This window comes from Rhinatrema bivittatum, chromosome 2 (assembly GCF_901001135.1).
Source record: "Rhinatrema bivittatum chromosome 2, aRhiBiv1.1, whole genome shotgun sequence".
NCBI classification, from domain to species: domain Eukaryota; kingdom Metazoa; phylum Chordata; class Amphibia; order Gymnophiona; family Rhinatrematidae; genus Rhinatrema; species Rhinatrema bivittatum.
In genome coordinates this window covers 709829440-710406155 of record NC_042616.1, presented here as the reverse complement: position 1 = coordinate 710406155, position 576716 = coordinate 709829440, and the positions used below count along the sequence as shown (strand labels likewise).

The following is a 576716-nucleotide window of genomic DNA, read 5'->3' as shown; positions in this document are numbered from 1 at the left end:
TTTCGTTCCTGTAGTACCACGGATCAGTCCAGACTGTGGGTTGAGCCTCCTTTCCAGCAGGTGGAGACAGACCAAAACTGAAAGGATATCCTATAAGAGGACAGAGCCTATCCTGTAACCCTTCAGTATAACCAATGTCAAAGCAGAAAACAATAAAACCAGAATAGGATCAAGCAAGTAACCATAAAGCTCAAAGGAGCAACTATATAACAATAGAATGAACATGGTATAACTATACGCTCTTGCATATACTTGGTGTGTAAAACGACCAAGGCTTCCGGTGTAGTTGCTCAGTATTCTTGCACAAAAACATGAAGTATTAGAATCTGCAAACCTGCAAGAAACAAGCTTCGAGAGGACAGAAAGATAGATAGGGAAGGGCATCTGGACTGATCCGTGGTACTACAGGAACGAAAATTAACAGGTAAGAACTAATTTTCCTTTCCCTGTACGTACCTGGATCAGTCCAGACTGTGGGATGTACCAAAGCTTCCCTAAACTGGGTGGGACCGAGACAGTCCCGCTCGAAGCACTTGCCGCCCAAAAGATCCAACAATGGGAGCTTGCACATCCAGATGGTAGTGTCTAGAAAAAGTATGCAAGGACGTCCATGTGGCGGCCCTGCAAATTTCCTGTGGAGAAACGAATTGACTCTCCGCCCAAGAGGTGGCCTGAGAGCGTAGAGAATGAGCCTTGAGGCCCTCGGGGACAGGTCAACCTTGGCAAAGATAGGCCGAGGAGATGGCTTCCTTCAACCACCGCGCAATAGTGGTCTTAGAAGCTGGCTTACCCCAATTGGGACCACTCCAGAGGACGGAGATGGTCAGAGACCCGAAAGTAGTTAGTAACCTGGAGGTAGCAAAGCAGGACTCGTTTGACATCCAACCGACGGAGATCACCCCCAGTCGTACCCGCAACCTCCTCTGGGGAGAATGCTAGGAGTTCCACTGACTGGTTGACATGGAAGCTAGAAACGACTTTAGGTAGGAAAGAAGGGACCGTCTTGAGAGATACCCCAGAATCGGAGAAGCGCAAGAAAGGCTCCCGACAGGACAACACTTGAATTTCGGAGATCCGCCAAGCGGAAGAGAGAGACACCAGAAAGACAGTCTTTAGTGTAAGGTCCTTTAGCGTTGCACGATGGAGAGGTTCAAACGGGGCCGCACAGAGGGCCTGAAGGACCAGGTTAAGACTATGACGGACAAGTGGCATGAGAAGGGGGGCGAAGATGCTTAACGCCCCTCAGAAAACGAATCATGTCTGGATGAGCTGCTAGGGAATGACCTTCCACCCGACCCAGGAGAGAGCCGAGTGCGGAAACTTGAACTCGCAGAGAACTGAGGGAGAGGCCCTTGGAGAGACCCTTCTGAAGAAAAGATAAAACCACAGAGACTGGGCCGGAACGCGCTGGGATACCTGATTCCGCACAGACAGACTCAAAAACCTTCCAGATACACACGTAGGCCAGGGAAGTTGACTGTTTTCGGGCCCGTAGCAAGGTGGAAATGACCTCCTCCTTATAGCCCTTATGCCTCAGGCGTCGCCATTCAAAAGCCAGGCCGCTAGACAGAAGCGATCGGCCTGGTCGAAAAATACAGGCCTCTGCCGAAGCAGGCGTGGGAGATGAATGAGTCGGAGATGTCCGTCCGTCGCCAGGTTGATGAGATCTGCGAACCACGGCCTCCACGGCCACTCGGGTGCTACCAGAACCACGGGTCCCTGGTGCAGTTAGATTCTTCTGAGGACTTTTCCCACCAGGGACCACAGGGAGGGGGGGGGGACAACGACACACACGTACAGTAGGACGTCCGCTGGCCAAGGAAGAGCCAGAGCGTGCAAGCCCTCTGAGCCGTGTTCCCTCCAGCAGCTGAAGAACCGATTGGCCTTGGAGTTGCGCAGGGTCGCCATGAGGTCTGGGTGGGGAGGACCCCACCTGTCCACTATCAGATCCATGGCCGCCTCCGAGAGCTCCCACTCCCCCGGATCGAGAGTTTGACGGCTGAGGAAGTCGGCTTGAATATTTTCCTTGCCCGCGATGTGGGAGGCCGCCAGGCACTGTAGTTGCCGTTCCGCCCAAGAGAAGAGATGGCTGGCTTCCAGGGCCATCAGGGGACTGCGGGTGGCCCCTTGGTGATTGATGTAAGCCACTGTGGTAGAGTTGTCGGACAGGACACTTACCGCTTTGCCATGGACCAGGGGGAGAAACTCCTGGAGGGCCAGGCGGACGGCCAGGGTCTCCAACCGATTGATATGCCAACGAGTGACTCAGCGACCAGGTTCCCTGGGTGGATTGGGAGAGACAAACCGCACCCCAGCCCGACAGACTGGCGTCCGTGGTCACTATCGTCCATTGTGGCGCTTGGAGAGGCATCCCCTGGAGGAGATGAGGAAGAGACAGCCAGCCACCACAGCAAGCTGTCGACTGTAGAGTCCAAAAACGGAAGGACCATGTGAAATTGTTCCGACACTGGCTGCCAATGGGACAGCAAAGCTTTCTGTAACGGATGCATATGAGCAAAGGCCCAGGGCACGAGATCGATGGTGGAAGCCATGGATCCCAGAACCTGCAGGTAGTCCCGAGCCGTCGGGGAGGGTAGCACAATCAGGTTCTGGCTTTGCTCGATCAGCTTGAGGGCTCGTGCACGCGGTAAGAAGACCTTGCCTACTCGAGTGTCGAAGTGGGCATCCAGGAACTGTAACTCCTGGGAGGGCTGAAGATTGCTCTTGGAGAAGTTCACTATCCACCCGAGAGAAGCAAGGAGAGACAATATACGATCCACCGCCAGTTGATACGAGGCCGCCGACTTGGCCCAGATGAGCCAGTCGTCCAGGTAGGGATGAACAAGGATGCCCTCCTGGCGAAGAGCCGCCGCAACTACCACCATGACCTTGGTGAAGGTGCGAGGCGCGGTTACGAGACCGAAAGGAAGCGCCAGGAACTGGAAGTCCTGGTTGAGAACATGGAAGTGTAGGTACTTCTGGTAGTCGCGGTGAATCGGAATATGGTAGTATGCCTCTGCGAGGTCGAGTGAAGCGAGAAACTCTCCGGGGCGGACCACCACGATGACCGCTCGCAGGGTTTCCATGCAGAAATGAGGAATTTTGAGGGCCCGATTGACCCTCTTGAGGTCCAGGATCGGACAATAGGCGCCATCCTTCTTGGGAACGATGAAGTAAATAGAATACTGGCCGGCACCACGTTCCCTCTCCGGAACCGGGACCACCGCGCCCAGAGCCAGGAGTCTGGTGAGGGTTTGTTCCACCGCGTCCCTCTTGGACCGCCCGCATGGGGAAAAGAGAAAGAGGTCCGGTAGATCGCAGACAATTTCGAAGGCATACCCGTCTCTGATAATGTCGAGGACCCACTGACCCGACGTGATTTTGACCCATTCCTCGAAAAACAAGGAGAGGCGGCCGCCTAGGGAAGGGACCAAGGAACGAGTCAGCTGAACTTCATTGTGTGGCAGGCTTGGGGGTGGAGCGTGCGGTCTGGCCCTCACGAAAGGGCTGCGACCAGGACTGAGACCGGGATGAGTAATCCCTCAAGGAACCACCCCGCCCGCGCGGAGTAAAATGACGCTGGCCCCAGAAGAGAGGGCACGTTGGGCCAGGTGGATTTAGGATGGTCCTCCGGGAGCTTATGGACCTTGTTGTCCCCCAAGGCGTCCATAAGTTTCTCAAGGTCCTCACCAAAAAGCAACTTACCTTTGAAAGGCAACGTGCCTAGCCGGGCTTTGGAGGACTGATCAGCCGACCAACTGTGTAGCCAGAGGAGTCTCCGGACGGACACCGCCGAAGCCATCGCCTTCACACACACACAAGGTCGTAAAACACGTCGGCACTGTAAGGAATGACAGCTTCCAAGCGCGCAGCTTGTTCCGCCTCTGACGGCGGGAGGTCCTGGGAGGAGAGGAGTTGCTGAACCCAACTGAGTCCTGCCCGCAGCATGAGGCTGCTGCAGCAAGACGCCCAGATTCCAAGAGCCAAGACCTCGAAGATGCGTTTCATGTGCGCCTCCAGCTTACAATCCTGTCCGTCCTTAAGTGCCGATCCCTCTACCAGGATCGTGGTATGCTTGGTGACTGCCGAGACGGAGGAGTCCACAGAGGGATATTTTTTTTTTTTAACAATTCCAAACATTCCTCCGGGAGGGGATACAGCTTATCCATGGTCCGTCCCACCCGAAGTGCCGCCTCGGGATCCTCCCACTCCCTTAAAAGTAACAGGTTGAGCATGGGATGGAAGGGAAAGCCGGAAGCAGGAGCCCTCAGACCCGCGAGGACCGGGTTCATATCTTTGGGCAAGAAGGCCATCAGGTTATCCGCAGGGGACCCCTCCAACCCCAGTTCCTGGAAGACAAATGGGATGAGGGGCTCCAACTCCTCCTTGCAGAATAAACGAAGAACTCTGGGGTCATCCCCCTCCAGGGGAAGGGTGCCCTCTGGCTCCTGGATGGCGTCTGGGTCCGGAAGCACTGGATCCACCGGAGGGCCACCTCTGGGATCACCCGCACCCGAGTCGGCCCCTGGGGCTCCGCAGCCGACGGCGCGAGGGAGTTTTGGAGGGGGGGGGATCAAGAGGGGGGCCTTCTTCCTCCTCCTGCAGGCTTGCTAAATAAGATTTATGCAGGAGGATGAACTCCAGAGAAAAACAGGTCCTGGATTTCCCAGGGGGAGGGAGGGGGGGGGGTCAGGAAACCCCTCCTGGGGACCCGCAGGGCTCAAATCGGGGGGGGGGGGGGGGGGGGGGTTATTTCCAAAAAATTCAGGGCCCGCCCCCCAGCCAGCTCCAAAAACAGAGCCGCTGAAAAATCCAAGATGGCCACCGTTCACGGGCTTTGCCGACCTGGGAACCGCCTGGCCATGCCGAGGGGACTCGATCCCTGGGCTAAATTTGCTTGCCCTGCCGAGGAGGGTCTTTCCCCACCCGGCAGGCAAGCAGAGCAGAGGCCCTCTTGCGAAAATCACGAAGAGGGCTGCCCACAAGAAAGGCAGGCTGCCTGCCGCGGCATAGAAGAGTCGCTCTGAAGAAAAGTCTGAAAAAAAAATTTGATTGACAGCCTGAAGGCCCGGAGTGAAGCAGGGGGGGAAACCTGCTGACTCCTGCCTGTCTGGCTGCCGGTTCAAGGCTTCCTTAGACCAGAAAAATTAATATTGGTCTACTGCTGCAGGTAAGTTAAAAGTAGGGGAATACTTTTAACTTAATTCAAAATTTAAAACAATGAAAAATTTATTTTTTTTTAAACTGAGCGCAGCAGTCGGGTTCTAAAAACCCTCTCGGCAGCAAGGGGGGAGACGAGACCTGGACTACCAGACTCTGTCCCCACACCTGGAAGCGTACACGGACTCAGGCTATGCAGCGCACAAGGGGCAAAGCCCCCCTGAGTCCGGCAAGAGCCAGGAGACGGAGCCGTCTCCTGAAGAAAAATCAAAGGACAAAAGCCTGACTAACTTTATTAGAGAGGGACAATATCCCTAAAGAAGTATTTGCTTGATCCCGAGAAAAGAAGAAAGAAGGCTGACTACCCTAGATCAGGAGACCGAAGGGATACGTCCTGCACCTGCTGGAGACAAATACTGAAGGGTTACAGGATAGGCTCAGTCCTCATATAGGATATCCTTTCAGTTTTGGTCTGTCTCCACCTACTAGAAAGGAGGCTCAACCCACAGTCTAGACTGATCCGGGAACGTACAGGGAACAGGGGGATACTTCCCTGAATCCCAACAGGCAGGCGGCAGCGGCTTCGGGCCCTGCTGAGGGAACCAGTCCCCTGGCTGTCAGTGGTCCCGGGGGCACTGGCTAAAACCTGGCAGGGGTATCCAACCCCCTTTCGCCGGGCTCAACCCGAGAGATGGCCCTCCAGAGGAACCTGGCACCTCAGGGAGCAGAAGTCCTCAAAAAATCCTAATCAGTCAGGACTGCAGGTTTAGCACCTCTACCATCTGCTGGAGGTAGAGAAATACTGAGGGACTGCTGGTGGCACTCTCAGATACATGGCAGTACCCAAAGTTTTGTTTTCTACCTCCATCTGCTGGTAAGGATGAATAGAACCCACTTGTATGGACTGATCTGGGTATGCTCAGGAAACTGTGGATCTCTTAGTATCAGTATTTTTGTAACATACCACATATCTACAATAAATGTGAATCATACGGGCGACGGCCCGTATGACATAGTGAGAGCAAAGGTAGCGTCTGTGCCATTTTGAATATTGGCAATACGGCCCGCGTGCAGGAAGTCGCTCCTCAACCCCCGCTGGACTTTTGGCAAGTCTTGTGGGGGTCAGGAGGCCCCCCCCAAGCTGGCCAAAAGTCCCTGGGGGCACAGCAGGGGTCCAGGAGCGATCTCCTGCACTCATGACATCGGGAGCCAGGAACCAAAATGGCGCCGGCGCTACCTTTGCCCTGTCATATGATAAGGGCAAAGGGCCACCGGTGCCATTTCTATTAACAGAGAGTGGGAGATCGTGCCGGGACCCCCCCCACTGGACCCCAGGTAATTTAAAACATTTTGGAGGGGTTCAGGAGGGTGGGGGATTTGTTTTAAAGGGTCGGGGTGGGTTTTAGGGTTGTTTTGGTGTGCCGGTTTTCCCGCCCTCCCCCGATAAAACAATTTTTTAACCAAAAAAACTAAGGCGATCAGATTCCCCCCCCCCCCTCTCAGCCAAAATCGATCGTTAAGACGATCGATCACACGATTCACATCCCTACCATTTACCCTTCCTACTAATATTAGTCAATTTGAACAAGGCAAACAAGAAAAAATTCTCCCCCCCCAAATCTTCCCAATAGACCCCTCTTCCGAACACCTTACCCTGAACCTTGCAACCCAAAACCTCCTCGGTGGGATCTCCATTAAGACCCAAGAGGTGAGCCGTTTGCAGTTGGCACCCCCCTCATAATCCTGCCCAACCCAAAGAGTTTCCTAATTCCACATACCCCTTAAACTTATAGAAGCACTTTCAAAATTAGAGAGGGAAGCAGCCCCAGCTATCACCCATGTTTCCCCCACCACTTCTCATCCAAACCCAACCCCCATCCCCAAACCTCTACTATTCCACCACTTGTAACTTGAATACAGCTGGCACCAATATATCTCTAAAGTTTACAGAAAGAAAGTTAATAGAATACTGGAATTGCTTATTTTTTATGTAGACACCAAGAACCAATTCAAATTTAGCAATTGCATGCAGCTCAAGACTGTCAGTGACTCACCCTCTGGCTCCCAAATGCAACTCCTGCAGATGACTTTGCCTCTTGCTTTTTTTTGTTTTAAGTTATAAACTTTACACACAAGGAGGCTGACAGGAGACAAGGGAGGATAAGAGAGGAAACGGGCAGGGGGGTGGGGGTAGCAGGAGAATGTCCTCAGACAGAGCCAGGGAAATACAAAAACATCTTCCATCTTTTTTTTTTTTTTTTAAACTGCTCCCTCTGTCAAGCTCAGTCACCCCTATGCAACTGGGGGGAGTGTAGTGGGTTCATACTTCTGGCTGAAACCAGTGGTCTGGCCCCAGGGTCTGATTATGGATCTGACAAGCTGCTGCACCAACTAGCCCAAACCATCTGCTGGAGGCAGAAAATATTGGATTCCTGCTGCTGGAACCACCCATAAGTAGCTGTAGTGATGTCATACGGAAAACAGTGTTGTCTGCCTCCTTCTGGTGGTAGGGGGAAACAACTCCCTTGTTAAGGGTTGGACTGTTATAACAGAACAATGGCAATTGCTTTTAATTCATTACTCTGTTCTTCTATTGCTACCTTTTACTAACATCCATCATGCAAATGTGCTAACAAAAATGAAAAATAAGACTGAAAAATTATGCTACACCATATATTTGTGAGCAACAGTTCTGAAAAATAGATTACAAGTCAGGTTTTCAGCTCGCAGAAGACGTTAAAGAGCTACATATTAAAAGTCAACACATGCAAAAAAAAAAATTTCAAATAAAAGACACCTTCAAGATAAGCACTGAATGCCACCGATGACAAAAATCAAACCAACTTATTAAAAAATACTCTTAAAATATCCTGAAATTTATATCTGTTTCAGGCACACACTATATATATTTATTTATTTATTTCACCTCATGGCAGGTTGGTTATAAAACGTTAGGTATCAATGCGATTTAGTGCAAATTTAATTCAGGTAAGAAAAAAAACACCCCAAACTCTAAATTTTTGTGCTCATTTCTCTTTTACACAATTCTGACTTATTTTTGAAAGATATTTAAAAAGTGCTATAATGTGTGTAGGTATACAATGTATAAAACGGAAAATGCAAATTGAGGAAAAAATACAAATGTGAAAAACCTCAAAAACTCATTGTACATAATAGATCAGGGATTCACAAACTTGTCCTGGTAATCCCATAGCTGGTCTGTCTTTCAAGATATCCACAATGAATATGCAAGATAGATTTGCATATAATGGACCTATATGCAATTGTATCTCCTACACGTTCATTAAGGATACCCTGAAAAGCTAATTAGTTGTTGGATTGCCAGGACAAGTTTAGGAAACTCTGCTATAGATCCATTAAGAGAGAAACATCTTTCCAGGAATACATTTCATATTGCATCAATGTACAATAATACAAGTCTCCAGCTGCAAGCTTTCAATAGGAAAATTATACCATGTAAATACACATTTTCTTTATAATTCAAAATTACAGCATAGACTATTAGCATAGATCATAACCTCCAAGACATTCCGAAATCAGTCCCATTTGATTCTCTTGATTCTGTAAATGAAGGTCAAGTGCTACCACATTAGAGAGATCAAATTCAAGATCCATAATCTTTAATAAAAGAAAAAAGATCTTATATGATCTCAGCAATGTTTTGTCTTTTTTGTGCTTTGGAAGCAAACTTTTCCTGCAAAGAAAACCAAAATTTAAATGTGGGGAGAATGAATGGAAGAATTGTCGATAGCTGTGTCTTTCTAGCATATACCCCATTGCTAAAATGTACAGATAGGGAGATTACTGTAACAGCACTAAATGTATAATGGATACATTTTTGACCCCAAAAAGTTGCATTTTAACATGTGAAGATTGTGTGCAGTTCTTATTTTTTACTAGATTGTCCAAGGAATAAGTTAAAAAATGTTCAGCAAGAAGTTTTAATCATTTGACTATCTTCACAGTGAATAGAAAGATTTTCAAAATAACTTTTATAACAGTAGTAATAGCAAAGTTCTTCAGATAATTCACAAAAATTTTAAAATTGTTAAAATCCCTTTTTAAATCACTAATTCCTAAGGAAAAATTAGTGATTAAAATCTTTTAAAACTCCTATTAAACCTCTCTTCTACCATTATGAAGCTAAATTTGTGTGCTGCTGTGATATCCCTCATCAGTAGCTCCAGCAAGCATCATACTGGTGAACGTAAAGCAGTGGTATTCGTTTCCAGTCCTCAAAGCCTGCTAACAGGTTTAATTTTCAGGGTATCCCTATTCATTAGGGATACCCTGAAAACCCAACCTGTTTGTGGCCATTGAGGAGTGGTAGTAAATCCACTGGGGTAAAAAGCACTAGTGGATCATGAACTAAACAAATATTCAAGGGCAAATGTTAAAATCCCAAAGATAATGAACACAAAAAGCTGGACACCTTCATTCTAAGAAATGCCATTAGAACAAAAAGGGAAGCATACCACAAGAACAAAATCAAAAGAAAACAGCAACAGTCAAAAAGATGACAGTTGGTATTTTTAAAAAACAGAACTAGTACTACTGCTAGAAATAGTATCTGATGTTTTCTGGACTGAAGTTCATAATCCCTACTGAACAAATCTGTATAGAACATAGTTATTACTAGTAAAATACCAATTTTCACCAATACAATTTCTGGTTATAAATGTAGAAAATGTCAAAAATCAAATTCAACTTATTTGGCAAAGTATCTGCAGTTATACAAATGAGAAATTTCTAGAAATTTTTAACCATATAAAATAACCTGGTCATGAAATTAACAGTTGTCTTCAGTTTCAGGGCAGAAAATGTATTTCATTACACTTTGATAATCAAATGAATAGCGTGCAAACTATATAAAATCTAACAGGCTTTAAGGGCCTTTATTCAAAAAGGGCTTTTTCCCCATTCACTGCCTATGAGAAAAAAAACACAAAAACCCTCTATTGAAAAAGGTCCCAAGAAGGTTAAAATGTGTGTTGTTGCTGCCACTAGAGGTAATACAGAAGAATATGAATGGCATACTTTATCTCATTTTGGTATTCTGCTGTGATTATCATTTTCTTTCTAATTTCTATCTAGTGTGCCATTTCCTAAGCCCTCTAAAAGCTGTTCTTACCACAGATATGTAAAAAAGCACCATCCACACTATAGATATCAATGTTGTGCAAAGTCAAAATAGTGACATGTGTACAAAAGTTATTCTCTTCCTGTACCAGTGCTACCAGTTTTCAAGGCACTGAATGGCATAGCTATAAGCAAAATGTCTAAATCAGATGCGAAAGGCCTTATTTAATAAAGACTTTTCCCCAGAATGGAGAAGAGTCCTTTTTGAATATGGCCCAAAATTGTGCATTCCTCAAACTGTGTGAATTCAATTTCTCACAATATAATATGCGCTAACAATTTAATGTGATTAACCAAAACATATTTGGTTCATCATTCTGTTCATGCAACAGAATGTAAATGGCTCCAAGGTAGAAAGCTAAAAATATTACAACCATCAAGCCATAATGCAGTGGTATATCAAAAAACAAGTGTACACTCAAGTTTTCCTACTATCCTCATGAAAGATCTTGGCCAGAAATAAAGTACAGGAAGCTGGAAAATTATCAGATGCATCGAAGGCAGGCAAACACTTTGGCCTAAGGGCCACTTGGGGGAAGAAAGGGAAGAGGGCAGTGAGTGGTATATAATATTCCTACCTACAATATTACCTGTCCTCCCCGTCCCCCCCCCCCTCAAAAAAAGTGATCCACAGTTCCACCTACCACCCCCCAACCGGCAGAAGTTACCAAGTAACACAATTGATCCTTGTGGTTATTTTCTGACTCAGAACGTAGGGCTGCTGAGAATGAAGACATGGTGCTGACCAGAAGTAGAATGGTAGGTCCCTGATGCCTCATTGGCTTCTAGGAAAATTCATAGGACCTCCCCTGTTTCTGCTTCCTACCTGCACCATGTGGGTCACAGCAGTCCCACAATCCCAAATGGTAGAGCTAGGAAACAAGTGGCAAGTCTTGTTTGGCAGGGTAATTTAGTGACTCATGATCACAGTCAGTATCAGGTGGGGGTCTATCGGAGGTTGGACTGTGATGGAGAAGCCTAAGTCCATGTTTACAAGGTAAGGGTTAATATAAGGCAATGGAGCTTGCAGGCCAAATGTGGCCCACCCCTGAGATGCACTGTCAGTCTTTATTCCCTGCAGAAGAATGAAAAATCCATTTATCAAAAGGATTCTTACTGAGGCACACATAGCTGAAGATTGAGGCAAGTTTTATGGCTAAAATTAGAACTTTCAAAGCAATTCAAGACAGAGTATTTGAAACTCAGCCCACTATATATCAGATATCAACTTTTTAACAGACTGAAATATTGTTATGCTTAGTCACTGCTGTCATCATCATCATCATCATCATCCGATACATTGTTTGTAGGAGATTTAGGGGATGCGCTATACGAGTCCGATCTTGTGGGCTGACAAGCAGTCATTTCTCCAGTAGAAAGAAGATCATAACAGAAGTCACAAACTCGCACTGGCTTGGAAGACTGACTAGGAAGAAGAAACTTCTTTTCAGAACATGGCCCACACACAACAAAACCACACTTACGGCAGTGATGGCGACGATTAACAGGTGTAAATTTTACTTTCTGACAACGCATGCACACTGATGCCTCAGAATCAGGTACCCAGACAGCAGCATGTTCATTGCTGGGAGTTTTTCCACTTTTTGTTATCAAATCTGATACACAGTTGTTAATGTGGTTCATCCATTCTGATTTCTCTGTAGCAGTAGCAGCATACACTGCAAAAGATTTAGTTGGTGTCTTGATAAGCCATCCATTCCGCAAATCCCCCTCATCTTGAATGGAATCAATAGTAACATTTTCCAATGGAATAATGTGCTGTTTATTATACTTTTTCTTTTGAATAACAATATTACCATAAACCAGGATATCATTGAACAAAAAAAATTGTCTGGCTTTAGGCTTCTTTCTACACAGCTTTGTTAATACGCCTTCTCCAATAAGAACTCTGCCAGGAATAGCCAACGGCTGACCAGCGGTTCCAAAACAGCTTTCCACTATGCTTATACGTCGTGTATTCGCTTCACTGTTTGCCAGCCGATCAACCATTTTCATTAATGTTCTAAAAAAAAAAAAAAAGAATTTAAAAATGTTAGCGTCTTGCAAATTAAGTTCATTACCTAAAAAGCAAATGTAAGATATTCATGTGTGGAAACTTGTTCCTCATCTCATATTTACACACAACAGTAGCAATTAACACACAAGTAGTTCAAATAAATGTTTAAAGTACTATACTGCAAAACTTCCAATAGAGACATTTTTTTCAATATTTGATGTGTTCCTGTTCATTATTTAAGTGGAACATATTTTTCTCTAGTTAATGTATTTTAAACGAAACTAGAATTTAAAGGAAACCTTGTTATTAAAAAAAAGGTGACTATCAAATGCTACCATGTACACTGCATATCCAATCAGTTCTTATGTTTTCTCTGGTTATGTGGCCTGTCAATCACTATAAGAAATGTAAGTTTAAGGCAAATGAGGGTTAAATGTCTATAAGTCCATTTGCCTACATAAATTTTAAAATAGAAAAAAAAGTGTTCTGCTGTAATTTCAGAAAGGAAAAAAAAATCCCACTGGGGGGGGGGAAATCAGCAAATAAAAACGTGCACAAAGCAGTGTGAAACTTTATACTAGTTCTCAAATGTTGAACTTAAGCAAATGTCTCAACGCTTTTGCAGAAGTTTTAGATTGCACAATTTTGTCTGTGGGTTTTTTTTCTGTTGCTGAATTTGCTGAAAAATCAATTAAGCAAAAGATTGTTTCAAAATTTTGCAAACGGCTCTTTCCACTTTTTTCCTCAAAACTTTAATGTGGCCCCTACATGTGAATAATGCCTACCATGCTCTGCACAATTATTTCCTTAAAGCATTTTAAAGTGTGTCCCATGTAGGTCATAAGACAGAAGTATTTAAAAATAAAAAGTTAAATTGATTTAACACAAAGCAAAATTGCTTACCTTGTAATAGGTGTTATCCCAGGACAGCAGGATGTAGTCCTCACATATGGGTGACGTCAGTAACGGAGCCCTAGTGCGGGAAAAACGTCTGTCAAAGTTTCTAGAAACTTAATTGGCCCTGTCAGGCCACTGAGCATGCCCAGCATGCCATGATATTCCCTGCCACAGGGGTCTCACTCTAGTCTCATATGGAGCAATAAGCTTTAGCAAAATAAAATAAAAATTAACATACCCAACTCCGCGGGGTGGCGGGTGGGTTCTGTGAGGACTACATCCTGCTGTCCTGGGATAACACCTATTACAAGGTAAGCAATTTTGCTTTATCCCAGGACAAGCAGGATGCTAGTCCTCACATATGGGTGATTAGCAAACTAGAGGCAGAGTCATTTTGTAGTGAAGTAACACTGAAGCATTATCGTTGAAAATGAGTCAGCCGAAGATGACAGCAGGATGGATGTGGAAGGAGTTGGGATTAAACTGAAAATAAGTTCTTTAAGACAGATTGTCCATAGGTTGAATCTTGTCGTCCCTTCTTTGTCCAAAACAGTTATGAGCTGCAAAGGTGTGAAGAGAACTCCATGTTGCTGCTTTACAGATGTCAAGAATTGGCACTGAGCGATAAGTGTGCTACTGATGTTGACATAGCTCTTACTGAATGTGCCTTTACTCGCCCTTGGAGAGGAAGGCCTGCTTTTTCATAGCAAAACTGTATGCAATCTGCTAGCCAGTTGGATAGAGTATGTTTTCCCACTGGTTTACCCGGTTTGTTTGGATCATAGGAAACAAAAAGAGTTGATTGGATTTCCTGTGGGTTGCAGTGCGGTTTAAATAAAAAGATACTGCACGCTTACAGTCCAAGGTATGTAAGGCTGTTTCTCCTGGGTGAGAATGAGGCCTTGGGAAAAATGTGGGTAAAACTATGGATTGGTTCAAGTGGAATTCAGTAACCACCTTGGGAAGGAATTTTGGATGCGTACGGAGTACCACTCTGTCATGTAGGAATTTTGTGTAAGGTGGGTAAGTGACAAGTGCTTGTAACTCACTAACTCTTCTAGCTGATGTAATGGCTATGAGGAAGATAGTCTTCCATGTGAGAAATTTAAGATCACAGGAATCAATTGGTTCAAAGGGAGAACGCATGAGCCTTGTCAATACCAAATTCAGATCCCATTCTGTGACAGGGGGCTGAATTGGTGGTTTGAGATGAGATAAGCCTCTCATAAACCTGCTGACAAGAGGTTGTGTGGAGATCGGTGCATCTGCTATCTTGTTATGGTAAGCAGAAATTGCACTTAAGTGTACCCTTACAGATGAAATCTGGAGTCCAGATTCTGAAAGATGGTATAAGTAATTTAGCAGAGATATGGTGGGGCAGGTGAAAGGATCAATATTCTTTTGCCTGCACCACAAAGTGAATCTTTTCCATTTGGAAGAGTAGTTCTTTCGTGTGGAAGGCTTACATGAAGCTAAAAGCACTTGAGAGATATGGATTGAAAGATTGAGTGGTTGTAAGATTAAGCTTTCAACATCCAAGCTGTCAGGTTGGGATGGCGCAACCGACCCTGATCCTGAGTTATGAGATTGGGAGTTACTCCCAGGCGAATGGGGTCCCTGACTGAAAGGTCTATAAGTGTGGGAAACCAGACTTGTCGAGGCCAATATGGGGCTATGAGTATCACGGACCCCTTGTCCTGTTGTAGCTTCACTAGAGTTTTGTTTATTTATTTTTAATTTTTATATACCGACATTCTTACATTAAATGTAAATCATACCGGTTTACATAAAACAAAAACAGCAGGAAAATAATTCCATAGTCTGATACAATGAACAATTAAAACAATTTATGAGCGGTATCGGAGGATACGCATATAGAAGGCCTGAGTTCCAAGGGCGAGCAAAGGCGTCCTTGGCTGGCTGGTTCTTCTGTTTGTGTAGAGAACAGAAATTGTCCACTTTGTGATTCAGATGTGATGCAAAGAGGTCTATTATTGGTTGTCCCCAACGTGGAAATATCCTGGTTACTATGGAGGAATCCAGGGACCATTCGTGTGGCTGGAATTGACGACTGAGGCGATCTGCCAGTACATTGTGAATGCCTGCCAGGTAAGTTGCCCGGAGAAACATTGAGTGGTTGAGGGCCCAGCTCCAAATCTGCGCAGCTTCCTAACAGAGGAGATACGATCCCATACCTCCTTGCTTGATGATGTACCACATGGCTACTGTGTTATCCGTTTGGATAAGAACAGTTTTGTGTGAAAGGCAGTCCTTGACCGCATGTAGCGCATAGCTCGAAGTTCCAGAAAATTGATTTGAAATGTTGCTTCGAGTGTTGTCCAAGTCCCTTGAGTTTGGAGAGTGTCTATGTGAGCTCCCCAACCCAAGGTGGATGCATCTGTAGTTAACGTTATTTGTGGGACTGGTTGCTGGAAGGGTAGGCCCTTGCGTAAATTGTCCTTGTTCGTCCACCAAAGTAGAGATGAGCGTAGTTGGTGGGTTATTTGAATTGGAGAGGACAGTGGTTGAATGGCTTGGATCCATTGTGATCTTAAGGTCCATTGAGTAATCGTCATGGCTAACCTTGCCAGAGTGACATGAACTGTGGAAGCCATGTGGCCTAGTAAGGTTAGAAACTGATGAGCTGTTGCTTGTTTGTCTGAATGAATCGAGTTTGCCAATAGGGTTAGTGTTTCTCCACGATCCTCAGGTAGAAAGGCCTTTGCCAGGATGGTGTTGAGCTCTGCTCCTATGAATTGTAGTACATGCGACGGCGTAAGATGGGATTTCTGATAATTGAGAAGAAAACCCATGGAATGGAGTATGGTGATTGTGTGATTGAGAGAAGTTAGAGCTCCTTGTACTTCTGATGAGCTAGTCGTCGAGATATGGGAAGACATGAACACCTTGTTTGTGCAAGTGTGCTGCTATTACTGCCATGCATTTTAAGAATACTCTGGGAGCAGAGGCTAGTCCGAAAGGCAGAACTCTGTATTGGAAATGTTGGTGACCTACTATGAAGCGCAGATATTTGCGATGAGGAGGGAATATTGGAATGTGAGCGTAAGCGTCTTGGAGATCCAGAGAACAAAGCCAATCCCCTTTTTGAAGCAGTGGAAGCATGGTGCCCAGAGAAACCATCCTGAACTTTTCTTTTTGGAGAAATTTGTTGAGATTTCTGAGGTCCAGGATGGGACGTAGGCCTCCTGTTTTCTTTGGAATAAGGAAATAACGGGAGTAGAATCCTCTGCCCTGCTGAGTCCGGGGCACCGGTTCTACAGCCTGGATTTCAGAAGGGTGGATAATTCTATTTGTAGTTGAGGCATGTGATGTTTGTTGAGATGAAGCTGAGTTGGTTGAAATTCTGGGGGAATTGAGAGGAAGCTGAGTTGGTATCCTCGAGATATGATAGACAGAACCCATTGATCCGTTATTGTTATCCAATTGTTGTAAAATTTGGATAATCTGCTTCCTACTGGGAGTTCTGGTCGAGGATTTATGGAAAGGCTTAGTTCCCTGGATATAGCTTCAAAAGCCCGCAGCAGGACCTGATTGTGTAGCAGGCTGGGGGCCTAGGTGCTCTCTGCTGACGAGGCTGTGTTCTGTGTTGAGTTCTGGATTGTCTAGGCCTAGTTGTGGGAGGATAAAATAGTTTCTGACGATAATAAGGTCTTCTCATTTCCCTCCTTTGAGTTCTTCGGGTAGTATGTGTAGTGGGGTCCTGAGGAAGGGACGATAGCTGTTGTAAGGTCTCATTATATTCCCTTAATTGGGAGACCGCTTCCTGTACTTTTGTACCAAATAAATTGTCCCCTGTACAGGGAAGGTCCACCAATTTATCTTGGACCTCTGGCCTAAGTTCTGAGGCCTTAAGCCAGGCCCACCTCCTGGCACTAATACCCGAAGCTGCAACTCTTGATGCTGTTTTGAAAGAATCGTCTGCAGCTCTTACCTCTTGTTTACCAGCATCAAAAGCTTTGTTTATGGAGGTTTTGTGCAGATTCTCTATATTCTTGTGGAAGAGATGGGATAAAGTCCTCCATCTGCTTCCAGAGGTTTCTCTGGTATTGGGTGATATATAATTGATAGGCTACTATCCTGGAGTTTAGCATTGCACCCTGGAATACCTTACAACCTAGCGAATCCAGAAATCTGTTGTCCTTCCCAGGAGGATTGGAAGAGTGCACTCTTGTTCTCTTAGCTTTGTTCTGTGCAGATTCGACCACTACTGAATTATGTGACAGTTGTGATTTCTGATAGCCCGGTATGGCCTGCACTAAATATGTTGAGTCCATCCTTTTGCTGATTGAGGGAACCGAACAAGGATGTTCCCACAGTCGGTGTTGAAGCTGTAGGAGGACATCGTGTATAGGAATTGCCATAATTTGTTTAGGAGGGTCGACAAATTGCAACACCTCAAGTGTTTAGTGACGGAGATCTTGTTCTGACTAACTTAAAAGGAATAGAGTCAGCCATGTCTTGAACAAAAGCAGAGAAAGTGAGATCCTCTGGTGGGGATTGTTTCCTAGGGTGTGGCGGGGAAGGGTCAGACATGAAGGTTTCAGAAGTGTCTGATTGAGTATCACTCCATGTGTCATAGTCTGGAGTGTCTGGTAATGTCTTGCCAGTTGCAGGTAGAGGAGCCAAACCAGAGGGTCCTGGTATGGGTTCCTGAGGAGGAGAGTCCTCTTCCAGTGGATTTGAAGGCAAGGAATCCAGTAAATCTTGGTATTTCTTTTGTATTACTGAATACAGTGCTGCTTCAGATGAAACTGTATCTCCAGAAGGGAGTGGCATTGTTGGTATCGAGGATTTTGGCATAGTCGACATTCCAATCCTTGGATATGATGGAGCAGTAGTAGCGATCGGCATCAACACTTGAACCGAGGCTGCAGATAGCATCGATGTCATCTCCGAGGAAAGAGGAGGCCATAGACATCGATATCAAAGAAATGCTTGATGTTCTTTGCATCGATGTTTCTTGCGGCATCGAGAAGGGTCCTGGCTTCAGGAAGGTTCCCGGCATCGGGACGGTGCCCGGCATCGGTGCCGTCCTCGGTAGTATATCAGACATCGGCACTGGTTGTGCCGGCATCGGTGACGTCGTAGGTAAGGGAGACGTCACCGGCATCGGCGATGTCGAAAGGCAGTGTAGTCACCGGTAGGTGTTCTTTTATGGCTTGCAAGACCACTTCCTTTATAAATGATGTTAAGTCTTGCGGTATCGGAGAAGCGACTGGCACCGGTGGAGGCGGGGATGTCACTACCTGTGGTGTAACTGATTCTGCGGTAGGCCTAGTAGGCATCGAAGTGTCTGTGTGCTTAGGCCGCTTTTCGCTCAGTTCCTCGCGGGAAGATGCAGTCTGTGATGCTGAGGCATGCCGATGACTGTGTTTATGTCTATGCCTTACCTCCGTAGCCGAACGTATCGATGCAGATGGTGTAGGCGAGGATCTGTCTCCCGAACCGTCCGGTCGGTGTTTTTTTAATAGAACTTTTTTGGGAGCTCCTACCGGTGAGGAAGTCGATGGAGAAGGAATCAACTGTAGGCTGAAAAGTTGCTGTATTTTCTCTTGGCGCAATTTTCTTCCCTTGGGTGTCATCTCTTGGCATTGCTGGCAAGAGGAGATATTGTGTTGGTCACCCAAGCAGCGTACGCATTCTAGATGCGGGTCTGTAATAGACATTGTGAGATTACAAGTCGGGCATTTTTTGAATCCCGACGCCATGGTGTCACTGACGGCCATCGATGACTGAAAAAATTGAAAAGCGTTTTAACAAAAATTAACGCTATATTACTTCACCAGCCGGTGAAGAGTGAGAATGAGTGAGATCCCGTGAGGGAGAGATTAGGAAAAAATGACTTTTTCTAGTCAAAAACTGAGAGTAATCTCAGAGGGCTCCGGTGACCGTGCTGCTAACAGCAGCGCGGAAAAATGAAGACTAGAGTGAGACCCCTGTGGCAGAGAATATCATGGCATGCTGGGAATACTCAGTGGCCTCTCAGGGCCAGTCAAAAGTTTCTAGAAACTTTGACAGAAGTTTTTCCCGCACTAGGGCTCCATTACTGACGTCACCCAGGACTAGCATCCTGCTTCTCCTGGGATAATAGTGTTTCAAACATAGGTTTACAGAAAGTTATTATTGGGGCTGAAATCAGAAGCTGAGCCATTTCATTATTTTTATTTTTTTTTAAGTTTCTAGTTGAGCAGCTATGCTGAGAAAATGTAAGCAAGTTCTTAAAAATTTCATACATCCTAGTGGATAGGTTTAAAAAAATTTTTTTTTCTTCATTTGATCTAGAACAAGTAAAATGATTAGGCTCAATCTATTTTATATCTAGTATATAAAACCTAAAGTACACTTAATTTGCTTAGGAAGAAGGGGGAAAATTAATTCCCAGCTCATATATGGCTAATTTGTTCCAGCATGATTAATGTTTAAAGATTTTTTTTTTTAATATAGCTATATAGCTGGCAGTTAATGTTTAACAGTACAGATTTCTACTGAAATATCCTAAACTCTGCAGTTTCACCATTATGATCTGCCATACTGTAAAATGCAAAAGTGCTTAAAAACTACAGCTTTAAATATTCAAACAAAAAGCTATATACAAAATATCACCAAAAACTGTAAATGCACTTATAAAATGTTTACATTTTCAATAATCACACACAAATATACAAACATGAAATACAAAATGTATACAAATAAATATCCAAAATATGTTTATATTGGACCACCATATATCAAATTACCTACAGGCCATATATATCAAATATACAAAAAACAAATGCAAAAAAAGACAAACAAAAAAACAAATAAAACCCTCTAAATAAAACAAATACAGCCATGTAGATCAGAGCATGCTATCCTTTTAGCAAAAATATGGAGTCCAAAGACAATATCAGCTTCCCAATTTCTATATGATTAGAAATTCAATAGTCCAAGGAGCAATACCCGCTATCTTTTTAGCAAAAATAAAGAAGCCAACGATGCTTTCAAATGTCCAGAAAACAATAACTACTCAACATGTTTTGCCTTACTACAGGCTTCATCGGGGTAAATCTGGACAAAAAGCTCAGATGAAACAGTTACAACTCAGATGATGAATAAATCTGGACAAAAATAACTAACGGCACAGCGAATGCAACTTGGCAGTTAGGTACCCTCACCAACTTTAATACTCACACAATCTAAATGCTCGCTACAAAGAAGAAAGGCGCTGTTAATTTATGGCAAAAGTACATTTTAATATACTGTTAGGAGAATACCATGTTCATGCTAATACTCAATACAAAAGCAAGAAATAAAAAAAAGCAGATTTTTGAAAGAAAGAAAACAGGATGCAGAGAAGCAAACAATTTCAATAATATATAAAATAATAATGTTCCAAAACTCCATGCATAATGTACAAATTTCCACTCAAGTTTTACATGGTTCAATACTTGTATGATTGTATACAAACTAAAAAGGAACTAAAAAATGAAATTTCAGACCTATTAGTAAAAATTTGTAACTTATCATTAAAATCATCCATTGTACCTGAAGACTGGAGGATAGCAAATGTAACCCCAATATTTAAAAAGGGCTCCAGGGGTGATCCGGGAAACTACAGACCGGTTAGCCTGACTTCAGTGCCAGGAAAAATAGTGGAAAATGTTCTAAACATCAAAATCACAGAACATATAGAAAGACATGGTTTAATGGAACAAAGTCAGCATGGCTTTACCCAGGGCAAGTCTTGCCTCACAAATCTGCTTCACTTTTTTGAAGGAGTTAATAAACATGTGGATAAAGGTGAACCGGTAGATATAGTATACTTGGATTTTCAGAAGGCGTTTGACAAAGTTCCTCATGAGAGGCTTCTAGGAAAAGTAAAAAGTCATGGAATAGATGGCGATGTCCTTTTGTGGATTGCAAACTGGCTAAAAGACAGGAAACAGAGAGTAGGATTAAATGGGCAATTTTCTCAGTGGAAGGGAGTGGACAGTGGAGTGCCTCAGGGATCTGTATTGGGACCCTTACTGTTCAATATATTTATAAATGATCTGGAAAGAAATACGACAAGTGAGATAAACAAAGACCGAGCTTTTTCAATAGCAGGTCCATCTATTTGGAACAACATTCCTTCAAGCCTCCGACTAGAACCCTGTCTCATTACATTCAGAAAAAAACTTTAGACGTGGCTGTTCCACCAAGCCTTCGATGTTCCTCCAGACTACCCTTAGTCTTCTTTATCCACACTTGGACGTAGAAGATTAAAGTCTTACAACCATTCAAACGAAGAACTCTGGCAATTAATGATTAAAGCATCTTTTGCTTTAATCCAAATTCCTTTTGGCTATGCTTCTTAATTATTTTTTGGCCTTTAACTTCCTTCCAGCTCTTAAGCTTCCCAAGTTTTTACTCCTTGTTAAATGTAACTTTATCTTATTCTCTTCTCTTGTTAATTACTTTTATTTATTGCTTCTGTTATACCCTTGTTTTATGTAAACCGATCCGATATGGTTTATTTACTATGAAGGTCGGTATAAAAAAGTGTTAAATAAATAAATAAATAAATTTGCAGATGACACAAAATTGTTCAGAGTAGTTAAATCACAAGCAGATTGTGATAAATTGCAGGAAGACCTTGTGAGACTGGAAAATTGGGCATCCAAATGGCAGATGAAATTTAATGTGGATAAGTGCAAGGTGATGCATATAGGGAAAAATAACCCATGCTATAATTACACAATGTTGGGTTCCATATTAGGTGCTACAACCCAAGAAAGAGATCTAGGTGTCATAGTGGATAACACATTGAAATTGTCGGTACAGTGTGCTGCGGCAGTCAAAAAAGTAAACAGAATGTTGGGAATTATTAGAAAGGGAATGGTGAATAAAACGGAAAATGTCATAATACCTCTGTATCGCTCCATGTATCACGCATGCCAATGCCTTTGGCATAGAAGGTCTCCCACCCCTAGCCAGGGCAATCAATAGCATGTATGGTGCTCGATGGTGCCCACGGTCAATGGCCCTTATGGTGTTGTGGGCAGCCATGCACCTTGATGGCATCCAGGACTTTGATGGTGTCAAGGGTGACATGGCACACAATGCCAGACATGGTCTTCACATCAACGCATTAGACCATTGGCATGCTGGCAGTGGATTGCAAGGGCATGGCACTGAAGGTGCAGCTTCAACTCTGCTTGCCCAGGTTCCTACTCACCCTCTATCACAAGGTGACTGCACTACCATCACTGGCAAGTAGGAGGGGATGCTATGTTGTCCAGGGCTCTTTCCCGTGGAGAATAGTTCCTTAGAATATGGGGAGGAAGAGCTCTTCCCCCCACAGAAACTGTGCAAGCCTCAATCCCTTCACTGTCCAAACCACTGTCAATGCCGATCAAATCTGTGAAATGACATGGAACTCCTGCCCGGGTAGAACTCAGGCGAGTCCCCAGGCTCAGTGTCTACACAGATCACCCATGGACTGTGCTTTGTCAGTCCTGTAAGCAACACAAAAAGGCACAAAAATAGAAAGGGCAAGGAGAGGTCAAAGAAAATACTGCATCTGCATTTTAGTTATTTATTAAGGAATAGAATTAGACTCTGCCAGGATACACAGCAACTAAGATCCACCATGCGGCTGGCAGAAAGTTGAAAGAGAAAAAACAAAAGTGTACCATAAGGAAACAAAAAAGAAAGAAAAACAGCTGCAACTCCAGAAAAAAAAAAATTACAACAAAAACTGAGGAGAAAGCAAAGCCGAATACCCTGACCACACAGCTCCTCAGAGGAGGAGAAAAAAAAAGACTGAGGGACTCTACCTACTAGGGGGCAGGTGCTCAGTGGGGCATGTTTGAGATCAAAGTTCCAAACTAGACTCCATCTGATGATGTCACATGAGGACTGCATCCTGCTTGTCCTTGGAGAATTGTGGCATAACAGCATGCCATTGTAAAAGTGAGGGGCAAAATGGTGGTGAGGGGGGATGAGGAGGAAATTGGAGTGGGTGTGGAGTATGAATGAGGGGATCCCAGTGGGTGCAAGGGGAGTGAGGAGACTGGAGGGGTTATTGAGGTGCAAGAGGATCAAAGGGGCTTTTGGAAGGGGGATGGGGATGTGACTGGGGGAACTGCAGCTTCCTTCTTCCTCCACCCTTATTCTCAACTCTCCTTTTCTTCATTTTAATCTTCCCTCTTCCACCCCATCCTCAATATTCCCTCTCTCCACCTCCTCATCCATGATCCCATTTCTCTCTCATTCCCTTATCCTCCCTGAATCCTCCCCTCCCTCTGAATTTCCTTTATCCCTTTCTCTCTACCCCTCCTGCCCAAGACTCCTTTATTTTCATCCTTTGAGATCTCTCTTCCCATTCTTCCTCCCCAGTCCTAATCACTAAGATCCCTTTTCCTCTAATCAAGAGCCAAATAAATTTAACAGGACACAAATGTCAGAAAATTACTTTTATAAAGATTTAAAAAATTACATTTAAATTGCACATAATTGCCACAAAATTATGAAAAATCTTCCACAGAACATTGAGGTTTTGCTTATCTCCTATTGTCGCAAAGTGGCTTATCAGAGCAGAGATTTTAAAAGCTTTGTCACTGACAAAGCCAAAAATCAGTCATGTCCCATTTTAATGTTTCCTCCACAATTATCAACTTTTTTAAAACTTATACTTTTGTCACTAATAAAAATGATTCGTAATAGCAACTCAAAAAGCAGCAAACACACCTAATTAAGTTGCTCAATAACATATATACAACATGATCATTCTGTGCTTTGCCCTATTAAGTAATGTTGAGATTACTTACCTGATAATCTTCTTTTCCTTAGTGTATGCAGATGGACTCAAAACAAGTGGGTATAGTGTGCTCGTGCTAGCAGTTGGAGACGGATCTGACGTCAGCACGTGTACATATACCCCCGCAGGAAGTGCAGCAATTCAGTGATCTTCCTTGCAAAAGCTTTATGGATATATGAGTAACTGACCGATCGATTAAATGAACAGGATTACCCTGACCGATTGATAGTAGCTGGAGACCGCCAGGATTTTCAACTGGAAGGCGTCGACACCCGGCAGGGTGGATGCCCTATCATAAGAAAACATGGCTTACTGTGAGTCTGTGAATCCCCATGTATGCTGGCAGCCGGGCGGGATGATGAGTCCATTTGCATACACTAAGGAAAAGGAGATTATCAGGTAAGTAATCTCAACATTTCCTAGAGTGTAGCAGATGGACTCAAAACAAGTGGGATGTACAAAAGCTACTCCCGGACTGGGCGGGAGGCTGCCCGAGGTCCGTTCAGGATCGCCCTCGCGAATGCTGTGTCCTCCCTGGCCTGGACATCCAGACGGTAGAATCTGGAGAAGGTATGGAGGGAGGACCACGTCGCCGCTTTACATATCTCTGCAGGCGACAGCATCCTAGTTTCTGCCCAAGAAGCCGCTTGCGCTCTGGTAGAGTGAGCCTTGACCCATAAGAGGTGGTGGTTTTCCTGCGTCTACGTAGGCCGCCTTGATAACTTCTTTGATCCAGCGGGTGATAGTTGCCCGTGAGGCCGCTTCCCCTTGCTTCTTCCCGCTGTGAAGGACAAACAAGTGGTCCCGTCTTTCGTACTGCTTCTGACATTTCCAGGTATCTGCACAGTAGCCTGCCAATGTCGAGATGGCATAGTATTCGACCTTCTTCAGACTTCTTCAAACCGTCCGTGGTAGGCAAGGATATGGTTTGGTTGAGGTGGAAGTGTGAGACTACTTTGGGTAAGAAGGAAGGAACCATGCGAAAATGGATAGCCTCTGGAGTGATTCGGAGAAAAACGGATCACGGCAGGACAGTGCTTGTAGCTCTGAGACGCGGCGTGCTGAGCATACAGCCAGCAGGAACACCATCTTCAAAGTTAACAAACGGAGGGACAGGCCTCAAAGGAGTCTGAAGGCGGGACCTGCTAGAAATTCCAACACTAGGTTGAGTTCCACAGGGTTACTGGCCACTTTAGTGGCGGGCGAATGTGTTTGACTCCTTTCAGGAAACGTGAAACGTCTGGGTGTGTGGCGATACTGTTGCCATCACTCCGGGGACCGTAGCAGGATAGCGCTGCCACTTGAACCTTGATGGAGTTGAGGGACAGACCCTTCTGAAGTCCATCTTGCAGGAAATCCAAAATGATAGGGATCTTAGCGGCATGTGGATTGGTGCCGTGAGATTCGCACCAGGCTTCAAATACTCTCCAGATCCTGATATATGTTAGTGATGTGGAGAACTTGCGTGCTCGGAGAAGTGTATCTATTACTGGCCCCGAGTATCCTCGTTTCTTCTGTCTAGCCCTCTCAATGGCCAGACCATAAGAGAGAATTGAGCTGGATCCTCGTGGAGGATGGGACCTTGCCGCAGCAGGTCCCTGTGTGGAGGCAGGGATAAGGGATTCCCCGACAGTAGTCTTCTCATGTCTGCGTACCAGGGTCTTCTTGGCCAGACCGGGGCCACTAGAAGAACTAGGCCTCTGTGCCGCTGAATCTTGTGTATAATGGCGCCCAGTACGGGCCATGGCGGAAAGGCATATAGCAGGATCCCCTGGGGCCATGGCTGTACTAGGGCATCGATCCCCTGGTATAGAGGATCCCGCCTGCGGCTGAAGTATCTGGGCACCTGAGCGTTGGACCTGTCCGCTAGTAGGTCCATGCCCGGAGTCCCCCACCGATCCACAATCATCTGGAAAGCTGTGGGCGACAGCTGCCATTCCCCTGGATTTAGGCTCTCTCTGCTGAGGAAGTCTGCCGTGGCGTTGTCCTTCCCGGCGATGTGGACAGCGGAGATGTCCTGAAGATTTGCTTCCGCCCAAGTCATCAGGGGGGCTATTTCTAGGGATACCTGTTGGCTTCTGGTTCCGCCCTGTCAGTTGATGTATGCCACCGTGGTGGCGTTGTCCGGCATCACTCTGACCGCTTTGTTTCGAAGTCTGTGGGCAAATTGCAGGCACGCTAGCCTGACTGCCCGTGCCTCTAGTCAGTTGATGTTCCACCCCGACTCTTCTCTGTTCCACCGCCCTTGGGCGGTGAGTTCTTCGCAATGTGCTCCCCAGCCGGTCAGGCTGGCATCTGTCATGAGCAGGGTCCAGGTTGGGGAGGACATTCTGGACCCCCGGCTCATGTGGCTGGGCTGCAACCACCACTGTAGCTGATTCCGCACCCTGGCGGGTAGAGGTAGGTGTACGGTGTAGTTCTGTGATCGTGGGCTCCACCGAGATAGGAGGGTGCGTTGTAATGGTCTCATATGAGCCCGCGCCCATGGTATCACCTCCAGGGTGGATGCCATAAGGCCGAGGACCTGTAGGTAATCCCAAGCTGTGGGCCGGGTGGCGCTCAGCAGGGCCTGCAGACTATTCCGGAGCTTTGATCTTCTCTTGGAGGTCAGGTTGACCTGGTCTGCCTGGGTGTCGAATCGGACTCCTAGGTATTCCAGCGACTGAGAAGGCTGTAGGGAACTCTTGTTCAAGTTTACCACCCATCTTAGGCTTTCCAGAAGAGCTATAACTCTGTTGGTTGCCTGGTAGCTCTCCTCCAGAGACTTCGCCCTGATCAGCCAATCGTCCAGGTAGGGATGGACGAGAATCCCTTCCTTCCTGAGGGACGCCGCCACTACTACTATGACCTTGGTAAAGGTCCGCGGCGCGGTGGCTAACCCGAAGGGTAAAGCTCGGAACTGGAAGTGTTTTCAGGACTTGGAAGCGTAAGTAGCGCTGGTGATCCGATGAATTGGGATATGCAAGTAGGCTTCCAACAGATCTAGGGATGTGAGAAACTCCCCTGGCTGTACTGAATTTTTGACAGATCGCAGAGCTTCCATGCGAAAGCTGGGCACCCGGAGGTGTCTGACTGACTTGAGGTCCAGGATGGGCCTGAAAGTGCCCTCCTTCTTGGGTACTATGAAATAAATGGAATAATGCCCAGAATTTATCTCCCCTGCAGGCACTGGGATTATGGCTTTTAGGGATAGGAGCCTCCGCAAGGTAACTTCTAGTGCCGTCCTCTTGAGGGGTGAACAAGGAGATTCCACAAACTTGTCCGGCGGGAGCCGAAGAAAGTCCAGGTAGTACCTCTTCTCGGATGATGGCGAGGACCCACTGGTCCGAGGTAATTGCGACCCACATGCGGTAGAAGAGGGTTAGCCTGCACCTTATGGCTGCTACCCCCAGATGGGTCGGCTGATTGTCATTGTGGGGTACGGCCGGGACCTGAACCCGAGCCGGTTCCTCTCTTGTTGTGCTTAGTCCGAAAGGACTGGTTCCGGGCCTGCGAACGAGGTGCTTGGTAGCGAGTCCTGTAAGGGTTGAAGCGCTGAGAGGTTCTACCTCTGGATGGTCTAGGAAAAGGGCACTGCCTCCTCCTTGGCCTGTCTTCTGGTAGACGGGGTAATGGAGAGGCGCCCCATTTATTGGCCAGTTTCTAGAGGTCGCTGCCGAACAGGAGGGATCCCTCAAAGGGCATTCTCGTGAGACGTGTCTTGGAAGAGGAGTCGGCCGACCAATTACGTAGCCAGAGCTGCCTCCTGGCTGCCACTGAGGATGACACTCCCTTGGCCACCGTACGGACTAGGTCGGAGGCTGCGTCAGTGAGGAACGAGAGAGCTGATTCCATCTCTTCTCCCGGGGTGTTAGAATTTGGAAAAACGCTCAGCGAGCGTGAGGTAGCTCCAAACTGCTTTGGAGACGAAAATTACTGAATTGCTGCACTTCCTGCGGGGGTATATATACACGTGCTGACGTCAGATCCGTCTCCAACTGCTAGCACGAGCACACTATACCCACTTGTTTTGAGTCCATCTGCTACACACTAGGAAATAATGGGTTATTGTTCTGCTCAATCTGGCTTTCAGAAAACATTTTAAATTGTACTTTTGTGTTTCAAGAGCTAATACCACTCTAAACCTGTCAATCATGGTGTTCCTAGTCATTTGAGGGCTTATATTTTGAAGAATTTGATACAAAAATAAAAAGTTACTCAATTATATTTAATGCTGAAACTCTTGATGTAAAAAGGCAGAGAGTGTACCACAATTAGTATCTGCTGCTAAAAAGATCAGTCATTATCTGATATGCACTCAAACACAAATCACTACAATCTAATTATAATACAGAGGAAAGCTGCCCCACACCTTCATCACTGGTATGAAACTGCGATGGCACCAGCTGGGTGCATGTGCCTTGGAGGCCTCAGAATGCTGAAGCACCAGAATGAGCCACAGCCTTCAGCTATGAAGCATCCTGCAACCCAGAACAGGGAGAGTTGCCCCCAATCGGGCCAATACAGTAAACCACGCGGGCGAGCACCCCTCTCCTGCCACACGCACAGGCCACTCTCCTGTGCGCGCGATTCAGTAACAATTTATTTAAATTAGGGCCTGCTGTAAAAAGAGGCGCTAGGGATGGCAGCAGAATGGTACATTTCATGGGATCTCCCCATCCTTGGATATGTTTAAGTACTAGTAGTTTATAAAAGTTTACTACTATTCTCATTTTTTAAATAAATGTTTAAACTGAACAAAAATGTGTTTACCCCTCACCTGTAGTTTTAAATTTCAAATAACGCTATAATTTTACATAATTATCCACAGCTTCCTCAAAATTATAACTAGACCAAATTTAAAAACCTACTAATAACCTTTATTGAAAGGCTACAGTTGATCAAAAAATTAAGACCGAATGAACAGATAAAGTTCGGACATGGCGACAGCATGAAAAAAAAAAATAGAATACGTACATCTGAAAATACCTGGATTATGATAAAATGCAAATAAATTTGAGCAATAAAGCTAACACTGCCTTGAGACAGGAAGATTTAAAAAAAAAAAAAACAAAAAAAAAAAAAAAACCCACAGCATGCAAACAAAAAAGGAACTGTAGACAGTGAAAGTGTGTTCTGTTCCCTTGAATTCAAACTAAATAGCCTTTCAAAATTGAGAAAAAAGTTACCATAAAGCAAATTTGTTTACATAAACTGGGTTATCTGCAGACACCAGGATGAAAGAGAAGGAGAGGGATGCCGACGATCTGCATCCCATTTGGGCAGAAAAGCATCTGGAGGGAGATCTGAGCTTGCTTTGAAGAATGGAGCAAAAATTAATCTATTTTTCTTTTGTCTTCTCATGCGAACAGACCGGATGAACCCAGAGGTCAAATAATCTATCTGCCACACTTTAGTCCAGAGACCACTCGTAGGAATAAATAATTCTCCTGAAACAATCTACCAGTGTGTTGAGAGATTCTGGAGAGATGAGTTGCTTGGAGAAAAGCTCTGATTGCAAGCCTTCTCCAAAATTTTTAAAGATTCCTGGCAGAGGGTTCAGGAACTTGTGCCTTTTTGTTTACATACAATATTACCACTTGGTTGGTTGTTTGGATCAGAATTCTCTTTTCCAGAAGGAGATGCGAGAATTCTCTCAACACAAGATGAATGTTTTTTAGTGCCAAGAAGTTGATTAGGTAAAGACATTTCATCGCCAACCTGATCCCCTGATTTTTGAAGGAGCCTGTGTGCATACTCCACCCCCCCAGTGGATGCATCCAGCACTAGCATTACCTGATGAGGAAGAGTTTGATGGGCAGCACCAATCTCCAGAAGTTATGGATCTACCCATCAAAGAAGGGATGCTTTCATCTCTATGGTAACCTTCATGGGGTTGGACAAGGGCTGGAGCAGCTAATCCCATTGGGCATGGAAGCCCAAATGGAGAATCATTGGGGATTGCATATGCCGCTGGTGCCAGGGGTCCAAGGACATGCAGAATTGCCTGGTTAGGACTTATTCTCACCCAGGGAGAAAGAGAATGGGTGCCTGAAGGGTGCGAGACAGAGAGAGAAAGAGACAGACTCCCCAAAAAATTGGATGGAAGGAGAGGCCATGGCTCATCCCTGTTCTAAGCAATAGTTCACAAATTATTCATAATCATTTGGAATAGCAGAATTTTTCTTCTTTGGATGTAAAATTGTTGCCTAGTCTAAATTGTTCTTGTGGACGATTAAACAGAGTGTAAAAGGGAGGAATACTACTATTTTATAGTAAGAAGTATGTGCCACCTGAAATTCTTGTCTAGGTTTGGTGCCTTGTGCATAATTCTTTTCTTGGATATTAAATTCTGTGAAAACCAAGGAACCTTGTTTGTGAACAGATTTCCAGTAATGACAGATCGCAACAATACCAATAGCTTTTAATAAAGTATTATTAAAAGATTGTACCAAAACTTCTGTATCATAATTAAATTGTATTTGCTAGAAAAGACCATTGAAAGAAACAGTTCTAAGTCAACTGGACCTCGAATATTCTTATTTAACCTGTGATGTGTTTCTAATTGTTGAATAAATAACTGATTAAAGGAAAATGTAAACAAAAAATGGTCAGACCACAGAACAGGAATAAAATTTAGACTGGATACGCTTTTGCTATTTATCCACGCATCAGGTACCCACAATAAATCCAAGATGTTGCCTGCCTTATGAGCAGGGACAGTGACAGATTCAAAAAGAGCAGACAAGGAGGGAAAAAAATTCTTCATTCAGAGATTTAGATGTATTGCCACAATAGACATTAAAATCCCGAATAATTATTAAATTGGAATGCTTAAGATAAATTGAAGAGATGTAGTCTAAGATAATCAATAGATCGATATTTTCCGGCCCATGACGACGATAAAGAAAACAAAAAAAAACTCACGAGTTGATTTTAACTACTAATGATTAACTCCCATATCCCACAATATAAGGTAAAAGTAACCGGAACAGAACAGATTTAAAAATTAAGACCACACCAACCTCCTCTTATCAGCTGAAAGCTAGTGAAAGTAGAAATAACCAGTAAACAGAAATCTTTATCTGGGTACAGCCTTCGGACAAGATTGGTCCGAGTATTAGTGTTGGATCTGAGCCTGCCTGCAGAATCAGATGCAAGACCCCACAATAGATAGCCACATGTAAAAGCAAGTTTGCTTACCGTAAACGGTGTTTCCGTAGATAGCAGGATGAATTAGCCATGCTGTCAGGGGAACTGTCCATCAGGGCCCAGGAGGCAGAGCTTAAGAAGCAGAGTGTAGAGTTTCGACACTCTGCGGCTGCGCGTGTGTTCCCGCGCGGGAAGAATCAGTTCTCCTCAGTCTGTGATTAAGCTTGATGTAGTTAATGTAGTACGACTACCAGGGAGGTGGGAGGGTCAGCATAGCTAATTCATCCTGCTATCTACGGAAACACCGTTTACGGTAAGCAAACTTGCTTTTTCCCGTCGATAGCAGGGCTGAATTAGCCATGCTGTCATGGGAGTCCCAAGCTCCCGATCACGCTGTTGGTTGTTTGTCGCGTGATTATAGGAGTGTGGTAGTCTGTTATTATTTAGGTAACGCATGCAGAATCGCCTGACCCAGTGTTGCATCTGTTGCTGACTGCTTGTCTATGCAGTAATGAGAAGTGAAGGTATGTAGAGAAGACCATGTGGCCGCTTTACAAATGTCTACTGGGTTGATGTTCTTAAGATGAGCTATATATGTGGCCATTGCCCGAACTTGATGCGCTCGTGGAAGCGACTGGAGTGGGGATTTTCCCTTGTTGTGACCATACTGTATGCATTGAACAATCCAGCTTGAAATTGTTCTTTTGGCCACGGGTAGTCCCGGGGCTCTTGGGTTGAATGAAACAAATAATTGGGAGACTCTGCTCGTATCATGAGTTCGTCGTTTATAGTAAGCCAATGCTCTCTTACAGTCCAATGTGTGTAGCAAGCGTTCTCTATCGTTTGCATGAGGCTTTGGAAAAAAGATGGGTAGTTCTATGGATTGATTGAGATGGAATGCCGAAATTACTTTTGGAAGGAAGGTAGGGTGCGTTCGTAGGATCACCTTATGATGATGGAATTGTAGATATGGTTCGTAATGTACGAGCGCTTGTAATTCACTTACTCTACGTGCCGATGTTATTGCTACTAACAACACTACCTTCCAGGTAAGATATTTAATATGTGCAGATTCCATCGGTTCGAATGGTGGAAGCATTAGCTGCTCCAGAACGATATTAAGGTTCCATGGAACTGGTGGTTTTGCTGTCGGCGGACGAAGGTGCAATAATCCCTTGATGAATCTGGATAACAAAGGGTGTTCAGCAATGGAATGGTTATCTACTGGTCGGTGATAAGCTGCAATTGCACTTAGGTGCACCCTGATGGAGGAGGTCGCTAACCCGTCATCATACAGGGCACGCAGATAGTCAAGTAAAAGAATTGGTGAGCAGTCCATGGGTGGAATTCCTTTTTGAATACACCAGTTGGAGTATCGTCTCCATTTGAAGGAATAGTTGCGTCTAGTGGATGGTTTCCGTGATGCAATAAGCACTACTTGTGCCACAGATGATATGCCTTGTGCTGTTAATAATGTCCGCTCAATCTCCATGCCGTCAGGTGAAGCGAGGAGTGGAGAGGGGAAATTAACATTCCTCCGTTCTGATGGAGAAGGTCTGCCCGGTCTGGAAGACGTATCGGGTCGGTTATTGACAGTCGCAAGAGATAGCTGTACCATGGTTGTCTCGGCCAGGCTGGGGCCACCAGGATTAGTTGACTGTTGTCCAAAATGCATTTCTGCAGCGTCTTGGTTATTAGTGGAATTGGTGGAAAGGCATATAGAAGATCTGCTGTCCACGGAAGTAGGAATGCATCCTGGGCAAGGCGTGATGAGCTGGGGCGAATGGAGCAAAACTGCGGTAGTTGGGCGTTCTCTTCCGTTGCGAAAAGATCTATCGTCAGGGTCCCCCAGCGCTGAAAGATCTGTTGAGCCACGTCTGGGTTGAGTGACCATTCGTGGGGATGGAAAATGCGGCTCAATCTGTCTGCTCTGTCGTTCGCTAATCCTGGCAGATAGGTTGCTTGAAGATGGATTGAATGCCGGAGTGCATGGTGAAAGATTTGAAGAGTTTCCCTGCAAAGGGTCCATGAACCGGACCCGCCTTGCTTGTTTATATAAAACATTGCCACCTGGTTGTCGGTGTAAATCATTACTCTTCGTCCTCTTAATTGTTGTTGAAAGGTTCTCAGTGCATTGCGTATTGCTCTGAGCTCTAGTAGATTGATTTGGAGACATTGTTCCGATGGCATCCATAGACCCTGAGTTTCCAAGAGGTCTAAATGTGCTCCCCATCCCGTCCGAGATGCATCCGTTGTGAGGACTGCATTGTGTGGCGGGGGATTGAATAGGGCTCCCTTTGTCAAGGTGTGGTCTAGGAGCCACCATTCTATGTCTTTCTTCATTTGCATCGTGAGTGTGACTCGGTTCTGCAATGGTTGTATGTGTTGTTTCCATTGCCTTTTTAGACCCCATTGAAGCCGTCTCATGTGCAGTTTCGTGTTTGGTACTATAAAGTTCGCTGCTGCCATGTGTCCCAAGACTATTAGTATCTGTCGAGCTGACGGGTGTCTTGTTGTCTTCAGTGATTGAAGGAGATACCGAATTGTTATCTGCCTGTCCTGTGGAAGGAAAGCTCTTGTGCGAAGAGTGTCCAGGCGAGCTCCAATGAAGTGGAGTATCTGAGTAGGTTGTAAGTTGGATTTGGGGTAATTTATAAGTAATCCCAAAGTTTGAAGGCAGTTGATTGCAATCTTGAGATGATGCATTAGCAATGTCGGGTCCGAAGCTACCAGTAACCAATCGTCCAGGTAGGGAAATACTGTCAGACCTTTCAGTCTGAGGTGGGCCACCACCACTATCATACACTTGGTGAAAACTCGGGGTGCTGCCGAGAGACCGAAAGGAAGCACCTTGTATTGGTAGTGCTGGTTGTTGTGTAAAAAACAGAGGTACCGCCAAGAGGATCTGTGGATTGGAATGTGTGTGTACGCCTCCTTGAGGTCTATGGAGCACATCCAGTCCTTGGGTTGCAATAGTGGAAGAATGGATTTCAACGAAACCATTTTGAACTTTTCTCGAACTATCCATTTGTTCAATTCCCTGAGGTCCAAGATAGGGTGGTTGCCTCCCGATTTCTTTGGAATTAGGAAATAGGGGGAGTAAAACCCTTTGTTCCATTCCTTTGGGGGAACATATCTGATCGCCCTTTGCTGGTAGAGGTGCGCGATCTCCTGAGTGAGCTGAGGTTGAGGTGTTTGAGAACCTCGCTGCGCTAGATGCGGAACTGGGGGATTGTTGATGAACTGAAGCTGATAGCCATTCTTCACTATTTCGAGTACCCACTGGTCCGTTGTTATCGATTCCCAGGCAGGAAAGCGGGCTGTGATTCTGCCTGGGGGTGCTGTTGAGGGAGGTGGTGGTGGCCTGATGCTTAAAAAGATTGCGAAGGCTTAACCGCAGGTGTTGCCTGTTGTTGCGGTTGTTGTCTTTGTGACCTCGGTTTACCTCTCCGCTGTTGCTGTTGAGGAGTTTGTGTTTGTTGCCTTTGGTATGTTGGGTAAGGCTGCGTTCTGAAAGGCTGGTAATTCCTATAAGGACGTCGAGAGAAAGATTGGCGACGAGACGTTTGATAGTACTTCCTTGAAGGAGTTGGCGTGGTTATCGATTGGACCGCCAGCGCTTGTTCTTTCAATTTGCTTACGGTATCATGGAAACGGTCACCAAACAAATTGTCTCCCATGCAGGGAAGATTGGCTAGTCGATCATGTAGATCATCTCGAATCGAGCTAGCTTTTAGCCACGCCAGTCTGCGCGCTGCTATTGCAGTAGCTGATGCTCTTGATGAATTCTCGAAGCCTTCATAGATTGCTCTCAGCAAATGTCTGGAGCATTCTTCCATGTCAAGAATAGGGGAAGGAATGTCATTTCCAGCGGTGAGAAACATTCCTTTTGTCGCCTGAACACATTCATACATGTATTGGACCATGTAGAATTGATGGTGACAAATGCGTGAAGTTAGCATCGCATTTTGATAAACTCGTTTGGCGAAATCGTCCAAGCATTTATTGTCTTTACCCGGTGGGTTAGAGGCGTGTGTTCTTGCCTTCTTGGCTCTTTGTAAAGCTGACTCTACGACTAAAGAGTCGTGTGGCAATTGGGTATTGGAGTACGCTGAAGTTTTCTGTAACTTAAACTTTACGTCCATTTTCCTTGAGACTGCTGGAATCCCGAAGGGCGTCTCCCACGATTTCTGCAGTACCTTGTGCAGCATACTATGGGGGGGCAAAGATGTAGGCTCCCCTGGTGTGTCAAATATTTTTAACAACCCTAAGGTTTCCTCTCTGGGTTCCGGCAGCTTTTGAACTTCCACCTTCAATATGGAGCCCATCTTTTCAACGAATTTGGGGTAGGAGAGATCTTCCGGGGGAGAATATGGCTCCGCTGGTTTTTCGGGCGGGTCTGAAGGGTATCCAGTAGATGAGGAAGGGGAGGAGTGCGATGATAAAGACACATCCTGTGAGATCTGAGAGTGAACCGGGGACGGCGGCTGTGTATGCACTGGCTCAGACCTTGGTAATGGATCCACCGGCCCTTCTAGTGCGGTGTCTGCCGGTTTTGATGGGGCAGAGTTGTCTTCTGGTGGTAAGACAAAAGAGGTCTGCAGTGTCTCAAAAAATCCCGCTAGGGAATGCGAGAGATCCCAGAATGCCTTTTGGGTATGTTGCGGCATCTTGCGTCGCTTGTGAGGAGATAGTGGGAGTTCCGGTCCCGATTCGTCCTTCCGAGGAGATGATTTAGAACGTCTTCTCTCGGTATCAGTGAAACTTCTACGAGAGGAGTGTCTAGTCGAAGACCTAGGTGGTGTACGAGAGGAGGATGATGATGTAATTTGAATAGTACGTCTCTCTAACGGTGTCAATTGTCCTCTAGATTTTGAGGAAGAGGATTGTAGTGAACTACTTCTTGTATGGTCCGAGGAGTAATGTCGTCTGTGCCGCTTGGTATGTGCAGAGGACGATGAGGATGACCTATGGCGCGAGACTCTCGTCTGGGAAGTCTCGCTATCTGCAGTAACATCTTTTCCCGAACGAGAAGGTCTAGCTGGAGTGCGACTGCTATCGTCCGAGGACTTTCGGGAATGTCGTGATCTTTCCCGTCTTTTGCAGGGCTTCGTTCCCGACGCCGGTTTCGGCGCCGATTGCGCCTGTACTATCGGCTCCGGATTTGTATCTCCCGGCTCCGATATTGGTTCCGACGGCGCCGGTTTACTCGGCGCCGGTTTACTCAGCCCTGGTCTCGGCTCCAACGGCTACGGTTTCCTCGGCTCCGACGGCGCCGGTTTTCTTGGCCCCGGATGCGGATCCGAGTGCGCCGGCTTACCCGATCCCGGGTTCGGCTCCGACGGTGCCGGTTGTTTATGGCTCCGTGTTTGCTCCAACGGTGCCGGTCCGCGATCCTTCGGCGCCGGTTGCACCGTTGTATGTGCCGGCTTCGATGAACTCTGTGTCTTAGAGGAGAGTCTTCTAGCCTGCTCCGGCCTAGTATGGCCCGTCGAGCTGCGGCGTTTTTCGGCTCCACGATGACTCTTGGAAGTGGAACGCCTAAGAAAACCAGATCCCTGGTTATCTTCTCTCCTTCGCTTACCTCCGGTCCCGGAGGTTTGTTGATCCCATGAAGATGATCTTCTCTTTTGAGGAGGCGTCCGTACTCCCGTACTGGGGGAGGAGCAGATGGTCGACGGTCGATTAGTTAATTTTAGCTCCATCATCCGGTAGGCCCGATGACGCCGTGCTCTCGGGGACATCCTTCGACAAAAATGACAAATATCTTGATCGTGGTCCGGTCCCAGGCAGCGGTAGCAGCGATCATGTCCGTCTGTGACTGACATGATCTTACCGCAGGGACAAGGTTTGAAACCGGACTGTTTTTTAGACATTTTGAAAAAGTTTGTGAGGAGAAAAAAGCTCCGCTGCGCTCCTGCGCGCGGAAAAAAACAGACTGAGGAGAACTGATTCTTCCCACGCGGGAACACACGCGCAGCCGCAGAGTGTCGAAACTCTACACTCTGCTTCTTAAGCTCCGCCTCCTGGGCCCTGATGGACAGTTCCCCTGACAGCATGGCTAATTCAGCCCTATCGACGGGAAAAGAAAAAAAAAATTTCAAAATTTCATAGATAGCCACAGCTATCAAGTCCCTTGTTCAGAGTGCCAAAAATGTTAAAGCTTCCTCTGTGCTTATGGCCAGGGACACAAGAACACTTACTCAGTAAAAGTATAATGTATTTTTTATTAGTCAATATAAGTGTTCTCGGGAGATGCTGGGTACTGGGTGCCCTTCGTCTTACAATCTGACCAGCATCTCCCTGGATACAGGAAGTGATCCTTCTTTTATAGGTAACATTCAAATAGAGGAAAAGGATAGAAGGTTCTGGAGACTTGCATGACTGCCCAAAGAATCATTTACATAAGTTGTGATGTCAAATGCATGATTAAATCATCCCTAACTATCCCTGATTGGCTTCCCAGGATGTGTAGCCCATTTCCCATGACTTTCTTTGTTCTGGTTAAACTCTTACTGGTCAAGACAATCAATACGTCTGTAACTGTGTGGATTACAAACTCCTGAGAATAGTGCCTGAAGCTCCCCTGTGGTGACTCTATGAATAGACATCACCTGTCTGGTGCCAGCTTGCCTCCACAGATATCCAGGGACATTCTGTAAGTCACTCAGAGTCCATTCAGCCCAGGCAGGCCAAAGACACGCAGAGGCCTCTGGGAATTTCCTTCTCCATTTTGGTCTTCTGTGTTCAGGCATACTTCTCATTGGTTAAAAGACTGTTTAAGGACACCCTGGTCCTGGAGGAGGAAAGTAGCAAGACGGCTGTCCTTAAAGAGGCCTTTAATGGATGTGCAAGTCCAGCTGCTTTTCTCGGTGGGCCTCCATTAAAGGCGTTTATGGACGCCCAAGTCCTGAATGTCAGTTGGCGGTCCGTTAAAGGCCAACAACCACGCTTTGCACAGATATACAAGACTTGGCGACCGTGATCTCCTCTATCCAAGGCCAAACTCCTGGACCACTGGAGGAAAGGAGCTGGACTTGGGCATCAATAGGCCTCTTTATGGATGCTTGTCCTGCTCCTTTCCTCCTCCAGGACCAGGGCATCCATTTACCCACAACCATCATGAAAAGGCAAAAAATATAATCTAAAAAATCATAATGAACAAAGCTGTGCACATAGGAAAAACAAAACAAGCAGAAAGCAAACACCTCTTACCTTTTCAAAATGAAGAAAATAAAGCAAGTCTATCTCCTGCCTACAACTGTGAATCCTAGGAATTCCAGGCACCAGTTCACACCAGTCTGTATCAGGTACAGGTCCAGTTTGAACTGAGCACAAAAGTATGGTTTAATGCCCAGCAGCGATTTATATAGCTGCAAGCAGGATTAGAACTCACATCCTGATGTCACGGTGGACGAGAAGTTTATTTCAAAATATTAAATTTATAATAAAATTTTCTTGTATTACAGTTCATATGCCCTTTTGACAGATTATACACGTCCACATATCGCACATGTGATGTGTTATGGACGTCAGATGCAATACAATGGGTAGCACTATGGATTTTTTTTTTTTTTTTAAATGATACGCATTTGAGCCCTTTCATTTGTTTCATTTGAATACTGCATCCAGAGCCCAGATCGTATGTGCGCGCGTTAAAAAAAAACCAAAAACGTGCATCCATCATGGACGCACATTTTTTACAAGCATTTTATTGCAGCGGCCCCTTTGTGCAACCTCAAAATCTTATCTACCGAAAGGACTTGCAAACTAAATATTGTTGCTTTACCTTAGCAAGCTACTTCTGCAGAGCAACTCCATGTTCTTACTCTGACTCCTCCCATGCTAAACAGCTAATTGAGTAGCAGCTCGCCACCATTAACAGCCTGACTGAAGCAGTGGCAGATTGCTTCATGCTGTATGTCCAACACTCATAACTGCTGTTCCAGAAGAAGTGTTGCTGCCATAGTCTAGAACAAAGGTGCCAGTTGTGAAAGGTAGGCCATAATTTGCCCATCTATGCTATAGCAGTAGAGCATATTCACTCTTCTGGAAACTAAGAGCGTGTTCATAATTGAAATCATTATCTGTGAGAATTTGCAAGCCAGCCTCAAAATATGTAAAGATTTCAGATGTTTGCTATGTTGGGTTGGAGCTTCTACCTATTTTCCTTTGCAGTTTACTCTTGTTCTAACAGTATCGGGTCCTTATTGGATAAATTTTCTCCATGTAACCGCACCAGCTCAACCACATCTGATTCTAAGTCTTCAAATCCAACTTCATTTCTAAAGATTACTATGCCTTGTTGGCAAGATTCTTCCTGGGACAGTAGCACTTTGCTGCAGGGAAAAAAAAAGTCAAGGACCAATCCTGGTAAATTTTCAAGTCATCTACACCTTTGCGTTGGAACACCAGATGACAGGTAAATTATTTCTGCATGGTCTTTCCTTGCCCTTAGATTTTCAGAATATAATAGCAGCAGGGTTTTCAACTGAAAGTCACCTGCAGCATATCTCCCAGGAGAAGTGTCGGGCAATCTTATGGCAGCTTTAAATCTCAACACAGACTTTCCTTCCTTAGCAACAAGGTTCAGTCAAGCATTCATGTACAAAAAAAGGCCAATTTCATCAACTACAGGAGAAAAAAAAAAAGCCAGCTGAACTGGGGTCTGGTCCACTGAAGGCCTGGAGTTCTGCCCCTGAGCCACAGGGTGGGTCTCTTCACTTACAGTCAAGTAAACTGAGAAGTCTTGTATACCTTTCAACCCAGACCTACAATCCTACCACCGAGGAATCAGATTGGTCCTCAGTGGTTCACTGCTAGGCTTATGAGGTAAGGAGGCAGCACCGTGGGTTAATCTGAAAAGAGGGAATGGAACATCTATTTATACTAGGTAACAAACAGACCATCACAGAGGAGATGGATAGAGATGTAATGAAGTGCTGCTGCTAGGGGATTTTAATCTTCCAGATGTTGACTGGATCATCCCATATGCAGTATTTTCTAGAAGCAGGGAGATAATGGATTCTCTGCAAGGAGGAGAACTGTTCTGTCAACTGGTAACAGAACCCACATGGGAGGGGGCAATACTGGCTGGTGCTTACCAAACGGGGACAGTATTTCTGATGTTGTGGTGGATGATCATCTGGGAACCAGTGACCACCAGATTCAATATTAGTTCAATATTAAGATGCAAGAGATGAAGGTTCATTGAGGGTCCTAGACTTCAGGAAAACTAACCTTCCCAAAATTGGGGGGGGGGGGGGCACCTCAAAGGAGTCATTAACTGGATGGGAAAAATCTAGGGGAAGTAGAAGGGCAGTGGGCAAAAAACTAAAAGGAAATATCATAAAGGACAACTAATCTTTTTGTTAAGAATGTAAATAAAGAGAAGAAGAGGAAAGACCTATGGTTTTCTAAAGAAGTAGTTGAAACGGTAAGGAAAAAGGTTAGCATTCATAAACTACAAGAGATCACAGAGGAAGACAGACAATATCTGGAAAAATTAAGAGAAGCTGGGAAAATAGGAATGCAAAAAGAAGAAGAAAAAAACTAGCAAATACGGTAAAATGGGGGAACAAGACTTTTTTTTAAAGATATGTTGGTGATAGAATCAAGTGCAAAAGTGGCAGTGTGAGACTCAAACGTGAATGGGAGGAATATGTAGAAGCTTATGAGGAAAAAGCAAAATTGCTTAATAAATATTTCTGTTCAGTGTTCACTGTGAAAGGGCCTGCAGGACCACATAAAACAAACACAAATAAGATTGAAAGCGAGATAAACCTCAATCTATTCTCAGAACAGTGTTAGGGAGGAACTAAATTTAAAGTAGATAAGGAAATGGGCTGGATGAGGGTACTAATGGAACTTAAAGATATCCTGGCAATTCTGCTGGCTGACCTTTTCAATGCTTCTTTAGAGTCTTAAGTAGTTCCAGATGACTGGAAAAGGGCAGACATAATTCTTATTCATAAAAAGTGGAAGTAAGAAGGTGGAGGCTGGGAACTACAAGCCAATTAGTTTGACCTCTGATGAGCACTACTAATGGAATCACTTAAAACAGTAGTGCAATTTTTGGAATCCAATGGATTGCATGGTTTTACCAGAGATTATATCTTGGCAGATGAATCTGATCAATTTGTTTGACTGAGTGACCAAAGAGTTGGTTCAAGAAAGAGCGCTAGATGTAGTGTACTTCGATTTCAGCAAGGCTTTTGACATGGTTCCGCACAGAAGACATAAATAAATTGTGCACCCTTGATATGGAGTGACTGACTGGGTGGTGACAGAGTAGTGGAAAATGGAGTTCTCTCTGAGGAAGGAGTTGTTACCAGTGGTGTTCCTCAGGGATTGGTCCTTGGACTGGTTCTTTAACATTTTTGTGAGCAACATAACGGAAGGGTTATCAGGAAAGATTTGTCTTTTTGCTGCTGATACCAAACAGGGCCAGGAAGGAGTAGAAAACATGAGGCGGAATCTAATGAAGTTCGAGAATGGTCTAAGACTGGCAACTAAGATTTAATGCTAAAAATGGAGAAATTACTTACCTGATAATTTCGTTTTCCTTAGTGTAGACAGGTGGACTCAGGACCAACGGGTATAGTGTACTCATGCTAGCAGTTGGAGACGGATCAGATTTCAATCTGACGTCAGCACCTAGTACATATACCCCTGCAGGAAGTGCAGAAGCTCAGTATTCTTCCTTGCAAAGCATTATGGATATATGTGTGACTGACTGATTAACTTAATGAGTTTAACTCTGATAACTTTGTTGCAATGTTAAAAATTTGATTAATTTTGATTACCGTATTTTTTGCTCCATAAGACGCACCTAGGATTCAGAGGGGGAAAATAAAAAAAAATAAAAAAATTTGTGCTAAACCGGCTCTGCGTCTGGGCGTCTTATGGAGCAAATTAGGGGAGTGCATAGCTTTTTTTTTTTTCTCCCCATTTTGTTTTCGGGTCTGGGGAAGGCCATTTCGGTCCACTCCCCAGATCAGAAAACTTTTCTTTCTCTGGTAATCCCTCCCCCCCCCCCAAAAAAAAAACCCCCATCCCAACCCTTTAAATTAACAACCCCCACCCTCCTGACCCCCCCCCAAGACCTGCCAAACGTCCCTGGTGGTCCAGCGGGGGTCTGGGCGCGATCTCCTCGGCTTCGGCCGTCGGCTGCCAGTAAACAAAATGGCGCCGACGGCCCTTTGCCCTCTTCATGTCACTGAGACCGACCCATAGCAGCGGTCGGTCCCAGTGACATAGTGAGGGCAAAGGGCCGTCGGCGCCATTTTGTTTACTGGCAGCCGCCGGCCCAAGCCCAGGAGATCGCGCCCGGACCCCCGCTGGACCACCAGGGATGTTTGGCAGGTCTTGGGGGGTCAGGAGGGTGGGGGGGTTGTTAGATTTTTAGTTTTTGTTTTTTTATATTTGCTCCATAAGACGCACATACATTTTCCCCCCACTTTTGGGGGAAAAAAGTGCATCTTATGGAGCGAAAAATACGGTAACTTGAATTGGTTGATTGACTATAGCTGGAGACAGCCAGTGTCCTCAACCGGAAAGCGTCGACACCCGGCAGGGTGGATGCCCTATGTAAAGGAAGACATGGCTTACCTTGATTCGATGAACCATCATGTATAACGGCAGCAGTTATACAGGTAAGTAATTTCTCCATTTCCTAGCGTGTAGCAGATGGTCTCAGGACCAATGGGATGTATAAAAGCTACTCCCGAACTGGGTGGGAGGCTGCCCGAGGTCCGCTTAGGATTGCTCTTGCAAATGCTGTGTCCTCCCGGGCCTGAACATCCAGACAGTAGAATCTGGAGAAGGTGTGGATGGAGGACCACGTTGCCGCTCTGCAGATCTCGGCAGGCGACAGCATTCTAGTTTCTGCCCAGGAGACTGCCTGCGCTCTGGTGGAGTGGGCCTTGACCTGTAGAGGTGGTGGTTTTCCCACTTCTATGTAGGCCGCCTTGATGACTTCAAGCCAACGCGCAATGGTTGCTCGTGAGGCCGCTTCCCCTTGCTTCTTCCCACTGTGAAGGACGAACAGGTGGTCCGTCTTTCGTACTGGTTCCGACATTTCCAGGTATCTGGATAGCAGTCTGCCGATGTTGAGATGGTGTAGGGATCGGCCTTCTTCCAACTTCTTCAAACCTTCCATCGTTGGTAATGATATGGTTTGGTTGAGGTGGAAGTGTGATACCACTTTGGGTAGGAAGGAAGGGACCGTGCGTAGATGGATGGTCCCTGGGGTGATTCTGAGGAATGTATCCCGGCAGGACAGAGCTTGTAGCTCAGAGATGCGGCGGGCCAAGCATACGGCCAGCAAGAACACCATCTTAAGGGTTAGTAGACGGAGAGACAGGCCTTGGAGGGGTCTGAACGCGGGTCCCGCTAGGAATTCCAGAACTAGGTTGAGGTTCCACAGGGGCACTGGCCACTTCAGTGGTGGGCAAATGTGTTTGACCCCTTTCAGGAATCAAGAAACATCTGGGTGCGCGGCAATGCTGTTGCCCTTGCTCCTGGAACCGTAGCATGACAGCGCTGCCACCTGAACCTTGATTGAGTTGAGGGACAGGCCCTTCTGAAGTCCATTCTGTAAGAATTCCAAGATTATGGGAACTTTAGCGGAGTGTGGTTTGGTGCTGTGATCTTCGCACCAGGCTTCAAATACTCTCCAGATTCTTATGTACGTTAGCGATGTGGAGAATTTGCATGCTCGGAGGAGGGTATCTATTACTGTCCCCGAATATCCCCTCTTCCTCAGTCGGGCCCTCTCAATGGCCAGACCGTAAGAGAGAATTGAGCTGGATCCTCATGGAGGATGGGGCCTTGTTGAAGTAGGTCCCTGTGTGGGGGCAGGGGTAGAGGATCCCCTGCCAGTAGTCTTCTCATGTCTGCGTACCAGGGTCTTCTTGGCCAGTCCGGGGCCACTAGAAGAAGAACTAGGCCTCTGTGTCGCCGAATCTTGTGAATGATTGCGCCCAGCAGGGGCCATGGGGGAAAGGTGTATAGCAGGGTCCCCGGAGGCCAGGTCTGTACCAGGGCATCGATCCCTTGTGACTGAGGGTCTCGCCTGCGGCTGAAGTATCTGGGTACTTGAGCGTTGGATCTGTTCGCTAGCAGGTCCATGTCCGGCATCCCCCACCGATCCACTATCATCTTGAAGGCTGTGGATGACAGCTTCCATTCTCCCGGGTTTAGGCTTTCTCTGCTGAGGAAGTCTGCCGTGGTGTTGTCCTTCCCGGCGATGTGGACGGCGGAGATGTCCTGGAGATTTGCTTCCGCCCAGGTCATCAGGGGGGCTATTTCTAAGGATACCTGTTGGCTTCTGGTTCCGCCCTGCCGGTTGATGTATGCCACTGTGGTGGCGTTGTCCGACACTCTGACCGCTTTGTTTCGGAGTCTGTGGGCAAATCTCAGGCAGGTTAACCTGACTGCCCGTGCCTCTAGTCGGTTGATGTTCCACCCCGACTTGTCTTTGTTCCACCGCCCTTGGGCGGTTAGCTCTTCGCAGTGTGCTCCCCATCCACTTAGACTGGCATCTGTGGTAAGCAGGGTCCAGGTTGGGGAGGATATTCTTGATCCCCGGCTCATGTGGTTGGACTGTAGCCACCACCGTAGCTGGGTCCAAACTCTGGTCGGTAGGGGTAGATGTACGGTGTAGTTCTGTGATCGTGGACTCCACCGAGATAGGAGTGAGCACTGCAAGGGTCTCATGTGAGCTCGCGCCCATGGTACCACTTCCAACGTGGATGCCATTAGACCGAGGACTTGTAGATAATCCCAAGCTGTGGGCCGGGTGGCGCTCAGCAGGGTCTGGAGTCAGTTCCGCAGCTTTGATCTCCTCATGGGGGTCAGGCTGACCTTGTCCTCCTTGGTGTCGAATCGGACTCCTAGGTATTCCAGCGACTGCGATGGTTGTAGGAACTCTTGTTTGTGTTGACTACCCATCCTAGGCTTTCCAGTAGAGTTATGACTCTGTTGGTTGCTCGGTGGCTCTCCTCCGGTGATTTTGCCCTGATCAGCCAATCGTCCAGGAAGGGATGGACGAGGATTCCTTCCTGAGTGTCGCCTTGGTAAAGGTCCGCGGTGCGGTGGCTAACCCGAAAGGTAGTGCCCGGAATTGATAGTGTTGATTCAGGACCTTGAAGCGTAAGTAGCGCTGGTATTCCTGATGGATTGGAATGTGCAAGTAGGCCTCCGACAGGTCCAGGGATGTGAGGAACTTTCCTGGCTGTATTGCCCGTATGACTGACCGCAGGGTTTCCATGCGAAATCTTGGGACCCTTAGGTGTTGGTTGACTGACTTGAGGTCCAGTATGGGCCTGAAGGTGCCCTCTTTCTTGGGTACGATGAAGTAAATGGAGTAATGTCCAGAATTTACCTCCCGTGCAGGCACTGGGGTTATGGCCTTTAGGGTCAGGAGTCTGGTTAGTGTAGCTTCCACTGCCACCCTCTTGAGGGGGTCGTGGCAGGGAGATTCCACGAACTTGTCCGGAGGGGTTCGAAGGAAGTCCAGGTAGTACCCTTCTCGGATGATGGCTAGGACCCACTTGTCCGAAGTTCTCTCGACCCATCTGCGGTAGAATAGGGTTAAGTCTGCCCCCTATGGCTTCTTCCCTTGGATGGGTCGGCTGATTCTCATTGTGGGGTGCGGCTGGGACCTGGACCCGAGCCGGTTCCCCTCTTGCTGTGTCTGCTCCGAAAGGACTGGTTTCTGGTCGGAGGACGGGGTGCTTGGTAGCTATTCCTGTAAGTGTTGAAGCGTTGTGAGCTTCTGCCTCTGGATGGCCTGGGAAAGGGACGCTGGTTTCTCTTTGTCTTGTCTTCTGGCAGACAAGGTAATGGAGAGTCGCCCCATTTGTTAGCCAGTTTCTCTATTTCACTGCCAAACAGGAGGGATCCCTTGAAGGACATTCTTGTGAGGCATGTCTTGGTGGAGGCGTCTGCCGACCAATTTCGCAGCCAGAGTTGTCTCCTGGCTGCCACTGAGGAAGACACTCCCCTGGCTGCTATGCGTACTAGATTGGAGGCAGCGTCAGTGGACAGTTCCATTTCTTCTCCCGGGGTGTTGTTCCTGGCTTGAGATAAAACGAACGTGTCACCACAGTGTAGCAGGTCGCAATTTGTAGGGACATAGCTGCCACCTCAAAGGCTTGTTTCAGTATGGCTTCCAGGCGCCGGTCATGTGCATCCTTGAGGGCCGCCCCTCCCTCCACTGGTATGGTGGTGCGCTTAGCAACTGCACAAACTATGGCGTCCACTTTGGGGCACACTAGCAGCTCCTTGGTTGCTGGGTCCAGGGGGGTACATGGTGTATAAGGCTCGACCCCCTTTGAATGAGGATGCCGGCGCATTCCACTCCAGGTCGATTAGCTGTTGTGCCGCCTGTAGGAGGGGAAAATGGTGGGCCGTCTGTCGAAGGCCCTCTAGCAGGGGGTTCATTCTAGGTTCCCCCGTGGTGTCTTGGCCCGGGATAGCGAGTTCTGATAGGCATTGAGATACCAGGTCCGGAAGATCCTCCTTTGCGAAGAAGCGTCTCATGGTTCGATGTGGCTCTGTCCCCGAGGGAAGTTCTCCCTCCTCGAGGGGCTCGACTTCTTCCTCTGAGTAATCCGTGTCCCCGTAGGTGGGGCTTCTGGGTGGTGGGAGCCTGTGCCTAGGCCTCGAGGGTCCTGGGGCATGAGGGTCTTCCGGTGCGTATGGATCCGCTCGGGATTCAGACTGCATCCTGACGAAGGCGTGAATCCCTTTAAATAATTCCACCCAGGAGAGTAATGCAGGTTTTAAGTTGAGGGGCGCCAGGTCTCTGGGGGTCCCCGTCTGAGGGATGGTCTCACTGGGGCCTGCTAGGTCTGGGCTGTTCCCTGAGGAGCTAGCACTGAATCTTGGGTGAGACTGGCCCTGGCCTGGAGCTCCCAGGGCCTCCTCACATTGGGCGCATAGGGCGTCTGTTTTCTCGCTCTGTGCGGCTCTGAGGTGGCATGCTGAACAGAGGCCTAGAGCTTTTATGCCTGATTCTGGAGGTACCGCTTCTGTGGACGCATGGGCTCTTATGCGATCCATTGCGTCAGATATAGATATGCGCCTGTGCGCTCCCAGCCGTAAATACGCGCTTTGTAGTGTGCGCGAAGCTTATGCGCAGAGGATTCTTAATGTGCGCCTATAATGCGTGCCCAATTATCGGCGCCTATAATACGCGCCCAATTATCGGCGCCTAGCTTAAATATGCGCCCAACTATTTTCGGGCGCCTATAATACGCACCCGTTAACTTGTGCGCTTAGCTTTATTTGAGAGCTCAATCGGGCGGAGGGCGGCGAACAAGGCCAAGATGGCGACGGCAAGCAAGATGGCGACCTCCTTGGAGGGTCTCCACGTGGGCAGACCCTGTTAATCCTCGATCTTCGGAGACTGGTCAGTAAAGATGTACGCCTTACCTTGTCTTCGGCACTTCCCGGTTGCGACCCGGGCGGTCTCCGGCTGCGGGGGGGGTGAGGGTGATTACCTTCACCGCTGCGCTTGAGGAAGTGCACCCGCCGCCTCTAAGCCGCGCCCGAACTCGTCTTGCTCAGGGGCTAAGTCCTCGCCGCGAATCGGCTCCGGACCGAGGCTGCCTCTATGCCGCGGCCGAGCCCTTCTCACTCAGGGGCTGGGTCCCTGCCGCGATTCGGCCACTGGACAGAGGCTCTTACCTCCGAGGGACCACGGAAATCACCTCGGGAAACTCAACTGGGGGAGGGACCCGAGGGTATCACCGCAGGAGTGCGGGGCTCGTCTTCAGGTAGGATTTTTCTTTAAAATTTGGTAGAACGCTCAGCGAGCGTGAAGATAGCTCCTAACTGCTTTGGAGACGGAAAATACTGAGCTTCTGCACTTCCTGCAGGGGTATATGTACTAGGTGCTGACGTCAGATTGAAATCTGATCTGTCTCCAACTGCTAGCACGAGTACACTATACCCGTTGGTCCTGAGTCCATCTGCTACACGCTAGGAAAACACAGAGTAATGCATTTAGAATGCAAAGACCCAAGGGAAAACATAGCAATGGAGGTGAAATTCTTCTAAACACAAAGGAGGAGCAGTAATTGTACCTGATGATCTTAAGGTGGCCAGATGGATAGAGGGATGGTAAGACAGAAAGATGCTTGGCTGTATAGGGAGAAGAAGGGTCAGCAGAGAAGGAGAGATTATATTGCCCTGGTGAGACCTCTCTTGGAATACTGTGCACAATTCTGGAGAGCACACTTTCAAAAGGATATAAACAGGATGGAGTCTGTCCAGGGGTGGCTACTAAAATGGTCAGTGGTCTTCATTCTAAAGCATACAGTGATAGACTTAAAGATCTTAACACATATATCTAGAGGAAAGGCAAGATATGATAGAGACATTCAAATATCCGAACACCACACCACAATATTAAAAGAACTTCATTGGCTGCCGGTCAAATACAGGGTCCAGCATAAAATCTAATCACTAATTCACAAAACCCTCTACAATGAAAAAGCTGAATGGCTAACCTCTTCAATTCACTTCCACACCCCCTCAAGCATCACCAGATCAACTGAACAGGGATGCTACCAATTCCTTCCCCCAAAATTGCCCACCTAAATAATGTAAGAGAAAGAACTCTCTCTATTGCTGGACCCCTACTATGGAACTCTATTCCGTAGGAATTACGATTACAAGCTGACATAAAATCATTTATTATTGAGCTCAAAAATTCACTTTATTTCATATATATATTAGGCACTGCTTATATTTATATTTATTGCTACGTTAAATAGTTATACTTCTTATATAAAATATTATATCTCTTTATTTATTACCAGTTAAAATATTATTACTTTATTTAGCACTATGTTAAATTGTCAACCAGTTATACTGTTCCATATGTTATACGGTTCCATGTAAAGCTCCGCTCTTTGTTGAGCAGTTCTTCGTTGTATGTAAACCGGAGTGATTTGTAGTCCCTACAAGAACTTCGGTATATAAAAATTAAAAATAAATAAATAAATTTAAAAAGGGGATTAAAACTTGGCTTTTTAAACAAGCCTACCAAGAGCTGTTAGTATAATATACATTACCTTATTATAAAATCAGAAGTGTGAGATAGTTATGCTATCTCTACCCTAACTATACTACTTCTCTAATTGTTTAAATTTTGATTATTTAGCCTACTATTTAGTTTGCTATGTTAATTATTTATATTATGAAACAATGTATTTACTTCCTTTCTTCTTTGGAAATGCAAATAATTTTAAATGATTATTTGCTAACTACTGTAAACCGATTTGATATGCTTGCATGAAAAGTCTGTATATAAGAATTATTAAATAAATAAATCTCAAATGTTTCTATACACAGGTGAGCCTTTTTAAAAATGGAAAGAAAACTCTAGAATGAGGGGTCATGACATGAGGTTGAAAGGGGATGGACTCAGGAGTAATATTAGGAAATATTTATTTACAGAGAGTGTGGAACAGCCTCCCAGTGGCAGTGGTGGTGACAAAAACAGTATCTGAATTCAAGAAAGCATGGGATAACTACAGGAATTTCTAAGGCAATGTTTCCCAACATTTTTCAGCCCAAGACATGCTTACATAAGCAAAAAAAAAAAAAATTGTGGCACATCAGAACCCGCCCCCTCATCCTCCCAACTCTCCACAACACACCTCATTGGCCCCAGCACATTATTAATTGGGGCCTCCAATTGCCACCAGTAGCAGGGCTGGTACAAGGATCTGCAGACCAATGTAACACCCCCTCCCCCCAATATTGTTGAAAGTGCCCTTCTTACAATGCAGAGATAGATAGATATATATCTACTACACAAGGGAGCCCGGACCGACGTGCCGCAAATGCGCAGTAGAGAGCAGCTCTACTGCGCATGCGGGCACATCGGCCAGAGCAGAGCGTGGCCCCCCCCCCCCAAAAAAAATGGCGCCTGCTCCTTAGGAGCAGGAGTGGCGGCAGGAGCAGGAGCGGCGGCAAGCAGGAGCGGCGGCGAGCGCACGAGGGAGGGAGGGAGGAGTAATAGCGGCGGCGACGCACACGAGGGAGGTACACCCCCGTCTGCCGGTTGTGGATCAGCTGAAAGGGGAGGGAGGAGGAGAGAGTGAGCTGAGGGGAGGGGGGAGGGAGAATAGAGTGAGGTGGAGGGAGGAGAGGGAGAATAGTGGGGAGGTGAGAGGGAGGAGAGAGTGAGGTGGGGGGAGGTGAGAGGGAGGAGAGAGTGAGGTGGGGGGAGGTGAGAGGGAGGTGGGAGGTGAGAGGAAGGAGGGGAGGAGAGAGTGAGGTGGGGGGAGGGAGTGGGAAGGAAATAGACCAAAAATTTTTTTTTAAATGAAGCCCGTTGTTACATATACACACACATATATACATATACACACATACACACACACACACACATTCCTGGGGAAATTCTGCGCAAATTTTTTTTTTTAATTCTGCAAACTTTATATTGGTCAAATACATGACAGTCTGTAAGAAATTACATTTTAAATTAATACAGAACAAAGTTATTACTTAAAAGATGCAGAATTTCCCTAGAAGTTCATTGTAAGTATCCCTTCCACTCACTTTCCCTACTCCCCTGGCCACTTTACCCTCTCAGGCCCCAAATCTTCCACCTCCCAGTATTTCTCCCCTCCACCTCTAGGCTCAACCCCTTCCACTCTTATCTCCACTCCCAGAGTTTGACCCCTCTTCTCAGTACTGCCCCTTCACACAGGATCCCTCTGTCACAAACAAGCACCCTCACATATAAACAATCCCTTTTTAACACACACACACACCAGCTCCCAATTACTCAAGCACATGCACACTCCTTCATGATCTTCTCACTCTTGCTCCCTCTCTCTGGCATTCACATTCAAGTACCCCCCAAGAATGCTCCCGCTCTCCCCCCTTCCAAGCACCCCCACGCATACTCTCTCTCCCCCCCCCCCAAGCACCTTCATACATGCTCTCTCTCTCACCCCCACATACACCCTCTCACTGGGGCCTTCATCTTTGCCGCGAGTGGGACGAGCTCCACTTGCGGCACGCCGGGGCCTCCTCCATCTTTGCCAACTCTGTGCAAGTTCTGCACTCCGCAGTAGTGCAGAATCCCCCCAGGACTAACAGTCATTCTCCCTCTTATAGTGCTCTCTCTACCTAGCAGCCCAGACACTTTCCTACAGCCTCCCTTACCTCCAGGCCACATGGTACTCAGCAGCAGTGCACATGTGCGCCTACATCTGCGAGTAAAGGTCTATGGCAGTGGTTTTTGTGCCTCACTCCAGGACACATTTTAAAAGACGAGTTGCATGATGAGCCTTGAAGCCGTGGCACACCGGTTGGGAAATGCTGCTGTAAGGAAGTGATGAGAATTATAATGCTAAACTGATTGGACAGATGGGCAAACAGGATGAGCCATATGGTCTTTTTCTGCTGACATGTTTGTGTGTTTCTCGCATACAGATTAGATTCAGTTTTTATTGCAACTGCTGAAAAACTTGTCAATTTTGGACACTTAGTTTTAATAAGCAACAGTTAGCTGACAAGATTAGACCATGAAACAAATTTTCATACAGTTCAATTTAGATCCAGTATGCCCCCTTAGCCATCCTATCAGTATACCTCAAAGCTTTGACACATTTTCATGAACTACTTTCATGCCAGATTCCGGAACATGGTTTATAATGCAACAACTGCACAAAATAAAGAACTTGTGCAATCCTGAACAGTTAGCAAAATCTTGCATTATACTGTGTTATACCTTCCTTAAAATGGGATAAAGCATCATCTTTCAGCCTCCTGCAATTCTAGATGGGAAGAACTTTGCTCACTGGTCCAGCCTTGTGGCTCCAGCTATAGTGCTGCATGGCAGATCTAGGTTAGAATTTACATTCACCAGGGGCAGACTGGGCTTAGGTGCATCATAGAAGTGGTAGGCTTAAACCCATGGAATGAGGGGAAACAGCTGTTAGTGTGGCAGCCCTTTAAGGCCAATGAATGGTGTCAAAGGTCCCTCCAGCCATGAAGTCCCACTATGTATATGTTCTTGGGGGGAGGGGGAGAAAAAGAGTATGAAAATAGTACATTTCAAAAAATACTCACTAGCCAGATGAAAACAAGTACGGTAGCATTTTCTTGACAATTCGTAAAAATAGCAATGAAAACAAAAGGCTGATACAATCAAGTCCTTGTATTTCCTTCACAATTCTGTCAGACCATAATTTTAAGATTCTAAATTACAATCAAGAAAATTGCACCTATGCTCTAATATTCAGATAATGGATGGTGTTTTCACTTGATTAGGACTCTACAATTATCACCACCCATGGAATTTTACAAGGGCACCAAGATATCCTATAAACTAGTTAATCCAGTCTGGATAATGTGATATCCTTGCCTTTTTAAGAATTAGGTAAAGATTTTCAGAGATGTTTATTTTTCACTGATACTATCTACCTTGAATTCTTGTCTCCTTAATTATATTTTTTTTCATAAAAGCTTCTTCATTCTATAATGCAAGTTCCATTAAAACGCAAAGCTTACTAGAACCATCATCTGTTACCCTGCAATATAGAAATGGAGCCTAAAAAGGTCAGGGATCAGTAACAGCAGATAATACAATGAAAATACAGGTAGAACAAAAATACACAAGATAGAGGACATGATACTTAACACTAAAATAATGCAAAAATTCAGATTTAACCTATAATTCATGCAAAAGCCCAAATAATCCACAATGCTTTCATAAGAGTACATTACGGGAGAACATACCCATATACATTTCTGTGCAATTATGAAGTTCAATCTGGTATGACGGCAGTCTTTGCAAACAAACAAAAACAGAAAACCAAAGTGTAAGAATGCCTGGCTGAAACTAAATACAAGTTTGGACGCCAGGGACTATAATGCCGGAGCTGCCGACTCTCCTTGTTTGAGAGGGACACACCCTCTCCCCGTTCGGCCGCAAAAGACGGTCCTCACTCTAGCTTTCTGCCTACGGGGGCAGTTCCCACAGGTGATCAGCGCTCTGGGCAGCCGTCATCGGACCGAAACACCCCTGAAGCTCCGGGAGCGCCCAACACATCCGTGCTCGAAGTCAGAAACAGGAGGGTGAACACCTGCAGAGGCGCTTTAATCATCGTGAGGCAGATAAAGCCAACAATAAAATGAACACATACGCCACCCGTTCGTCTCCCTTAGCGTACTGCCCTCCCTTATAAGGCTACACGAAACAAAACGTCCTGCTAGGTCCCACACATAAACACACACAAGCAAAACTTGTTTTGGCAACGTCGCGCCTGGTCCTAAAGCTTCTGGTACATAAACGGGTAAGGGAGTCCTGTCCTTCGGAGGTTCTCTCACCTCTCTGTCTGGCCAGAAGCCGCTAACTCTCCCTAGAGACCTCGTACTCCGTCTTCCACAGGAGATCAAAACTCCCACTCACTCCCGGAGAGTTTCAGCCTTCCCGACAACATGGCCGCGGAGCGCGCCTGCCCTACGACGTCACGCGCGCCACAGGGCGGGCTCGCTCGAGCCAAAACACAACTCAACTTACCGAACGTTAAACTGTCCTCCTTCCCAGAGGCAGGCAGCAGCGCTCCGGAACTCCTCCCGGCTGCAGATATCGGGCTCCCAAGAGTGAAGGGGGGGGGGGGGACCTCAACTGATAAGGGACGCCAAAATCCTCAACAGCTGCTATTTAACCACCGCTCTCTCAGTCTACCCACACGTGAAACCGCAACCAGAGATCGCTCACGAGATCCGTTGTCACTCTCCGAAGACAGTTAGCCTTGCCGCAGCCTGTCTACTACCCGTGTTTCCCCCGAAAATAAGACCTCCCCCGAAAGTAAGACCTAGCACATAGTACATGTAAACGATCGAATTAGCTACGGTATTCCCTGGCCCCTGCCGTTTTGCTGCCGCGCCTTTAACCTGCTAACTTACCGCCTACCCTTACCCATGCGTTAGAGGCAGGGGTAAGGGTAGGCGGCAAACTTTCCCCCAGCCCCCGCTCACCTGCTCTGGCCGCGTCCATGGGTGATGGCCTCCGGGGCAGCCCCAGTCCTCTCCCCACTTCCCGAAGCAATGAAAGCACAAAAAAATCGAAAAAGCAAAAAAAAAAAAAAAGTTGCAAGGGAGAGAGGGGAAAGAGGACGGGCGATCCTACCCGGGGGACTGCCAGTCCTCTCCCCTCCCCCCTCCCCCCGAAGCAAGGCGCGAAAAGCAGCCTTGCTCCGGGAGGAGGGGAGAGGACTGGCAGTGTAAAGCAACGATGTGACTTACTTTTTTCACAGCCCTCCTCCGGAGACGGACATCGATGGACACAGATCGCGGCTCTCCTGCCTCCCGGTGGCGAAGATGGATGCCTGCACGGGCGAAAGCGGCCCCTGTACGTGCGATTGGGCAGCTCACTCGCCACCGGGAGGCAGGAGAGCCGCGATCTGTGTCCATCGATGTCCGTCTCCGGAGGAGGGCTGTGAAAAAAGTAAGTCACATCGTTGCTTTACACTGCCAGTCCTCTCCCCTCCTCCCGGAGCAAGGCTGCTTTTCGCGCCTTGCTTCAGATGGAGGGGAGAGGACTGGCAGTCCCGCGGGTAGGATTGCCCGTCGTCCTCTCTCCCCTCACTCTCTTGCAACTTTTATTTTTTTCCGCTTTCGTTGCTTGCTTCGGGAGGAGAGGAGAGAGGACTGGCAATCCCAAGCGTAGGAGAACCGTCCACTTCCTAGTACCTGTCATTTCAAATGACAGATACCGGTACCAGCGTGTCCGTGAAGCGTTAGGCCAGCGCACCCAGGATACTGTATAGCACTCTATACAGTAAAATAGGTTGCGCGGGCCTAACGCTTCACGGATGCTTCTTACCGTAGACGCAGCTTGCATTTTTTAAAATTACTGTACCGGTATAAAGTTTCTAGCCAAAGTACGGTATTACAGTAGGGGGCGCCGCGTGCAGTGGTATCCCGAGGGGAGCCAATGCCCCCGGGCGCAGGGAGGCTCATGCGGCCGTCAGTAACACGCATGTAGCAGGCAGATCGGCATGGCCGTGCTGGAACTCACATCACCACGGCCCGAAGAAAATGATCGCGTTCAAACGCGCTGATGCTCCTCCTTCGTGCCTGCGCGACCCCGGAAGTAAGCGTTGCCGGAGCCGCGTGGGCAGGAAGGAGAAGGAGCATCAGCACGTGCAGAAGAGGAGAAGCGCTTACGGGCCGCCGCAAATCATTGCAGCAGCCCGAGAGGAGGAAGAGGCCCCGGCAGCAGGGCCGCTGTGGCCGAGAAGAGAAAGAGGCCCCGGCAGCAGGGCCGCTGTGGCCCGAGAAGAGGAAGAGGCCCCGGCAGCAGGGCCGCTGTGACCCGAGAAGAGGAGTGTTGAGGTCCTCCTGGTGGCCGGAAGCCGCAATACCATCCCTGCTGTACAAGTGGTCCAGGAACTGCTGTGGGAAATCGTTCCAGTCTGTGGGAGCCAGGTACTTTTCAGCCTTCATGTTCATTTTTTTGTTCAACAATATACCGGTATGTGAATTCTTCTTCATGAAAAAAATAAGACATCCCCTGAAAATAAGGCCTAGTGCATCTTTGGTAGCAAAAATTAATATAAGACACTGTCTTATTTTCGGGGAAACAGGTATGATAGAGAAAAGGGGCGGGCTCCCAGCGAGACTCCCCCTCCCCCCGACTTGGATTGGGCGACATTCCACAGGCTCGGTTCTGGGTAGCTAAAGTGAAATATAACTTAGGTTAAGTGTAGGCTTGCTGGGCAATGTCTGGTATAATTAAAGATCAACGAGGAAATTCTCTATGGGCTTTTTTAAAGAGGTTTTGTTTATAAAGATACTAGCCGTTAAGCCCGTAACAACGGGCAACATTTAAAAAAAAAATTTTTGGTCCATTTCCTTCCCACTCCCTCCCCCTCATTCTCCCCCCCTCCCTCTCACCTCACCCTTCCCCTCTCCTCACTCCCTCCTCCCCCCTCACTCTCCCCCCCCTCACTCTCTCCTCCCCCTCACTCTCTCCTCCCCTCCGCTCCCCCTCTCCTCCCCCTCCGCTCACCCTCTCCTCCCTCCCCCCTCCCCTCCCCTCCCCTCACTCTGTCCCCCCTCCCTCCCCTCTCCTCCCTCACCCTCTCCTCACCCCTCTCCTCCCTCCCCCTCCCCACTCCTCTCCCCTCTCCTCACTCTCCCTCTCCTCACCCTCTCCTCCCTCCCCCTCCCCACTCCTCTCCCCTCTCCTCACTCTCTCCTCCCTCCCCCTCCCCTCACCCCTCCCCTCACTCTCTCCCCCTCCTCACTCTCTCCTTCCCTCCCCCTCTCCTCACCCTCTCCTCCCTCCCCTCCTCTCCTCTCTCTCCTCCCTCCCCCTCTCCTCACTCCTCCCCTCCCCTCTCCTCCCTCCCCCTCCCCTCACTCCTCTCCTCACTCTCTCCTCCCCCCTCCTCACTCTCTCCTCCCTCCCCTCAGCTCAGCTCACTCTCTCCTCCCTCCCCTCACTCACTCCCCCCTCCCCTCAGCTCAGCTCACTCTCTCCTCCCTCCCCTCACTCACTCCCCCCTCTCTCAATCCCCTCCCCTTTCAGCTCATCCATAACCGGCAGACGTGGGGTGTTCCTCCCTCGCGCGCGTCGCCACTGCCGCCGCCGGAACTGCTACTCCCGCTCCTCGCTGCCACCGCTCCTGCTTGTCGTCGCTGCCGCCGCTCCTGCTCCTAGCCACCGCCACTACCGCCGCTCCTGGACTCAGCGCCATTTTTTTTTCGGGCACGCTCATCACTGACCGACGTGCCCGCGCATGCGCGGTAGAGTTGCTCTCTACTGCGCATTTGCGGCACGTCGGTCAGGGCTCCCTTATCTAGTAGATTATGCTTCATAGGTGTCGCCACAGTGACGATAACAGAAGGAAAGGCCCCCTCTCCCCAGTGCTGGTTTAACCCTCTCAGAAGTTTCTGCCCATTTATATTCTTTGTAAATACTGAATGCTGCTAGCTATAAATAGCTAATCTGCGAACCACACTGGGAAGGAGGACCCAGGCGCTAGAATAGAGGGAGGGGTGAAGGAATAGGTCAGGCTTCAAAACGGGAAGAGCAAGGGATGGGGTTTGTGACAGGGTTATTAGAGGGTAGAAAAGGAGAATCACAGGCAGTGAAGGAATAAAAAAAAAAAAAAAAGAAGAAATGGTGTGTGTTACAGTTGTGGACCCTTGAGCTGGAGAGAGTGTTAGATATCGACAGAGGGATTGCCCCCAATGGCACTCATCTCCAGGAGGTGGTGCTGGTGAGGAAAGTGACGAAGACAAGGTTAGCAGTCCGGGTCTGGGCAGGCAGTGAAGAGCGGAACCAAAGTCCAGGCAGAAGATCCGGGGCAGGCAGCGAAGAAGCGGAAACGATGAAACAGGCCAAGGTCAAGACGAGCAGCAGAAAAGCAGAGACGAGAAGACAAGCCAAGGTCAAACCTGGAGATCAAGTTGAGGAATGGAGGCAGGAGCAGGAACGAGGCAGGAACGGAGGCTGGAACTGGAACAACCCACAAAGCAGTACAGTAAGCAGTCTAGAAAAGCCACGGATGTGAAAAAACAACTAGCACTCAAGCAGAGAGGACCTGTTGCAAAGGCAATGTTCAGAGTGAGCTGTGGGGTTTAAATACCCCTGCTGGATGATGTCATCTTCTGGGGCTGGACTTGACTTTCCTGCTCCTGTCTCTTTAAAGGGCGGGGCCTCCCGCGCACACGTGCCTAGGGAGAGCCCCGCTGAAGAGAGGAGGATGGCGTTGGCGGCCATGCGGCAGGCCGTGGGAGGAAGGGAGAGGAAGGAAGTTCCCGTGCAGCCAATTCATCTTTCAGCTGCAAGGAGAGTCCATCCAGGTAGATAGCTCGGAGGCATTTTTCTTGCCAAGCGAGCTCAGTAGCCAAAGTCCGAAACTCAATGGTATAGTCGAAGAGAATTCTTTGACCTTGACAGAGATGTAGTAAGCTGGTACTTGCTATGGTATGTCGCCCAGGATCATCGAAAGTCCGTCGAAACACAGCCACCAAATGAGTCAGTTCTTTCAACAAGGAATCTGAGCATTCCCACAAGGGGGAAGCCCAAGCCAGCACCTTCCCCTCAAGATAAGATAAGATAAGATGAAGGTGACCTTTGTCAATTCGTCCTGAAAGACGGAGGGCTGCAGAGCGAATTGTATATAACATTGGTTAATAAACCCTCTGCAGAGTTTGGAGTCACCGTTGAAGCGCTGGGAGTGCCAACAAGGCTCGAAGCATTGACGGGGGTGGCTGTGGAACAGGAGGAGCTGGAAGAGGAACTGGATTATTAGTGAGGGCATCAAGCCAGGCGTGAAGACGATCCATAGAGGAGGCCAAAGCCTCAAGAACTGCTGCTGTACTTGTACCTTGGATGCCAGGCCTGGGATGGCCTGGAGGGCACGTGGCTCCACTGAGTCCATGGTCTTTGCAACCTGTTGCGTCGGAGGTGGACCCTTGGGCCGAGGTGGGGTTGATGCTGAGGACCTAAGGGTCCCCACCGTTGGCAGATGGAGTGGGCTGAAGGTAGAGGCCGCTGGAGCTTCCCCTTTACCAGCCTTCGTTCCCCGCGGGTTGAGCCTTTGGGTGCTGGGGCCGGCAGGACTTAGGTGGGCCTCAAGGTTGGTTAACAAGATAGGTGGGTTCAGCCCAGAGACAGCAGCCGGTAGGTGGCGTAGTCCTATCCTGGACTGGGTACAGTACTGGAACGTGTGCGCCAATGGAACGGAGTTTAGCTGGGGGTGCTCGAGCAAAGGTAGGCCGGAGCCTAATAAGTCCACGTCCAGGGAATAGGCTAGAGGAGGAATCAATAACAGACTAGGATCAGGGCCGGCAGCAGAGGTCGTGGCAAGCAATGCTGAGTTCAGATCTCGGAGAAAGTCAATAGCGTTAGTCAATCAATGCAATGGTCTGATCACGGAGAAGTCAATAGCAGTAGTCAGGTATAGCGAAGGTCTGGGTCTGGAGATAGGGTGTAGAGTAGTCAGACGTAGCGGAGGTCTGGGACTTGAGATAGGCTAGAGCGTAGTCAAACAAAGCAAAGTCGATATCCGTAGAGTCAGTCCAACACATAGACAGGGCAGGAATGAAGAAGACAGGAACCGGGAACAACGGAGGTCAGGAACGAAGATAGAGAGGATTCTCTAGTAGCAACGAATACTCGGATAGTGGGGAGATCTGTTGCAAAGGCAACGCTGTGGAGCGAGACCTGAGCTTAAATACAGTGAAGAGTTTGACGTCATCATCCAGGGCCGTGGCCAGGTTCCCAACGCAGGCCCTTCATAAGGATCAGAGATGCTCGTGCACGCGCCTAGGGAGGGGCGCGGCTTTGGTTCATTATCCTTCTTATATGCCATTTTTTCAACAATAAGGTGGTAGTCCACATCCACTTGAAATTTCCACGAAAAATAATATCAATATTCCGCGGACTTTACTGTATCAGCCTGAAAGGTAGAAGTGCTTTTAACAGGCTGGAGGCAGACTAAGTTTGTGCCCCCAGGCTTGAGGGATCACTGCTCGGGTCACACAAAAACATTGACTTCATTAATATGGAATATTGATATTATTTTTCGTGGAAATTTCAAGTGGATGTGGAGTACCACCTTATTGTTGAAAAAATGGCATATAAGAAGGATAATGAACCAAAGCCTGAAGCTCACTGTCTCTTCCGGCTGATGTGACTGCTTCAAGATACTTTATATATTATAAATTTGAGAGAAGCTGACTCCATTGGTGCAAATGACAGTTTCTTCAGTTGTACCAGAACCAGGTTTAGGTCCCATGGAATAGGTGATTTTGCAACTGGAGGTTTAGTATGCCATAAGTCTTTCATGAACTTGGAAATTACAGATGAATGGAGATTGGCTTATCCTTGATTTGAGCATGGAAACTGCTATGGCACAGAGACATTCTCTTACTGATGAGGAGCTAAGACCTCAAACAGAAAGAGAGCAAATAGCTCAGTAATTCTTGGAGTTGGCATACAAACAGATCCAAGGAACTGTGTTGGCATCATATGGCAAATTGTTTCCTTTTGAAAGCAAAAGCTCTCCTAGTTGATGGTTTTTAGCAGACACTCTTATGTCCTCAGTCTCTTCATCCTCTGTTGCCTCAGGTACAAACCTAGGCCTAGATTCATCATTTTGCATCCCTAGCGCCTCTTTTTGGACAGGAGCGGCGGCTGTAAGCAAGTTTGACATCCCACGCTCAATTTTGCCAGCCTCGGTTCTCAAACCTGCTGACAGCCACGGGTTCGGAAACCAGATGCCGGCAAAATTGAGTGTCTGGTTTTCAAACCGCAAGCCACGGGCCGATTTCAAATTTTTTTATTTAACTTTTTTTAACTTTCGGGACCTCCGACTTAATATCGCCTCTGACTTAATATCGCCATGATATTAAGTCGGAGGGTGTACAGAAAAGCAGTTTTTACTGCTTTTCTGTGCACTTTCCCAGTGCCGGCAGAAATTAGCCGGCTTGGCTGCAAATTTACTTTCTGTATCGCGCGGGAATAACTAATAGGGCCTTCAACATGCATTTGCATGTTGCGGGCGCTATTAGTTTCGGGGGGTTGGACGCGCATTTTCGACGCACTATTACCCCTTACTGAATAAGGGGTAAAGCTAGCGCGTCAAAAACGCGCGTCCAAACGCGGGTTGTGCGCTCCGCTGGAGCGCACTGTACTGTATCGGCCTGTTTATTTGGTGATTACAGCAAACAAACATTAGTAGATTATCTTGCTTTCAGAACAGTGTACTCTCATTACTCACAAATATGTACTGCTTCCCTCAGTACTCACAGCTTCGTTACAGCTCGGTGTTTGAACAGCAATATTCTACAGGAGCTGCCTTCCTCCTGGAGACCTGGGCCTGGTCTGACTATCCCCACCTGAATCCTAGTTCTTATTCCTCCCCTGCTAGGCTTCATCCACAGAGCTATCTCTCTCAACAGGAATTAAGGTGGACCAGGCACTAGCCTGGTCCTGCACAAGTTTAAGGGGGAAAATAGGGACACTGTGTCATATCCCCCCCTTCAGCTTAGACCCGTTAGTCTGTGTTTTCACTCCTCCTGGGTCCCATCCAGGGAAGTGCCTCACATCCCCAGCCCCTCTTATCTGGTCTACCATCAGTTAGGCTTGGGTCAGGGTTCTAGAGTTATGTTCACCCCCCAGCTTCTGTGGTTACCCCAGACCGCACTATAGTCACCACTCAATGGGCAGTGTGCACCCCCAATCCTTTAACTAAGTCCTTTGATGGCTCTGGGTTCGAATCCCACCTCAACGGATCTTTTTGGACTGGCTGTGGTACCTCCATTGGTGATTTCTCTGGTATCCTCGTGGCACTCTCTGGCCACTCGCCCACGCTGGTCACTGGCTCCTCCGCTGCCCTACTTGCTGGGGTCTCCATAACACCACTCATTGGCTCCTCTGAGCTCCCACTTGCTAGGGACACCGCTGACTCCTCTTCAGTGTTTGGATATTCTACAGGGCCTTCTGTAGTGCCAAATTCAGACTTCTCAATACTGCCTCCTTCTGGGCAGTCTGTGTTGCCCTCCGCAGGGCACTCTGACCCCTCTCTCAGGGTTCTTCATAGCCCCTTTCCCTGGCTTCTCACGGGAGCAGTGTTACTTGGTTCCTCCCAAGCACACTGCAACACTTCATTTAGCTCTTGATCCATCTCTGCAGACAATGCCCATAACTCAGCTACTCTGTGTCCATTCCTGACTTCAGTTCTCCATGGCCTGCCATTCCTGTCTTAGCCATTCTTTTCTCTTGGCATCTAGGAGTGGCTTCATGTTCTCCCTCAGCTCTGTCTTTAGACTTGGAGAACTAACATGACATCATACTTCATTACTATGCACTTCTTGTTATGGTTTTGAGGTGTTGGAGTGGATTCTTGGGTACTGCGGCGATGGCCACACCCACGGGGAGGAGCCCCGTGAGGAACCACAGTACTAGGTGCAATTACTGCTGGATCCTCTCACAAGCATTTTCTATGTATAGTTGAAAGTATAAAATAACAGCGTGTACCAGAGATTACAAGACACATTGATGCTCTACCTGTCTTGCAAGGTTGGCATATGGGCTTCCAAAGATATGAAATATTAAAATTATATTTGTTCTAAAATTCTGAGTCATATCTTTGTTTGAAAAAGTGCTGACAAGCGTCTTATGAAAGTCTAATATTTAGACATAGGCTAAACTCTATACACACAGACACAGAGGATTTGTATTTATTATACAGCTTGGAGATACTGGCCAGGGGGTGGCAGTAGTGAGGTAATCTAGAAGAAGCAGTCCAGGGGTCCTCAGCAGAGGAGACCAGTCCCACACTTGAATAGATGGTAGGCAGCGCGAGGTAGTAGAGGAAGTCCCGGATGCAGACTCCCAGCGCTGAGCTGTAGGTGAGACAGACTGACAAGGTTAGATTACTCACTGAAGTATATAGCTGTATTGATGGAGATCCTGTCAGGCAGAAGTAGTTGAATTGCAGGCACCAAGGCAGGGAGAGCAGGCCCCCGAGGAGCGGGTACCCAGGTTAGAGATGAAAGACCCCGAAGGGCAGAGAGAGCTTCCAGCGGCAGCAAGGAAGCGGCAGAGCATCTTAGACCGGAGGCTTTCCAATCCATTCACATTCCTTGCTAACTCAGTTTGTTAGCAAACGAAGGGCAGGCTAGATACCCGGATGGCATGATGTCACTCGGAGGGGACGCCCCCGAGGTTCCCGCCATGACGTGGATAAAGATGTGGGTGGCGCGCACCCTAGGAAGCCCTCAGGAGAACATGGCGAACACCATCGCCGTTGCCATTCCGGGGACACCGGAGAGAGCGGCATGAAGACGTGGCAGCAGCCATCTTCCCAAGGTTTGGGAGAGAGAAGGAAGAAAGGTGTGGCACAGAGGTCGAAGCTATCCGAGACCGACGGATGCAACACTTCTCAAGCTCTTTGGCTCCTCTTTCTTCTTTCACCTACACTGCAGTCTACCCACTGGATATAGACCAGGGTTTTAGTAATACTGCCTGGCTTCTAAGCAGCTGCACTTTCACTCTGGGCCATATCCTGCTCAACCTAGCCTTGCTGCATCACTGTTTCTCTCCCTTTTCTTTCTAACGGCAAAAAGATAAAAAAAAAAAAAAAAAAAAAAACACCTGCATAACCAGCATTAACATGCTCACTTTTTATTCCCTATCTCCAGCAGAACTTCTCTCTTTATCCGGTTTAAACCTTACTACTTCTAGTTGTCCCTGCAACCAGACCCATGAATCAGTTTCCTCTCTACCTGAAACTTTTAAACTGTGGGGTTTTTTCTTTTCAGTGCCACTTTCTGAGCCACACCCTTTCACAGACCTCTATGGTCAGTGCACTCCTGCACTTTGTACCTAGTTTCAGAGCCACAGGCCCCCTGGGTTCTATTCTTTGTTTTAGAAACACAGATCCTCTTCACAAGTCTCTGAAATTTACTAGGGATGTGCAGAAGGAAAAAATTTGTTGGTATTTGTTTCGCCGGGACCCAAATTCATTGCATTTGTTTCATAGTGGGGAAAACCAATTCGTTGATATGTTTTATTCGTTTTCCGATTTCCTATTAAAGTCAATGGGAGAAGTATTTGCAGCCTATTTTTAGCTGCAGAATTGGAGTTTTCTTATCAATTCAGATGAAACTTCTGGGGAGCTATCATCAGAACGAGAAAAGAGCTCCAAGGTAATTAGACTGTGGCAGCCAGAGACTGCACAGCACAAGACTGGGAAGCGCCGAGACAAGGTAAGGTAGAAATCTTTATTTAAGTCTCAGACCGTACAAAAACACATACCAAGCGCCCTGCAGGCACGGGCCAGTCCTTTCGGAACAGACACAACAAGAGGGAAGCCGATTTAGGCCCCAGCCACACCCCACAATGAGAATCAACAGACCCATCCACAGGAAGAAGCCATAGGGGGCAGGCTTGCCCTATTCTACCAAAGATGGGTCAAGATAACGTCGGACAAGTGGATCCTAACCATCATTCGAGAGGGATACTACCTGGACTTCACAGTATCCCTCCAGACAAATTTGTGAAATCGCCACGTCACGCCCCCTCCAAGAGGACGGTGGTGGAAACCACACTGACAAAACTACTCGCGCTAAGGGCAGTAACACCTGTGCCCACACACCAACAAAATACTGGGCACTATTCCATCTATTTTATTGTCCCCAAGAAAGAGGGAATGTTCCGGCCCATCCTGGACCTCAAGTCTGTCAATCGCTACCGAAGGGTACCACACTTCCGCATGGAAACCCTACGCTCATAAGGACAGTACAGCCGAGAGAATTTCTGACCTCTCTGGATCTGTCAGAAGCCTATCTCTACAGCCCGGTCCATCATGAACATCGGCGCTTTCTACGCTTCGCGATACTGGACCATCACTACCAGTTCCGGGCCCTACCCTTCAGACTAGCTACTGCCCCTCAGACGTTCACCCAAATCATGGTTGTTGTGGCGGCGACACTGAGGAAAGAATGAATCCTAGTACATCCATATCTGGACGATTGGCTGATCAGGGCAAAATCTCCATAGGAAAGTCACCAGGCGACCACCAGAGTCAAGAATCTACTGTAGAATCTCGGGTGGGTCGTCAACACAACCATGAGCTGCCTGCCACCCTCCCAATCACTAGAATACTTGTGAGTCCGGTTTGACACCAATCAAGACAAGGTCGTCCTTCCCCTTACAAGGAGAAGGAAACTGATGGACCAGTTGTGAAACCTTTTGACCTGTTTTCCACCCAAGGTATGGGACTACCTCCAAGTCCTCGACCTCATAACATCAACACTAGAAGTGGTCCCATGGGCAAGGGCCCACATGCGACCACTACAACGTTCCCTACTGTCGCGATGGAACCCGATGTCCCAGAACTACTCTGTTCGCCTCCAGCTACCGGCAGAGGTGCGGACCCAGCTCCAATGGCTACAAGAAGACCATCTGAGCAATGGAGTAAGGTTATCCCCACCGACCTGGGTCTTGCTCACCTCGGATGCGAGCCTATGAGGGTGGGGATCCCACTGCCTGGAACTGACGGCCCAGGGGCAATGGGACAAGGAAGAGTCGGGATGGAACATAAACCGACTAGAAGCCCGGGCAGTCAGATTAGCCTGCCTTCGATTCAGTCACAGACTCCGGGGCGAATCTGTCAGTCATGTCGGACAATGCCACAACAGTTGCCTACATCAACCGCCAGGGAGGAACCAAAAGCCAACAGGTGTCCCTGGAAATAGACCCCCTAATGGCGTGGGCGGAAGCAAACCTACAAGGGATCTCAGCCGCCCACATAGCGGGAAAAGACAACGTCACTACGGATTACCTTAGCAGAGAGAGTCTAGACCCAGGGGAATGGATGCTGTCAACCACAGCCTTCCAGTTGATAGTAAACCGCTGGGGATCACCAGCCATGGACCTTCTAGCAACCCGGTCCAACGCCCAAGTTCTTCAGCCGCAGACAAGAACCACAAATCCAGGGAATAGACGCCCTCATCCAGATCTGGCCACAGGAAGACCTGCTGTACACCTTTCCCCCATGGCCACTACTGGGCGGGATCATCCGCAAGATAGAACACCACAGGGGGCTAGAACTTCTAGTGGCCATGGTATGCAGACATGGGAAGATTTCTGGCGGGGAACCCTCTGTGTCTACCCCCACACAGGGACCTGTCCAGCAAGGACCGATCCTCCACAAAGACCCAACTCGATTCTCTTACAGTCTGGCCATTGAGAGGACTCGGCTGAAGAAGAGCGGATACTCAGGGGCAGTGATTGACACATTGCTCCTAGCACGCAAGTTTTCCACGTGTCTAACTTTGCATACGAATATGGAGAATGTTCGAAGCCTGGTGTGAGGACCGCACCATCCTTCCACGGGCAGCCAAAATGCCCATGATCCTGGAATTTCTGCAGGACGGCTTGAAGGGGTTGTCTCTCGACTCCATCAAGGTTCAGGTGGCCTACTTCAGAGCCAACGTGGATGGCATCAGTCTATCATCCTATCCAGACGTTTCCAGTTTCCATTAAAGTGGCCGCTGCCCCTATGGAATCTCACTCTAGTACTAGACTTCCTGGCGGGAGCTTCCTTTAGACCTACATGCGGTCTGTCACTACAGCTCCTGACCTGGAAGATTGCATTCCTGGTGGCAATATGTTCAGCCCGTCGCATCTCCGAACTTCAAGGACTATCCTGTTGGGAACCGTTCCTTAGATTCACACCGGGATCCATACAGCTCCGCACTGCCCCCCCTTCCTTCCAAAGGTGGTTTCTCGTTTCCATCTAAACCAATCCATCTCGCTGCCATCTCCAGACGACCATAAGGACTCTGAAGACTCACGACTTCTACGCCATCTTAATCCGTACGAAAGACGGACCATCTATTCGTCCTTCACAGTGTGAATAAACAAGGGAAAGCGGCCTCCTGGGTAATCATAGCCCGCTGGATCAAAGAAGTAATCAAGGCAGCCTACGTAGAGGCAGGCAAGCCTCCACCTCTACAAGTCAAGGCCCATTCCACAAGGGCTCAGGCAGTGTCCTGGGCAGAGTCCAAGATGCTGTCACCCACCGAGATCTGTCGGGTGGCGACGTGGTCCTCCATCCACACCTTCTTGGGGTTCTACCGTCTGGATGTTCAGGCCAGGGAGGACACCGCAATCGCAAGGGCAGTACTAAGTGGGCCACGGGCAGCCTCCCACCCGGTTCGGGTGTAGCTTTTGTACATCCCATTGGTCCTGAGTCCATCTGCTACACGCTAGGAAATAGAGAAATTACTTACCTGATAATTTCATTTCCTTAGTGTAGACAGATGGACTCAGCATCCCGCCCATGGCTGCCCCAAAATCCTGAAACCTTGGGAGACAAGCACAGGTAAGCCAGACTTTACCCCTAGTTCAGACACCCATGGTTGCCGGGTTTTGGCGTTTCTCAGTTGAATGCACTGGCGGTCTCCAGTTGGAAATCATTTCAACCAGTCCAAGTTAATCAAGTTATTCAAACACACATATATCCACAATTGCTTTTTGAGGAGAATACTGAAGAGCAGTGCTTCCTGCATGGGTATATGTAGGCTGACGTCAGACTGAAATCTGACTCAGTCTCCAACTGCTATCAGGAGTACACTATACCCATTGGTCCTGAGTCCATCTGTCTACACTAAGGAAATGAAATTATCAGGTAAGTAATTTCTCCAATATAAAACCTCCTACATAAATAAATTTATCGATTGTTCAGAACAGAGACAAACCAAATTCTGATTAATCTGATCACTGCCACAAGTAATTACTTATTTAGAACTTACCAAATTTATCATTTTAGAGTTCAGTGCAGTTTCCTTAACATACATTAGAGTACAGGAAATATATACATCATATATATATTAAGCTTAAGTTGACCAAGAGAATGTTACCCATAGGTCTTTTGAAAAAGCAAGGCTTTAACCCCCTTGTAAACACTTGAAAATCTGTTTACTGTCTAAGATGTAATGGCAAGGCATTCCAATCTTTTGAGCTTTATAATAGCCACTCACAAAACCAAATAAGTAGATATTTTTGGAACAAAGAGCAAGTACTGGACTACATTCCAAAGAATGCAAAGAGTAGTTGCATGCAAAACAAATTGTGACCAATAATCACAATTTTCTCAATATATGGGGTTCCATACTCTACTGTGAATCCAAATACACTCACCATTCTGCTGCCCGGGAGCCACTCTCTCTCCTCCCACCTTATCCTCTGGGCCCTCTTTTTTTCACTGCCTCCATCTGGCACTAAGAATAAAAATACAAACATTTAATATGCAAACAAATGATGCAGGGCCTGCAGCTCCCACCCCATCCATAGAAAGCGCAGTCCTGTGTGTTTGGGAAAACCAGAGACAGATAACTGCATATTTCTAGCTATTTTTATCAATTTGAATCTGGATTGAAAACTGTGACAACAATGCACAAATGTGCTAATAATTGTCTGTGAAAAATCCTGCTTTAATACCCTAGTGTAATCCTCACCCAAACTTACTTCCCGAGGAAAGAAGGCCTGGGTATTAAATCTCACCCTGAGCACCAGCCAAGCTGCATCTGCCTGGTCTTGGTCCTGCCGGCGCTCAAGGCAAATAAAAAAAGGTGGTGGTCATCCTACACTATTTACTGTCAGAAGGCGACCATCTGCCTTGCTGAAATTGGACAGCTGTCCTCATGGCATGCTGTGAATGGTCCCACACAAAATGGACATCTGGGCATGGCTGCAGGAGAGGGACATTTGAAATCATGCCCACAAGGCGCTTGTGATGTAGAGAATGGACGCCCAAGTCCGGGGCATCTGTGAAAGGCCCAGGATTTGGGCCTCCATTATGTACATCACAAGGGCCCTTTTACAGACGCTCAAGTTCTGGGTGTCTTTGCCAGTGATGGGAATTGATGAGAGGGTGAAGGATGCCCACACCAGCAAGGATGTAAAGAACATACATTAATCCATATAAACACTCTGGTAAACAAACTTAATTTAATTTGATGAAAAAAATAAAACATTTTGGAATCCTGGCCCATCCTTCCATCCCTCTGTTGGCCTCCAATTACAACTCCTGAAATAGAAAACACAAAACAATGGATTTAGATTTGTACACACTTAAGCAGCTTATTCTCAACATGATTAATATCGTGAGAGATTATTTGTATCACTGATAAGAACTTACATGAGAAATATTCTTCAATGACCCCTCGGCAAATCTCCTGAGCCTCTCACTGTTGTCTGCTTCTGCTGCTGGTTATAGAGGTGGGTCTGGCATCACGTTTTTAGGGACTCCGCTTCCAGCCTGAAGCACAAAACAATGTTAGGTATCATGCAGCAGGCCATAACAATGCATGCGACCTTTCCGCACTGTATTGCAGGGTATCACCAGACTGGTCCAAGCATCTGAATTGGCCTTTCAGCACACTGAATGCCCCCTCTATGAAAGACCATATGCTTGTGTGTGCCACATTGTACCATCTTTCGGCCGCAGTGTGTGGGGCCAGGAGCGGAGTCTGCAACCAAGGCTTACAGGGGTAAGCAATATTGCATCAAACACTGGTGCAACATCACCAAACACATACACTACTCCATATGGCATATACATACCTGGCTCATTTTATACCCCCCCTTACCAATATAGTAGTACCAAAATAATTCCTAGACATAACAATGAACTAGGACTGGGTCCTGCATGCCTCCTTCCCACCTGGTTGTCTATGATGCCTTCCTATAGCAACTGTTACTTACTGAGCAGCCAGCCGTCACCATATTTTCCCTCTGGGAAATCAGTTCCAAGCGACGAATGGGCAAGGATGTAAAAATCATGGCAGCTCCAGGAAACCTTGATACTACATTCAGGATTCGTTGATGTGCATAACATATAACCCGCACATTCATCATCAACTTTTGGTTGCAGAATATACTCTCCTGTTCCAAGTTCAGGGTTAGTGCAATATGGGTGCAGTCTGTTGCACCCAACACATTGGGCATCCCGGCTATTTCAAAGAATCCATGCCGGATTTCCTGGAGTTGTCCTGGATCCACTGGGAAATAGATATACTGCCTCATGCGTTTCATCATGGACAAGTCTTGAGGGCTAAAGTGCCACAAGACTAAGGACTGATTCATCCTGCAAAGAGTCCTACCATATTCTGGAAGCTTCCTGTGGCGAAAGAAATGCAAGGCGCACAGAAGTTTCACTAGCCCAGGGATGGCATGGTTGTGAGAGGCGACTGGATTAATATCATTGCACAGGTCCTCATAAAGGGTCAAAATTGCCCGAGAACTAAAGAAGATACCTTCACACCACATTTGCCTCGAGCAATCCAAAGAGGGTTGTGCGTGGCCGAATAAAACGCTGCCTGCAGAGTCTACGGATGGCTCTGTGCTATGCCTGAAAACATAACATAAAAACATAAGACATGCCATACTGGGGGGGGGCCCATCAAGTCCAACAGCGGTCAGTCTAAAAGTCACAAGTACACAAAACAGGTCAATGGCATTTTATGGACTTCATCTCTAGGAACTGTCAGACATTTTTTTTTTTAAACCCAGTTGGAGCAACCACTGTAACTACATCCTCTTGCAATAAATTGCAGAGCGTTAGTGACATTTATAGGATTTATTTAAATGAACTACTTGCTAACCTGCATCTTTGCCACCGCATGGTCCTCTGGTCTTCTGTCATTGGCAGGATTGTTTGTTTGTATGAACAATTGCCCTCCCTTGTTTGGCTGCCCTTTATTTTTGCTTGCCCATGAAAGAAAGTCAGAAGAATAAAGTATAGTTTCCATGACTGAAAAGCAGAAAAGCTTTCACGAACTGTCAGCTACCACTAGCTCCAGTACAGTAACGCCAGGGTAAGGCAGACGCAAAACTTCAAACATAAAAACTCGTTATGGACGTACGTTTTGGGTGATCGTTAATGCATCGTGTGGTAATAGATAATAGAGCCATTTAAATGGGATTTACATGGCATCGGCACTATTTGCTACACACTGAGTTTCTTCACGCGCGTTATGGATGCGCTAATCCTGGTATTGCATCTGGCATCCATCAGCACATCCAGAACGCGCATCCAACCATGTGCTGAAAGGAGCATCCGATTATTGTATCTGCCTCAAAGTGAGCATGAATGAGTGCCTGCAGCTGATTTGTAAGAGGAGCTCAAGTCCTCCTGCACTTCTTTATGAAGTACTGTATGTAAAAGGAAATGGTGAAATGAAGATAGAGATCAAAAGTAAATGTGAAATTAGTCCAAAAAAACAAAATTAAGTGACTTACATTACTCAGATGCATAGTAATTTCTTTAACTTCTGCAGATCCCTGCAACCCCCTACCCCCAGGTTCTTAACTCTCTTTTTAATCTCTTAAATCATCACCATACCCCAGTGTAGCCTTCAGGCAAACATTTGCCCACCCTTGTACTATAGGGAACTGAGTAGGGAGGAGAAATGTTCAAAACACAAGCATGTGTGTGCATTTTTTGCTCTGGAAAGCAGGTTAGTGAAAGCTCCAGAACCACGGAGGGGGAAATATGAGGATTGTCTGTGTGGGATGAGGCAACTGATCCACAAGATAATGAATTTATATATCTTTCTTCTTTCTTACATATGATCATTTCTATTAAAAATAAAAAATTGTTTTTGATACTGTTGTGTTCCTAAGGAAAGATAGTCTTCAGGTTTTCTTAGCATTCGAATAGGTGGATCCATGACCAGTGGGTTATGCACCCTCTACCAGCAGATGGAGCAAAGCTGATGTCACTGCATATATACCCCTGCACTGACATCAGCCCGCCTGTATACTCCGTCTCTGCAGATGGTGGATATGCATCTCCCTACTGGGGATTGTGTTTAAAGGTGTGTTTGTGGGTTTTTTTGTTTTTTTTATTAATATGAGGAATACTTTATTGCCCTGCTCTTCTGTGGTGATACCTTATGGACCCTCCCTCAGCTGAGTTTCCTGAGGTGATATCTTTGGATTCTTCCCTCAGATGATTGCCTTGGTCTGGTATTGGTTTCTGCCGGCATGGACTTAGCTGTAAAAAAAACAAAAACAAAACAACACAACAAAAAACAGCTGAAAGGCAAATAGGTACAGGAAGCAGAGTACGGCAGTGAAGGTATATGCCTTCTCCCCCACAGCCAGAGACAGATTCTGTACTTGACTGGAATGGGCTGAGCTCAGGTAAAGAAGATAAAAACAAAACAAACAAAACAACCCAAAAGAGGCAAGTGGAGTTGATTTTAGGGATTCCTCTCCCCTCTAGTCTCTGTGCTTGGCGCTCTAATCCAAAGTCCCTTCCCGCCTCTGGGAGAGCTTGGGACTCAGGCAGCTTGGCCGTTTGAGCATCCTTGTGGGCTAGGCTCCGCTTTCAGGCTTAGATTGATCGCCGTGTAGTAGGCCGTGGTGGTGTTCATGGGCTTTTTCTCTGTGCATAAGGCTGCCCCCTTCAGATATGTCAGTTTGTGCTTATGCCTAGCTATGTGTCTAATTGTGCGCCTAGGCAGGTGCTCAGTTGGGTTCATAAGCGTGCCTAGGCAGGCACTCAAGTTGTGCGACTGTCTGAATAGTGCATTAGATGCCTAATTTTTGAGTGCTTTTTTTTTTTTTTTTAAGAAGCACCTACTATGAGCACAGCTGGGCCGCACAGTTCTCATATGCCTGTTTGGAGCATACTGACAAATAACTATGGTGCTGATAGCAAAGAAGCCTAGGCACATTATCCTTTGTGCTGCTTGTCATATTTGGGCATCTCAGCATGGCGTCCCCTCTGACTTGTCAGCAATGTTTGGAGGCTCAGGGAGACTTGACTCCATCTGATTTTGCTAAGCCCGGTCCTTTCCAGCACGCTGCAGGAATGGAAAAAGAATTGCCAGAGGTTTCGTCTGGAATTGGGGCTCCCTTAACTGGTCTGTCAGTAGTGGAAGGTAGTTCAGTGGGTGCAGGACAGACATCCCCTGGTTTTTGCATTGATCCCTCTGCCTTTTCTTGGGTGGAATTTTTTTCAAGGGCTGCAGTCCTTTCTTGAGGCGCAGTCATTGTCCCTGGCCAATCTTAACAGATCAGGATCGCAGACTGCGGATTTTCACGCACCTGGTGCTGTTAGACCTGCTCTGGGTCACGCCGATAGGGACCTGGATGGCACGAATGATGAAGCTGATCTTTACTTCCTGGAGGATGGGGAAATTCCTCCGGGGCTGAAGCCATATAGAACTATGTTGCATTTCTTTCATAGAGATGAGTTACCAGCTCTGATTTCCCAGACACTGAAGATGCTGGTGGCACCGGTTGCTGATGCCATGTCTGGGCCAAAGAAAGATCCCTTTTTTGATTTATTACCATAGAAGAGCAGAGCATAAGATCCAGGTCGATAAGATGGAATGCCTCTTTGGGTTGGAGAAGTCCAGATAATCGGCATCAAGGAGCCACGGAGCCACACCAATGGACATCGAGCCATTGATATGTGGGATCATCTGTTCCATCGACGTCTGACTGACTGCTAGGGGCACTGGAGAAAGACGTAGTCTGTCTTCTCGAGATCTAAGATGTCAGGTTCATTTTCAGCCTCTGCATCGGAATGATCCGAGCTTCTTTGGCTTCCCTGATCCATTGGGCATGGGGATGCACCAGCTTCTGCTGTGATGCCCCGGAAGCATCCCTGTGGTGAGGAGAACCAAGCCTCCATTGATACCCGGGGTTTGTGGCTGTCTCTGCTCGCTTTGATGCCCACCACTGCTCCTCTCTCTTACAAAAAAGATGTGGCCTCACTCATGGGTCCCATTCGGTCTTGACATCAATGCTGTTTGAGGAGGAGCTGGAGAGGCATGTGCAGTTGGCTGTGGAGAAAGCAGTGTGGGGTCTAGTGTTGGCAGACCAGTACTGGCCCTGTCCCTCTTCGAGCCACTATTGGAATCTCTGCATGCACTCATTGGAGTGCTACCGCTACAACCTGCCAGGCATTGGTAGCACCACTGGCTGATCCTCTGAGGAGGAAGCCCTGTCGAGATCTGGGATAGTACCAGGGCCTGAACCCTCATGGCCAGTTGAATTGATACTTGTACTGCTGGCTGGAGGCAGTGCATCTAGGGCCCTATCTGTACCTTCTGGCAGTGAGAATGAGGACCTATTTGACCTCTGGGGGATGAATTCTCTGTCTCTGAAGGGTTGGATGGTCTCCCTTTGTACCTGTCTCCTCCTGCCGATAGAAGGAAGTCTCCTCTGGGAGGCTTCTCCTTCGCAGTATTTGTTAGGGTAATGGCAGAGACCATCCCATTTCAGTTGCAGACCGAAGAGGATACCCAGCTCAGGATGTTGGATATCCTCTAGTACATAGAGCCTGCAAAGGAAATCATGGCAGTCCCAGTACACAAGATCCCTATGGAATTGCTGATAATGTGGGAACACCCCCTCTCAGTGCCTCCTGTTAACAGGAGGCTCTCTGATTCAATAAGCATCAGTTACCACACCAATCTGTGGTGGTCTAATTTGCTCTCAAAAAAGCCAAGCTCACTCATACCCAATCCTTGGGGCCCCTGGAGAAGGATCAGAGGGCCATGGATGCTATTGGAAGGAAAGCCTTTTAGGGTGTCATGCTTATTGCCCACATAGCGGCCCTCCAGCTCTATATGATCCATTATGGGGGACCTTCTAAAGCAGGTGCAAGAAGTGACAAACAGGTGCCTCAGCAGCAGGATACTCTCCAGTTGCTGGTGCAAAAAGGCCTGAAGTGCGGAAACCATAGGGTGAGGTTGACTTACGGTGTGTTTTGAGACTGCATCAAGTTTCTCTGCAGTTGGGATTGGAGCTCGCAGACTCTCCTGGCTGTGGGTATCTGATCTCCATCAAGAAGTGCAGGAGCAACTCTGACAATTCGTGCACTGGAGAGAATCTCTTTGGAGATCAGATGGACGATGTGGTGACTCAGATGTGGGAGTACCATGCAATACTCCAGCAGTTCTGCACTGGCAAATAGGACCTGTCCTCAGTCAGGAGGTCTTCAAGGTCGGGCAAGATGGAAGTTTTCTTCTGCTTTAGGAGATACTATCCTCTGCCTCATCAGCAGCAGTAGGCACCTCACTGGCACCCAAGTCAATTCCCGGGTCTGAATTTTGCCTGGATCATAGGTAACATCGCTAAGCCCACTGTACCAGAGACAATGGCTGCAGTTCTATATGAACCGGTGGCCCAGTGTAACCTCCAGCCAGTGGGTTCTATCCATCGTCCGCAGAAGGTACAAATTTAAACCTTTTGAGTAACCCACCTGATTCCCCCCCCCCCCCCCCCCCGAGTCTGTATTGTGGACTGGTAGCGTATCAGGAGGTAGTTCTTGCAGAGCTCTCCTCCCTTTTAATGGCCTGGACGGTCGATCCTGTTCCACCAAGGCAAAGAAGGGGATTCTACTCTCAGTACTTCCTGATTCCAAAGAAAACAGGAGGACTCTGTTCCATCCTACACCTAAAAGCCTTGAATGCTTTTCTCAAAAGAGAAAATTTCAAGATGGTTTCCCTGGGCACCTTGATCCTCTTGTCGCAAAAAAGAGACTGGCTATGCATCCTTTATCTGAAGGATGCATACACTTGCATCAAGATCTTCCACAGTCACCAGAAGTATATCAGATTAGTGGTGGGACAATAACACTCCTAGTATCGCGGTTTGTCATTTTGGACTAGCATCAGCCCCATGTGTCTTTACAAAATGCCTGGCCCTGGTGGTGGCACACCTGCTCCAACTGGGAGTCCATGTTTTCCCTTACCTTGACAAGCACCTCTCGGGCGGGAGCTGAGGAGTCCATGATCTTGACCATCCGGGTGTTGGGAGTCACTGAGGTTTGTCATCAACTATCCCAAGTTCCATCTAAGCCTGTCATTGCAATTGGAGTTCATAGGAGCCCTGCTAGACACTGATCAGGCCAAGGCTTTCCTGCTGCAGCAGAGGACCATCACCTTGATGACCATCGTAGAAGAGATTCAAATGAGACAGCAGGTATCAGCATGACACGTTGAGGCTGTTGAGTCACATGGTTGCAACAGTTCAGGTCACGCCCTTTGTTTACACATGTGAAGAGACTAATGGACACTATGGTGCCTGTGGTGTCGAGCCATTCAAGGGTTTTGGGACTGCATCCAAGTAACTTGTCCTGGTTGCATGAGGATTCCAATCTGGAACGGGGGGGGTGGGGGTGGGGTGTAGCTGGCCAAATCGTACTGACAACCAGTGTGTCTACTCTGGAGTGGGGAACTCATGTAGATGGGCTTAGCACCCAAGGTCTGTAGTCCATGTAGCTATGTCAAAACAACTTCCTGGAGCTCCAGGTGATCAGGTATGCTTTTGGGTTTTCAGAGATCAGCTGTCTAACAAAATTATATTGAATCAAACAGATAACAAGGTGATCTGGAAAGAAAAACGACGAGTGAGGTAATCAAATTTGCAGATACAAAATTGTTCAGAGTAGCTAAATCACAAGCAGATTATGATAAATTCCAGGAAGACCTTGTGAGACTGGACAATTGGGCATCGAAATGGCAGATAAAATTTAATGTGGATAAGTGCAAGGTGATGCATATAGGGAAAAATTACGCATCCTATAGTTACACAATGTTAGGTTCCATATTAGGTGCTACCACCCAAGAAAGAGATCTAGGCATCATAGTGGATAACACATTGAAATCATCTGTTCAGTGTGCTGTGGCAGTCAAAAAAGAAAACAGAATGTTGAATTATTAGAAAGGGAATGGTGAATAAAACTGAAAGTCATAATGCCTCTGTATCACTCCATGGTAAGACCGCACCTTGAATACTGTGTACAATTCTGGTCGCCGCATCTCAAATATATAATTGCGATGGAGAAGGTACAGAGAAGGGTGACCAAAATAAGGGAATGGAACATCTCCCCTATTAGGAAAGACTAAAGAGGTTAGGACTTTTCAGCTTAGAGAAGAGACGGCTGAAGGGGGGATATGATAGAGGTGTTTAAAATCATGAGAGGTCTAGAGCAGGTAGATGTGAATCGGTTATTTACTCTTTCAGATAATAACTAGGGGGCACTCCATGAAGTTAGCATGTGGCACATTTAAAACTAATCGGAGAACGTTCTTCTTCACTCAACGCACAATTAAACTCTGGAATTTGTTGCCAGAGGATGTGGTTAGTGCAGTTAGTATAACTGTGTTTAAAAAAGTTTGGATAAGTTCTTGGAGAAGTCCATTACCTGCTATTAAATGAGTTGACTTAGAAAATAGCCACTGCTATTACTAGCAACGGTAACAAGGAATAGACTATTTGGGTACTTGCCAGGTTCTTATGACCTGGATTGGCCACTGTTGGAAACAGGATGCTGGGCTTGATGGACCCTTGGTCTGACCCAGTATGGCATGTTCTTATGACAATATGGTAGGTCAGCAAGCAGGAAAGTACAGGCTCTCGTTCTTCCTGTGTCATGAAGCAGTTCAGATATGGTAAAAGGTCCTCTCCCAAGGGGTGGAACTCGGGGCCATGTATCTGGCTGGAACAGAGAGTGTGATAGCAGACGGACTGAGTCGTTCCTTCTGACCCCTTGAATTGATCGAGGGGTGGCGAATCGGATATTCCACCTGTGGGGAAGACTGAAGATGGATCTGTTCACTGCATCTTGGAACAGGAAGGTTCCTTATTTATTTATTTATTTATTTACTTACTTATTTAAGGACTTTTATATACCGAAGATCATGTACTAGTACATATCGCTTCGGTTTACAGATAACCAGCATTAGAATTACCATATATATGGTGTACATAGAACAATAACAGTCAACAGTGTACATTAAATAAGGAATACATAAAACATAGGGTAATACGAATTAAAACGTTAAAAAATTGAAACTGTGAACCATAATGCATAGGGGATGCATAGGTTCCTTGGTTCTGTTTCCTGTACAGGTCACATGATAAACCAGCCTCAAGATGCCTTCGCTTGCCATTGGGGTGAGGGCCTTCTGTATGCATATTCTTCAATTCCATTAGTGTTAAAGACTTTGAAGCTTTGTGAGAACAAGGGGCTATAATCCTCATAGCCCCCCATTGGTCGAGACAGGTCTGGTTTCTATTCCTTTGGGAGATGTCTGTCAGGAAATCGATCAGGCTAGGGACTTCCCCAAATCTCATCACCCAGGATTGAGGCAAGTGTCTGCATCCCAACCTTGGCCCTGTTGAACACAGCCTGGATATTTGAGAGGCTGAGTCTACAACCGCTTGATCTCTTGGAAGATTTTTCTCTGGTCCTCGTAGTTTCCAGAAAGTGTTCCACTAGAATGTCCTATGCACAGAAATGGAGGAGGTTTACTGTATGGTGGGAGCAGATGGCCCTAGATCCCCTCTCTCTTGCTCAACACATAAACTACTTGATTATCTTCTACACCTTTCGGAGACTGGTCTGAAGGTTTAATTCCATTAGAGTTTACCTCTGTGCAATTGGTTCATATCTCCATGGTGTTAAAGTTAAGCCCAGCTCTGTACAGCCTATAGTTGTACAGTTCATGCGAGATCTGCTTCAATTGAACCCTCCCCTAAGGCCTTATGCTGTGTCTGGGATCTCAACGTGGTTTTAGTTCAGCTGATTAAAGTTACCTTCATGCCTCTGTGACCTGAAGTACTTGACTTGGAAGGTTATATTTTTGATGGCGGTCACTTCAGCTTGCAGTGTCGGTGAGCTCCTGGCCTTAGTGACTAATCCTGCTTATATTACGTTTTTTTTTTCACGATAGGGTGCATGCCCAAGACCACCCTAAGTTTCTGCCTATGGCGGAGTCTGACTTCCATCTTGATCAGTCCATCCTCTTGCTAACATTTTTTCCAGGCCCATTTGCACCAAGGCAAATGAGTCCTGCACAGTTTGCACTACAAACGAGCATTAGCCGCCTATCTGGAGTGGACAGAAGCTCATATATAGTCCACCCCACTTTTTGTTTTTTGATCAGAACAGGTCGGCAATCACTGTTGCCAAGCAGACTGTATCTCCTTCTGTAATACCCAGGTGGGATTACATCATGGGTGCCATGTCAAGGCTCACTTCGGCAGAGCCAAGGCAGCATTGGTGGCCCACTTGTGAGCAGTCCCCAAGGAGGAGATCTGCATAGCTGCAACGTGGAGTTCCATCCAGTCATTCACATCGCATTATTGTTTGGTTAGGGATGGCTGATGCGACGGTCTGTTCGGCCGGTCTGTCTTTGAGAACTTGTTTGAGGTGTAGAATACAACTGTTCCGCCTATGACTTATTCTTTCTGTTCATGTCCCCCCCCCCCCCCCCCCCCTTCCGTTACCAACAAAAGTAGTTGCTGTTGTGCTAGTTGGCACTCATTTTGGAGTTTTGTTGGTCAATCTGATTAATTTATATAGAAACATAGAAAATGATGGCAGAAAAGGACCAAACTGTCAATCCAGTCTGTCCAGCAAGCTTATGGTAACATCTGCTGGGCCATACAAGTCACCACCTTTACTTAGTTTCCCAAGCAGTCAGTCAGGTCCCTTGTTGGTTGCTGTCGGATTCCAATTCCTGTTATCTCTTGCCATTGAAGCAGAGAGCAATGTGGGAGTTGCATCCACAGTTGTCCCCCATGCTTATTCCTCCCCCCCCCCATGCTTATTTGTTTTCCCAGACCATAAAATCCAATGTCCTTGTTGGTTGCTATCTGAATCTAATTCCCCTTTTTTCTTCTTCTTCCCCTGCTGTAAAAGCAGAGAGCAGTAAAGGAGTTGCATCAACAGTATGAAGACCCCTTTGTTAAGGGTAGTAACCGCCACACCAGCAAACTACCTCCATGCACACTTTTTTTTTTTTTTCTTCATTTCCATAGTGTTTATCCCATGCCCCTTTGAAATCTTTCACCATTTTTGTCTTCACCACCTCCTCCGAAAGGGCATTCCAGCCATTCACCACCCTCTCCGTGAAGAAATATTTCCTGATCTTGGTTCTGAGTCATCCTCCTGGAGTTTCATTTACATGACCCCTAGTTTTACTGATTTTCTTTCCAAAAGAAAAGGTTTGTTGATTGTGCATCATTAGAGACCTTCAGATCCCTGAGAGGTTTTATCATAACTCCCTTGCACCTCCTCTCCTCCAGGGTATACATATTTAGTTCATTCAACCTCTTCTCAGAAGTCATTTGGAGAACCCCCCCCCCCCCCCCCCCCACACACACACACCATTTTTGTCACCCTTCTCTGGACTGCCTCTATCCTGTCTCTCTTTTTTTGAGATATGGTCTCCAGAACTGAACACTACTCCAGGTGAGGCCTCACCAAGGACCTGTACAAGGGGATTATCACCTCCTTTTTCTTACTGGTTATTCCTCTCGCTAAGCAGCCCAGCATTCTTCTGGCTTTAGCTATGGCCTTGTTCCATTGCTTCGCCGTCTTCAAATCGCTAGACACTATCAGTTCAAGGTCCCTTTCTTGCTCGGTGCACAACACCCCCTTTACCCCCCAAGACGTACAGCTCTTTTGGATTACCACACCCCAGATGCATGACTCTGCACTCCTTGGCATTGAATCCCAGCTGCCATATCTTCAACCACCGTTCAGGCTTCAGAAATCGTCTCACTCTCTCTGCTCCTTTCGGCATGTCCACTCTGTTGCAGATCTTAGTATCATCCGCAAAAAGACAAACTTTACCTTCTATCCCTTCCACAGTATTCTCATAAGGATATTGAGCAGGACCTCTCCCAACACCGATCCTTGCGGCACTCCGTTTAACACCGCTCTTTCTTCAGAGTAGGTTCCAATTACCATCACACGCCATCTTCTATCCATCAACCAGTTTGTAATCCAGGCCACCATCTTGGCGCTCACTCCCAGGCTTCTCATTTTATTCACAAGCCTCCTATGCGGGATCTTATCAAAAGCTTTGCTGAAATCCAAGTAGATCAAATCGAGTGCACTTCCTCGATCCAATTCCTTAGTCACCCAATCAAATAAAGTCTATCAGATTTGTCTGACAGGACTTTCCTGTGGTGAATTCATGCTGCCTCTGGTCCAGGAATTCTTCTGACTGTAGAAAAAATTCACTATTCATTTCTTCAGCAGCGTCTCCATTACTTTTCCCACCACTGAGATGAGGCTAACCAGCCTGTAGTTTCCAGCCTTCTCTCTACTCTCACTCTTGTGAAGCAGGACCACCACCACTCTTCTCCATTCACTCGGCACCACGCCTGTTTCCAGGGATCTATTGAACAGGTCGTGCAGCAGACCAGCCAGCACATGTGAGCTCCCTCAGTATCCTGGGATGAACCTCATCAGGTCCCATGTCTCTATCTATTTTGTTTTCCTAGCTCTTCCCATACATTCTCTTCTAGAAGATGTGGTAAGCCAGATTGACAAACGAAAGAGTAGCAAATCACCTGGACCATATGGTATTCATCCCAGGGTTCCGAAGGAATTCAAAAATAAAATTTCAGATCTATTAGTTAAAATTTGTAACCTATCATTAAAAACATCCATTGTACCTGAAGACCTGGAGGGTGGCCGATGTAACCCCAATATTTAAAAAGGGCACATGGGATGATCCAAGAAACTATAGACCAGTGAGCCTGACTTCATTGCTGGGAAAAATAGTGAAAACTATTCTAAAGATCAAAATCACAGAGCATATAGAAAGACATGGTTTAATGGAACAGTTAGTATGGATTTACCCAAGGGAAATCTTGCCTCACAAATCTGCTTCATTTTTTTGAGGAGGTTAATAAACGTGGATGAAAGGTGAACCAGTTAATGTAGTTAGTATATTTGGATTTTCAGAAGGTGTTTGACAAAGTCCCCAAATGAGAGGCTTCTAAGAAAACTAAAAAGTCATGGGATAGGAGACGGTGTCCTTTCATGGATTATAAACTTGTTAAAAGACAATTGGAGAGTAGGATTAAATGATCATTTCCTAGCGTGTAGCCAGATGGACTCAGAACAACTGGGTATAGTGTGCTCGAGCCAGCAGTTGGAGACGGATCTGACGTCAGCACGGGTACATATACCCCCACAGGAAGTGAAGCAATTCAGTAATTTCCGTCTCCAAAGCAGTTTGGAGCTACCTCACGCTCGCTGAGCGTGTTTCCAAATTCTAACGACTAAATTTCAGAGAAGAATACAGAAGACGAGCCCCGCACTCCTGCGGTGATACTCTACGGTCCCTCCCCCAGTTGAGTTTCCCGAGGTGATTTCTGTGTCCCTCGGAGGTAAAGGCCTCGGTCCGGTGGCCGAATCGCGGCAGGGATCTAGCCCCCGAGTGAGAAGGGCTCGGGTGCGGCTGAGAGGCGCCTCGGTCACGATCCGTTCGCGGTGAGGACTTGGCTCCCGAGCGAGACTGCCCGGGTCGCAGCTGGGAAGCGCCGAAGATCAGGTAAGGCGTACATCTCTTACTTTTGTTGGTCTCCGAAGAAGCGAGGATTGGCGGGGTCTGCCTATGTGGAGGCCCGCCGAGGAGGTCGCCATTTTGCCTGCCTGTTTGCCGTCTGCCTTGTTCCTTATTCGACGGTGGTAAGACACACACTGATGGGCGCATATTGATAGGCGCATAGTGGTAAGTTGCACATTGATAGGTGCACATTGATAGGCGCACAGTGTTAAGCCACGCGCATATTAATAAGTCGCACGCTGATAGGCGCACATTGATAGGGGCATATGGATAAGTCGCACGCTGATAAGCGCATATTGATAGGCGCACATTGCTGGGCATACAGTATTGGGCGCACATTATTAAGCGCACATTCATAGGCGTATAATATCGGAAAACACAGACGCGATGGAGCGTAGGAGAGCCCATGCGTCCTCAGAGGCGGCACCTCCGGAATCAAGCATAAAAGCTCTAGGCCTCTGCTCTGCATGCCACCTGAGAGCTACACAGAGCGAGGAAGCAGACTCCCTATGTGCCCAATGCAAAGAGGCCCTGGGAGTTCCAGGCCAGGGCCGGTCTCAGCCCAGATTACTTGCCAGTTCCTCAGGGAACACTCTGGATCTGGCCGGCTGAGCTGAGCAGCCGGGGAACCCAAGAGACCTGGTGCCCCTAAGGCTAGAACCTGCTTCCCTCTCCTGGGTGGAATTATTCAAGGGGATTCACGCCTTTGTTCAGATGCAATCTGATCCCCGGATGGGCCCATATGCTCCGGATGATCCTGCCCCTGGACCTTCTACAGCTAGGCACGGGCACCTGCCTCCTGGAAGCCCCACCTATGGGGATTCGGATTACTCCGGGGTTGAAGGCGAGCTCCCTGAGGAGGGAGAACTTCCCTCGGGCATAGAACCATATTGTACCATGAGACGCTTCTTTCCTAAGGAGGCTCTCCCGGAGCTGGTCTCTCAATGCATGTCGAAGCTGGCTATCCCGGGCCATGGCACCCCAGGGGAACCTAGAATGAACCCCCTGCTAGAGGGCCTTCGTCAAACGGCCCACCATTTTCCCCTACTACAATCAGCACAACAGCTAATCGATCTGGAGTGGAATACGCCGGAGGCCTCGTTCAAAGGGGGTTGGGCCTTGTCTGGCATGTACCCCCTGGACCCGGCAACCAAGGAGCTGCTGGCGTGCCCTAAGGTAGACGCCATAGTTAGAGCAATTGTGAAGCACACCACCATTCCGGTGGAGGGAGGGGCGGCCCTCAAGGATACGCATGACCGACGCTTGGACGCCATCCTGAAACAAACATTTGAGGTAGCAGCCATGTCCCTACGAATTGCGGCCTGCTGCACAGTGGTGACACGTTCCTGTTTATCACAAGCCAGGAACAACGCCCCAGGAGAAGACATGGAATCAGCTCTCTCGTTCCTCACGACGCTGCCTTCCGATTTAGTCCGTACGGCAGCCAAGGGAGTATCATCCTCAGTTGCAGCCAGGAGACAGCTCTGGCTAAGAAATTGGTCAGCAGACTCCTCCTCCAAGACACGCCTTACCAGAATGCCCTTTAAGGGATTCCTCCTGTTCGGCAGCGATCTCGAGATACTGGCTAACAAATGGGGCACCTCTCCATTACCCCGTCTTCCAGAAGACAGGTCAAGGAGGAACCAACGTCCCTTTCATAGGCCATCCAGAGGTAGAAGCTCCCAACGATTCCATCCCTACAGGAATAACTATCAAGCACCTCGTTCCCAGGCCAGGAATCAGTCCTTTTGGACCAGGCCCAACAAGCGGGGAACCGGCTTGGGTTCCGGGCCCGGCCGCAACCCACAATGAGAATCAGCCGACCCATCCAGGGGTGGTAGCCATAGGGGGCAGGCTAGCCCTATTCTACCACAGATGGGTCGAGATTACTTCGGACCAGTGGGTCCTCGCCATCATCCGAGAAGGGTATTACCTGGATTTCCTTCGCATCCCTCCGAACAAGTTTGTGGAATCTCCATGTTCACCCCTCAAGAGGGCAGCACTGGCAACTACCTTGCTGAGGCTACTGTCCCTAAAGGCCATACTCACAGTGCCTGCATGGGAGATAAATTCTGGGCATTATTCCATTTATTTCATTGTACCCAAGAAAGAGGGCACTTTCAGGCCCATTCTGGACCTCAAGTCAGTCAACCAATACTTAAGGGTCCCGAGATTTCGCATGGAAACTCTGCGGTCAGTCAGAAGCGCAGTACAGCCAGGAGAATTTCTCACATCCCTGGACCTGTCAGAGGCCTATCTGCATATCCCAATTCATCGGGATCACCAGCGCTACTTACGCTTCAAAGTCCTGCAACAGCACTTCCAGTTCCGGGCTTTACCCTTCGGGTTAGCCACTGCGCCGCGGACCTTTACCAAAGTGATAGTAGTGGTGGCGGCGGCACTCAGGAAGGAAGGCATCCTCGTCCATCCCTACCTGGACGATTGGCTGATCAGGGCAAAGTCACGGGAGGAGAGCCATCGAGCAACCAACAGAGTTGTATCTCTTCTGGAAAGCCTAGGATAGGTGGTCAACATAAACAAGAGTTCCCTACAGCCTTCCCAGTCGCTGGAATACCTGGGAGTCCGATTCGACACCCAGGCAGACAGTCAGCCTGACCTCCAAGAGGAGAGCAAAACTCCAGGATCATCTACGGATCCTGCTGAGCGCCACCCGGCCCACAGTTTGGGATTACCTGCAGGTCCTCGGTCTAATGGCATCCACTCTGGAAGTAGTACCATGGGCATGGGCCCATATGAGACCGTTACAACGCTCCCTCCTCTCTCGGTGGAGCCCACGATTACAGAACTACAGCGTGCATCTACCTCTGCCGGCCAGAATGCGGAACCAGCTACGGGGGTGGTTACGGCCCAGCCACATGAGCCGGGGGTCAAGGATGTCCTCCCCAACGTGGACCCTGCTCACTACAGATGCCAGTCTGAGCGGATGGGGAGCACACTGTGAAGAGCTCACCGCCCAAGGGCGGTGGAACAGAGAAGAGTCGGGATGGAATATCAACCGACTAGAGGCACGAGCAGTCCGGTTAGCCTGCCTACGATTCGCCCACAGACTTCGAAACAGAGCAGTCAGAGTGATATCGGACAACGCCACCACGGTGGCATACATCAACCGACAGGGCGGAACCAGAAGCCAACAGGTATCCTTAGAAATAGCCCCCCTGATGGTCTGGGCGGAAGCAAATCTCCAGGACATCTCCGCCGTCCACATCGCCGGGAAGGACAACACCACGGCGGACTTCCTCAGCAGAGAAAGCCTAAATCCAGGGGAGTGGCAGTTGTCCCCCCAGCCTTCCAGATGATTGTGAATCGATGGGGGACTCCGGGCATGGACCTACTAGCAAATAGATCCAACGCTCAAGTACCCAGGTACTTCAGTCGCAGGCGAGATCCGTTCTCCCAAGGGATCGATGCACTGGTTCAGCCATGGCCTCAGGGGATCCTGTTATATGCCTTTCCTCCATGGCCCCTGCTGAGCGCCATTCTGCACAAGATTCAGCGGCACAGAGGCCTAGTTCTTCTAGTGGCCCCGGACTGGCCAAGAAGACCTTGGTACGCGGACATGAGAAGATTACTGGCAGGGGAGCCTCTAACCCTGCCCCCTCTCAGGGACCTGCTACGACAAGGTCCCATCCTCCACGAGGATCCATTTCAATTCTCTCTTATGGTCTGGCCATTGAGAGGGCTCGACTGAAGAAGAGGGGATACTCGGGGGCGGGTACTCCTCCAAGCACGCAAGTTCTCCACATCACTAACGTATATAAGGATCTGGAGAGTATTTGAAGCTTGGTGCGAAGCTCGCAACACCAATCCACATACACCAAAAATTCCCATCATTTTGGATTTCCTGCAAGATGGGCTTCAGAAGGGTCTGTCCCTCAATTCAATCAAGGTCCAGGTAGCAGCGTTATCCTGCTACGGCCCCAGGAATGACGACAACAGCATCGCTACACACCCAGACGTTTCACGTTTCCTGAAAGGAGTCAAACACATTCGTCCGCCACTGAAGTGGCCAGTGCCCCTGTGGAACCTTAATCTAGTTTTAGAATTCCTAGCGGGATCCACCTTCAGACCCCTCCGGGGCCTGTCTCTCCGTTTACTAACCTTGAAGATGGTATTCTTACTGGCGGTTTGCTCAGCACGCCGCATCTCAGAGCTACAAGCGCTGTCCTGCCGGGATCCATTTCTCAGAATCACCCCGGGGACTATCCATCTTCGTACGGTTCCCTCCTTCTTACCCAAAGTAGTCTCACACTTCCACCTTAACCAATCCATTTCCTTGCCAACCACGGAAGGGTTGGAGAAGTCTGAAGACGGTCGAATACTGCGTCTTCTCGACATCGGCAGAATATTGTCCAGATACCTGGAAATGTCGGAAGCAGTACGAAAGACGGACCACCGGTTCGTCCTTCACAGTGGGAAAAGACAAGGAGAAGCAGCTTCACGGGCAACTGTTGCCCGCTGGATCAAAGACGTCATAACGGCGGCCTACGTAGAGGCGGGAAAACCACCACCTCTACGGGTCAAGGCACACTCTACCAGAGCCCAGGCAGCCTCCTGGGCAGAAACTAGAATGCTGTCACCTGCCGAGATATGTAGGGCAGCAACGTGGTCCTCCATCCATACCTTCTCCAGATTCTACCGTCTGGACGTTCAGGCCAGGGAGGACTCAGCATTCGCAAGGGCAGTCCTCAATGGACCTCAGGCAGCCTCCCACCCAGTCCGGGAGTAGCTTTTGTACATCCCACTTGTTCTGAGTCCATCTGGCTACACGCTAGGAAATGTTGAGATTACTTACCTGATAATCTCCTTTTCCTTAGTGTAGACAGATGGACTCAGCATCCCGCCCGGCTGCCAATATTCATGGGGTTTCACCGACTCAAGGTAAGCCATGTTTTCTTACATAGGGCATCCACCCTGCCGGGTGTCGACGCCTTCCGGTTGGGAATGCTGGCGGTCTCCAGCTACTATCAATCGGTCAGGGTAATCCTGTTTATTTAATCGATCGGTCAGTTACACATATATCCATAAAGCTTTGCAAGGAAGATTACTGAATTGCTTCACTTCCTGTGGGGGTATATGTACCCGTGCTGACGTCAGATCCGTCTCCAACTGCTGGCTCGAGCACACTATACCCACTTGTTCTGAGTCCATCTGTCTACACTAAGGAAAAGGAGATTATCAGGTAAGTAATCTCAACAATTTTCTCAGTGGAAAAGGATAAACAGTGGAGTGCCTCAGGGATCTATACTTGGATTGGTGCTTTTCAATATATTTATAAATGGTCTGGAAAGGATTACAAGTGAGGTATTAAAATTTGCTGATGACACAAAATTGTTCAGAGTGGTTAAATCACAAGCTGATTGTGATAAATTGCAGGAGGACTTGTGAGACTGGAAGATTGTGCATCCAAATGGCAGATGAAATTTAATGTGGACAAGTGCAAGGTGATAGGGGAAAAATAACCCTTCTATAGTTACGCGATGTTAGGTTCCATATTAGGAGCTACCACCCAGGAAAGAGGTCAAGGCATCATAGTGGATAATATATTGAAATCATCAGCTCAGTGTCTTGCAGCAGTCAAAACAGCAAACAGAATGTTAGGAATTATTAGGAAGGGAATGGCGAATAAAACGGAAAATGTCATAATGCCTATATCGCTCCATAGTGAGACTGCACCTTGAATACTGTGTACAATTCTGGTTGCCGCATCTCAAAAAAGATATAGTTGCACTGGAAAAGGTACAGAGAAGGGCAACCAAAATGATAAAGGGGATGGAACAGCTCCCCTATGAGGAAAGACAGAAGAGGTTAGGACTTTTCAGCTTGGAGAAGAGACAACTGAGGGGGGGGGGGGGATATGATAGAGGTTTTTAAAATCATGAGAGGTCTAGAATGGGTAGATGTGAATCAGTTATTTACTCTTTCGGAAAGACTAAGGGGCTCTCCATGAAGTTAGCAAGTAGCACGTTTAAAACTAATCGGTAAAAATTCTTTTTCACTCAACACAATTAAGCTCTGGAATTTGTTGCCAGGGGATGTAGTTGGTGCAGTTAGGGTAGCTGTGTTTAAAAAAAAGTTTGGATAAGTTCTTGGAGGAGACACCCATTAGCTGCTATTAATCAAGCTGACTTAGAGAATAGCCACAGCTATTGCTGGCATCAGTAGCATGAGATCTACTTAGTGTTTGGGTACTTGCCAGGTACTTGTAGCTAGATTGGCCACTGTTGGAAACAGGATGCTGGACTTGATGGACCCTTGGTCTGTCCCAGTATGGCAATTTAAGTTCTTATGTTCGTCTATTCCACCCCCCTCTATTTTCTTGATAACTAGCAACGGTACTTCTTCAGGATCTTCTTTAGTGAGCACTGAACTGAAGTATTTGTTTATGGTTAAACAATTTTATTAGGTTTATATCACAGAAAAAAAATACAACACTGAGGAGGGGTTGACTCTGATCCCTCCTCAGATTTCAATACATTGATTCAACAACCCAAAAAGAAACTGCCCCCCTTCCTCTCTCCCCCCCCCACCCCTCACAGAGTGTAAAATTTCCCCCTAAGGTGAAGTATTTGTTTAATATTTCTGCCATGTCTTTGTCTCTCTCCATACATTGATCCTTTTCACTTTTCAATTTCACTATACTACTTTGGACCTTTCTCTGATGTATTTGAAAAATGTTTTGTCACCTTGTGTTACCTCTTTGACAATCTCTGGAATTTGTTGCCAGAGGATGTGGTTAGTGCAGTTAGTATAGCTGTGTTTAAAAAAGGATTGGATAAGTTCTTGGACGAGAAGTCCATTACCTGCTATTAATTAAGTTGACTTAGATAATAACCACCGCTATTACTAGCAACGATAACATGGAATAGACTTAGTTTTTGGGTACTTGGCCAGGTTCTTATGGCCTGGATTGGCCACTGTCGGAAGCAGGATGCCGGGCTTGATGGACCCTTGGTCTGACCCAGTATGGCATGTTCTTATCCTTTCTTCCACTTGACTTTTTGCTTTCTTGACTATTTTCTCCATCTCCCTCAGTTTCACCAGATATTCTTTCTTGTGTTCCTCCCTTTGGGATCCTTTATATTTCTTGAACTCTATTTTTTTTTTCTTTTTATCAGCCACCTCCTTGGAGAACCAGAGAGGTTTCTTATTTCTCTTGCTTTTGTTTACTTTTCTAAAATATAAATTAGTTCCCTTTGTTATTGCTCCTTTTAGTTTGGCCTACTGTTCCACCTCTCTCACTTTCTCCCAGTATTTTAATTCTCCCTCCAGGTACTTCCCAATTTCAACATAGTCCGTATTTTTGAAATTCTACTCTGGTCTTGGTGTGACTTCTCCGTATCCTATTTGCGATATCAAACTGTACCGTTTGATCACTGATGCTGAGGAGGGCACCCACACAGACATTAGACATTATCCCCATTAGTGAGCACTAAATTGTGTAGCTCCCTCTCTCATGGGTTCCATTATCATTTGTTTGAACAGAGCCCCCTTGCAGGGCATCCACTATCTCTCTAAGTCTGGTAGATTCTGTAGAAGGGATTCTCCAGTCTTCATCCGGTAGATTAAAATCTCCAACAATCACCACTTCTCCCTTCTTTCCCTCCTTTTGGATATCTTCAACCAGATCTCTGTCTAGTTCTTCTGTTTGATTCGGAGGCCTTTAAAAATGGATGCACTAATTGTTTGTTTGTTTGTTTTTTTAAAGGGTGGCCCATAATGCTGCTGCTTCTTTACCCCATCTTCCTTGCAGTTCTTTCCTCTCTCTCCTTCCTTACGTTATAGCCTGGTATGGCTGTATCCCAAACATGAGATTCTGTAAACCATGTCTTTGTGACAGCAACAATGGCCAAGTCCGCCTCCACTATTAGGGCTTGCAGGACTGGGATTGTATTGCCCAGACTACAAACATTTGTGCTCATACTTTTCCAGCTTTTCTCGTTCAGGTTATTGCTTTTCTTGGACTTGTTTTGTGTCTTATTCAGATGACTTTTGTTATCCCCTTCACCCATTTCCTTTGTATTTCGGGGGTGACATTCTAATTTTTCTTCTGCCACCCCTGTCTAGTTTAAATGCCTTATGGCAGTGGTCCCCAACCTTTTTTGCACCAGGGACCGGCTTCAAGCAAGACCATTTTTCCATGGCCCGGCAGGGCGGGGCAGGGGCGGGGCTTTGGCCATATGAGGGCGGGGTTATGGAGGGGGTTGGATTTTAGTGCACACTTATCATTTAATTATGACATTTATAATGTGAATGTGACTCAACTCACCATAGGTTCTCATATGCATGGCACACTGACCCATGATCGTCATGGGGCTAGATGTAAAAGTACAGTTTGTATCCACGGGAACCCCCCTGACCCACAATAATGGATGTAAAGCAGAATTATGACATTCCCCATACAACTCACCCTACAAAAAAGATATTCTGGTTCTGGTGTCATCTCAGTAACAGTAACTCAAACTCCTTCTACTTCCAGGCTCAATAGCCCTACTTATGAAAAGACAGCAGTTTACCACCAATGCATGTCCTCTTGAGAAAACACAACAAATAAGACCGATACAAACGCTTACATGCTAGCAAAATATTTCATCTCTGTAACAGACACAGAACCGACCTAACATACTCCCAGGATCTGTAATAATGCACATAAACTAATCTGCACTCAGTTACACCTGTATTATGGAATACACTCAAACAGGAGCAACCCTATCTATGAAAAGGCAACACTACAAATATTAAATCAGGTCCTAAAAACAAATACACCTCTTATTAGGAAAACAGAACTAGCAAGCAGCTATAGATCCCCACACAGAAATAATTGTAAAACTATACTAATAAGCAGAATAAATGTTTCAAAACAGCTATGAACAGAATAACATCCAACAATTAAAAACTCATAAAAACTATTAAACATTCTCCAAACACCAATAAAATATTTCAAAAAAGCAGACATCACACAATTAAAATGGCAGTCAAGAAAAATAAACTTAAAAAGTCACTTTTACTTACCCCCTCCAGCAGCTGTCCTACTCCCCTTCCCTGCAGGCCGTGGCACACACCAGAAGCAGCAGTAGAAACTAAGCTCTATACTTATGGTCCTCTTCCTTAGTGCCCATGACTCACACACACACCATTACCAGTCATGCCCCATGACCAGTTTCTGTCTCTCACACACCAATCATCTCCCAAACAGTCTTTGACAAACACACCAGACACCTTCCTGAACAGTTTCTCTCATGCCATACACACACACACAGGCTTCCCACTCCCGTGTTCTACTTACATATATGGGCTTCTCACTCTCATAATCACTTTCTCTGTCTCTCTCTCACACACACACTCACCAGTCTCTCACTCCCATGTTCTCTTTCAGATATACAGGCTTCTCCCTCCCATGATGTGTCTCACACACACCCAGGTTTCTCACTCCCATGCTCACTTCTCTTCACATGCACAGGCTTCTCATTCCCATAATCACTTTCTCTCTGTTACACACACACCAGTCTCTCTCATTTCAATGCTCACTCTCCACGTGCACAGGCTTCTCATTCCCTGAATCACATTCTCTCTCATTCACACACACCAGTCTTTTTCTCTCACACACACCGTCACCTTACCAAGCAGTCTCTCTCTCTCATGCATGCACACTCACCCAGGTTTCTCACTCCCACAACACCAGGCTTCTTACGCCAATGCTTTCTCACATACCCAGACTTCTCACTTCCATGCTTTTTCTCTCTCACACACACACATCAGTCACCTCCCTGACTAATGTCTCACACTCTCACATACACATCAGTCATCTCCCTGAGCAATCACTTTCATTGTCTCTCACACACACACATCAGCTCTCTGACCAGTCAATCACACAGGCTGGCTGCCTGCTTCTCTCTCTCTCTCTCTCACTCACTTCCTCTCCCCACCCTCCCCCGAGCACAAACGGTAGCTGCACCACCTCCTCCTCCAGCCCCCGTAGGCCAAGAAAGAAGAATCCCATCGGCCGCGGGAGGCTCACGTTGCTGTCTCCTTTACCTATTATCAGCTGCTTCGATTGCTCGGGAGCCGATGCTGCTGCTGCTGCTGCTGCCGCCGCTGCTATTTTGTCATGCAGCACGGCTCTTTCTCCTTCCCGCGCACCGCGATTCACTTCCTGTTCTGGGTCAGAGGAACGGGGGGGGGGTGGGGGGGAAGAAGAAAAGGCCAGCTGCGGATGCCACAGCTTTTTTTTTTTTTTTTTTTGCACCGCTGCCGTTCCCGCTGGGCTTGAACGTGCTGATAGCCCAGCGGCAACGGCAGCAGGGAAAGAAGAGCAGCGGGAGAGACCAGGAGCGGCGTCGCGGACCGGCAAAAAACTCTCACGGCCCGGTCCGCGGACCGGTGGTTGGGGACCCCTGCCTTATGGCATAGGATTTTAATTTATCTCTTAGGATCCTTTTTCCTGCCAAAGACAGATGTAAGCCATGTTTGACATAGAGCCTTTTACTGTTCCGGACACAGCCCTAGTCTCTAATATATCCAAAACTTTATTCCTTACACCAAGTTTTGAGCCATGCATTGAAGTTATGTATATGGCGTAGCCTCTTTCCCCTTTCCATGAACAGGTTACACTTCTGAAAAAGCAATATTCTTCACCATGTGATTAATCTGCTTCGTCAGAGATTGGCAATCTCTCTGTACCACTTGGATGTTGTTTCTAGCAAGGTTGTTGGTTCCCAGATGGATGATATTATCAACTTTAGAGTCCTTGCTTTCTTCTTTGATTGCCTTGACTTTTTGAATAGCATTTCTACCGGCTGATGATCCTGGAAGGCTTTTAACTGTAGTGTTTCTCTCAAAAAGAGTTCCCAAATTAGTGCCTCTGACTGAGTCACCTAGCACAATGAGCTTTTTCTTATGGTTATTGATTGTATTATGGAATTTCTGTCTGGATTGGGTTTCTTCATTCTTTTCAGATATCACTTCAATCTGTATTGCAAGAGCTTCTTCATTATCCAATACAGAGAAGGCATTTTGTACTTGTCACTTGAGAGCGTGTGTCTCCGCATCACAGGTGTTATTGTACCAGCGCCCACTGTATTCCAGTTGTTCTTGGGTTCTTGTATGCTCTGTGTAAATGGGGGTGACCATGTGGGCTGCACAATTGAGAAGAATTGGTGTCTTTTCCTACCTGAGCCCACTATAAACTTTTTTTTTTTTTTTTTGGGCTTTTGATTTTTTTTGTGGTAATGGGGAAACTATTCCTGAATACTGTAAAAGTGGGAGAAGATTTTTTGGTGGTTTCTGATACTTGAGGCAATTTCTTTTTTTCTTGGAAGAGTTCTGAACAAATGGGGCAGGCCCTAAGCTTCCAGATAATTTGTCTCAAAATGAAGGCTCCACAATTGTTGCATTGGATAGTCTTCTTTTTGTTCAATTGATTTGATGGAGAACACCTAAGGAATTACCAAATTTCCAAATTATTTGACTTGATCTCCCTCTGGTAAAGTGAAGCTGCCTTGCATTCTGCAGGCCACTTGCTTATAGATACTCTACTATCCTTTCTCTCAGTAAAATGCCCATTAAATTTCCCACCAGTGGGTCAGACTGATTGACATGAGGTTTCCAACTTCCTCTGTTACCACTTTTATGAAGAGGGACATCATCTGCTTTGCTCCAATTACACAGGACCATCACTGTGTCCAAAGAGCAATTGCTGTAGTAACTCAAGACATACTTTCACAGTTAATAAAGTAGCATAACACAGATTTGAATAAAAGTCTGCCCAGACTACTTAATTCACAAATACTGCAGGTTAACTATTCCCTGATTTGATATAATTAGGAGTTTATTTTTCTTACCTTGCTGGTAAAATAGCAACTGAAAATCTCTGCAGTTTTTCACTCTTGGCAAAGTAATCTGGTCAGGATTGCAGACTCTTGGCTCAGTATAAGAGATTTCAGGTCAGCGTTTATAGCCTGGTCACAGGAGATCAGGTGGAGATATAGAAGCTTCTGTGTAAGACTATCAGAGGTAAGGATTTTGGCCCTAAGGATGTTGACTATAATAGGCTGGCTCCTTTATCTGCCTTTATTTTTCTTATAGAAACACAATTGGCATAGTTCATGTATATGGATGAAGGCCAGAGAGCTTTTGATTGGAACTTTTTTTTTTTTTTTCCCCCTGTGGATTGCTGCTTATCCTTTTAAGCATTCCTATCTGTGTCCAAGCTCTTTGTTTCAGGCAAGGTAGTCTAAGGGACTGACAAAAGAAGTTTTATAACATAGGCAGCTTTTTCAATGTTTATTTCTCAGTTTTAAAACATAGAGCAGAATATCCAGAATCGCTTGCTCTTCTTTTATCCTTTATTGCAGAGAGAACAGGCTTCTTTAATGCATGCTGTCTGGGGATTGTGGACTGAATTGTGCCTACAGGACTAAGCAGCCGGTTCAATTTTTACTTCAGACTGGTGGATCATTTTGTGACAAATGATCAGATTCCTGAGGAGGAGCAGAAGATGCAGCAACCTCCCACTTGCAATTTTGTTATAGATAAATATATTTCTTAATGCTTAATTTTTGTTGCTGGTTAATAAAGTAAACAAGTGTTCAACTCTATTTCAGGATATTAACAGTGTATATGCATGAGATGTGTTTGCAAATCTATATCGGAGCCAGAATTACAGATGACTTTAGAAAAACAGCTGAATGCTGCTTTGGAGCTCAGTAAAAATCATGGCCCACTTTGTTTGGAAAGGATACATAGGCTGGGCCCATCCTCTCAAATGAATAACAGACCACAAATGGTCATTTTGTGTACCCTTAATTTTGCTCACAGAGGGAGATTGTGTGCCTACAGACAGGTGCGTTCACTGTTTTATGAAAATAAAAAGGTTTTAATATTCCAAGATTATTTATCAATGTTGGTGGAAAAATGTTGCTCTTTTGCTCCGGTGTATATGCAAATAGGTACATTGAAGATGTGTACTATACTGTGCTTTCCTGTCAAGTTTAAAGTGTGGCACAAAGGGAAAAATATCTACTTTGATAAAATGGAGGATACACGCTTATTTATGCAGAACTTGGAAGATGGCTGAACATTTTGAAGCACCAGAATTCTATATTTATGGCCATTACGAGATTACTTTTGGGGTTCTTTGTTTTTTTTTAATGAGTAAACTGTTTTCTAGTTACAAGAATACTGTTTGAATGTTCAGTTTGAGCACCATTTCTTTTCAGATCCTTTTGTGTGGATGGAGTTAATCTTTTATATGCTTGGAGGGTCCCCTTGGCAAAATTCACGATTATCTTTTCCTACTTTTGTAATTAGCAATACTGTTTATTTGAGGGGCCATGTGTCTCCTCGGGAGAGTTGTGTTGGATGAGTGGGGGATTTACTTGTGGTGGTAGGGAGAGGGGGTAGGAGGAATGTTTGCTACACTGTTAAATCCCACAGTGATGGAGAACATATATCTTTTATATGTAATTTTTTTTTTTTTTTGGGAGGGGATGGATCTAGGTTGGGAGACCGACTCTTCTCAGTGGATTTTTCTATATAATTGTTTTGTGTTTTCTTCTCAAGGTCCCCCCAACACCATATGTGGAAATCACTTAAGTGTTTTGTCTTTGAATGTATGTGGGGTACACTCGGTAGTGAGACGATATAAATTACTGAAAGCTATGCCGCACTTCAACACTATCACACTGCTACAAGAAACACATCTGACAGATTTAGAATATGCTAAACTTAAAAAATACTAGGAAGGGTGTTATATTTTGCTTCTATCACTCCCCATACGGCAGGTGTAACTATATTTATTTTACTCCATAAGGCCCTCCATTTTCAAGTATTTATTTATTTAGAAACTTTTTTATACTGATATTAGTGGTTACATCATTTATTTATTTTTTATTTATTTATAATTTTTATATACCGACATTCTTACATTAAAATGCAAATCATACCGGTTTACATAAAACAGAAAAAGCAGGAAAAAATATTTCCATAGTCAAATACAGAGAACATTTATAATAAAATTGTTAACAAAGGCATAAGGTAGGAACTTGAAAAAAGGTTACTTAACAGAAAACGTAAAAGAAAAAATAGTAAATGAAGCACAAAGAGTTGATGTCGGGGGAGGGGCATGGTCACACATCGCAGTCACCCATTTCCCCTCACCTCCTGATGATAGTTCCGTTTCTTTTTTTATTATTTAAGATGGTGTTCACTTCTTGCGGGGGGCCCAGGATGGAGGGTGGCCTCCCTGCTCGCTGGCGCCTGATGGTGAGGTGCTTTTCAACTGCCGCCGGAGCTCACAGTGACGTCGGGGGAGGGGCATGGTCACACAGCGCAGTCACCCATTTCCCCTCACCTCCTGATGATAGTTCAGTTTCTTTTTTATTATTTAAGATGGTGTTCACATCATATCGGTTTACGTCGAACTGCAGGTAAAAAATACATAGAACAGGGGAGGGGGGCTGCAATTAGTAGTTAAAATAATCAAGAATATCAACGGCAGATATGTTTTTGTAGAAGACAATTTATTTGGGAATCATATTGTGTTGAGTAGCATATATGCTCCCAATGTTTATAAATTATTTTTTTTCAAGTGGTGAATATCTTATCGCAATTTTCGTATCTTACTTTGATACTGGGAGGAGATTTTAATCTGGTCTCTGATTCTTCAGTAGAGTTCCAGCAACATCTTCCACTTTGCTGGATTAGAATGGGGGTATGCCCTATCTGGTTTCATTTACAAATTTTGGGTGTATGGTGGAAACCCTACCTTCTGATATTGATTTCACACATTATTCCAGAGCATATGATTCTAAATCTTGTCTGGGATTACATACTCATTTCAGAGTCTATTTTTTTCTAAGGTAACTGGTGCTGGAGATATCAGATCATGCAACAGGGTGGGTAATCTTTAAGGGTTTTCCCCCCTTATTTTGGGGTAAGGTGGTGATATTCAAATGTGAGGGAAGTCTGATAAGCAATTTCACTCAGATTTGATTATTAAAGTCTACATAATCTTTCCATTTATCAAACACCACAAGAGGGACCCTATATTATTCTAGGAAACTGCAAAAGAAGTTCTCCACGGAGAAATTATAGTTTCCTAGCGTGTAGCGGATGGACTCAGGACCAATGGGTACAGTGTACTCCTGATAGCAGTTGGGAGACTGAGTCAGATTTCAATCTGACGTCAGCCTACATATACCCGTGCAGGAAGCTCTGCTCTTCAGTATTTCTCTGTCTCCTTAGCAGTTTGGGACACAACACACTTGCACAGCGTTAGAAAGTCCAAACCAAAGAAGAAAGAAAATCTTATCTCTACAAAAAGAGCCCCACTCTCCTGCGGTGATACCTATGGGTCCCTCCCCCAGTCGAGAATTCCTGAGGTGATTTCTGAGATCACTCAGAGGTAAACCTCGGTGTGCACTTATCTTTTAAGTTCAGTGGCTGAAGTGCTCAGATTCAGAAAGCTTATGGGTACAGCAGGAGAAGATATCTTATTCTAGCCCATAAAAGCAGGTTAGAATAAGTCTTTAGTGAGTAGATGGAAACAGGGGCATGGGATTGCCTGATATTAGATTATATAGTTATGCAGCCAATTGGGAGATTGGCTTATGAATACCTCCATTTATTGCATTCTGCAGTTTGAAGCTGCTATAGTCTATTTCCTAGCGTGTAGCAGATGGACTCAAAACAAATGGGTATAGTGTGCTCGTGCTAGCAGTTGGAGACGGATCTGATGTCAGCACGGGTACATATACCCCCACAGGAAGTGTAGCAAATCAGTAATTTCCGTCTCCAAAGCAGTTTGGAGCTACCTCACGCTCGCTGAGCGTGTTTCCAAATTCTAACGACTAAATTCATGGAAGAAACCTACTGAAGTCGAGCCCCGCACTCCTGTGGTGATACCAGGCGGTCACTCACCCAGTTGAGTTTCCCGAGCTGACTTCCGTGGTCCCTCAGAGGTAAGAGCCTCGGTCCGGTGGCCGGTTCGCGGCAGGGACCCAGCCTCCGAGTGAGAAGGGCTCGGGCACGGCTTGGCCCCCGAGCGAGACGAGTTGGGGCGTGGCCTAGAGGCAGCCTCGGTCCTGGCGTGGACTTGGCCCCCGAGCGAGACAAGTTCGGGCGCGGCCTAGAGGCAGCGGGTGCACTTCCTTAAGCGCGGCGGTGAAGGTATTCACCCTCTCCCCCCGCAGCCGGAGACCGCCCAGGTCGCAGCTGGGAAGCGCCGAAGACAAGCTAAGGCCTACATCTTTACTTGGTCTCCGAGGAAGTGTGGACTAACTGGGCCTGCCTACGAGGCAGCCCGCCTGGGAGGTCGCCATTTTGCCTGCCTACTCATCTTCGCCACTTAAGCGCACGTTGCTAAGCGCACGCGATAGGCGCACGTTGTTAGCGCACACGATAGGCGCACGTTGACTAAGCGCACGCTACTAGAATACGCGCACATTAATAAGACGCCTGTTATAGGCACACATTTATAAAGACGCCCGTTATAGGCGCACGTTTATAAGACGCCCGTTATAGGCGCACATTTATAAGACGCCCGTTATAGGCGCACGTTCTAGGCGCATGCTGTTAAGCGCACATGTTAGGCGCACATCGTTGGGCGACACCGAATTTCAGGCAAATGGAGCATAAGAGAGCCCATGTGTCCGCAGAGCCGGCACCTCCAGAATCAGGCATGAAAGTTCTAAGCCTCTGCTCAGCATGCAACCTCAGAGCCACACAGAGCGAGGAAGCAGACTCCCTATGTGCCCAATGTGAGGAGGCCATGGGAGTTCCAGCACAGGACCAGTCCCAGCCCAGCGGTTCCTCAGGGAACACACCGGACTTAGCAGGCCGTGGAGAGCAGCCAGGGAACCCGAGAGACCTGGTGCCCCTACGGCCGATCCGGCTTCGCTTTCCTGGGTGGAATTATTTAAGGGGATTCACGCCTTTGTCCAGATGCAGTCTGCTCCTCGTATGGGTCTTTCTGTCCAGGTTGACCCGGCCCCTGGACCCTCGAGACCTAGGCGCGGCCACTCGCCACCCAACAGCCCCGATTATGGGGATTCGGATTGCTCCGAGGAAAATGAGGAGCCCCCCCGAGGAGAGTGAACTTCCCTCGGAGATAGAACCATATCGGACCATGAGATGCTTCTTTCGGAAAGAAGATCTTCCAGGCCTGGTCTCGCAATGCTTATCGGATCTGGCCATTCCAGGCTAGGACACCCCAGGGGACCCTAAAATGAACCCCCTGCTAGAGGGCCTGCACCAAATGGCTCACCATTTTCCCCTCCTACAAGCAGCACAGCAGCTAATCGATCTGGAATGGAAGGCACCTGAGGCCTCATTCAAAGGGGGTCGGGCCTTGGCAGGCATGTACCCTCTGGATCCGGCGTCCAAGGAGCTGCTGGCATGCCCCAGGGTAGACGCCATCGTTAATGCTATTGTGAAGCACACTACCATTCCGGTGGAGGGGGGAGCGGCCCTCAAGGATACGCATGACCGACGCATGGACACCATTCTGAAACAAGCCTTAGAGGTAGCAGCCATGTCCCTACGAATCGCGACTTGCTGCACCGTGGTGACGCGTTCCTGTTTATCACAAGCGAGAAACAACACCCCGGGAGAAGACATGGAATCAGCTCTCGCTTTTCTCACTGACGCAGCCTCCGACCTCATCCGTACGGCAGCCAAGGGAGTGTCCTCCTCAGTGGCAGCCAGGAGACAGCTTTGGCTACGTAATTGGGCGGCCGACTCGTCCTCCAAGACACGACTCACAAGAATGCCCTTTAAGGGTTCCCTACTGTTCGGCAGCGATCTCGAGAACTGGGCTACTAAATGGGGGTGCCTCTCCATTATCCCGTCTACCAGAAGACAGGTCAAGGAGGAACCAGCGTTCTTTTTCTAGACCATCCAGAGGTAGAAACTCTCAGCACTTCAACCCCTACAGGACTCGCTATCAGGCACCTCGTTCTCAGGCCAGGAACCAGCCCTTTCGGACTAAGCACAACAAGAAGAGAACCGGCCCGGGTTCTGGCCCCGGCCGCAACCCACAATGACAATCAGCCGACCGATCCGAGGGTAGCAACCATAGGGGGCAGGCTAACCCTCTTCTACCGCAGGTGGGTCGAGATCACTTCAGACCAGTGGGTCCTCGCCATCATCCGAGAAGGATATTACCTGGATTTTCTTCGGCTTCCGCTGAACAAGTTTGTGGAATCTCCTTGCTCACCGATCAAGAAAGCGGCACAAGAAGTGACCTTACAGAGGCTCCTGGCCCTAAGAGCCATAATCCCAGTACCTGCAGGAGAGATACATTCTGGGCATTATTCCATTTATTTCATAGTACCCAAGAAGGAGGGCACTTTCAGGCCCGTCCTGGACCTCAAGTCAGTCAATCGACACCTACGGGTCCCCAGCTTTCGCATGGAAACTCTGCGGTCTGTCAAGAATTCAGTACAGCCAGGGGAGTTTCTTACCTCCCTAGATCTGTCGAAAGCCTACTTGCATATCCCAATCCATCGGGATCACCAGCGCTATTTACGCTTCAAAGACCTGGATCAGCACTTCCAGTTCCGAGCTTTACCCTTCGGGTTAGCCACCGCGCCGCAGATCTTTACCAAGGTCATAGTAGTAGTGGCGGCAGCACTCAGGAAGGAAGGAGTTCTCGACCATCCCTACCGGGACGATTGGCTGATCAGGGCAAAGTCACCGGAGGAGAGTCACCAGGCAACCAACAGAGTTATAGCTCTTCTGGAAAGCCTAGGCTGGGTAGTCAACATAAAGAAGAGTTCCCTACAGCCGTCCCAGTCGCTGGAATACCTAGGGGTCCAATTAGACACTCAAGAAGACAAGGTCCGACTGACCTCCAAGAGAAAGTCAAAACTCCGGAATCATCTGCAGGTCCTGCTGAGCGCCAGCCGGCCCACAGCTCGGGACTACCTACAAGTCCTCGGCCTCATGGCATCCACTCTGGAAGTGGTGCCATGGGCGCGGGCTCATACGAGACCATTGCAATGCGCCCTTCTATCTCGATGGAGCCCACGATCACAGAACTACGCCGTACACCTACCTCTGCCGGCCAGAGTGCGGAATCAGCTACGGTGGTGGTTACAGCCCGGCCACATGAGCCGGGGGTCAAGAATGTCCTCCCCAACCTGGATTCTGCTCACCACAGATGCCAGCCTGAACGGATGGGGAGCACACTGCGAGGACCTCACCGCCCAAGGGCGGTGGACCAGAGAAGAGTCAAGGTGGAACATCAACCGACTAGAGGCACGGGCAGTCAGGCTTGCGTGCCTGCGATTTGCCCACAGACTTCGCGACAGAGCGGTCAGAGTGATGTCAGACAACGCCACCATGGTGGCATACATCAATCGACAGGGCGGGACCAGAAGCCAACAAGTGTCCCTAGAAATAACTCCCCTGATGATTTGGGCAGAAGCAGATCTTCAGGACATCTCCGCCGTCCACATTGCCGGGAAGGACAACAGGACGGCAGACTTCCTCAGCAGAGAAAGCCTAAATCCGGGGGAGTGGCAGCTGTCACCCACAGTTTTTCAGATAATTGTGGATCGATGGGGGATGCCAGCCATGGACCTATTAGCGGACAGGTCCAACGCTCAAGTTCCCAGGTATTTCAGCCGCAGGCGGGATCCTCGAGCCCAGGGGATCGATGCCCTGGTACAACCGTGGCCTCTGGGGATCCTGCTATACGCCTTTCCTCCGTGGCCCCTGCTGGGCACCATTGTACACAGGATTCAGCGACACAGAGGCTTAGTTCTTCTAGTGGCCCCGGACTGGCCAAGAAGACCCTGGTACGCAGACATGAGAAGACTACTGGCAGGGACTCCTCTACGCCTGCCTCCGCACAGGGACCTGCTGCAGCAAGGTCCCATCCTCCACGAGGATCCAGCTCAATTCTCTCTTACGGTCTGGCCATTGAGAGGGCTAGACTGAAGGAAAGAGAATACTCAGAGCCGGTAATCGATACACTCCTCAGAGCACGCAAGTTCTCCACATCACTAACATATATAAGGATCTGGAGAGTTTTTGAAGCCTGGTGCGACTCTCACAGCACCAATTCACATACCGCTAAGATCCCTCTCATTTTGGACTTCCTACAAGATGGACTTCAGAAGGGTCTGTCCGTCAGCTCCATCAAGGTTCAGGTAGCAGCACTGTCTTGCTACGGTCCCAGGAGTGACGGCAACTCCATTGCCAAACACCCAGACGTTTCCCGTTTCCTGAAAGGAGTCAAACACATGCGCCCGCCACTGAAGTGGCCAGTGCCCTTGTGGAACCTCAATCTAGTATTGGAATTTCTAGCGGGATCCTCCTTCAGGCCCCTTCGAGGCCTGTCTCTCCGTTTGTTAACCTTGAAGACGGTGTTCTTGCTGGCCGTGTGTTCAGCACGCCGCATCTCAGAGCTACAAGCACTGTCCTGTCGTGATCCATTTCTCAGAATCACTCCAGAGGCGATCCATCTTCGCACAGTTCCTTCCTTTTTACCCAAAGTGGTCTCACAATTTCACCTCAACCAAACCATATCCTTGCCTACCACGGAAGGTTTGAAGAAATCGGAAGAAGGTCGAATACTACGCCATCTCGACATCGGCAATATACGCAAGTCTGCAAAACTGGCTGCCCACTGGCACAGTGCCTTGATGTGCACTAATGTAATGTATGTGCACACAACAAAGTGGTAACTACAAAAGAGGCCCACTGGGGATTTGGCTTCAGAGAGCAGCGCTCTCCCAATATACCCAAGTCTGCAAAACTGGCTGCCCACAGGAACAGTGCCTTGATGTGCACTAATGTAATGTATGTGTATGTATCTGTTTTTTGCAGAAGTCATCAATTAAATTTGTTTTATGATTATTCCATAAACTGGACATGTCGGTGAGGCCACTGTAAATACAAATGTAGGCAAATAAATCCCTTAAATTTCTGGGCATATCAGCACCTGCAGCATCAGCTAATGTATAGTCCCAAACATTTTCATCGGTTGTCAAACCTTGCACTTTAGCAGCCTGAAAGTATGTGTCGTATTGAACTCCATTAACAGTTTTTAGAAATTCAAAAGATGTTGCTCCAGGCACATGCAATAGTATCAATCTTAAGAAATATCATTCAGTATCACTGATGCTTAAGGGATACATTCTTCCAATTGTTTTTCCAAATCCAGCTTTTCTAGGTAACCATTTGCGGTCTTTTTGAATGAATACAAAGTGTTCTGGGATCTCACTGTATTTGTATACGCGTGCTGCATCATTTTCTCAATTCATGTTAAACCATGCTGTTAAAGTGGTGTCCTTATCTTGCTGAAGAGCTCTTGAAACACTTTGTAAGTCAGGTCGATATACAACAGTTTGTTCACCTTTGAGATGAATTGCTAGTCTCATTATTGAGTGGCTTTGTTGATGCATTTCAAATCGAAATATTCTCCACACAGCCTCAGGAGGGCTGACATATCAAGAATCAATATACGTTTCTCCTTCATCAACTTTAAAATTCACATTGGCGCAATCATTGCCTTTAAATGCATATTTGAATAAATATTTAACACTTTTAAAAGAAGCACAAATTTCAACATTAATGTGACAATTGTAACGAAGCGATAAGTAAGGATTGTAAGGAACAACCCAACTATTATCAATCCTATGTTTATCAACTGTCACTGGATCTAGTTTTCTTCTCCGATAAGTAGGATATCCGTCCTCATTCGTAGCCGTTTCATTTTTTAAATTTCTTTGGAAACCCTTTGGAACACTTTCCATCAACTAAGCATGGGGAATTGGGATTTCTTCCATCACATGGTCCATGTATCATGTTTTTTATTATAATTTTGTGCAATGTAGGCTGCAAGTCAGCATCTGGAATTTCTGCGGAAACAATTCGATCAATTGTGACTATATCTTTTGGTTTGTCGCTGAAAGCCAAGGTAAAGATCATATGTGCATGTGGGAGCTCTCGTTTTTGAAACTCGATTACCTAAACATATGCGTTTACTTTTCCAAATATTTCATCCTTTACAATTTCTTCCATAAGTTCTTTAAGTTTAAAAACCCTATCAACCAAGTCTGGTCTATTTCCAGCTGCTTCACCAGTTGCCATATTTTCTGTAATTTCTTTCCATTTTGGATTACATGTCATTGTAATAAAAAGGTCTGGTTTACCATGCCTCATTGTGATTGCCATTGCATCTTGATAACATTGTTGCATATTTCTGGGGCTACTGGTAAACCTTGATGGCAAAATAAAAGAAAATTATTCCTTACCTGCTAATTTTCGTTCCTGTAGTACCATGGATCATTCCAGACTGTGGGTTATGTTCCCTGTCCAGCAGATGGAGTTAGAACCAAAAATTCCCAGGGGAGGACTTATATAGCCACGCCTCCCTTGCCTCAATCCTCAGTAACTGGACTAGCAAAGCCAAGACGAGAAGAGACAGAACCAGAGGAATCAATTAATCTCAAAAATATAGAGAAAAAATAACAGCTGTAAGTGACAGCAACTAACTTGTACTCAAAAAACTGTAACTGAGAACTTGCAAACAGCACTGTGTTCAAAGACACAGCTCGCAATAACTAGAGATACAGAGTGAAAATATTGTGAAGACAGGAAAGCAGGGATGGCTCACAAAGAACCCCCAAAACCAGGGAGGGGTCTGGAATGATCCATGGTACTACAGGAACGAAAATTAGCAGGTAAGGAATAATTTTCTTTTCCCTGTACGTACTAGGATCATTCCAGACTGTGGGATGTACCAAAGCTTCCCCATCATGGGTGGGTCGCGGACAGCCCTGCCCGTATGACCCTGTCTCCAAGCTGACCGTGAGACGGCGCGCGAATGTCTAGACGATAATGTCTTGCGAAAGTGTGGAGAGACTTCCATGTGGCCGCCCTACAGATTTCCTGAGAAGAAACTGCAGAACTTTCCGCCCACGACGTCGCTTGAGCGCGGAGAGAATGCGCCTTAACAGCTAAAGGTGGAGACTTACCCACTCCGATGTATGCGGCTATAATCGCTCCTTTCAGCCAGCAAGCGATTGATTGTTTGGATGCCATGCAACCCTTCCTGGGTCCCGACAAAAGGACAAACAAATGATCGGAGAGTCGAAATTCATTAGTGACCTCCAAATAATGTATCAAAGAACGTCGGACATCCAACCGACGCAGGTCAGAAGAATCAGAGGATAAAAATGACGGAAGCTCTATCGATTGGTTGAGATGGAAAGTCGAGACCACCTTCGGCAGAAAAGATGGAACTGTCCGCAGGGATACTCCCCCTGGCGTGAAACGAAGGTATGGCTCCCTACATGATAGAGCTTGTAGTTCAGAGATCCGACGTGCTGAGCTGATCGCCACCAGGAAGATGGTCTTAAGGGTGACATCCTTGAGTGTGGCTGAAGTCAGAGGCTCAAAAGGCGGTGCACATAGAGCCCGGAGTACCAAATTGAGATTCCAAGAAGGACAAGGTGGTCTAATTGGAGGCTTCAAGTGTTTTACCCCCTTTAGAAAACGTAGGATATCTGGATGTGAGGCCAGGAGCTCCCTGTCATTACTACGTAGGAAGGCTCCCAACGCCGCCACCTGCACACGAAGAGAATTATAGGCAAGGCCCAAATCCAGACCAGCCTGTAGGAAGGAAAGCATATGTGTCACCGAGGCCTGCGTTGGTAGAATCGATTTTGACTCGCACCATTCCTCAAAAACATTCCATACTCTGACATAAGTAACCGACGTGGATGTCTTCCTAGCTTTCAGGAGCGTGGAGATGACAGATTCTGGATATCCGCGCCGTCTCAATTGACGCCTCTCAAAAGCCAAGCCGCAAGACAGAAGCGATCTGCCTCCTTGAAAAATATTGGTCCTTGGCGAAGAAGACGTGGCAGATGACTGATCCGAAGAGGGCCGTCTACTGCCAGATTGAGAAGATCTGCAAACCATGGTCGACGAGGCCACTCTGGTGCAACTAGGATCACCAGACCTTGATGCGTCTCTATCCGTCGGATAACCTTGCCCACTAGAGGCCACGGAGGAAAGACATACAGGAGACACTGTCGAGGCCAGGGAAGAACCAGCGCGTCGACTCCTTCCGCGCCGCGCTGACGCCTGCGGCTGAAGAACCGGGTGGCCTTTGCATTTGACGCGGTTGCCATTAGATCCACATGGGGTCTCCCCCAACGCTGTACTATCCTTCGCATTGCGTCCTCTGAGAGTTCCCACTCTCCGGGATCCAGGTGTTGTCGACTGAGAAAATCTGCCTGAACGTTGTCCACGCCCGCTATGTGCGAAGCTGCTAGCCGCTGTAAGTGTAGCTCCACCCATGTCATCAACTCGTCGGTCTCCAACGAGACTAGATGGCTTCTGGTGCCCCCCTGGCGATTGATGTACCCCACTGTGTTTGCATTGTCCGAAAGAATCCGAACCGCTCGACTGCGTACCAGTGGGTAGAACCCCTGCAGCGCTAGACGGACTGCTCTGGTCTCCAGCCGATTGATGGGCCAAGTGGACTGTTCCATCGTCCATCGGCCTTGGAGAGACCTGTCCTGACAGACCGCCCCCCAGCCGGTGAGACTGGCATCCGTGGTGACGACCACCCAATCTGGGTTCTGTAGAGACACTCCCTGAGCTAATTGTTGAGGGTCCAGCTACCACTGTAAGCTGAGCAAGACAACATCCGGGATGGGCAGTACTGCTTGAAAATCTCTCGACACTGGGTTCCATCGCGAAAGCAGAGACCTCTGGAGAGGCCTGAGATGAGCGAAGGCCCACAGAACCAAATCGATTGTTGAGGCCATGGTTCCCAGTACCTGGAGATAATCCCACGCCGTGGGAGCAACTAGTGCCATGAACCGTGTTACCTGAGCACGCAGAGCCCGAGCTCTGTCCGGGTGCAGAAATACCTTGGCTCGGCTGGTGTCGAAGTGTGCTCCCAGAAAATCCAGCGATTGGGACGGTATCAGTTTGCTCTTTGAGAAATTGACGATCCATCCCAGAGACTGAAGAAGCTGTACTACCCTGTCTACAGCACGGTAACCCTGCGTCCTCGACTTCGCCCGAATGAGCCAGTCATCTAGATAGGGATGTACAAGGATACCCTCCTTGCGGAGCACCGCCGCCACCACTACCATGATCTCTGTGAAGACACGCGGAGCCGTCGCCAGACCAAAAGGGAGAGCACGAAACTGAAAATGCTGTCCCAAAATCTTGAAGCGTAAGAAGTGCTGATGATGGTGATGGATCGGGATGTGAAGGTATGCCTCTGTAAGGTCCAAAGAGGCCAAGAATTCTCCCGGATGCACGGCTAATAACACTGAACGGAGCGTTTCCATACGAAAACGAGGAACTCTGAGACACTTGTTGACCGTCTTGAGATCCAGGATAGGTCGAAAAGTGCCCTCTTTCTTGGGAACCACGAAGTAGATTGAATAATGACCTTTTCCCAGTTCAGAGGCCGCTACCGGTACTATCGCCCCCAGCTGTAGCAGACGATCAAGAGTCTGTCGGACTGCTAATTGTTTGAGACGGGAACCGCAAGGAGAAAATGATCTCGGGGTTCGTGTACAAAATCTAATACGTAGCCTTATCTTAAGATGTCCAGCACCCATTGATCCGACGTAATTTGGGCCCACTCCTTGTAAAAGAGAGTAAGGCGACCCCCCAGGTGGGGGATCCCCTCTTGGGTCCTTCTGGCATCATTGTGAAGCCTTCGAGGAAGGACCTGCCCCTTGAGTATCCTTACCGTGGCGGCGCCCTCGAAAGGACCGGTTCCAGGTGTGTGATCGTGTAGAAGGAGCCCGAGGTGTCTGCTGTCTAGTAGGACGTGACCTCCGTTGATTCCGGTACCTATTTCTGGAGGAATAAAAAGATCTAGAAGAACGTGGACGATCTTCTGGTAGCTTGTGCACCGCATTCTCATTAAGAGATTTGATGATCTGATCCAAATCTTCCCCAAATAGGCACCTACCCTTGAAAGGAAGGGAACTCAGGTGCGTCTTAGACGAAGCATCTGCCGCCCAGTTGCGTAGCCACAAAAGACGACGAGCGGACACCGCCGCCACCATGGAACGAGCGAGGACCCTTAACAGATCATAAAAAGCATCAGCTCCATAGGCAACCACCGCTTCAAGTCTATCAGCCTGAAGAGTCTCTGCCTGTGGCAAAGATTGGGAAGTGAGAAGCTGTTGTACCCAACGCAGAGCTGCTCGCTGTGCTAGGGAACTGCAGATAGCAGCCCTCATCCCCAACGCTGAGACTTCGAAGATACGCTTGAGGTAAACCTCGAGCTTGCGATCCTGGACATCCTTCAACGCCGTCACGCCTGTGACCGGGATGGTAGTATGTTTCGTGACCGCGGATACCACTGAATCAACAGCAGGAACCTTAAGAATCTCCAAGAAATCAGTGGGGAGAGGATATAACTTTTCCATGGCTCGACCGACTCGAAGATTGGCCTCAGGAGTATCCCATTCCCTTGAAATCAATTGCAAGATGTTGTGATGCGTGGGAAAAGCTTTCGCTAGAGGTCGTAAGCCCGCTAGGAGAGGATCCCCTTTCTTTTTTTTTTTTTTTGTAATTTAAAGATTTATTAACAGTGGCAGATATACAAACCAATAGAATACCAATGATACATTTCAAATCAGTATCGGAAGACAGAGCACATCAACATAAATATCGAATTGCACCCAGAAAATCAGTGTCATAGAAAAGCGAAATGTACATTACAAATCCCACTGTGATTTTCTCCCCTAAACCCCCCTCCCTCCCCCCGTCTCCATAGGTACGTTGAAGTAAGAAGTTGGTGTGTTATAAGAAAACCTCAAACAACCACCCAAGCAGTCCCCGAAGGAGAAAGAGAATACTCTACATAAACAACCGCCGAACACATCAGGGAGAAACATTAGATAGAGAGGCCTTCCAGCTTGTATATGTCTGCCAGGTTTTGTCAAATTTATGCATACTTTTATGTCGGAAAGCCGTGATTTTAGACAATAAATATATTTTGTCTACTTGTTGTTGTATCACTGCTTTTGTTGGTACCCTGGGATCCTTCCAAACCCTGGCTATTGCCAACCGTGTGGCCAGGAGGACATAATGGGCCAGCCGATTGTGTTCTTCAGGTAGACCCACAACCTTAAGCCCTAGTAATGCCTGAGCTGGGCCTACAACTGGGAAACCCGGCAACATCTCCCCCAACCACTGGCGAATAGCCGTCCATAAGGTCTGTAGAACGGGACAATCCCACCACATATGAAGAAAAGAGCCCACTGACCCACAGCGCCTCCAGCAGTACTCAGTAACCCGAGGCATAAATTTGTGCAACCGTTGAGGATACATGTACCATCGATACATAATCTTATAAGCATTTTCAATCAGGGAAGTAGCAATATAGCCTTTCCCACGGCTTTGGAATATCGTTTTCCACTGCTGATTAGAGATATCCATTCCCAAGTCCCGTTCCCATGCAAGTTGAAAGCTCGATTTTGTCCCAACCACCCTCGCCAGTAATTGATAAATTCCTGACAACAACTGACTAGAAGTGTCAGCTTTCTTACATAATTTTTCAAAAGAAGATTGACCAAGCGCCAAATGTGGACCAATCTGAGTAGTTCTCGCAAAATGAGCGAGTTGCAAATAGGGGAAATAGGCTGAAGCGGGTAAGTGATACTGGCGCTGTAAAATCGGGAAAGGATTTAATCCCGGTCGAGCCCCAGATATGACCCCATTCCAAAATTCCCGTCCTCTTCCAAAGAAGGAAGGCCGGATTATCCTGTCCAGGACGAAAGTCCTTATGGTCATAAAGACTGGAGCTAGCATGATACTCTCTCCGCTCGACAAGACGATCGCCATGCTGATGCCATAACGAGAGAGTATCCAGTATAGAAGGAGATAATGTAGTCCCCGGATCCACTATCCATGTCCTCCTAGGCTGCCAAAGGAGAGACCGCAGAGGAACATCCCCAAGCAATTCCTGATTAATTTGTATCCATTGTTTAGGATTCCTCCTCTTATGCCAATCAACCACTTTTTTGAAATGAGCTGCCCAATAATATCGGGCAATATCCGGAACACCGAGCCCACCCATCGCCTTGGTCCGAAATAGGACGCTCCGGGCAACCCTCGGCCTCCGTCCAGCCCAAATGAAATTCATACATTTCCGTTGCCAGAGTTTAAGTTGGAGGGCAGGAACAGGTATGGGGAGAGTTTGAAAAAGATACAGTAATTTTGGTAACAGGGACATCTTGAACACCGCCATCCGCCCCATCCAGGAGATGTGGTATCTGCTCCACTCTTCCATTTCCCCAACCAATTTTTTCCATAAAGACCCATAATTAAGAGGGAAGAGATCATGTGACGCGCTCAATTGCACTCCTAAATACTTGATATGAGAAGAGGCCCATCTAAAAGGAAACAATCCCTTCAAATGTACGACGCTTTGTGGGGTGAGATTAATGTTCAAAATCTCCGATTTCTCCCAGTTAACCCGGAAACCCGAAACCCTACTAAAGGCATCCATCTCCGAAATCAGCTGTGTAAGGGAGAGTTCAGGTCTAGTGAGGGTAAGTAAGATATCGTCGGCATAGAGGGAGAGCTTAGACGAGATCCCTCCCATCGTTAGCCCCTGTATATTCTCCTGTCCTCTAATTTTAATTGCAAAGGGCTCTAAAAACAATGCAAAAAGCAATGGAGAGAGCGGACAGCCCTGCCTGGTTCCCCTTCCAACGGTAAAATTGGAAGAGTAACCACCATTGATCTGTAAGCAAGCCTGGGGATCACTATATAATTGCCTTAACCATTGTAAAAAGGAGGTACCAAAACCCATACCCTCCAATGTGCAAAACAGATATGGCCAGTGAACCATATCGAACGCCTTTTCGGCGTCTATGGAGAGAGCTATGGTGGGAACCCTATACCGCTTTGCAAACCAAATGCTATCAAAAATCGTGTGAACATTATCCGCAGTTGTCCTCCCCGGGATGAACCCCGACTGGTCCGTATGAACAAGCTGTGAAATAAAGCAATTTAACCGTGTGGCTAAAATTTTTGCCAAGAGCTTCACATCGATATTAAGTAAAGAGATAGGTCGATACGAACCACAAAGGGAGGGATCTCTCCCAGGCTTCAATAACAGGGTGATCCCGGCCGTATTAGCCTGGGGGGATAAAGCGGAGCCCTCTCTCAGAGAATTAAAAAAAGTGAGAAGAATGGGTGCCAGGATCGTGGCAAATTGCTTATAAAATCTAGGCGTAAAGCCATCTAACCCAGGGGATTTATCCGCTTTAAGGATTTTGATAGCTTCCGTGACTTCCAATAAAGTAATTTCTTTATCCAGAAATTGCCGCTGGATAGCTGTGAGTTCTGGTAGAGAAACATCTGCTAAATACTGAGAGATATCCTCTACCGAAACCTGGGAGTCCATACTGTACAATTGAGCATAAAATTGAAGGAATCGCTGTCTAATCGTGGTATTATCAGTCAACAAGACTCCATCCGTTCCCTTAATTTTTTGTATAGTGGCTTGGGCTTGCTTACGTTTCAGCGTTTGATCTAAATACTTCCCGGCTTTATTCCCCCCCTCAAAGAACCGCTGTTGCGCCAGAGTTAACTGATGAGCAATCCTGGCTGAATCCAGTTGCGCTATCTGATCTTTGGTCTCTTGGATTGCCTGTGAAATCTTAAGATCAGTGGGGTCAACCATATGAGAATGCTCTAAATCCGTAAGATGCAGTAACAACCCCTGCCGTTCCCCCTCAGTTTGTTTTTTAACAAATGCGGCTCGGGAAATAAACGAGCCACGTAGGACACATTTTAGATACTCCCAAAGAACCCCTGGATCCATCCCCTCAGTATCATTGGTGTGCATGTAGTCCTGAATATCCCTAGCAATCTGACGTTGGAACTCGCTATCTTCCAGTAAGGAATTATTCAGCCGCCAGAAGCGTTGCCCTTTATCATAATTTTTAATTTGAAGGGTGAACCAAATGGGAGAATGATCCGACCAGACGATCGGTTCGATATCCACAGCCCTTACCATATTTACTCGCAACCTATCCACCAAGAACATATCCAGTCGAGAGTAACTGCTGTGAGGGTGCGAGTAAAATGAATAGCAGCGAGACTTGGGATATCTAGAGCGCCAAATGTCAATCCCAGAAATCAGGGATTGGATACGTTTTAAAGCTTTCCGAACCAAGTGGAGTCAGCGCTACGCCCCGTAGAATTATCCAGGACCGGGTTCAGGGTCGTGTTGAAGTCACCACCAAGTATTACACTCCCTTCTGCTTTATTGGCTAGAGTATCATACAGTTGAGAGTAAAAAACTTCCTTATGAGAAGTCGGGCCATAGATTGACATAAGGGAATACAGCTCAGATCCCACCCTAATATTCAATAATAAATAGCGCCCTTGAGAGTCAGCATGAATATTCAGTAACTCATATTGTAAATCCTTTTTGAGAAGGATCCCCACCCCTGCATATTTGTTATCTTTAGTGGCCGCAGCCCAGTATTGATGTGGATATTGGGCATTTTTTAATAAGGCCTCGTACCGTTTTCTGAGGTGCGTCTCCTGTAAATAGATCACATCCGCCTGTAAGCGACCCATTTCCTGAAAAAGAAGCTTACGCTTACGCCCAGAATTTAGGCCCTTGACATTAAGAGAAACAAATTTAATAGGAGCCATGATAATTATAGGGTCTTATTGATAGTAGAGGGCCCGACCCAAAAAGCAGACTGGAGCATTTCCCCCCTAAGCGAAGGAAGCCAAGGCAGACATAAAAAGCAGCATACCAACTAGTCCCCAGTTTGAAACCACCATGATATCTATGAAGAAATTGAAACCCCCCCTCCCTCCCCCGCCCCCTTTGAACCTCCTGGGAAGGATACAATCGTTCCCAGCAACTACTGGAGGAAAAACCCATCCTGAAGCAAGGATGAAGCCTCCCACCCTTTAGATATCAAAAAATTACTATTGCTATCGCGGCTAAGTAACATGATCAGATAGAAGGAAGCAAAATAGAAAATCCAAACAACTTGTAGAACCACTGCTCATCATGCTGCAGCCAATAAAATAATACCACAGAAATGTCCACCGGCAGCCATAACTAGGGCAAGGTAACCTGAAAAAGAGAAAAGGTTAGATATAGAGTCACAAAAGTCATGGCGGCACTTCTTCCACGCGGACGTCACTGGGGTTTCTTCTCAGGCGTTTGCCCCCCTTGGGAACCCGCTGCCATCTGGGGGGTTCCGTGCGTCGACCCTTGGGAACCTTGGGGTCCGAAGTGGGGACCTCCACCATCATGCCCGCCTCCATTGCCGCTTGTACTCCATCCTCAAAAGTGTGAGCTTTGTAAGACTTCCCCTCCACCTGGAACCAAATGCCAAAGGGGAAGAGCCATCTGTACCGTACTTTCGCCGCAGTGAGGGCCATAGTAATTGGCTTAAAAGCGAAACGCTTCCGCAAGGTAGTGGCAGCCAGGTCCGCATACACTGCAATATCGTGGTCTTTCCACCGCCAAAAGCGCTGCCTGCATGCTGCAGTAGCAAGTTTGTCCTTATACTGGAATGAGTGGAAGCATACTACTATGTCTCTGGGGGTATTGCCCACCCTGGGCCCCAACGACCTGTGGGCTCTCTCAATCTGATTGCTATGAGTGGACTCCCCACCTTCCTGTGCCTGCTCCCCCAAGATCATGGCACAGATCCGCTGAATTACCGAAGCACAGTCCTGGTTAGCCTCACCCTCCGGCACCCCTTTGAAGCGCAGGTTACAGCGTCGGTTTCTATTTTCGATGTCCTCAAGCTTGTCAGCTAGCTCCGTCTGTCGGGCCTGCAAGGTGGAGAGATCTTTCTGTTGCGCAGTCCAGCGCTCATCATGGTCGTCCAAGCGCGTGTCCACCTCCGCCAGCTGGCGTGCCATAGTAGCATGCTCCTCCCTTATCTCCTGCAAGGTGTTTGCAATTTCAGCTTGAAAAGATTTTATATCCGTGCGGAGCTCTGTGAACCACGAGCGCATTTCCGCACGAAACGAAGAATCCTCATGCGTGCTAGGCGTTGCGCACTCCGGCTCCTCTGGCTGCCGTTGTCCCGTATCCGCCGCCATTTTGTGCGCCGCGAGCGCCGCAGCTTCCCCTAGCTTGTTATAAGAGAAGTGATGTAAATCAGGGGGAGATTTTTTCGCCGCCATGAAGCCCCCACGTTCCGCTATCGAATGTGTGCAGTGGTTAATAAAAGCGCCGCGATGAACGCAAAAGATGCACCGAAAAACACCGACGGGTGAGGAGCTCCACTCTCAAGCGTCCAGCATGGGAAGTGACGTCACTTCCTCCTCTGGGATCCCCTTTCTTAATCTTCGGATCCTGAGCCACAGGATCCGGAGGAGGGTCAATGTCCATTTCCTGGAGGATGTGGGGGATGAGATCATCCAATTCCGCTGCTTGAAAAATACGGAGGACCCTCGGGTCATCACCTTCTACCTGGCCCCCCAACGGTTGTTGCAGCGGTATAGGAATCACGGGGGGGGAAGCCCTCCCTAAGGGAGGGTCTGCCGTCGAAAGCTGTGTCAAGCAGGCCAGTTTGGGGGGAGGGGGACCCCAAATTCCAAGATTCGGATCCCTGCTCTGTAAAAATGCCTTGTGCATTAAAACAATGAATTCTGGCGAAAAAGCGGAAAGAGCTGATGAGGGGCCCCCCGAGACGTCGTCCCCTTGCCTGCCCTGGCCCGTTCCGCTCCGAAACTCCATACTGTTAGAGGAAACCTGGAGAGGAGCGTCAACGTCCTCCTCAGAGAGAGCTGCCTCCGAGTCAGCTGAGAAAATGGCCGCCGTTCCCGCGCTGAGGGGAAACGGGGCATGCCGCTTCCTGCCAGCGCGGTCCGACTCTCCTCCAAGCTGCCTACCAGGTAAGCCATACTCCCCCTCAGGAAAAGCTGAAGAAAATCCCTCTGAGGTCTGCTGAAGCCCGTGCCGAGCTCTGGAGCCGTTCGGCGATTTTTGCATCGCGGCAGGAGGGAGGGGGAGGGGCGGCTGCGGCGCGCGGCAACAATTGAAGCGGCGAATTAATAAAACTCTTCAGCCTCCGGACCCCTCACCGTCCCCAAGAGACCGTCGGGGAAAAATGCCGTCCCGACGGTGAGCAGCTCCGGGGAATGGGTCGTCGCAGAGCTGCAGGGCGGGAACTCCAATCACTCCCTGAAAGGGAGGAGGGGAAAAGGAAAACTCCGGGGCTAGGGGGAGCGGTCGGCACTACAGACTTTCACCCCTCATAAATTCCTGTTCCTACCAACGACTGTAAATGAAATAAAAATAACACCACACTCTAGCCAGGCAAGGAAGAGGAAAAAACAAAGAGGTAGGAAGAGAGAAATAAAGTGACAGGCAAAAAACACAGCCTGTCAGCAAGTTCCTGACTGGAAAACAGTGTCTCTCTTTGAACGGAGTGGTCCTGACAGAACACTACAGAACCTATCCCTTAGAAGAAAACCTTTATCTAATATTATTTAATTGATTCCTCAAAGAGAAAATAAAACTAGAAAAGTGCTGGGGACCACTGTGTCCTCTGCTCAATCTGCTGGAGTTAGAACTATACTGAGGATTGAGGCGAGGGAGGCGTGGCTATATAGGTCCTCCCCTTGGAATTTTTGGTTCTAACTCCATCTGCTGGACAGGGAACATAACCCACAGTCTGGAATGATCCTGGTACATACAGGGAACCCGTGTTCCAGCATTTAGTGCTTCACCATCGTTCGCAAGATGTTGTAATTCATTACGATTTTCTGCTCTCAACTCTTTTTGCTTGCTTCTTATGAAGTTGAGATCATTGCTTTCAGCTTTAACATAAGCATCGACAATGTATTGTTGTGTCAATCGTCCTGCTCTTAGGAAAGGATTAAAATTGTCCCTAATTTGCAAATAATATGAATAATATTGTTTAAGGGATATTTGCCTTGAGCTTGTTGCTCTCACATTGTGCAAAGCTAAGCCAATACCCCAACTTTGTTCACCATTCGGAAATAAAAGGGGATAACAAAGAGCATCCAAATTTCTGTCTCTATAGTCTACTCGACTCGTTCCATGTACACTTCCGTCGGGTCTCAGATGAACCAATAAATCTCTGTTGATCGGAGGTTCCCCATCAGGGCTGACAAACACCACAGCCACCTCATTGCAACGTTGTGGATTGTATCGTCTAGGATCTAAAGCTCTGTTTTGTAAAATTATCATACGTATATTGGAATTGTTAACATCATTACCATGTAGTTGTATTTGTTCTTTTTCAACCTCATGCATCATTTTGTATGCTCGGTCTAAGGGATTTGATCCAATAACTGTTATATCCAAAAACTGTTTATATCCAATAACTGTTTGATCCAAAAACTGTTATATCGATTTTAGTATATGTAATACCTATTAATAATGTCAATGTAAAGCCTGTTGCTAAGTTATTGTTAAATGTAAACCGCGGTGATGTATCTCTTTACGTACTGCGGTATATAAAAACCCTTAAATAAATAAATAAATAAATAATATCAGCTAACTTTTCCATTACATGTCTTTTGCAAGCCTTGTTTGCAGCTTTATCATCCTTTCATCATTTGCAAGTGACTCGTCTAAAATATATAACTGAGCATATTGTGGATCCTTATCTTCAGGTGGATGAAGAGTTCCTGAAAGGTGATACATTTGTCCGTGTATTTTAAAGCAATATGGACCGAAACCTGTGGGGACATTAATATTTGCTCCAACTGATACAAAGGCTAAAGCACTATTGTAGGATCTTATATTTTTCATAAATATTTGAGAATCTGGATCTTGTCCAGTCATCAGGTTAATAATATAATCATTTGTAGTTATAGCTGGCAAAACAATAGCTCCTTTATTGCAACAGACATTAAACTTTTTGTCACTTGGGCGTTCATTGGTAAAATGTTTTGCATTACAATGTTCACAAATGTTGTTTAAATCACCAAGGTCGCTAATGTATATATTGCTTTCCTGAAACTCATCTAATGTTCGTAAAGCTTTCTTTCTAGACATTTCAAGGTCAAGTAAGCGATTTCGAATCCTTGAGTTTTGACGTCTCTGTCTTTCTGCAGCCCTTTGTTCTTCATTCCGATTCACTCTTAAATTGTGAAGTCTTTCCAGCTCTGCCTTTCTTTCTTCTTGAGATGTATTTAGACGTCTAATTCTTTCATTTTCAGCTTTCCTCCTTTTAAAGTGAAAATCATGAACAGCCCACTGGTTGTCCGTCATTTCTGGCTTTCTACATGGCATATTTTTTCAGGATCAATTAGGCAGTGCGGCAACTTTCAGTCACGTAGCCAGTGAGCAATGGTGAATGAATCTGGCAGGTTTGTTGCCTGTAGGCTATATTCAGTGTTAACCAATATTTTTTCTGAATCAATTAGGCAGCGAGGCAACTTTCAGTCACATAGCCAGTGGGCTATGTTTAATACATGTGGCTGTTTTGTTGCCTGTAGGCTATATATTCAATGTTAACCAATTCAGAATCAATGAGGTAGTGCGGCAACTTTCAGTCACGTAGTCAGTGAGCACTGGTGAATGAATCTGTTTGCTTTGTTGCCTGTAGGCTATATTCAGTGTAAACCAATATTTGTTCTGAATCAATTAGGCAGTGTGGCAACTTTCAGTCACATAGCCAGTGAGCAATGGTGAATGAATCTGGCTGCCTGTAGGCTATATATAGTGTTAACCAATATTTGTTCTGAATCAATTAGGCAGTGAGGCAACTTTCAGTCACATAGCCAGTGGGCTATGTTTAATACATGTGGCTGCCTTGTTGCCTGGAGTCTATATTCAGTGTAAACCAATATTTGTTCTGAATCAATTAGGCAGTGTGGCAACTTTCAGTCACATAGCCAGTGAGCAATGGTGAATGAATCTGGCTGCCTGTAGGCTATATATAGTGTTAACCAATATTTGTTCTGAATCAATTAGGCAGTGAGGCAACTTTCAGTCACGTAGCCAGTGAGCAATAGTGAATGAATCTGGCTGCCTGTAGGCTATATTCAGTGTAAACCAATATTTGTTCTGAATCAATTAGGCAGTGAGGCAACTTTCAGTCACATAGCCAGTGGGCTATGTTTAATACATGTGGCTGCCTTGTTGCCTGGAGTCTATATTCAGCATTTACCAATATTTGTTCAGAATCAATTAGGTAGTGTGGCAACTTTCAGTCACATAGCCAGTGGGCTATGTTTAATACATGTGGCTGCCTTGTTGCCTGGAGTCTATATTCAGCATTTGCCAATATTTTTTCAGAAACAATTAGGCAGTGAGGCAACTTTTAGTCACATAGCCAGTGGGCTATGTTTAATACATGTGGCTGTTTTGTTGCCTGTAGGCTATATATTCAATGTTAACCAATTCAGAATCAATGAGGCAGTGCAGCAACTTTAAGTCACGTAGCCAGTGAGCACTGGTGAATGAATCTGGCTGCTTTGTTGCCTGTAGGCTATATTCAGTGTTAACCAATATTTTTTCTAAATCAATTAGGCAGTGAGGCAACTTTCAGTCACTTAGCCAGTGAGCAATGGTGAATGAATCTGGCTGCTTTGTTGCCTGTAGGCTATATTCAGTGTTAACCAATATTTTTTCTGAATCAATTAGGCAGTGTGGCAACTTTCAGTCACATAGCCAGTGAGCAATGGTGAATGAATCTGGCTGCCTGTAGGCTATATATAGTGTTAACCAATATTGGTTCTGAATCAGTTAGGCAGTGAGGCAACTTTCAGTCACGTAGCCAGTGAGCAATGGTGAATGAATCTGGCTGCTTTGTTGCCTGTAGGCTATATTCAGTGTTAACCAATATTTTTTCTAAATCAATTAGGCAGTGAGGCAACTTTCAGTCACTTAGCCAGTGAGCAATGGTGAATGAATCTGGCAGCTTTGTTGCCTGTAGGCTATATTCAGTGTTAACCAATATTTTTTTCTGAATCAATTAGACAGTGTGGCAACTTTCAGTCACATAGCCAGTGGGCTATGTTTAATACATGTGGCTGCTTGGTTGGCTGGAGTCTATATTCAGCATTGGCAACTTTCATTCACTTATCCAGTGGTCTTTGTTTAAGAGGTAACCAGTTTTAGAGAGAAATAGAAAATCAATGTAAGCAGGATGTCAGTCAGCATTCGGTACTTCACTGACAGCTGCTCTCTCGAAACACAATTTGAGCGGGAAGTTGGTAAGTGCACTGTGGTCTGCGTGGCACCTAACTCACAGCTCCTCGCTCCAAACATAAATCCAGTGTTCTTTTTTTTTCCTTTCCTCTAAAGAGTTTACTGTGCTGTTGAGAGAGCTTGAAAAGTTCCCACATCTGTTGTATGTTTGAGAGTGACGACAACACAGCGTTTCTCTCCCCCCTCCCTTGTCGAGGAGAGTTTGTGGAAGAAGGGAACTGTTGTGACAGGCTAAGTGTGAAATGCATGGGATGCTGTTGGACTCTCCCTCCGGGCAGACTCTACCCTGCTGAACTTGTAAAATGCAGAGGGCGAGAGATGGCCCAATGGGGAACTGCCTCTCTTCATACTGCCCTCCCTCTGTACTGTGGCTTCGCACTCATCCCAAATCCCTCCCCCCTTCCCCGGCGGCGAAGGGAGTGCGGGCTCTTTTGGTTTTTTTTCCCTGTACTTGCCGTTCGTGTGCGCTTCTTGGGGGATGGGCTGGGGATTTGCAAATGACGTTGTGTATTGCTCGGGGCTTACCTCAGATGACATGATTTGGGAAGTGGCAGCGCCTATGCTGCAGTGTGTGTGCCAGCTGCGTTGCCTTTCTTTGCTGTTTTCACTTGTTGGAAGGATCTCTGTGCCTTGCAGAGTCAAATTTCTTCCGTACATGCCCCGGCTGTCCTAGCTCCCTCCCCCCTTCCCCAGCGGGAGGGGAATGCTCTCTCTGCAAGGCACAGAGATCTTCCGTGCATATCCCGGCTGTCCTAGCTCCCTTCCCCCTTCCCCCCTTCCCCAGCGTCGGAGGGGAAGACTCTCTCTGCAGAGATCTTCCGTACCTGCGCCGGCCGTCCCAGCTCCCTCCCCCCTTCCCCGGCATCGGAGCACTCTGCTTTGGGGCTCAAATCAGCACTTCCATCGGAAGGGAGCCCAGACCATCCACGCATGCGCAGCTCATCGGTCCCAGCCGCTCTCTACTGCGCATTTGCGGCACGTCGGTCTGGGCTCCCTTATAGGTATGATAGTTTGCTGGGGCCTAAAAAGCGAGGGGGTGGAGTGGGGGCTTACAGACCTGGTTGGCTCATTTGCGGCCTCATAATGAGCAGGGTAAAACACAGAGGTGATGGTCTCTGTAGCCTTGGCACTGAAGTTCTTTCGGGGGCAGGGGCGGAGGCAGAGATTTCTATTAATGCCGGAGGAAGGGGGGGAGGGTAACCATGGAAATGGGAGGGCGGTTGCTAGCAGGGGGAGGGGCAGCAATACAAGGCAGCCGTTTGAGGAATAATGCCAGGATCCCTTCAAGCACAGAAAAAAAAAGGTGCTGCTCGTTTTCAGGCCAAGGCAGGGAGAGGTAGTGTAAAGGGATAAACAGAATAAAATAAATATATAAAATGATTTAATAGTTAGAAGACTTACCTGTTCTGTAGTTCCACAAGTAGAGTCCAGAAGGTTCAGATTTTCTAGTGGCCAGAGTTGTGCCAGAGGCAGTGACAATTGCAGGACAGAGACTGAAGACAGCACCCAGTCTTGCTATGAGGGACTGCCAGAGGCAAAGGCCAGGCGGAACTGAAGAAAGAAAAAGAACCCGTGAAAGAAGATGAGGACTGCAGCTACCCAGAAGCAGCGTTGTGTTACCAGTGATCAGCTACTGTTAGTGCTTCTGGCAATGAGCAGAAACTGCACTCAGAATGTAAAGGACTCCGGACCAAGATGGGTCACAGCTAATGATGGAAAACATTTCAGGAAGTGACAACAAGCAATGGAGAGAAAGGCAGAGGATGGCAGGAAAGGAATAAACAGATGAAGAAATAAACCGGGAGGATTGAGCTACTATCAATGGTCAGATTAAATGATTGAGAAAGAGAGAGACTGACACTTCTGACAGAGATCTCCTCCTGAGATGAGAGCTGTATATAAAAATAAAAAGAGAAGAAGTTGCTGACCTCCTGCTGCTGTCATTGCTGAGGGTGTCTTAAGGCTGATTTTGGTATTTTTTTATCTTTTAGTTTGTTCTGGAAACTGGCGTGGAACTGCTGGATAGGGGAAGGCATGTTAGAAAGGATAGTGCAGGAACTTCAGTGACATCATCACTGAAACAAGTATTGCAAGTACTGTGGGGGGGAAGATTAACAAGTTTAAGTAAAAAGAAGAAAAATAGAAGCTAATAAGCACAAACAGGAAATAATATTCAGGATAAAAAAAGGATACCTATATAATTAAATACAATGAAACTTCTCAGGAAGAAATTTTAGGTTCCTCATTAAACTACACTATTTTAAAACATAAGAAAGTTGATTGGAATCACCCAGTGCATCATCAACAAGGTTGCATGTGCACTGGATAATCAGGTTAGGCAGAGATAGCGTATCCTAGGAGACGCATCACTGGCTTCCCTGGTTACCAGTGAGTAGGCTGGCAAAAGTGTACAGAAGTTAGACAAAGCACAGTGTAGGAATTTAAATTTCACAGAGATTTAAAAGACATTCAGATTACACAAAAATCAACTGAAGTCAGATACTGCAGGGAAAAATAAAAAGAGAAAGAATAAGCATAGTATAAAGACAAAAATAATCAGCTCTGAGGACTATTTAGTGCTATGATGTCATCAAGTATTGAGACCAAGCAGACAGAAAGAAAAAAGACAGTTACAGAATAAGAGCAGTTAGTGCCTGATCATTGATGGAGAAGGATCTGTTAAGCCAGTCCTCTCAAATCAAGGCCTAACTAATGCAAATAAGTGCAGTTACAGTACAGTTATAGTGAATGTATGATTGATAGAAAGAGTAAAGGTGTGTATGATATACATTGTCTGTTTTGAAGCAGTAGGGTTATGAATTATATTTTTTTTATTATTAGTTAGAATATAAAGTTGAAATAAAACAACAAATAACATACTTGTTGTAGTATGTAGAAGATCCTGGAACAGTGAAGGGAGTCAGTTTTGCTTCCTTTTAAGTTGTTTAAGATTAAGTTTAGGAGGAAGATTTCAAGATAAAAGAAAAGAAAGAAGAACTGGCCAGCAACGAAAAAAAGCAACAATAAAGATAAAAGAAAAGAAGGAAGAAAAATAGATAAGTGACTGTTGCATTGATGAACTCTGAACTCTCACATTTAATAGTAATTTCATACTTGGGTTAATTAAAAGAAATATATAAGTAAAGTGATAAATATATATAAGGAGAGTAATAAAACAATTCTTATTTGTGATTGTATTTTAATAGTTCATGAAATTTTAATCTTATAAGGAAATAATATATATTAATCGTATATAAAACTAATTTATTTTTTAATGAGAAGTATAAAATTGAGAGTTTGAATTGTTTTGAATTGGTTATTTCAATTATTTTTAAGCGGTAAATAGTATTTCTGTATTTAACATCTGACTACCTTGCTGTCACACGACTACACTACTCGGCCACAGGAGTCTTCTAACAGAAGTACATTTAACCGGCTTACATTAGGAAAAAGGGTTTTTTAGAGGCATCCCCACTCGGGGTTAGAGCCAAGACAAGTGAATTTATCAGCAATGTGCAAGGGCATGTTCAGGCACAGAGGACAGGTTTTCAATCTAGGACAGCCCCTTCAGTTCAATATTGTAAGGCAGGTGAGAAAGCTCGTTTAAACACAAGTTCCGTGGGGAGGAGGCAGGGCATACAGAGTAAGTTACCCAGAGGTATACAGGAGAGTTCAGGATTTGATTTAGAGCAGGGTATATTAAGGGAAGGGAAGCAGGTTATTGAGGATAGGGATATTGGGGACATGGGAAATTTTGGAGGATGGCCAAAATGGTATGGTAAGGAGTCATGCAGGGGTATGGTACAGAGTTCGGGCCCAGTGGGGTTGTATGGGAAGGAGGGGCATAGAAAGGGGGGTCAATTTCCTAGCAGGGGTGGTTTTGAGGGCAGAGTAAGGCATGAGGTTTCAGAAGCGAGTTTAGGTAGGAAAAGGGGGGCATCTTTTCTTGCAGGACCTGAAGAGGAGGTGATGCCTGGAACTTCGAGTCAAGAGGCCTGGCGGGACAGGGAGTTTGCAGGACCGATGACAGGACAAGACAGCAGTAGTTCCAGAAGGGGAAGATGGCATTCTGCATCTGGGCAAGAAAAGGTTGTTCAAGTGGAAGCAGGTGAGAAAGAGGCGACGGGTAAGAAAAGGAAGGTTAAAAGAAAAAGTGAGGGAGTATCGTCCAGTTCCTCATCTAGTTCAACTGATTCATCAGAGGTCTCCTCTGATTCAGGTCCAAATTACAAGGAAGTATTGTGGGAGGGACCACAGCATGGGGTAGGGCACTCAGCGAATGCTACATTAGCGGAATTGTGGGAAGGAGTACCGAGAAAACTCCGCAGACGCATTCGTAAGAGGAAGTATGTGAATATTTTTAGGCTGTTGGAAGGGAGAAGGGGATCTAAGAAGAGTAGAAAGGATAAGAAGAAGAATAAGAAGTCCGGGGGCCCTCGGGTAACTAAGAATATAGTGAATTGGGTGAGAGGATTTTTGCGTTTGGCCAGTGTGGTAGGTCATTATGATCCATCGCAATACGGAGCGTTGCTGTCATATACTGACAGCATACTTGGAGCGTTCCGGGATTATGAGGGTTGGGCATGGCTCAACTACGATGAAAAATTCCGAGATAAGATGGAGGGCAGTAGAGTAATGTCTTGGGGTTCACAAGATATCAACTTGTGGTTAACCCAAATGACAGGCAAAGAGTCCAGGGGTTTCAAGAGTGTTGGACAAGGTAATAGTAGTTTGGGTGGCGTTGCAGGGGCTAACGGGGTTGGTGGGGCAGTTGGCTCCTTTCGTGCTGGAGGACCAGTTAGTAAAGTCAATATAGGAAGTAAGGCAACCGCAGGAGGGAATGACGTTTGTTGGCGGTATAACAAAGCAGCCTGTTTATTCCCGGACTGCAAGTTCCGACACGCATGTTCCGTGTGCGGAGGTCCGCATGCAGCCTCTAAATGTGCACAGGGTGCAAGCGGAACTCATGGCAGAGGGGGAAAAGTTTAAGGATTTGAGCAGCAAGGCTGACTCGCCAGTGTCTTTGCATGCCATGTTATACTGGTTGAGGCAGTATCCTAAGAGGGAAGTGGCTATATTCTTGTATAAAAGGTTTTTAGAGGGTTTCGTCATCCCGTACCAGGGTCCGGGAAAAGGGGAGGGGGGAAGGAACGCAAAGTCTGCTAGTAAGCATGCGGGGATTGCTAGGGAAAAAATATGGGCAGAAGTTAATTTAGGGAGAGTGGCAGGGCCGTTGGTATCGCCGCCATATGTCAATATGCATTTGTCTCCAGTTGCAGTAATACCAAAAAAGGAACAGGGTAAGTTTCGAATGATTCTGAACTTATCGTACCCAAAAGGCAGGTCAGTGAATGATTTTATACCTAAGGAGTTTTGTTCAGTGCGTTACGCTTCCTTCGACGAAGCAGTTAGTTAAACAGGCGGGAAAGGGAGCATTATTAGCAAAAGCAGATATAGAATCCGCTTTTAGGTTGTTGCCTATACATCCTAGCAGTTTTCCTTTGTTGGGGTTCCAGTTTGAGGGTCAATATTATATAGATAAGTGTTTGCCAATGGGTTGTGCAGTGTCGTGTGCCTTTTTTGAAGTGTTTAGCACATTTTTGCAGTGGGTTGTTGAGCAGAGTACAGGCTTAGGAGGGATGTTGCATTACCTAGATGATTTTTTCTTTGTGGGACCAGCTAAGTCAAATTTATGTCAGAGGCAATTAGATGGTTTTTTGCAGGTAGCTGCGGCTTTCGGAGTACCAATTGTGAGTAATAAAGCAGAGGGCCCAGTCCCTAGGCTCATCTTTTTGGGGATTGAACTTGATTCGGAAGCTTTAGAGTCGCGTTTGCCAGAGGTAATTGGTGTGCAGAGAGGTGGCCAGAGGAATGGAGGGATGAAGAGTTGATTAAGAATATTAATTTCTTGGAATTATTCCCGATAGTAGTAGCACTGAGCATTTGGGGAACGAAGTTAGCAAATAAGAAAGTTTTATTATGGTGCAATAACTTGGGAGTGGTGCAAGTGATTAATAGACAGTCAGCGAAATGTCTGGGAGTGTCGGAGTTGTTGAGGGAGCTAGTTTTCCTATGTTTAAAATGGAATGTAACTATTAGAGCGAGACATGTGCCAGGAGAACACAATGTAATTGCTGATGCACTTTCTCATTTCAAGTGGCAAGAATTCAGAAAGCTAGCGCCCGGGTCAAACTTGGAAGGGGATCCGTTCCCGGCACACCTGTGGCAACTGGGCCGGGTGAAGCATGGACGCTGATAAGGAAGTCACTGGCACCGGCAACATGGGAATCGTATTTGAGTGGTTATAGGGTAGTGACCCAGTATTTGGAGACAAGAGGATGGACGGGAGGCCCTGTGGAGGATGGGGTTTTAGTACAATTCATATTGTGGGCAAGACATAGGGGATGTTCGTTGACATCTGTGCGTTTGTACATTGCAGGGTTCTCTTTTTTCCAAAAGTTAAATGGTTGGGGAAATCCGGCTACGAGCTTTATGGTCAAAAGGGTTTTGGGAGGGTGGAAAAGGGAAAGGGGATGCATGCCAGATAGGAGGCTTCCCATCAGATATGAGGATCTGTTAGTAATAGTTGGGCATTTGGGAATGGTGTGCTGGTCAGATTATGAGGTACTGCTGTTTCAGACAGCTTTTGTGCTGGCATTCTTTGGTGCAATGCGAGTTAGGGAGCTAGTGGCAAATTCTAAAAAGAATGCAGAAGGAACAGGACTCATGGTAAAGAACGTTTGGGTGGGTAATAGGGGTGTGACGATTTGTATACATCATTCAAAAGTGGACCAGCAGGGGAAGGGTCATTTTGTAACTTTGGAGACAGCAAGAGATAGGCGGGTGTGTCCGGTGCGAAATATCCAGAATTTCCTGGGGGTGCGACCAAAAGTGGGGGGTTCCTTTTTAGTACATAAGGATTGATCGCCTTTGACGGTTTATCAGTTTGTACATGTGTTAAAAAGAGTGATAAGTATTTTGGGATGGAAGAACAGAGTGTTATACCTCGCATTCGTTTAGGATAGGTGCGGCGACATCGGCGGCTGAGAGAGGATTATCTAAGGAAAAAATACAAGCCATAGGACGGTGGAAGTCGCAAGCTTTTTTGTCCTACGTGAGACAGGGTTGGTAAAAAAAAAAAAAAAAAGTGTAAGAGGGGTGGGTAAGATTTAAGATAGGAGGTATTAACAGTGTTTTCTTACAGAATTGCGGGTGCGACAGGGGGATCAGGAATGTGCCTGGGTCGTGGGCCATTCTTTCGTGCATTGGGCCCATCACAGAACGGAGAGGAGGCCATATGGATCGAATCTCTATTTATTTTATTTATTTATTTAAGTTTTTTATATACCAACATTCAAGACAGTAGTCCCATCATGCTGGTTCACAAGGAACAGGGGTGCAGTTATAATAAAACTTTACAATTTGAACAATAGTGCAGAAAAGCAGTTACATATAACAAGGAAATCAAAAACTTGGAGTGAGAAGGAAAATGGAGATCAGATAATTATATATAAGTATGAATAACATTGTATAAATAACATTGTAAGAGGTGGCTATTAACGCTAATACTAGCGAAGCTACTACCTGGAAGAGCTGCAATGGAGCATCAAATGGTTTAGCTGGCGGGGAATGAAGTGGGAGGGATTATTATCTTTCTTGCAACAGTGTGTTATGGTCAATGGGGTGCCACAAATTTTGTTAATACATTTGGGAGGGAATGATATTGGCAAGTGGTCATGTAGGGAAATGGTGTCCAAGATCAGGAAGGATTTTGCGACCATTATGAATGGGATGCCGCACACAGTGTTAGGGTGGTCGGACATAATTGTGCGGTATCAGTGTTTAGATTCCCCAATCTGGTACAAGGGAGTTCGAAAGCTGAACAAGCAAATTGGGAGGTGGTTGGAGAGACAGGGAGGGTTTTGGGTGAAGCATGAGTGGTCCTGGGAAGTTATTCCAGGTTTATTTAGGTCCGATGGGGTGCATTTGTCGGACGTTGGTATCAATTTATTTAATAACATGTTGCAGGAAGGATTAGAGCAGGTTATTGCCAGAATAGAGGGCCGCAGTGGGGGGGAACAATGACAACGGCTGTTGTTATTGTTCTATGGCGGAAAACCCGAGCCCTAATGTTGGTGATTTGATTGTATTGTTAAAAGGTATGGGGGGGGCGGAATCTTGTGTAGCGTGGGGGGGCTGCTACACGAGATGGCCAATGAGCAAGAGGGGGGCCGATGCTCAGAGGCCCTGTCGCTTACTCACGCTGGGACGAGGCGTGGTAAGAGATTTGGAGGACACAGGCAGAGCTCTACCACTGGGACGAGGTGGGGGGCATGTTAAGAACAATGTTACAAAGGGGTGGGGGGGATGTTTGTTTAGGGGCTCGGGTCTTGTTGAAATAAACTGCGGCCTTTATTTAACCAAAAAACAAGAGGTGTGTCTTTTTTGGAAAGGATGTAAGGGGGAGGGGAGGATGGCAAAAAGGAAAAGTGAGTCTTGCCTCTCCCAGTTAGTTAAAGCGGGTGAGCTTGTCTCACACTGCTGAAAATAACGGGTTGCAAGCGAGCGAGAGGGTTAGAGGAAAAGGAGGTGGGGGGGGGGGTGAAGGAGTGGGAAAAGGAGGGGGTGGCGGGGGGTAAGGAACCAATGGCAGCGGGGACAATTCAAATTGGGAATAGGGATTGGATGTAGGAGCATAGGAGTAGGGGGCAGCCGTTTTCGCGCCTCAGTTGGCGAGGAGACGGCTAAGGCAGCAGGCAAGCAGCTTTCCCTCCCTCCCTCCCATGGGAGCGATTATTTGTATTGTATTATGGTGAAATGTTATATGAATTTGTCGCAGTGGGGTAGATATTCAAAGCTGGCCATGTAAGTAACTGGCCATGTAAGTTGGAACTTATCTGGCTAAGTTATGATGTATATTCAAAGGCACAGTGAAGCTGTTGAATATATGCATATATACACACACTTAGCTGGATAAGTCTAGCCGGCTAAGCTTAGACCTGCTTTATGGGGGGGGGGGTCTAAACTTACACATATACTTATACGGCTAATTCCGAATCAGTAGTTATAAGTTATACGGCTAACTAGTTCCACACACCCCCCCCCTCCCCCCCCCCCGTTCTGTCCAGCACATGCCTACTTTTTGTGCATTTAACTTTTAGCCATATAAGGGACTTATACAGCTAAGGGGCAGCTGCTGAATGTAACCACATATTCAGCAGCCACTACTTAGCCACATAAGTCCCACTTATCCAGCTAAATAGCACTGAATTCGCTTTGACTATCAGCACAGTATGTGCAAATTATCTCATGCATATTCATTATGGACATCCTGAAAACCCAACTGCTTGTGGGGTCACTAGGATAGGTTTGGGAAGGCCTGGCTTAGCTCTCCTATGCAGCAGACTCTCTAGAATCCACCTCTGATCATCTTCTACATCTGAACATCCTACGTATGAGTTCCAAACCACCTCAGAGCCTCATCACATCTGAGTTCCAAGCCACCTCAAGTCCTCGTCTCATCTGAGCTCCAAGCTACCTTATGTCCTCATCTCGTCTGAGCTCCAAGCTGCCTGCTGTCCTCGTCTCGTCTGAGCTCCCAAGTAACGTGTCCTCGTCATGTCTGAGTCTTCAAGTGTCCTCATCTTGTCTGAGTCTCAAGCTCCACATGTCTTCGTCTCATCTGAGCCTCCGAGCTTCCTCGTCTTGTTCAAGTCCTCAAGCCTAGTCCAAGGCCGAGGTCCCATCTTGTTCCAAGTTCCAGTACCATCGTCTGTCCTCGACCTCCGTCCATCCTGCTGCATCTGCCGCTCCCCAGTGGCAGATCCAAAAGGGCTATCGAGTGGCCGGAGGGCTACCCCAGAGACCAGCATTGCGTTGTTGGGTCTCTACCGGTGTGTGCAGTTTCGGCAGAGGTTAGGGCTCGGTGGCCAGCCTGCTCCTCCCATGCTTGGACACATCTTGCCTGCCGTGGCGCTTCCACGGAGCTCCTCTCTGCAGTCGCGTCGTGGTCAAAGGGCACACATCTCCCCGCAATCAGAAGCGCTCCCTCCCCACAGGTTCTAACACTGTCTATTTGTGTATGCCTAATTTTAAAATTATGAACGCCCAGCAGTGTAAGTTGGCTTACTGTCATACAACTGCCTGTATTTTCAAACAGATGCACATTCAGTTGAGGAGCACTTTCACCAGTTAGTCCAACAGTATGCCCATTATTCTTCCAGGACAAGCAGGATCACACATGGGTGATTATGTAGCTACAGGCTGCTCTCAACATAGGCAGCATAGAAAAGGTTCCAACATGCATAACTAGAGCTGCTAGAACCAGGGGAACAAACCTGTACCCAAGAAAGGGCCCAAGGCAGGAAGAGTTGGATTTTTTATGGCTGAAAAAGGTTACGGAGGACTGACTGACCAAAGTGATTGTCACGTCATCTATCCTTATCCAGACAATAATGAAAGATGAATGTGTGGAGGGAACTCCAGTTCGCCGCTTTGCATATATCACAAATGGAAATGGCATGCAAGTGAACCACCAAAATCGATATGGCCCAAACGGAATGAGCCTTGACATGATCTTCAAGCTGCAGACCCGCTTGAGCGTAGCAAAAAGAAATACAGTCTGCTAGCCAATGGGATAAGGTCTGCTTAAACACTGCGACTCCCAACCTGTTTTTGTAGAAGGAGACAAAGAGCTGAGTGGACAGATGGTGAGGTGCTGGCCATTCCAGGTAAAAGGCCAGAGCCCTTTTACAATCCGGAGTATGCAGTGCCTGTTCACCCTGGTGAGTGTGCAGCCTTGGAATAAAGGAAGTCAACACAATGGACGGATTGAGATGGAACTCAGAGACCACTTTAGGAAGAAATTTCAGGTGTGTATGTAAAACCACCTTATGACAAAATTTGGTAGGGTGGGGGGGTTCCACACCAGAGCCTGCAGCTCACTGACCCTGCCTGCTGAAGTAACTGCTACCAAGAATACCTTCCAGGACAGGTACTTCAGATCGCAAGGGCTCAAATGGAGCCTTCATGAGCTGGGACAGGACTACATTGAGGTCTCAGGAGACCGCTGGAGGCCAAGTAGAAGGCTTAAGCTGCAACAAGTCATGCATGAATAGCCCCATGAGCAGATGGGTAGAAATGGAAGCACCATCTCTCCCCTGATGGTATGCTCTGATGGCACTAAGGTGAACTCTCACCGAAGTGGTCTGCAGACCAGAATTGGAGAGGTGCAATAGGTAGCCCAAAAGCTCCAGTAGGGAACAAGAGAATGGATCCAGACCATGCCCAACACACCAAGCCAAACACCTCTTCCATTTGAGATTGTAAGATTTTTCTATTGGAGAGTTTCCTGGACTCCAAGAGGACTTGAGATATGCCTTCCGAAAGGCCCAGAGCCTGTATGGTCACCCAGTCAACATCCAAGCCATGAAAGACAGGGCTTGGAGGTTGAGGTGGCGAAGTTTGCCCCAGTCCTGAGAGATCAAGTCCGTCGCTGTCGCCAGCTGGATCGGAGGGCGCGAAGCCAGCTCCTGTAGAAGAGGGAACCAGACCTGGTGAAGCCAAAAAGGTGTGACCAGGATCATGGTGCCTCAGTCCTGTTGGAGCTTTTGGAGTGTCTTCAAGATCAGTGGAAGGGAAGGATAAGCGTACAGCAGACCAGTGCCCCAGTGACATGAAAAGGTATCTGACACCGATCTCCTGCTTGCCTGCCCCAGTGAGCAGAATCGATCCACTTTCTTGTTTTCTGGGGAAGCAAACAGATCCATGTCTGGGGTCCTCCACAAGTGCAAAATGTGGTTTGCTACCTCTTGATTCAGGGACCACTCGTGGGGATGGAGGTCATGACTCAAGGAGTCCGCTAGGACGTTGTCCATCCCGGGGAGATATACAGCCTGGAGGAAGATGCTGTTCTCAAGGTCCCATGACCAGATCTGGATGTACAACTCTGAGCCTCCCTGCTTGTTCAGATACCACTTCACACCTGATTGTTTGTCTGAACAATCGTGTTGTGCAGGTGCTCTCTGAATGCCCTCAAGGCAAAACGGATCGCCCGCAAGTCCAGGAGATTTATCTGGGACTGTTTCTCCTGCAAAGACCAAAGACCCTGAGTATGGAGGTCTGCAACATGGGCTTCCCAACCCATGTGAGACGAGTCTGTGGTAAGGACGATCTGGGGCTGCGGGCCCCAGAAGGGCATCCCTTGCTCCAGATTGGATAGAGTTTCCCACCACACGAGGGATTGCCGGAGGGAAGTAGTGATCAGGACACGAGCCCGAAGATTCTGGGTGGCTTGACACCACTGGGAATGTAATGTCCACCAAGCCCTGCACATGTGAAGCCGAGCAAATGGAGTAACGTGCACTGTTATCACCATATGGCCTAGAAACTGGTGTGCTGAGACATGGGAGCAACTGGTGACTACCCGAGCAAGGGCAGCAAGGATCTCTGCCCTGTCTCAAGGCAGAAATGCTTTTTTCTGGACAGTGTCCAGTCTGGCCCCTATGAAGTCCAGTTGCAGAGGTGGCTGGAGTTGGGATTTTGGATAGTTGATCAGAATTCCCAGATTTTCCAAGGCATGTGGTGGCTTGTAGGAAACACAGTAGCCCCTGCCTAGAGTTGCCCTTGATAAGTCAATCTTCGAGGAAAGAGAAGATATGAACCCCTCGCCTCCGAAGATAGGCCCCCACTACCGCCAGGCATTTTGTGAAGACATGGGGTGCCGACGTGGTACTAGTAGTGTTCCTTCTCTGCCACGAATCATAGGTACCTCTGATCCACTAGAGAAAGGGGGATATGAGCATACACATCTTTGAGATTGAGGGAGCAAAGCCAGTCCCCAGCCCTGAGGAGGGGAATAAAAGTAACCGAGACCATTTTGAACTTCTCTCTGACAAAAAAACAGGTTCAACTCCCTGAGATGCAGAATGGGGTGAAGACCACCAGTTTTCTTGGGAATCAGGAAATACCTGGAGTAGAACCCGTCTCCCTGTTGACCAGGCGGGACTAGTTCGACCGCTCGAGCCATTAAGAGGGCGAGAGCTCTACTCGGAGTATCTGCTGGTTCTATATGCCTCTTCACCGGAGACACGGAGGAGAATGGGGTGGAGTTCTTGGAAATGCAATTTGTACCCCTGCCTTACAATGAACAGGGCCCAGTGGTCCGAAGTGAATGACGTCCATTAATCTGCAAACAGCTGCAGGTGGCCCCCCACTGGGGGGGGGCACTCTGGGGCAGGGTTAGCTGGCTCAAACTCTCTGGCCATCAGTCAAAATCCTGTGACAGGATTTTGCGGTGGGGGAGGAGATGGGCGGGGCGTACGAGGTTGTCATGCCCTCGGTCTTGCCAGAGTCTGCTGAGGTCTCGACCTAGAAGCCGGCAGATAGTAATTTCGCGACCGATAAAAAGGCCATCTTGGATATTGCCTGGGAGACTTTTTGCTGGAAGGCTGGATATCTGAAGTGCTGGCTGACAACTGTTGAAGAGTTTCGTGATAGTCCTTCAGTTGGACCACCACCTCTTTAATCTTGTCCCCGAAAAGGTTCTCACCCATAAAAGGCAGATCTGCCAGATGGTCCTGGACCTCAGGGCACAGGTCGGAGGAATGCAGCCAAGGGATACGGCAAGCCCCAGTGCCTGCAGCAGCAACTCTCATAGCTGTCTCAAACACATTGTATGCAGAACGTACTTCATGTTTATTACAGTCCAGGCCCTGCTGAACTATTTTCTGGAAGTCCTCTTGATATTGCTATGGGAGGTGTTCTCCCAACTCTTGGGCTTGTTTCCAGAAGTTCCTCGAGTACTGCCCCACATAAAGTTGATAACAAGCAATCATAGCTGATAGCATCAAGCCCTGGAATACCCAGTGTCCGAGAGTGTCCAGAGCTCTGGGCTCACAGCCCAGGAGTGCCGAGGCATGAGTCCAAAATATCTTTGCCTTCGTTAGGACTGATTCCACCACCAACAACTGGTGAGAAAGCCAACAGTACTCAAAGCCCATGGTGGGTTAGACCAGATAGACTGCATCTGTCTTCTGGTTCACAGGAGGAATGGATATGGGGTGCTTCCAGAGTCAGGTGACTAGCTCCTTAAAGATACCATGGACTAGAACAGCTCCTTAGGAGCATCAAGAAACTGCAGGATCTCCAACATCTTGTGACAATAATCCTGTTATGTCAATAGCTGGAAAGGTACTGACTCCACCATGGCTTTAACAAATCCAGCAAAAGAAAGATCCTCTGGAGGGGAATTTCACATCTCCTCTGGTGGAGAGGGTTCTAAAGTCAAGACCTCTGATTCCTCCATGGAGGAAAAGGATGCCTCACCCTCCCAGGGATCATAGGGGGCTTCCCCTTCACTGTGGCATGATAGGAGCCGGTGACGGCAGTAGCGATGCTCCCCTTGACCGCAAAGGGGCTTGGGGCATCAGAGCTGGCTACATCGGTAAGAAACCGAGCAGCAGGTCTAGCCACTCCAGCAGAGGTGCAAGCACCAATGGAGTCAGCTCTTGCGGCAGTGGCGGACCCGGTGGAACCAGAGGATCAATGCCCTGCAGGGCCCGGCCAACCGTCAACCGCCGTATGCCTCTCTAACTCCTCCTCAAAAGCTGCCAAGGATAGAATGACTTGAGGAGGAGGAGGCGGCAACGGAATCGGATCGACCCTGGAGTCACAGGTTGGAACCGAACCTTCCACTGGTGCAGGTGGGGACCGCTGAGAGTCCTCAGGAGGACCAAAGGGAATCCCGCATGAGACCGCTTTGGGGAAGGCACTGATGCATTCAATGCCCTTCCGTGGTCTGACTTCGAAGAGGACGAGCGGTGTCAGTGTTTCCTTGACTTGTCTTCCCCGGGACCGACGACGACGTTGAGGAGCCCGACCTGGACCAAGAGGATTATGGATCTTGCTTGGTCCCCCGCCCCCCCGTCTCGGGATCGAGGAGCAATAGCGGAGGGGACACCGAGGGGGTTGATGCCAAGACTCCTTTCCCTTGTGGAGTAGAAGTCCCAGATGCCGGCGATGGATCCGATTTCTTAGAGCCAAACAGCTTTTCCATTTTGTCTAACCGTGCCTGATGGCCCTTGGGGCTCATCTGGGTGCAAAGATCGCAACCACGGACGTCATGCGATGCCCCCAGGCAGAAGACACAGACCTCGTGGGGTCTGTGATGGTCATGGTCCGGGGGCACTGGAGGCACCGGTGAAAGCTGGACGACATATCAAAAAGGATGCGGTGCACAGTCGATGGCCGGCAGCCACCGGGGGGCGACACCATCGGCAAGCAACAGCGAGTATTAGAGAAACTTACCAAAAGCAATGAGGGGAAAACGCGAAACGCAGTGGGACCCGACACAACACTGGAAGGAAGAAAACGTGGATTTCCACAGAAAAAGCGTGAACTCCACAACTGCAAGGCTTTAGCTTTGTGGAAAAAGAGAGACTGAAGCGGGACCCCATGTGGATGCATGGTTAGTGGCAGGCTGGGCATGCTCAGTGTGTCTGTCAAAGTTTCTAGAAACTCTACATGGATGATGTCATCCATTTGTGAGGTCTAACATCCTGCTATCCTTGGAGAACACCTGTTACAGGTAAGCAACTCTGCTTTCTCCCAGGTCCTCCCAAACTCCCAGGTTGTACAGCGTGCACTCCCTCCAGTTTCTCCAGACCCCTCAAACCCATCACAGATGCCTGTATTTTTTATCTTTTTTTTACTTGCTACCTCCTCCATAGCAGAAGTAAAGTTACATGGCACTGGACCTGGGCGTGTGCCCCAGGTGCATAGGTACTTGCATGCACATCTGTTGGCTCCACCATGAAATGCCCATGCCCTGTGCACACCACACCCCTTTTTCTTGTGATGTGAGATGCGCACTCATCAGCACTTATGCACGCATCTGCCCGCTTTATAAAATATAAAATAGGGTGGAAGCGCATAGTGCTAGATGCTCCCAGCTTTTAAAATTCACCTCAAACTACATGGAATGTATTTATTTATTTTTATTTATTTTAGTTTTTTCTATACCGGCATTCGTGAGAGGATCACATCATGCCGGTTTACAATAAACAGTGGGGTGATAAACGGAACAGTGAACGAAATAAATAATAGGTGCTAAACATAAAATAGTTACAGTTACAATAAAACAGGGAGGCGTACAACTAGGAGCAAGAAGAGAAATGATAGGAACTTTAACATAGTATATTAACCTGAAGTATGACGGTTATGGGATTATGACGATTATAATGTATGACGATTGTATAAAGTATGACGATTATGGGAAATCCACGCAGATCACGAAGGCAGATCACAAAGGAAATCCACGCAGATCGCAAAGATTATGGGAAATCCACGCAGATCACAAAGATAATGTATTTTATTTATTTATTTATTTATTTATTTAATTAAACAGTTTTATATACCGACAACCGTTTGCACATCGTGTCGGTTTACATGTAACTTAATAACCAAGGTAAAAGTAGGCATTGCCTTTACATGGAACAAAGAACAATAAAAACGCAGTAACAAAGCAAAAACTAGAAATGTTGGGGGGGGTAAATAACTGGGAAATATAACTGGGAGTGACGTAATAAGGAGTGGGGAGGGAGTAAAACAGTAGCAAACAGGAAAAGGTTATGTACAAAATTCAAAGATACATTAGTGTATAAAGCTGGCTCATGTTTGGGGGCAAGAAAATGGGAGGAGAGGGGTTAGAGGGGGCGGCTGTTAGAAGAGAAATATTAGAGGAGGGTCAAGGAGGGGGATGGTTGGTAGGTGAGGATAGAGGGGGGTAGGCTTGGAGGAAGAGCCAGGTTTTGAGTTTCTTTTTGAAGTTGGGTGTGGAGGTTTCAGTGCGCAGGTCAAGAGGCATGGAGTTCCAGAGGGAGGGGCCGGCGAGGGAAAGGGCTCTGTTGGTTGTGGATATAAGTCTAACAGTTTTTATAGAGGGAGAAACTAGGGTTCCACGGAGGGAGGAACGGGTTGGTCTTGTGGAGGTGCGAGGGAGGAATGGAGGGTTTAACCAGTTGTAATGTTCGTTGGTGATGCTTTTGTGGATGAGGGTGAGGGTTTTGTAAATGATGCGTGATTGAATGGGAAGCCAGTGCAGATCAATGAGGGTGGGGGTGATGTGGTCTTTCTTGTTGACATTTGTGAGGATGCATGCAGTAGCGTTCTGAAGGAGTTGTAAAGGTTTGATGTAGGTCGCAGGGAGGCCAAGGAGGAGAGCGTTGCAGTAATCAATTTTCGAGAAAATAATAGATTGGAGTACAGTGCGGAAATTAGAAAAGTAGAGAAGGGGTTTGAGTTTTTTAAGGGTTTGTAGTTTGAAATAGCAGCTGCTGAGGACAGATTTGATGTAAGGTTTGAATGTATGACAAAGGCTACAAGCATGCAGGACAATCAACCCAGCTAGGAAGCGAATGTGCAGGAGAAGCACACGCAGGAGAAGAAAGCGCAGGAAAAACAGGCGCAGGAGAAGCACACGCAGGAGAAGAATGTGTGAAAGCCCAGAAAAAGGAGACACACAACTTGAAAGCAGCATTCTGACACAGACAGCCGAAAAGTATCTTCCCGGAAAGACTGAGCCGCAGGTGTGCCATGCTAGGGGAAAATAATTTGATGACATTATATACCTCTGTTATATAATAATTGAATGAGTCTACACTAATTATTGCACCACATTGCTTGCAAATGATTATAAATTGCACTACATAATCTCATCTAATTCTCTTCCTATGCAGCAGAAAAAAAAGCAATTTTCACTGCCATTTTTCCTATATTGTGCACCAGGGTAGCAGGGCTCCTGACACCTTATTGAGGCACCACACCCCAAGATCCATCTCTTGGTTCAGGGCTGTGGCCAGCAGGCAGCCAGGACTGCAGAAATTGCAGCCCAGCCTCCAGTTTGCAGAGGCAATACTGAACCCGATATTCAATGCTACTTAGCCAGCTAAGTGGCAGCTGCTGAATATCTGGCTATGTTCATCAGCCACCAGTGGCTGATGAACATAGCCAGATGAACATGGGCGGGTAGTGGGCAGATTGAGTGATGCTACTTATCCGGTTAACATCCGGATAAGTAGCAATGTCCGTACTTATCTGGTTAAGTTAACCGGATAAGTACCAACGTCTGGTTAAGTTAACCGGATAAATTAAACCTGCCATAGAGCAGGACTAAGTTAGCCGGATATAACTTATCCAGCTAAGTAGTGATTTTGACGGGGATATTTATTTTATTTATTTACCAGCATTTGTGAATTGCTTTACAGACTGAGGCATAGCCGAGCTGCTGAATATCCCATGTAAGTTAGCTGGATACGTTTTATTATTCCAAAGAAGGTGTTGCAGAATTATATATCCAGGGCAGCCTCCAACAGTAACTGTCCAGTCATGCATTAATGATGTGGTAATAGCAGACTAAACAACCTTTGGAGGCAAAAGTAAGCTCACAAAGTACAATGGCCCCTATATGATGCTACAGGGACTCAGTGATTAGCCTACATAGCATGTGTTCCATGATCAAGGCCAGCAGGCTTGAAGAAAAGCAGATCAAGTGTGCATGGACAGCGCTGTAGTAAAAAATGTAATTATTTACTGAAAACAAGAAAGAGCAAGCTGGCATTTTACTTAAAGAGAGGATAAATGTAATAGGAACAAGACACATTCCCTGTACGTACCTGGATCAGTCCAGACCGTGGGTTATGTCCCCAATCCAGCAGATGGAGTCAGCCCAAAGCTTCGAGGGGGCGTCACCATAAGTACTACTACCCCCTCTGCAGGAGTTCAGTATCTTCTGACTCCAGCAGATGCGAGTAGGGGAATCTGGGCTTGCTCCCGATTTCCTGTAACCTATTCTGTTTTTCCTTGGTTAGAACTTTCTTCTGTCTCTGTCTTGTCTTGGATCAAGTTGTGCTTTATTTAAAAAAAAAAAAAAAAAAGCTAACTAATTGATTAATTGGGGAGGCGGGGCTCCTTCCTTGTGCTGGCTCTCTGTCTCCTTTGTTTTCCTCAGCGCGAGCCTGTGGTCTTGCCGGGGTAAGTTGTGTTTCTTGCTTTGCTGGGCTGTAGTTTTTATTTTCAGCTAGCTGAATTACGACTGCCGGTGTGTCCGGCCTACCAGCGGGTTCCCTCGCTCCCGCGGCCATCTTGCGACGCTCCTCGTGGGCTGCAGGGAGCAGGGTGAGTGTTTTCAGCGGGTTGCGAGGCCAGGACAGGCCCCCCCGCGGCGCCGCTTGTTTTCTCCGCGGGTTGTGCAGGCCGTCCGGGCCCCCCCGCAGCAGCGCACCTTCTCGCGGCCCCCCCCCCCCTCCCGCCCTGAGGCTCACCGAGTGACTTTAGTTGCCGGGGGTGGTTTTTCTGGGCGCCGGATATGCCGCGGCCGTCGCGTTGCTCGGCCTGCGGCGAGCCCGGTTCGCGCATCTCCAGGGAGGGCATCTGTGCCAGGTGCCTCCCAGGGGGGGAAGGCACGTCCGGGCCCCGCACTCGTTTTCCATTGACAGCCTTGCCCGGGCGCCGTGGGCCGGCCCCTCCCCCATTCATGGCGGGAACGGCGGCCATTTTGCACGCGCTGCGCCGCGAGGAAGATCGGACAGCGCTGGGGGATGGGGAGGCTTCAGGGGACTCTCCCCCGAACCTGCTGACGGAGGAAGATCCGGAGCTGGACTCACAGGAGCAGGGCCCTCCGGGTCTCTCCCCCGCGGAGATTCCCCCGAGTAGGCCGGGGTTCTCCCCAGAGTTTATTCGTTTGATGCACACAGCGTACCTGCAGGAGCTGGCAGCTCCCACGGGGCCTCCGCCCCCCAAACTACCGCGACCTTCGTCCCTCTCCTCGGCCCCCCCCTCCGGGGGGCGTGGGGGCCCCACAGCTCCCCGCACACGTCCGGCTTCCTGTGGGCTCGGGGGGGGCTGGCTTGGACCCAGTTTCCCCGGGATCGGACCCTGCCGGTTCGGGACAAGGGGAGTCTACCTCGGAGGGAGAGGATCCACGCACGCTGCGACTATTCCAGCGGGAAGAGCTGGATGACCTAATCCCACAAATCATTCAGGGGTTGGACCTCGATCCCCCGCCGGACCCGCCAGCTCCCGTCGCGCCCGCTGTCGTCACTTCTTCGAAGAAGGGGGACCCGGTCCTGGCGGCACTTCGTCCGCGGGCGCGGGCCTTTCCCATCCACGAGTCGTTCCTGCAACTTCTTACCCGGGAATGGGATTCCCCGGAAGCTGCGCTAAAGGGCAGCAGAGCCATGGAGAGGCTGTACCCGCTGCCGGAAGATTTTCTGGATCTCATCAAGGTACCCAGGGTGGACTCCGAGGTGACGGCGGTCACGAAAAGGACGACCATCCCGGTGACGGGTGGAGCGGCGCTGCGGGATACGCAGGATCGCAAGTTGGAAGTATTCCTCAAGCGGGTCTTCGAGGTCTCCGCATGGGACTGCGGGCAGCGATGTGTAGCTCTCTTGCCCAGCAAGCCAGTCTTCTCTGGGTACAGCTACTGCTCACTTCTCAGGTGCTGCCTCCCGAGGAGGCCGCCCAGGCGGATCGGCTCGAAGCCGCAGTGGCATACGGGGCCGATGCCTCCTACGATCTATTCAGGATCCTCGCCCGCTCCATGGCCTCGGTAGTGGCGGCGCGTCGACTCCTCTGGCTCCGCAACTGGGCGGCGGACACGTCCTCCAAGTCGAGCCTGGGTTCCCTGCCCTTCAGGGGTAAATTCCTGTTCGGAGAGGAGCTGGACCAGATCATCAAGTCGCTGGGGGAAAACGCGGTCCATCGCCTGCCGGAAGACAGATATCGCTCCACCAGGGCGTTCTCGTCCTCCCGGACCAGAGCCAGGGCGCAAAGACGCTACAGGAGTTACAGGCCGGCGGTCTCCCGGCCCCCTCCCTCCAGGGCTCAGCCCTGGTCCCGGTCCTTTCGCGGGCCGCGCCCACGGCGGGACAGCCCTCGCCCAAATCCTCGCAATGATGTTCAGCTCGCCCACTCCGCCGTCCCCAGGATCGGGGGACGGCTGGCGTTCTTTTACGAGGAGTGGGCACGGATCACCTCGGATCAGTGGGTTCTGGACACCATAGGACACGGCTACGCGTTGGAATTTGCCCGCCCTCCGAAGGGACGGTTCATCTTCTCTCCCTGCGGTTCGGCCATCAAGCGAAGGGCGGTGCAGCTGACCCTGGACAGACTGTGGGAGATAGGCGCCATTACGCCCGTACCCTCCGGAGAGGTGGGCTCGGGCCATTATTCCATCTACTTCGTCGTACCGAAGAAAGACGGTTCCTTCCGCCCCATCCTGGACTTGCAGGAAGTCAACAGATCCCTTCGGGTGGTCCGGTTCCGCATGGAAACGCTACGTTCGGTGATCGCGGCGGTTCATCGAGGGGAGTTTCTGGCCTCCTTGGACCTGACGGAGGCCTACCTTCACATTCCCATTCGCCAGGAGCATCATTGTCTGCTACGGTTCAAGATCCTGGATCAGCATTTCCAGTTTGTGGCTCTTCCGTTCGGATTGGCAACGGCCCCGCGCACCTTTACCAAGATCATGGTAGTTGTGGCGGCTGCCCTCCGGAAGGAGGGGATTCTAGTACATCCTTATCTGGACGATTGGCTCATACGAGCGAAGTCTTTTCGACATGGACAAGCGGCGGTAGCCAGGGTGATAGAGTTTCTGCAGTCCCTGGGATGGGTGGTGAACTTCTCCAAGAGCTCCCTCGTGCCCTCGCAGCGCTTGGATTTCTTGGGGGCGACCTTCGACACCCGTCTGGGAGCGGTTTTTCTACGGCAGGACAAGGCGCACGCCCTACGGGAACATATACAGCGATTCTCTGCTTTACCAGCTCCCACCTCCTGGGACTATCTTCAGCTCCTGGGGGTGATGGGCTCCACCATCGACATGGTTCCTTGGGCTTTTGCGCACCTCCATCCTCTACAAAGAGCTCTTCTATCCCGTTGGAAACCGCTCTCGCAGGACTACCAGGTGATTCTTCCGCTGTCCCAGTTCGCCAGGAACAGCCTGAACTGGTGGATGGTACCGGGGAATCTGGCTCGCGGCGTGTCCCTCGACCTACCAAATTGGGTGGTGGTGACCACCGACGCCAGTCTCGTCGGCTGGGGAGCCGCCTGCGACCGAAGCGCCACGCAGGGGACGTGGTCCGCGGAGGAATCGAAGTGGTCCATCAATCGCCTGGAGACCAGAGCGGTCAGATTGGCGCTCCTCCATTTCCTGCCACTCATTCGAAATCAGGAAGTCAGAATCTTATCGGACAACGCGACCACGGTAGCTTACATCAACCGTCAGGGCGGCACTCGCAGTCCGCAGGTCGCGCTCGAGGCAGCGATGCTGATGCAGTGGGCGGAACGGCATCTGCGCCGCCTCGCGGCCTCACACATCGCGGGCGTGGACAACGTCCAGGCCGACTTCCTCAGTCGCCAGCTCCTGGACCCGGAGAGTGGTCGCTCTCCGACACGGCCATGCAACTACTCGTCCGGCGGTGGGGCTCCCCCCACCTGGATCTCATGGCGTCCGCACAGAACACCAAGGCGCCTCGTTTCTTCAGTCGCCGGAGAGAAAGGGGAGCGGAGGGCGTAGATGCTCTCGCGCTTCCGTGGCCGGCCGATCTGCTCCTATATGCGTTCCCACCTTGGCCGCTGGTGGGAAGAGTACTCCGACGAATAGAAGCTCATCAGGGGACGGTGATCTTCGTCGCACCGGAGTGGCCGAGACGACCCTGGTTTGCGGATCTCCTCCACCTGGTAATCGATGGACCCATCCGGCTGGGACATCTTCCCCGCCTCCTACACCAGGGACCGGTATTTTTCGACCAGGCAGAACTCTTCTGTCTTGCGGCCTGGCTTTTGAGAGGCGCCGCCTCCGCCGACGAGGGTACCCAGAGGCGGTAGTGTCAACTCTGCTGCGGTCTCGGAAGACTTCGACGTCGGTGGCCTATGTGCGGGTCTGGAAGGTGTTCGAACTGTGGTGTACCGACCGGAACACAAGACCCACGGAGGCGTCTGTCCCGCAGATTCTCCAGTTCCTACAGGCGGGAGTGGAAAAGGGGCTAGCTTACAACTCACTTCGGGTTCAAGTGGCCGCCCTTGGCTCCCTCCTGCGGGGAGGGGGATCTCTGTTACACCATCCGGACATCCTCCGTTTTCTCAAGGGCGTCAAGCACTTGCGGCCTCCATTGCGGGATCCTTGTCCCTCTTGGAGCCTCAATTTGGTACTACGTTCCATGTCAGGACCTCCGTTCGAACCACTGAGGAGTGCGACGATCAAGGACCTCACTCTCAAGACGGTGTTCCTGGTGGCCATATGTTCCGCTCGGCGTATTTCGGAGCTGCAGGCTCTGTCCTGTCGAGAGCCTTATCTGCGGTTCACCGATTCGGGCGTTTCACTTCGTACTGTGCCCTCCTTCCTCCCGAAGGTGGTGTCCGCCTTCCATGTGAATCAGACGGTGGAATTGCCTTCTTTCTCTTCGTCTGAGCCGCGGGCTCTTCGTCTCCTCGACGTCAAGCGCACTCTGCGGGTCTACCTGGAGGCTACGAATGACTTTCGGACTTCTGACCATCTCTTCGTCCTTTGGTCTGGTCCCCGGAAGGGATCCCAGGCCTCGAAGACTACTATTGCCCGATGGCTGAAGGCCGGCATTGCCGCTTCCTACATCGGGACGGGGCGGACTCCTCCACCCGGTATTGTGGCGCATTCTACACGCTCTCAGGCGGCCTCCTGGGCGGAGAGTCGATCGGTATCTTCGCAAGAAATCTGTAGAGCGGCCACCTGGAAATCGTTACACACGTTCTCGAGACACTACAGACTACACCTCGCCTCGTCCGTCCATGGACACTTTGGCGAACAGGTTCTACGAGCAGGCCTCGCAGAATCCCCCCCGGGTTAGGGAAGCTTGGGTACATCCCACGGTCTGGACTGATCCAGGTACGTACAGGGAAAAGAAAATTATTACTTACCTGCTAATTTTCGTTCCTGTAGTACCATGGATCAGTCCAGACGCCCACCGCATTTGGGTTCTACTCCTGCTCGGCTGTCTTGGGGTCTGACTTGACTCAGCTGTTATACAGTAGTGGTTTTCTTTCTTCTCCTACTATGTTCTCTCACGTGTTCCCCGTTTCACTGTTTGTGATTGTTCTTTTCCTGGGGGTCGACCCGAGTTGTGACCTCCCATCCGTTGGTGGGATGGTACAGTTCTCTCTGTTTTAAATTCAGCGGCTCGTTATTGCCGTCTTGTTTTAACTTGATCCAATTCAGGGGGTTTCTGATTACTCGGGCTTTGATATTCTCGATACTGAACTCCTGCAGAGTGGGTAGTAGTACTTATGGTGACGCCCCCTCGAAGCTTTGGGCTGACTCCATCTGCTGGATTGGGGACATAACCCACGGTCTGGACTGATCCATGGTACTACAGGAACGAAAATTAGCAGGTAAGTAATAATTTTCTTTTTCCTCAAGCCTGTAAACATTTCAGAATGAAGCTGATGATAAGTGATCCCCTGTGCCCCATGAAATTCTTTAGTTTGCAGACCAGATGAACACTGTTCTGATCCAAGGTGTTCATCAGTGCAAAGTTCAGCTTTGGATTCCCATCTCTGCTGCAGCTGATGTGCTTTTCTTTTCCGTTTTCTTTCTTTTCTCTTCCATGGTGACAGCAAACTCTGGAGATGAACCTCAGCAATTTGGTGAAGCGCAACAGTGAACTTGAGACCCAGATGGCCAAACTGATCCAGATCTGTCAGCAGGTGGAGGTGAGTCAGAAAACGGCCGGATTCCTCCTGGAGGAGGGGAACAAAATAAGTGAACATTAATTTTGTGACATCACCAAACCTGAGCATTATATGGGCAGGTTGGTGGAGATGCAATTACGTACCCTGCAGTACCGATTTCGTTATTTGTTGGACACGTGTAACTTGCATGTTACCAGCAGGTACTGTACATCTTGGTGCAGCTATGGGTGGAAACTGGATAGAATGTATTTCCTGCACAAAAATCTGCACTGGAATCTGATAACCCAGTGGGATGATACTCTAGTTTCCCTGGGTGCATCCAGAATAGTTTGATAGTCATTGCTGTCTGATCACTGTTTGGTTACTTAAGAGGCCAATATTCAGTAAGCCATCGAGCGGACAAGTTCTTCCATTAAAGTTAGCCATATAACTTATGCCGGATATTAAGTGGGATAAATGTCCAGCTGAATATACTTGCCTAAAGTTATCCGGCTACATGTGTCCGAATAACTTTAAAACCCAACCGGCTATCCCACTACTGGCTTTAAAAAGAAATGGGGCAATACGCCCAGTGTCTCCCTCTTTCCCACCATCCCCTTGAAAAGATCATTTTAAAGTTGTGGGCCACAAGCAGCCACAGCCTTTCCCATCCACAATATCAAAATTGGGAATGGATCTCCGGGGACCCTTAAGCCTCCCAGTGCCTCATGCAACACAAATACTCCAGCCCCACCTGACACCCACTGAAAACCCACCTCCCGGCTGCATAACGGATTACCTGGAGAGCAACTCTGGTAGTGTAAGCCACCGACCTTGCTATCGGGGTTGGTAGCTTGCGTTAGCAGCGTTGCCGTCCAGGTAATTCATGATGCTGTCAGGAGAGGAAAGCTTGCACCCTGATCCTGGAGGCCTTGGAGATTGTGAGCATGCTGGGTGGACTGGGAGTGTTATTGATGTGGAAAGCGGGGTTAAGAAGGGGGGCCCAGAGCTCCGATATTGATTTAAAATCATGGATGTGGCTAATCATCTGGCCTGAATGACTTTAGGACTGCTCGGAGGCAGTCCCAATGTTATATTGGCTAAGTTAGCTGGATTACACTGAATTCTGGCTAAGGGCCTCATTAACTAATCTTTTTTTTCTCGTAGACACAGAATGGGAGAAAATCCTTAGTAAATCTAGCCCTAAATTAGCCATATAGCTCCGCTTTGACCCACACTGCTCCATCTCAGCCAGATGCGTTTCTAGCCTCTTAAATATTTTTCCAGCTAAGTCAGGGGTGGTCAGTGAGGTAGAAGCTTTAATTTCTGGCATTTATCCTGCTAAGTGTCAAACTTAACCAGACAAAGGTGCTGAATATGGAACCCATAGTTATGTGTTAATTAGAAGCATAATCACTTATTTTGCTAAATTTAGAATCTGAATTTCAGCGAAGCAAATTATTGAGTTCCACTGAGAGTTTTTTTTTTGGAGAAAGCAGGGACATGTTTAACCACTGCAAGATTTTCTCTGCTGTCTTCGTATTGCAGTTCAAGCAGTAGTTAATTAAATGTAGTCTCAACAGACATAGTGACAGATCTTGGGGGATGGGAAAGAGACCGGATGATTTAATACGGGTGTAGAACACATAGACTGAAATATAGATGCTTTTATTTCAATTCTATGTAGACTGGAAGAGGACTCGATATTGAAAATCTTGTTGAGTGGATAACATAACAAGCTAATTTTAGCTGGTTATCTTTAAGTAAATATTTTGCTGAATTTAACTGGTATGTTTTCCGGTAAATATTCTCCTAAATTCTGACCAGGTAGATATACAGGCCAATACAGAATGGTGCGCTCAGCTGAGCGCACCGTTTAGCCTCCGTTTGGTCGTGCGTTTTAGACATGTTGTTATTATTGCCCCTTATACTGTAAGGTGTAATAATAGCACATGGAAAATGCATGTTCCCTGTACGTACCAGGATCAGTCCAGGACACCTGGGTTGTGACTCCGCACCAGTAGATGGAGACAGACTAAAACTTGTGGGCGGAGCCATATATGCCCCTGTGCCAGTCACAGCCCCTCAGTCTTACTCTGTCTCCAGTGGATGGTGCAGGTCCGGTCACAGCCCTGCCTGCCCTGGTTTTGGTACTCCGTCAGGGTCGGTTCTTTTTTTATTCCTTTAGGCCAGTTAGGCTACGTTGTTTTCTGTTTGGGTAATTTTCCAAATTGTCCCTTAGGTCCCTTCGCCCTGCCTCCCAGGGGGGTTGTGAGGTTCTGAGGGGACCACCCCCCCCTGGTTGAGGCCGCTGCTAGGGTCGAGGACCCAGCTGGCCTAGTAGCAGCGTCAGGGGTGACACCGGGGAGCCCGGTTCACTCACCCCTGCTGGATTAGGGCTCCAGGACCGTGGACAGCGACAGGCTTTTTTGTTAAAAAAAAAAAAAAAAAAAAAAGGTTTGGTTTTATTTTCTGCCGGCTCTCTCTTGCTTCGCGGCGCCGCTCGCAGGGGGGGGCGCCGCCGACGGGGGGAGGCCGTTCGATTTTTTTTTCTTCAGTTTTCGTCGCTCCTGCTGCTCCGTCTTCGCGCCTCTTCGCCGGCATGCCTCGCGGCTCGGTCTGCCGGGCCTGTGGCTCGGCGCGCGCGCGTCTTTCGCGCGAAAGTCTCTGCGCGGCCTGCATCCCGGGCGGAGAGGGGTCGTCGGGGGCGCCTCGGGGGGCTCGTTCTCGGCCCGCGCGATCGCCTCCGCGCGGGGGGGGCGCCGTAGAAAAGCCCCAAGAGCTTTTCCCGATCAGCGCGGGAGTGGCGGCCATTTTGGCCACGGGCCGCGAAATGGCGCGGGACTCGGCAGGGCCTTCGGCCTTGCCTCCCGCGCTTTCCCCACAGCGAATCGCGGTCGGAAGGGGTCCCTCGGGGGACACAGGGTCCCCGGGGAGTCCCGATGATTTTTCATCGGATTCGGGCTCTCTTTCGGAGGACCTTGCGCTTTTGTTGCGCAAGGTCCTAAAATACAAAAAAAGCAAGCGCGGCCGGAGTGAGGCTCGCAGAGCTCCACCGCTGAAGAGGTCCCGGAAGCCTTCGGGGGTCGCGGAGGGACCCCACGGCACCTCGCGGGGGAAGCAGCCTCCACGTGGCGTCCCACAGGAGGCCGACACCGATTCCTCCCCCGAGGAGGACGCTGATTCCCCTGAAGAGACCCAGAAGGGGCCCGACGATGTAGGAGCGGACGGCTCCGCTACGTCCGGCGTAGCCAAAGGCTCACAGGCTGTGGAAGGAGACGATCCCAAAGTGGTCAGGCTCTTCCGTAGGGATGAATTGCCACCTCTAATTCCAGCTATTATCCAGGAACTGGGAATAAACCCCCCTCCGGCGGTGGTTCGTCAGGAAGCGAACATGGATCCGGTCCTGTTAGGCCTCACGGGTCCAGCAGTTGCTTTTCCGTTCCATTTTTCCTCAACAGACATCATGTTCCGGGAATGGGACACCCCGGAGTTAGGGTTGAAGGTCAGCAAGGCCATGGACAAACTTTACCCGCTTCCGGAGGATGCGCTGGACCTTCTCAAGTTTCCCAAGGTGGATTCGGCGGTTTCGGCGGTAACGAAAAGATCTACTATCCCGGTTACGGGTGCTACAGCCCTTCGGGACCTTCAGGACAGGAAGCTGGAAGTACAGCTCAAGAAGATTTTTGAGGTTTCAGCGCTAGGAATTCGGGCCGCCATGTGTACGAATTTCGCTTTGAGAGCAGGCTTACGCTGGGCTCAGGTCCTTCAAGCCAATGCGGACCTTTCGGCAGACGAGGCAGCGCAAGCGGATAAGTTGGAAGCGGTAATAGCATATGGCGCAGATGCACTCCACGATCTACTGCGCACTTCGTCTAGATCCATGGTGGCGTCGGTCTCGGCTCGCCGCCTCCTGTGGCTACGCAACTGGGCGGCGGATGGCTCTTCAAAGGCTCACCTCGGGGCGCTGCCATTCAAGGGTAAATTGCTGTTCGGCAAGGAATTAGATGACTTGATGGCTTCCCTGGGGGAAAATAGGGCTCTCAGGTTGCCCGAAGATAGATCCAGGTCGCGGCCTTCCTTTTCAGCCAGGTCCCGCTTTCGTGGGCCCAGGAGGGCGCGGCCTCAAAGGTCGTCCGGGCACTCGTTCAGGTCTTCCTCCTCCCGTACCCCACAGTGGCAGCAGCAGCAGCAGCAGTCCTTTCGTGGGAGGCGTTTTGGTAGACCAGGGGGTGCCCTGGCCATCACGGCGCCCAAGTCTTCACAATGAAAGAGGGTCGGCCCTTCTCCCGCAGCAGCCTCGGCACGCTGTCCCCAACGTCGGGGCGCGGTTGCTGTCGTTTTACGAGAGATGGGCCGGAATAACGTCGGACCAGTGGGTCCTCACCGTGATAAGTCACGGCTACGCGTTAGATTTTGCTCGCATTCCAGTGGACAAGTTCCTTGTGTCACCCTGCAAGGCTCCCGAGAAGAAAGTGGCGGTGCTAGACACCATCCGCCGCGTAGAGGACTTGGGAGCCATCTCCCCCGTTCCTGTCAGCCAACAAGGAAAGGGCCGTTACTCCATTTACTTCATAGTTCCAAAGAAGGACGGCACGTCCCGACCAATTCTGGATCTCAAAGGGGGTGAACCGATGCCTACGCGTTCCTCGCTTCAAAATGGAGACCATCCGGTCCGTCATCGCCGCGGTCCGGCCAGGCGAGTTCCTGGCCTCCCTGGACCTCACGGAAGCGTATCTTCACATAGGTATCCAGCCGTCATTCCAACGCTTCCTCAGATTCTGCATTCTGGGTCGGCATTACCAGTTTCGGGCGCTCCCTTTTGGGCTCGCAACGGCCCCTCGTATTTTCACGAAGGTGATGGTCGTGGTGGCGGCGCAACTGCGCCGAGAAGGTCTCCATGTCCATCCGTACCTGGACGACTGGTTGATTCGGGCGAAATCCGAGGATCAGTGTCGGATGGCGGTGGCCAGGGTCCTCCATCTGTTGCAGTCCCTGGGATGGGTGGTCAACTTCAGCAAGAGTCATCTGACACCAACGCAGACCCTGGAATATCTGGGAGCTCTTTTCGACACAAAGCAGGGCAAGGTGTTTCTTTCCCTCGAACGGATGGTCAAATTGCAAACTCAGGTACAACGCTTGTTGTCTCTCCGCCAACCACGAGTCTGCGACTACCTTACGGTCCTAGGGTCTATGGCTTCCACGCTGGCGCTGGTGCCATGGGCGTTCGCTCATCTGCGACCTTTACAGTCATCCTTGCTTTCCCGCTGGAAGCCGGTCTCGGAGGATTTCCACTTACCACTTCCTCTAGCGGGACACGCGAGATCCAGCCTGCGTTGGTGGCTGGACCCCAGTCACCTTTCCGCCGGAGTCTCCCTCCTGGTGCCCAGTTGGACAGTGGTGACCACGGATGCCAGCCTCTCCGGTTGGGGAGCGGTCTGCCTAGGGAGCTCAGTTCAAGGCCTATGGTCGGTGTCGCAAGCCCAGTGGTCTATCAATCGCCTAGAGACCAGAGCGGTCCGTCTGGCCCTGCAGGCTTTTCTACCATTGCTGAGGGGAAAGGCGGTCCGAGTGTTGTCGGACAATGCGACCACCGTGGCATACATCAACCGGCAGGGGGGGACCCGGAGCCCCCAGGTGGCGGAGGAAGCTCAGCGCTTGATGGCCTGGTCGGAGCTACATCTCAGCAACCTCGCAGCGTCTCACATTGCGGGAGTCGACAACGTGCAGGCGGACTATCTCAGCCGTCATCGTCTAGATCCCGGAGAGTGGGAGCTGGGGGACGAAGCTTTTCTTCTCATTTGCGAAATGTGGGGAGTGCCCCACATGGATCTGATGGCCACGTGGCACAACGCGAAGGCCCCGCGATTTTACAGTCGACGTCGAGAGCGGGGGGCAGAGGGCGTCGATGCGCTGGTGCTTCCCTGGCCGACGGATGTGCTGCTCTACGTGTTTCCCCCATGGCCGATGATCGGCAAGATTCTACGGCGCATAGAGTTGCATCCGGCCAACGTGATCTTGGTGGCACCGGAGTGGCCTCGCCGGCCGTGGTTCGCAGACCTCGTACAACTGGCAGTGGCGGCACCCCTTCGGTTCCAGGGAATGGCGGCCCTACTCCATCAGGGCCCCGTCTGTTTGGAGGATGCGGATCACTTCTGTCTCGCGGCATGGCTTTTGAGAGGAATCGACTGAAGAGAAAAGGTTATTCAGATGCGGTGGTGGCCACGCTACTGCGTTCCAGGAAGCAGTCGACGTCTTTGGCTTACGTCCGTGTCTGGGTTGTCTTTGAGGACTGGTGCGTGCAGCGCGGGGTGGACCCCACTTCGGCTTCCGTCGCTGAGGTTCTGGCGTTCCTCCAGGCGGGTCTGGCCAAAGGTCTGGCGTGCAGTTCCCTACGAGTCCAAGTGGCGGCGCTGGGGTGTTTGCGAGGTAAGTCTCTGGCGATTCACCCGGATATTGCTCGTTTCCTTCGGGGTGCTAAACACCTTCGCCCCCCGTTACGTCTGCCTTGTCCGGCTTGGAACCTCAATTGGGTTCTCTCCGCTCTATGCATGGCGCCGTTTGAGCCCCTGAAACGCGCGACTCTTAAGGATCTCACTTTAAAAACGGCATTCTTAGTGGCGATTGCCTCGGCACGGCGTGTTTCCGAGTTACAGGCCCTGTCCTGTAGGGAACCTTTCTTGCGTATCTCTGAATCGGGGGTTTCCTTACGGACGGTCCCTTCCTTTCTACCGAAAGTGGTCTCGTCTTTTCACGTTAATCAATCGGTGGAGTTGCCCGCCTTTGCGTGCGGAGACTCCTCTGCTACTGAAGAGAGGGAGTTACGGAAGCTTGACGTGCGGAGATCCCTTCTCCGATATCTGGAGGTCACTAATCCATTTCGGGTCACAGATCATCTGTTTGTACTGTTTTCTGGACCAAAGAAAGGAGCTACAGCGTCCCGCACAACGATTGCTCGTTGGCTCAAGGAGGCCATTGGTTCGGCTTACTTGGTGCGGGGCAAACCTCTTCCCGTGGGGCTGCGGGCTCACTCGACTCGTTCTCAAGCAGCGTCTTGGGCGGAAGCTTCTCAGGTGTCGCCTCAAGAGATTTGTAGGGCGGCCACCTGGAAGTCGTTGCATACTTTTATCCGGCATTACCGGCTGGATGTCCGGGCTACCGATTCTGGGGGTTTTGGAGAGAGGGTACTCCGAGCGGGACTCTCTGCTTCCCACCCTCAGTAGGTTGCTCTGGTACATCCCAGGTGTCCTGGACTGATCCTGGTACGTACAGGGAAAGGAAAATTAGTTTCTTACCTGATAATTTTCGTTCCTGTAGTACCAAGGATCAGTCCAGGATCCCGCCCGCAGTGCTGCGCTGAAGTAATGGAGAGTCCGCTCTGTGTTTTTTGATTTGCTCTGTTCCGCTTGTTCGCTCTCTCGGTTGGAGAGTCCGTTTCCAGAAGGGGTGTTTCTTTCCCCGTTAGTTAGCGGTATCTAGTTTGGTTTACTTCTCTGGTTGTGTTCTACTTTGACATTCCGTAAGACTGAGGGGCTGTGACTGGCACAGGGGCATATATGGCTCCACCCACAAGTTTTAGTCTGTCTCCATCTACTGGTGCGGAGTCACAACCCAGGTGTCCTGGACTGATCCTTGGTACTACAGGAACGAAAATTATCAGGTAAGAAACTAATTTTCCTTTGATGAGTCTGTTGGTTATTACCCCAGAATACTGAAAGTAAAATGTGTGGCCAAACCACACATTTTACTCTCAGAAATTAACGCCTGCCTTGAAAGCACTGGGAAAAGCGAACAGAAAAGCAGAAAAAAATGCTTTTCTGTACACCTGCCGACAACATCATAGCGATATTAAGTCGGAGGCACCAAAAATAAATTTTAAAAAAAATCTGCCCGCCGGTTGGCAGGTTCGAAAATGGACGTTCAATTTTGCTGGCGTCCGTTTTCCGAACCTGTGGCTGTTAGTGGGTTCGAAAACTGCTGCCGGTAAAATTGTGCGACAGTTGTTGGACCCACTGACAGCCGCTGCGTCTGCTAATAAGGAGGCGCTAGGGACGCGCTAGTGTCCCTAGCACCTCCTCCTTATTAGCGCCCAACCTCATTTAAAATCAGAATCGCCCGCCCCCGGAGAGGTGCCGGGGCGCGCGGCAGGAAAGTGGGTGCTTGACTTGGAGCACCGGCTCTCCTGCACCTCTTATTGCATTGGCCTGTATGAGTGGCTGGGTTCCCATGCTGCTCTTAGCCATCACGCACTGAAAAACAGCAGCTGCCAGGTTAACATAAAAAGAAAAAACTGAGTTACGCACAGAATCAAACCCCTCCCCTCCCTCCCTTCTTGCAGAAGTTGTGTCGGGGAGGGGGGGGGGCAATAGAGACCTCTCCACAGGATCCCCTCACCGCCACCCTTATCAAAAGGTTTAGTGGGGAGTGGCTCGAATGCTACCAGCGTTACCGTCAGAGCATCGCTGGACCGTTTGAAGCATCGCTGGACGCCAGCAGGGCGCTAAGCCTGCGCTGCACCTGGACCGGACTTGATAGTTTTTATGTTGAGTTTTGAGAAGGCTCGGCACAGGAGAGTCCCAGAACTACTCGGGCATTTATTTAAATATTGGCAGGATGTCCGGGATTAAGAGGGAGGACCGAGCCAGAACCTTTTAAAAATAATACTGGAGGGGTGGGCGCAGGAGTGGGGGAGACTGGCACCTCCCATTTGGGTATACGTTGGCTAGGAAGGAGTGTGTGTGTGTGGGGGGGCTATTGGCCATCTGTGCAAACTTTTTAATATCCGTGGTCACAAGGAGGATTGTATGGGGAGGGGGGCGGGCGGGGGGATCAGCAGCCCCCTGCACAAGTTTTTTCTTTGGCTGGGAGGGAAGGGAGATCTCGGGGTGGGGGTGGTGGAACTTTTGGTCCCCTGTGCAAACATTTTAACCTCGGCAGCGAGGAGGGGCGATTTCACTGGCCAAATTTGGTTCCCTGTACGTACCTGGATCAGTCCAGACCATGGGTTATGTCCCCAATCCAGCAGATGGAGTCAGCACAAGCTTCGAGGGGGCGTCACCATATATACTACTACCCCCTCTGCAGGAGTTCAGTATCTTCTGACTCCAGCAGATGCGAGTAGGGGATTCAGGGTTTCTCTCCCTGCTGTTGTAAATTAAGCTTTTCCCTTTTTGCTTCCTCTTTTTCTGGGCCTCTGCCTAGTTTTCTTGTGGATCAAGTTTTTCACTTAAAAAAAAAAAAAAAAAAAAAAGTCTAATTCAAAGGTCAGGCTGTGGGGAGGCGTGGCTTACCCCCTGTGTTGTTTCCTCTCCCGGTGCTGAAACCTAGTAGTTAGGACGGGGTAAGTGGTATTATATTTCTGTATTTTTTTTTCTTTGCAGCTCTCCCCAACCCCGGGGCCTCGCGGCTGCCGGTGGTGCCGGTTTTTCAGCGCTTGTGCCTACTGCAGCCCCTCGTGGGCTGCTGGGGCACACAGAAAAGTTTTTCCTCCGACGGGTTGTGAGGCCGGGAAGGCCCCCCCCCTCCCGGCGGCGATTTCGTTCGGCGGGCAGTGTAGGCCTTCTGGGCCCCCCCGCAGCGGCGGTTTTTTCACGCGCCCCCCCCCCCGAGGCTCAACTTAGGTATCTTTAAGCCGGCGTTGCTCTCGCGGGGTGCTCCCGATGCCGCGGCCGTCGCGTTGCTCGGCCTGCGGCGAACCGGGATCCAGGATCTCCCGCGAGGGCATCTGCGCTCGGTGCCTTCCCGGGGGGGAAGGCACCTCGCAGTCCCTCGCCGATTTGGTGTTGCTCTCTGCTATGCCCGGGAGGCGCAGGCCGGCCCCTCCCCCATTCCTGGCGGGAACGGCGGCCATTTTGCATGCCCAGCGCCCTGAGGGGAATCAGGCAGCGCTGGAGGAGGGGGATTTGGTTGCGGTTTCTCCACCGATTTTGCCGCCGCTCTTATTGCCGGAGCAAGGCCCGCAGGGGCAGGGTCCAACGGGGGGTCCCCCCCCCCCGGAGCCCCCTCGGGCAGGCCGGGGTTTTTCCCGGAGTTTGTTCTGCTGATGCACACAGCATACCTCCAGGGGTTGGAGGCTCCTGTGGGGCCCCTCATTTTCACCCTCCAGCTCGGTCCCGCCTTTCGGCCGCGGCTGTGGGAGCGGTGTCAGGACCAGCGGATCCGGGGTCTGATCCCCCGGATTGTGGACAAGGGGACTCCATGCCTGAGGGTGACGACCCGCGCACGCTGCGCCTTTTCCAGAGGGACGAGCTGGATGACCTCATTCCACTTATAATTCAGGAATTGGATCTGGACCCGCCGCCGGACCCGCCTGCTCCAGTAGCGCTGGCAGTCGTCACTTCTTCGAAGAAGGGGGACCCGGTCCTGGCAGCCCTGCAGCCCAGGGCTCGAGCTTCTCCCATTCACGAATCGTTCCAGCAGCTTCTCACTGGGGAATGGGATACCCCGGAGGCTTCTCTGAAGGGCAGCCGGGCCATGGAAAAGCTCTACCCACTACCGGAGGATTTCCTGGACCTCATCTAGGCTCCAAAAGTGGACTCCGCGGTGTCGGCGGTCACGAAGAGGACGACGATACCGGTGACGGGAGGAGCGGCCTTGCGGGATACGCAAGATCGCAAATTGGAAGTTTTCCTGAAGAGGGTCTTCAAGGTCTCCGCTCTGGGCATGCGGGCAGTGATGTGCAGTTCCCTTGCCCAGAGGGCGAGTCTTCTCTGGGTACAACAGCTGCTCACGTCGCAGGAACTACCCGCTGAGGAGGCCGCCCAGGTGGACAGGCTAGAAGCGGCGGTGGCGTACGGGGCGGATGCCTCGTACGACCTGTTTCGGGTCCTAGCAAGATCCATGGTGTCGGTAGTGGCGGCACGGCGCCTCCTGTGGCTCCGCAACTGGGCGGCAGATACGTCCTCCAAGTCGAGTCTGGGCTCCCTTCCATTCAGAGGTAAGTTCCTCTTCGGGGAGGATCTGGATCAGATCATCAAGTCTCTGGCGGAAAACGCGGTTCATCGTCTGCCGGAGGACAGATATCGGCCTTCGAGAGCGTATGCCTCTTCCCGGACCACAGCCAGGGCGCAACGGCGCTACAGGAGCTACAGGCCATCGGGCTCTAGACCCGCCGCCTCCAGGTCACAGACCTGGTCACGTTCCTTTCGTGGACGGAGGCCCGCCCGCACCACCCCCGGAGCAGGTAACCCCTCTCCTAAGACTTCGCAATGATGTCAGGCTCGCCCACTCCGCCAGTCCCAGAATTGGGGGCCGGCTGGCGTTTTTCTACCAGGAGTGGGCGCAGATCACCTCGGACCAGTGGGTCCTGGACACCATAGAGCACGGCTACGCATTGGAATTTGTCCGTCCCCCACAGGCAAGGTTCATTTTCTCCCCCTGCGGGTCGGCGCTCAAGAGACGGGCGGTGCAGGCGACGTTGGACAGACTTCGGGAAATAGGCGCTATCGCCCCCATGCCCTCCGGAGAGGTGGGCTCGGGCCACTATTCCATCTACTTCGTCGTGCCAAAGAAGGACGGGTCCTTCCGGCCCATCCTGGATCTCAAGGAAGTCAACAGGTCCCTCCGAGTGGTCCGGTTTCGCATGGAAACGCTGCGGTCCGTGATTGCGGCGGTACATCGGGGGGAGTTCCTCGCCTCTCTGGATCTCACGGAGGCCTACCTGCACATTCCCATCCGCCCGGTCCATCACCGTCTCCTCCGGTTCAAGATCCTGGACCAGCACTTTCAGTTCATAGCTCTCCCGTTCGGATTGGCGACGGCACCGCGTACCTTTACCAAAATCATGGTAGTTGTGGCGGCAGCCCTTCGAAAGGAGGGCGTGCTGGTCCATCCTTATCTGGACGATTGGCTCATTCGAGCGAAGTCCTTCAGCCAGGGACAAGCAGCGGTGCGCAGGGTGGTACAGTTCCTGCAGTCCCTGGGATGGGTGGTGAACTTCTCCAAGAGCTCCCTCGTACCCTCGCAGCGCTTGGATTTTTTGGGAGCGACCTTCGACACCCGGCTGGGCAAAATCTTCCTGCGTCAGGACAAGGCGCAATCTTTGCGGGAGCATGTACTGCGGTTCTCTGCATTGCAAGATCCCACCTCCTGGGACTACCTCCAGCTCCTGGGGGTGATGGGTTCCACCATCGACATGGTCCCTTGGGCGTTTGCGCATCTCAGGCCCTTGCAGTGGGCGCTCCTCTCCTGTTGGAAACCGATTTCGCAGGACTACCAGATGATTCTCCCACTTCCGCAAAAGGCCAGGGACAGTCTGGGCTGGTGGCTGGATCCGTCGAATCTGGCCCACGGCGTGTCTCTCGACTTGCCCAATTGGGTGATAGTAACCACATGTTGGGTTCCATATTAGGTGCTACAACCCAAGAAAGAGATCTAGGTGTCATAGTGGATAACACATTGAAATCGTCGGTACAGTGTGCTGCGGCAGTCAAAAAAGCAAACAGAATGTTGGGAATTATTAGAAAAGGAATGATGAATAAAACGGAAAATGTCATAATGCCTCTGTATCGCTCCATGGTGAGACCGCACCTTGAATACTGTGTACAATTCTGGTCGCCGCATCTCAAAAAAGATATAATTGCGATGGAGAAGGTACAGAGAAGGGCTACCAAATGATAAGGGGAATGGAACAACTCCCCTATGAGGAAAGACTAAAGAGGTTAGGACTTTTCAGCTTGGAGAAGAGACGACTGAGGGGGGATATGATAGAGGTGTTTAAAATCATGAGAGGTCTAGAACGGGTAGATGTGAATCGGTTATTTACTCTTTCAGATAGTAGAAAGACTAGGGGACACTCCATGAAGTTAGCATGGGGCACATTTAAAACTAATCGGAGAAAGTTCTTTTTTACTCAACGCACAATTAAACTCTGGAATTTGTTGCCAGAGAATGTGGTTAGTGCAGTTAGTATAGCTGTGTTTAAAAAAGGATTGGATAAGTTCTTGGAGGAGAAGTCCATTACCTGCTATTAAGTTCACTTAGAGAATAGCCACTGCCATTAGCAATGGTTACATGGAATAGACTTAGATTTTGGGTACTTGCCAGGTTCTTATGGCCTGGATTGGCCACTGTTGGAAACAGGATGCTGGGCTTGATGGACCCTTGGTCTGACCCAGTATGGCATTTTCTTATGTTCTTATGTAATGGAAGGATTTCTTCTGGATAGGAAGCACCCAAGTCTTACAAGATGGTGGCTGCTGTCCCTAACAGGAATAGCTGGGAGAGGTATTAGTGAGCCAAAAGATTACATCTTTGTATGTCTGTGAGTGGATATGAAGTCCTACTAAATTGCTCTGCAGGCCCTCCAGCTTGTGAACTCTTTGGCTTAGTAATATCTGCATAGTTGGTCATCTTGATGAATTTTGGCCTTTTAAAGAACCAAAGAGATCCCTGGGTAAGGCAGACAGTGCTAGTGAGATATTGGGTAAATTGTAATTCAGCTTGCCATGTGCTTGTGGTTTGGATGAAGCTATTTATACTGAATGTTGCTGTTATTATTACTGTTATTAATCATATGCAAAGTGCATACCAGATCTATGCAGCACTGTACAGAGACATATAATGGACAGTCCCTACGATTTTGAGATAATACCCTGGTTACTTTTCAGTAGCCTGTATATAGTTATGATGAATATTAAAGAAAGTTTGGATTAGTTCCAGCCAAACAAATGCTTGCAATAATTGACGTCTATATGCAAATGGAAAGTTAATCATCTAAGGGGCTCATGCACTGTGGTGTGCTCAGCAGAGAAGATGTTTAACCGTCAGTTGTGCAAACGTTTTTTGCATGCATCTATTACTGCCGATGTAGGAAGGAGGTATACACAAAAAACTGTACACATCAGTTAGTGCCCTCTCATGTAAATCCCATGTTAATGATAAAAATTAGCTATTACCCACCCCACCCCCCATGCAGAGAGGTGCATGGGCTTACCTCGTGTTTTCTTAGTGCTGGAAACTTAGAGATGAATTGTAAAAGCTGGACACGTGCCGAAATCGGGAGATGGGCGAGCATCTAGCATTTGTGCATGTCCAGCCAATTTTATAAAGCAGCCAGATGCTTTCACAAGTGCCGATGCGCGAATATTTTGCATTGGCCATAAAAAGGGACAGGGCATGGCTGTTTTGGGCCATGGCCAAGAGATGTGCGCCCAGTCCAGTGGATGAGGTTTAGGTCTGAAAAATAAAATGTACAGACATCTGCGAGGTGTTTGATGGGTCTGGGGTAACTGGCGGGAGTGCAGGCTAATGAACCGGGGGATGGGGTTTGGAGGGCCTAGCTGATCACTGGCCTAACTGATGGATGACCTGTTGAAACTGATGCGAATCTGTAATAAAATATCCTCACATGCGTGTCTATAAATTGACTTATGTGCTGGGGGCGCACAAGCTTAAAATTAGTTGCATATATACGCTCACCTAGGCCATTTTGTAATGTGCGCGCGTATGTGCGTGCATTTTATAAAATTGCCGCATATCTGGGTACACGCTGACACACACATGTATGTGTGAACCCGTGTGCCTGTTTGAAACATCCTGCGCCTATTCCTACTCAGAGGTGGAGTAAAGTTTCCAGGCCTAATGTTAGTGTATGGGCAGAAGATGGACTTCTGGTGCCAGGACCCTTAGTCGGTATTTTATGCATAAAATACATACTTTGTGCACATAAAGGAAAATTAGTTCTTACCTGATAATTTTCGTTCCTGTAGTACCAAGAATCAGTCCAGACAGTGGGTTATGTCCCTTATCCAGCAGGTGGAGACAGACCAGAATTGTGTGGATGTCCCTTTAAGGAGAGAACCTGTACACTAACCCCTTCAGTATAACGACTGTCAAAGCATAAAAACAAAGAACCCAAACTAGGGTCAAGCAAGTAACAGGAAAGCTCAATGGAGCAATAATAGAACCCATGGAACCTATACGCTCTTGAATATACTTGGTATGGGCAGAAGACCAAGACTTCCGGTGTAATTGCTCAGTAATCTTACTCCATGCCCATTTGAGAAACTGTGAACCTGCAAGACACGGAAGGTAGGCGTCGTCCACGAGCAGAAGTATGGTCATCACAAAACTGGAGACATAACAGCCACTGTGTACCTGGTTAGGACACAGCACTACCCCTCCCGTAGCCCCTGAAGCAGGCACGAACGTGCCGAAACATGGCCCATGACGGGCAAGCAGACGCGAACCCGTGAGAAGAAGTTGAGACGGATGCCTTGATAAGTATTTACATATAAGCAGCGGGTCGCCTCAGAAAACGGGGAGATAAGGGGTTTTTTAAGAAAATAGTTTAAGAAGCAGAAAAATTGAAAGAAAAATGGTTTCACAAAACTTGGATAATAAAGAATAATAGACGGGGCGAAAGAAAAGGACACCCACCAATTGGTTGTCCTTCAATAGAGCCACCGTACATAAGCAACACCATAGCACAAGTGTTCCCTTGTATTGGTGTATGTTGGAGAATTAATTGCATCAGTAGCATGGGATCTTCTTAGTGTTTGGGTAATTGCCAGGTTCTTGTGGCCTGGTTTGGCCTCTGTTGGAAACAGGATGCTGGACTTGATAGACCCTTGGTCTGACCCAGCATGGCAGTTTCTTATGTTCTTAATAACATTGTCAGGCCGATGCAATATCATTGCTGGGAAAATGGGCTCTGTCCTAACGCACGCCGATGGACCTCTCCAGGGTGGTAAAAAGAAGGCACTAGGGGAAACTGTGCACCCCTAGTGCCTCCTCGGCAGCGGGCACCCAGGAGAGTTTGGCTGTCAGCAGGTTAGGAAAATGGACTCTCATTAATTTGAGCGTCTATTTTCCTAACCTGACTGCCCAGCACACTTTTTTTTTTTTGTTATAACCGTTCTCCTTTTTGTTCCTCTGACTTAATATTTACATAATATTAAGTCAGAGTCATAATATTAAGTCAGAGGAAGTTACAGAAAAGCAGTATTTCTACTTTTCTGTACACTTTTTGGGCTGCTGAGAAATTAAACGTGTTCGGGCAAGTTTAATTTCTGAGGGTAAAAATGTGCATGTCAGGCATGCATTTTTTTTTTTTTTTTTGCATTGGTGGAGAATAGCTAAAAGCCTCATCAACATGAATTTACATGTAATGAGCGCCTCCTCTTCTGCTTGACTTTTTGCTCTCTTGATTAATTTCTTCGTCTCCCTCAGTTCTACCAGATATTCTTCTTTGTGCTCCTCTCTTTGGGATCTTTTGTATTTCTTGAACGCTGTTTCTTTTAGCCTTTATTTTGTCAGCCACCTCCTTTGAGAACCAGATAGGTTTCATTTTTCTTTTGCCTTTTCTTTACTTTTCTAACATATAGATTAGTTGACTTGGCAATTGCTCCTTTTAGATTGGTCCACTGTGATCCATATCTCTCACATTCTCCCAGCCTTTTAGTTCTTCCTCTAGGTACTTCCTCATTCATCAAAGTTTGTGTTTTGAACTGCAGAACTCGGGTTTTTGTGCTTCTTTTCCGCATCTTTTTTTTTTTTTTTTTTTAATATCACAAAAAAAATACGGAAAAGAAGCACAAAAACCCGAGTTCTGCAGTTCAAAAACGGCATCATCAACTTTAAAGCAATTGAAGAAGTGAAAGCAACCACAGCACAAGTCAAGCACAGCAGAGAAACGGTTCAGAAGGTTTTATTTCTGTGACTCAGACCTCAGCGCGCACCGCACATCGGAAGCACCTCTTAGCTGAACAACCCAATCGGTAAGCACAAACCGAATACTGCGACATACCATTCTGGAGCTCGGACGCGAGTGGGAATCCAGGTGGACCCCGAAATCGGACGAAGAAGAATGCCGTCGCGATAAGTGTTGAATAAGTGTTGAGCCCTCGCACCACGGAATTCGTACGTGGAGCCACCCCCGAAGGGTAAGTTGCCAAGGGTAACTACATTTTGTTTGAGTCGGTAGGTTTGCAGTACCATTGTCTGCAAGGTATCCACTCTTATCCCTGCTTATTGTCGTCTTCTATGGAGAGGCACAGCACACCGGAAACGCAATTCATCGAGCCCACACCTATAGAGAGGCAAGAATCGCAGTACGGTGAAAACTACAATCGGGTAAGATTGAATCACTCTTTCTCATAAGGGAGTGGCTACACGAAATTCATTATTATGTCGAAGTTTTGGTCTGCGATGTTAAGAGGTCCCAAGATAGCGGTAGAGGTTTGCCCGTCATGCCCTTTAAACCGAGTCATCTCTCTGCATAAGCCTAATGAGAAGTTGATTCGCAAATGCCACTCTAAGTGGGCAGCGTGGGCAGCAAAGGATAGTTCCCTTGAATGGCCAGCAGGGGGCTCCTTTGACCCAACCCAAGCTCATGCAGTAATAGCTCTTTGAAAACAGGTATAGCAAGTCCAGTGCAAAAGACAAAAAGAAGCTAGCAAATCATACACAAGTGTCCAGATGGTTCGCTATGACACGAGCATATTTAGAAGCTATTCATTTTGATAGAGAAGTGTCACCACCCCCATATGATTCACTATATGCTCGAGATTGTTTAGTGCATGAGGAAACAGTGACTGCAGTGGGTAATTCGCATTCAGATCCTGCTGCACCTCCAGAAAGGGAAAGAGAACCCTAAGTAAGCCCCACAGTTCACACAAGCACGCCCCTACTCAGTACAGTTGAGATTGAAGGTGTCCTTTTTGAAGAAGCTGTTCCTGTAATTGAGGAGTACAGCATGTGACTAGAAAGCCCAGTAATTGCAGATTTGCACAACCCAGCAGACACAGAATTGACCGCTGGAACGCCAGTAGATTCTGCACTGAGTGTCGTCCCTGTGCCAGAAAATCCGCCACCTCCCTCACCTCATCCACCGTCTCCTCCCTCACCTCTTCCTTTGCCCCCTCCTTCACCTCCTCCTTCACCGCCTCCTCCAGCACTGTCACCGCCTCCTGAGCTTCCTGAACTGTCACCAGCACCTGAACCTCCTGACCTGTCACCCAATCCTTGCCTCCAATCCATGCCTATTTTGATTGAAAGTAGTGAAGACACGGAGAGCAGTGAGGAAGTTGAAATAGTCGCTGTAACTTCAACTGCCGCTGGTCCCCCAGCAGCCAAAATTGCCAAATTAGATTGTGCATTTTTTTTATGTCACCATTTGGGTTGACTCATTTCATGGATGGACACTTGCCTTAAGCCCACAAATGAGAGTCTGTCCTCTAGAGGGATCCCTGACCGCAATTGAACTGAACACCGCCCGGTGTGCCATAAGCAGTACCAATGCCCCCAGGTCCTCCAAGAAATTAGGATATATGACCTTGAGCCAGGTAGCTTCACTCCTGATATCGCAGTGGTGTTACAAACAAAAACAGTGCCAACGTGAGACAATACAATGGTCTGTTGCTAACCAGACTAAACCAAGTAATGAAGCAGGCAGAGCACACCTGGAAGGAATGCTTATCATTTGCCTTGATATTCCGTTACAGGAAGCCTGCGTTCTTAGAGCGCATTTTCCCAGAGGAAGTGGGTCCACACATATAAGAGAAAGATCCAGTGTATGTAGGGCCTTATGTTGCCACTTTAGTGAAGCTTGGACAGGACACTGTGAATTCAATGTGAAATGGAAAGTTAAATAGGACCACATTTAGGATGACCTAGTTACTCTGAGCCTTATTTTCATAGCTATTGCTTGCATTGCCAGTGCACAGATTTTGCATTTTTACTGCAGTATTCGTTTTAGGACAAAGTAAGCTAAGATAGAATTTGTTTACATAAGACTGGCAAGGATTTACTAGTCTTATCGCTTCAAGTTATCATTTTCTAGTTATGTTATCATTTGCGGGTATATTTTTAGTATAAGGATTATTAGTATAAGTAAGTTAATTCTTAAACGGTACCGTATAGTCTTAGGTTTTAAGTTAAGCTTTTAAGTTTTAAGTGTAAGTTTTCCCTTCCAATCTCTGTATCTGTTATATCTTTAATACATTTCTATTAAGGTGATCACCAAGCGCATGCGATATTTTTCTCTTACAACATATTATTTCCTTTCTGAATTATCTGCCCCTACTGTGCGTTGCAGATTTTTACTGTGGTTAACAGAGGAATCAAGGGGGAACGGGATAGATCTCCGCCAATACAAATCCCCTATGCCCTCAACTTTCGATGCTGAACTTTTATTACATTACTATCTTCAAACTTCTTTAATACTGAACTGAGGTTACTGACAAGGACATTTACTTCTGAGCTACTGAATTATGAATCTGAGAGGAGAATTATGAATCTGAAAGGACATTTTAACCAAAGAGTTAAACTGTATCTTAGAGAAAAAAAAGGGGAAGTAAGGGTTGCTTTAGTGTCTGATAAACGGCAGAGCACTGCGTATGGAGAAGTATTTCTGTCAGTTCAGTGCTGTGCGGCGAACGGAAGGAAAAAAAAAGGAGAAAAGAGTTACTTTTGTTTAAACGTAGCATATTTAAGTTCTAATTATTCTAATTATTTGATATTCAAGTTCTAATTATTCTAATTATTTGGTATGACACATTGAATGTAAGCTCAGATTATTATTGATTGAATTTATTTAATATTATTGGTTGAATTTATTTTTCCAGGTTAAATCTATATGCACAATATTTGTATTTTAATAATTCAGTTGTATACTAGTTTTTACTTTTCAGGTCTTCAGTCTTCCTGTCTTAAAGGAACTTCGGTTTTATTTTCCTTTTTCTACCCTTTTAAACAGAATTCTGAACTTTTATTTTTTCAAACATTTTTCAAACACATTTTTGATCTTTGCTCTAATTTTCTTTTGATACATTTTTGATACGAATTTTGAGCTCAAATTATGTTATCTGTTGTCTGTCTAATGTTAAGAGGACAATGAATATATATTTGTAGGATGGATGAATATGTGTCAGTCTAGTGAAAACATATGTTTAATGTAATGTCTGAAATACTTGTTGTTTGTGGTTTAGCCTACTGCAAATGACTTTTCCTTTAAATGATTAATTTGATTTTATACTATTTTACCATATTAGGTATCCGAAACCATAAAAGAAACACATATCCCAATTAGGCCGCGATGAATGAAAAATTGATACACCTTACTGAAAGCTTGAAAACGACATTTATGGAACTTACTCCATTCTTCCCATCCCTTCTCCAGAAGTTTCGCCCTAATCACAGAATTCGTCCTCCACCCATCATTGAAACTTTATTAATCTTGCTTGATTATATTTTGCCTTTATGTTTGCTGTACTTTACCTTAATGCAGTTCTCATGATTGTGTGAATCATATTGCCCTGATCAGATCCATTCCCAATTGTCAGCTCTTTACACAAAGATCAACTGTCATGAATTACACCACACTGTGCTTTATCAAATGTCAATGATAATCGATTGCCATACACACCTAGCCCATATGCCATTCTGCAAATGCCATGATTTGGACATCTACATACATCTACATACACCTACATGCAACATACTACATTAACTCAAGATACAAGAATTTTGATACTATTCCTAGTTCTCTTATACCCATTATATGATTAATTGAGATGCTCATTTATCCCTAGGTCCCATAGAGGACTGGTTTGAATTACTATCATATGATTTCATTAATGCTTTCCACGTTATATTCATCCCCAGTTACTTCAACCTGCCTTTCTTAGTCCAGACTTGTTCAGATGCCTGCGAGCCAGCGGCAGACCGGTGCAGTGTGCTGCAGCATAGTTTGTCAGTCCAGCCTTCACACCGTACTTAGGCAGCTCATGTGAATAGGCTGCATAGACAAGCATGTCCCCTTCAATTCGGGCATAGCTAGTAATTCTAAAGGTTTAATGTAGTCCCAATTGTTTATACAGTTATTCCCGGTTACAAGTTAAAGACAGAATTATGACATTCATTTGATTTCCCAATTCTTAAACACCACATAGTTAGCATTTGTAGATACCATTGCATTAGTTACAGAGATCCCTTATCCCTTTGGAATGGATGTCTCCTTCAAAATCCTACTACTAATTTAGATTTAAAGCATTTGTTTGTATTCTCATAACGTTCATATGCATTGGCCTTCTGTTATGTTTTTGCCTACCATGCATTTGCCTTTGTTTCCGCTGCTTTGGAAGTACCATTGCTTCTGCTATGCCTAAAATGCCAGGATTCAATATTATGGTTAATTCTTCAGCTGAAGTACAAGATCAAGTCACCACAATTCGACAACACAATGATGAACATAATTGATTCTCCTCCTGAACCTGATGCGTAAGAAATCTCTTAAAGGACAAGGTTGTATTTTCATAGAATTTGGTTTAATTGATGGGAAACACAGTTAAAATTGGCTTACATTTCTAAGTGAGTGCAATGGTTGATTGTGAGAGTGAATGAAGTTTGCTATTTTAATGGCCTGAGACATCATCTTACATCACCGTGGGAACAGCCAACGATAGAGGTTCGGTGCCATGAACTTCTATACCATATTAAAAGAAAGCCTTTCATTCACATGCAGCAGTATTGGAAATAAATGTTACCTCCTCAGGCTGTTATGCTTAACGATGACGGGTAAGCGCCAGGTAGCCAATCATTAGGATGGTGTGCCCTGGGCAACCTAAGACAGTGGCATTAACCCTGAGTAGAATGATTGAAGCAATAATCAATCATTGAGAGGAGTAATTGGAAATATAGGTCACTTGTATGCTGCTAATAAGAACACACTACCTAATGAGTCAACAGATACTTGGATTAACTGGAAGAAGATGCCGGAACAGTACCTGAATGAAGAGTGAATGTGAGATTGAATGAAAATAAAGCAAAATAAAGAATGTGTGAATGATTGAGAGATATGTAAGAAGAATGTTTCAGCAACATAAAGAATATGGAAGCCATTTTTAACAGTCCAAAAAGAGGGTAACACAAAATTGATGCTATGATCATTTCAATCCAGGAAATACAATCTCAGCCTTTCATTTGTGAAGGGTTTTCAGGACCGCCTTTCAAACCCTTCAAGGGGGGAATGTATATGGATGGACAGTATATTGTATTTCCTGAACTTATTGGCAACCTATTCCGCTACCATGTGCTTTGGCAAGCTATTCATTTACCATGTGCTTTGGCAAGTCCAGCACCAGGAAGAAGCCGACTCCCCAGAGACAGTACCTGATTGGACTAAAAGCAACGATTCCCATTGGTCACCGGAAGTAGAAAACACACCCAGGATGCGTGTCAGAACATTCCTATTAGACATTGTAAAACGTTTAAAAGTCACGGACACACAGCTCCTCTCTGAGAAGCAGCACTGAAAACCCCGTTGTAACTTCTTTGCTTCTCCGTGAAACAACAACTTCCTCAATTTCTTGTTCCGCTTTTCTTTGTCTCTGTCTTTCTCTTAAATAAACTTGCTTTTTAGATCAAACAGCTGCCTGAAGTTGCCTTCCTGAGTCCCGCTTACAAACAACATTCAGGTACTGTAGGTATTTCCCTGTCTCCAGAGGTCTTACAGTCTAAGTTTGTACCTGAGGCAATGGAGGGTAAAGTAACTTGCGCAAGGTCATAAGGAGCGACAGTGGGACTTGAACACTGGTCTCCTGGTTCTTAGCCCACTGCTCTAACCACTAGGCTACTCCTCCACTCTCATGCCTTCTGGTGGTCCAGAAGCTAAACTTGAAATATAGAGTGCGGGCTGCACTGGGATTTAGGATGGTCCAATTACCACATCACTCCATGGTGGTGGAATTGGTCATGAAATGTGCTAAGAATACTTGTGATCAATCTATTACACCACTAGGGAATGACCTGAAGGTGTTGAATCGTTTGGGAAGAATGTCTTCCAGGGTTTCATACTGAGTGCCCAGATTACTGCTAACCAGTTCTACATTGTGAAGTATTTGCACAGATATTTCCAGAAGCTGAAACCCTTGATGGAATCGTCAGAACTGGAACAGGAAGACTCATCCATAAAATGTTTTTGATACTGCAGCTAGGACTTCAGCAGCTTCCAAGGGGCCTGAAGGCTTGCATTGTTGCAGTCCAGTGGTCTTCCAAGGAAAAGTGCATATATATCTTGCTGATGTACTCTGAACAGGGGAAAACCTGTTCGGTGACAAAGTTCAAGAGTCGGTGGCTTTTCCTAAGGAGCATCAGTCAACCCTACAATCATTTTCAGCTGCGGCAGGGGACTAACCAGCCACTTCCAGACACCAGAACTTCTTTTACAAGCATCCATTCTTCCAGAGATAACCAATCATTTTCAGCATTACTGAGCTCCTCCCATTCTTCAGTAACAATAGCTACCCCCTCTAACTCAACAGAGGAAAAGGCATCAGAGGAAGATGTCAACAGACCCAGTCTAAGCCAGGTACCAATTTTTGACAACTTTGAGGCCCACCTTCTCTGATGGGGGAAGAGTTCAGTTCTTCCTTTTGGAATAGGTCCAGATCATCAAGAACTGATGGATCCTGAAAATTGTGGAACATGGCTACTGTTTATGCCTCTATTGCACTTTTCTGATTCAACATATTTTGGTCTTCAACTTTGATCCTTTTCAATCTGCTCAACTGCAACTGGAGGTGGAGTAATCTCTCCTTCAGAAGATAGTGAAACTGGCACCTTTCCAGGGATGGGCAAGGGATTCTATTCCCGGTATTTTCAAACCCCCAGGAATTCAGGAGGAATGAGGCATGAAGTCTGAACAAGCTTCTGGTTCAGGAGAACTGCAGGATGAAGTTGCTCCAGACAATACTTCCTTTCATTCAACCAAGTGATTGGTTATATGCTCTGGATTTGAAAGACACTTATGCATATATTCTCTTTCATCTCACCCATTGGAAATTTCTCAGGTTCATGGTGAAGGATGCACATTTCTAATACAAAGTGTATCCATTTGGCCTCTCGGTGGACCAAAGGGTATTCATGTAGATATTCAGCGCCAGTTAGCTGAATAAGTTTTGACTTATCCAACTAAATAGCAGCAACTGAATATCTGTCTGGGATCAGCAGCTGCCACTTAGCTGGTGAACTACTTATCCGGCTAAGTAGTTAGCTGAATAAGTGTTGGGTGGAATGGGGGTGCAAAAGGGAGGATATGTTCTCCGGCTAATACTAGTCAGGCCATAGACGTATCCTAAAGCTAGCCAGTTAGGCTTATCATCTAACCTTTAAATAGCTGGGTATACTCAGCAGTGTGGCTGTGCCACTGAATATCCTGGCTAAGTTAGCTGGATGGGTTTATCCAGCTTATTATCTAAGCCACAAAGCAGCTGAATATGGACCTTAAATTGCCTTGTGGTAGTGGCAACATGCTTTATCGGCAGGGAGTCTGTGTATTCCCCTACCTAGATAATTAGTTGGTGATGAGTCCGCCTCCAGCAGGGACTTTGGAGTCCCTCAAAAGTCCGACTCTTCCAGACTCTGGGCTTCCTGGTCAACTTTGCCAAGTCAAACCTGGTTCCATCTCAAATAATTTAATTCATAGAAGCCTGGATAGATTCACTTCAGGAAAAATATTTCTCCCGTCGAACAATCCGCATTGCTGATAGACCTAGTTAAGGGCTTTCCTTCAACAAGACTGAGCATGAGCAAGACTGGTCCTACTTCTTATCCATTATATGAATGCATGTGGTATCTCTGATTTCTCTGCTCATGTGGTGTGTTCAGCAGGGTTTCCGAAGCCAATGGGATCAGCTTTATCAACCATTATCACACCAAATCTCTGTGACCTCTGGGATGAGTAAGTGGTGAATAAATCCAGAGTCCCACTGCATCAAGTGACTCTCTCTATCGATGCCTCCATCAAGGAGAGGGAAGCTGTATATTGGATCCCCAGTGCAGAGTCATCTACAAATTAACTACATGAAGTTATGAGCCATTTGCTATGCTTTGAGAGCTTTCTCTCACCTCTGCTTGGGAATTTTAATGCAGACAGACAACCAAGTGGCCATATGGGAGGTATGGGGATTTATGCTCTGCCAAGAGGCCATCTGAATTGTGTGATCACGTGTTGTACAAAACAACGGCTATCTCCAGGCAACCTATCTTCTGATAATCCGTTGGTGGTCCGCCTCAGCACAATGGTCTGTGGATCAAAGAGTGGTGGTGACTTCTTCAGTCACTGAGGGAAAGCAGGTAATCAAACTGTTTGCCTCAGAAGTCAAGTGTTGCGCTCGTCGGTCGCAGATGGCTTCGACCTTTGCTGCTCACCTCAATTTTCCCAGTAGCTCCAATTCTGGCTAAGATGGCCACCTCTGCCTCTGCATGCTGATCTCCCTGGCATTCCCAGGACGGCATGGGCGATCCCCATCGCCATCTTGAATCTGGTGAGACCTAGGGCATGCACGCACATGCCTGTCTCCTTCATGTGCACGTCATGGCGGGAACCTCGGGGACGTCCCCTCCGCATGACATCACTGCCTACGTGTATTTAAGCCTACAGGACTTTCCTACCTATGAGTTAGCAAGGATTCCATCTTGCTCAATTCCTTCCTCTGAGATGCCTTGCCTCGCTGTTCCTATGTTCTAGACTGAGTGACTCAGGTACCCGCTCCTCGGGGTCCTTGCTGCACTCAGGGCTATCCGATCCTTGGAGAGTCTTATCTGCCTATCTCACCTTCTCCAGCTAAGTGAGTTCTCTTGCTGCTTCCGCGGACGACCCTTCACTGTTCCTGCTCGGGTCTCCACTGCTGCTACAAAAAATTCTCTACTTCAACATCTCGGAGTGAGTACAATTTCTGCTCTTCATTACTGCTTCCATCTTGCTGTGTGGATCCTTGGGTTACCCCGCTCTGTGGACCACTACCAGATCCACGCTGTCTTGGGCAGGTTGCCAACAACTATCCGGCCTACCACACACTGCGGACCACTACCGGAGCTACTTTGCACAAAGCCTACCAAGAAGCAAGTATGCCCCGGGTTACCCCGCTCTGTGGACCACTACCGGAGAATCCATCCCAGGTCTTCCTACTCCAGGACTGAGTTTGCAAAACCGCTCCTCAGGTTTCTCTTTGCTGTATAATAAATATTCTCTGACTCCTGTGTCCATCACTGCTGAGACCCCGCCTGTCATGGAGAGTTCCCATAGGGCTCCTCCCTGTGGGTGGAGTCAGCTCTCTCCATGATCCAAGGGCCCACAAACCAAGTTCAAACATAACATCAAGTAGCTACACATCAGTTCCTGATGCTTTTCTGCTAAGCTGGAATATTGGTCTACTCTAGTCATACCCATTGATTCCTCTAATTGCCAGGAATGTGCAGAAGATCCAGCGAGACAAGGTGAGGATAATTCTCACTGTACTAGTCTGGCCATGGCAAGTATGGTTTCCATATCTCATCAGTCTATTAGTTCATTCTATGTTTCAGTTGAGGATATCTCTGACTTTTATTATACAGAAAGATGGCAGCTTATCATCAGTTTTTTTTGCAATAGGGTAGTTCCTTCCCAAAATGGTCTTTGCATTCCAATTAATCAAGTTAGTATGCTACCTTTGTTCTTTCCAAGACCACTAGTACACAAAGGAGAATGGGCTTTTCATTCCTTGGACTATAAGAGTCCTGGCCTATTACCAAAAGAAGACTCAACCTCACCGTCAAGCTTCTCAATTATTTTCATCCTTTGATCCCAGTAGATTGGGAAGAGCAGTTGTCAAACAAACTCTGTCTAATTGACTTAGAGGACTATATAGCACACTGTTGTGGTTTGACTGGCTTACAGATTATAGACTTTGTCAAGTCTCATCAAGTGAGAGCCATGATGACTTCAGTGGCTCATCTCAGGGCCACTTCTATTGAAGACATTTGCAAAGCTGCTACTTGGTCACCTGTGCACACCTTTTCATTCCACCACTGAGGAGACAGTAACTGTAAATGGGGTACCCAAAGTAAAAACGAAAAATATGGATTACCTGATTCAGAGACTGGTATGAGTGGAGCAGCGTCAGGCAACCACTTTGTTCCTGACACTATGAATTCATCGCAAGCAAGGATCCCAGTGCTAGCAAAGCTCCTGACAGTTGTAGAATCTGGAGAGAGAGAATCCAGACTGTTGTTACAGCAGAATTGCTGATGTAGAGCTTGGCTCCTCAGACCTTCAAAAAGTGTAAAAACACTGAAAAATGAGAGAGAACAGTTGTAACATAGGCAGAGTGTGAATGTGAGTATTATTAAGGTTATGCTCAGTCAAGGTAAGGACCAAAACAGAATAATTTAAAGATTACCGTAAGTTACTGCTGCTCCACGATATTAGAGCAGCGTTTTATCAGGGTGTGGCTGGCATGTGAACTCTCGCACTTTGAATGTCTGCACACTGAGTGAAGCTCATATGACTGCATATTACCAAGGAGGGAGGAGGATAGAACTCCGATTCAGAGTACCCTAAATAGAAAGAGCTGACTTTACTACAGTGCAGCTTCGAGTACAACCTACCAACAAAGTGTCATTTGACCACCCCACCTCCAGAATACAATACCCTATGACTGAGTAGCAGCTCACAGGGGAAAAGAGAAGACACTGACTTTATCAAGATATCTAATCAGTCTGACAGGGCCAACAGTAACATAATTGCCAAAAGAAAGAAAGAAGATAATTTGCAGCAATAAACAGTTCTTCAGGAAAAGAGAGAGAGAATGAATGAAACAGTGAACTGTTCTTTCTCAGAGAAGTAGGGCTGGACAAATTATCTTTTCTTTAGTTAGAGAAAATACAGTTACATTAAAGACATCATGGATGCATACACTGAGGTAACACTGCTAATATAGGTTGTGGAAGATCCACAAACTCTATGTCAGGAAATTAGTTTGTTTTATTTGGTTTAAGAAAGAGTAAGTTAGTAGGTTAAAGAAGAAGAGAAGAAGATCTTGAACTCCTGCCGCTGAGAGCAAGAGAGAGAGGAAAACCAGACAGATAAGTATATACACTTCACCACAAATAGCTAGGCCTGAGCTTTAATAGCTAAGGATATTAATGTAGTAAGAAAGAACAGACAGAGCAAAGAGAGAGAAAAATAAACAGAAATTACATTCTTACTGGAGTCAAGCTCCAATTCTTAAAGAAGAGCATTATTAGTTAAAAAGTCTGTTACTTTATCTGTTAAAGTATACAGATGTAAATACTTATCTGATAGCATCCTTTTGGTTATTCCATAGAGAAATCTGTATTAATCTGTGAATTCTGTTTAGAAGTTACGGTGGTTACTACCCCAAACCAAATTATTACCCCAAACCAAATCTGTGAATTCTGTTTAGAGGTTACGGTGGTTACTACCCCAAACCAAATACTTCACTTTCAATGCATATCCAAGCAGCTCTCTACTTCAGTGGCAGGGGGGAATGAAGAAAAGAGGATTTGTATTCAAACAACCAACAAGGACTAAGTTGCACAGGCTGGAAAAACAAATAAGCGTGGGGGTAGCTTGCTTGTTACAGCGGTTACTACCCTGAACCAGACAAGTCTGATACTTCACTTTGAATACATATACAGTGCAGCTCACTGCTTCAATGACAGGGGGAATGAAGAAAAGATGATTTATATTCAGACAACAACCAACAAGGACTAAATTGCAAACAAATAAGCGTGGGAGTATCTTGCTTATTGCGGCAGTTACTACTCCTAACCAATTAGGCTTGACACTTCACATTGATGCAGCTCCAGCACTGCTCTCTACATCAATTGGCGGGGGTGGAAGGAAATTAGAACCAAAATGTTACCAAAAAGGGCCCTGACCTCACCGGTCAGAGTAACAGATAAGTATGAGAAAAATAAGTATGAAAGCTTGCTTGGCAGACTGGATGGGCTATTTGGTCTTCTTCTGCCGCCATTTCTATGTTTCTATGTAAGTAGAAGTACCAGTACCTGTATAAGGAAAGAAAATAGAATAGTAAACATTTGAGTAAGGAAAAAAAGGGTTTATTCACACTGAGAAAGTACTTTTGTGTACTTTTAATTTTAAAAAAATTGTTTATTCAATATTGCAGAGAACATTGCATTTCCCATGTTTGTTGTCCTTGCCTCCCCTCCCTATCTTGCGAGAAATTACTGGGTGGGTTGTGGATCCTTGTCCCTTTGGGAGATCTGATTGGGAGGAGGGCACTAAACTGCACCCCTGTGGACAACATCTGAGAGCTTGCTGCCCTGGTCATCACAATCGCACTTTCATAACATCAACCTCAGCCACGACACCAGTCTTAACCCTACAGGGTGGCGGTTTACATTACTTTTGAGAAGCAGTTGTGTGAAGCTTGTTCACCCTGTAGTCAACTCTCCACTGCTGGGGCGTGGTTGCCTTTAAATAAGTGCTTCCTCAATGCAACCCACAGGTTAGGACACCCGATGCATAATGGCTAATTAATGTCTGCCGATAGAGAAAGCTTACTTGTGAACAAGGATCTCTGTAGACCGTAGGATGAATTAGCTGCTGGGATGTGACTAAAGGAGGACCACGCCAGATAGCTGTGGTCAGTCCCTTAAGGGGTTAAAGGGGCACTTAGAGAAGATAAGGCCATCGCGGAAAGATTAAATGATTGCTTCGATGTTTACTGAAGAGGATATTGGGGAGGTACCCATACCGGAGAAGGTTTTCATGGGTAATGATTCAGATGGACTGAACCAAATCACGGTGAACCTAGAAGATATGGTAGGCCTGATTGACAAACTGAAGAGTAGTAAATCACCTGAACTGGATGGTATACACCCCAGAGTTCTGAAGGAACTGAAAAATGAAATTTCAGACCTATTAGTAAAAATTTGTAACCTATCATTAAAATCATCCATTGTACCTGAAGACTGGAGGATAGCTAATGTAACCCCAATATTTAAAAAGGGCTCCAGGGGCGATCCGGGAAACTACAGACCGGTTAGTCTGACTTCAGTGCCAGGAAAAATAGTGGAAAGTTTTCTAAATATCAAAATCACAGAACATATAGAAAGACATGGTTTAATGGAGCAAAGTCAGCATGTCTTTACCCAAGGCAAGTCTTGACTCACAAATCTGCTTCACTTTCTTGAAGGCGTTAATAAACATGTGGATAAAGGTAAACCGGTAGATGTAGAGTACTTGGATTTTCAGAAGGCGTTTGACAAAGTTCCTCATGAGAGGCTTCTAGGAAAAGTAAAAAGTCATGGGATAGGTGGCAATGTCCTTTCGTGGAATACAAACTGGCTAAAACAGAGAGTAGGTTTAAATGGACAATTTTCTCAGTGGAAGGGAGTGGGCAATGGAGTGCCTCAGGGATCTCTATGGGATCCTTACTTTTCAATATATTTATAAATGATCTGGAAAGAAATATGACGAATGAGGTAATCATATTTGCAGATGATACAAAATTGTTCAGAGTAGTTAAATCACAAGCAGATTGTGATTAATTGCAGGAAGACCTTGTGAGACTGGAAAATTGGGCATCCAAATGGCAGATGAAATTTAATGTGGATAAGTGCAAGGTGATGCATATAGGGAAAAAAAGCCCATGCTATAGTTACACAACGTTAGGTTTCATGTTAGGTGCTACCACCCAAGAAAGAGATCTAGGCGTCATAGAAACATAGAAATGACGGCAGAAGACCAAATGACCCATCCAGTCTGCCCAGCAAGCTATGCACATTTTGTTTCTCATACTTATCTGTTACTCTTGGCTCTTAGTAACCTTTTGGTTCTATTTCCCTTCCACCCCCACCATTAATGCAGAGAGCAGTGTTGGAACTGCATCTATGTGAAATATTTAGTCATAGTGGATAACACATTGAAATCATCGGTTCAGTGTGCTGCGGCAGTCAAAAAAGCAAACAGAATGTTGGGACTTATTAGGGAATGATGAATAAAACGGAAAATGTCATAATGCCTCTGTATCGCTCCATGGTGAGACCGCACCTTGAATACTGTGTACAGTTCTGGTCTCCGCATCTCAAAAGAGATATAGTTGCGATGGAGAAAGTACAGAGAAGGGCGACCAAAATGATAAAGGGAATGGAACAGCTCCCCTATGAGGAAAGGCTGAAGAGGTTAGGGCTGTTCAGCTTGGAGAAGAGTCGGCTGAGAGGGATGTGATAGAGGTGTTTAAAATTATGAGAGGTCTAGAACGGGTAGATGTGAATCGGTTATTTACTCTTTCAGATAATAGAAAGACTAGGGGGCACTCCATGAAGTTAGCATGTGGCACATTTAAAACTAATCAGAGAAAGTTCTTTTTCACTCAAAGCACAATTAAACTCTGGAATTTGTTGCCAGAGGATGTGGTTAGTGCAGTTAGTATAGCCATGTTTAAAAAAGGATTGGATGAGTTCTTGGAGAAGTCCATTACCTGCTATTAATTAAGTTGACTTAGAAAATAGCCACTGCTATTACTAGCAACAGTAGCATGGAATAGACTTAGTTTTTGGGTACTTGCCAGGTTCTTATGGCCTGGATTGGCCACTGTTGGAAACAGGATGCTGGGCTTGATGGACCCTTGGTCTGACTCAGTATGGCATGTTCTTATGTTCTTAACATCTCCCCGACCCCCTGGAGAATCAAATGCCTTGCAAAAGCTTAAGCTCTGGAATATACTGTGGGGTTCACGAGACAGAAACTAGTGCGTGTGCAGAAATTCCCGCACATGCTTAGTAATATCTTTACTGAGCTCTGAGAGCAAGATCTGTGGTCTGCACCATCAGATGAAGTCACCCATGCTAATTCATCCTGCCTTCTGCGGAGAACCCTGTTTATAGGTAAGCAAACCTGCTATTCAAGGCAAGCAGAACCAAGAGAAACAAAAATGAGTATTACAATTCCAGTGCTGAGAATGGCCTCAATATATTTCAGAAAACAGGTTTATTCCCAACATATGATAAGGTTGGACAATTTATTTATTTTATTTATTTATTTTAGTTTTTTCTATACCGGCATTCGTGAGAGTATCACATCATGCCGGTTTACAATAAACAGGGAGAGTGAAAAAAGTTACAGTAAAAGAAATAAATAACAGATGCTGAACGAAAACAATTTCAGTTACAATAAAACAGGGAGAAGTACAACTAGGAGCAGAGAAAATTGATAGGAAATTAACAGAATATATTAACCAAAATTTAATAGAGTGCATTTACAGAGTTTATGGTATTTACTACAACATGTCGTTGCCATTTTGAAGTTTTTGCGTAAGGGTAGTGTCTGGGAGTTATAGTTTTCTGCGTAAGGGTAGTGATTGGAAGTTGGTTGGAGGTGAATTATGATTTATTCGGAGTCAGGGAAGGCTTTTTTAAATAGCCATGTTTTGAGTCTTTTCCTGAATGTTGGGAGGCAGGGTTCCTGCCGCAGCTCCGGTGGGATGGAGTTCCAAAGAGGAGGTCCTGCTGTGGAGAATGCTCTGTCTCTGAAGGTTATATGATGGGAGGTTTTGGAGTGAGGTACCTGTAGAGATTCCTTATAGTACTCTCTTATGGGTCTGGAGGATGTATGTTTCTTGAAAGGGATTTGAAGGTTGAGCGGAGCGTATTGTTGGATAGCTTTGTATATTGTGGTGATGGACTTATATAAGATTCTATAATGAATCGGCAGCCAGTGTAGGTCTTTGAGGATTGGGGAAATATGATCTCTTCTCCGTGTATTTGTCAATATCCTGGCTGCCGTGTTTTGAACCATCTGATCAGGTTTAGTGTGCGAGGATGGGAGACCTAATAATAAAGAATTGCAATAGTCTAACTTGGAGAAGATTATTGCTTGTAAGATTGTTCTGTAGTCCTGATTGTGGAACAGTGGTTTTATTCTTTTTAGGACATGCAGTTTATGAAAGCAGTCCTTGGTGGTTTGGTTTATAAAAGCTTTTAGGTTTAGCCGATTATCAATGATCGTTCCTAGGTCTCTTACTTGGGCTGTTTGTAAGTTTGCTGAAGGATTAGTGGTGCTGCTGCTGTTCTCCGTGGATATGAGGAGTTCTGTTTTTGACGAATTTAGGATTAAATTCAGACTAGAGAGGAGGGAGTTGATTTCTCGAAGGCATGTTTCCCATAGGTCTAGGGTTTTTTTGATGGATTCTTTGACGGGGATCACAATCTGGACATCGTCCGCGTGTAAATAGTATTTTAAGTTCAGTTTGGTTAGTAACTGGCAGAGAGGGAGAAGGTAAATGTTAAAGAGTGTGGGTGAGAGGGGTGAGCCTTGCGGGACTCCTAGAGATGAAGGGTAGCACTTGGATTCTTTGTTGTATATTTTGACCTTGTATCCTCTATTTCTCAAAAATGTATTGAACCATGCTAATGCTGTGCCTGTTATGCCGATGTTCGATAGCTGGTATAGGAGCATAGTGTGGTTAACAGTGTCAAAAGCGGCAGAGAGGTCCAAAAGGATCAATAAATAGGACTGACCTTTGTCGAGGCCCATGATGAGATAATCTGTCAAGGAGATAAGAAGTGATTCGGTACTTAATGATTTCCTGAAGCCATATTGAGATGGGAAAAGAATTATGTGATCCTCAAGGTAGTCTGATAATTTAGTGTTAACTAGTTTTTCCATGACCTTGGCTATGAAAGGGAGGTTGGAGATTGGGCGAAAGTTGGTGGGGTCTTTTGGATCTAGGTTTGGTTTTTTCAGGAGCGGTTTGATGGAAGCCATTTTAAGGTCATCTGGGTAGATTCCTTGGGATAACGAGCAGTTGATAATGTCTGCTAGAGCATTGGAGATGGTGTCTGGAATAAGAAGAAGTAGTTTGGACGGGATATGGTCGAAAGGGTGAGACGAGGGTTTCTTTTTTTTCAGTACTCTTAGGATCTCTGAAGTTGAGATAGGTTCAAAAGAGTTGAGAGAGATGTTTTTGTTGGGGTGGAGATAGGTACTGGAAGGCGAAGAGGTATTGGGTGTCAAATTTGTTAGAAGGTTAGTGATTTTGTTGCTGAAGAAGAGGGCCAGCTCCTCTGCTTTTTCTTGAGCTTGGTTGAACGGTATGTCCGGTATGTCAGTAATATCATATTTAAACAGACAAGGAGACGCTAAGAGCAAATCTGTAACACAGGTCTCCACAATCAGTGTGCAGAAAGTCATGTTATATCTTTAAAGGCAGCCTGTGTTCCAGGAAGGAGATTGACTGCAGATTGACTGACTCAGGTGCAAATTTCCCAAGGGGAATAGGAGCGCCACACAGAAGTGTTCAATCAATTAATCATAAGATGAGGGACTCCTCAGACAGAACCCTTTGCTTCCAGACTGTACAGATTCCCAGCATATGTTTTTAGATCCCACAATTTGGATATAGAAACAAGTGTATAGGTTGCTAGGAACAAATTCAGAGTATTTTCCCTTTCTTCGTGTTGTAGGTAATCCAGAATTCATGCCAAGTGTTTCACGACCACTATTTAAATTTAAGTGTGCAGCTCAAAAACTGCTCCAAAAGTAGATCTTTAACATTATGTAGAAGAAATTATAATTATATTTGGAGTGTTTAGGACTAAATGTGATCACCTTAATAACCTTGTCATTGCACATCCTCAGATTTGTGGCAACATATATTCCTTAATGGTCTTTTATATGCCATCTAATAATTTCATCATTTAAAATATGTCTACATAGATATCTCTTTCTGTACTTTATCAGTTACTGGAAAATACTTGCTTTTTACGGCCTATAGATACCTGGCAGAAAAAAGAGCAATCAATTTCAAAATGTTTGGCTTCTAGAGAAAAAAAAATTAGAGGATAACTTTCAAACAGACGTGCGTGCGCTTATATTCGTGTGCATATGGATGTGCAAAAATCTCCTGTATTTTATAACCCTTGCGTACATGATATACAAAGGCTATAAAATGCACATCAACTCATTCTGCAACATGTGCACATGTAAAAAAAACATGAGAATACATATTGCACTTATTTGGATAAGTTCTGATTTATGTGGCTAAGTAGCTGCACTTACCCATATAAGTCTTCAAATGCCGTTTATCCAGCTGCCAGATATCTATATGTCTAAAAAGAGCTACTTATTATAGATGTGCATTCATTTTAAACGCAAAAGATAATGGCAACAAAATTGTCTATTCCATCTCTTTTGGAGAGCACCATGAAACGAAAAAAAAAACCCAACGAAATTTTGTAAAAATTAGTATTTCGTGTTAGTGGCACTTACGCGACTTAGTGTGCACTAACCGGATGTTAGTGCGCACTAAGGGGTAGATTTTCAAAGCAGCGCGCGCACATCCATGTGCACTTGATTCCCGGCACGCACATATGGACGCGCCAATTTTGTAATATGTGCGCACCGGCATGTGCATATTATAAAATTGGATGGCCACATGAACATGCGTGCTGGATTTTAAAAACCACGCGTGCATGTGCGGGCGGTGCACGCAGGGAGGGACACATTTTGTAAAATATGCACGTAACGCAATTGGGCCTTCCCCAGTTCCCTACCCCCTACCTACACTTTCACCCTCATCCCCTTTCCTCCCAACTCCCTAAACCTAACCTACCTTTCCCTACATTTTTTATTTTATTACTTACTGCTCCTCCGGAGCAGAAGCAAATTACACGCGCCAGCTGACTGCCGGCACACGCTTCCCCGGAACAGCAGCTAATGGCTGCTGTCCCAGCAGGCCTCTGACCCGCCCCTTCCTGCCGAGACCCCACCCCCTTGCCCGCCCCTTTTTCAGGGCCTGGCACTTATGCACATACCATGGTTTATGTGCGTGTCCAGACCCATTATAAAATGTGTGCTGTGCGCGCAAGGCCCTGGCCACACACATAAACCACAGTTTTTACATGTGTAGGCCTTTGGAAATTTGGCCTTAACTGAAAATGTTAGCAATCAGTTAAAAAGTGTCAATTGGGGGAGCAGTTTGTTAGCTAGAGTTATGGTTGTGCATTTCCAGAGTTACTTGTTTGCGTTGCCAAACAAGTTGCAAGATGGTATTTGTGGGGGGATGGCCAGTGTCTGGTAACAAATGTAAACAATTGATATAATAAATATTTAATACCATCAAGTTCTAGTCAGCAAATGCAAAAAGCATGTAATGCAAATGCATATTTTGAATTTGCCAATCCCTTTTTATTTTAGGAAAGGGGTCCTTGCATTTTGGAACATGCATATTTTTAATTTCCCTGTTGTCTGTCTTTGTGTTTGGGTGGGGGGAGTGGTAACTGGTGAGAGAGGGGAAATGACTGGGGTGAATATATGGGGTGGTGGGTGGGAGAGAGTCTGATTGGGGTGGTGACTGGTGAGAGAGAGACTGCTTAGGGTAGTGACTGGTGAGAGACAGCCTGTTGTATATGGGGTGGAACTAGTTAGAGGGGAAGTGACTGAGGTGACATGTGGGAAAGAGGCAGCCTAGTATATGTGTGTGGGGGACGACGACTGGGGTAACTGTGTAGGGGGGGGGGTGACAGGTTACCCTCCACATCCACCAGGCTGCCTCTCTCTCTCCAGTCACCACCCCAACCAGCCTCTCTCCCACCTGTCACCCCATACATTCACCCAAGTCACTTCCCCTCTCACCAGTCACCCCCCACCCCCCCCCCCCCCCCCACCCAAACACACCTTCTCACACCAGGGGAATTCAAAGTATGCATATCCCAAAATGCCAGGGCCCTTTCTTAAAATACAAAAGGACTGGTGAATTCTAAATATGCATTTGCATTACATGCTTTTGCTGACTAGAACTTGATATAAAAATACATCACTTGTTTGTTTTCACTTGTTAGCCCCACAAACACCACCTTGCAATAATAGCAACACAAACAAGTACCGGTAACTAAGGAGGCAGCCAATGGAATGCAGATCCATACCTCTAGCTGTCAAATTCCTCCCAAATTGGCACTTATTTATTTATTTTATTTCTTTATTTAAAGACTTTTATATACCGGTATTAGTGGGGGACATCATACCGGTTTACATTCCAACATTTAAGCTTGGAAAGTACATATTAACAGGGAGATGTAACTGGGACGGGGATACAAGATGCAATATGGAAATATAGATTAAAAAACAAAAACAACAAGAAACCTTACCTGATTGGTAACATTTTTAGTTAGTGCGCACTAACTCCAAAATTAGGGAAACCCAAAATAAACACCCCACAAACTGTTTTAAAAACGAAATCGAACAGATAACGGAATCGAAAATGACACGAAAAGAAAATCAATGCACATCTAGTTATACGGCTATTCCCTGAATGCACTAAGCCATGATGTTTTATCACAATAGGGCTCCCACTGTCACGGGGGTGTTGCCGTGATATTGGGGCCCCTCCTCTGAAAAAACATTGCAGCTACATGGCGCTTTCTTTTACCTCATGACCAAACACTGTGGCACAAAAGAATGTGGCAAGCGGCCCTTTAACATAATGGCAGCCCCAACCTTACGGGACTACCATTGCCTTAAAGGCCTGCTGGCCCGAAAAATAGAAGTCACAGCAAACGGGGTGGTTGAGTGGGGGTCATTGCTGACCCCTATCTCGACCCGGGGCTGCCAGTTGAGGTGGCTCTGACACCCCTAAAGATAAAAAAATAAAAAATGTAGGCACACGGCAATGCCCCCCCCCCCCCCCCCCCCACCACCACCACCAGAGCTTAACACATAAAAATAGCATCCCGGGTACCTTTCCCCTTCCTTGTCTCCCAAATCCAATAAAAGAAATGAGGGGCCGGCCCCACCCCATCCTAAATCCCACCAATAAAATAAAGGCTCCAGCTCCCCCACCTCCAAGTGAAACTGACTCCCCTCCCCCCACACCCTCAAGTGATACCGATGGCTCTCCCAATATAGATCCCCTTCCAACATCCCCCCAAGTGATACTGATGGCCCCTCCCCCTGATTAAAAATAAAACCCCGCCCCATCCCTCCTTCCCACCCTCCCCTCGTACCTTAAAACAGATCCTGCATCGGGGCCAAGAGCATCCTCGCTCCTGGCCCAGTCGGCGCCGTTTACCAAAATGGCGCCAACCTGACCTTGCCCCAGCCAATTTAGTAGCCAATAAGTAGCCAATTTAGTAGCCAATAAGTATTTAGTATTTATAAATAAGTATTTAGTAGCCAATAGTAGCCAATTTAGTAGCCAATAAGTATACTTGCATATTATTGCATCTAACTTAAAAAATATAAGCATGGAGATTTTATCTGCGTAGTTTACATGCATTTACCCCTCCCCCTTAAGTCAGCTTTTTTAACGTGCAAGTCAAGATATTTTCTAATATGCGCTTGGCAATGAAATTACCAGTTTTACCAATTCTACCAGTTTGCCCAGTCCATCTTCAGATCGTCGAGACCCTCCTAGCTCTTCAGCCTGAACCTCCCCCATTTCGCCCAGACCCCTCCCACCCAGTCACTATTTCACTTTTAAGATGTTTACTATCACTTACTCCAGATATGGAGCAGGTGTAACTGCACACGCATAAGCTGCCAAATCTACACCCATAAATTGTTTATAAAATAGCAGCTCACAGGTGGAAATGTTGTCCCTGCCCCAGCATGTGCCTGGCTCGCTCCTTTTCTACACTCGCAAATGTATCTGCGCACCGTATTTACACGTGTATATGGTGCTGGTTGTTACAGCCACAGCTCTTTGAAATTCACGTTTGAATCTGTTACACTAGACACAGAAAGAGTGACCAGTAGAACTGTATTATTAAAGCCAGAGCATGCGTCCGTACAATGCTATGCACACCCAGCAACACTATTTATTTATTTATTTAAAGGCTTTTATATACCGAAGTTTAGCTAGATGCCTTCACTCCGGTTTACAGGTAAAACAACATGTTATAATTCTGGAGAAACTGATAGAACATCACCATATAAATTATGGTACAATACAATATTAATTTAACAAGTCTTATAGAACGGGATAAAATAAATTATGAAACACCAAGTTAAGGAACAGCTAATATAGTAACATATTACAGGTTATGGAACATTGAGGGGGCGGCTGGTAAAACTGTGTGTGAAACTAGGTGACAGGTGAGGTAACAGATATAGTCGTGTTATGACACAGACACTGGCTACTAGCTGTTTATGGCTGGCTTCAAGTATCGATGCAGCTTAAGACCTACGATTAAATATCAACATTTTAAATAGTAATAAAGGATAGCCGTCGTCCGTCAAGTAATTGTCAGAGCTGTTATTTAACTGTCAGTGGTTGGTTCTGGTGTGTGTATTTAGCCGATTCCATCTTTGAAAGCTTGCCTGAATAGCCATGTTTTGAGTTCTTTTTTAAATGTTTTGGTGTTGATTTGTGAACTTAGGTATTCAGGTAGTGAGTTCCAGAGAGTAGGTCCAGCTAGTGAGATGGCTTTTTCTTATGTTGGCTAATTTGATGTTTGATATTGACGGAACATCTAGTTGTAATTTGCTGGTGGTTCTTGTGATGCGTTGAGGTCTGTGCTTCTGTATAGTGTTGTTTAAGGAAGTGTTTTCAGCGTTGTATATTGTGTTGTGTAAGATGGTTAGTGTTTTGTATTCTATTCTTTTTTCTACTAGGAGCCAGTGTAGACTTTTTAGTACAGGGGTGATGTGGTCAGATTTCCTGTGGCTGGTGAGTATTCTGGCTGCGGCATTCTGCAATAATTGTAGTGGTTGTAGTGTTGTTTTGGGTAGCCCTGTCAGAAATGAGTTGCAGTAGTCGAACATAGTAAATTTAAGAGATTGTAGAACTGCTCTGAAATCATGGTGGTACAGTAGTGGTTTTAGTTGTTTGAGGATTTGCAGTTTGTGGAAGCCTTCTTTGATTTTCATTGTAATATGCCTTTTGTAGTTGAGTTCAGGATCTATCCATACAAGCCGTAAAGCCCGTTAAAACGGGCTACATCCCTCTGTCTCTCACCTCCCCCTCATTCTCTCTCCCCTCACTCTTCACCACCCCCCTCCCCCACCCACTCCTCTCCACCCTCCCTCTCCTCACTCAGTCCCCCCTCTCCCTCACTCCCTCCTCTCCCCCTCTCCCTCCCACTCAGTCCCCCCTCTCCCTCCCACTCACTCAGTCCCCCCTCTCCCTCCCACTCAGTCCCCCCTCTCCCTCCCACTCACTCAGTCCCCCTCTCCCTCCCTCCCTCCCACTCAGTCCCTCCCTTCACCCACCTCCATTTCCTCCCGGCGCCGTAAGCGCGACTACCCGCAACCCTCACCCGGCTCCATTGACTCCTCCCGCTCCTGCCGGCAGATCTCGGGGGGGGGGTGTCACTCCCGCCGCGCGGCAGTGACCCCCGCGAGATCTGCCGGCAGATCTGGGGAGGAGAAGTAGCGGCACCGCGCGCGCGCGGTGCCGCTACTTCTCCTCCCGCTCCTGCCGGCAGATCTCGGGGGGGGGGGCGCGGGAGTGACACCCCCCCCCCGAGATCTGCCGGCAGATCTGGGGAGGAGTAGCGGCACCGCGCGCGCGCGGCGCCGCTGCTTCTCCTCCCGCTCCTGCCGGCAGATCTCGGGGGGCGCGGGAGTGACACCCTCCCCCCCCCGAGATCTGCCGGCAGATCTGGGGAGGAGAAGCAGCGGCACCGCGCGCGCGCGGCGCCGCTGCTTCTCCTCCCGCTCCTGCGGCCCCACCGCCATTTTTTTTTTCCTGATCGACGTCCTTGCCCGCACATGCGCAGTAGAGCTGCGCTCTACTGCGCATTTGCGGGCCGTCGGTCACAGGCCATTTATAAGGTAGATTCCAAGGTCTTTAACATTGTCCTTTAGTTTGATGCATATGTTGTCGATTTGTATGTAGTGCTTGGTGTTTAATCCTGAGTTTTTACTTTCTAGCAGTATGCATTCTGTTTTATATTTATTTAATATATATTTATATATATATATATATATACGATATATATATATTTGTTTAAAATATATTGTTATGCCATTTTCAATTAAATTGTGCAAAGTTGATTTCAACCATTACCAGACACACACACTGCAACTGTCTGCAACATACCAACATTACAGATTAAAATTCCTGAAAAAAAAATTCTCACAGGATCTTGTAAAATCGCATAAAATCTTGGGACAGTGGGAGATCCAATCAGTTGCCAAAAGCGAAAGCTTCCCATCATTAGTAGTTCTTCTGCTTCTTTTGGAAAGACAATGACAATGAGTCCATCTCTAACCTGAGGTTTAATTAGAACCAGTGAAAGAGAAATCCCGATTCCGGATCCCTTTTATGTATTAGGTTTTTTTTTTTAATGGAAGCACAACCAGCTGCTGCCTGTCAGAGCGCAGAGCTCATGCAGGCAACATAGGAAGAAAGGAGGTTTTTAAATATTCAGGCCCATCAGCATACAAGGCCTTGAAGACTACGGTAAGGAATTATAAAGTAGTGGCAGTAGAAGGCTAGTTTTGTTCCATTATTGTCTGAATGTGGTGAGTCTATATTGCTTTTGTGATATTGGGCCAAACATTTCAGAAAGAAGATTATGCTGCCCGTTGAGGTTGCTGGTGACTGAGCAATATTAGGATTGCCAATTTTCATGCATCAAATTTCTGAACACTTGGCAGTGTTGTGTAATTTCCTCACTGATGGGATATACTTTCCATATTTGAAATAATTTTTCAGGAATGTTTATGTTGAAATACCACTGCTGTGTTTTTATCGGCACTCATCAGAAGACAATATACTTGATGCCCAGGGCCTTGGAGGTTTATTCCCCCCCCCCCCCCCCCCCAATGGAGAATCCACCATTCGAGGCATAAAAGGAGGTTGAATAATATTTATGGAGGCCAATATTCAGTAGGCAGTTTAGTGGAGAAGTTACCCGGCTAAGTTTAGCCAATTAACTTATCCTGAATACTTAGTGGGGATAAAGTCCCACTGAATATCCCCGATTAAAGTTATCCAGCTCCTTCCTGCAAAAACAAACCATGTAGACACTGACTAACAGGGTGAGGTGTCACAAGATCAGCTGGGTATAGGTACTTTGAAACTATCCGCTTTTCTGGAGAATTCCCAGGAAGAAGTATCGTCTAGAGCCACCCTTTTAGTTTCCTGTGTCTTTGAGTTGGACAAAAATCCAAGAATGGTCTTTTCTTTAGGAATAAGGACTGTTTGTATTTGGGCCAAAAGGTTTGGTTTTCTTTCCTGATATATCTGTAAATATATCCACAAGGGGTTCATTGCTAATAAAGGCCCTAGTTTAACTCCTTTAGCTAGGGGCAGACAGGCTAGGAAATACTGGGAGGCCCCATTTGGTTCAGCCCCCCCCCCTCCCTTTGAGGGAGCTGGGAATGGCTGCCCCTTGTGAGGAAATAAAAGCTGCCCTCTCTCCTGAGAGCTCTGGGGGCAGTGCAGTTTGGTCTGGAAATTAGAGGAAGTGTGGGGGTTTTGCCTCTGCTGACCCTTGAACTCAGGTACCACCTTGGCTGTGTGGTAGGCTTCCGGGTTGTTTTTTGGGAATTTTTTTTAGTTTTTCCTTTCTAGGAAGCCTGCAAGATCTCTAGGTGTTTGCCTAGAGGGAGGTCACAGGGAAGCCTCTCCCTTGGGGAGCCCGGGATAGGGAAGACCTGCCCCGCTGCAATCTCTTGTAGGTATGGTACAGTGGTGACCTGCGGCCTGGACCTTTTTTGTTAGAAGATCTGGCAGGAAGAGTTTTGCTGGAGGAAGACTGAGTGCTGTGTGTTCCAAGTGGATCCCTTCTATCCTAGGATTCGAGAAAGTAAAGAAAGAGCAAGAGAGACATAGGAAAACTTGTGAGAAAGACCAATAAAGAATTACATCGGAGGAGCCCCACTTGGAGACTTCACCCCCTGGGACAGAGAAATTTGGGATTCTATGCATAGAATATTATTCGATTTTCTGGCTATTTGGAGGGGGGGGGGGGTCCACCCAAACCAGGCTATCCTGCCCACTTAAGATCCTCATTTATCCAAGCCCAGGTTGGTGAGTGTGTCCCTTGCCCCAGAAGAAAGACAGAGAGAGACCCTTGCACAGATATATATATATATATAGAGAGAGAGAGAGAGAGAGAGAGAGAGAGAAATGTAACAGCCACCTGTGGGATAAGAACTGATGTGAACTGTTCCATTAACTATTCAGAACACACCTTCAGCAAAGTTTATTTTTGGAGCCTCACCTAGAGTCTCCTGTGTTATTTGTGTGCCGTTTGTATCTACCACAGGGGAGCGAAAGAAGCAGTGTCACCCCTGCCATCTACAGTCTTGGAGGCAATACCTCTCCCGCACCCACCCCCCCCAGTAACGGTCCAATTTTAAAACATTTGCGTGCATAAATTTCGGGGATTACGTACATGACCCGGGCCTTGCACGCGCTGCATGCATTTTACAGCGGGCCCAGCCATGAGCGTAACCCCCAATACACGCACAAGTGCCGGGCCTACTGAAAGGGGCAGCTCGGGGGAACTGGTCTGGTGGGGGAGGTCCGAGACAGAGCCACATGTTATAAAATAGCCACGTCCACATGCGCGTGCCGGGAACCGCGTGCACATGGACGCGCGCGCGCACTCCTTTTAAAATCCTCCTTTAAGGGAAATAAAAATCTTAACTAGCCTCTACTTTTATGACCCTCATTCATATTAAGTCCATGCCAATAAAGGGGGTTACATATCCTTTGAAACTCAGGCCAGACATAAGCAATACTTCCAGATGTGGCAGGATGTATTTATTATTGGTGGTGAATTTTTTCTTCATTTTCCATGTAAGTGCTTAGTGAAATTTGAAAATGTACAGTATATCTTTTAGGATCCTAAACAACTTAAAATTTTTCTTGATGCAAAAATTGCTTTATCTAATGCTAATGCCACCAATGAAGGACTCGTAAGCTCTGCTTTGCTTTTGTATTCTCCCTCTAGATCTGCCTTTTCTCTGTTAGTTTTTTCTTTGTTTCTATGGCTTTAAATCAGCGTCCTGGTTTTTTTTCGGATTCCCCCCTCCTATTTTGGGCTAAATGGAGGTTTATATGTGATTGAATATTTTGTATTTCTTTGGAGGTTTCTTTCTTTTTCTCTATCATCTCTGTAACCTATTTTCTGTACAAAAGATGATTTGTTATTATTTGTAAAAATTGAATAAATATAAAGGGGCGGATTTTCAGAGCCCTGCTCGCGTAAATCCGCCCAAAACCGGGCGGATTTACGCGAGCATGGCCCTGCGCGCCGGGAAGCCTATTTTACATAGGCCTCCCGGCGCGCGCAGAGCCCCGGGACTCGCGTAAGTCCCGGGGTTCTCCGAGGGGGACGTGTCGGGGGCGTGTCGGGGGGCGGGCCCGGTCGTCGCGGCGTTTCGGGGGCGTGTCGGCAGCGTTTTGGGGGCGGGTACGGGGGCGTGGCTACGGCCCGGGGCGGTCCGGGGGCATGGCCGCACCCTCCGTACCCGCCCCCAGGTCGCGGCCCGCTCGCGCGCGGGGATTTACGCCTCCCTCCGGGAGGCGTAAATCCCCCGACAAAGGTAAGGGGGGGTTTTAGACAGGGCCGGGTGGGTGGGTTAGGTAGGGGAAGGGAGGGGAAGGTGAGGGGAGGGCAAAGGAAAGTGCCCTCCGAGGCCGCTCCGATTTCGGAGCGGCCTTGGAGGGAATGGGGTAGGCTGCGCGGCTCGGCGCGCGCCGGCTATACAAAATCGATAGCCTTGCGCGCGCCGATCCAGGTTTTTAGCAGATACGCGTGGCTCCGCGCGTATCTACTAAAATCCAGCGTACTTTTGTTTGCGCCTGGAGCGCAAACAAAAGTAGGCTATTTGCGCGCCTTTTAAAATCCGCCCCAAAGGTTTTAAAAAAAGGTTATCCAGGTAATAGTAGCCAGATAACTTTAAACATTACCGGATATTCTTTTGAATATGGTCGATTATGTGGAACGTTTTTCTGCTACAAAAACCTTTCCTTCTCTTGCTGGCTTATCTGTGCATTTTGGGGGGTTGGGGAGTAGGGGAGGAAGATTCAGAATAGGGGTGGAATTGGGAGGAGGTATCGGGGCTGTTCACCCTCTACATAACAATTTTTTTCGGGGGGAAATGGGAGGGTTCAGGGTTGTTCGCCCATTACATTAAAAACCAATATTCAGTAAGCCAGGTGAGGGCGACATTACCAAGGTAACTTTAGCCAAGTATATTTAGTGAGAGATTCATCCTGCTGATTATTTGGCTACAGTTACCCAGATAACTTTGCTTCTGGCTAGCTTTACTGAATATTACATAAGAGCATAAGACTTGCCATACTGGGTCAGACCAAAGGTCCATCAGGCCCAGCAACCTGTTTCCAACCATGGCCAATCCAGGTCACAAATACCTGACAGGATCCCATGCTGATTCTGCCCCTTTTCCCTTGCATTTGGTTACCCCCCCCCCCCCCCCGCCTTGTAGAGCATTACTGGAAAGGGAGCTAGCGAGGGCTGCTCTCCAGGGGCATACAGGCAGTTATGGTGGTCTCATAAACATGGCTTCCAGTGCCCTGTCCATACATAGTGGGCCTTCATATTAGAGGCACAGATAGTGGAGATCCTTCCCTACATTGATGGCTATGCAAATGAGGAGAGACTTGGATTGCCAGGAGATGTTATTAGATGCTGCTCTTTGGTGCAGTGGAGGGACTTTTGCAGATGTTCCAACAGGTGTGGATGCAGCAGGCAATGCCCCAGTTTAGACCAGAACCTAATCAGCAGAAGGCCACAACTGGGGAAGCAGAGAATGTAACAGAGCTAAGAAAAAGCTGCAGATGTGTGTGAAGAGTATTTTATAACCTACACCTATACTTTATAAAATAGCTTGAATCTTTGCACGTGTTTATGGGCAAGCACACGGCCCTTTTAAAATCTACCCATTAATGTACTCTTACTAAACAGGCTTTGTAAAATAACCATGTTTCAGTTTTTCCAAAGAATGAGTTTCTTTTTGGAATCCATCTTTAAAACACCTTACCCTTTTTGTAAGTGTTAAAATCATCAGATGTGGAAACCTAGCGCGAACTACAGCTTGTTTGAAGAAGTATTAAAATAAATATTGCTGGCAGAGTAGTTTCTGCTTCATGTTCTGATTCTAATTTATTATAATAGTTCCACCTTCGATTGACTTGGACCAACCTTTAAGAAGGAATGGCTTGGCTTTACTTCATAACTGAGAAAGAAGAGTAAGAATTCAGCTATTTGAATTGTCATCAAAACTTATGCACTATTCCTTATCAATTTACAATCTAAAATCAATATAAAATAAAGATCAGTTGGTTCTTGCTCTGTGTTCAAACAAATTGATTATTATTGTAAAATATCTCATTATCAACTCTGGCAGCAGTCCTACGCCTTTTCTTTCTTTCTGCATTATACAATATAAAATATTACTTGTTTATGTATTTTGCACTTCATAAAAGCAGTTTAAAGTATCTCACCTTTATTGCCCCCCTCTGTAGTCAGTCCCCACCACCACTGTGTTCTTCCGATGTCTTGAAAATGTAGGAGTTGGCTCTGAGCATAAAGTCTCCCTAGGAACCGGATTTGTGCTTAGATGTTTGGTCTGCTAAACTGCTCTCCAGGCAGACAGTTCACCTGGAAATGAGAGATCACGTGCCCTGGGTGTGCAGCCTGCTGGAATCACAAAAACCTTTCGGGATTAGTATAAAAAATAATAAGAGAGAGCGAATTTTCTCTAAACTGCATGTCTTCTGTTCACTTGCTATTGATCAGCACATCCGACTCTAATGTATCCTGGCTATGGCACTGAGCCTCTTTCAGGGTGGACTAGAAGATGACTCAGTGCTGGGAGTGCAATCCGTGGCACTGGCCAGGCAGCAGCAGCCGGCGGGCCCCCTCCCGGAAGCGCTGGTCCTGAACACTGTAGATGATCGCATTCCAGCAGCTGTTGCTGGTCAGGATCCAGAAGGCGAAGAAGGAGAAGGTGCACCACTGATAGCCCAGCACGTTGCCCACCAGAAACACGGCGATAGGGGCAAAGGAAGCGGTGAAAGCAAGTGTCAGGATGCCGATCGTCTTGGCAGCCTTCAGATCGGAGCAGGGGAGCCTGAGGAGCCCCTGCTCGTTCCCTGCCAGCTGCTTCCTCCTCCTGGAGTACTGGCGGATCGCGGTGAAGGAGAGCGCGTTGATCACCAGCGTGGCCCCGAGAAGGCTGAAATCAAAAGCCGGGAAGAGCAGCAGGAGGTTCCAGGCGGAGGCAGGGGAGGCAGGGGCCGGGGCATAGTTGCACAGGCGGCTGCAGCGGTCGTACTCCACCACGATCCCTCCCCGGCCGAAGAGCAAAGGGCACAGGGCTAGGAAGAAGCTCGAGAGCCAGGAGAGCAGAATGAGGAGCAGCGTCCGGCGCCTGGTGAGCACCGCCTCCTTGTGCAAGGGCTTCAGGATGGCGACGCTCCTCTCCATGGCCAACAGGAAGACGGTGCTGATGGACACCAGAGTGCAGCCGGCGAAAACGGGACCGACCACGGCGCAGAGCGACCCCGCGGAGCTGCCGGAGGACGGCTCCCGGCTCCAGTCCCGGAAGGAGGAGTTGCCGGACAGGAGGGAAAGCTCGGCGTACACGGAGAAGGGCACCACCAAGACGCCCAGGGCCATGTCTGCCACCGCCAGGGAGATCCGCAGGTAGCCCTGAGAAGTGCGGAACTGCTTGGCGCTCAAGAAGACGGCCAGGCTGACCGAATTCCCGAATAAAATCGCCACGCTCAGAAGAATCATAAAGGTCACAACGAGGAGCCGGTTCGCCAAGGAGCAGCAGCAGAAGCCGCAGCTGGTCTGGTTCAAATCGTCTCTGGGCAGCATTGCCAACTTCCTCCCTCCCTGCAAGCAGAAATGTTTTGATGGGACAGCGGAGGAGTTCTTCTTCTATCCCTGTCAGAGACGTCTGAGAGTTTCCGTGCTCGCCTGGGCTTGGAGCTGTGCGCGCACAGCAGTCACTTCTCCGATTTCTAGCCCGCTGCCAGGGCGTGGGGGTGGGAGGATCAGATCGATTCTGGGTGATGTGGCGAGGGAGAGAAACAGGGGTGTGAGGATGGATGCTAATTCCCCCGTCTTACGCTTTTAAAATAAGAATGCGAATGTTAAGTCGGAATTCCTCTTGTTTGTGAATAGAAATGTGGACCCTGCATTTTTTTTTTTAGGGATCTTCATTTTCAGTTTTTATTTTATTTTTCCTAGGAATTTCAATGTCACAAAAAAAAAAAATCAGTAGAAAAATAAATTGTTATAACAAACAAGAGAAAAATCAGTGGAAACGCCACTTTTCCCTCTGATCTTCTTGTTATAATATTGAAATTCCCAGGAAAACATAAAAACTGAAAACAAGGTCCCTATATATATTCTTTATGAACATGAATATAAATGCTAATTCGGATTCCTTATGCTTTGTAAATGAGAACGTGGATGCTACATTATGTATTGCTTGTGAATAATAAAGTGGATGTTAATTGGGATACTTTATGGATTCTGAATAGGAATGTGCACATTAATTCAGATTTCTTACAATTTGTAAATGAGAATATGAATACTAGTCCAGATTCTTTATAGTATTTATTTGTTTTTATAAATTTATAGCAGGAACTAGGTTTCCTCTTACTTTTCTATTTCTAATTTCTGAATTTATTTCTGAATAAATGGTTTCAAATAAAAGCCTCTGCAGTTATCCAAAATAAGAGTTACATTTAGAGAAAGGACAAAACCTTTAAATGGAAGTTGTAGAACAAAAGGTCACCAATGAGGCTCCAAGGGAGCAAACTTAGGAGCATCATCACAAAATATTTTTTCATGAAAAGAGTGGTAGCAGCAGCCATCCACTTTAGGAGTGATAGCTATTTAAATTATTGCAAAGCTTTGTGGTTAGACCCTTTACAACCGGGTGCTGGGGAGAACTACATTGGAGATCTTGCAGGCTCATCTATTTATTCCTCCCTTTGAGACAATTCAAAGTGCATTACATTGAGATAGCAGCCCTGGATTTGTCAATAGGCACCCATTATGTCTGTGCCTAGGATGGTAAACATTTAGATGGAGCAAGCTGGCTAATATTTGCCACCTTCCAGCTCTGCTGAATCTCATTCAGCAGAGAACAGCCCTCTGTTACCCTGTAACAGATCCTTGCAGAAGATGGGGGAGAGAAAATACCAAAAGTACCTAGAAATGGCAAAATCCTAAATCTGTCCTTGGGTACTGTAGGTATTTCCCTACCCCCAGAGGATATACATTCTAAACTAGGGGTCATTTACTAAGCATTTTACCCACAGACATACAATGGGAGATAATGTTTAGTAAGTTTATACCTGAAGCAATGAAGGGTGAAGTAACTTGCCAGTGCCAGTGGGGTTTGAAGTCTGGCTTCCCTGATTTATAGCCTGCTGGCTCTAACCACTAATCTACATCTCCACTCAGCTACCCAGGAGGGTGGCATGCGAAGGAGAAGGATGATAAAATGGAGTTGGTTAAGATGATATCCTTACAAGTGATTACACCAGGGGTGGTCAACTCTGGTCCTCAAGAGCCACAAATAAGGCTGCTTTGCAGGCTATCCACAATGAATATTCATAAGATGGATTTGCATGCAGAGACAGATTTGCATACAGTTGAAGCAAAGCCATACTGATTAGTTGTGCCCCGAGGGCTGAGTTGAGAAGTACTGACCTAGAGAGCCAGCCCAGATTGTGGATATCCCGAAAACTTGACCAGCCAGGCAGTCCCTGATGACAAACACTGATCTAGGACAAGAATGGCAAACTCCAGTCCTCAAAAACCACAAATAGGCCAGATTTATTTATTTATTTTATTTAAAAACTTTTCTATACCATCGCTAAGTTATATACCATCGCAACAGTTTACAAATAGGCACATAGACTAAGGTAAGTAAATGTAGGATATCGTACATTCTAACAGGTGCCAATAAAGTTCGGTTACAATTTCATAAATAAAATCAGGATATCCACAATGAATATGCATGAGATAGATTTACATGCACTCCCTCCATTATATACAAATCTATCTCATACAAATTCATTGTGGATATCCTGAAAATCTGGCCAGTTTGTGGCTCTCAAGGACTGGATTTGACCACCCCTGGCTTTCCCTCTATGGCTGGCAGCTAGAATGTGTTCTTGGTAGTGTGGACAGGAATAACTGGGCAGACTGGATGGGCTAGCTGGTCCTTTTCTGTCATCATGTTACTTTGACAAAGCATAACTAAATATCCCATGTTACTTACTGTATATCAGAAACAAGTGCATAGTGCATGTAAAGAATTCTAGCCTAGCCTTAAACTCAGCAATATGATCCTTGATTGTGCAGACAAAATACTGCATTACACTTATTCTTACTATGGGGCGGATTTTCAGAGCCCTGCTCGCGTAAATCCGCCCAAAACCGGGCGGATTTACGCGAGCAGGGCCCTGCGCGCCGGGAAGCCTATTTTACATAGGCCTCCCGGCGCGCGCAGAGCCCCGGGACTCACGTAAGTCCCGGGGTTCTCCGAGGGGGCGTGTCGGGGGTGGGCCCGGTCGTCGCGGTGTTTCGGGGGCGTGTCGGCAGCATTTTGGGGGCGGGTACGGGGGCGTGGCTACGGCCCGGGGCGGTCCGGGGGCGTGGCCGCGCCCTCCGTACCCGCCCCCAGGTTGCGGCCCGGCGCGCAGGAGGCCCGCTCGCGCGCGGGGATTTACGCCTCCCAGAGGGAGGCGTAAATCCCCCGACAAAGGTAAGGGGGGGGTTTAGACAGGGCCGGGCGGGTGGGTTAGGTAGGGGAAGGGAGGGGAAGGTGAGGGGAGGGCAAAGGAAAGTTCCCTCCGAGGCCGCTCCGATTTCGGAGCGGCCTTGGAGGGAACGGGGGTAGGCAGCGCGGCTCGGCACGCGCCGGCTATACGAAATCGATAGCCTTGCGCGCGCCGATCCAGGATTTTAGCGGATACGCCCGGCTCCACGCATATCTACTAAAATCCAGCGTACTTTTGTTTGCGCCTGGAGCGCAAACAAAAGTAGGCTATTCGCGCTCGTTTTAAAATCCGCCCCTATGTTTTTAGTGAGCTGAGAACTAGAACTGTCCCTTTTCAGAAATAAAATTGATTTCAAAATAACTGATTGAAATTTTTTTTTAATATAGAGATAGAAGCACATGTTTTCGCTTGAAACAAGCCAGAAAGAAAAGAGTGGCAGCCAATAAAGTTTATGTGTGGATATTGTGGCAAGATGCTTGTTTAATACCTTAGGGCCAGATTTAAAAGCCCTATGCACGTAAATCCATAGGGCTTCGAAAAAGGGGCAGGGAGGGGGCAGAACAGGGCGGTCTGGAGCGGGGCAGGGCTGGAGGCAGGCGCAACAGGTAGAATAAAGGTTGGGTTAGGGGGTGGGAGGATTAGGGGAAGGGGAAGGGAGGTTAGGTTAGGGGGTTAGGAAATTCCCTCCCAAGCCGCTCCGAAATCAAAGTGGTCTGAGAGGGAAAGGGTGAAGGCCACAGGCGTCGGCGCGCGCATGTTACAAAATCAGGTGTCCATGTGTGCACGCCGGGTAGCGTGCGCACATGGACGCCCACGCGCAATTTCTTAAAATCTATCCCTTATGTTCCAATCCATGCATTGAGGTCTGGAGGGAAGACTGTTTGATTCTCCCTTCTGAAACAAGATTAGTTAACAATAGGTATTGGGATTTTTTCAGCATATCTCCACAGCTCTGGAAAAGTCTAGCTATTCTGTATTGTGTGTGTATGCTTTTTTGTATTTTATATTTATTTGCATATTCTTACTTTATATTATGTAATTGTTTAGTTTACTGTATTATGTCTTATTTAATTTTGTTTATATTATTTGATGCTGTTACCGTTTTGGGCAATTTGAAAGAGCAGACTATAATTAAGATTTGGATTTTGAGAAAGAGGTGTGAATGGGAAAGCAGGGGGGATATTGTAGCAGAGTCTACCAAAGTTGATATTCACCAGAAAAATGCGGTGATGCGCTGTGGCCATCGCGGTACTGTCTCTTTAAAACAAGCCAGAAATGGCTTCGAAGTGGACATTTTTTAAACTTTTCCTGAAACTTAGATAAGGAACAGGAAACAACGTGGCACAGGCTGGTTCCTATGATTTTCCATATGAGGAAACAATAAACACTACATTTTTTCTTGTAGGAAATAATGGAAGCCAGCTGGACTTAGTCCTACTTTGAGCAGGGAGCAAATAAATGTGGGATGGAACCCTCAGCAAGGTAAATAAAAGCCACGAATCTAGATGGATGAATAACTCTTTGTGAGTAGGGCCAGAGACAGAGTGGAGTCCATAAAAACAGAAACATGATGGCAGCAAAAGACCATATGGCCTAGTTAGACTGCCCAGCCACAACAATCCCTCAGAGATCCTCTGTGTTTATCCCAGGCTTTCTTGAATTCTTATTTATTTATTTATTTATTTATTTGATGTTCTGCTTTTTTCAGACACTTTAAAGAGAACTACATTCAGTTATACTGCCCTTGTCTCCACAGGGAGGCTGTTCTATGTTTCCATTACCCTTTCTGTAAAGAAATATTCCCTTAGATTACCCCCTAGTGTACTATTCTATCTCCACAAGGGCTTTCCTGTTTATTCACCGTTGTCCTACTTTTACAATGTCCAGCTTCCACAGCAGCTTTTCTGTTTCTGTTACTAATGCTGTTGTTCATGCTTTACTTTGCATATTTTCTGCGATGGCTGTTATACTATCAACCGATGGTCAGCTTGCACGTTCACAGCTTCTGCTGTATTCAGTAGAAATGACATTGAAGGGTTAACTTCTGACTGAAGTAGAGGTTTTTGGGAGTTTCTTGCCTCCATGGCTCTTTTTTAGCCATCTCTGGTCAGGCCTATGTGAATCAGTAGCTAACCTGACCAATCTTTCATAATTATTTTAATTTTACCTGTCCTTATTTTTGTGGCCCAGACTATGCTAGTCATTTTAATCTTCAGTCTATACACAGTAAGACTTTGTTATTTATTTTACCTAGTAATAAAGTTTGGAGTTAAAGAAGCAGCCTCCTCTGCCTGCAAGTATCTGTTAAAGCTGTGCATAAGAAACACATACTCCCTATCACTTTCATGACCCCGTTTTCTAAAGCCTCATTTGCCACCTCCTCTTTATGGAAACCTTGGAGGTATTTAAATCTCTCTATCTTGATCTGAACAAAATCACAGTGAACCTGGAAGATGTAGTAGGCCAGACTGACAAACTAAAGAGCAGCAAATTGCCCAGACCAAATGGCATACATCTTAGGACTCTGAAATGAAATTTCAGATCTATTACTAGCATTTTGTAACCTATCATTAAAATCATCCATTGGGGGCAGAGCAAGATGACTGCCTGAGCTTAGACAATGTTATGTTTTAGTAACCCTGGGCTGAGATGAGAGATGTCTCCGCCCACAGGGAGGAGCCCTGTGAGCTTCACCGTCAGCAGGCGGAGTCTCAGTGGCATGGGACACAGCTAGAAAAAGAGACTTTATTATGAAGGAAGGAAAAAGTAATGTCCACAGAATTGGAGATGTAGTAGTACAGTCCTCAGCAATGGGGAATACCCAGAGCGAGACCACAGATGAGAAGATCCGGTAGTGACCTGCGGAGCAGGGTACACTGAGGATCCTCTCTGACAAGTGTATGTACCTCAGGAATACAGATCTGGTAGTGGCCCGTGGAGCGAGCTACACCGAGGATGTCTGTACAGTAGATGTTGAAGAACTGGTAGAGATGCCGGAACCCGGAAGTGGCTCCTGTAGTTGATGTGTCGATATTCTGCAGAGGCTTCTACTGAAGAAAGGTGGTAGTGGCCCAAGGCTTGGGGTACACCAAGTGAAATCCTCAATACAGTTCATATAGTAGAAGTCAGTAGAGGTACTCACAATATATGGTTCCTGGAGAGAGAGAGAGACCTGAGAAGCAGGTCTAGTAGCAGTCAGGCAGGTATGCCCTCCGAGGAGCAGATAGCCGGGAAAGAAGGGGAGCCCCCTAGGAGTGGGTACTCAGAGCGTTAGATGCCAAGACCAACGTCAGGAACAGGAAGTCCTTGAATGAGGTGGATTCAGCAAGACGGAACTCCTTGCTAACTCGAAGAAGGCAAGGGCCGGTCAATTAAATACACTAGCAGGTTGACGTCATCGGGAGGGGACACCCCCTGAGGTTCCCGCCATGACGTGCTCAAAAGAGGCCCTTGCGTGCACGCCTAGGTAATTCTGGGTCCAAGATGGAGAGTCTGTAGCGCCCACCCTGGCCCGGGAACGCCGGGTATTCTTGTCCACTGGATGATACTTCAATATGAAATCAAATTATTTAAAAAATAGGGACCAGCGAGCTTGTCTATGTTTCAAGCATTGCACATGACATAGGTATTCAAGATTTTTGTGGTCGGTGTAAACTGTTATCTGGTGTTGTGCACCTTTGAGCCATGGGCACCATTCTTCAAATGCCAATTTGATAGCAAGTAGCTCCTTGTCTCCTATCCCATAATTCCGCTTGGCAGGAGAGAAACGCCAAGAGAAGAAGGAGAAGGGATGTAACGTGTGGGTGTCACTGTGTTGACTAAGGACAGCACCAACTCCGATGTCCGAAGCATCCACCTCGACAATGAATGGTCTTCGGGGATTTGGATGGCGTAGACATGGTTCCTGAATAAACGCTTCTTTAAGTTTCTGAAAGGCGTCAACGGCTTCTGTAGACCAATGAGAGGGATTGGTTTCCTTCCGCGTCATGGCTGTAAGAGGTGTGGCAAGGTTGAATAGTGATGAATGAAGGACCTGTAGCAGTTCGTGAATCTGAGAAACTTCGCAAAGCCTTAAGACCAGTAGGTTGGGGCCAGTCCCGGATGCTTTTGGTCTTTTGTGGGTCCATTTGGAATCCCTGGCTGGATTCCACATAGCCAAGAAATGTAACTGATTCCTGTTGGAAAGAACATTTCTCTAATTTGGCACAGAGGTGGTTATCCCTAAGTCTTTGGAGGACATTGGTGACGTTTTCTTGATGGCTCTGTAGTTTTTGAGAAAAAACCAGTATGTCGTTGAGATATACTATTACACAACTGTACAACATGTCCCTGAAGATTTCATTCATCATGTTTTGAAATACAGCTGGGGCGTTGCAAAGGCCGAAGGGCATGACTAAATATTCAAAATGACCGTCGCGGGTATTAAATGCTGTTTTCCATTCATCACCCTGGCGTATTCGGATCAAAGTCCAGCTTTGTGAATATTTTGGCCCCTTGGAGCCGATCAAAGAGTTCAGAGATCAATGGATAGCGGTCCTTCATGGTGATCTCATTTAAGCCGCAGTAGTCTAAACATGGGCGAAGGGATCCATCCTTCTTACCCACAAAAAGAATCCGGCCCCGGCTGGAGATTTAGAAGGCCAAATGAAGCCCTTCGCCAAGATTTCTTGAATATAGGCTGACATAGCCTGAGTCTCTGACAGAGAAAGTAGGTACACCCTTCCTCTGGGAGGTTTGAATTAGGTACTAAGTTGATGGCGCAGTCAAAGGATCAGTGAGGGGGCAGAGTATCTGCTGCCTTCTTAGAGAATACGTCTTGGTAGGATGAATATTTCTGAGGTAGGCCTGGAAGGGAGGTGGTAGAGGTTAGGCACGGCATGGGAGTGACCACTTGTAGACATTTCCCATGGCAGTCTCTTCCCCATTGGGATAATTCCAAAGTGTTCCAATCAATCTGGGGTGAGTGCGTCTGTAACCAAGGTATTCCAAGTATTACCGGGTGTATAGCTTTATCCAAGACCAGGAAGGAGATGGTCTCCGAGTGGAGCGACCCTGTGCGGAGATGAATAGGTTGAGTAGAATAAGTGACCTCACCAGGAAGTGGCTCGCCATGTATGGATGATAGCAGCAGTGGCGTAGGTGTCCTGACGGTGGGGATTCGTAGGTGCTCTACGAGTTGTCTGAGTATGAAGTTTCCCCCAGCACTATTATATTGCTCAGACTACAAGCATTTGTGCTCATAGCTTTCCAGCTTCTCTCCTTCAGGATACTGCTCTTTTGGACTTCTTTTGTGCCTTATTCAGCTGACTTTTATTATCCCCTTTACCTATTTCCTTGAGATTTGGGGAGTGACATTCCAATTTCCTTCTGCCACCCTCATCGTCTAGCTTAAATGCCTTATGGCATAGGATTTGAATTTATCTGTTAGGATCCTTTTTCCTGCTACAGACAGATGTAAGGAATCTTTGACATAGAGTTTTTTTACTGTTCCATACATGGCCCCAGCCTCCAATATATCCAAAACTTTGTTCCTTAAACCAAGTTTTGATTTATGTATTGAATATGGCTTAGCCTCTCATTCCCCTTTCCATAAACAGGTAACATTTCTGAAAAGACAAAAGACTTTGCCATGTGACTAATCTGCTTCGCCAGAGTCTGGAAATCTCTCTGAACCACTTGGATATTGTTTCTAGCAAGGTCATTGGTTCCCAGATGGATGATAATATCAACTTCAGAGTCCTTACTTTCTTCTTGGATTGCATTCCTGCTAATGATCCTGGAAGGCGTTTAACTATAGTGTTTCCCTTGAAAAGATTTCCCATATTAGTGCCTCTGATGATTGAGTCACCCAGCACAAAGAGCTTTTTCTTAGGTTTTTTGGGTGTATAATTGAATTTCTGCATACATTAGGTTTCTTCATTCCTTTCAGATACCACTTCAATCTCTATCGCTAGAGCTTCTTCATTATTTAAGACAAAGAAGGCATTATGTACTTGTGTCACTTGAGAGAGTGTGGTCTCTGCATCACAGGTCTTACTCTGCCAGAGCCCACTGTAATCCATTTGTTCTTGGGTTCCTGTAGGCTCAGTGTAAAGCGTGTGTGTGGGGGGGGGGACTACATGTGGGCTGCACAATTGTGAAGAATGGCTGTCTTTGGGTCACAGGTCTTATTCTACCTGAGCCCACTGTCAACCACTTTTTCAGGGATTTTGAATTTTCTGTACTAATGGGGAAACGATTCCTGAATTCAGCCTTAAGGTGAGCCAACTCCTTTTTCAGGGCAGAGAGTTCTGAACAAATAGGGTAAGCCCTAAATTTCTAGATGATTTGCCTCAAGATAAAGGCTTCACAATTGTTATATCGGATAGTACACATTTTGCTCATTTAATTTTATAAAGAACACCTAAAGAATTACCAAATTATTCCTGTCAGACTATATTAGAAGAACCAACCATGGGGTGGGTGGGTAGATGGGTAGGGTGGAAGGGTGGAAGGGAATTAAACAATTGGTATTAGCTACTCTAATTTTAGCTTACATGGAGCTATAGGAGTTTTGTAGGATCCTGAATACTTATATATATATATATATATATATATATTATTTTTTAATTTTTAAATACTTTTATCACACTGCTAAGAATTAATATCAATATTTCACAGTACCTGCCCTTCAGTGCAGCAGCCCGAGCAATCCTCTAAGACACCCTCACAATACAAACACACAGAACCTTTGGCTATATTCCAAAGATATCAGGCAGTAATATCCTATACTTAGTTTTTGGAGCTCGCAGCTCTTGTGGACAGGAACTATCCAGTAAGCAGACTCTCTTACACGAGAACGGTATTGCTAATAGAAGTACAGTATCAGTACCAACTGACTATTCTGCACTACCCAAAGAGAGCCAGAAGGATCAAGTACCTAGAGGTGCAAGCTTTCTCACACACACACCAGTCATCTCCCTGACTGGTCTCTCTTTCTCTCACACACACCAGTCATCTCCCTGACTGGTCTCTCTCTCTCATACATACTTCTCTTAGTTACACACATAGTCTGTCACACACTTACACACATGCTGGCTCACTCTGTCTGTCTCTCTCACTCACTCATCCCCTCCCCCCCCCAGCACACATGGCACTACAGTAAATGCATCCTGGATCTGCACTGGGTGACTGAAAAGGGCAGCGGGTGTGCTGCTATTAAAGAAGCGTCGTGACAGGCTGGGAACTGAAGCAGGAGTGACTCTCCCCAGCTCTACAGTGGTAAGAAGACAGCACTCAGTTGTTTTCCTGTGCTGCGATCATTGTGGTGCAGAGCAAAGGGGCAGTCAGCTGAGAATGCAGCCGCAGGGATTTCATGGGTCTGCGGCAGTGAAGGACTGTCTCAGAAAGGAGACAGAAATGCTCCCACAATTGCGGGAGGTGGAGGGAACCTGCAATGATGGCAGCACATGCATGGCCCTTTTTTCTTCTTGTGCACTCGCCGAACATCACTTCCTCTTCCAGGCTTCAGGGGCAGGAAGATGAAAAGGCCATATTGCTTTTGCCAGCTTCCATGAACAATGTTGCTGTTCTCCTCCGGGCTTGAATGTGCTGATAGCCTGGGCAGGAAAGGAAGCAGTGTCATTGAAGAATTGTGTGCATCTCACTGGCGTGGAGGAGAGGGAGGGAAGAGCTGCAGGATACCAGGAAGTGTGCAACACACCTGCCAGTGCTTGGCGACACACTGGTTGAGAACAGCTGGTCCAGGCTACTGCCAGCTGAGGTAAGTGTGAAAAGACAGAACGATCTGAGAACAGTTAAATTCATAAATAGTTGTATTGAGTCATGCAGCCATTGTCTCTGCTCAGACCTCGGGTTATGGTGTTATGTTTTTTGTTGAATTCATATTCAGTAGTTTCATGCTGGAGTGTTCCTTTGAAGATCCTCTGTAGGGGTATGGCAACCTTTAGGTCAGATAGAGAAGGTCCTGGAAGGTTGAAATGTTCACCTACTGGTTTTTGAATGTTGCCATTTCTAATGTCAGGTTTAATGTCCATTTATTCTTTTCCTTAGGGATTGACCTGCTTGTCCTATATAGACAGCAGAGGGACATTGCTGGCAAGTGATAGCATGTTACATTGGAAGAGCAGGTGAATGAACCCTGCTGGATGTTGGATTTGATGCTATTGGGTCCTGTGATGGTGTTGTCTGGGTTAATGGGTGGATAGAATTGGCATCTGGGTTTCTGGCAGGGTCTGGTTGCTAAGTTGGTGTCATTGTTGTACAATTTGTGGTTGCTGGTGAACATTCAAGGTTGGGGTTGTCAGTAGGCCAGGATAGGCTTGCCACCCATGGCCTGTGAGAAGGTGGTATCATTGTCCAGGATGGGGTGTAAATCCTTGATGATATGTTTCAGTGGTTTCAATTGGGTAACAACCAGAGGTGTTTTGTTATTTTCTTTTTTGAGATGATCCTGTGGCAGATTGTTCCTGGGTATTTCACACGTACCTCAGTTGGCAGTAGTCTGGACTATAACGCTATCACTTTGTTTCCACACCCTGCTTGCCGTCTCTTTGTTCTGTATCTGCCCCACCCCCATATATTTTACCCACCTCTGTACTTCACGTCATGCGTCTGACGAAGTGCACTGTTTCCTCAAAAGCTCATACCTCAATAAATTGGTTAGTCTGTAAGGTGGAACTGCCTCGTGTCATTTTTGCTATAAATGACTAACATGACTATTTCTCTCAATATCTATCCTAACCCTAATGCTGTTCAATATTTATATGGTACCACCCCACCACAGGCAAACTCAGAGACTATCAAATCACTTATTAATTCTATGCTGATAAGAACATAAGAACTTGCCATGCTGGGTCAGACCAAGGGTCCATCAAGCCCAGCATCCTGTTTCCAACAGAGGCCAAACCAGGCCACAAGAACCTAGCAATTACCCAAACACTAAGAAGATCCCATGCTACTGATGCAATTAATAGCAGTGGCTATTCCCTAAGTAAACTTGATTAATAGCTGTTAATGGACTTCTCCTCCAAGAACTTATCCAAACCTTTTTTGAACCCAGCTACACTACCTGCACTAACCACATCCTCTGGCAACAAATTCCAGAGCTTTATTGTGTGTTGAGTGAAAAAGAATTTTCTCCGATTAGTCTTAAATGTGCTACTTGCTAACTTCATGGAATGCCCCCTAGTCCTTCTATTATTTGAAAGTGTAAATAACTGATTCACATCTACTTGTTTAAGATGATATGCAGCTGTTGATCCGTCAGGGCCCAAGCAGACAAAAAAATTGCTAATCTAAATGATTTTTTTTTTAATTTTTTAAATTTATCATCTTTTAATAATATACAAAATAAACTTTTGCATTGGAAATTCCAGAAAAAACAAGTCAAAAGTAAAGTCAACTATAACATATTTAACCCTTTATATCTCTTAAAGGATTTATATTTAAATTACCACAAATTTCTCTTATTACATAGGAAACTTGGAGAGAAAGGAAACATAAAAAGAAGTAGGGATGTGAATCGTGCTTCTGACGAATGAAAATATCGTACAATATTTTCAAAATTGTCAGAAATCAGGGGCTCCCCAAAACAGATAGGAAAACCCCACGATTTTGTTCGTGGGGTTCTCTTATCGTTTTGGGGGAGGGCGGGAAAAACGGCACACCAAAACAATCCCTAAACCCACCCCGACCCTTTAAAACTGATCCCTTAGATTTGCCCACCCTCCCAAACCCCCCCAAACCGTTTTACAAGTACCTGGTGGTCCAGTGGGAATCCCGGGAGCGATCTCCCGCTCTTGGGCCGTCGGCTGCCACTAATCAAAATGGCGCCGATGGCCCTTTGCCCTTACCATGTGACAGGGTATCCGTGCCATTGGCCGGCCCCTGTCACATGGTAGGAGCACTGGATGGCCCACGCTATTTTTAAAGATGGTGCCGGCCGTCCATTACTCCTACCATGTTACAGGGGCCAGCCAATGGCATGGATACCCTGTCACATGGTAAGGGCATAGGGCCATCGGCGCCATTTTTATTAGTGGCAGCCGACGGCCCGAGAGCGGGAGATCGCTCCCGGGACTTCCACTGGACCACCAGGTACTTGTAAAAAGTTTTTTTTGGGGGGGGGAGGGGTCGGGAGGATGGGGGGAAGCTAAGGGGACAGTTTTAAAGGGTCGGGTGGGTTTTTTTGTTTATCGGCTCGGGTGCAGCCGATAAACAAAACCGCGATCGGGCCGCACAAAAAAAAAAATTAACGATGTGAATCGGAACCGATTCCGGTTCCGATTCACATCTCTAAAGAGGAGTACATAAAGAAACAATTACAAAATTTGGCTCCTGTATTACTCACCCCTAAAACTAAATCTCCTCCCATCCAAAAAAGCCTGTAACTGGTCTGGTAAAAAGAAAATGTATGTATTTCTGACCAGTTTGATGATGCACTTACACGGGTAGCGCAAAGTAAAGCTACCCCCTAGTGCTAGGTTTTCAGATCGCATCTGTAAGAAAGCTAATCAAAGCAACAGCATAGAAAAGTTAAGTCGGGATACACTCGTACGAGACCACCACAATATGATTCATCTATATATTTGAAATAATTCTTCATAATCTTAGAAACACCTGCTTCATCAAAAAAAGAAACAAAAAGTACAGCTCGGCCCACAATCTCTATACTGGAATTTTCTAAATATTCAGTCAGATTTTGAAAATCTGACCCTTGCACATTTGGAATAACTGAGACAGTGCTGCTTCTTTTGTTGACTACTCCTCGGACTGATCCTCGGATTCTGACCCCGGCTGCTATTGACCACGTCTCCTGATTCTGGTTTGTTCCTTGCCTTGTCATCGCCTATGCTGTACTGGCCTCCTTGCTCCTCCAGACCTACAGCCCAGAGTCCGACCGCGCTCCCTTGCTGCTCGTGGGCACACCCCTCTACTATCTCTCCGAGAGACCCTTTGAGGCCCACCTAAGTTCAAGCAGCCCGGGTCCCTATGGGCTGCACCCGGGTGGACCGCGGGCTTCCAGTGGTGAAGCTTATCCTAGCCTCTGTCTCCTCCTGTGGTCCGCCCCCTGGGGGCAGGTGCTTCCTGGTCCCTACCAGGAAGCCGTTCTCCACTGCTCCAGGATAAGGGTTCACCTCCAAGCGCAACAGTTAAGATGGTGAGACGGACAATGAAATGCCAAGAAAAAATTAGGGAAGCTAACCAAATTGATAGTGCAGTAAAAATGGGAGATTTCAATTACCCCAGTGTTGACTGGGTAAATATATCATCTGCAAATTTGATTACCTCACTCGTCGTATTTCTTTCCAGATCATTTATAAATATATTGAAAAGTATGGGTCCCAATACAGATCCCTGAGGCACTCCACTGCCCACTCCCTTCCACTGAGAAAATTGTCCATTTAATCCTACTCTCTGTTTCCTCTCTTTTAGCCAGTTTGCAATCCACGAAAGGACATCACCGCCTATCCCATGACTTTTTACTTTTCCTAGAAGTCTCTCATGAGGAACTTCGTCGACCGGCGACCGCCTTCTGAAAATCAAAATACATAGCATCTACAGGTTAACCTTTTTCTACATGTTTATTAACTCCTTCAAAATTAAACTCTGGAATTTGTTGCCAGAAGATGTGGTTAGTGCAGTTAGTATAGCTGTGTTTAAAAAAGGATTGGATAAGTTCTTGGAGGAGAAGTCCATTACCTGCTATTAATTAAGTTGACTTAGATAATAACCACCGCTCTTACTAGCAACGGTAACATGGAATAGACTTAGTTTTTGGGTACTTGCCAGGTTCTTATGGCCTGGATTGGCCACTGTTGGAAACAGGATGCTGGGCTTGATGGACCCTTGTGGTCTGACCCAGTATGGCATGTTCTTATGTAAAAAAGTGAAGCAGATTTGTGAGGCAAGATTTGCCTTGGGTAAAGCCATGCTGACTTTGTTCCATTAAACCATATCTTTCTATATGTTCTGTGATTTTGATATTTAGCACACTTTCCACTATTTTTCCTGGCACTTACATAGAAACATATAGAAACATAGAAATGACGGCAGAAGAAGATCAAACGGCCCATCCAGTCTGCCCAGCAAGCCACGCAGTTCATCCATTTATTTATTTATTTATTTTTCCCCCCACCCTTTTTCTCCCTCCCACCCATCACTATTGGCTTCCAGCACCCTCCGGCCCCAACTCCCTTCCACCCCTCCACCATACAGAGAGCAGCGCCGTATCCGCATCCCAGTGAACATCCAGCTCAATCAGGGGTAGCAACCGCCGCAACAAGCAGGCCACACCCCTGCCCCATACTCTTACCCACCCCTGCTTTGTTTGTTTCTTGTTTTTGTTTTTTTGGAGATGGCAGCCCTCTGTGAAGGTGGAACCCCAACTACTGGCCACTGGCATCCCGCTCCGTGAATGCCTCTGTGGCTACTGCCGCTCCGTGTAGTGTTTTGCTGCCTCCTCTTTATTTACGCCCACTAGACTTGATGGATCCACAGTGTTTATCCCACACCCCTTTGAAGTCCTTCACAGTTTTAGACTTCACCACTTCCTCCGGAAGGGCATTCCAGGCATCCACCACCCTTTCCGTGAAGAAATACTTCCTGACATTGGTTCTTAGTCTTCCTCCCTGGAGCCTCAGCTCGTGACCTCCGGTTCTGCTGATTTTTTTCCCGACGGAAAAGGTTTGTCGTTGTCTTTGGATCATTAAAGTTTTTTAAGTATCTGAAAGCCTGAATCATATCACCCCTGCTCCTCCTTTCCTCCAGGGTGTACATATTTAGATTCTTCAATCTCTCCTCGTATGTCATCCGATGAAGATCCTCCACCTTCCTGGTCGCCCTTCTCTGTACCGCTTCCATCTTGTCTTTGTCTCTTTGTAGATACGGTCTCCAGAACCGAACACAGTACTCCAGGTGAGGCCTCACAAAGGACCTGTACAAGGGAATAATCACTTCCCTTTTCTTACTCGATATTCCTCTCTCTATGCAGCCCAGCATTCTTCTGGCTTTTGCTATCGCCTTGTCGCATTGTTTCGCAGACTTCATATCATTAGACACTATCACCCCAAGGTCCCTCTCCTGCTCCGTGCACATCAGCCTTTCCCCCCCCCCCCCATCGAATACACTTACATAGAAACATAGAAATGACAGCAGAAAAAGACCAATCGGCCCCTCTAGTCTGCCCAGCAAGCTCCCACACTTATTTTCCCATACTTATTTGTTTCATCAACCACTAAGTTCAGGGCCCTTGTTGGTAACTGTTTGATTCAAATTTCCTGCCATCCCCTGTCATTGATGCAGAGAGTAATGTTGGAGTTGCATCAAAGGTGAGCATAAGGCTTAATGGTTAAGGGTAGTAACCGCCACATCAAGTTACCCCGATGCTTGTTTACCGACTGAACAGATCACTGCCTTGTTGCATATTGTCTGAATGTAAATCCTGTTTTCCACATTTCCCCCTGCCATAGAAGCAGAGAGCAATGCTGTATATACATTCAAAGTGATGTAGCAGGCTTAATTAGTTTAGGGTAGTAACCGCTGTAAGAAGCAAGCTACCCCCACGCTTATTTGTTTACCCAGATTGTGAAGTTCAGTCCTTATTGATTGTTATCTGAATGCAACTCCTCTTTTCCACATTTCCCCTTGCCGTTGAAGCAGAGAGCAATGTTGGAGTTGCATTAACTATGCGAAGGCTGAAGAACTCAAGTCAGGCTAACTGGTCTGTAGTTTCCCGGATCACCCCTGGAGCCCTTTTTAAATATTGGAGTTACATTAGTACCCTCCAGTCTTCAGGTACAATGGATTTTAATGATAGGTTACAAATTTTTACTAATAGGTCTGAAATTTCATTTTTTAGTTCCTTCAGAACCCTGGGGTACCATCCGGTCCAGGTGATTTACTACTCTTCAGTTTGTCAATCAGGCCTACCACATCTTCTAGGTTCACCGTGATTTAGTTCAGTCCATCTGAATCATTACCCATGAAAACCTTCTCTGGTATGGGTATTTCTCCAACATCCTCTTCAGTAAACACTGAAGCAAAGAAATAATTTAATCTTTTCGCGATGGCCTTATCTTCTCTAAGTCCCCTTTAACCCCTCGATCATCTAACGGTCCAACTGACTCTCTCACAGGCTTTCTGCTTCGGATATATTTTAAAAAGTTTTTACTGTGAGTTCTTGCCTCTCTGGTCAACTTCTTTTCAAATTTTTTCTTAGCCAGTCTTATCAATGTCTTACATTTAACTTGCCAGCGCTTATGCATTACCCTATTTTCTTCTGTTGGATCCTTCTTCCAGAATGAAGATCTTTTGGCTAAAATAGCTTCTTTCACCTCCCCTTTTAACCATATCGGTAATCATTTTGCCTTCCTTCTACCTTTCTTAATGTGTGAAATACATCTAGACTGTGCTTCTAGGATGGTATTTTTTTTTAACAATGACCACACCCTCTTGCACACTTTTTACCTTTGTAGCTGCTCCTTTCAGGTTTTTTTTTTAACTATTTTTCTCATTTTATCAGTTTCCCTTTTGAAAATTTAGCACGAGAGCCATGGATTTGCTTACTGTCCCCCTTCCAGTCATTAATTCAAATTTGATCATACTATGATCACTATTGCCAAGCGGCCCCACCACCGTTACCTTGCTCACCAAATCCTGTGCTCCTCTGAGAATTAGATCTAAAATTGCTCCCTCACTTGTCGGTTCCTGAACTAATTGTTCCATAAAACTGTCATTTATTCCATCCAGGAACTTTATCTCTCTAGTCTGTCCCGATGATACATTTACCCAGTCAACACTGGGGTAATTGAAATCTCCCATTTTTATCGCACTACCAATTTGGCTAGCTTCCCTAATTTCTCTTGGCATTTCACTGTCTGTCTCACCATCTTGACTGTTGCGCTTGGAGGTGGACCCTTGTCCTGGAGCAGTGGAGAACGGTTCCCTGGTAGGGACCAAGAAGTACCTGCCCGCAGGGGGCGGACCATAGGAGGAGACAGAGGCTAGGATGAGCTTCACCACTGGAAGTCTGCGGTCCCCCCGAGTGCAACCCATAGGGACCCGGGCCGCTTGGACTTAGGTAGGCCTCGCAGGGTCTCCCGGCGCAATAGCAGAGAGGTGTGCCCATGAGCAGCAAGGGAGCGCGGTCGGACTCTAAGCTGTAGGTCTGGAGGAGCAAGGAGACCAGTACAGCGTAGGCGATGACAAGGCAAGGGACAAACCAGAATCAGGAGACATGATCAATGGCAGCTGGGGTCAGAATCCGAGGATCAGTCCGAGGAGTAGTCAACGAAGCAGGGGTCAGGTTCCAGAGGTCAGATGAGGTCACAAGGCAGGCAGAGGTCAGGATCCAGGCAGTGAACAGAATGGTCAAGGAGCAGGCTGAAGTCAGTACCAGAGAGACCGAGGATACTACCTTGGGAGAAGGACAGACAGACGCTGGAACAGAAGGATGCTGGAACACTAGGATGCTGGAACAAGGCTGGAAGATTGTGTGAATGCAGAGGCAAACAAGTACCCTTATAGTACCGACCCAATTGCCAAGGCAAGGAAGTGCAGGCAGGGACTTCCTTATATCGTACGTTCAATCAGGGCGTGCCGCGGAGCTAGGACCCGCCCCATGCCCTACAAGAGGCCGGGCGGTCCGCACGCGTAGGGGTGTGGCCAACGCCCATCCGCGCATGCAGGGGCGTGGCCAACGCCACAGGGGGCGCCGAACTCCAGTGTGAGGCGTGGTGCACAGTGGAAGGCCCGGCAACCGCCGCCATGGGACGCCGAGGCCTGGAGGAGCTCGCAGCTGCCCCTGGGGAGGCCGACCTGTGACCTGCAGAAGAGCTAGCGAGGAGAGCAGGTTTTCAGGGTTACGCACGTTACCTTTTGAAAATCTGCCCCACAGCATCCATAAATCGTATTAAAACTATAATTGTTCAATAGCAATTTATACAAGAAACCTAGTCCAGAAATGCCTGCTGAAAAACCCAAGATTTTATAGAAATATGACAGCAGAAAAAGACTGGATGGCCCATCCAGTCTGCCCATCTGTCCAATTAATTTAGCATTATAATTCTCATCACTTCCTTAGAGATACCTTGTATTTATCCCATGCTTTCTTGAATTCAGATACTGTTTTTGTCTCCACCACTTCCACTGGGAGGCTGTTCCACACATACATCACCCTTTCTGTAAAGAAATATTTCCTAAGATTACTCCTGAGTCTACCCTCTTTCAACCTCATCTCATGACCTCTTTCTAGCGCCTCCTTTCCATTGAAAAGGGCTTACCACCTGTGCATGGAAACCTTTGACATATCTGAATGTGCTATCATATCTCCCCCATCTTGTCTTTCCTCTAGGGTATACATGGCTTCTAGGAAAAGTAAAAAGTCATGGGATAGGTGGCGATGTCCTTTCGTGGATTGCAAACTGGCTAAAAGACAGGAAACAGAGAGTAGGAATAAATGGACAATTTTCTCAGTGGAAGGGAGTGGACAGTGGAGTGCCTCAGGGATCTGTATTGGGACCCTTACTTTTCAATATATTTATAAATGATCTGGAAAGAAATACGACGAGTGAGATAATCAAATTTGCAGATGACACAAAATTGTTCAGAGTAGTTAAATCACAAGCAGATTGTGATAAATTGCAGGAAGACCTTGTGAGACTGGAAAATTGGGCATCCAAATGGCAGATGAAATTTAATGTGAATAAGTGCAAGGTGATGCATATAGGGAAAAATAACCCATGCTATAATTACACAATGTTGGGTTCCATATTAGGTGCTACAACCCAAGAAAGAGATCAAGGCGTCATAGTGGATAACACATTGAAATTGTCAGTTCAGTGTGCTGCGGCAGTCAAAAAAGCAAACAGAATGTTGGGAATTATTAGAAAGGGAATGGTGAATAAAACGGAAAATGTCATAATGCCTCTGTATCGCTCCATGGTGCGACCGCACCTTGAATATTGTGTACAATTCTGGTCGCCGCATCTCAAAAAAGATATAATTGCGATGGAGAACGTACAGAGAAGGGCTACCAAAATGATAAGGGGAATAGGACAGCTCCCCTATGAGCAAAGACTAACAAGGTTAGGACTTTTCAGCTTGGAGAAGAGACGGCTGAGGGGGGATATGATAGAGATGTTTAAAAATATGAGAGGTCTAGAACAGGTAGATGTGAATCGGTTATTTACTCTTTCGGATAGTAGAAAGACTAGGGGGCACTCCATGAAGTTAGCATGGGGCACATTTAAAACTAATCGGAGAAAGTTCTTTTTTACTCAACGCACAATTAAACTCTGGAATTTGTTGCCAGAGGATGTGGTTAGTGCAGTTAGTATAGCTGTGTTTAAAAAAGGATTGGATAAGTTCTTGGAGGAGAAGTCCATTACCTGCTATTAAGTTCTCTTAGAGAATAGCCACTGCCATTAGCAATGGTAACATGGAATAGACTTAGTTTTTGGGTACTTGCCAGGTTCTTATGGCCTGGATTGGCCACTGTTGGAAACAGGATGCTGGGCTTGATGGACCCTTGGTCTGACCCAGTATGGCATTTTCTTATGTTCTTATGTTTAGATCTTTAAGTCTATCCTCATCACTTTAAAATGAATACCACTGACCATTTTACTAGCCACCATCTGGAGCGACTCCCTTCTGTTTATATCCTTTTGAAGGTGCAGTTTCCAGAATTGTACACAGTATTCCAAGTGAGGTCGCACCAGGGACTTATACAGGGGCAACATCACCTCCCTTTTTCTGCTGACCATTCCTCTCCCTATGCAGCCAAGCATCTTTATGACTTTTACCGTCACTTTATCCACCTGTTAGGCCACCTTAGGATTGTCAGATACAGTTACCCCAAGATCCAGTGTTTCTTTTGTGCTTAAAATTTCACCTCCAATATTGTACCTTTCTCTTGGGTTTTTGCATCCAAAATGCATTACTCTGCATTTTTTAGCATTAAATCTTAGCTGCCAGACCTTAGACCATTCCTTGATCTTCGCTAGATTCCTCCTCATGTTTTCCACTCCTTCCTGGCTGTCCTCCCTGTTATAGATTTTGGTATTTATAAATCATCTAAATCCTATAAAATCAGTTAAAAACGAAATCTATTTTGTTAGTAAATTCCATAGATATGAGGCAGGTGTGGATGAAAGTCACAAGTTTCACATTCTTAGGGTGTTCCTATATAGGGAATGTAATGCTTTGAAAGGATTGCAGAAAAGCATATCTATTATAGCTAGTACAAGAGGAAATCTCTCTCAGGCACTGTGCCAAACAAAAGAAGGAAGCAGGCTTGCCTGACTGACTGATTGCTCAACACAGGATGTAATAGGCCCTGATAATAGCAAAGTGAGCAGTATCAATATCTGCAAGTTGTCTCTCTGTATACCATGTCTCTCTGTACACATTATGCCTATGAACCTGTCCTGTACAAGGTCTCTGTATATAGAACCATGAGAAAATTGTTCGATTTGCAGAAAAATAACGGAATTGAGCAAAGAAAACAGCTGGACAATGTGGTCAGGAAGATGCCCATACTTGGTATTCCAGTCCCATGCACGAGACCACTTTTATAGTCAGCATCTAGCAGCAATTAAGTGCCTTAATTGGGGTTCTAGTTCTGTATACAACAAATCTATAATATCCCTCTTTCCACCCACATGAGGGAGAAGTATAAAGAGCAGCAGACACAGAACACAAAAGCAAACAATGATTGAGGCCATCCTGATCATGAAATTCCTAGTGAAGAGCAAGAGATCAATTGATTAATATGAGATTTCCTTATCTTTCGGGTAGCCAAGCAAAGCACAATTGTGTTTTTGCGAGCTGGTTACCCAAGAATGCCATTTTGGGTTGGTCTGTCAGAAATTAAGCCCTGGGAAAAAAAAAGAGTTTGAAACTTGTGAGCTGTAGTGCTTTTCAAGGCCTTGACAACTGGCACTACTGCACATAAGTTTCAAACTTGTGCTTTTGCTCTGCAATGTCTGCCTCACGGTGTCAAACCCTTCTCCTCCTGTTCCCTATAGAAGAGGAGGGGAGGGATAACAGGAAGGAAAGGTGAGTACAGTGGCTGTCTGCTCCAGTCTCACCCTCTCGACCCTTCTTCCCTGCAGGCTGCCTGAAGGCGAGGGGCTCTGCAGAACACTCCCTGCTGCTCCACCTCTTAAATCTGAGAAAAAAGTAGTGGAATTTGCATTCCAAGTTGCTCCCCCACAAATTAAGCCCTGCTGAGACGTATGCTATTTGATTTAAATCAGTCAGATAATCCGTAACTGTAATAATTCCTTACAAACCCTTGAATGCAATACTTTTTTTTTTTATAATATTTCGTGCTTCATCTAAAGAAGACTCATATATAATAAACTCACATCCAAGGTTACTAGATAAACAACCTCCAAATTTCCTGTAAACTCCAAAAATAAACTGATAAAATGTGTGGTCTCATATGAAGGATCAGGTCTGTGAAACAAAACGTTTAAAAAAAAAAAAAATCCAATCCCAAAACAGAGTCATTTGCAGAGACAATAAATCTTACAAGCAGATTAACACGTGTGTTATGAATTTTTGGAAGAGTGAATAAAGTTGATACGCTCTAATTAATCATATTCAAAAATGAATGCTCTTGATTAATCAATACCACTCATTTAAAGCTGCTTGTTCAATTTGAAGAATCAGAATTTGTAAACCTTTAGTTGGATCTTAAGTCAACCTCCTATAACAGTTGACATTTGTTCATGTATTTCAGATATGTAATTAATTCTAGTTTGAATAACTATTGCACCACCTTTATCTGCTCTTTTAATAACTCTACAGATGTTTTAAGATATATCAATAAGAGCCTTCCTTCACAAGTCAAATTTGGTAAAACTTTCTAATTTTTAGCTTCAAAATTTTCAACATCTTTCAACACCATTTCCCTAAAAGTAAACAGTGCTGGATCTAAAGATCCTGGCAGAACCCAGTTTACTAAAATTTATGAATCGACAGATGCGCGAGACTCTAGGCAATTTACAATAAGAACATACATAATCGTTTAAAAATACTATACCCTACAATTTAAAAAAAATGATAAAACAATCACATAATAATTGATATATTTCAAACAACTAACGTACCATAGTTCTCCAAAGAATGATTTGAAAAAAATAAATTCAATAGTAGAGTTCTCCCTTTGTCAATATGACAGGTTGAGGATTATAAAGCCTTTAGGAAGCTTTTAAAGCTCATTTATTCTGGAAAGCTTTTGCTGCAGATGAATGAGGATGCATCGATGCTTTTAATATTTTTGTCATTTTAACTGGTTTGTTTGTAATGTTTATATGGAAACCATATTTTATGTTTTCTTGGAATCCGCTTAGAACAGGAGCTGGCAATAGGCAGAATACAAATTCTTGTAAATAAATAAGTAAACCTTCCAGACCTGCTCAGAATTGAAACCTATTTTGTGGAACAGATGGAAAATACGATAGACTTTTAGATAAGATGGAAAATTTTAAAAAGGACTCGGCAAAATTTTATATTCGTTTGTTTAAGATAGAAAAAATGAACACAACTACTGATGGGCACTGCAGAATGCTAGTTGAAATAATCCAGCTAATATTGCTGATTTAATCGGCTATTGTTAATAGTCTTCTCGTGTGAAGATAAATAGTATTATTCGACTCTACCCCTCTGGACATGGCAGATTTACTTAAGAATATGTTTTAAAGCATAGCAATACAAAATAATTTCATTAAAAAAGAGCATTGTTTAAGGAACAACCTATAAAATAGCTCAGAACAAATAAAAAAAAGTTACAGTCAGAATAAGAAATTAAATAATCTTTTAATATGTTTTTTTCCACATCTGAATATACATATACAACGGAAGCAATGTGTTCTTCTTCTGGAGGCTGGGATGGAATATATTGAAGTCTACGTTTCTGATTTTATTTAAATAGCCGTCTAAGACAACCTGGAAAAGAAAACAAATACTAAGTCAGTAATATTCACAGGCATACTTTTCCTTTTTGGGTTAGCAGTGGTTCCTAAATTGGGGATCTGGATCCGCTCAGTCCTGCCAGGCTTACAGATGGTAACAATACAATATATAGAAAGAAACCACACAAGAGTGAAAAAAATAAATGCAAAAGACGTGATTCCACCCAAATAAGAAATGTAAATTGATTAAACATATATAGAAATACTTTGCTTGGCGAGAACTCATAAAAAAAAAAAAAAGCACTAAGACTGCACCATAAGAAACGGTATCCTCTGTCTTATAAACGGAAAGGGTCATTCTTTTGCTGATCTACGCTGGACCATCCTTGAACATGTTCAAGTCCCCCCTAGAGGGGGGTGACATAAATGCAATTTTAACCAGTCGTGAGCAGTTCTGGATTTTTTTTTTTTTATTTCAACACAGTGGCTCCAGATAGACTTAACAAAAAAAATTGAATGGCATTTATTGTGATTTTGGTTGTGACTTCTTTTCAGATTTTACTCATTTTTTTAGTCAAATAAGTTTTTGATTGACATCACATTTCCCGCCAAAGTCCCTTTAAAATGGCACTTGACAGCAGCAATCAGCCTGTTGAAAAAAAACCAAACACACCACAGGAGTGAGTGCTGTTCATTGAAACTATGTCCTGATTTTTCAGCAAACTTGTAAATTTTTATTTGAGAATTTTTTCATGGACCTGTTTTTTACATCATTTCCGAGTTTACACAATGGGGCAGATTTTTAAAAATTATGTGTGCGCGTACTTTTGTTCGCGCAACCGGCGCAAACAAAAGTACGCTGGATTTTAAAAGATGTGTGTGTAGTCACGCGTATCTTTTAAAATCCAGGGTCGGCGCACGCAAGGCTGCGCAAAATCGGCAGCCTGTGCGCGCTGAGTCGCACAGCCTGCCTCCGTTCCCTCCGAGGCCACTCCAAAATCGGAGTGGCCTCGGAGGGAACTTTCTTTCCGGCGCTCCCACCTTCCCTTTCCTTCTCCTAACTAACCCGCCACCGGCCCTAACTAATTCCCCCCCTACCTTTATTTCAAAAGTTACGCCTGCCCAAGGCAGGCGTAACTTGCGCTCACCGGGCTGGCTGCCGGCGTGCCATGTTCCGGTCCGGGGGCTGGTCCGGAGGCTGCGGCCATGTCCCCAGAATGCCCCTGGGCCAGAACCACAGCTGTGGCCCCACCCCAGAACGCCCCTGATGACACGCCGGCCGCGACACGCCCCCGACATGCCGTCCCGGGGCTTGCGCGCGCTGCCGAGCCTATGCAAGATAGGCTCGGCGCGTGCAGGGGGTGGAAGGGGCAGCTTTTCGGGGGTTACAGGCATATCTTACGCAGATAACCCTTTGAAAATCTGCCCCAATATGTAAGAAGTGTTTCTAATGTTTTTTCTGCCCGTGTATAAGTAGCAATGTTTGCCGATTTTATATTTTGCTCCAGGCATATATGTTTTGTTGAACACTGGTTTTCTGCTTACCCACCGGGTGCCGATCTTAACCCCTGAAGCAGAATTAATTTTTAAATGCTGCAGCATCGGGTGTATTTTGGGTTCAGCAGACAATTCAAGAGACAGTGCTCAACAGTGTCTTGTACATTTCAAAGGACATTTACCAAGCCCATTTCTCTACTGAAGTCTTAATATAAGTTTATTTGTTTCTTTGCTTTCATTATTAAGAAGCTAAAAGTTTGTGCACCTTAAACTGCATTATAAAATATTAAAATATATATATATATAAGACTGGACTCTGCCTGGACCAAGGATTATAAATATAATATAGGCACCTTTCAGTGTATCAGACAGAGGACACCGTTTCTTATGGTGCAATCTTAGGCCTGGATTTATCAAAATGCAGTAAGTACCGCATGCGATAGCAAAAGGGACGTGTTTTATGCTAATATAGTATTTATCGCAATTTGCGCTAATTACCTGTGCGAAGAGCTAAGTTAGTGCAAATTGCGATACCATTTCAGATTCTGCGAAAAGTGCCAGACCTGTTGTATTTCCTGCATTCAACCACTGGGGGACCATTTTTAATGATCCCAGACACGAGAGAGAGAGAGAGACTGGCCATAATATCATGGCCCATAGGCAGGTATTTGAATCCCTATGGTAGGCCCACCTAGTAACTCGAGGTGGGGTTTAGGTATGAGTGTAGGGGGTTAGGGACCACTTTGACATTCTACGTGACACCTACGAACAGAACAGTGGTCTCTTGTGAAGATTTGCTGGCCTTCGGAGTGAGGAAACTCACTCCAAGATGAGATTTGGGCAAGGTTCTCTCAACCTAGCTTGATGTTACCCAGGTAGAGAGTCCACAAATGGGTCTTGAACAGAAAAGGAAGACTGTAGACTTGTATTTATTTGCAAATATTTGATATTTTACCTACACCAAGCTGGTGTAGGTACTAAGCATACATGGGAATTTCCAAGGAGGATATACTGAGAGGAGGAAGACTGAACAGGGATTAAGGTGGTTAAATAAAGGCGCCAGGAAGTATCTTAGTAGAAGGCACTACTAGATTTGTAGGGAGCAAGGGGATGGAATATGCCCTATGATGGGTGTATTGGTAAAGGCTCACCCCTGGTGCAGGGGGAGTACAGCTAAACAAGGGAGATCCAGGGGGTAGAAGGATTACAGTTAAGTGAACAAGTTCCAGTAGCCAAGTGATAAGAGGAAGTTCTTTGCTGTTGTCTGGACACCACTGTCAGTCTTTGAGGTGAGTTTAAGAAAGCTAAGGAAAGGCTTGCGTGTACAGCCTAGGCTTTACTTTTTTTTTTAAGGTAAGGTAAGCAGCATCAAGATGAAGGGATACTGGCACTTTATTCCAATGTTTTGGGCAGAATACACAGAGGATGGTGTAAGTCAGTCTTGCATAAGCCTGGTGGGAGAAGAGGAGGGCCGATTGGGAGGAGCGAAGTTCTTTTGAAGGAGTGGAGGACAGCAGAAATTGGGTGAGAGTCCAGGACAGAGGTTTTGTACATTACACTATAAATTATTTCTCATCTACCTGGTTCTCTCAAAACCAAAACTGTGCATTATCTAACTGAAATAAGCCTTTTTCAGAGAAAAAATGCTGTCGAGCAAGAGGGACAGGCTCAGGAGCGACATCAGAAAATTCTTCTTCAAGGAGAGGCTGGTAGATTCACAGAGCAGCCTTCCAGAGGAGCTGGTGCAGGCAGAAACAGTAACGGAATTCAATAAAGCAACAGAGAAACACAGAGGATCCTTAGTTATTAAGAAGTGAAAGGAAAGTGAGAGATCAACAAGGAGTCTATGGCATTGCACCAGCAATGAAACTAGACTGAAGAAATGGGCCTTATTGGCCTTATCTGTCATCATATCCTCTGTTTCTCTTAAAGACCGCAATCTAAGAATCTTCTTAGTTAAACAGGGGCGAATGTACAGCCAGCATCTTCATCTCTTGGATAAAGCAGTTTGGTATCTTATCTCAACACTCCTGCATTAGCAGATACAGGGTTCATGCACAGAGTCAAAGACAACTTAATTGGTAGAAAACAGACTCTCATTTAACATTCACTTAGAAAGATAAAGCAGAGTTGCTTACCTAAAACAAGTATTCTCAGAAGACAGCAAGATATTAGTCCTAACACATGGATGACATCATTAGATGGAGCCCGACACAGTAAACTTATGTCAAAGGTTCTAGAACTTTGACTGAGCCTCATTGAGCATGCGTAGCATGCATTATAGCATGCAGCCACACAGAGTTCCCTTCAGTTTTATAATATAAAAATAAATAATAAAAATAAAAAAGGAGAAGAACCCTATGTACTGGAAACCCAACTCTGCAGGGTGGCAGGTTAGCTTCCTGAGAACTAACATCCTGCTGTCCTCAGAGGACACCTGTTACAGGTAAGCAACTCTGCTTTCTATGAGGGCAAGTAGGATGGTAGTCCACACACATGGCTGAATCCCTAGCTATAGGCTGCCCCCAAGAGAAAAGGGGACCAACAAAACATCCAAAATATTAACCAACGGGCACAACAACTGGTTTTGTTGGTAATGTGGAGGGGGTAGCCTGAACACAAACAATGGGCTCTATGCGGAAACAGAGTTCGGTTCTACACCTCAAACAAGTTCTGAAGAACAGACTGGCTATATCTACTGTCGCGTCGGCCATTCCTATCCAAACAATAATGTGAAGTGAATGTGTGGAGAGAACTCCATGTCACAGCTCTGCAGATCTCCTCCATAGGAACTGCTCGCAAGTGAGCCACTGACACCGTCATGGCTCAAACAGAATGAGCCTTAACATGGCTCCCAAGATGCAGTCCCACCTGAGCATAACAGAAGGAGATGCAGTCTGCTAGCCAATTAAAGAGTGTCTTTTTGGCAACAGTGATGCCTGAATTACTTCTATCGTAAGAAACAAAAAGTTGGGTGGACTGTCTGTGGGCTTCTGTCCGCCCAAGATAGAAGACTAAGGCTCTTCTGCAGTCCAAACTGTGCAGGGCTTCTTCACCTTGGTGCGAATGGGGCCTGGTAAATAATGTTGGCAGGCTGATGGACTGGTTAAGATGGAAGTCCATCACCACCTTAGGCAGGAATTTATCAAGGAAAAACTTTATGTAAGGTGGATAAGTCACTAAGGCCTGGAGTTCGCTGACCCTGCATGCTGAAGTGACCAAGGCAAGTACTTCATGTCACAGGAGTGTAGTGGCTCAAAGGGAGCTTTACTCAGCTGAGCTTTCACCACAATTAGGTCCAAGATACAGTGGGAGGCCGTAGGGGAGGCTTCAACTGAAGCAGGCCCCTCATGAAATGTACGACTATAGGCTGTACAGAGATGGGCATACCATCTACACCATGATGGTATACACCAATCGCACTCATATGAACTCTAACAAGTTGGTCTTCAAGCCAGCTTCCGATAGGTATAGAAAGTAGACAAGCAGTTTCTGTGTGGAGCAAAGAAAGGATCTAGGACTTTCTGCTCACACTACCTGGAAAACCTCCTCTATTTCAGTCCATAGGACTTTCTAGTGGAAGGCTTTCTAGAAGCCACCAGCACCCGAGACACATTTTCCGAGAGATTGAGTTGTTGCAATAATTAACTTCTCAACATCCAGGCTATGAGCGACAGGGTCTGGAGGCTGGGATGTTGCAACCTGCCTCGATCCTGTGTGATGAGATCTGGGGAAGTCCCCAGATTGATCGGTTTCCGGATGGATAACTCCTGCAGGAGTAGAAACCAAACCTGTCTTGGCCAATAAGGAGCTATGAGGATCATAGTCCCCTTGTCCTCATGAAGCTTCAAAAAAGTCTTCACTATCAGTGGAGCTGGAGGATATGGGTACAGAAGATTTTCGTCCCAAAGCCGGGCAAGGCAATCTGAGGCTGGTTTGTCGCCTGTCCTGTACAGAGAACATAAGAACATAAAAACATAAGAAATTGCCATACTGGGTCAGACCAAGGGTCCATCAAGCCCAGCATCCTGTTTTCAATAGTGGCCAATCCAGGCTACAAGTACCTGGCAAATACCCAAACACTAAGTACATCCCATGCTAGTAATAGCGGGGATTATTTCCTAAGTCAACTTGATTAATAGCAGTTAATGGACTTCTCCAAAAACGTATCCAAACCTTTTTTAAACCCAGGATTCTGTTAGATCAATTGATACGTTAACCCTGGGCCGAAGTGATAGGTGGTACCGCCCACAGGGAGGAGTCCCGTGAGCCTGTCGGGAGGCTAGGTCTCAGCTGAGGTCAGACACAGAAGCAATATAGAGTCTTTATTAAAGAGAAAGAAGCACTACCCGCAGAGCGGGGGGTGCCAGAGAGGTGGTCACACAGACCCAGAGACACAGGGTCGGTGGAATGGGAAATACCCAGAGGGAGTACCTCTGTAGCATTGGTAGTGGCCCGCGGGGCGGGGTACACCAAAGAATGTCCTCGGTAGAAATGGTAATGACCCGCAGAGTGGGGTATGCTGGTGGGGTCCTCAGTAGAGATGACAGTGGTCTGCAGAGCGAGGTGTGCAGACGAGGCCCTTGGTAGAGCTGGTAGTGGCCCGCAGAGCGGGGTACACCAGTGAGGGTCCTCGGTAGAGCTGGTAGTAGTCCGCAAGGCAGGGTGCGCCAGTGAGGTCCTCGATAGAGTGGTAAGGGCCCGCACAGCGGGGACCTCCGGAGTCCTCCGTAGAGATGGTAATGGTTCACAGCGCGGGGTACACCAGGAGGCACTTGGTAGAGCAGAAAGTGATCCGCAAGGTGGAGTACTCACGAAAGAGCAGTGTAGGTTCCAGGGAAGCCCCGGGGAATGGGGCAGGCAGGGTTCGAGGTGTCAGGCCCTCCGAGGAACGGATAGCCAGGACAAGAGAGAGGCCCCCAAGGAGCGGGTACCCGAGACATCCACAGCAGAAGCAGGAACTGGAACGCAGGGTCCTCAGAAAGCGAGGCGGAATTAGCAAGGATGAGTCACTTTGCCAAGTCGTCTTTAGGCAGGACCAGCTGGTTTAAATATCCGAGGGGAATTACGTCATCTGGAGGGGACACCCCTGAGGTTCCCGCCATGCCGTGGATAAGACTGACCCGTGCGCGCGCGTCTAGAGGGACCCGATGGCAAGATGGTGGTCGGCGTCTGTGTCAACCTGGAAGGCCTGGGAGCGGTAGGTAGGTCGTTGATAGCTAGCAGAGGCTGCCAATCTACCCCATGGAGTCAGGTAAGCAAAGAAGGAGGTGAGCAATAGTTGTCGCAGCCGTCTGCGACCGACGGGCGTAACATATACTAACTGTACAAACCACATCCTCTGGCAACACATTCCAGAGCTTAATTGTGCATTGAGTGAAAAAGAATTTTCTCAGATTAGTTTTAAATATGCTACTTTTTGCCCTAGTCTTTCTATTATCCAACTGAGTAAATAACCGATTCACATTTACCCGTTCTAGGCCTCTCATGATTTTAAAGACCTCTATCATATCCCCCCTCAGCTGTCTCTCTTCTCCAAGCTGAACAGCCCGAATCTATTTAGCCTTTCCTCATAGGGGAGCTATTCCATCCCCTTTATCATTTTGATTGCCCTTCTCTGTACCTTCTCTAGTGCAACTATATCTTTTTTGGGATGTGGCGACCAGAACTGTACACAGTACTCAAGGTGCAGTCTCACCATAGAGAGATACAGAGGGATTATGACATTTTCCGTTATTCACCATTCCTTTCCTAATAATTCTTAACATTCTGTTTCCACTATTTTTCCCAGCACTGAAGTCAGGCTCACTGGTCTATAATTTCCTGGATCGCCCCTGGAGCCCTTTTTAAATTTTGGGGTTACATTGGCTACTCTCCAGTCTTCAGGTACAATAGATGATTTTAATGATAGGTTACAAATTTTAACTAATAGATCTGAAATTTCATTTTTTAGTTCCTTCAGAGCCCTAGGATACATACCATCTGGTCCAGGTGATTTGCTACTCTTTAATTTGTCAATTTGGCCTACTACATCTTTCAGATTCACAGTGATTTGGTTCAGTTCATCTGACTCATCACCCTTGAAAACTATCTCCAGAACATCTCCCCAACATCCTCATTAGTAAATACAGAAGCAAAGAATACATTTAGACTTTCTGCAATGGCCTTATCTTCCCTAAGAGCCCCTTTAATACCTTGGTCATCTAATGGTCCAACCGACTCCCTCACAGGTTTCTTGCTTTGGTTATATTTTTTTAAAGTTTTTATTATGAGTTTCTGCCTCTATGGCCAACTTTATTTCAAATTCTCTCTTCGCCTGTCTTATCAATCACTTAACTTGAGAATGTTCATGCTTTTTCCTATTTTCTTCAGATTTGTGAAGCAAGACTTCCCTTGGGTAAATTCATGCTGACTGTATTCCATTGAACCATGTCTTTCTATATGCTCTGTGATTTTAATCTTTAGAATAGTTTCCACTATTTTCCCGGCACTAAAGTCAGGCTCACCAGTCTATTGTTTCCTGGATCATCCATGGAACCTTTTTTAAATATCGGGGTTACATTTGCCACCCTCCAGTCTTGAGGTACAATGCATGATTTTAATAATAGGTTAAAACTAATAGATCTGAAACTTCATTTTTGAGTTCCTTCAGAACCCTGGGGTGCATACCATCAGATTTCCTTCCTCTCAAGAGCGTTCATTGTTCTGTGATCCTTCCCCAGGGGCACCAGAGAATGCAACCAAGAATTCTTGGCCTATTTGAGAGCAGATTTGACTACCACCTGTTGAATCCGAGAACCTTCTGCAGAAGATAAACTGCGTCCACCTTCCTGCTCACGGGGGGGAGGGGAGGAACTATATGGCTGTGTTCCCATATCAACAGTAACTCTATAAGGATACTGTGTACTGGGACTGCCATGATCTTCTTGGGAGGCACCACGAACTGGACAATATTGAGCATTTTGTGTCAGGTATCCTCTTCAGTCATTAACTGAAAGGGGATGGCTTCCGCCATCAACTGGACAAAACCTGTGAAGGAGAGGTCCTCTGGCGGGGACTTCTTTCGCTTCTTTGGAGCCCATCAAAAGCATCGACCATGATGAGTCATCCCCTCAGGGGTCGTAGGTACCCTCATCCCCACTGTCATCAACTGGGATGGGCCATGGGCACTTGGCCTTCGCCCAACAGTGCAGGCCCCAGTGGAACTTGATGTGGGGCTGTAGGCCCCGGTGCCTTTGCCTGCTAGAAGGAGCTTTCTTCTCCAAGGAACTGGCAATGATGACTGTATCAGCAGAGGGAGGCTGCGGTGCCCCTAAGGGCATTGGTGCTGTCCCAGGCTGCGTTGATAACATGCTGATGAGTGCAAGCAAGGATTCCAGCAGAGGCTCGAGGAGCGACCGTGTATGTGCTGGCACCATTGGTGCCATGATGCCAATACCGTGCATCTCCTTGATAGCCAGCTGCACATGCTTCTCCAGTTCCTCCTCAAACATCACCGATGCCATTACAGGCTGGAATGGAGGAGGTGTAATCAGATCCTCTTCAGAACCGAGGAGAGGATCAGTGGCTGGCAGTGGGACCGATGGGAGTCCGTGGTGCACCCTCGGCATCGATGGAGGACTGGCTCTCCTGGTCTCAGGGTCGTTTCTGAGGCATCACAGCAGAAGCTGGTGAATCCTAATGCCAAGCACCATGCATCAATGGGGACTGATGCCGATGCTTCTTTGGCTTCCTTCGATGCTTGACATGGTCCTTCCCTGGTTGCAGAGGTCGATGACGATGAACCAGACATCCTTGACCTGGAAGAACCCGATGATGGCTAGTCTCCGGCATCTCATCCAGCAGATGGCATTGACGGAACTGACTGCCCCACCAATATTGATGGCTTGGTGTTCTCCAGCCTGAAGAGGCACTCCATCTTATTGAGTCAGATCTTACGTCACTTTCAGGTTATCCTGGTACACTTGCTGCAACTCCATACATCATGCAATGCCCCAAGGCAGAGGGCACATCTATCATGAGAGTCCATGAAAGACATAGTCCTTGTGACGGGGGGCATTGCTTAAATTCAGATGTGGACATGTCATCATGAAATAAAAGAGATGCAAAATCAAAATTGATAGTGGTGGCCGTCGATGGCCAGTGAGCAAACACAGTACTGCCGCCCCCCCAGGGGTATCAATATGCAAAAAAACTTGCAGATAACCATGGAAAATCCTATCTAGAATGCTAAAGGGAGGACCGGGGGGCGGGGCGGAGGAACCTCTTGTCACCGCAAGAGGCAGCAAAGAAAATATCGCAAAAACAAATTTTTCAAAAATAGGACAAGTAGACTCAAAAAGTTGAAAAAAACTGAGGCTCTCATCCGATTGTGAAACGACAGGCTCCATGCAAAAGAAGAGACTGAAGGGGACCCCGCGTAGCTGTATGGTATAATGCATGCTGAGCATGCTCAGTGATGCTCAGTCAAAGTTCTAGAAATTCTGACGTAAGTTTCCATGCCAGACACCATCCAATGATGTCACCCAATGTGTGAGGACTACCAGCCTGCTTGTCCTTGAAGAACTTACTTTCCCCTCCTGCCTTGCATGATGATTTTGAATGATTACCATAATTAATAAACAGGTCTACAAAATTTCTAAAAATAAGTAAATGGAAAAGCAATGCATTTGTCAAAATTTATAATGCAAAATATCCTAGAGATAGTGCTGAAATATTCTGGTATTTTTAATCAAACTTCTAAGATTTACAGTTGAAAATGTAAGTGACAGAGACTCAAACTTGACAAGAGAAAAGCTAATAATCATGTAATAGTAATAAGCTGAAAAGATGTGTCCCATGTTCTATATGCCACAAAAGTTTCAGCAAATAAAAAATGTATAATTAAGACAGCTCTGGCAGGATATAAAATGCTGGCTTTCAATTTCAATTTAATGAAAGCTTGATTGTATTTAGATCCGCAAGGTGCTTTTTAGCTAACCTGCAGGCCGATACAGTAAAGCACGGCCGCGATTACCCTGTTTCTAACTCGCTTTGTACCCGCAATTTGGCCGCGTTAAGTCCAACCCGCGATTCACTATCCCTTTTAACCCATCCTTACCGCTTCATTAAATCAACGGGTAACCGTTTCCGCCCGCGGCATGTACATGATATGTAAACGATCGGATTAACTATTCCCTCCCATACAGTAACATGCGCCCCAATTATCGCTTTTTTAATCTGCAGTTTTACCGCGTCTTTAACCCGCTAATTTACAGCCTACCCTTACCCCTGCGTTAGTGTGGAGCGTCAGGCAAGCTGAGACGAAATTTCACGGGCAAACTTTCCCCCAGCCCCCGCTCACCTGCCCTGGCCGCGTCCATGGGTGCCGATCTCCCGTGCTGACAGCTCCGGAGCAGCCCCAGTCCTCTCTCCCCTCCTCCCGGGGACAGCCGGCGGCGAGAGCGGCTTCAGCAGCCCGGGGCGGATCGGGCGCTCCCCATGGCTCCCAGGATTCCTATTCTCTAAAAGGTAATGAGCACACGCCGTGACCTCGGACGTCCAGCCGGGCGCTCAGGTCACGGCGTGCGACGTCCGAGGTCACGGCGTGCGCTCATTACCTTTTAGAGAATAGGAATCCTGGGAGCCATGGGGAGCGCCCGATCCGCCCCGGGCTGCTGAAGCCGCTCTTGCCGCCGGCTGTCCCCGGGAGGAGGGGAGAGAGGACTGGGGCTGCTCCGGAGACCGGCACCCATGGACGCGGCCAGGGCAGGTGAGCGGGGGCTGGGGGAAAGTTTGCCTGATACACTTTGGTCTTGTCCCGGGGAGTGAGGGGGTCAGGCAGCCCTTCTCCTGTATCCACTTCCTGGTACCTGTCATTTCAAATGTCATTTGAAATGACAGGTACCAGCGCACCCAGGATACTGTATAGGCGCTGTATAGCGCCTATACAGTAAAATGGATTGCGCTTCATGGACGCGGCTTGCATTTGCATGTCATTTAAATACCGTATCGAGCGGTATGTCATCCAAATTGTGCGTGCGGCAAACGCGGGTGCGCCCGGCACTGTCGCACTCTTTCTACCGCGTCCTTACTGTATCGGCCTGCATGTTTGCTACAATGAAGGAAGAAAAAATCTTTGTTGTCAAAGAAAAGAATGAGGACAGATGAGGGGAGAATGGGATAGACAGGCAAGAAAGAGAAGATAGCTATGGAGCAGACAGTTAAAAGTTTGACAGGGCTGCAGCAGAGCAGATGACGAGTGGTAGAGTTACTGAAAGGTAAAAGATGTCTACACTAAGCGATGATTAAATGAAAAGTGAGGGCTGTAAGGCAAGTGGAGAAACAAAGAGAACAGGAAGGGAAAATGCTAAGACAGATAGACAAAAAGCCTGGAAGAACGGTAAACAATACATATATATATATATATATATATATATAGTTAAATCTTACAAAATATTTCAAGCTTTGCAAAGACAGACACTGCAGTGCTACAGGAAACCCACTTAATGAAAGAACATCAGAAGCTAAGGAGGCAATGGATGGGGGCAGTTTATTCTGCCCTGTCGGGATTGTGGATGGTGAAGGTAGCTATTTTGGTGGATAAAAGTGTTTCATTTCAGGTATCTACAATTATAGATGACTCAGATGGGAAATACCTAATAGTAGAGGGGCTGCTTTAAAGGTGCCCTATAGTTCTATGTAATCTATATGCCCCAAATACCTATGACCATAATTTCTTTGTTAAGATATTTTGTCTCTTAATGGGTTATGGTCACACTACTTTGATAATGGGAGGGGATTTTAATAGTGTCCATGATCCTGTGTTAGATAAAATGATGCCGGGAATAAGGCAAAGTCAGCAAAAACTCTTAGGAGTCTATTTATGTTGAAACTTACATCTTCTCGATGTTTGGAGGGTATTATACCCTTTGTCTTGAGTGTATACCCATATTTCTAGTGTGCATAATACTTGCTCATGTTGGGACTACTTCTTGCTCAATAGTGATACTTTATTCTCAGGTAAACGAAGCAGAGATAAAGAGAGTTGCTCTCTCAAATTATTCCATGGTGTAAGTAGAAATTGATAGTTTCAAGCCCTCTGACTCTCAAAGAATTTGGAGGTTCCCTACTTATCTTTATAAAGATCTGGGTTTTTGAGAATATTTAGCATAACGTTGCGAGAGTTTTGTGGAGGTGAATGAGAAACACACAGAGACCTCGATATTGTTCTGGGAAACTGTCAAAACAGTATTAAGAGGGGATGTTATATCTTTTGTGGCGGCCAGGCAGAAAGCTCTTAGCTGAGAGGTTTTGAATTTGGATCATCAACTTCAACAGGCTAAGAAAACTCAGGAACAAAACATTTGTGCTTTTATTAAAGTTTGATTTTTTTGAAATTCAAGCTGCTCTTAACCCTTTGCTCATCGAAGAGGTAAAAAAGGTTTGGCCTATTTTCATTAAAAATATTTTCAGTATGGGAATAAAATGGGGAGACTGCTAGCGAGATTAACTAAAAGCTGGGGTAGTACTCGCTTCATACCAAGTATGAGGGAGAGCTCAGGTAATTGAGTGCATAATAAGGCTTTAGCAAAAACCTTTACAGATTATTATAGTCAGCTGTATTCTATGTAAGCCTCAGGCAATTTCCAAGTGCAAGAATATTTGGCGTCTATAGGACTGCCTAGGCTGACAGAAGACCAGGCCTCAATGTTGAAATCTCCCTATTTGGGCAGATAAGATTCAAGCAGGTATCCAGTGAGCGCACCTTTTGAAATCTCTGGGCCCAGATGGGTATCCAGCCCAATTTTACAAAATATTAGTGAGTAAGGTCTGTTTACCTTTGGCAACTATGGCAGATGAGCTTATAACTCAGGGGTCATCACCTTTTTTCTCTAACAAAGCTCACATTGTAGTCCCTTTCAAACTGAGAAAAGATTCAAGTTGCTCAGGATCCTATTGGCCTGTCTCTTTATTGAATTTTGATGCTACGTTGTTTACAAAAGTTATGGCAGATAGGCTAGCCAAACTGTTACCAAAACTGATCAATGAAGCACAAGTGGGCTTTGTGAAAAATCTGTGTTCAGTGATGAATGGTCATAGGTTGCTGGCGACAATGGAAACCAGTGCCTGGGCAAAGATTCCAACTCTTGTTCTCAGTTTTGATGCTGAAAAAGCATTTGATAAAGTGGATTGGTTTTTTATGGCGGAAGTTCTGAGAATGTTTGTAATATCAGACTATTTCATACAGGTTATCCATGCCTTATACTATCAACCTCAGGCCTCTGTGGTGGAGAATGGTGCACTCTCTGGTTCCTTTACAAAATGTCAAGGTACAAGGCAGAGGTGTCCATTGTCTCCAGCTCTCTTTGTGTTGGTTTTGGAACCTCTTAAGAAGATAATGGATAATCCCGATATTAGAGGAGTCCCTATTGGGACATGGGCAAAATCCTCATCTAAAATAGACACCTTTGTAGATGGTATTCTGCTCCACATTACTGATTCAATTCAGTCTTATGACCATTTAATAATTGAGTTCACGAAATACGGTGTATTGGCTGGGCTCACTTTAAATCTAACTAAATCTGAGGCCCTGCCGATGTCAGATATGGTAGACATTGGGGCACTCTTTTCCAATGAAGTGGGCAGGGACATCTATTAAATATTTAGGTATTGAGATATGTAGAGATGTTACAACCATAACTGTAGCAAATTATAAAAGACTATATATGTAGATACAAAATGCTTGCTTCTCAATTGGGAGGACCTTCCTTTATCACTGGTGGGGCAAGTTAATTTGTTCCAGATGATTTTATTACCAAAGTTATTTTATTTACTCCAAATGTTGCCGATCTCACAACCAAAAAATATAAAGGAGCTAGAAGCTTTAATACGCAGGTTTCTTTGTAAACACAAGAAACCGCTTATAGCATTACCACATTAATGGGGAGGTGGGAAGAGGGGGGGGAATAGGTTTGGCGAATTTAAGATGGTATAATATGGTGTGTTTACTTAGACATGTTGGAGATTGGATGAAGAATACCACTTATTACACTTCCCAAGGGTTAAAACAAGAGATAGTTTTGCTCTTGGACTCAAGATATATTTTACACTGCAGTGTCTCCCAGCTCCCAGGGCAAATGCAACACAGTGGGGTAGATTTTATAAACTTATGTGCGCGCGAACAAAAGTACGCCGGATTTTATAAGATACATGCGTAGCCGCGCGTATCTTATAAAATCCGGGGTCGGCGCGAAGCCCTACGCACGCTGCCCGTTCCCTCCGAGGCCGCTCCGAAATCGGAGCGGCCTCGGAGGGAACTTTCCTTCCACCTCCCCTCACCTTCCCCTCCCTAACCCACCCCCCCGGCCCTATCTAAAAACCCCCCCCCCCACCATTGTTGGCAGATTTATGCCTGCCAGAGGCAGGCGAAAATCTGCGCGTGCCAGCGGGCTGCTGGCGCGCCATCACCCGACCCGGGGGCAGGTCCGGAGGGCTCAACCACCCCCCCCCGGGCCGGCGTCACGCCCCCGACACGCCTCCCGCCCCGAAATTCGCGTCGCCCACCCGACATGCCCCCAACACGCCCCCTTTGCAAAGCCCCGGGACTTAGGCTCGTCCCGGGGCTTGCGCGCAGGGTTTTTTTTAAGGGTTACGCGCTTAACTTATGCGCGTAACCCTTTAAAAATCCGGCCCAGTGGGATGGTCAAGTCGCTTATCAAGGCTTGGTGTTTGGTATGTGTCCAGTTGAAATTAAATTACAAGGTTTTCTATTTCCATCCTTTTTGTTAGTAACCCAAACTCTTTGCCAGGATTTTGGTCTGCTATTTTTGCATCATGGGCCGCATCTGGTTTAAGCACAGTGTGGCACCTTTTTGGGAATGAGGTAAAGGAAGTTTCCTTTCAGGAGCTGCAAACAAAAGTATTTTCTCGCTTACCTGCAAGCTAGGCATTATGCAAACTCTTTAAACTTACAAGAGCTTTGGCAAGAGAGAAGAACATTGTTGTTGGACTTATTTGATTTAAAGAATACTTCTTGGCATAATATCTCAGGGCTATATACGTTTTTAAAAAAGAACTCAGAACTCACCTCTCAGAGAAAGGTTTCTATCAACATAGATTAATATACTGAGGCATATTCAGAAGTAATTGTTTTTTCCTTTTTGTCCTTTTTGGTAACCTTTTTCATTGTACATTTTAAGCTGTTATACTGTTTGATGATTTTATTATTTTTAATTGTCCTAAGCAGTTTGATTGTCTAACATTGTGAATGTTATATTGTAAACTGCCCCGGATCAACACTGTTTCTATAGTGCGGCATATAAAAAAAAATCTTAAATAAATAAATACATAAATAAATACATAAATAAAGGCATTGGCAAGAGGAACTGAACATTGGGTTTACCGCTACAGCTTAAACAAATTGCTTTAAAAGAATTAAACAAATGATATGAAGTATGGATCTGAAAAAGACTCAGTATAAATTCCTGATTCGATTTTACATCCCAGAAAAACAGGCACAAGTATTACAACTGTCATCAACAGCTCTCTGCAAGAAATGTGAACAAATCAGAGGCATCCTTGGACATGTCATAGGAGTCAAAGTTTTTGGCATAGGGTCCTCGAATTTATTTTTTCTGTTACTGGGACACAAGTGCCTCTGGTATTTGATGATTTATATACAGTATTTTTTTCGGGACAGGTATATACATCTCTGGTGTCGAAAGGTATGTATCTTTGCTAAAAAAAAAAAAAAGCAATTTTGCAAAAATGATTGGAACCTGAAACACCTACTACAAACTCAGCTAAGGAATGCTATTTTTCATTTGTGTAACATGGAAAATTGTGTGGTTAAGTATATGTTTAAAACTAACATTTCTACGAATTTGGAATATGTACTTGCAGTCGCTCTCGATTATGAATGATTTGTCAGTGGAGAAATCTCAGCCAAAAAGGTATAGGTTAATTTTTCAAAGGACGGCATCCAAGAGGGATAGAGGGTGGGAGGGGTCCTATGATTAAGTTTAATCATGCTGTATTGTTATGTAGCCTCAGTGGTGGATAAGAACTCACCACTGTGGAGATTGTATGAAAAAGCAATAAAACAGATTTAAACATATATATATATATATATATATATATATATATATATAAATCAGAAGTTATAGAATATATAACAGAAGTTAAAATGTGTGCACAAAGTAACTGTACATTATCAAGGCATCAGAGGAAGAATTAAATTCTAAGCATTAGGATTACCCTTGCAATTGGAAGTCCAATTTTGTAAGCTTTTTTTTTTTTTTTTCCAGGACCAGAGTTATGACTTTCAACTATTATAATTTATCCATTATAGCTGAGGATCAGTCATCGATGCATTCAAAAATAAAAAATAGAATGGATAACAGGCTGGAGACAAAAAAATTGCAGTTACTTCAATATGAAGCAGAACATGCAGTGAACAAAGTTACACACCCATGGAAGACATCAAGGATAGTCACCAGTCAGTACCAGTGCTGGTGGAAGGGTATCGCTAGCTGCCCTTGGCGGTGATGTCGTCACGTGATCTCTCTCTCTCTCTCTCAAACTGTGTACGATCCCAAAACCAGAAAACGCCCTCCAGCTCCGTGCCTCGCCCGCACCACTTCTCATCTCATCCATCCTTTCAAAACTGCTGCCCCGCCCACTTCCAGAGCCCTAGGCCATCGCCTACCCTGCCTAATGCTTCCCGCTGGCCCTGGTCAGTACATTGGTAGAAACTAGCTAAGGCACAGCGGTATTACTGAAGTGGAACCAGCCTGCCATATGTGCTATCGGAAGACTTATCCTGCTTCCCACCAGCTGCAACATAAAGGCGATTCCCCCTCCCCACCAATCCAAATGTCTGGGGCATCATTTAGTCCCATGACAGCCCTGATCCCAGTGGTGCCTTGTGTGGCAGGAAAAACATCCAACCCTGTTGATTAGTAAAGCAGGAATAAGACCAAATCTAACAAGATTAAAATGGCTTCTTCTCCGATTAGCAGCAACAATCCCTACTTCCCTAGGTTTCCCTCAAGACAACTCTGCTTGCACCTTCTGCATCTGTTCAAGACAGTGATGCTGGAAGACATGCAGAATAATCGGTCAAATGAGCCGGCAGAGGAGTGGAAGTGATGCATTCAGAGAGAGTTAATTGGTTTGCACCCAGCAGCAGACTCTAAAACCCAATTCTGTACTGGCTCTGGCACGCTTACCGTCTGAACGAAGGCAGGGAAGGCTTTTAAAGGGACATTTTTTGTGAAAGTTCGGGCCTACAAAACAAAAACAGAACAATGTGCAAAATTAATAACATGAAAAAATTCCTAACAGCAAATATGCAAGTTAAAATCCTAAATCTGTCTCTATATGGCTCTAACTCAAATTTCTGAAAAATCCTTGTTTGGGTTCTCCTCAGGGATCAGTGACTATATTAGCAGTTACCAAAATTAGAGACAAGAAGAGTGCTAGACCTGGAACTGGATATGATTGGGAGTGCTGCATTAACATCATTAAAGACTTTCAGGGAAGAAGAAAAGTAAGCACAAAACTCTTCTGTAAATACACTAATAATAGAAATGATTTCACTTGATTGTATAAAATAAGTTTATTTTGCTTTCTTAACTTAAATCTGACCTAGCCAGGCTAGAATTGCAGCTGACAATCTGGCACTGAAGCATGGATGGCATCATCATATAGAGCAGAGTGAAGCCTCCATGTTACTTTTAATATTTTGGAATATATGGTACACCTTTTCCACACTTATTCCTGAAATAAGATAGAATGCGTCTAACAAGAGATAACAATCCCTTCGCACAATGCTTAAGTGTTTCTCTAAGTCTAAGACCAAAATCAGTGGCTACATTTTCCCAGACTACAAAGAGTGCAGAGCAGTTTGTAGTTAGGAGATAGACATTATTTAAAGTGTTCTGTAAAAAACCCCCAAAACAAAAACACAAAACATTGTTTGGCATAACTGTGATATACCATAAAAGCTCAGGTTACCATTAAAAGCACAAATCTTAGTGCTTTTAGCATGCAGGGAAGCAAACACGTACCAGAATGCCTGCAACTTGGCATTTCTTTCATAAGTACAGTGCTTTGTGAGTATGACATCATTTACACCACAGAAAAGAACTGAATTCTCCACAACATTAATGTTATTTTATTCTGTGCCAACAGAGAACGTAAAGACGGTGGAAGTAATTTTCGGAAATTTGTGTTAGAATGGTTTCCATTATGTACAATGATTAATAGCTTGCCATGTGCAGGAGGAGTGCATTACACAATGAAATCACGGCTAGAGTGCACTACATAATATAATTACTGCCAAGGTGTTCAATCTCTCAGCTCAGCATGCTGAAGCATTCTGAAATTTTTACCTCATCCCACTTTTGTATACTTCCATTTAAACAAAGTAATATAGCAACCGTTAATGCTTTGAGAAAGCATGTAATGATGCCCAAGTGCGTTAAACCGATGCGATTTGCGAACGGCTATCGGTATAGAAGAGACTTTAAATAAATAAATAAATAAATAAATCAGTCAGTCAGTCAGTCAGTCATTGTCCTTTATCTCTCTTTCAGTGGAACCAAATGAGCTCTTGTGGAATGCGTCCTTTGGGAACCACCAGTCCCTTAGAAATATAGACTAAACCAATCGCTTCCTTAAGCCATCTTATTATTGTGGCTTTGATGCTGCCTCTATTCTTATCTGACCATCAAATGAACAAATGATCCAACCTCCTGAATGGATTTATCACCTTCAAGTATTTGAGTCAAGTTCTGAAAACATCCAGAAAGTGAAGTTTCTTAGACTTTGCTGCCAAGAATGAGGGGATTGTGCTCCCTCATTTGAGAGCTTCAAAAATGGTTCTTTATAAGAAGGGGTGGCCAACTCTGGTCCTCAAGAGCCACATACAGGCCTGGTTTTCAGGATATCCACAATGAATATGCATGAGATAGATTTGCATACAGTAGAGGTTTTGCTATATTGCTATACCTTATTAATTTTTATTGGTATATTGGTTTACTATACTGTACTAATTTTTAAAAATATTTATTGTATACTTTTGATGTGATTGTGAAAATTGGTTTATCAAAAATCTATTATTACCATTCTATGAATCACTTTTCCCTCCATAGGCCACAGCAGAAACACAGAGAAAAACAGAGGGGGCCACAGCTAAGAAAGTGCATCCAACCCTGCTGAGCCCTGTTCCTTTCTTCGACGAAGAAATATGCAACCTTGGCACTCTTCTTTGCAGTCATGAGATCCATTACAGGCTCGACTCACCTTTGCACAATCATCCTGAAGGCAGAGTGTAATAATTCCCATTCTCCCAGATCTAGGATGTGATGGCTCAATTAGCCACTCAAACATTTCCTACTCTAGTGATGTGAGCCTGGAGTGCCTGGAGATGTCTCTCTTCCCACCTAAGCAAAAGGCTCACTTCCTTGGATACTGGAAAACTCCTGGCACCCCTTTGCTGTAGCAATGTTGAAGAATACTCTCATTGGTCTTCCTTTTATTATTGGAAGAAACTCCTAAAATGCTTTTTTTTGTGTTTGTTTCCAAGCAGTTGATGGATCACGAAATTTCCATCGCACTCCAGTGTCATTGTATCTTGACAATGTGCTTCTCATTCATTCAAAATGGCATCTGTTATAACTACTATTCAGTCTGGAGCTTCCAAGTTCATTCCTCTGACCAGATTCCAAATTAAAACCACCAAGACAGATTGGCTCTGGCCTCCAGTATGAGCAACAGTTTTATCTCATAGTCCTGTGACTGAGTTTTCACCCAAGAAAGAAGAGACATCTGCAAGAGTGGCATATACAGACCAGTTCATGAAAAAGCTGCTGCCACCATGGATCCTAGTACTTGCATATAATACCAAACTCTGGGAGTCTTCAATCGCAAGAGAGTCTGAATCTGCAAGGTAAACTTGGCAATCCTTTCCAATGTCATGAAGACTCTTCCCTTCTACATATAGAAATGTGCTTATAAGTACTCCAAGGACTGAATCGACGCAAGCTTGGTAAAATTTATCACCCAACTCAGATCCTGTAGGAGCTGTACTACCTTGGCAGTTGAGTGCTGGCATTCCTTGGCTGACTGCCCGAATCAGCCAGTTGTGGCTATATGGATTAACCAATACCACCCCTTCCTTGTATAATGTAACTGCCACTACCCTCTATCACCTTGGAGAAAGTTCTCAGGGAAATGTCTAATCCAAATGAAAGTAAGAACATAAGAACATAAGAAAATGCCATACTGGGTCAGACCAAGGGTCCATCAAGCCCAGCATCCTGTTTCCAACAGTGGCCAATCCAGGCCATAAGAACCTGGCAAGTACCCAAAAACTAAGTCTATTCCATGTAACCATTGCTAATGGCAGTGGCTATTCTCTAAGTGAACTTAATAGCAGGTAATGGACTTCTCCTCCAAGAACTTATCCAATCCTTTTTTAAACACAGCTATACTAACTGTACTAACCACTAGAACCACTAGAAGTGTTCTCTGAGAACCGCAAAATCTGAGAATCTCCATTGGGCCCGAAAATCAGAATTTGCAAATATACTTCTGAGAGATCCAGTGACATCACTGCCACTCTACTCACTGCTACTATAACTGACCAAAGAGTCTCCATGTAGAAAAGAGGCACCCACCTGCTTTCTTGAGAACCATAAAGTAAATGAAACACTTCCCTTGACCACATTCCTCTCTTGGCACTGGAACCATTGCTGTCAACCAGAGAAAGCGATTCAGGGAGAACCATACTGCTTCCTTCTATGGAGAGTGATAAGGTGAAATCATGAAGGAATCTGCCACATGGTGAGAAAACTCTGAAGCATAGCCATATTTTATTACTGTAAGGACCCACTGGTCCATTGTGATTTGGGCCCTATTAGTAAAACAGGGACAACCATTCTCCAATTCTCTGAATTGGAGCGTGAATCTCCTGAATCTCATTGGGAACCTTCCATGCTACCCACATCTCCAGCCCTCATATCCCTCTTTCCTGCATTAAAGGACTGAGACTTGCTACAGAAACATCCTTTATGAGAAGGCATTCTTTTTCCTAGACAACAGCACCTCACTTCCCTGAACTTGGGTCTATTTGGATTCCCTTTCTGGGTCCCCCTGAGTCTGTCTTCCAGAAGCTTATGAGACTTTGCCTCATCCAGGTTTTTCACCAGCTTCTTGAGATTGTCTCCAAACAGCAGCTTCCCTTGAAAATTACCACCCTTAACATAAGGCTTGGTGTAACCTGCATGCACCGGCAATTACTACCATAGGAAACTTGCTGGTCTTTTTCTGCCTTCATTACTATGTTAATGTTAGGTTTTGTGGACCCTTGGCCCGAGGTGGGAGTTGACTCTCCCTGACAGGTTGAGCCCCACAGGGCCCCACTGTCGGGAGGCGAGGTGTAATGGAAACACAGGCTGCTGGACCACAGCTGTGGCCCAGGAGACAGGAGGTGTAGCTGACCTGTTAGCGTCACAGCCACGTGATCGCAGACACCTGCATTGTGGCAATACTGCGGGGGTGCCCCGAGGAGCGGGTCTGAGAGAAATAGTTCCAAGGTATTGCAGTGCAGGGTAGGTCAGGAGATAAAACAAATCAGAGAAAGGATCTCCAAGACAGAGAGGCATGGAGCAGGCCCGAGGAGCGGGGAAGCATGGAGACAGGATCTCTGGTGTAATAACACTGAGGCTACCCCGAGGAACAGGGAAGCATAGAGACTGAATGCCTGGTGTGGTAATGCTGAGGCTACCCCGAGGAGCAGGGAAGCGTGGAGACAGGATCTCCGGTGTAGTAACACTGAGGCTATCCAGAGGAGTGGGAAGCGTACAGACAGGAACTCTAGTATGACAACGCTGAAGCTACCCTGAGGAGCGGGGAAGTGTAGAGATGGGAACTCCGATGTGGCAACGCTGAGGCTACCCCGATGAACGGGGAAGCATAGAGACAGGATCTCTGGTGTAGCAACGCTGAGGCTACCCCGAGGAGCGGGGAAGCATAGAGACAGGATCTCTGGTGTAGCAACGCTGAGGCTACCCCGAGGAGCGGGGAAGCGTGGAGACAGGATCTCCGGTGTAGTAACACTGAGGCTATCCCGAGGAGCGGGAAGCGTACAGACAGGAACTCTAGTATGACAACACTGAAGCTACCCTGAGGAGCGGGGAAGTGTAGAGACGGGAACTCCGATGTGGCAATGCTGAGGCTACCCCGATGAGCGGGGAAGCATAGAGACAGGATCTCTGGTGTAGCAATGCTGAGGCTACCCCGAGTGAGGCTACCCCGAAGAGCGGGGCAGTGCAAGACAAAGTCCAGGAATGGAAGTGCAGCGCAGGTCCCCGAGGGCCAGGTACTCAGAACCAGAGTCCAAGATGCAGAGCAGAGATCCAAGGCAGGAACGGCAGGTCCAGAGAACAGGAACAAACACCAACAGAGCTCAGGGAACTCGTTGCCAAGTCGATTAGCATAGGCCAAAGGAGGTGCTTAAATATTTCAGGGTTGTGATGTCATCAGCCAGGGATAGCCCTGAAGTTCCTGCCATTGGGCCTTTAAAAGGAGGCCCGGTGGCGCGCACATGCGCCTAGGAAGACCCAGAGTCAGCGTGTAGGTCAGCGGCACCCCAGCCGCCACGTGGAGTCTCGGGAGCCAGGAGGAACGTGGCGGAAGCGGCTAGCCACGGCCGTGAGTTCACCCGGAGTGGAGAGCAGGGCCTGACATGATGTGAGTTGGATAGGCCGTGGCCGCCCGCAGCCAACAGTCATAACAGTTAAAAGTCAACTTGCTCAACCTCGCTTTAGAGATCACATCCACTGACTAGTTTTGGTGCCATAGAAAGTGCCTGGCTGAAACTGATGCTGACATTTCTCTGGCAGAGGTCTCAATGAGATCATAAAGGGCATGACTACAAAGGCGATGCAGCTTCCAGCCTTTCCACCACCCTAGCTGCTGCACCCAGTGTAAATGTGCCCTGGAAAAATAGCTACTGCAAACATCTGTCTGGAGAGCCAGTGCAGCTGTCTCAAAGGACTGCTTGAGAAGGACCTTGATCCTCCTGTCCTGTGCATCTTTTAAAGTTGCACCCCCTTCAACTGAAAATGTGGTCTTTTTTGTGACCACGGAAACCAAGGCATCCACTTTCTGAAATATTGGCTGCTCCATGTCATCAGTAGGCAGTAAGCAAAGCTTACCTACCATCAAATCAGCCTCCAGAGTATCCTACTCTGCACTAAACAAGGCCTTTATCCAATGATGGTGAACTCCAGTCCCTGAGTGCCACAAACAGATCAGGTTTTTAGGATATCAACAATGAATATGCATAAGATAAATTTGCATACAATAGAGGCAGCGTATGTAAATCTTTCTCATGCATATTCAGGAAACAAATAAAATCCTGGTTTTTCTATCAAGCCTTTAATGCTAAACCAGGAATCAAAAACTGCTAAATTGACGATGGGAAATTGTATTGGCATTTCGCCTTGAATTGCCTTAAACTTGCTGCTGCATGCCACAGTTCTGCTATGGAACTATTTATTCTTAGAGTTAAAACTATTAGAGCTTTGTCAGGACTGTTGATCTGCTTAGATTTAGATCAGGAGGTGCACCTTAAATTTGTCAAATTATACTGTGTTGCTAATCAAAGTAATCTGAAGCTACAAATGACTTGTTTGTAAGCTAATTTTCTTATATGCTATCATCTGCTTTGAATGAATCTCATGTTTAAAAAGGCAAGCTATAAATCCAAGTAATAAATGTCTTTGAAGCTCATAACAATTGCTATCAGCACCAGGATGGTACCATAGTATGCCAACCATTTTAAAATGAAATTGGAAAAGAAATTCCATAATGGCTAACATACCAAATCTGGTTTTGGACAGAGGGAGACGAGAATCTTAATTTAATAATTTTTTTTTTATGCAATCAGATTCAAAATAGATGACTTCACATACAAAAATCTTTTGGATATTACAAGCTCAATCAACAAAAAAATGTTTACAAATATCGAGATAGAGAAAACTGATAGATGCAGCTACCTTCGCATCTTCAATTTCCACCTTTCCCATACCAAAACATCCAGTATACACAGCCAAGCCACACAATATCGCCATATATGTTCTGACCCCAAAATATAGGAATAAAACACCTCAAAGTACTAACTGAATCCTTCAAACAAAAAGGCTTAAAATCATCTCCAAGAAAATGAAAACAGTGAGAACCAACTGCAATACAAAACACAGGAAAACCATGGTGTGGGTATGTGTTGCATTATACAACCCACAGCTAGAAAAATGAATAAAAACCTAAAATATCTGCCACCACTGCTACTGGACAACGAATCACTCAGAAATATTCCCTGCTTCTCCAGTTCAAGCTTTATAGCAACCATCTAATATGAGGCAAAATCTGGTGAAAAGCGAGCTTCAAAAATTCAAAATAAGGAAAAATGGCACAAAACCCTGCTAAATGAGAAGAACCTAAGCTGCATATCCTACTATCAAGACTGCGCTCCTTTGGGATAACCGGTTCGGTTTTGGCCTGGTTCTCTTCATACCTTAGCAACAGGACACAACATGTCCACATAGACTCTTGTACTTTCTCCTTGACGAATCTGAGCGCGAGTGCCCCAAGGGCCTGCTCTCTCCGCTGCACTATTTAACCTTTACTTAACTCCACTATGCCGTACCCTCAATGACCTTGGAGTTCACTATAAAATTTATGCTTACGACATTCAATTCTTTTTTCCTCTCAAGGAAACTTGGGCCCTGACAGAATCTTTCTTCAACAACTCTCTTACAACGATTCAAAAATGGCTGCACAGTAATTAATTAGCTCTCAACACATCTAAAACAGAAATCATCGTGTTACCACGCCGCCCAGTCGCTAACACTCCCAACCATATCTTTTTTGATTCCCATTCCATCTCCATCTCCCAAAGGGCCAGATTTTAAATCACCTACGCGCGCAAAACCTGGGACGCGTGATTTTAAATCACCGGCGCGCGTAGGTGGGCCTTACGTGTGCCGGGCCAATTTTCAAAGGCCCGGCCACGCGCGTAAGTGCCGGGGTTAGTGAAAGGGGCAGTCCAAGGGGTGGGGCGGGGCTAGAGGCGCCCGGCACAGCGGCCATTTGCCGCTGTGCCGGGGGATCGTGTGCCGGCAGGGTGCTGGCGCGCACAACTTGCTCCTGCTCAGAAGCAGGCGCAAAAGTTAATGATTTTGGGAGGTTTAGGATAGGGATAGGGGATGGGCAGGATGGGGGAAGGGGAAGGGGAAGGGAGGTCAGGCTAGGGGGGGTTGGGAAGTTCCCTTCCAATCCGCTCCCTTAATTGGAGCGGACTGGGAGGGAACTGGGGAAGGCGCCAATGCGCCGCTGCGCATAAATGCAAAAATCTTCCCCCGCCTTTGCACGTGCCGACCTGGCACTTTATAATATGCGTGTGCCAGCGTGCACATGTTATAAAATCGCATGTCCATGTGTCTGCGCCGGGTTCCGCGTGCAATGTTTTAAAATCTACCCCAACATGTACGAAACTTGGAAGTCACTATCGACCCCTCTCTCTCCATGTGTAACCATATAAAAAATACCACCAACTCCTCCTTCTACAAACTGTGCCTGCTCCATCACCTCAAGTCCCTTCTTGAATATTCGGATTTCAGGTCGGTCTTTCAATCCCTAGTATTCTCAGGGATAGATTACTGCAACATCCTCCTGACAGATCTACCCCTATACATTACCCGTCCACTACATATCATACAAACTCGGCTCTCCCACGCGTGATCACATCTCTCCTGTACTTATATCTCTTCGCTGACTCCCTATCTCCTACCAAATACAATATAAGCTTGCTCTAATCATCCATTCCTCGATCCATAACTTAAACTTCCCATGGTTCTCCTCAACAATAAAAATCCACGCCCCCTCCTGACAACTCAGATCGTCTAACCAAATGCTACTAGATGTTCTGTCTACAAAGCTCACCCATCTCGAGGAAACCAGAGAATGTGCATTCTTCTCTGCAGGACCACTCCTATGGAACAGCCTACCTAAGGTAGTAAGATGTCTCCGAGAAAGAACTTTCTTCAAAAAAGCCCTAAAAACTTTCTTCTTCAAGAAAGCATTCTCCAACCTAAACGACAATGGACTACCCCCTCAACTTGCCCCCCTTCAGAGGATGCTACTTAGTCTTCTACTCTCCTCTCATCTGCACCCCCCCCTTAGGTGCATGTTTTTCTCCCCCTCCTAAGATTTTTCGTTGTCCTTTCCCTCCTTTCATTTGACTGTGTATGTTTATACTATACCCTGCTCTGAATGTAGGAAAGGAGGGTAATAAATAGTTTTTAAATAAATAAATACATTTAAATAAAGCATATTGTGTGCCATCTCATGTCACAGGACCCAATTGCAAGGTTTCTCAAACCTGTCCCATTGATTCCACAGCCAATTAAGTTTTTGGGATATCCACAAGGAATATACAGTACATATATTTACATATATTGGAAGACCCAGTATATGCACATTTCTCTTATGCATAATCATTATGGATATCCTGAAACCCAGACTAACCATAGTGTCACCAGTGCAGATTTAGGAAACCTTGCCTTAGTTATCCATATGGGAAAAAGATATTCAGCATAAAGGGATCACATTCTTCTATTAATGTAGCACATGTTACCCAATGCAGAACTGCGTTATTCACAGCCCATCTCCTTTTCATCATCCCCAAGCAGAGTATGCTCTGTCTCCTGCATCGCTCGTTCCCTTTTATCCCACATCAAACAGGAAACATTTTGAGACTTTAACAAATAAGATTCTGAACAAATAAAGCAGGTATTAAAACTCACTGGAAACTTCTAATAAACATCCCTAAAGATTTGGTTTTAATGGAAAGCATTAGGACATAGGGAGTTGTGCTGAGGTAAACCTCAACCTATCTTCCCATAACTTCACAGATATGGAACAAGGTAGCAAGGCTGGAACATATTAAATTGGTACGATATCCAAAGTTTTGCTACATTGACGAGCTAATGGAGAATATTCTGAAGACAAAGTCTAGTTTCATAGGTATTTATCTTTAATTTGAGGAACATTAGTCATCACAGTATACACAAAAGACGGGTAATTGATTTCTGTTTAAAATAAATAATTCATGTGCTTATCTTTGGTGAACAAAGTGCAATAGATGGAGAGAAAAGCAAAAGGCCCCAATTTCTATAGAGTAAGCAATGAACCTGAAATGCACATAGAGACCAGCATCCACAAAATATCTGTATCTCTCTTGACGCTTCGCTTCTTCTCCCCTATTAGCTTCAGTCTAATAATGCATTGTTTATTTCAGAGAAAGGTAATTTTTAAACCTTTTCAGGCATTTACAAGGTGGTGTCAAGGGTGGCCCAGAGCATGGCTTTAAGGTAGATAAGAGAGGCACCAGTTAGGGTATGGCAGGACACTGAGGAAGCATGGCTTTAGCAGAAGTAATGTAGATCTTGTCAGACAAATCTGATCAATTTCTTTGACTAGGTGATCAGAAAGTTGGATCAGGGAAGAGCATTAAATATATTAGGTGGATTTCAGTAAGATCTTAGACACGGTTCCACACAGGAGATTTATAAACAAATTGAGCACCCTTGATGTGGGCCTTGAAGTGACTGATTAGGTTATAAACTGGTTGAATGGGAGCCCACAAATACTAGTGTTAAAGAGAGCTCACTTAGAGGGAAGGGGCATTACTAGTGGTGTACCGCAGGATTAGCCCTTGGACTGGTTCTTTTCAACATTTTTGTAAGTGATACTGAAGAAGGACTATCAGGAAAGATTTGTTTTTTGCATATGATACCAAATCTGCAACAGGGCAGACAGCCAGGAAGATGTGGAAAGCATGAGGAGGGATCTAGCAAAGCTTGAGGACAGATCTAGAGTCTGGTAGCTAAGACTGAATGCTAAAATATGCAGAGTCATGCATTTGGGCTGCAAAAACCAAACGGAGTAGGGTGTGAAAATCTTCTATGTGTTGCAAGCACGGAGGTGCGGTCACTTGCTCTAGAGGGATTGTGAGCCCTTGGGCCTCGGCGCAGCTCAGGGAGGAGCCCCAAGACACACACCGTGGGAGGTGAGAGTGTTCAGGCACGGGCTGGAGCAGGAACAAGGCTGGACCAGGGTCAAGACATGGAACATCAGGAACTGAAACAAGGCAAGCTCAGACCTCCACTGGACCTACAAGCACAGGTGAGACACAGCAATGCAATGCTGGTCTCAAGAGCAGCCCTCCGGCCACTCTGTAGCCCTTCTGGATCCACCACTTGGAAACGACGAGTGCGTGAGGCCAGACGGAGCCTGAGGGCAGGAACAAGACGAGACACGGAATTCAGGAACTTGGAAGACTCAGACGAAGAATCGACGAACTGGAAGACTCAGATGAGGTTTCAGGATTCAGGCACTAGTACAGGGTAAGTACTGCACCGCAGCGCACCCTACACAGCCGCCCATGGCTGGTCACGGAGCGAAGCAAAGTCTAGGTGAAAAAGTGAAGATATGGAACTGGAAACATGTCGAAGATTCAGGAGAGGCCTGCACCGAAGCATGCCCTACACAGCTGCCCGTGGCTGGTTGCAGACCACGCTGAAGCAGATCAGGTTCTGGCTTGAGTTTAGGGCATGGATGGAAGAGGAACAAGGTATTCCAAAGACCAGGAACAGGATTCAAGATTCAGGATTCAAGACTCGGAACTCAGATTCAGGAACAGACCTCAGAATTAAAAGCAAGGGCCTTCCGGAGACTTGCGCTGCAGACGTGAAGACAGGCCTTGTGCCACGAAGCGTCCTACACAGCCCCCCATGGGTTAGTCACGGACCATGACAGTGGCACACCAGGAAAGGTGGATAAGCAGAAAACCTGGAAGAAGGATGAAGAACTGGAGACGAGGACAACAGGACCAGGACTGGAACATCAGGACATGGAACAGCCGACGAAGGAGCAAGACCAGGAACTTCTGGAACATCAAACAAAGAGCCATCTAGACAAGAGAAGACCATGGAGGACTTTGACCAAAAGGAGACCACAGACAACTGCGAGACCCGATTCGAAGGCCCCGAGGAGTGAAAGCTGACCCCTTTTATAGGACTGGACATGACACAGGCTGATGAGGTCATCCACTGGGGCCACGGGCTTTTCCCACTGCTAGCCCTTTAAATGAAGAAAGGAGGCATGCACATGTTCACCTATGCAGGGCCCAGGAGATTATGGAAGTTGGCACTGGTGGCGTGCCGCATGAAGAGGATCAGTGGCAGCTCCCCAGCTGCAAGTGGAGGCAGGGTCGACGGCAGCCTCCATGCCGCAACAAGGAGACATCAGCAGTGGCCCTCCCCGCCGGGGAGGACGAGGTGTCAGTCATGGCAGAGCTCCCCTGCCGCGCAAGAAGACGGAGTCGGCGGCAGCCCTCCCGGCCATGGAGCATGGTGTTGGCAGTGATCAGGCCGCATTAGAGCAGCAACAAGCAGTGGAAGTCCGGGGTGGCAGCGGCGCGGCAGTCCAGGCATAGTAGAAGCAAGGTCCAGTGGCGACAGTAGCGGCGTCAGGCCAGGGTGGTGAGTAAGGTGAGAGGCTGCTCGAGGGATGGGCTCCGCGAGCAGTATCATAACACTAGGCACGAAACAAGAGCAGGACCTGGAGGTGATCATATCTCATAATCTCAAGGTGGCCAAAGATGACAGCAAAAGCCAGAAAGATGCTTAGGTGCATAGGGAGAGGAATGATCAGCAAAAAAGAAGGGGATATTGCCCCTGTATAAGTCCCAGGTGCAACTTCATTTGGAATACTGTGTACAGTTCTGGAGACTGCACCCTCGAAAGTCTGCAATGCCCTGGCTAGCGTGCAGATCCACCAAACCAGACCCTCTACTGCAGTACACGTTAAGACTATCTCTATTACCCAAGTCCTATGGTAGTTCAAGAACTTTTCCTTCCATACTGCTCTTGACCTGACATCATTCCCTTTGGCTCAGATATTTGTTTTTCCCATTACTTAATCAGTTTTATTATATATTTATTGATCGTTCTTCCCCAGGACTGTCTCTCTAAGGGCAACCTGAAGTCTCTCCAAGGGCAATCTGAAGTCCCTGTCTCCCTGTTTTTTGTACCATAGTTATGTTTATACACATTTGTCCTATGTAATGTTCCTAAGCGAAGTTAAGTTCACTGTTATTCAGACTGTTCTATGTAATGCTCCCATGCGAAGTTATGTTCTCTGTAAACCGGTGTGATTTGTATATTATACAAGAATATCGGTATATAAAAATTAGAAATAAATAAATAAAGATTAAACAGGATAGAGTTAGTCCAGAGGACGGCAATCAAAATGGCTCATGATCTTTGTTGTAAAGCTTATGGGGATAGACAAAAATGTAAACATATACCCTAGAAGAAAGACGCAATAGGGGAGTCATGATATATATTTAAATAACTCAGAGATATTAATGCACAGGAGATGGGTCTTCCTCAATGGAAAGGGAACTCTGGAATGAAGGGTCATGGGTGAGGGTGAAAGGGGATAGACTGAGGAGTAATCTAAGGTAGTATTTCTTTACAGAAAGAGTGGTGGATGCATTGAACAACCTCCCAATGCAGATAGTGGAAGCAAGGACAATATCAGAATTCAAGAAAGCATGGGTCAAGAACAGGGGATTTCTGAGAGAATAGTAAGTATAAGTTGAGCAGTTGTGTGTTTGGGCACACTAGATAGGACGTAAGGTCTTTTTCTGCTGTCATACTTCTCCATTTCTATTTTTTTTTTATTTTAAAATATTTTGTATACCGCCATTCAAAGCAATATCATAGCAGTTTACATAAAAGCCATACATAATAATGAAAATACATTACTGATAAAAAGCTTCTATCACTGAATCTGAGTCCAATGACACAGACATTTCCCAGGAGAATTAGAAAAGGTACAGAGAAGGGCAACCAAAATGATAAAGGGGATGGAACGTTTCCCCTATGAGGAAAGGCTAAAGAGTTTAGGGCTCTTCAGCTTGGAGGAGAGACAGCTAAGGGGAGATATGATAGAAGTCTATAAAATAATGAGTCGAATGGAATGAGTAAACGTTAATCAGTTGTTTACTCTTTCAAAAAGTACAAAGACTAGGGGACACACAAAGTTACTAGATAATATATTTAAAACTAATAAGAGAAAATATTGTTTTTACTCAATGCATAATTAAGCTCTGGAATTCATTGCCAGAGGATGTGGTGAAAGCTATCAGTGTAGCTGTGTTTAAAAATGGTTTGGACAAGGTCCTGGAACAAAGTCCATTAACCATTAAGGTAAAGTTGCAGATATCCATTGTTTATTCTTGGGATAAGCATCTTGGAATCTATCTACCCCTTGAGATCCTGCCAGGTGCTTGTGACCTGGATTGGCCACTTTTGGAAAAGGATACTGGACTTGATGAACTCTTGGTCTGGCCCAGTATGGCAAGACTTATGCAACTCTATATATGCATCTGCCCTTCAGAGTTAAAAGAAAAATTTGGAGAAGAGAGAAAATAGATATTTTTCTCTTCTCCTGTGGCATCAAGAAGATAACATAAAAAAGTAGGTTAGAAAAGGGAGCTCTGGGATTAACAACTGGATCTTGGCTTTTCATTTTTTGCCAGTATGGTTAGTGAAAAGACCTCAGAACTAGATTCCTCTATGTGAGAATATTCCAACATAATTATTTGATGTCAGAAAACATGGTGAAATTTGTTCTTACCCGATAATTTCCTTTCCTTGAGTCCATTCTGTTATGTTCGGTGGCTTGCAGGGCCATCCCGCTTCACTCATCCCGGATGCCCCTGACTTCCTCCAACCTTGGGCCTTCCTCTTTCATGTTAGGGATGCTGTAATCGCTTTCCCCTCCAGGCTGTCATGCCTCCCCCATGGTTGTGCTGATTATGTAGGCCCATTAGCGGGAAGGTTCTCTTGTGGTGTGCCCCGATGACATCAGCGGCCCCACTATTTAAACTCCAACGGCCCTGCACTGCTTTGTCTCAGTGGTGGGTCTCCATCTCAGCATGAGGGTTGCTCCTGCATTCCTGGTTCCCAATTGTTCCTTGCCTCTTCCAGTTTTCCTTCTCCAGCCTCGCCTCATCCAGCCTTCCTCGTCCAGTCTCGTCTCGTCCACCCCTTGTCTCCTTGCTTCAGTGTCATCTGTGTATCTTCATCCATCCTTATCTTGATCTTCTAGTACTGCCTTCTAGCCTTGGACCTGACCATGCTTGCCTGCCACCTGGACCTGACCTCTAACTTTGGACTTGACTTTTCTTGACTGCTGCCTGCCCCGACCTTGGCCTGCCCTCAGCTTCTCCAGTTTGCTGCCTGTCCTGATTCCTGTGTGCCTTCAGACTCTAGCTCACCTGACCATCCTAGGGACCCATCTAAACCTTGCTGGGGTATAGGTGGAGCTCCAGTCTGACCTGCTACAGGGCACGTTCATCAGCTGTCAGTGTAGACCTCATTAGTTCGTCTACAAAGCAGTCTACGCCACAGCAACAAGAGCTCACCCCCATGCCACCCATCGCAGTTTGCTGAGGCCATGAGCTCGGCGGACTAGTCCCAGGCCTCTGCTATCACTAGGCAAGCTCACCAGCAGCTTCAGCAGCAGCAGGACCAATTGAACATTATGGCCAGGAATCTCCAGGATATCGCTACCAGTCTGCGATAAAATATTTGCATAGGACTGCCTATGCATGACCTTCATTCATTACATGCATCTGTATTATTCATGCATGCAAATCAGGTCATTGTAATAGGGGAAGGGACCTGGCAGGGATATTCAAAATACTGTGTGTATCGCTGCGATAATACTCTATCCCGTGATAGATATGTGGGATATAAGATGTTTTATGCGCATTAGAGCACTACCGCAGCTTGATGAATCTCACTGTTATTTATGTTCTTTTTATTTATGTTCTTTTTTATACCGAAATATAGCTGGGTGCCTTCATTCCGGTTTACAGTGTAACAAATTCATTACATTGAACAGATAAATTATAAATTATAGTACAATACAAAGAGCAAATATATATATAACATCTCAGCAAAAAGCAGAGTATAACATGTTAGAATACCATAAAGGTTTAATTATGCATATATTTATTGTACATAGTGTTAGGGTTCAAGATGATGGTTGAAATTGGTAAATATATATTATATCATTCTGTGTATGATTGTCTAAACAACCATGTTTTTAGTTCTTTTTTTTTTAGATACCAAGAAGTTTTTAGTTCTTTTTTTTGTTAGATACCAAGAAGGAATAGCATCCCCTATTGGAGATCTTATATGTTTGGCTCCTCTAAGGAAATGAGAAACATCTGGATGAGAGAACAAAGATCACCCAAATACTTTACCTCTATAACAAGAAATGGCTGCTACTGGACCTTCAGCAAATCAAGACAAACCTTCTTGTGATTCTATCACATGGGGAAAATGTTTGACCCCAGCTGGCCGATGACATTTTGAATGATGACAGCGCCAGGCCTGGAGACTGAGGTGGCTTTCTGTGCTCCCACTAATTCACAAGGGATTTATGGACAGATATTATGAGCGAAGAGTTAGCAGGGTGTCCCTGCCCATTTTCCACTGGTGGTGTTAAATTAGATCAGAGTCCACACTCATTCACAATTACGGGCAAAGTGAATGTGCAAGGTGGGGATGGACTAGGAGTCACAGTGTGTGAGGGATTGTTACTCGACACTTTTGGCTCAAAATGGTGATGAGACTATAGGTAACCCCATCTTACAGTTTGATAGATTGCTGGAGCCTACCAGCCCCAGTGCCAGTCCAGAACAGCAGAGCAGGTGAAGAGATGTCATTGAAGTGACTGCTATTTATAAATAAAGTGCATGGCATCAAAATGTACTGTGGAACTGGACTTTATCATTAGTTTAGCTAAGCTGTACAATGACTGTTCTCATGTGGTAATTGTTATTTATGATAATGATGTAATAAAGCTGTGGCCACTCCTAAAGCTGTTTGTAGTGGTCTGAAGGGGAATTTGGACCAACCGGCATGTGACTGTGCAGGTTGATCTTTTTATCACGTCGGTTTACTTTGAAACAATGGAACGGTGAAAACGAAGTTACATAATAACATTTGTTTAAAGCGAACAATTTTTAAAATGAACGAGGAAAACTATGGGCCAGATTTTAGTACCTACGCGCGGTCGTAGATTTTTTAACATGCGTGTGCAGCCGCGTGCATGTCATAAAATTCGGGGTCGGCATGCGCAAGGGATGCACACGTGAGCACCTTGCGTGCACCGAGCCCTAGGGGAGTCCCAATGGCTTTCCCTGTTCCCTCCGAGGCCGCTTTTTCCACCCCTCCCTTCCCCTACCTAACCCGCCCCCCAGCCCTACCTAACTCCCCCCCCCCCGACCTTTATTTTAGAAGTTGCTCCTGCCTCTGGGCAGGCGTAGGTTGCGCACCGGCCAAGTGCCGGCCCGCGATCCTCCAGCCTAGCGGCCCTACGAAGGCCTCTGGCCACTCCCCTGCCCAGGACCGCCCACACTCCGCCCCTTTTTTCAAGCCCCGGGACATGCGCGCATCGCCGGGCTTTTAAAATCTGCTTGCGCGCGTAGGGCTTTTAAAATCTGGCCCTATGCATAAGAGATACTAAATTGTTCATGTTTTAATGCAGAATATTGGGTTGGAGCAAGTTATATATATTGGCTTGCTTGATCTCAAACTTAATTTACACACACTCAGATGCATACTGGTTTTTTTTCATATTGAATCAAAATTCATCTAGACACACTTCATCTTCTATGAGCATGCTTTTCTTCTAGACTATCTACGTATATAATACGCTGAAATCCCTGGAAGTGGTTGTATGTCGGACAAAAAAAAAAAAAAAGAGGTGGAGTGCATTTTTATCCTTTATGATCAATCTAATAACACAGCATAGTAAATCCAATATCAAAACCTGGAATGCCTCACCATGGTTTGCCCTAGGGCTGCATCGGGAGGGACAAATCATCCTGATGCTATCTTACTTAAATACGGTTCACCAAAATTTAACAAAAACGGAGCATGAAAATGGCTCCTCAAGATGAGCCACTTTTTTCCATTATTTTCTTTTTGCATCTGTATGTCAGAGACATGAAATTCGGGAACAATATTAAGGAGCAATATGCCAGAATTGCTGAGAACTGAATCCACCACTTCTATTTTTAAGAAACTCTTAAAATCTTGGCTGTTTGAGATATTTTGGTAGCACAGTCAGGGGTGTATGACAGATTTGTTGACCTTTATATGCAGATGAAATTTGGTATCTCAAGTTGTTGTTCTTGCTGTTTTTTTAGTTAAGATTTTTATGTTTTAAGTTTGTAAACTAGATTGATATTTTATGATATTGGGGTATAGAAATGACTGTAAATAAATAAAAGGCCGATACAGTAAAAATCGCGGGAGAGCGGGCAAGCGCCCACTCTCCTGTGTGCACGATTCAGTAAAAAAAAAATATATATATTCAAATTAGGGCCCACAGTAAAAAGAGGCGCTAGGGACACTAGCGCGTCCCTAGCACCTCTTTTTTTGACAGGAGCGGCGGCTGTCAGCGAGTTTGACAGCCGACGCTCAATTTTGCCGGCATCAGTTCTCAAACCCGCTGACAGCCACAGGTTCAGAAACCGGACGCCAGCAAAATTGAGCGTCCGGTTTTCAACCCGTGAGCCGCGGGCCAATTTTACATTTTTAAAAAATTTTTAAATTAATTTTTACTTTTGGGACCTCCGACTTAATATCGCCATGATATTAAGTCGGAGGGTGTACAGAAAAGCAGTTTTTACTGCTTTTCTGTGCACTTTCCCGGTGCTGGCAGAAATTAATGCCTACCTTTGGGTAGGTGCTAATTTCTGAAAGTAAAATGTGCGGCTTGGCTGCACATTTTACTTACTGAATCTCACGGGAATAACTAACAGGGCTATCAACATGCATTTGCATGTTGCGGGCGCTATTATTTATTTATTTATTTATTTAAGGTTTTTCTATACCGGCATTCATGATAAGATCATATCATGCCGGTTTACATATAACAGGGGGTGCAAAAACTGTTCTTTTAACAAGTGCGACGGAAGCAAAAGTTACAATAAAACAAGGTTGTAGAACTGGGAGAGGAAGGAGATAAGGATAGTAGCGTAAAAATTTACAGAGGTAACTTATTTACATTGTGCAGTGATGTCTCTTTATGGATATTTACATTGGGCAGTGAGGTCTCTCAATGGATATTTGACTCCGGAAAGGCTTGCCTAAATAGCCAAGTCTTAAGTTTTTTTTTGAATGTTGGTAAGCAGGGTGCAAGTCTAAGGTTCGGTGGTAAGGTATTCCAAAGAGAGGGGCCCGCTGTAGAAAAGGCCCGGTCTCTGAGTGCCTTATGGAGTGTAGATTTAGTTGGGGGAACGGTCAGGGAGCCTTTGTAGGCGTCTCTGATAGGTCTGGATGATGAGTGCATTCTGAGGGGGATTTGGAGGTTGAGAGGGGCCTGTGAGTGGATGGATTTGTGGATGATGGTGATGGACTTGTGTAGGATTCTGTAGTGTATTGGCAGCCAGTGAAGATTAGATAGAATTGGCGAGATGTGGTCTCTTCTTCTGGAATTTGTCAGAATTCTGGCTGCCGCGTTCTGTAGCATCTGAAGTGGTTTTATGTATGAGGCTGGGAGACCTAGCAATATTGAATTGCAGTAGTCCATCTTGGAGAAAATTACTGATTGCAAGACTGTTCTGAAGTCATGAAAGTGTAGTAGTGGTTTCATTCTCTTGATTACCTGCAGCTTGTAGAAGCAGTTCCTGGTTGTATTGTTTATAAATGCTTTTAGGTTCAGGTGTTTGTCTATTACTACCCCTAGGTCTCTTGCTTGTGTAGCAATGGTGTTAACTGGTGCAGTGTGTGGGGAGTTGCTATTTTCAGGGGTGATGAGGAGGAGTTCTGTTTTGGCCGGGTTTAGAATCAGGTTTAGGTTAGCGAGGAGTTGGTTGATCTCTTGTAGGCAGTTTTCCCAGTATTTGAGGGTTTTAGAGATGGTTTCTATTAGTTTCGGGGGTGTTGGACATGCGTTTTCGATGCGCTATTACCCCTTACTGAATAAGGGGTAAAGCTAGCGCGTCGAAAACGCACGTCCAAATGCGGGTTAACAGTGCGCTCGGCCTGTAAATGAATAAACAATGAAGGGGGCACCGTTTGCTGCCAGGCATGCTCTTTGTGGGACTGTAGGCAGACATAGGGATGCCTGTGGTCCTGGGACTAGAGTCCGGTGGAGTGACGTCCAGGGCCCTGGGACTGGAGGCAGGCATGGACCCGGTGGTGAGGAGGATGCAACTGCAGGGGCACTTAGGAGGATTTGAAGGATGTGCCGCATGCTGCACGGAAGGTAGAGAAAGCATCTGTGTGAGCAGAATGGGACAAGTTGATGGGTTTGGGCTGGGAAGGGGAATAAATTAGTGGGTGCAAGATATAGTTTTACTTTGGTCAAAAAGGAACTGACAGTTGGAGCAAATAGGGTTTGGAACAAAGTCCTAAGTGTCAGATTTCTGATTTTGGGGAGCTCTTAAGATGGCATGCAGTGGATAACTTGACTAATTGTATGAATCCATAAAATTAATACCTGTCACACTTTCCTTGTGCTTAAGGAGCACCTCATAAATGTGCATTAACAATGACAGGCTTACAAAGATATACAAATACGTATTGCTAGGCAAAATAAATCATAATGTAAGACATAATAATTATTAATGGACCATTATACCACCCTTGGTTTGTGAACAATTTATTTATTTATTTTATATTTATTTAAGTTTTTTTATATACCAACATTCAAGACGATAGTCCCATCATGCAGGTTCACAAGAAACAGGGGTGCATTAAATAAAACTTTACAATTTGAACAATAGTGCAGAAAGCAGTTACATGTAACAGGGAAAACAATAACTTGGAGTAAGGAGGAAAATGAAGATCAGATAATTATATATATATATATGATATATATATCTATACAATATCTATGATATATATATATATCTATATATATAGATATATATATCTATGATATATATATCTATACAATATCTATGATCTTAAAACCAGATGGGTCCTATTATAAACCAAGGGTGGTATGATGGTCCATTAATAATTATGTCTTACATTATGATTTATTTTGCCTAGCAATAAGGATTTGTACATTTTTTAAATTATCTCGTTTGCAGCAGCACTGGACTTTTACTTTTGTGAGGCTTACAAAGATGTCAGCAACTTTAACACCAGAGATATACATGACACCGTAAAATGCTACTATATCATCAAACATGACCATTCTGTAAGATAACGGTGAAAATCTATTAACACCATAAAATATATTAACACCATAGGTGCTAATGTACTAAGCCATGTTAAAAACTGGCTATTAAACACACCACGCTAATGGCTTGATTTAATGCCAGTGTTATCTCCTGCAAAACCCCATGTTAAACACCCAATGTACTAAAGGGCATAAAACATGGAGATTTGTAGGAGATAATACCAAAGGATTACTACCAGAAATCACACTCCCTGGATTGCGCGCCAACAGCACAATTTGGTGCTGGCCTCCAATGAGAGCTGCAGGGACAACCCAAACTCTCCTCCTTCCTTCTCCTCTAGTGAGAGTAAAAAGGCCTCACAGGCCCTTTCCCACTAATTCAAAATGGGCCTTTATGGTCCAAAGTGATCCTGCCAGGCTCCTATGGAAGAGGTGCTTGTAGGCTACATAACAACCTTCCTCCCCCCCCCCCCCCCCCCCCCCGCACAGATCAAGAATCCTTTTTCCCCCACAGAAGAAGCCCTGTGGGACAAAAGACCCTCTCACCCGCTCTTAATCTCTCTCACACCCCAGACGCCCCTTGCAGGCCGAAGAACTTCACCCAGGTCCCACTCCGTCTCCCTTAGACGTCCCCCCACTACCCCTTTTCTAAGTACGACAGCAGCTTCAGTGGCAGCGGGAGAAAGTAATCTCCCCCTACTGCTTCACCAACTCCATTAAACAAAATGGCACCAGTTGACCTTACACAGGCCTCTTCTGGGATATGGTAGATGGCCTCTTCCAGTTAGGGGAAAGGTAATCCTGGGCTGCACTAGTTTGTGTTCGCTTCCAGAAGCTAAAGCAAAAATTTAGCTGTACTTCAGGAGGGTTTTAAGTGTTTGCATTACCAGCTGATTAACACAAATTACACTGCCTAACATGATTTGTGCTAACCTGATTTTATTACTGCTTAGCATTAATTTGCATGCGATGCAGCTCATTAATGTTTTTAACGTGCAAGCCCGTGTTAATTCTACGTTAACGTTACTGTAGGCTAATGCACACGTGTTAAAAAGTAACACTGCATTAACATGAGTTTAACGCACATTAATGCTGTACTACCCTGAACATAATTTAGGACATTGGCCCTACACTGTTCAGTTACAAAATCTCCTTAATGATGCCATAATGTAATTTAAAATATCCTTGTGTTTAGAGAACTGAAATATAGTTTGCTGTACCTTTTTTCTAACACACTTTGCGGTTACTTTGCATAAATTATTGGGCTTTCCCACTGAAATTTGTCTGTATTCAATGCCAAAAAAAAAAGTGAAAAAGCAAAACATGCAAATAAACTCACATGTTTCAGGTGAAGATGGGCTTGGCTGGCAATGTCAAAGATGACATCTCTGATGTTTTTCTCTTCACTTCTTCTTATGAAGTCTTCTTGTGAGGCACCATGCTGAGAGAATAAAAACCCCAAATCTCTAAGCAACAGCTTAGCTGACAACCAGATTACAAATACCAACTAAAATTATTAGAAATCTCCCTTTACCATTTCACATTTCTAAAATGTTACAAGGCAAATAGGTTACAAGTTCCAATATGAACAATTTAAAAAACCCTCACTAGAGGATCAGTATTTTTTTTTTTATTCTGGCAATAACTATAGGGGTAGATTTTAAAAGAAGCGCGATCAGCCTACTTTTGCTTGCGCATCAGACTCAAGCAAAAGTACGCTGGATTTTAGTAGATACGCGCGGAGCGGCCTCGGAGGGAACTTTCCTTTGCCCTCCCCTCACCTTCCCCTCCCTTCCCCTACCTAACCCACCCGCCCGGCCCTGTCTAAACCCCCCCCTTACCTTTGTCGGGGGATTTACGCCTCCCGGAGGGAGACGTAAATCCCTGCGCGCCAGCGGGCCTCCTGCGCGCCGGGCCGCGACCTGGGGGCGGGTACGGAGGGCGCGGCCACGCCCCCGGACCGCCCCGGGCCGTAGCCACGCCCCCGTACCCGCCCACAAAACGCTCCCGACACGCCCCCGAAACGCCGCAACGACTGGGCCCGCCCCCTGACACGCCCCGACACGCCCCCCTCCGAAAACCCCGGGACGTACGCGAGTCCCGGGGTCTGCGCGCGCCGGTAGGCCTATGTAAAATAGGCTTACCGGCGCGCAGGGCCCTGCTCGCGTAAATCCGGGCGGATTTACGCGAGCAGGGCTCTTAAAATCCGCCCCATAATGTACAATACAGCAGAGGCAGAAATTCCACTTTATTTTTAAGGCACATAAGAACATAACATATGCCATACTGGGTCAGACCAAGGGTCCATCAAGCCCAGTATCCTACCAAGTCACTCGTACCTGGCAAGTACCAAAACATTAAATGAATAGATCCCAAGCTAATAATCCTTATTGATTAATAGCAGTTTATGGACTTCTGCTCTAGGAACTTATCCAAACCTTTTTAAAATCCAATTACACTAAGTGCCGTAACCAAATCCTCTGGCAATGAATTCCAGAGCTTAATTATGCATTGAGTGAAAAAGAATTTTCTCCAATTTGTTTTAAATGAGCTACTTGCTAACTTCATGGAGTGCCCCCTAGTCCTTGTATTATCCAAAAGAGTAAATAACCGATTCACATTTACCTGTTCAAAACCTTTCATGATTTTGTAGACCTTTATCATATCCCACCTCAGCTGTCTGTTCTTCAAGCTGAACAACCCTAACCTTTTTAACCTTTCCTTTATCATTTTGGTCGCCCTTCTCTGTAGTATCTCCAATACAACTATATGTTTTTTGAGATGCGGCAACCAGAACTGCACACAGTATTCAAAGTGCGGTCTCACCAGGGAGCGATACAGAAGCATTATGACATCCACCATTTTATTCTCCATTCCCTTCCTAATAATTCCTAACATTCTATTTGCTTTTTTGTTCGCCACAGCACACTGAGCCGACCATTTCAATGTATTATCCACTATGGTGCCTAGATCTCTTTCCTGGGTGTAAACTCTTAATGTGGAACCTATCGTGTAACTCAGCAAGGGTTATTTTTCCCTATATGCATCACTTTGCACTTGTCCACATTAAATTTCATCTGCCATTCGGATGCCCAATCTTCCAGTCTCACAAGGTCCTCCTGCAATTTATCACAATCCACTTGAAATTTAACTACTCTGCATAATTTTGTGTCATCTGCAAATTTAAGCACCTCACTTGTCGTGCCCCTTTGCAGATCATTTATATATATATTAAAAAGCACCGGTCCTAGTACAGATCCCTGGGGCACTCCATTGTTTACTTTTTTCCACTGTGAAAAACAGACCATTTAATCCTACTCTTTGTTTCCTGTCTTTTAATTAGTTTACAATCCACAAAAGGATACCACTTCCTATCCCATGACATTTTAGTTTTCTTAAAAGACTCATATGGGACTTTGTCGAATATCTTCTGAAAATCCAAATACACCACATCTACTGGTTCACCTCCGTCCACATGTTTATTCACCCCTTCATAAAAATGCAGAAGATTTTTTAGGCATGACATCCCTTGAGTAAATCCATGCTGGTTGTGTCATATTAAACCATGTCTATCTAAATGTTCTATGATTTTATTCTTTATAACAGTTTCCTTGATTTTTCCCAGCACTGAAGTCAGGTTGATCAGTATATAGTTTCACTGAACTTCCCTGAAGCCCTTTTTAAATATTGGGGTTACATTGGCCACCCGCCAGTCTTCAGGTACAATGGATGATTTTTAATGATAGGTTACACATTTTTAATAATAGGTCTAAAATTTCATTTTTTAATTCGTTCAGAACTCTGGGGTATATACCATCCGGTCCAGGTGATTTACTACTCTTTAGTTTGTCAATCTGGCCTACTACTTCTTCCAGGTTCACTATAATTTGCTTCATCTGAATCATCACCCTTGAAAACTGTCTTGTGAAAGGGTATCTCCCCTTCAGCAAAAACCAAATCAAAGAAATTATAACTGCACTACCAATTTGGTTATCTTCCCAAATTTCTCTTAGTATTTCACTGTCTCATCATTTTGGCCAGGTGGACAGTAGTATACTCCTATTGCTATACTCTTCCCTAACTCACAAGGGATTTCTAGCCATTTAGTCTCTTGCAAGATCTTTATCCTGTTGGACTCTATGTCATCCCAGACATAAAGTGACATTCCACCACCAAGTTGCTCCTCTCTATCATTGCAATATAATTTGTACCCCAGTATAGCACCTATCCCATTGGTTATCCTCCTTCCACTGCGTCTCTGAGATGCCAAATAGGTCTATGTCATCATTCACTGCTATACATTCTAACTCGCCCATCTTACTTCTTAGATTTCTGGCATTAGCATACAAACATTTCAAAGACTGTTTTTTGTTTGCATTAACATTCTGCTTTTCAGTAGTCAAGGATAATTTGGAATCTTTTAGCTCAGATGATTTTTTACTTATAGGCACATGGACTACTTTTCTTATTACTTGAACCTCTCGTAAGCAGCCTCTTTTTCAGGGAGTTGCCAGCAGACTGAAAAGTGGCTTTTAAGATTGACAAACCAGCAATGCTTTGAGGTTTCAAATCACCACCCATGACTGACTTTCAAGAGAAACAGCAGCTTAAAAATTATAATCAAATGCAAATTCAGAAGGCTGTGAAAAAAGATATCTTCCCACCACACTCTGTGATAATTTAATGCAAAATTATTCAAGCACATAAAATTAAATACAACAGGAAAAAACCAGTGGGCAAATTCTGAGTTATGCCATCTTTCCTGAAGAGGGTGGGGGACAGAGAGAAGCTAGTGCCTTTATCATAATGTCAGCAAACAATGGCATGCAGAACGCACATAATATCTTGGTATCTATTAGACATCATGAAATGCTCACACGTCTCCTTGTTTTATTTAACATAGGATCTTATTTTCCCATTGCAACGCAGAATCTTTTTTTTTTAACCTAATATATTCTCATCTAGCAATTTCCTTCTGATCCATCAGGCTTCCAGCACAATCAGAAAAGGAGTCTTTAGGGCAATGACGCCATAAGTCTTCATTCACAACTACTCGGGGTATTTTCCCATTCTAATACCCTTCCCTAGCCCAGACAGTGCAGGTACAGTCCTTGGCTGGGTATCACAGACTGTAGTTTCCATCGTAACCTGCCACACATACACCCCAGCTCTAGCCAACCAAGGGAGCAGAAGCCGAGCCTGAGAATCAAACCCAGATCCCTCTGCATGACTGATGCTAAGCCATCAGGTCGGTCCATACGCCATCCTTGCGGGGAGAATGACGCATGTAAGTCTAAGCTTACTAATGATATGCTAATAAATGCATTAATTTCTCTAATGTTTAAGTCATTGTCTCACTCAACACACCAGACTGTGGTTTTATTCTTTATCCTCCTTTCAATTGCCTTGACAGCTGGCAATGTGTTAACCTCTAAAACTCTGTCACATATTCAAGAGAAAAAAACCAAGTCAGGAGAAGACTGCTGTTTTTATACAAGATTATTATTCTAGTTTTATTTTGGGATAGTAGACAAGGCCCCTGGTTTCCTGCATCCTTCAGGAAGAGATTTTGTGGCACCAGTTAGAAAATTCAGCATGCAATCTGCAGTATGTAATATGTACCAAGGAGCGCGACCTAAGGGGCCTACCCCTTGGTGCGCCCCTTAGTGAGCACCTCGTAGACTTCACAAAATCACAGAACCCAGCACCGACAGCCCGGACGGCTTTACAACAGGACCTTTCTTTCCATGAACTGTAACTATTATCAGTGCTCATCACAGCCTCTCACTCTTCACTGATTAATATTAAGAACATTCACTGCTTTTACTGCCCCTTGGTATATTATTCTTCTGTACCATCCTGTACGTTAATTGCTACTCCTTACTGTATTTTATCCTCAGCACTCCCCTTGTATTTCTACCTTATCCTCAGCTACCCCCCGCTCAGAGACAACCCTCTCTGTCTACCCTCCCCATTACTACCAGCTGTTCCCTATGGCTTCATACCCTATCCCTCGCATACATTTTCCCCTCTCCAGACTTCCCCCCCCCTACGCCCACCATCCCTCCCCCCTCCGCAAATCCCTTATCCCCATCCTTACCTCTCCTCTGACACAACTTCTAGGCCTCACCACCCTCTCCATAATACTCTTTAATGCACAATCCCTATCCAAAAAGACACCCATCCTTAATGACCTCCTTATCGATTGCAAGCCTGACATCTGTGCAGTCACCGAGACTTGGTTCAAAGATTCAGATACTGTCCTCATTAACCAACTCCCTACTTCCTCCTATGAAATCTTCTCTATCCACAGACCCAAAAAAAGAGGAGGAGGCCACTTGTTGCAGCCAAGAAATGTCTAAACCTCAAACCCATCCACATAGCTACCCCACCCAAGCTAGAAATAGGCCTCTTCAGGTCAGCTGCCTTGCAAATCTGTCTAGTATATGCTCCCCCCACCTGCCTAGAGTCTAACCCCTCACCCCTAATCGAATTCATCGTTGACTGGATAAAACCCAACATCCCCTCCATCATCCTCGGAGACTTTAATCTCCACGAAGACTCACTACCCTGCTCCGCATCATGCAAAACCCTCCTACAGTCCCTCCATGCCATAGGTTTCTGGCAAATCATAGCATCTCCCACACACAAAGCCAGACATACATTGGATTTGATGTTTATCAACTCTGACCTCCTTTCCACCAACCATCCCACTTGCACCAGTCCCCTGGTCTGACCATCACCTAATAGAAGGCCTTCTTTCCACTAACATCCCTCCTCCAAGCAACAATACCCTCTGCACTACCATAATATCCAGAAAATCCTGCCCTAGCGACGAGCTAGCAAACGCACTATCCACTTCCTTATCCAATTTAATCTGCTCAGATCCTGACACAGCACTAGCATCATGGAATAACCTTACAGGAGACATCGCCAATAGACTTTGCCCAGTCTCCAAACGAGTCATAAGTGCCACCTCGAAACCCACAAAACCATGGTACACACCAGAACTTAAAACCCTAAAAAATACTCTCAGGCAAAAGGAGAGACAATGGCGTAAGGACCTGACCCAGCAACATTCCTCCATCTACAAAACAGCACTACACAGCTACAGAATCTCCACCCAAAAACACAAACGAGACACCTACGCTAAAAAAATCCATGACTACAGATTCAACCCCAAAGTGCTCTTCTCCTACGTCTCAAGTCTTACCATTCCTATCCCCCCCACTATACCAGACTCTGACGCATCTTCCAAATGTGAAGAACTGGCCAACTACTTCCACAGCAAAATCACAACTCTTCTTTTGAGATTCCCCCCCTCTACTAACGTCCCCCCCTACACCCCGCCCGCCCTCCCCACACCCTCCCAACCCACAATGGCCACCCTCGACTTTACTTCCACCAAAGAAGTCGAAAACATCCTTAAAAAACTCAAACCTTCCTCTCATCCTGATGACACCATTCCCTCCAAAGCCCTACTAGCCATCCCTAACGCCATAGTCAGAGCTATAGCAGATATCATCAACTGCTCACTCGCTCATGGGTCTGTCCCAGACACACTCAAACACGCGGTGGTCAAACCCCTCCTCAAGACACCCTCCCTAGACCCGAAAGACGCCTCCAACTTCCGCCTAATCTCTAACCTCCCTTTCATTGCCAAGCTAATGGAAAGAGTTGTTAACTCACAACTCATGAACTATCTCGAAAATCATGTGATCCTCCATGCCTCTCAATTTGGTTTCCGGAAACGCTTCAATACTGAATCGCTACTCCTTTCCCTATCCAACCACCTCCTCAGAGGTATGGGCCAAGACCACAGCTACCTACTTGCCCTCCTCGATATTTTGGCAGCTTTCAACACCATTAGCCACCAACATCTACTGACATGCCTAGAAAGCATCGGCATCTCAGGCCTTGCCCTTGCCTGGTTCAAATCCTACCTCTTGAACAGAAAGTTCTCCGTTAAAATTGGCAACTCCACATCCGCCCCACAGCCCTTACAACAAGGAGTCCCCCCAAGGCTCATCACTTTCTTCCACCCTCTTCAACATCTACCTCACCCCACTCTGCCAACTCCTCTCTGATCTCAAACTTAAGTTCTATCTCTACGCTGATGATGTCCAGATCATCATCCCTATACACAACTCTATCTCCGATGCCCTAGAGAACTGGGAAAACTGCTCGCAGCCATCAATTCCCTGCTCACCAACCTCCATCTTGCCCTTAATACGAACAAAACGGAGTTCCTACTTATCTCCCTCCACTCTTCCCCCTCCCCCCACTGTCTAACAACCCTAAGCTTAACTTCCTTTCAGCGCAACCATTTGTGAAGGACCTCAGAGTTCTCCTCGATCACCAATTAAGCATGAAGAATTATGTTAACTATGGGGCGGATTTTAAAAGCCCTGCACGCGTAAATCCTTCCGGATTTACGTGCGCAGGGCCCTCGCATGCCGGCGCACCTATTTTGCATAGGCCGCCGGCGCGCGCAGAGCCCCGGGACGCACGTAAGTCCCAGGGCTTTCTAAAAGGGGCGGGGAGGGGGCGTGTCGGGGGCGTTCCCGAAACGACGTGGCGTTTCTGGGGCGGGCCCGGGGGCGTGGTGCCGGCCCGGGGGCGTGGTCAAGGCCTCCGGACCAGCCCCCGGGTCAGGTGACGGTGCGCCAGCAGCCTGCTGGCGCGCGCAGATTTACATTTGCTTTTAGCAGGCGTAAATCTGCCAACAAAGGTAAGGGGGGGTTTAGATAGGGCCGGGGGGGGGGGGGGGGGGTTAGGTAGGGGAAGGGAGGGAAGGTGGGGGGAGGGCGAAGGAAAGTTCCCTTCGAGGCCGCTCCGAAATCGGAGCGGCCTCGGAGGGAACAGGCAGCGCGCGCTGGGCTCGGCGCACGCAGGTTGCACAAATGTGCACCCCCTTGCGCGCGCTGACCCCGGATTTTATAAGATCCGCGCGGCTACGTACAGTGATCCAAGCCACCATCTCTTCCAAATTGGATTACTGTAATGCTCTCCTCCTAGGGCTCCCACACTCCACGATAAAACCACTACAAATATTACAAAATGCCACAGCAAGACTCATCGCAAATTCCCGTAAACATGAGCACATCACTTCTATCCTCAGAGACCTACACTGGCTCCCTATACCCTCCCGCATTCACTACAAAACCCTGACCATAGTACATAAAGCCATTCACGCCCAAACTCCAAATGGTTAGACCTTCCTTTCACTGCTCCCCAGTCCACTCGACCTACCAGAACTGCCAAAGGTACCCTTCTTGTGCCCTCACTTTAAATAGCCCATCTCTCTCCTCTGCACGCGACCGTGCCCTCTCGATTGCAGGTCCCGCTCTATGGAACACCCTGCCGCCCAACTTGCACCTTGAACCATGTGTGATCAAATTCAAAAAGAAATTAAAAACTTTGTTATTTAAACAAGCCTATCCAGAATAGACAGTCCCACAAATCTGTCATCCTATGTATCACCACATGGTGTTTATGCATTCCTCATATTGAGGATCCAGTTGTTCTGTTAATCTTTCTACATAGCTGCTCCTTGTTACCCCCCTCCCAGTTCATTTTTCCCTGTTAACATGTAATTTCCAAGCCTAATTTGTTCAATGTAAACCAGTATGATGTCCAGAACTAATACCGGTATATAAAAATCTCTAAATAAATAAAATAAATAAATAAATAAATAAATGTTCAAAATATTTTCCTTTACAAAAATTTAAAGGTTTTCCTATTTTTGCTGGGTGGATCTGAATAATTTTGTGATTTTCACTGTTCAGTTCTCCCATTTTACTTTTTTCCCCTCATCTTGTTTTCTTCTGACCTGTTTTCTCTCTTCCCTTATGCAATCCTCTATTGCTACAGCTTATCTTACCCATTTCCCATAAGTGCCTTTTTTCTCATCTACTGCCTTACTCCCTAGCTTTTGCTTCTCACCCCCTACTCTCTTCTGCTCTTTCCCCAGAACTGCAGACCGGATCAAGTCACACTTTAGTATCTCCCCCTTCCTTTCTTGCAGCCTCCCGTCCACCCTAGTCTCTTATTTGCTTTATTCCTTTGAATTTGATTACTCAGATTTGCCTGTAACTTCAAGGTGGGCTACAATTAGAAACATGTTTAAATACTAAAACAACAATAATACCAAACAAATCAGTAACATAAAAAAAACCAAAACTAAAATGCATCCAAAGTAGACTAATGAGCAGGGAATGCTTGGGTAAAAAAAAAATATACACAAACAGACAGAATCTAATATAATAAAAAATTGATGGACCAAAATAATATGTCAGTGGTTCCCAAATCTGTCCTGGAGGACCCCTAACCAGTCAGGTTTTCAGGATACCCACAATGAATATGCATGAGAGAGATTTGCATGCACTGTCTCCACTGCATGCAAATTTATTTTATTTTCCATAATTTATATTTTGTACTTTCCAAAAGATCACGATGGATTACAATATTACATACACAATCGTGACAAAAACCACTAATGCATAAAATCATACATAAGAAAACCTGTTTAAAAAAAATCACACAATAAAACAATTCAAACTCATAACACAATGAAACAACTGTAAAAACTAAGGACAACAGACACACAAAGAAATCATGGTTGCACTAATGCTATACAGTGTTACAGATCAGTTCATTGTGGATATCCTGAAAACCTGACTAGCTGGGGGTCCTCCAGGACAGGTTTGGGAACCTCTGTACTATGGGTTGAATGCAAAAGATGTTTCATTAGGGAAAACGGTAATAACATACAGTTTCCACATTTTGTTTTATTACAATACAATAAATATTGTACTTCTGCCATTTTCATAGTTATTGAAAATGGCAGAATAAAGGTATTTTGAATAAAAAAATGTGGAAACTGTATAAGATACTCAATGCAGTGTTCAAAAACATTCCTTAACATTGTCAATTTTCCATGAACCCACATCTGTAAGTATATTTTATATTTTGTATTTAGCAGATTGCCTGTTTCAAGGACAGTATTTGCTTGGCAACAGAAACGTTTAGAAGTGAATATACAATAAAACTGCTTTTACAGTAAACACATTGTACTTTTCTTGTCCACATTATGTTGTATATTTGTGTATAGATATAGATATTGTAATGGGAGCTATATACCTTGTGAGAGACTAGCTGGAGAAACCACTATGGGGGGAAAGCCTGGGAGAAAATTCCAGAGCAGAAAGACAGTAAGAATAGGAAATAAACTACAACTCCCAGGACACACAGGGGCTCTGGAGGGGACATTTCTGAGAACAGAAGGGTGGAACTTCCAGCCCTTAATCACCCAGGTGGGCCCATCAGCCAGGGAGGAAGCCCAGGTGCACCCAGGTGAGGGGAGTTTGCTAGAAGGGGAGGGGCAGAAACAGGAAGGAGAGCTGCCAGAACAAGAGGAAAGTGCAGAGGAGAAGGATGCAAAGAACCACTGATGGCAACCCAGAAGAAGGTACAAGTATAGTATCTACAGCCTAAAGCTTCTTTAAAACACTGCTGTGGGTGGCTATAGCTGTAGCTGGGAAGCCGTAAAGATGTAATTCCAGCTGCTTGCTACAGAGGGTGGTGGCTTGGGTCCCAAGAACCAAGTCTACAATAAAAAGCAGAAAAACTGTTGCCCTTCTGACTTCTAGAGGAATTGGGCCTACGGGACCTCATTCCTCCAGCCTAAGATTGTGAGAAAGGACATGTTGCCTGACTGGTTTAAACCATGGGTAGGCAGCTCCCATCCTGGAGTGCCATAAACAGGTCTGGTTTTCAGGACATCCAAAGTGAATATGCATGAGATATATTTGCATACAATGGAAGCAGTGAATATTCACTATGGATATCCTGAAAACCAGATCTGGTTGTGGCATTCCAGGACTGACATTGCCCTAACCCTGGTTTAAACAGTAATTCTGTTGGAAGGAATTAAGTAAATCTGTTTATTAAAGACTTTGTGCTAATGAGGAAGCACAGAGACTTGTTGCAGGACCCTCACCCGTAGGATGGCAACCATTTCTGGTATTTCTGACTTGCGACACCAGACGGAATAGGGTGCCTTGGAACTACTGCAGAGAGTGAGAGAGAGAGAGGAGATTTGATGTGCCAGCCCCCAGATCATCTGAGCAGCAGCTCTAACCTTTCAAGTCATCTACAAATAGCAGGCAATATATTATCTGTGGATCATTAGTATCTCTGAAATTAAAGCTAAATCCATAGCCCAAGAAATCAGAGTACTCAGCAAGTTAGTGCCAGACTAAACGAGAGTGGGGACACAGAATCTCCTTGAATGCTCTGTTCTACATTTGTTATATCTTCCCTTGTTTTTCTTTATCTAGATTTATTTTTTTTTTTAGTAGATGGAGATTTTCATATCTCACTGTCTTTACAAAAGAAATCCCCAGTGCTACTACCTGCTATCACTTTATATTAAGGTGTTTTGGAGGAGGAGGCAGGGTAGAAAGCAGGGGAGGGAGGTAGAAGAAACGAGCTTGGTTGACAGCTGAGATAAACAGAATGTAGCAGAGAAGTTGAATACTGACGTGAATATACATGATAGAGGGCTTTGCCAGAGTTTAAGACACCCTGGGCGGATTCTCTCTAGTCTTAGGAACCTTCTGGAGTGCACAGATGTTTGAATCATTGGTTGTACGATAAGGAAATTAAAAACTGGGATATTTGAACATTTGCCTACCCTTAGGAAAGCTGACACAGATTGCCCTGCAAATGGGTAAGCTTAATGACATTCATGAGGGTAAACTGAAAATTTTTAGGAACTGAGACAATTAGAAATTTTATCCAGAAAAACTCATTACTAAGAGAACTTTATTGGCTTCAGGAAATAGGAATTTTAACCCCAGAATGTTTTTAATTGGAATTTTAACAGTGTGACGTAGTTTATAATAGCAATACTGTGGGCATCTTTTTCTATACTTGTTTTCATTTACATTTAGGTTTGTGTGGTGTTATTTATGTACTGCAAATAAAGTTCTCTATCTCCTGGGGGGGGACGGGGGGGGGGACGGACGATGGACAAGACATATGCACAACTTTAACCTCTAACCCCTCGAGAAAGCACAAAGACAAAATTACATTAGGGGATGGTGCCCCAGCTTCGCTTGGCTTTGGTCATTACAGCCCAAATAAAGTATTTGTTCTCTGTTTTCTCCTATAGTTGGAATAAGCACCATGCAAGTACTAGCATTTTCTCTGGTTATAATGGGAAAAAAAAGCGCTAAATTTTCTTTCGTACTAAACTGCACTTTTAATGGAACCACACAATAGCCTAGTGGCAGCGTTTTGATCATCTGCTCGCTGGGCCAGAGATACTGCAGAAGCAACGTTCGCAGAGCTGCAGCTATTACGCAACAGCGACACCTGTGGGTGAGAGCCACTGTCTGCAGCCCCTTACTGAGTATTGTTGCTGAGTTGTAGATGGAGGAGGGGAATGAGTAAAATAGGGGGAAAACCCTCTGGGAACGAAGGCTCAAGGAAGCAGAAAAGGGTCAGGTGAAAACAAATTGTACTTCTAAAAGTTTAAATTGGGAATTTATACAGTTCATACTGCAACTGTGTGTTCAGATAATTACAATATAATTAAATAGTTTATTGTATTGTATTCCTACTGAATAGGTTCCTGTTGAACAGGTAATGTACTCCTGTTTCCATGCTGCTGTGTGTTAGAGGTGGAGACCTTCTCATGGATTTAGTAAAAGCTTTGGGCAGCAAATCCCTTTTGTTTAGGGTAGGAACCACATGTCCACCAATGGAATTTTAAGTCCAGTGGTGTGTGCAGTCCGGCCTTCATGCCCATATACAGTCTCCTCACAGTTCCCATGGAAGTATGGTCCAAATTACTAGTAAGACCTGTGGGCAGCCTCTCCTGCTGCCAGTCCTATTCATTAGAGTTGCATTTATTTAGAGGATTCTGCAGAGAAGATGGGTCCTGAGTTTGTTCTGACTCCGAACAGTACCTCCAGATTCTTCTGACATCCTCTTCTCAGGACATACACCAGAGCTCTCTGCAGCCCTCTACCATTCTCCAAAAGAAATCTAAGGGATCCTAGAACACTCCCTACTGGACTAGATCACCTTTTCATCCCGTTATAGGGGTTACAGTATCATACCATTTCCTGAACTAGGGTAATGGATTTGTCTAGCAAAAGGAGCCTTCATTTATATTGTGCTTTTGACAAGTGGACAATGAACATACTTACTGTACCCGAATGTAATGTGTATGACAGGGGGGAAAAAAAGGGTTGTCTGAGCAGAATCAGAAACTCTCCAGAGCAAAAGCCAAATGGTAGGAGCAGAAATACAAGGAGTTCTAGAAGGGGAGGTTCCTGAGAGCAGGGACGGTGGGAATCTCTCAAGCTCTAATTCCAGGTGTGCAAGCAAAGAGAGTAGAATCTGAGGAATTCAAGCAACCAGAAGAAGACAGAGAGGAACTCATCTGGGAAATGGAACCGTGGATTTGAGAGCAGCAGCCAGCAGGTAAAAATGACAAGCTTAAATGTGTGAAGTGGAGAAAGACTGCCTGTAGTAAACTCTGGGAGTGCCTGTAGTAAAATCTGGGAGTGATTATAGAGTTTTAAATCTACAAGTGGGAGATGGCGGCTAACTCCAAACAAACAGGGGAATAAACTCAAATGGTAGAGCGCTCGCTTTGCATGCGAGAGGCAGTGGGATCAATGCCCACATTCTCCAGCTGGATTTTTTTTTTTCACTCAATGCACAATTAAGCTCTGGAATTTGTTGCCAGAGGATGTGTATAGTGCAGTTAGTGTGCTATATAAAACTGACTGGACTGAAGTTTAACTGCAGATTAGCAGTTCATTCAGTGGACGACCACTGAGTCCTGCAGTAAGGAACTAACTGAAGAAGTGTGGATTGCGGAACCAACTGGTGGAGACAATGGCAGAGCAGTACCCTCACCTTTAGCTAACAATGAAAAAGTGTGAGCTAAATCCAGACATTTTTATATCTATGTATTAGTATGTTTATGTTATTTGTAATATTTCTACGTTATTCGCAATAAATTCTGTTTTGCGGTTCTGAGCCCCTAATGAATACATAGGTGTCTTTTGTCACATTTCTTATGTATTTTCTACATTAAATGGGATATATTGCTTTGTGGTGATCTTCCTTATGCACTGCATTGCCCTACTGTTTTTGCAGTCTTTTCTTTGGTTCCCTTATATCCAAAGTACTCTAACTTAGGGATGCAAAGGCCAAAAAAGACCAAATTTAGTTCTAGAACAAGACTGTATGTCTTAGCTTTAAAATATGCATAGCAATATATAAAAATTAAAAAGTCAGCCATATGGTATCTTCATTTACCAGAAACAGAACATTCAATTTCTCATACAACTTTTACAGAGCTACTGGAAATTATGAATAATTGAATAAAGCAACACCTGCTGAGATCTGGCTTAGGATTCAGCTCAATTGTTCTACCCTGAAAACAAGCTTCAAAAGAAAAAATAGTATAACTTATGATCAGCAACCTCCAAATGTCCTGTATTCATAAATCATTTTTACAAATACTATAGAAAATAAATACATTATAATTTTAAAAGTGAGAAATTCAGTAAATAGGTTGAAGGCACAAGCAACCTTTGTAAAAGATTTTTGTCATTAAACTGTAGGATGTTTTGTGAGCCATTAGATACAAAGCAAGCTCTACAGTACACGACAAACAAAAGCCCCACAATTCAATTCTAGAGACTATACTAATAAAATGCTCTCCATGAAAATAACAGGTAGCAGATTAAAAAAAAAAAAAAGAAAAAAAAAAAATCGGAGAAAATATTTTTTCACTCAACACACAATCAGATCTGGAATTTTTTGCCAGAGGATGTGATCAAAACATCTAACATAGCTGGATTTAAAAGGGGGTTAGACAAGTTCCTAGAGCAGAAGTCCATAATCATTTAATGTTTGGTACTTGCTAATTACTTGTGTCTTGTTTGGCCACCGGACACTGACTTGGTGGACCCTTGGTTGAACCCAGTATGGCAATTTCTTATGTTCTTATGAGCCCATTAACCATTATTAGCCGGGCAGATTCAGGAAAACTATCGCTTATCCCTGAGAATGAGCAATGGAGCTACTCTTTGAAATCTGCTGGGTACCTGACAGCATGGCATATCTTATGTTCTTAAGTTCTTAATCAATTATATTATTGGCTTTCTTTTAACCAACTATATTTGTTCCTTATTATTTTCTAACCACTTTCTACTTTATTTTTTTCCATTAACATTAAATCTTCCAAAGATAAAAACAGAAGAGCATCAACATGATGTATTCCCACTGTCATGCTGAACCCTACTTTCAAAACATTGTTGTCAAAGAAACAAGATGGAACAGCCCTAGGACAGTCACATCGACTAAGTTACTGCTGTCAGCCGCAAGGATAAACAAGATGCTGAGTTTCACGGCAAACACTAATGGGACAATGGGGGAAAACTAAAACAATCTGCATTACTTTTATCTCTAAAAATGTATCCAATTGCCTGGTTAGATTATATATCCAAATATTAGCTTCTATCATAAAACTGTTAACGTAGAAAATAAACAGACCAGTAATTGTAAGCAGTCAGCCAGTACTGCCATAAACTCTCTAGTGCAAATCATCATCTTAGTCACCAGGTGTGTTGCAATAATCTTGGTAAAATGTACGTTGGCACAGGTTGAACATGCATTTTAACTAGGGAAGGGGGTTGAGGCCCTGACAGGCTATCTGGGTAAGTGGTGGCAGCCACCGCTATCACTTACCTGGATAAATTCTGATTTATGCATCTATCTGGTAGTGGGAAGCAGCAGCCAGATAGACACATAAATCAGTATTATCTGCTGCGGGTTGCCGCTTCTTAGCTGGATAAGTACTTTATCCAGATAATTAGCAGCAAACCGTGCCAGATAGCCATATAAGTACTGACTTATGTGGCTATCTGGCGGCTGCTTCCCACTACCAGATAGACTGATAAATCGGATAAAGCTGAGTTGCTTACCTGTAACAGGTGTTCTCCTAGGACAGCAGGATGTCAGTCCTCACACATGGTTGACGTCATCGGATGGAGCCCTGCATGAAAAACTTATGTCACAGTTTCTAGAACTTTGAGTAGGCACACTGGACATGCCCAGCATGCCCTATACCATGCATCCACACGGGGGTCCCCTCTTCAGTCTCGTAACATAGAATTGCGATAAAAATAAAATAATAAACAGGAGAAATCCAACTCCGCGGGGTGGCAGGCGGATTTCGTGAGGACTAACATCCTATTGTCCTGGACCACTTCCTGACACAGGAGGTACGACCCTGTGCCTCCCTGCTTGTTGACTTACCACATTGCCCCTTGGTTGTCTGTCTGAATCAGAACAATTTTGTTGGACATCCAATCTCTGAAAGCCCATAGAGCTCGGAGCTCCAGGAAGTTGGTTTGATATTGTGCTTCCTGGGTGGACCACAGGCCCTGGGTATGAAGCCTGTCTACATGAGCACACCACCCCAGGCTGGATGCATCTGTGGTAAGGACAATTTGGGTAGGGGGAACTTGGAAAGATATTCCCTACTCCAAATTTGAGAGAACTTGCCACCAGGACAAGGAGTCCCGGAGAGATGGAGTGATGCGGATGCGAGTCTGGAGGTCCTGCGCAGGTCCATTGGGATCTGCGCATGTGTAAATGTGCCAAGGGAATAACATGGACAGTTGCGATCATGTGGCCCAACAGCTCAACATGTGCCGAACTGATACCTGCTGGAACTTATTGAATCACCTTCACTATGGACGCCAAGGTGAGCGCCCACGAGTGCGGGAGAAAGGCTTTTGCCTGTGCTGTGTCTAGCAGTGCTCCTATGAAATCCAACTGAAGCTAAGATGGGACTTCGGATGACTGGCTGAATACAAAACTCTGATTACACGTTCCGCAAAGAAATTTGCGTTCTGCAAACAAAGCACTTTTACCATTCCCATCGTTAAGATCTGCACGCCTCACCCAAGTACGAGAAAGAGCTATATCACTTGCGGGCCAGGCCCTGTGGAACGCGATGCCACAAGATTTAAGGCTGTGTGCTGAGCACAAACATTTTAAGTCAGAGCTTAAAACCTGGCTGTTCACACAGGCATTTGCTTCAGAGACCAATGAAATATAGAGGGGTTCCATTTTATTGGTTTTACTTTGTAAGGGTTACATTTTATAATTTTTTGGTTTTTTATGTCCTAATTTATAGATTGAGGGGATATGCAGAGTAGAAGTTTTAGTTTAATATTTATGATGATTTTATGTAAATTGTATTTTAAATGGCATGTTTGGCATTTGATTTAATTTTATTGTTTTTATATTGTTTTATATTGTATGCCTTCTGTAAACCATTGTGAAGGAACAGCTCTAAATGACGGTATTAAAAAGGCCACTAAATAAATAAATAAATAGATAGATAATGACGAATCCTAGTGACTCCAATACCCGGATGGGCAAGCGCAGAGACCATTCTGCCCCTGCCTGACAGGCATTCTTGACCAGCCAATCATCCAGATAGGGGAAAACATGCCTGCGGAGGTACGCCCCCACCATGGCCAGGCACTTTGTAAAGACACATGGGGCTGATACTAGTCTGAACAGCAACACTCTGTACTGGAAGTGCTGTTTTGCCATCACAAATTTGAGATACTTCTTGTGGCCTGGAAAGATCTCAATGTGGGTGTATGCGTCCTTTAAATCAAGGGAGCAAAACCAGTCCCATTTTTGCAGGAGGGGAATCAGGGTGCCCAGGGAAACCATCTTGAACTTTTCTTTTTTTTTTTTTTTAGCAACTTGTTCAAGGCCCTCAGGTCTAGGATGGGACGGAGTCCTCCTGTTCTCTCTGGAATCAGGAAGTACCTGGAGTAGAATCCCCGTCCCCTTTGCCTGGTGGTAGGGGTTCGACTGCTCTGGCTGTTAAGAGGAGAGATCCATTCATAGTACCTTCTGATGCACTACCAGCTCCCAAAACAGGCACAGAGGGCAATTTGGCGGGACATTCAATAGACTGAATCGATACCCTTGATGAACGATGGAAAGAACCCACTGGTCCGAGGTAATACTGGGCCACTGATTCACAAAGAACTGTAGCCTGCCCCCGACCGAGGCGTCCAGCATCTCGGGTACGGGCGGCTGGCTTATCCTCCCTACGATCCAGTCAAAACCCCCATCCTGGGATTTGGCCGGGGCACCGGTTGGGGCTTGGGAGCTCGCTGCTGCCTGGGATGGCTGCAAGAGCTCACCAAATGGGAGCGAGGGGCCAGAGGATAGTACTTCCTCTGGCGGTAGAAAGACTTCCTCTGACCCAGCCTTGTAGACCTCCTGGCTGAGGAGGGTGGGTCTGAAGTGCTGGCGGAGAGATGCTGGAGGGCTTCATGATGATCCTGCAACTGGGCCACTGTGTCCCTCACCTTATCTCCAAAGAGATTCTCTCCTGTGCACGGCAGGTCAGCGAGACTTTCCTGCACCTCCAGTTGGAGATCCGAGGCCCGCAGCCATGCCACTCTGTGGGCACCGATTCTCACTGCAGAGACTCTCACTGCCATTTCAAAAACATCATAGGTGGAGCACACCACGTGTTTTCCATACTCCAGGCCCTGACACACCAGCGACAGAAAAGTGTCTTGCTGCTGTTGAGACAGCCGTTCGGCCTCCTCCTGCACCTGCTTCCAGAGGTTGCAAGAGTATTGGCTCATACAGAGCTGGTAGGAGGCAATGAGGGCAATGAGCATAGCCCCCTGAAAGACTTTTCTTCCAAGAGCATCCAGTGCTCTGTGATCCTTCCCCAGGGGTTCCAAGGCATGGGTCCAAGAGCATTTGGCCCTCTTGAGAGCGGATTCGACCACCGGTGTGCCAGCTGATGTCTTTCAAATCCGGTAGCCTGTTGGACAAGGTAAACCCCATCCACCTTCCTATTCACAGAAGGTACCATAAGGGGGTGTTCACAAATCCTCAACAGTAACTCCATAAAGATCTCATGTACCAGGACCACCACGATCCTTCACAAACTGGAGGATTTCCAGCATCTTGTGCCTGGTGTCGTCCTCTATTATCAACTGAAATGGGATGGCTTCCGCCATCGCCCATACACACCTGCGAAGGTCAGGTACTCAGGAGGAAACGGTTCTGAGTGGAGATCCTCGAGTCCTCTAAGGAGGATTCTGCAGTGTCATCCTCCCACGGGTCATAAGCGGCCTTATCCTCACTGAAATCCACAGGGAATAAAGCCCTGGGTGCTCGGCCTTTGCCCAAAGGCCTAGGCACTGGTGTCACCAGTGCCGGACCCGGCAAAGCTGGATGGGGGGCTGCAGGCCGTGGGGTCCCTGCTGGCCTCGATGGAGCTTCCTCTTCAGAGGAACCGGCAACGAGCACTGCATCGGTTGAGAGAAGCATCGGTGGTTTGCTGGGCTTCCCGGGAACTGGCGCCAACTGGGTCGGTAACACACTGATGAGCACAATGAGGCTCTCCAGTAGCGGTTCTAGCAGGGATAGTGCAGGTACCAATACCATCGGTGCCACCGGCTTGATGCCTGTCAGTGCCCAATCGACCACTTGCTGGATTCTGCACTCCAAATCCTCCTTAAAAGTTGCCAATACCAAAACAGGCTAGGAGGCAAGAGGGGTAACCAGATCTTCCTTGGATCCTCGAGGTGGATCGGCGACTGACATCAGGACCGGGGGAGACAGTCATGGGCCCCCAGGATCGATGGAGGATAGGCACTCCTCACCATAGGGTCTGCTTTGGGGGCATCACGGCAAAGCGCCAGCTCCAACCCAAGCCCGGCACCGTGCATCGAAGGCGACCAGTGCCGATGCTTCCTCAGCTTCCCTTGGTGCTTGGCCCGGTCTTCCCTCAGTGCCAATGTCCTCAACCTGGAAGAGACTGACAGGGGCTGGTCCCCAGTGCCCCTATCCGCAGACGGCATTGACTGAGCAATGTCGATGATTCGGTGTCCATTAGTGCAGCTCCATGGTCCTTTGGCATCAATGCCACTGAATCTGATGTCTTGGACTACCTCGCCCCAAAGAGCTTCTCCATCTTGTCAAGGTGAGCACGACGTCCCTGTGGGGTTATTTGGTTGCACAGGCGGCAACCCTGGATGTTGTGCGATGCCCCCAGGCAGAGGATACACACATCATATAGGTCCGCGATGGACACAGTCATCGAGCACTGAGGGCATCAACGAAAACCCGACGAGGCTATGACAACACAAACTGAAGGGGTGAAAATGACAGCAGAGGCTGCAGGTGACAGATGCCGGCGGGCACCAAGGCACTGCTGCCTCACGGGAACAGAAGTGAAAGAAAATTTACTGAACCACCAAAAAACCTGACTAAGATTCAACAGGAAACAGGAGAGGGACCTGCACCAAAAAAACCACGAGGAAAACCCCGAAAATGATCGAAGAAAAGTTTTCCAAAAAATTTCTACACAATAAAGAGCATGAGCTCAGTACCCACGAGGGGAAAGCTCCATGGAAAAAGAAAGAGAGACCCCGCATGGATGCATGGGATAGGCCATGCTGGGCATGCTCAGTGTGCCTAATCAAGGTTCTAGAAACTTTGACATAGGTTTTCCGAGCCAGGCTCCATCCGATGATGTCATCCATGTGTGAGGACTAACATCCTGCTTGTCCTAGGAGAAGTCAGTTATTAACTGGGTAAGTGGCGGTGGCTGCCGGTACTTACCCGGAGAGTTTCTTTTTTTTTTTTTTTTAATGTTTTAACTATTTTTGTCATAGTGCTCAAAACTCTGACCAAGGTTTAAGATTCCTGCACTAAAAAAGATGCACTGGCCAGATGCAGTTTCTCAGCATCAGGGAGTAATGCATAATGCCCTCATTTGCACGGTATTTCCATGCAAGAGCACTAAACAGTACTCTCATTTGGAAACGCATGTTTTCTGCAAGCAAAACTCCTTGCTACATCGGCAAGTAAGTTTTGCCTGCAGAAAATGCATGTTGAAATGTGCATTGGCCTCCATCTGTTTTAATTACATTTTATTTTTTTTTCTCTATTTGTTTTATTTCTTGCACAAAATGAATGCTAGCAGGGCCTGACTGTCTGTAGGCCTCATTGTGTAGTCTCTTCTGATGTCTTGTACAGCAAGGACAAGAAATCAGAAGAAACTGAGATCTAAAGAGAGAGCCACAAGTTCCACCCAGGACACAAGCAGGCAACCCCAGGGGAAGTCTCAAAAAATAACACAAGAAAATACTTTCATGATCTGAGCATCCTTTCATCAGAAGCTGCAACTTGTCAAAGACAGTTAAAGATATAGATGTGTCAGCCTCAAAGTTTTCTTACCAGCATGCAAATATCCATTGGAAGGAATACTTTACGTCGGCCACTGTGATAAGGAACTGCCCTTAAACAGGTAATGATGCCTTGGGCTTTTCCAATGTGACTGGCAGCATGGTCTGCATGGATGTCCTTTACACCTGCATTTTGCAAAGACAAGTACAAAGCATGGGCTGCTCAACAGACTATCTTCCCAAAGCAAATTACAACAATTTTTCCACAATGTGGCCAGGCATGATGGCTGAACTTTCTTTCGGATGGCATGACATATGCATTGCAAGGTATGCCCAGGGAGCTAATTTTATGGTGTTTCTGCTCTAGAAATCTCATCAATAGGAAAAAAAAAAAAAAAAAAAGAGGAATTTTTGCATTTCTTTTTATTTTACTTTTTAGGACTCACCGATTTACAAAACCCTCTCCTGGGCCCTGATCTACTGTTGCCACCCCCACATCCTTGGCCTCCCTCCCTCCCAGGCCTCAATCTAGCGCTGCCGCCACCTCCCCTCCAGGGCCTCAATTAACTATGGCCACTGCCGCTACCTCCTCTCTAACCTGCCCTAATCAGCACTGCAGGTCATTCTCTCCCACCCTCTAATGCCCTGGTCTGCTGCATCCTCCCCTCTTTGCTCTAGTCCTAGTCTGCCAATACAGGCACTTCTTCCCAGCCCGGCCCGGATCTACGTCGTCAGCTATTTTCACATTGTGATGGCAAAAGCTGGTAACTGTGTTTTGTCTTGATTTGTTATGTTTGTAATAAAATCATGTCCCTGGTTCTGCTTCCTCTCTCTTCTATTAAGAAAGCATAAGAGACTGGTTTCTAACGGTGCTTTAACAGGACCCAATTTCTCTACTGTCCTCATCCATCTGCCAGTGGAAATGAAATCTGAAGCAGTCAGAATCTGCAGAATTACAGAAGTGCTCACTAAAAATTAAAATACATTAAAAAAAATACAAAAGTGCATCCAAGCTCTTTCCTTTTTCTAGGGAGAAAATTGTATTATTTCATGCAATGGCATTCTTTAAAGATTAGATTTCTTACAAAAAATACTATTATATACATGTAACCTCCCCCCCACCAAAAACAAACCCTATAAAAAAATTGTTTCTCATCTGCTAATTTTCATTCCTGTAGTCACACAGATCAGTCCAGATGCCTGGGTTTTTCTCCCCTACCAGCAGATGGAGACAGAGAAGAAAAGCTTTGCTGAGACTGTGTTCTTTAAGCCAGAGTGCCTTCTGCATTCTCTTAGGGGCCGATGCAATAACGTTCACGGAAAGCGGGCGCCGACTTTTCAGCGCCCGCTTTCTTAATGCACGCATGGCGCCTGCAAGGGGGGCGCCATGCAATATGTAAATTAGGGGGGTCGCGCTAGGGTCGCTTGCGCCTCCTTGCTAACGCGACCCGCCGCGGCTGCCGGTTATGAAGACCGATGCCGGTAAACTCGGCCTCGGTTTTCATAACCTGCCGAGTTTATCAGCGGCCATTTTCGTCACTGGCAGATGGCTATGAAAACCGACGCCGACTTTACCGGCGTCGGTCTTCATAACTCGGTGGTCTGCAGAGTTATTTATTTATTTTTTACTTTAAAAAAAAGAAGTACAGAAAAGCATTTTTTTCTGCTTTTCTGTACTTCTTTTACCTGCGCTCAGCTATTAACGCCTGCTCCAGGCAGGCGTTAATAGCTGAGCGATAAATGTGCGTCTGAGATACACATTTATCTTTTTGCATGCGGAGTGAATGAGTAATAGGCTCATTCACATGCATTTGCATGTGATGAGCACTCTCTCATTCACTCCATGTCAGACGCGCGTTAAATAGGTGCTAATCCCACTATTGCATTAGGGAGTGGATTAGTGCCTATTTATCCCACATCCAACTGCAGGTTATACAGTGCGCTCGGCTGAGCATACTGTATTGCATCGGCCCCTTAGTATTTCAAGATCAAGCCAAGATACTATAACAACATTCTCACTATTAAACAAGCAAGGGAAATAGCATGGTCCCAAAGCCGAATCCTTTAGACCATAGGAGATTGAAACCATTCAATTCAACCAATACTTCTTACTAAATGCATACAGAATAAAGTGATCTTTCCAGAGAGGTTGTTATGATTTCACCTGCTACTCAGCCTCATCGAACCCTATGATGACTCTCTGCCAGCAGAGGTCTCCTCAGAGCTCCGTTCCGTACTAACCATGTCAGTTCCCCATAGCTCATGCAATTCAGCCTCTAATGCAGTCTCCTAGCCACCAGGAGTCCTCAGTGAATCTTGTCTCCATCCTTGCCAAGCTCCTCCTCCTTACGTGCATCACACCTAAGCCTCAGCTCTACATAACCCTGTCTCTTCCCTGCCACGATGTCTTTGCATCACGTCTGCCTTGGTTCCTTGCCCTGACCCCTTGCCTTGGCCCTGTGGCCTTTTCAGGCCGTCTGTCTTGCCTACACAGCATTTGGGCCCCCTGATATCTTCTTGTCCAGCTAGGCTTTGGGCTTTTATGTTTAGTGTTCCTTGTTCTATGTGTCCTATCCTTGTCAATTCTGTCATTGTTCTGACTTGCCTACACTCTAGCCCCAGTTCCAGTCCTTGCCTGCACACAAGCCACAGTACCAATCCTTGCCTACATGCAAGCCACAGTTCCAGTCCTTGCCTGCAAGCAAGCTCCAGTTTCAGTCCTTACCAGCACTCTGCACCAGTATCATCTCCTGCCCTTGCCAGCACTCACCAAGATGCACCAGTGCCACTGCAAAGCCCTACTGGCCCTCCAGCTCCCAAGGACTCAACATGCAGGGGAGGGGGGATGGTTAGGCGGAAGAGTGGCCATAGTCCTGATCTGTTGTCTTGTGGCACTCCCTAGGTGGTATTCCCTCACTCCAGACCAGCCAGCCCTAACAGAGAGTGGGGCTCTAGACTGATCTGTGGGACTACAGGAACAAAAATTAACAGGTAAAAACCAATTTTCCTTTCCTGAGCGTCCCCCCCAAATCAGTCCAGATGCATGGGTTGTACCCAAGCACCTCTAAACTGGGCAGGAACCGGAAAGACCCACATGGGGCACACTCCCCAAAACTCCCCAATTCCGGCACCAGACATCTAATCGGTAATGCCTCGTGAAAGTGTGGAGCGAAGACCAGGTCGCCGCCTGACAGTTCTCCTGTGGAGACACCAGCTGGCATTCTGTCCATGCCACCGCCTCTGCCTTAGTGAAGTGGACCTGTAGATCCACCGGAATCTGACATCCCTTAAATATGTAACCAGACACAATTGCCTCCTTTAGCCAATGTGCAATGGTAGCCTTAGAAGCCTTGTTCCCTTTACTCTCTCCGCCAAACAATCAAAATGAGTGATCTATTCTCCTAAAGCTATTGGTGACCTACAGATAGTGCAGTAGAAGTCAACGTACATCCAACAAATGTAGCTCTCTCACTTTTGGATCAGAAGGATCCAAATCTTGAAAGGTTGAAAGTTCTATCATTTGACGGAGGTGAAATGAAAACACTATCTTTGGCAAAAAGGAAGGCACCATCCATAGAAATGACAGCAGAAGAAGACCAAACGGCCCATTCACTCTGCCCAGCAAGCTTTCACACTTTTTTTCTCTTCTCATACTTATCTGTTACTCTTGGCCCTTAGTAACCTTTTGGTTCTATTTCCCTTCCAACCCTGCAATTAATGTAGAGAGCAGTGTTGGAACTGCATCTAAGTGAAATATCTAGCTTAATTAGTTAGGGGTAGTAACCGCCGCAATATCCATAAGATATCCCATCATCTGAAGAAAGGGGTCCCTACAAGACAAAGCCCAAAGTTCTAAAATCCGCCTTGCTGAACATACTGCTACTAGGAAGATCATGTTCAGAGTGAGGTCCTTCAATGACGCTTTCTGCAACATCTCAAAGGAAGGACCACAAAGATCCCACAAGAGCAAATTCAAGGTCCATGAAGGAAACACCCGCCTCACTGGAGGCCACAAATGTTTCACCCCTCGAAGGAATTGAACTACATCTGTATGCAAAGTCAAGGACAACCCCTACAACTTAACTAAAAAATGGTTCAAGACTTTCACTAGTACTTGGGCAGAATTGTATGCTAGCCCTTTTGTCAGGCCTTTCTGTAAAAACCCAAGAATTTGAGAAATTGATGTCTGAAAAACTTTCCACACCCTGTTATAAGCCAATGAAGCGTAAGGTCTCCTAGCTTGGAGAAATGTCATAATGACCTCTTCTGAGTACCCTTTCAATCTCAAATGCTTTCTCTCAAAAGCCAAGCCATGAGACAAAAGTGATCCTCCTGTTCCAAGACAATTGGACCTTGATGAAGCAGCCTGGGTAGCTGCCTGAGCCGAAGAGGCCCATCCACTCCCAGTATCACCAAATCTGCAAACCACGGTTGCTGCAGCCATTCTGGAGCTATTAGGATATCTTTTCCAGATGACATTCGATCTGTCGTAGAATCCTGCTGATTACAGGCCATGGAAGAAACACGTACAAGAGGATCCCAGGTGGCCACGGAAGTAATAGAGCATTGAGGCCTTCTGCTCCCGCCTCCCACCTGCGACTAAAGAAGCACTGTTCTTTGGTGCCCTATCTGGAGCAAATGAGAGCCACTGCTTCCTCCCACAGCATCCACTCTTTGAAGTCTAGCATATTCCTGCTGAGAAAATGTGCTTTAACGTTGTCCACCCCAGTGACATATGAAGCCACTAAGGACATTATAGATGCTGTTCTGTCCAGCAAAAAAGCCCCATATGACTCCTTGTCCAACCTTGGCGGTAGATCTAAGCCACTGCCATTGGATTGTCCGAAATGACTCTCACCACCCACTATTGCAAGAAAGGAAGAAAACAATGCAACACCTTGTGAACTACTTGCATCTTCAACTGAGTGATAGACCATGAAGCTTCCTCCACTGACCACTGGACTTGCGCTGTCTGCCCCTGACAGATGGCACTCCATCCTGTAAGGCTGGTACTGGTGGTCACTATCACTCAATCTGGAATCTCCAATGCCACACCCAGTTCCAAGTTGGCCCGAGAAAGCCACCAGGAGAAACTGGACCTGGATTTTCCTTGCAGGGGTAGCCGTAATTGAAAATCCTCCAACTGAGGGTTCTAGCGGGATAGCAGTGCCTTCTGGAGAGATATCATATGTGGAACCAAGGACCAGCAAATAATCCCAAACTTTAGGTATTGGCAGCTATAACAACCTCTTGGCCTGTGCCTAAAATTTCCACATTCTCTTTTCTGTGAGAAACACCCTTCCTATAGTGATGTCGAACTACACACAGAGGTACTCCAGTGACTGGGTAAGGATAGACTTGCTCTTTTGACAAATTTGCCACCCAGCCCACAACTTGCAATGCTGCAGAAACTGTTGAACCGAGCGCTGATACAACACTTTTGACTTTGCTTGAATGAGCCAGTCATCCAAATACAGATGAACTAGATTGCTCTCCCTCCAAAGAGCAGCTGCCAGCACCACCATCACCTTCGTGAAAGTTCGTAGTGCTATCACTAGCCCAAATGGAAGAGCGCAGAACTGAAAATGCTCTCCCAGCACCACAAATCTCAGAAACATCTGATGCTCTAGCCAGATTGGAATATTGTTACATCTGCTGGGCAGCCTCATCGAACCCTGACTCTGCAGAGGCCTTGAGTGAGCCCTGTTCCAGGTGACCCAAGCCATCTCCTTGCTGCCGGCCCGACTATGCCAGTGGTAAGCCTCCTATCCTCCAGGAGACCTCATCAAGCTTAGCCACCTGTCTTGCCAAGCTCCTCCTCCCTGCTTCCAAAACACCCAGATTCCAGCCTTATATAACCTTGCATCACCAGTATGCCAGTGCCTTCTCATGGAGTCTCCCTAGTCTCTTTGACCTTGCTGCTGTTTCCCTGTCTTATGTCTTATCTAGGCCTCACATTGTTCAGTGGCCGGGGTCTCTCTGAACCTAATGGCCTACGGGCTTTCAGCCTTGCTACCTTCGGGCATCTTTGGTTCCTTGTTCTATGTTGTCTTGCCTTGTTTTTGTCTGATCCGGTCTTGCCCTGTCTTGTCCAGTTCTGACTCTGTGTGATCTCTGTTTATATCTCCTTATCTACACTCTGTTCCAGTCCCAGTTCTTACCTCCTCCCAGTCTGCCCAGCCTATAGACATCACCATGATGTACTGCCGGTCCAAGCCTTGCCTTGTAGTCCTGCGCCACTCCTAGGGTGGTGTTCCCTGCACCCAAACAAGACCCAAGTCATGACAAATATTAAGATAAGCTTCCGCATTTCCAAATGTCTCCATTTGGAAATGCAGCTCCCACAGAGCCGCATTCATCTTCTTCAGGTCGAGAATGGGCCGAAAAATTCCATCCTTCCTTGGCACCACAAAATAGAGTACCACCCACAGTCTCGCTCTCCCTGGGGCACTAGGTCTACTGCCTCTAGCTTTCCAGTGTGGACCGAACCACTTCTCGCTTGGTACTGGAGTTGTAAGGGGAAGTCATGTAGGCTTCATATATCGGGTGAGCAAATTCTAAGATATAGCCATCTCTTATGACTGTCAGGACCCACTAGTCCATCATAATCTTGGTCCACGCCTCATAAAAGAGAGCTAGCCACCCTCCTATTACTTCTGGAGAAGAATGGACCAGCCTCATTTCACTGTGCGCCTTTACCTCCTCCGGTTCCCTGGCCAGCATTCTCTCAGACATGCTTACATGAGACCCAAAGGACTGCAACCTACCTTCTCCCTGTCTTTGTGACTATGCCCACCTCCCAGGGTGGTATCACCTCACATCTCTGTATCTTTGCCTTCTCGGGAAATTTTTCTTAATTCCTTTGGCCTTATCTTCCAGCAATTTATGCCCCTTAGTAAAACACTTGGTCTGGATGCTCCGGGTCTTTGCCAAACCACAGTTTGCCTTTAAAGGGAAGATTACCCAACTGCGATTTGGACCATATATCGGCCGACCAATTGCGCAACCACAGGAGCTGTCTAGAAGAGACTGCCAACATCATATTCTGGGCGACATGCACAGCAAGTCATACAAGGCATCCGTAATATAGGCTACTCCAGCTTCCAGTCATTCTGCCTGCTTGGCTGGGAGAGGGGTCTCTAACCCCTGCACCTGGATTTGTGGCATCCAGGTAAGTAAGCATGTGTCATGAAGCTACTGCACACCGCCGCACAGATGCCCAGCGCCGAGACTTCAAACATCTTCTTAAGATGTAGCTCCAGCTTCCAGTCCTGAGCCTCCTTCAGCGCCGCTGAACCCGTTATCGGAATGGTAGTCTTCATAGTGACAAAAGAGACTGACGCATCCACTTTGGGCAGCTATAAGAGCTCCAATGCACCCTCCAGCAGTGGGTATAGCTTTGCCATTGCCCTACTGACTTTCAGCCCGGTTTCTGGAGTATCCCACTCCCAGACTACCTGCTTAACAGTTCGATGGAAAGGAAAAGTCTTCGCCCATCCATAATAGGATCAATGCCCTCATGCTCAGACTCCTCCTGGACCTCCTTAATACTCAGCTCCTTCAACACCTGGGAAATCAAGGGGGGAGGGGGGGGGGAGAACAATTCTTCCCTCTGGAAAAGTCGAACCATTCTGGGACTGTCCCCCTCCTCCACTGGAATCTCATTTTTCCCAGTGAGATCATCATCCTCTTCATCGTCCTGTGGAAGCTGTTGTGAGTGATTTCCCTGACCACCCGAGCCCTCTGAGTGCTCCTCAGTCCTGTCCTTATGGCTGGGATTATGCAGGGCCCCTCTGACTCCCCCTGTGCACTTTACTCAGGCATAGGAGACTGCTAGAATGGGGGTATTTCTCCCCCCCCCCCCCCCCCCCCCATCTCCTTTCTGGCCAAATAAGCCTTGTGCAATAAGAACACAAAATCTGCCGAAAATGTTTCCCTGGAATCCTCATCTGAACCTGAAGAATCCTCAGCCTCCTCCAGAGCTGTGTCAAGGTCCTACAGAGCTGGGATAATGGTGGAGGGGAAGAAGGTCCCTTCCCCACTCTTTTCAGCACCACAGTAGATGGCTCTAAAATGGCTGCCTTTTCCACATTGCCAGGAAGTACCGTCTTCGTGGTCTCTGCCAATGTGTGGATTTCTTGTACCCGTCAGATGATCCAGTTGACTTAAGAGCTGCCTTCCCTTCCATTCGCGCACCTCTTGAACAGCCTTGCTGCATTTAGGCATGCTTTCAAGTCAGAGCAGGCGCAGCAGCATTTCCCATGCTCAGCTGCCATGTAGGTAAGATAGGCGCCAAACCTGGGCATGTATCGCAATGTTAGGTGCCTCTGACTTGGACGCCCAAAGTAGACACTTTACTCTGGCTTGTACGCCCAAATTGGGCGCTTCCCAGACTCATGCATGAGCATACCGAAAGCAAGCGAAAACAGTCCATGGTGGCAATGACTGCACCCCAGCCTCCCTCACCACCAATTACGCTGCCAGATGCCTCTTCCCACTGCCTGCAACCAGAAACGTTCTCTCAACTGAATCTCACAGAAATAAATCAAAAATACTTTCCTCATCTCGACAGCTGAGAAGGAGAGAGAGGGCGGCCTCCGTGGGAAAAACGAGGGAATTAGCACCACCGGTTTTTAACCTCCTCATGTCCACAGGCAGAACCAAAGGAAAGGTCGCCAACCCCTCTGCTCTATTAGTGGGGCTGGAAAATAAAACAGAGGATGTTATAATGCCTCTGTGTCTCTCAATGGTTAGACTGCACCTTGAATACTGTGTGCAATTCTGGTCGCCGCATCTCAAAAAAGATATAGTTGCACTGGAGAATTTACAGAGAAGGGCGACCAAAATGATAAAGGGCATGGAACAGCTCCCTGATGAGGAAAGGCTAAAGAGTTTAGGTCTATTCAGTTGGGAAAAGAGACGGCTGAAGGGGAACATGACAAGAGGCCAACAAAATCATGAAAGGACTTGAACAGGTAAATGTGAAACGGTTATTTACTCATTCAGACAATACAAGGACTAGGGGGCACTCCATGAAGTTAGCAAGTAGCACATTTAAAACAAATCGGGAAAAGTTTTTTTTTCACTCAATGCACAATCAAGCTCTGGAATTTGTTGCTAGGAGATGTGGTTAAGGAAACTAGTGTAGCTGGGTTTAAAAAATGTTTGATAAGTTCCTGGAGGAGAAGTCTATAAACTGCTATTAATCAATAGGGAATAGCTGCTGCTTGTTGCTAGCATTAGTAGCATGGGGTCTATTTAATGTTTGGGTACTTGCCAGGAACTTGTGACTTGGATTGGCCACTGTTGGAGACAGGATACTGGGCTGGATGGACCCTCGGTCTGACCCAGTAAGACATATCTTATGTTCTTAAGTTAGGGTTTGGCCCTTCATGGCTCCTAATATCCCTGGGAGCACTCCTTTCTTTCTTTCCATTTTCTTTAAATCTTCAAATTGCAGGTTTTGCACTTCTACCATCTGTTGGAGACAGAGAAATACTGAGTGACTGCAGGTGGCACCCTGACTTAAGTAATACAGTTTCAGCAAAGCTTTTCTTTTCTGCCTCCATCTGCTGGTAAGGGAGAAAAACCCATGCATCTGGACTGATCTGTGTGACTAGAGGAATGAAAATTATCAGATAAGAAACAATTTTTCTATAGGGTTTGTTTTTGGTGGGGGGGGAGGTTACATGTATACAATAGTATTTTTTGTAAGAAATCTAGACTGATTTGGGGGAATTGCTGTTTCTTACAGGCTTGTGGGCAGGGAACAGGTATGCAGCGACAACGGTCACCTCCATAGTGAGGCAACAGGGTGACAATTAAGGGGTTCAGCCTTACTCTATTACATTACAAAATTAACTATACAGACCTAGATTACAGTGAAATACATCAGAATAAGTGACATCTAAAATTTGGGAGGGAAGGGAATAAGGTCTGTGTTTCACTCTACAGTATTTCTACTGCTTTTTTGGGGGGGCCCTCGAACTCCATCAGAACTTGAGTCTATTGCACTATGGCACCAAGAGACTTCATTCACAACTATCTGGGTTCTGTTACCCTATTTTATATTGCCCTCTCTCATCAGCCCAGCTATCATAGCAACAGTCCTCAGCCAGTGGCCACAAACTGTGGCTCTCCCTGGAAACTGGCTAACATGGATCCAAAGTCTGGCTACTAGGTGTTGCCACTGAGCAATCACGGAGTCTCCCTCCCCTCCAGAGCATCCCCAGCTGGCCCCAAGGAGAGGCTATGCCTGGGAATCGGAGCCCAGGACGTCTGCATGGCAGTACACGCCTCTAGATCAACATCAAATACCAAAGGAGATGCAAAAAGAATTAAGAGGTCCAAAACTAAATAATTGTATGTAGAAAAAACAAAATCTTTTTAATTCAAAACGGCAACTCCATTGCTCAATTGTCAAGCATAACAGTTCTCTTTAGGGTCCCCCGACACGGACTCCGTGTTTCGCCCGAAGGCTGTGTCGGGAGGGACAGGTTAAATTCTTTGAAACTGAAACATAAATAACATATGTATAAATATTCATAAAGACAGGACCGCAAATACTGGTACCCGTTTTCAAAAATAGGCCGATAAAGCATAACTTATATGCAGAGTAACATTCACGAAACTGACAAGGCAAGGAGAGCGGACGGAAAGGACAGAATCCAGCGTTTAAAGGTAACAGTTTTGGCGTGAAAATAGTAAACCAATGAGAAATTAGTAAGGCTTGACCATGGCGGCCAATCAGAAAACAGAAGAACAAAAATGTAACAGAGAGATTAAACATAAGAATAGATAACACTGTAATGTAGCACTCATCATTAAATAAACTATTGCCACTCAATTTCATTATTTAACCCCTTCGGATGGAGACAACTGAGTCTGAAAATCTACTTTTGCTCCCTGCGAATCAACATCTCGGAGAAATTGCCTCCCCGAGATGGTGGGAGCAACACATCAATAACAAAGAATTTGAGGTCACTTTCCAAATGCCCTAACGTGAGCCAATGTGTAACTAAAGGAGCTGTCTCCCGACTGGTTCTAATATTTGAGTGATGTTCCACAATTCGTGTCCAAACCAGCCGGGTGGTTATCCCCACGTAGAATTTAGGGCATGGGATTGGCATGTGGTAGAAAAATGTTAATGAAATTTTTTATGTAATATGGGATGTTCAGAAATTACGTTTGGTACAGCACGGGGACAGGCAGAACAGTGTCCACATGGTTGATGGCCAGAGGGATTTTGTAAGTTTGACAGCACGGTGTCTTGAAAATGTGAGTGAACTAAAATATCTCTAAGATTTCTGCCATGGCAAAAAGAAAAACATAAAGGACATTAAAAAACCTTATGCAGGGCTAACATAGACCAATGACGTTTTATAATTGCAGTGATGTTGTTTACATGTGCTGAAAAAGGTAGAATGCAAGTGATACACGTGTCTGACGTTTTAACTTGAGGAATGAACAACAGATGACGACTGACATTAAGAGCTCTCTCCCTGAACCTAAGGAGCATCTGCTTAGCTTGAGATACAAAGTCAGCCCGTGAAGGGTACATGCCTCTAGGCCAGCCCTAAAATTCGGTTTTCTTTTACAAGACAAATCATTCACTTCTTCTTCCTTAGTATATAATGCTCGGTTCAGATTATCTGTGACTTGCTGTTTCCTCCTTCAATCTTATTACAGTCCACCGAAAGTCACAGACACAAAGATAAAGCTTACATTTTTCGCTGAAATGTACAATCTTGCATGGCAGCATTATTACATTTCACAGACTATGCTGAATTCTTTTCCTTTTTTTCATAACAGGCATTTTCTCCCATTTTTTTGGTCCCCTCCTCTCATGATCAATCTATACAAAGTTCCACTGATGCTTGGGAGGGGCAGAAAAGGGAGAAACCCCTTCCCCTTGAGGCAGCAGAAGTAAGGGAAGAACCGACCCATTCAGCACATTTTGTTTCCTCTTTTGCTCACTGGAGTTAGCCCTGTAGTGTGTGCATGCCCTTCTCCCTGAAAAGCCCACAAAATGCATCACCCAACCACCGCTGGCCCGCTGGAGAGGAGACCTGCTGCTTAAAATACTGGTAATTTCCTCCAGGTATTTCCAGAGCATTCATTCTGTCAAGTCATTTTTATTTTGTTTTCTCTCAAGCATCAATATTGGCATTACCCAGCGTCTCCAGCGTTAGGTAGAGAAGAGAGCTCTGAGTGTTTTCAGCGTACGTTTCAAGATCTTGCATGCTGCGGTATGCTCTGTCATCCAGGTTCTTTTCCTGAAATAATATTACAGAAAACGGATCACTACTTCTAGAAACGCTAGCACTGTTCCAGTTACTTGAGCACACTGCTCGGTCTAACACAGGGATAATAACCTTCCGTGAATAACGCTGCAGCACTCTGAAGCGGTGACGTAGTAATGGGCGAGGGGGATCCTTGACTGCAGCCCAAGCAATTTATTTCTGCCTAGTATTATTACAATCACACGTTACAACCACACTGGCATGAGACCCGCTCTGTCCGTATTCCTGCTGCAAAAAATGTCACATGCTCACCCATTCCCATCAGTCAATCAACAGACATCATCTAGGATTCAGGGGATGTGACCAGAAAAGTCGTACTCCCAACAGCAGTAAGAGATACATTTTTATCTTCATAAACTGAGTGTGATGTTTAGGGTTCCTGCACATTGTTAATGTGGCCAAAATATGTGCTGAGAGGGCGACCACAAATAGCAGAATACGATTTAGTTCTGACCTTTGCTAAGCTACGTGCTAAATGGTGCACGCTCTTTTATATATATATATATATTTCAGGCTGACCTGTGCCCATCATAGGCCTGGGACAAGATACTGGGGAAGGAGCTCTCTCGCCTGGATACCAGAGGTAGTGTATGATGATTTCTTGATGCTGCAGTGGTTGGAGGAGAGCTCCAAGAGCTAGGATGGCCTAGGAGGTGGAAGTAGATTCCTTTGAACGCGTTTTGTTTTCTAGATTAGCAGGCAACCTGTGTGTCTGTGTGCACGGTTGCTTTGACATGCTGCCTGTATTTGGCAGGTATTGTTTAGCGGGGGCTTTTTGTACATGCTACAGTGCAGCCACATATATATATAGTGCATGCCTTTTTTGCCTGTGTGCTCTATGTCGTCCTTTAAAATCTGTGTTCTGAGCACAATTTCCTGTTGATGGCAAAGGAAAGGCACTTGATGCATTGTGTGCAGACAAGTATTGTTTATGAAATAACTATAACCCGATCTGTCTTTTCTTGGACTCTTTACTCTTCTGTGCATTCTGCTTTTGTTGTTTTGGTACATATGTTTATATGCATACCTGTTTCCAACTCTTTCTGTAGCATTTTTCTCTAATCATGTTCTGGAATGTTACTATTAAATGTGGACATACCAGGCAGTTCACTCTGTAAAATGCCCAGCTCCTCCAGTTTACCTCTACATGCATGCTCAAACCCAGGAAGTTGGGTTTTTAAGAGAGTGGACCCCTGAAGACCAGTCTGAACATCACTTGACCAGAACCAATAGTCCATTTGGATGTGGAGCTGTATTAACTGCATACGGTCTTGCTCGCCACTTTCATCATTTATCTATCTGATTTTATATTCTGCTTTTTGGCACTTCAAAGCGGACTACATTCAGGTACTTGTAGGTATTTCCCTATTCCCAGAGGATTGCAGGGTGAGATTGTATTTCTTTTTGGCAGCACGGAGGAGTCCATCTCCTTTCTTTTTACATCTAGGAATGGAGAAAACATTGTATAATTCTGTGGGTAGTTGGTTTATAATGGCGATGTCTGTGTTCTTTAGCCAGGTCTCTGTTATTGCACAAATGTCGGGGGACTCGTCTGTGAGGATATCACATAAGAGTGTAGCCTTTTTTAGGATAGATTGCATATTTAGAAGCAGAATCGAAAAGGTCATCAGGCCCAAGCTTTGAGTGAGGGGTGATGCTATGATGGGGGATCAGCGATTTGTAGGGTGGAAAATTGTTTTTAGATCTCATTGAATTAAATGAGAAGTTAGAATATGAAGTTAAATAGAAGTTAGAAAATATAGAGTATGTAGAATAAACAAATAAATTTTAAAGAATCTTCACTGGCTCCCTATAAAATATAGAATTTTCTACAAAACTTGTTCAATCATCCACAAATCCATCCACAAAACCTCCCATCTTGACCTCAGGATCCCTTTACAATTATATTCATCTTCCCGTCCGTTGAGAGCTGCCCAAAAAGGCTCTCTAAAAACACCTCCAATTAAATCATTTTCAAATAAAAGAGCATTCTCCACAGTCGGCCCGAATCATTGGAACTCTCTCCCTTCAGACCTTAGACTTGAACAATGCCCAATTACTTTCAAAAAAAGACTTAAGACATGGCTCTTCACCCTAGCCTATGCCTAATTGGACTTAATCCTTCCCACCCACCCTGATTCAAATTATTTTGTTTTTCACTGCCAAACAACCTTAGATTTTATCACATATTACTGTTAATCGACTGTTACATGTTTGACTACCAATCTTATATTGATTCTGTTATTTAAGGTTTCTATGTCATAATGAGTTAAATGAATAACATCCCAGTTCTTCATTTCCTTGTTCTCTGTAAGACTCACTTTCAGTCATTTCAATAGTTGTCTGTAAACCGAAGTGCTTAGTGATTTTATCTCTAGAACCTCGGTATATAAAAAATGTTAAATAAATAAAATAAATAATTATAGAGTTTTGTGAGATATGGGGTAGAGTATTAGAGGGAACTAAGCAGTGATCTTGTAGGCTCATCTACCCAAAATAAAATATAAATAAGGAAGACAAAAAAAAAAAGACTTTCCTGAATGAGGAGAAATAGTAACAGTGAATGATAGCAGATAAAGACCAAAATAGTCCATCCTGTCTTCCCAACAAGCTTTTTGTTAAGGGTAGTAGCATCTGCTGCTCTGTGCAGGTCACCTCCAAGCCTTCTGTTAAGAGTAGTAACAACTTCCACTCCATGCAGGCTACCCCCATGCAGAAATATAAACTTTAGGTGTAATAGAAAAGTTACCGCATTTCTTAATTTTCAAACTCTATCCAGCTGGGATCCTCTTGTGTTTGTCCCATGCCCTTTTGAATTCCATCACTGTTCTTGTATTCACCATCTGCTTCTCCCCATAGCATTCCATGCATCCACCATCCTCTCCATGAAGTATTCACAAACTATGACTAGTAGCTGGGATTTATTTATTTATTTATTTATTTATTATTTTTGTTATACCTATTTCATGACAAGAATCACATCAACCCAGTTTACAATTAACAATGTGTGTAAAGCAGAGGGTAACATAGTAATCAATATTCCAAATTCAAACTTCAAAAACAGTAAACAATAGAATGGATGTGAGAAAGTTACAATAAAACAGGGAGAATTAACTTGGATCTGGAAAAGGGGGGAGATAACTGAGCAGTATAATCTTTACATTGCAGACAATTGCATAGTTGTATAGCAAGAATGAATCTATATGATACAGTTGTGTAGCATGATAATAAGGTGCTGAGTATGAGTGTGAAGTTGGTGGTTTCTTATTTCAATCCAATTTTTGAATAAGAGTTAGTGCTGTTGGGTGGCGGTTTTAATCTAGGCCTAGGAATGCTTTTTTAAAAAACCAAGTTTTTAGTCTTTTCCTAAATGTTAGTGTGCAGGGTTCTTGTCTCAAGTCAGGTGGGATAGAGTTCCATAGAGGTGGACCTGCTGAGGAGAAAGCTTTGAGACTGAGAGATTTATGTTGGTAGGTTTTGGCATGTGGAACCTGTAGTGATTCTTTGTAGGATTCCCTGATGGGTCTGGTGGATGTGTGTTTTTTAAAGGGGATTTGTAGGTCGAGCTGAGTGTGATGGTGGATGGCCTTGTAGATGATAGTGATGGATTTGTAGATGATTCTGTAGTGAATCGGTAACCAATGAAGGACTTTGAGGATTGGGGAGATATGGTTGATTTTCCTGGAGTTTGTAAGGATTCTGGCTGCTGTGTTCTGTACCAATTGTAGTGGCTTGGTATATGAAGCTGGGAGGCCTAGTAGTAGTGAGTTGCAATAATCTAGTTTGGAGAAGATTATTGCTTGCAAGATTGTTCTAAAGTCCTGAGCGTGGAAAAGCGGCTTTATTCTTTTCAGAATATGTAATTTGTGGAAGCAATCTTTGGTGGTTTGGTTAATGAATGGTTTGAGGTTAAGACGGTTGTCTAAGATGGCTCCTAGGTCTCTTATGTGGGCGGTTTGAAGGAGGGCTGGTGGTTTTGAATGTGTGTTGTTGTTTTCCTGTGTTATGAGCAGGTATTCCGTTTTCGAAGCATTGAGGACTAGGTTTAGGCTGGTGAGGAGGTGTTTGATTTCTAATAAGCAACTATCCCAGTATTCCATTGTTTTCGTGGTGGATTCTTTTATAGGGATAACAATCTGAACGTCGTCAGCGAAGAGGAAGTGTTTCAGGCTTAGTTTTGTGAGCAGTTGACATAGTGGGAGCAGGTAGACATTAAAAAGCGTGGGTGAAAGTGATGAACCTTGCGGTACACCCCTTGGGTGGAAGGGTGATATTGGGATTCTGTATTATGAATTTTGACCCTATATCCTCTGTTCTCCAGGAAGGTTTTAAACCAAGATAGTGTAGCACCTGTCACTCCTATGTTTGCCAGCTGTTTTAGAAGGAGGTAGTGGTTGACGGTATCAAAGGCCGCCGAGAAGTCGAGGAGGATTAATAAAAATGCTTGGCCTTTATCAATTCCGGAGAGGAGGAAGTCCGTTAGTGAGAGGAGTAGCATTTCGGTGCTTGCGGCTTTGCGAAAACCATATTGATTTGGAGACAGAATACTGTGGTCCTCCAAGTAGTTGGAAAGTTGCGTGTTCACCAGTCTTTCCATAACTTTGGCTATGAATGGGAGGTTGGAAATGGGGCGAAAGTTGTTAGGATCGCATGCATTTAGATTCGGTTTTTTTAGAAGGGGTTTGATTGAGGCTGTTTTTAGGTCATCTGGGTAGATACCCTGGGACAGGGAACAGTTTATGATTTCGGCTAGGGTTTTTGATATAGTATTCGGGATGAGAAGAAGCATTTTGGAAGGGATTTGATCAAAAGGGTGTGATGAAGGTTTCATTTTCTTCAACACCGATTGTATCTCTGTGATGGTGATGGGTTCGAATGCGTTAAGCTGAATGTCTTTGTTTGGGAGAAGATATGAGTTATCGGGTGAGCTAGTGTTAGGTATCAGCTGATTGAGGAGGTCAGAGATTTTTTTGTTGAAATGTAGAGCCAGTTCATCTGCTTTAGTCTGGGATAGTTCGGTTGGGATATCTGGAGTGATAGCTTTAGTGAGACTGGAAACGAAGGCAAATAGAGCTTTTGAGTCAAAGATGAGGTGGTGAATCTTGAGGGCATAGTAGTCTCTTTTGGTTTTCTGTGTCATGCTCTTGTATAGGTGGAGTGCGCGTTTGTAATCCGAGAGTGAGGCCGGTGAAGGGGCTTTGCGCCATTTTCTTTCTGCCGAAGTAGTTGTTTGAGATTTCGCAGTTCATCATTAAACCAGGGTTGGGTCTTGGATGCATTTAAAGTCTGTTTTTTGGTTGTCAGCGGGCAAAGTGTGTTTGCTACTGATTTTGTTATTTTGGACCAGGATTGGATGGCAGAGTTGAGTGTAGAAACATCGATGAGTGGTAGATCTGGGGCTAGACGTTTGCTGAGGTGTTCCGAGTTGCAAGGTTTTCTGTAGAGGAAAGAGGGTCTTGAGTCGAGATTGGAGTCTGGTCGTGGCAGAGAAAAGCTAGTGGAGATTAGAGCGTGGTCTGACCATGGGACTTGTTTACAATCTGGTTGTTTTGTTTGCGCAATACCGGAGTTTGTAAAAAAGAGATCCAGCGTGTGGCCTGCTTTGTGAGTAGGTTTGTTGATTTGTTGTTTGAAACCTATCGCTGCCATTGCGGTGAGGAAGGCTTCACAGTTTGTTGAAAGGGGGACTTTGTCAACATGTAAGTTGAAGTCACCCAAGATTATAGCAGGGGAGTCAAGGTTTAGGTGCAAAGTTATAATTTCGAGAATAGGAGAGGCGTCGGACTCTAGCAGGCCTGGAGGGGCATAGATTAGAAGGATTTGAAGATATTCTGATTTGAACAATCCTAGTTCTAGTTTGGTAGCTGTGTTGATAGGGTAGTGTGTGATTCTCAGGGATTTTTTGGCAGCTAAGAAGATACCCCCTCCTCTTTTTTTTTGTCTGGGGATAGAGAAAAAGTTGTAAGTCTGTGTTGGTAGTTGGTTGATTAGGGCGATGTCAGAAGATTTGAGCCATGTTTCTGTTATGGCGCAAAAGTCTGGTGTTGTGTCCTGCAGTATGTCGTTGAGTATTAGTGTTTTGTTGGTAAACGATTGGGCATTAAATAGGATGATGGTGAATAGGGTGAGACCTAGGAACTGTGTGGTGGGGGAAATCATGATTGGGATGAGGGATTTGTAGGTGCATGGGCGGTTGAGCATTGTTGGTTATGTGAAAGCTTGTTGTAGATACCAAGAGACTGGCAGTTGAGGATGGTATGGAAGATACCAAGATACTGGCAGTTGAGGATGGTATGGAAGATGTGAGGCTGGTAGGATGTGAGGCTTGGCCGAGTTTGATATGCTGGGGATTTGAGATCTTGGCTTTGCCTCGAGCGTTGCAGCGCTGCTTAACGGAGCGGTCTTAGTTGTTAGATGTCGGGTCTGCAGATGAAGGGGGTCCGCAGGTTGCTAGGGCTTAAAGAGCCTCCTATCTTCTTCTGCTTGGTAGCCTTATAGCCTTCGGATGGTAGGCTGGGTTACTTGAGGGGGAGGGCTGAGCCGCGTGATTGGACGGGTCCTCTCTGCTATCGGAACTAAACTTGGTCGCTGATTTGGGGCAGTTCCGTCTTGGTAGCGAGACGAGATGAGAGAGGTAAAGAAAGGAGGAGGAAAAGTGAAGAAGGCCTTACCCCGGTGGGACGCTGGCGCCGTTTGCGTAGGCCTGGATTGAGTGCCGCTGTCGTAGCTGCCTCTTTGAGGGTTGGTGCAGATGTGTTCTGTTGCGGGTGGTTTAGGGTTTTGAGGTTGTTGCCGCTGTCTTGTGCTGAGCGATGTAGCAGGTTGCAGTCTGAGGCGATGTGGATGGTTCCCGGAGGAAAATCGCAGAGTCGGTCGCGAGATGAGGTCAGGGCTTTCCTCAGGTGCTGCACGAAGGGGCGCACAAAGGGGCGGGCCCCTTTGTCGCGCTCCTTCGGCGCGCGATGCCGGGAGGAGCGGCAGGGATTTAAATCCCCCACTTACCTCGGCTGCTGATGTGTCCTGCAAGCCTGTCCCCGATAGGCTGCTTCTCTGGGGGTGGAGCGGAGGGACGAGCGGATGAGCCGCGTGGCCGCTGCTGGAGCCCCAGTGGTGAGTGCTGTGTATAATCTAGGCCTTGCCCCGACGGGCTTCAGCGCCGGCTGCGCAGGCCTGGAGCTGCAGTCTGGGTCGGGCAGTGCAATCGCAGCGGTCGCGGTGGAAAGGAAGTCGGGAGGAGCAGCAGGGATTTAAATCCCCCGCTTACCTCGGCTGCTGACATGTCCTGCAAGCCTGTCCCCGATAGGCTGCTTCTCTGGGGGTGAAGCAGAGGGACGAGCGGATGAGCCGCGTGGCCGCTGCTAGAGCCCCGGTAGTGAGTGCTGTGTATAATCTAGGCCTTGCCCCGACAGGCTTCAGCGCCGGCTGCGCAGGCCTGGAGCTGCAGTCTGGGTCGGGCGGTGCAATCGCGGTGGAAAGGAAGTCGGGAGGAGCGGCAGGGATTTAAATCCCCCGCTTACATCCTAAGAGATGTGACTAGAATAGCTAGGCAAACTGAATGGACCAGTTTATCTTTTCCTGCCATCATTTACTATGTGTTATGAAAGATGTGTGTTGAAAAAAGTGAAAAGTCTCAAAAGATGATTTTTGTTTAAATAAGAACATAAGAGATGTCCTCCTGGGGAAGGCCAAAGGTCTATCGAGCACAGATACCTGTCTCTAACAATAGCCATTTCAGGTCACAAGAAAAGTATATTTAGAGGTGTCACTTTTTCTAGATACAGTTGTGTATGTGGTAACATGTATGTTCAGAAGATGTGACTGTAAAAATGTAATAGTGACAGTCATATGTACATCAAAGTAAATGATGAAGTTAGAAATGTGCATAAGCCATTAAGCACAGAACATGCAAAAGTGTTGTGTACTTCTATGAAGTGTGACTGTAATGAACTCTGGAGCGTGGTTGTAGTGAGTGTGTGCATAAAGTCAAGTTTTTACTTTGAGGCTTGCTACGTTGATAGACAGTCTAGAAATGTTTAAATAAAAAAAATAAATCTAAGGCTATATGATAGCATAAATAACAGGTGTGTGTGAAAAACTTTGTAAGTGTATGTATAAAAGAGAAGATGCGAAGATGATGGAAGACTGGAAGGGAGGAGCATATGTGCTAAGAGAGTGTCAAAATGATTAAGATGTAAAGCCTAGCTAAATGCTTTCAAAGAGATAAATACTGTTATCTATGGGGAGAAAGCAAAACGGTTTCTTTAAAGGTGACTTTTGCCATAAGAAAGGGCAGTCAGTAATTTTCTTGAGAGACCTAAAAGTGGGTTTTTGTTTTGTTCATACATTTCTCTCTCATGGTATACGAAAGTTAAATGGCATGACTTGTTTAATGCAGGTTTTCTATTTTGCCATGACAGAGCTGCTGCTATAAATCTGAATGAGAGCTGCAGGACTGTAGCAGCAGTCTACTTCAGAGACATTTAAAACTAACATACAGGTAGCTGGGTGAGTGGGGGGTTAGTGCCTTTTCAGACGTGAAAATCTTTTAACTGGGTATATTGCTAAATGTTTCATTTTGTTTGTTTTATGCTCATGTTGGGAGGAGTTCTTTGGGGGCGAATAGTGGCAGATTAAAGGCCTTGGCTTAATCTGTGATCTTGTTATTTTTTGAGATAGGACTGAATTTTGGGGGTGGGATAAATGGGAGAGAGGATTTAGGTGAAGTGTATATGTGGGGGGTTGTACGGATTATGAATGTAGGACTGGTAGGAACTCTGATGCTAAAGCAGGACAAGATGGATGTGAGTGGGTGACTCACATCCATCTTGTTGACGACAACTCACATAGGCCCAAATGAACTGTTTCAGGGTCCTATCCATCCGTTCTGTTTGGCCATTAGATTGAGGATAAGCAGATGTATAATCCAGAGAGATATCGAAGAGTTTGCGCAGGGCCTTCCAGAATTTTGCCGTGAACTGCGATCCTCAATCCGAGACTATGTGCTTCGGTAGGCCGTGGAGTCGAAAGATATGAATTATGAAGAGCTTCGCAAGTTCTGAGGCTGAGGGCAAGCTAAGTAGTGCCACGAAGTGGGCCATCTTGCTGAAGCGGTCGACTGTGACCCAAATGGTATTCACACCTCCAGAAAGGGGTAGATCAACTACAAAATCAGTAGCGATATGCATCCAGGGCTGTTCCGGAGCTAGAAGCGGTTGCAGCAATCCCCACGGTTGGCCAGAAGTAGGTTTGTGCTTGGCACAGTTGGTACATGATACCACATAGGAGAGAGTGTCTTCCTTGATAGTTGACCACCAATAATACTTCTGTAGCTTTAGCAGGGTATGACGTTGACCAGGATGGCCAGCCAGCTTGGAATCATGCACCCAATGGAGCACTTTCTTTCTGAGATACTTTGGCACGATAGTTTTACCAGCGGGCACAGAATGAATAGCCACCAAGACGACTTTCTTAGGGTCAATTATATGCTGCGGCTCCTCTGGAATATCCTCCGAGAAAAAGGAGCGTGGAAGGGCATCAGCTCTGGTGTTCTTGTCTCCGGGGCGATATTTGAGCACGAAGTCAAAGCGGTTGAAAAATAAGGACCATCTAAGCTTGTCTGTGATTAAGACGTTGTGCATAGCGGAGATACTCTAGATTCTTATGGTCCATAAACAAGGTAATTTGATGTTGAGCGCCTTCGAGCCAAGGCCGCCATTCCTCGAATGCCAACTTAATAGCCAGGAGCTCTTTGTCACCGATCCCATAAATTTTCTCTGCCGGAGAGAAACGTCGTGAGAAGAAAGATCAGAGACGTAAGGACTTGGAATCTCCAGTCTGGCTTAGAACAGCTCCCACACCGACGTCAGAGGCGTCGACCTCTACGATGAATGGCTTGTTGGGGTCCAGATGACGTAGGCATGGTTCCGTGGAAAAGGCAGTCTTTAAATCTTCGAACGCAGAAATGGCCTCCGCAGACCATTTAGAAGCATTGGCTCCTTTCCGGGTCATGGCAGTAAAGGGCACGGTTAAAGAAGAGTAGTTCTTTATGAAGCTTCTATAATAGTTGGTGAAGCCCAGAAATCGTCTCAGGGCCTTCAGGCTGGTAGGTTGGGACCAATTCTTGATATTTTCTAATTTTTGGGGATCCATCTGGAAGCCATCTTTAGACACAATGTAGCCAAGAAAAGGCACGGAGTCTTTATAGAAGTCGCACTTGGATAATTTGGCGTAGAGTCGGTGTTCTCGGAGTCTTAGTAGAATTTGCTTGACATCTTCTAGATGCGTAGACAAATTCTGAGAAAATATCAGGATGTCATCTAGGTACACCACGACACTCTTGTACAACAAATCCCACAGAATGTCATTCATCATGCTCTGGAACACAGTACAGGCCGAAGGGCATTACTAAGTACTCAAAATGACCGTCTTGAGTGTTGAAAGCCGTTTTCCACTCGTCGCCACTGCGAATCCAGACTAAGTTGTAGGCCCCCTTCAGGTCAGGTTTTGAAAATATCTTGGCCCCTTGAAGCCGGTCAAACAGCTCTGAGATTAAAGGCAGGGGATATCGGTCTTTAATCGTAATCTCGTTCAGACCTCGATAATCGATACAAGGATGTAAAGTTCCGTCCTTCTTCCCCACAAAGAAGAATCCTGCGCCGGCTGGCGACTTTGAAGGTCTGATGAAACCTTTCTGTAAATTCTCCTCAATGTACTCGGCCTTGTTCATAGCCTTGTTCTCTATTGCAGAGAGAGGATAGACACGTCCTTTAGAAGGTTCAGTATTTGGTTTCAGCCGAATGGCACAGACGTAAGATCTGTGTGGAGGGAGGATGTCAGCAGCTTCTTTGGAAAACACATCACTGAATGATGCGTACTGAGGCAGCAGTCCTGCCATCACTGGAGTTGTAGGCATGCAGGGAACAGGAGAGACTTCCTTGAGGCATCTGCCATGACAACCTGGGCCCCAGCGGGAGAGTTCCAAGGAGAACCAGTCGAATTGAGGCTGATGCATCTGCAACCAGGGTAACCCCAGAACAATAGGGTGCATAGCCTTCTCTAACACAAAGAAGGGGATTGTCACGAGTCACAAAGGTTCTCCATGGATGGAAGACAAGAGTAGTGGAGCTTCTAAAGTAACGAGGGGAATCCTCAAATGTTCTACTAGGCATCGAAGTATAAAGTTGCCTCCTGCCCCCGAATCCACAAGGACAAACGTTTGGATTGTAGACGGTCCGCAAGTCAGGGAGACTGGTAGAGAGAGTGGAAGAGAAAGCGTAGAAAGGCATAAGAACAGTCCTCCTGCAGGACTTAGGCCCGTCCATTTTCTGGACGAATAGAGCATGTTGGGACATCGTGACCAGCTTGTCCACAGTGCATACATAGGCCATGCCTCTTCCGAAGTCTTCTCTCTTTCGAAGTCAAATGACTGCGACCAAGTTGCATTGGTTCTTCTCCACTGGTAACAGGAGCTGCTGGCACCACCCAAAGTGCAAGTTCAGCACGAGTCTCCTTCTGAACTGGTCCTTTAGTAGGCTTGAGTTCTTTCACCTTATCACGAAGACGGTGGTCGATTCTAGTAGTCAAAGCCACTAGCTCATCCAGCGAGTCAGGTGTCTCTCGAGCGGCAAGCTCGTCCTTCAAGCGGGTATTCAGACCTCTGAAGAAGAGAGTTTTCAGGCATCTAGGTTCCCAGCATAATTCTTTAGCAAGAGTCTTGAACTCTATTGCAAAATCAGCCAGTGGTCGGTTACCTTGCTTCAGGTCCACCAGGTCAGAACCAGCAACAGTCACTCGAGCAGGATCATCAAAAACAGATTAAAATAATTCTATATATCCCTCAATATCCTGTAGGATTGGATCCTTGTGCTCCCACAGCGTTGAGGCCCAAGACAAGGCCCTTCCATCAAGATAAGATAGAATATAAGTAGTCTTGGCGTAGGCTGTGGGAAAGTGCGCAGGCTGCAATGCAAAATGAATGCAGCATTGGTTTAGGAAACCTAAATCTAGTCCTTTGAATCTCTCCCGAGAAACGAACAGGAGCAGCCAGAGGTACCATAGTCTTTATAGTTATTTCAGGTAACTGACCTTCATTATTGGAAGTGGCGCCTTGCGTCTTCTGTGCTTGTAGCTGATAAAACGCTGAAGTGAGTTTCTCCAATGCATCATGTTGTTCAGCAATACGCCGGGTCAGGCCAGGGACGGCCTGTAAGGCATTGAGCTGTGCCGGATCCATGGAGTTAGCAATCTGTTGTAAACTGTGAAGTTTGGGTGGAACCTTGGACACTGTGGAAGCTGACCACGCCCATGGGGGAAAGTCCCGTGAGGGACCACAGGTCAGGCTTAGCTCAGGACACACAAACACAGAGTTTGATCTTTAATTAGACAATGTGATGAAGCCACCAGAGGTGGCAGTAGTGAGCAGCTGGAATAGCCCGACTGGGCTGGTATCCCTTAGGCGCTGGAACAGCGACTCCTCCGGTAGCAGTGCTGTAGTGGAAAGAACTGAGAGAATGAGTACAGTGGAGAATATACTAGACCCCAGTCTGGAGATCCCCAGGGTAGGGAGAGCAGACCCTTGAGGAGCGAGTAACTGAACCCTGAGAGCTGAGAGGCTTGTAGATGATGTACTCACGCAGCAGTTCCACGGAGATGGCACTGGGGCTGGAACGGAGGCAGGCCCTCGAGGAGCGAGTGCCTGGTTCCAGGGAACAGCTCTGAGGTGAAGATGGTAGTACTCACTGATGTTGAAGATTAGTGAATTCTTCCAGGTAGAAGAGAAGGTAGGAGTAGGCAGTGAGTCAGGGAACATGGGCCCTCGAGGAGCGAGTACCGGTTTCCTGATAGTGACCTGGAAAGCAAGTGAGGCCCCCGAGGAGCGGGTACCCCGTTAGCGTTAGAGAGTCCAATAGAGATTGGAGAGGCAGATTAGCTGGGTATGGAGAGCGAATCCCATCCATAGGATTCCTGTAGGATTACCCCCTTGCTAACTCAAAGGCTAGCAAACATTGTAGGCTTTAAATATCCGGGCATCATGATGTCATCACGGGAGGATGCCCCGGAGGTTCGCGCCAAATAGGAAATAAGAAGAAGGGCTGAGTGGCGTGCGCGCCCTATGGTAAAAGCGGAGCATAGCGGGAGACAGTGCCCAAACCGGTCTGGGGACGCTGGAGAGGATGGCAGGCAGACGCCGTGGCAGCCAGGCGTCCATCCGCAGCATGAGGAGGAGCAAACAAAGAAAGGTAGGTGGAGTGAAGCCGTCGGAAAGGGACGGTTGCAACAATCACTTACTCATGCTGTTTGGATTTGTCCTGTAATTTTACAATTTTGGAAAAGGTTTATGTCCTCTATTACTGATCTATTGGACAGTGATATCCCCTTGAGTCTGGAATTGGTATTGTTTGATGTGGAACTACACAAATATGTAAAAAAGGAGGGAGAGAGGCTTCTCGTTAGGAAGCAACTGGCGCAAGACAAAAGATCTATTCTTGCTGGTTTAGAGAGAGATGCTTCTCCATCCTTTTGGCAATGACGCAATGCGTTACATATTATGATGTTTATGGAATCCTTGGCCACTCGTACTTCCTTTACATCTAAAAAAAGATTCTTGAACATGTGGAACAAATATATTCAGAATTTATCTGGCAGAGCTCGAAGCTTAATTTGGAATAGTTTATAAATGGATATATGGATTGCTGAATGGTTATTCTGTGATGCAGATGAGGTTTCTACCACCGTACACTGCTGGTTTGACTATGGAAATAGGGTGGAGATTGGGTAAGGGGTGAGGGAATGAGTGTGGTGGTGTTTGGAAACTATACCTGTTATTGTGGTTTGGATGAACAAGAAAAAAAGACATCTGGACCAACTTATGCAAGTGGTTGCTGCAGAAGGTTTAGGGGTTTGATGAAACTTAGAGGAGGGGGAAATTAAGGAGAGAAAAGAACATGGTTGGTTGTATTTAATGATGACTATTGCCACTGCTCTGTTATAAGGCTGTTTTTGGTGTTATTACTTTGGATTCTTGATATGTAACTTGCAGTCTTCTTTTTGTGTGTATGCTATTATCTTGTTATTGTAATAAAGATATATAATCATAAAATGAACATACATTCTAGCCCCATGCAAACGTAAATATAATCAGGATCCCAAGGCCCCTGAGGTGAACAAAAGCTGCTTAAGTGTGTAGGCAATTAACCCATTTTCTGGATGGTCCATGGGAAAGCAAAGGGTGTTAATAGAACATTTATGCTGGCTCTGCTTCTGGCATGTTTCTAATAAAAATTTGTGCAGCCACATGGAAAATTGTTCTGAACACCTCGAGGTCCATATTCAAATGCCATTTAAATAGATAACATTTAGATGGATAATTTTTGTCAATTGTGGCATATTCAGCCACTTATCTGTCTAAAGTATAGCCTGATAAGTAGTTATTTGGCTATAATTTAGCCAGATAAAAAAAGGGTGTTCCAGGGAGGGCTGAGATATTTGGTTAATCTAGCCAATTACTTGGTATATTTGGATAAGTTACCAGATAACTTTAGACCTGCTTCTGGGCCTCTATCTCTTGGATAACCATGTGGCTTGTGCCTTTCGAGTTGCAATGCATCAACGACTTCGTGGTTTGAGGCGTCAAGTGTGGCGGCTCCCGCAGCGCATGCTTTTTCAGGCAATCGTACTTGTGCATCGAAAACTTTGGTGCAGGCTTTGAGTGAGTTGATCTGCGAGCCATGCCTGTGCTTAGATGCGCCACTGTGTCGGCCTTGGAGTGCACTGGGCTCTTGTGCGTCAACTGCATCGGCCTCTCCTCTGCCTCGGATGCTTTGACCTCGCAGGCGTCAGCTAGTCAGACGCAGGGCGAGCAGTACGCTTTGATTCCGGCTTCTGAGGTTTGTCCGGACAATGCTGCACTGATAGCTTAGGCTTAGGCTCAGGCACTGTATGCACCAACGAATCTGCTTCACTTTACCCGGCCAGTCTACAGATTCTTTCGACATGTGTCAAAGCATCGCAGAGGCCAAGCGGCTCGTAGCTTCATGGGTTCTTTCGTGTGTCGAATCGGCCCACCGAAGACTTTTTTATGCTCCCCAATGAGGAAGAAGGCGGAGTGCTTCAATTTTCACCCCGCTCGCTCGCTGGGCCCATGAGGACATACGTCCACAGGCAGGACAGTTTGCCTGATCATGGTTGGGTTCCAAACAAAGGTAGCACCTGTCACGACAGTCTGTCAATGACATGATCTTTATGCAGGTGCAGGCCTTGAAGCTGCTAGAGGCCTTCTTGGCAACCATGCCTCTGTATTCTTTTAAGTAGCTATATTAAATTTTATCTTTTTTTTTCCCAGTTAGTTGACAGATTGAAGAGGTGCACTGAAAAGTTTTGGGGGTTTTGCCGAAGTGAAGAAAGTAGACAATGCTCAAAAATATTTGGGAGAGATTAAGTCAAATATCCGTGCACAGCATGGACAAAAACAGACTGAAGAGCTGCAGAGACGACAACCTCGCAGGAACTCCTGTGCATGCCTGGTAGAGCTAAAGCTCTAAGAGTTTGGAAAGACAGTTCTGTCCAGTGCTGACAGAGGGTGCCACCCACTGATCATGGCTGATTCAGCCCTGCTTATCGACAGAAAAACAGGTAATGACCAAAAAACTACAAAGTTTTATCCAAACTTTAGCTTGGATAAAAAAATGACTGAAGAGGCTCTCGTGGCAACTCCTGCAGATGCTCAGTAGAGCTCAAAACTCTACAAGCTTGGAGAGACAAGTCCATTCACTGCCACCAGATGATGACGCTCACATGTAATGGCTAATTCAGCCTGATTATTGATGTAAAACACCCTTCTACAACAGTTAATTGGCAAAACCCAAATTTCTAAGATATTCGCATCATGGAGCCTAAAAGCTGGTTGGAGGCAGGCCTACTTCAGAATGGAATAAGTGCACACCCTTAGGCAAAAAAAATTGAAAACTTCAGGTCACAAAACCATTCCTATTTAGAATAAGCATCAAAGATTCACTTTTCTCTTCCAAGTACTGGAAGAGTTTTTAGGTCCTTGATTCCCATGCTCCACATTTACCTGCCACGTTCTTATGCAGAACATGTGACCTCCCTCTATTTTGGCATAGATGGTTTCCTGCTTGCAATTTTTTTTTTTTATGTAGAGTGAACTCTTTGACAACAGTGGCTATTTATGCCTCTCAACCAGAAAGGTCCGACAGCTGAATATCTGAAAGTTTGTTTTCTAATTGGTTTTTTTCCCTGACCTAAGCTCCAAGAAGAGCTGAAAAATGTGACAGGCTATTTGTTCACTTGTCTATTTTAAACTATTTTCTGCCTGAATATTCAATAGATAGATTTTGAGTCCTGGTACGAGACACTCTTACTGCATTTCATCTTCTATATAAAATAGTCAGCATTTTAAAAGGCTTTCAAATCTTTGCCTGCATCATCATCTTTTAGTTATTTTTTTGTTATCCCTTTTCCCCCTCTATTTATGGATCCTCTCCCCCCACTCAATAACCTGCTCGAGTGTCTCACATCTCTTGAGGAGCAGGAAAGCAGCTCTAAAACTTACCTTTACTACCACTTCCTTCAGCCAACAGGGGTCGCCACAGTGGTGACAGATATCAACCCCTCCCCTCCCTGGAATCAAGCCCATCAGCTTTGCAGGCTCTGTCAGACAGGAGAACTGAATTGGAGCCTCTTGTACTTTGGCTTACAGCATGAAAGCCTGAGCCATGGGGGTCAGCCCTGAGTTTTTTTTGTTTTTTTTAAGAGAATTTTATAATTATTGCATAATGAAAAGCGAGTGTTAAAGGACTACTTTTTTAGCTGCTGACTGATGCTGGTGGAGTTTAGAGACTTATTTTTCCTATTGCTGAGCAGCACCAACAAGTAGGTTAACAAACAGCCTTCAAGTAATTTGAAAAGCTCTAAAAGCTAACCATTATATATTTTTTGTAAATTGTCATTGTTACTTGTTTTCATTTCTTTTGTTCTTCCTTGCTTTTTTTCAGTTTTTGGATGGCTGGATTTTAACCTTTCTTTGAGGGTCAGGGTCGGCAGTCAAAACGTGCAAATTGATTCCACAGGGACTCGGCAACTTATCAGGAAGGACTAGTTGTGTTCTTCAGTTTGTATTTCTTTGCATCAGGTTTTAAACTAATGTTGGCTATTTTCAAATCCCCACTTTTCAGATTGTGAAAGTGTCAAATACATTATTCTTTTAAAAGAAAAAGAATGCAAAAGAAATGTGATGGTTTTATGGTCTTGAATGTAATGTGCATGCTAAACATTAGCTAATAAGGAAAGAAAAAAAAATGCAGAAATAAGCTGAGAAACCATGCACTTACCCTTTCCTCAATCATCCTTACAAGCCACCGTTTAGTTAGGTTATGTTTCTTGATTGCCTATTAAAAAGAATAATAAAACTCATCAGTGTTTTTATAGCACATGAAAATGCCATAAAGAAAAAAATATAAAAGGATGAATGGATAAAAATTGGATGGGCCGGTTGGCTATTTTTGCCATAATTTGCAAATGCTACTATATAAAGAACTCAGTAAAGATGCAAATATCTGAAACAATCTTGCACTGACTTTAATGTACAGTAAGGTGAATGTCCAGGGAAATATGACAGTGGGTTAAAGCAGCAACAGTGCCTTCACTCGCCAGAGCTGAAACCTGCAGCGAGGCGGTGGTTGAAGGGGAAAAACAGGCAATAAGTACTCCCTGCTCCCTACTTCAGTTGTAAATGTACGAATTGTGAACTGGGAATATTAAGAAAGCACCACTAATTAGCAGGTTAACTAGGCGCCAAGAAAATGCTGGGCGACCTATCAGGGTCTTGCCTTCTTTAAAAGCAACCTGTTGGTGTCCTGACAGTGACAAATCCCAGAAAGAGACATAGGTGAGGGTGAAGAACCAGCACTTATGGAGCTCAGTTCATTCATGACATTTCTCATTCTGCTGCAGACAAAGAGAAACATATTAATTACTCTGTCCCCCATCGTCTACTTGCTGTAAACCTTGGTTCTGCAGTGGCCAGGCATCATTACTGCTGGAATTAGTAACTCAATTTCAGCCCACAGTCCATTTAAACTATCAAAAGGTGTTCGAGCAAGGCCTGCAGCCCAGCAGCAGCAGAGAGGCACAAGAGACCATGCTGCAGGATTCCTCTCCCAACTCATCAGGAACCGGGTGCATCATGGAGGTGATGCACTTTGGCCACAGAGAAGTGGTTAAGAAGAATAACAGCAGACAGAAGCAAGCAATGGGGAAATCCTTGCTAGTACACAACAGATACTGTGTACCAGCCAAGTTCTAGCTCATGGCCTGATTATGGCTACTGATTCATCAGTATGTGGGCAAAGGGAAAAACAAGAGGTAATAGCAAAATCACATTTTACGTCATCTTCTAGTACCTTCCAAAGTTCCATGGCAACTGGCTGAGGTGGTGGATTATCACGGTACATATCTTCCACAGCGTCTTTCCAAAACTGCATTCTCATGAGTCCAATTTCCTTCTGAGACACCAAGTCTTTCACCTTTAGAAAATTTGGTTCACATCAACTTACAATTGATTTCATTCCTTTCCACAGATACAGATCTCAGGTTACTCCCAAATAGAAAAGGTTAATGGGAGACTGGCCTGCCTGTCCCAGTGCAAAGAGCACTGAGCTCCTAGCAGTGAAGGTGCGCAGTGGGGAAGGAGCTCTGGGTTCCCTTGCCTCCAGCTGCTTAGAAGTATTGCAGAAGTGATGGTGCAGTTCCATTAATCAGCTTTCACCTTGGCTTGCCTTAGGAGAATGTGGGATCCAGGGCGAATCAACAGAAGCGGGACCCTGGAACACTGAATTTATAGTGTAGGGGGATGTGGCTACAATGGCAGAGCAGGTCCCTTCCCCCCCCCCCCTAAAGTGCAAGGCCCAGGACACTCACCCCTCTTTGCCACCCCCTTAAAGACAGACCTGGCTCTCACTGCCAGCAGAGGTCACTTTCATTCAGGAAAATTAGAATGATATAAAGCACTGGAGAAATCAAGGGAACAAAGCATGGGGATCTTTTATTTTCAGCAACAAAGCCTCAAGCAAAATTTCTCCTGTCAATCAGGTGAAGTTCAACTGAACCTGCTTCTCTGTTAATATCTGTAAAGCATTAGCACTGTGCCTTCTACACAGCAGAGAACACCATTACTGCATTTCTTCCTGTTATGCTTACAGACTTGTTCATTTTAATGAAAGAAAAAAAAAACCCCACCTTTCTACCACTCAGCACCCAAAATGAAGCCCTTTTATGACTGCAGAAACTTTCAGGTGAATGAAAGCGAATCAGCCTGTGAAATAAAATATATCTTGTGTGATCCTACTCGCTCACCTACAGTAAAGGAGCAGGAGGATTGCCTTTACTTTGCTCTTAATATAATTATGGTACAGTTCTGTTCTTTGCCTCACACATAAAATAATACAACATAGCTAAGAAATGCAGAGCATTTCACTAGTGAGGGGAAAAAAAAAAAAGCTTGAAAAACTGTTTTTCCCCTGGGACATATGTATTTGCAAAAAGTGCCACCATCTTTTCATATTTCACAATTTCAGAAAGAGGATTTAATACCTGCCTGAGCCAGTTCCACATTGAAGGCCCTCAGTGCCAAAGCAGCGCTGCGGGACTCAGCAGGCAGCAGTAAGGAAGACAAGAAGCCTTCATGGTCACGCGTTCTGCAAGCACAGAGAAAGACATCATTAGGCAGGTGGAGCTTCCTATATCCGTCCTGTGACTCCACAGCCAGTTAGGTTTTCAAGATATCCATAATGAATATGCATGAGATAAATTTGGATATACTGGGTGTCTAACATATACAAATATATCTCATGCATATGCACTGTCGATATCGTGAAAACCTGACTGGCTGTGGGGGTCTCAGGACATGTTTGGGAAGCCCCGAGTTAACAGTAGTCCGCTCTTGAGTTTACGTTTCACATTCCCCACAATCACATACAGCCTTTCAGCACAACAGTTTCCCAATATGCTTTATAACCATAAAAATTATTAAAAGCTACTGAAAACAAGCAAGCAATAAATTCCAATTAAAGAGACCCTGGCAGAGCTGATAAAATGGAGACTTGAAAGCCACTTGTTTATAATTGTCCTGAAGCAGCAAAGAAATGCCTGTCCGAGGGACAAGATGGAGCCACCCCACAGAGTGAGATCCTGTTTAACTTCTGCTTAAATCCATAACTCTGCTGCTACACAGTGTTAAACCAATATCAGTCATTATACTCTGGCTCTAAAATGTTCAAATTCTCCTTAAAAAGGCTACAGGAACTGAATAACAGAGCTAAAAAGGTGGCAATAAATAGCGAAAGGATAATTATACATATCTTTTTTAAAATATTTAACTCACCCTGTTTCCCTTTAACATTTCAGCTATTGGCTGCAGGTTTTACAGACCACCAGCACCATAACTTAAACCAGGGTCTGCAAAGGCCCATGAGTTTCCAACAGTGAATTTAGTAAAAAAAAAACACTAAAATTGTTTGGGTCACCACCACCCAACAAGACTAATTCAGGCCTGGTTTAGTCCTGTTGCACACATATTCTCAGTGCATGCAATGAGGCAAAAACAAGATTTTAACAGCCCAAGATGGGGTGAGGGGTTGAAGAAGACAGGGGTGTTAGAGAGCTACCAAGATGGATGTGTGAGAGATCTGTTTTCTAAAGAACAAGTCAAAAGTGATGATCCAGTAAAGTTTATGAAGACGTTTCTGCCAAAACTATTGGAAATTCAGTTTATGAAGGACTCGGAGTGAGAGGGCGCACAGAATGCCTTCTCACACCATCAACAACAAAAAATACCCGAGACCAAGGGAGAGTCATATCTATGACTTTATCATGATTTATAATCAGCAAGGTTAAGTACGAGCACCTGTACTGTGGGATGGAAAGAATTTAAATTCTTGCATTTCTAAACAAAGACATGACACAGACAAGAAAGAGGTTTCTGGAAACTAAGACATTTGAAAGCAAGGTTTGAATTGTTCTGTCCAGGGAGGACCAAAAATCTGAAGTATCCTCAAGAACTAGATTTTCTTTAATTCTCTTTCAAAAAACAAAAACAGAGACTTTGTGATTTACATGTGCAAGAAGAAACAAATGGTGAATACAAGAGTGAGACAGTGAGTTTCATATACTGTTGATTTTCTACTAAGAGACTACATGCTGATTTTTAGTTTGGGCTATTATAATCGCAATGAGTGTCTGAAAGACTTAGGAAATTTCTGCAAGTTAGATTAAGTGAAGTGGAGAGTTTCAGGTCTGCAGGCAAATTTGTTACGCGGAAATTTGATTGTGTGTTCAATTTAATGTATAAACAAAACGGAGTCCTTTAGTGCCCCTAAGCAATATGAAAAATCTTCCAGAGACTTCTTATGACATAATGGACATGTGGAGAACATATTGTAGCAATCCAAGTCTATAAGGAAATATTGCACATGCACACAAGCTTAATAGAGGCATACAGTATTTCAATCCTTGATTATGTCAAGGGTTGACTATTGCAACACCCTATTATTTAGGACTACCAAATAAAGATATTCATAGATTGCAGATATTTATTTATTTATTTATTTATTTAAAGTTTTTCTATACCGGCATTCGCAATAGATATCGCATCATGTCGGTTTACAATTAACAAGTGGATAGGTAACAAAAAGGTAAAAACTAACATTTATCTTATTAATAATAATAATAATAGTTGTAGTAATAATAATAATAATAAAACATTAAACAAGAGAAGGTTAAGGTATGCAGTTACAATAAAAACAAGGGAGTAATACAACTTGGAGCATAGAAGAGGAGCTGGGGATTAAATAGAGAGAACGTAAATGCCAGTCAATGTGCTTTCCAGAAACCTCTTTCTGGAATGTGCTTTTCCAGAATGTGCTTTTCCAGAAACCTTTTTCTCCTGACAATGCAGTTTGCATGGAAGTAGATTTAAAATCCAGTGACTACAATACAAGCACTTTAAAACAACTACACTAGCTTCCAATAAATGTTTTGTTCTCGGTTTAAAATATTGGCAATAGTTTATAAAGCTTTTCATAATATTGGGCCACTATATTTGTCAGATAAAGTATGCCAGTATGTCCCAACAAGAACTGCTTAAGAAAACTACCACTTAGAAAGATTAAACTATAGAAAACTCGAAACAGATCCTTCTTTTTTGCTGGTCTCACATTCTGGAACAGTATACCAAAAGAAATCCAAGCTTTATGAAATGATTGTATCTAGCCATCAGGAAAAAAACTGAAAGCTTGCTTGTCCAATTGGCATATATCTAGATGGTTTTTATTTTTTGCAGTTTGAATGGTTTCATCTTGATCTACATACAGCAAATTTAAGTGTGAAATGTTAGCATATTGTATGTATATGAATTAATTTTAGCATAGCATACTGCTGTATCTCGTGTTGTGCTAGTATAAACAGTTTTTTAATTTGCACTTTTACTTAATTGTGATTTACTGTAACTTCCATTTTGAGCATAGTTTTGAATGAAATAAAGAATCTACATAAATAAATAAATAAAATAATAAAACTGGGAGAGGTGCAGTGTTTAACACATGGGAAAAAGGAGTGTGTCAGAGAATTCCAAAGATAAAGACAGTGAATCTGTGTTGAGAAGAATTACTGAATATGTAAATTTAACTATGAAAACCAGAAAACCCAACTAGTTTAGTTGTAAAGCATAAAGGCTTCCAGAGATCTCCTGGAAAACACAGGGTGGAGTAACAACTTTTCATGTAACTATTAATCAATATATCTCCTGACCCACTGAGCTTTATTAATAACTAAGGCTTCATTTGAGAACCTTAAAGAGAAAACTTAAACATGCATCATATATGATGCTATGAAGGAAAATTAGGTTCTTACCTTTGCTAATTTTCGTTCCCGTAGTACCATGGATCAGTCCAGACAGCTGGGTTATGCCTCCCCTCCAGCAGATGGAGTCAGAGAGAAAACTGAAAGCACCCCCTAGATATACTGGTGTGCCACCTGCGATCCCTCAGTATATGTGATATCAAAGCAGAAATAAGAAATGAATCACCTTCAACTGTACCCCCAATAGAATGGCAAAGGATTGTGATCAATAGCATGACCTAAAGGCTCAGATCAAGTAGAAACCTCCTTGAGAACAGGTAAAACCAGAAATAACAAACAGGACACCACAGAGTGAACAATAAAACACGAGGAACGGAGACACTGCACCTCGAAACTGTGGTATCTATTACAATACAATACAATACAAACTGTAATGGAAGAAAACACAGAAAAGGAACACGAGCGGACTCCCAGAATTACTAAGGGCGGGCGTCTGGACTGATCCATGGTACTACGGGAACGAAAATTAGCAAAGGTAAGAACCTAATTTTCCTTTCCCTGTACGTACCAGGATCAGTCCAGACAGCTGGGATGTACCCAAGCCGCCTTAACTGGGGTGGGACCCTGAGAGTCCCGCTCGAATCACACTGCTCCCAAAGGACTCCGCAGGAGGACCACGAACATCCAGGCGATAATGCCTGGCAAAAGTATGCCAAGATTTCCATGTGGCCGCCCTGCATATCTCTTGGCAAGAGACCAAATGATTCTCTGCCCATGAAGTCGCTTGAGAACGTAGAGAATGAGCCTTAAGCCCAGCAGGAATAGGCTTCCCACATCCAACGTACGTGGCCACAATAGCACCCTTTAACCAGCGTGCGATCGTAGCTTTGGAAGCCTGAAGACCCTTCTTGGGTCCATTCCACAACACGAAAAGGTGATCTGACTTCCTAAAGTCATTGGTAACCTCCAAATAGCGTAAAAGAATCCGCCGGACATCCAGACGCCTCAAGTCCCTACCTTGAGAAGACTGCAGGTCCTCTTCCGAGAAGGAAGGTAATTCCACCGTTTGGTTGACATGAAACGCGGAGACCACCTTAGGTAGGAAGGAAGGAACAGTTCGTAGAGAAACCCCCGACGCCGAAATGCACAAAAACGGTTCCCTGCAAGAAAGAGCCTGAAGCTCCGACACCCGACGAGCTGAGGAAATGGCCACAAGGAAGACAGCCTTGAGAGTCAGATCCTTCAAGGAAGCCGCCTTAATAGGTTCAAACGGAGCCGCACACAAGCCACGGAGTACTAAGTTCAAGTTCCAAGACGGACAGGGAAGCCGGACGGGAGGACGCAAGTTCCTAACTCCTCGCAAAAACCGCGCCACATCCGGATGACTCGCAAGGGAAGAGCCTTCTACCTTACCTCGCAAGCAGCCCAAGGCCGCCACCTGAACTCGAAGCGAATTATACGCTAGCCCCTTCTTCAATCCGTCCTGTAAGAACATCAGGATATCCGCCACAGACGAACGTCTGGCCGAAGCACCCGTCGTGTCACACCAATCATGGAAAACCTTCCAAACCCTCCCGTAGGCGAGCGTAGTGGACGACCGACGGGCCCGAAGGAGAGTAGACACCACCGCGTCCGAATAACCTCTTTTCTTCAACTGCTTCCTTTCATAAGCCAAGCCGCCAGACAAAAACGATCCGCCAGATCGAAAAATACTGGACCCTGACGAAGAAGATTGGGAAGATGACCGAGACGTAGTGGGCCGTCCACTGCCAGATTGACCAGATCCGCGAACCACGGACGCCGCGGCCATTCCGGAGCCACGAGGATCACTGGGCCGCGATGGTACTCTATGCGTCTTAGCACTTTCCCTACGAGGGGCCACGGAGGGAACACATACAGAAGAATGTGACGAGGCCACGGGAGTGCTAGCGCGTCCACTCCTTCTGACGCGTGCTCTCTCCTCCGACTGAAGAAGCGAGCCGCCTTTGCATTTTGCCGAGTCGCCATGAGGTCCAAGCGCGGAGTCCCCCAACGCCGCTCGATGAGAGCCATCGCCTCCAACGAGATCTCCCATTCTCCTGGATCCAGGTGCTGCCGGCTGAGGTAATCCGCTTGAACGTTGTCCACGCCGGCAATGTGGGTGGCTGCGAGACGCTCTATGTGCCTTTCCGCCCAAGACATCAATAGCGCGGCCTCGGTCGCTACCGCCAGGCTTTTTGTGCCTCCTTGTCGATTTATGTACGCCACTGTTGTCGCATTGTCCGACAGAACTCTTACAGCTCGTCCGCGTACCAGGGGAAGGAGACACCGCAAGGCCAGGCGGACCGCTCTGGTCTCCAATCGGTTGATGGACCAAGTCGCTTGGAGCGCTGACCAGGTGCCCTGGACCGCACGGGACTGGCAGACCGCTCCCCAGCCCGACAGGCTGGCATCCGTTGTCACCACCAACCAAGGCGGGGGTTCGAGGTCCACCCCCTGCAGGAGATTGGCTGGATTCAGCCACCAAGAGAGACTGGAGCGAGCCGGCTCCAGTAAAGGCAATTCTATCCTGTACTCCTCCGAGCGGGGATCCCAGCGAGATAGAAGTGCTCTTTGTAATGGACGCATATGCGCAAAAGCCCATTGTACCATTTCCATAGTAGATACCATATGACCAATGACTTGTAAATAATCCCAGACCGTGGGCATCTCGAGCTCCAACAGGCGCCGTACCTGAGTCATGAGATTGACCCTGCGTTGCTGCGTAAGAAAAACCTTGCCCACCAAGGTGTCGAACCGAGCTCCCAGGAACTCCAGCTGTTGGGTCGGTTCGAGTCTGCTCTTCGGGAAGTTGACTACCCAACCCAACTCCTGCAGCTGGTGCACCACTAAGGAGACCGCCCGATTGCAGGCCGCCTGCGACTTTGCTCGAATGAGCCAATCGTCGAGATAGGGATGCACGAGGACGCCCTGACGGCGGAGGGAGGCCGCTACCACCACGAGAACTTTGGTGAACACCCTCGGCGCGGTGGCCAACCCGAAGGGGAGGGCGCAAAACTGGTAGTGGTCCCCCATCACCGTGAACCTCAAGTACCGTTGATGCCGTTCTCTTATTCCGATGTGAAGATAGGCCTCTGTCAGGTCCAAAGAAGCCAAGAATTCTCCCTTGTGGACGGCCGCAATAACAGACCGGAGGGTCTCCATCCGGAAGCGGGGCACACGCAACGCCTTGTTTACTCCTTTGAGATCCAGAATGGGTCGGAAGGTGCCCTCCTTCTTGGGAACCAGGAAGTATATGGAGTACCGACCCGTCCGCAGCTGGTCCCGCGGAACAGGAACCACCGCCCCCAGAGCCTGTAGATGGGCGACCGTTTGGGCGATAGCTACCTGCTTTTCTACCGGCCCGCATGGCGATACCAGGAAGAGATCCCGGGGGGGACGTACAAAATCCAACTCGTAGCCGTACCGGACCACGTCGAGGACCCATTGATCCGAAGTGATCTTGACCCACTCCTCCCAAAATCGGGACAGCCGACCCCCAATAACGGGAACGGAGGAGTGGGCCCGCGCACCTTCATTGTGCGGGCTTAATGGCAGGAAAGCCTGTGGAAGCGCCCCCGCGTAGAGGCCTCCTGCCGCGAAAGGAAGAAGAAGACCAGGCCTGGGATCTTGTCGCCTGCTGCCGCTGGGGAAGGGAACCCCCTCTTCCCCCACGGAAACGCCGTTGCCCCCGAAAGCGAGCCCTAGCATTCCCAAACGACCGAGGTTGCCGAGGCTTATCCTCCGGCAACTTGTAAACCTTGTTGTCACCCAGGTCCTTAATGAGCTGGTCCAGCTCCTCGCCAAATAGCAACTTGCCCTTAAAGGGGAAGGAACCTAACCTCGCCTTGGAGTTGGCGTCCGCCGACCAACGACGGAGCCACAGCAACCTCCTGGCTGAGACCGCCGAGGACATAATGCGAGCCGATGTGCGTAACAAGTCATACAGGGCATCCGCAGTATAAGCGACCGCCGCCTCAACACAATTCGCCTGCTCAGCCTCTCCCGGAGGGAGTTCCTGCATGGTCAGCAGCTGCTGAACCCAGCGGAGGTTGGCCCTCTGTACAAGGCTGCTGCAAGCCGCCGCTCGGACCCCCAGAGCCGCCACGTCAAAAATACGCTTTAATAAAACCTCAAGCTTGCGGTCTTGGAGGTCCTTCAACGCTATACCCCCCGTCACGGGGATAGTTGTATGCTTTACCACAGCCGTGACAGCCGAATCTACCGCGGGTGTCTTCAAGAGCTCCAAAGACTCCTTGGGTAAGGGATATAGCCTTTCCATGGCCCGATTCACCCGCAGGGACGCCTCTGGGAGGTCCCATTCCTTGGAAACGATCTGTAAGACCTTGTGGTGAAAGGGAAAGGTCTGCGGGGGAGCTCTAATCCCTGCCATTGCAATATCCCCTGTAGACGTGTCCGCCTCCTGCGGCGGATTCGTTAACTCTAGCTCCTGCAACACATGAAGAATGAGGAAGCTCAATTCCTCCTTTCCAAACAACCGTAGCACCTGGGGGTCATCCCCTTCTACGGCCCCCTGAGTATCCGCCGTCAAAGAGTCCGAAGCCCCCGGGGACTCCGGCACGGCTCCTGAGTCCTCCGGGTCCGCAGCTCCCCCCCCCCGCGGACGGGGACCTTGGCCCCCGGAGGAACCCGCGCCCGGCTGGGTCCCCCGGGGCAAGGCAGTGGTCCTGGGGACCTTCGGGGGAGTGGGCACCTCTGCCTCCCAGCCGGATTCAGCCTGCAAAAAGGCTTTGTGCATAAGAAGCACAAAATCAGACGAAAAGGGGACCACCCTCTTCCGATCTTTCTTCGGGGCATCTGTAGATAGGGGGGCTCGAGGGATCCCCGAATCGGGCTGGGAGCTCGCGCTCTGGGCACCAGGAGAGGGAGGAGGGGAGATTTCCTCCTCCTCCGACGCTGACGATTCAGTCTGCCTCGTGGCCAAGATGGCCGCCGCACTCCTCCCCGAGGGAGGAGGGGCCGGAGAAATGCTGCCTGCAGCGCTGCGATGCCGGGACGCAGAGGGGAGAGGAGACCTGCTGCGGGCAGCGCTCGGCCCCTGAGAGGATCCCTCGCCCCCGGGAAAACATCGGGGACAGAGACCCTCTCGGGAGAGTCGCGCCCCCGCCCCCCCACAGGACACGCAGAGAGACGACCGCGGCATCAGAGCAGCGAACGGAGCTGCTACACAGAAAGGGCGCCAAAAGCAAGGTGAGGGGAGCCTCACAGAAACAGCGCGCCGGGTGAACTAGCCACCCCCTCCGGGTCCAAGAACACGCTGGCAGGCCGGGGTTAGGGGAAAAAAAGATATAAATATATATAAATATATATAAATAAAAGTAGTTCACTGCCTGTCCCCAACAGGACTTAAGTGACTGAGTTAGTCCACTTCAAAACTTTTTTTTTTTTTTTTTTTTTTTGAAAACCCCCTTCAGGGCTGAATCCCCTGGAATTGGGGGGAGGGTGACCGGCCCACCGGTAAGCTCTCCCCCAGGTTCAAGGACACTGTACTCCGGGAAATTAAGGAGGACACTGCCCTCCTGCCTGCCCGCAATGAGCTCCAACCGCGCTGCGCCAGACACTAACACAGACAAACAAACGATAGGAGGGAAGAAACCAATTGATCTTTGTCCCTTTTTTTTTTTTTTTTTTTTTTTTAAATGTTTCCCAGTACCAATAAACTGACCAGGCCAGGACCGCAGGTTATGCCTCTCGTTCTGCTGGAGTCAGAGAATATACTGAGGGATCGCAGGTGGCACACCAGTATATCTAGGGGGTGCTTTCAGTTTTCTCTCTGACTCCATCTGCTGGAGGGGAGGCATAACCCAGCTGTCTGGACTGATCCTGGTACGTACAGGGAATGTGAATTATAGGGGGTTGTAAAAATGCATATATGGGTCTTAAACATAGCATCAGAGTGTTTGCAAGTTTAATCAAGGATATTCTTAGAGATACATAAAATCTCATTGGAGTAAATTGAATGCAGTAAGTTAGATATGCAGATATGTCACACAGACATTTAGGAAGCAGCTAAAGGTGTTTTTATTCACACCGATTTTGAACATATAAATTAGGAATTTTATTAACCTTTGGTTGCATGTTTTATTTATTTATTTATTTATTTTATTTTGTTTTATATACCGGCAACCGATTGCACATCGTGCCGGTTTACAGATAACTTACAACCGAAGATATGTAGGCAAAGCCTTTACAAGGAACATTGTGTAACAAACAAAGTAACATAGTAAGTAACTAGAAAGGTAAAATAAATAACTAAGGGGAGGGAGGGGAGGGGGTAGACGAGACTAAGGAAGGGGAAGGGGGATGGAGTGGATACAAAAGGAGAAGCTATGTACAGGGGTACAAGGGACAATTGATGTGTACACAGGTTATATACAAAAAGGAGAAGCTATGTATAGGGGTACAAGGGACAATTGATGTGTACACAGGTTATATACAAGATTGTGTAGGCGCAGAACAACAATAATTGAGGTAAGAAAGTGTATGCGGTTGTGTTGAGTAACATTTTTAGGTTTGTAGTTCCTTAGAGGGGGTGGGTGTGGGTGTTGGGTGTAGGTCCTGTGGGGGAGTGTAGGTGAGAGAAGGATTTCGGGTAAGGGTGTTAGTAGGAGATGATGATGATTGGGGGTATGCTTGGAGGAAGAGCCAGGTTTTGAGTTTCTTTTTGAAAGTGGGTGTGGAGGTTTCTGTGCGTAGGTCAAGGGGCATGGAGTTCCAAAGGGAAGGGCCTGCGAGGGAGAGGGCCCTATTAGTGGTGGAGATGAGTCTTGTGGATTTTATGGAGGGGGGAATAAGGGTTGCACGGAGAGAGGAGCGGGTGGGTCTTGTGGAGGTACGAGGGAGGAAAGGTGGGTTTAGCCAGTTGTAATGTTCGTTAGTAATACTTTTGTGGATGAGGGTAAGGGTTTTGTAAATAATTCGTGAGTGGATAGGAAGCCAGTGGAGGTTGATGAGGGTGGGAGTGATGTGGTCTTTTTTATTGGCATTAGTAAGGATGCGTGCAGTAGCATTTTGAAGGAGTTGTAGAGGTTTGATGTGGGTAGCAGGGAGACCAAGTAGGAGTGCATTACAGTAATCAATCTTTGAGAAAATTATAGATTGAAGTACTGTGCGGAAATCAGAGAAGTAGAGAAGGGGTTTGAGTTTTTTGAGAGTTTGTAGTTTGAAGTAGCAGCTGCTAAGGACAGATTTAATATATGGTTTGAGGGTTAGTTGGTTATCTAGAATAACCCCTAGGTTTCTTTTGTCAGACAGAAAGTTAGGGGGGTGGAGGGTAGAGGGAAAGGGTATGGATGCATGTTTGGAGGAGATGAGGAGGAGTTCAGTTTTTTGCGGGTTAAGGGCAAGGTGCATGTCAGTGAGGAGTTGGTTTATGGAGGCGAGGATGGTGTTCCATTTTTGGAGAGCAGTGAGTAGAGAGTTAGTGAAGGGTATGAGGATTTGCACGTCATCTGCATAGATGAAGTGTGTAATACCAAGGTTGGAGAGGAGGTTTGTGAGGGGGAGCATATAAATGTTAAATGTTAAGCTTTTCCAGCCAGGATGAGTGATAATGTCTCCAGTTTTATTCTTTGTTTTAGTTGTCTCTTTTTGTTTGTTTATGTGTTTTTATTTATGTATATTTTACTTGTAACTTGCTTTGAACTGTGTAAAGGCAAGAAATAAATAATCTGAGAGAGGTGGTAGGGTCTCCAAATGAAGCTAGCAACAGTTCTTTGTATGTGGGTTTTGAAGAATGGTGCAGAATCAATCCAGACATGTGGCTATGGGAAATGGTTCATGAACACAGTGTGCCAGTTAAATTGAGTGAATGGGATTAATTAAATGGAAATTATAGAAGTATGTCTCAAATACGTGAGATAGAAAAGTGATTGCATGGAAGAGAAATGGAGGGGATAAGATTTATTAGGACTATTTCCAGAAAAGATTATTAGATCAATTTTAGACAAGGACTTTTTTTTTTTTAATTTTTTTTAGTCTGCTTTTATGATTTTTGTATTCTATGTAACATTTGACCAGTCAAGGGAAGGCACTGCGACTGGCAGCACTCACCCCAGACCCAGCCGATCTGCCCTGACGCTGCTGAGAACACGGATCATCTCTTTGCCGTACCATGCTGTTTCTAAGGTGCACACACACCAGCTCCCCTCTTTTGTTGGCTCTGCAGCAGGAAACCCACTGAGTTGCATGGTGATGACGCTAGCGCGGGTATTTAAACCTGTGCTCTATTTCCGGCTGGTGCCTCAGCAACAGGTCCTCCTGTGTGTTAGCATTGCGTGCTGCCATGAAACTGATCCTGCTGTGTTCATGTGCCTTGCCTCTTCCTCGTCTCATCCAACCTGCCTGCTCTGTCTGCCCCAATTTGCCCTACCTTGTCTCAGCTTGTCTTCTCGGATTTGACCATTGCTTCGGACTTGGACTATGCTTTGCTCGCTGCCTGCCACAACCCTCCATCTATACCTGGTGATTGCCTGGTTGCTGCCTGCCCTGACCTCAGCCTGGCCTCAGTCTCGCTCATCTTCTTTGCATTGTGGGACCATCGCCTAAGTCCTGCCAGACCTCAGAACCCAAAGACTCAACCTGCAGGAAACAAGGTTTATTTAGTAAGTTCTAGCCTTGTCTCAGCTCCTGGCACATTCGCTGGCTGATGGCATGGGCCTAATGGATTCTCCCATTAGATTGCACCAACTATGCCCCAGCACAGGGATCCACTTCCCTTAAAAGTTTGCTGAGGCTATGGACTTGGCAGACTTATCTGTTCTTCAGGCCATTCCAGGGTTGGCCCAGCCCATTTAGCAGCAACAAGGGATCCGGGACCAAGTGACTGGGCTGCTCAAGGGATTGGCCATAAGGATAGACACCATGCAGACTTAGCTTTCAGTACCGGCCCCAATTCTTGCCACCTTACCTCCACTTGACCTGATCTGCCCCTCGGAACCCATTTCGCACCTGCCATTCCCCCCCCCCCCCCCCCAGGTACCTTGGGGATTCCAAAGAATGCAGGGGCTTTGTAAAGATGCACTTTGAGCTCCAGTTGGCCTTGGTCAAAGTGACGTATATGCTCTCTTTGATGGGTGGCACTGCTTTTGCCTGGGCTTCACTGTTATGGGAGCATGATGACCTGCTCCTGTAGAATCTGGACGACTTCCTCCAAGAGTTTCTCTTGTTTTTTGATGAACCAGACCGTGCCTCATCCACAGCTGCTAAACTATTACGAATCCGCCAGGGTGCACACAGTTGGAGAATATGTGATACAATTCTGTGCCCTGGCTTTGGAGCTCCGATGCAGAGTGGATAACCAGACAACCATTTTCTGGAAGGAGTTGTCTGGCCGCATAAAGGAAGAGCTGGCCAGCTATGATAATCCTCCCACATTAGATGGTCTGATCACTCTGGCCATTTGGGTGGACCTGAGGTTTCAATCTCTCCAAAGAGGAAAAACAGAGACAGCTCGGGCTCTACCTGTATTAGGCTGGCCAGGGTCACTTTGCCAGTCACTGCCCCAAAACAATCAGGAAACTTTAGCACCTAGGGTTGGTCAGAAAGGCAACCTAGTCCAAATACTTCCCTCTCCATAGTTGCTGGTACCTGTCTGCCTTGCCACAGGGGAAATCATGATCTACACTGAGGTTTTCTTGGACTCTGGGGAAGATGGAAACTTTATCAAGGAGTCGCTGGTCCATCAGTATGGCCTGCCCACAACCACTTTAAAAAATGCTATTACTATCTCCTCGGTCTACTGTGAGCCTCTCCTGGTCAGCTCTCTGAGATTACCCTACCTCTTACCATGCAGACAAGCCTTCTCCATAAAGAAGCCATCACCTTCAACGAGCTACCTAAAGCAGTCAACCCCATTATTATGAGACACCAACCCTCCATAGACTGGGGCACGCTGCAGCTTGCGCGATGGAGCTGTACGTGTGCACAGATATGTCTATTCCCAGGTCTTGCCCCTTGTTACTGTGGCTCTAGCCACTGCCACTGCCTTGACAGGCTTGCCGCCACAGTATGCAGCATAGGCTGACTTTTCAGCAAGCAATAGGTGGAGACCTTACCCTCACACAGATCTGATTGCCCCATAGACCTCCTACCAGGGAAGATGCCACCTCGAGGTCAACTCTATCCCTTGTCAGCGCCTGAGACTGCTGATAATTCACAGGACATTCAAGAAAACTTGGAAAGGGGTTTCCTCCAGTCTTCCTCATCGCCAACAGGAGCAGGCTTCTTCTTTGTTGGGAAAAAAGATGGATCTCTTAGGCCCTGTATAGATTACAGAGGCCTTAATGTGATCACCAAAAAGAACCCCTTGTTACTGTGGCCATCTGATCGCTTTCAGGGAACACATATAACCTTATACGCATACGAGATGGCAACATGTGGAAGATGGCCTTTAATACAAGAGATGGTCATTATGAATACCTTGTAATGCCGTTTGGCCTATGTAATGTCCTTGCCGTCTTCCAACAATGGTCAATGAGATTTTTTGAGTGGAGGAGTAGCCTAGTGGTTAGAGCAGCGGACTATGAATCAGGAGACCAGGGTTCAAGTTCTACTGTCGCTCCTTGTGACCTTGGGCAAGTCACTTTACCCTCCATTATCTCAGGTACAAATTTAGATTGTAAGCCCCCTGGGGATAGGGAAATACCCATAGTACCTGAATGGAATCCACTTTGAAGTGCTGAAAAAAAAAAGTGCGAAAAGCGAAATATAAAAAAAATCTAAATCTTCTGTATTACCACATAGTGGTGTACCTAGATGGCATCCTTGTCTTCTCATGATTATTGGCTCAAATTCAACAGCATGTGAAGCAAGTGCTTCAGAGACTGCGAGAACACCACTTGTACATCTTTGACCAGGAAGAGCTGCCCTTCCTGGGTTACATCATTTCCTAGTAAGGGTTTAGAATGGACCCTGCAAAAATAAAGGCCATCCTGGATTGGCCTCAACCTATCGGCCTTAAGATGTTACAATACTTCCTGGGCTTTGTGAATTACTACAGGCAGATTATACCCAAGTATTCCTTGCTTGCAGCTCCGCTTACCGCCCTTACCAAGAACGGCACAGATCCTAAACACTGGCTGGAGGAGGCCATCCAAGTCTTTCAGTGTCTCAAGCAAGAATCTTGCCTATGACATCCTGACCTAGCAAAAGTCTTTGTCTTGGAAGTAGATGTCTCTGCCCTTGGGTTAGGGGCTGTCCTTGCCCAACACAATGACCAAGGTTCCCCTATTGCTGTGCTTGTACTTCTCCAAAAAGTTCACTTCTGCCGAAAAAAACTATGCATTCAGGGACCGTGAGCAGCTGGCAGTGAAACTTGCATTGGAGGAATACTTAATAGCTATTTATACAGACCACAAAAAACAGAGTAACTACAACAGGTCCAATGCCTAAATCCTCGACAGGTTAGGTGGTTGCTTTTCTTCAACCGCTTTGACTTCAAGCTACATTATTGACCGTGGAGAAGAATCCATGGGCCAATGCCCTTTCACATTACTTCGAGTCCAAAGATGTTTGTGAGTCTACTCACCACATCACATATCCAGCAAGGATCTTAGTGCCAAAAGCAGTCTCTGTACCACCCAGAAAGACCATAGTGCCCAAACAGCTCCAAGAGAGAGTACTTAAATGGACCCATGACTCCCAGATGGCAGGACACCCAAAGGTCACCAGAACTCTGGAATGAATTCTATGCAACTAGTGGTGGCTTAGGGTGAAAAGACATGAAAAGCTATGTGGAATCCTGTCCCATTTGTACAAAACATAAGAGCCCTCATGTTTGCCCTTGGGGGCCGTTACAGCCATTGTTGGCCCCTAAGGAACCCTGGACCACATGACGACTGACTTTGTCATGGGCCTTCCTCCTTCTAATGGCCATACCATGATATGGGTTATAGTAGATCACTTTTCTAAGATGGCTCACTTCACCCTGCTCCCCCGCCTGCTCTCCAAACCGGAACTGGTACGTCTCTTTGTGCAATACATCTTTCGAACTCCATGGTCCATATACATCTTTCGAACTCCATGGTCCATGGTCCATGGTTCATATACATCTTTCGAACTCCATGGTCCATATACTCTTGGACCATGGAGTTCAATTCTCAGCCCAGTTTTGGAGAGGTCTCTGCAAAAGGTCTGGTATCACTCTGGACTTCACATCTGCCTATCACCTAGGCAGACTGAAAGGGTCAATCAGATTCTCAAAAACTTCCTGAGAGCACATGTTAATGAGCATCAGGACAACTGGGCAACTCTGCCACAATAACCATGTGGGGAGCTCCGCTGGTTCATCTCCATTTCAAATAGATTATGGCAGGCACAGAAGAGTAGCCCTCCTAGTTCCATTCTCAGTCTCCTGCCTTGCAGCCAAAGCCATGAGTCATGATCTCAGGGACCTATGGCAGAGGACTCATCAGCTACTCACCACGGCGGTTAGCCGTTTCAAGAAACAAGCAGACAAGAAGCGTCGGTGCCACAATTCAAGCCTGGAGAACTAGCATGGTTGAGAACCCAAAACTGCACCTTCTGATACCTTCAACCAAGTCTGCACCAAGATTTATTGGACCATTCCCCATCTTGCGACAAGTCGAAGCTGTGGTCTTATCAACTAAAACTTCCACCCTCTGAAAATCCATAACATATTCCACATTTCATTCCTGAAGCCACTGATTTTCTCCTAGCTGTTGCAGCAACCTCCCAGTCCAACAAAAGCTATATTTGAGACCAACACAGAGTTTGAGGTACAGGAAATTCTGGACTCCAGGAGAAACAGAACTCATCTCAAATACCTTATCCCCTGGAGAGGTTTCGGTCCCGAGAAGAATGCATGGGAGCCTGTGTCAAACCTCCAAGCCCCTCAGAGTGTAGAAGAATTCCATCATTGCTTCCCCTAGGAGCCTAAGCCCAGAGGCTGGAGGAAGGGACTAAGAAGGGGGGCTACAGTAAAGTTAGCCGGTTGCGGGAAGGCCCCATGACCGACTGCACTCACTTCTGATGCTACTTGGAATGCTGACCACCCAGAACACCGCTGTCCAGCTCCTCTTTTCTTGGTTTCGTAGCAGGAAATCCACTGAGTCGTACATGATGATGTTGGTGCAAGCATCACCAGGTATTTAAAACTGTACTCTGCTCCCAGCAACAGGTCCCCCTGCATGTTAGCAGTGTGTGTTGCTATAATCTTGTGTTCCTGTGCCCTGCCTTGCCTCTTCGTCATCTCATCCAGCTTGCTCTGCCTCCTCCAGCACACTTTACCTCTTTCAACCTCGTCTAGCCCGCCCTGCCTGCCCCTACCTTGCCTTCTTGGATTTGCCCATTGCTTTGGACCTGGACTACCCGCTTGCTCGTTATCTGCCTCTGACCATTGCTACGGACCAGGACTACTCTTTGCTCGCTGCCTGCCCCTACTTGCACCAGTGATTGCCTGATTGCTGCCTGCCGACCTCAGCTTGGCCTCGGACTCGCTCATCTTTTTGGCCCTATGAGACCATCGCTTAAATCCTGCCAGCCCCTGGAACCCAAGGGAATGGGGTTAGTTTTAAATGAATCTCCAGCCTTATCCCAGCCCAAGGCATGTTCGCCAACTGACGGCATGGGCCTAATGGGTTCTCTCATTAGGCTGCACCAATCACGGCACAGCACAAGGAGCCACTTCCCTTAAACATTTTGTTTGTACTGCTTACTAAAATTGATATTATATGCTTGTTAGTTTCCATTCTACTTACTTGCAATATATATATAATTTTTTTTTTTACTGTAAGTACATAATTTTGTTTTGGATTGATAGGTTTCAATGAATGTATTTTTTAACATTTCTTTAGACCCTGGAAAGGGGTAAAGTGGAATAAAAACAAATAATGATGAGAAGAAAGAGAAATACGGTCTTTCATGGGTAATCAGGATAGCAGAGTCCTCTCCCATAAGTCATCTGAATGTACCTCATGAAGACAAATGTTTATTCTAGGTAATTTTGCAAGTTTATAGTTTGTTCTGGGAGGATTCAGTTGCAGAAATTGCAAAAGGTTTGATGTGTGTTGGTTGCTGATACTAAAACAGTGACTAGGATAAGGTTAAATTATTCTTACCTGATAATTTTCTTTGAGTCCGGCTAGACCAGTCATCACTTTGAGCTTTAAGTGAGTGGTGTATGCTAACCACTCTTCATCATTTACATAAACATTATAAAAGTACTGTGGTTGGTATGACAGTCCAATATTAAATATAATTTTTTTTGCTGGCATTTGTTTCCACGGAAGTGATGAGACCCAGTTTCAGGAGGGAGATTTTTGGCCAGTTCTGTTTTCACTCCACTTACTCTTAATGCATTTTGGGACCTGCAGAATTGATGTCAAATGGGATAAGTGTCTATTTCTTCTATCTCTTGACATGCTTACACGTCAGACCTGGGCAAAGCAGTCTGAGCTGTAAGATGAACTGCAACAGTTGTACCTATATAAATGAACAGTCCCGAGCACCCACCAAGTTAAAGGAAAAAAATGAAAGGCAAAGGGCTCATAAACCTTCATGCAACGGGACCTGGCTCTTTACCTGACCAGATGCAGGCAATATCCGTCCTTCCCATAACGTGCTCCGCCACTGGAGGTCGCAGAGCCACGTCCAGACAGAGACCAGCGTACCCCTAACAGCTGCATCGCCCTGCAGAGATCGCGAAGCCTCACTCCCATACTAGCGGCCATGCTGCCCTTCAGCACTCACGCCGCCACAGTCAACTTTGTGTTGCGCACGCGCCACCTCTAGAGCTCCAGGGGACGTCATGGACTTCTTCCGTCCTCCAGCCGCGCGAGACGGCACTCTAGCCTCCTGTTATCATTTTTATGATTGTCCCGTTTCCCGTCCCACATCTGGATCGTGTTGACTAACGTCACGTCCGGGCGCTACTCGGTCTGTGGTGTGCTTCATTTGCAATCTCGGGGGTTCGCCCACCGGCGGCATATTCTGCACGGGTGAGAGAAGGAAAAAGGTGAGAACCGTGTTGGGCTGGTGGTGAAGTGAGGGCGGCGGTGGAGGAGGAAGGAGGCCGGGCAGTGCCTGGTTGAAGAAACCAGAGCTGTCACTACCGGCTACTGCAGCCAGAGCAGTGAAGGGAGATCTCGGGATATGCTCATTTTAAACGGCCCAGTGAGAGAGCAGATGGTGCAGAAAGTTAGTGTGAATTTTGTATCTTAGGTTACAGACTTAGATGGAAAAAGCTCCGTTAAACCGCTTTGAATTAGTAGCGTAAGAGAAAAAAACTGGGGGACGCCATATTGAGAAAGGGTGTTGGAGCGTGAGCAGCTGAAGTTGTACGTCATTACGTTTGCCTGTAGCAGCCATTCATAACTTAGTTATAATTCCCGCCTTCTTTTCAGAACGAATGGTGGGGTAAGTGGGCTTTGATTGGACAGCAACCGCCCTGTATGCAGCGTGTTTTTATTTTTCAGCTTTAAGAAGCTAGATTGTGAATGCTCGGGAGAGGGGAGAAAGCCTTCGGATAACTTAAACACAAAAGTAATGTATAATAAGAAAATCCTGTTTGAGCTAAGAGAAGTCATGTTCGAAGTAAGGAAACGGTGGTGGATCTAGAAGGAACAGCCTCCCGCGGGAGGTAATGGTTGCCGAAACAGTGATAGAATTTAAAGAAGCCCAGGATAGATAGATCGGAAACTTACTGTAGTTGTGACGGGAAAGTTAGAGATCATCTGTAGCCTATGGGCATGATGTGCTTTACCTGCCGTCATATTCAATATGTAACCTATGTGATGGTTATTATTTATTTAGATGTTTTATATACTGTCGTTCCATAAGATCACAACGGTTTACAGTAACAGCATTCATACTCATGCTCTCCGATCATATACTTTGTGTCCACATTCAACTTCTAATTCAACACCACTGCAAGTACATAATCTAGTTCATAGTTGTACATATTCTAGCATATCAAAGTAGATACTATATAATTTAGTTCATATTGATACTTTACTGGTTCGACACAACAGTAAATACAAATTCTAATTCTATTAGCAATACCCTTTATATCAGTGATGGCCAACCTTTTGAGCTCAGTGTGTCAAAATTCATAAAAAAAACCCCAAGCATAACTCAGGTGGTGTGTCACTTCTAGAAAAATCCATATTTGTGATATTTGTAGCTCTAATAACAAAAAAGTTATAATTTTAATATATGTACTGTATTTATTAATAAAGCAAAAACAATTCTTTACCTTACCTGCTTAGTGACTTTTTTTGTTGGTGAATTTCATTGGCTAAATCTTCAATTAAAACTAATAAGGATTTTAAAAAGCCCCTGCTGTCCCCTTCTGTGGGAGCTCTTGATTTCCAGTCACCCTGATATTGTCGAGGATTAGGAGGTTATCCTCTCTCTCACACATACTCGCATGTCCATTCTCTCTCACACATACACTGTCACATACATACACATTCATGCTCTTATATCCACCATAACCTCTCGCTCTCACTGACACTGACACACTCTCAGGCTCTAAGACACTCTCTCCCCCTCCACACACAAACTCTTACTCCCTTGGGTTTTCTCATACACACTCATGCTCTCACACTCACTGGCTCCCTCGCATACACACGCACCCAGGCAGGCTCCCAGTCATTCTCACACACACATATTCAACTCCAGGCAGGCTCCCATTCATTTTCACACCACTCCTGCTCCATCCTCCAGACAGGCACCAATTCATTCTCATACACACAGACCCCCAGGCAGGCACCCATGTATTCACACACATACACCCCCAGGCAGAGTCCCATTCATACACATGCACACACTAAAGGCAGACCCCCTCTCTTTTGCCAGCAACCTCGGAACCTCTCTCATTCCTCTGCTGCCACGTGGCTATTGGGGAGGTGCCGATTGCTGCTACTGACACTGAAGCCCATTCTGCTGTCTCCTCTGTGCAGGCCCTGTGGGCTTCCACTTTCTCCATGCTGATCTCGTACATTGTGAGATCCGCGTAGAGAAAGTGCTATTCTTGCACATTCCCAAAGATTACATGTGCCAATCACTAAAAAGTAGTTTTATTTTTTTTACCTTTGCTGTCTGATCTTAGTTTTCTAATTGGTTGGTCATAGGCTTTTTTTTTCCACCTTCCCTTTCTTTTTTTTTTTTTGCCAATTCCTTTTATATTGTCTTTTTTTCTGTTTCTTTTCCCTCCATCTTTTCTCTCAAACACACAGTCCACATTTCTCTCTCTCACACACACACACAGGCTCTCATTGTCACATGCTCTCTCTCATACAATCATTCAAACACAGTCTCTCACTGGCACATGCTGTCTGACTCTCACACACACAGGCTCTCTCTCACTCCCACATGCTGTCTTGCTCAAGCACAGACTCTCACTGTCACATGCTGTCTTTGCAAACATTCAGGTCCTCACTCTCACACACAATCTCTCAACTCATCTCATACACACACATACCCCCTCTACAGACCCTCAGCCTCTCTCTCACCTCTGGGCCTCCTCTTCGCGGGTCGCCGCAGAATGGGCTCTGCAGCGGCCCTGCTACCGGGCCTCTTCCTCTTCTCGGGCCGCTGCGACTTGGGATTCGCGGCGGCCCGTAAGCGCTGCTCCTCTTCTGCACGCGCTGATGCTCCTCCTCCTTCCTGCCCACGCGGCTCCGGCAACGTTTACTTCCGGGGCCACACAGGCAGGAAGGAGGAGGAGCATCAACGCGTTTAAACGCGATCTTTTTCTTCGGGCCGTGGTGACGTGAGCCTCACCACCCTGCACATCTGCCTGTCGCTGCGCCGCATGAGCCTCCTTGCACCCGGGGGCATGGGGGGGGGGGATACTAAAAAACTAATTTTAAAGGGTCGGGCTGTGTTTTTGGGATATGGGCTCGGCGCAGCCGATTAAAAAAAAAAAAAAAAAAAAAAAAATTTCCTGATAGTCCACGAAACGCTGCGTGCGGCAGCAAAAACGTCTCGGCGTGTCACCTCTGACACGCGTGTCATAGGTTAGCCATCACTGCTTTATATCATTCATCATATATTGCTCACTCATCTAGCATTGACTCTGGTACTGTTGTTGCAATTATCAGCATATTGGCATTTTACGTTAAATCATATGCCCTTCTGAAGAGCCATGTTTTCAGTTCACACTTGAAATTCTTTCTTTCTGTTATGTGGCGTAATGGCTCTGGAAGTGAGTTCCACAGCTTGGGGCCTGCTATTGAAATCATTCGTTCTCTTATTTGCGTTAGGTGTGTGTTCCGAGTGGAGGGTACCATTAGGAGTCCTTTGTTTCGTGATCTTAGGTCTTTCTTTGATGTGTAGGGTCGAAGTCTCACTCCTAATAAGCATGGATCGATATTGTTGATGAAATTGAAAATTAGGAATAACACTTTGTGATGAATTCTGGATTGTACAGGAAGCCAGTGCAGGGCAATCAGCGATGGAGTGATGTGTTCGAATTTCCTTGTCCCCGTTAAGTCTTGTAGATGCATTTTGAAGCAACTGTAGTGGTTTTATTACACTTGAGGGGAGGCCTAGTAAAAGTGAGTTGCAGTAGGTTTGAAAATATGTTTGTAATATAGTGTGGAAATCTTGTATTGTATTGTAGTTTCAGAGGCCATATCTCAAATTTACAGTCTTGGTTCATATTCCCATGATTACAGACAATAGTGCAGGGTTCCTCAAGCAGGGGGAAAGATATCTTTCAAGATCTTTCACATTGTTACTCGTAATTCCCAGTTCAAAGTTCTTGTGTACAGCATGGATGATAACAGCACAGATAAGTGTTGAAGTCATTAATTGAGGAAACTCACAAGAAGCTGCTGATGGTTTCCAACAATACTTTTACTGATATCTTGCAAAATAATGAAATAGTCTTTACAGCTAATTGTTTCACCTGTTCAATGTTACAAGTACTTTTAAGTAATTTTGTGTCTTTTCTTAGTCTTGCTTAGGTTTAAGATAAGAACATAAGAACATGCCATGTTGGGTACATCAAGCCCAGCATCCTGTTTCCAACAGTGGCCAGTCCAGGCCATAAGAACCTGGCAAGTACCCAAAAACTACTAAGTCTATTCCATGCTACTGTTGCTAGTAATTTGAACGTACAAGGGAATCCTTGTCTGGTGGATTTATTTGTACGGAGGTTTCTAGCAAGGGTAACCGATTTGCAGTTATCCTGTTCTTCTCCTCCGTCTATTATTCTTTTATTATTTTCAAAGATATTTCAAAAAATATTCACTTTTTAATTTAGTTTTTTCTTATTTCTCTTAAAATCCCTTCTCCCCTGCTGCTTTTCCGACCCATTACGATTTTTATTTTATACTTATCAAGGCCGCCGCCTTTATTGGTGTTCATGGGTACGGAGCTGCTTGTCTGACACGGGCCATGTTTCGGCACTGTGTGCCTGCTTCAGGGACTACGGGAGAGTCTGCTGTGTCCTATGCGGGGTTCACAGCATTCATATTGCCTTTAACATATAGAAATATTGACTTATACATTATGCTAAAAAACATTGCTATAAGGTATGTTCATTCTCTTAAATTTATTCCCATCTTTTCATTAGAAAACTTACTCTTCAGAGCTTCATCTGTCAAACGTGCAACGCCTTCTGTATTTGTCCGGGCGTCTGGTCTACTCTGGCTCTTTTTATACCTGCCTAGGACGTGCACCTCCCAATCTCTGTCAGATCGAGGCTGTCTCAAGTGTGTCTAATTGAGAGTGATTATCTTCCTTCCACTAGCTTGTATTTACATTTCAAGCAACCTAATGTATTTTATGTAAAACGATTAAATCCCTTATATTGTATATTACGTAATTTCTATACCCAACTATGTTGTCTTGTCTTAGTTTTTTTAAATTTTTAATTTTTAAGTCTAACGGACCTGATAGAGGCCTGTGTATAATTGGTTACATTTGCTTTGTTCAGATCGTGCGAACCTGGTTGAGAACTAGTCCCCACCACGTCCGCTGAATGTTCCTGCTTCGTGTTTGACGTCACTAATTAATACTACTCCCGTAGTCCCTGAAGCAGGCACACAGTGCCGAAACATGGCCCGTGTCGGACAAGCAGCTCCGTACCCATGAACACCAATAAAGGCGGCGACCTTGATAAGTATAAAATACAAATCGTAATGGGTCGGAAAAGCAGCAGGGGAGAAGGGATTTTAAGAGAAATAAGAAAAAACTAAATTAAAAAGTGAATATTTTTTGAAATATCTTTGAAAATAATAAAAGAATAATAGACGGAGGAGAAGAACAGGATAACTGCAAATCGGTTACCCTTGCTAGAAACCTCCGTACAAATAAATCCACCAGACAAGGATTCCCTTGTACGTTCAAGTTGGTGAATTAACTAATAAGGGAAAGAGGTTGGTTAGTGACTGTTGCTAGTAATAGCAGTGGCTATTTTCTAAGTCAACTTAATTAATAGCAGGTAATGGACTTCTCCAAGAATTTATCCAATCCTTTTCTAAACACAGCTACACTAACTGCACTAACCACATCCTCTGGCTACAAATTCCAGAGTTTAATTGTGCGTTGAGTGAAAAAGAACTTTCTCCGATTAGTTTTAAGTGTGCCACATGCTAACTTCATGGAGTGCCCCCTAGTCTTTCTATTATCTGAAAGAGTAAATAACCGATTCACATTAACCCGTTCTAGACCTCTCATGATTTTAAACACCTCAATCATATCCCCCTCAGCCATCTCTTCTCCAAGTCCTAACCTCTTTAGTCTTTCCTCATAGGGGAGCTGTTCCATTCCCTTTATCATTTTGGTCGCCCTTCTCTGTACCTTCTCCATCGCAACTATATCTTTTTTGAGATGTGGCGACCAGAATTGTACACCGTATTCAAGGTGCGGTCTCACCATGGAAGGATACAGAGGCATTATGACATTTTCCGTTTTATTCACCATTCCCTTTCTAATAATTCCCAACATTCTGTTTGCTTTTTTGACTGCCGCAGCACACTGAACTGATGAGTTCAATGTGTTATCCACTATAATGCCTAGATCTCTTTCTTGGGTGGTAGCTCCTAATATGGAACCTAACATTGTGTAACTATAGCATGGGTTATTTTTCCCTATATGCATCACCTTGCACTTATCCACATTAAATTTCATTTGCCATTTGGATGCCCAATTTTCCAGTCTCACAAGGTCTTCCTGCATTTTATCACACTCTGCTTGTGATTTAACTGCTACCTCACTCATCGTATTTCTTTCCAGATCATCTAACTAGATAAATGAAGCTTGACCGACGTGCCCACAAATGCGCAGTAGAGAGCAGCTCTACTGCGCATGTGCGGGCGAGCACGCCAGTCTTAGGCAGCGTCAAAAAAAACCAAAAAACATGCGGAGCGGTAAGGAAACGGAGGCGAGGTACGCGGTCCGGGGCAGGAGGGGGGGGAGAGGAGGGAGCGGGGAGGGGGGCGGGGGTGGGAGCGGTGGTGGGACGGGGTAGGGGGGGAGGAATGGAGGGGGAGGGGCAGGCAGGGGGCTGGACGGTAGCGGGGCGGGCGGTGGGGAGGGGTAGGCGGCGGGGGTAGGGGGCGGCGGCGGCGGCGGCAGCGGTTAGCGGCAGCGGCCAGTAGCGAGGGAGGGAGGAGAGAGAGAGAGGGCAGGGAGGCGGACTATAATTGGGGAGGGACGAAAGCAAAGGAGAAGAGTGGGAGGGAGTGATTGAGTGAGGGGGAGGAGTGAGGGGGAGGGACGAGTTCGAAGGGGCGAGTGAGCGGGATGAGGGAGAGGGAGGAGGAGTGGGGACTGAGGGGAGGGAGGGGACTGAGGGAGAGGGAGGGAGGGAGTGGGACTGAGGGAGAGTGAGTGGGACTGAGGGAGAGTGAGTGGGACTGAGGGAGAGTGAGTGGGACTGAGGGAGAGGGAGGGAGGGAGTGGGACTGAGGGAGAGTGAGTGGGACTGAGTGTGAGAGAGGGGGAGGGAGTGAGTGAGACTGAGTGGGAGGGAGGGACTGAGTGAGAGGAGAGGGAGGCTGGGGAGGAGTGGGTGAGTGGGTGGGAGGGAGGTAGGGGAGAGAGAATGAGGGGGAGGTGAGAGACAGAGGGATGTAGCCCGTTTTAACGGGCTTAACGGCTTGTTTATAAATATATTGAAAAGTATGGGTCCCAATACAGATCCCTGAGGCACTCCATTGCCCACTCCCTTCCACTGAGAAAACTGTCCATTTAATCCTACTCTCTGTTCCTGTCTTTTAACCAGTTTGTAATCCACGAAAGGACATTGCCATCTATCCCATGACTTTTTACTTTTCCTAGAAGCCTCTCATGTTAAAGGCAATTGATTTAGTTTTTAAGTTGATGGTTTTCTCCCCTTTCATTGGCATATAGGGCAAGTTGATTATTTCCCTCCCAATGTAGGTGAAGTATTAAAGATGGAATTCATTTGTCACAGGCATTTATCTCCTACCTCCTCCATGCTGTCTTCTCACACTCTTTTGTCTGCTACAGTACCTGAATAGTACCATTGTTCGTCCTCTCTTCCCCATTTAGTATCAGGATGATACCTCTCAATTGCTGTGAATATACATAAGAACATAAGATATGCCATACTGGCTCAAACCAAGGGTTCATCAAGGCCAGTATCCATGTCCACAGTGGCCAGTCCAAGTCACAAGTACCTGGCAAGTACCCAAACATTAAATAGATCCCAAACTACTATATCTTATTGATTAATAGTTTATGGGCTTCTCCTCTAAGAACTTACCTAAACCTTTTTTAAACCCAGCTACACAAACTGCCATAACACGTCTTCTGGCAATGAATTCCAGAGCTTAACTTTGCATTAAGTGAAAAAGAATTTTTTTAAATTTATTTTAAATGAGCTACTTGCTAACTTCTTAGAGTGCCCCCTAGTCCTTCTGTTATCTGAGAAAGCAAATAACTGATTTACAATTACCTGTTCAAGTTCTTTCATAATTTTGTAGACCTCTATCATATTCCCTCTCGGCTGTCTCTCTTCCAAGCAGAACAGCCCTAACCTCTTTAGCCTTTCCTCATAGGGCAGCCATTCTATGGCCTTTATCATTTTGGTCGTCCTTCTCTGCAATTTCTCCATTGCAACTATTTCTTTTTTTTGAGTTGCAGTGATCAGCATTGCACCATGGAGCGATACAGAGGCATTATGACATCCACCATTTTATTTGCTATTCCCTTTCTAATAATTCCTAACATTCTGTTTGCTTTTTTGATTGCCACAGCACACTAAGCCGACGATTTCAATGTATTATCCACTATGACGCCTAGATCTCTTTCCAGGGTGGTAACTCCTAAGATAGAACCTAACATTATGTAACTACAGCAAGGGTTATTTCTCCCTATATGCAACACCTTGCACTTGTCCACATTAAATTTCATCTGCAATTTAGAAGCCCAATCTTCCAGTCTCACAAGGTCTTCCTGCAATTTATTACAATCCACTTGAGATTTAACTACTCTGCATAATTTTGTGTCATCTGCAAATTTGATCACCTCACTCATTTATAAATATATTAAAAAGCACTGATCCAAGTATAGATCCCTGACTCACTCCACTGTACCTTTTTCCACTATGAAAACAGACCATTTAATCCTTCTCTCTGTTTTAGTCCTGGGGGAATTCTGCACTACTGTGGAGCACAGAATTGCCAAATTCTGTGCAGAAAATGGCAGAGGAGACCCCGGCATGCTGCGAACAGAGTGCGTGGCATTTGTGGTGAAGATGAAGGCCCCGGCATGATGCGCTCCGCTCGCAACCTAGATGAAGGCCTCAGTGAGAGTGAATGTGTGTGAGAGAGACCGGAGTGTAAGCAGGGGGGGTGCTTGAGTGTGGGTGCCCGAGAGAGGGAGCCTATATGAGGAGATTGTGAAGGAGTGTATATGTGTGAGAGATTGGGAGCTGGTGTGTATGAAAAAGGGATCGTATGTATGAGGGTGCTAGCCTGTGTGAAGGGAATGTGTATGTGTGAGACAGAGCCTGTGTGAAGGGGTGTGTGAGAGAGAGACATAAGTAGCCTGTTTGAGGGTGTATGCATGAGAGCGAAAGGGAGCTTATGTGTGTGTGTGTGTTTGCAAGAGAGAGGGACCCTGTATGATGGGATGTGTCTGCGCAAGAGAGTGAGGGAGCCTGTATGATGGTGTGTGTATGTGCATTAGAGAAGGGGAGCTTGTGTGTGAGAGAGAGGGACAGAGGGAGCCTGTGTGAGGGGGGCAGTACTGAGAACGGGGTCAAACTCTGAGAGTAGCAATAGAGTAGAAGGGGTTGAGCCTAGAAGTAGAGGGGAGAGATACTGGCAGGTAGAAGAGTTGGGGCCTGAGAGGGCAAAGTGGCCAGGGAGATCGAGTGGAAGGGACATTATTACAGTGAATTTCTAGGAAAATTCTGCATCTTTAAGTAAAACTTTTTTTCTGTATTAATTTAAAATGTAATTACTTAAAGACTGTCATGTAAATTGTGTTATTTTGACCAATATAAAATGTGCAGAAGTTTGCAGAATTTTAATTTTTTTTTGTGCAGAATTCCCTCAGGAGTATCTTTTCATATCTTTTAATTCATTTGCAATCCACAAAAGGACATTGCCTCCTATCCCATGACTTTTTAGTTTTCTTAGAAGCCTCTCATTAGGGACTTTTTCAAATGCATTCTGAAAATCCAAATATACCACATTTGTCCGTATTTGTTCACCCCTTTAAAAAAATGTAGATTTGAGGCAAGACTTCCCTTGGATAAATCCATGCTGGCTGTGTCCCATTAAGCCATGTGTATCTAAATGTTCTATGATTTTATTCTTTATAAGTTTCCATGATTTTTCCTGGCACTGAAGTTGGGCTCACCAGTCTATAGTTTTCCGGATCACTCCTGGTGATACATATCAGGGTTATGTTTTCAGGCTTTAGGTGTAACAGATTATTTTAATGATGGGTTACAAATTAATTGTAATAGGTCTGAAATTTCATTTTTGAGTTCTTTCAGAGCCCTGGAGTATATACCATCTGGTCCAGTTGATTTACTACTCTTCAGTTTGTAAGTCTGGCCTACCACATCTTCCAGATTCACCATGATTTGGTTCAGGTCATCTGAATTGTCATCCTTGAAAACTGTATCTGGAATGGGGTTCTCCCCAACATCCTCTTCAGTAAACAAATCAAACAACTTGTTTAATCTTTCCACGATGGCCTTATCTTCCCTAAGTGCCCCTTTGACCCTTCAATCATCTAACTGTCCAACTGACTCCCTCGCAGGCTTTCTAATTTGGCTATATTTAAAAATTGCTTTTATTATGTGTGTTTACCTCTATGGCCAACTTCTTTTCCATTTCTCTCTTAGCCTGTCTTATCAATGTCTTATATTTAATTTGCCAATGCTTTTCTGATGGATCCTTCTTCCATTTTTTGAATGAAGATCTTTTGGCTAAAATAGCATCTTTCATCTCATTTTTTAACCATCCTGGCAATCATTTGGCTTTCTTTCCACCTTTCTTAATGCGTGGAATACATCTGGACTGCACTTCTAGGATAGTATTTTTTTTTAACAATGTCCATGCCTGTAAGTCCACTACAACTCCTTTTCTCCCCTCTCGCCTCCTCAAAATGGTTGAAAGTCATCCTTCTCCACAATGCTTCACTTTCACTTTCAATGCATATCCAGCATAGCTCTCTGCTTCAACGGCAGGGGAGAAAAACTGATACTTCATGCATATCCAGCATAGCTCTCTTCTTCAACGGCAGGGGAGATAGTCTGATACTTCACGCATATCCAGTATAGCTCTCTTCTTCAACGGCAGGGGAGAAAGTCTGATACTTCACTTTCAATGCATATCCAGCATAACTCTCTGCTTCAATGGCAGGGTGAATAAAGAAAAGTGGATCTATATACAGACAACAACCAACAAGGACTGAATTACATAGACTGGGTAAACAAATAAGCATGGGTGTAGCTTGCTTATTGCGGCAGTTACTGCCCCTAACTAATTAAGCTAGATATTTCACTTAGATGCGGTTCCAACACTGCTCTCTACATTAATGGCGGGGGTGGAAGGGAAATAGAACCAAAAGGTTACTAAGAGCCAAGAGTAACAGATAAGTATGAGGGGGAAAAAAAGTGCGAAACTTGCTGGGCAGACTGGATGGGGCCGTTTGGTCTTCTTCTGACGTCATTTCATTTCATTTCTAATGCTGAAGATCTTAGATTCCCCTTATATGAAGGGAACGTTTCCCATTTGATTGTAGAGCAGAAAGGAAATTAACTTAATTGAGTTCCTAGTTAATGGGCACTCAAACATAAATAAATTAAGTTAAAAATACAACATGGATTAGGAGGGTGGAAATAAACTCCCATCCAAACAAAATACTCAATGAGGCTAGTACTTTCAATTGAGAGAAAAATCAGAGGGCAGCCAAGACGTGCTACTTCAACAAAGAAACTAAGGGATCCACACACTAAGATGGTAGTCTGGATTTGTACATCAATTCTTCTTGTTTCAGGACTGGGTTGTCTCCATCTCCATCGGTGCTGGGTAAAGGCTGGGCCGAGCACCATGGGAAATCGAGAAAGCACAGTCATTAGTCTTCATCCTCGCATGACACCAGGCTCAGGAAGACACCGGCACAGACTGAGATGCCCCCAAAGCGTCCCCAACCTGATGACGTGTCGCCCTCCATTGAAGCTGGCGGCTTGAGGCAGTCCCCACTGATTCCGGTGTTGGACCACCGGTGTTGGACCACCGGTCTTCCTCGGGGCTCCGAGTGAGTCTAGGACATGCCTTCTCCTCCTCTTCTGGCTGTCCTTTCTTCGGCAGCATTTGAGGAGGAGTTAGTGTGCAGAGTGTAGTTGGTGGTTGGATGAGCCCTGCAAGGCATCAAGCCGCCAGCCCCATTGGGGCCGCTACCGATGCCAGAGCCTGCACCGTTGGTGCTGGCACTGTTACAGGAGCGCTTGGACTTGCTCCTTGGTTCGCTACTCATACAGCCGATGCCGGTGCCTTGGGGAGCACCAATGCTGCCCCCAATGGAGTCCATTCCCATCGCCGATTTCCTCGGGCAAGGGTGGGCTGTCAGGACCGATGGCTCTGCTTTCGCAGCTGACCCCACAGCCAGCATTGCCCGAGCCCATGCCAGGTCATTCAAAGCTGCTGGGCCTTCTGATGTCCTCAGTGCCATCGGTGCCTCGGGCGAAGGGCACAGTCCAGACTCCCCAATCGGTGTCCCTGGGTGACCTGAGTGAAGAGGATGACCCTTGGGGAGATGATGCATCCAATTCCTTAGAAGACTCTGGAAGCAAGTCCAGGATCTGGATGAGCACCTGCCTCAGCAACTGCAGAAAGACTTCCTGAAGGTGGTCCAGCAAGTTTTGGAGTTTGACAAGCATGAGGTCCGGACTCCCTATGATGTCTTTGAGATGGTGGCAAGGGTGGTGATGACCGGCATCGGTGCCCACTATATGGCTTGGCTCCGCGCCTCTGACCTCCATCCAGAGGTTCAAGAATGGCTTGCACATCTGCCCAGTACCAGAGAGAATCTCTTGAGTGATAAAATTAAGGAATCAGTAGCGCAGCTGAAGGATCTTCATGAGACACTCCAGCATCTCTTGGCCAGCATCTTGGACCAACAGTCTTCGGGCAAGAAGGCCTCACGGCAAGGACCTAGGCACCCTTTTTACCGTCCAAGGAAGTACTACTCTCTGGCAACCAGAATGAGGTCTCATTGGGCCACCCCTAGAGCTTGCCTAAGTAAACATGAGTTCCTAGGCCTCAACTGGCACCCCAATAATATCCTGCCACAGGGTTTGACTGGCTGCTCATTAGTTGGGAGTACAGATTAAATTTCCAGGGTGTCCCGCCAGACTCTCCCCCGTGCTTCTCGGTGGATCAGGAAATACTTTTAAAGGAGCTGTTGCCCTTGTAATGGCGAGGGCGGTCAAACCCATCCCCCCAGGGCAACTAGAAAGCGGCTTTTCATCCAGATATTTTCTGATTCCAAAAAGAACTAGCGACTTCCATCCTATTCTGGATTTGCGGGCCTTGAACAAATTCCTAAAATGGGAAAAGTTCAAAATGGTGTCTCTTGGCACCTTGATACTTCTCCTGGAGAGAGGGGACTGGTTATGCTCCCTTGATCTAAAGGGCACCTACGCCCTCATCGAAATTTCCCACACCCATAGGACATATCTGCAGTTCGTGGTGGGCGAGAACCACCTCCAGTACCAAGTGTTGCCATTCGGTCTGGCGTCTGCACCCTCATTTTCACCAAGTACCTAGCGGTGGTGGGCACTTAATTACGGAGACTATGAGTGCAAGTTTTTCCCTACCTGGACGACTGGCTAATCAAGAGTGCCAGCCAGGAGGGAGCATTGTGGTCTCTGCACGCTATCATTTGGGTATTGGAGATGTTGGGTTTTTTGGTCAACTACCTGAAGTCTCAACTGATCCCATTACTGTAGTAGGACTTCATTGGGGCCAGATTCGATATGGCGCAGGCTTGACGTTTTTACTCTGGGACCATGCGCTCGTCTTAGTGGTCTTGGTGGGAACGATCTCTTGGAGTTGCCAAGTCTCAGTGCACTGTATGCTGTGGCTGTTGGGACACATGGCAGTGACCGTCCATGTCACTCCTTTTGCTCATCTGCACATGCACAGGGCTCAGTGGGCTCTCCGATCCCAATGGCGCCAGGCCACCCAGAAACTTTGAGTGTGCATCTTGGTTACTCAACCTCTTCGGGTCTCCTTGGCATGGTGAGAGACCCTATCCAACTTGGAGACAGGGGTTCCCTTCCAGACCTTCTGTGCTCAAGTTGTGCTCACCATGTATGCCTCCCACCTCAGATGGGGTGCCATGTAGAGGGTCTCCGCACCCAAGGTTGGTGGTCCACTCAGGAAGCGCAGTATCGGATAAACTTCCTGGAGCTCCAGGCGTTCCTGAAACATTCAAAATGTGTATCTGATCACCTAGCCAACAAGGTGATCCAGACTGACAACCAGGTGGCAATGTGATACCTCAGCAAACAGGGAGGTACGAGATTGTTTCTCCTGTGCCAAGAGGCAGTCCAGATCTGATCGTGGGCTCTGTCCTAAGACATCCTGCTCCGTTCCATGTACCTTCCAGGGATGGAGAATGTAGTGGCGGATGACCTCAGTTGCACATTCCGCCCCCACAAATGGTCCCTGAAGCAGGAGGTTGCGGATCGGATCTTCCGAGTTTGAGGTACCCCGGACGTGGATCTGTTGCCTCCCCCTGCAACAAAAAGGTAACTTGGTTCTGCTCCCTAATTGGGGAGAACAGCGAGCCAGCATCGGATGCCTTCACATATCACTGGGGCAGGGGCCTCCTGTATGCATATCCTCCACTTCCACTAGTGTCAAAGACCCTCCTGAAGCTCCAGCAGGACCAGGGTACCATGATCCTCATTGCTCCTTACTGGCCGTGGCAGATCTGGTTCCCGCTCCAGCATGATCTTGTCCTGAGAGAGCCGAATAGTTTGGGGACCTTCCCAGACCTGATCATAGAGGATCGGGGCAGGCTGCGTCATCCCAACCCCCGAGCCTTATCCCTCATGACGTGGATGTTGAAAGGCTGATTTTACACCCTTGGACCTTTTGGATGCGGTGTCCCGGGTCTTGCTGGAGTTCAGGAGGCCAACTACTAGGAAGTCTTATAGCCTAAAATGGAAGAGGTTCTCCACTTGGTGTGAGACTCACAGTTTGGACCCATTCTCCAGCTACACCTCTTGGAGTCCTGCCTAAAAACCAACTCTGGGTGCATCTTAGTGCTATTGGGGCTTACCACCAGGAGGTGGTGGATGGTGCGCTTGTCTCTGTACACTCTATCGTGGGGCACTCCAAGTGGGGTCTGCTTCAATTGAAGCCTCTCCTGAGGATCCCTGCAGTGTCCTGGGACCTCAGCATAGTCCTGGCCCAGCTTATAAAGGCTCTTTCTGAGCCTTTGCATGCCTGTGACCTATAGTTCTTGACCTGAAAGGTTGTCTTCCTAGTGGCGGTCACCTCGGCGCACAGAGTCAGCAAACTTCAAGCTTTGGTGTTTCATTCACTTTACACGAAGTTCTTGCACAATAGGATAGTCCTGCTCACACACCGCCTAAGGTGGTGACTGATTTCCATCTAAACCAGTCAATTGTCTTACCCACCTTTTTTCCAAAGCCTAATTCGCACCAGGGCGAATGGACTCTGCACAGTTTGGATTACAAGAGAGCCTTAGACTTTTACCTGGAGTGAACAGCAGGCCATAGGCAGTCCACACAACTCTTCATCTCTTTTGACAGGAATAGATTGGGAGTTGCGGTTGCTAAGCAAACTCTGTCCAACTGGCTAGTGGATTACATCTCCTTCTGCTACGCTCAGGCGGGACTGCAGCTTGGGGGCCTTGCCAAGGCTCATTCTGTCAGAGCCATGGCAGCTTCGGTGGCCCAATTATGAGCAGTCCCTGTGGACAAGACTGTGACACGGAGTTCCCTTCACACCTTTGCCTCGCACTACTGCCTGGACAGGGACATCCAATGCGATAGCAATTTCAGCCAGTCTGTCCTCCGGAATCTCTTTCAGATGTAAAACCCAACTCTTACTGCCTCAGGCCCTTTGTTCGGGTTCAGGCTGTCTCCCTGTGTTACCAACAGCACCTCGGTTGTTGTGCCCGTTGGCACCTGGTTAGGTGACTGTTGGTCCCCTGGTTTCGGGAACAGTCTGTAGCTAGGTATTCACCCACTTGTGAGGACTACCATCCTGCTTGTCCTAGGAGAAAGCAGAGTTGCTTACCTGTAACAGGTGTTCTAGGACAGCAGGATGTTATTCCTTAGTAAACCTGCTCGCCACCCTGCAGATTTGGGCTTTTCTCCTAGTTTATTTTTCTGAAATTCTGTATTATGAGACTGAAGAGGGACCCTGCATGGATAGTGGCATGCTGGGCATTCTTAGTGTACAAATGTTTTCCATGCTGAGCTCCATCTGATGATGTCACCCACTTGTGAGGATTAACATCCTGCTGTCCTAGGAGAACACGTGCTTTACATTTTAATTATGAAACAAAGTTGAAGTACATCAGGGGCATGGTATGATATTGAATGGAGATGGACCTAGTCTTTGGAAACCTACCAGGTACTTGTGACTTGGACTATCCACTATGTGACTATGTGACTTGGACTATCCACTATGACCGAAAGCTGGTCATAATGGACCTTTTAGTTTGATTCAGCATGGTATGGCATTTATTATATTCTTACTTTTTTAGGATGAGGGTAGATGCTTGGAATAGCCTACCAGGTGAGGCATCTTTAACCAAAAACACTGACAGAATTCAAGAATACGTAGGGTAGGTGGCAAACGTGTAGGAAGCAATGATAGTGTGAAGAGAGTTTTCTCTGCTGACAGTTACTTTGTTAAAAGAAAATACAAATCGCATGTTTTGCTGTATTTTTCCTTATACTTACCGGTAACTAAAAGTCAGATTTTTTTTTTTCATGCTAGTTGAAAATTAAGTTCAGAATGTTGAATATAATCTATGAAAACCTTGACATAACAGTGCACAAGATAAGTGACACTAGGATTTCATTTTTAGTTTAACAGAAAAGGAAGATGAGTGCTGAAGCCGCTGACCGGGAGGCAGCAACCTGTAGCCGACCTTGCACTCCGCCTCAGACATCTTGGTTTGAATTTCTTTTGGATGAGTCCTTGCTGGAAAAGCACTTGCAGAAATCCTCACCTGGTAAGCTTGTAAGATAAATATTTTTATTAGGGAAAAAAGGATGATAAGAAGCATGGAACAACTTTGCTGTGAGACAAAACTCTGAAAATTAGGCTGGTCTACTTGGAAAAAGATAATGGGGATGAGAGAGAGAAATTTCTGAAAGGCTTGAAGAAAGGAAATGGGGATTGATGTTATACCTCATAATACAAGAACTAGAGGGCATCTGATGAAACTTATTAAACAGAAATTTTAAAGCAAAAGGAAGTACTTTTATACAAGACATAGGTAACACATTGAACTAATTGTTGCAGTACATTGCAGAGGGAAATGGTGTAACTGGGATCTAAAAGGGATTAGATGACTACATAGGTAAATCACATTTATTATTATAATAACTTTATTTTTATTTCATGCCTTACCATGGGATGGGCAAGGCACATAACAGCAATTAAAATACATTTGTAATAAATATAAAATGAAATAATATCAAGACACATACACTAACACAAATGCAAGCAAACATATAGGACACACTCCATAATCAATAAACTCATCAAGATAACACATAGCATAAAAGCAATAAATACCCATTCTATTGAAATCTGTAATAGACATAGAGGATCAACTAAAAGACCTGGAAGGACCCTGTTCTATAAACTCTTAATGTAACCACAGCCCAATGGGTGTAAGTAGAAATTTTAAACTGTAAATGTTTTTTTTTATTGTTTTCCTATATGTAATCTGCCCTGAATGGCTGATCTGGAATGGGTAGAATATAAGCATTTTAAAGAAATAAAAATAAATACCAATTCTCATTACCCACCTTCACACTAGGCATTCTTAAGTCATCCTACAGATGGTATAGAATCTTGAGTGTTAAGAATGCTTACCAAGGACCTTATCAAATTTTTAGTGCCGGATTGAAGGCAGTATAATCAGAAGGTAATCTAATTTGCTAGAAACTGGAAAGGTTATGATGGGAAGGATGACTCGTCACATGCCCTTTTTTATATATATATTGTCTCTAAGCATCTGTTTCTTGTTACTGTAGAAGTCAGTGTGTTGGGCTAGTTGGTCCTTTAGTTTGACCCACTTATTGTATGTTAGGGGAGAAGGGAGTCAATGGATTCCCAAGACTACTAGACTACAGCCCACCTTCACTGTGGTGCTTATAAACAGATGGCAAGTTCAACCACAAACAAATATAGGGTGAAAGACTTCATAATTTGTCTTTAATGAAAGATAAATATCAAGCCTCCTCCATTTGCATGGAAGAACATGAATTTTATATATATTATTTATAATAGAACTGGTGAACGTATTGTAAAGAGCCCAACCAAGGGATATGGTTTTGTACTTTCTCATTTCCAAATAGAGAAATTGTAGAGCACATTTGAATAAGTGGGGGTTTCTGTACCCCATATAGCATTAGATTGATGTTGGTCACTTGATAGTAAGTGTTAAATTTAAGTCTCGGGGTAAAGAATAGCACCTTCAGAGAGAGGTCAGACTAACTTATGGTACAGATGTTCATAGTCTTGTAGAGGTAATTAAACTACTAAGTTGCTTAGTGTACTGAATCTTGATATCTATTTTTAAGTTATAGAAACCTAGATGACATCAGCAAATAAGAACCAGTAACTTAAAAATAGATATCAAGATTCAGTACACTAAGCAACTTAGCCCCAGGGGCACAGTTGGGTGTAGATGAGGACCTCTTGGCGCAGGATTCCGATGATTTGATAGCCTTTTCATCAGAGTTCGTCTTTTTTGATGTACAAAGCTTATCTGGCCAGGAAAGCCGCTGGGCGGTGTGTTACCAAGCAGGAGGGGTCAGTGGGCCTGCGGCCCAAGAAGAGGTCCAGGGTTTCGTGGGCTAGCGGTGCAACAACAGTTCGGTGAGTCCTTGATATGTCCATGCATTCAAACACGGACGAGGTCTCTGAGGATTCGGAGGATGGCGATCCGCCAGAGGAGGACTCTCCTGAGGCGGATCCTCCAGAAAGGCCAGATGTGGAAGAGGGGCTGGATCAAGCCCCGGATGGTGAGGCGGATGATACAAAGGTAGTTCATCTTTTCCACAGGGAAGAACTGTGGCCTCTGATCCCCTATGTCCTTAAAGAGCTAGGGATAAAGGTTCCATGAGAGGAATCCGATCAGGAAGAGAGGGATCCAGTCATGGATGGCTTAAGAGGTCCAGCGAAGGCTTTTCCCTTCCATAAGTCAGTTAAGAAGTTAGTGGTCAGGAAGTGGGATACTCCAGAGACCAGTTTGAAGGTTTGTAGAGCAATGGATAAATAATATCCATTGCCAGAGGATGCTGTTGAGCCTTCCAAAGTTGGATGCCTCTGTGTCTGTGGTCACTAAGAAGGCAACCATTCTGGTGGCCGGTTCTGCAGCACTGAAGGATATGCAGGACAGGAAGCTGGAAGTCCATCTGAAAAAGATTTTTGAGGTGTCTGCCCTAGGCATTCATGCTGCAGTGTGCAGCATTTTTTATGCTTCGGGCTGGTCTGAGCTGGGTACAGCAGTTGCAGGCGGAGAAAGCGATGTCTGCATCATAGGCAAAGCAGGCGGAGCTTTGGTGGCCTATGGAGCTGATGCGTTATATGACCTTATTAGGACTTCTTCCAGAACAATGATGTCAGCAGTCTGGCCAGACGACTTCTTTGGTTGCGGAACTGGTCGGCGAACCTTTGGTCCAAGTCTCAGATAGGAGCGTTGCCTTTTAAAGAAAAACTGCTCTTTGGGGAAGACTTGAAGGAGCTGATGAAACATCTGGGAGAGAATAAAGGACATAGATTGCCTGAGGATAAGCCAAAAGGGGGAAAAGATTCTTTTCTTATGCATTCTCACTTTAGGGGGAATAGGCATTTTCGGCAGAATATGGCTTTAAGGGGTGCCCAGAGGCAAAGCACTGGAGACAGTCAGTCCTTTCGAGGTTGAAAGCCGAACAGGGATGATTTCGGCCAGGGTGCTGGTGGAGTCAAGTCCACCCAATGAGGTGAGGCCGGTCCACTCCTTGGTTTCGGTTATAGGGGGTCGGTTGACTCTTTTTATTTTTATTTTTTTATAATGAGGAATGGGCCAAGATCACATCAGACCAGTGGGTCTTAATCATGATAAGACAAGGTTACACTTTAGAATTTGCTCATCCACTGACGGTCTTGTTTGTGGTCTCCCCTAACAATTCCATGACCAAAAAGCAAGTGGCACAGGAAGCCATCAATCGCTTACAGATTCTGGGGGCCATTGTTCCCGTCCCCCTAGAGGAGCAAGGGTCCAGAAGGTATTCCATTTATTTCGTGGTTCCAAAAAAATGAAGGGATTTTCCGTCCAATTCTGGACTTAAAGAAGATAACCTTTGCTCTCAAAGTTTCTTAGATTCAGATGGAGGCCCTGCATTCTGTCATTGCAGTGATGTGCAAAGGAGAGTGCTTGGCTTCCCTGGATTTGACAGAGGTGTACTTTAACCAGAGGTTCCTGCGGTTCATGATCCTCAGGACACGTTTTCAATTTTGTGCCCTTCCGTTTAGATTGGCGACTGGTCCGAGGACCTTCACCAAGGTGATGGACATGGCGGTGGTTCTCAGGAAGGAGGGCATTCTAGTTCGCCCATATCTGGATAAATGGCTAATTCGAGCAAAATCAGAGGTCCTTTGCAGATAAGCGGTGGATTGGTGCTGCAGCGGTTGAGATCCCTGGGTTGGGTAGTAAATCTGTCAGTCATCTTACCCTTACTCAGGTGTTGGAGTTCCTGGGGGCGTGTTTCGACACCAGGCCTGGGAAAGTGTTTCTCACCATGGAATGCATTTGTAAATTGCAGAGGCAGATTCACAGTTTGTTAGAGTGAGTAGTGCCCAGGGTCTGAGATTACCTACAGGTTCTCGGTTCTTTGGAGCTGGTTCCTTGGGCGTTTGCTCATATGAGGCCTCTAAAGATGGTGTTGCTTTCCCAGTGGAATCCATTGTCAGAGCAGTTTCATCTTCCACTACCTCTTATAGAGCTAGCCAGGTCCAGTCTCTCATGGTGGCTTGGTTGGGACCAATTGTGTCGCAGAGTAGACTTGGAGGTTCCCAATTGGATAGTAGTCCCTACTGATGCCAGTCTCTCTGGATGGGGAGCTGTATGCCAGACTCAGTCAGTGCAGGGCCAGTGACCGGCAGAGGAGGCATTGTGATCTATCAATTGCTTAGAGATTAGGGTGGTGCGGTTCATGTTGGGTGCCTTTGTACCTCTCTTGCATGGTTGGCCATTAAGGATCTTGTTGGACAATGTGATGACGATGGCTTCCATCAATCGACAGGGTGGTACCAAGAGTTGGGCAGTGGCTCAGGAAGCCCAGGAGCTACTTCGCTGGACAGAACAGTATCTGGTGTTACTGTAGCCTCTTACATAGCTGGGATAGACAATGTGCAGGCAGTTTTTCTCAGTCGACAACAGTTGGATCCCAGAGAGTGGGAGTTGGAGGAAGCAGTGTGTCTCATCCATTACAGATGGGGCAGACCCCACATGGACTTGATGGCAACTCAGCGAAATGCCAAGGGACCATGCTTCTTCAGTCGCAGAAGGGAATGCGGAGTAGAAGGGGTAGGGTATTCTCTTGTATGTGTTTCTGCTGTGGCTGCTGGTGGGCAAAATATTTCGGCAAGAAGAGATTCATCCGGGAGAGGTGATTTAGCGGCCATGGTTTGCAGATCTTGTCAATCTAGTGGTGAACAGGCCATTGAGGCTCGCCCATCAACCAAAGCTGCTACACGAAGGTCCCATATTTTCAGATCAGGTGGGTCGCTTCTGTCTCGTGGCTTGGCATATGAGAGGAAGCATTTAAGAGGCAAAGAGTATTTTGAGGATGTTATTTCCACTCTGCTGCAAGTTAGGAAGACTTCCACCTGCTTAGCATATGTGAAGGTATAGATAGTTTCTGAGTTTTGGTGCGCGGAGCAGGGGGTTGAACCTACTCGTGCATACGTGGTGCACATTCTGACCTTCTTGCAACAAAGGCTGGTGAAGGGTTTGGCCTTTAACCCTCTCAGAATTCAGGTGGTGGCATTGGGCTGTCTTCAGACAAGGTGCAGGGAGTGGCTCTAGCTGCACATCCTGATGTTGGGCATTTTTTCCGGGGGTGAAGCATTTGTGTCACCCGGTGCAGAAGGTGTGTCCCTCCTGGAGCCTTAACTTGGTCCTTAAAGGGTTTGTGTGCAGCTCTGTTTGAGCCTCTTAGAAGGGCAACTGTGAAAGATCTCACCCTGAAAGTGGTTTTTCTGGTGGCAATTTGTTTAGCTTCTGGCTGTTGGACCATCTTTTTGTGCTATGGAGTGGTACAAAAAAGGGTCATAAGGATTCAAAATCACCATAGCGCAGTAGCTGAAAGAAGCAATAGGTTTAGAGTATATCTGTCAAGATTGTCCTATCCCTGAGGGTTTAAGGGCTCACTCTACTCAATCTCAGGCGACGTCTTGGGTCGCATGTCAACAGTTATCGCCTCGAGATTTGTAGGGCAGCTACTTGGAAGTCGTTGCACACTTTCTCCAGGCATTATCATTTGGATGTCCAGGCTCCAGAGGCTATGAGCTTTGGTGAAAGTGTGCTTCGAGGAGGACTCTCGCAATCCTGCCCTGTTTAGGGACGCTTGGGTACATCCCAGGAGTCTGGACTGATCTGGATATGTATAGGGAAAGGGAAATTTGGTTCTTACCTGCTAACTTTTGTTCCTGTAGTACCACAGATCAGTCCAGAGGCCCGCCCAGTTGACGAGAGAATTGGAGAGTCTGCTTGATCTGTTAGTGTAATTGGACTGAAGAATGACAAAGGTTTTGTTTAGTTTCTCATGTTCAGGTTGGAAAGATTTTTCCATTATAAGATTCCACTTCCTACTGCTCATTCAGGGGGATGTGATTGTTATTTGTAGTTATGTTCGTTAGTATCTTGACTTGGGTACTGGTCAGTACCGAGGGACTGCAGGTGGCACACCAGATTATGTGGCAGTGTCTGCAAAATTTTCTCTGTCACCATCTGCTGGAAGGGAGGTAAAACCCAGGAGTCTGGACTGATCTGTGGTACTACAGGAATGAAAATTAGCAGGTAAGAACCAATTTTCCTGTTTTGGCTACTACCAGTTCTGCTGAAAGTTTGTTTGAGATGCCATTCACATCAACTCTAGAGCTGTGGCACACTGAGATCTTGGCTTCAGCTGCTTCATATTTAAAGTTTTTCCTCTGGAACAATCTCTGATTGGCTGATTACTGTTCCACTTTCACTATTTGTTCTATGTTTGGATAGTTGATCACCAGATTTGATACCCTAATTTTTCTGTATTTCATGACAGATTTGCTAGTCTGTCACATGCAGAGTTTTCACAGGAGGAGTCATGAAAATAACACTTCACTTAGATGGATGGATAGTGTTTGTCTTACATTTTTATCAGAAATCACATTTGTACCATAACTTATCTCACTAAACAGATTACATAACCCTTAACAGAAAGCATTAAAACATCATTACTGAATGCCATATTCTTTCCATTATACATTTTGTGTATATATTTTTCAAATATATTGAAGAAAACAAATTGATATCATTCCTGCTAGTGTGTATGTAAATTTTGAAATTATCTCATGAGGCTTTTGCTTCCCATTCTTTAATTTTCACCTGGCTAGCACAGAGTAGCAAAGCTTGGTTGCTGGTATGCAGAGTGCAGCCACACACTGCCTATCATTACCTTAGTATATACTGCATTAAAATGAAGTTTAATGCCCATGTTAAAACAGGATACTGTGGATCAGTTGTTGATTTTAATTCAAGTTGATGCATAGGCCTCTTTAAATGCTCTCGTCTTTTCATATATTTTTCCTAGCTCATAAAGGGGCAATACCCCAGGTAAAGAATGCACACTTAGCCAGCACAGTCCAATAAATGCGGAAACTTTGAGGCTGTGAAGACCAATAAAGAGTATCAATATGGCCTGACGCTCTCTTGTGTACTTTATTCACAGTGAGGGCTGTTTTCAATACCATTTCCGGGGTAAAACAATGCTTTATCTGTGGAAATGGAGTTTTTGAAAATTACCCATCCTATATGCAGGTGAAAGTACGTGCACAATGCTACTAGGCATGTGTATTACCTGTAGACTGAAACAGTGTGTGTATTATTTTAAATTTTCAATAGTATGTTCCTTGTTTTGCTAGAAAAGTACCATATGAAAAGGTGGTGTGCAGGTACTTTTCCCTTAGACAGTTTTAAAGGTAAAAGTATGCATGTACTTTTACTTTAAAAATGAGCACAAAAGTCCATGGGTAAAAAGTAGCCATGGACTTAGCAAATGTGCAGGCAGTATGAAAATTGCCCTCTGTGTTAACCAAACTGATGGCAAATTCAGACCAGAAAAAGAATGCAAATGACAGTCTTTCCCCCTAGAGCTTTTCTCTCCAGAAGAGCACAGCGCCTGCCTCTGTCATGTTTTCCATTAAAATGAAGGATTTTAGGAATACCCAGTTAAGTAACCTTTTCCAACACTGTGGACAGTGTGGCTTTTCAATGATTGTGCTTAAAGCATGTCATATGAATCCTGTGGAACTCTGTCTTCCAAAGGATTTCTTTCAGTCTTTATTTGTAGGGAATTATGTTTTGAGAGTTATGGTCAGTAGTCTGTTTGTTTTTGTTTGATTTCTGTCCCAGCAGTTTCCTCCTGCTCTTGCAGACGTCTAGCTCACTCGGAGCCAGCTTCTATAGGTCTATAGTGTCATAAGTTTTGATTTGCAACTACTTGGGACTTTTTCCCATTTTATACACCACCACCACTCCCCAGGCCATCTAGCCCCACCATCACAACTGAAGCTCTCAGCCAGGGGCCAAAAGACAAATGTGCCCAATAGGAAGAGGACTCTCAGCCATTCTTTGGCTGAAAGGCCACCTCCTCCAGAAGTTATGAACGATGCCTTTGCATCAGCTCCATTTGGTCTGAAAAGTAGAAGCCAGGCTCAGGAATTAAACCCAGGTGTCCTGCATGATAGGACACAGAACTGCCAATCTTTATGTACTGTGCGGCCATTTACATTATGGAAAAAAATATCTGAAAAGACTAGAGTATTTAAAGGGGCCTAAGAAACAACTTGCATTGTATGCAATATTCCCTCTATTTTTTTTGTGGACTGTGTGCATAACATAAAGTACAAATTTATGTGCTGTGTTTGAAACACCATTCTACTTTCCTTTTCTCATGCATGCTGTTTTTCTGTGTGCATGTGCACAATTTAAAAGGAACATTGCCATTATGTATGTTTTGATTAGGTTGTAAATTCTAGTGAGAAGGGATTGTGTCTTGCGTTTTTGAACAACACTGTGTATGTTGAGTGTAGAAGTGATAAGTAGTACGCGCAGAACTTAGGTAAAGCTGGTCGCACGGGCTGTGCGTGTGCCTCGCCGCGGCCCACGTAGGTGCCTGAAATCTGTGTGCACAAAATCTTTAAGCGCGAGCCAGCTGAGCACATAGTTACCGTCCCTAATGGCTCTGGCAGCAAAGAAACATAAGCGCCATTCTTTCTGTGCTCCTTGTCATATTAGGGCTACACAGTTTGACCTAGATTCTTACTTATATCAGCACTGTGATGAGGCCCAGGGAGAGTTGACCTCCCCAGATGTTACTAAGCCTGGCTTCTCCCAATCAGAGGATGGGTCAGCCACAACCTTAACCGGAAGTACCCCGGATATGAGTAATCCCAGGACTGGGTCTTCCATGGGAGAAGGAAATCCAGCGGCACCTACCCCAGTACTTTCTGGGCTAGGCATGGACCCGGCTGCCTTCTCTTGGGTGGAATTTTTTCAAGGCCTTCAAGCCTTCATACAGGTGCAGTCTGCTTCATTTGCCCCTGACCGGATGAAACCCCAACCAGTAAGGCCTCCCTCTCCCAGCCCTATCGGCAGACCTCGAGACTTGCCTCGCCTCACCAAGGGTATCCCTGGCAGGGACCCGGACAGCACAGACGAAGAAGAGGATCCAGATTCCCTAGACGATGGGGAAATCCCTCCGGATTTAGAACCATATGAGACCATGTTATGTTTCTTCCATAGAGATGAATTGCCGGCCTTGGTTTCCCAGACCTTGAAGATGCTGGGAGATCCTGGGGTGGACTTTATCACAGAACCAAAGAAGAATCCCATTCTGGTTTCTCTATGGAAAGCCTCTTGCTATTTTCCAGTGCTGGAAGCCATCCAGTAATTTGCTGACCTGGGAATGGGATGTCCCTGAGGTGAGTTTAAAGGTGGACGAGCATTAGAAGCTCCATACCAACTGGATCCGGTGGCGAGAGAACGTCTACGTTTCCCTAAAGAGGATGCGCTGGTTTGTGCCATCTCAAAGCGAACAACTATCCCTGTGGAGGGAGGAGCGGCCTTGAAGGATGCGCATGATAGGCGGATGGAGTCCATCCTTAAACAGGCCTTTCACGCAATAGCAATGACCTTACAGATTGCTTCTTGTTGTGCCCTGGTAGCTTGTTCGTGCCTGCTCCTCTCTCAGGAGGTGGATGACTCGGGGGCAAATTCCAGAGAGGTTATGGAACCCGCCGCCACCACCTTTTTACCTGATGCGGGCTCTCAACTAGTATGTACCTCAGCCAAAGGAGTGGCTTCATTGGTAGAGGTCAGAAGACAGCTGTGGCTGCGAAACTGTTCAGCAGATGCGACCTCTAAGGCAAACCTCACAAAGATGCACTTTAAAGAATCACTCCTCTTCGGAAGTGAATTGGAAAAGCTGGCCGGTAAATGGGGTGAATCTCCAGTGCCCGGCTACCAGAAGATAAGAGAAAGCAGTTACAGCATCCCTTCCCATGAGGGGTCGATCCAGGGACTCCCAACTCATTTGGCCCTATTGAAACTCGACGTTTCAGAGGTCTCAGTCTTTTGGGAGGTCTCAGTCTTTTCGGAGTCGACAGTCCAAGGGAGGGGCAGGTTCAGGTTCATCCTGAACCCACCCTCGGAACGAGGAGATAGGAGGTTGATTATACCTCTTCTACCAGCGGTGGGTCGAGATTACTTTGAACAAATGGGTACTGGAGGTCATATGAGAAAGATATGCGCTGGAATTTCGCCGCACTCCTCAGGACATCTTCATGATATCTCCTTGCTACTCCCTGCACAAGAAGCAGACGGTGAAGTCTGCCTTGGTAAGGCTCCTCAGGATGAAGGCTATAATTCCAGTACCCACGCCTCAGGAAAATACGAGGCATTATTCCATCTATTTCTTTGTACCCAAGAAGGAAGGTTCCTTTCACCCCATTCTGAATCTCAAGAGTGTCAACCGATATCTACGAGTGATTCATTTCCGCATGGAAACTCTGTGCTCTATGATAATGGCTGTACAACTGGGAGAATTCTTAACCTCCCTGAACCTTTCCAAGGCCTACCTTCATATTCCAATCCAACAAGAAATCAACATTTCCTATGCTTTGCAGCACTGGGCCGCCATTATAAGTTCCGGGCGCTGCCCTTTGGCCTGGCCACCGACCCTCAGAATGTTTTCCAAGATTAAGGTGGTCGTAGCAGCTGCACTGAGAAAAGAGGGAATCCTGGTGCACCCATACTTGGATGACTGGTTTATCTGGGCATAGTCTGTGGAAGAGAGTCTCCAGGTGACCAGCAGGGTGACCTCCCTGCTTCAGGAAATCAGTTGGGTTGTAAACCTGGACAAAAGCAGTCTCAAACCCTCCCAGTCCTTGGAATATCTGGGAGTCTGGTTTGACACCAAGCAGGGCAAGGTCTTCCTACCATCCACGCGGATAAGGAAGTCGATGTCCCAAGTGCGTCGGTTGGTGAACACGATACACCTGACGGTGTGGAGCTATCTTCGGGTCCTTGGTTTGATGGCATCAAACCTGGAGATAGTGCTGTAGGCGAAGGCACATGTGCGACCACTTCAATGCTCCCTGCTGTCACATTGGAACCCGCTGTCTCATGACTATTCGATTCGCCTCCGTCTTGGCTCCAGTGGTGGCTACAAGAAGCTCATCTGAGTAAGGGTGTAACCCTGTCCCCGCTGAACTGGCTGGTCCTCATGACAGATGTCAGCCTCCGGGGCTGGGGAGCTCACTGTCAGGAATTGACTGCCCAGGGGCATTGGACCAAGGAAGAGGCATTTGGGTATATAAACCACCTGGAAGCCTGGGCAGTTAGATTGGCGTGTCTATAGTTCAGCCGCATACTCTAGGGTCAAGCGGTCTGTGTAATGTCGGACAATGCAACAACCGTAGCCTATATCAATCGCCAGGGTGGAACCAAGAGCCAGCAAGTGTCACAGGAGATAGATCCCCCTATGGAGTGGGTAGAAATACATCTACAGATGATCTCGGCCTCCTACATCGCAGGAAAAGACAATGTCAGAGCAGACTTTCTAAGCAGGGAGAGTCTGGATCCAGGAGAGTAGACGTTGTTGGCCAAAGCCTTTCAGCTGGTGGTAGATTGCTGGGGCCTCCTGTTCATCGACCTGCTGGCTGCATCTCAAAATGCTTCTCAATTCTTCAGGTCGCAGAAGAGATCAGTGATCGCTAGGGATCGACACTCTCATTTAGACCTGGCCATAAGAGGATTTGCAATGCGCCTTCCCTCCGTGGCCCCTGCTGGGCAGGTCATTCGCAGAATCAAACACCACAGGGGATTAGTTCTACTAATAGCTTCAGGTTGGCCCAGGTGTCCGTGGTATGTGGAGATGCGGAGGTCCCTGAACCTCCCACCGCACAGAGACCTGCTTTAGCAGGGACTGGCCCTTCACAAGGATCAGACTCTGTCTTAGTTTGGCCCTTGAAAGGGATATTCGGCAGTGGTAATTGCCACCTTACTCCGCGCGTGGAAGTTCTCTATGTCCTTAGCATATGTGTGGGTCTGGAGAGTATTTGAGGCCTGGTGCGAGGAGCATGGTGTTTCCCCTCGTACGGTCAAAATCCCACTAATTCTGGAATTTTTACAAGATGGCTTGAATAAAGGTTTGACCTTTAACTCCTTGAAGGTCCGGGTAGCAGCTCTTTCCTGTTTCATGGGGCGGGGTAAACGGAACCCACCTGTCCGCTCATCCGGACATGGCCTTTTTCTGAAAGGAGTAAAACACCTCTGGCCACCCCTACAGTGGCCGGTTCCCTTGTGGAATCTTAAACTAATATTGGAGTTTTTGGCAGGGCCGTTTTTTGGCCACTGTGCAGTCTTTCCTTGCGCTTGTTAACCCTGAAAACGGTGTTCCTGGTGGCTATATGCTCAGCATGTTGCATCTCTGAACTACAGTCATTACCATGTCAGGAACCATTCCTCTGGATGACTCCAGGAGCGTAGCAACTTTGTACCATTCCACCCTTCTTGCCCAAGGTAGTGCCGGAGTTTCATTTGAATTAGTCCATTTAGTTGCCATCCCTAGATAGGCCCAAGGACTTGGAAGAATACCGCCGCCTCCGCCATTTAAACGTGAATAGGCTTTTGGTGCAATATCTGAAAGTTTCAGAACCGGTCCACAAGACGGACCGCTTGTTTGTTCTTCACAGTGGAAGGAGGCAGAGCGAACCAGTTTCGTGAGCTACCATAGCATGCTGGATCAAGAAGATAGTCATGGGAGCCTATGTGGAGATAGGAAAGCCATTACCCTTTCAGTTAAAGCTCATTCCACTAGGACTCAAGCAGTCTTCTGCGTGGAAGCTTGTTTGCTGTTTCCTGTCGACATCTGCCGAGTGGTGATGTGGTCCTCCTTACACACCTTCCCCAAGGTTCTATCTCCTGGACGTTCAGGCTCGAGAGGACGCAGATTTTGCAAGGGCGGTGTTAACCATCCCATTGGGCCTGAGTCCATCTGGCTACACGCTAGGAAATGGAGAAATTACTCATCTGATAATTTCGTTTTCCTTAGTGTAGACAGATGGACTCAACATCCCGCCCTCGGCTGCCCATGAATGGTGCCAAGGAATCACCCTTGAAATGAATACTGATTTCAAGAGATTACAGGCAAGCCTTCACTCAATCCCTAGATCAGGGCATCTGTAATCTTGCTGGGGTTCAGTGTTTGGTTGAGTACAGTTATGGTTATCGTTTTTAGTCAAGTTGGTTTTAATGAAGTGAACACAGCCTTTTGCGTACATACCCCCCATGGAAACCTGAGATCAGCAAACAAAGCATTGCTAACTATTCCCTCAGTAAAGACAGCCAGACTAACCCAGGTAAGGGATAGGGCCCTATCCCTAGCAGGACCCACAATATGGAACAATATGCCGTTAGAAATCAGACTGCAAAGTAACATCAAAACCTTCAAAAAAAAAAGTTTAAAAACATGGCTATTTAAACAAGCATACCACAAAGAGAATTGAGAGCAGGAAACAGGGAAATTTTGGTTGCAGTCAGTCAAGCTCCCACTCACACACCTTGTTTCTTTAAGTGTGTGCTTCTCATTACTATATCCTAAACTATTCCTTCTTTCTTTTTTTAAACAACAAAGAACCAAAATAAAGTAGTACGATATCTTATAGCCGAGTAAGAGGAAACTGGACATGACTTATAACACTCACCATATAATATTTTTATGAAACTGTTACAGTAAATTAACGGCACCTGTTTAAGAGTTTAGAATTCCAGATACTGTATTTAACATACAGTTTTTGTGCCCTATTGTAAACTGTTGTGATGGCACCTGCTTAACGACAGTATAGAAAAGATTTTAAATAAATAAATCAAGCTTTTCAATAGTATGTCCACAAAGGCTTTTGAAGAGAATACTGAAGGGCTGAGGTTTACTGTATTGGTGTATCTAGGGTGACGTCAGCTTTGAAACCTGACTCCATCTCCATCTGCTAGCAGGGGAGCATATAACCCATTGGTTCTGAGTCCATCTGTGTACACTAAGGAAAATGAAATTATCAGGTCAGTAATGTTTCCATTTCTCTGGATTTGTCAGAGGCATACTTGCACATCCCGATAAAAGAGGTTCCTTAAAGATTTCTGCATTTTTGTATCCTGAACAAACATTTTCAGTTCAGATCCCTTCCCTATGGGTTAGTCATAGCTGTAAGAACTTTTACCAAGGTAATGGTGGTGGTAGCTGCTTGTCTGAGGAAAGAAGCAATTATGGTTCACCCTTATCTGGACGATTGGCTCATAAGGTCCAAATCCTTTAAAGAAGGTATCATGGCTTTTGACAAGAGTTTTCCGGCTGTTAGAAAATTTGGAATGGGTGATCAATTTTGCAAAAAGCAACCTTCTCTCCTACTGAGAAGATCAATAGTTTTATTGTATCTCTCTATCCAATATAGACCAATTTAGCTCATAATATTCTTTACTGATTTTTACTATGTTTGCTATGAACAAAGATAAAAGCTACTATTTTAGATTATAATGAGAATAAAAGATATGTAAACAAACTAGCTTAAGACTATATGGTTAGAATTTTTGGCTCCATGGACAAGATAAAGGATAATTGTAATTGGTAGAAAATAGATATGACGTATGATCCTTATCATAACAAAATGTGCTTCTGTGTGGACTATTGTAGAAAATAATTAGAATTTAGGCCACGCTGGCCTGTTGACTGATTATGATCTAAGACGTGTTTCTGAATTATGCTGACTCTGTATTTTAGAATATTCTGTATCTAAGTCTTGCTGTATGTAATGAATTTGAAAAAACGCCCACTGAAAGTTTGCTCGAAGTGTGGTCTTTCGCATATAGCTACATTAGTAAGTGGTAACATTGTAGTGTAACAGATTTGTCTATTTTTAGTGGTGCAAATTAGAGGGAAATCTTAAAATCTCCCCACTCGCTCTCTGGAATATCTGGGGGCTCAATTTAATACAAACAAAAGTCTTGCTTACTTGACTCATGAGAGAGTTATCAAGATTGTAGATCAAGTGTAGAGATTCTCCCTTCTAGGTGCTCCCAGAGTTTGGGATTATTTGCAGCTGCTTGGGTTGATCCACCTTGGATCTTGTTTCCTGTGCCAGAGCACATATGCCTCCTTTGTAGGCCATGCTACTCTCTCATTGGTCACCCAAGTCTCAAGATTTCGAGCACTGTCTTCCTTTCACTGTTGCGATGAAGGATGGTCTTTCTTGGCGGACCTTGCCTCAGAATTTGAATAAACGGCGTGGCTCTGAAACCTCCCTTGTGGATATTGCTCTCTAACGATGTGAGTCTATCAGGTTGGGGAGTACACACTCTGGATCAAGTAGTCAAAGGACTCTGGTCTCAGGAAGAAGTCCCCTGGTCCATCAACAGGCTAGAAACTAGGATGATAATTTTAATGGTCAGTAAGGGTCACTTGTAGTTATTTTATATAGATATGAAAGGAAAATTTAAAAGTTAGGTTTGACAGGTTTTTTTCTCTGCAGTCGGTGCAACCTCAAAGCATTTCCTTTCTCTGCTACTGACAGAGAGAAAAAGGACATTAGTGCACAACAGCGAAACAAAGGGAGTGAGGGATGAGCATGAACACATTATTTAGATCTAAGTTTAGCTGAATCAAAAGGTCAAACCAGATTACACAGGATATGCAGTGGACAGAACTGTGATAGTAATGTCTGGCAAGAACTGTACATGAAGATTGCCTAAATAAACCTACACACTACACATTTTTGAAAACATTGAATCTCACAAAGACTGGTTATTCCCTCTTTAACTTAAGAACAGATTTATTTAGTGTCACACAAACCTTTATTTGTTCTTGATGCTTCATGTGTGATTGTATTATCTGTATCCTTTGTTTGCAAGAACCATTGTTGAACAGAATTCAGCACAACGTCTGAATATAAGGTCTAGCAAAAACTGAAATCAGTAGAAGGGTTCTCTAAGGATAAATGAGAACATTTTACATTTGTTGACTGTTATGGGTGTTTTGTTGCACAGTTTTATTATGTGTGATGTATGTTGTCTTTAGGGTAGTGTGTTATGTGGTGTCTTTAGTTGTATGTTTGAGTGTTTAGGATGTTGGGTCGTGGTTAACCCATCAGGGAAATGATATAACTCTTTTATATGAAATTCTATGAGTAATATAGAGTGTCTGGATTTTAGGAAGTGATGAATTAATAAACATGTTCTAGATATCAGTTGTGAGCTGAGAATATAGACTGTCTTTTTTGGTGTCTTTATTTGTCTTGTGTTATAGACAGTCTCAATTGGTATTTTGTGGTCTTATTGTGACTAGCAATAACTGGGCCAATCAGAGTTTGACAATGCATCCCGCATAGCCAGGCATCCCCTGGAGTCAGACGAGCCAATCACGTATCTAGAAGGTGTGGCCATAAAAGCTGCCTGGAGCTACCTATCAACCAAAGGATAGCCAACTATGAACTAGATACCAATGATGACCAGCTAAGCTCTACCCATGATGACCACATATAAAATCACCAATATTACTAGCATCAGTAGCATGGGATATACTTAGTGTTTGAGTACTTGCCAAGTACTTATAGCCTGGATTGGCCACTGTTGGAAACAGGATGCTGGGCTTGATGGACCCTTGGTCTGACCCAGTATGGCATGTTTTTATGTTCTTATGGCAGCCCAAACCAGGAAGATCACAACAGGAAGTATTCAAAACTGAAGACATTGCAGAAGATCCCAGCAGTAAAGATGCATTTCCTGCTAAAGACTTTTCCAAGTGGCCAAAAGACTTCTGATACAACTAAATTTCAAATGCAAATTTTAGATGGGGGTTAGCTATTTCTCTGATCAGCTTCACAGATTAAGCAATGAATATGGTGAACTTGTATAATAAACTTTCCATGATTCCATTATTGTTTCCTCTTCATTTCAGATCCAATAAAGTGGGGCCTGGGATTGGAGGGGGATAGTCCCCTCGGGGTCCCAGCTTTCAGTAAGACTAGCTCTGTTGCAGTTTCTTCCCTTAGAAAAGAGAAAGTTTGTAAGAATGCTCTCAGACAATTTGATTACAGTCGCATATGTAAATTAAGCAGGGGGCACGTGGAGTCTGGGTGTGTCAGAAGCAACGATTCCCCTCTTTCATTGGGCAGAAGAGAATCTCTCTCAGCTTTCAGCAGCACATATTGTGGGACAGAAGAATTTTCAGGTGTATTTACCCGAGCAGGAACTTTACGGTCCAGGAGAATGGGAATTCAGTCATGCTGCATTTCAGATGATTGTGGGCTGTTGGAGTCTTCCTCAAGTGGATCTGATGATGACCTGCAAGAATGCCAAGGCCCCCTGTTTCTTCAGTTGACGCAAGGAAGTTGGATCCGAAGGCATAAATGCTCTAGTCCAACCTTGGCTAAGAGGGGCTTTGCTGCATGTTGTCCCTCTGTGGCCTTTACTAGGGATAACACTGAGAAGGTTGGAAAAGATCCAGTCTGGATGTTCTTAGTGGCTCTGAACTGGTCGAGGAGGCCCTGATATGCAGATCTAGTAGGACTGCAGGTAGACCTACTGTTGAGTTTTTCAGAGATTGAAAGCCTCCTATTTCAGGATCCAGTCAACATGGACAATCCTTCTTCCTTTTTACATATGGATTGGCTCTTGAGAGATTGTGCTTGCAACAGGCTATTTCTCTTCCATAATTTCCATTCCATCTGCTTCTGTGGCATATCCAAGTCTGGTGGATTTTTTTAGGTGTTTTGCAAGAAATGTTCAGTTTCTTTGTGGCAAGCTTATGTTTCTGTAATTTTAGCCTTTCTCCAGCAGGGTCTGGATAAAGGTTTGGTGTTAAATTCACTGAAGATTCAGGTTGTAGTTATTTCCTATAATAAGAGGTGAGATATGAGGTCTCTTGGTGGCTTCCCATCTTGACATTTTTTTTCTTTGGGGGAGAGGAGGGGGTTAAGAAACTATGTCTTCCTTAAAATCAGTGGTTCTTCAGTGGGATCTTAATTTGGTTATCAGGGTCTTATCTTCCCCCTTTTCCCCTTTGAGCCTTTGAAGCAGATGTTTATCAAGGATTTGCCTCTAAAAGCGGTGTTTTTGGTTGCAATCTGTTCAGCTTGGGGTATTTCAGTGCTGCAAGCCTTATCCTGTGGAGATCCTTTTCTGGTGTTTTCTGCTGATATGGTGACTTCTTTCTTATTCAAGGTGCTTTCGGTATTTGATTCTGTCCGTTTGCCTCAGAGTGCAATCAGATCAGAGTTTTGGATGTTATTAATTCCTTTTGGCAGTCAGGCTATTCATGTTGTTTGGAGGTCCTTGCAAGTGCAGGACAGCTTTGAAAACTGCCTTGGCCAGAAGGATTAAGGATACTATCTCCTCAGTGTACATACTCAAGAGTTGGCAGGTTCCGTCTATTCTCTGAGCTCATTCTGCCAGGGCTCAATCCTCTTTCCTGGGCTGAAGCTGTGGCTATTGAGCCAGAGGACATTTGTTAAGTGGGTATTTGGTCTTCTTTGAACTCTTTTGTAAAGCATTACTGTTTGGATGTTAGGGCTAGTTTTTGGATGTTTATTTATTTTATTTAAAACCTTTTATATACCGGTGTTAGTGTGAACATCACATCGGTTTACATCATAACAAAAGCTTGGAAAATACATTTAACAGGAAATAACATGGTCATGGCTGGGTGAACACAGAGAAAGGCATGGAAAATATAGAGCAACTGGTATATGGTTTTGAACATAAGTAATTATAGGTTCATATCATTCTTAACATAGTGAACTATTGGTATATATCATGCTAGATAACATATTTGTTTATTATTATATACATTATGTACAGGGGTGCATAGGATTACAGATTCCAAAAGGTATTAGAAATGATGGCAGGCTATGGGCCGGGGGAGGGCAGGTTGTAGCTAGTCAGGGATGAGCTGGGAGGGGGCAGATTGTAGCTAGTCAGGGAATGTAGCTAGTCAGGGCTTGGATGTTAGGGCTAGTTTTTAGATGTTAGGGCTAGGGAGGACACAGCTTTCAGAGTTTATTTCCTTAAGGTAGCCCTTATTTCCTCTCTCCCAGATTAGTTGAGCTTTGGTACTTGCCACTTGTCCTGCTACACCAGTCCAGACAAGGAGGAAGGAGAAATTTCTTACCTGTTAATTTCCTTTCCTTTAGTTTTGCTATACTAGTCCAGGATCCTCCTGGGATGTTGGGCTATAGTATGGTAGAGAACATGTTTCTTCCAGATCATATGGATAATAAGAAAGCCTATTCACAGGAATTTTACAAGATATGTGCAAATTTTATTTATATTTACCTCCCATTATGGAAAGGTGGTTCTGTCAGAGGATCCAGTTCTGAAGTTTGTTACAAATTTATTATCTATTATTTATTTATTTATTTATTTAGCTGTTTTATATACCATTGTTCAAAATGAAGATCTCAACAGTTTGCAAATTACATACATATTATAGATAGACATGTACATTGACTTAATATGATTGTATAAAATACATATTACAGATTGACGCAAACATTGATTAATGTAAACAAAGGTGAAAGAACTACAGGGATGTTCTAGTACATTTAACTCAAGGTGTTGGAGGGGTATAAAGATGGAGGTTTATAAAATATGTATCAGTTTTGTTTATTTAGACATAGTAGTGATGAGATGAAGTGTTTTGTTAGGTTCTTAATGAAATTGTCCTTGTGGATACATGCTCTGTGTTCAGGAAGTTTTAAGTTAGGTTATAGGCATTTTTAAATAATCATGTTTTTAGATCACATTTGAAATTCTTTGTTTCAGGAGACATTCATAGAGTCTCAGGTATAGAGCTTCACAGTGTTGGGCCTGCTATGGAGAACACATGGTCTCTTATTCTTGTTAGATGAATATTCTATAATGATGGCACGGCTAGTAATCTTTTGTTTTGAGATCTTAGTGATCTCTGCGGCTTGTATGGTTGTAGATCTACACCTATCAGTCCAGATTTGTTAGAGTGAATGGTGGTATGTATTAGTGTTAAGACTTTGTAATTGTTTCGGGATTGTATAGGCAGCCAATGAAGATCTATCAGTGAGTGCGAAATGTGATTGAATTTTCTTGATCCTGTTAAGAGTCTTTCTGCACCATTTTGTAGTAATTCTAGTTTTTTTAGTAGACAGTTAAGTACTCGAAGTAGAAGTGAATTGTAGTAGTCTAAGTTTGAGAAGATGAGGGTTTGCAGGACTGTGCGGAAGTCTACGTGCGACAGTAATGGCTCCAGTCTATGTAGTAATCGCAGTTTAGCGAAGCCTGTTTTGATTAATGTTTTTACGTGCTTTTCCATTGTTAGATTCTCATCAGTCTGTATTCCTAAGGTCCCATACTTGGTCTGAGGGGGTAATATTAAAGTTACCCAGGTCTAGTGTCTGCAGAGTCACTATAGGTAGATTTCTTCTTAACAGAATGATTTCACTTTTTTTTTTTATTTAGTTAGTTCGAGTTTGGATAGTTCATGTTGTATGGCCTTCATGTGTGTCGTGAGAGTCAGAGTTGTATTTTCAGTGTATTTGGAGCATGGTATGTAGAACTGAATGTCGTCAGCATATAGGTAGAAGGTGATTCCTAGATAAGATAGTAATTTACATAGCGGCAGCATATAAATGTTGAATAGAGTTGCTGATAGTTCTGAGCCCTGGGGAACATCTGCGTCATTCAGGAAGGTGTCAGACATATGGTTGCCCAATTTGACTTGGAAAGAGGTAAACCACTTAACATTGCCATCAATTCTAATTTTGCTTAGCTGATGGCATAGTAGGGTATGGTCAACAGTGACAAAGGCTGCCATTAGATCAGTTAGTACCAGGATATATGATTTGTCATTGTTAAATCCCCTAAGGATACGAGTGGAGTCTTGGTTGAGCGATTTTTTTTTTTTTTTTTTTTTTTCCTGAACCCAAATTGGTTTGGATGAAGAACGTGATGGTCATCTAGATAGTCTTCCAATTGTGATAATACAGATTTTCCAGAAATTTTGAGAGAAATGGTAGGTTGGATATTTGTCAATAATTCTCCCAATTGTCAGAACAGCTGCTAGTATTTTTTAGTATAGGTTTTATCAGTGCTTGGGACTGAGCCTTCTGAGAGATTGATTGATTAAGGATGTGATTGTTGGAAAATAATGCTGTGTATTAATTTTAAGGAGCTAGCTGGCATGGGATCATGTGGGTGATGATTTGAGTGATTTTGAAGTTTAAGGTACTCTGTCGAAACTGGTCTATTTAGCTGGTTCATGTTTTTCATCATGTTCTATCGATGGTGAGCATGGAGGGAACTGAATGTTTAGCCTGTTTATTTTTTCTAACAAATGAATGGCTTATTCATTGCAGGTATTCTTTGAGCAGCAGTTGTTGCTTGAGATTGAGGAAGATGGGTCCTTGGTTAGGTGGCTGATGACATCAAAAAGCAATTTAGTTAAAAATTACCCCATGAATCTGCTTAGCATAGTGTTCTCTTTTTGTGTTGATTAACATCCGGTATTGAGAAAGGAGTGATTTGTATTTTGCAAGTGATTCTGAAAATGGGCATTTCCGCCAAAGTTTCTCAGATTTTCTCAACGAATGTTTAGCGTGTCTTAATTCTTCATTGTACCATGGTTTCTTTTGTTTAGAGGTACATTGATCAAATAGGATTGTTTTTGTTTGGCTTGGGCTTAGGTTATCAGCTATTTCTTTGATCATTTTATCCCAAGTATCAAATGCAGAGGCATTAGACTGGTTGAGATCAATTAGAGTACTTTTTATTGATTCTGCAAGTAAATCTGACTCTTATCTCTTTTTCTGTAGGTGAATGTCAGAATGTTGTTTGTATTTCTTTTTTTGTTGGTTTGAGGAAGATTATATCCACTTTTAGTAATTGGTGATCAGACCAAGGCAGTATTGTGTGAGAGGTATTTATCATACAATTGTTGTGATTGGCAAAAATAAGATCTACGATATGTCCTGTTTTATGGGTAGGTTTTGTTATGAATTGTGACCATACCATTGCTTCCATAGTATCTAAGAAGGTTTTACAGGCAGAGGATTTGATTGATCTATCAACTTGTAGATTAGTCACCTATTGTGAGGGTGGATTCAGGTGAATACTTCGATTAGTGGTGAGCGGTCTTTTTGAAGTATTCCTGGAGGGGGCAATAGACCATTCAGATGTTTATTTGAAGTCATTTAATATTGCCACTTCATAGGGAGGGTTAATTTCTACTTTGTATGGAATAAGTTTAAGCTCTTTTTTTTTAAACTAATTATTAATAATCCCCCACCTTTACACTTAGGTCTGGGGAAGTGAAAGACATCATATTTGGAATGATCAGTCTGATTTAGGAGTACATTATCTTTACTGTTCAGTCATGTTTCAGCGATACAGAAGATGGACGGGTTTAAATCTTCAAGTAAATCATTTATTAGTGGCATTTTTTTTTTTTAAATAGACTGCACATTCAGAAGAAGCAGTGTGAACATTAGGTAGGAGTGGACTGCTAAGAGGTTGTTGTTTCTCGTGGGGTGGTTTAGGTTGGTGTTCATTCGCTGTTTTGTTTTTTTGGCTTTCCTAAGATTTCCATGTAGCCCTTGTCCTTTTTTTTAATGATAAAGTGTTCCTTCTCCATTTTTCTTGTGTAGTCAGAGCAAAAGAGAGAAGCTACTGTGGGCTACACTTCAGGCACGCACAAAGGGGCAAGCTCCTTTGTCGTGCTCCTTCGTGTGTGTGCCTCCCGGCGCAAGCACCTTCTGCATCACCGCCACGCTGATGTGCTCCCTGATGGTGGGCAGGAGAATGGATGGTGGGCGGGTCGCCTACCTGGCGCCGGCTTTGCTTCTTTGTCCTTCCTCTCCGGGGGAGGGAAGAGGGCGACCTCGGCCCGATTTCCCCCCCCCCCCCCCCCCCCCGCTGCTTCCCACCTCACCGAGGCTGGTGTTGATTGAGGCCAGATAGGCCTTTCACTCCTGGTGGCATTGACACCGTGCTGATGTGCTCCCTGATGATGGGCGGGCGGACAGGCGGTGGTCAGGTCGCCTACCTGGCGCCGGCTCGAATTTTGGGATGTGTTTAGCGCTTTTTATTAGAATACTGAAGAATTTTATGGACTGCACCACATGAAAGCTGTAATGACATCACAGGGAAAGCTGTGCTCGCTATCTTCATCTGCTGGTAGGGAGGAACAACCCACTTTTCTGGACTGGTATAGCAGGACTAAAGGAAAGGAAATTAACAGGTAAGAAATATCTTCTTAGATCCTAATCTAAACCCCTAGAAGTGAGAAAAATAACTGAAACAAAAAAGATACATTTTGATTATTTATTAAACACAAAGCTTCAACAATAAATATTCTTGTATGAAAAAATATGTGAATCCTTCATGCAGTAATTGTTATTGCTGCTTAAGGAGGTGCCGCCATCTAATAAACGTGTCCAGTAACTGTTGATCAGTCTCTCACATCGCCCTTCAGGAATTTTGGCCCATTCTTTCATACAGATGACATTCTGGTTTGTGTTTGTGGTGATCTTGGCAGGTCAACTACCCATGATTAAGATCATTATAATCTTCAACTTTTTCCAGTTGTAGACTAATTGACAGTGGATGAATGGCGCCCCAAATGTTTAGAAATGGTCTTAAAACCCCGACCATACAGATGAGTATCAATATTCTCTTTGTTTAGGTCCTCTGAACTTTTTTGATGGTGGCATGATGAATTCCCACTAATGTTTTTTTTTTGTTTTTTTTTTCTTTTTTTTTTTTAATTTATACTTTATTAAATTTTTCAAATTTCAATAAGATATTACAGTGCTATAGAAATTATAACAGATATTCCATTTGAGAAAAATTATTATTATAATAGCATTCTGTATACTTAAGAAAGAAAATATAATACTAGCAATTACAGAGCTGGCTGAAAAGAAAATCAGAGCAGTCTAATACAATTTATATATTCTTAAAAGAAGTGTCTAAACCATATTCTTATACTCTCTTATCCCTAAAATAACCAAAAAAGGGGGATATGAGATTAGGAGTCAAGGTATGTGCGTAAATGATCAAGATTTTGAAAAACATATCTTGAATTCTGGTGTACTAGAATACATTTACAAGGGAATCTTAAGATAAATTTGGCTCCACGTTGAATTGCTTTATCTCTCATAGTAAGAAATTGCTTCCTCCTCAACTGCATATTTACAGAAACATCAGGAAATATTCGAATTGAGTAACCATGAAATTTTAGGTTCTGGTACCTAAAGTATAACCTGAGAATTGCATCCCTTTGAGAAATATCAGAAAATTGAACCAATAACGTAGCTCGGGTCTTTATTTCCATTTCTGATGATTTCTCTAATAAATCAGAAACATTTATATCTTCATTTTGTTCATGTTGATTTAAATTTTGTTGTTGTTCCGGTCTCCCAGAATTTTGAGTAATATAATATATTCTTGCTATTCCTGGGAGAGTAGCATCAGTATATTTTAAAATATTTATGAGGTAACTCCTAAATAATTCTCTTGGGGAAAGCAAATGAGTTTTGGGAAAATTTAAGACCCGTAAATTAACCCTCCTAATTTGGTTTTCAAGTTGTTCTATCTTATCAAATTGTACCTTCTCTGATTTAACTAAATTAAATTGAACCTTCTCCATCTCTTCAGTTTTCTTTTCCAAATTATTTACTGACGTACTTAATATATCAGCTTTCAACTGTAATGCCTTATTATTTTCCAAACCTTCCTGAACTACTTTAGCTAAATTATTTATTGATTTTTGCATAGATAGAATCATCGTTCCTATCTCTTCTAATGTAAACTTAGTGGTACTATTAGGGGAATGTCTATCAATGCACTTCCCTGACTTCCTGCCATCTCCTTCACCTTTGGTTTCACCACCGTACTGTATTCCTCCCTCTGTTCTATTAAATCTTGATACCTAGGGGTTGGTAGAGGGGAGTCTACATTTTTTCCCCCCACTTGGTCTATAGATGGAATAGAGACCAAGTTCAGATTTAAATTCAAGTTGGAGTCCTCGAACAATAATTCTCGTCCAATCTTTGCAGTCGGTGGTTCTGGTGTTATGGGGGCACCAGGGCTCAAGGATGTTACATGGGTCAAGGAGTTGGACCCCTGCTCTTGGGCCAATACTCCAGCAACCTTGCTACCTGGTGAATGAACAATGGCTTTAGAAAAGAGATCCTGAATGCGGGGCTGATTTTCTAAAGAAACAGGTGTAGAAGTTGATATTTTCCCCTTCCTCTTAATATGTGGCATTACCAAGAGGGGGGGATAAACCACAAAAAAAAGGGAAATTATACACCTAGTAAAATTTAAAAAGATCTCTTTAAGACACTATTCGCTATTCAGTCCAGTTCCGCTTGACAGCTGCTTCTATATATTCAAAAAATAATATCCGGCAAGTCCGGCTATGCCGGCTAAGTCGGCAAAGACGCGTGCCCCTTAGGCGCGCGGCTTTGGCGACGCGCCGACGGCGGACGCGCCGTCCAGACGCCTCTGATATTGGCGTCTGAAGGCTCCTCCCTCCGACGTCAGAGCCCGGAAGAGGTAGGTGGTATCAGTCACTGGGGGGGCTAGCCAGCACAATGTAGAAAGTCAGCAAAGTTCGTAGAAGGCAAAGAAATAGCCAGCACTCACCCCGGGCACCTCAGAAGCAGCTGCTTCGATCTCAATTCAGACGCCTCTGATATTGGCGTCTGAAGGCTCCTCCCTCCGACGTCAGAGCCCGGAAGAGGTAGGTGGTATCAGTCACTGGGGGGGGCTAGCCAGCACAATGTAGAAAGTCAGCAAAGTTCGTAGATGGTGGCATGATGAATTCCCACTAATGTTTTTTATGGTAAAGACCAAATTCAGAACCTTTTGGATCTTTATTTTGGACAGGATGCCATACTCTGTCATGCAGATTTACTCTACAGGGTGGTTTACTTGTTACCCAATTATTTAAGCAGCTGATTTTAATTAGATAATTAATTGAGCTAAGGAAACTTGGGGTTCATTTACTATTTAACTCACACTGATTCTGAATTCATTTTATTATTCATACTTGGTACATTATTGTGTCTCAGGATTAATTTATATCTTTATTGCGTAAGAAAAGATCTGTTTCAATTAAACAAGGGCATTATGGTAAGGACTTGTAATTTTCATTATTGTATTTGGGATTCAAAAACTTTTTCTCATCACTAAAAGGCTTTGAGTTAAAACAGCAAGGCCTTGAATGAAAGGTTTTAAGACAAGTGTGCTTAAGCTCTGCCAGCCTCACTGTCAGGCCGATACAGTACGGACGTGTAAAAAAAAAGTGCGGCAGTGCCAGGCGCCCACGCGTTTGATGCACACACATTTTGTTTTGCAAGCCGCTCGATTCAGTATTCAAATTAGACGCAAATCCAAGCGGCGGCAAACAAGCGTCCAAAGCACGCCTATGGAGTGATAGGCGTTCGCAATCCATTTTACTGTATAGAGTGATATACAGCGCCTATACAATATCCAGGGGGTGCTGGCGCCATACCTGTCATTTCAAATGTCATTCCACCAGGTAAGTGGATGGTTCTTTTCTACAGACCCCGAATGGACACCGGGGCCGCTGCCCTGAGCTTCCGGGCGTCCTTGTTCGGAGGCCTCCCCAACCTTCCACGTCCGGGCGTCTGTGAAGATCGGGGCCTCCGAGCATGGACGCCCGTAAAGAGGGGAACGCTGCCTTCCAACATCCATGGTCGCTGCCTTGAGCGCCCGGCTGGACGTCCAAGGTCGGGGCTTCCATTCATGTACGTTCCCACCTCTATCCAGGCGTCCATGATCGGAGGCCCCGCTGGACCCCCGGAGCCTCAGGACGCCTAGTACGTGCCGGAGGAAGGCCTGGCGCGGCTCCCATCTCTCCGGCGTCCGTAGAGGCGTCCATGTCTCCATTGATCCCCCTAGAGCCTCAGGATGCCTAGTAGACACCGGAGGAAGGCCTGGCGCGGCTCCCATTTCTCCGGCATCTGTAGAGGCGTCCATGTCCAGAGCCTCGGAGATACCTAGAGATGGATGGTACAGTTGAATACATACCTCCTCCGGTCTTGCTGCTGGTTTCTCCGGTTGGCTGGGTTCTCCTTGCTGCTGGGCTCCCCTATTGGCCTCTCCAATCTGCCTTGTAGAATTCGCTTGCCGAGCATTTCTCATTTTGCTTCTCAACCGAATGAAAAAGATCGCCAGAGCCAATATATGCATTTTGTCCATGACACTGTCCGAAGCTGACTGAACACCACACTAACGCCAGGGTCAGGGTAGGCGGTAAATATAGAGGTTAAAGACGCGGTAAATAAGCTGGTTAAAAACGCAATAATTTGGGCATGCGTTACTGTATCGGGGGAATAACTAATCCGATCATTAACATATCATATACATGTGGCAGGCGGAAATGGATATGCGTCTTTTTTGGCAAGTGCTAAGGACGCTTAAAAGCCGATACTGAATCGCGCGTCCAAAGCGGGTTAAAAACCGCGCAACTGCAGCCGCGCTTTACTGTATGGGCCCATGTGCTCTTCAGAACAAGAACCGAATAGATAACTCCCTGCCCAAGTTCTAATGTAAATGTGTGCTCCTTTCTTGTCCTCTTTTCGTTTCGTGAATTCATCTTGGCTAAAAGTGTAAGTGCTAAGTGTGCGTTCTGCAGCATCTACAGAAGTTGGCAAATACAACTGTAGGTGACGTGGATTACATTTGTGTTCAAAAAATGTAGCTGAAGCCATCTGTAATTTATAGGTGACTTGTTGATGATTATTTTTTCTCCTTGTTTCTCCTTCCACTAGACCCACCGCCAGTTTTGCTTATAGTTCAGTTTTTGGAGCAGGCTTCCAAGCCTTCAGTGAATGAACAGAACCAAGTTCAGCCCCCGGCTGACAACAAGAGGAATCGCACATTAAAGCTATTGGCTCTGAAAGTAGCGGCACACTTAAAATGGGACTTGGATACACTAGAGAAAAGGTACAATGTATTTCAGTTCTAAGACCTCTGGATCTGCTTTTCATAAACTGTAGCACACATTCTGTCATAGTGCCTGGAAGGGGTGGTATAGGCCTTATAAAAGTTTGTGCCAGATTTGTTTTAATATTACAAACATTGAGATCTATAATAGATAAAATAACTTTAGACATGAAATTCCAACTATAATTGGAATATTTTTGTTCTAGTTTTAGCTGTTTCAGATATAATTATGAACTTAATAAAACAAATGCATCCCTTAATTTAAGTAATGGAGATGAAGATCATTATTTTCCGTTGATAAGCAGGGCTGAATTAGCCATGATCTGTGGTAATGTGCCCTCTGGTGGCGCTGAACGGAAACTCTCCAAGCTATTAGAGCTTTTTCTCTACTGAGCATGCGCAGGAGAATCTTCAGCGTCCCCTTAGTCTCATTGTGTCCATACTCCACCTGGACAGTGTTTGTTGTTTGTCTCGAAATTTTTTTGGGTGTTACACCATTTCCATATACTTTCCTCTCTTATCGAGCCCCAAAACAACACTTTTCAGTTCTGCTTCCTGACTGGGATTAGAAAGTAAAAAAAAAAACAAACCAACCATAAAGTCATGGTGAAAAGAATGGCCAGTGGCTTCAAGGTCTGCTCTTGTAGCCAAATCATGTCGCTCATGCCATGACCGATGCTACTTGTGCCTGGGTCCCGACCACGATTAGGCACAAGTTCTGATAATGATTGGGACTCACTTCCTCTGTTGCCTCATTCTGAAGCGTCGAAAGGGTCACAGCGAGGAGATCTCCACTACTCTGTCCTGCCGGAACACCTGGGTGAGGAAGCGACGAGGGAGATTCTCCAGGCTGCCTTGCCTACAAAAGGGTGTACGGCCCCACATCATCCACAACATGACTCATCTCTACACCTACCACCACTGATCACTAGGGCCCTGCCAGTGCCACAGCTTTTCTCATAGGGTTTCCACCTGCAAGCTCCGAACTTCTTGTGTTCTCTCTTGCCACTCCTATCTCTTGAGGGAGAACCTGTGCTGGTCTCTGAGGAGGATGACCCTCCGTTAACTCCGGTACAATGCTCTCAGCAGGCCAGATCACAGACATAGTTCAGACATTCTTTTCTTCTCTGTTTCCAGACCCGGAACCTCTCACATTTCCTCCAGCTTATCCCATTTTGCCAGCTACTCCAGAACATGTCAAGCCTGAAGCACCTCTGTGGTCACCCTCCTCCTGCTTGTTCCCTGCTCCTCGCCATCCGGGGGCTGAAAATTTACCCATGCTCACATTCCTTCTCCGCGAAGCCCATCAAAATCACCTTTGCCTACTTGGTCAATTCCCAGCATTTCCAGTGGAGTCCCCAAGCAACTCCATAGGCATTCCTTCGGAACCAGCTCCAAAGCCGCTGGATCACACGTCTTTACCAGAGGATCTCACCTACTCTCAATTTGTGGAGAAGATGGGAGCTGCACTCAAGGTAGATATTCAGAAGGATCTGGATCCGAGGTTCAAGTATCCTAAAAATCTTATAGATCTGCTTGGAGCCAACGGCATTGCCACACACAAAGTGCTCGACACTGTACTGCTAAAGATATGGAAGATGCCCTTCATGGGGCCCATGATAGCATGGAAGCTAAATATAAAGTTCCGCATGAAGAAGGTGCCTCGATATGGACTGTCCAACTTCCCCATAACTCGGTTGTGGTCGAGTCCACTATGAATCGAGCCAAAAATTCCCGACTTCACTCTAACACCTTTCCGGGGAAATGATAACCAGTTGCTGGATGAATTTTGCAAGAAAGTTTTCCAGGGGTGCATGCTTAACGGCCCAGATAACCCAATACCAGTTCTATATGGTCCAGTACATATACGAATGTATTCAGAACCTCAAGCCTTTTTTCAGAAGGGAGTCGGGCGAGCCATTAACTCCCACACCTCTACACGACCTGGAGGAGGCGGTATGTTGCTGCATTCCATATACTAAGACTTTGACACTTCTGCATGCATATCAGCAGCCTCCATATGTGCATGCTGCATGGCCTGGCTGCGAGCCAGTGCCATTCGTGATGACTTTCACAAAAAACCTTCCAATCTACCCTGCTTTTGGGAGAAACTCAGGGAGACGGTGTCCCAAATAAAAGAGCAAAATGTAGCTGTCCAGTCCCTATCAACCTCAGGGGATTCTCAGATCATGCCTAGACAGTCATACTTCTCATACAAGAGACGTTATTACCCTAGAAAGCTGTACAAACCATATTAACATTATTGACTTTCTCCTTTGCTGCAAGCCAAGTCACCTTCACAAGGTCCATCTTCTTGTGCTCGCCCGAGGGAACGCTGCCAACAAAAGCAACCAATAGCCTACAAAACCGGCACCCGGTTTTTGATTCCTTCCCACCAGCTCCAACATCTCAAATAGGGGGAATTATCCCGTTCTTCCTTCAAGCTTGGAAGCTAATCATGAGCGACCAATGGGTGTTGAGGATAGTAGAGCACAGCTACGATCTGGATTTCAATGTGACCCCATTGGCCCCATGCCAGACTTTCCCTCCTGCTGACTCGAGCCAAACACCTCTTCTAGTCCTCAAGGTTCAGAAGCTCCTTCAGTAGGATGCAATTCAGGAGATCCCTGCAAGGCATCAGGGGATTCTACTCACAGTACCTCCTCATCCCCAAGAAGATTGGGGGGGGGGGTCTGCACCCCATATTAGACCTGCACAATCTCAACAAACATATTCGCCGGGAGAAATTCAGGCTGTTTTCCCTGGGAAACAGCCTCCTGTTTCTTCAACCCCCGACTGGATGTGCTACCTGGATCTGAAAGACGCTTATGCTTACATTTCCATTCACCTATCTTTACTGGTGCTTCCTCTGCTTCAAGGTGTTTGACCACCACTAACAATACAAAGTACTAATGTTTGGCCTCTCTTCTGCTCCAAGAATCTTCACAAAGTAATTAGCAGTGGTGGCAGCTCACCTCAGATTTCAGGGGAGCTGGGATTTTCCCTACCTGGATAATTGGCTTAGAGTGACCTTGTTGCAGGAGGCCCTCCACAACCTCAATTATTGGCCTCCTTTAATCACTGGGATTTCTAGTCAACTTCGAGAAGTCTGTCCTGGTTCCAGTGTAAAGGCTTCAGTTCATAGGAGCCGTCATAGACACTACTCTACTAAGAACTTTCCTGCCTTCATACAGTGTAACCAATCTTCACAGATTAGTGGCGAATCTGCTAAAATCTTGTTGTATGCCAGATTCTTAGATTACTGGAACACCTTGCTGTCGCCATTCATGTCATGCTGCTTGCACATGTGGTGACTGCAGTGGGGGTTCAGGACACAATGGAACCAATGTCTCCAGCCCCTCCTCGCCAAATTAACTGTGTCCCCAGAACTGTCTCAGGAACTTTGTTGGTGGATTAAGCCAAGTCAGTACAAGTTGGGTGCCGCACTGCTCCCCATCCTTCATCAAGTGATCCTAACCACAGATGCCTCCATGGCGGGATGGGAAGCTTACACCAGCACCTTAAAAACGAAAGGCTTCTGGTCAGTCTCAGACAGCAGGCTGTAAATCAACCTGCTGGAACATCTAGCCATTCGCCATGCCCTCACAGCTTTCAGCCATGTGCTCAGAGGAAAGAGTGTAATGATTCAAATGGATAATCAAGTGGATGATCAAGCAAGGAGGCATGGGATTTTGGAACATAGGCCAGGAAACCCTATGCATCTGGCACTGGGCAGTGACCCACAGGGTTTATCTGCAAGTGACATATATCCTGAGGATATACAATACAGAGGCAGACAGAATGAGCAGAATATTCTGCCCTCATGAGCGGTCAATAGACCAGAAGTTGTCCAACCATATTTTCCACCATTGGGAAACTCCATGAATAGATTTGTTCTCTACCTGCGTCAACAAGAAATTGTATAGTTTCTACTCCATAAGGGAGGGAGGCTCTGGATGCCTTCCTGCTGCCATGGAGAGTGGGCGTAATGTATGCTTTTCCACCGCTTCCAGTTATTGCCCGCACTGTTCAGAAACTCATCCGAGATCAAGCCAGGATGATATTGATAGCCCCAGTATGGCCCAGACAGCCGTGGTTCACTTATCTGGTTCATTTCTCTGTCGAACATCCTATCACATTCAGGGGCAGACCCTACCCTTGACACAGGAGGGGGGGGGACGGGGGACAACTTCTGCATCCAATACTCTTTTCCTCAAATGGCATGGAGGTTGAGTGCGCAGTGTTGAATCATTTTGCCTTCTCGGAACCAGTTCAGGAAATGGTTCTTTCAGTTCTTAAGCCTTCAACCCAGTGTAATTCCTTCAAATGTTACCATTATGCACAGTGGTGTTCCTCACGTAGAGTAGATCCCTTTACCTGTGAACTGAAGATGCTGCTGAAATACTTGCTTCACTTATCCCAATCTGAGCTGACAACTTCATCAGTCAGAGTTCATCTAAGCACCATCTTCTCGTATATACATGAAGATGGCCATCCCATTTCAGTTCTCCCTTTGATATCGAGGATCATGAAGGGACTGATACGATTGCATCCGCCGGTTACGAAACCTCTGGTACCATGGGACATGAATGTAGTGCTTTCGGCTCTTACAAAGTCCCCATTTGAACCACTCGAAATTATTTCATTCATGGAAGGTGCTATTTCTCATTGCAGTGACTTTGGCACGCCGAGTAAGTGAACTTCAGGTGCTGGTTCTACAGTTCTACCATGACAAAGTTGGTGTCCGTTTTTCACTTGAATCAGTCAATCACGCTTCACACCTTCTTTCCCAAGCCTCTTGCTAATGAAGGTGAAAAACTCCTGCACACATTCAATTGCAAACTAGCCTTGGCATACTTCAAATGCTGTACACAGACATGCTGAAAGACACCTCAGCTGTTTGCTTCCTATGACTCTTACTGATTTGGAGCATCCATCTAAAAAAGGATGCTGTTGAACTGGGTAACTAACTGCTTCCAGCATTGCTATATAGCAACTGCTTAGACCTTGCACTCCCGGTCAGGGCATACTAGGTAAGCGTAACTGCTTCATCTATAGCGTATCTCCAAGGGGTACCTATTGAAGACATTTGCAAGGCAGCCATCTGTTCCTCCCCTGCATACCTTTACAGCCCACTACTGTCTGAATTCATTAGCCGCTCGGGACGGTGCGGTGGGGTTGGCCATACTCTGGCACTCTCAAATCAAGTAGTCTGCTCTTCACAGTAGGGTTCAGGTTGCAAAAAAAAAAAAAAATACATGTAAAAAAAAATTTTGTGAAAGTATTCAAGGAACAGTTCTCACTTATGGCACTTTTCACAGATCATGGCTAATTCAGCCCTGCTTATTGAGGGAAAAAAAGCAAGTTTACTTATGGTAAATGGTGCCGGATGATAGCAGGATGAATTAGCCATGAGATGCCCGCCTTCCTCCCTGGATAGTTGACTCTTCTATCTTCTTATGGTTTTGGAACGGACTAAGGGGACGCTGATAACTCCTATGCTTGCTCAATAGAGCAAAAGCTCTAATAGCTTGGAGAGAGAGTTTCCCTTGTGCCACTAGGGGGCGCACTTCCATGCATCATGGCTAATTTCTCCTATCATCTGGGTAAAACACAGTTTATGGTAAGCAAACTTGCTTTTCTTATGTTTGCCAAGTTTCAGTAATATAATTAAAAGCCTCTGCTTATAAAGACCAAAAACTGAAAATAATACATTTTGTGCCATTATCGCAGTGGTTATGAAAGATGGTCTTGGTGGAATGCACATGTCAGTGCAGTGGCTGTGGGGGGAGGGAGGAAGGTGTATGAACACTCCTGTGAGTGTGGTGGCTGCAGGGGAGGGGTCTAAAAGCATGTGTCAGTGTAGTGGCTCTAATAAGACGCAGCAGTGAGCTGAATGCCATAGGTTCCTAGAAATGGGAGCATTATATAGAAGAAGTTTTAAAAATCTTTAAACACTAATTATCTCCTTTAGAAACTGATGATAAAGCAAATGGATGGATCTTAATGATCTAGTTTAATTGCCAACTACATTAGTGTAAACATTTGTTGTTAGAGCTGATGTTGCAAAGTTTCAGAATAAAAAATATAGTGCCCCCAGGGTTTGACTAAAGAAGAAAATGTTTACAAGTGCATTGCATCTATTTTATTTTGGAGGTTATTTACTAAAAATTAAATGGCTGTATCCTTTTTCTCTCGCCCTTTAGCTTGTCGGTGCCTGTCCTGAACATGCTGTTGAACGAGCTGCTGTGTGTGAGCAAGGTCCCTCCCAGCACAAAGCATGCGGACATGGATTTGTCCAGCCTGCCCCCTACCACTGCCATGGCCATTCTGCTCTACAACCGCTGGTCAGAAGCTTTTTTTCTCTTCTCTTTCTTACCCTATGATAGGGGCATTTAGGGACAACAGAGCACATTCCAGGGTCTTCAATATGGCTGTTTTGTACCACAGAGAATAAAACACAGCTAGTGCTTACATTTCAGAAGTGGAAAGACCACCATCAGAGCATGCATCTCAGAGATTCAGCTCACAGAGTGACAGCGGTGGCGTTCCATCGTTGCACTTTTTTCTATTGTACTTCTTTTGTAATTGTAGTCATAACTAGAAATATTAGAATTAAACTCTGCTATTTAATTAACTATTGCAATTCGCTTCTCTTTGGCCTTCCATATTCATCCATCAAACCCCTCCAAATGCTACAGAACTCTGCAGCCAGAATCCTTACCAATACGAATAAAAGAGATCACATCACCCCCATTCTCAAGCTCCTCCACTGGCTGCCTATAAAGCAAAGGATCCTATATAAAGTAATCACCGTAATTCATAAATCCATTCACAATATCTCTCCTCTTCAATTATGTAACCAACTACGCCCTCACTCCTCCTCTAGACCCATCAGAGGAGCATATAAAGGCACACTCTATGTACCTTCAACAAAATCCTCGCATCATAAACGTGCCATATCTACAGCAGGCCCCATTCAATGGAATGCGCTCCCACCAGACATTCGGCTTGAGTTCTGCCACTCTTCATTCAAAAAAAAACTTAAAACCTGGCTCTTTAGCCAAGCTTTTCCAGGACCATGATCATCATTTTTTCCCCTCCAACCAGCAAGAACATATCTTCTTCACAAACCCCCATTTTCCATACCACTACCTACTTCGGTATCTAATCTCTTGCTGCAGGACACTTGAGACTTTCTCACTTATACGTTATAATTTTTATGCTCAATAAGACCTGTCAACTTAATTGTTTAAGTCTTTTTTTTTTTTTTTTCTCCTTTATCTTTTGGTCATCAATGTTACAACGTTATTGTTAAATTTTGAACTTATGTACACTGTTCCAAGTTTCATAACCTTGTTCTATGTAATGCCTTTTGGCAATTTTCATGTTCTGTTTCAATGTAAACCGATGTGATCTTTATTTCATATAGGAACACCGGTATATAAAAATCTAAAAATAAATAAATAAATAATTGCACCACGCCAGGAAAAAGCATCCACTTCAGAAAGATTTGTGTGGCCAGTCCATAGTATAAACAGACTGTTGTCATCTCTTATCTCTATTTGTAAAAGGCATTTGTGTTTGTGTGTGTGGTGTTTGTGTGCTTCACCTGGCATTGCTCTGCACATGTACAGACTGGATGTAGTGCACAGCACTGCAAGTAAACAGAAAGTGGCACCTGGGGCACTGAGCTGCATGGCTGGCAGGGAGCCCAGGCCCCACCAGCTGAACAGGAAGGAGAGCGGAGGGAAGTAAGCAGAGCTGCTGGCAGGGAGCTATGACCCAGCCATCTGAAAAAAAAAAAAAAAAAAAGAAAGCAGCTGCTAGTGGCCAAGATGGGAACTCTGGAGGGTGAAAGGAGGGGGAGGGAAGAAAGAGTTGGAGAGGGTTTCCCATCATGTTTGATAGTTTTTAATACTAGCTTTGTATAAAGCATCAATTGTGGTATTGTGGACCCAAATCACAGGTGCATTCACCTGCAAGAGCATTGCAGTGCTGTGAATTATCCACTAAGATTTTTGTATCTTGAAATATATTTTACTTTCATTTTTGCTTTTTCTTTTTTAATGGCCAGTTTTTGTAATGATGCAATTAACATCCTGGCGTAGCTTTCACAGGTTTAGTTTTGGTGTCAGGATTTTGCTGAATTTTCTGCATATCTTTTTGATGATGTACTTATTTTTGTATTCCCCTTTTTGGCCCTTCAGACTGGATTACATTCAGGTACTGTAGATATTTCAGTATCCCCAAAGGGCTTAGAATCTAATTTTATACCTGAGGCAACGGAGGATAAAGCAGCCCGCCCAAGGCCACAAGGAGCAGCAGTAGGATCAGAACCCTGATTCTCCCTCCCCCCTCGTAACTCACTGCTCCAACCATTAGGCTATTCTTCCATTCCTATTTTGCTGGTTAAAATCTGGACTGATCCTTGGTACTACAGGAACGAAAATTATCAGGTAAGCCCTAATTTTCCTTTAGCTTACTTTGACTTCATTTTATTTGCCTTGATTGTTTTAAAAAGATAGAGATTCCCAGAGTCAGAAGCTCAGAAACCTAAAATTGGAGAGACCTTTAAGTAGTTACTTATGAAATCATAGTCTCCTATTTTTTGTCTATCATCTTGTATAACTGGAGGTCTATCAAGCACTTTTATTAGAAATATTAATTTTTATCAGCATTTTGCTAGTAAGTGGAATATTCGGGCCCATTTCTGATCCCTCCTGCCTTAAAATGAAGGCTGAGGACAATGACCATATCATTCTTGTCCTCAGCAAAAGAGAGAGACAAGAATTCAAAGTCACACTTTTCCAAGTTTAATGTCCAAAATTGGGGTTCCCTGTACATACCCAGATCAGTCCAGGTGGCTGGGTTTTGCTTTCCTTCCAGCAGATGGATACAGAGACATTTTTGTACACCCTGGCATATAACCTGGTGTAGCGCACATCTCCGAGTCAGGTGCACAAAGCACTTGTGCGCATAGACTTATGCACGCATAAATCCTTGCGCGCATAACTTGCACGCACAACTTACACGCTCATTTTAATCGCACCGGAGCGCATAAGATTTACGCGCCGACAGCCACGGCATTCCCAGGAACAGAAATTAAAGCGCAAGGCCTCTGCCCAGCATGCCACATCAGAGCCGCACAAAGCGAGGAGGCCGACGCCCTGTGCACGCAGTGCGAGGAGGCCCTGGGAGATCCAGCTCAGGGCCAGTCCCACCCAGGGCCGAGTTCTAGCTCCTCAGGGGGCACCCTGGACCTAGCCAGGGGGACCCCCCCACAGACGGGGATCCCCAAGGAACCAGCGCCCCTCGGCTTTGATCCAGCGTCCATATCATGGGTGGAGTTCTTCAAGGGGATTCACGCCTTTGTCCAAATGCAAACTGAACCTCTGGCTGACCAGCCACATGCCCCATCGGAGGACCCACATACTCTAGGCCCTTCGAGACCTAGGCACAGGCTCCCATTACCCAGAAGCCCCACCTACGGGGACTCGGACATCTCTGAGGAGGAAGCCGAACCCCTAGAAGAGGGGGAGCTCCCCCCAGGGACAGCCTCACCGAACCATGAGACGCTTCTTCACAAAGGACGAGCTCCCGGACCTGTTCAATCAATGCCTGACGGAGCTCGCTATCCCGGGCCCAGGTACTTAGGGGGAACCTAAACCGAACCCCCTGCTGGAAGGTCTTTGACAGACTGCTCGCCATTTCCCTCTGTTACAAGCAGCACAGCAGCTGATTGACCTGGAATGGAATGTTCCGGAGTCCGCATTCAAAGGGGGACGAGCCTTGGCAGCCCTGTACCCCCTGGACCCAGCAACCAAAGATCTTGCATGCCCAAGAGTGGATGCGATGGTCTGCGTGGACTCTAAGCGCACCACTATCCCAGTGGAGGGAGGAGCTGCACTCAAGGATGCACATGACCGACGTCTGGAGTCCATCCTCAAATGGTCATTTGACATCGCCGTTATGTCTCTACAAATTGCGGCCTGCTGTACCATGGTGACACATGCCTGCCTATCACAAACCAGGAACAACACCCCGGGAGAAGACATGGAACCAGCAGTATCATTCCTAGCGGACACTGCCTCCAACCTAGTGCGCACAGCGGCCAGAGGAGTGTCATCTGCGGTGGCTGCCAGGAGGCAACTCTGGCTCCGAAGCTGGTCGGCCAACGCATCTTCCAAAACGTGCCTCACAAGGATGCCCTTCAAAGGATCCCTCCTGTTCGGCAGCGAACTAGAGAAACTGGCCGACAAATGGGGCGAGTCCCCATTGCCGTGACTGCTGGAAGATAAGATGAAGAGAAACCAGCATCCCTTCCCCAGGTCCTCTAGGGGCAGAAGTTCGCAGCGTTTCAATCCTTACAGGAACAACTATCAAGTGCCCCGCCCTACGGGCAGGAACCAGTCCTTTCGGACCAAGCACAACAAGAGGGGAGCCAGCTCGGGTACGGGCCCCAGCCGCACCTCACAATGAGATTCAGCCGACCCATCCAAGGGAAGAAGCCATAGGGGGCAGACTAGCCCTATTCTACGGCAGATGGGTCGAGATAACCTCGGACAAGTGGGTCCTAGCCATCATTCGGGAGGGGTACTACCTGGATTTCCTCCGAACCCTTCCGGACAAGTACGTGGAGTCCCCCTGCCACGACCCCTCCAAGAGGGCGGCAGTGGAAGCTACACTGTCCAGGCTACTGGCCCTCGAGGCCATAACCCCAGTACCTCCACAGGAAATAAATACTGGCCATTATTCCATTTATTTTATCATCCCCAAGAAAGAGGGAACATTCAGGCCCCATCCTGGATCTCAAGTCGGTCAGCCGCCACCTCAGGATTCCTCGCTTCCGCATGGAAACCCTACAATCCGTTATAAGGGCAATACAATCAGGAGAGTTTCTCACATCCCTGAACCTTTCGGAGGCCTACCTGCACATCCCCATTCATCAGGAACATCAGCGCTACCTACGCTTCAAAGTCCTGAACCGTCACTACCAGTTCCGGGCACTACCCTTCGGGTTAGCCACAGCATCCCGGACGTTCACCAAGGGAATAGTGGTGGTGGCGGCAACACTGAGGAAGGAAGGAATCCTTGTTCACCCTTACCTGGACGATTGGCTGATCAGAGCAAAGTCACAGGAGGAAAGCCGCCAAGCAACCAGCAGAGTCCTAACTCTACTGGAAAGCCTAGGATGGGTAGTCAACACAAACAAAAGTTCCCTACATCTCTCACAGTCGCTGGAATACCTAGGAGTCCAAGTCGACACCAAAGAGGACAAGGTCAGCCTGACCCCCACAAGGAGATCAAAATTGTGGAACCGGCTGCAAACCATGCTGAACGATCCTCGTTCCACAGCATGGGATTACCTGCAAGTCTTCGGGCTGATGGCATCCACACTGGAAGTTGTGCCATGGGCGCGAGCCCACATGAGGCCCCTACAGCGCTCCCTCCTATCACGGTGGAACCCAAGGTCCCAGAACTATACCGTACGTCTATCACTCCCTGGCAGAGTTCGGACCCAGCTACGATGGTGGCTGCAGGCCAGCCACATGAGCCGAGGATCAAAACTATCCTCCCCAACCTGGACTCTACTCACCACAGATGCCAGTCTACGAGGATGGGGAGCACACTGTGAGGCGCTAACTGCCCAAAGGCAGTGGAACGCAGAAGAGGCGGAATGGAACATCAACCGCCTAGAAGCGCGAGCAGTCAGACTAGCCTGCATGCGGTTCGTCCACAGACTTCTAAACAAAGCGGTCAGAGTAATGTCGGACAACGCCACGACAGTGGCCTACATCAACTGGCAGGGGGGAACCAGAAGCCAACAGGTGTCCCTAGAAATAGAACCCCTGATGGCATGGGCGGAAGCAAACCTCCAGAAGATCTCCACCGTCCACGTCGCCAGGAAAGACAACATCACGGCAGACTTCCTCAGCAGGGAAAGACTAGACCCAGGAGAATGGAGGCTGTCATCCGCAGCCTTCAAGATGATAGTGGATTGATGGGGGACACCGGACATGGACCTTCTGGCAAACAGATCCAACACCCAAGTATCCAGATACTTCAGCTGCAGGCAGGAACCGCAGTCTCAAGGGATTGATGCCCTGGCCCCCAGGGACTCTACTCTACGCCTTCCCGCCGTGGCCCCTACTGGGCGCAATCATTCACAAGATACACCTACATAAGGGACTAGTTCTTCTGGTGGCTCCGGACTGGCCAAGAAGACTCTGGTACGCAGACATGAGAAGACTGCTGGCAGGGAACCCCTTCCCCTGCCCCCACACAGGGACCTGCTACAACAAGGTCCGATCCTCCATGAGGACCCAGCTCAACTCTCTCTTACGGTCTGGCCATTGAGAGGGCTCGCCTGAGAAAGAGCGGATACTCAGGGGCGGTGATCGACACTCTCCTCCGAGCACGCAAGTTCTCCACATCACTAACGTACATAAAGATCTGGAGAGTATTTGAAGCCTGGTGCGAAGACCACAACATCAAGCCACGCTCATTTACAGTTCCCGTGATCCTGGAATTCTTACAGAACGGACTACAGAAGGGTCTGTCCCTCAACTCCATCAAGGTACAGGTGGCCGCATTGTCATGCTACGGCTCTAAGATCTTTAATGTAAGAATGTCGGTATATAAAAATTATAAATAAATAAATAAATAGCTTCTCACCCGGACGTGTCACGCTTCCTGAAAGAAGTCAAACACATTCACCCACCACTAAAGTGGCTGGTACCTCTGTGGAATCTCAATCTCATTTTGGACTTCCTAGCGGGAACTGCCTTCAGACCCCTCCGAGGCCTGTCCCTCCGCCGGTTAACCTTAAAGACGGTGTTTTTGCTGGCGGTGTGTTCAGCCCGCCGCATATCGGAACTACAAGCACTGTCCTGCCGTGAGCCGTTCCTCAGGCTCACCCCAGGGTCCATCCAACTACGAACGGTTCCCTCCTTCCTCCCCAAAGTGTTCTCACACTTCCATCTTAACCAGACCATCTCGCTACCGACGGATGGCCTGAAGAATTCGGAAGAAGTCCATAGTCTCCGCCACCTCAACATCGGCAAACTCCTATCCAGATACCTGGAAATTTCCGAACCCGTACGAAAAACGGACCACCTTTTCGTCCTTCACAGCGGAAAGAGACAAGGGGAAGCGGCCTCACAGGCAACCATCGCCCGCTGGATCAAGGAAGTCATCAAGGCGGCCTACGTAGAAGCTGGCAAGCCACCACCCCTACAGGTCAAGGCCCATTCTACCAGAGCCTAGGCAGTATCCTGGGCAGAAACTAGAATGCTGTCACCTGCTGAGATCTGCAGGGCGGCTACATGGTCCTCCATCCATACCTTCTCGAGATTCTACCGTCTGGACGTTCAAGCTCGGGAGGATACGTCATTTGCAATGGCAATACTAAGTGGGTCATGGGCAGCCTCCCACCCAGTTCGGAAGTAGCTTTTATACATCCCCTTGGTCCTGAGTCCATCTGCTACACGCTAGGAAATGGAGAAATTACTTACCTGATAATTTCGTTTTCCTTATTGTAGACAGATGGACTTAGCATCCCACCCTTGGCTGCCTTCATGCATGGTCTTCAAATGATTCAAGGGTAAACCATGTTTTTCATTTACCTAGGGCATCCACCCTGCTGGGTGTCGACGCTTTCCGGTTGAGTACACTGGCAGTTTCCAGCTATAGTCAATCAACCAGTTCAAGTTAATCAAGTTTACGTTTAACCAAGTTATGAAGTTATCCAAGTTAACCAAATTATTAAGTTAATCAATCAGTCAGTCACACATATATCCACAATGCTTTTCGAGGAGAATACGGAAGAGCTGCACTTCCTGCAGGGGGTATATGTACTAGGGGCTGACGTCAGATTGAAATCTGATCCGTCTCCAACTGCTAGCAGGAGTACACTATACCCATTGGTCCTGAGTCCATCTGTCTACACTAAGGAAAACAAAATTATCAGGTAAGTAATTTCTCCAGTTCTGAACTTCTTTAGGAAAGAAGACTAAGGAGATTTTCCCTCCTAGGAAGTTGGCAGGTCCTGGTGGGACCATCCCTCCTAGTAGTAGGTCTGGACGAGCAGGATTGGTGACCCAAATTGCTCCAATTTCCCCACACTGGAGGTGGATAGCTGGTGGTCCAGTTCACTCCCCATCCGGGCTTCAGGAGAGAGAGAAAACCTGAGTCAAGGCTCCAGATAAGCTGTTTTGTTTAAAGTTTGTTGAAAAAAATAAATAAATAAAAATGGGCGTTTCTTCTTTTTTTCTCTCTGCCTTACTTTTCATTGGGCCGGCATTGCAGGGAGGCAGTTCAGGGGTCTCTTCTCTCTCTTTCTTGCTGGCGGTCCCCGGAGGGGTCTCTGCCCTGTCCCTCCCTCATTCGGCTCCTTTCCGCGTGGTTCACGTTTTTTTTTCTGCCAACATAACAAGGAGCTCCGTTGCTCCCTGTGTGGCCATGAGGCAGCGTACTTGTCTCAGGACTTGCGCTGCTCCCGGTGTCTCTCTGCTGGCAAAGGCACTTCATCAGGCCTGGCGCCGGTCCCATTGCACCCACACCAGTCCGGGGGGGGGCGGGGGCTGAAGGTTGCGAGGCAAGAGGCCAGTGATCCGCTCCCACTAAGTGTGGGAACGACAGCCATTTTGGGGATTATAGCCGCGAAGGCTCAGGCGGCTGCAGGGGGAGGGGATCTCTCTCCAGCGCCCCCCCCCCCCTGATTTAAGCCCGGAGGAGGCCCGGGGTGCCCAAGGGGGACCATCGGAGGACAATTCTGATCCGATGGATTTGGATATAGACTGTGTGTCTCCTTTTTCGCCAGAATTTGTACTATTGATGCACAAAGCTTTTCTTGCCCGCCACGTCTCGGCGTGGTCTTCTCGCAAGTGAAAGGCAGAGGAATCTTTTTCTGGCGGGAATCGTAAGCACCCTAAGCACTATCCTAAGGATCCACGGCCCTTTCTCATTGGGGGCCCTGGAGGGGAGGTCTTCGGAGGAATCCCTCCATGATGATTCGCCGGAGGATGTCCCCCCGGGACGCAGAGCCTAACCCCGGTCCCCAGGATCTCTCGGTTGCTATGGCAGAGGTCCCTTCTGTGGATTGGGATGACCCTAAAGTACTACGTCTCTTTTGGAGAGAAGAGTTGGGTTCCTTAATCCCTGCTGCCTTGCAGAGCTGGGTATTCTGGCCCCTCTAACGGACTCTGACACCGCCGTAGGGGACCTCGGTTATAGCGGGCTTGGGGGCCCGACTACAACCTTCCCTTTTCACAAGTCAGTGCTGCAGCTGATGTTCAAGGAGTGGGATACTCCGGAGACTGGGCTAAAGGTCAGCCGTGCCATGGATAAGCTGTATCCCTTGCCAGAGGACCTCCTGGAGCTTTCTATGGGTTCCCAAGGTGGATGCATCTGTTTCGGCGGTTACTAAGAAGACGACCATACCAGTGGCGGGGGTTATGGCCCTGAAGGATTTGCAGGACAGGAAGCTGGAAGTCTGCCTCAAGGATTTTTGAGGTTTTGGGTTTAGGTATTTGGGCCGCTGTCTGCAGTAGTTTCATGCTTCGGGCTTCCTTGAGATGGGTACAGCAGTTTCAGGAGAACCGAGATTTGTCACCCTCGGAGACACAGTGTGCGGAGCATCTAGAAGCGGCGGTTGCTTATGGCGCCGATGCTCTTTATGATCTTCTTCAGACTTCCTCAAGGATGATAGTATCTGCGGTCTCGGCCCGCAGGCTCCTGTGGATGCAAAATTGGTTGGCTGATGTCTATTCCAAGCCTCAACTGGAGCTTTACCATTTAAGGGAAAGCTTCTTTTTGGTGAAGATGTGGAGCAGCTGATTAAACTCCTGGGAGAAAACAAGGGCCACAAGTTGCCGAAGGATAAGCCTAGGGGTCCAGGCTCTCGCTTTCTCCGCGCTCGCGCTTTTGGACCCAGCGACGCTTCAGGGAAGGTAGAGCGCAGTCATCTGCTAAACAGCGGGCCTCGGGGAGGTCTCAGCCTTGGACCCAGTTCTTTCAGGTTCGCAAGCCGAACCGGGATTTCCCCAGTCAGGGTTCCAGCGGCACCAAGCCTTCTCAATGATGTGAGGCTGGCCCACTCCTCCGACCCACAAATAGGGGGTCGTCTTGCATCGTTTATGAGGAGTGGGCCAAGATTACATCAGATCAGTGGGTCTTGGACGTGATAAAAAGAGGTTATGCTTTAGAGTTTGCTTGGCTGCTCAGAAGTCTTTTCCTGCGGTCCCCTTGCGGTCCAGCGGGCAGTGCGGCACACTCTCGAGCCTTGTGTTCGGTGCTGTTCGAGCCTCTTAAGAGGGCTACCATTAAAGATCTTACCCTGAAGGTGGTTTTCTTGGTGGCTATATGTTCGACCAGAAGGGTCTCCGTAATTCAGGCCTTGTCCTGCAAGGAGCCTTTTTAAGGATTTCGGATTCTGGTGTCTCTTTGCGGATGGCTCCGTCGTTTCTCCCTAAAGTGTCGGCGTTCCACTTGAGCCAATCTGTGGAACTTCCGGCTTTTCAGAATCTTCCGTCCGATTCGGCGCATGCCTCGGAGTTGAGACGTTTAGATGTCAGGCAGGCCTTAATACCGTACTTGAAGGTGACATAGTTTCAGGTTGTCCGATCATTTTTTCGTGCTGTGGAGTGGTGCAAAGAAGGGCCAAAATGCTTCTAAGACTACCATTGCTCATTGGCTGAAGGAGGCTATAGAGTCGGCCTATGTTTCTTGTGGCCATCCAGTACCGGAGGGATTTCGGGCTCATTCGACTCTCTCTCAAGCAGCATCCTGGGCGGAGTGTCAGTTTCCCCTCAGGTGATTTGCCGGGCAGCAAGTTGGAAGTTTATTTATTTATTTATTTATTTGAGGTTTCTTATATACCGATAGCCGTTTGCACATTGTATCGGTTTACATACAACTAACAACTTATGGGCAAAGCCCTTACAAAGAACAATAGAAAAAAAAAAAAAAGGAGGAAAACAAATATAAAGTAAAAAATAAGAGTAATAAATAGATCTATGCAATAAAACAATGGATATATATGTATATGAGAACAGGGAGTATAAAAGGCTACTTAGACAACTATAATTAATAAAACTCTTAAGGAGAACAGTTATGATGGGGGTCAAGATACTAGCAGTACAATAGCTTTAAGCTATAACACGTTGTCGTTAGAAAGGTGTAAAGGCAGCAGTGAGGATCTGAGAAATTCAGAGATTCAAATGAAGGGTCAGGGAAAACAACATAAAGGGGGTAAGGGGGTGGAAGAGAGAGAAAGAGGGTGAGGGAAAATGCAGAGGAGGGCATGTAGAGGGTAGGAGAGAAGGGTGGGTCAAGAGCTATACGGGGGTGTAAGGGGTTAAGAGGGTAGCAGAAAACGCTAAGGGGGGTGAGAAACAGATACAAGGGTTATCTTAAAAACGATATCGTGTTGTAGGGTCGTCTTCATTGGGAGGGGGGAGCATGTGGGTAGGCCTGTAAGAACAGCCATGTTTTTAGTTTTTTTTTGAAGTTGGGGGTTGAGGTCTCAGTGCGTATATCAGGCAGTAGGGAGTTCCATAAGGTTGGGGCCAGCAAGGGAGAATGCTCTGTTCATGGTGGAGGAAAGTTTGATCGTTTTGATTGTCGGGGTGCGGAGGGTTCCTTGTAGGGCGGGGCGGGTGGGTCTGATAGACGTGCGTGGTATGCAACAACTGCCAGATGTGCGTGTCTAGCAGTTGTTGCATACCTTTGCCAGACATTATTGACTGGACGTCCAAGCTCCAGACATGGTTGGTTTCGGAGAGGGCATCATCAGAGCAGGACTCTCGCAGCCCCACCTGGGGTAGGAAGGGCTTTGGGACATCCCAGCCCTCTGGACTGATCTGGGTACGTACAGGGAAAGCAAAATTGGTTCTTACCTGATAAGTTTCCTTCTTGTAGTACCACAGATCAGTCCAGAACCCTTCCAGTTCTGGAGAGTCCGCTAGCTCTGTCTTTGGTCATTGGAAGAATTAGCACAGGTTTTTTTCTCTGCCTTCAAATTCTGTATCATAGTTCTCATTTGTATTTTTTCTCTGCTCGTTCAGGGGGTTTTGATTATCAGCTTGGGTACATAGCAATACTGAGAGGTTGCATGTGGTACACCAGGTTATATGCCAGGGGTGTACAAAAATGTCTCTGTCTCCATCTGTTGGAAGGGAGGCAAAACCCAGCCGTCTGGACTGATCTGAGGTACTACAGGAACGAAAATTAGCAGGTAAAAACCAATTTTCCTTTAAAGGGGAACTCCATGCTGAAATCCAAGGTAGTTTGTTGTCCAGACAAACAAATTTGCCTCACTGATCGAACAGTAAGCTGTAGCCCTAAAGCATATTGTTCATACCTTATCTTGAAGAGTGTGCCCCATTACTACTGTCCACATTTATTTCAGGTCAATACAATTAGCAGTAAAATAGTAAATGTTAGTAGAAAAAGACCAAATTGGCTCATCCAGTCTGCCCAGTTTGATACCATGGTATAAATTATATCGACATGATAGGGCAGATTGAATTGGTGCAGGAGTGGCACTATATATAAAAGATGGCATAGTCAAACATGATGAAAATTCTGCAGGACACAAAATGCATTGTGATGTCCTTATGGATAGAAATTCCATTTGTGACGAGTAAGGTTATACCAGTGGGTATATACCTGTTACGGCTATGGCTGCTATGCAGCCGCCTCACCACCAGAGGTCCCCCACGAGCATGTTCTTCTGGCTGGCCCACTCCTTCCTTCCTGTCTACTCTATACCCCAGACTTTCCTTTATAACCCTGTCTAGCAGTTCCATCGGTGCTTCAGCATCAAGCTCGCCTGGGCTCCCTGCTCTAGCCTTCCTTGCTTTGCTGTGCATGTGGCCTTCGGGCCTTCTACCCTGCGTTGCCTTGCCTTGCCTTGCTTACTCTGTGTTTGGCCTTCGGGCCTTCTACCCTGCGTTGCCTTGCTTTGCTTACTCTGTGTGTGGCCTACGGGCCCTCTGCCTGCTGTGTGTGGCCTACGGGCCCTCTGCCTGCTGTGTGTGGCCTACGGGCCCTCTGCCTGTTGTGTGTGGCCTTCGGGCCTTCTGCCATTCCTCGCTGTGTGTATGTGTGGCCTTAGGGTCTCTGCCTTGTCTGGCCTTGTGTTAGACCTTCGGGTCCCCTTCTTGCCTTGTTGTCGTCAGGCTTATGTGTTTCATGTCCAGTGTAGGGTTGTCCTGGGTTGCCTGTCTGTCTTGTCTCCTTAGGTCCCCTCAATCTAATCACATATACCTCCAGTCAGTTTCACCCTTACCTGCATGCTTTCAGTATTCAGCCTTACCAGCACCCAGTTCCAGTTCCTGTTCACTTTTACTTGCAGTCACTCTCATACATACCTTCATGCTGATCCAGTACTCAAGCTCACCCATACTTCCATGCATCTAGTATCAGATATTGCCAGCCTGTGTTATACTCCATCTGTCTATTCCACCTTCAGAATTACCATAGGGTTTTCTCATTCCTGCCTGCACCAGCCAGTACTAGACACTACTGTCTCTCTCCACCCCGAGACACTCCTCATAATGGTGTTCACAACATGAGACCTGGGCCCAGTCATAACAATACCATTGGCCAAGATGAAGAAACAGACTGTGAAATGTTGGATGAAATTATAAAAGCAAATAAACTTGGCAACATAATGGGAGATTTCAGTTACCCAGCTTCAACACACGGAGTCAGTGGTTAACCACACCAATCAAAATCACAAAAACAAAGTGGAAACCAAAAATCTTTTTTTATAGCCTAAACGAAAAAATTTATAAATACTAAAAAAATTAAAAAATAGTTTGATTACTAGAATTTTCATTAAAATTTGTTTTCCGAAGATGAATGATTAAAAGACCGGTTGATTGCTTTTGAAGTCACACAACATCAGGCTTGCTGACACCTTAGTTTAGGCTATTTAAAAAGATTTCTGGTTTCCACTTTGTTTTTGAGATTTTAGTTACCCCAATATCATCAATGTCAGTGCCTCATGGGGACATGCTAGAACAGTTAAGTTTCTAGATGCCATAAATGACTACTTGGAGCAACTGGTCCTAGAACTGATGAGAGGGGCAGCTGCTTCAGATCTAGTCCTGCTCTGGTGGGGCCATTAAGCAATAGCAATCCTAATGCAATTAATGAAGGGAGGATGTTAAGTAAAACTACTACTGTAGCATAGAACTTCAAAAAAGGAGATTATGACAGAATGAGTAAATTAGAAAAAAAAATGAAAAGGAGAGGTTATAAACATTTGCATGAAGTGTAGATAGTGTTTAAGAAGATTATTTTGTAAACCCAGATAAAATGTATTTTGTGCATTAAAAAAGGTCAAAGGAAGACCAAATGTATGCCAATATGGTTTAATAGTGAGGAAAAAGATGCAGATAAAACTATAAGGGCATCATTCAAAAAATGGAAAGCAGACCCATATGACAAAAATAGGCAAGAGCATAAGCACTAGCAAGTTAGATGTAAAAAAGCAATTTAACAAGAAGAAGAATGTAGTCAGTGAGCCAAAAATTAATAAAAACATTTTCAAGTCCATTGGAAACAAAAAGCCTGTGGAGTCGGTTGGGCTGCTAGATGACCGAAAGGCAAAAGGGCTGTTCAGTGCAGACAAGGAAATAGCAGAAAAACTGAATGAATTCTTTGCCACTGTCTTTACTAGGGAGGATGTTGGAAACATACCCCTACCTGAAACATTCTTTAATGATGAAGATTCTGTGACAGTGGAATAATGCAATAAATCATCTTGACAAACTAAAGAGTAACCAATGACTGGGACTGGATTGCATCCACCTCAAGAGTTCTAAAAGAACTAAAACATGAAATTGCTGATCTGTTACTAGTAATCTGTAACCTAATTAAAACATCTGGGACACCTAAAGGATCGAACGTGGCTAATGGGATGCCAATTTTTAAAAAGGGCTCCACGGGTGATGTGAGAAACTATATACCAGTGAGGCTGACCGGTGCTGGGCAAAATAGTAGAAGCTATTCTTAAAAACAATCACTTGCCATTTAGGGCCTCATTTTCTAAAGTATCACAGGCCTGCGATACTTTAGAAGATGAGGGGCGGGGGGCAGGCCTGCACTAGCTGGCAGCGATCGCACCGTCGCGGTGCGATCGCTGCCGGTTTCGCACCCAATAGCGCCACCATAGGAGGTGTAGCTATTGGGAGCGAAATAGGCAGTGAAAAGGCACTTACCTTTTCGCTGTCCGCGGGGTCGGCGCAGAGTCTGCCCCGGTGACGCCCCAACGACTCCTCTTCCGGGGCCGACTCCGCCCCCATCCTGGTATTGCACGCGATAAGGGACTTTTCGCGTGTGAGCGGCTTGGAAAATGAGGCCCATAGTAAGGCAAGGTACTTAGCAGTTAGATTGGCCATTGTCAGAGACAGGATGCTGGGTTGATGGACCTTGATCTGACATAGTATGGCATTTCTTATGCTTTTATGTTCTAATTCCCATATCTGGCCCAATGCCAGATCTCCTCTCTGCCACCCCAAGCACTCTGTAGCTTTTACCTGAACTTTCAACCACTTTCCTATTACTGCCCTCCATATCAGTCCCAAATGTGCTCAGAATTTGTTAAAGTACTGTTCTCTACCATCTCCACTTTTAGGCCTTGTGATCTTCCTCTGTGATACATATAAGGCCTACACTAAATCGACACCTCCAGTCGCATGCAGTGTCTTATTACCAAATGTTCTAATATTCCACACAGTTATCAGAACTAGCAAAGTCATTGTCCAAAACGTCTGGCCTCCCCATGCTCACTAAAGTTCAGATTTTCACCATGGTTATTCCATGAAAGTTCAGAACATAAGACATTGCCAAACTGGGTCTCCCAAAGGGTCTATCAAGCCCGAGATCCTGTTTCCAAAGGTGGCCAATCCAAGTTACAATAATCTGACAAGTACCCAAACAATAAATAGATCCTACGCTACTAAAGCTGGTAATAAGTGGTTATTCTCTAAGTCAACTTGAATAATAGTTTATGGACACTTCCTCCAAGAACTTTTCCAAACCTTTTTTTTAAACCCAGCTACTCTAACTGCCTTAACCACATCCTCTGGCAACGAATTCCAGAGCTTAATTGTGCATTGAGTGAAAAAGAATTTTCTATGATTTGTTTCAGTTGTGTTACTTGCTAACGTCATGGAATGCCCTCTAGTCCTTGTACTATCTGAAAAAGTAAATAACCGATACACACTTACCTGTTCAAGACCTTTCATGATCTTATAGACTTCTGTCATATCCCCCCTCAGCCGTCTCTTCTCCAAGTTGAACAGCCCTAACCTCTTTAGCCTTTCCTCATAGGGGAGCTGTTCCATCCCCTTTATCATTTTGGTTGCCCTTCTCTGTACCTTCTCCAGTGCAACTATATTTTTTGAGATGCGGTGACCAGAATTGACACAGTACTCAAGGTGCAGTCTCACCATGGAGCGTTGCAGAGGCATTATTACATTCTTCATTTTATTCACCATTCCCTTCCTAATAATATCTATCATTCTGTTTGCTTTTTTGACCTCTACACTCTGAGCTGATGATTTTTAATGTATTATCCACTATGATGCCTAGATCTTTTTCCTGGGTGGCAACTCCAAATATGGAAACTAACATTATGTAATAACATCCCTATATGCAGTACTTTTCAATTGATCAAATACTATGAAGCAACTACCTCTCCTGAATTAAACACAAACCAAGGAGAGAGGAGATTCAACTCACTTACCAAATCTAGACAACAAATATCAATAAACTTGTTATCCAACAATTGAATTCCCAACAAATGACAATATCATAAAGCTTGTTGCTCTAATGTTGTAATCTGCAGCCTCTCACCACGCAATGGGTCGCAGGCTGTTATCAGCTTACAGAGCTTAATGTAATATAATCATTTATTGTCATTTGTCCACCCACCAAATACCTTTATTCACTAACCAATCCTATAGACCTATTATAAATTACTGCAAATATGAACTATAACTGAACAGAAACGTTCTTTGAGAATCAAGTTCATCACAAATAAGAATACTTAGCCATAAATTTTTCATCGAGCAGCTGCATTGCTTTGCTGTTCAATTTATACATCCCAACATGTTTCGACTGAACTATCAGCCTTCTTCAGGGGAATTGTGATATCTCGACTCAGGCCAACATATTCATATCCTAAAAATTAAAAAAGTCATAAATTAAAAACACTCACAACAAACCACCCAGACAAATTTCTAAACTGAATCAATGAACTAATCTGAACCATCATTCATTCATTGTTACAACATATGGAGATATGCTCCGCTTACCCGGACCGAATTTGCAGGTCTCACTAAAGATTCAAAAATGGCGCCTCAGTGTCCTAGCCGGTCTCTACAATCGTACTCACTCTGAATTTAAGCACATCACATCCTTGTTAACCACCACTTTTCAATTGTCAACCACCACTTTTCAATTGTCCACATTAAATTTCATCTGCCATTTGGACACCCAATCTTCCAGTCTCTCAAGTTCCTTTTGTAATGTATCAAAATCTGTTTGTGATTTAATTACGCTGAATAATTTTGTGTCGTTTGCAAATTTGATCACCTCACTCATCATACCCCTTTCCAGATCATTTATAAATATATTGAGAAACAGCGGTCTAAGTACAGATACCTGAGGCACTCCACTGTTTACCCTTTTCCACTGAGAAAATTGACCATTTAATCCTACTCTCTGTTTCCTGTCTTTTAACCAGTTTGCAATCCACAAAAGGACATCGCCTCTTATCCCATGAATTTTTAGTTTTCTTAGAAGTGTCTCATGTGGGACTTTGTGAAATGCCTTGTGGAAATCCCAGTGCACTACATCTACCGGTTCACCTTTGTCCATATGTTTATTTACCCCTTCAAAAAAGTATAGCAGATTTGTGAGACAAGACTTTCCTTGGGTAAATCTATGCTGTGCTCCATTAAATCATTTTTATCTATATGCTCTGTGATTTTATTCTTTAGAATAGTTTCTACGATTTTTCTTGGCACTGAAGTCAGGTTCACCTTTCTATAATTTTCCGGATCACCCCTGGAGCCCTTTTTAAATATTACGGTTACATTGGCCACCTTCCATCTTCAGAAACAATGGACAATTTTAATGATAGGTTACAAATTACTAGTAATGGGTCTGAAATTTCATTTTTGTGTTCCTTAAGAGCCCTGGGGTGTATACCACCACCTGGTCCAGGTGATTTGTTACTCTTCAGTTTGTCAATCTGGCCTACTACATCTTCCAGGTCAACCGTGGTTTGGTTCAGTTCATCTGAATAATCATCCTTGAAATCCATCTCAAATGGGTATCTCTCCAGCATCCTCATTAGTAAACACCAAAGCAAAGAATTAATTTAGTCTTTCTGCGATGGCCTTATCTTCCCTAAGTGCCTCTTTAACTCCTCAGTAATCTAATGGTCCTTCCATGTTACTCCAGTGCCCTCTTAGGAAACCCAAGGCAGCAATGCCACTGCTGTTGGTTCGTTACTGCCTCTCCATTTAGGTTAGTTCTTGTTCACTCCTATAGCCTGTGTGGTACCAGTGGGTTGTGCTTCCACTATACCTTCACTTTTTGCAAGTCAGGATCTGCTATGTTTGATATAACAGTAATGTCCAAAGCCCTTACTGCTGCATGGAATTTCTGCTCTGTGGACATACTCTTGTGGCTTAAATCCTTTCCTCTTTCCTGATCTTCATCTCATATTCTCATATCAGCCAGGATTTGAGGGGTTTGCTGGTTGCCTTTTTCACGGTCAGTGTGATGACAGTAGTTTTAGCAACTGCAAGGATTATTATCTTCTTGTCTTCTCTGTTCGTTTTTCATTGAAAGTAGTTTTGTTACTAACCCCCTAAACTTGAGCAGAGAGGTGATGTACTAGCTAAATTGAGAATGTAGCAGTCTCAAATTTTCCCTGCAAATGTGTCATTAAATACCAGTCTGAAAATTTATATATTTTTTTGAGCCATCCCAGATAACTGCATTTTTTGAGTTCCAAGTCAATGCCTGGTATTTCTTCTCAATTTTCTATAATAGCGACATCTACCCCCTAGGATCAGATTTATAAATGTTGCGAGCATAGTTTCTTAATGATAATTAATCGGTAATGTTTTTTATTTTTTACTGATGCAATAGGTTGTGTTAACTTCAAATTGTGTTTCCTTGTCTCCACCATTTATTATTTGTATTGTGGACTGAGATAGATAATAGGTTACTTTTCTTTTCTTTTTTTTTTTTTGATCCTGTTGTTTATTTGTCTTTATAATTTTGTCTGTTTGCATATTTTCTGAACAAGATGTTTGTTGGAAGTAAATATTACAATCCTAATAAAAATAAAATAGAACATAGCCGTCACCTAAACTATCCCCTCCCCCAGTAACATTGTTAGATGTGTCCACTATATTTACTGCATTTAGCACCCTATGGGTCAGAGTTAAATTTCAAACCAAATTAAAGCCAAACAAGTACCGGAAGTGTATGCTTATAGCTCAACACACGGAAAGTACACTTTATTTTCATTTTGGTTTTTTTTATGTTCAAGTTTCCCTGCTCTGAAATGACAGCCCTAGTTTCCTGTCACATCAGGGATTCTCCCACTGAAGGGATGTGGCTGAAATTTGGCAGGAGTATTATCACCTCAGTACTACACTCTCCAAGCACATTTCACGAGTATGGTCCCAGATAGATATGTACATGTGGACCAATAGAGATTGACTGAAAATCAATAATAATAGGTGCACTCGTTTACTGGGAAATGTCTAAAAAAAAAAAAAAAAAAGGCTAAAAGCCTGCAAGTTAGTTAGTTGCTTGGTTTTGCAATACTATGTCCTTTGCCCTTGGTCTTCATGAAGGGAAAAATTCATGCAAACAAAATCTTCTGTAAAAAGCACTGTGGAACTTTATGCCCAATTCTTAAATTTAGCAGTTTTAATCTAAAGTCCAAATGCCTTCTAAAGGACTTTGATTACAGGTCTGGCCTAGTAATTGGTGTTTTTTTAATCTCTAACTAGCTAAATAAAGCCTGCCCTTAATCCATTTGGCCATAAGGCTACAACCTCTGTTTTAGCTTACATGGTTATTATTTAGTGAGATGGTACCTAAATGTGTTTTGTTGTTTCTTTTTTGTGTCTTGTAATAGGGCCGTTAGAACTATTGTCCAGAGCAGTTTTCCTGTGAAACAAGTGAAAACTGGTCCACCTCAATTAAATGTGTAAGTATGAGCTGAGTCTAAATCATTATCAAATTTTGCACATCTCAAATTGTGTATTTTTGCCCTTTAAAAAAAATAAAAAGCAAGCAAACCTGTTATAATGCTCCTGTATTGTGATTAACGATCTGTTGTCCCAAACGTTATAGTGTGACGACAATAGCGATTACAGATAGATCTAATCTTGATGCATTGACGGCACAGGCCTTGATTCTGGCAGCTAATCTGGAAAAAAAAATAGCTATGAAACTCACATCTGAACAAATACTTTATTTGCTATCATTATTTTGTTTCTATGATGATTTGTTTGACTCTAGTATAAACACCCATTTGCATCCTGCAATCTGCCAGGTTCAAGATACTCTACTAACCATAGTAACATAGTAAATGATGGCAGATAAAGACCAAAATGTTCCAGCCTTTCTGCCCAGTAGATTTCCATCCAACCTGTGTATAGGTGCAATCACCATTCATTCTGCAGCTTACCACTGAGACTTCTATATTCTAGCCAAAAGTTGTGTTTAGCTGTAACATTGGTTATTAAATTCAATTATGTGGAACCTTTTAACATTTGAACTGACATCTGAAACACAAAGTATTTATCTTTTTGAAAGAACATGAAATCCTGGTTATTGACTAGCTTTCAGCCTTCGACTTGGGCTATATGTTAGAAGTCTGGATTCTGCCATGACCTAGTTTAAGCGACTAAATGGAGTTTGAAGGATATTTAGAAGTTTTATTTGCTAAGGGGCCTAGATATGTGGAAGCGGGTCTGCAATGATGAATCAGTCTTTGATTAGAAGATTTGAACATGTCACCAGTCGGTCCAGCATAATGTTTTGCTTTCCTAGCGTGTAGCAGATGGACTCAAAACAAGTGGGCATAGTGTGCTCGTGCTAGCAGTTGGAGACGGATCTGACGTCAGCACGGGTACATATACCCCCACAGGAAGTGAAGCAATTCAGTAATTTCCATCTCCAAAGCAGTTTGGAGCTCCTTCACGCTCACTAAACGTTCTTCCAAATTCTAACGACTAAATTTCTAGACGATATATACTAACGACAAGCCCCGCACTCCTGCGGTGATACCAGGCAGTCACTCCCCCAGTTGAGTTTCCCGAGGTGATTTCCGTGGTCCCTCGGAGGTAGGTGCCTCGGTCCGGTGGCCGTCTCACGGCAGGGACCCAGCCCCCGAGCGAGAAGGGCTCGGGCGCGGCCTAGAGGCAGCGGGTGCACCTCCTCGAGCGCGGCGGTGAAGGTACTCACTCTCTCCCCCCGCAGCCGGAGACCGCCCGGGTTGCAGCTGGGAAGCGCCGAGGACAAGGTAAGGCGTATATGTTTACTTGTTGGTCTCCGAGGATCCGAGGAGAAGCAGAGTGTGCCCCTGGAGCGGCCAGTTAAGTAGGCCGCCATTTCGTCTGCCTGCTCGCCATCATCTTCTACCTGAAGCGTCCCGCCTATTGCTACGCGCACGGCAATAGGCGTCCGTTGCTACGTGCACGGCGATAGGCGCACGTTCATAGATAGGCGGCCGTTCATAGGCGCGCATCGCTAGGCGCAAGTTCATAGGCGCGCATTGCTAGGCGCAAGTTCATAGGCGCCCGTTACAGGCACCCGTTACAGGCGCCCGTTACAGGCACACGGCTATAGGCGCACATTGTTAGGCGCATGTTGCTGAACGCTGGTTTCAGGCGCCTGCTTTTCGCGCACAGCGCAGACTCGTATTGGATTCACCAGCGGCATGGAGCATAAGAGTGACCAGGCTTCGGCAGGGCCGGCACCTCCAGAATCAGGCATCAATCTCTGCTCTGCATGCAACCTCAGGGCCACACAGAATGAGGATGCAGACTCCCTATGTGCCCAATGTGAAGAGGCCTTGGGAGACCCGGGCCAGGGCCAGTCACAGCCCAGCGTTCTTACTGGTTCCTCAGGGAACACTCCGGAGCCCGCAAGCAGCGGGGAGCAGCCAGTGAACCAGGGGGCCCTGGTTCCCATGCGGCCAGATATGGCTTCGATCTCCTGGGTGGACTTATTCAAAGGGATTCATACCTTTGTCACGATGCAGTCAGCTCCCCGACCGGGTCCGTAAGTCCCGAATGACCCGGCTCCTGGACCCGCGCGGCCCCTCGCCACCTGATAGCTCCAATGATGGGGATTCAGACTACCCGGCAGAAGAAGATGAGCCCCCCGAGGAGGGAGAGCTTCCCTCGGGGGTAGAGCCTTATCGGACCATGCGACGCTTCTTTTCCAGAGCAGATCTTCCAGACTTGATCTCGCAATGCTTGTCGGAACTGGCCCTTCCGGGCCATGACACCCCAGGGGAACCTAGGGTGAACCCCCTGTTAGAGGGCCTGCGCCAAACTTCTCACCACTTTCCTCTCCTACAAGTGGCACAGCAGCTAATTGATCTGGAATGGGCTGCACCGGAGGCTCCATTCAAGGGGGGTCGGGCCTTGGCTGGCATGTACCCCTTAGCCCCGGCAACTAAGGACATGTTGGCGTGCCCTCGGGTAGACGCCATGGTCAGTGCAATTGTGAAGCGCACCACCATCCCGGTGGAAGGAGGGACGGCCCTCAAGGATACACATGACCGGCGTATGGACGCCATCCTGAAACAGGCCTTTGAGGTGGCAACCATGTCCCTACGAATTGCGACTTGCTGCACGGTGGTGACACATTCCTGCTTATCTCAGGCCCGGAACAACGCCCCGGGAGAAGGGATGGAATCAGCTCTCTCATTCCTCACTGACGCGGCCTCCGATCTAGTCCGTACGGCAGCCAAGGGAGTGTCCTCCTCAGTGGCAGCCAGGAGGCAGCTCTGGCTATGCAACTGGTCGGCCGACTCCTCTTCCAAGACACGTCTCACGAGAATGCCCTTCGAGGGATCTCTCCTGTTCGGCAGCGACCTGGAGAAACTGGCCAATAAATGGGGCGCCTCTCCTTTACCTCGTCTACCAGAAGACAGGCAACATAGGAGGCAGCGCCCGTCTTCTAGACCATCCAGAGGTAGACCCTCTCAGCGCTTCAACCCTTATGGGACTCGCTACCAGACACCTCGGTCGCAGGCCAGGAACCAGTCCTTTCGGCCAAAGCACAATAAGAGGGGAGCCGGCTCGGGCTCCGGCCCCGGCCGTACCTCACAATGACAATCAGCCGGCCCATCCGGGGGTAGCAGCCATAGGGGGCAGGCTTACCGCAGGTGGGCCGAGATTACCTCGGACCAGTGGGTCCTCACCATCATCCGAGAGGGGTACTACCTGGACTTTCTTCGGCTCCCGCCAGACAAAGTAGTCTCGCACTTCCACCTCAACCAAACCATCTCGTTACCTACCACAGAAGGTTTGAAGAAGTCAGAAGAAGGTCGAATTCTACGCCATCTCGACATAGGCAGGCTACTGTCCAGATACCTGGAAGTGTCCGAAGCAATACGAAAGACGGGACCATCTGTTCGTTCTCCACAGCGGGAAGAAGCAAGGGGACGCGGCCTCAAGGGCAACTATCGCCCGCTGGGTCAAAGAAGTTATCAAGGCAGCCTACGTAGATGCGGGACAATCACCGCCTCTACAGGTCAAGGCTCACTCTACCAGAGCGCAAGCGGCCTCTTGGGCAGAAACTCGGATGCTGTCGCCTGCTGAGATCTGTAAGGCGGCGACGTGGTCCTCCCTCCATACCTTCTCCAGATTCTACCGTCTGGATGTCCAGGCCAGGGAGGACACAGCATTTGCGAGGGCAATCCTGAACGGACCTCGGGCAGCCTCCCACCCAGTCCAGGAGTAGCTTTTGAACATCCCACTTGTTTTGAGTCCATCTGCTACACGCTAGGAAATGTAGAGATTACTTACCTGATAATCTCGTTTTCCTTAGTGTATGCAGATGGACTCAGCATCCCGCCCGGCTGCCGGTATACATGGGATTTCACAGACTCACGGTAAGCCATGTTTTACTACATAGGGCATCCACCCTGCTGGGTATCGACGCCTCTCGGTTGAGAATCCTGGCGGTCTCCAGCTACCATCAACCGGTCAGGGTAATCCTGTTTAATTAATCGATCGGTCAGTACTCGTATAGCTATAACAGCTTTGCAAGAAAGATTACTGAATTGCTTCACTTCCTATGGGGGTATATGTACCCGTGCTGACGTCAGATCCGTCTCCAACTGCTAGCACGAGCACACTATACCCACTTGTTTTGAGTCCATCTGCATACATTAAGGAAAACGAGATTATCAGGTAAGTAATCTCTACATTGGAGGCTATTTAAACCTTAAAATGGGCAGGGTTCTGGCAAGAAGAATGGGATTCTAGTTTTTATTATTATATAAGTAGATTATTTAGCTAACAGTTATTGGTTTTATGATGGATGTTCTTATTTTACTTACAGTCCTGGTAAATGTCTTGTTTAATATGATTTTTTATGGACTAGAGTGGATAATTTTATTCTTGTATAAAGTGAGAGCTTGAGATTGTTTGTGCTCTGAATTATTTTGTGTAAATAACTCTGCTCATCATCATTTTGTGTCTGAATTATTATTCATATTATTTATCTAATTTATATTTATATATTTGTTTTATCATTGAATGGGGCTTTGTGTTTTTAAATTATGTTTGTAATCCAACTTGAATGAGGAATGCATCGGAAAAAGTAGAAAAGAAATGCCAAATTAAGTTTAGTAAATTTTAATTTAATTTTAATTTTTTTTTTCCCCATTCACACAGAAGGGAGGAAAAAGCCTTGGTAAATCAGGTCAAAGGACTGAATTATACAGTACTGTTGAAATTGTGCCTAATGACTTGTTCTTAAAATATGTTAATTCATTACGCGTTCTGCTACAATTTCTCAAAATGTGTTACTGAAATTTTGAGAATTGCAAGCCAGCTTCGATCCAGATATAATAAAATAAGATTCCCATTATCATTTTTTTCTCTGTCTTTCTATTTTTAAGCCTTAATCAGATACAACAAGAGAAGGAACTAACAGAAAGTATTTTGAAAGTGGTGAGTTGGAGCTTTTTTGTTTCTAATCTTTTTTTTTATTGCGACTTCTGCCAGTGGCAGTACAGAATATTGTCCATTGATAAGCAGGGATGAATTAGCCATTACATATGACCATTTATTTTAGGCATGAGCTTTCCAGGACAGAGTCCACGTCATCAGATGTGTGAAGTGTAGCACAGGAGGTAGGGAAAATATATGATGATTGGTGGTGGAGAGGATACAGAACAAAGAGAAAGCACTGAATTAAGCAAGTCAGGGTGTGGAAAGAAAGTGTTAAAAGAATTATAGTCTGGGCTAATGACTACTGAGGTAAGTAGGAAAAGACATCAGTCTGGTGCAAATTCATTCTGAAAAGGTATAAGAAGTCTAAGGCTCACGCCTCTGCGTCTTGGGTATGAGCGTCAGACCTTAGACTGGAGAGAAAGCATTTTCAGAATACTGTGTATGCTCTAAGCCCACAAAGCATCCTACCAGATTTATATAATCCATTGTTCGGCAAGGGCACAGGATTTGGTTTAACACCTTTCTCTAGAGGCCAAAATGAGCTCTGTTCACAAAAGGCTCAAAGTGAGAAGTGTGAAAAACATCTTGCATATGATGTTTTTGAGATGTCATCAAGAGCCTCTGTCGCCTCTGTCATGGCTTTGACCATCTGGCTTCCGAAAGCCTGTGTAAGAGAGGCTTGCCTATGTTCCATGTACAAGAGAGAATTTGTTTGTAAATAAGGTTGAGTAGGCTGTGGATCTTAATGACCACCACGCAATGGGCCAGATTTTAAAATCTACGCCTGATTTTCTAACATGCGTGCGCAGCTGCGCGCATGTTATAAAATCCAGGGTTGGCACATGTAAGGGGTTGCACAATTGTGCAACTTGTGCGCGCCGAGCTGCACAGCCTTCCTCCGTTCCCTCTGAGGCTGCTCCAATTTTGTAGCAGCCTTGGAAGGAACTTTCCTCCCGCCCCCCAGCCCTACCTAAACCCCCCTCCTTACCTTTAATTTTTAAGTTGCACGTGCCCGGGCACAGCAGCAAATGGCCGCTGTGCCTGGAGGCTCTGGCCCCGCCCCTGATCATGTTCAGAAGAAGACCGCATATGCTGCTGATATATCACCCCAACTTTCTGACAAATTTAATGGTACGAGATAACCTCCATACATATATAAGAGAGATTTCATACAGCCCCTGAGGCAGCCCCAGTGTGAGGGATTAACAAGTCTCCAAATAAAGATTCTTAACGGACATTCCTTGGCATCTATCGATTGTGTTGCCCCCACGGCTTTGTTAGATCGCATACCTCCTTGTTTTATCAACACACCCTACCATCCACCAGTGTGCCAGCAGCCACAACAGGTGCAACCCAGAAATGGGGCAAGAGGCCACTGTCAACAGAGACAGCAACAGGGCAACAAACCAAAACCGCAATAGGGTTTTTGAGGAGGGCCCGGTCGTAGCTACCATTTCCTGTGGGAGGAAGACTATCCAGATTCTACAGTTCTTGGGAGACAATCACATCAGACCACTGGGTAATAAACATCATCCGCAAAGGATACAGGCTAAACTTTAAAACTAATCCCTCTCTTCCGCACCTGGTTCCCTCAGTGCAAGACCACATGCAGGCACAACTATTGCAAAAAGAAGTGGACTCACTACTTCAACAACAGGCAGTACAAGCGGTGCCTCCAAACCGATGCAACAAAGGTTTCTACTCTCAATACTTCCTTATTCCCAAGAAAACAAGAGATCTTTGCCAAATTTTGAATTTGAGGACCCTCAATAAGCTTATTTGGAGGGAGAAATTCAAGATGTCATCTCTCTTCAATTCTGCTTTTCCTGCAACCCAACGATTAGATGTGCTCGCTGGATCTCAAGGATGCTTACTCCCACTCCCGCATACCAATGCACTGTTCTTCATGGCACTACCTGTATTTCCAAGTAAATTTGTGGCATTACCATTACAAAGTTCTTCCCTTTGGACTTTGTCCACCCTGAGAATCTTCACAAAATAATGGTAGCGGTGGCCCACCTGAGAAGGAAGGGAATTCAATTATTTCCCTACCTGGACGAATGGCTTCTGGTGTCATCAGAAGTGATCACATTCCAAACACACTTGCTAGACGCAAATTGTTTGGAAAGTCTAGGATTCATAATAAACTACAAGAAATCCAACCTTCATCTGACACAAACTCTTCAGTTCATAGGGACCACCATAAACACCATCATTGTGAAGGCTTGCCTCCCGGAAGAGCTCAAACCTTTCGCACTATAGCAACACAGTTAAAGAACTGTGCACATCCCTCAGCCCATCAAATCTTAACCCTTCTGGGCCACATGGCGGCAGCTATATATGTAGTGGCACACACTCATCTGCATATGCGCCGCCTACGGTGGGGTCTCAAATCCCAATGGACCTAGTTCACTCAGCCATTATCCAGAAAGGTGACACTGACCTGAGCAGTGAAGCAGGACATTACATGGTGGTTGTCCCCACCAACCCTTTCTATGGCAGCCCTGTTCCGCAGTCCGGAACACCAGCTAGTTCTGACCACGGATGCTTCAGAAAGGGTTGGGGAGCTTAGTTAGGGCACATAAAGATTCAAGGTCTATGGAACCCATCAGAAAGATCTCAGCAAATAAATCTTCTAAAGTTATGAGCGATAAAGAACGCCCTCCATACAATCAGAGACCATCTTGGGGGAAAGAACATAATGATCCACACAGACAACCAGGTGGCTATGTTTTACATAAACAAGGAAGGAGGGTCAGGTTCTTGGATGCTTTGCAGGGAAGCGATGCATATCCTGGAATGGACGAAGAGGCTTTCCATTTTGTTGCAAGTGACTTATCTCCCAGGGATCGTGAACTCTGAGGCAGACAGACTTAGCAGGATATTCCATCCCCCACGAATGGACTCTCAACCAAAAGGTAGCAGACTATCTCTTCTCAACATGGGACCTCCCATGTATGGACTTCTTCATGACATTTTACAACAGAAAAGTTCGAGCTTTTTGCTCAGTCTATCCAAGTCAGGAGCGATACACCCAGGATGCATTTGTCATTCCGTGGATGGAGGGACCCCCGATACCACTCATATCCCGGACGATCCAGAAATGCATCACGGATGTCACAGACCTGATACTTATCACTCTAGCATGGCCAACCTTGCTTCGCCTATCTAGTTCAACTAACTGTCAATCCTCCTATCTCATTAGGAAACAGCGAGTATCTGCTAACTCAGGAGGGAGGCTCACTGCTGCACCCCATGCACTCCTCAGTTCTTCTCACAGCTTAGAGCTTGAAAGAATATTAGACCACCTTCAGTTGTTGAAGGGATTCAAGACATCTTGGTGTCGGCTAGAAAGGCTTTCACAAGGAAAAACTATCAGGGTAAATGTCAGCATTATACAACGTAGTGTGATGGTGGGGGGTCAACCCATTCTCCTGCTCACCGGAAATTCTGCTGGACTACCTGTATACACTCTACCAGGCAGGGCTGGCTACGGTATCCGTCAGGGTCTATGTGAGCGCTATAGCAGCACATCATCACCCATTCAATGGCCTGCCCATTTCAAACCATCCTCTGGTGTCCAGACTCATGAAAGGGATCCTGAAATTAAGGCCATCTGTGACAAAGCCTCTGGTCCCCTGGGATACAAATTTGATGCTGGAGCAGCTCATGCTCCCACACTGTGAACCCATGGACGGACAGTAGCCATATTAAATATCTGACTTCGAAAGTGATGTTTCTGGTTGCGGTAACCTCTGTAATTGGGGTTAGTGAGCTGCAGGCCCTGATTCACTACCCTTCCTATTTACAGTTTCACCACAAGGTTACCTTGAGAACTCATCCCTCCTCCTTGCCGAAGATAGTCTCGGTGTTTCATTTGAACCAAACCATTACACTCCCGAAGCCAAATGTTAATGACAGGGAAAGACGACTCCACACCTTAGAATTGTAAAAGGGCTTTGGCTTACTGCAAGTGAAGAATGCATGCAGAGAATAGAATCTCTCTCAACTGTTTGTATCCTGTTTGCGCCAGGTCTACCGGTAGCAAAGAGGACTTTGTCAAACTGGATATCCCAATGCATTCACTTTTGTTACTCAAAGCGCTCAGCAGAGCTTTCCAACCCAGTGATAGCACATCAAGTAAGAGCCATAGTGACAATTGCACATCTGCACATGGTACCATTGCTGGGCATTTGTAAAGCAGCCACGTAGTCCTCTCTGCATACTTTCACATCACACTACTGTCTTGACCAGCAGGCATCTTCGGACGCAGCGCTGGGCACAGCGGTGTTAAACTGCTCAACAAGGAAGGCTGTCCATTACCATGCAGGTTGAGCACACCAGATCAGTTATGCCTGCAAGGGGTGGGCACCCTCTACTTTTAGAGTATATCATTGGGTGGGACACAACCCTAAGCTGGGACTCCCAGACAGCATGGCTAATTCAGCCTGCTTATTGAAGGAAAAAAGCAAGTTTTCTTACTGTAAATGGTGTTTTTCGTAAATAGGGTGAATTAGCCATGCTAACCAGCCCACTTCCTCGACCAGGAAGATGCTGGTGATTTCCCTGTCTTCAGGCAATTCAAGTTAGGGGTAAACCACTTAATTTTTCTGAAGACAGTTACACTGATGGGAGTCCCCTAACTATAGGGCAGATTTAATAAGCTATACGCTAAAAATGGGTGCTGAAATTCAGCACGCAATTTCTTAAGGTACATGCTAAAAAACCTTAACTCCAGAAAAAGTAAGTTAATAATATGGGAAGGGAATTGGGAATTTAAAAAAAGCATTCCAACCCAAAAATGTGTACAGAAAGCATTATTTGTGCGCATAAACCAAGTTTTCTGTGCATAAAATATGATTTATCTATGCAAAGCATATTTTCTGCACGTAATCCTCAAGTACAGGTCCAGGCACAGAACTCGAGCTTCTGCCCATAGATTAACAGTAGTTCTGGAAACTGGACTCTACCTTAGACTAAGAGTTAAGCTTACAGCACAAAGAAACCTAGAGTTAAGTCATCGCACCTCTCTGCATGGGGGGAGGGGCATTTATATAAGAAGCTACTAATCTGCACATATTGGAGTGAATTTTCAAAGTAATTATGCGCATAAATGTAGCATATATTGTAGCAATTTTCAAAAGCCCATTAGCGCATGTAAAATCTTTTGAAAATTCAGTGAAATTTCAAAGGAGTTATATGCGTAATAGTAGCAATTTTCAAAAGCCCATTTACATGCATAAAACCCAGTTTTATGCTCCTAAATCCTTTTGAAAATTACCTCCACTGGGCATAAATATGTTTGACTCAAAATTCCTTCCTATATTGGGAGTAAAGTTCATGCTTAAAAAATGTGGGCACAGCTGCGGGTAAAACTGTGCGCTCTTCCGAAAATACCTTATTACATCATCCTCTCAGATTTGGCTTCAAGCATAAAAGGGGAAAAGAACAATTACTTTGCCAATAGGGCAATTAACTATCTTTTATTATGCTGGACCTCCTTTTTTTTTTTTTTTTAAGAAGAGAACTGGAAATGATACAGTGGGCCCTGGCAGGGCTAGAGTTGGGCTCTCACTCTCTCAAAGAGCCTGAAGAATGTACTGCCCCAACCTTCTGTCACATTGAGAGATCTAGGCAGTAGTAAACCATGAAAGTATAAACTGGAGCCTTGCATATCTCTTCCACAGAAGCTGACCTGGGATGGCAAAGCCATGTCCCTAACATTACAGGCATTGATCTGCTCATTCAAGTCAAAACTGCTTGAATGTAAGTGAAAAAATACACAGTCCACTGTCCAGTTAGCAAAGTTTCTTTTTGACACAATAATACCAGGCTTATTGGGGCAAAGAAAAATAAAAAGCTGAGTGGTCTTTCTATGATACTTAGTCCATTCCAAAAAGCTGGAAATGATTCTTTTGCAGTCAAAAATGTGCAGGACTTGTTTACCTTTAAAATGTTGGAAGAACAATTGACTGCTTAAGGTACAAGACAATCACTACCTTTGACAAGAACTTAGAACGTGTGTGCACCACCATCTCGTTGTGATGAAACTTAGTATAAGGTGGATAAGTTACTAGACCTGGAGCTCACTGACTGCGGGCTACCTGACTCAGTCGAGATCAGGACAGTTTGACTCGTCACCTGATATCTGAAAACACTTTATGTAGCACAGTGCCCTTAACTCCGGGAGACTGATGTGCAGTTTTCTCTCTTGGAAGAATCAGGGGCCCTGAATGTGCATTCTATGTAGGTGAGTTCCCCAGCCCAGGCTAGATCCATCAGTTGTCAGGATAACTGAATTAGACTGAATCTGGAGAGGCGCATGCCCTTGGCCAGATGGGAATGAACAGTCACCAACACAAGAAGTCTTGTGTTGGTGACTGTTCATTTTATTTTCACAATCTGATTTTGTGAAAATGTATTTCTTAATTTCTGAGCTAAAAGCGGACTAACTTTATTACTAAATTTGAAATATGCCTGCTTAGTAAGATCTAACTGAAATGAAATTTCCTCAGCAGACAACGCCTGCAATTTATTTCTAGTCTCCTCGAGCTCTAGTATGTTTGGAATGCCCTTCCAGAGGAGGTGGTGAAGATGAAAAAAGTCAAAGACTTGAAAGGGGCATGGGATAAACACTGTGGATCTCTAAAGGCTAGAGGACAGACATGAGAAAAAGTGTGTAGGGGGTAACTTGCTGGTGCGGCAGTTACTACCCTTAACAGAAGATATGGAGATTACTACCCTTAACCAATAAGCCTTCATGCTTTTAATGCAGATGTAACATTGCTCCCCACTTAGATGGCAGGGGGGAAAAGTGGAATTGGATTCAGACAAAAACCAAGAGGGCCCAGACTTCTACGGTCTTGGGGTACTGATTTGCAGACGTAAGGGGAAAGAAAGTTTGCTTACCGTAAACAGTGTTTTCCATAGATAGCAGGGTGAATTAGCCATGCTAATTCAAAGACAGAGCTTTGCCTCTGTGTGCCTGCGCGGCTCTTCCCACACGATACCGACTCCTCAGTCTGTAACATAGCTTATCCAGTACTGTAAACATTGGTTTTTGGGGAGTTGTAACCTGATGGTTCCAGCTTGTCCAACCTGTGGTGATGTTAGATTGCGCTTACTTTATCCATTCATTGATTTCTGCTTCTCACCTTTCCCCTTTCCTCTGCTCTTGAGAGAGTAAACAGTGAGTTGTTTGCAATGCTGCAATCTCTCAACCCTTTTCCTGCCACCATCTTCTATATTTAACCTGAGCATGCTTAAATTGTCACAGTTTTGGTTTCTTCCACTTTTGCTTGTAATTTATTCCAGCCTTCTACACCCTCTTAATAAAGAAGTATTTCCTCAGGTTTCCTCTGAACCTTCCTCCCTCCAACTTCATATTTGTCCTTGAAATTCCTTTTCTATGGAAAATTTCACTTTCCTTTAGTTTATTGATGCCTTTCAAATATTTGAATGTTTCTGTCAGTTTCCCCTTGAGGGTTTCCTCGAGTGAGTGTTTGACTATCTTAAACCTTTCTTTGTAGGGTTTTTGTTGCAGGCCCTGTAACGCTTTAGTATCTCTTCTCTGAATTGCATCAATCCTCTGAATGTCCTTACAAGGTGTAGCCGCCTGATCTGTAGATCGTATTCAAGGTGGGGTCATCTCATAGTTAGCTAAGTGAGCATTCTGTTAGCTTTCCCTGTTGCTTTATTTCATGGACTGGTTACGGTCAGGTAATCAGAGATGATTACTCCTTGATCTCTCTCTTTATTCATTTCTAGCTCTTGTTCTTCACAAACGGGCGATACAGTAAAGTCCGCGGGAGAGCGGGCGAACGCCTGCTCTCCTGGCGCACGCACAGGCCACTCCTGTGCGCGCGATTCAGTATGCAAATTAGGCCCAGCAGTAAAAACAGGTAAAAGGAGGCGCGTCCCTAGCGTGTCCCTAGAGCCTCCTTTTGGACCGGAGCAGCGGCTGTCAGCGGGTTTGATAGCCGACGCTCAATTTTGCCGGCGTCAAGCCCACTGACAGCCACGGGTTTGGAAACCTGGCGCCGGCAAAATTGAGCATCCGGTTTTCAAGCCGTGGGCCGACTTCAAATTTTTTTAATTTTTTTTTTACTTTTGGTAACTTTCGGGACCTCCGACTTAATATCGCCATGATGTTAAGTCAGAGGGTGCACAGAAAAGCCGTTTTTACTGCTTTTCTGTGCACTTTCCTGGTGCCCGAAGAAATTAGCACCTTTGGGTAGGCACTAATTTCTGAAAGTAAAATGTGTGGCTTGGCTGCACATTTTCCTTTCTGAATTGCGCGGGAATACCTAATAGGGCCATCAACATGCATTTGCATGTTGCGGGCGCTATTAAGTTCGGGGGGGGGTTGGACGCGCGTTTTCGGCCCCTTACTGAATAAGGGGTAACGTTAGCGCATCGAAAAAACGCGCGTCCAACCCCCCCCGGGGGGGGGGGGGTTGGACGCGCCGATACAGTACAGTGCGCTCCTCGGAGCGCACTGTACTGTATCGGCCCGATTGTTAGGTACTTAGTGGACTTTTGTGCCCCTTTGATTAATGAGTGCCTTTGGTGAATGTGTTGCGTACAAAATCTAACTAAGCTTTTTACGCAACGCTTTTGCCAAAGGCATTCTTGCCAATAAAAATAAAGTTGATCTTTTTTTTCCCCAGTTCTAATTTTTCAATGCTCTTTGAAATATATAATGATTAAGTTCTGGTGGTAATCTGTTTCTCTATTTGTTGATAAACTACAGTTGAAAGAGCAGACTGAGGACTCTATTCTGGTGCTGGAAGAGGCTCTAAAACTAAAGAAGGACCTTTACGTGCACACGGTGAGGACCTTGGATTTCCTAGCTGTGGAGCCTGGCATGGTGAATGGGGAGACTGAGAATTCCACAGCTGGACTGAAAATTAGTGCTGAGGAAATGCAGTGCCAGGTGAGTGACTTGTGTGGATCTAATCAAGTGTTCTTCCTTGTAAGGGGGGGAGCCAATGATAGCTTCCTGATGCTCTTCACCCAATACACACTCTTTCTCCCCTCTCTAGAGGCTTACTGCTGGTGCTGACACCAAAACAGCTGTTCTATTTTCTTCCGGTGCCACATATATCTTAGTGAGTTTGAGTCACGAGACTGCGAGAATGATTTGGGAGTTCAGGCACTGTGTGGCTCAAACTCACTGAGAGTTGTGCTGTGCCAGAAGAAAACAGAATATCTGTTCTGGAGATAGCAAAACCTCTGGAAGTGAAGGGGATATTAATAAACTGGGGAACAGAGTGGACTTGAAGGGGATGGGGTGGGACAGGGTGGAGGAGGTTGACTGGGGGTTGACTGGCAAGGATAGGGATAGGAGAGAGGGTGTAGAGTGTGGGGGAAAGGAGCTGAGGGGAAGAGTGTTTTGGAAGAGTCGAGTCAGAGAAGGAAGAGAATAGAGATGGGCTGAGGAAGAGAAAGCGTGTAGAGGGGATAGAAACAGACGATGGGGTAGCAGACTTTGTTTTAGTTATATGAATCTCACTGAGTGCACCTGAGCAGCTGGGCTGGCCGCATCTTGTTCAAATCTTTTTACTATTTCCTAGCGTGTAGCCAGATGAACTCAGGACCAATCGTTTGTTCCCCTGCCAGCAGATGGAGACGGAGTCAGATTTCAACGCTGATGTCAATCAACATACACCCCTGCAGTGACCTTAGCCTTTCAGTATTTCTCCGTCTCCAGCAGATAGTGGAATCTCCTCTCCCTATGGGGATTGCTGTACTTTTTGGAAGGAGAAATTTTACATTTAAAGTGGAGAAAAAAATTGAGCTCTGCTCTCCTGCGGTGATACCTAAAGGTCCCTCCCCCAGTTGAGAATTCCTGAGGAGATTTCTGAGATCCCTCAGAGGTGTGCCTTGGTCTGGTAGCCGGTTCCTGGCGTAGACTTTGCTGCTTAAGCAGTTAAAAGGCAACAGGTGCATGAAGCCAAACTCGGCGGTGACTGCCAAAGCCCTCTCCCCCAGCAGCCGGAGACGGTCTATGTACTCAGCCGGAAAGCACTGAGCCCAGGTAAGTTTAAAAAAAAAAATGGAAGATTTACCTCCTAATTCAGACATTTGGAGGGGTTTTCGGTAAGACTTCCAGTCTCCTTGCTCGGTGCACCATATTGATGTCATTCCTGATCCCATTGGAGTAAGGGGATGTGGGCTTCCGAGCAGGTTGAGCAGCCCCCTAGTGGGCTAGGTCCCGCTTTAGGCTTGGTTGGTACACTGCGTGGTAGGCCGCAGCGGTGCCATCTTGTGCGCGTCTTTGTGCGTGCTGTTTTGCCCTCCATAGAATGTCTGTACATGCAGTGCATCGACTCTGTGCACACGCTGCACTCATAATGTCACACGTGTATGTACGTGCACAACCTACTAAATACAGATAAAAGCCGGGCTCATGGACTGGGTATGCATCTCACCGTGCCCTGCCTAGGCTCCCAAAATCTGTATGCATAAAATTTTAAGCGTGAGTTGTCAATGCACAGTTACCACCACCAGTGGCTTCAGCAGCCAAGAAACATAAGTGCCTTTCTCTCTGCGTTGCTTGTCATATTAGGCCTTCACGGTCTGACCTGGATTCCAACTTTTGTCAGTACTGTGAGGAAGCCCAGTTAGAGTTGGCCTCTCCAGACTTTCTAAGCCCGGCTCCTCCCATTCAGAGGATGGGTTAGCCTCCGCCTTAACTGGAAGTACTCCGGATCTGAGTACCCCCGTGACTGGATCATCCATTGGAGAGGGAAATTCAACGGCGCCTACCCCAGTATCTCCTGGGCTAGGTATGGACCCAGCTGCCTTCTGTTGGGTGGAATTTTTCCATGGCCTTCAAGCCTTCGTACAAGCACAGTCTGCTACTTCACTTGCCCCTGTCCAGACGGCACCTCAGCTGGTAAGCCCTCCTACTCCCAGTCCTATTGGCAGACTTCGAGGCATGCCCTGCCTCATCAACGGTATCCCTGGAATGGACCCAGCAGCACAGACGAAGAGAAGGATATGTATTCCTTGGAAGATGGAGAAATTCCCCCGGCTTAGAACAATATTGGACCATATTACGGTTCCCTGTACGTACCTGGATCAGTCAAGACTGCTGGATTTTGCCTCCCTTTCAGCAGATGGAGACAGAGAAAAACTTGTAAGGCACCCCCTCTTAACCTGGTGTGCTACCTGCCTCTCCTCAGTATTTCTTGGTCTCCTACAGATGTAAGTGGTGCAAAGCCTGTGGCCTGCACTTCTCATTGGGGTGTAGGCTAATCTTACCAAAAAAAAACCAAAAACAGAGAGTTAGTGAGGATAGGAGCAGCAAAGAGCGTATAAAGTTTTTTTTTGTTAAAAAGAAAAGGGAGAAAAGCAAGGCAGCTTTATCGAGCCAGCGGCACTAAGGATTCAGCCTCCCAGGGTGTAGGTAGGTCTCAGAGAGGCCATCCTTCCTGGTAGCAGGCGCTTCTGGAGCTGGAATTGGGGATTCTGCGGGGCTCCACGCTGGTAAGGCTCGTGGGGGGATACCGGTAATCTGGTCCTGCCCCCTTTGATCTCGGCCATAAAAAAAAAAAAGAAACTTACTGCTTGCGCAGCCTTCTTTAGGTTTCTTGCAAGGTTCCTACGCGGCCGGACAGGGGCTCGGGGTTGCGTTTTTCCCGTGGGAGCACTGAGCCAACGGGGCGCACGATTTCGGAGGCAGCGGTGGTGTTCATGCCATTTTCTCTCCTCCTCCTCCCCCGCCACAGTAATGCCGCAACCGGCACGATGTACCTCATTCGGGGAGTCCAATTCTCGGCTCTTCCGCACAGGTCTTTGTGCTAGGTGCATCTCCGGTGGGGAAGGCACCTCTGACTCGATGTGTGTGGCCAGAAAAAGACAGGCTGATCGGGGCGCTCAGGCCGATCTGTTCCCGCTGAGCTTAGGAACGATAGCCATTTTGGAAACTTTTGCCACGGCTGAAGAAAGAGCGTTGGGGGGAGGGGATTTCCCTCCTGACCCTGGCAGCCTTGGGGACCCGCAGGAGCGGGTCACAGAAGGCTTGGATAGCAGACATGATGCTAGACCACTAGGTGGGGGCGGCCCTGAGGCCTTTTGTCTGGATTCTGTGCTCCTTATGCACAAAGCATTTTTCGCCACTCAGTCACAACCACAGGGATCCTTTGCGCAGGGACAGCCTGAGGGGCCCCCACTGACGGTCCCTAGGTCTCAAGACCCCCAGGGCTCCCTTTGGATAACAAAGCTTCAAGGCTCTTTACTTCCAGGAACTGGAGCTCCAGTATCGGATCCAGCAGTAGTGGGCCAAGCGGATACGTCCCTGGCTCCTACACCTCTCCCTGGGAGGTATCTGGAGGATGAACTTGGCAAAACCTCTCCTCTGGAAGGCGATGATCCTAAGGTGGTCCACCAGTTTCACAAAGAAGAATTGGATTTGCTTATTCCGTGGGTCTTAGCAGAGCTTGGAGTGAACCTTCCTCAGGGTTCGGTGGACCCGGTTCTTGCTGGTTTGCGTGGTCCCTCTAGGACTTTTCCACTGCATTCCATGCTCCAACAGTTGATGTCTCAGGAGTGGGACATTCCGGATACCAGTCTCCGTGTGGGCCTCGCGATGGAAAAGTTGTACCTCTTGCCCAAGGAGGTCTTGGAGCTCCTGAGATTTCCCAAGGTGGATGCTTCAGAGTTGGCAGTCACAAAGCGAACTACGATCCCGGTTGCTGTGGCAGGAGCCTTGAAGGATCTCCAGGAGAGGAAGCTGGAGGTTCTCCTCAAACGGATTTTTGAGGTTTCCGCCCTGGGCATTCGGGCGGCAGTTTGTAGTAGTTTTATGCTCTGGGCCAGTTTATGGTGGGTTCAGCAAGAGCTACCACCTCAGGAATCGGCTCAGGAAGCGACGGTTGCATACAGGGCAGATGCCTTGTATGATCTCCTACGAACTTCTTCCAGGACGTTGGCGTCCACGGTCTTCGCCAGAAGACTTCTGTGGCTTCGCAACTGGTCCACGGATGTCTCTTCTAAGGCACAGTTAAGTTCTTTGCCTTTCAAGGGTAAATTCCTTTTTGGGGACGACCTGGAGCAATTGATTGAGTCACTGGGCAAGAACAAAGTTCATAAGCTCCCAGAAGATAGGCCGCGGCCCTCCAGAGGTTTTCCTACAGCTCGCGTTCGTTTTAGAGGCCAGAGAAGATTTCGGCAGAGCAGGGCCCAGGGGACGACTCAGCGGCAAACTGTAGGCAGGGCCCAGGCTTGGTCTCATTTCTTTCATGGCCGGCAGCCCGCCAGGGAAGGTGCTGGCTCCGCGTCCCTTGGCGCCAAGTCAGCGCAATGAGATACGGGCGGCCCATTCCTCGGTTCTCAGAGTGGGGGGATGGCTATCCAGTTTTTACGAGGAGTGGGTCAAAATAACCTCCAACCAAAAGGTTCTTGATGTCATAAAACAAGGTTTCGTGTTGGAATTTGCTTGGCCCATCCGAGACCTGTTTCTGGAATCCCCTTGCGGTTCTCTTGCCAAAGGGCGGTACGTGCGTCAGACCCTCGATCAGCTCCTGAGTCTGGGGGCCATTGTGCCCGTCCCCCAGGCGGAACTTGCTATGGGGCGCTAGTTCATCTACTTCATCTTCCCCAAAGAGGAGGGATCATTCCAGCCGATTCTTGACGAAGGTGGTGAACCGGGCCCTCAAGATTACGCGTTACAGGATGGCGACCCTGCGCTCTGTCATAGTGGCAGTTCGCAGGGGCGAGTTCCTGGCTTCCCTGGATTTGACAGAGGCGTATTTACACACAGCCATCCGCAAAGATCATCAGAGATTCCTGCGATTCAAGATCCTTGGCAACCATTTCCAGTTCTGCGTGCTGCCATTCGGTCTTGCGACAGCACCTTGGATGTTCACAAGGTAATGGTGGTAATGGCAGCGGCCCTTCAGAGGTAGGGCATGCTCGTTCACCCATATCTAGACGATTGGCTCATTCGGGCAAAGTCGAAGGAGCTGTGAGAGGCAGCGGTCAGCAGAGTAGTGGGGCTCCTGGAGTCGCTAGGTTGGGTAGTCAATCAAGCGAAGAGCACTCTCCTTCTGTCTCAGGTGTTGGAGTTCTTGGGAGCTCGATTCGATACCTGGGCGGGGAAAGTGTTTCTCCAGCCGGACAGGATTTCCAAGTTGACGCAGCAAGTCCGGTGCATATCGTCGCTCCCAATGCCCATGGTTTGGGACTACTTGCAGGTTCTCGGCTCTATAGCTTCCACTCTAGAGTTAGTCCCTTGGGCGTTTGCTCATATGAGACGCTTACAGAGAGCATTACTTTCTCGATGGGATCCGAAGTCGGAGGAGTTTCAGATCCCTTTGCCGCTCACAGACTCCGCAAGATCCAGTCTTGGCTGGTGGCTGATTCCAGAGCATCTGTCTCGAGGAGTGGATCTCGAAGTGCCTCAGTGGATAATGGTCACCACGGATGCCAGCCTGACAGGTTGGGGAGCAGTCTGTCAGTCGCAGGCGGTTCAAGGAACCTGGCAGGCAGAAGAGTCGAAGTGGTCCATCAATTGCTTGGAAACGAGGGCGGTCCCTCTGGCGCTTCAGCTTTTTCTGCCGATTGTGCTCAACCAAGCGGTACGGGTGCTGTATGACAATGCGACGACGGCGGCCTATATCAACTGTCAAGGCAGCACCAAAAGTCATCTGGTAGCTGCAGAAGCAGCACAGCTCATGGTCTGGGCAGAGACTGTAAGCCTTCTGGGGATAGGGAAATACCCTACAGTACCTGAATGTAATCCACTTTGAAGTGCTGAAAAAAGTGCGAAAAGCGAAATATAAATCTAAAAATCTCGCCATCCTGGCAGCATCCCACATCACAGGCATGGACAACATGCAGGCGGATTACTTGAGCCGCCAACGGATTGATCCCGGGGAGTGGGAGCTCTCCGAGGAGGCGATGGCCCTCATCATTCGCAGGTGGGGGTCATCCCCATCTGGACTTAATGGCAACTCAGAGAAACGCCAAGGCCTTCCACTTCTTCAGTCACAGACGAGAGCATGGAGCGGAAGGGGTACTTCGTGGCCATCCAAGATCTTACTCTGTCTTTCCCCCATGGCTGCTGAGCAGCAAAGTTTTACGCCACATAGAGGTTCACCCGGGGAAGGTAATCCTAGTAGCTCCGGACTGGCCCCGGCGCCTGTGGTTCGCGGACCTAGTCAATCTGGCGGTGGACAGTCCTCTTCGGCTGGGTTATCTTGCCCAGTTACTACATCAGGGTCCTATATTTTTTGATCAGGCAGGTTACTTTTGTCTAGCAGTCTGGCTTTTCAGCGGACGCAATTGAGAAAGAAAGGTTATCCGGAGGAAGTTATAACTACCTTCTTACAGGCGCGTAAACCTTCTACCTCCTTGAAGTATGGAAGGTATTTGAGTTGTGGTGTAAGGAGCAAGGGGTTCTTCCCCATAGGTCATCGGTCCCTCAGGTTCTGGCATTTTTACAAAAGGGCTTAGCTAAAGGATTGTCTTTTAATTCCCTTCGGGTTCAAGTAGCCGCTTTGGGGTGTCTCATGGGTGGAAGCTAGACTGCTGTCTCCCATCGATATCTGCTGAGTGACAACATGGTCCTCCTTGCACACCTTCTCCAGGTTCTATTGCCTGGAATCAGCCTTTGCAAGGGTGGTGTTAACCGGACCAAGGGCAGCCTCCCACCCCAATTGGGAGTAGCTTTTGTAAATCCCATTGGTCCTGAGTCATTCTGGCTTTACACTAGGAAATGGAGAAATTACTTACCTGATAATTTTGTTTTCCGTAGTGTAGACAGATGGACTCACATCCCGCCCACGGCTGCCCAAGAATGGTGCCAAGGATTTGCCCATGGAGTGGTTATCGATTCCAAGAGATTACAGGTAAGCCGCCTTCCAGTCCCTAGATCAGGGCATCTATATTCTTACTGGAGTTCAGTGTTTGATTGGTTGAGTACAGTTGCGGTTATCCGTTATCCGTTATCCGTTTTTAATCAAGAATACTGAAGGGCTGAGGTCACTGCAGGGGGGTGTATGTAGGGTGACGTCCACTTTGAAATCTGGCTCCGACTCCATCTGCTGGCAGGGGAGCATAACCCATTGGTTCTGAGTCCATCTGTCTACACTAAGGAAAACGAAATTATCAGGTAAGTAATTTCTCCTTTATCATCAATATACGATAAAAATAATACAACAAAATGCAGAACTGATGAACTCTTCCATGGCTGCATCATTGAAGGGGGATTCCCCCACCTTGCCTAAAGCATCAGCTACTTTGTTCAGTGATTGTCATGGCTCGCACATTGACATTTTTTTGCCAAAGGGGCCCCCACTTGAAAAACAGTGAAGATCACCGGTCTAATCAAACTGCCCAAGAACCAAGGGAAGCCAGAGTAGACATACCCTGTGTTTCATATCTTGCTTTTATTGCAGGTTTGTTATGATTTGGGTGCAGTGTACTTTCAACAAGGCTCCACAAATGCCGATGTATATGTAAAAGTCCGAGAATATTTTTTCAGAACGAAAGAATTGCTTTCAAAGGTGAGTTAAGTTCTCATATAGTGTTTAAACTACTGAACAGGGCAGAACATTACTTAATATTGATATACTACAGGTGTTGTGGCCCCTCTTCTTACTAATACTTGGTTCCAACTCATTTATTCCAACAGTCGCTTTTTAGAACAAAATTAGTAAGCTATAATGGTGTATGCAAGAAATTAATTTGGGGTCAGAACGTGGGTTTGTTGAAGTCTGCTTTCTGCTCTGATTCTCCAGTTTGGCACAAAGACAGATTGATCACTGAAGCAAAAACAAGAACAAGGAAAGAACATCTTTACAGTGACCAACTGCTTGACGTAAGGCAATCATAGGGACCACTCAGAGTAGAGAGGAAGGGTCATATATCGAATTTTCCTCCTACTATGGAAGGCTAAATCCTAGGCTACAAGTTATTTTAAATATTGAATCTCCATGTTCCTTCCTTCTTTTTCGTCCCTTATTGTAGACATTTCTCCTAGTCACTTTAAATACTGGATTTCCAAGTGCCTTTTTTCCCTCCTGTGCTACTACTTATTGTACCTTATTTCAGAGATTACCTCCAGATATATTTATTTTATTTATTTAAACAATTTATATTCCTCTTCAGTCAGTCAGACCAGTTCGGACAACTGGGTTATGTACTCCAAATAGCAGTTGGAGAGAGAGAACAGGTTCACTAATGTCACTCCTTATATAACTCTGTGCCAGTACAGTTTGCTGGTATTCTGCAACTCCAGCAGATGGTGGTCAAGCTTCCTGTGCTGTAAGCAAAGGCCTAATTAGGCCGGCTGAACAGAAAAGTTCTTGTGCTCAGCTCCTGAAGTGACAAATGAATTCTCCCTCCCTCCCTCAGTTGAGTGGCCCTAAATTGAAGAGGATATCTGTGTGGTTGGTAGCTCCTGAGGTGACAGCTTCAGGCTCCCTCCCTCAGTGGAGCACCACCAGAGACCAGAGGGCTACCGGTATGACTACTTGATTTCCTCTCGCCTCCCCACTTCTGCTCTACTCTCTTTTGAGTATTCAGAGCCAATTCAGATCCAAAGCCTTGTGCTTCTCCTTCAGTGGTGTATTCCAGGACCAAAGGGGTTCCGGCGGGGGGGACTGATGAAACGTTTTTCCACTCTCTTCCTCCCCTCCCTACCTGTCTTGCTCTCAGGATTTGTTTGCTGTTTCCTCTTTAAAGTCTTGAACCTGTTTCTGGCTGTAGCTGTAAAGTTTAAAGATGAGCAACAGATTTCCGCTACATCTTTATTAGTGGCATCAGTTAGAAGACATTGGCATGTTCTGTTTTTATATGAAATCTTCTGAGAATTGCCTCTTATAATACTTTCACTTGGTCCTAATATAAGAGATCATATAGTTCATTCTTTTTTTTTTTTTTGACAAACCTGTGAATATTGTGGAGGGCACACATTGGAGATGTAACAAATGCAGTTTGTGTGATTACACAATAGAAGGCACAAATTGGGAAGATCCTGTCACTGGGTACCAGATTGAGGAGATCTATTACAGATTGCATATCAGCAAATGTTGTATATGTGATAATCTGTCCTTGTCCTAAATTTTATATTGGGCAGTCAAGTCACCTCATGAAAGTGCGATTGATTAAATATTGTTCAAAACTTAATTTTCAGTCACTTATCGCTCCTTTGGTGCAACATACTTTTGAACATTTGCATTGGACTATCATTGAGCAAGTACACGAAACGATTTGGAGAGGAGATTTGACTGTCCATCTAAATTATCATAAACAGTTTTGGATCTTTAAATTTAGAACAATGCAACCCCTGGGAATGAAGAACTTCATTGGTCATCTCTAATTTGAATTTAGGTAGACTATGATGCTATTGGTTTGTGATCTCATGATTGGTTGTTTCCAGGTCACATGGGATTTTTTAAGAGAGTTTTCGTGAATCAGTTTCATTGAATGTAGACCGTTTGTGGAGAAACATGAATTATATTTTAGTTGGTCAATATCAAGGACGTTTGTATCATCTCCTGATGGAGTTTTCTTAGAATTGCAGCCATGTTGGGACTGTCGTATAAAGTTAAGTCTATTTTGGTAGGGTTCACAGACTGACAAGCTTGAATGCTTGTCAGTCTGTGTAACTACAAAGTATAACACCATGGGGTTTTTTTATATAATAACACCATGTTTTTTACATAAAAAATAGCCATTCTTGTAATATCGGTAGGTGCATTAAAATTAATTGAAAAAAATGTTTAGTGCATAGTATTTACAAGCAAAAAGTTTTTGTTAAAAAAATGTTTAAAAAATTGTGTTGATATTCATTTGACTGCAAGAAAACGAGGGGAGTTGGAGGTTAATGATAAGTAGCTCAATGGTAACCGGGATGGTACCTATAACATTACTGACTATGAAACCAACATCACTCACCTTTAAAAATTTATTATAGCTTTCATTTGATAGCCAACAGAGTAAATGTTTATGGTTCAAAGTGTTTGTGTTGATTTTTCTGATAGAGGGTCACCTTGATTGTGGTTGTATAATATTATTGTATTACAAATTTCAGTGTGCCTGGAAGATGTAATAGGGAAAATTGTCAACCTAAAGAAAAGCAAATCACCTAGACCAGATGGTATACATCCCAGAGTGCTGAAAGAACTGAAAAATGAAATTGCAGACTTACTATTAGTAATTTGTAAACTATCATTAAAAACATCGATGGTACCTGAAGACTGGAGGGTTGCCAGTGTAATGCCAATTTTTAAAAAGGGATCAAGGGGTGATCTAGGAAATTACAGACTAGTGAGTCTGACATTCATACCAGGCAAAATGGTAGAAACTATCATAAAGAAGAAAATTACTGAACAATAGAGAGAGGCATTGTTTAATGGGACAAAACCAATATGGATTTATCCAAGGAACGTCTTGCCTCACTGATCTACATTTTTTTGAGGATGTAAATAAATGTGGATAAAGGTGAACTAGTTGATTTAGTGTATTTGGATTTCTAGAAAGCATTTGACAAGTCCCTCGTGAGCAACTTCTTAGGAAATTAAAAAGTCATGGGATAGGGTCAGTGTCCTATTGTGGATTGGGAACTGGTTAAAAGATAGAAAACAGAGGATAGGGATACATGGTACATTTTCCCAATGGAAAAAGATGAGCAACAATTGGTACCATTCTGGGACCACTTCTTTTTAAGTGGACCTGGAAATAGGAACAACAAATGAGGTGATCAGATTTTCCAATAACAAAGTTATTCAAAGTTGTTAAATCATAAGAGGATTTTGAGAAATTGCAAGAGGGCCTTGCAAAACTGGGAGACTGGGCATGCAAATGGAATTTAATGTGGACAAGTGCAAAGTGATGCATTTAGGGAAGAGTAACCCAAATTATAGCTACACATTGCAAGGCCTCCCAGTCTTTTGCATCGAGTGTCATATGTATGATTTTTTATCCCAGGACAAGCAGGATGCAAGTCCTCACATATGGGTGACGTCACTGACAGAGCCCTATCACGGAAAACTTTCTGTCAAAGTTTCTAGAAACTTTTGACTGGCATACTGAGCATGCCCAGCATGCCATAATCCCTCGAGCCACAGGAGTCTCCCTTCAGTCTTCATTTTTCCGTGCTGCAGTTAGCATCACGGAGCAGGAGGCTTGTGTGAACTTCTTCATACAACTTTGTCTAAAAAACAAATTAAAAATCCCTATTTTCTCATTCCCCACATCCGGGGTCTCTCTTCAACCACCGGCCGGTGAGTAAATTTTTTGTTTCCGACTCGATTCAAGTTCAAAACATTTTTGGTCAGATAGCCATCAATGGCTGTCCTGGTTATCATGGCCACAGGATTTTAAAAAATGGCCTAATTGTTATCAAACTATGTCGATTACTGATCCACACCTTGAGTGTGTATTATGTTTAGGGCAATCCCAAGACTTTTTTCTTGTGTCCAAAATGTGCGGAAATGACCGCCAAAGAAAGAAAGGCACGTCAGGAAAAGATGGAACACCTCTTCCACATCGAGTTACTGCCTTCCACGTTGACGTCCACCCATTCGTCTCCGACCAGAGCGTCGAAACGTTTGATTATTAAAAAAAACGTTAAGTGGAGGGTTCAGGAGACCGTTCGTCATCGACAAAATCAACGTCCGGGCTTGAAAAAGCCACTGAACATCGTCTAAAACATCGGCATCGACATTCCTCAATTCCGAGGCCCTGTTATCACCGGAACAGCCAGGAGCCAAGAGACCTCGTCTATAGGAATCACCGAGACCTGCTACACCAAGGCGTTCCCCCACCTCTAGAGGTGCCGGACATCAAGCCACCACAGGGCCCTGTGGTAGAGCTGATGACGCCTTCACTGCTACCACTTATAACTGCTCTGCCTGCAACAGCTATAACAGAGGAACTGAGCAGATTCATCCGCCAGGCAGTGCGAGAAGCGCTTCAGGACTTACATACATCGACATTGATGACTCCTCCGATGCCTGTACCCTCATCAAAGCCGATACCATCCCCGATGACGGGACCATCCCCGATGCCGGGAACAGCACCAATGCCGATGCCGATACCATTCCCGATGCCGGTGCCCATACTAGGGACTCCAGTACAACCAGATGTATCGTTTTTTCAACCACTAATGGAAAAACTTAATGCCCTCATCGGTGCTATGCCATTACAACCTATCCCTACTAAGCCAGCAGGTATAGGAGATACTCCTGGTCCGTCCCCACTGTATGAACCTCAACCAGGACCTTCAGGTCTGTCCAGACCAGTTGTACATTCGATACCACCAAGGTCTTCTCCTGCTTCTCCTTCTAAACATACACCATATGACTCCTGGGAGGATAGAAACACTGATTCATCATCAGAAAGTTTTATGTATGAACCATCTCCTCCTGAGGGAAGAAAGAAGTCTCCTCCAGAGGATTTATCCTTTACCACTTTTTTAAAAGATATGGCAGACACAATCCCTTTTAAATTAGTGTCTGAGGAGGATACAAGACAGCAAATCTTAGAGGTTCTTCAATTTGTGGATCCCCCTAAGGAAGTCCTAGCCATCCCTATTCATGAGGTCCTGGTAGAATTACAACTTAGATTGTGGGAACATCCATGTTCAGTCCCGCCAGTCAATAGAAGAATGGACACCATATATCTAGTACAGCATATCCCTGGTTATCAAAGGGCACAACTACCACACCAGTCAGTAGTGGTCGAGTCGGCTCAGAAAAAATCTAAAAGAGTACGACCTCATTCGTCTACCCCACCAGGGAAGGATCACAGATTCCTAGACTCTCTAGGAAGGAAAGTCTTCCATGGAGCAATGCTTAACTCCAGGATAGCGTGAAACCAACTTTATATGACGCAATACCAGAGAAATCTCTGGAAGCAAATACAGCAGCTCGCTGATTCCCTACCTCAGCAGTACCAGGATGCAGCTAATGCAATTGTCCATAAAGGACTAGAAGCTGGAAAACATGAGGTTCGGGCTGCATACGACAGCTTCGAAACTTCTTCAAGATTTGCAGCTTCTGGGATCGGTGCATGCCGTTGGGCCTGGTTAAAAGCCTCTGACCATAGGCCTGAGGTACAAGATAAGTTGGTGGACTTGCCTTGTGTGGGCGACAACCTTTTTGGATCAAAGGTTCAGGATGCAGTAGCCCAACTTAAAGAACATACAGAGACAATGCATCAGTTATCTGCTGTCCCACAAGACTCTTCTTCAGTGTCACATCGTCAACCAAGAAAAGATACCAGAAAGAACTACAGGCAAAGAAGGTACTATCCACCAGTGACTAGGGGCAGATCTTCCTGACCACAGCAAAGATCTCAGCCCAGACAACCTAAAACCGCTAGACCTCAACCGCCAGCGCAAACACGCCCAGCTGCAGGTTTTTGAGACAAGGCCAGAGAACAGCAGCCAACTCAGCAGCCCCAGCCCAACCATACCAGTAGGAGGTCGAGTCTCCTTCTACTACAACCATTGGTTAAGGATAACAACGGACCAATGGGTACTCTCCATAATATCATGAGGTTATCAACTCAATTTCCTATCAATTCCAAAAGACTCTCCACCAAAGTCTCTTTGGATAAACACAGATCACATCTCTCTCCTCCAAGCAGAATTATCCACCCTTCTGAGAGCCAGAGCTGTAGAACCGGTACCCCAGCCTCAGCAGGGCAGAGGATTCTACTCCCGCTATTTCCTCATTCCAAAGAAAACAGGAGGCCTGCATCCCATCCTAGACCTCCGAAATCTCAACAAATTTCTACAAAAAGAGAAATTCAGGATGGTCTCTTTGAGTACCTTGCTTCCCCTTCTTCAAGCAGGAGATTGGCTCTGTTCTCTAGATCTACAAGACGCTTACGCTCACATTCCAATATTCCCTCCTCATCGCAAGTATCTGCATTTCCTGGTAGGTCATCAGCATTTCCAATACAGGGTTAAGAACATAAGAAAATGCCATACTGGGTCAGACCAAGGGTCCATCAAGCCCAGCATCCTGTTTCCAACAATGGCCAATCCAGGACATAAGAACCTGGCAAGTTGTTGGATTCGTGGACCCTTGGACCGATCGGAACCAGATGACGAGCCGCTGAGTGAGGTGGCAGCGGAAGTCCCGATCGGAAGGCGGCAAGGACCGAGTTCTGAGTGGCTGAAGTGGGGTCCCGGAAAGCCCTATGCGACCAAGGGCTGTGGCAAGGAAGGACGAAACGGTGAAGCTGGTACGATGGTGAGAAGATCTTCGCCCTGGAAGCCGAGCCTCCCCCGAGAGGAGCTCGTAGGAGTTCGGCCGCTGGGACTTAGGAGATTCACCCTGGAAGCCGGCGTCCCCCCAGGAGGAGCCCGTAGGGACCCGGCCGCTGGGACTTAGGAGAGCCCACGGGGGCGGAGTCAGATGGAGTCCGAAGTAGTCGCTCACCAGTCCAGAGTCGTGTGCCAGGGAATCGTCGCTTGCCAGTCCGGGATCAGAAGCCAAAGGATCGCTGTAAGCCACACCAGGGTCCGAGAGCCGGGAGTCGTCGTAAGCCAGTCCGAGGTCTAGAGCCAGAGGGAACACCGTAAGCCGCGCCGGGTCAGAAGCCAAGAGTCGTCGTAATCCAGTCCAGAGTCAGGAGCCGAGAGTCACCGTAAGCCAGTCCGAGATCAGGAAGCACAGGGAAGCAAGAGGATCAGGAACGCAGCAACTGGAGACAGGGTAAACCTGGGAACCTCGTTGCAAGGCACTGGAGGAGAGCAGCTGCAGGGCTTAAGTAGCCCTGCAGCGTCTGACGTCATCGGAGGCAGTCCTGAGTGTTTCCCGCGCTGGCCCCTTTAAATTGAAGGCTGAGACGCGCGCGCGTCTAGGGGGTGGGGCCAGCCACCGAAGGACGCCGGCTGCTCCGGCGAGGCGGAAACGGAGCAGAAGAGGGCCCTGCAGGCCCGGGCGAAGCTGCCCGATGTCGGGGCTGACGCGAAGGAGGTCCCCGGAGGCCTGGGGGACGCGGGAAGACACCGAGGCCGCGACCGGGTAGGCAACGATCCCGGGGCCGCCCCGGGATCGCAACACAAGTACCCAAAAACTAAGTTCTACCTTTTGGACTTGCCTCAGCACCCAGAGTATTCACAAAATGCCTAGCAGTAGTAGGGGCACACTTGCACAAGGAAAGGGTACACGTTTTTCCCTACCTGGATGACTGGCTCATCAGAAGTCAATCTCAACAAGGAGCTCTTACTTCTCTCAGACTCACAATCAATCTGCTCCACTCGATGGGTTTTCTCATCAATTACCAAAAATCCCACCTCATTCCGTCTCACCGGCTGCAATTCATTGGAGCAGAATTGAACACCATACTATCAAAAGCCTTCCTACCCGAAGATCGGGTGGAAACACTTTCCTCATTGGCAAAACAGCTACACTTTCAGAAACAGGCGACAGCTCATCAGTTTCTAACACTACTGGGTCACATGGCCTCCACAGTTCATGTCATTCCTATGGCCAGATTAGCCATGAGAATATCCCAATGGACATTGAGATCACAATGGATACAAGCAATTCAACCACTGTCATCTCAGGTTCAGATAACCCACCAGTTACGTTTATCTCTCCTTTGGTGGACAAACAGGGACAACTTGCGCAAGGGCCTACCCTTCCAACAACCAGCTTCACAGATAACTTTAACTACAGATGCATCTACCTTAGGTTGGGGAGCTCACATAGGCAATCTCCAAACTCAGGGTACTTGGACAAAACTCGAAGCAACATATCAAATCAATTTTCTGGAGCTATGAGCTATATGTTATGCGCTACATGTGTTCAAGGTCTGCCTTTCACTCATGACTGTTCTTATACAGACAGACAACACGGTAGCCATGTGGTACCTGAACAAACAAGGAGGTACGGGCTCATATCTCCTTTGTCAAGAAGCCGCACAGATTTGGGACTGGGCCCTGGTACACTCCATATTTCTCCAAGCCACTTATCTAGCGAGCATTCACAACGTAGTTGCAGATCGCCTCAGTCGTCAGTTCCAACCTCACGAATGGTCCCTGGATCCCTTAGTATAGACCAGGATATTTCAGCGTTGGGGACAACCAACAATAGACCTATTTGCATCCAACCTGAATCACAAAGTAGACAGGTTCTGCTCCCTGCACAAACAGAAACACCAGCCAGCCAAGGACGCCTTTGCTCACCCTTGGAACTCAGGTCTTCTATACGCGTATCCACTGATACCGCTACTAACCAAAACACTAGTGAAGCTACAAATGTGGTTCCCCATACTTCTCGACCTATCGATCACAGAGCCAATTTGCCTGGGCACAGCACCCACTCTCATAATGCAGGACCAAGGCAGGTTGCACCATCCCAACCTTCAATCCCCATCTCTGACAGCCTGGATGTTGAAAGCTTAATCTTACAACCACTCAATCTTTCAACTAATGTCTCTCAAGTGCTTATAGCTTCACGTAAACCTTCCACACGAAAAAACTATTCTTCGAAGTGGAAAAGATTTACCTTGTGGGGTACACAAAAAGACATCAACCCTTTTTCCTGCCCCACATCGTCCTTACTAGACTATCTATGGCACCTTTCAGACTCTGGTCTCCAGACCTTGTCTGTAAGAGTGCACTTAAGTGCAATCTCAGCTTACCATCATACAATAGGAGATGCACCAGTATCCGTGCAACCTCTTGTCAGTAGATTTATGAGAGGTTTAATTCACCTTAAATCACCAATACGGCCACCAGTCACAGAATGGGACCTTAATTTAGTGCTAACAAGGCTCATGCGTTCTCCTTTTGAACCCATGAATTCCTGCGATGTTAAATTTCTCACATGGAAGACTATCTTCCTAATAGCCATTACATCTGCTAGAAGGGTTAGTGAGTTACAAGCACTTGTCACATACTCACCCTATACGAAATTCCTACATGACCGAGTGGTACTCCGCACACATCCAAAATTCTTTCCCAAGATAGTTACGGAATTCCATTTGAACCAATCCATAGTTTTGCCCATATTCTTCCCAAGACCTCATTCTCACCAAGGTGAGAGGGCTTTACATACCTTGGACTGTAAACATGCGCTAGCATTCTACGTAGACCGCACTGCAGTCCACAGGAAATCCACTCAACTCTTTGTTTCTTTCGATCCAAACAAACCGGGTAATCCAGTGGGCAAACAAACTCTATCCAACTGGCTAGCAGATTGTATAGAGTTCTGCTATGACAAAGCAGGCCTTCCTCTCCAAGGACGAGTAAAGGTGCATTCAGTAAGAGCAATGTCAAGCTCAGTAGCACACTATCATTCAGTGCCAATTCTTGACATATGTAAAGCTGCTACATGGAGTTCTCATCACACTTTTGCAGCTCATTACTGTTTGGATAAAGAAGGAAGACAAGATTCAGTTTACGGACAATTTGTTTTAAAGAACTTTTTTCCAGTATAATCCAACTCCTTCTACATCCAACCTGCTGTGATTTTAGGCTGCCTCCATTTTCCAACAATCCTTTCAATGTTGGTTCAATGCAAAATGACTCAGCCTATAGCTTGCTAATCATCCTGCTTGTCCTGGGATAAAACAAAATTGCTTACCTTGTAATAGGTGTTATCCCAGGCAGCAGGATGTAGTCCTCACGAAACCTGCCCGCCACCCCGCGGAGTTGGGTCCGATATGTTTTTTATTATTTTATTTTTGCTAACGCTTATTGCTACACACGAGACTGAAGGGAGACCCTGTGGCTCGAGGGATCATGGCATGCTGGGCATACTCAGTGAGCTCAGTATGCCAGTCAAAAGTTTCTAGAAACTTTGACAGAAATGTTTCCGTGATAGGGTTCTGTCAGTGACGTCACCTATATGTGAGGACTACATCCTGCTGTCCTGGGATAACACCTATTACAAGGTAAGCAATTTTGCTTTACCTGTCGGTGAGAAATTGTTGTTGTACATCCGATGCAAAGAGCTCCTGTCTCTCAAAGAACGAGTCCAATCTCTGGAAGCTAGAGTGGCAGACCTAGAGGAGCTGAGACAGAAGAGAGGTATATAGATGAGACCTTCAGGGTCTCATCTATGTAGTAGCCAAGTCCCAACTCCAGTCTGGCAGCCCTGGTGCTGCCTTGGAGGAGGAAGGTCTTATGATCGAAGAGCATCAACCTGGTGCAGCAGGAAATGATCCTGTAGCAAAAACCAGCTCTCCAGATGGTGCATCATCCTCTCGCACAGGGGATGTATCTCCCAAGGCTTCTGCCAAGGAGGGAAGGGTTAGGTCAGCCATCAGAGTTGGTGATTCGATTATTAGAAATGTAGACAGCTGGGTGGCTGGTGGGCGTGAGGATCGCCTGGTAACATGCCTACCTGGTGCAAAGGTGGCAGACCTCACGCGTCACCTAGATAGGATTTTAGACAGTGCTAGGTAGGAGCCAGCTGTCGTGGTGCATGTGGGCAGAAATCTAAGAAGTAAAATGGGAGAATTAGAGTGCATAGCAGTGAATGATGACATAGACTTAATTGGCATCTGAGACATGGTGGAAAGAAGATACCAATGGGATAGTGCTATACCAGGGTACAAATTATATAGCAATGACAGAGAGGAGCATCTTGTTGGCACTTTATATCCGGGGTGGCATAGAGTCCAATAGGATAAAGATCCTGCATGAGACTAAATGCACAATCGAATCTTTATGTGTAGAAATCCCTTGTGTGTTGGGGAAGAGAACAGTGATAGGAGTATACTACTGTCCACCTGGCCAAAAAGGGGAGACAGACAGTGAAATGCTAAGAGAAATTAGGAAGCTAACCAAACTGGTAGTGCAGTAATAATGGGAGATTTCAATTACCCCAGTATTGACTGGGTAAGTGAAACATCAGGGCATGCTAGAGAGATAAAGTTCTTGGATGGAATAAAAGAGAGTTTTAAGGAGCAATTGTACAGGAACCAATGAGAGAGGGAACAATTTTAGATCTAATTCTTAGTGGAAAGCAGGATTTGGTGAGAGAGGTAATGATGGTGGGGCCACTTGGCAATAGTGATCATAATATGATCAAATTTGAATTAGTGACTGGAAGGGGGACAATAAGTAAATCCACGGCTCTAGTGCTAAACTTTCAAAAGGGAAAACTTTTATTTATTTATTTATTTATTTAGGGTTTTTATATACCGGCATTCGAGAACGCAGTCCCATCATGCTGGTTCACATTAAAACAAGTGTGCATCGTAAACAAAACTAAAACAATGGTGCGGAAAAAGGCAGTTACAAATAACAGGGAGATTAGAACTTGGCAGAGAGAGAAGAGAAAGGACAGGTTTTTAATTCAAACATGTAACGATAGTGTAAAATAATATAAAATTCAAACAAGAAGGTTTGTCATGGTGTATGTGAAGGTAAGGATTGGCGTGGAAGGTAGATCAGTTTGAGTCCGGGAATGCTTGTGTGAATATCCATGTCTTTAGTCTTTTTTTGAAGGTTGAGATGCATGTTTCAAGTCTGAGGTTTGAAGGGATAGAGTTCCATAACGGTGGAATGGCTGTAGAGAATGCCCGATCTCTTAGTGTGATGTGTCTGGTAGATTTGGACGGTGGTACCTGTAGCGATCCTTTGTATGCATCTCTTGTTGGTCTTGTTGAATTATGTAGTTGGAGAGGGATCTGTATGTCGATGGGAGCCAGTAGGTGGATATTTTTGTATGTGGTAAGGATGGCCTTGTAAATAATTCTAAAGTGTATAGGTAACCAATGGAGGCTCTTTAGGATGGGGGTTATGTGATCCCTTCTCCTGGAGTTTGTCAGTATTCGTGCAGCTGTATTTTGTACCATCTGAAGCGGTTTAGTATAAGAAGCGGGAAGACCAAGTAGGATGGTGTTACAATAGTCTAATTTTGAAAAAATGATTGCTTGCAGGATGGTTCTGAAATCTTGGGCATGGAAAAGAGGTCTAATTCTTTTCAGCACCTGTAGTTGGTAGAAACAGTCTTTGGTTGTTTTGTTAATGGTGGCTTTGAAATTCAGGCGATTGTCAATTAGGACTCCTAGGTCTCTCACTTGTGTGATTGTTGGTGTGTCTTGTGTTGGTGAAAAGGTGCTGTTCTCAGAGGTGATGAGCAGGAGTTCAGTTTTGCCGGAATTTAGTACCAGGTTTAGGCTGGTGAGGAGGAGTTGAATTTTTTGAAGGCATGTGTTCCAGAAAGTCAGCGTTTTTGCAAGGGAATCCTTAATGGGGATCAGGACCTGGATATCATCAGCGTACAGGAAATGTTTGAGGTTGAGGTCGGTAAGAAGTTGGCATAATGGTATGAGGTAAATATTGAATAGAGTAGGAGACAGGGAAGAGCCCTGTGGGACTCCTACTGATGAAGTGTGTTGTGAGGATTCTTTGTTCTGTAATTTGACCTTGTATCTTCTGTTGCTGAGAAATGATATGAACCAGGAGAGTGCTGTGCCTGTGATACCCAAGGAGGCTAGCTGGTTGATGAGCAGGGAATGGTTAACGGTGTCAAAGGCTGACGAAAGGTCCAGTAGGATCAGTAGGAAGGCTTGTCCTTTATCAAGGCCCAGGATGAGGTAATCTGTTAAGGAGATGAGGAGGGACTCCGTGCTAAGTGTTTTGCGGAATCCGTATTGTGATGGGAATAAAATGAAATAAAATAAAATGGAATAAAACTTTGATAAAATGAGAAAAATAGAAAAGAACTGAAAGGTGCAGCTCCAAAGGTAAAAAGTGTGCAACAAGCGTGGACATTGTTAAAAAATACCATCCTAGATGCACAGACTAGATGTATTCCATGCATTAAGAAAGGTGGAAGGAAGGCAAAACTATTACCGGCAAGGTTAAAAGGTGAGGTGAGAGACTGTTTAGCCAAAAGATCTTCATTCAAAAATTGGAAGAAGGCTCCATCAGAAGAAAATAGGATAAAGCATAAGCATTGGCATGTTAAATGTAAGACATTGATAAGAGAGAATTTGAAAAGAAGTTGGCCATAGAGACAAAAACTCACATTAAAAACTTTAAAAAATATATCCAAAGGAGAAAGCCTGCAAGGGAGTCGGTTGGACCGTTGTATGATCAAGGTTAAAGGGGCACTTAGAGAAGATAAGGCCATTGCGGAAAGATTAAAAGATTGCTTTGGTGTTTCCTGAAGAGAATGTTGGAGAGATGCCCGTTCCAGAGAAGGTGTTCATGGGTGATAATTCAGATCAGCTGAATTAAATCATGGTAAACCTGGAAGATGTGGTAGGCCTGATTGACAAACTGAAGAGTAGTAAATCACCTGGAACAGATGGTATACACCCCAGGGTTCTGAAAGAACTACAAAATGAAATTTCAAACCTATTTCAATTAATTTGTTATCTATTATTAAAATCATCTGATGTACCTGAAGATTGGAAGATGGCCAGTGTAATGCCTATATTTAAAAAGGGATCCAGGGTTGATCCAGGAAACTATAGACCAGTGAGCCTGACTTAAAGGCTGGCGTTAATTTCTGCCGGCGCTGGGGAAGTGTACAGTATTTAAATGAGGCCCGGCGGTAGAAACAGGCAAAAGGAGGCACTAGGGACTAGTGTGTCCCTAGTGCCTCTTTTTGGCCCGGAGCAGCGGCTGTCAGCAGGTTTGACAGCTGACGCTCAATTTTGCCGGCATTGGTTCTTGAGCCTGCTGACAGCCACGGGCTCGGAAACCGGACGCCGGCAAAATTGAGCGTCCGGTTTTTGACTCGACAGCCGCCAGCCCATTTTAAATTTTTTTTTTTTTTTTTTTTACTCTTCGGGACCTCCGACTTAATATCGCCATGATATTAAGTCGGAGGGTGCACAGAAAAGCGCTTTCCCGGTGCCCGAAGAAATTAGCGCCTACCTTTGGGTAGGCGCTAATTTCTGAAAGTAAAATGTGCGACTTGGCTGCACATTTTACTTACTGAATCGCGTGGGAATACCTAATAGGGCCATCAACATGCATTTGCATGTTGAGGGCGTTATTAGGTTCGGTGGGTTGGACTCGCGTTTTCCGCCCCTTACTGAATAAGGGGTAAGGGAAAATGCGCGTCCAATGGCCCGAATGTTAGAAAGTTAGAATAAAAAAAACCCAAAACAGTAGACAATTTAGTCAAATGGAAGAGTTTTTTTTCATGCAGTTTGCATGTTATCTCCAATCACTTGGCCTCATATTAATTTGCCCTACTGAGCAGAAAGTAAGACATCTCAGGGTGTTGGGGTGGTGAGTGCTGAAAGCCTGATGAGCAGGTCGGATTGTCTGAGCTGGTTGCTCCTCAGATTAATGTATCCTTTCTTGTACTGATGTAGGTGTATGTGTGGAAGGGTACAGTGTAAGAGGTGCTGTTTCTATGTTTTGCAGATTGGTTCAGTCTCTGTTCATTGCAAAATAGATGAAAAGCGGTTGGCTGGCTACTGCCAGGCCTGTGGAGTTCTTGTTCCCTCTTCTGATATCACATCTCTGCAATCAGCTCCATACAGTCAGATCCATAACTCCATGAGAAGTGGCAATTTCCAGGTAAGGAATGTGAGCACCAGGTGTGGACTGTAATACTTGGTAACTGCATGTTAGCCTCATTGTTTTCCATTACATAGTTTTTTTGTACTTTGACTATTTGAACAGAGCATGCATTACTTAGGGATTTCAGAATATCCTTCGTGCATATTTTTGCTTATTTTGTAATCTGAGCCTTCTCGGTTGGGTAAGACTTCTGGTTTCCATTGTTTTTGCTAGATTTATTAAAACATTTTCTATTTTTTGCATTCTTCTCTGCTGCTTGCTGTCATGCCAGACAGTTGGTAGCTACAGTTGTCCTGGAGAAAATGGACTTCTTTGTGGCTTATGCTACCTTTTTGTTACCCAACCTAAGAATTATCCAGTGATGATGATGTTTGACGAAAGATCTGATGGTTTTTAGGGCATGGTCTGAAAACTTGCCTATTCTAGTGATAGGAAATGCTTGTAGGAGCCATTGAGACGTGTCTGGCAATGCTGTAATACCAGCAGGACTAGGTAGAGTACCACTCCTGGTTATAGCAGTAACTGCAGGAGCTAAAGATCATTGCGACTACGGTATGGTTCGGTTAATGGGAGGATCTGGGGTGCCTTGAATGGTTTTGAAAGTGTGGAGACCCCTGGGGGATTTGTGTTGCTTGTCAGTGTGTTTTTAAAATTGGTGTTTTAATTTGTGCTGCATCTTGAGCTATTCTTTGGCAAGGTGGACAAGAAATTTCAATTAATGCCCGCCTTGCCAAAGAGTAGCTCAAGATAGAGCACAAATTAAAACATCAAATAATCTTAAAAACACACTGGCAAGGAACACAAATCCCTCAGGGGTCTCCATACTTTCAAAACCATCCAAGCCAATCTAAATCCCAAAAACTTGCATCTTTAAAAGTTCTGTAGCACCACCATCTCTACTCAACATTTATCTGCCTTCTGACCGTTTTTATTTTTGGAGGAATAACAATACTTTGTCAAATACAGTAGCTGCACCTGTACTACAGTTTATTTATTTGTTTTTACAAACATATTCCACAGCATCCAACTATATGTTGTTCAGTGCAGATTATAGGTTAACAGTCACAAATTATACATTAGACAACACATTACACATAAGTAAAACAGTAGAATTTAGCATCATCTTCACCCAAAAGCCAGATTGAAAAATAAAGCCTTAAATTTTTTTTGAAATTTTGAATAATTTCTTTCACATTATAGCTCTTATGGAATGTTATTCCATAGCATTGGGCCAGCAATGTGTTTCTTGAAGCTAATATTTTTTAATAGATGGTACAACTAACAAATTTTGGCTCAAAGAATGTAACTGGTGAGTTGGCACATAGGATTGGATTTTATCTGAAAAAGAATCTTAAAATCTCAAACTGTATTTTATACATTATTGTTAAAACCTTAAGCTGAATTCTGTTTTGGATCAGAAGCCAATACTATTCCTGTAAACGTGGGGTAATCAATTCTCAAATGCAACAGTAATACCCAACCCTTTAAATTGATTTCCATTTAGAACAAGATAAATATTGCAATATACCCTTTTCTTTGATTTTTATATTCTGAAGAAAAGCAAGTGTTTGAAGTTGTTGAAAGCTCCTCCTCTTCCATACCAGCTGATCTATCTCGCCCATTCGATGCAGAGGCCTTCCCTTGCTTCATATCACCCGCGCCAATGCTGAAGATCTAGTCTGCACCCTCCGCTTGCTGCAAATTGCTTACTACTTTGGACTTGCCTGCCTGTCTGTATTTTCTGTGATTTTTGGCTGCTTGTGCTGTGTTCTCAGGTTGTTTTTTCCCTCCTTGAGCCCAGCTGATCTTATGTTCGGCTCTTGCCCCGTCCACTCAATGTCAGAGGCCCTCCCCTGCTTCATATCACCCATGCAATGCTGAGCTCCTTTGTGCAGTTTTCAAAGAGAATTTATTTCTTAGGTCTGCTGTTTGTTTTTCTTTATTACTTACTTTGTTACTTTGTGTTAATCTATGTTCTTGTCCCATGGCCTTGTCCAAGTCTATTCCCACCTGTTTAAGTAAAGACAGATATAGATCTCGTTCTGCTAAATTTGGCTGCCCCTTTCCTGCTGTGACCAGAACCGTTCACAGGATTATGCCCTTTTTAATTTTAATTTGTCATCTACTTCTGAATTAACATTTCTTCCTACCTCACTTTTAAATTGTGTGCTGTTAAATACCTGCTCTATTTGGAATAGATTGACATTCATCTTTGATTTAAGATCATAAGCTTCATGTTCTTTTTCTTACAGAAACTTAGCTACTTCCTGATGAGATTACCTGCCTATTGCATGCATGTCCACCTAGTTACACATTTTATGATAAACTTAATTACAATATCCTTCTTGTTTATCAACCTCCACTTACCTCTTCTATAATTCTGTCTGATTTGATTGGCAATATTAATGAATGTGCACTTAAGAGTTCTCATTTCTTGTTACTCGGAGATTTTAATATCCATGCTGATGAGCAATTCAAGCCATTTGACTCTAAATTATTTGCAGCAGTGTCAGATCTTCAAATGTCCTGGTGGATTAGTCAGCCTACTCACAAAGGAGGGATATATTCTGGAACTCATTTTCATGTCTGAAATGGTGCATATTCCTCTCTCTTCAATCAAATGTATTTCTCTGGTTCAGACTGACCATAAGATGATATTGTTTTATTTACTTGGCCCGAGTACAATCCCTCATTGTGTTTAATCTACCTTTCCAGTTAAGTTAACTAATTCTTTTGATACTGAAGAATTATCACAAAAACTCATTTTTCCTTAGGATTTCTCTGACCTAGCTTTGACTGCTTAGGTAGCCACTTGAGACAAAATGTTTACGGTAGCCTATGATCAAGTAGCACCTCTAACATCTCTCTAAGCATTCTAAAGATCATGCTTGGTTTCACTCTGGCTTGCGGACTTTAAAACAGCAGATCTGCCAACCGGAACAGAAAATGGCATAAGTGCAGCTCCGCTGAAAATGAGGCTCATCTAAAAGACAGCATTAAACGCTACTTTTCAGAGGTTAGGAAGGCCCTTGCTAAAGTTGATAATAGACCTCATTTCTTCAATTTTAGTTTCCAGTTTATCAAATTTTGCAGCTAATTCCTCTTTTCTACCTTCTTCCATTAATGCTGAAGATCTTGCTCAAGCTTTTTGACACTAAGATCAAATCTCTTCATTCTGACTTTAATTTAGATAATTCAGATTCTGACCCACACTTTTTCAGAGACGTTTCCTCCAACTAAGGAATCCTTAGTTTCTACTGGTTAAACTATTTGCTTTCAACTTGTTTTCCTCTGCCAGCTTACAACTTGTTTTGAAACATATGAAGTCTTCTTCCTCTACCCTTGGCTCTTTTCCTTTTAAATTCATAAAAGATCTGAACCTTGGTTTAATTTCATACTTGACTGAGATAGTCAGTGATAGCGTACAACAAGGCTCCTTCCCTGACACACTTAAAACTGCTGTACTGCGTGCAACACTGAAGAAGCACAACATAGATCTTTCTTACTATGATAATTATTGTCCAATTTTTCATCTTCCTACACTTTCCAAAATACTAGAAGAAGTTTTGCTATTGCAGTTTACTTCCTCCTTAGATAAAACACTTTTACTACAAGCAAAACAATCAAGATACCAGAAAGGTTTTAGTACTGAAACAGCTCTGGTCTCTTTACTAAATGACCTCAGTCTACACTTGAAAGGTTTAGTTGATACTGAAGTAATTGTTCACAATATCTATTTTCTTCATTTGGATCTTCTTTCCATTTTTTGAAAGAAGTTGTCTTGGCTATGATAGCTTCTTTCTCCTCACCTTTTAACCGTTCCAGCTTACGCAACAATGTTCTTTGCATGAGAGTTATCAGATGAAAACTTTTTCAACGAGTCCATTACAAAAGTCATCATCTAAAGTATGCAGAACAAAACCTTGATAAGCCTGAAACTTTGGGGAATAATTTCTGTGGATCCCTAAAGGCTACAGGATAGAAATGAAGAAAAGAGTGCTTGGGAGTAACTTGCTGGTGTGGTGGTTGCTACCCTTTAAAAAAAAAAAAAGCCATGATAACGTTAATGCAATTTCATCATTGCTTTCTGCTTCAACAGCAGTGGAAAAGGGGGAATTGGATTCAGACAGCAACCAATGAGGGCCTCAACTTTTATGATTTGGGGAGCATATAAGAATTGGGGTATCTTGCTGATGCGGCTTTTACTAAACCTTAACCAATAAACCTGATACTTTTGATGCAACTCCAATATTGCTTTCTGCTTCCACAGCAAGGGTTAAGAGAAATTGGACTCAAGCAGCATCCAATGAGAGCCCAGACTTTTACGGTCTGGGAAACTGATAAGCATGGGGGTAGCCTGAACAGTGCAGCAGATACTAGCATAAGCTTGCTGGGCAGACTGTGTGAATCATTTGCTCCTTTTCTGCCATCATTTCTATGAATCTGTATTCTAGACATTAGTGTCCCACAGTCGGTGAAGAAAGTGAAGCTGAAATGAGGTTGCATAGTTCAACAAAACAGTGATCTGAAACATACCTCAAAATTAACCATAAAATACTTACAGGAAAGAAAGATGACCGTTTTGGAATGGCCTTCACCGTCCCTAGACTGGAATATTATTGAAAAACTGTGGGGAGTACATGAAGGAGACATAAAAATGTTTGAACTTAAGAGTTCTGCAAGAAGGTGAGAATATTCCAAAAGCAGGACTAAAAAGACTCCTAGTTGGCTACAGGAGACATTTGAAAGCTATTATTTTTGCCAATGTAGTTGTTACTGTTATGAGTCACAGCTCGCAGGTAGGCCCCATAAGCCATGGCATTCACTCCAATGTCAGCTGCACCCAGGCCATTCCATTGCGGCAGATGCCACCAACCTCTTCGCTTGCGTGGCATGGACATCGCCAGCACTGCTGCCTCTAGCGCCCCCCCCCCGGAGGCGCTCGCGCACATGCCTGTCACATCTTTTAAAAGGCCCAGGGCGGGAATCAAATGGCAGCGTGTCTTGATGACATCACTGCTTCTGCCCTATATAAGGGCCTTCCTGATATCCCTACCTCTCCTCAGCAACGGGTCGCCTACATCCCTTATAGTGTGAGTTGCTGATTCTCCTGCATTCTAACCCAGCCTGCCTCGTCTTTCAAGCCTAGTCATATCCAGCCACTGTCTTCCTTCTTGCCCTGCTGTGTCAGTCCTTCTCCTCGCTCCCTATGCCTGCCCTCGGAATGAAGTCTGGATTTTACCGTAGCCTGAACAATTGACCATTCTTGTCTGCTGCCAGCCACTGACGCTAACCTGGAAATTGACTATTCTTGCCTGCCTGCTTCTGACTCTAGCCTGACTCTGAACCTAAGCTCCTACTGCTTCCTAAGAGACCCTCATCTAAGACGTGCTGGTCCCCAGAATCTGAGGTCCCAACCCAAGGGGAAAGAGGTCGGTATAGGTGAATCTCCAGATTCATCTTTTCCCTGCGTAGCTCCCCCAGCTGTCAGTAAAGACCTACGGGGCCTTCCCTGTAGATTGAACCAACCTTCCCACAGCAACAAGGGTCCACGTATTTTACAGTTACAAAATACTGACTGAAAGGATGTCCAAACATTTGCACATGCAATATTCACTTTTTTATTATTTTCAAAATCAGCAAATAATAATTTTGCATTAAAAATTGCAGAAAGCTGTCATGATTAACTTTGCACCATGGAGAGTTTGTGTCAGCTTCTGTTCACTTAGTTTCATTGAAATATACAGTTTGATCAGGGTTGCCTAAACTTTTGCATACAACTGTGTATGCAGTGCAGTACAGAGATGTATGAGAGAGTTTTAGCTTAGTGGCGCTTGTAATTTAATCAGGGAACACAGCCAAGACAAATAAGGTTTCAGGAAGAAAAGAGAAGAAGAAATGGTGTTGACCTAAGGTGATCTTATGTCTCTTATCTCCCAAAATTCAGCACGAACAAATATGAGGAGGGCAATTTTCATACTTTCTGACGTGCTTGGCTGGCCTGCAAGCTCATTTTCAAAGCGAAATGCCTCTTGAAGTTCCCCTTTGAAAATCCAGCAGCAGGCTAGTGCCACAGGGATACTTTACCCCACGTACTTTGTTTATTTAAAAAAAAAAGCATTTTCTTTTTAATATTTAAAGCAATAATGATACCTGTCTGCTTGAATTCAATTTAGTTTTGTTGATAGTGTCTGCTGATTTGTGCCTCAGGTTCTGTAATTCAGCTATTGTTTCAAACTCAATGTTCTTGGAATTGACAGAAAATGCTGTCCATTTTTATGAAGGGTCTTCTTGAAATATATCTGACCATCCCTCTTTCCTCTCGGCAGCGTAGGTTCAAGAGTGGATCTAGGCAAACTCGACCCACTTACAAATCTCTGGTATGAAGTGGATCACAAGAGTAGAGCTCCTCTTAACAGGAAAGACTAAGCTGAAGGCATGCCCTCAGATACACCTCCCCTGCTGTGCTTCCATTGGTTAAACTAGGTGAGAGGGAGGTGCGGCAGACAGACTGGACAGAAACCGAGAAAGAAGGTTGGCAGCTTCCAGACCCAAATGATATAGACAAGAAGAGAAAAATGCTTTTAACATTTAGAAAAGAAAATAATTGTGTCAGATAGTAATTAAAAAAATCTTTTGTAGCTGAACACATTTTTTTCACTACTTGTTTGCATTTATTTGTGTCACTGTTCCTGTAGAGAACATTTGCTAGTGTTAATACTGTAAACATGATGATTTTTTTTATTTTTATATTTTTCCTAGGATTTGGTAAAGATTTTTCTGGAAGATAATGTGACCCACAATTTACCTGATCAGTTCAGGCAGTCTGTCCTAAGAGAATTGTTTCAGAAAGCTCAGCAGGGGTAAGAGAGATTCTAATAACTTCCTTTTATGTGTTTTTTTTTCCTGCAGGCTTTTCACACTGCTGCTGCTATTGGGGTTCTCTTCTGTGTAATTCTCACAGGACAAGCAGGATGGTAGTCGTCACGTGGGTGACATCATCAGGATGGAGCCCAATCACGGAACACTTTTGTCAAAGTTTCTAGAACTTTGACTGGCACACTGAGCATGCCCAGCATGCCACCAACCCTGCATCCAGCAGGGGTCCCCATTCAGTCTCTTTTTTTCCGCGCAGCAGTAGCCTCGCGGATTCTGGAGCTCTGTGAGTTTACCTCACAATTTTTTCTCACGGAATTCAAAATTTTAAAGTTAAAAATGTGTCCTTATCCCGGGGTCCCCCATCGACCACCGACCTTCGTCGACGCCGGTAAGTTTTTCTCATCATTTTCGGTCGGTTCCCGGCAGGATTCTTTCATCGTTGCCTGACAGTCACTGACCACATGCCTGTTTATTTTTCTAATATCATGGCCACCGGGTTCCGCAAGTGCCCCAAGTACCCCTAGAACCATGTCCATTACGGACCCACACAATGTGTGCGTTTTGTGTCTCGGGCCTGTTCACAATGTGCAACAGTGTACTAGCTGTTCACAAATGACGCCAAAAGGCCGCTGGAGAAGATGGAACTCCTTTTTAAAGCATCTCCATCGATTTCTGCTAAGCCGACATCAAGTCAAAAACCTGTGTCCCCGAAGACTCCGTCGTCACCAAAATCTAAGCGACAGAAAGCTGCCGGTAACTTGACTTCGCCTTCCTCTTCCCGGTCCAAGGCATCGACATCCTCTTCATTGATGCCGGAAAAGGAACGGACCGACCATCGAGAAAAGCATCATCATAGCCATCGACGAAGTGCTTCCTCCGATGTCGGCACCGGAAGGCCATCAACATCGGAGCCACCGGCCAAGAAGCCCCGAGGAGATGGGGCACCGAGGTGTTCCCCACCATTACCGGTGCTGGGAGCCGAGACTCCAGTAACACAGGTGGACCCTCCGGCAATGCCCTCCAAGCCTCCACCCCCGATAGCTGTGCCACCGATGCCAGCTTCATTGGCGGAATTGGACAGGATTGTCCAAGAGGCAGTGCTCCAAGCTCTACGAGGATTCCAGTCTCCACCGGCAGCGGCCCCCCATGCCGATGCCTGACCCGATGCCTACCATGCTGGCTCCACTTCTTGACAGACTGGATTCATTACTCTGTACTCTGCCATTGACACCGTTTCCCGCAGTGCCATCTGCTCCTACAAAGCCACCGATGCCGATTCCATTGTCCTCAGATGAGGAACCGAATCTACCGATGCCGGAGCCAACTCCAGGACCATCTGGTTCCTTACCACCTCAGCATCCTTCGAAAACACCAATGCCATCGATGCCATCACCATCCTCTGTGCTACCATTAATGCCACCTCAATTCCCATTGGTGCCACCTCCAGATCCGGCTGGATTTGGACCTATACATCAACCTGAGGGTCCTATAGGTGCTGGTGATCAACCTTACAATCCCTGGTGGGATGATTCTACAGACTCTGATGATTCAGAAGAACTTCTCTCAGAGCCTTCATCCCCAGAGGAACACCGTCGCTCCCCGCCTGAAGACTTGACGTTTGCAAACTTCATTAAGGAAATGTCTGAGACCATTCCCTTTAGTTTGCAAACAGAAGAGGATGCCAGACACAAAATGCTTGAAGTGTTGCAATTCGTCAATGCACCTAAAGAGGTCATGGCAGTCCCAGTTCAGTACCACTTTCTGGTAAAACTGAGGGAGACTAAGAATGTAATCAAGAAAGCGAAAAGTCAAGAGGAAGAAAGGATTGCCAAAGAGGTAAAGCGAGGTGACACAACATTTTTTCAGATACATCAGTGAAAGGAGAAAAGTACAAAGTAGTATAGCGAAATTGAAAGGTGAAAAAGACCAATGGGTGGAGACAGATGAAGAAATGGCAGAAATATTAAACGAATACTTCAGTTCGGTGTTCACTAAAGAAGACCCCGGAGAAGGACCATTGCTAGTTAACAAGAAACTGGAGGGAAGTGGAATGGATGAAACTCTGTTTACGGAAGAGAAGGTATGGGAAGAGCTAGGAAAACTGAAAGTGGACAAAGCCATTTGGCCTGATGAGGTTCATCCCAGGATACTAAGGGAGCTCAGAGCTGTGCTGGCGGCTCCGCTGCGTGACCTGTTCAATAGATCCCTGGAAACAGGAGTGGTACCGAGTGATTGGAGAAGAGCTGTGGTGGTCCCTCTTCACAAGAGTGGGAGCAGAGAGGAGGCTGGAAACTACAGGCCGGTTAGCCTCACCTCGGTGGTGGGAAAAGTATTGGAGTCACTGCTGAAGGAAAGAATAGTGAACTATCTACAAGCAGCAGAATTGCTGGACCAGAGGCAGCATGGTTTCACCAAGGGAAGGTCCTGTAAGACGAATCTGATAGACTTTTTTGATTGGGTGACTAGAGAAATAGATTGAGGAGGAGTGCTCAATGTCATCTACTTGGATTTCAGCAAAGCTTTTGATACTGTCCCGCACAGGAGGCTTGTGAATAAAACGAGAAGCTTAGGAATGAATGCCAAGATGGTGGCCTGGATAGCAAACTGGTTGAAGGACAGAAGACAATGTGTGATGGTAAATGAAACTTACTCAGAAGAGAGAGCGGTGATGAGTGGAGTGCCACAGGGGTCGGTGTTGGGACCGGTCCTGTTCAATATCTTCGTGAGCGACATCGTGGATGGGATAGAAGGTAAGGTTTGTCTATTTGCGGATGATACTAAGATCTGCAACAGAGTGGACATGCCGGAAGGAGTGGAGAGAATGAGACAGGATTTAAGGAAGCCAGAAGACTGGTCAAAGATATGGCAGCTGAGATTCAATGCCAAGAAGTGCAGAGTCATGCATATGGGGGTGTGGAAATCCGAAAGAAATGGGGGATTTGATGGGGGGTGAAGGGCTGATGTGCACGGAGCAGGAGCGAGACCTTGGGCTGATAGTGTCTAATGATCTGAAGTCAGTGAAACAATGTGACAAGGTGATAGCTAAAGCCAGAAGAATGCTGGGCTGCATAGAGAGAGGGATATCGAGTAAGAGAAGGGAAATGATTATCCCTTTGTACTGGTCCTTGGTGAGGCCTCACCTGGAGTACTGTGCTCAGTTCTGGAGTCTGTATCTCCGAAGAGACAGGATGGAGGCGGTCCAGAGAAGGGCGACCAAAAAGGTGGATGGTCTTCATCGAATGACTTATGAGGAGAGCTTGAAGAACCTAAATATGTATACCCTGGAGGAAAGGAGGAGCAGGGGTGATATGATACAAACTTTGATACTTGAAAGGTTTTAATGATCCAAAGTCAACAACAAACCTTTTCCATTGGAAAAAAAAATCAGCAGAACCAGGGGTCACGATTTAAAACTACAGGGAGGAAGACTCAGAACCAATGTCAGGAAGTATTTCTTCACGGAGAGGGTAGTGGATGCCTGGAACACCCTTATGGAGGAAGTGGTGAAGACCAAAACTGTGAAGGATTTCAAAGGGGCGTGGGATAAACACTGTGGATCCATAAAGGCTTGAGGATGTGAATGAAAAGAAGAGGCATGGGGGTGGCTTGCGGGAATGATGGCTACTACCTGGTGATTAATACCCTTATTCAATAAACATACACATGGTTAATGCGACTCCAACATTGCTCTATGCTTCAATGGCAAGAGGAAATGTGGGAAAAAGGATTTGCATTCACAAATAAGCATGGGAGTAGCTTGCTTGTTGCGGCGGTTACTACCCCAAAACTAATAAGCCTGATACTTCACTTTCAATGCGTATCCAGCGTAGCTCTCTGCTTCACTGGCAGGGGGGTGAAGAAAAGAGGATTTACATTCAGACAACTACCAACAAGGATTGAATTGCATAGTCTGGGTAAACAAATAAGCGTGGGAGTAGCTTGCTTATTGCAGTGGTTACTACCCCTAACCAATTAGGCTTGATACTTCACTTTGATGCAGCTCCAGCACTGCTCTCTACATCAATGGTGGGGACGGAAGGAAATTAGAACCAAAAAGCTATCAATGAGAGGGCCCTGACCTCAGCGGTCAGAGTAACAGACAAGTATAAGAAAAATATGTGTGAAAGCTTGCTGGGCAGACTGGATGGGCCGTTTGGTCTTCTTCTGTTGTCATTTCTATGTTTCTATATGTTTCTATGAAGTGCTTCTGGACTTACTACACCGTAACTGAGAACATCCTAGCACAGTTCCTCCGGTAAACAGGAAAGTTGATGCCATTTACCTAGTGCAGTCAGCCCTAGGATTTCAAAAAACACAGCTGCCCCACCAGTCTGTGGTTGTGGAGACTGCTCAAAAGAAATCTAAAAGATCCCAGGCCTCATTCTTCAGCACCTCCAGGTAAAGAGCAGAAATCGTTAGACGCTTTCAGATGAAGAGTCTTCCATGGATCAATGCTCATAACACGCATAGCAGCATACCAGCTGTATATGACTCAATATTCCAGAATCCTCTGGAAGAGGGTCCAAGAGTATTCTGAATCTCTACCAGACGAATACCAAGAAGGGCTCAACAACATCCTCCTCAAAGGTCTTGATGCTGGCAAGCATGAGGTAAGGGCTGTATATGATATCTTTGATACCGTCTCCAGGGTTTCTGCAGCAGGCATAAGTGCCAGACGCTGGGCATGGCTCAAGTCCTCTGACTTATGACAAGAGGTCCAAGACAGATTAGTGGACCTTCCATGTACAGGTGACAACTTATTTGGCACTAAAATCCAAGAAACAGTTACACAATTAAAGGACCACCATGACTCCTTGCGACAGCTGTCTGCTCTTCCTGCGGATTATCCATCCACCACTAAAAGATCTTTCAGACGAGATCCTAGACGGTTTACCTACAAACCGAGAAGGTATTATCCACCTCGATCTCATCCTCGACAATCTAAACCTCCACAAAGAGGTCAGGCTTCAAAAGCCCAACCAGCCCCGCAGACAAATCCAGCTTCAGGGTTTTGACTCTCTCGTAGAGAGCAGCAGCCAATCCCTTCCTTTCCATTTCATTGAGAGGTCGTTTGTGCCATTTTTCCAATCTATGGCACACCATCACGATGGATCAATGGGTCCTAACTGTGGTCAATCAAAGATACCATCTAAACTTTCTCACTATACCACTGAACGGGTTGCCCCGTCCAGTCACAAATCCAAACATTCTCTCCCTGCTCCTCGAAGCGGAGCTCTCAACCCTTCTACATTCAAATGCTGTAGAACCAGTACCTCGACAACAGTGGGGTCAAGGGTTCTACTCTCGCTACTTCCTAATTCCAAAAAAATCAGGAGGCATTCGTCTAATTTTGGACCTACGTGCCCTAAATAAATATCTCAAAAAGGAAAAGTTCAGAATGGTATCATTGGGTACCATGCTCCCACTACTACAACAGAAAGATTGGCTCTGTTCTCTAGACCTTCAGGAGGCTTACACACACATTGCGATATACCCTCCTCATCGCAAATATCTCAGATTCATAGTAGGCCAACATCATTTTCAATACTGTGTACTACCATTCACACTCGCATCAGCTCCACGAATATTCACAAAATGCCTGGCAGTTGTAGCAATCCATTTGCGGAAAAATAATGTCCACGTCTATCCATACCTAAACGATTGGCTTATCAGGGCTCAGACTCAAAGGAGAGCACTTCAGTCACGCCATTCCACTATCAGTCTACTCCAATCACTGGGGTTTCTAATAAATTACCCCAAGTCAAATCTGACTCCATCACACACAATATCGTTCATAGGCACAGATCTAGACACCATCCAGGCAAAAGCGTTTCTCCCAGAGAACAGGGCATGCACATTATCAACCGTAGCCAAATCAGTGCAGTCTCACCGAACCACTATGGTTCGTCATCTCTTGACCTTGCTGGGTCACATGGCGTTCACAGTTCATGTTACTCCCATGGCTCAACTGGCCATGAGAGTGACGCAATGGACTTTAAAATCCCAGTGGTCCCAGTCAAGTCAAAAGATGTCTCACCAACCAACTTTGTCTCTCCCTGGCTTGGTGGATACAGGAGTCCAATCTACTAATAGGACTACCTTTTCAACCTCCACAATCTCAAATCAAATTAACGACAGATGCATCCACTCTGGGTTGGGGAGCCTATGTCAACAACCTCCAAACCCAGAGAATCTGGACTATGACGGAAGCAAAGCACCAGATAAACTTTCTGGAGCTCTGGGCAATTCGATATGCCCTCTTCGCTTTTCAGGATTGCCTCTCAAACAAAGTCATCCTGATCCAAACAGACAATCAGGTAGCCATGTGGTACCTGAACAAACAAGGGGGCACATGCTCTTATTTACTATGCCAAGAAGCGGCACAGATCTGGGCCTGGGCTCTCTCCCATTCCATGCTACTGAGAGCGACCTACCTGGCAGGCGTGGACAATGTGATAGCGGACAACCTCAGTCGGACCTATTCGCCCCATGAATGGTCACTGGATCCCACTGTAGCAACCCAAATTTTTCACCAGTGGGGTCATCCACAAATAGACCTTTTTGCATCAATACACAACCGAAATGTGAGCAATTTCTACTCTCTACACCGCAGTCGCAAAACATCTCCACAGGATGCTTTTGCCCACTCGTGGTCAACGAGTCTCCTCTATGCCTACCCTCCACTTCCACTCATCAGCAAGACTCTCGTGAAGTTACGTCAGGACAGGGGCACAATGATTCTCATAGCCCCTCACTGGCTGCGTCAGGTTTGGTTTCCCATCCTCCGCAACCTATCAGTTCAGCAACCAATTCGCCTGGGCACAGACCTAATGCTCATAACGTAGAACAGCGATCTGTTACGTCATCCCAACCGCCACTCACTAGCCCTAACAGCTTGGATGTTGAAAAGTTGATGCTGCAATCTTTAAACCTTTCTGACAGTGTATCCCAAGTTCTCGTAGCTTTTGGGGGGATTTTCATCGTGGTGCACAAAAAAGGAAATAGACCTTTTTTTCCTGTCCCACAACAAGCTTCCTGGACTACCTCTGGCATCTCTCGGAGTCTGGCCTACAAACTTCCTCCGTCCGAGTACACATTAGCTGCTAATCACAAAGGTATAGGAAATGCCACGATACCAGCACAACTACTTGTGGCTCGCTTCATAAGAGGTTTACTACAACTTAAGCCTCCACTATGCCCTCCAGTTCCCACATGGGACCTTAATGTTGTTCTAGCACAACTTATGAAGCCTCTTTTCGAGCCCTTAATTCCTGTGAGCTTCGCCATCTCACTTGGAAGGTGATCTTTCTAGTAGCCATAACATCCGCTCGCAGAGTCGGTGATTTACATGCACTAGTAACATAGCCACTGCTATTACTAGCAACGGTAACATGGAATAGACTTAGTTTTTGGTACTTGCCAGGTTCTTATGGCCTGGATTGGTCACTGTTGGAAACAGGATGCTGGGCTTGATGGACCCTTGGTCTGACCCAGTATGGCATGTTCTTATGTTCTTATCCACCTTATACCAGGTTTCTTCATGACCGCATGGTACTCCATACTCACCCTAAATTCCTCCGAAAAGTAGTCTCTGAGCTTCACTTAAATCAATCCATAACTCTTCCTACCTTTTTTCCAAGACCTCACTCACAGCCAAGTGAGCGAGCTCTACACTCCTTGGACTGTAACCGCGCTCTCGCCTTTTATTTAGATCATACTGCAGCACATAGAAAGTCCACCCAATTGTTTGTCTCTTTCGACAAAACAAAATTGGGTGCTCCGGTAGGAAAACAGACTAGCAGATTGCATTTCTTTTTGCTATCGCCTAGCAGGAATTCCTCTCCAGGAACGTGTTAAAGCACACTCAGTAAGAGCAATGGCAACGTCAGTGGCACACCTCCGTTCTGTACCTCTTGCTGACATCTGCAGAGCTGCCACATGGAGTTCCCTCCATACATTTGCATCTCATTATTGTCTCGACAAGGCTGGTAGAAAGGATTCCATCTTCGGCCAGTCGGTCCTGCAAAATTTGTTTCCTATCTAATAACCCAACTTCCTTCCTGCAACCCAGGGAGATGACCAGGCTTCCCCGATAACCAAAACTACCACAGTTGTTGTGCCTGTTGCACATCATTAGGTGTTTTGGCTACATGACATTTATTTATTTAATTCCTGTATGCAATACAAATCAATCCGGTTTACAAGTAACGAAAGAGGTTGCCCTGGTCTGGGAAGTTAGACCTGGGTTTTTTTACATAGAACATGGAACAATAACAATAAACCATTGAACATTATTACAAGTAACATAGAATGTAACAATAGCATTTAACAGATTTAACCTTTTTTACAAAGAACTTTAGTAGCGAATATGGTCTGCAGTAGACGGTTATATAAAGGTGAATAATGACTGTTAGAATTGCGAATAAGCAATTCTAACATTCGGGCATCCTGTAGCTTGCTAATCACCCACATATGAGGACTACCATCCTGCTTGGCCTGTGAGAAAGCAGAGTTGCTTACCTGTAACAGGTGTTCTCACAGGACAGCAGGATGTTAGTCCTCACGAAACCCGCCTGTCACCCTGCGGAGTTGGGTTCACTAACGTTTTCTTATTTTATTTTTCACTCGTACTTTTTACTACAATCGAGACTGAAGGGGGATCCCTGGTAGATGCAGAGTTGGTGGCATGCTGAGCATGCCACCAACTTCTAGAAACTTTGACAAAAGTATTCCGTGATTGGGCTCCATCCTGATGATGTCACCCACATGTGAGGACTAACATCCTGCTGTCCTGTGAGAACACCTGTTACAGGTAAGCAACTCTCCACTGTGCTGTCTAACACAGAAACCCAGCAGCAGCATTCAGATACCATATGCAATGCCCAGCCAGTATAAGAGCAAATGGGTATTGCTAAAAAGAAGAACATGCATAGCAAAAGCAGGGCTTCTAAGGCATTGTATTAATTTAATGGGGAAAACCAAGCACATGAGCAGCCAAGATATCTCTTTCAAAAGTAAAACTGGAGAACCTTTACAATGGGAAATATGTTTGTGTGTTGTCTTTAAAAGAAACTCAGGGTTGTGCTAGATCTTCTATTGGGACACAAGTCCATGAGAAGACCTTGCAAGGAGTATATTAGGTTTAGCTGTCCAGAGATATCCATATCCTATTTCTCTAGACTCTTCTTGTGTAGTGTGGCCATTTTCATAGAACCTTGATGCAGAAAGTGATCTCCTGGGGATGAGCAGTGATGTGCAGAATCCCCATCTGATCATACCAGAGTGTCTTGTTCTCTTAAGTCTGTAAAATGTCTGTTGCTTTTGATTCTGGAACTGTTCTCAACTTGCGGTTTGCACAGAATCTGATTTTGGACCCCTTTTCAAAGGATTTCATACTACAAAGAAAAATAATTTCCTGGACCCACATCAGCAGCTGTTTATGCCAGCATTTTTGTAAGTCCTGCCATTCCCACTCAGGTGATGATGGGATGGTGTAACTGTTAACAAGAGCAAAGCTAGAAGGAATACTCATAAGAACATGCCATACTGGGTCAGACCAAGGGTCCATTAAGCCCAGCATCCTGTTTCCAACAGTGGCCAATCCAGGCCATAAGAACCTGGCAAGTACCCAAAAACTAAGTCTATTCCATGTTACTGTTGCTAGTAATAGCAGTGGCTGTCAACTTAATTAATAGCAGGTAATGGACTTCTCCTCCAAGAACTTATCAAATTCTTTTTTAAACACAGCTATACTAACTGCACTAACCACATCCTCTGGCAACAAATTCCAGAGTTTAATTGTACGTTGAGTGAAAAAGAACTTTCTCCGATTAGTTTTAAATGTGCCACATGCTAACTTCATGGAGTGCCCCCTAGTCTTTCTATTATCTGAAAGAGTAAATAACCGATTCACATCTACCTGTTCTAGACTTCTCATGATTTAAACACCTCTATCATATCCCCCCTCAGCTGTCTCTTCTCCAAGCTGAAAAGTCCTAACTTCTTTAGTCTTTCCTTATAGGGGAGCTGTTCCATTCCCCTTATCATTTTGGTCGCCCATCTCTGTACCTTCTCCATCGCAATTATATCTTTTTTGAGAATTGTACACAGTATTCTAGGTGCGGTCTCATCATGGAGCATACAGAGGCATTATGACATTTTCCGTTTTATTCACCATTCCCTGCCTAATAATTCCTAACATTCTGTTTGCTTTTTTGACTGCCACAGCACACTGAACCGACGATTTCAATGTGTTATCCACTAAGACGCCTAGATCTCTTTCTTGGGTTGTAGCACCTAATATGGAACCTAACATTGTGTAATTATAGCATGGGTTATTTTTCCCTATATGCATCACCTTGCACTTAAAATTAATCTGCCATTTCGATGCCCAATTTTCCAGTCTCACAATTCCAGTCTTTCTGCAATTTATCACAATCTGCTTGTGATTTAACTACTCTGAACAATTTTGTGTCATCTGCAAATTTGATTATCTCACTCGTCGTATTTCTTTCCAGATCATTTATAAATATATTGAAAAGTAAGATCCCAATACAGATCCCTGAGGCACTCCACTGCCCACTCCCTTCCACTGAGAAAATTGTCCATTTAATCCTACTCTCTGTTTCCTGTCCTTTAGCGAGTTTGCAATCCACAAAAGGACATCGCCACCACCTATCCCATGACTTTTTTACTTTTTCTAGAAACCTCTCATAAAGAACTTTGTCAAATGCCTTCTGAAAAGCCAAGTACACTACATCTACCGGTTCACCTTTATCCACATGTTTATTAACTCCTTCAAAAAAGTGAAGCAGATTTGTGAGGCAAGACTTGCCTTGGGTAAAGCCATGCTGACTTTGTTCCATTAAACCATGTCTTTCTATATGTTCTATATGTTTTGTCTGTGGAAAATCAAGTGTGTTTGAAGTTGCTGACAGCTCCCACTCTTCCTTACTTTTTCATTCACCTGTGTGAAGGTGAGTTACCATCTTCCATAGTCTTTACTAGTATTCTGCTTATTTATCCAGAGTAAGAATATTCTCTACTCACTGCTTTTAAATAGGTGTTATGGAGTGTCACAAATCATATGGAAAATGGAGAGAGAGAATACTCATTTATCTTTAAAACATTCCATATCACTGTGATTGCCTTAGAACATAAGACTTGTCATACTAAGTCTGACCAAGGGTCCATCAAGCCTAGGATCCTGTTCCCAAGTACCTGGCAGGAGTAGATCAATTCCAAACTGCTTATCCCAAGAAACGGAGCCCAGCTCGACACATGGTGTAGGTCATGCTGGGCATGCTCAGTGTGCCTAGTCAAAGTTTCTAGAAACAGGTAAGCAACTCTGTTTTCATTCTAGAAATAATAAAAGTGCACCACCCAATGCAGTCTCCTTAAAAAAAATAAAAAAAAAAAAATTGTTGCATTCTGCTGCCAGGTTTGCTTTTCTGCTTATTCCTCATGTATTCTAAACTAGTATTCAAAAACACCAAAATAAAGTCCAAAGCCATAGCAAATGACAAACAAAACAAAAAAATCAAATTACTCAAAGATCTCACACAGTGAAGATCTTGCCACCGCTGTATAAAGTGTTACTGTATCAGACGCCGAAAAAAAGCCGTTGAAGGTACCAGCTGCAAGATTCCCCTGACACAGGAATAATTCCAAAATGCGGCCTTTGTTGGGATGTTTTTGTGAACATTGCACCATGAAGAAAGCATGAATTTGAACATTGTATTATGAAGAAAGCAATGGAGTTACCAATACCACTAAGCCTAGTGTCTTGTTTCATTTTTGAATATTTTAATGCATTTATAAAAACAGTAGGACCGATGAAAAATATGGCGGCTCTAGCATAATAATAGGAGTAATAGGAGTCACAGGGGCCGACCAATGGCACTGGTAGCCCCTGTGACATAGTAAGGGCAAAGGGCTGTCGGTGCCATTTTGATTACTGGCAGCCGACGGCCCACGTGCAGGAGATCGCTCCCGGACCCCCATTGGACCACCAGGGACTTTTGGCAGGTCTTGGGAGGGTCAGGAGGATGGGGGGGTTGTAGTTAGTTTTTTGGGTTTTTTTTAATATTCGCTCCATAAGACGAACAGACGTTTTACCCCCACTTTTGGGGAAAAAAAATAGTCTTATGGAGCGAAAAATACGGTACTAACACACTTAATACAATGGTGGTAAGATTTTCACAGCGTGAGATCTTTGAGCAATTTGATTTCTTTTTCTAAACTGTATGGCATATTTCCTATCATCACAGCCCTCAGTCTTCTTGGTATAGCTTCAACAGTCACCTTTGAATGTCTTCAATATTTTACTGTAGTGCATCCAGTTTGTCAAGCTTGTAGGCCCAAATTATATTAGATATATTTTCAAAAGGGCTTCTTTAAAATTTGTCAGCACAAATTGGAAAGCAAACTGCTTTTGAAACTAGAGGTCTATATTTGAGTAAATGTCATGGTGAGGAGGAGAGTCTTTCTTTTAAGCAACTTTGCTGTTATCTTGCCTTTGTATGAAAAACCACCTACAATATTTAAGTCAGTTTCTTTAATCTTGCAGAAACGATGCTGTGGCTGAAGTCTGTTTTAAAGTCTGTGCATGTAACACCGTTTGTGATATCCTTCAAGGACAACCCATCAGTGTTCAATTTAATCAGCTGTTTCTCAGACCAAGCAAAGAGAAAGTTGACTTTCTTCTGGAGGTAAACAATGGTCATCTTATATACGTGTCATGGATGTTTGGCACACTGTACTTGAAATGTTTGCTTTTCTGAGAACATGACATTTGAATGCAGTCTCTTGTGTTTGTCTGTAAAACAGTACAGGATGGGAAAGGAGAGAATAGGACATCTTTGTTAGGGATATAAGATCATACTATCTCGTATCACTGGTTCTGTTTATCAGAGCCCTACCTAAATATTTTCTGCTTTGAAAACTTGGGGGGGGGAGGAGTGATTTGGGCAGTGCTGTGTGGCATGGTTGTATTTTGCTTCGTTTATGCAAATTCAAGTCATGTCTTAAGGGATGAAGCAAGAAAATGTGTTATTCCACATACACACTTCCAAATTACCTGAAACAACCACTAATATTAAACAATTTGTGACTAGGAGTAAGAAGAATATGTTTAAGAGGTCTGACTATCTATGTGAATGCCAGGGGAATGCCTGGGGAGTTAGTGTGTGGCATTAAATTAGAATCTAGATTAATAGACATCTTTGAAACCCAGTGGAAAGAAGATAACCAATAGGACATTGTGATATCGTCATCAACTACCCGAAGTCCCATTTTAGCCCATCACTTCAATTGGACTTTATAGGAGTCCTGCTAGACACGGCTCAGGCTAAGGTCTTCCTGCCTCGTCAAAGCGCCTTCAATTTGATGACCATCGCAGCAGAGATTCAGCAGAGCTGGCAGGTGTCAGCCTGGCACATGTTGAGGCTGTTGGGCCATATGGCTGCAACTGTCCTTGTAACTCCCTTGGCACATTTACACATGCACAGAGCCCAATGGACCCTGAGGTTGCAGTGATGCCAGGCCACGCAGAACCTCCAAGATTGCATCAGAGTCACCCTGCCCCTCCGGGACTGTATGTCCTGGTGGCAGATACTTCAAAATCTGGATCGGGCGATCTCTTTTCAAAGTCTTCCTATCCAAATTGTCCTAACCACAGATGCATCCAGTCTGGGCTAGGGAGCTCATGTAGATGGGCTCAGTACCCAGGATCTCTGGTCTGCTCAGGAAAGCTTTTGTCAAATCAACTTTCTGGAACTTCAGGTGATCAGGTACGTGCTAGAGGCTTTCAGAGATTAGCTGTCCAACAGAGTTGTCCTGATCCAAAATGGCAACCAAGTTGCGATGTATTATGTCAATAAGTAGGGAGGCATAGGATCGTACCTTCTGTGTCAGGAAGCCGTCCAGATCTGGTCATGGGCCCTGTCCCACGGAATGGTACTCAGGGCTATGTACCTGGCCAGGACGGAGAACATGGTAGCGGACAGACTGAGTTGTGCCTTCAGACCCCACGTGTGTTCCCTGGAGTAGGGGGTTGCGAATTGGATATTCCACTTCTGAGGGAACCCAGATGTGGATATCTTCACATCTTCTTGCAACAGAAAAGTGCCTCGGTTCTGCTCCCTGAACAGACGGCAAACCAGCCTCGGACACCCTTGCCTGTCATTGGGGCAAGGGTCTTCTATATGCGTATCCTCCGATTCCCTTGGTGGCGAAGACTCTCTTGATGTTTCATAAGAATAAGGGGTCTATGATCCTCATAGCTTCTTATTGGCCACGACAGGTCTGCTTTCCACTCCTATGGGAGTTGTCCATCCGGAGACTGATCAGTCTGGGGACTTCCCCAGATCTCATCACGCAAGATCGTGGCAGGTTGCGACATTTCAATCTCCAGGCCCTGTCTCACACAGTCTGGATGTTGAATGGTTAATCCTGCAACCATGCGATCTCTCAAAGGATGTGTCTCAGGTCCTGATGGCTTCTAGAAAGTCTGCCACTAGAAAGTCCTATGGACTAAAGTGGAGGAGGTTTTCTATGTGGTGTGATTAGAAGGCCCTAGATCCATTCTCCTGCCCCACACAAAAACTGCTTGATTACCTTCTACACCTATCAGAGGCTGGCTTGAAAACCAACTCTGTTAGAATTCATCTGATGTGTACCACCATGGTGTAGATAGTACGCCAATCTCCGTATGGCCTGTAGTTGTATGCTTTATGCAAGGTCTGCTTCAATTGTTGCCTCCCCTAAGGCCTCCTGCTGTGTCGTGGGACCTCAATGTGGTGTTAGCTCAGCTGATGAAATCCCCTTTTGAGCCACTGTGCTCCTATGACCTGAAGTACATGACCTGAAAGGTCATATTTTTGGTGGCAATCACCTCAGTACGCAGAGTCAGCGAGTTCCAGGCTTTAATGACTTATCCACCTTACACTAAGTTTTATCATGACTGGGTGGTCTTGCGTACTCACCCTAAGTTCCTGCCTAAGGTGGCATGGGACTTTGACCTTAACTAGTCCATCGTCCTGCCAACATTCTTTCCCAGGCCCCATTTGCACCAAGGCAAACAAGCCCTGCACAGTTTGGACTGCAAGCAAGACTTAGCCTTCTATCTGGAGTGGACAGAAGCCCATAGACAGTCCACCCAAATATTTGTTTCTTTTGATAGAAATAGGATGGGATTTGCCATTGCCAAACAGACACTATCAAATTGGCTAATAGATTGCATCTCCTTCTGTTATGTCCAGGCGGGACTGCATCTTGGAGGTCAAGTCAAGGCTTACTCTGTCTGAGCCATGGAAGCATCTGAGGCCCACTTGCAAGCAGTTCCTGTGGAAGAGACCTGCAAGGCTGTGACTTAGAGTTCTCTCCACACATTCACATCTCACTATTGCTTGATTAGGGATGGCCGACGGGACAATAGGGTTGGCCAATCTGTCCTTCGGAATCTGTTTGAGGGGTAGAACCCAGCTCCCACCTAGGGCCTGTTGTTTGGGTTCAGGTTGCTCCCCCTCTATTAACAGCTCCATTGTTGTTGTGCCCATTGGCATCTGGTTGGTTGTCTCTTGGTCCCTTTTTATGTTGGGGGTCAGCCTGTAGCTAGGGATTCACCCATTCCACCATATGCAAATGCACAGTATGCACATCCAGTCGTGACGTGCCTGCTCCATAAGGATCTAGAAGGCGGAGAAATCAAAGTCTCCTAATAATTATTTATGGACCTGGTCTCCAGAAACTTGTCCAAACCTTTTTTAAACTCAGTTGAACTACTAGCCTTGACATTTTCTGGCAACAAATTCCATAGTTTAATTAAGCATTGATTTGTTACCTGTTAGTTTTGGGGTGTGACCCAAAGTCATCCAGGTAACGATTGTCCTTAACCGGAGGTATGTTAGAGTGGAGTCTGGTCTTTTTCGCCTTTTTCATGCCAATTACCATGATGGAGGCATGTGGGAGCTGTACCGTGTTGTAGTATGGCGACATCCTCATCCTAAATTTGAGATCCATCTTTTTGGAAGTGGCCAGACTCTAGAAAGGGGACTTCCAGGTTTTCTCCAGAATCGCATCCAAAACTCTGTGGGAAGGCAGCGTTTTCAGTTCAGCAGGCACCACGAAAATTTTCAATATGCCCAGGACTTTGGCCCTAGGGTCCAGTACCTTCCTGGTTTCTACATGGAGCTGCGTCCCCACCTTCTCAATGAATTTGGAGTAGGAGAGATCTTCCGGCAGGGAGTAGGGCTCTGGTGTCTCCTCCTGGATGGCAATCTGGTGGATGAAGCTGGAGAACTGGGGGATGAGACCTCTTGAGTGTGAACTTGGCTGAGGGGGAGAACTGCGGCTGGGGTGAGTTCCCCTCCCGCTGAACGACTTCCCTCTGCCTCTGTGGAGGGGATTTGTCATCCATGAAGCCTTCTTCTGAAGAGGAACTTGCAGGCAGACACTCCTGTTCACGCAACTCCAGTGATGAGAAGAAATTGATTAGAATTGCGGAGATTTGTGACATTGCCTGTGCAGCTATTGCAATTCCTGCGGACGTTGACAGAGCTACAGACTTCACCATTTCCTTCTCTATCCCGGGGTAGATCTATATCTTAAGGATGTGTGGGGCACTTTGGTGAATCTGGTCCCCAGGGCCTGTGGTTCTGAGGGGGCCACCTCTTGTGGGATCTTAGAAGTTTGGCGAGAGGTTCCTGCAGTTGAGGGGACATCTTCTTATGCCTGGAAACGGATGAAATGTCAGAGTAGACTCTGCGTGAGGAGGTAGAAGAAGTTTCCAAGTCGGAGCTTCTCAGGGCTGAAGACAACCTGAGGGTCTTGTTCTAGCTCCTGCACCTCTGCTGGCTTGGGCTGGTTTTTTTTATGCTGAGCTTTGGCACTCCTATGTTTGAGTCGACGCGGACGCCACTTGCATCGGCTGCATTGTAGGGTGATGCTTCAAGTGGTGGGCCTGTGTTGACGCACTGTCAGCCTGGTCCCGCACCAAGGCGCGTGGCTTCAAAGGGACGCGCTATGATGCATTGTGCTCTGGCTCAATGCATCATGCATCCAGGCATGTGTCCCCCAACGCATGCATCGACTGTTTGGGCTTTGGTGCATGGGTCAACGCAGGGGTTTATTCTTTCTGATGGTCAACGCCTTTGTTGCTTGCGCTGACTTCGATGCCTTCGCGCTGTTGGCGTCAGACGGACAATACTCCTGGGCTCAGGCTACCAACACGTCATATGATGCACCGCTCCGTGATGGATCTTGGAGCGGGGAGAGCACTGTGGTGGCAAGCACTGTTTGGCTCTTGGTAGCCCCTTTACCTTGCAGACTCAAGAGAGGAGGCTCTCCTGCGTTTTTCTGGATGGTCCAGCTTCAGCCCCGGGGAAGAGTGTGATGAAAGGTGGGGTGTAGGAGCCGTCTTCCCCCTCCTTGATGTGCTCAATTTTTAGGGCGCTCTGGGTCCGGGGCAACATAAGACCACAGTCACGGCATGCCGACTAGTCGTGATTGGGCCCCAGACAGACATAATAGTAGTTATGTCCGTCGGTGATAGACATCATCTTACCACACTGGCAGTACTTAAAGCCAGGTGGTTTGGGAACCATGTTAGCATTGACAAGTGTTGTTGTGGTCTTCTGGTGAAGGAAAATACTCTGAGGAAAAGCGGGAGAAAAAGCTCTGCATTCAGATGGCACCATAGAAGAAGAAAGACTGAGAAGATGGTGCTCGATCACGCAGGAAGACGCATGTAACCGCACAGAGAAAAGCTCTGTGATCACTAAGAGAAGCTCCACCTCAGGGCTGCCGGAGGACGTTCCCAGACAGCATGGCTAATTCAGCCCTGCTATCGATGGGGAAAAAATTTGCTATAAATGCATAACTGAATTGTGTTTGTGCATCTGTAGTGGATGAATGTGTGCGCGCAAGGCTGCAAGGTTTGCCTAGGGCACTTAATAAGAACATAAGAACATGCCATACTGGGTCAGACCAAGGCTCCATCAAGCCCAGCATCCTGTTTCCAACAGTGGCCAATCCAGGCCATAAGAACCTTGCAAATACCCAAAAACTAAGTCTATTCCATGTTACCGTTGCTAGTAATAGCAGTGGCTATCTTCTAAGTCAACTTAATTAATAGCAGGTAATGGACTTCTCCTGCAAGAACTTATCCAATCCTTTTTTTAAACACAGCTATACTAACAGCACTAACCACATCCTCTGGCAACAAATTCCAGAGTTTAATTGTGTGTTGAGTAAAAAAGAACTTTCTCCGATTAGTTTTAAATGTGCCACATGCTAACTTCATGGAGTGCCCCCTAGTCTTTCTATTATCCGAAAGAGTAAATAACCGATTCACATCTACCTGTTCTAGACCTCTCATGATTTTAAACACCTCTATCATATCTCCCCTCAGTCATCTCTTCTCCAAGCTGAAAAGTCCTAACCTCTTTAGTCTTTCCTCATAGAGGAGCTGTTCCATTCCCCTTATCATTTTGGCAGCCCTTCTCTGTACCTTCTCCATTGCAATTATATATTTTTTGAGATGCGGCGATCAGAATTGTACACAGTATTCAAGGTGCGGTCTCACCATGGAGTGATACAGAGGCATTATGACATTTTCTGTTTTATTCACCATTCCCTTTCTAATAATTCCCAACATTCTGTTTGCTTTTTTGTCTGCCGCAGCACACTGAGCCTACGATTTCAATGTGTTATCCACTATGTCGCCTACATCCCTTCCCTTCACCGTGGGTTCCGTTGGGGGGGGGGGGGCATTGTTTAAAAATATTGATTGAAGGAGGAGCTGGGCATTTTTTGATGGGCCCAGGCAGAAAATAAATGAATGGGGGGGGGGGGGGGCACAGCATAGTAATTGTTCGCACAGGGCAGCAAAAAAGCTGACACTGGCTCTGTTGGGGACATCAACATGAAACAGACTTTCTTGTTGGAATTTACTGGTGCTTTCATGCAGTCTGGACTGGCCACTGTGATGCTAGGTTTGACAGACCATTGGGTTGAGCCAGCATGGCATTTAACTTCCCTCCATGTGAATAGTTTATTCTGAGGCAGATTACAGATGTTATGCCATTTCATGGATTTGAAAATTCTACCAGGACTTAATCACCAGGAACAAAATGTATTTGCCATGTACTTCCGCCACTCCCCAATAATTTGTTTTGGCAGGGGTAATGAGAGGAGAAGGGTGGCAGGAGTATATGGTGAATGCCCTTCTTCCATTCCCACCCAACACCCATGAATTCCTCTCATTCTCCTTTTCCACTCCCCATTGCACCCCTGATACAGTCATCTCACGTTCCTCCACTCCCTAGCCTTTCCCTCCCCTACCCTACTAAGGTGCTGTCTTTTCTCCTTGTCCAATCCCTAACTCTTCCCTGTAACCCTCTTGGTCTCCTCCTCCTCTTTCCCTTGGCCACAGTCCTTTCTTCCTTTTTCTTCTCGACCCCTCTTATTCTCCCCTATCTCTCTCCCTCTTCCCCAGCTCTCTCACTCCCTTTCTCTATTCCCCCCCCCCCCACCCCCTACTGCAGCCTTGTTGCTGCCGTTCAGGCCCTGATTGGGCCCAAAGATGTGTCTTCCTACTACCTCTCCTCACTCCCCTCACTCACGGACCCTGATAAGGACCAAAGATGCTTCTACTACTTCCCAGGTCCATGGTCAGGGCCAAAGATGCATGCACCATCTCCCAGATTCCATTTGGAATATTCCCCACTGCTTGCTGGGGGAAGAGGGGTGTTTTCTGCAACCGGCTACACCACGCTACTTCCTGTTCTCAGTTACCGGAGGGGTGTTCTTCCAGCTGTTTCCTCTTTTCAACTGGGAAGGGGTTGTTTGGCCTCACTGTGTTCATTTTCTAAAATCAGCTTGCCAGAACTACAGTGGAGATTGAAACTTCCATGTTGTACAAAGCCCTGAAGTCTTATTTGGGAAGGGATTAGGCCTCCTGTTTAGGGGAGTCTGAAAAGAATGAGAGCATGGCAAAGCCTGTCACATCTTTAGAAATAAATGTTTTTCCAGTCACACTGTCAAGATTACAGATTTCTTTTCCTCATTTCCTTTTTTTCCCCATTAAATCCTAGAACATTGGGCCACATTGTGGTTTTGAGCATGTTTAAATGATGTAGTGTGGGCAAGCATTTTTTACTTGCCCTTAGTTCAAACTGATATCACAGAAGGAGCAGGTTCATTATGCTTCCTGCTCTCTCCCATTCCAAACAGTGACATCAAAAGAACATCTTCACATAGCCAAAAAACAGGCCGATACAGTAAAAGTCGCGGGAGAGCGGGCGAGCGCCCACTCTCCGGGCGCATGCACAGGCCACTCTCCTGTGCGCGCAATTCAGTAAAAAAATATATATATATATTCAAATTAGGGCCCGTGGTAAAAATAGGTGCTAGGGACACTAGCACGTCCCTAGTGCCTCTTTTTTGACAGGAGCGGCGGCTGTCTGCGAGTTTGACAACTGACGCTCAATTTTGCTGGCGTCGCTTCTCAAACCCGCTGACAGCCACGGGTTCAAAAACCGGACGCTGGCAAAATTGAGTGTCTGGTTTTTAAGCCATGGGCCAATTTTAATTTTTAATTTTTTTTATTTTTAATTATTTTTAACTTTTAGGACCTCCAACTTAATATCGCCATGATATTAAGTCGGCGGGTATACAGAAAAGCAATTTTTACTGCTTTTCTGTGCACTTTCCCGGTGCCAGCAGAAATTAACGCCTACATTTGGGTAGGTACTAATTTCGGAAAGTAAAATGTGCGTCTTGGCTGCACATTTTACTTACTGAATTGCGCAGGAATAACTAATAGGGCGCGATTCAGTAAGTAAAATGTGCAGCCAAGCCGCACATTTTACTTTCAGAAATTAGTGCCTACCCCAAAGGTAGGCGTTAATTTCTGCCGGCACTGGGACGCGTTATTACCCCTTAGTGAATAAGGGGTAAAGCTAGCGCGTTGAAAATGAGCGTCCAAATGCCGGAGCGCACTGTACTGTATCGGCCTGAAAGAGAGAACCAGTTCCATGCATACTGTAGTGAAGCTGGTAAGGTATTATGCGCATCGGAGCAGTGTCAGGGACTAGGTGACTATATGGTTATGTTTATAGTGGTGCAGTATTGCCATGGAAATCCATTTCACTTGTAATGCTTAATGGGTGAAGAGTGTTGATTGTCTTTGCTGCTGGAATGCGAAGAAGTTGAATAGATGCTGTAAAAAGAGCCTGCCTGCTGCTGCTCTGCAGAATGAGGTGAAGGACTGAGGCAAACCCAAGTGCGACCTTTGTCTGACTTTCTTTGGTTACTGGGCTAAGCATTTTGATGTGAAATGAATCTAATTAAAATCAACATCAGGCCACCCTCCCTTCCCCACCCACTCCCAAAAAAGAAAAACTTGGCAATTAATTCACAAAAGCTTCTAGAATGGTTATAAACTGAATACACAAAAGACAGGGTGTTCAGCATTTTATCCCCCACAGCTACAATCCTTCACCTCCCTTTTGTGCTACAATGATTATATAGATGGTATCTATGTGAAACTTAAGTTAAAAAGCAGGGATATTGTAGAGTGAATTAAAAAAAAGGACATGGGAAAGTAGAACAGCATAGGGTGACAAATAAAAATGTGACACACAGAGGTAAGGGGTGGGGGGCATTGAAAGGGAGAGAATCACAAGAGGAGGTTTAAAAAAAAAATATGGGGAGAGGTAAAGAAATGCTTCTGCCATGATGTAATAAATGAAGGGGCTTTGTTTTCCAGGGTTGTTAATCTGGCACCTCTGAGCTTTTAATTCACCAGAAATGTACTTTTTTTAAATAATGTAAGAAATATCTTATGATACATAAGAGAAAACTTAAAAGAAATGAGATTATCCCTCAATAGGACTGCAGCTTAGCAGTTAGAAGTTGCAGGACTGCCGCTGGGGTAGAGCATAGTAGTTCCAGAAGATAATGTTGTTGGATTGCCGCTGGGGTAAAGTGTGTAGTTCCAGAAGATAATGTCCTCTCAAGACATAGCAGCCCTGCAAAAAAAAAAAAGTGGAAAATCAAATTTAGAACATGAGCTACAGATCAAAGTCGACGTAGATTCAGAGTTTTCATACACTATTCATCTGGCTGCTTCAGTGGCATTTGATGGTGCACTAGGGTCTCAGCTGTCTGTGCGTGTTGCTGTGGGTGAAGGTATGGACTGAAAAACTCTCTCCCTCTCCTTGATATGATCATTTATAAATACAGTGGAAAACTCTGTACGACAATTCATCATAAACCAACAGAAATGCTCTTAAGTAATAGTCATCATCCAGAACTCATGAGAGAGAATATCTCGATGAACCAGTTTTTACAATTATGCACTTGTGCACCTTGAGAGAAGAATTCATAAGTAAAGCAGATAGGAAAGATAGATTCCTCAAAGAGGCTAGCTACGTCAAATTCTTATGCATGCTTTTAAACACATGCTAAATGTAAATAGAGAACTTCTGTTACAGCCTACAAAGAGAGATTCATTAGATCAATATGTGTGCTGCTCTAGTCCACTCGAATCTCAGAAGTTCAGAAAATCATAGAAGACACTGGAATATATTGTCTAATCATGCACATTTTCAAGAGGCACTCATTTTTGCAAACCAACAGGGACAGAATTTGTGTGATATCAGTCAAAACATCAGGTAAAGTACAAATTCACACATCATATAACCTGATGGGCAATTTTCATTTAGCAAGAGTGTAATGTGCACTCATGTCATGCAAATTCATGTTAGTTCGCTGTAAACCGAAGCGATATGTACTTGTTACATGATCTTCGGTATAAAAAAGTCTTTAAATAAATAAATAAAATTCAACAGTTTGCTCCCCCAAATAAATCCACCAGCTTTGCGGACATTTTACATGTAATACTGAACAGGTTATATAAACAATAATGTGTCCTTGTAATAAAATCTATATTGGTCAGACAAAAAAAATCAAAACACGCATGATCGAACATGCAAGCTGCATTCGGTCAAAGAAAGTGGAAGTACCAATAGTACAAAATAGAATACAATGTAATCATACTATTCAAGTTTTAAAATTTTTTGTGATACAGCAAATGACTTTCAGTAGGGGGGATGATATCTCCCTTCAACTACAAAGATTTGAAGGGAGATATATATATATAAATATATATATATATATATATATATATATCCATTTTGGGATAGCAGTAAAAGAGGCTAGATTAAACTTTATAGTCAGGGTCATGATGAGAATGATATATTGAGAAGCTGATGTGTCTTTTTTGTTTTAGTGGAAATAAGTGAGTTAAATGCAGCAAATCTCTAAAAGGTAGCATTAATAAGAATTTAGTGAATAGTTCAAGGATTGAGCTACCTGGTTGATGAATGATCATTTGGAGGTTTGACAAATCTTCTGGAATTATTTGCTCCCCTCTAATTGACAGTATGTCCATATATACAATGGTAACATATCATGTTTATTTTATACAACACTCTGTGCGATAGATGGCTTAAGAATTGACTTACTTGCTTGGCGAGTGATCAGTTCAAACATCTTCTGCGACATGAAGTTTTACTATTATAGTACATAAGGGCATTATGATGCACGAAACATTTGTTCGATAATTGGCAGATCGTATTCCCCTGATGAAGCCTATATCAGCAAAACAAAGGCCTTTGTAGGGACTGCTGAAGTATATTGATATCAGTTTAGTAGGGATTACTGAAATGTATTGGTAATAATTTAGTAAATGTTAAGTGGGAACACTTATTCTGTAATATGCTATATCTATAGAGGGTAATACAAGTGCAACACATGATTTTTTAGGAGACTTTTATGGTATGTATGAATAGGTAGTGAATGGAGTTTGTGGTGTAGATGGAATGAATGTTAATGGTTAAACATAGAATATTGGTATACGGTCAATTATTGTAATGAAAAGTTTTTTATGTAAAGATGAGACAGTGGTATTACTCTCTTATATATACCCATGTGCCTAGTACTTATTGTTATACTTTCTAATTTTATTACTGCTATCCTATGTATCAAACATCCCCCTCTCTTTATCTTTTCATACTATTTCACCTAGATACTTCAATTTACTTTATATCATTAGGTCATATTGTTTGGCCCTTCTTTGTCTCTCCTCCCTGCTGTGGGTGAGAAATCAGAAGGCTAATATGGGCCAAACCTTCCAGGTGCTTGTCCCCAGGCTTTACTATAATTAGAATTTTCTCTTCCTTACCAGAACCTGACAGACAGGAAGAGATACACATAAAGCCAGTTTGTCAAATTTAGTAAAATTTATTCAGTAGCCAGCAAATATCTTTGTGCATCTCGCTTAGTGTTCAATAGTTAATGTTTTTTGCCAGCTCTTCCTTCCTGTGGAGAGAATGCCAGGACTCCTACAAGTTGCAACATAGTCGCTGATGTCCAGCCTGGACCTGTTCATACTGGTTCTTTTATTGCTGACCATATACTTTCTTTTACAGTTCGCTCTTTAGTTCCACTGTTTCTTGAAAAAACAGTTTTTATATTCCCCCGCCCCCCCTTCCTTCAGTCATAGAATTCAAATCCTGCCCCCCGCGGTGCATATTGCGACAGTTTGGCTGCTAATTCAAAGCACATGTCCTCCAGGCCTCCTCAGTGTTCCATATGTTGCTATTATTTTTTTATACCTGTATGTTTTGTCCACCAATGTCTTTCTGTCCAGTGAAACAGAGCTGGTCATAGACTCTTACAGGTGTGCACATTTCTACAATATCTGTATCTATATGTATTACCTATATGCTCAATGTGCATATATTTTTCAACATAATCCATCTTGTGACTAATTTAGACTATAACAAAAAAATGCTGTATAAAATAAACCAAAAAAATCCCAGTGGTAGTGTTTTCTTTTTAATGCCTCACTTGTTTACCTCCTTAGGTATGCTCAAGGTCGTTAAAGGTGGACCAAGCTTCTGATTCTCTGAAGAGAACCATGGCAGCTTTTCTAAAGTAAGTGCTTGGCTCTACGGGCTTGTAAAATTATTTTATTTTTATTTGTTTATTGACATTTGATAATCTGCTTTTCATCATGAATGGCCTCAAAACAGATTTCAAACATTTTAAAGTAGTTTACAATAGTATTAGATCATCAGATTAGATCAACAGACAATACTGGTTGAGCATCTATATATTTAAAGACAGATTCATAGTTCAATTATTTTGTTGTTGCTGTAGAAATAGGAATACTTCTATGGTAACTCTGTTGCTGAATAATAAGTCTGTTGGGAATGCTTGGCTAAAAAGCTTTCTTCCTGAAGGTGAGGTAGCTGGGCTTCGAGCATAGGGATTATGGAAGAATGTTCCAGATCTTTGGTGCGTAACAGCTAAAGGCCCAAAATCTGGTGCAGGACAATCTAGCAGAAAATAGAGGTGAGTTAGAGCCAGTTAGGAAGATATCAGTTCTTCTTTGGGTGCATAAGGGAGAAGGAGTTGCGAGAGATATTCTGGGGCCTGTTTGTTCATGCACTTGAAGACAAAGGAGAGTGTTTTGAATTTGATCCTACTCTCTATCGCAGTGGTTCCCAACCCTGTCATGGGAACCCCCCAGGCAGTCGGGTTTTCAGGATATTCACAATGAATATGCATGAGAGAACATTTGCATGCACTGCCTCCATAACATGCAACTTTTCTCTCATGCACATTCATTGTGGATATCCTGAAAACCCGACTAGCTGGGGGGGGTCCCAGGACAGGATTGGAAACCACTGCTCTCTCATTAGCCAATATAGCTGAGATAGAATAGGTTGTGGTCAGATGCCTTTGTTCTTACTTGGATTCTTGCTGCTACTATTATGTAGGAGCTGGAGATGTTTTTAATTATATAGAGAGATGCCATTGAATAAAGAATTGCAGTAGACTGTTCTACTGATGATTAGTGCATGGATTACTGTAGTCAGATTTTGTTTATCCAGGTGGCTCCGTAGTTGGCGGATCCGAAGCAGGTACATGACTGAGGTTTTTACTACTTTGGAAATCTGTGTTTCCATACTGAGGTTTTTGATCAAGTAGAACCCTTAAGTTTCGTACTGATTCTTTGGGATGTAACAACGGTCTAACAGGTAGGGTGGTGACCATAAGGAATAACCTTGGTGACTAATCCTGAGAGTTCCAATTTAGTGGGGTTCATTGAGTTTCTGGTTGCTGAGCCATTGTGCCACTAGCAAAAGGCAATCAGTGAGATTTGAAATGGAAGATGAAATGGAAGCTATCATTCTATAGGCCTGCACATGGGGAGTTATGGACCCCAGCTACCGAGAGGCTACTTTAAACTGACCTACAAGTTGCAAAAAAGAAAACAAAACTGATTTCCAAAGGCACAGAAATTGCACCCCGTGTACCAAAGACTTGTGCATGTTGAAAAGATGTAAAGTAACTTTGAGACCTCATCCTTTGTATACTAGATACTAGCAGGCAAGCTTTAGAAAAGTAGAACCAGTGTGGTGCTGGTGAAAAATCTTTACAAGCTGTGGTCTGAGGTCTATTAGTTTCCTCTTTGTCCAAAATTTAGGATTATAGTTGTGGTATTCCATATTGATTAAAAAATGTTTGGGGATTAAAGTATTTTAAAGAAGCATTGTGTTCCAGCATGGCAAGTATTTGCATTATATAGATGTTTTGCTCTCAAATATTCTGTTAAGGGCTTCCTCTGAAAAGAGGGAGTAGAGCAGCCTATTACAATATTCTTGAGACTGTTGAGTAGATGGGACTCACAGATAGTAGCTGTGTCCAACCCCTGCCCGAACCTAATAGCGCACGCAACATGCAAAGCCGCACATTTTACTTTAAGAAATTAGCACCTACCCAAAGGTAGGTGTTAATTTCTGCCGGCGCTGGGGAAGTGCACATAAAAGCAGTAAAAACTTCTTTTCTGTGTACCCTCTGACTTAATATCATGGTGATATTAAGTCGGAGGCCCCAAAAGTTAAAAAAAAAATAAAATAAAAAAATAAAAAAAAAATTTTAAATGGGCCCGTGGGTTGAAAACCGGACGCTCATTTTGCCGGCATCCGGTTTCCGAACCCATGGCTGTCAGCGGGCTCGAGAACCGATGCCCACAAAATTGAGCGTCGGCTGTCAAACCCACTGACAGCCGCCCTCCTGTCCAAAAAGAGGCGCTAGGGACGCACTAGTGTCCCTAGTGCCTCTTTTTGCCGCGGACCCTAATTTAAATAAATTAATTTACTGTATCGCGTGCACAGGAGAGTGTCCTGTGCGCGCGCCCGCTCTCCCGCGATTTTTACTGTATCGGCCCGTTAGGGAGTTCATCTACCCCTGTGGCTAAAGTATCCACATCTGGAAACGTCTCTTAGCCCTGGAAGGGTAAATGACTTTCAGAGAAAAAGAGATGGCAGACTACTCTCATCAAGACAAGTCCTGAGCAGCTGATGGATGGACTTCCAACACACGTAGACTGGCAAAGGCCACCGAGTGTGTGGCAGATGGGAACCTGGCAATCTGGCCCAGAGAAGTTTCCTGAAGAAAACCCCATCCTTTGTTGTTTTTTTTTTTTTTTCCTAGTTAATTGGTTAGTTCCTTTGTCTTAGACTTTTATGGCCTTTTCGGATCCTCACATAAATGCCCACAATCCCAAAAGTAAGCACTAATTGGATATACCAGTCTGTGTTTATATCATTGGTGGGTTTTGGAAGCTGATTTTCTTCTTAGGAGGCAGATTCAGTTGATGGTGGATGTGCTGGTAGAGACAGCTTGTTGTTCCGAATGTGCTGCATAGAGAGAGGGGTACAATGTCTGTGAAGGCCATAACAGTTTCAACATGTTTGTGTCTTAGCTATGTCAGCTAGTTTCAGACAGTGTCTTGTTTATTGAATAATAGCAGTTCTTTGTCTCCATGCAATTCTCTAACGACAATCTTGAATTGCTTGGATCCATCTTGTTTGGTTTGCAGGCACGCACAGCTCCTTTAAGGGTGACCTGAGTTAGGCCCTACAAGCCATGCAGTAATGTATGATGACTTTGCTTTTTTTGCTTTTCTTTACACTGGTTCTAAATTGTATGGTGCAAATTCTTGCTGTTTGAAACCCTAAATCCTTAACCGTTTATGCAGGAGCGTTGTGTGAACACACACAACCTTTCAAACAGCAGCAGTGATTGAAAATGTAACCACTTGTCCTACATGGCTATTGAGCCAAACCAAACTTGACTTCTGCTCTTTAGACTGGAAGGGGCTGGGATTGCTGCTGAGGCAGTCTCATAGCGCTTGGATGGGAGGGGTCTCCTCTGTTCTTCAGCAGCAACACCTGGCTGGCTGGCCGAAGAATGCACAGGTCTCGAGCTCCACAGGGACATGCAGTCCGTGCCTCCGATCCAGAGGATTCTTGCTGCAATGTTTCAGCTGTATGAAAGTGGGAATAAAATGGGGGTAGAAAACACTGAGTAGCAAATGAAGACTTCTGTCACCTTAGGCCAGTTTTGGAGCCAAGAGGAAGCTGCCAGTCTCCCCAAAAGATAGCAGTGGTTTGCATACTGATGCAAAAATGTGTTTGGATAAGAACTTGACATTCTTTTGCAAAGTTATGTGCATTGCTAGACCTCTTCTTCATGAGAGAGAATTACTGCTTGATTGAAATACATTTTATACTGTAAAACTAAGGAGTTTTTGTCCTAACATTACTGTTCTTTATGAAGTAACAACCTTGTTTCTGAACGGATAGATTCTGAGGCCAGTGTTTGTTCAGAGAATCTGCATTTTCCCATCCTGCCAAACAAATGGTGAAATGGATAGGACACCCTTATAACAAACAGGGAGATCTGAGAAAGAGGATACATTTTAGCTATTTGAAATACATTTTTGGCTTCTCTATACTAGTGTGTTAGAAGCCGGTGACCAAGAAGCTAAAGTATTGACGTACGTGCCTGATGAATTCTTAGAACATATGTTAAAAATCCCTGCTCTTCCACTAGCTCACAGTGTGACTAGGGTCAAGCCATTTCATCTCTCTTCTTACACCGTTTAGATGCTGTAATGTGGAAATAAAGACAGCATTATTCAGGCATTTCAGGTGCCAGCAGTGTGCCGCTTGGTATTCACGCCAAAGGTGGCTGTCTTCCTGCATCTGAAATGCTACATCTGTAAAGTGTGTTAGGAGACTAATCCTGTGGGAATCATGAGAAGTGTACAGAGCACCCCTTATGCAAAATCTTGCAACCCTGCGGCATTATTGTATGGAGGAGCAGAGTGGTAATCTGGTCATTTTTTTAATTTTATTTTTATAGCATTTAACATCTTAATAAAGGTCAACTCTTACAGAATAAGAAATTTCTTCAAATACAGCTTATTCATATATATTATTATTCTGTTATTTTCAATTAACCAGATATATCATAGGAAAACGGAGTACCAGTTAAAAGTTTAAGAGCAATCTAAATGAAGCAGTTAACAAAGAAGGAAAGTAAATCTTCGAAAATCACTGTTACAACCATCCAAAAAAAATTTTCCAGTCATATAATCTGGTCATTTTAATTTCCATCTTGGTTGCTGCTCTTCTAGGAATTTGTGCTTGGGATTGGAAGACCTGCAGTTTGTGTTCATGATTTCTTCTCATGAGCTTTTTATAACACTGCTGACGGATGATGAGCAGAAGCTACTTGTTGATCAAATGAGAAAGAGATCGCCAAGAGTTAATCTAGCCACCAAACCAGTCACTTCTTTTTACGATATACCAGGTCAGCCTGCCAACTTTTGCTCTTCCTGCTTGTTTTGCTTTATCTAGTGAAAATGCTGGCAAGTTCTGTACTTTTTTCATGCAGCCTACACAGTAACTATGTTGTGATGAATATTTAAAGGGGAAGCTGGTGGGGAGGGTTCTGTTTTGTATACCTTGCCTGGTATACAAAATTATTTTTTTGTAGCATGGTCCCCATTTTGCTGCTTTACTTTGATCCATTTTTCATATTCTTGTGCATTCATGCTTTGCTCCATTTTAGAAAAAGCCTCTGTTGACCCCTAAGGCATTGTTAATAACAAACTCACTTGGATGATGTCACAATGCTTAAGGATTTTACATTGTTACTAATTAAGCTCCATATCGTCATAAGATTAATAGAATCCAGTCCTAGTTTTCTAACACCCTTCCCAATGCTTTCTGCAGGCCAAAAAGCTCCAACTTACCCAGGGATGAAAGACAGAAGATCAAGCCTGAATTTAGATCAGGGTGGGCAAACTTTTTTTTTTTTTTTTTTTTAATGGAGCCACATTACTGGCTCTTATCTGCACCAGGTACAGAGTTAGATTTCTCCCCCCCCCCCCCCCCCTTCAGAGCTCCTTGAGCAGTGGGAAGAGGAGCTTCTCTGAAAAATGAAATAATGAAGAAATGCAGACTGCCCTGGGAACATTCCTGACAGTCATTCAATTGCTGCTCCCAGCCACACTCACTGGAACCCAGGTGACGACAATTCCTCCTCATCAGTGGGGGAGTGGGAGCAGAAAAAGCTGGATGTCCACAATGTGGCTCAGTGTGCAGGTTCTGCATGCACTGCTCCCATACTTTCCCTCAATAGTCCCCTGCACTCAGGCCCTCTCCCTTCTTCTCAGGCTCCAGATGTGCTGCTCCCAATGTATCTTTCTGCCCCTTCTTCTCTCCTCTGTATCTACATGCCACCGCTCTGGCCTCCTTGTGCTGCCCATACCATTGCCATTCTCTTGCAGCTTTCATCATCAACAATGGCCCAAAGTGTCATGCTGATGCTCGTGACATTGGGCCCTCACTGATGACATCAGCAGCAGCAGGCCAGATGCAATGGAGAGCATGTTCGAGGTAGGCAGGCTAAAGTTTTAGCTAGTGGGCAGCAGTTTGCATATCCCTAATCCAGATGATATCAGGATATAAAATCTGGTTGGCAACATTGATACAGGAATTGTGTTCAGTATTGCAATATTTCTCAGATACTCAGGCTCTTTCCTTTTGCAGGACACAGAGCCATTAAAGTGACACAGAAGAGACCAATCAGTGGTATTATAATATTTATAACAACCCTGATGTATAGACAGAGCACAAAATTAGAATCTATTCTGAGCTAGGTTTTGGCCTAGCTATCAGATGAATAGGATTTATATATAAAATTTGTATGCCACATAATCAGTAAAAAGAAAAAAAAAACTCATAAAAGCGATCTACAAAATAACATTCATAATAGAAAAGCAAGTGGAACAAAATAACAAATATACCATTCCCTGTACGTACCTGGATCAGTCCAGACAGTGGGTTATGTCCCCAATCCAGCAGATGGAGTCAGCCCAAAGCTTCGAGGGGGCGTCACCTTAAGTACTACTACCCCCTCTGCAGGAGTTCAGTATCTTCTGACTCCAGCAGATGCGAGTAGTGGAATCTGGGCTTGCTCCCGTTTCCTATCACCTATTTCTTTTGCGTCCCTTGTTTGTTTGGGGCTCTGGTTTCTGTAGGTTTGTTTAGATTGTTTGGATCAAGTTGTATTTAAAAAAAAAAAAAAAAAAAAAATTTGGGTAATTGGAGAGGCGTGGCTTTCTCCTTGCTCTCTGTCTCTCCCTTTCCTCTCTACCGGCGCTAGTCGTTGCTGCTCCGGGGTAAGTGAGATTTTGTTTTGGGCTGTTTTTCCTTTCTTCTTTACAGCTAGGTTGCACGCGGCTACCGGTGCTCCGGCCTGCTAGCGTCTTCACCCTCTCCCGCGGCCATTTTGCGGCTCCTCGTGGGCTGCAGCGGGGAGAGGGCTGATCGTCACCAGCGGGTTGTGCGGCCAGGAAGGCCCCCCCGCGGCGCCGTTTTTCTCTTCATGCGGGTAGCGCAGGCCACCAGGGCCCCCCCGCAGCGGCGATCCATCTCGCGGCCCCTCCCCCGGGTTTCCAGGCGTTCTGGGCTGTCGGGGACTGTTTGAAACTTGCTCCGGATGCCGAGGCCAGCGCGTTGCTCGGCCTGTGGCGAGCCTGGATCGTGCGTCTCAAGGGAGGGAATTTGTGCGCGGTGCCTCCCCGGGGGGGAAGGCACTTCTCGGTCCCTCACTCTTCGGTCCTCCATGACAGCCTTGCCCGGGCGGCGCGGGCCGGCCCCTCCCCCATTCCTGGCGGGAACGGCGGCCATCTTGCATGCGCTGCGCCCTGAAGGGGCCCAGGCAGCGCGGGGGGACGAGGAAGCTTCGGAGGGTTCACCCCCGAGGTTAATACCTGAGACAGACCCGGAGGAAGGCCCGCTGGGGCAGGGTCCCCAGGGGCCCCCACCCGCGGAGGTCCCCCCGACTAGACCGGGATTTTCCCCGGAGTTTATCCGTCTGATGCATACGGCTTACCTGCAGGACCTGGCTGCGCTCTCGGATCCGCCACCACCCAAGCTACCGCGACCTTCGCCCTCCTATCCGGCCCCCCCCGCTCCAGCGGGCGTGGGGGCCCCACAGCCCCCCAGCCAACCACGGCTCCCGGTGGGCTCGGGGGGCCTTGGGTCGGCACCAGCTTCCCCTGGGTCGGACCCTGCGGCGGCGGGTCAAGGGGACTCCACTTCAGAAGGTGAGGATCCGCGCACGCTACGTCTCTTCCAGCGGGAAGAGCTGGATGACCTGATCCCCCAGATCATTCAGGGGTTGGACCTTGACCCTCCGCCGGATCCGCCAGCTCCCGTCGCGCCCGCTGTAGTCACCTCCTCAAAGAAGGGAGACCCGGTGCTGGCCGCCCTTCGCCCGAGGGCTCGGGCTTTTCCCATTCACGAGTCGTTCCTGCAGCTTCTCACCAGGGAATGGGATGCCCCGGAAGCCGCGCTGAAGGGCAGCCGCGCCATGGAGAGACTGTATCCGCTGCCGGAAGATTTTCTGGATCTCATCAAGGTACCCAGAGTGGACTCCGCGGTGTCGGCGGTCACGAAGAGAACGACTATACCGGTGACGGGTGGAGCAGCGCTAAGGGATACGCAGGATCGCAAGTTGGAAGTCTTCCTCAAGCGGGTCTTCGAGGCCTCCGCAGTGGGGCTGCGGGCTGCGATGTGCAGCTCGCTTGCCCAGCGGGCCAGTCTTCTCTGGGTGCAGCTATTGCTCACGTCCCAGGCGTTGCCACCTGGGGAAGCCGCCCAGGCGGATAGACTGGAAGCTGCGGTTGCATACGGGGCGGACGCTTCCTACGATCTGTTTCGGGTCCTTGCCCGCTCCATGGCCTCGGTGGTGGCGGCACGTCGACTCCTATGGCTACGCAACTGGGCGGCGGACACGTCCTCCAAGTCGAGTCTGGGTTCCCTGCCATTCAGGGGTAAGTTCCTGTTCGGCGAGGATCTGGACCAGATCATCAAGTCTCTGGGGGAAAACGCGGTCCATCGCCTGCCGGAAGACAGATATCGCTCCACCAGGGCTTTTTCGTCCTCCAGGACTAGAGCCAGAGCGCAAAGGCGCTATAGGAGCTATAGGCCGGCGGCGGCTCGGCCCCCTGCCCCCAGGTCTCAGCCCTGGTCTCGCTCCTTTCGCGGGCGCCGCCCCGCGCACCCCACTTCCACGGCGGGACAACCTTCACCCAAGTCCTCTCAATGATGTTCAGCTCGCCCACTCCACCGTCCCCACGATTGGAGGGCGGCTGGCGTTCTTCTACGAGGAGTGGGCACGGATCACCTCGGATCAGTGGGTCTTGGACACCATAGGACGCGGCTACGCTTTGGAACTTGCCCGCGCTCCGAAGGGTCGGTTCATCTTCTCGCCCTGCGGCTCGGCCATCAAGCGAAGGGCGGTGCAGTCGACGTTGGACAGACTGTGGGAGATAGGCGCCATTGTGCCCGTACCCTCCGGAGAGGTGGGCTCGGGCCATTATTCCATCTACTTCGTAGTACCAAAGAAAGACGGCTCCTTCCGCCCCATACTGGACCTGAAGGAAGTCAACAAGTCCCTCAGGGTGATCCGGTTCCGCATGGAAACGCTGCGTTCGGTGATCGCGGCGGTACACCAAGGGGAGTTCTTGGCCTCCTTGGACTTGACGGAGGCCTACCTTCATATCCCCATTCGCCAGGAGCATCATCGGTTACTACGGTTCAAGATTCTGGATCAACATTTCCAGTTTGTGGCGCTTCCGTTCGGCCTGGCAACGGCCCCACGCACCTTCACCAAGATCATGGTAGTTGTGGCGGCTGCCCTTCGGAAGGAGGGTATTCTAGTTCATCCTTATTTGGACGACTGGCTCATATGGGCGAAGTCTTTTCGGCATGGCCAGGCGGCAGTGGCCAGGGTGATAGAGTTCCTGCAGTCCCTGGGTTGGGTGGTGAACTTCTCCAAGAGCTCCCTCGTGCCTTCGCAGCGCTTGGATTTCTTGGGAGCGACCTTCGACACCCGTCTGGGGGCGGTTTTTCTACGACAGGACAAGGCGCACTCCCTGCGGGAGCACATACAGCGGTTCTCTGCATTACCAGCTCCCACCTCCTGGGACTATCTACAGCTCCTGGGGGTGATGGGCTCCACCATCGACATGGTTCCTTGGGCATTTGCGCACCTCCGGCCGCTACAGAGAGCACTCCTATCCCGCTGGAAACCACTCTCGCAGGACTACCAGGTGATACTCCCGCTGCCCCAGTTTGCACGGAGCAGCTTGGACTGGTGGATGGTCCCGGAGAATCTGGCTCGCGGCGTGTCCCTCGAGCTACCAAATTGGGTAGTGGTTACCACCGACGCCAGTCTCGTAGGCTGGGGGGCAGTCTGCGACCGCAGCGCCACGCAGGGGACGTGGTCCGCGGAAGAGTCGGCGTGGTCCATCAATCGTCTGGAGACCAGAGCGGTCAGGCTGGCGCTGCTTCACTTCCTGCCGCTCCTTCGGAATCGGGAAGTCAGAATCCTGTCGGACAACGCGACCACGGTGGCCTACATCAACCGACAGGGCGGCACCCGCAGTCCGCAGGTCGCGCTCGAGGCGGCGATGTTGATGCAGTGGGCGGAACGGCACCTGGCCCGTCTGGCGGCCTCGCACATAGCGGGCGTGGACAACGTCCAGGCGGATTTCCTCAGTCGCCAGCTCCTGGATCCCGGAGAGTGGGCCCTCTCCGACGAGGCCATGCAGCTCATCGTTCGGCGGTGGGGTCCCCCCCACCTGGATCTTATGGCATCCGCTCAAAACACCAAGGCGCCTCGTTTCTTCAGTCGCCGGAGAGAACGGGGGGCGGAGGGCGTCGATGCTCTCGCGCTCCCGTGGCCGGCCAATCTGCTTCTATACGCGTTCCCCCCGTGGCCGCTGGTGGGAAGGCTACTACGACGGATAGAGGCTCATCGGGGGACCGTCATCTTCGTCGCGCCAGAGTGGCCGAGACGACCTTGGTTTGCGGACCTCCTTCACCTAGTAATCGACGGACCCATCCGGCTGGGACATCTTCCCCGCCTCCTCCACCAGGGCCCAGTATTTTTCGACCAGGTAGAACTCTTCTGTCTTGCGGCCTGGCTTTTGAGAGGCGTCGCCTCCGACGGGGATACCCGGAGGCGGTAGTGTCCACGCTGCTGCGCTCCCGAAAGACCTCGACGTCGGTGGCCTATGTGCGGGTCTGGAAGGTGTTCGAGCTGTGGTGTACCGGCCTGAACACAAGACCCTCGGAGGCGTCGGTCTCTCAGATCCTCCAGTTCCTACAAGAAGGGGTGGACAAGGGGCTCGCTTACAACTCACTTCGGGTTCAAGTGGCCGCTCTTGGCTCCCTCCTGCGCGACGGAGGATCTCTGTGGCGACACCCGGACATCGCCCGTTTTCTCAAGGGGGTCAAACATTTGCGGCCTCCACTGCGGGATCCTTGTCCCTCTTGGAGTCTCAATCTAGTACTGCGTTCCATGTCGGGACCTCCGTTTGAACCGCTGCGGAATGCAACAATCAAGGATCTCACCCTCAAGGCGGTGTTCCTGGTGGCCATCTGCTCCGCACGGCGTATTTCGGAGCTGCAGGCCCTGTCGTGTAGAGAACCTTATCTTCGGTTCTCCGATTCGGGAGTCTCACTTCGCACTGTCCCCTCCTTCCTTCCGAAGGTGGTGTCCACTTTCCATGTGAATCAGACGGTGGAACTTCCATCGTTCTCTTCTTCGGAGCCGCGGTCTCTTCGTCTCCTTGACGTCAAGCGCACTCTGAGGCTCTACCTGGAGGCTACGAATGATTTCCGGACTTCGGACCATCTCTTCGTCCTTTGGTCCGGTCCCCGGAAGGGATCTCAGGCCTCGAAGACGACCATTGCCAGATGGCTGAAGGCTGGCATTGCCGCCTCCTATATTGGGGTGGGGCGGACTCCCCCACCCGGCATCGTAGCACATTCCACATGCTCTCAGGCGGCCTCCTGGGCTGAGAGCCGCTCGGTATCTTCGCAAGAAATATGTAGAGCGGCCACCTGGAAGTCGTTGCACACGTTCTCGAGACACTACAGACTACATCTCGCCTCGTCCGTCCAGGGACACTTTGGCGAACAGGTCCTCCGAGCAGGCCTCGCAGGATCCCACCCGGGTTAGGGAAGCTTGGGTACATCCCACTGTCTGGACTGATCCAGGTACGTACAGGGAAAAGAAAATTATTACTTACCTGCTAATTTTCGTTCCTGTAGTACCATGGATCAGTCCAGACGCCCACCGCATTTGGGTCCTAGGTCCTATTCCTGCTCGGCTGTATGTGGCTGCTGATTCTGTTCAACTGTGTCTCCCGTTACAGTAGTGTCCCTACTGCTGCTGTTTGTGTTTCACATGTTTCCAGTTTTTATCACTGTTCTTTTCATCGTTCTCTTGGAGGTTGACACGCTATGTTCATGCCCGACCACTCGTTGGTGGGTCGGTTTCAGTCTCCTACGTTAACATTCAGCGGCTTATTGTTGCCGTTTTGTTTTAACTTGATCCAAGCAGGGGGTTTCTGTTTACTCGGGCTTTGATATACTCGATACTGAACTCCTGCAGAGGGGGTAGTAGTACTTAAGGTGACGCCCCCTCGAAGCTTTGGGCTGACTCCATCTGCTGGATTGGGGACATAACCCACTGTCTGGACTGATCCATGGTACTACAGGAACGAAAATTAGCAGGTAAGTAATAATTTTCTTTTGCCATTGCTGCTACTTTTCATTCTCTCCAATAAGTAGCTTTCTTCAATTACGCTTAGCCTAAATCTTACTAACAGTGTACATTACCTCACACTATACTAGGAAACAAATGAGCCTTTACTTGTTTTAGAAATTTCAAATTCAGCTCAGCTCTCACTGCCACTGGGAGGTTCATATTCAGAGGCATTTAACTGGATAACTCGTGTGTTATCCAGCTAAATGCAGACTTTTGAATATTTCCCTCTCTTATCAGACTACACTTCGGCCAGATATCTTGCTATTTAGCCGGATAAATGAAAGGCGCTCCAGGGGCATTTCTGGGAGGACTTAGATTAGCCAGGGTAAGGTATCTGGCTAACTCTGATATTTAGAGATAGCTGGATAACTTATCCGGCTAACCCTGGTCGTGCTATTGAGCTGTCCTAAAGTTAGCCAGATAAACTTCTCCAGCTCTCTTTAAGATAGCTGTCTATATTCAGCAATGTAGCTGCACGACTGAATATCTCTCCAGAGCTAACCGATAAATTTATCCAACTAAGTTTGCAATCTAGCCAGTGACTGAATATGGACCTCTGGTAGTTTATTCCAGGGTTGCAGTGCTGCAATTGCAAAAGCCTGTCTAGCATAGCATTGCAACCAAAATGTTTTAGCTTGGTCTGCCACCAACTGAAAACCTGTGCTAACCAAATGGTCTCTCACCCAAAACCAGCTGATACCCCATTTTGGCAGGAATGCCGTTGTCTGATCTGGTCAGTCGTTGGTTGCTGCCGATTAGTGCTGCTGTATTCTCTGTTGCTTTTCATACACATTATTATAGCCCTTTTGTTGCCCAGGCTGCACTGTCTCGCCAGGCCAGAATTTTCTTATCTTTCCAATTAGCAATATATAGATACGTTGATCCATCATTTGGTGGAACTGATGCATAAGCCAGTTGTTTCTGCAGACATATGTGGGAGAACCATCACTTGTCTGAGAATACATGGTTGTTGAGTTAGTCATCTAGCTTGTTAACATGCTGGAAGGAGTATCTTTCTGCAGGTGGTTGTTAGATTTCCATGTTCCATGCCAAAAGACTTTGAAGTAACAACTTTGTTGTGGCATAATTTCTTTCTTCTGTGGGAAAGTAACTGCCTTCATGATGTTGTCTGGAAGTGTTTCTGCATATTGACTCAAAGCATAAAAATTGTCTGAAATCCCACAGGTATTTTCATAATTTTCTTATACCTCTTTTACATTTTAAAGACAATGAAATGATGGCCAGAGGGTGATAATCCTAGCTTGTCCCAAACTCTCATAATGCACTTTAGGTGATGTTGCATGCTTGTAGCTGGGGCAAACATACAGACTGGGTAAAATGCATCACTAACAATTGTTTTGGTGCATTATTTGATAAAGAAAAGATTAAAACCATAGAAATGAATGACTTCAGTTTGCTAAAGTTAGTATAGAACTGGGATAGACAGGAGAAACAGTTTAGTATTAGTAGTGAGGCCTAATCAGTCAGATTAAAGATTCTCAGCCTGTTCCTTGAATGACTGATTAGGCTTTTACAAACATATATATATCTCTTTTTAAAAATATATTCCCTTTGGGTTACTAGACATAAAGGAGGCAAGCTAGCATATTTAGCTGGATAGCACCATACTGAGTGCTATTCAACCAAAGTTTGGTTGGATGAGTTTGCATGAATAGCAGGCCTAAAGTTATGATAATTTTACCTGGATAGTCAGCAACTTCCATTGAGTATATGGATAATTTTATCCAAATAACTTACCCGCTGGCTAGCTTGTTGAATATAGACCTATTGTCATTTTTTGCTCATGATACCACTATTGGTACTATGATAAATTGAATGTTAATTTGGGTTATGTTGACGGATTACGTTGAAAATAGAAAGTAATATAGCTAACTTACTTTAAATAGCTTTGATTAAATTGGTGTGTTGGATCCTGGGATTTTATTTAAATTAGAAGCACTGCAGTGCTTTTACATATCCAGTCACCTCTTTAAAACAATAAATGTTTTTTAATTTTTTTATTATTTTAGCTTCTGCAAGTGTGAACATTGGGCAGCTAGAGCATCAGCTTATTTTATCAGTAGATCCGTGGAGGATACGCCAGATTTTAATTGAGCTCCATGGCATGACATCTGAGCGCCAGTTCTGGACAGTCTCTAACAAGGTAACATGTTTTGCTGAGAATATAGTACAGTATTCTGCAAAATTGGAAGTGTACAAAAATATTGTACATTCCCTGTACATACCCAGATCAGTCCAGACTCCTGGGTTTTGCCCCCCTTCCAGCAGATGGATATAGAGAAAGTTTCACAGACACTGCCTCTTAACCTGGTGTGCCACCTGCAGCTTCTCAGTATTTCTCTGTCTCCAGCAGATGGAGGAGGTTCAAAACCTGCAGTTCTGTACCTGAAAAAAAAAATAAAATAAAATAATATCAAGTGGTTTCGACTGAGTGAAAATTTCTCTCCCAGGAGATTGGCAAGTCCTGATGGGACCATTCCTCCTGGTTGCAGAGGTGGACGAGCAGGAGTTGGGAACCCTAGATTGCTCACTGGATTTCACTTGAGGTGAAAGTTGGTGGGCCAGTTCCCTCACCTCTGAGAGGATTGGGAAAAGCCTTTGTCGCACTTCAGATAAGATTGTTCCTTTTGTGTCTTTTATAAAGTTTAAAAAAAAAAATAGTAACAAGAGGAACTCAAGGAAAGCAGGTGTGTATTACTTTACTTTGCTTTCATCTCCCATTGCCGGTGGTAGAGGGAGATAGCTGCAGTGGCACATATTTTGTTTTAGGCTTTCCCGCTGCCTTTCCTCCCTCGGGCGTCTGCCGCATGGTCACAGCCAGGCCTGATCATGTCAAAGGGGTGCCGATGCACCACGTATGGTGATAGCTCCACGCACCTTTCTCATTCCGGCCACTGTTCTCATTGCCTCTCTGTTGGAGAGGGCATATTGGGAGGGACTGCGGCGGCAGCTCGGAAGCAACGCGACTCTGGTGGGCCGAAGGCTGCAATGTGAAGGGCCGACTATTTGTTCCCGCTGAGCGTGAGAACAGCAGCCATCTTGGATACGTTCGCTTCTAAGGAGAAGACTGCAGCGGGGGGAGGGGATCTCCCGCCTGAGATTTTTCCAGCCTAGATCAGCTCCAAGGAGGCACGGGGGGCCCATGGGGGGAGGGGGGGCAGTCAGAGGAGGAGATTGATCCTCTGGAAGAGGATTCTGATTGTGCCTCTCCTTTTTCACCTGAGTTTGTCCTGTTGATGCACAAGGTATTTTTAGCCCGCAAGGCCGCGAAGTGGCCCTTTCCTAAGCAGAAGATGGCAGAACCTCCCCACAGGAATAAGTCCAGATTTTTGGGGGCCACTAGGATTCGGAGGGTCCTTTGTCCTTCCGGGTCAGGGACCACCAAGGAGGGTTCCTCGGAGGACTCTGATCAGGAATTGCCATCTGGAGATGGTTCCCCCAATGCTGATCCTTCTCTATGCCCACAGGATCCGAAGAGGATGCGACAAAAGTTCTGACAATGGAAGGCAAGGATCCCAAGGTGGTTCACCAGTTTCAAAGGGAGGAACTCGGGCTAACCTGGAGGAAGTATCCAGTCATGACCGGCTTGAGAGGTCCAGCCAAGACTTTTCTTTTTCACAAGTCAGTTAAAGAGCTGTTAGTCAGGGAATGGGATACTCCGGAGACTGGCCTTAAGGTTAGCAGGACTATGGATAAGCTTTATCCTTTGCCCGAAGATACTTTGGAGTTCTTGAGAGTCCCGAAGGTGAATGCTTTGGTCTCGGCTGTTACAAAAAGGATCACCATTCCGGTAGCTGGCGCAGCAGCTCTTAAGGATTTGCAGGACGGGAAGCTCGAGTTACATCTCAAGAAGAACTTCGAGGTGTTTGCTCTGGGCATCCATGCAGCTGTGCGTAGCAGCTTCATGCTCCGTGCTAATTTGAGATGCATACAGCAGTTGCAGAGTGCCAGAGATCTATCACCCCAGGAGTCCAAACAGGCAGAGCGATTGGAGGCTGCGATGGCTTATGGTGCGGATGCTTTATATGACCTCATTCACACTTCTTCCAGGACCATGATGTGCATGGTTTCTGCTAGGAGGCTTCTTTGGTTAAGAAACTGATCAGTGGACGTTTCATCAAAGGCTCAGCTGGTAGTGTTGCCTTTTAAGGGAAAACTTCTGTTTGGGGAAGACTTGGAGCAGCTGATCAAACATCTGGGAGATAACAAAATGCACAAGCTACCAGAGGACAAGCCAAAAGGTTCCAAAGGATTTCTCCCAATGCGCTCTCAGTTTCGGAGGCAAAGGCATTTCTGTCAGAGCAGAGCTCCAGCTGCTGGCCAAAGGCAGACCTCTGGGAGGTTGCAGTCGTGGAGCCAGCCATTTCGGGGGCGCAGAGTGGGCCGAGACAGCTCTGGCCAGGGTAGTGGTGGAACCAAGCCAGCGCAATGAGGTGAGGCCGGCCCACTCCTCTGTTCCAGTCATTGGGGATTGTCTGACTCATTTTTACTAGGAGTGGGTCAAGATCATGTCATACCAGTGGGTTCTAAGCGTGATAGGACAAGGCTACGCTTTAGAATTTGCTCGGCCGCTCAAAAACCTGTTTATGGTGTCTCCTTGTGCCTCAGCGGAGAAGAAGTTGATCATTCAGCAGACCACACAGTGGCTGTGAATGCTGGGGGCTATTATTCCCATCCCTCAGGACGAGTAGGGGATGGGGCATTATTCCATTTATTTTGAGGTCTGTCATAGCAGCGGTGAGAAGTGGGGAGTTCTTGGCTTCTTTGGATATGACGGAGGTGTATCTGTACATAGGGATTCACCCAGAGCATCAGAGGTACCTTCAGTTTATGATCCTAGGGAGACATTTTCAATTTTGTACTCTCTTGTTCAGCCTAGCGACAGCCCCAAGGACCTTCACCAAGGTGATGGTGGTGGCAGCCCTCAGAAAGGAGGGCATGCTAGTCCACCCGTATCTGGATGATTGGCTCATCCGAGCAAAGTCAGAAGACCTTCGTAGACGAGTGGTGGACATGGTGGTGCAACACCTTAGTTTGTTAGGATTGATAGTGAATCTGTCCAAGAGTCACCTTTCTCCTTCACATGTTCTGGAGTTCTTGGGCACGCGCTTCGGGACCCGAGTGGGGAAGGTTTTCTTCTGGAGGAGCGGATTGTCAAGCTGCGAACTCCAGTTCGGAACCTGTTGGAGGCCTGAGTTCCCAAGGTCTGGGATTACTTGCAGGTCCTCTGTTCCATGGCCTTAACATTGGAGTTAGTCCCGTGGATATTTGCCCATATGACGCCTCTAGAGAAAGCATTGCTATCCCAGTGGGATCTGATTTTGGAGCAGCTTCATCGTCCACTACTGCTTACAGGGTCTGCCTGATCCAGTCTTTCGTGGTGGCTTGGCCGGAACCATTTGTGCCGAGGAGATGATAGTGACTACTGATGCCAGTCTTTCCGGTTGGGGAGCAGTGTGCCAGTCCCAGTCTGTGCAAGGCCAATGGTCGGCAAAGGAAGCGGCCTGGTCCATCAATCGCCTAGAGATGAGAGCGATACAGTTGGCCCTGCAGGAGTTTCTTCCTCTTTTGCACAACGATGCATTCAGAGTCCTGTCCATCAATGCAACAATGGTAGCCTACATCAACTTCCAGGAAGTACCAAGAGCCAAGCAGTTGCTCTGGAAGTAGAGATGCTGATGTCCTGGGCTGAGCAACATCTAGCCTCGATAGCGGCCTTGCACATAGCGGGATGCAACAATGTGCAAGCGGATTTTCTCAGCCAGCAACATTTGGACCCAGGAGAATGGGAGCTTTTGGAGGAAACAATGACCCTAATTTCTTGCAGATGGGACATTCCTCATATGGATCTTATGGCAACTCAGAGGTATGCCAAGGCCCCGTGCTTCTTCAGCCTGAGAAGAGCGCACGGAGCGAAGGGGTTGATGCCCTGGTTCTTCCTTGGCCGCACAACATTCTGATCTATGTGTTTCCACCATGGCCCCTGGTAGGCAAGATTGTGAGGAGAATAGAGGTCCATCCAGGAAAGGAGATTCTCGTGGCTACGAAGGCCTTGTTTGCAGGTTTGGTCAATCTAGTTACTTGAAACTGGGCCATCTACCAAAGCTTCTACAACTTGGCCCTATATTTTCAGATCAAGCTGATTGCTTTTGTCTAATGGCTTGGCTTTTGAAAGGAAGCAATTAAGAAAGAAAGGATATCCTCAGGATGTTATTTCTATTCTGCTGCACGCTCGTAAGACTTCTACTTCCTTGGAGAGTTTTTGAGGCCTGGTGTACAAAGCAGGAGGTTGATCCTTGGCGAGCTTCGGTGGCGCAGATTCTGGCCTTTTTTCAGAAAGGCCTAAAGAAAGGTTTGTCCTTTAGTTCCCTGAGAGTGCAGGTGTCGGCCCTGGGCTGCTTGTGAGGCAAGGTTTATGGAACAGCCCTTACTGCTTATCTGGATGCAGTAAGTTTCCTCTGAGGGGCGAAGCATCTGTGCCCTCCTATTCATCAGGTGTGCCCCTCTTGGAGCCTTAATTTGGTCCTCAAGGGCACCTATGAGGTGCCATTTGAGCCTCTAAAGAGGGCCACCATAAAAGATCTGACTTTTGAAGATAGTTTTTTTGGTGGCGATTTGTTCAGCCAGAAGGGTGTCTGAGCTTCAAGCCATGTAGAGAACCCTTTTGTAAATGTTGGATTCCGGGGTCTCTCTTAGGACAGTTCCGTCTTTTCTGCCGAAGGTAGTTTCAGCATTCCACTTAAGTCAGTCAGTGGAGCTTCCGGCCTTTACAAATTTGGAGGTTGTTGCGCATCACGCAAAAGAATTAAGATGCTTGGATGTCAGAAGGGCCTTATTACGGTATCTGGAGGTCACTAACAGTTTCAGATTGTCGGATCACCTTTTTGTGCCATGGAGTGGTGCGAAAAAGGGTCAGAAAGCGTCAAAGACCACAATTGCACAGTGGTTGAAGAAGGCTATTGGGTCCGCATATATCTGTCGTGGTCATTCTATCCCGGAGGGGTTAAGGGCTCATTCTACCCATTACCAGGTGGCCTCCTGGGCAGAATGCCAACTGGTGTCACCGCAAGAGATTTGCAGGGCAGCTACTTGGAAGTCTTTACATACTTTTGCCAGGTACTACCGATTGGACATCCGGGCTCTGGACGTTGACAGCTTTGATGAAAGTGTTCTTTGAGCGGGACTCTTGCAGTCCCACCCTGGCTAAGGAAGCTTTCGTATATCCCAGGAGTCTGGACAGATCTGGGTAAGTACAGGGAAAGGAAAATTGGTTCTTACCTGCTAATTTTCACTCCTGTAGTACCACAGATCAGTCCAGAATCCCACCCAGTGATGGAGAGAAGTTTTAGAGAGTCTGCTCAATCTGTTTTTTTGTTCTTGAATAACTCTGAAGAATGGCACAGGTTTCTCGTTAATCCTTTCAATAGAGTTTTACTCTTTCCTCTGCTTGTTCCAGGGAATTTGATAGTATTGAATATTAGAAACCTTTTTGACTTTTTATGCTTGGATACCTGGTAATACTGAGGAGCTGCAGGTGGCACACCGGATTAAGAGGCGGTGTCTGTGAAACTTTCTCTGTCTCCATTTGCTGGAAGAGATGCAAAACCCAGAAGTCTGGACTAATCTGTGGTATTACAGGAAAAACAATTAGCAGGTAAGAACCAATTTTCCTTTGGTCTGGCATTTCAGCCTGGCCTACCAAGAGTATATTTACACAAGGTTATGTCACTTACATCATCTAGCGGTAAAATAGTTTAGAATTGAAGGCATTTTGCTCCAAATACGTGGGCCTAGAAGTTTCTACAAGGGTGACGAGCCCAGCAGTTAATTGGAGTCCCTTACTTTACCACCACACTATAGACAATCCATTCCTGCCATATACTGCTTCTGCAGATAGAGAAGGTTATCATTTTTCCTTTCTGTTTTTAATTTATTAAATTTATTTTTTTTACCTGTGAAGTGTGTAGAGTTATAAAACAACACTATATGCCCATTGGGGGATGAGGGTTCATTTCTACACAAGCTTTTACTGAGCTGCCTGTATGACGTGCTGCACATTTACTTGCATGTTTTTAAACAAGTAGCATGAATTAACTTCTATTGATTAAACTGAGAATTCCTGGCCCTTTACAATTTGCCTGGATGATATTAAAAACTAATCCCAGTAACAATGTTTATCTAAAGGTAGAGATACAAATGCATATTCACTTATAAAGAGACACTGTTACCGGGACCGGCACATACACACATGTTTTTCCTTCTTCAGTGGGAAGTACCAACAGTTTACGGCAGTATTATCCTGGGAATTAAAGACAGTCTGACCAAGGATTTGGTTTACATCCTGATGGCAAAGGGTCTGCACTGTAGTGCTGTGAAGGTCAGTCAATTAATTTTACTTTTGAAGACTGCGATCCCTAAAAATATCTTATAGAGATGGAACCTAGACATTTAGATTGCATGCCAGTTCTTTATATTATGTTATGGAAGACACGCGGGGGCTATACCTTTGTCACAAGTAGTGTCAGACAGATCATGGAAGGGATTCCGGAGTTTTCCAGAATATCTCCTATATACAGTCCTGTTTAAGGGAAGATACATTATATATATATATATGTATATGTGTGTGTGTATCAAAAAAGTCAACTCTACAACTGCAAACAAAACTTAATGGATCTCAGAGTATACTTAATTTAACAGGACCTTCGTACTGGGCACGATAGATCTTTAATTTCAAAAACCTGCAATATATATAATCATAGGTCCAGATTTAGTCTCATGCAGTGTTTTTTTACAATTTTTGTTTTCCAAATAAAAAAAATATATATATTCACCCCCTTCATTTGTACTTCTTTCTCTAACATGGGACCATGTTTAAAATGAAAATTCTGCCTCAAGGGCTCTCGAAAGAATTAGCTGTTCATTCCATGTCCTCCATTCATTGTTTATGGAAAGTCTAAAAAAGAAGAAACCATAAGAACATGATCACACACAAATATTAATGACTGTCTTCACATCACATCTCTTTAAAAAAATATATTTCCTAGCGTGTAGCAGATGGACTCAAAACAAGTGGGTATAGTGTGCTCGTGCTAGCAGTTGGAGATGGATCTGACGTCAGCACGGGTACATATACCCCCACAGGAAGTGCAGCAATTCAGTAATTTCCATCTCCAAAGCAGTTTGGAGCTACCTCACGCTCGCTGAGCATGTTTCCAAATTCTAAACTACTAAATTCCTAGAAGAAACCTACTGAACACGAGCCCCGCACTCCTGCGGTGATAACATTCGGTCCCTCCCCCAGTTGAGTTTCCTGAGCTGACTTCCGTGGTCCCTCAGAGGTAGGAGCCTCAGTCCGGTGGCCGACTTGCGGCCGGGACCTAGCCCCCGAGTGAGAAGGGCTCGGGCGCGGCATAGAGGCAGCCTCGGTTCCAGCGAGGACTTGGCCCCTGAGCGAGACGAGTTCGGGCGTGACCTAGAGGCAGCGGGTGCACTTCCTCGAGCGCGGCGGTGAAGGTACTCACCCTCTCCCCCCGCAGCCGGAGACCACCCGGGTCACAGCCGGGAAGCGCTGAAGACAAGGTAAGGCGTACATCTTTACTGTGGTCTCCGAGGAAGTGAGGATTTGCGGGGCCTGCCTAAGTGGCAGCCCACCAAGGAGGTCGCCATTTTACCTGCCTACTCGCCTTTGCCACCTAGACGCACGCTGCTGTATGCACGCTGAGATAGGCGCCCGTTGCTAAGCGCATGCGGATAGGCGCAGGCTGGCTAAGCGCATGCCGCTACATTAGGCGCACGTTCATAGGCGCACGTCCATAAGAAGCACGTTCATAGGCGCACGTTCATAAGCCGCCTGTTGGTAGGCGCACATTCATAGGCACACGTTCATGAGACGCCCGTTGGTAGGCGCACGTTCATAGGCGCACTTTCATAAGACACCGTTGGTAGGCGCACGTTCATAAGACGCCCGTTCATAGGCGCACGTTCATAAGGCGCCTGTTGGGAGGCGCACGTTCTTAGGCGCACGTCCATTAGACGCCTGTTGGGAGGCGCACGTTCTTAGGCGCACGTCCATAAGTCGCCTGTTCATAGGCGCATGCAGCTAAGCGCAGGTTGATAAGCGCACACTCATAAGACAAGCGCATATTAGTAGGCGATACATATTGCAAATCGTATGGAGCATAAGAGAGCCCATACACCCTCAGAGCCGGCACCTCCAGAATCGGGCATAAGAGCTCTAAGCCTCTGCTCAGCATGCAACCTCAGAGCCACACAGAGCGAGGAAGCAGACTCACTATGTGCCCAATATGAGGAGGCCATGGGAGTTCCAGGACAGGACCGGTCCCAGCCCAGCGGTTCCTCAGGGAACACTCCAGACTTAGCAGGCCGCGGTGAGCAGCCAGGGAACCCGAGAGACCTGGTGCCCCTAAGGCCAGATCCGACTTCACTCTCCTGGGTGGAATTATTCAAGGGGATCCACGCCTTTGTCCAGATGCAATCTGCTCCTCGAATGGCCTTTTCTGTTCCGGATGATCCGGCCCCTGGACCCTCGAGACCTAGGCACGGCCACTCGCCACCCAGAAGCCCCACTTATGGGGATTCGGATTGCTCCGAGGAAGATGAGGAGCCCCCCGAGGAGGGAGAACTTCCCTCGGAGATAGAACCCTATCGGACCATGAGACGCTTCTTTCGGAAAGAGGATCTTCCAGGCCTACTCTCACAATGCCTATCAGAACTGGCAATTCCGGGCCAGGACACCCCAGGGGACCCTAAAATGAACCCCCTGTTAGAGGGCCTGCGCCAAACGGCTCACCATTTTCCCCTCCTACAAGCAGCACAGCAACTAATCGATCTGGAATGGACTGCGCCGGAGGCCGCATTTAAAGGGGGTTGGGCCTTGTCAGGCATGTACCCTCTGGACCCGGCATCCAAGGAGCTGCTGGCGTGCCCCAAGGTAGACGCCATAGTTAACGCAATTGTGAAGCGCACCACCATTCCGGTTGAGGGGGGAGCGGCCCTCAAGGATGCACATGACCGGCGCATGGACACCATTCTGAAACAAGCCTTTGAGGTAGCAGCCATGTCCCTACGAATCGCAACCTGCTGCACCGTGGTGACGCGTTCCTGTTTATCGCAGGCTAGAAACAACACCCCGGGAGAAGACATGGAATCAGCTTTTGCATTCCTCACTGACGCAGCCTCCGACCTCGTCCATACGGCAGCCAAGGGAGTGTCATCCTCAGTGGCAGCCAGGAGACAGCTCTGGCTACGTAATTGGGCGGCCGACTCTTCCTCCAAGATGCGCCTCACAAGAATGCCCTTTAAGGGATCCCTACTGTTCGGCAGCGATCTCGAGAAATTGGCTAATAAATGGGGTGCCTCTCCATTACCCTGTCTACCAGAAGACAGGTCGAGGAGGAGCCAGCGTTCTTCTTCCAGACCATCCAGAGGTAGAAACTCTCAGCGCTTCAACCCTTACAGGGCTCGCTACCAAGCACCTCGTTCTCAGGCCAGGAACCAGCCCTTTCGGGCTAAGCACAACAAGAGGAGAACTGGCTCGGGTTCTGGTCCCGGCCGCAATCCACAATGACAATCAGCTGACCCATCTGGGGGTAGCAGCCATAGGGAGCAGGCTAACCCTCTTCTACCGCAGGTGGGTTGAGATTACCTCGGACCAGTGGGTCCTCACCATCATCCAAGAAGGGTATTACCTGGATTTTCTTCGGCTCCCGCCGGCCAAGTTTGTGGAATCTCCTTGTTCACCTCTCAAGAAGGCGGCACTAGAAGTTACCTTGCAGAGGCTCCTGGCCCTAAAAGCCATAATCCCAGTGCCTGCAGGGGAGATAAATTCCGGGCATTATTCCATTTATTTTATAGTACCCAAGAAGGAGGGCACTTTCAGGCCCGTCCTGGACCTCAAGTCAGTCAACCGACACCTACGGGTCCCCAGCTTTCGCATGGAAACTCTGCGGTCTGTCAAGAATGCGGTACAGCCAGGGGAGTTTCTCACCTCCCTAGATCTGTTGGAAGCCTATTTGCATATCCCAATCCATCGGGATCACCAGTGCTATTTATGCTTCAAAGTCCTGAATCAGCACTTCCAGTTCCGAGCTTTACCCTTTGGGTTAGCCACCTCGCTGCGGATCTTTACCAAGGTCATAGTAGTAGTGGCGGCGGCACTCAGGAAGGAAGGAATCCTCGTCCATCCCTACCTGGACGATTGGCTGATCAGGGCAAAGTCACCGGAGGAGAGCCACCAGGCAACCAACAGAGTTATTGCTCTTCTGGAAAGCCTAGGATGAGTAGTAAACTTGAACAAGAGTTCCCTACAGTTTTCTCAGTCGCTGGAATACCTAGGGGTCCGATTCGACACCCAGGAAGACAAGATCAGCCTGACCTCCAAGAGAAGATCAAAGCTCCGGAATCGTCTGCAGGCCCTGCTGAGCGCCACCCGGCCCACAGCTTGGGATTACCTACAGGTCCTCGGCCTTATGGCATCCACTCTGGAGGTGATACCGTGGGCGCGGGCTCATATGAGACCATTACAACGCGCCCTCCTATCTCGTGAAGCCCACGATCACAGAACTACACCACACACCTACCTCTACCAGCCAGAGTGCGGAATCAGATACGGTGGTGGTTGCAGCCCGGCCACATGAGCCGGGGGTCAAGAATGTCCTCCCCAACCTGGACCCTGCTCACTACAGATGCCTGCCTGAACGGATGGGGAGCACACTGCGAAGAACTCACTGCCCAAGGGCGGTGGAACAGAGAAGAGTCGAGGTGGAACATCAACCGAATAGAGGCACGGGCAGTCAGGCTAGCGTGCCTGCGATTTGCCCACAGACTTCGCAACAGAGCGGTCAGAGTGATGTCAGACAACGCCACCATGGTGGCATACATCAACCGACAGGGCGGAACCTGAAGCCAACAGGTATCCCTAGAAATAGCCCCCCTGATGACTTGGGCGGAAGCGAATCTCCAGGACATCTCCGCTGTTCACATCGCTTGGAAGGACAACACCATGGCAGACTTCCTCAGCAGAGAAAGCCTAAATCCAGGGGAATGGCAGCTGTCGCCCACAGCTTTCCAGATGATTGTGGATCAGTGGGGGACGCCGGGCATGGACCTATTAGCAGACAGGTCCAACGCTCAAGTACCCAGATATTTCAGCCACAGGCGGGATCCGCTATCCCAGGGGATCGATGCCCTGGTACAGCCATGGCCTCAGGGGATCCTGCTATATGCCTTTCCTCCATGGCCCCTGCTGGGTGCCATTATACACAAGATTCGGCGGCACAGAGACCTAGTTCTTCTAGTGGCCCCGGATTGGCCAAGAAGACCCTGGTACGCAGACATGAGAAGACTACTGGCAGGGAATCCTCTATCCCTGCCTCCACACAGGGACCTGCTGCGGCAAGGTCCCATCCTACACGAGGATCCAGCTCAATTCTCTCTTACGGTCTGGCCATTGAGAGGGCTAGACTGAAGAAAAGGGGATACTCGGAGCCAGTAATAGATACACTTCTCCAAGCACGCAAGTTCTCCACATCACTTACATATATAAGGGTCTGGAGAGTTTTTGAAGCCTGGTGCGACACTCACAACACCAATCCACATGCCACTAAAATCCCTATCATTTTGGATTTCCTGCAAGATGGACTTCAGAAGGGTCTGTCCCTCAGCTCCATCAAGGTTCAGGTGGCAGCGCTGTCTTGTTTCGGTCCCAGGAGTGACGGCAACACCATTGCCAAACACCCAGACGTCTCACATTTCCTGAAAGGAGTCAAACACATTCGTCCGCCACTGAAGTGGCCAGTGCCCCTGTGGAACCTCAACCTAGTGTTGGAATTTCTAGCGGGATCCGCCTTCAGACCCCTTCGAGGCCTGTCTCTCCATTTGTTAACCTTGAAGATGGTGTTCTTGCTGGCTGTGTGTTCAGCACGCCGCATCTCAGAGCTACAAGCACTGTCCTGCCGTGATCCGTTTCTCAGAATCACTCCAGAGGCTATCCATCTCCGCACGGTTCCTTCCTTCTTACCCAAAGTAGTCTCACACTTTCACCTCAACCAAACCATATCCTTGCCAACCACGGAAGGTTTGAAGAAGTCGGAAGAAGGTTGAATACTGCGCCATCTCGACCTCTGCAGGCTGTTGTCCAGATACCTGGAAATGTCAGAAGCAGTACAAAAGACGGACCACCTGTTCGTCCTGCACAGCGGGAAGAAGCAAGGGGAAGTGGCTTCTCGGCCAACCATCGCCCGCTGGATCAAAGAAGTTATCAAGGCGGCCTATGTAGAGGCAGGAAAGCCACCGCCTCTACAGGTCAAGGCTCATTCTACCAGAGCGCAAGCAGCCTCTTGGGCAGAAACTAGGATGCTGTCGCCTGCAGAGATATGTAAAGCGGCGACGTGGTGCTCCCTCCATACCTTCTCCAGATTCTACCGTCTGGACGTCCAGGCCAGGGAGGACACAGCATTTGCGAGGGCAATCCTAAACGGACCTCGGGCAGCCTCCCGCCCAGTCCGGGAGTAGCTTTTGTACATCCCACTTGTTTTGAGTCCATCTGCTACACACTAGGAAATGTAGAGATTACTTACCTGATATTCTCCTTTTCCTTAGTGTATGCAGATGGACTCAGCATCCCGCCCGGCTGCCGGCATACATGGGGATTCACCGACTCACGGTAAGCCATGTTTTTCTTATATAGGGCTTCCACCCTGCCGGGTGTCGACGCCTTCCGGTTGAGAACACTGGCGGTCTCCAGCTACTATCAATCGGTCAGGGTAATCCTGTTCATTTAATCGATCGGTCAGTCACACATATATCCATAAAGCTTTTGCAAGGAAGATTACTGAATTGCTGCACTTCCTGTGGGGGTATATGTACCCGTGCTGACGTCAGATCCGTCTCCAACTGCTAGCACGAGCACACTATACCCACTTGCTTTGAGTCCATATGCAAACACTAAGGGAAAAGGAGATTATCGGGTAAGTAATCTCTACATTCCTTCTTCAATTAAAATGACTTCAGCCACTTGTACCTCACTCATCAATGTTTTATGCTTTACAAACAAGTTCGAGATTAACAGATCTGCTTTTAAAAGAAATTCTGGTCCACCGATTCTACAATTAGCTATTGCCAAAAGGCCATGTTCTCATTAGAAGAAAATACTCTTTTGGATGAATTTTAATAGCCCAGCACGCACCAAATCCAGGAAATACGCGAGTATGTATATCTCCCGGTATTCACACAAATAAGTTGCAAAAAAGGAGCGGGACATGGGCATTCCAGGACTTTAATATGAAATGTGCACACAAGTATTCTCGCGCACAAGCATGCACCAGGGTCCCCTGCTGTGTAACTTTACTACTGCTGTGGATGGCATGTAAGTAATAACATAAAACCTAGGCTAGTCAGCAGGGTTTTACGGGATGGTGTTAACAGGATAAAAGGGAGGCTATCTAACTAGGACAAAACTGGGAATAAACTGGCGAAACTGGTAATTGCATTGGCATGCATGTCTACTAAAATCCCTCTACTTACGCGGAAGAGGTGCCATTTGCGCACAGGCGCGCGACCATATAAAATTGTGCACACATGTATGCGCATACAGCCTATTTTATACCATGCATGTATATATTTATTTATTTATTTGTTTGTTTATTTATAGGCTTTTATATACCGATAGCCGTTTGCACATCGTATCGGTTTACAGATAACTAAAACTTTTTGACAGTGTCATTATACAGAACTTTTGGCACTGCCATTACATAGAACAGTAAACTCTGCATACAAGAGATAAACATCAACAAACAGAAACTGGGTAACTATTTACAGGGAACGACGGTTCCTCAAATGGGAGCAGTTGAGGGAAAAATTAACAAGAGCACATTGTGAAGGTAATACAAATCAAACAGATTTGTATACGCTCATATGTTATTATACACTCATACGCTCATATTTTATTTATTTTATTTATTTAACAGTTTTTTATACCGACCTTCATAGTAAATTACCATATCTGATCGGTTTACAGTTTAACAAAGGGAAAAAACTAGAGTAACAATTCAAGTAATTCCGTTTATTGTAACGCCTCACCGCGATTGTTTTGTTTTATGTAAACCGAACTGATTTGATATTTGTATCGAGAACGTCGGAATATATAAATGCTAAATAAATAAATAAATAAGTAAACGAAATATAACAATATTTATATATTAATTAATTAATGATATTAATATCATATGTTATTATATGGCTGCGTCCTTTGGCGTGAGCTGACATACTCGCATAAATGTGCGCCTGCATGCAGGTATCAAAGTTACCGTCCCTATGTAGATGATGCTTCTTATCCCACACCCAATTAGATTAGTATTTTTTGAATTATTTTATTTGCAGAAAAAAAAATATTACAAAACTGTGCATTAGACTGTAAATCTGGACCTAGAGGGCTGTATCACAGGTTTGTAAGATTGAACTAGCATGCTCAGTATGAAACTTCCTTATATATAGAGTGCCTTGTAAACGTTTTAACATCCCTGTACATTTTTCACATTCTGCTGCCTAAAAAAATACAAATCAAAATGTATTAAAGTAGGAGAGGTTTTTTCACTGATATACACAACATACGCTACACTTTCATCATGAAAGAGCAATTATAGGAATATTCCAGAAGTAATTAAGAATAAAAAACTAAAAAGTCTTGATTGCATAAGTCTTCATGCCCTTGACTCAGTGCTTGGTGAAAACTCCATTTGCAGCAATAACAACTATGAGTCGTTTAGGTTAAGTGTCTACCAACTTTGCACAGCAGAATGGGTGCAGTTTTTGCCCATTATTCTTGGCAGAAGAGTTTATGCTCTTTCAGCTTGGTTGAGGATCATCTGTGGACTGTTGTCTTCAAGTTTTGCCATAGATATTCTTTTAGATTCAAATCTGGGCTTTGACTGACCCCCTTGAGGACATCCACTTACTTCTTGTTGAGCCACTCCAGTGTTGCTTTTGTTTTGTTCTTAGGATCAATCTATTGTTCAAAGATTTATCTTCTCCCAAGTCCATGATCTATGCCATACTGGGTCAGACCAAGGGTCCATCAAGCCCAGTATCCTTTCCCAACAGTGGCCAATCCAAGTCACAAGTATCTGGCAAGTACCCAAACATTAGATAAATCACAAGCTACAATTGCTTATTAATTACCTTAATAGTTTCTGGATTTTTCCTCTAGGAACTTATACAAACCTTTTTTAAACCCAGTTACACTAACTGTTGTAACCACATCCTCTGGCAATGAATTCCAGAGCTTAACTATGCACTGAGTGAAAAAGAATTTTCTTCGATTTGTTTTAATTGAGCTAATTGCTAACTTCATGGAGTGCCCTCTGGTCCTTCTATTATCTGAGAGAGTAAATAACTGATTTACATTAACTTGTTCAAGTCCTTTCAGGATTTTGTAGACTTCTCTCATATCCTCCCTCAGTCGTCTGGTCTCCAAACTAAACAGCCCTAACTTCTTTAGCCTTTCTTCTTAGGGCAGCCATTCCATGCCCCTTATGTTGGTTGCCCTTCTCTGCACTTTCTCCAGTGCAGCTATATCCTTTTTGAGATGCGGTGACCAGAATTGCACACAGTATTCAAGGTGCGGTCTCACCATGAAGAGAAGCATTTTTCCGTATATGCATCACTTTGTACTTGTCCACATTAAATTTCATCTACCATTTGGAAGCCCAATCTTCCAGTCTCACAAGATCCTCCTTCAATTCATCACAATCCGCTTGAGATTTAACTACTCTGCATAATTTTGTGTCATCCGCTAATTTGATCATCTCACTTGTCGAACCTCTTTCCAGCACTGGTCCAAGTACATATCCCTGAGGCACTCCACTGTTTACCTTTTTCCAGTATGAAAACTGACCATTTAATCCTACTTTCTGTTTACTCTCAGTCATTGTGATATAATTTGTACTATCCCATTGGTTAGCTTCTTTCCACCATGTCTCTGAGATGCCAGTTAAGTCTGTCATTCACTGCTGTACACTCTAATTCTCCCATCTTACTTCTTAGACTTCAGGCATTAGCATACAAACATTTCAAAGTGTGTTTTTTGTTTGTATTTACATTCTACTTTTCAGTTGACAGGGATAAATTGGAATCTTTTAGCTCAGGTGAATTTTTAATTATAGTCACTTGGACTACTTTTATTATTAATGAAACCTCTCTGTTGGGAAGCCCTAACTCTAATGAATAGAAAATCACCCAGGTGAGGTGATTCTGATTGCGCCAGAGTGGCTATGACACCCGTGGTTCACAGACCTGGTCAACATGGCAGTGGACGGTCTACTGAGACTCGCGCATTTACCGAAACTTCAGTGGCAGGGTCCAGTTTTTTCAGAGATGACAGATCACTTTTGTCTCGTGGCTTGGCTTTTGAGAGGAGACATTTGAGAGAGAGGATATCCGAAGGATGTCATTTCCACCCTGTTGCAGGCTAGAAAGACTTCCACGTCTTTATCTTATGTAAGGGTCTGGAAGGTCTTTGAGTCCTGGTGCACGGGTCAAGGGATAGTCTCGATTCAGGCCTCGATAGCTCACATCTTGGTGTTTTTGCAAAAGGGCTTGGTAAAAGGCTTAGCCTTTAGCTCTCTTAAGGTTCAGATTGCGGCCTTGGGCTGCCTGCGAGGCAAAGTGCATGGATGGTCATTGGCTACTCACCCAGATGTGGTTCACTTCCTTCAGGGGCAAAACATTCGCATCCTCCTGTGCGGAAGATATGTCCCTCTTGGAACCTCAATTTGGTCCTTAGAGCATTGAGTATGGCTCCTTTTGAACTTTTAAGAAGGGCAACAATAAAGGATCTTACTTTGAAAGTGGTGTTTCAGGTAGCCATTTGTTCTGCCCAGAGAATCTCGGAGCTTCAGGCATTGTCATGCATAGAAACTTTTCTGAGGATCTCTGATTCAAGGATATCTTTGAGGATGGTGCCTTCTTTTCTCCTGAAGGTTGTGTCAGTGTTTCATTTGAACCAGACTGTGGAACTTCTGGCCTTTCCAAATTTGGATGCTTCGGCCAAGCTAAAGACCTACGATGTTTGGATGTGAAGTGGACCTTGTTGCATTACCTCAAAGTCACCAATAACTTCAGGGTGTCTGACCATCTCTTTGCGCTTTTGATTAGTCCTAAAAAGGGTCAGAAGGCTTCAAAGTCTACAATAGCAAAATGGTTGAAAGAGGCAATAAGCTTGTCTTATATCTGTAAGGGGTGTCTGGTTCCGGAGGGCTTGAGGGTGCACTCAGTTTGGTCTCAGGTGACTTCTTGGGCAGAGTGTCAGTTGGTGTCATCACAAGAAATTTGTTAGGCGGCTACTTGGAAGTCGTTACACACTTTCGCTAGACATCGGTTGGATGTCCAAGCCTCGGAGACCATGGGTTTTGGTGAGAGTGTTCTTCGAGCGGGACTCTCCCAGACCCACCCTAATTATGGAAGCTTGGGTACACCCCAGGAGTCTGAACTGACCCGGGTATGAACAGGAAAGAAAAAATGGTTCTTACCTGCTAATTTTTGTTCCTAGAATACCATGGATCAGTCCAGAATCCCACCCTATGTGGGGGAGAATCCGCTCGTATTTCTGACTTGATTCTGGTTTATATAGGATGCAAAGCTGCTTAAGATTTCAAGTTTTTTCTCCTGGTTTGGAGTTTTTTGAGTGAACTGTTTTCTGTTAGGGTATAACTTCTTTTCCCCTTGCTCATTTATGGAAAGTTATTTGAGTTAAGTTTGTTCTAAGGATATTCTTGGCTTGGGAACAGGTCAATACTGAGCGACTGCAGGTGGTACACTGCATTATATGCCAGTGCCATTGAAACTTTCTCTGTCTCCATTTGCTGGAAGAGAGGCATAATCCCAGGAGTCTGTACTGATCCGTAGTATCCCAGGAACGAAAATTAGCAGGTAAGAACCAATTTTCCTTTTACAACCATAAAACTGGGTTTTATACTTGTAAATGTAGTTTACTCGAGTTAGAGGGCTTTTGAAAATTGCTACAATATATGCCATTGAATTGTCCATAGGATTTACTCATGTCAGTGCACTTTACTTGAGTAAATAGCTTTAAAAAATTGCTAAGATAGTATGTTACATAGACGTCCGTAACTCCTTTGAAAATTACCTTATTTGTGTTTGAGAGAGATAGCACAAACTTTATTTTACTATAATTTGATTTTTTTTAATTTTTTTCTTGATGGGAGGGTTCTATTGAAGTATTAAAAAAAAAAAAAAAAAAAAAAAAGACGATCCTTTCAAATTTATAGGGTGTATGAAATGTGTAGTGTTAAGGCTTGTAAACTGTTATTGAGATATCCACAAATAGTGTAAACTAATATTCAAACTTATAAAATAGATTTATATATATATATATATATATATATATATATATATATATACACACACACACATCTAGGGAAGTGTAAGTGATGTATTCAGAGACACACACTCAGTGAGTGGAAGATGATTGTTTTTCTGTAACTTGTTGCTTTTTGATTCTTAATATTCCCCACATGCCTTTACTTTACTTTCTCTGTTTAACAAGAAAATACATACACAGCATTAATGTTATCAAGTCAGTAGGTACTCTGGGTCTCTAATAAGTGCCCTGTTGTATACCAGGACTTTGTACATGCAAAGCAGCTCTTTGCCGCCTGCCTAGAACTGGTGACAGAATTCTCGCCCAAGCTGCGTCAGGTCATGCTGAACGAGATGCTGCTTTTGGACGTCCATGCTCACGAGGCAGGGTCGGGGCAGAGCGGGGAGCGGCCACCTCCGGAGCTCATCAGCAGAGTGCGAGGTTATCTGGAGATGAGACTTCCAGGTAAGATCACAGAGCATTCAAAAACTGTGTAGGCTGATGTTTTGGGTTTTTTTTTCTCATAAAATTTTTTTTTGTTGTGGTTTTTGGAATCTGGCAATTTTTAAAATAGAAACAAACTGGCCTGAAATCAGGAAGGAGAACCAATATAAAAATGAAGCATGACATAGATGATGATTGGACACCATATGCTTTCATATGTGAGATGAAAGGGATCACTTTAATGGTGGGGAAGGGGAGTTGCTGTATGCAAAAAATGTATTTTCCAGCAAATGACTGTTTGTTATTGCTTGTTTGTCATGCTTCAGAGTCATGTATGTCAAATGTATGTGCTGTTTCTTTTAATAAACAGTTTATATAGAAACCAAAAAAAAGATGTGCCAGGATGACCTTTGAATTGATTACATTAGCGGTTTCTAAGTTAACTTCCTGACAAAATTTGTTGGCAAAATAAAATAATCCATGACTGACTTTCAATGGGTTGGCATACTTTTCTTTTTAAACTTTGGTTTATAGTATGCATTTTCCCAACATATTGTTCCTAATAACTTTTTCTTTTACCGTGTAGATGGCAATTGCAATTGCCACAACACCATGTTCCCTGTACGTACCCAGATCAGTCCAGACAGTGGGTTGAGCCTCCTGTCCAGCAGATGAAGACAGAGAAAAACTGAAAGGGTATCCTATATCAGGACAGAGCCCACCCTGCGTCCCTTCAGTATTTCTCTGTCTCCAGCAGATTCAGACAGTAGAACCTGCGGTTCCCTAGATTTATCTTCTTTTCTGCTCCTTCGGGATTTTTCTCTTTTTGTTCCCTGTGGGTTGATTCCGGATCAAGCAAGTATTGTTACTCACAATTTAAAAAAAAAAGGTAAAGTTACACAGTGAGACTAATTTGTCTCCTAGCTCTTACTGGGTCCCAAGGGAGACTTGTCCCCTTGATTATTCAACCTGGGATCCACTTTTCCCGATGACCTCTTGCCTGGCTGCATGGGGTGATACTGGTGGTCTAGTCACTCCCCCTTCTCATCCTAGTCTGCACCCGTTGAGGTACCTGCCTCGGGTTCCATAGCAGGGTAGTGTTTGTTGTCTTCTGCTTGCTTAAAGTTTTTACAAAAATAAATAAGTAAATAAATAATAAAAGACAGTAACAGGCAATCGGCAGCATTCTTTTTTTCAGTTTCTGGGGAAGGAGCGAAGCAGGGTTCATTCCCTTGCTTCAGCTCGTGCTCAGAGTAGTTAAATCACAAGCAGATTGTGATAAATTGCAGGAAGACCTTGTGAGACTGGAAAATTGGGCATCCAAACGGCAGATGAAATTTAATGTGGATAAGTGCAAGGTGATGCATATAGGGAAAAATAACCCATGCTATAATTACACAATGTTGGGTTCCATATTAGATGCTACAACCCAAGAAAGAGATCTAGGTGTCATAGTGGATAACACATTGAAATCATCGGTTCAGTGTGCTGCGGCAGTCAAAAAAGCAAACAGAATGTTGGGAATTATTAGGAAGGGAATGATGACTAAAACAGAAAATGTCATAATGCCTCTGTATCGCTCCATGGTGAGACCACACCTTGAATACTGTGTACAATTCTGGTCGCCGCATCTCAAAAAAGATATTATTGCGATGGAGAAGGTACAGAGAAGGGCTACCAAAATGATAAGGGGAATGGAACAGCTCCCCTATGAGGAAAGACTAAAGAGGTTAGGACTTTTCAGCTTGGAGAAGAGACGGCTGAGGGGGGGATATGATAGAGATGTTTAAAATCATGAGAGGTCTAGAACGGGTAGATGTGAATCAGTTATTTACTCTTTCGGATAGTAGAAAGATTAGGGGGCACTCCATGAAGTTAGCATGGGGCACATTTAAAACTAATCGGAGAAAGTTCTTTTTTACTCAACGCAGAATTAAACTCTGGAATTTGTTGCCAGAGGATGTGGTTAGTGCAGTTAGTATAGCTGTGTTTAAAAAAGGATTGGAGAAGTCCATTACCTGCTATTAAGTTCACTTAGAGAATAGCCACTGCCATTATTTATTTATTTATTTATTTAACTTCTTTTACTATACCGACACTCAAGACCAGGTCTTATCGTACCGGTTTACATTAGAACATGGGGAAACCAATTAACGTATAAGTAGAAATGAGAAGTTACATTAAAACAGGGAGAGTAAAAACATGGATGTCGGAAGATAGGACAGAATTAAACTATAACAGAAATTGGAGATCGAGTAATCAAACAATAAGTTAACAAAATTAAACTATACATTAACACAAAACAATAAATTAGTAATGCAGAAACATAGATTATAATCAGCGGATATATACATGGTATGTCTGATGGGAGGAGTGGCGGGGGATGAGGGGGGGTGAGGGAAAAAGAGTGGGTTGGGGTTGAGGGGGAAAGGGAGAAGGTTGGGAGTGAGGGGAGGGAAAAAGGGTGGGTTGAGGGGTGAGAGACAGAGTTGGTTGAATGGATTCCTTCAACGGTAGGCTTGTGTGAACAGCCAGGTTTTAAGTTTTTTTCTGAAGGTTAAGTGGCATTGTTCCTGGCGTAAGTCTTGAGGAAGCGAATTCCAATGTAGCGGACCTGCTGTCGAAAGTGCTCGCTTGTGAATGGAGTTGTGGATTGATGATTTGTTGGGAGGGGCCTTGAGCTTACTTTTGTAGGCAGTTCTTATTGGTCTTGAGGATGTATGTAGTTCCAGAGGGAAGGTGAGTTGGAGAGTGGATTGTTGGTAGACCGATTTGTGGATGATAGTGAGAGCTTTGAACAGAATTCTATATTGAATAGGAAGCCAATGTAAGATTTTTAGGATAGGTGTGATGTGGTCCTTGCGCCGTGTATTTGTAAGGATCCTGGCCGCTGCGTTTTGCAGCATCTGTAGAGGTTTAGTCGAAGAGGCGGGGAGACCGAGTAGAAGAGCGTTGCAATAGTCGATCTTTGAGAACAGTATTGCTTGAAGCACAGAACGGAAATCCTGGAAGTGTAAAAGCGGTCTTAGATGCTTCAGGACCTGTAGCTTGAAGAAACATTCTTTAGTTGTAGCATTAATGAATTTTTTGAAATTCATTCTAGAGTCAAGGGTGGCCCCAAGGTCTCTGACATGGCTTGCTAGTGGGGTTATTGTGTTATTGGTGAAGGGGTGGTTATCGCTAGGGGAGATAACCAGGAGTTCTGTTTTGGACGTATTTAGGACCAGGTTGAGACTCGAGAGGAGCTGGTTTATGGCATGTAGGCAGTCGTTCCAGAAATTTAGAGTTGAGGAGATTGGGTCCGAGATGGGGATTATGATTTGCACATCGTCCGCGTATATAAAATGGGTGAGGTTGAGGCTATTTAGCAGCTGGCATAAAGGAAGTAAATATATATTAAACAGGGTAGGGGAAAGGGAAGAGCCCTGTGGTACTCCTTGTTTTGATGGGATGGGGTGGGATTCTTTGTCATTTATTTTAACTTTGTAGTGCCTGTTGTTGAGAGAGGATTTAAACCAGAGCAGAGCGGAGCCAGAGATGCCTATTTCCATTAGACGGCTGATGAGGATGTCGTGGTTTACCGTGTCAAACGCCGCAGAAATATCGAGTAGGGCTAGAAGGTATGATTGTCCCTTGTCAAGGCCCATCAGGATGGTGTCCGTTAAAGAAAGAAGGAGGGATTCTGTGTTTAGGCGTTTTCTGAATCCGAATTGAGAAGGGTATAAGATATTGTGGGAGTCCAAGTAGTCGGTGAGACGGAAGTTGACAAGTTTTTCCATTAGTTTAGCTATAAAAGGTAGGTTTGCGATGGGGCGGAAATTTGCTGGGTTGGCTGGGTCCAGATTGGTTTTTTTTAGTAAGGGTTTCAGCGAAGCAATTTTTAAGGAGTTAGGGACAGATCCTTGATTGAGGGAACAATTTATGATGTCTGCCAGAGATCTTGCAACGGTGTTAGGAATGGTGAGGAGGAGTTTGGTTGGTATTTGGTCCAAAGGGTGAGACGAGGGTTTCATTTTCTTGATAATCGATTCTATTTCCAGGGATGATGTAGGTTCAAGGGATACTAGCGTCTGTTTAAGGATAGTAGATGATGGATTTTGGCTAGGAGTTTGGCTAGAGGGTTGTAAGGCTATTGATGATGTGTTGGAGGTTGCCAGGGGGCCAAGTAGGTTTTTGACTTTGTTGTCAAAGAAAATCGCCAACTCTGTAGATTTGTTTTGGGCTTCTTCTTCTGAGAAGGTAAGGGAAGTGGGAGTGGTGAGGGCTGCCACATATGAGAAGAGCGTTTTAGGGTCGTATAAGAAACCGTGTATTTTTTTGGCATAAAAATCTCGTTTGGTGCGGGTGATCGATGTTCTGTAGAAGCTCATTGCTGTTTTGTAAGAAGCCAATGAGGTGGGGGAGGGGTCTTTCCGCCAGCGTAGTTCCTTGTGTTGTAGGTCTTGTTTGAGTTTTCTTAATTCCGTAGAGAACCAAGGTTTTTTGTTCGTGCGTGCTGGGTTGATAATTTTTGAGGATAATGGACAAATTGTGTTTGCTACTGCGTGTGTGATTGTTTGCCAGGAATTAATTGCGGTATCAGCATCAGTGAGGTCCAATTTGGATAGGTCTTTGGCAAGGCTGTTGCTGAGAGTGTCCATTGAACAAGGTTTCCTGAATTGGATGGAGGATTTGGAAGCAATAGGGGTCTGTTTTTGATTAATGGCTAGTTTTGTAACTATCAACGAGTGGTCTGACCAGGGGATCGGGGAGCAGGAAGGTGGGGAGATGGGCGAGATGGTTTCATTTGTGAATATCAGGTCAAGCGTGTGACCTGCCTTGTGGGTGGGATTATTTATGATTTGATTGAATCCCATAGCCTGGAAGGAGGAAAGTAGGGTTTCGCAATTGGAAGATGGGGAGGGAGAATCAACATGGATGTTGAAATCTCCTAAAATGATAGCGGGTGAGTTGGAGTCGATATGTTTGGCTATAATTTCGATGAGTGGAGAGGGGTCAGCTTCTAGGAGCCCTGGGGGGGCGTAAATAAGGCAAATTTGGAGTTGGGAGGATTTGAATAATCCGATTTCTAGTTTGGTTGTAGATTTGAAGGCTTGTTGAGTTAGTCTTAATTCTTTTTTTGTGATTAACATTATTCCACCCCCTCTTTTTTTTTTAGGTCTGGGGATAGAGAAGACGTCATATTGTTGTATTGGCAGTTGGTTAATTATGGCCGTATCTGAGTTTTTCAGCCATGTTTCGGTAATGGCACATATGTCCGGTTGAGAGTCTAGGAGATGGTCGTTGAGCATGTGAGATTTTTTTGAGAGCGACTGCGAGTTTAGAAGGCTTAAAGTTATTAAGGATAGACCTAGGAATTGTGTTAGTGGGGAGATCATGATTGGAATCAGAGATCTCTTTGAGCGTAGATTGAGTAACGGTGCTTTAGCTCTGATGGGGATTGAGCGAGGGATTGAGCGATGGATAATCGGAATGGAGAAGGTTTGTAGCATGTTAATGTCTTTTTTTTTGGATGCAAGTTGATGATGGATGCTGGAGTGGCTGGATGCTGGAGTGCCTGGATGAATGCTGGATGCTGGAGAGGCTGGATGCTGGAGTGCCTGGATGAATGCTGGATGCTGGAGAGGCTGGATGCTGGAGTGCCTGGATGAATGCTGGATGCTGGAGAGGCTGGATGCTGGAGTGCCTGGATGAATGCTGGATGCTGGAGAGGCTGGATGCTGGAGTGCCTGGATGAATGCTGGATGCTGGAGAGGCTGGATGCTGGAGTGCCTGGAAGAATGCTGGATGCTGGAGAGGCTGGATGCTGGAGTGCCTGGATGAATGCTGGAGTGGCTGGGTAAAGGATAGAAGCTGGAATGGGTTGGCGCTTATAAGGAGAGGGTGGGGTAGCTGATAGAAAGTAGTGACGGTTGCTTCTATGGCCCCTTAGTTGCGAGATTCTAGGGGCCGACACCGACTGCGCAGGGAGGCCGACCTAGGGTGAGGGAGAATCGTGGGATGGCGGCGCAGGTGGAGTATAATGGTTGCCGCTTCGAGAATCGTGGTTCTGGTGCTGTTCAGGTGCGCACGAAGGGGCCGCATTTCCTTCTATGGCTTTGGGCCTCGGCGCACGCGGCTGGCGTCGGGGTCCCCCGGGTGGGGAGGCCGTGTACTGACCTGACCTTCCCCCGGTGGGGCTCCGGCGCCGGTCGCGCAGGTCTCCGGTCGCGGCGTGGACAAGGGGCGAGATGGCGCCTGCAGCCTTGCTTTAAAGCCCAGCCGGGCTGTAGCTGGTTGGCTGGCTTCTAGTTGAGGGTGGGCCTTGTCGCGTTTCGCGGGTTAGTGTAGTCTTTTTTCGCCACGTTTCCTTCTATGGCTTTGGGCCTCGGCGCACGCGGCTGGCGTCGGGGTCCCCCGGGTGGGGGGCTAGAAGGCTAGATTGTCTAGCCTTCTAGCTCCGGGGGCTCCGGCGCTGGTCGCGCAGGTCTCCGGTCGCGGCGTGGACAAGTCTATTCCATGTTACCATTAGCAATGGTAACATGGAATAGACTTAGTTTTTGGGTACTTGCCAGGTTCTTATGGCCTGAATTGGCCACTGTTGGAAACAGGATGCTGGGCTTGATGGACCCTTGGTCTGACCCAGTATGGCATTTTCTTATGTTCTTATGTTCTTCTTTCTCTTTGCGGCTCCAGTGTATTTTCTTATGTTCTTATGTTCTTCTTTCTCTTTGCGGCTCCAGTGTGGTGCCCCCTCATGGAGTCATGCCATGATCTTCTGCCTGCCTTGCCTGCGGAGAGCCTGCCTCGCGGCTCTCCCACGACGGGCTTTGCTCCGCATGCTCCCCGGAGGGGGAGGGCTCCTCCGGGGCAGTGACTAATGCTCCAGTTCGGGGTTGGGCCGTGAGACGCACTCCCAGGCCGGCTCCTGTATGAAAAACCATGGGAACGACAGCCATTTTGTCTCCGGAGCTGCCTGCTAATACAAGCCCTGCTGACATGCCAGACCTGATTTTTAACTCTTTGCTGCCCGATCTCGGCCCTGTGGATTCCCCGGGCCCAGTTTCTGACAAACCGCCCCCCCCACAGCGCGGTTCTTCCTCTCTCCCCGTGCCTGGCAAGGTTCAGCATTGTTTTTCCCCTGAATTTGTTCTATTATTGCATAAGTCCTTTCTGGCTAGTCTGGAGGAAGACAATGATCCCTCCCAGGGTGTCGTCCCCCCCCCCCCCCCCCCAGCTAAGGTCCCTCGGGTGGGCACAGGACAGGGCCCTAGGGCCCCGGACTTACAGGCCTCTACTAGGGTCAGAATAATGCCGGGCATTCTGGATTCCCCAGACACCCCCCCCCCCCTCAGCTGTCTCCCTCGCCGGATGCGGATACTGATTCGGATTTGGTTCTTCCAAATCCACTGGTCGACGGGGATGATCCGCGGGTCCTGCGGCTGTTCCAATGTGAGGAGCTTGAACCACTCATTCCTTTTGGCCTGGATGAACTCGGAATTGATGTTCCTCCCAAAGAGCCCCCCACTCCTTCGTCTTCTCGCATCATGGACCCGGCCTGGCGGGACTGAGGGCTCCACCACACACTTTTCCATTCCACCCCATGCTTATGCAGCTCCTGCTGCGGGAGTGGTAGTCTCCCAAATCAGGTCTCCGGGTGGGCAGGGTGATGGACAAGCTTTACCCCATGTGGACCAATGCCTGGAGATGCTTAAAGGGCCTAAGGTTGATGCTTCGGTGTCTGCAGTCACCAAGCGTACCACCATCCCGGTGGTAGGGGGCATGGCATTGAAGGATTTGCAGGATCGGAAGCTGGAGCTCCATCTCAAAAGGATCTTTGAAGTTCTGGCTCTTGGAGTCAGGGCGACAGTCTGTAGCAGTCCAATGCAGCGGGCAAACCTCAGGTGGGTTCAGCAATTACTCAGCACCCAGGACCTCCCGTCTGCAGAGGCGGAACAGGCAGACCAGTTGGAGGGTGCTATTGCATATGGGGCTGATGCCCTGTACGATCTCCGGGTGCAAGCCAGAGCCATGGTTTCAGCGGTATCGGCCAGATGTCTTCTCTGGCTGCGGAATGTGGCCATGGACTCCTCTTCTAAAGCAGAGTTGGGCACTTCCCCTTCAAGGGTAAGTGGCTTTTTAGTGAGGACCTGGAACAGCTTATTAAATCCTTAGGCGGCGACAAGGTTCATAAGCTGCCTGAGGACCGTCCCAAACAGTCCAGGTCCGGCAAGAACAAAAGTTCCTTCGATTCAACATTCTGGACAGACACTATCAGTTTTGAGCGCTTCCGTTCAGTCTAGCCACCGCACCCCGCACGTTTACCAAAGTTATGGTGGTAGTGGCAGCCTTCCTCCGGTGGGAGGGAAGTCCTGGTCCATCCATACCTGGACGATTGGCTCACTCGAGCAAAGTCAGAGGACCTGTGCGTGACAGCGGTCAACCGAGTATTGCCTGTTCTCTCCTCTCTCAGGTGAATAGTCAACTTCTCCAAGAGCTGCCTCAAGCCCTCCCAGGTTCTCAAATTCCTGGGAGCCCGCTTCGACACCCGTGCACCATGATAGTTTATTTTAACTACAAGTAAAGAAATGTAGAAAGACATTTTGCGATCTCTTTACAACCTGTCTTCCTCAACTATATGCAGTGTAGGCTGTTTAGGGGCAGTGCCTATGTACTGACTCTTTGAGGCGGAAAGAGGAGAATGGAAACCAACAACATTAAGGCCAGTGCAGGCTCTCAACTAAATTTGGAAGCGCCATTATGATCGCTTTCACTACAAGCAAAGTTTGCGGGATTTTCCCCTCATTGTCAAGGCTGGAGGGACAGTGCTCCCACAGAGACCGGGAGGAGAATTTCCAAGGGATAATGATAAATGTTCCCACCATATTATTTGCTCCCAATAGAAGTAGGGCGGCAGGTTCAGTGACTCTGGTTATTACCTGCGGAGAAAGTTAGTTTCTTGCAGAGGGTTCCCTACCCAGCCGTCATAGGCTAGTAGGAAGAAAATTTCTCTTTCTCAGTCTCTCTCTCCTGGGAAAGTCAATGGGGAGATGGGACGGCAGCCACTTGCTGGTTTCCTGAGGTGGATGCACGAATGCGCGGGTACTTGTGTGCATATGGGCGCAGCCTAGATTTCAGAGCATATTTGCGTGTGTGACTTGAGCATTTGTGAAAGCGACCTAGACTTGAGCCACTTATTTGTGCGAGTTCTTTTGCATGAACAACCACAACCTAAGGCTTGACCGTGGATTTGCCTACATCCTTAATGGTATGCACGCAGGAAGCCACCTAGAATCAAAGTTCAGGAGAGCTAGGCGCTGGGGATGAACAAGTCTGATAGCAAGACTATCTGTGAGGCCCACTATCTGAAGGCAATCGCCTGCGTCAACGCTATTTAGAAGCTCAAGGCGATTTGGCTACTAGTTTGGTGATGTTTGGGTCACCCCCTCAGCCTATGCTGTCTCCAGAGGGGAGTGGAGTGGGAGGCAAGGCAATGATCAGTTTTGTTCCCGATGGCAGAGGCTCAGAATCTGTCATCTGTATGTCTGGTTTTTAAATGACTGACAAGCTGCAAGTCTTAAAAAGAATTCTTAAACTGTGGACTCATGCATAAGAAAAGAGCACTGTCAGACTGACTAATTATAGATTGGCATGTAAATGTAGATACCCAATCTTTCACAGTACCCATTATAACTGCACACTAGATGCTCAAGAAAGGGTGTTTGCCAGTTCAGCTGCCATTATCTAATGTTGTTAAATTTCTTTGCAGATATTCCTCTTCGGCAAATAGTAGCTGAGGAATGCATTGCCTTCATGTTGAATTGGCGTGAGAATGAATACTTAACTTTGCAAGTTCCAGCGTCTTTGGTCCAGAACAATCCATATGTAAAGGTAATAGGAACGGGCATAAAGTGATTCTCAGGTATCCTCGATTTAGGACCTGATGTCATCAGTCTTTTGCCACAGACACAGAATGGAAGAAAAGTCTTCGGGAATCAGGCCATAGTATTGCAGATATGTCCTAGGGGGGGATGGAGCAGCTCTCCTATGAGGAAAGTCTGAAGAGGTTAGCTTGGAGAAGGAGACGGCTGAAGAGGTTAGCTTGGAGCAGAGATGGCTGAGGGGGATATGATACAAGTCTTTAAAATCATGAGAGGTCTTGAACGAGTAGATGTGAATCGGTTATTTACACTTTCGGATAATAGAAGGACTAGGGGGCACTCCATGAAGTTAGAAAGTAGCACATTTAAGACTAATCAGAGAGAATTTTTTTTCACTCAACACACAAGCTCTGGAATTTGTTGCCAGAGGATGTAGTTATAAAATTATCTAGAATTTATGTGCATAAAAGTATGTGCACAAAAACAGTGTTCCAGGGGTTGGAGTTGGGTTTTACATTCATATTTTTGATCTTAAAAAGTATGGAGGTAATTTTCAAAAGGTTTTACATGCGTAACAATTTTCAAAAGTCTATGCACCCACAGAAACATTATCTCCTATGCATGGAAATTAACATGCGTAAGTCTGCAAAGAGCAAATGTAACTTTTGAGCAGGTTAGTTTGTGTGCATTCTTAGGGATAATTTTCAAAGCGAACATATTCATGCCAGTTTTTTTTGAAAATTTTGTAACTTTTGGGTGTAGGCAATGCATTACTTATGCAAGTTGTTATAAAATTACCCTCTTCTAAACCCTGAGAGCCCTAGTCTATAGAAGTGTGGGGAAAACACCTGGAGAAAGGTGCCGTGCCCTAAACTGTTACTTTTTGAAACCAGCCCTGCATCAAGAAACTTAAGTATATTTGGTTGAATTGCTTCTTTTGGACCTATATGTATAATGCAGACAGTGAAACTGCTGCAGATTGAGCTGTGCTTAGATAATTTGTGTATTCAGACTATATGTATAATGCAGACAGTGAAACTGCTGCAGATTGAGCTGTGCTTAGATAATTTGTGTATTCAGACTGTCATATTACAAAATATTTAAAATATGAAGTCCATATTCAAACACAATTTAGACAAATAACGTGATAGCTGTCCATCTAAATAGCTTACTAGCTAACTTGGTATCCATCTAGAATGTAGCCAGATAAGTTGAGGGCCTTCTGGAGGCGGGTGAGAGGCGTTCCGGGGAGGAGCGGAGTTAGCTGGATAAGTTAACTAGCTAACTCTGAATATCTGGTCAGGTCGTAGGGCTGTCCTAAAGTCGGTTATGTATAACCAGCTAACAAGCACAGTCACACACCAGCTGAATATGGACCCCTATATTTCTTTATATTTTGAGTTAAACAGCAATAAGGTGGATGGTTTTTATTTCAATTTCTGCTTTGCAACAGTAATATGACCCTTGGAAACGGGAGCCTTATATCATTGGTGATTGGCGAAGGAGCAGAGCCTGAGATGAACCTGCTCGTTGCTTATTATCTGGGAATTTCCTGATTCCTGGGTAATATTGTTCAAATATTCCAGATTTGTGTATGTATATAGATGGTGTTACTTTTATAGTGGGTTAGGCATGTCACAAATATATCTGGTTGATCATATTAGAATTCAAAACTTTCTGAATGTTATTGCGCTGGAATATTCCTAAAATTTCTCCAAACATAGTAGTGTGGTTGCTGTATTAGTCCAGTTGAATGGATGGAAATAAATGTTAACAAACAAATCTTATAAAGTGATATCTTTTTATTGGATTAACTTAATACTTTTCTTGACTTGCTTTTGAGAGATAATGTTCCTTTCCTCAGGTCAAAACAAAATAGGCATATTAGAGGAAAAGATGACATTTCCTAGCGTGTAGCCAGATGGGCTCAGGACCAATGGGTATAGAGTACTCCTGATAGCAGATGGGAGACAGAGTCAGATTTCAAAGCTGACGTCAGCCTACATATACCCGTGCAGGAAGCTCTGCTCTTCAGTATTTCTCCATCTCCTAAATCAGATAGGGACACATCCACACACTAGAATAGTGTTAGCAATTCTAAAACAAAGAGAGAAAATTTACCTCAAGAAGATGAGCCCCGCTCTCCTACGGTGATACCTAAGGGTCCCTCCCCCAGTCGAGAATTCCTGAGGTGATTTCGAGGTCCCTCAGAGGTAAGCCTCGGTCCGGTAGCCAGCTCCCGGCATGGATTTAGCCCCCAGGGTGGCTTAGAGGCAGTGGGTGTTGAATCGAGCACGGTGGTGAAGGTATTTCCCCCTCCCCCCAAAGCCGGAGACCGCCCTGCACGAGACCGGGAAACACCGAGACCAGGTAAGGTAGAAACCTTCTTTTAAGTCTCCAGTCTCCGAGGCTCGAATAACCGCACAGATCGTCCCTTCCGGCGTCTGTTAAATTGGGTTGAGCAGCTCTGAGCTAGACCGCAATCTGGTGCAAGGGTCCACACACATGGAGACCCTCCGGGGGGGTTGCCATCTTGTCCGCATGGTCGTTGACGCCATTTCCCCCTCTTGACCGCCGTATTGTCTGCACAATTGAGCCATGCACACAGCGGTGCATTCATCTCGCCCAGGCACACAAAGTGATAGCCTGCACATGCATCCTGCACGCACATTGTTGGCGCACAAGTCATGGCACTGCCGGCCAAGATCAAGGGACAATTCCTCTGCCCAGCCTGCCACCTGAGAGCTGCTCAACCCGAAGTGGCCTCCACCTTATGCTAGCAGTGCGAAGAGGCTCAGGGGGAACCTAAGCAAGGCCCTCCACAGCCAGTAGAGGGCTCCGGATCCACTAACAATATTACCCCGGACCTCTGTATCTCCGACTCGGCGCCTACACAGGAAGGCACCTCGGGGGCTTCCACCATAAACCTGCCGGGATTCAATATGGACCCAGGGTCCTTTTCCTGGGTGGAATTCTTCAAAGGGCTGCAAACCTTTGTCCAGGCGCAACCAGTACCACTGGCGACACAGTCCCAGTCTCCACCAGAAGCACAAGATCTTCCAAGCACCTCTCGGACCTCTCGAGACATGCCCCACCTAGGCAAAAGCCTCCCTACAGGCGATACAGACACTTCTGGGGACGAGACTGACTCCCTGGAGGAAGGGGAAATCCCTCCAGGGATGGAACCGTACCGAACCATGCTGCGATTCTTCTCCAAAGACAAGTTACCAGCTCTCGTGTCTGACCCTGAATACGCTGGCTATTCCAGGCATGGGTGCCAAAGACGAACACCAATGTTGCAGTCCGTACAACAACTGATTGACCTGGAATGGAATACCCCGGAGGCCAGCTTCAAAGGAGAACGGGCCTTAGAAGCCCTATACCCCCTGGTACCCACGGCCAAGGAACTCCTACGGTTCCCAAAAATGGACGCCATGGTCTGCACCATCTCTAAGCGCACAACCATCCCGGTCGAAGGAGGAGCGGCATTCAAGGATGCCCAGGACAGACGTCGGGACGCCATCCTTAAATAGTCCTTTGATGTAGCAGCAATGACCCTGCAAATCGCGTCCTACTGAGCTGTAGTAACACATGCCTGCTTGCTTCTCTCCAGAGACGCAAACACGACCGCTGTAACATTAGAACCGGCAATATCCTTCCTCACGGATGCGACCTCAGACCTAGTGCGCACCTCAGCCAGGGGCATCTCCTCCATAGTGGCAGCCAGAAGACAACTATGGCTCCGAAATTGGTCGGCTGACGCAACCTCCAAAGCGAACCTCACAAGAATGCCTTTTAAAGGATCCCTCTTGTTCGGAAGCGAATTGGAGAAGTTAGCCAACAAATGGGGCGAATCTCCAGTACCTCGTCTACCGGAGGACAGGAACAAAAGAAACCAGCGCTCCTCTCCCCGAAGAACCAAAGGGCAGAGGAGCCCAGCGTACAAGAACACATACTACCAAGCACCTTGCCCCACAGGCAGGTCCCAGTCCTTTCGGAACAGCCACAACAAGAGGGGAGCAGGCTCAGGTACAGGCTCTGGCCGTACCCCACAATGAGAATCAGCAGACCCATCCACAGGAAGAAGTCATAGGGGGCAGACTTACCCTCTTCTACCAAAGATGGGTCGTGATAACGTCGGACAAGTGGGTCCTAACCATCATTCGAGAGGGTTACTAGCTGGACTTCCACAGCATCCCTCCAGACAAATTTGTGAAATCACCGTGCCATGCCCTCTCCAAGAGGAGGGCAGTGGAAACCACACTGACAAGACTACTCAGCCTAAAGGCGATAACCCCGGTGCCCACACACCAACAAAATACTGGTCACTATTCCATCTATTTTATCGTTCCCAAGAAGGAGGGAACGTTCCAGCCCATCCTGGACCTCAAGTCCGTCAATCGTTACCTGAGAGTACCACACTTCCGCATGGAAACCCTACGCTCAGTCATAAGAGCAGTACAGCCGGGACAATTCCTGACTTCACTGGATCTTTCTGAAGCATATCTCCACATCCCGGTCCTTCATGACCATCAGCGCTTCCTATGCTTTGCGATTACTGGACCATCATTATCGATTCTGGGCGCTACCCTTCGGGTTAGCTACCGCCCCTTGGACCTTCACCAAAATCATGGTGGTGGTGGCGGCAACACTGAGGAAAGAAGGAATCCTCGTACATCCTTACCTGGACGATTGGCTGATCAGGGCAAAATCTCCAGAGGAAAGTCACTAGGCAACCACCAGAGTCAAGGATCTACTACAGAATCTCGGGTGGGTCATCAACACAGCCAAGAGCTGCCTACAGCCCTCCCAGTTGATAGAGTACCTGGGAGTCCGCTTCAACACCAAGCAAGACAAGGTTGTCCTCCCCCTCCAAGGAGAAGGAAACTGATGGGTCAACTGCAAAAACTGCTCGCCCCAAGGTGTGGGACTACCTCCAAGTCCTCTGTCTCATGACATCAACTCTGGAAGTCGTTCCATGGGCAAAGGCCCACATGCGCCCACTACAACGTTCCCTACTGTCACGATGGAACCTGATGTCCCAGAACTACTCCATTCACCTCCAGCTACCAGCAGAGGTTCAGACCCAGCTCCAATGGTGGCTACAGGAAGATCATCTGAGCAAGGGAGTAAAGCTATCCTCACCGAACTGGATCTTGCTCATCACGGATGCGAGCCTGCGAGGGTGAGGAACCCACTGCCAGGAACTGACAGCCCAGGGACAAGGAAGAGGCGGGATGGAACATAAACAGACTGGAAGCCCGAGCAGTCAGACTAGCCTGCCTAGGATTCGGTCACAGACTCCAGGGAGAATCTGTCAGTCATGTTGGACAACGCCACAACAGTTGCCTACATCAACTGCCAGGGAGGAACCAGAAGCCAACAGGTGTCCCTGGAAATAGACCCCCTCATGGCGTGGGCGGAAGCAAACCTGCAAGGAATCTCAGCCACCCACATAGCGGGAAAAGACAATGTCTCTGCTACCTCAGCAGAGAGAAGCTAGACCCAGGGGAATGGACGCTGTCGACCACAGCCTTCCAGTTGATAATAAACCACTGGGGAACCCCAGCCATGGATCTCCTGGCAACCTGGTCCAACGCCCAAGTTCCCAAGTTCTTCAGCCGCAGACAAGAACCACACTCCGGGGGAATCGACACCCTCATCCAGACCTGGCCACAGTAAGACCTGATGTACGCCTTTCCCCCATGGCCACTACTGGGTAGGATCACCCGCAAGATAGAACACCACAGGGGACTAGTACTTCTAGTGGCCCCGGACTGGCCAAGAAGGCCATGGTACGCAGACATGCGAAGACTTCTTGCGGGGAACCCTCTGTGCCTACCCCCACGCAGGGACCTTCACCGGCAAGGACCAATCCTCCACGAAGACCCACTCAATTCTCTCTTACAGTCTGGCCATTGAGAGGACTCGCCTGAAGAAGAGCGGATATTCTAAGGCAGTGATTGACACCTTGCTCCGAGCACGCAAGTTCTCCCAATCTCTAGCTTACATACGAATGTGGAGAGTATTCGAAGCCTGGTGCGAGGACCACGAGATCCTTCCGCGGACAGTCAAAATTCCCATGATCCTGGAATTTCTGCAGGACGGCTTGAAGAAGGGGTTGTCTCTCAACTCCCTCAAGGTTCAAGTGGCCACGCTGGCCTGCTTCAGAGCCAAAGTGGACGGCATCAGTCTATCAACCCATCCAGATGTTTCCCGCTTCCTGAGAGGGGTCAAACAAATCCGACCACCATTAAAGTGGCCGGTGGCCCTATGGAATCTCAATCTAGTACTAGACTTCCTAGCGGGAGCTTCCTTCAGACCTATACGCGGTCTGTCACTATGGCTCCTCACCTTGAAGACTGCATTCCTAGTGGCAATATGTTCAGCCCATCGCATCTCCGAGCTTCAAACACTATCCTGTCTGGAACCGTTCCTCTGGTTCACACCGGGATCCATGCAGCTTCGCACTGTCCCCTCCTTTTTCCCGAAGGTGGTTTCTCATTTTCATCTAAACCAAACCATCTCGCTGCCATCTCCAGATGAACATAAGGACTCGGAAGACTCACGCCTTCTTCGCCATCTTAACGTCGGCAGACTCCTAGCCCGATACCTGGAAAGATCAGAATCTGTACGAAAGACAGACCAGACCACCTGTTTGTCCTTCACAGTGGGAAGAAACAGGGGGAAGCGGCCTCGCTGGCAACCATAGCCCTCTGGATCAAAGAAGAAATCAAGGCGGCCTATGTAGAGGCAGGGAAGCCCCCACCTCTACAGCTCTAGAACCATTCCACAAGGGCCCAGGCAGTGTCCTGGGCGGAAACCAAGATGCTGTTGCCTGCCGAGATCTGTCGGGTGGTGACGTGGTCCTCCATACATACCTTCTCCAGGTTCTACTGCCTGGATGTCCAGGCCCGGGAGGACACACAACCTTCACAAGGGCAGTACTTAGTGGGCCACGTGCAGCCTCCCGCCCGCTTTGGGAGTAGCTTTTGTACATCCCATTGATCCTTAGTCCATTTGGCTACATGCTAGGAAATGGAGAAATTACTTTCCTGATAATTTCATTTTCCTTAGTGTAGACAGATGGATTCAGCAACCCGCCCATGGCTGCCCCGGAATCCGGGAACCTCGGGTGACAAGCCCCGAGAACAAGACAAGCATGGGTAAGCCAGGTATTACCTTAGTTCAAGATATCCATAGTTGCCGGGTGTCGGCGTTATCCGGTTGAGTGCACTGGCAGTCTCCAATTGGAAGTCAGTTCAACCAGTCCTAGTTAATCAAGTTAACCAAGTTAATCAAGTTATCAGAGCACACATATATCCACAATTGCTTTTCGAGGAGAATACTGAAGAGCAGAGCTTCCTGCAACGGTATATGTAGGCTGACGTCAGCTTTGAAATCTGACTCCGTCTCCCATCTGCTATCAGGAATACACTATACCCATTGGTCCTCAGTCTGTCTACACTAAGGAAAACGAAATTATCAGGTAAGTAATTTCTCCATTTCTCTTCATCCAGTCAGACCAGTGCTTACGAATGGGTTATGCCCACTGAGCAGCAGCTGGAGAAAGAGCTCAACAGATTTGCTGATGGTCACCCCTTATAGGCATCTGTGCTGACCTCTGTCTGCCGGTATTCTCTGACTCCAGCAGATTGTAGGTGACCATCTCGTGCTATGAGTTAAGGCCTGGTTAGGCTGGGTGGAGAGGAATGGTTAGTGGGCAGCTTGTGTAATGAGACTAGCCCTTCTTCCCTCAGTTGAGTATAGCCCTGGGAGGGAGGCAGGTATTTTCCTTGAGGCAACTCCTGAGATGAAAGTTTAGAGAAAGGAACCTGTCTCTGGAAGACTAGCTTTTGTTTCTGCTCTCTCAGAAAAAATTTCTTATTCGCCTTCTAAATTTTGAAATTTGTATGATTTTGGGGGGAGGGGGATTAGACTGATTTTTAAATTGACAAATCTGTAGGGCTCCTATTCAGCCCCTTTTTGCATCAAAATGCATTGAAAATTAAAAAAAAAAAGTGTGAATTATTTTTCAAATGACATAATTTGTCAGGAAAAATGTTATTTCTTTTCAATGCTTTTATCCTAAATATGTAACAGCCTTTTTTCTGTTATGTTTAACATATAAGATTGCAGAAGGAACAATTTTTGAAGCTGTTAGCTTACTTCAATGACAGCACGCGATGTCTCCAGGCAGACAGCATGTCTTTAGCAGTGTCTAGGAACAGAACACTACATGTCTGCTCAAATATTGCCAAAAACTGGCGGGGCCTACCTGGCTGCAAGGCCATGTCCCAGCCAGAGCTGAGCTGTGTGTCTGGAAGAGACATCCCAAGACCCCTGCTGATGGGTGGGGTGTGTTGAAGCAGTTCTTAGCTGCTTCGATGTCTTGCATGAGTCTAGGGCCAGGAGTAAAAAATCATCTTGCTCTATGAAGCATTCTTTAAAGAGCTGGGAACAATCCATGCATAAGCAAAGGTATAAGATCATTGACATACTGGCTGATGTTTTGATGCACAGCTTGGAGGGCTTGGCTGTTGTGGAAATTTCCTCTTGCTCTGAACCAGGTGTACCGGGAGGATCTTCTCTCTTCCCTGTGTGGGCTGAAGCAACCCCAAACTCCCGTCAAAGATTGAACTTCGCTGGTAAGGGGTTTGCTTTCCTAAAGGACCCTTCAGTGAGTGAACCGATCTCCAAGGTAGCTATTATGCGTTCACACACCACAGTTATTGTAGATATCACAAAGTTGCTGCAGTAAATTTAATTGGTGCAGCTAATTTGTGAAATCTTGCACAAGTCATTAATGCAAGTAGTTGGTTACCCTTGGTTTAAGTGTTCAGAGGAATACTTTTTCTAAAAAGAAAGAAAAATTGTTTTCATGAATAGGTAATAAATATTGCCTTTCTTTTTTTGTAGCTGGGGCAGCTTTTAGCAGCTACTTGCAAAGAACTTCCTGGCCCCGAGAGCAGACGGACAGCTAAAGATCTTTGGGAAGTTGTGGTTCAGATTTGCAGTGTATCAAGTCAGCACAAACGGGTCAATGATGGCCGAGTTAGTTTAATAAGGCAAAGAGAGTCTACTTTAGGTATTATGTATAGGTAAGATCTTTCTTTGAATTATGCATATGTTTTGGATAATATACAGTTATAGATACATACTGTAATACAGACTAAGTGTAGAGAATCTGGCGTTTACCTTTGTTTGTTTTTCCCACACAACTGTTCTGAACAAATGGAGGAACTGTGGAACAGGAAAATAGCAACAGGAAGAAGATTCTGGCAAAAGTCTTTGTGGCACATTTGACACTGAAATGTTTTGCAATCTCTCATAGTTAGTGTTCAGATATTAACCATTGACACTTTAAGGGGACTGATTGGCAGAAGAGTAGTAGAATAAGGACCTAGATCCTTTCATCGCTACATCACCAGTTTAAATCTGAAACAGTTGGTAGTCTCTGACCAGCTCCCAACGGACAGATGTCCATATCACTAAAATCACTAGCAGTTTTGTGCTAATTCACATCAGGGTGGGCAGTCTCAGAGAGGCCACAGTAGAGGTAAAGCGCAGTCCTGCCCTTGAATCCTTAGAGGTGCTAAGGTGCACTAATAGATCAGTGGCAGGAAGGGGCGGAGCTGAGCTTGAGCTGCCACTTCCCATGCTGTATCATACTGTATGTGTTCTGTGGATCAATGCGGGACTTCAGTTTGCTGATAATCTGATACCGTTCAAGAATGGTAAATTTACTAGAAAATTAAAAGAACTTGACAAACTTTGTATAAAGCAGGAGGAATGCTGGTAAAACTTTTTTTTTTTTTTTTTTTTTTTTTAAAGAACTTTATTTAGGACCAGCCTGGGGGTTCAAAGGCAGCATACTCTGCTCCTCAGAAAGGAAGGAGTTAATCATCACACAGTGGTACCACCTAGTTGACTGTATTTAGGGTCCTTCGGCCATGGGCAGTCGCTGCATTGACTAGGCCAAGTGAAAACTTTGGGTAGCTGCAAGTGAAGGCTCATGGGGCCGTGGCCCAACAGAGGCCAGTTTCAACTATCTGGAAGCCTAAATGAGTAGGAGAAAGCTGCCAGACCAGAATGCATGTAACCTTGTAAAAACATTTCCTGCAGTACCAAAGAAAGGGTTAAGAGCAGTTCCTCCTCTCAACCCCCCCATCCTTAGGAGTATGGCATACTTGGAGATGGCTTGAAGTTGTATGGCTTAGTTAGGCTCCACGAGGGGCAAAGAGGAAGTATCATGAATGCTAGTGTAGGGATACCAGGTCTTTAAACATTACTAATTTTTCTAGTTGTAGGTTCAATCTCACTTTTTACATTTCATGTTTTTATATAGGAGTGAACTGCTTGCTTTCATCAAAAAGTTACGGGTAAGTTTTGGCTTAAATTTTTTTTTAAGGGTTTTATTTTAACTTCAAAGTAAAGCTTGCTTGTATTTTTTGGTCTAGGAAATTGTAAAAAAAGAAAAAATGCTCATAAAAATTGCAGAGATTTCTTTAGATAAATTTGTTTCATGCTTTCTCTAATTTCTTCTCTGTGGTGTTGGAATCACTCTGGCACGCCTCTTCTCAGCTGGGTTGTTCATTTCCCTGGCTGTCTGGCCCATTTCAGAGAGGATATATACAGTAGCATGGTCCTCTTGCAATCAAGATGAACAGTGCAAACAAGGGAAAAAGTGTAATGAGGGAAGGTCATGGTTCAGTTCAGTTTGTGCAGTGGGTTGGTCTGACAATTTCCTTTGTGCTTCCAACTCAGTTGGAGATGACCTCTCTTCACTTCTGATCCCTTCCATGGCTTTCAGTACCATTTCTGTGCTGCTAACTCCCAGATCTACATCTCTACACCAGGAATTTCATCAGGAATCCAGTCCCAAATCTCAGTCTACTCGTCTGATGTTGCTCTCTGGATGTACCGCCACCTTAAACTCAATATAAGCAAGACAGAACTCCTTATCTTTCCCCCAAACCCTCTTCTCCTTTTCTCTATTTCTGTGAATAATACTGTAATCCTCCCAGTCGCCTCAGCCTGTAATTTTGGGGGGTCATCTTCGACTCTACTTGAACCTTGTCTGCATGCATCCAAAATTCTACGAAAATGTAATGTCTTTCTCCATCACCAAACCCTGCTCCTTCCTTTCTGAGCACACTACCCGAACCCTTAAGTTTTTTGCACATTGCAATAAGATATCCTTGGATGCTAAATATCAGGAATTGTTCTTTAAGTTTTTACACCACAGTTACATTCATAATATTAAAGCCTATAAATATGGAATGACAACTTCGGCTGATTGTAACAAATGTAAATGTAATGGTGCTCTTATACATAAATTTCTTTTATGTCACAAACTTTATTCCTTTTGGGAAGACATGTTCTCTTGGAGTTACAAAATAACCACCATGAAACCTGCTTATGTTGGCTGGCTTTTATTGTAACTTAGTTCAGAATGGCTTGGAGATTATATATTCTGGTTTGATAAACTGTACTGTTTTGTTTTGTTTTTTTGAGTTTTTTGTTCTTACTGAGCTTGTATTCTTACTGTTTCTTATGCCTCGCAGTTTGAAAATACAAATTTGAAAAAAACATTCACACACAAAGGTTAAAAATTTTATATTTTTTAAGAAATTTATAGTAATAGGATTTTCAATGAAATTTACTTTTTATGCATGTTAAACAGTATACAGTCATTTACAAATCATGCAGATATTCCACAGAATTTTAAACATTGTTCTGCAGAATTTTCTAACCCTTGCTAGACATCTACAGGATACAGGGGACCCTGTATGTATGGACATCAACAAACAGAAGTTTAATGTCCAAGCCTTGTTGTTGGTTTTACTGCTGGTAAACTCAAAGTGTGTGTTACCATGTATCCCGTGCACACTGAACTATCCTGTAAATAAATGTGAAAAAGAAATTGAATACATTTGTGTTTATCTAGACCCTTCCCCTAGATCATGGACTGGATCTCTTTCCTTACCCCAAAGACTGCCTGCAGTGTGCAGTGGGAGGCAGCCTGCCCCACCACTCTCCTGTCATTGCCCTCTTCTGACCCAGAAGCTATATATTTCTGTTCACAGTGCCACGGGTCACTTAAATTCAGTTTACCATCTCCCTGTAATGTTTATAAACCACCATGTTACAATCATGGCGGAGATGGCTCAACCTTCTATCCTTTTGAAGTACCTCAGTGAGTAGCAGTTGTAATGTGGGTAACAGCTTTAAAAGAAACTGCTTATGTCTGAGACTTTACCAAAAGAAAGCCACAAATCAACTTCTTTAAGAAACAGACTGTTTGATTTTGAAAATCAGCATATACAGGAGAAACTGGTTAGCAAAATGTGTACAGCTTTGGGTTCTAAGGCATGCTGAGCTTAGACTAGTAGCCTTCTAGAATTGTGTACACCTTTAAATTGCAAAGCAGGCAAGCACTGGAAGTCAGTTTATCATAGCAGCATATTGTATATTGGGAACATTCCAGCAGTCAATGCTGCAGACAGTTCTACTCTCCATGAGCATGAGATCTGGATGGACTACCATTAAAACTGTGTCTCTTTTCACATTGTAGGAGCCATTGGTGTTGACAACCTTATTATCTCTGTTTGTCAAGCTTCATAATATCCGGGTAAGTATCATATTAGCATTTGCTTTTTATTTTCCTAAAAAGATGTAAAACAATTTCAGATAGCTTATGAACCTGTGTTTCCCTCCTAGGAGGACATAGTGAATGATATCACTGCAGAGCACATTTCTATCTGGCCATCATCTATACCAAAGTAAGACTGAGAAAGAAAATGGATACGTACGGTAAAGCGTTTGTCAACAACTGAGCGACCATATCAGGAATGATTGCTTCTACAGCTCAACAGTCCTGAACTACTCTGTTAGCAATTTCATGCCCAAAAGGAAGGGGTTTTGTTTGGGGGGAGGAGAGGGTGTTACCCCATATAGAATATCCAGAATCCTTTGTAAATAGTTGTCTCCAGCATCCAGAGTTAGCTTGCTCACCTTTGGAAGTTTGGCTGGCCCAGCTGTCTGCCTCCCTTGAGACTGGCAGTTCCATATGTCGTCCTGCTGTGTATGGGGCCTCTGCTTCCAGGGCTAATTCAAGATATTAACAACAATGCCAGTCAAAACTTAAATAGGATACTGTATCTATGGTAGGAAGGAATGCTTTTGCTCTATCACACCTTACACAAAAAAAACAATGGTTCAAAAAGTAGCTGCCCTTTATCTTCTAGCCAGATTAGCCCAGGCACAAGAGTTATGCCCATCGACCATCCGCTGGAGACAGAGACTAACAGGCCTGCTGAAAGTTACTCCTTATAGACTCCCATGCTTACCTCTGAATCTAGCAGATAGTAGGAGAACATCCTGTGCTCTTTGCTAAGTCCTGGTTAGGCTTGGAGATATGGAAAGTGTTTGAATCTGGAATGGGCAGCTCCTGAGGTAAAAGTCCAGTAGACGCTCTCTCTCTCTCAGATGAGCATTGCCCTAAACCAGGGGGCTTCCACATATTGGAAGTGGGCCTCTCTAATCTGTTTCTGTATCCTGCCTCCCACTTTCCTCCCTCTCTCTCCCTTTATTTGTGCTTTCTCTGTGGTTACTCCTGTTCTAAAAAAACAAAAATTATGTAGCAGAGAAGAGGTTTTGCCTAGTTTGGGGATTTCTTAGCTGCCTCACTTGTTGTCCCTGAGATTGATGAAAGTTTAAAAAAAAAAAAAAAGGAGATACAAAGGAGAGAAGTCGAGCAGTATTTCCCGGAAGACAGAGGACTTATTGGCAGCACGAGGTTGAATAGTTCAGGTCTTCTCTCTAAGGTTGTGTTTACGCAGTGTATTTTTTTACGGAAGAGCATAACCTCATCATTGGAACATGGGAAACAGGCCATGCAGTGTTTAGCCTATGAATTGGGGCAATTAAGGGGAGAGAATGGTACATGCTGTTTAGCATGCATAGAGGAGCAGGAGAACAGACAGCACAAGAATTTGGCTGCCTGGGGGGGAAGGGGGAGACCGCATCAGCGAGGTCGGTGGCTCAGCCTGTTCCCACCAATGAGCTCAGAACTGCAGCGGGAACAGCAGCCATTTTGAAGCGGCATGAGGTATAGGGGATCTCCTTCATTGTTTCCCGCAATCGCAGACCTTGCATCAGGGGCCTCTTTCTCAACAGGAATTAAAGGAACAGTACCTTCTGCAGACATGATATCTTCCTCTGCTGTGACTGCAGTTTCTGCTAAATTTTTGAGGTGTTTACATCAGGCATTTTGCAGAGCTGTACTCCTGGATATTCTCCTGTACTTTCTTTTCCCCAAAAGATGGCCGTGGGGGGGGGGGGCAAAAGTTTCAAGAGAAAAAGGGGAGAGGATGATGGGGATGAAAGATCCTCTGAATCACTCTTTGCTACTATTTCTCAAAGATAGTAAAGACAGTGTCAGCAAGTTGCAGCTGAAAAGAGGGTGTGTGTCCTCCAGGACAAGACGAGGGTTCTTCTATGGTCAGGCTCTTCCATAAGAATGAGCTATCAGATTTGATCTCTCATTCCTTGCAAGTTCTGAATATTTTGGAGGAAAAAGTCCACAAGGGTCCGGATGCTGCTGAGGATCTGACTGGTAAACAAAACTTTTGTTTCCTTCAGGCTTTTTGGTGTTACAAATAGATTTTTTGATGCTGATCTTACTTTCTATATTACTTCAAAATTTGTACATCATGTAAGGTTTTTGAGAAACAGCCAATTTTGTGTTACAATAATTGTGAAATTTTAAAACAATCTCTCGTACATATATTTTCTTGCTGGACAGTAGTTTTTATGATTTTATAAAATTCATGTCGTATTTTTGACGGCCATAAGCAACATAACATGTTAAAATACACCAAGAAACTCTGCCTGATCATGCCAGATCTTGTTCGGGCAAGCCCCAGCTCGGCTGCAAGATTCCAACTTGTTTCCATAGTGATGCAGCCTTATATAAGCAGCAGCAATGAGTAGTCTCCTATGCAACGTCTGTGTGAATGAGCTAATCGTATCGCTAAAACTGTTGAGTTTAAAGCTTATGGATTTAATTTCATATACTTTTATGAAATGTCGCACCAATGTCGTAAAAGCCTTGACACGTTTTGTTACATCTGTAGTGAGTTTACTCTGAAAGCACAGAAAAGGAGTATGACTGCACTCATTGAGAAGGCATATGAGTTATACTTCGGGTGCAAAATTGGTGACCAGGACAGATCATGGTGAAAGGTTTCATCAAGACATTGTCAAAATGGAGAAATGGTATCAAGGCAAATGGAACCTCTCCATGCTGGGTGACTATTGTTGGACTGTCATCCGCGAACAGTCGGACAGTGATTACAAACGAAAATCTGCGGCAAAACATTTTTAGTTTTGTTTTCTGGTGCCAACATTGCCATTATAGCTTATGCCGCTACAGACACGTAACAATGCTTAATGTATATCGCACTTTTCTGGCAAACGGTACGTGATACAGACATAATAAATGCATATTTGTGTTCAGCTTGTTAAAATATACTTGTTTCACCAAAGGTTGTGGAGGAAACAAAATGTTCCCAGAAATTTGTTTACCAGGGTTATGGTTAGTCTATGTAGATAGATCTTTTCCCTTTCATAAAGCAGTGAGGGATCTTATAGATCTTGAATGGGAAGCACCGGAAGCTAATTTTAAGGGTGGACAGGCACTAGCGAAGTTATTCCCTTTGGTCACCTTGGACAAGGAGAAGCCGAGATTTCCAAAGGTGGATGCGTTGGTCTATTTAGTTACCAAGCATATCACTATCCCCATAGAAGGGGGTGCAGCACGTAAGGATTCACAAGATAGAATAGATGCTTAAACAAGCCTTTGAGGCCTCTAATATGGTGCCTGATATGGCAGCATGCAGTTCGATATGGCTAGAGCAGGATTGCGTTTGTCCCAGTGCTCGCAGGAGAAGAACTTGGATAGTCCAGAGGCTGTGGTCAACAAAGTGGCACAGTTGGAGCCAAAGCCAGGGACAGTGTTTTTTTAGCTGATCAGCTTTTGATTCAGTCCGTGTTTCAGCTAGATGCACAGCTTCTAGCTAGGCACTTACCTTGGCTGTGGAATTGGTCAGCTGACTCTAATAGTAATTGGCCAAGCTCCCTTTTAAAGATAAACTACTTTTTGGGGAGGATTTGAGAAGCTAGTTAAGTTCTGGAGTGATTCAAAGATACCCAAGCTTCCAGGGGATAAGCCAAAAGCCCCTTTCTGGCAATCTCAATCTAGAAATCGCTTTTGGGATTCCAAAAAGAGTAGGCAAAGTCATTTCTTAGGTGACCAAAAAGCTCAGACCTTCAATAGATTCCAGTCCTTTCATTTCTCCAAGAGAAGAGACAAAAATTGAGATGCAGGAGACTCCTATACCTCCCATAGTTCTCAATGAAGGTGTTGGGACCCAGTTTATAGGGGAGAAGATAGGTCATCTTTTGGATTTCCTCCAGAGATGAGTCCAAATCATGTCAGACCAATGGGTCTTGGAAATTCTTTGCAGCGGCTATGCATTTCAGTTTTCTTGTGTTTTATGACTTCTCCTTGTTCTCTGGTAGAAAGAGAAATGCCATTCAAGGAACTTTAGATCGTCAGCTGCATCTAGGCACTCTGGTTCCAGTTCCTAGAACACAGTAGGGTCTCTGTCGCTATTTGATTTACTTTGTAGTCCCCCAAAATGGAGGGGTCATTTTGTCTCATTTTAGATTTAAAGGAGGTCAACAAAGCCCTGAAATGGACTCATAATTCTGGTGGGCAAGGCAGGGAGAATTTCTGATGGCATTGAATTTCACAGAAGTATATCTCCATATTCCCATAAGGATGGAACATCACAAATTTCTCCATTTTGCTGTAGTAGACAGTCATTTTCAATTTTGGGCCCTGTCTTTCAGGCTAGCCCAAGACTTTCTCCAAGGTAATGATAGTGGTGGCTGTGTTGAGTCAGGAAGATATTTTATGCATCCTTATTCGCACAAAGTTGTTGCAGGAAAGCAAGAAAGCCATGGCGAGATTGGTGCACCTGCAGCAGCTAAGATGTTTGATAAATTTCACAAAACGTTTACAGCCCTCTTAGACCCTAGAATATTGTGGAGCTTGCTTCGACATGCTAAGAGGTCGTGTGCAGTTGACAGCTAAATGGATTCTCAAGTTGCAGTGTCAAGCCCAAGCCACCTTGTTGGTGGAATGTTCATCAGTGTGGCATTATCTTCAGCTTTTGGAATCCATGCAGTGGCTCTGGATTTAGTTTCATGGGCAAGAGCTCATATGAGGCCCTTGCAGACTGCATTTTTATCAAGATGTGACACAGTTTCTCAAGATTACTTGAATTGCCTGGAGATTCTGGCTCAAGTCAGAGTTACTGCAAATCTTAGCCACCTAGACAGTGATATATAATTAATATTTAATCAACAAAATGAATGATCTGTTCGATCACTGTGCAACCCGAAGGGTGTGTTCATTTATCAGTAATCAATGGCTTTTCACAAATTATATTGATTGGTGTGTCCCCAACACTATATTAACACTCTTTTGTGTTACATCAGATGTATACAGAGACACATATCACAACAAAAGAGTGCTAATACAGTGGTGGGGATACACCATTGAATTTATTGAAAGTGTTGGAATTTTGGAATCTTTCAAGAATGTCTTTATTGGATGCCGCATATATATATTAGGAACAACTTTATTGGATGTCATAAATATATAAACAAATATCTTAAAAAATACAAGTAAAAAAACTTTCTTTCACACAAAAAAAGTTTATAAAAGGAGGAGATTGGAGGTTAATGATTATAATATGCATATACGGTGCAGGGACGACTACACGATTGTGTGAAACCTTCAACCATCTCCTCTAAACATTTTTATAAAAATAATTTTTGAACATTTAATGTTAAAATCGGTACCACTGGTGTGTAGGTTATTAAAAATGTATACAGTTGCAAAAATCAATATAATTTGTGAAAAGCCATTGATTACTGTTAAATGAATACACCCTTCGGGTAGCACAGTGATCGAACAGATCGTTCATTTTGTTGATTAAATATCAAGTCAGAGTTAGCCTGCAGTGGTGGCTGAAGATGGACAACTTGGAGAAGGGGATGGATCTAGCTCAGTACTGCCCTTCACACAGGCTCCCTCTGTCCCTCTCTCTCTCACACCACACACAGGCTCCCTCTCTCTAGTGCACATACAGGCTCTCTCATACGCGCACACATCCCCTAATACAGAGTCCATCTCTCTTGCACACACACATCCCCCTCATACAGGATCCCTCTCTATCTCTCTCTCGCACACACACATCCCCCTCATACAGAGTCCCTCTTTCTTGCATATACACCCACACCGGTTCCCTTTCTCTTTCATGCATACCCCCTCACATAGGCTACCTATGTCTCTCTCTCACACTCCCCTTCACACAGGCTCTCTCTCACACATACACAATACCTTCATACAGGCTCCCTCTCTCACAAACAAACAAGCACCCTCACATACACACAATCCCTTTTTCACACACACCAGCTCCCAATCTCTCTCACACACACTCACTCTCACCGGGGCCTGCTCCATTTTCGCCGGGACCTTCATCTTCACCAAGACCGGGGCTGTCATCTTTGCTACAAGTGGGATATGCTCCACTAGCGGCAAGTGCAGTGTTGTCATCTTCGTCGCGAGCGGTACAAGCTCATGGCACCCCAGGGCCTTCATCTTCACCGCAAGCAGGACGAGCTCCACTTGTAGCATGCCGGGGCCTTCTCCATCTTCGGCAATTCTATGCAGAAAATGGCAATTCTGACCTGGGGGGGGGGGGGAACTCTGCGCAAATTCTGCACTCTGCAGTAGCACAGAATTCCCCCAGGACTAGTTATAGTCATGACAGATGCCAGCCTATTAGGTTGGGGAGCACATTGCCAAGAGCAGATGAATTAGGGCACTTGGACATCAGTGGAGGCTGTGTTCCATCAATCATTTGGAGCACTCCACTATTCTCCTTTCTCCGATGAAAAAAATTGATTATTTAATCCTACTCTGTTTTCTATCTTTTAACCAGTTCTCAGTCCACAACAGAGTATTGCCTCCTGTCCCTTGACTTTTTAATTTCCTCAAGTGTCTTCTATGAAGTACTTTGTCAGATGCTGTCTGAAAATCCAGGTACACTATATTAACTGGCTCACTTTTATCCAGTTTATTCATGCCTTTAAAAATGTAGTAAATTGGTGAGGCAAGACTTCCCTTAGCTAAATCCATGTTGACTTTGTCCTATTAAACTATGTCTGTCTATATGTTCAGTAATTTTGTTCTTTAGAATACTTCAATCAATTTTTCCTGGCATTGACGTCCGGCTCATTGGTCTATAGTTTCCCGATAACCGTTGGAACCCTTTTTAAAAAGCAGTGTTATGTTGGCCAACCTCCAGTCTTCAGATACGGCAGCTGACTTTAATGATAGTTTAAGGGTTACCAGCAGTACGTCTGCAGTTTCATTTTTCAGTTCTTTCAGCACTCTGGAGTATATGTCATCTGGTCCAGGTGGTTTGCTACATTTTAGTTTGTCAATTTGCCCTAGAACATTTTCCAGATTCACTGAGATTTGTTTCATTTCCTCTGAATCCTCACATTTAAATATCACTTTTGGCATAGATATCTGCCTTGCATCTTCCTCCGTAAAGGCTGAAGCAAAGAATTCATTCATTTTCTCTGCTATGGCCTTGTTCTCCCTTAGTGCCCCTTTACCCTTCAATCACCTAATAGTGCAGCTGACTCCCTCGCAGGCTTTTTGCTTTGAAGGTACCTGAAAAGTTTTTATTATGCGTTTTTGCTTTCACAGCAAGCTTCTTTTCAAATTCTGTCTTTGCCTGTATAATAATGAGTGGAGTAGACGGGGTAAATGTAAATCAGTTGTTTACTCTTTCAAAAAAACACAAAGATTAGGGGACATGCAATGAAGTTACTAGGTAATTCATTTAAGACAAATAGGAGGAAATATGTTTTTACTCTGTGCATAACTGCCGGAGGATGTGGTAAAAGATGTTAGTGTAGCTGAGATTAAAAAAGGTTTGGACAAGTTCCTGGAAGAAAAATCCAGAAACCATTATTAAGATAGACTTAGGGATAAGCAGAATGGAATCCATCGACCTTTTGGGATCCTGCCAGGTACTTGTGACCTGGATTTGCCACTGTTGGAAACAAGATACTGGGCTTGATGGACTTTTGATCTGACCCAGTATTGCAAATCTTATGTTTTTATGTAAGTAATCAGGATGGCATATGTGGATAAAAGCTGTGCATTGCACAAGCAAGTTAAAGCTCATTCTACAAGAGCACAGGCTGTGATTGGGCGGAGCTTCATTTGGTTTTGCTGATGGAGATTTGCAAGGCAGCAACCTGATCGTCTCTGCATTTTTGTGAAGCATTACCATTTGGGTATGTGTGCTAGGGAGGAGGTATCCTTTGTTTCTGAGATTTTGAGAGCAAGACTACAGAATTCCACTCGAAGATAAAGTTGCTTTGGTACATCCTAAATGTCTGGACTGATTTAGCTGAAGATAAAGAAGGTGAAATTAGTTCAGACCTGTTACTTTCCTTTCCTTGGGTCTGGCTAGACCACTCCAGGACCCTCCCTTTACTGCCAGTTCATTTCATGTACTCCGCCAGGAGTAAGGGAAGAAGAAATCAGATTTTGTGCTGGACGTTAAGCTCCATTGTGTTTTAGTTCTCTCTGTTCTGTGGTTTGGTTCAGTTCTACAAATACTCCTGGTTGCCCCCAGGTCTGGAGGCTGGAGAGTTGGTTAAAGAAATTGTCCTTAGCTTTTGCAGAATATACTGGCAGGCTGAAGTAAACATGGGAGCCTATAAAGTGTGACATTCAGCAATCCTGTTAATCTCTGACTCCACTTGCTGGTCAGTAGATATAACCCATGTGTCTGGCTGGAGTAAAGGAAAGGAAATTAACAGATATGAACTAATTTCACAGTATTGGATAGATTTTATTTTCATGCTTTTAAGCTCTGATATCAGTAATTCTGATCTCATGGCATTACCAGAGTATGTCAAAAATTACACCTCAACAGCCAGAACAATGTAGAGAAATACTGTCATCATAAGCCTCTGCCTGTACCTTTTTTATTTTCTATGCAAATAAAATTGAGTTCTTTCAAAATTCAGTAACTTTTTTTCTTTTTCTTTTCAAAATTCAAAACATAAAGAACTTATCTTTTAATCTGGAAGCGAGAGAAGAACATATTTTTGACTGGTGGTTCCCCACAGCGTTTCGGCTGTTGAGGTGTAATTTTTTAGGTCTCTGTGAATATCAATAATTTTTGATCCTTAGTACTGGGTTTGTTTGTTTTTTCAATAGTTTACAACTTACAACCTATAGAAGTGACTGTATTGGTGATTACCAAGAGTACGACTATTGGTGACCTATTCTTATAGCAGGTTGTATGAGTACAAAATGCATAATGGTTCTCTCTTAGAAAGAGGTTTTTGTTGTTACTGCATATGAGTTGGTGATGTTTCCAGAATTCATGAGCAGCAAAGCACTGTGAGTGTATTTGTGACCTTTACAGTATGTAGAAGGTCATTATCATTCTGAAAGTGAGAAACAAGTTGCAATTGTTCAAGAAACCACCAATGGGGGTGTAGTGACCGGGGGCGGGGGGTCCAAAGCCACCCAGGCTGTAGGGAGTGCCCAGAGTCCTCTTTTTTTTTGTCTTTTTTTTTTCCAGCCACATGCAGGTAAAAGGTGAGATGTTATCTGAAATGTCTGCTGTTCATGTGAGCTTAAGTATTTCTACAAGGGGGAAGCGGGGGAGACGCGTGGCAGGCATAACAAATGTGTTGGCCCCTGGGCACCAGAGACCCTTGTTATGCCACCGCGGGGGAGAAAAGAATGGCGGGTCAAGGATTGTCACATTTGCAAGGCTTCATTGTTGTTCTGGTATTGCTCTGAGTTACGAAGGCAGAACAGGACCACAAGGCCTTATTTGTTTCCTTGTGCAATACATATAGGCCCTAGTTGATTTCTGGACCTTAATCTATGTGCTGTGTTTTTAGTTCTGACAGGTTTCTTATTAATTTTGCTCTCTAAATGCATTGTATTCAAATCAAATTTCAAAGCTTTAGTAATGCATGCTGGTATTCACTTCAGCACGCTTGACGACCACTAGTACTTAAGGTTATACTTGGTGCTCACTCATTTTTTTTATTTTTTTTTAAAGCCTCCAGTCAGTGGATTTTGAAGCTGTTGCTGTCACAGTGAAAGAGTTGGTCAACTATGCACTGACTATAAATCCAAGCAATCATTCCTGGCTAATTATTCAGGCAGATATTTATTTTGGTAAGTGAAACCAGAGTCTATTTTATTTTGCATGTTGAGCCCAACCCCACCTCGTTAGAACTTTCTTAAAGTGACCCACATCTTGCTTTCAGGCCTCACCTGGTGACACCACTGCCATGACAACATGCCATTAGTGTGCAGGCGATGCAGCCAGTCTGATACTTAACACACCACATTCCCCATCTGCCCAGGCTCTGGCCCCTTCCAAGAGATTGATTATCATTACAATATCCATCCGAACTTTCCTCAGTTGTCTCCCTTTTTTCTCCCCTATACTATAAGCCCTTTGGGCCATGGGCCTTCCTTTGTATTGTACATGTATAAATTAGCAATAGTGCCTCTATTTTGGTTTATCCAGGTTTGCCATGGGTAAGCCGATTGAAAAATAAATTACTGTAATTTCTGTTTTATGGTCCAGACATTGTTATCCTGTGCTGGAATATTGGCAGTCTCTAGTGTAGACCTGTTTTAATCCTGCCTGATTGTAGCTCCATATATGTATCCCAAGATGAGTGCCTTACAGGAGCACTTCCACAGATATTTTTCAGAATATTACTGTATTTATCATAGAGGTTGTGATGTAGAGGATTGCATCTGTTTTAAAACTCAGTCCTTCATTGTTCTTTGTTCACTATGGTGCTGCAGTGGTAAGGTCCTTTTTTTCTCAAATTACTGAAAGCTGTGATGGTACTGCAAAGAGTTTGTTTGCAATAAATTTAAAAACCAGAATCCCACAATCAGAGGAAAGACTTGGAAAACAGATGCTATTTCTGATCACTTACCATAATCTATGATTTTTGCATGTTCATTTGCAGTAATGTTCTTAATATCTTTAGGAAAATAAACAGTACAGCTTCTTCCCAGGACCATGGCCTGCTTCCCATCACTCCAGCCTTCCCATGGGGATCTCTGAACTGTAGATTTCCCCTTCCCTGTCTCTATTGCCAGGCCTTCAGACATTTCCACCTTCTAAGTAATTTGCTTCCTTTTAATCGTCTTTCACCTTTGTTTCTCATTATAGCAACAAATCAGTATTTTGCAGCACTTCATTATTATCTGCAAGCAGGTACAGTATGCTCGGATTTCTTCAATAAGGCTGTACCACCTGATGTCTACACAGATCAGGTGAGCATGTTTAGGACTGAAATTCACCTATTACATGTTATACAGTAAAGAGAAGCTCCACTCTAGCTGTACAATGGTTATTACAGACCTTTTGCACTGTAGGAGCCTACTCCCAACTCTTTCAGTAACTTATCAGGCATCTGAAGAGGATGAGAAGTTGGGGAAGACTATAGAAAGCTTTTGTTGCAGACTTGTGAAAGCTTAGCTAATTACATTCAGAGCCCAGCCAGTGGTGTCATTGCTAGTATAGCACTTGACACACCTTTGCTCAGGGATGACTTTTAATGTGGCACTTGTAAATAAACACTTCAGCCTTAGCTTGGTTCACCTGCGTGACTATTTCAGCCCTAAGGTGTGACAAGTGGTGGAGTTCTTCCTTGTGCTGCTGGACTAAACATAGTAATAATGGCAGATAAAGTCCAAATGGTCCATCCAGTCTGCCCAGCAAGCTGCTTATGGTTATAACTGCCGCTCTGTGAAGGTTGCCCCCAAGTCTTCTATTAAGAGTAGTAATTGCCTTTCTGTGAAGGTTAGCCCCATGCACCCTTTTCCTTATTTCCAACCTCTAGCTTCTAGGGATCCACAGTGTTTATCCAATGTCCTTTTGAATTCATTTACTATTTTTGTCCTTACCACCTCTTCTGAGAGGGCATTCCAGCCATTCATCACGCTCTCCGTGAAGAAATATTTTCTGATGTTGGTTTTGAGTCGTCCCCTGTGGAGTTTCATTTCATGACCCGTAATTCTAGAGTTTTCAACACAAAAGGTTTGAAGTTTGTGCATCATTAAAACCTTTCAGGTATCTGGAGGTCTGTATCATATCTCCCCTGCACCTCCTCTCTTCCAGAATATACATATTTAGAGACTACAGACTCTCCTCATAAATCTTCTGATACAGACCCCACACCATTTTGTTTGCCCTTATATGGTCTCCCTCCAAGCTGCCTATATCCTTTTTGAGATACGGTCTCCAGAATTGAACACAGTACTCCAGGTGAGTCCTCACCATGGATCTGTACAAGGGCATTATCACCTCCTTTTTCTTACTGGTTATTTCTCTCTCTATGCAGCCAAACATCCTAGCGTCAGCCTATCGCCTTATCACATTACTTCACTGCCTTCAGATCTCCAGACACAATTGCTCGAAGGTCCCTCTCCTGGTCCATGTGCATTAGTCTTTCGCCCACCATTGCTTACATCTTTTGGATTACTGCATCTCTGATGCATGACTCTGCACTTCTTGGCATTAAATCCCAGCTGCCAAATCTTTGCCCTCTCTATTCCTCCAGGCTTGTCCACTCTGTTGCAGATCTTGGTATCATCCGCAAATAGAGAAACTTTACCTTCTATCCCTTATTGAACATGATCGTTTCCAAAACTAATCCTTGTGGCACTCCATTTAAAGTTCTCTCCCTATGATCTCTGGGGGGATGATAATACAGAGCCCTCCAAGAGCTTGAAGGATCTCGCCTCAGAACAGTCTCCTCCAGAAGAGCGAAGGAGGTCTCCACTGGAGGATTTATCTTTCCCAGGTTTTGTGTGGGTAATGGCAGAAGCCATTCTCTTTCAGTTGTTGACAGAGAAAGATGCCAGGCACATGATGCTGGAGATTCTCCAGTTTGTGGAGCCTCCTAAGGAAATCGTGGTAGTCCTAGTGCATGATATCCTTAAGGAGCTGCATTGAGGATATGGGAACACCCCCTCACAGTACCTTCTGTTAATAGGAAGGCAGACAGGGTCTACCTCATCCAGAAGGCCATTGGATTCGATGAGCATCAACACCCCCACCAATCGGTGGTAGTCTAATCCGCCCTCAAAAGGGCCAAGTGCTCTTGGACCCCTTCCTTGGCACCCCTGGGGAAGAACCACAGGGCGTTAGACGCTCTTGGGAGGAAAGTGTTCCAGGGAGCCATGCTTATTGCCCACATCGACTCCTACCAGCTCTACATGATCCAATACTTGTGGGACCCCTGGAAGCAGATGCAGGAATTTGCCAAGCAGCTGCCTCAGCAGCAGAAGAACTCTCTCCAGTCGCTGGTGCAGAAGGACCTGGAAATTGAAAAACATGAGGGCTGAGCGACCTATGATGTTTTCAAATGGCAGTGAAGGCCTCTACAGTGGGAATCGGCACCCACAAATTGGCATGGCTGCGGGCCTCGGATCTTTGTCCAGAGGTTCAGGAATGGCTCGCTGACGTGCTGTGTACTGGGGAGAATCTCTAGAGATAGAGATGGACGCAATGGCCCAGTTGCGGGACTATCATGAGACCCGTCGTCCTCATCCAGGATGTTGGTGAGGCAAGGGCAGAGGATGTCTTTCTATCACCAGAGGAGGTACTATCCTCTGCCCCCTCGCTCCTGTCAGCAGCATGTGAGCTCCTGCGGCCGCCCCAAGCAGCAGAGAGCTCTCAAGCCCAGTCAACTCCCAGGATGGGGTTTTGACTGGATCGGAGGGAGCATAAGCCAGTTGCCTGTACCCAAGACCCTGGATCCTCCGGTAAGGGGCAGCCTGCAGTTCTTCACAGACCTGTGGCCCAGTATAACCTCAGACCAGTGGGTTCTGTCCATCGCCGCAAGGGTACCAATTAAATCTATTGGGTGTCCCGCCAAATTGTCCTCCATACCCGTTTTGGGGAACTGTCTGCCCTCATAATGTCCAGGACAGTTAAGCAAGAGGGCGGACATTCTACTCCTGATATTTCCTGATTCCAAAGAGAACAGGAGGACTCTGCCCCACCCTAGACCTAAGGGCCTTGAACAAGTTTCTAAAAAAAGAAAAGTTCAAAATGGTTTCCCTCGGCACCTTGATTCCCCTTCTTCAAGGCAGGGACTGGCTGTACTTCCGCGATCTAAAGGATTCATACATTCAAGTGGCTTTTTAAAAAAGCATATCCTGACTCCAACTGATCCCCACATTGGACTTCACCAACACATTGTTATCAGTGGGTTTAAATAAAACAATTCATTTACCTGACATCACCAACACATCATTATCAATCCCATTCACCATATCAATTCTACTACATTGTAATTAATCTTATAACATTGTAAATAATTTGCTGTTAGTTAATCTCCCTTTTCTTCTCTCTCTTCCGCTCCCAGTTGTGTACTTCCTTGTTTTATTGTAACTGCAATTCCTCTAACCATGCACTTGTTATAGTTCTTTGAGTTCTCTGTAAATTGCACACCCTGTTAAATGTAAACCGGTTTAATGTGATACCTGTCATGAAAGCCGGTATAACAAAAACAATAAATAAATAAATAAATCAGGATCTTCCCAAGTCACAGGAAGTATCTCCGATTCGTGATGAGGAAACAACAATTTCAGTACTGAGTGTTGCCATTTGGGCTAGCGTCAGCCCCACGTATCTTCACAAAATGCCTGGCTATAGTGGCGGCACACCTCCGCAGGCAAGAAATGCATGTCTTTCCCTACCTGGACGATTGGCTGGTCAGGAGCACGTCTCAGGCAGGGGCCATTTGGTCCATGAGTCACTAGGGTTCGTCATCACCTCCCAGAAGTCCCATCTCAGTCCACCACCTCAGTAGAACTTTATAGGAGCCCTGCTAGACACAGCTCCGGCAAAAGCATTCCTGCCTCGTTCACTGGTCACCACCCTGGCGTCCATAGCGGCAGAGATCAAGGAGAGCCAGCAAGTGTCAGCACGGCACATTAAGGTTGTTGGGCCACAAGGCCGCAACCGTCCATGTCACTCCCTTGCCATGTTTACACATGTGCAGAGCCCAATGGACCCTGAGATTGCAGTGGTGCCAGGCCACACAGAGCCTCTAGGCTTGCATCCGAGTCACCCCGTCTCTCATGGACTCTTTGTCCTGGTGGCGGGTACTCTTCAATCTGGAACAGGGGATCTCTTTCCAGAGTCCTCCTACACAAATTCTCCTAACCATGGTTGCATCCATCCTGAGCTGGGGAGCTCATGTAGAGGGGCACCGCATCCAGGGTCTCTGGTTCACTCAGGAAAGTTGTTGCAAGATCAACTTCCTGGAGCTCCGGGCAATCAGGTACGTGATATGGGCTTTCAGAGATCGACTGTACAACAAAGTTGTCCTGATCCAAACAGACAACCAGGTAGCGATGTGGTATGTCAATAAGCAGGGAGGTACAGGATCGTACCTCCTGTATCAAGAAACAGTCCAGATTTGGTCATGGGCCCTGTCCCACGGGGTGGTGCTCAGGGCAACGTATCTGACAGGTACGGAGAACGTGATGGCAGACAGACTGAGTCGTTTCTTCAGACCCCATGAATAGTCCCTGAATCAGGAGGTAGCGAATAAGATCTTCCGCCTCTGAGGGAGCCCAGATATAGATCTGTTTGCGTCCCCCTGGAACAGGAAGGTAACTCTTCACCTCTCTGTATGAGATGGACGGCAAACCAACCTCAGATGCCTTGGGGCAAGGGTCTTCTGTACGCGTATCCTCCAGTTACTTTGCTGGTGAAGACTCTCTTGAAACTTCGCAAGGACAGAGGGACTATGATCATCATAGTCCCTTAGTGGCTGAAACAGGTCAGGTGTGTACTCCTACAGGAGTTATCCATCCAGAAATCGATCAGTCTTGGGACTTCCCCAGATCTCATCACACAGGATCGAAGGAGGTTGAGGCATCCCAGCCTCCAGGCCCTGTCACTCACAGCCTGGATGTTGAGAGGTTAATCCTGTAGCTACTTGATCTCTCAGAGGATGTGTCTCTGGTCCTAGTGGCTTCTAGAAAGCATTCCACTAGAAAGTCCTGGGGACTGAAGTGGAGGAGGTTTTGCATGCGGTGTGAGCAGAAGGCCCTAGATCCATTCTCCTGCCCCACACAAAAACTGCTTGGTTACCTTCTACAGTTATCGGAAGCTGGTTTAAAAACCAATTCCGTTAGAGTCCATCTGAGTGCAATTGGCGCATACCACTATGGAGTAGATTGTACGCCCATATCTGTACAGCCTCTAGTTGTAAATTTTATGCGGGGCCTACTTCAGTTGAAGCCTCCCCTAAGTCCTCCCAAAGGCTGTTTCTTGGGACCTCAATGTGGTACTAGCTCAGCTGATGAAAGCTCCTTTTGAGCCGCTGCGCACCTGTGATCTGAAACACCTGACCTATAAAGTCATATTTTTGGTGGTGGTCAATTAAGAACATAAGAAATTGTCATGCTTGGTCAGACCAAGGGTCCATCAAGCCCAACATCCTGTTTCCAACAGAGGCCAAACCAGGTCATAAGAACCTGGCAATTACCCAAACACCAAGAAGATCCCATGCTACTGATGCAATTAATAGCAGTGGCTATTCCCTAAGTAAACTTGATTAATAGCAGTTAATGGACTTCTCCTCCAAGAACTTATCCAAACCTTTTTTGAACCCAGCTACACTAACTGCACTAACCACATCCTCTGGCAACAAATTCGAGAGCTTAATTGTGCCTTGAGTGAAAAAGAATTTTCTCCAATTAGTCTTAAATGTGCTACTTGCTAACTTCATGGAATGCCCCCTAGTCCTTCTATTATCTGAAAGTGTAAATAACCGATTCACATCTACTCGTTCAAAACCCCTCATAATCTTAACGATCTCTATCATATCCCCCCTCAGCTGTCTCTTCTCCAAGCTGAACATCCCCAACCTCTTCAGCCTTTCCTCATAGGGGAGCTGTTCCATCCCCTTTATCATTTTGGTTGCCCTTCTCTGTACCTTCTCTATCGCAACTATATCTTTTTTGAAATGCGGCGACCAGAATTGTACACAGTTTTCAAGGTGCGGTCTCACCATGGAGCGAAACTTAAGCACGAAGGGTCAGCGAGCTCCAGGCCTTAGTGACTTACCCACCTTATACTACATTTATCATGACAGGGTGGTCTTGCGCATACACCTTAAATTCCTGCCTAAGGTGGTGATGGACTTCCATCTTAACCAGTTGATCCTCCTGCCAGCTTTCTTTCCCAGGCCTCATTCGCACCAAGGAGAATGAGCACTGAACAGTTTGAATTGCAAGCGAAATTTAGCCTTCTATCTGGAGGGACAGAAGCCCATAGACAGTCCACCCAGCTTTTTATTTCTTTTGATAGCAATAGGTTGGGCTTTGCCGTTGCCAAACAGACACTATCCAATTGGCTAGCAGATTGCATCTCCTCCTATTATGCCCAGGCGGGACTGCATCTTAAGGTCATGTCAAGGCTCATTCTGTCAGAGCCATGGCACTTCAGTGGCCCACTTGCGAGCAGTTCCCATGAAGGAGATCTGCAAGGCTGCGACATGGAGTTCTCTCCACATATTCGCAGCTCACTGTTGTCTGTTAGGGATGGCCGACATGACAGTAGGTTCAGCTAGCTTGTCCTTCGGAATTTCTTTGAGGTGTAAAACCCAACTCTCCTTGCCTAGGGCCCATTGTTTGGGTTCAGGCTGTCTCCCCCTCAGTTACCATAAGCACTGTTGTTGCTATGCCCTTTGGCACCTGGTTGGTGTCTGTTGGTCCCTTTTTGTTTTGGGGAGCAGCCTGTAGCTAGGGATTCACCCATGTGTGAGGAGTACCATCCTGCTTGTCCTTGGAGAAAGCAGAGTTGCTTACCTTAACAGATGTTCTCCAAGGACAGCAGGATATTAGTCCTCACAAAACCCACCCCCGCCTCCACTCAAGGCACAATTAAGTGGAGTTGGGTTTCTCCTATTTTTTAATTTTCATCTTAATTCTATGTCACGAGATTGAAGAGGGATCCTGTGTGGACGCGTGGTATAGGGCATGCTGGGCATGCTCAGAATGCCAAGTCAAATTTCTGGAAACTTTGACAGAAGGTTTCCGTGCTGTGCTCCATCTGATGATGCCACCCATGTGTGAGGACTAACATCCTGCTGTCCTTGGATAACATCTGTTTCAGGTAAGCAACTCTGCTTTTAATGTTTGCAAAGCATTTTTATCACCAAAGGAACAAGAAAACAAACTTAATTCAAATGAGAAATTCCACACAGGACTAATGGAGTTTTTCTGGAACGTGCAAGTCCAACATGATTCTGGATCCAAATTGAAAATATACCCTTCCCAGGATGCTCTTGGATCCTTGACATGTCTTACATATTGGGTGTGGATAGGACACTAAACACAGTTTATTAAATGATGATGAACACGGGCAGATACTCACATACCTTATAATCCTTGTTCCCTTCTGAAAGCGGGCTTAAAAAATACAAAATCAGATTCCAAACTTGAGTCTGTTTCCTCATTTGCTATCTTTAAAATGTTATGGTGTTCAAGGGCTTCATCAGGAACTGTCAGGTCACATTGACTTGCATCCCCTTTGCATAAGCAATGCTGGAGTTTGTTTTGGTTTATAAGAAATACCAGGAAACAGCCTTAACTGTGTGTTGGAGTGGGTTGTGCAATGCCACCTTAATTCTCTAGGCCTAGGTAAGCAAAGCAGGCGGTCACAAAACGTAACTCTTGTTTTCTACAAGTATGTATTCTTCTTTTCTTACCCAGCCTTAAAATATTCTGTGCAACTAATTTTATTATGATAAATTGAATACATAATCAGCTTCTTTAAATGCCAACTACACGTAATTTGCATAAGGTTGCAAATGCCTTCTGAGAACAGATTTCAAAGTTTTTTAATTTTTCCTCTCTTTTTTTTTTTTTTAGGTGATAAAAAGAATGATAAAATGTTGCTCCCTACTCAACTGTCATACACAGGTGAGCATGCCCAGATGACATCAACTAGAAATTGTGTCAATAACAGTAATCTATGCTTTTCCCATGTCCTTGTTTTTCATTCCTTTGAAATGTCACCTTGACCTTCTTGCATGCTTTGAATGCATTATTGCCTCATTTCTGGCCATTTGTGGGAGAGAATCAGAACATAGCATAGCCCAGCAGCAAATGACACAAAGCGGAAGTTCTCTCTCACCTGCATGATACTCACCCTTCTGAGATGGCTACCAGAAGCAGTAAAAAAAAAAAAAAACCCCACAAGTACTATTTTATATTCTAGAAGAGCTCTATTTTATTTAGCATTTGAATTAGTTTTCCATCATAACACCATGGAACCGGAATGGAGGGTTTGTTATTCTTTGAGAGTGAGGGTCTACAGCCATTTGATGCAAGTGCTGCAAAAAAAACCCCCAAAAAACTATTTAATTCTGTTATCTGTACAGGTAGCAATTTTATGTCAGTTCTTAAGGGAAGTCGATTACAAGACTGCATTTAAAGCACTGCAGGAACAAAACAGGTACACTTTAATTTTATAGTCGATTTAAAAAGTATAGAATTAGAGTTTTCAGAATTAATTGCCTGTTTCTTCTCTTTTTAGCCATGACGCCATGGACTCCTACTATGATTATATCTGGGATGTGACCATTTTGGAATATTTAACATGTATCCTTTGGTTACATATAAATAGATAATGTAAGCCAAATAGATTCCAAAAAAGGCCCAGTCTACAGTTTACTGGAACACAGAGCATCAGTCCCTTGGAAATTCTGCCTTGCAGATCTAACACAGGTTCCTCCCTGTGTATGGTCTCTTATTCTCCCAGAGAGGAAATAGGGGGCTCTATGGAGCATGGGAGAATTTCCTGTACGTACTCAGATCATTCCAGACCAGTGGGTTTTGTATCCCTACCAGCAGATGGAGTCAGAAATAACTTTGGACACTGCTACATAAGAGAGAGTGCCACCTGCAGTCCCTCAGTATCTCTCTGACTCTAGCAGATGGTAGAGATGCTAACCTGCAGTCTAGGATTTAGATTAAAAAAAGAAAGATTAATTAGGCTAGTGTAGTGTGTTTGCTCCCTGAGATGTTAGGCACCGTCGCAGGCTATCCCTCAAGTGGAGCCATCCAGGGGGTTGGATACCCCTGACAGCGTTTCGCCTGTGTTTCTGCCAGTGGGCCAGACATCCAGAGGCTTCTGGTTCCCTCAGCCTCCAAAGCAGTTCCCCCATTCCTCTGGCCCTGCTGTTCTGCGAGGTATTGGTAAAGTTAAAAAAAAAAAAAGTCATTTTAACTTTCTCGCGTCAGGTAAGCCACTGGAGTCAGTCGGGGCAGTGGGGACCCCATCCTGAAGCCAGGTGCGGGGCGGAGCAGGCTGTGAGGGGGTCGGGAGCTCGGGGCTCCAGGTGGGCCCGACAGCAGTCACGCTTCTCGCTGGAGGGGGGAGGTTTCCTGGCCCCCACACCCCCCCCCCCCCCCGGGGCTAGTCTCTTGTTCAGGCCTTCCCGCGGCACTGGAGGCGCGGTTGGGGCCAGAAGCAGCGAGTTGTGGTAGGCGGGTGACCGTGTGAGGCTTCTCTTGCGGCAGGCGCCGGGTAGATTAATCTTTACTGCGTGGCCGCACGGTTCATCACATGGCACCGAAATGCAAGATGGCCACCTCCCGTGCGTGCGGCGCAGCAGGGGGCCAGTTGGATTCGCAATCTCTCTCTGCTGCCTGTGTTTCTGACCAGGAGGGCCCTTCAGGAGAGGGGGGTGCTTCGTTCAGCTGGACCTTCAATCCTTTCCACGGAGGCTTCAGAACTACTGGGGGGGGGGGGGGGATCTCCTCCCCCGATGGAGCTAGGTCGCGGTGCTGGAGAAGGCATGCAGTGTGGGTCCCTGCAGGGGGTGGGGGAGGGGCAGATGGATTTCTCCCCCGCATTTGTTCTTCTCCTGCATCAGGCATTTCTGGCCAATCAGAGGGCCAGAGTGAAGAGGACCGCTGAGAGACCTGGAGACCCCATGGGCGGGGGTCCCAAGCGGGCTTCTCAGGGTCAGCCTGAGCTCCTTTGGTGTCTGTGTCACCGGCAGACCAGAGACGCAGATGCAGCGGGGTTATTCAACAACTGGATCCTCGTTATATTGTCATTGTAATTGTTGAAATGTGAACCAAAGTGATTAGTAACATTGTTACCTGAACGGCGGTATATAAAACTGTTAAATAAATAAAAAAAAAATCCTCTGGGGACAGATACAGGTCCCAACCTCCGTCCCCCCCTCCAACTTGGGAGACCCTGCCACGGATGGACCCGTCCCTGGATGAGTTCCCAGTCCCGGAGGGGGGATGACCCTCGGGAGGTATAGCTGTTCAAGCTGGAGGAACTGCGCCCCTTGATTCCTCAAGTGCTGGAGGAATTAGGGGTTAAGGTCTCCCAGGAGGAGTCTGATAGGGAGGGGGTTAACCCGGTGCACAATGGTCTACGAGGACCGACGACAGCTTTTCCACTGCTCAAGAAGATCAGAAAGTTAGTGACCCGGGAGTAGGACTCCCCAGACTCCAGCTTGAAGGTGGGCAGAGCAACGGCAAAGCTTTATCCCATGAATCTGGAGATGTTGGACCTCCTGAAGGTGCCGCGATTGGACGCCACTGTCTTGGCAGTCACTAAGAAGACAACCGTTCTGGTGGCTGGGGCAGCGGCGTTGAAGGACATGCAGGACCGCAAACTGGAGATTCAGTTGAAGTGGTTGTTTGAGATCTCGATGTTAAGCCTGCACGCGGCGGTGTGTGCCAGCATGATGCAACGGCCTGTCTGTATTGGGTCCACAAGGCCTCTGAGATGACGTCCGGCGATTCTTGGACCTTGCAAGCGGCCCGCCTGGAGGCAGGGGTAGCTTATGTGGCGGATGCTCTGTATGACTTGGTGTGGACTTCTGGGTGTGCTATGGTTTCCTCCGTTGCGGCCCGCAGGCTTTTGTGGTTGCGTAACTGGTTGACAGACTTGTCCTCCAAGGTGCAGCTTTGTAATCCCCCCTTTAAGGGAAAGCTCCTCTTTGGGCATGATTTGGACCAGTTGGTGAAGTTGTTGGGGGAGACTAAAGGTTGCCAGAGGATAGGAAACAGAGTAATAAGATGTTCCCGTCTCGAGTTCATTTTCAGGATTCTCGGAGGTTTCAGTCCAGTAAACTGATCCTGTCCCCTGACTCCAAGCAGGGCTCCGGTCGACAGCAGTCCTTTCGTGGAGGCCGTTGGACTTCCAAGAGGGCACCAGCCAGGGCTCAGAAGGTAGCAAACCAGTGCAATGAGGCCAGGGACCCCAACTCCCCCATGGAAAGCGGTAGGAGGCAGGTTATCCAGCTTCTACGAGGAGTGGGAGAGGATTACCTCAGACTGCTGGGTCATGGAGGTGGTCAAGTATGGTTATGCTCTACAGTTCTTGTATCCGGTTCAGGACGCCTTCATGGAGTCTCATGTGGTTTCTCGTGGCAGGCGAGAGGCCGTGTGGGTGACACTTCAGAGGCTTCTTGACTTAAATAACATTTGCCCTGTACCTCCTGAGGAACGGGGTCAGGTTCGGTACTCAGTGTTCTTCGTGGTTCCCAAAAAGGAAGGTTCCTTTCGGCCTATCCTTGACTTGCAGAAGGTGAACTGATGCTTGCGGATCCCCAGGTTTCATATGGAAACACTCCGTACGGTGGTTGCAGCGGTGCGCAAAGGGGAGTTTCTAGCGTCGCTGGATCTGACGGAGGTGTATTTGCACATCCTGATCTGGCAGGACCATCAAAGATTCCTAGGGTTCAAGGTGCTGGGATGGCATTTTCAGTTTCAGGCTCTTCCCTTTGGGTTGGCCACGGCGCCTCGCACATTTACCAAGGTGATGGTAGTGGTGGCAGCAGCTCTGAGCAAAGAAGGGGATCTTGGTGCATCCGTTTGGACGATTGGCTCATCCGGGTCAAGTCTCGCGAGGACTGCAAGAGGTCTCTCCAGAGGGTAATGAGCATGTTGAGGTCTCACGGTTGGATCATCAATCTGCAGAAGAGCCAGTTGGTATCCACGCAATCCCTAGTGTACCTAGGAGTGCTGTTCGACACGCAGGAGGGCAAGGTCTTCCTAGCTTCAGACCGACTTCAGAAGTTGCAGGCCCAGATGAAAGGGCTTCTTCAGCGGAGGGTGCTAACAGTCCAGGATTATCTTCAAGTCCTGGGCTCCTTGGCATCAACTTTGGAGTTGGTTCCCTGGGCTTTCACGCATGAGACTTTTGCAGCATGCGCTGTTGTTCAGGTGGAGTCCGGTCTCGGAGCAGTTCCACATCCTCTTGCCTCTTCTTCAAGAACCCAGATGCAGTCTTTCCTGGTAGAAGGGCATGGATCTGTATCCCCTGGATTTGGGTGGTGGTCTCAACAGATGCCAGCCTCTCTGGTTGGGGAGCGGTGTGTCAGGACAGGATGGCTCAGGGCCTATGGGAGGTGTCTGAGAAAGCTTGGTCCATCAACAGGCTCGAAACTAGGGTGGTTCGCTGGGCCCTTCAGGTGTTCCTTCCCTTAGTCAGGGGTCGGATGGTGCGTGTGAAACGAGTCTGTTGTTTGCTTGGGCCGAGCTTCATCTGGGGAGGCTCACTGCATCTCATGTTGCGGGCGTAGACCACGTGAAGGCGGACTTTCTCAGCAGGCAGCGGTTGGATCCAGGAGAATGGAAGTTGTCTGCCAAAGCATGGAACCACATTTGCGCCAGGTGGGGCGCTCCCCAGTTGGCTCTGATGGCGACTCGTGCCAATTTGAAGACGGAAAGGTTCTTCAGTCGACGGAAGGAAAGCGGATCGATGGGGCTTAATGCCTTGGTGTGTCCATGGCCCACAGGAATTCTTCTTTACATCTTCCCTCCATGGCCTCTGATTGGCCGTATGCTAAGGTGGATAGAAGCGCATCGCAGTACAGTGGTGCTGGTGGCACCGGAGTGGCCCAGACGTCCCTGGTTCGCAGATCTGGTGCAGCTGGCGGAGGACAGTCCTCTTCGACTGGCCCATCTGCAGCGCCTTCATTGGCAGGGGCCCATATTCTCGGATCGGGAGAATTGCTTCTGTCTCGCGGCTTGGCTTTTGAGAGACAGAGGTTATGCCTGAAGGGGTATTCAGAGCCGGTCATTTCCACTCTTTTTCGGGCTAGGAGATCTGCTATGTCGATCGTGTATGTCAGGGTTTGGAGGGTTTGAAGGGTGGGGTCTGCAGAGGAAACTGAACCCCATGGCGGTAGAGGTATCGCAGATCTTAGACTTCCTGCAATAAGATTTAGCTAAGGGCTTTGTGTTTAGTTCACTTCGAGTGCAGATGACAGCCTTAGACGCTCTTAGAGACTCCTCTCAGTCCCGGAAGTTGTCAGCCCATCCAGATATCATCCAGTTTCTTAAAGGCGTAAACATTTGCGGCCGCCAGTGTGTAAGGTGTGCCCAGGTTGGAGCTTAAATTTGGTTCTCCGAGCACTCTGCGGGGCTCCGCTTGAGCCATTGAGGAGGGCATCTTTGAAGGATTTGACTCTGAAGATGGTTTTCCTGGAGGCCATATGTTCAGCACGGAGGATTTCGGAGCTGCAGGCCCATTCCTGTATGGATTCTTTCCTGAGAATTTATGGGGACAGGGTGTCTTTGAGAACAGTGCTATCCTTTGTGCCCAAAGTGGTGTCCTCCTTTCATCTCATTCAGACGGTGGAACTTCCAGGGTTTCCGGAATGGTCAAGAGATTCCCCCCAGGAGAGGGAGCTGCATTTATTGGATGTGCGGCATGTCCTGTTGAGCTATTTGGAAGTTTCCAATGACTTTCAGCGGTCAGACCACCTCTGTCTTATTTGCCAGGGCCAAAAAGGGGGACAAAGCGTAGAAAGCTTCTATTTCTATTTAGACATGTAGGCCCTGCTTACATGTCTAAAGGGAGACATGCTCCTGTGGGGTTAAGGGCTCACTTCACAAAGGCGCAGGTGGCCTCCTGGGCGGATTGCCAACTTCTCTCTATTCAGGAGATTTGTCGGGCAGCTGTCTGGTCTTCCTTGCACACTTTCACCAGATTTTACTGTTTGGATTTGAAGACGCAAGATGAGGTGTCCTTTGGTGAGAGTGTTCTGCATGTGGGTCTTTCGGAGGCCCACCCAGTGTAGGGTGGCTTGGGTACCTCCCACTGGTCTGGAATGATCTGAGTATGTACAGGAAAGGAAAATTAGTTCTTACCTGCTGATTTTCGTTCCTGTAATACAGCAGATCATTCCAGAGGCCTACCCCGTTCTGACTCCGAAAGACTGTTGGCTGGTGAGCTTATTATAGTCTGCAGAAAGATTTGTTTATTTTACTATTGTTCAAAGTAGGGCCAGTGGTTTCAGGAACATGTTTCATGGTTTCGGGCGACCTGGACTTCTGGTTTGTTGGGAGGGGTCCCACGGTTGGGGCCAGGTCGTTCCTTAGTTGAAGTTTTTAGTTTTGGGGCTTGGGTACAGGCTGATACTGAGGGACTCCAGGTGGCACTCTCTCTTATGTAGAAGTGTCCAAAGTTTTGTCTCTGACTCCATCTGCTGGTAGGAATACAAAACCCACTGGTCTGGAATGATCTGCTGTATTACAGGAACGAAAATTAGCAGGTAAGAAACAATTTTCCTTTCCATTTCTCAACCAATTATAATTTTTTTTTAGATTTGACCCTTTGATCTGCTGCCAGTGGACTTCTCTCAGGATGGCAGTTTGACCCTGTTGCACTGTGTAGTCATTGAACAGTAGAGTTGTGCAGAGTTCTGTTTCGTTTTTAGTGTGCACCAATTATGACATGAAAAAAAAAGAAAGTGGGAATAAATAAAAATCAATTACATTTGTTTGAGCTGTACAGTGAGGACTGCACACTCCTTTGAAGCAAGGCAGTGTGAGCAGAAAAGATTTAACTTTGTGTTCATTGTTTTGCTAGTCAGAAATAGTTCACAGTGAAAATATTACTATTTTAATCTGCTAGCCTTCCCAAGATCTGTCAGAAACTTGCATAGATATGCATATGGGACTTGTTTTCTTAATCAGCTTCCTAGATCTTCATCACAAAAGAGGAGAGACAGATAAAAGGCAAATTGCGGTAAGTTATAGTAACTTGCTAGTTCTCAATGTACAGTGGGAGAAGAATAGTAGAGACAAAAGGTATTTCTATAACATGTTGAGAAATTGTCTAGATGTGTACAAGGCATTGCAAACCTGTGACACATGAGTGGTATTGATACTGCAAACTTGGGCATTACAGCATGATTATATATTTTTTTCAGATTAGGGGAAGAATATATTAAGTATCTGGACATCTGCATGAAAAAAAAACAGCTTTCCCAATGCGAGTTTCCACAATCTTTGTGCTTATTAGAAAAAACATAGCAGCACTGCAGGGCCTACTGTCCCTTATATATACATGGAGACTTGGAGACTGCTTTGAGCAGAGCCCCCAGTTTCCTACTGCAAGACTTTTCAAAGTTCTGCTGCAATTGTGTGACATCTGCATAATTTTGCTTAAAGAATCACACTTCTGACTAGGAAAGAAAAGTCAGTTTTTTATTGAAAACCATTCTTGTTTGTTTTTAAACAATAAATTATATACAAATAAAAATGTATCAAACACAAAATCAAAAATACAACTTACAAACTTTTATCTATGAAATGTCACTTTTATTTTGAATTGAAATTGTGAAACCATCCTTTATATTTTCTTGAATGTCCTTGTCATCTTGCAAAAGTATATGAGCTTACGTATGCTAAAAATGACTTCAGTATTAGCGGTTTGTCATGCCATTACACAGAAAGATATGCAAACATATATTGGATACATGGCAAGAGATACAAAAACAAGGGTTGAATTAGGACAAGTTTGAAACTTGTCAGCAGTAGCATCAGTCACCAAGGCTTCTATGAACTGAAATGAATGCCCTCTCTGACAGTTGTGGGACACCAGGAGTTGCAGACTTCCAAAAACACACCCAGGTCTTGTAAATGGCCACATATGCAGGTGCAAAAACCTTTGTATAAAGATGAAATTATTCTGTAGAGACACCACTCCATCCAGGAATTATATCAAAATATTTGGTTTGAATTAACCGATCTTTGAAGGATCAAACTTTGACTGCTGACTTTGTCTTCTCCAACTTCATCTCTTCCCTCCTGTTCTCTTCAGGATACGAGAAGGAGGGACAGGAAACAACAGAAGGAAAGGGGTAGATCAGGGAACAGAGTTCCTCTTCTTTCAGCCTCGCCATCCCTCCAGAGCAGGAGCAAAGAGAGCTGAGACCCTGTATCTTTTCTTCAAGAGCCAAGTGTCCAAAAATTGAATTCCTTTATTGCAGGGTAACACGAGTGTATGATAAGTGCCCAACTCTGGCCGAGTTTCGCCCTCTTACAATGGGGCTACATCAGGGGCTCAACTCAAATCGTGTATGGATCAAAGGATGAAAGTCTTGAAAAAGACTGTGCATTTATGGTTATTGGGTTGGCTTGAGAATACTTGTATCAACGGTATCACTGTTTTAGCATGTGCTGAGGTAATGATTGTACCGGTCTGTTTGAAACTTGTGACGACAAACAAAGTCAGCAGCATAGCTTTCCCCGTCTACTCGAAATAGAGAGACTGAATTAGGAGGTGGAAAAACCTCAGGTAGTTGATTTTAGGTCGTCAGTTCTGTGGCAACAAGCTAATTACACGGTTTTTCCCACAGCTGCACAATCGCAGGAGGCTAGGGGCACTGACTATGAGCTACAACAGGTGCAGTACTTAACCCCAGTCCAGTCATATTCAGCATATAATAGGATCCTACTAAGAGTTACCAGGGAAAGGAGGGAGGATATGTGGAAGAAGCAGACCTTGTTCTCTGTAATAATTGGATATTTCCTTTTCATCCTGCTCCACCATTCCAGACATATGGATTTTCTCCCCCTACTAAGACACACCTTTTTCCATGAAATCATTACTGTTAGCTACCATGGTGCAACTCCAGCAAAAAGTCAGAATCCTCTATCTCCAACAAATGGCAGGACATACTTGTCTGGTGCAGGAGGAACTTGATTGCAAGGCTTCAGCCTTTGCCCAGCCTGGTGGAGAATTTTTGGGCAGTACTGCGTTTGTCAGCCTTTTCTGCTTTATTGACTGTGAACTACAGGCCATGCATTTCTGATGCTTTGCAGTTAAGTGAGCCCTGTTTAAGGTTCCCAGGCCCAGAGGGAGCTGCTTAGAACTTAAGAGGGTGAAAGCTTGTTTTTATCTCAGGACGGGCTTCTATTTGAAATTGTCTTCCTCCTCTACCCCTCCCCCCCCCCCTCTTTTCTCCCTCTGGCTTATTAAAGCTTTAAAAATATGGAGAAAGGTGAGGAGATCAGCTGCTTCTGCTGAAGCAAGCAACTGGAGAGAGTCAAGTCTTCAGTGGGCAGGTGGTATATTTGAGCTGATGTAGGAGTGGGCCCACCAGCCATCAGTCTCCTTGTCTTCAGGCTTGCAGTTATTTCTGCACAGCTTCTGATTGCATTGTAATGGAGCCCAGTCATCACTGGAGTTTTTATGAGCCTGCGCTTCTGCTGCAGTGCCAGCTCCTCCTGTCCTCTTTGCATGGGCAGCAGTGATTCTTCAGAGCAGCCAACAGCACAATTTTGGCAATGCCTGCAGTCAGGCACTCAGATTCAAGCATGGTAGCAGTTGAGTCTGGCACTGGTGTCCATTTTTATTTTGTTCTCAGAAGTGGCCATTTTGGCTGGAAAGACCACCATTTTATATGTATCCCGCAGGTTATTCCCTCTTGTTTCTACTCCTGAGCCAAGAGGCCTTGTGCTCTGGTCATTTCAACTGCTGGATGTAAAGTAGCAGTTTGGAGCAGAAGACTATGGGAGAGCACCTCCATTTTTACTGTCCTGAAAGATAACATGGATGTAGTCAATCCTTAGAAGAAGGACAGGTGGCATCAGAATGAGATTGACTCTATCTTCTACCTATTTGTCAAAAAAAAAATTCTCTCTTCCCTGTACATACCCGGATAAGTCCAGACAGCTGGGTTTTGCCTACCTTCCAGCAGATGGAGACAGAGAAAAACTTTGAGAGCGCCCTCTCTTAACCTGGTGTGCCACCTGCTGCTCCTCAGTATTTCTCTGTCTCCAGCAGATGAAGGTGGTGCAAACCTGTGGTTCTGACCCAGCCTTTTCTTCAAAGCAAAAAAAAAAAAATAAAAGAGAAGAAGTCCTAAGGACGCAGCGGCCTCCCAGGGAGTAGTTAGGTCCTGGTGGGACCATCCTCTCTGGTCACAGGCAAGGGACGAGCAGGGTTTGGGAACCCCCTCTTTAGCTCCTTGGGGTGCAGGGGGTGATAGCTGGTGGTCCAGTTCACTTCCCCTCCCCTCTTCTTAGCCTCTGCTTTCTTCAGAAAAAAAAGAAAAAGCTCTATCTTTAATTATTCTGCCTGTCTGAAGTTTAAAAAAAAAAAAAAAAACAGACACAGAGCGCAGGCAGTCAGAGCGGGCGGCAGTGTTTGCCGACAGCGTGAAGGCTGCTTCTTCGGGGCCTCAGCCCGGCGCGATTGTCCGGTCAGTGGTGAGTCTTGCTGGGCACTTTTCCCCATTCTTCCCGGGCAGGTCCGCGTTTGGTCACGTGCCTCCACCGGCAGCAGCATGCCTCGCTTGAGCTGTTGCAGTGCGGGGAGTGTTTTTCGGGCCGCGATTCGGCCAATTGCTGCAGTTGTCATCTCCCCGGAGGGGAGCCTTCCCCAAGCATATCTGCGCTGTTTTTTGCGCAGCAGTTTGGCCCTTGCAGAGCTGTTGCTTCCTCTGATGTGCAGGCCGATCCATTCCCTCTCAGTGTGGGAACAGCAGCCATTTTGGACACATTTCGCGTGGCAGAGGCAAGAGCAGTAGGGGGAGGGGATTTTCCTCTGGCATTCTCTCCAGCTGATTTTTGCCCCAATGAGGCCTGGGGGGCGGGGGTGTTCTGAAGGGGGCCCCAGTACCCTGGGAGGATCTCTAGGTGGCCAGTCTTTTTTTCCCCTGAGTTTATCCTTTTAATGCACCAGACCTTCTTGGCAAGTGGTGCTCTGAAGAGGGGACCTCCAGTTGATCAGGTTCCCAAGGGCCCACCTGGGAAAGGTGGCCAGGAAGGAGGATCTGCTGGCGGTAATGCAAATCCAGACGATTCATACTCCTGCAGGGCGTGGAGTTTCCCAGGATGTAGAGATGAACAAGTCCGATCAGGAAAAGGAGGGTCAGCAGGACCTCCACCCTCCAAGACCCCGGACATGAGCCTGGCGTTGTCCCCTCGGTTGAGGGTGACAACCCTAAAATGGTCTGCCTATTCTGTCGGGAGGAACTGGCCCCCCCTAATCCTGCATGTCTTGCAGGAGTTGGGGATTGCAAGAGCTCCTGTGGACCCAAGTCCGGACAAAGTTAAACCAGTCTTAGCGGGGATGCGGGGCCCCGCTCAAACTTTTCCTCTCCACTCCGTGTTGCAGCAAATGATGGCTCGGGAGTGGGATACTCCAGAGACTGGACTCAAGGTTGGCAAATCCATGGATAAGCTCTACTCTCTTCTGGAAGACATTTTAGAACTGTTGCGGGTTCCAAAAGTGGATGCATCCGTTTCGGTGGTCACAAAACGGACTATCATCCTGGTGGCCGGAGCAGCAGCATTGAAAGATCTCCAGGATCGCAAGCTGGACGGTCCCCTCAAGAGGATTTTCGAAGTTTCTGCCCTGGGTATTCATGCTGCAGTCTGCAGTAGCTACATGCTCAGGGAGGGCCTCTGCTGGGTGCAGCAGTTGCTCAGCACCAAGGATTTGGAGCCCCAAGAGGCGAAGCAGGCAGAATGTCTTGAAGCCCCCGTCGCTTATGGCGTGGATGCTTTGTATGATCTTCTTCACACCTCGTCATGGACTATGGTGTCTGCAGTCTCTGCCAGGAGGCTGTTGTGGCTCCAAAACTGGGCTGCGGACATATCCTCAAAGGCCCAGCTCGGTGCCCTTCCTTTTAAGGGCAGGCTGCTCTTCAGAGAGGACTTGGAGCAGCTAATAAAACAGCTGGGTAATAAAAAAGTACATAAGCTCCCGGAAGATAGGCCGAAGGGACAGAAGGCTTTTCCCCAGGCTCGCACTCGTTTTTGGGGCCAAAGGCGTTTTCGGCAGAGCGCAGGACGTGGCCAAAGATAGGCCTCGGGGAGGTTCCAGTCTTGGTTGCAAGCCTATCGCAGGCGTCGATCAGCCTGGGAAGGTTCCGGGCAGGGGCCCAGCGGGACCAAAGCTGCACAGTGAGTTCTGGCCAGCCCACTCCTCGGACCCAGTTTATAGGGGGTTGTTTGACTCTTTTACGAGGAATGGATCAAAATCACGTTGGACCAGTGGGTTCTCAGCATGATGGAACATGGCTATGCATTAGTTTGCTCGCCCGCTATGCAACCTGTTTATGGTGTCCCCTTGTGGGTCTCCAGATGTGTTCATCGTTCGTCAGACCTTGGAGCACCTCCAAAGACTGGGGGCCATCGTGCCGGTTCCCACATCAGAACACGGAGCAGTACATTACTCCATTTACTTCGTAGTCCCAAAGAAGGAGGGGACCTTTCGGCCCATCCTAAAGAAGGTGAACGTGGCTCTCAAAGTACTGCGTTTCCGGATGGAGACGCTCCGCTCGGTATTTGCAGCTGTACGAAAGAGCAAATTCCTGGCGTCACTGGATCTGACGAAAGTCTATCTCCACATCGGGATTCGCAAGGACCATCAGAGGTACCTCAGCTTTATGGTTCTCGGGCAACATTTTCAATTTTGCGCTCTGCTGTTTGGCCTTGCCATGGCTCCATGGACCTTCACTAAAGTTATGGTGGTGGTGGCAGCCGCCCTACGGAAAGAAGGGGGTCTGGTGCATCCCTATCTGGATGATTGACTCATCCGAGCGAAGTCGGCAGACCAATGTTCGAAGGCAGTGGATATCGTCCTCCACTGCCTGAGGACTCTGGGCTGGATGGTCAACCTCGCCAAGAGCCATCTAACCCTATCCCAGGTCCTGAATTTTTTTTGGGAGCGCATCTAGATACCTGAGTGGGCAAGGTGTTCCTCTCACAGGACAGAATCCTCAAATTGCGCAGCCAGTTCCGATGTCTCTTGCAAGCTTCTATGCCCAGGGTCTGGGATTACCTGCAGGTTCTTGGTTCCATGGCATCGACCTTGGAACTGGCCCGTGGGCCTTTGCGCATATGAGACTGCTTCAAGCTGCTTTGTTGTCCCGGTGGAACCCACTGTCAGAACAGTTCTACCTGCCGCTACTGCTTACCAGCGTTGCCAGATCCAGTCTTTCATGGTGGCTCGCCCAGGACAACTTGGAGCGTGGGGTGAATCTGGAGATAACCCAGTGGATGGTGGAGATAACAGATGCCAGTCTCTCCGGTTGGGGAGCAGTATGTCAGACTCGGTCGGTTCAGGGCCGGTGGTCTCCGGTGGAAGCATCTTGGTAGATCAATCATCTCAAGACAAGGGCCGTCCGGCTGGCTCTGCAGAGCTTCCTCCCCCTCCTGTGCAATCGGGCAGTCAGAGTCCTTTCTGACAATGCGACGACTGTATCCTACATCAAGTAGCAGGGAGGAACCAGGAGCAGTCCCGTAGCATTCGAAGCAGAGAAGCAGATGTCCTGGGCAGAGCAGCATCTAGCGATGTTGGCAGCGTCTCACATCGAGGGATCGACCAACGTGCAGGCGGACTTTCTCAGTCGTCAACAGCTGGACCCAGGAGAGTGGGAGCTGTCCGATGCCACAATGCACCTGATCTGTTGCAGGTGGGGCGAACCTCACGTGAATCTGATGGTGACTCACACAAATGCCAAGGCGGCATGCTTTTTCAGTCGCAGAAGAGATTACGGCGTGGAGTGAGTCGATGCTCTAGTAGTCTCTTGGCCAAACGATGTCCTCCTTTACATGTTCTCCCCCCCACCCGGCCGCTGGTGGGAAAGATTCTCTGGAGGATAGAACTTCACCAGGGATGAGTGATTCTCGTGGCACCAGAATGGCCGCGGGAGGCCTTGGTTCGTGGACTTTGTAATTTGTCATATTCCGAATCTCCTTCAACAGGGACCTATATTTTTCGATCAGGCGGATCACTTTTGTCTTGCAGCCTTGCTTTTGAGAGGTGTCGATTAAGGAAGAAAAGTTATCCGGAGGCGGTTATTTCCACCCTGTTGCAGGCCTGGAAAACCTCCATGTCTGGCAGATGTTTGCGTGTGGAAGGTCTTTGAGGCCTGGTGCCAGGCTCAAGGGATGGATCCTCGAAGGCTTCGGTAACCTTGTGCCAGCTTCAAGGGGTGGATCCTCATAGGGCTTCAGTGTCTCTAGTTCTCTCTTTTCTGCAGAATTGCCTGGACAAAGGATTGTTTTATAATTCGCTGAAGGCTCAGATCTCTGCCCTAGGATGTTTGAGGAGCCAGACTCGGGGTGCTCCTCTGGCGACTCATCTGGATGTGGTGTGTTTTCTCCGGGGCGTGAAGCATGAGTGCCCCCTGACTCACAGACTATGCCCCTCCTGGAGTCTGAACCTGGTTCTCCAGGGGTTGTGCGAGGCCCCTTTTGAGCTGTTCAGGAAGGCCACTTTAAAGGATCTCATGCTGAAGGTGGTGTTTTTGGTGGCCATTTGTTCAGCCAGGAGGGTCTCGGAGCTCCAGGCCATGTCCTGAGGGAGCCTTTTCTCCATATCTCGGATTCCGGAGTATCACTGCGAACTGTCCCATCCTTTTTGGCAAAAGTGTTTTTTTCTGCTTTTCACGTGAATCAATCGGTGGAGCTTCTGGCCTTTCCGGCTATGGAGCTGACAGGTCCTCGTGCGAGACAACTTAGACAGCTAGATGTCAGACGTGCTTTGTTGCTCTATCTAGAGGCTACCAATGGGTTCCGTTTGTCGGATCACCTTTTCGTTCTGTTGCATGGGGCAAAAAAACGACAGTTGGCATCTAAAGCGACTATCGCTCGTTGGTTAAAGGAGTCCATAGCGTCTGTTTATATCTGGTCTGGTTGCCCAGTCCCGGAAGGCTTGAAGGCTCATTCTACCTGAGCATAGGCGGCTTCATGGGCAGAGTGCCAGCTGGTTTCCCCGCAGGAAATCTGCAGGGCGGCTACCTGGAGGTCTTTACACACCTTTGCCAGACACTACAGGCTGGACGTCCTGAATTTGGACCCCAGCAATTTCGGGACCAGTGTCATCCGAACGGGGTTCTCGCAGTTCCACCCTGTTTAGAGGGAAGCTTTGGTACATCCCAACTGTCTGGACTGATCCGGGTATGTACAGGGAAAGGAAAATTGGTCCTTACCTGCTAATTTTCGTTCTTGTAGTACCACAGATCAGTCCAGACGCCCGCCCAGTGAGGGGTTTCCAGGTTGTGGCTGGAGAGCCCGCTCGCTGTGTACTGTACTGTTGACTCTTGCCTTTTCTGAAGAAATGTATAGGTTTTTACTAAGACTTTTTTTTCCTTTGTCAGAGTTTTATTCTTCATCCTCTGCTCATTCAGGGGGGATGGAGTTAGGTTAACGCATAATAAATGGTTATTCTATAAGATGATTCTGCTTGGGAATGAAAAAATACTGAGGAGCAGCAGATGGCACACCAGGTTAAGAGAGGGCGCTCTCAGAGTTTTTCTCTGTCTCCATCTGCTGGAAGGGAGGCAAAACCCAGCTGTCTGGACTGATCCGAGATACTACAGCAAGCTTATGGTAGTAACTGCCACATCATACATTTCACTCCCATACTTATCAGTTTCCCAGACCATCAAGCCAGGGGCCTTGTTGGTTGCTGTTTGAGTCCTACTCCCCGACACCTCTTGCCGTAGAAGCAGAGAGCAATGATGGAGTTGCATTAACAGTATGAGGGCTTATTGGTTAAGAATAGTAACCACAGTACCAGCAAATTACCCCCATGCACTCTTATCTTCATTTCCAACTTCTATCTAATTCCCCTTTTCCTCTTTTCTCCCTGCCGTTGAAGCAGAGAGCAATGTTGGAGTTGCATTAGAAGAATCAGGCTTATTGGTTAAAGGCAGTAACCACCACAACAGCAAGTTACCCCCATGCATTATTTTCTTCATTTCCATCATCTAACCTTTAGGGATCCACAGTGTTTATCCTATGCACCTTTGAAATATTTCATTAATTTAGTCTTCACCACCAACTCCGGAAGGGCATTCCAGGCATCCACTACCCTCTCCGTGAAGAAATATTTCCTGACATTGGTTCTGAGTCGTCCTCCCTAGAGTTTCGTTACATGCCCAGTAGCTCTATTGATTTCTTTCCAACAGAAAAGATTTGTTGATTGTGCATCATTAAAACCTTTCAGGTTTTTTAAAGTCTGTATCATATCCCCCCTGCACATCCTTTCTTCTAGGGTATACATATTTAAGATCTTCAATCTTTCCTCATAATTCAGTTAATGGAGAGCCCCTGCCATTTTTGTCACCCTTCTCTGGACCGTCTCCATCCTGTCTCTGTCCCTTTTGAGATACAGTCTCCAGAACTGAACCCAATACTCCAACTTTAGCCTAGAGAGCGCAACAGCCAGTGGACCAGCTCATTGAGTTGGTGAAGAATTTCTTTGACTCCAGAAGACAGGAGAGGAGCCTTGAACCCTAGTTCTATGCCAGTGTATAGCCCACCACAAGAGTTAGTGGTCATAGGATTTCATGCTCAACAATCAGGCAAGAGTTTTCTTGTGATTGAGAGTCCTGCCATGTGTTGGAGGATGAAGAAATTCATCTAGGTCATCTTCCCTTCTGGGCATATCCCATCCTGGGTGACAGAGATCTCTGCCTTGATCAGTGTCTTTTTCATTGGGGTCATGAATCAGCATTCCACCCTTGTCAGGGTCAGAGGAAGGTTCAGTGGGGGTTTTGTTGGATTCCTCCCCTCCAGAGGACCTCTACTCTTCCAAATTTCTGAATAAATTGGCAAATGTACGGGGCATTAACGTTAAGAAAAAGGCAGGTACATGGATGAAGGTTTTCATCCTTATATAGCTCTGCAGCCTTCAGCAAACTAAGCAGTGATCCCTGTTCACATATTACTTCAGGATCTCTAGTCCAGTATATGGCAGAATCCTACCACTTGCAGACCATTAGCCAAAACAATTGACTTTAATTAAGGGTGCTACCAGCCCTTGCTTTGGTGTGGTCCAGCTTCCTCACCACTCTGCTGTGGAAGAGTCAGCTCTTAACAGGCTGAGAAGACTCTGGAGATCTTCAGTACCCTCCAACACATGGCAGGACTCTCAATCTTTTTCACTCAACGCACAATAAAGCTCTGGAATTTGTTGCCAGAGGATGTGGTTAGTGCAGTTAGTGTAGCTGGGTTCAAAAAAGGTTTGGATAAGTTCTTAGAGAAGTCCATTAACGGCTATTAATCAAGTTTACTTAGGGAATAGCCACTGCTATTAATTGAATCAGTAGCATGGAATCTTCTTAGTGTTTGGGTAATTGCCAGGTTCTTGTGGCCTGGTTTGGTCTCTGTTGGAAACATGATGTTGGGCTTGATGGACCCTTGGTCTGACCCAGCATGGCAATTTCTTATGTTCTTATGTCCAAGGAAAGAACTGAAGTTCTTGGGAAAGACTTTTGAGGAAAAAAGCCTTCTAGAGTTCTGTGCTAAGTGCACATATAGAGACACACCAGCCGTACAGGATGCAGTACTTGTAAAAGTGCATTAAGAAGCTAAAGCCCTTAATGTAATCACTAGACCCAGAGCAAACCTCGGTTCATTCAGCAGTGGAGGAAGCAGAAGAGTATGAGAACTATCTAAACTGCTCGGTATATGAGGCATTTAGCACTGCGTCCAGAATTTTGATGTCAGCCACTGGAGCACACAACCTGGCTTGGTGACAAGCCAGCAGTCTGGAGGACAATGTACATGATCAGCTTGCAGGTATTCCTTGTATTGGAGATAACTTGTTCAGAGGCAAGATCAAAAAGACTGTAACTCAACTACTATTCATCCTCCAAGCATCAGTATTTCTATTATAAACAAGTGTTCTTCCAGAGATGGCTCTTCCACTCTTAACGTCATCGGACCATCCTTGTTTTACAACAGCAACCACTTCCTGCCAGAAGGAGCACCAAAGAGAAAGCCATCAACCTAGGGCCCCATAACAACCACAGGAGAAACCTTGACCTAGTTCTTTTTGTACCTAAAACCCCACTCCTCGCCACCTCTGGTAGGGTGGGGAAGTCCAATCCTTCCTTTCAGAATGAATGAAAATCACCAGGGTCTGTTGGGTCCTGAAAATGGTGGAGTGTGGCTACTGCTTGCATTTATCTCATCTTCTTGGTACTCTGGGGATTTTGGATTTCAATTCAGATCCATCTCAGTCTGCCCAGCTTCGACTGGAAGTGGAGTTGTTCTTTCTTGAGAGGGCAATACCACTGATTTCTTCTGAGGAGCATGGTCAAGGATTTTATGCCTATTATTTCCTGAGGCCTATCCTAGATTTATGAAGAATGAACAGATTGATGGCTCGGAAGAAATTCTAGATGAACTCCCTCTACATAATCCTCTCGTTCATTCAGCCTAAGGATTGGATGTGCACGCTGGATTTCAAGGATACATATGCTTATATCCACACACATCCATCTCACTGGAAATACTTGTTTGTAGTGAACATGTCTTCTTACCAGCACAAAGTCCTGCCTTTTGGCCTGTCTGCAGCCCTGTTGGTCCCGAAGTTACTGGCAGTGATAGCACACCTTTGTTGGCTAGGAATCTGGGTCATCTTCTGTCTGGACAATTGGCCCATCCCACTCAGGAGTTTTTGAATCCATTGAGAAAACTATTTAGTTCCTGGTAAACTTTGCCAAGTCAAACCTCACTCCTGTCCAGAGGATTCAGTTCATAGGAGCATGGATAGATGTGGCAAGGGAACGGCCATTACTTCCAGAAGAAAAATTCATTGTGCTGAGGGGCCCTTTTGAAGACCCTCCTGTGGTGAAACCTGACTCCAGTGAGATCAGTCTTGATCCTCCTTGGTCACATGGCAGTTATAGTACATGTTGTTCTCATGTCAAGACTGGACATGAGGGGACTACAGTGGGGGCCTCCTTCAATGCCAGTGTGACCAGATACAACAATCATCATACTATCACATCTCGGTGATAACCGGAATGAAAGTGGCCCTGCAATGATGGTTGAAATTGTCTGTCCTGGATGTGGGTCTTCCTGTGCCGGATCCACTTCATCAAATGACACTCTTCACAGACACTTTCACCAAGGGTTGGGGGGCTCATTCCAGTGTGTCTTGAAGTCAGAGATCATGGACCTTAGGGGAGAGTCATCTTCAGATTATTATTCTAGAGTTGTGTACCATTTGCTATGCTCTAATTGCTTTTTCTCACATACTGATGAGAAATAGAAAATTGATCTAAACGGCAATCAAGTTGCCTTGATCTACATAAACAGGCAAGGGGGCACAAGCTCTCTCTAGATCTGGACTGTCAATCACAGAGCATATCCGCAGGCAATCTACATTCCAGAATCTCTGAATACATTGGTTGTTCACCTCAGCCAAGGCCTTCTACCATATTAGTGGTCCTTGGATCAACAAGTGGCAGGCAGTCTATTCAACCTCTGGGGTCAACCAAAAATAGATTTGTTTGCTTTGGAGAGCAACAGGAAAGTGAAAAGATTCTGTTCCATGCTATAAAGCAGGTAAAAGTCATCTCTCAGGCAGGTCTATCCAGTAAAGTGCGGCCGCATTTACCCCGCTCCTAACCCGCGTTCTGCTCACTTTCTGGCCGCGTTAGCCCTTCCTGCGATCCATAACCCCCTTTAACCTACCCTTACCGCGTCCTAAAATCCCCGTGCAACCCCTTCCGCACGCGGCATGTATATTGCATGTAAACGATCGAATTAGCTATTCCCTACCATCCAGTAACGCGCGCCCCGACTAGCGCTATTTTACCCTGCCGTTTTGCCGCGCGTTTAACCTGCTAACTTACCGCCTACCCTTACCCCTGCGTTAGAGGCAGAGGTAAGGGTAGGCGGGAAGCTTTCCCCCAGCCCCCGCTCACCTGCCCTGGCCGCGTCCATGGATGCTGGTCTCCGGGGCAGCCCCAGTCCTCTCCCCTCCTCCCGAAGCAAAAAAAAAGCGAAAAAAAAAGTTGCAAGAGAGAGAGGGGAGAGGACGGGCAATCCTACTCTCGGCGACTTACTTTTGCAGCCCCCCTCCGGACATCGTGGCTTCCCCCGTGCCAGTCCCCTCTCCCCTCCTCCTGAAGCAGGGTGCAAAAAGCAGCCTTGCTCCAGGAGGAGGGAAGAAGGGACTGGCAGTGTAAAACGGCGAAGCGACTTACTTTTTGCACCCCCCTCCGGACATCAGACGACCTCTCCTACCTCCAGCTGCTCGCGAAGATGGACGCCTGCACGGCCGCTGAAGACGTGACATCACATGCCGTGACGCCAAACGTCGTGACGTCACGTCTTCAGCAGCCGTGCAGGCGTCCATCTTCGCGAGCAGCTGGAGGCAGGAGAGGTCGTCCGATGTCCGGACGACCACTCCCTTATCATACAGGATGATAAGATAACTCTGACACCTGAATCTCTCCTCACGGCATGGATGTTGGATACATGGTAGTTTCCTTCCTGTTTTTTTCCAAGAGAGAAAGACATCTTGATTTTGGCCAGGAAGCTGATTGAGCTGGATGTTCAGTAGGATGGCGCTGCTCTCTGCATTGGTGGAGGGGTGGAGGGGAATTGGGGCCGGAGGGTGCTGGAAGCCAATAGAGATGGGTGGGAGGGAGAAAAAAGGGGGAAAAAAATGGATAAACTGCGTGGCTTGCTGGGCAGACTGGATGGGCCGTTGGTCTTCTTCTGCCGTCACTTCTATGTTTCTATGTAAGTTAGAAAATCATATAGCTTTCAAATGGATTTACATCCTGGTTTCAGGCAGGCTGTCTGGATTCATTCATCTGTTGCCCAAAGGACTTGCTCCATTTCTTGTTTACCCTTCCTTCATTGGGACTTGTATGTTTTCCGTGAAAGTGTATTTCGGTGCTGTTGCGGCTTACCATCAGCAAGTAGAAGGTGCACCAATCTCCATTCATCCTTTGTTATCCAAATGTATGAAAGGATTTTGGAATTCTAAACCTTCTGTGCCTTGGGATCTTAATGTCATCTTAGCTTAGCTCATGAAGCCTCCATTTGAGCTTCTGGAGTCAACCACTTTGAAATTCCTCTCCTGGGAAGTGCTGTTTCTAGTAGCCATCACGTCTGCTCAAAGGGTCAGTGAATTACAAGCACTGGTCTCTTAATCACCAAACCTCCAGTTAATTCACAACAGGGTGGTCCTGCGTACCCATTCTGTTTCTTCTAAAAGTGGTATCAGAGTTTCACATCAATCAAGCCATTGTTCAGTCTACCTTCTTCAGAGCCCACGTGCATGTAAAGGAGAAAAAGCTCTTCATTTGTTGGACTGTAAGAAAGCCTTGAACATATGATTTGAGAAAGACTTAGCCTCATCATCAGGCTTCTCAACTGTTTGAGTTTTTTTTTTTTTTATTTAGTTAGTTAAAATATTTGTCGGCTGCATAATCCACTGCACATCCAAAACTAGGGCCATCCTTTCCCTGTGTGCACCCCCCCCCCCCCCCAAGATGCCGAGCTCTTCATTCCTGCAAGGTCCCCCTACACTTCTCCACACCCTGCCTGTGCTCCAACCACGCCAAATACCCCTGCGCTATTTGCAAACCCAGTCACCCCACCTGTCACTTCCCCCTCCAGATCACCAACAGAATTGGAGTAGCAGTTAAGAAAACTCTGTCAAATAGGCTAGTGGGCTGTATTGTGCGCTATTACATGCTAGCTGGCTTACAGATTAGACTCTTGGCAAGGCTCATTATGTTAAAGCCATGGCGGGTTCAGTAGCTCACCTCAGCCTCTTTCATTGGTTGTCTGTATACACTTTCATATTCCACTACTGTCTGGACAACCTGTCAAGAGATGACAATAGTTTTGGCCAAGCATTTTTGCACAACTGTTCACCCAGTAGTCCACTCTCCACTGGTGGGACTGGGTTGCTTATTCAGTAATTGGTCCACTCTAACCCTCAGCTTGTGTCTTCCTACGTGGCATGATTAAATCAGTCCTGCTTGTCAACGGAGAAAACAAGTTTGCTTACCTGTAAAAAGGGTCCTCTGTAGATGGCAGGTTGAATTAGCCATGCTTATTACCCAACCGCGTCTCTGGACAGTTGACTATCTCACTAAAGTTTAATCGCTGAAACAGACTAAGGGCTCATGAGGCAGCATACACACACAAACCACCGCGAATGCTCATCAAGACTTTTACCGAGTTTTGAGAGAGAGGTCTATCTGGCACCATTGAATGATGTTACCCATGTGTCATGGCTAATTCATCCTGCTGTCTACAGATAGCAAATTTGCTCAACTGTAAACAGGGTTATCTTATTTATTCCTGACATATTTCTACATTTTCCCTTCCCTCCCCTCCCCTGTAAACCTCTGTCCATTCATTTAATTCCACTCACTTATTTTAACTAGCATGTATACATGAACCATTTCCTATAGACACATCCTTGCCTGTTCCATACTATTCTCCAAAACTTACATACAAACAAGTATTGAAAACTTCATATAGAAACTGTACTAGTCATCTCAAATTCCAGTAATTTGGCATGTCTGAGTATCTGCTCTACTATATTCAATTTAACCTTATTAACATTACAGATATTTTATGTACTTTCAGAACTCTTCCAGACTAACTTGCAGATTCCCCAGTGCTATCCCCCTTATTTCTTGAGACCCATGCATCCATAGTAACAGATGACCGCAGAAAAAGATCAGCTGGTTTATCCATTAATCTTGTCCACACTGCCAAATATATATCCAGCTGCCAGCCATAGAGCAATATCACCAGTAGGATATCTTGCCTTATCCAAGACTAAGATGGTTTTTGTTGTCATCCTTCATTGTACTCCACCCTCCAGGTAGCTAAGCATGCAAGATCCCCTTTATAGTTCACACCCAGTATCCCTCTCCTTCCATGTCCAACCACAAGGTCCTACAATAATCCAGACAGCCCATAAACACCAGTGTGTCTATTACTGCAACATATAACCTTGTAGGTCAGCATGGTCTTTCATGGTGGCATCTTGCTTCACTGATCCAGTCAACACAAGAAGTGCATGTCCCACTAGATGGACTTGGCCTATGTGAGTACCTCAGTTTCTGCCAAGGCTTCTAGTTATTACTGCAGTGCAGCCTGCCAGATAGACCCAATTAATTGATTCTAAAGCTGTCTTTTCATTTTGTTGCTGCGAAGGACCTTTTGTACTTATCTTCTTGAAATCTTACCATTTTAGCCTCCACTGCTCATTCCAGGGCATTCCATACATCCATCGATCCACCACGCTTTCCATGAAAAAAATATTTCCTGATATTACTCCTTGGAGTCTTATATCATTTACCATTTGTACAACTTCCTTTCCATTGAAAAGGTTTCTTTCTTGTGTATTAATATCTTTTAAGTACTTAAAAGATGAATGTCTGTCATATGTTCCCTGGCTTGCCTCTCCTCTGGGACATGCATATTTAGATTTTAAAGTCTTCTCATAGAGTTTCTGATGCAAACTCTGCACCATTTTGGTAGCCACTTTTACAACCCCTGTAACACAGAACATACTCCTATATACAATCTCTGCTATGTTATAAAGCCCCCTCCTCCAGATTCTCATATGAAGCCATGATCATTAACAAAGCTCAAAGCATCTGAAGGCTTTTGCCTCCTAAGTGCTTATCCCTAGGTATGATAGATGAGTATTCTTCACTGCAATGCAAAATGCTTTGAGAAACAGGAAGGTGTAGTGCAGAGGTCTGATAAGACAGAAGGCTGCGTGTTCGAATCACGTCAGGGTCACCAAAAATGAAAGCTTTTGCCTCCTAGGTGCTTATCCCCAGGTATATGATAGACGAGACTCAGAGACAGTGATAGAGTTAAAGCTTTATTATTCTTCACTGCAATGCAAGAAGCTCTGAGAAATGGGAAGGTGTAGTGAAGAGTCTGGCAATGCAAAGGTCTGACAAAACACCTTCTCCAAATACTTGTTTCACTATGGCTTATATACACTTTTTCAGGCTACAAGCTTTGTGCTGACCATTTTTAGTCTTTCCATCCTGCATCATTAGTTCCCTGTACGTACCGGGATCAGTCCAGACGGTGGGTTATGTCCCCCGTCCAGCAGATGGAGTCAGAACAGACTTCGAGGGACGTCACCAGTATAAGCCAGTGCACCCTCTGCTGGAGCTCAGTATCTTTCTGACTCCAGCAGATGAGAGTTGAGGGGGATCCATCGGCTCCCCCAGGCTGACAGGATTTTCGGTTTTTCTATTCTTTTTCTTCTTCTTCCTGTCATATTCTTTGAGCTGTTTGTGGATCAAGTTAAAGTTTTATGTAAAAAAAAAAAAAAAAAAAAGTGCCCTAACTTCTTTGGAGGCGTGTCTTTCTGCCTTCTCGGCTTGCTTCCTCTCCTCCGTTGCGTGGGGTAAGTTGTTGGGGTTTTTTCCCTGTGTATTTCTTCTGTTTCGGGGTTTTGTTTTTTTTCTTTTTCCCAGCAGCGTGTTCGGTGCCCCGTGGATGCCGGTGGTGCCGGCCTCTCCACGTGTTGGCTGACGGTCCTGTGGCCCAGCGGTCTTTTTTCGCGGGGTTTTCTTGCCCTGGCAGGGCTCCTCCTCGGCGCTGCGGGACTTTTTGGGTGGGTTGTGTAGGCCGTTCCGGCCCCCCCGCGGCACCTCTCAGTGCCTTCAGGCCTCCCCCCCCCCCCCCCCCCCGAGGCATATTGCCTGCTCTACCCCGGCGTTTTCTGTCATGCCGCGGCCGTCCCGATGTGCGGCCTGCGGCGAACCGGGGTCCCGGATCTCGCGGGAGGGGATTTGCGCGAGGTGTCTCCCTGGAGGGGAAGGCACCTCGCAGCCACTCGCCACTTTTTCCTTCTTCCCCTTCCCTCCCCGCGGCGCGGGCCGGCCACTTCGCCGCCGTTGGCGGGAACGGCGGCCATATTGGATTTGCAGCACGTTGCTGCAGCTGATGCGGCTCCAGAGCGGAGGGAATTTCGGGAGGTCTCTCCCCCGAATTTATCCCCGGAGGGGGGATTGTCCGTCCCAGAGGCCTCAGAGGTCCCCTCCTCGGGCCCCCCTCCCAGCTTGCCGCGTTTTTCGCCAGGATTCATCCTGCTCATGCATAGTGCATACTTGCAGGGGCTGGGGGTCCCCGGGGGTTCCCTCCTGGGCCCCCCACCAACCAAGACCCCTCGGATTTCCTCGGCTCCTCCCGTTGCACCCCCCGACCTGGTGGGCTCGGTGTCAGGGACCCCTGGGCCACTTCCTCGTCCTCGGGCTGCCCTGGGAGGTACGGGAGCGGCTTCTCCATCAGGGGGAGCCTCCCCGGTGCCGTCGGATCCTGCGCAGTCGGATCTGCCGTCCGAAGCGGACGATCCGCTGGCGCTCTGTATTTTCCAGAGGGATGAGCTTGAACGATCTGATCCCGCAGATCCTCCTGGAACTGGACCTTGATCCTCCACCGGATCCGCCGCTCCCGGTGGCGCCCGCAGTCGCCACCTTGTCCAGGAAGGGGAACCCGGTACTCGCCGCTCTTTGACCTAGGCCTCGGGCTTTTCCCATCCATGATTCTTTCCTACAGCTTCTCACCAGGGAGTGGGATACTCCTGAAGCCTCGTTGAAGGTTACGCGGGCCATGGAGAAATTGTACCCGCTACCGGAAGATTTCTTGGATCTCATTAAGGTTCCCAAGGTGGACTCTGCTGTTTTGGCGGTTACCAAGAGGACGACTATCCCGGTCACGGGCGGCACGGCCCTGCGGGATACCCAGGACCGCAAATTGGAAGTCTTCCTGAAGAGGGTTTTTGAAGTCTCCGCCTTGGGTATGCGGGCCGTTGTGTGTACCTCCCTGGCCCAGCGAGCCAGTCTTCGGTGGGTCCAACAACTACTCACTTCGCAGTCTTTACCCCCAGAGGAGGCCGCACAGGCTGACCGCTTGGAGTCCGCCATAGCCTACGGGGCTGATGCTCATTATGACCTCTTCCGAGTTCAGGCACGGTATGGTATCGGTGGTGGCGGCCAGGCGGCTTCGCAATTGGGCGGCGGATGCATCCTCCAAGTCGAGCTTGAGCTCCTTGCCATTCCAGGGCAAGTTCCTTTTTGGAGATGACTTGGACCAGCTCATCAAGTCTCTAGGGGAGAATGCTGTCCACAGACTTCCTGAAGACAGACATCGGCCTTCCCGGGCGTTTGCTTCTACTCGGACTAGGGCCAGAGCGCAGAGGTGCTATAGGTCTTACAGGCAGTCTGGGACTCGCGCAAGCTCCTCCAGACCCCAGCCCTGGCCCCGGTCCTTTCGTGGCCGTCGACCCGCGCGTGACTGTTCAGGGCAGGGTAACCCCCCCGCCAAAGTCTATTCAATGATGCCAGATTCGCCCACTCCTCCACTCCCAGGATAGGGGGTCGACTGGCAGAGTTCTACGAGGAGTGGGTACGTATATCCACAGACCAGTGGGTCCTGGACACGATAAGACACGGCTACGCCTTGGAGTTTGTCCGCCCTCCAAGGGACCGGTTCCTCTTCTCTCCCCGTGGCTCGGACCTCAAGAGGGCGGCAGTGCAACAAACCCTGGATCGGCTGCAGAGCATAGGGGCCATTTCCACCGTCCCCTTCGGCGAGGTGGGCTTGGGACACTATTCCATCTACTTCGTCGTACCAAAGAAGGACGGTTCCTCTCGGCCCATCCTCGATCTGAAGGAAGTCAACAAGTCTCTGCGAGTCAGCCGGTTCCGCATGGAGACACTGCGGTCAGTGATTGCAGCGGTTCACCGGGGAGAATTTCTGGCCTCCCTGGATTTGACGGAAGCCTATCTGCACATTCCCATCCTGCCGGCGCATTGTCGTTTTCTCCGCTTCAAGGTTCTGGGCCAACACTTCCAATTCACTGCTCTCCCGTTCGGCTTGGCGACAGCACCCCGTACTTTCACCAAGATCATGGTTGTCGTGGCAGCGGCCCTGAGGAGGGAAGGAATCCTGGTGCATCCCTATCTGGACGACTGGCTGATTCGGGTGAAGTCCTTCGATCACGGGCAGGCCACGGTGGCCAGGGTGTGGTCCAGGTCCTCCACTCCCTGGGCTGGGTGGTGAACTTCTCCAAAAGCTCCCTTGTTCCCTCGCAGCGCCTGGACTTCCTGGGTGCCAGTTTCGACACGCTTCAGGGCAAGGTGTTCTTGCGCCCAGACAAGGCTCAATCATTGCGGGAACATGTCTGTCGTTTTTCAGCTTTGCCGGAACCCACCTCCTGGAATTATCTACAGCTGTTGGGAGTGATGGCCTCCACCATCGATATGGTGCCCTGGGCATTTGCACATCTGCGTCCTCTGCAGGCGTCTCTTCTCTCCAGGTGGAAACCAGTGTCTCAGGATTATCACGTGGTTCTGCCTCTCCCACCAATCGCCAGGGCCAGCCTGGACTGGTGGCTGGTTCCGGCGAATCTGGCACGCGGAGTCTCTATCGAGGTACCCAATTGGGTGGTAGTCACCACCGATGCCAGCCTCGTGGGCTGGGGCGCCGTCTGCGACCGAAGCGCCACGCAGAGGACGTGGTCCCCGATGGAAGCAACGTGGCCGATCAACCGCCTGGAAACCAGGGCGGTACATCTGGCGCTCCAACGTTTCCTTCCGCTGGTGCAGAACAGAGAAGTGCGGATTCTCTCGGACAACGCCACCACTGTGGCCTATATCAATCGGCAAGGAGGCACAAGAAGCAAGCATGTCTCCCTCGAGTCGACCCTCCTAATGGAATGGGCGGAGATGCATCTCGTCCGGATCGCGGCATCACACATCGCCGGGGTGGACAACATTCAGGCGGACTTCCTGAGTCGTCAACAGCTGGATCCCGGCGAATGGTCTCTCTCCGATGAGGCGATGCGGCTATTGATCCAACGATGGGACGCACCACACTTGGATCTGATGACGACTTCCACCAACGCCAAGGCACCACGTTTCTTCAGTCGCAGGAGAGAACACGGCGCGGAAGGGGTGGATGCCCTAGCTCTGCCGTGGCCGACTCATCAGCTGCTCTACGTCTTTCCCCCGTGGCCCTTGGTGGGCAAGACTCTCCGCAGGATAGAAAATCATCGGGGACCTGTGATTCTCGTCGCCCCGGATTGGCCACGCCGGCCTTGGTTTGCGGACCTTCTACAGTTGGCGGTGGACGGTCCGCTACGACTAGGTCATCTTCCTCGTCTACTGTACCAGGGTCCGGTATATTTCGAACAGGCCGAACTCTTCTGTCTTGCGGCTTGGCTTTTGAACGGCATTGTCTCCGACGCAGAGGCTACCCGGAGGCGGTAGTTTCAACTATGCTGCGGGCCTGAAAATCTTCTACTTCGGTTGCTTATGTCCGAGTTTGGAGAATTTTCGACATCTAGTGCTCTACCCGAGGGATTCGACCCACGGAGGCGTCGGTTCCATCAATCCTACAGTTCCTTCAAGATGGTCTGGATAAGGGACTCGCATATAATTCCCTTCGAGTCCAGGTAGCGGCCCTGAATTCCCTTGCGCAAGGGAATGGTTCTCTTCTTCTTCAACTGGACGTCGCACGTTTCCTCAAAGGGGTCAAGCACATACGACCACCGGTGCGGGATCCTTGTCCCTCCTGGAGCCTCAACCTTGTGCTTCGTGCCTTGTCAGGGGCTCCTTTCATACCGATACGTGGAGCGACCCTCAAGGATCTTACACTCAAGGCGGTCTTCCTCGTGGCCATCTGTTCAGCGCATCGTATCTCGGAGCTACAAGCGTTGTCCTGCAGGGAACCTTACCTCAGATTCACAGATTCGGGAGTTTCCATGCGCACCGTTCCTTCGTTTCTCCCGAAGGTAGTCTCGGCTTTTCACTTGAATCAGACAGTGGAACTTCCGTCCTTTGGGCCCAACGAGTCCCGGACCCTTCGTCTTTTGGATGTCAAGTGCACATTACTCCACTATTTGGAGGTGACCAATGACTTCCGGGTCTCCGATCACCTCTTCGTTCTCTGGTCGGGCCCGAAGAAGGGGTGCCAGGCTTCGAAGACGATTGCGCGATGGCTAAAGGAGGCTATCTCCGCATCTTACATTGGAGCAGGACGGACTCCACCTCGCGGAGTTATCGCTCACTCGACTCGCTCACAAGCAGCTTCTTGGGCGGAAGCTCGTTCTGTCTCCTCACAGGAGATTTGCCGGGCAGCGACGTGGAAGTCACTGCACACTTTCTCACAACATTATCGACTACACCTGGCATCATCATCCACTGGGACATTTTGGCGGCCAGGTCCTCCGAGCAGGGCTTTCAGGGGCCCACCCGGTTTAGGGAAGCTTTGGTACATCCCACCGTCTGGACTGATCCTGGTACGTACAGGGAAAAGTAAATTATTCCTTACCTGCTAATTTTCGTTCCTGTAGTACCATGGATCAGTCCAGACGCCCACCACTTTGGGATCTTTTGCTCCTGCTCGGGTCTGCTTGCTGTCGATATCTTCTGTTTTTCTTCAGTTCGTTCCTTGTCACTGTTCACAGCTCCCTACAAGTTGGGCGCGTTGCCGCTAGTTGGCGGTTTATTATTATCTCTGGTTAATTCCGGTTTTAATGTATGTTTAAATAACTTGATCCGAACTCTTTCTGGTCTACTTGGGCTTTGCTATACGTGATACTGAGCTCCAGCAGAGGGTGCACTGGCTTATACTGGTGACGTCCCTCGAAGTCTGTTCTGACGCCATCTGCTGGACGGGGGACATAACCCACCATCTGGACTGATCCATGGTACTACAAAATTAGCAGGTAAGGAATAATTTTCTTATTTCTTGTAAATTTCCAGTAACTTTAGTTTTAGTTACTGTGCACCCCTCCCTACTCCCCCAGTATTGTTCCATTTCTTAGTGTCATAGATGTGCCTGTTCTGTACGGATACGTTTCACCATGGCGCATGTGGTAAAACACTTTGTTATTCATACTGTCTGCTGCACTCTTGTTCCTCTTTATGCAAGGCTCGCTCTCTCTCCATCGCACACACAGGTCACATAACCTGACACAATGGTTCTGTTGCCAGGCAGACATTACACATCACAAAGGTCCAGATGTGTTGACTGGACTTTTGTGATAATGTTGCAACTCCAGGTGTTTGCTGCATTTTCTGGGAATTCTCTGGAAGCCTTTGCAAATAAATCAACTGTGCCTTTTACACTTCACAGGTAGTCTCTCAATCCCCAGCACAGATTCACTATCACAAATCTTATAGCATGCGTATGATCTACAACAGTTCTGCTGATTTCCATATCATAGTCTCTGAAGTGCAAAAAAGCAAAATATAAATCAAATAAATGTAGGACTTGCTATATCTCTGCAGAATTATCTGACTGCCTCTTTTTCCTGTGCATGGACTGAGCCTCCATGACTGACCCTTATTCCAGTTGTCACTAGGATAATGCAGCCTTTATAACTCATATTCCCTTACACGATCTCGATTACCTCAAATTTTCTTATTTGCTGTGAACTATAAGAACAGGTTTGCCAGAAGGAGACAGGACTGCCATACCTATCCATTCCATAGACCTGGAGGGAGGGGTGGGACTTTCTTCTGTTTCTTTCCCCCACAGCAGTAATACTCAAGTGCTGGGCTCACTCCCTTGGGGGAGCTCCTTAGGGAGTGATTGGTTTTATTTTTGTGTTTGTGTGTTGGGTCGGATTGGGGATGGTTTAGCCTCTTCCATTTAGTATAGTTGCTAGTTCTTAAAGCGGGAGATCAGGGCAGTGTTGCCCAACCAGCGTGCCTTCAGACCTGATCTGGTGTGCCATGGAAGTCACCACTGCCTGATGTTCGGATCCATCTGGCCTTTGTTCTCAGCAACAAAAGCCACCAGAATATTAATACTTTTTCATTTTGATAATGTTAGTGGATGTGCACAGTGCTGTACAATGGTGATAAGTATTCAGGTGCGATAGGTCCCTATCCCAAAGAGCTTACAATCTAAGTGGGTACCTGAAGCAATGGGAAATAAAGTGACTTGCCCGAAGCCATAAGTGTCATTGGGAAAAGGGGGATTAGAATCCTAGCTTTCCTGGTTCTCAGCCCATTGTGCTAACCATTAGGCCACTCTTCCTCCCAACACTCATGGTAGCTCTTAAACATGTAGGCAATCCTGTCTGAGATCATTTGTAATTATGCATGCTTTCTCATCCTAGCATCAGCATGAGCCCTGGAGTGTGCTAATTAATGGGCAGCATGCAGGCCATGCATAGTTGGGCCCTGTTTTTTGTAGTATACATATTGTATCTGACAAAATTGACTGTCCTTGAAAGCTCAAGCCTCAATAAATTGGTTAGTCTATAAAGGTACCACCTACCTCATCATCTTATGATGTATACTGTTACAGTAGGCGCAATAACATACACATGTAACATGCACTGAGTGTGGCCTCCACCTTACATAAGAAAGAGATCTAGGTGTCATAGTGGATAACACATTGAAATCGTCAGTTCAGTGTGCTGTGGCAGTCAAAAAAGCAAACAGAATGTTGGGAATTATTAGAAAAGGAATGATGAATAAAATGGAAAATGTCATAATGCCTCTGTATCGCTCCATGGTGAGACCGCACCTTGAATACTGTGTACAATTCTGGTCGCCGCATCTCAAAAAAGATATAATTGCAATGGAGAAGGTACAGAGAAGGGCTACCAAAATGATAAGGGGAATGGAACAACTCCCCTATGAGGAAAGACTAAAGAGGTTAGGACTTTTCAGCTTGGAGAAGAAACGACTGAGAAGGGGATATGATAGAGGTGTTTAAAATCATGAGAGGTCTAGAACGGGTAGATGTGAATCGGTTATTTACTCTTTCGGATAGTAGAAAGACTAGGGGGCACTCCATGAAGTTAGCATGGGGCACATTTAAAACTAATCTGAGAGAGTTATTTTTTACTCAACGCACAATTAAACTCTGGAATTTGTTGCCAGAGAATGTGGTTCGTGCAGTTAGTATAGCTGTGTTTAAAAAAGGATTGGATAAGTTCTTGGAGGAGAGGTCCATTACCTGCTATTAAGTTCACTTAGAGAATAGCCACTGCCATTAGCAATGGTTACATGGAATAGACTTAGTTTTTGGGTACTTGCCAGGTTCTTATGGCCTGGATAGGCCACTGTTGGAAACAGGATGTTGGGCTTGATGGACCCTTGGTCTGACCCAGTATGGCATTTTCTTATGTTCTTAATGGAGCAGTGTCATAGTATCTTCCAACAGGCAAATCCTTTTCCTCCAGTTCATAAATTAGCTGTACTTGTACAATAAGGGAAGGCATCTCTGTTTTAATTTCTTTGGTTGTACATAATTGTCTTCTGTACCTGACCATGGTAAGGGAGGTCGCTGCCAGCCAATTAGAAACCATTTTCTTTGGGGCTGGAGGGTTCTGTCTAGACCTTTTGACACTGACATAGTAAATATTTAGAAGGGAAAGCAATTTGTTTATTCCTTAGAGCCTAAATCTCACTTGTCTGTCCATCAGCAAGCTCTCTAGTCCTCCCCATCCAACACACTAACAGTACAAATTGTTTTAAAAATAATGTGGTTATAGCAGATATTTATTATACTTTATCTAATCACACTGATTAAAAAAAAAAACACCCACTGCTCCAGCACCATAAATTGTCAATTTACCTTTTTAATGTGGTTAGATAACCATGTTGAATATCTGTAGCTTGGGCAACATCTATAGTAGCATAGTACAGTGCATTCACAAAATATTCAGACCCCTTCCCTTTTTCCATATTTTGTTACATTACAAATATGCATTATTTTCTCTCCTCACAATACTCCATAGTAACAAGGCAAAACAAAAATCAGGTTTCTAGAAATGTGCAAATTAATACAAAGAAAAAGACCTCAATATTACATTTACATAAGTATTCAGAAGTTTTTACTTCGGAAGGTGAATTTGTTACCCCAATCTGAGGTTGAGTGCTCTGGAGCAGATTTTCATCAAGGATCTCTACTTTGTTCAGTTCTTCTTTCCCTCGATCCTCAGTAGTCTCCCATTTCCTTCAGCTAAAAAACATCCCTGCAGCATGATCTGCTGCTATCACCATGCTTCACCGCAGGGATGGTATTTGTTAAGTGATGAGTGGTGCCAGGTTTCCTCTAGAAATGACAGTTGGATTCATCAGACCAGAGAATCTTGTTTCTCATGCTTTGTCCTTTAAGTGCCTTTTGGGCTGTCATGAACCTTTTACTGAGGAGTGGCTTCCATCTGGCTACTCTACAATAAAGGCCTGAATGTTAGCATGGTTGGCCTGGAAGATTCTCCCATCTCCACAGCAGAGCTCTGTCAAGAGTACCCATCGAGTTCTTGGTCACCTCCCTTACCAAGGCCCTTCTCCCACGATTGCTCAGTTTGAGTGGGTGGCAAGCTCGAGGAGGAGTTCTGGTGGTTCCAAATTTCTTCCATTTAAGAATGATGGAGGCCACTGTGTTCTTTGGGACCTTTAATGCTGCAGGAATTGTTTTTGTACCTTTCCCCAAATCTGTGCCTCAACACGATCTTGGCCTGGAGTTCTACGGACAATTCTTTTGATTTCATGGTTTTGCTTTTGATCTGACATACCCTGTCAGCTATGGGACCTTATATAAACAGGTGTGTGCCTTTCTCAATCATGTCCAATCAATTGAACTTACCACAGGTGGACTCCAAGAAAGTTGGAGAAACATCTCAAGGATGATAAATGGAAACAGGATGCAGCTGAGCTCAACTGTCATAGCAAAGGATCTGAATACTTATGTAACTCTGATATTTCAGTTTTTGCCTTTTTTTTATTTGCAGAAATTTCTACAAACCTGATTTCACTTTGTCATTATGGGGTATTAGTGTAGCTTGAAGGGGAAAAAATGCATAATTATCCATTTTAGAATAAGGCTGTAATGTAACAAAATGTGGAAAAAGTGAAGGGGTCTGAATGCACTGTAGATGACAGGAGCTAAAGACTAAAATGTATCCACTATGAAGAGATGAGTATATTAACTCCCATAAGCAACCTAACACCAATTATCCCCTCCTCCTTGTCTTTTAGCCAGCCTGTTAACCCCCTTTCCACTATTGCTCCCCATAAGGTCCTAACCATCCCCAAAATCTGTTAGTGATGGTCTCCATTTCAAGTCTTGCCATCTTCAACTTTGCATCTTATAAAACCAATACTTTAATCCCAGCCCCCACTTTACATCTTATTATTTGTAGTAATCCCCTCATACACTTATGGTTAGTGAAGCTTAAAAAAAAAAAAAAATTCAAGCAGGCCCATGGCTCAGTGCACTTTCGGTTTCAACCAGTCTCTTCTTAGAAGCAGGATGCTGTTTACTGTTCTTGTTGCTGCTCTGCACATTACCCCCGTGCTTCCTTGCAGGTCTCATGCAATCCTACCACTGCTCGATGCAGGTTAACTTATTGTCATCTTATAAGCACAGTATAGTCACACCACTGCTCCTTATGGATTCTTCCACTACTTTACTATTCTTTCGGCACGAGGGATCCCCTTTGCTTCTCCCATGCTTTTTCATTACCGCGGCGGGAAGGCCATTCTGGATATCCTTTCCATGAATTTAATAGTACTGTTACCCATATAATTTCAAGATGTGTTAATTTAGTGTGTGCAACAAAGGGGTAGAGTGAAAAAAAACCAGGTGCTGACTGGGCTGTGGCTTAGCTGCAATAAAACTGTTCAAACAGCTCATTTGCCTCCAAGCACCTCCTTCCATCACTTGTTTTACAAATGTTCTATTATAATGTGCCTCCTTGTATGTTGTTTGCATGTACAGTCATTTACAATGGGCGAGCACCTGCTAAAATGCTCTTTGAACATTCCTTTTACAGATTAAAGCTATTGGCCAAACCGAACTCAATGCCAATAACCCAGAAGAAGTTCTTCAGTTTGCAGCACAGAGAAGAAAGAAAAAGTTTCTTCAAGCAATGGCAAAACTTTACTTTTAAATAGTAGAGATGGTTATACTTTTATAAAGAAAATTCCTCCAAATATTTATTTTTTTTTTTACCATAACTCATTGTTAGAAATAAACTGTTAACCTATGCGCATGTGTACATCTTTTGTACAATTATATTTACACACATCTTTCCAAGTATAAACAGGTGGCTTAATTTCCCCCTTTACATGAAGGTAAAATACTGAGGCAGGTATATTTACAGCATGAAAAGGTGAAGCTTCAAGAGGGCACCTCCCAGCAAAGCTTCACCCACATTTAAGCCTGCATGGGGCCATTTTTCAAACACTAAATACTCCTGCATAGTTGTTTGGATATCAGGTTGTATGCAACAAACAGTATATCTTGACCATTATACATTTCAAAACCAGACTGCCTACAGTACATGTATTATTTTGGAAATTCAGTCATACACATGTAGTTCTCAAACACTTCTGAAACATCTCCAACAATCCTCTTTCCTAGATACGGCTGAGTTAGAGCGCTGGCCGGCTCTTATTTTTAGCTGTGTAAAGGCACCCAAGTCTTTGAAAATTTACCCTAAAATATTTTGCACAAAACAAAAAAAACCTATACAGAAAATACAGTATCACAAAAAAAGGAGACACTGGGAAAACAATTTACAATTTATATAAAAGCTAAAATTATGCAAAAGTTCAAGTGTTACTTGTATAAAAATATAGTTGTATCCATATGATTGTTGTATATGAATGTTTTAGATTTATTAAAAGGAAATGAACCAATCTCATGACCAGACAAACCTTTTCCACCATAATATATCCTTATGCCCTGGGGGGGGGGGGGGGGGAGGATTTGACCTGAGAAAATGTGCTGACTCAGCTCATGAGTCTACACTAAGGGCTCAGTTATTTTAAACAGCTGTTGTCAGGGCTTTACTTATTGGTAAAGGCTGTAGCAGGCAAAGCTGGTTTTAGCCCAATTAGGTTAAGCCTTGCTACTGCTGTCAGATAAGTAGCTTGAATCTGACCACAGGCCTCATTGGTAAGGATTTGTGGAAATCATCAGGTCCCTGGCTTCTCTACAAGCAAAGTACCCTATTTCTCCAGGCTGTGGTCCAAGGGGCAAGCTAGTACACTATGGGCCGGATTTTAATAGCTACGCGTGCGTAGATTTGTGCACGCAACCCGGCGCACAAATCTATGCCTGATTTTGTAACATGCGTGCGCAAGGGGGTGCACACCGAGCCCTAGGGGAGCCCTGATGGCTTTCCCGGTTCCCTCCGAGGCCGCTCTGAAATCGGAGCGGCCTCGGAGGGAACTTTCCTTCTGCTTCCCCCCACCTTCCCCTCACTTACTCTATCTAACCCACCCCCAGCCCTACCTAAATCCCCCCCCACCTTTATTTTGTTATTTACGCCTGCCTCTGGCCGGTGTAACTTGTGCGCGATCCCCTGGCACAGCTGCTGTGCCAGAAGCCTCAGTACTGGCGCCCCACCCACGCCCCCTTCCCAAAGCTCCGGGACACGCGTGTGTCGCCGGGCCTATGCAAACTAGGCTCGGCGCGCGTAAACCCCCCCGTGCGTAAATCCAGCCGGATTTATGTGCGCAGGGCTTTTAAAATCTGCCCCATATGCATTGAGGGTTTCCCTCTGCTAATGCAGAGCTGGGTCATTTAGCATATTCACTGTTATATTCTGTACAGCACAGACACAGCTTCACAGTTGTATAAAGTGCCCTACTTCTGCTCGATTCTTGAACATTTACTACTTAAAAAAAGATTTGTCCTTCAAAACACAGACCACTGTTCAGAGAAACCTCCAATTAAATATGTGCAGTCAGAGCCTCAGCAAACACTGCAGTATACTCCTACTGCTGCACTGAGCTGCTGAAATGGATAAACATACTAAATTGCATGGAGCAGGTTCCCATTTAATTCTAATGCACTTTTAAAGCTATAACTAGAAATGTAGGGTT

General features: G+C 46.0%; 4 protein-coding genes and 1 long non-coding RNA gene across 13 annotated transcripts; 1 reads left to right on the top strand and 4 right to left on the bottom strand.

Annotated features, from left to right (window-relative positions):
• Positions 1-7817: 7817 nt before the first annotated feature.
• On the bottom strand, positions 7818-54342 carry PLEKHF2 (pleckstrin homology and FYVE domain containing 2). 6 transcript variants are annotated; one of them, XM_029591744.1, is made up of 2 exons: positions 54183-54342; positions 7818-12343 (listed from the first exon to the last, which is right to left on the bottom strand). In XM_029591744.1, exon 2 carries the CDS (start codon positions 12334-12336, stop codon positions 11578-11580), a length of 759 nt encoding a protein of 252 aa, XP_029447604.1. In that variant the 5' UTR covers positions 12337-12343; positions 54183-54342; the 3' UTR covers positions 7818-11577. The 6 variants fall into 6 exon arrangements, with proteins under 6 accessions (XP_029447604.1, XP_029447602.1, XP_029447601.1 ...); XM_029591742.1 differs by lacking the exon at positions 54183-54342 and adding an exon at positions 53722-54140; XM_029591741.1 differs by lacking the exon at positions 54183-54342 and adding an exon at positions 53529-53674.
• A 42112-nt stretch (positions 54343-96454) lies between these two features.
• On the bottom strand, positions 96455-121329 carry LOC115085563. Its single transcript, XR_003854895.1, has 3 exons — positions 121203-121329; positions 120676-120825; positions 96455-96511 (listed from the first exon to the last, which is right to left on the bottom strand). It is a non-coding gene; the product is annotated as an uncharacterized LOC115085563 (long non-coding RNA).
• Positions 121330-143669: 22340 nt separating this feature from the next.
• Positions 143670-191198, bottom strand: LOC115085562 (probable G-protein coupled receptor tkr-1). The gene is made up of 3 exons (XM_029591739.1): positions 190149-191198; positions 170820-170936; positions 143670-144042 (listed from the first exon to the last, which is right to left on the bottom strand). The coding sequence occupies exon 1, from the start codon at positions 191131-191133 to the stop codon at positions 190510-190512; it is 624 nt and encodes a 207-aa protein (XP_029447599.1). The 5' UTR covers positions 191134-191198; the 3' UTR covers positions 143670-144042; positions 170820-170936; positions 190149-190509.
• A 24065-nt stretch (positions 191199-215263) lies between these two features.
• Positions 215264-326514, bottom strand: NDUFAF6 (NADH:ubiquinone oxidoreductase complex assembly factor 6). 2 transcript variants are annotated; one of them, XM_029591737.1, is made up of 9 exons: positions 326247-326514; positions 308407-308506; positions 307214-307336; positions 306143-306199; positions 288665-288767; positions 276545-276678; positions 255552-255653; positions 233086-233142; positions 215264-215411 (listed from the first exon to the last, which is right to left on the bottom strand). In XM_029591737.1, the coding sequence occupies exons 1-9, from the start codon at positions 326393-326395 to the stop codon at positions 215283-215285; spliced, it is 954 nt and encodes a 317-aa protein (XP_029447597.1). In that variant the 5' UTR covers positions 326396-326514; the 3' UTR covers positions 215264-215282. The 2 variants fall into 2 exon arrangements, with proteins under 2 accessions (XP_029447597.1, XP_029447598.1); XM_029591738.1 differs by having other exon boundaries at positions 308403-308506; positions 326247-326481.
• Position 326515: 1 nt separating this feature from the next.
• Positions 326516-574876, top strand: INTS8 (integrator complex subunit 8). Of its 3 annotated transcripts, none has more exons than XM_029591733.1 (28): positions 326516-326679; positions 343242-343388; positions 371015-371189; positions 377396-377536; positions 397375-397446; positions 402385-402436; positions 411192-411374; positions 418846-418953; positions 433755-433910; positions 440676-440776; positions 453361-453502; positions 465724-465794; positions 470353-470528; positions 479882-480015; positions 486139-486249; positions 498531-498732; positions 508460-508581; positions 517491-517672; positions 518920-518953; positions 521149-521205; positions 521295-521356; positions 530822-530940; positions 531962-532065; positions 539692-539742; positions 540204-540277; positions 540359-540423; positions 546786-546829; positions 574658-574876. In XM_029591733.1, the coding sequence occupies exons 2-28, from the start codon at positions 343259-343261 to the stop codon at positions 574772-574774; spliced, it is 2985 nt and encodes a 994-aa protein (XP_029447593.1). In that variant the 5' UTR covers positions 326516-326679; positions 343242-343258; the 3' UTR covers positions 574775-574876. The 3 variants fall into 3 exon arrangements, with proteins under 3 accessions (XP_029447593.1, XP_029447595.1, XP_029447596.1); XM_029591735.1 differs by lacking the exon at positions 326516-326679 and adding an exon at positions 327143-327206; XM_029591736.1 differs by lacking the exons at positions 326516-326679; positions 371015-371189 and having other exon boundaries at positions 343260-343388.
• The last annotated feature ends 1840 nt before the right edge of the window (positions 574877-576716 follow it).

Bases quoted from the DNA above. Each gene is read 5' to 3' on its own strand.
- PLEKHF2 (XM_029591740.1), bottom strand. From the start codon at position 51,394: ATGTGCACTGCTGCTGAGTACCATGTGGCCTGGAG. The intron at 12,344-51,359 runs GTAAGGGAGGCT...TTTTTTTTTTAG, and splicing joins GAGTACCATGTGGCCTGGAG to AACATTAATGAAAATGGTTG.
- LOC115085562 (XM_029591739.1), bottom strand. From the start codon at position 191,133: ATGGAGAGGAGCGTCGCCATCCTGAAGCCCTTGCACAAGGAGGCGGTG.
- NDUFAF6 (XM_029591737.1), bottom strand. From the start codon at position 326,395: ATGGCCGCTAGTATGGGAGTGAGGCTTCGCGATCTCTGCAGGGCGATG. The intron at 308,507-326,246 runs GTAAAGAGCCAG...CTGTGCTTGCAG, and splicing joins TATTGCCTGCATCTGGTCAG to AACGCGTGACCATGAAGGCT. The intron at 307,337-308,406 runs GCAGGTATTAAA...AATTTTCTAAAG, and splicing joins TCAATGTGGAACTGGCTCAG to GTGAAAGACTTGGTGTCTCA.
- INTS8 (XM_029591733.1), top strand. From the start codon at position 343,259: ATGAGTGCTGAAGCCGCTGACCGGGAGGCAGCAACCTGTAGCCGACCT. The intron at 411,375-418,845 runs GTGAGTGACTTG...CTTTTATTGCAG, and splicing joins CTGAGGAAATGCAGTGCCAG to GTTTGTTATGATTTGGGTGC. The intron at 532,066-539,691 runs GTGAGCATGTTT...TTTTTTTTTTAG, and splicing joins CTGATGTCTACACAGATCAG to GTGATAAAAAGAATGATAAA.